At 36.4% G+C, this 576,716-nt stretch overlaps 1 long non-coding RNA gene across 1 annotated transcript; it reads left to right on the top strand.

Annotated features, from left to right (window-relative positions):
• Nucleotides 1–48,565: 48,565 nt before the first annotated feature.
• On the top strand, nucleotides 48,566–49,318 carry LOC131069074 (uncharacterized). Its single transcript, XR_009112108.2, has 3 exons — nucleotides 48,566–48,736; nucleotides 48,835–48,904; nucleotides 49,011–49,318. It is a non-coding gene; the product is annotated as an uncharacterized LOC131069074 (long non-coding RNA).
• Nucleotides 49,319–576,716: the final 527,398 nt, after the last annotated feature.

Genomic DNA, 576,716 nt, shown 5'->3' with positions numbered 1-576,716 from the left:
CATCCATTGGTAAGTTTTTCATTATATCATTTTAACAATTTATATACATAATAAATCACTTCACGATGAGATCATGATCATGGTTTATTTATGTTTATCAATTTTATATAGGTCAAGCACCCCAGAGCACATGATATGGCTCAACAAAACCTGGAGAATATGGTTTTCAAAGTGGATGAACATGGAGGTGTGAATATCCAAGCTAAAGATAATGATCCCATGGAAGATGATGATCATGAGCCACAAAACACAATTGAAGATGATGGTACAAATACATTGATCCATGACACATTTAGTACTCGTGCAGCTGATCATGATGATGAAGATGACCTTGATGTTGTTCATGATGTCCCTCTACTTGAGAAGGCATCTGAGGCCCTTTAGAAAGGCTCGCAGACAAATCTTCTCTCTGTTGTATTGTTGTTGGTGAACTTGAAGGTTATGAATGGTCTATCCAGCATAACAATCTCACGTATGTTAAGGTATGTCATATATGTCATAATAAATGGTGAATCATGTTGTACCATTAATATTCTTTATATTAACAAATTATTATTTTTTGTTGTAGATTGATAGGTGAGTTTTTGTTACCACCATCAAATATTCTACCTCGCTCATACTGAGAATTATCTACCATTATGAAAGATATTGGAATAGAGTATCAAGCAATAGATGTTTGTCCCAATTATCATATTATATATCACAAACAACATGAATTTCAAACTAAATGCCCTAAATGTCATATTAGTAGATATCAAATAGATTAAATAACAAAAAGGGTTCCTCGCAAGGTTCTTCGCTATATTACCATTATTCCACGTATGCAATGATTATTCAAGTGCACTAGCTTGGCACAATTTATGGATTACATTTTTTGAACTTTGTGTTTATTTATAGAATGTGGATTTTTTATTACCTATGTGATGGATGGTGATTTATGATACATATGTGATGGATTACATGTTTATGATGACACATATGTGATGCTAATTATGATGTTCAATTACATATATGATGATACATCATGTGATGCTTATGATGCTTATGATACATATGTATTTATTGTTTATCAACTTACAAATGTAGTAATGCTTATGATGTTCAATTGATGGTGTTTATTTCATGTATAGTACCTATATGATGTTGTCACCCTTGGTGGGAAAGGGTAATTGACTATAGACATCGTTAACCATTTAGTTGAGGATCCTGCATAGTCTACATAAAGTAAAGGTAAAGAATTAAAAAATTTACAATGATTTTGATAACATCTTTTTATTATTTAATACTCTTTTTGTCTACAAAGTTCATGTTGTTCATGTTGTGTACTGTGTATTTTTTAGCTAACATAAGATAATTGAATTACATGTGCAAGAACCTGAACCCCTTTGACGAGGATCCTGCACAGTCTCATGGATGGATAGGTATAACTAGTCAATACACCCTATAGAAACAATTTATTTTTTATAAATTACTTAGAAAACAAACTTCCTCATTTTTTCAAACTTCGACATTAGCAGCAAATCTAATACAATTATCAACACTTGAGGCCCCAATTGGACTTATTCCAATCTTAATCCCAAAATCAACTTTAGGGTCGACTTCTTCATCAACATTACCCTCATTTGAAAAATTTCTCTCTCATTTGATGGAGTGCAGGTACCCCCAAATAGGTATTTGTCAGATCTGTCTTCGTTGAGTGAGGGAAATGCAGGAATAGAAAATGAAAGTGAGACATGTAGTAGGTCTACAATAGGGAGACCAACAAGAGGTCAAAAGATTAGAAGAAAATTCAATAAATGCATGAAATTTTTCCTTGCTCAAGGGGGGGAATTTTCTTATGATGATGAGACCAAAGGCGACATTGAGGTGCCACTGAGGTACAAACATCCACGGAAATAATGGGTGCCCAAGGAACTTCCTCCAATAAACATCGATTTTTGTGTTAATGATAGGATATATCGCATAGTACCTTCATCGTTACATGGTTTTGGCTTATTTTCCATGGATAGCATAAAGGTTTGTTACAACAAAGTTGTTGAATTGATGGAGTTTGTCAGACCTTGTTACAATTACAATAATTGGATGCAGATTGTTTAATATAAAAAAAGTATGCGTATGTATGCACCGTCAACAAATTATATACAATAGAAAGATAATGAGCAAAGTAAATGAGTGGCTATATACATTGATGGTTGGCCAAAAGCAACAGGGAATATTGCAAGTTTTACAAATAGTACATGACCTGGGTCAACTAATAAACAACCCAATTGCATATTTGAGGCACACGAGGGAAATCATGTATTCGTATGTGCAATAAAATCAATAAGTGCAGGCAAAGAGCTTCTAATCGATTACAGTTTGAATCGTATAGATACAAACAAAGTTAATATCATGGGGGTGGTGTGTACTATATACCATTTAATTTAACCAACCTCCAATTAATGAATCCAATATACCATTTTATTATGAAGTTTTTTTGCTAAGTCTATTGGTTTAATTTCGCTAACGTTTTTTATATTTTTTCTTTGTCATAAGGTGACATGGATCCATCACATATCGTAGACAGGGATGTAGGTCGCGACACTTCTACTGAGTAGGTAAACCTCATTGTAATTTTAAAAATTAGACAGAAGCAAACTGTTACATTATTATGTTTGTTTTTTTAGTGATTTAGACTAATTTTGTAATTGTTAATGATATTCTTGACACAGATGGATGTTTGGGGAAAGGGAAAGGGAGTTGCAGTACTTGAGCACCTCTCTAGGGATGTGGAATCAATAGGATTAAGCGATGATGACCCTAAAAATTCCACGCATCCTATGGAATTCATAAAAAAGCCTCTTAGAAAAATTACTAAAGAGATTGTTGCTTTGGCAGCCGTGCATCCTATGACTGATGAGATACGAGAGAGGGTGCAAGTATTGATTTGGATAGCAGAAAACTTGCAACTAAGCAGTAATGAAAGCTTTAATTATAACAAAAGTTCAATAATGGTTTATATTTTATTCTCTTTTATGTCATTAACTAAAATATGTACATGTTATTTTTACAGCAATTTATCCGCCCTCATGAAATTCATTGCCATGATCAGGGTGTTGCAGGTACTTCAGGTGATGACGATTTTATTGTATTATCGCTTGCTTGGCTTATCACTTTGAGTACCCAAAACACATCATACTTGATACTGTCAATCTTCAAAATAAAGTTTCATCCTTGTTTACAATTCTTGCACTTTTCATATATTTAATGTTTGATATATTTAATGTATTATTCTTCAAGTGTTGTCAATGTTCCTATGCAAATTTCATCACCACCTCATCAGAGGTTAGGCCCACTTGTATTGCCGACTGCAATGTTAGTAACATGTAGCATGCATACATGCTCTACTACATGTCATATTAGCACGCCCACTATTGGTAGATCCCTCTTTTTCTCTATCTTCTGTTATGTGCTTATTTCCCTTCAAGCATTCTTTCTTGGGGGAATTTCATACTGGATTCATTTTCTGTAGGAGGAGATGCACATGAGGATGCGCCAAAGGTGACTACTGCTGATAACATACCATCATTTCCTGGATCTTCTCGTATTGCTAGTACGGGAACGTTGCAGGCCAAATTGGTGGTGAGCGATGAAGATATGATTCCCTTAAAGATACAAAAGGTTCTAGGTACTTTAAAATTATTATTATATATAGTATAATTGCAATTTACTTTATGATCACTCATTTTGGACTAATGATCCCATGAATTTTTGGCAGGAAATGATATTTTCTATAAACATCTTAGTGACATTGCATTGAGATATTTGGGCCCACCATACATAAAAGGTGGTACATCATATGTGAACTAACCCTAATCCACTATTTTGATTTCATATCATTGCTATAATAGTTTTCCTTTGTTCCATTTCTTGAAGTATAATAAATGTAGCTTCAGTTCATTTCTGAATCTAACAGGTTTGTTTTTGCTTTAAAAGGTGGAATGACCAAGAAAAAAGGTTAAAAGATGAATTGAAAAACCAAATGGTTGAGTGGTTTGGAAATGACACCTTTGAAAAAACCAAGCTCCTTGAAAAAGCTAGCACATATCTAAAGTATGTGAGGGACCAATACAGGACCCATTTAGAGAGGAACCTAAAGTACGAGCGTCTCCCCATGATTCTAGAGAGGGAGTGGAAGGACTTGATTTTGGATGCCAAGGAGAGAATTGAAAGGAAAAAAGGAAATACACCACCAAACGCCAGAAGAAGGTACGATAATCTAACATATTCCAAACTTTTTATAGACTAAGTGACACGTCAAAGGCAACCAAGGCAAGACAAGAAAAGCATGGGCAACACAAACTCAGCTCTGGTGGTTATATGAAACCTACTACATGAATTGTAAGTATCTCATGTAAACGAAATATTGCATCAAAATATTAATAAATTGCAAACAATTTTTTTTTTATCAAACAATGCAAGCAAAATTCACGATACCAAGCAAAAATGCAGGGCTGAATTCAATAGAGCGCCCATAGAAGATGACAAGAGAATTTCCTACTAGCAAGGCTATTCAACCGTGGCTGATCGGCTAAGAGAACTGAGTGGGCATACACAATATTTGAGTGCATCTGTCACACAGGTAAACATGCTAAATGGAAATTGTTTAAAATTGAATACTTTACCAATAATATAATTGATGTTGAGTTCCAACATAAAGTGACTATATTTGTTTTAAATAAGCAAGCAATAATAACAATGTGCATGACATTTGAATGCAACCTACTAATCGTGAAACACCACTTGCACATGAAGGTCCGGATGTGCATCCCAGTAGTGGAGGTATTCATTTTCTATTCAAATTTATTTATGTAGTTATTAATACAATTAGACATCTTAATTTGTAATTAGAGTAGTAATTAATGTAACCTTTTTTGTTAATAATTTAGAGCATGTAGTCCGTGGTGACCAAGTGGAGCATGATCTAGGTACACAACATCAGGAACGTGATGTTCCCCACTTAGGTAAAGGGGACCATTGTTATTCCTTTAAACAAATATAATTGCAATTGGTGTTCAACATTAATGTAACCTTTAGTACTTCAAATCCAGATATCTAGAGGGTGTTCAGCATGTTGAGGTTGAGGCTAGACAAAATGATGTGGCCCCATCAGGTAAAGAGCGCAACAGTTATGTTCTCTAAATTAATGAAATACTTGTAACAATAATAAAATATGTTTTGAATTTAACCCATTTCTTTGTTATTGCAGAGGACCCCCCTTTGATTCAGTGTCCTCATCCTCAGTATAGGACTAGGCATACATCGAGATCATGAGCAGAGGGCAAAACAACTGCAGAGGGGGGAAATGATGAAGAAATCGATGTTCCACTTAGTCTTTTCATAGCTTCAAAGAAAAAAGAAAAAAATAAATGATTGTAATCTACCTTATTTGATAATGACTGATTTTTATGTGTTAGTGAATGTAATTATGTGCTAATTAATGGTTATGGATGATTAATTAATATTGATGAATGTTGCGTGTTAATTAATGTTAATCAATGTTATGTGTTAATGAACATTATGTGATATTAATGAATGAATGTTATATTTTATCAATGCTAGAAAGAATGAATGAATGAATGTTATAAGATGTTAACGGGGAATTTAGAGTGATGTTAGGGAGGGGGAGGGGCCAAATGAGCTTCCACCTTCACATGGTTGGCCCTGTTAAGTAGATAATATTAAACTATTCTCGAAACCAAGCGAAGCTCAAAAAGATAACACAGTTTTCAATATTTCATTATGTTGCATAGTTAATCTTATTAATTAATGAATATTGAATCTTAATTGTAGGGTCCAACAGAGCCAACACGAACAACAACACCACAAGTTGTTGGGTATAATGAACTCCCATATTGTCTGGTATGTACACTAACAATATGAGTTGCTTCTAGTGTTGATATCCATGGTGGGACTGCAAAAGTTATGAATATGCCTCATCCTTGTAATTTTTTTATTACTTGTCATTTTCTTTATCATTTTTTTACTTCATGAATGAGATGTTTTCAGATGTCTATTCCATGAATACCTCTCTATTGTATGCTTCATGATCTCACTTCTAATTCAACTCTTTATATGTCCTAAAATTGTATGATCCTAATAGCTTCTACTCTTGTTGATAGTTTGGTGGCTCTAAACAATGGCTCCTTTGAAGAAGCATGATCCTTGTAATTTTGGCCTTCCATGATGTGTAAAAGAGGTTATGTTATGAATAATGGTCCAGATGATTTAGTTATTTATTATTATGTTGAGTATGAGTAAATTTGGGCTTCCTTGGGTATGGTCGCTATTTTGTACTAACTATTGTCATTTAGTCTGATTTGAGCATGGACTTCAAGTAATCATGAGGGTGGAAACAATATTCAAGTGTAAGGGGGTACGCGGCCTTGGCCAAGGAATGAAAGTATTGGGAAAGTACAAGTGATTCATGTGTAGATCAATGTATCATTCACCTATTAATTCCTAGCAACATTCTCAAATAAACAAGCAAAGAGGTATGTTGAGTGCATATATACATTTTATGTTGCCATGATATAAGTAAGATATCAAACATGTAACTTAGATTGATTTGCAATTTCATTCATAAATATTAGATCTTCCTTATGGATTTTTGAATGCATAATGTCTCGTTGATTTCAATATCTTTATTGCAAGTATTGTTTTTAGCATGAAACTCCACTCATTGAGGTCTCTTACTAAATGCAAGTCAGTTATCCTATCAATGATGATACATTTTACATGCATTTTATGGGGAAATCTTATTAATATCTATGATTGGGTTGTTAATTGTTTTATGAAAATATATACAAGTAGATTGGGACATTAGAGTTATAAACACCCTAATTTGTGTTTGAGATCATTGTCCTAATTATAACTGTCAACCACCATTGGCCCAAGGCCACACCAACACCGTTGTGACACCAAGGTTTCTGCATACTAGTGTAAGGGCTACTCTTAGGACATTTCATTACCATTCCATATACACACCTAGTTTGGTTTCCAAACACAACTTGTTTGAGTAGGCAGTATCACTGGTAAACTTGTGATTGTCACAATTGGTACCCTTAGGACAGTCATTAATATTTGGTCTATGGCACTTTTTTATGGCTTCTAAATGCTTCTATGTGGTGTACAAGGGTCCCACACATCTCTTCTATAATTCCATCCAATATTAATGTAGTAAAGTTAATTAGAAAGTCTCAACATGCAAAAAGGTTAAAAACTTGTCAATTGACAACTAAAAGTGTCAATTTGACAATAAATTAAAGTTGTAAACATCCAAAAGTGGTTGTATGGGTGGTTAAGAGTTGGTTTTCAGTTTCCATGAAGGGAAGAGGTTTAAATATGTTTGTAATGATCCAAAATTAAGAGGTTGAGGGTCGGATTTTCTTGGCATTGTAAGAGTTTGGGGTTTGGCAATAAAAATACAAGGTTTTCCTTGCAATTTTTGTCTAAAATCTGCACTTCATTGGTTTGAAACTCTTCTTCTTTGCTTCATTTTTTATTGGAAATGTAGAGGAGTGTTTTTAATATCATTTGATACTATTACTGAAGGTTTTACATTCAAATCTGATATACTTCTATTGGTTGTTCTAAAATTTGTTGTACGTGATTGTTTTAGGGAGTTTTGAGAGTCACAATGCAAATGTGACCCGTTCCACTTTATGTGGTTGTTGTTTCTTGTGGAATGGGTCAGTAATATTGTATTATATGTGTCTCTAACCTTACATGTGCAGGAAATAACATGGAGATGAAGTGTTGATACCCTAGGGTAAGAGATTGAGTGAAGAAAAGCATGAAAATGGAGGCATGAGTATAGCAGCAGAAGATCTACCTCAAGGGGGTAGTTTTTCTATGTGAAACAGTGTTAGGGGATGGTAAATTCATGGTGAATACAAAGTTTCAAGACTTGGAAGTGAGTTTTGGAGTTTGAACAAGGAGGCCCTAGTTTTTTAGGCCTAAAAAGGGGGGTTTAGTATCTAACCTATCAAATGAGTGTGTATGGTCTTGAAACTTGGAAAATCTATGGTTTTAGAAAAAAATTTAGGACTTTTTTTTGGTTTGGATTTTTGGTCGTACCATTTGTTGGTACTTGCTTTGGAAAAGAGGGTTAGTTGGGCCTAGTTGGTGTGTAGTAGGGTGTTGGTCTGAGTATTTCGTCCAAAATATCGATAGTTTATTTTCACATATGTTATGTAACTTCCAAAAGGGTATCTAGATATATATAAAAAATTTCAAGTGTTTTGGGATTATTTTGAGTAAAGGTTAGATTACCTGCTTAATAGGGTTACTAGGGATTAGCCTATTTAGGGGCTTGGGTAAGGGTTTGTGAGTGAACCAGTTGATAGGGTGAGTGAATCCTACTGGGTAAAGTGGAATAGGGTATGTAGAGATCCTAGGAAGTGTTGGAACAAGTTGGTGAGGCTGATAGTTCTATTTGGGCATCTTGGTGAAGCCTAGTGAAGGAATGTAAAACAAGAAGAGATGAGTTTTCAAGAAGAAAGAATGATGAGTTGCATCCATTCTCTTGGTGTTGTTCCCAATTAAGTATGTCTTTCTTATGTATGAAAATGGCATTTTTCAATTGAGATAATTTGATGTGTTTGAGATGTCTTGCATTTAGATATGGCATGAGCTTAGTCCTAGAGTGAGACTAGGGGTGGCTCCCACTCGTGTCCCTCATCTGAAAGCATACTTCGTATGCTTGGTATTCATGTTTGGGGAGTTTTGTAATCAAGTGATAACATAAAAATAGATGGTTTAAAACAAATAACAAGAAAATTGGTTCCTTGAGCACGCCTTGAGGGCTATCACAACACCAAGGGCGTTTTGGGAAGGCATGCTCGCACATGGAGCATTGGGACTTGTGCGAAGAGGCATGCCCACTCACACAAGGATCATGTGATCATTCTTCTTGTTCACATGAGAGAATGCTTGGTTCCATATGGTCCATCCCCATGTAGCACATACGATGAAAGGCATGCCTGCACATGGAGCGTTGGGACTTGTGCAAAGAGACATACCCACTCATGTAGCATAGGGATTCTGTGATTGTTGTTCTCATCCATGTGAGAGAATGCTTGGTTTGATATGGTGCATCCCCATGAGAACATACAATGAAAGGCAAGCCCGCACATGGAGCATTGGGACTTGTGTGAAGAGACATATGATGACACTTCCTCCAGTGCACTCTAGAATCTAATGCCTTGTGTAGTTTTAAAGTAGTGACCCTATGTGGATTCATGACTTGGTATCATCCTTCTCTATTGATGTTGCACTGTATTGTTCCATTACTTGTGTCATGTATGCATTGTGTATGGCATGTGTGAGACTATCATCCCCCTTGTATACTTTGATTGACTATTTGGAACTATCTCCACAAGCACGATGGGGTGGACCTAAGGCTTCCACATGGTCAGGTGGCAATGCAAACCACCATTGGGGACCGATGGACTCAATTTGTGATCACCTCGGAGAGAACTTCCACCTCCCTCAACACATGTTCTTTCTCTTTCATCTATTCTTGCAATTTTCAATTCAAATTTATATTGAAATAAGCATCGTAATCATTGATGATATGTATATTAAACACTCCAAGTGGAGATTGATGTAATTGAACATAATTGATATGGTTTATGCTAACTTCACTTAAGTATATTATGGGCCCATAACCCATAGGTCCCAAGATCAATTTCATAACTAGAAAATAAGATATCTAAATGAGTTGAAAATTTTTAGGAGTAAACATGTGGGCATGTTGAACTATACAGGGGGAGAGATGACCTTTAAAATTTTATTTTTTAATACCAAAATTTAAATTCAAATACCCTAGTTACTTAAACAAAAGAAAGTTTGGAACTATTTTATATCAAGTGTTTTGTGGGTGGTCATAATGCATTTATGTTTTCTTTTAAGATGCTAGTAACATTATTTTTAGTACTATCTTTACTTATTGTACTTTTCTATTGGACTTGATCAACCCAATAACCTTGTACATGTGATTTATTTTATTAAAGAGGATATTCATGTAGTCCAGAATGCATGATTATCGTCTTTGAATATATGTTGAATATATAATAATGAGTGACTACTTAGTATGAGATATATATACACTATCTTTACCTATTGTGCTTTGCTATTGGACTTGATCAACCCAATAACCTTGTACATGTGATTTATTTTATTAAAGAGGATATTCATGTAGTTCGGAATGCATGATTATCGTCTTTAAATAAATGTTGAATATATAATAATGAGTGACTACTTAGTATGAGATATATACATGTCATTCAATAGGTATATGTCATGTATTGACATAGGATGACACTTTATATGAGATTATCAATTTGGGATATACTTATAAGAAATATGTGTATACATAGTAGATAAATTCATTTCATGTATATATATAGTAGATAATTTTTGGTAGCTCCCAAGAACAACTAACTTAGATAAGGTAGATAAAGCCATTTCATCTCCCTGATTGGCTTTAAAGGATCTTGTATTTGGGTTAGCTAATTCCCTATCAGCACCATTTTTTATAGGTTTACCAGTACTCAGTGGTTCATACAGTCCTCTTAGGAGTTGGACCATCTCAACCATGGTGCACCTGATCATATTAGCTTGAAACCAGTGCGCCTCATATTAGCTTCAAACCTATGCCCCCTATTGGTAGCTGATGGGGATAGAATATCATTCATTGTACATATCAATGAGGTTTTCTTTCTGTCTAGATAATAATTATTTTTTTTTTAAATAAATGTTTGTCGGAATTACGATGGAGACTAAACTTTCCACCTCCAATGGAATCATCAGACCAACAGCGTTCTCGTCAGTGCAAAGTTTCAGGAATCCATTGAAATTCTGACTCAAACTACACAAACATATAATGAGGATGTTGTATGTTCGACGATGCTTCCTTGTCAGACGGTCGTCGATGCATATTAATCAACCAACGACAAAACTGTTGAACAAACAACATTCCCATTGGTGTAAAGTTTTAGACTTCTGTCGACATTCCCATGCAATCTAAACAAACATCCGACGAGGATGTTGTATGTCTGATGACTTTTTTGAAAGGAAGAGCGATCATGCCCACCATCAGAAAAGTCCATGGGGTTGTCATACTTCCGACAGTCAGAGGCATCGTCGACAAGTTTGATGACGAGTTTTTGACGGCTACTTTTGTCGGCAGTCCGACGAAAAGTAGTTGCAATTCCGACAATCTATCGTTGCAAATTAGCCCCGAATGTACTAGTGCCACCTTCGATGTTACGAGCCCACTTTCTCTTGATATTGTTAAATTTGTGCCACCTAAACATGTTGAGATCCTTCAGATAGAACTCTATAATGGAAAAGGTGATCCTCTTACACATGTCAAAATATTTCAAACCTTATGTACTGATTTTTCTTATGATCAACGATTTCTTGCAAAATTGTTTACAAGAACACTAAGAGATAAGGCCTTACAATGGTATTGCTCTCTGCCTTCTTATTCTATCACTTCTTTTCAACAACTAGAAAATGCTTTCATCAAACAATTTCAAAACAACATTGGTCCTAAAATCACTTTGACTGATTTAATGCATTGTAAACAGGGTGTTAAAGAAAAAGTGATTGATTTCATTAGTAGATATAAGCGTTTGTATGCTCAAATTTCTTTTCATGTACCTAATAATGATATTCAAATAATTTTCATTTCTAATTTACAAAAAGACATCAAGGAAAAGCTTATTTTGTCTAAGTTTACTTCCTTTCCACAGTTGTGCACAACACTCCACAATTATCAACTGGTTGTGAGTCAAATGGAGGAATTCACTCCTATGGCTCGGAGTGATAAGGGGGAGAATGTTCAATAACCATTTGTGAAGTTCAACCCAACAAAAAGCTTCATCAAGTTCAATGATTCAATCAACAACAACAATGTGAATGCTACAATAGGTGCACCTTCTATTTTTAAATTTTTCCAAAGAGAAAGACAGTTTACTCCTTTGAATGAATCTTTACATAGTATCATGTCTTAGTTGTTGCACATAAATGTTATCAAACTTCCTCCTATAAAACAAATTGATCCTTCCAAACTTGCATCTCCTTATTTTGATAACAATTTCTTTTGCAAATTTCATCGTCAACCTGCTCATGATACTAAGAAATGTTTTGCATTGAAAAATAAGGTTCAAGACTTGATTGATAATAATAATATATCTCTGGTAGGTGTGAATGATAAATTCTATAAATCAGTAACACCTCCTAATCAAAATCTTAAGATTTTCACTTATCCCTTGCCATGTCATACCTCTAACATTATTGACATTGTGCCTAATTCTCTCTCTTTTGAAGAATTCACCTCTATGGCTCCAAACTAGGTTAATATGGTAGAAACACAAGATTTGCCTAAGGATCCATGTATTACATTTGACACTTATGAGACCATTAGAGAACCCAATGGCCCTTTATACATAGTTGCAAAGGTTAAGGATATCCCTTGTCATGGGGCCTTGATCGATCCCTCTTGCATGGTTAATGTCATAACTAAAGAGTATCTTTTCACTTTACGATTGCATAAACCACTATATGATACTTCTAATGTGGTTGTGAAGTTATTTGATGGCTTCTCTTGCCCTACCATTGGCTCTATCACCCTTCATGCTGAAGTTCATGCTAAATCCATGGATGTTGACTTTGTTATCATACCTTCTTTTGAGCAGCTCCATGTGAAGTTGGGCTATCCTTGGCTATCTTCCATGAAGGATATTACTTCTCCAATCCATAAGTGTCTCAAATTTCCTCACAATGGAGAAATCAGAACCATGAACCATAGCTTATTTCGTCCATCTGAAAGAAGCTCTGGCGTTCCTATTGATCTTTTTTGACCTAAACAATATCAATCTCTTCCATCAAGAAGCAATTCTCTTTTTCAATCTTATCAAAAATGGAAGAATGATATGATCTTATCCTTAATTTAACCTAGATCGCCAGCACTTGGCATTCCTATTATTCTTCAAGATAAGGTTCTTCCTCTCTCAAATAGAACTAATCTCCCTCCTAAGGAAGATTGTCCACCTACCCCTATGGATGTGACTTTACCTTCTCTTAAGGAGAAAAACAATATTTCTCCTAAGGTTAGCCCCCACTTTAATGTGATGGACTTGGTCTCCTTCCTACACCTAATATTCCCCCTTTCTATGGCGCAGTTCCACCTCCTTCCTCTTATTGAGGGAAGAGGCCTGCTTCTCCTATTGTTCAACCAAAAAGACCTCAACCTAAACCTTCCACTATCAAGGAGAGAAACGTTCCTACTTGTTCAAGTGTTCCTCCTTCTTCTTAGCCTTCCACTAAGACTCGACAAAATTTTTATACTCATGAAGCTATCCCTCAAAATGCTCAATCTCCTCAGACTCCAACAGTTGACATGATTTCCTTTTCTCCTAAGCAAGATGTTCAACCTACATCTCCAAATAATAAGTTTCATAAAACATGTGATGGTTTTAGTCCTATTTGTGTTCTTGTTGCTCTTTCTCTAAACTTTTATGAAGAAATGGGTGAAAATGTTACTCATAATGGTAATGCATCTCCTAATGCTTCTGACAGTGAGTATGAGTATGTTGATGTGGACAAACATTTATCATATGAGTTTTCACAAACCCTAATCCTATCTCCTAAAATCGAACAAAGTGACTTACAACATGAGCATAGTCCTTGTTTGGATCTTGTGATAGCTCCATCTGATGTGCTCGATGTCACTCCTCTGGAATGTTTCTCGCCTTCTTGAAATAGTGATCAGCGAGATCGAGAGGTGGATATCATGCTAGACTAGTGATACTAGCACTGCAGATCTCTCTCTCTCTCCTTTCTTGCTCTTTGTTCTATTTGTATCCATGTTCTTCTATTGTTCCCTTAATGTCTACTTGGGGATGATTCAAAGCATTGAGATATTTTCTTGGTCTCTTTCATGTTGACTCAAAAGATATCCTCTCTTCCCTTTCTTCTAAGGTAGTGTCCTTCTTTGGGGAATAAAGATTATTATATGCATATACATATATGATATACATGAGTTATCATACATCATAATGACCCCAAGTAATGTGACACTACCTCATGTTTGGTGTTCATTATCCTTGTGTTTATACCTTGATTAGGGGCTAAATCCTTGCGATAATGTGCTCCCTCTCTTCTCTCTCTCTTGGGTGTATCCTACCTTAAATCAATTTCTCTCGATAAGGTGCATGTGATCGCTTTAATGTGGGGGCATACACTCTGCTCATATTTTCCTTCTTGTGATACTTAGAATTACTTAGTGCACTTTATTTTTCTTTGTAATCCTTTCTATCTTTGCTTTCATGACTCATAGTGAAGGGAACTTTACTACTTATAGTCATGGTTCTCCCCTTCTCGATATTCCCTTTTAATCTATCAATCGAAGTTGTAAGATCCTATGTCCATTGGAAGCTTGGTGCAACTTGCCTCCTTGACGTGGTAAAAATCTTTTAATCTTGTTTCCTTGTACTTTACCGACAGTATTGGCGTACGCTTATACTCCCATTAAAGTGGGGGCTAAATTTAGTATTATAAAATTGTGACCCTAGCAATTTTTGATTGTATTAGGGTCCTCACGCATGTGAATTTGAATCCTTTAGCCTGATCAGAGACCAAAGATTGCTCAACTTGCAGAAACAACTTCTTTCTTGGACTCTGCATCACCCTATCCGCACTCTACCCTAGAGAAAGGGGTAGGATAGGGGCATGGTGCCACTGTCCCCCTTGGAAAAGGGCGTGGTTCCCTTGTCCTCCCAAGACAAGGGCGTGGTGCCCCTGTCCCTGCCCTATTTTGGGGCAGGACCCTTCCTAGGGTTGCATTGTTGGTTTTGCCTCAGGTGGGAAACTCCCCCGATGTCGGCCCGTGACAAAATTAAAATCCACTGACATGTATTTAAGGGGTAATTCATCCTCTCATTTGGATAAGGTGGAAAGTTCAATAAGTTGGATGAGCAGGAAATTCACAAGCGATCAAGCATTCAAGAGCATTCAAACATTCTTTTCCAGCATTAAGCATTCTCAAGGCTAGGTGTTGCATTCAAGTCAAGGATTCAACCATTGAAGAGGAGATTGATTCCAAAATTCAATTCCACGCAATAATTTCTATCAACACTGCTACTACAACCTCCCTTGAGGTTGCAGGTGTACAGTTGTACTTTCGGATTTGGGCTTCATTTGCAGAGGCAGAAAAACCCTTTTCATTTCGTGGATTTTTCGAAGGACCATGTACGTTCCTGCCATGGTCAAGCAACTTTTCCTCAAATTCACAGGGCGACTTCTTCTCGACATTTTACTTCTAGATCCAGGTGCACAACTTCATCCCATATTCTGATCTCAAGTTATAATCAATTATTTGTCATTTGCTAGTTTTCTTATTGTCATAAATCTCTTGTTTCTATCTCCAATAATTTGATATTCAGAATGATTTAATCTTACATACCTAGGTGTCTTTTGAACTTCAGGTTCACTGCTCTGATCATCAGTCATAGTTCAATTTTTTGATTGTACTAGTGTAACTGTCTCAGCTCCTATACCGGTTGAGACATTCTCAGTTCAGTTATGATCATTTTCACTATCGGTTCCCTATCATATGATATAGATTGATTTTTGTATTGTTCATCCACTTTCACATTAGCACTCTCCAAAATTTTCTGCAATATTTTGTTATAACATCTATATGCTTTGCTCTGAATTGAATAACCAAGAAATATCCTTTCATCACATCTAGTATCAAACTTTCCAATTGAATCATCTCTTTTGATGTAGCATTTACTTCCAAAAATTCTGAAATACTTAACAATAGGTGTATGTCCAAACAATAGTTCATAAGGGGTCTTATCTATTTCACCTTTGATGTGAACTCTGTTGAATGTGTAGACTGTTGTACTTACTACTTCTCTCCAGTAGATATGAGGCAATTTGGCTTTCATCATCATTGATCTAGCTGCATCCAAAATGGTTTTGTTCTTTCTTTCAACTACTCCATTTTGCTGAGGAGTCCTAGGTGTAGATAGTTGTCTCCTGATTCCATTTGTCTCACAATAACTATTAAATTCATGAGAAGTGAATTCACCACCATGATCTGATCTTAGACATTTGATTTTTAATCCAGTTTTTGTTTCAACCTTCACTTTAAAGATCTTGAATTTCTCAAAAGCTTTAGACTTTTCCCCTAGAAAATTCACCCACATCATTCTAGAATAGTCATCAATAATCAGCATGAAATACCTATCACCTTGAAAGCTTCTAGTCCTTGCTAGACCACATAAGTCAGTGTGAATCAAATCAAGTACATCATTAGATTTATCATGTATGCTCTTAAAAGAACTTCTGACTTGCTTACCCAATTGACATTTCTTACATACCAGATTATGAGGCTTCATAATCTTAGGTATATCTCTAAATGCCTTATTTGAACTGATCTTAACAATACAATCAAAATTAACATGACATAACCTCTTATGCCATAGCCAACTTTCATCAATATGAGCAATCAAACATGTCTTATTACCAGTGTTCAAGTGAAAGATATTACTTCCTATCTAAATACCGGTTGCAATCTCCAAACCAGTCTTGTTAATGATTTTGTATTTTCTATCTTTAAACTGAAGTTGAAAACCCTTATCAACTAATTGACCAACACTCAAAATATTATGCCTTAAACCTTCTACATAATAGACATTATCAGTGTTATGTTTGTCATCCAAATAAATAATACCTCTACCTTTGATCATACATGCCTTGTCATCTCAAAAGATGACTTGACCGCCATTGTATTCTTGCAAGGACAAAAATTTCCTTTTATCTCCATTCATATGATGTGAGCATCCACTATCAATTACCCATTCATCCTTATCTTCAACTTTTTCTGCTAGGGTTTTTTCTTCATTCTTGATAGCCGGTTCTGGTTCATCTTCCTTCAAAGCATAGAACACCCATTCCTTTCCATTTCCAGATCCACTAGGAGAGTCTTCTGTCGGTTCATCTCCAGAGTCATCAGTTACTCCTTCCTCATTTCCTTTTGGTCCTTTAGGTATTCTTCTAGAAAATAAGGCTTCAAGTTGCTCAAGTTCTTCATCTTCTTTCCTCATGTCTTCCAATTCTTTTGCATATAGGGCTTTCTAGTCACTTTTGCTGGTAGATATTGATGATGATGCATGAAAAGCAGGTTCAGAATTTACAGCTCCAGAAGATCCAATTTCTTCAAGCTCAAAAGCATATAGTTTCCCAATCAAAATGTCTCTGTTAACTGAGGTGTTTGCCATTGTTCTTAATAAATTAATTGCAGTTGCCTTCATCTTGTAAGCTAGTGGAAGGGCTCTCAAGACTTTGGAAACTATTTCATCTTCACTTAGAAATCCTCCACAACATTGAATTCCCATAACAATCTCATTTACTCTTTCCATAAACACAGCAATTCTTTCATTATCTTTCGTTTTCAAGTTTTCATACCTTATTCGGTAACCATCAAGTTTAGTAATTTTGACAATAGGGTCACCTTCATTCAGAGTTTGCATGTCCCACATAACCTTAGCCGATGATTTGTTAGTCAATCCCATGATTTTTTGATCAGTAAGTGTAGACAAGAGGGCTTCTCTAGCTCTACAATCATTTTCAATATTCTTATCCAGGTCTATAGGATCAGGATTGCCAAATGCCGGATCATAAGGTGTGTATCCTTTCTTAGTGATCTCCCAAATATCCTTTCCAAGACATCTAAGATGAGTCTCCATTCAAATTTTCCATATCCCATAATTTGTTCCATCAAGCTTAGGGATTTCTCTTCTGAAAATAGTTGTCGGTGGATTAGAAGTGTTAGTTGCCATAGGATCTACCTCAAGTGGTTAAGCTTCCGCAAAAGAGGACCAAAGCTGTGATACCAATTGTTAGGATAACCGGTGAACAACTAAGAGGGTGGGATGTATCAGTTGTTAATAGATTATAACTTTTAATCTACAATACAACCTTAAACAAATCAAGTACCGGTAAAGCATATACAGATGCCAGTAGGAACAAATACCGGTAAACAATACAACTTAAAAATTAACCAGATAATCAATACAAAGCAACCATACCACATAACACCATGATTTGTATGTGGAAAACCTGGAAAGGGAAAAACCATGGTGGGAAGCCTACCCACAGTCAGATGATACTTCTGTAGAAAGTATGTGTTACAAGAGGGGCCTGCACTTGCAGGAAGGTACACTACCTAGAGCATACTGCTCATTACAAAAGAGTCTCATTGACTACAAAGAGGCTAAAACCATCTCAAGATAAATGGACAACAATCCAATAGAGTGAACTGTTGGAAATATCATCTACCATGCTTGATTATAGTCCTAGTTAAGCTCCGTGCCGGAGGACCAAATCCTCTTATGAATCCAATTCGATCACCAATGATCAATCAACTCCTCTGCTTGAATGATATTACAATATTCGCACATTACATTCCTTGACCATGACCTTTTCATTAACCATGATAATTTACAAAGAGTTTCTACCTCTTATTTATACAAACCCTAAGGCCTAAACCGATTAGGTCGCCCACCTATAGATATTACAATAAGGTCATTACATAATTCCATTTACAATGATATTCCATAAATAAAAAATCCATAAATCATCTCGAATCATCCCGGTAACATGTAGAATATTGGAGTTGAGGGAAAAATCAAATCTACAGCTCCCAAAGATCACCTGCATGCAAACCTGTGACAGAAAGATAGAAGCAAAATAGTTATGGAGACCAGAATTCAGAGATCCAAAAAAGAGGAGTCATATTGATTGTGCAACAAGAATGAAATTCAATAATTATAGTTGTTATGAAAAATACAAAGAGAGAATCCTTATAAAAGGATACTCGAAACCCTAAAGGAGAAAACCCTAAAGAATTATAAGATTCCTAAGTTTAGCTTAAGCATAGAGTATAATAGACTAATAATTAAATAAATAATTATTAGCTAATACAAGATTACTCTAACACCCCCCTTAAGATGAACTTAGGGAGTAGCTAAAAAATAACCAAGGACTAAAAAATCATGTAAAAAAAATGTAGGAAAGCAACAATCGGTCCTGACAACTAGGCCTAATGAGGTACCCAAGTACAATAAAATCTCTGTAAAGTGGAGAAAAAGGAGAAAACCCTATGGGAATAAAAATCCTCTCCAAGAAAAGATGAAAGTTCAAGTGAAGGACCAAGAAGCTTCCAAACAAATAGCTACAAACACTGTCGAAGAGTAACTGTTGATCTGAAGAACCTCCACTAAAATAGAACATTACTAGGTAGAGAAGACTGTAATCTGCTTGAGTGCCCTCAAATGACACTACTCGAATCAGATGACAAACAAGGCAAATAACTGAACTCGAAGATACAAATGGCATGAAACATCATAGCCTAAAGAGTTGATCAATCAAACTATGGAAGCATTAGAACAACAGGACAAACCTCCCCATAATGTTGAAAAGGGAGAGGGACAGGTACATTGAAAATAATGGCCAACAACAACTACATGATGAAGAACAAGGAACATCGAAGGTGCAGAGAAAGTACATAGTGTCATGGAAGGAACACTCACTTGACACACATCATGAGGCTAATGTCTTGGAAGGAACAATCATGTGACAAAGGTAGATGGCAAACAAAAGGCAAACATCAACCCCCCCATGGCACTTTATAAGTAGTGCATGTACAATAAGGCACAAGATGTGCAAGATCCCAAGTATACAATGCATGGTGACACTTTATCTCAATGTGTTTGCATAAATAAAATGCTACAATGATAAGAAGAGATAGAAGACTAGAAATAGAAAGCCAAAGATGAGACATCCTACTCAAAGAAAGAGATCCCAGGACCTGAAACATCCAAGATATTCACCACAGTGCTGAAAAAAAAACTAAATAAAATATACCTGGAGAAGAAAATAGAAAAAAAACTCATATGAATGGAAATAACACATAACAACCTTTCCAACGATATAAAGTTTTTGAAAAATGGAGTTCAGATACTCAAGTTGTGTTTCCCGAAGTGCAAAAATGAACCTTTGGCTTTGACTGAAAAAAGTGCCATAAAAAATGTAAAAGAAAAATATCAAACCTCCAAATTTGAATAGAGCTCGGAAAGAGCTTTCTGACAATATAAGGTTTGTCGAAAAAGCCTTTGTATGACCAAGTTACGGCCAAAAGAAAAAAACCCCTCTTTTAGGGCATAAAGAGGGTTTTTTTTGACAAAAATTTTCTGACGCATTTGCAGATATAGCCGTATGGATTTGTGTGCCTCGTAAAGCATGCCAATGAAAAAATCAAGGGCCAGATGCCCTTGTCACCGAAATAGATCGAATTATATATCAAAATTCATGGAAACGACCTTCTGAATCCAAATCATGAGGTCCTTTTGGCACCAAAATGTACCAAAAAATCAGCTACCCCCAGAAATGGAAAAAAACAACTACACAAACCCTCGAATACATAGATCTGAAGAACAAAGCTCAAAATATCTCATGAAAAGAACATGAGAATGCAGATCTGGAGCTCTGATGCCATATAGAAAATGAGAAAAAATACAACTGTTTAGATCCCAAGAGCACCTCCAGAGAAAATCTTCTAAAACAATCAGGAACAAGCAGTAGCAGATGTAGGCTCTGATACCATATTGGAGTTGAGGGAAAAAACAACTCTACAACTCCCAAAGATCACCTGCATGCAAACTTGTCATAGAAAGAGAGAAACAAAATAGTTATGGAGGCCAGAATTCAGAGATCCAAAAAAGAGGAGTCATATTGATTGTGCAACAAGAATGCAATTAAATAATTATAGTTGTTATGAAAAATACAAAGAGAGAATCCTTATAAAAGGATTCTCGAAACCCTAAAGGAGAAAACCCTAAAGAATTATAAGATTCCTAAGTTTAGCTTAAGCATAGAGTATAATAGACTAATAATTAAATAAATAATTATTAGCTAATAAAAGATTACTCTAACATAGAGTACACGTTAGCATGATACTAGTCCATAACCTAGATAGGTATTGGACCTATTCTGGGTCCACCACACCAAAGCAATATCTTCAAGCAGTTGAAGCACAATCAAAGAACATCTTCAGCATCCTGAAATCCATGAAGAAGCTACACCAACACCAATTATACATCCTGTCACAATTCCTCATTGAAAGCTCTATCGATAAAGCCTTAAACTAGTGTCAGTAAGGGTTTACCAGAGTGTATGATAGCATCTGATTACCAAGCCAATACCAACTGACCAAAACATGCTCATAGAACATCTTTACTGATCCAAACATGTCGGAAGTGTCCAATAGATACTCTCTTCTGCCGATAACACTAGATCTTCTACCGGTAACCAAAACTTGTCTGTCGGTAACCAACAATAATAGCTAGTGTTGACATCGATGACAAAACATCAATGCAACACATAATCATTCATCCATAATGCCAACATGGTCATCCATAGTCTTTAGGAGAATCCATCAATTGCCTTAGGTACATGGTTTGATTCAAGCTATATTCTCCCATGCCTTTGTCCTTGTATTTTCCTTTGAGCTCTCCCTGCTTTGATGTGGAAGATTTTGTTGGCAAGAGACACTGCATAGGTTATTATTTGTTGTCATTGATGGAAATTCAAGTCAGTGTACCCATCCACATTTCATTATTTGATCATACCGGAAGTCAGATTGGAGATTTGTTCAAGTCCAACAAGCTAAGAACAGAGCATCTAACAGTGTTCAGTATTTTGGTCGGTACTCTTTTCAGGTTAAAATTTTGTGTTGTGGATCTGAGGGAAGTTTGATGGATGTCTCGACTACCCAATTCCAAATTTTTGTCTCCAATGATGATTGGTGAGTAAGATAGAAGCTTATGACTACCAGTTTTTGGTTTGACAATGCAGAACGACCAACTTGTATGGATAATCCTTATGCGGATTAAGTGGAGTGATTTTGGTGATTGTTTTGATGGTCCAGGTGTTTTTCTGATAATTTTGATAATGTGTAATCAATTATTTTGGTTCGCATTAGTATTTGTGTTCAGATTTTGCCGACGGTTTGTACATGTTTCAATAAAGTGTTAAGTTTTCTTGAGCCAACAAGCAGTTGATCTAACTCTTGTTGCGGATATATATGATTGATGTTTTTGATCATTTTGGTGAGGTGAAAGGTGTTAGTGATTTATTATGTGTAGTTTCACATGCGTGGGATAGAGATTTGTGCTTTGGATCATAACAGTGCAGTGAAACAGGGTAGGATAAGATAAAGTGTAAAAGTGTGCATATTGTGCTTAAGTAGAATTATAATCAGACATTTGTAGATGCTATCCATTAGTTCAAACACTCCAATGATCTTTTGTAATTCATTTGTAGGTAGTGAGCCTCTCTTTTGGACAATGAGCCTCTCTCTTGAGTAGTGAGCTTTGGGCAGTGAGCCCGAATGCATGTGCATCCCCCATTGTAATACTTCTAACAAAGTATACCTATATTGTGGGTTCATCCCCAATGTGGTTTTTCCCTTAACCTAGTTTCCACTTGCAAAATATTTGTGTCATAGTGTTGTGGTTGTTTTTTTTATGTTCTTACATCTTTCTTTTGATTAAATGTATTAAGTGCTTGAAAGAATAGAATAATAATAAAGTTTGCAGAACACTAATTCACCCCCCCTCTCAGTGTTCCCTAATTCCAATAGCTTTCAATGATTTTGGATCAACATGTGTTGAAGATTGAGTCATCTCTCTATTTATTGGAATTATTATTTTTTATCTTGGTCATAGGTTATTGCAATATATGAATGGATTTGGATCACCTTTGACTGTCACTTCAAATCCATTATGTGGGTTCACTTAATATATTGGTGATATGTTGACGGTATTACTCTCATTTCATGTATCCATGGACATCCCAAAAGTATGTTGTATGTGAGATCAAGATCAAGGACTTGGAAAACCACATCCTTTGTCACTGGCTCAACACTTAAAGGTAGGGTGATTGTTCCTTTAGATGAGCATTCTTCATCATCATATTCTTTAATGGTGATCTTATTTCTCAAATCCACAACTTTTTTAGAATATCCCCAATTGTATGATGGTTTTCAATGTACAAATGTTAAGACCTTCTCCTCCATCTATCAATACTCACATTTTATGTGGTTTTTGTGGAGAAAAGCTTCAATATGGAGTGGTGCATTGTGTGGTTGATATGGAGATGCATCATCAACTTCTATGAACGTAAGGCAATGTAGAGTGGAAAGCTATCCCACCATGGCTTGAAATTGGTCCACGTTTAGATCAATGGGAACATATGTCTCTCTTAAGATTTTGTCAAGAATGGCTTCATGTGAAGGTGAAATGCGCAAGAGCTCAAGAATGCAGATAAGGGTGGTGTCTTCCCTAATTGGTCTACAAGGTCATAATCATTCTTGGTAGATGATGGATTTGTTGTCTTAGATGGAACACTTTGTAAGGTAACTTTTCCTTACCGAAGTTTTGACATTGCATTTGGGGTTTTTGTCATTAGATGATGAAGCCAATGGTCCAATGCCTTTCAAAACAACTTTACCCCTTTGGGTAGAACCTTGAGGAGTTTTATCCTTGATAATTATGGTCGACACTTGATTGTCCATTGGAATATGGTTGATTGTGTAATCATAAGATGCGATAGTATAATTGGCATTGTTATCTGTCTTAGGAGATTTTCCCTTATCATGCTTTGGGAATGGTTCCTTAAACGCCGCATGTTCCTCATTAGAAGTGTGACCATCAACTTCTTTTGTGCCAGTATCAATGAGATCTTGGATGAGATTTTCAATCTATTTCAATCAGTAGTCTTATTCTCCTTGCTCTTATGATAATCAAAAAACTCATCAACATTCCACCATGCAAGTTTTACCTTTAGTTCATATGGTAGATTTCCCAGTATTGTTATGAGCTTATTTGCAACCAATTTCATAAATGTTGTCTCAATTGGCTCTCCCAATGGAGTGTATTTTCTTGGAGGCTTTTATGATCTTTCAGCATTCACTTGGTTATTGGTATTATATGAGTTTGGATTGGGGAAAGTTAACTTTACTTTTACCACATTTTCATCTACTACCCCATCATTATTGATATTTTTGTTTTTGTTCCAAAAGCGAGGTTTGTCCTTGAATAACTTAATGGTACTTTGCTCAATAAGAATTTTCTCAACTTCTAGGCCTTTCTCAATGAGATCTTTAAAAGTAGATAAGAAAGCTTTCCTTAATTCATATCCAATGTCCTTATTGAAGTTTTGAGTGAACATTTCAACCATTTATTTTTGTGGGATATCAAAAGAGCAACAACTAGGTAATCTTCTTCATTTTTGTAAGAATGATGCAAAGGACTCCATTTTTTTGTTTGGTATTGCATAAGGTATTAACTAATACACCCATTTCAATGTTGTATAGAAGTTTTGTATAAAAGCTTCTACTAGTTCACCCCATGACCTAATTCCAGGTAGAAGTTGTGAAAACCATTCCATGGCTTGTCCACCTAATCTTTGTGGAAATAATCTCATCAAATAGAATTCCTCTCTTGGCACTTCTATGCAAGCCATGAAAAAATCTCTAAAGTGTGCCTTGGGATCTCCCTTTCCTCTATACTTGTCAAACTTTGGTGACACAAAATATGGAGGAAAATGAGACATTGGTATGCTTTTGTCAAATGGATTTAAGGACATATATCTTTTATTGTGTAGTCCTTTGTTGGTGCATGCACATCTACCATCTATTTTTGTGAATACTTGATCTGTTGTTGCAAGTCATTACTAGGTGGTGTCTTATTTTTTTGAGGTATTCCCATGCCTAATCCACCAAGTGGAGGAGGAGGAATATAATTTGCATGTAGGGATGATATTGGTCATAGATATGCTCATATGGAGGAGGAACATAATTGTAGCTAGTATATGGGCCACTTGGTATCGTATTATAATGAGGAGCACTAGGCCTAGGACGATTGCATGTGTCATGACCTTGAAGATAAGAGGTATTATAAGTATGATCTTGAGTATTGTCCCCAGATCTAACATAGGGTCTCCTGGTATAGGTATTAGCATGATCTTGGATTTTTTCTTGTTGTTGAGCATGTGTATTAGCATTCCTTCGCCATGAGAAAGGATGACCATAAGATTGTTCATGAGAGTTTCTAGCAAGATTGGCATAAGCATGAGTGTTGGTAACTTCTAATTTTTGAAACAATAACAAGGGTAACTCGGGCATGAGACATTCTCTTCTATCACCACTAGCATTTCTTCTGGGATTTGCATTAGCTTGATTAACTTGGTTAGGATCCTCTAAAATTTTTGACACATCAAAATCATGGGGTAGTCTTGCTCCACTTTGTGCAAGCACTTGTAGGAAGATTGATGATCCCTTCTCATAATTTCCTCAATCATTATATTGAACCTTGGATCTATTATAGTCTTTTGAATGTCTGCGGATGTAATAGATTCATTGTCATTGTCATTGTCTTTGTCATTCTCATTCTCTGGTGGATTACTACAATTCTCAAAAACTTGTGGGTTGTAAAATTCATCTCCTTCAAACTCATAGGTACTCATGTTGAGAGATCTTAGAGCTTCTTAAGCTTCTCTTCAAGACCTTTGTGAGCAGGTTTCAGCAATGAACAAAACCTTGGCTAAAATGGAAGATGGAAGAAAATGTGAAGACTATGGGAGACCAAAAGGAATTATGAGATGGAATGAATCTAAGGTTATCCTACAATGTCCAAAATTATAAGTCCAAGATATATGTGATAATATAAAGCAAGGTGTGGCTTTCAAAGAGATGATAGACTCTTGATGAGGTAAGTTGACCTTAACTAAAGATAGCCAAATGGTACCAAAGATGATAGATCTGATGCAGGAACCACCTAGTGATGTGTTGTAACGTGTTTGTAAGATAATATGAGGACTAATAAACAACCTTTTGACTCTAGTTGGAAAAGTGTGTATGGGGAAATTGCAAATGATGACTAAAAAATGTATGACAAAGTCATGATAAAGACTAGTTGACTAAAGTGAAGCCCTACGGAAGAAGTCATAGAATCTCTTTGAACTCAGAACATAAATGCATCGTGAGTTCACAAACATGACAATAATCCACTTATACCCAATTTTAAATTCCAGAGATGTGTTTTCACTATTGATATGTAAAATCTTAGTTTTGATCAAATACGCAATTTCAAAGTGCAGATACACGATAATATTAATCGCAGATGCAATAAAAAGTGTTGACAATGTTTTCTCAATATGCAAATACGTGGTACTAGCATAGACACAATTTTATGTCTTAGATATGCATTAAAAGCAGACACAAATGTGGCCAGAAAGATCAAATAGGCATTGGAATCAAACACAAACACATTTTTGGCAATTTTGTAAATTTTATCTAATTTTTGCAAGTTGTTGAGATTTACTAGATCTTAATGTTGAATGTCTTGTGGCAACAAAACACAACAAATAATGAAGACACAATGTCTGAGGGTGTTTTGTCAAAATTTGAGAGCAATTGTGTATGTTCAGTAGGCCGAATCAACCCAATTTCCATGGATCTAGCACAATTGAAGACACATTAAACACTTCTTAGCCTAAGGTCAATGTTCTTATGGAAATAACCTTAGCCCACAACTTAGAATCTCCATCGACTCAAATGTAGGGACACCTTAAGCGGTGCATACACTATTTTGTCTTTGTGTGAGAGGATAACTAGGGGCCTCCAAGACTGGAAGGATGATCCAAATCACCCTCTATTCAAAAAGCTACAAGTAGATTATACTAAGCCAAGGATTCTTGTCTCATCTCACGGGAGCCTTATGGTGAGTATCCTGGGGAGGAAACCAACTATCCCCTTGCACTGAAGCTATCGTGATGTTTGGACAAAAATAAGGGTGGGCCACTAATCTAAGGTGTCTAGTGGGGGAACTTCAATGGTCCTTGGTGTTTATCAATGTGGTAGTGACCCACTTAAGAGCCTATCCCAGTCCTCATAAGAGGTCTTTTACGGATCTCACACAAGTGTGGATACTGAGGGAACCTGTCACATAAACCAACTTCACCAAGTTGTTGTGGCTTTCACCTAATGTTTTAATTTATATAGTGGGCTGAAGAAGTGTCACTTGGGTCATTCCCTCTCACTTGGCTTTATGGGCTACTCAGGAGGCAAACCCTTCTATCTAAAAAGAAGATGATAACAATTTCTCTTACACTCAAGGTCCAATTGAAGGTGAGGGGATAGGATACTTTTGTTACCACCTTAGGGTTCTAAACACAAAGCGTGCCAAAAGGAACAAGACATTTCAAACAAGTTAATTAACCCCAAAATGAAAATGATGTGACCCTAATTAGACTAAGAATTGAAAATGCAAAGACACACACCTAAATTACCCCTACAACAAAATGATAAGTAGTCTCAATAATCACCTGCACCTACAAGCACACTTGTTAGGTTAATTTTAGAAATTCCCAAAATGAAATGTGAAAAAGGGGCCTTTGACAATACGATTTAGACAACTACACCACTTTTTAAGGCCAAAAAGGGGGTTAGCACAAGAAAATCAAATCTGGAAATGAAACCCTAGATATAAAAAAGGAAAAGTCAAAATGTTGAAACACAGATGCTGATATACCTAACACAGACGCCGAAATGTTATGCAGAGACAGGAAATGATGATTCACATATGCTTTTCTGATAGCCCTAGATGTAGAAAGATGAATCACAGATGCACAACTATGACTCGTAGATGCAAAAAGATGAAATTCAAAACCTTGGAACCTACAAGATCATAAAAACACAAACGCAACAAATTGAAACATAAATGCGATTATAAATGTAAAAAATGCACTAAAACCAAACAAAAATGCAATATGATGCCACACAGATGCGATAGCCTGAGATGCATATGCGAAAATAAAAATCTAGGGAAAATGATGTCACATCTGAGACAAAAATACGGTAAAAAAATACGCAAATGCAATAAAACCACGCACAGACGTGGAAATAAGATGCACAGACACAATTCTAATAAACTTGCAAAACAAAAAACCAGACAGAAACACAGATGCAACAAAAAGATTTGTAAATGTAATTTTGCCTATAATCATCGCTAATCTGACCTACAACTTGACAAAAAAGAATTGAAAATGTAAAAATGATGTTAAAAATAAGGGACAAGAGTCCCATCGAGTGTGCCAAAATGTATACGATGAAATTTGGAAGATAAAACTATTGTAAAACCAACAAAGATCCAACCACATAAACCCTAGTTTTACAATCAAGAATCCACCATACACCAATGAAGAACCTAAAACATGCAAATCACAACAAAATAGAAAGATTATACCATTCACATGCTTAGTAGAGTTTGATCACCATTGTTTCCTATCTCCATTGATCTTATTTGATATGATTGCTCTTAGATTTTGTATTGTACACAAGAGATTAACAAAGAATGGATTGTGGTTTTGAAGTCGCTTGATCGCTTGAAGATTGACTGCATAGGGATGAAAGGATTATCTTATATAGAGAACGCCTTAGAAAATGAAGGGATAGGATTAAGAGGTGAAAGGATAAATGGTCGTCTAGGATTAAAGGGTAGGTAGGGAAAAGGATAAAATATTAGAAACGTGGTTAGGATAAAATCAAGAGATAAATGACAAGTGTCATGGAGGGAAAAAAGCTAATGAATTCATTAAATAAATAAAAATTCATTTAATTAATAAAAAAAGTGGGACAAATTAAATAAATTAAATATTTATTTAGTTTAGGGAAAGGATAATTTAAATAGGGAAAAGCTAGAAAATGCTTAGTGAATTTTAAATAAATAAAAATATTTATTTAATTTAGGCTAGGACAATTTTAGGTGTCTACAATAATTACTAAAGTGCTCCTGTAGAACAAATCTTGTAAGAGATTTAGATAAGTTTACAAACTAAGTGGATATCTATAAGCATAATCATCTATGTTGTTGTAAATTATTTTTAAAATATATATACTTAAAGGTATTTTTGTGCACATACACTAGCAAGGAATTGCAATAAATATTCATGTAATAAAATATTTTAAAAAAAGGTAATATGAAGGAAGATGACTAATGATAAAAACAATTATTTGATAGAATCTTTAATAGTTTATGATTTTATATATCTTAAAGAAAATCCTATTTTTTCACAAACTTATGACATATCTCAATGAAAATCCTAATTTTTAACAAAATGAATTCTTAAGGAAAATGTGCTTAACTAAAGATAACTTACAATTTAAAAGTATAATCATATTACAATTTATCAAAGAAATTAAGAACAATATTTAAACTTTTGTTGAGGAGGTAATCATTTTATGGGCTAACTCTACTAGTGGGTTTTCTAAAGGACACATGCTAGCCAAAGGATGAGTAGATAAAGGTAGCAAAACATTAGTGTTGCTCATGCCAACTTAGCAAGATAGATCAAGTAATCCATTGAAAATAGGGGAGACAAATACCTATATTCATGAATTATCCTTGATAAGTTCCTTGGCATATTCTTCATGGAGGACCATAGTCATGAATAAAATTAGGGGATAACCCATGTGACTCGATCATTGTGTCCATTGTCACATGAAAAATGAATATCAACCCAACAAATGATAGATTTTGCATTGTCTAAATCCATTGTATGTCTGTTGCAGTGATACCCAATTAAAAATTGGGTACATTTGTTGGAGTGATACCAAATTAAAAATTGAGTTACATTGGATGTGAATGTGGATTGAAATAAAGTGAAACAATGAACTATCTCCTCTTGTGATACATGAGTTGTGGCATTCTTATTTTGTAATTAAAACATTTTCGATATTCTAAGATGGTTGTGATTTGTTGATTGGAATTTTTTTGTTGGTTTTTATAAATTCAATTTTAGAATTTTATAAATTAATTAATTTCTTAAATGTCATTGAAAATTAAATAGATACAATTAAATTTTGTGTTGATGTCGGTGTTGGTGTGATCACTGCTTCTATTAAGATATGCTCAAGGCATCTTCAAATGTCCATGAGATTGAAGCATATGCTAGAACATAGTTGCACCATGGGTGAATTTTTGTTGGTTTCTACTCTCTAGTCTTATAGACTACTTGATCTCATAAACGTCAGTTAAAAAATTTAATTTCATAATTTTCTTTATTGATATATACTGTTTTCCATGAAAAAATAAAAGCTCTTGATTTTTTTACTAATGTCAATGTTGTTGTAGCATCCTAAAATTGCACCCCTTTGCAATTTTGACCGTATTTGTAGCCCTCACCTTAGTGTTTGCATCCCTATGCCTAATTAAGGCCTAATTATGCTTATACCATGTAAATTGGGTCGTGTTTCCACTCTATCCCCCACATAAACCCTTAGTTTGGCCCCAAAAAAGGGATAGGACCAGGGGGTGGCACTTTGGTCCTTATTGGAACTAAGGTGCTATGAAATGGTCCCCCTCAATTGGGCCCCTCTTTGATGAATACTAAGAGGGGGGGTGAATTAGTATACCAGAAAATACTGAACTCAAACACTTTAACAGTCTAGCAGTAAACCAGTAAAATAGTTTTGCAAACACACTGGTTAACACACATGTAAACCAAATAGCAAATAAGGCATTCACCCACAGAAGCAAAATCACCATAACACAAGAAATTTTGACATGGAAACTCAAATGGAAAAAACCACGATGAGATGAAACTCACAAGTAACTATCTGCAGAATAGTAACCAGACCGGTTAAGGTCATACAATGTTCTTTACTAGAACAGATCCTATTAGGAATCTCAATCTCTGTTAAGAGATAAGTCTGATTAAAGACTACCTTGTGAGAGGATTTCAGATCCATAGGTGTGAATCACCTTGTTAGAGGATTTACAAAGGCTTTTTTGGGCCTACCTGGTTAAGGGTTTCTGACTTTTCAAAGATGTGAGTAATCAACAAGTGAATGATCTAGCAAATAGCACAATCTGCTTGGTTAGATCCATGATAGCTCATTGCTAATGCATTTCAGCATTACTTCACTCTTCAGTAAATCCACACTCTGTTACAGCACACAGACTTGATCTTCTCTATTAAGATCAGACATGCAAAAACTCATCAACCACCAAAAACCCTAACAGCTACACTACCTAAAACCCTAGACATGATGTCCTTAAAAAGGAATCTGATTTCATGTCATTCCAATAGGATTACATTGCAAGTTCCTAGGTTCAGTGTATCTAGACACATTTGGTAACACGACACAAAATCACTGTCAAAGTGTCAGTGGATGGAAACTCATCACAAAAAATATACCGGTTGGTAACTCATCACAGAGTATTACCGGTTGATACAACTTTACTTATTACCGGTTGGTAGCTCAGAGTAATACCAATTTAGTTATTAAACAGATTACCAGTTGACAAAAAATGAAGACTAGGAAAATGATAACTGGAGCTTTAGTTCCTTTGCTCTGTTCCGCTTGAGATCTTCGAACCACTTGAGATCAATAAACACTTTCTGCAAAACACCGATAGTCTAAAGACTACAACATAATACCGGTTTGGAACAAATACCGGTTAAGCATAATTCATATATTCAAAAAGTGATCTCATAGAAAGTGTGTGTCCATCAATAACAATCACAACATAATCATCAAAAATGACAACAATCTCCCCCTTTGGCATTGATGGCAACACTTAGGAAAAATTTTGACATCTAAGTGTTTTACAAAAAAAAATGCTATAATCAAAATTACTCCCCCTAAGCATATACACTATCCCTTTGCAGAAAATACAATGTATACTACTTCCTTACAGAGATAAACATGAGAGTATACATAACATGCATCAAAATTTTAAATACCAGAATACTTCTCCCCCTTTTCCAACAATGACAAAATACAACTGAATAACCCCTATTTCTATTAGCTGAATAAATGTTTATGACAATAAAGAGTGAAACTTGTCAAAAATAGATTTAAAGTCTTGCATAAATTGCTTCATGGATAAGAACCATGACTCAAGTAATGAGGTAGCAACCTCACTCTCCGTTTGCATCTAGGATACCTGTTCCTCCATGGCGTCCAAGGTACTCATCTCTTGAGTAACCATCAAGGCATCCAGATTGAGATAGCATTTCTGAAGTATTTGCAGTCTTGGTAGTAGAACCAGTTGTAGTTCCTACAAATCCCTGGTCCAATTGCTGATCTCCAAATTAATTCTTGCAGCCTGAAGTTGAAACCGATGAACGGTTTGCCCATAAGCGGTAAAGGAATCATATGGCGTCTTGAAGGTGCTTATGAACATCTGCAAATCAATTTGTAGTTTGTCTTTCTGAGCAAGCACATCATCATAGAAGAGATGGGGTTGACATATCTTGTTGAGAAGTAGATTCCCCTCATCTAAAACATCTTTAATGTCCTTTTGTGCCTTCTGCAAATCGGACCTGAGCTCATGTAACTTTTTCACCAAGGCAGTGTTCAAAGCCTTTTGATGTGTCTTTTTGGCATTAGCTTCAGCAACCTCTTCCAGGCTTTGTACCTGGTCCTCCACAACTATGCATAAGAGTTTTAGTTGGGCCAGAGAGGAATCAATACTAGGGAGGTTGGTATCGGGTATCAAACTCGCAAGAGTGTCCATCGCAACTTGGATCACATCTTGCTCCTTCTTCCTCCTTATCACCTCCAGCCATTCTTGAGCAAGCTTAATGCTTTGCAGCAGCTCTGATTCATTTGTAGATTGGAGGTCAATGGGACTAGTAATGTCAGCCATTTTGTCTTGACTACCAGTTGCCTTTGGGGTCTCCATTGGGTGCTCTGTGTTGCTCCCTCCTTCTCTTTAGCCTTTAGCTTATCCTCTTCTGCCTTCTTTTTCTCCACTTCCTCTGTCTTCCTTTTCTCTTCTTCCTTATTCTCCACTTCTTTATGCTTCTCTTCATCTTCATCCTTCTTCTTCTCCTCTTCTTGCTTCCTCTTCTCCTCTTCCTTTCTCTTCTCCTCTTCCTTTTTCTTCTCCTCTTCCTGTTTCTTTTCTTCTTCCTTTTGTTTCTCTTCTTCTTTCTTTTCCACTTCCTTCTTCTTCTTCTCTTCCTCTTGTCTATTATTCTCCTCTTCTTTTCTATTGTCCTCTTCATGTTTCCTCTTTTCTTCTTCTTTTCTCTTTTCCTCTTCCTATTTCCTCTTTTCTTCTTATTTTCTCTTTTCCTCTTCCTATTTCCGCTTTTCTTCTTCTTCTGCTTGTTTCTTCTTTTCTTCTTCCTATTGCTTCTTCTCTTCCTCTGCCTATTTTTCCTGTCCTGCCGCTTTTGTTGATGTACCCAGAGTAACATCTTCACCGTTCAAGGCATCAACATCAATGGGTTCCATTTGATTAGTGACCAGTGTAGACACCTAAAAATGGTCAACGCTTGCGGAATCATACTTTAACATTTGCGCATTGCCTCATTTTAGGTTTTTGCGTCGCATTAACATTTCTCCTATGTCACGCATTTGGTCTTTATCATTTGCGAGCATCGAGTCATTCTTCTACATTCTTCATTTGTCTCGCTTTCGAATTTGGTCTTGTCGACAATAATCTTCAGTCATGATTTTGGTCGATCTTTGTCCTTGTCAATCTTGTCATATTGCGATTGATTCGTCATCGATCCTTGTCCTTTTCAATCATGTCAATTTGGTCAATTTGTCATTGATTTTTGTCAACCAATCTCAATTAAATCATTTATCAACACTGGTCATTTATCAATTCAAAATCATGACCGAATCGACATCAAATCAATCTTACATCAAGACCTAATTGTCGTTCTTGCATTTCTAATTCATCTTCCAAGGTTTTATGATTTATTCATTTAATCTTGTTTGGCATTTTCCCTCTAGGTTAAATAATTTATTTATTTATCCTAAGTCTTCTTGCCACAATTAAATGTTTATTTAATTGGCTAATTAATTCCTCCTATTTTTGTAAATTAATTAATGAATGAGAAATTATTAATTAATTTACCTATTTTTCATCAATTTCCTAATTTCCAAGTCATCATTTCTAACCTAATTTTCTAAATTCTCCTAAATTCCTAAATGTCTATTTCTATTTCAAATTCTTGTCATAAATCTTTGCATAGCAATTTGTCATAAATTGTCATAAATTGTCATAAATCCTTGCATAGCAATTTGTCATACATATGTCATAATTTTGCTATTCTTGATTTGAATTTCCATTTGAATCACTATCATGCTAATTTGATCTTTTCTCCAAATTGTCTATAAATTGGATGAATTTCTTCAATCAAAAGCCCTAATCCCTAATCACACTATCGAATTTACGCTTCGAGTATTCTTGTGTCAATGTCAATCTTGCTTTCACAATTAGGTGTATGCACTTGAAGGTGAGATCTACAACAAATCTATTTGGAGAAGAAAGAAGAACAATGGAGCCGCATGAAGAAGCATTCAAATCTACCATTGGTTTGCATATGTCTTTAATTTTGAATGTTTTGATTTCATGTCTCTATTGAGTGTGCTTAGGATAGATTCATTGCCTGTTAGTTTTGTGATTGAACTAGTTTAATATCTATTTGCTTTGATGATTCCTAATTTCCTAGCTACATTAAATGGTGAACCCGACGTGAACACTAACCTTCTAATCCCTTTATTGTGTTTTTGAGTGCTTTTGAGTTGATTTGCAGGCCAAAAACCCAAAAATAGGGTCGTGCAGGGTTTTCTGGAGACTTCTATGCCTGTGTAAGACAACTTGCACCTGTGTTATGCATTTTGCGTCTGTGTAAATGCATTCTGCGCTTGTGTAAAAAAAAATAAAAAATTGTGCTTTTCATTCTGTTTTTTTGCATTCTGGTTTTTGGTACTGATTCTTTGTGCAACACCTTGGCATACGCATGACAAAGGCAATAAATGAAACTACTAACATGTTTTGTGCAGGTTCGATAGTCAAAGACTAAGCATATCAAACTTCTGACTGGTGTTTTGCAGGTTACCTTGGATTACAACTAAACTTTGTGTTTGCAATTAATATTTTAGGCACCTAGTATGATTTCTAAATAGGATGGAATGAATCTATGTTTGCTTTGATTGTTGAGCTTGACATTGGAGTAGGAGAGTATGCTCTCATCCTTTTTAGGGTGATCAGAAATCCAGATCTTCAATACCACGCTCATGTCTTTGATTGTCTGTCACCTTTAGAGGGCCTGCCTTCCTGACCATTTTCTTTTGCAAGCAAGTGATAATCGTGAGAAGGGAACAACCCAAAGTGAGTGCGGCTAGAATACCTTGGCATTCTAACTCACTATAAATAAATACCTGATGAGCGAAAGCTTTGAAGGAAGGGTTACATGGGAATTGCAGTTACTTGGGAAGTGATGACCCTTGAACTCTTTCTCATATCAACATCTAAGTAGGGCCTCATGGGTCTAAATCGTGCTTGCACGACTACATTTGTTTGGTATCTTGGTGGGCTTAATGTCTCAATCACGCTTGTGTGACATCAAGGAGTAACACTTAACAGAAATCCTTACTAAACACCTTGTTTTTAGAGGCCAAAAACCTTTCTAGTTGCTTGAGAAGGACAAGTTCGGATACTTGGAAGAGATACTAAGTTCGCCATGGGGAGATTTCCATGGGGACTGATGCTTGGCTGCCCTGAGAAGTGAGTGCCGTGGAGGGGAGCCCGTGGGGTCAAGCATCTATGTATTCTCCTTGAATCCCATAATGAGTCTACCTCTCAAGTACCTAATGTCCTTGCCTACCATAAGAAATGTGGGAATGAGCATGATTGTCTTGAGTCTATGTTAAAATATCTTGTCTTCTTTACTTGTCAAAAGTTGAATTGCATCTCATTTCAAAAACAAGACAAATTGATTCAAAACAAGGTTAAACACAAGAACATTTCATTCAACAAGGTTCAAAACACCTTCAAACATGGTTATCAAACATTGTTCAAAATCTTGTCTCAACATTCATGTCACTTAGATTTAGGTTCATCCTAGGTTTGCATTTTGCAAAGTCATTGTCTATTACCAAGGTTAAGTTTCACCTAGGTCATACTCCTTTGCATATCACTAAGGGTCATCCATTTGCATATGTACTCTTGCATTAAAGTCATACCATTATCATACATTCATATTTGCATACCTTAAGTCTCTTCATTAAGTTTAGGTCATTATCATATCATATTAGTCATTTGCATATTAGTTTTCTTTTTTCATATAGTGTCAAAACTAGGTTTTGTCATACTTGAGTAATCCAAATCTTTGATAAACCCTAAGTCATTGTTAAGAAGTCTAGACCTTATCAAACTTTTGTCTTTTTGTCATCATTGTCATTTGGTCAAACCTAGCTTAGTATCCAAGCATATAGGTGAGACATTGTCAATTTGTCCTATTGTCACTGGGTCCTTTTGTCCTTTAAGGTCTAGACATCATTTCAATTTCCTAAGGGTCTCTTTTTAGATTTGCATTCCAAAAAGTTTGTCAAAATCTCGAAAAAGTCCAAAAACATTAAGTTGCATTGTCATCCTTTTAGGTTGCATTTGTCAATCCCATTAGTTGCATTGCATAGTGACATGTTTGTTGAAATGAGGTCTCAACCTTCTTATGAAGCCATGTCATCACAATTGAGCAATCAATCATGTCAATCCAATCTCTACATGTCTCAGAACTTGGATCAAACTTATCATGATGATGTAAATCTCCAAATACAAAAACTAGAGGAGAAACTAGCTCAAGAAGAGGAGATATTGGAACAAAGAGTGAAAAACATTGAGAAGAATAGATCACAAATGTCCAAAGTGTTTCGAAAATTTCCAGGTCAAAATCCAAAGATTGAGCCAATTGATGTAAGATCTCTTCTTGAACGATTAGACATACTAGCTCTCCTCTCCCAAATAGAGATGATGAAACAATTTCAAGAAAAGAGACAACAACATTATGTGCCTTCACAACAAGGACAAGAAGGTGTTTACTATCAATCAAATTTTCAACCATCACAACCAATTGTTCAACAGTTCGAACATTTCCAACAGACACAACCAATGGTCCAACATATACAACCAACACAACCAATGATCCAATTTCAACAATATGTCCAACCAACTATACAATGTCAACAAATAGTTCAACCAATGGTGGAATATCAACAAGTTCAATCAACATATCAATGTCAACAACTACAATCAAACATTCAAAAACAAAGGTTGCAGCCCACACCAAGCCAAATTTTGAACATGTCAAACCAATCTGATCAACATCTAGTTCGAAATCAAAACATGACATCAAATCAAAAACAAGTTCAAATTCTAGGTCCAATCATGTCAAAACCTCGAAAGAAAGGAGGCTTTATTGAAATGATCTTAAGGAAACTACCAAGTGAGTTCTTTGAGGAAGATCAAGATAATACACTTATGTCTAGCAATGCCTCATCCCCCCATAAACAAATTGACTCTCTAGTGGCATCTATCCCTACAACTCTAGAAGTTTCCCAAGAACCTTCCATATTGTCCTCATCAAACAATACACCCAAGGATGCAATTACCCAAGAGATATCCATAATTGATTACCAAGATAATCTAATTCATGATGCACATCCTTGTCATGTTTCAGAAATACAAGACTCAATGCCACCATGCACTTTATTGCCATTACCTGTTTTAGAGGACCCCATTCGAAGTCCCTTTTCCTCATGTTCAAGCATTGATTCCTTGCCAGAATCCATCACAAATGTTCAAAGTGCATTTCCTTCATGCCAAAACATTGATTCCTTGTTAGAATCCTCCATGCATATCCAAAGTCCAACCTCATGTCAAGAGGATAATTTAGAGTATGAAGAAATGTGTCTTGAAACAGATCCAGATCAAGATCAAGATCCTGAAACTTTATCATCCCATCCAATTGTTGACCAAGATCCCATTTCCCCAGACACTCATGATGATTCCCCTATTCTTGTCCATCCTATCCAAAGTCCTATTGACACTCCATTCCCTGAGAAAGATCAAGATATCCCTTCCATCCTTTCCGATGATCCCATTGAAAGTCAAGAGCAAAGCACCTTTAAAGAGGAATCCGATGATCTTCCTCCTTGTCAAGATCAAAGTATCCTTCCAAATTCATTTCCAACACAAGACCCTATCATTCCTTCAGATCCTCCACAAGATCCACTTGTTCCTCCATCTCCTTGTCTTAATGCTCCATATACACTCCAAGATCGCATTTCTTTTGATGATCCCATTATTTCTCCCATTCCATCTCTTGAAGAGCCTGTCATTGAACCATGTCCACTACACAATCCTAGTCCCTCTCATGATCCTAATCCCCTTCATGATTCTAACGTGTCAGTGCAAGATGTTCATGAACCCTCGACATGCATAATGGGTTCTTCCACTTTGGTGCAATCCGATCCACTTCAAGATCTCATTATTTCTCTCATATCATATCCACCTCATAACGGACTCGCGTCTTCTTCCCAAAGAAAAGAGTATCCTACAAGTCAAGATATTCATTAAGGAAAAGGAGTAGACCTTCACAAGAAAGAACCCCTCCATATCAAAGAAGATCTTAAGGGTCATGTCTACACAAGTCACTCTCAAGACGTTGGTATCCCTCCATCAAAATCCAAACATATCCCTTCCCCATCATACCTTCCATCCATCTTAGGTCCTTATATTCCTTTGTTCTCTATGCAAGGTCAGCAAAGGCACACATCCTTGAGTAGATTTCATCAATCCAAAATGACTCCATTTCATTCATATCCATCCATGCATTCCTTTCCTCCTCCAAGCAATTTGGACGCCAAGTATAAAAATCATAAGTCTAGCAATCCACATGTATTCAAGGATCAACATGTCCAATATAATCGACATGTCAAAACAAAGAAAAATATGATCTATAAAGAAAATAATATATCCAAAAGGCCACAAAGGTCCACTGAGAAAAATAAAGCAAAGTCAAAATATATATGGGTTCCTAAATCCCTTATGCAAGCAATGCACTCCAAGGAATCACAAAAGCATGAAAAATCAAAAACCATGTGGATCCCTAAGCGGCTCCTTGAAGCACAAAAGCCTAAAGAAACATCAAAATTGGCATCTACAATTTCTATTCCTCCATCCAAACATTCCAAGTCTATTCCTCCATCACCTTCTTTATCCATTTTGGGCCCTTATGTCCCAAAATCACTATCCTTTCCTCCATCCAAATCTCACAATCTGAGATCCATTTTTCCTCCATCAGTCCATCACCCCTCAAGGTGTGTGCCAATGTTGATCTTGCCAACATTTCCATCCACTGAAGCCCAATTCTTCCAATACCCTATCCATTATCCAATGCATATTTTCCATCCTTTGATCCCTTTGATCCCATCCTTTGCATAAATCCTCGCCTTAGTTTCATCTTATTTTCCATGTCCTTATTCTACCAACATCTTTGAGCATACTTTTAAAGGTCATGGTCCATTTATTTCAAGGCTACTATCCAAACAAAAAGATGCTTGAGTCCTTCCATCCCCTATCATGTGTCCATCTTTTATTGAAAAAGTCAAAATACAAAAAAAAAAAAAAAAAAAAAAAGACAAAAGCAAAAAAAGTAAAGAAAAATAATTCGTCCATTAGTGAAAACCTGGCAAACAGGCGCCTTGGGCAAGTACCATGATGAAAACCTGGCAAACAGGCGTCATGCGTAATCTATGAACTTCTTGCACACCACACTTGGGGGCAGGTTTCCTCCTTCATATCCTATTGCCCCTTCACTATCCTATCATACCATATCATTACCCTCCATTATCCTATTGTCCTTCATGTACATATCCCCTTTTCCACCTTTGATCTTGACAAGGCTGACGATCTTCATGAGAATCATGTATCTTGTTTGCAGCTTTTAGTCCATCATAGCTTTTGGTCATTTATCCATTTTCTTATTACAACCTTTCATCCACATTCCCTGTCTTATTGCAACTCTCTGCCACTATCCCTTAGCCAATCCCAACCTTCAGTCCATGTCCCTTATCCATTCTTGGTCTTGCTTATCCTATCCATATCTTATCACTATCCATACACTTTTTTTTCATTCCTTGATCTTGATCTGACATAAAGACGCAAAATTTAAACATGGTTTCAAAAACCTCTTGACATGTCCCGCATGCCATGTCACTGATTTACATTGTCATATCCAGTCTCTTGTCCCATCATGCAATAGCCCTTGAAAATTGCATCTGTATTGTCTCCATACTAAAAGGCCTTTGTCTTCCCTCTATCCACCATCATTTCAGAAAGCCTATTTATTCACCTGTCATATTCCTTGCCTGGCTAGACATTGGGGGCAAAATCATGAAAAAATCTCTAAAAATTGAAAAACGTCCTGAAAAAAAAATCTCATAAAAATTGAAAAATGTCCTGAAATAAAAACAAAAAAATTGAAAAATGTCCTGAAAAAAGATGCTAAATTTTTTTAAAAATGTCCTGAAAAAAATCTTTCAAAAACATTCAAAAATGTCCTGAAATAAGATCATAAAAATCAAAAAAATGTCCTGAAAAAACCCCTAAAAAATCAAATAAAGTCCTGAAAAAACACACAAAAATATTGTAAAATCTCGAAAAACAAGCATTTTGCAATAAATGATCCCCTTTGTGCGTAGACAGATCGCTAAGCATACATCCAATGACTCGCAATCACACACTGTGCTTTACTGAAATCATGTGTAAATAGATGAACTTTTTAATCAAACCAGACATTCAAACTGATTAAACTTGTCATATCAATCAATCAACATCAATATCATTTGTCCTTGTCTCTACTATCATGGGTCTTATACAGGGTGTGGTATACTCGAAAACAGACTGTGTCCTATCTTAGACGGGGTACCGCATGTCCTGAAACCAGATAGCATGATCGTCCTATCAGCGCTTTCAACTTTTGACAATGAAGATCAAGATGTTTGTTTGATTTGTTGGAATTTGTGCATCTTATCTTTTTATTGATTTATCTTCAATCATGTTCCTATGTTGCTCGATGATGTCACTGAGTGATTTAGAGTGACCGGGATGGTTCATGGTCCTTTTCTTTTGGTTGTGATTGTTGTTTGTCTGCAATGTGTCTGTCTTACGCAAAGGGATTGCATTATCGCTCTGGCCTTCATTGCCATGTAGTGCCACATCCATTTTGCCATATCAAATAAAGGTTCTCACCTACTTCTGTGCATCGGTGAAAGCAAGTATTTCTTCATCTCTACATGTCCTCTGTCTAATTTCTGCTTACTAACATTTCTTCGGTCAGTCTTGGCAGTCCGTTTGATCCTATCATTTTCTATCATTCTTATCGATCAATTGGCCTCTTTTCTGCATGTTTCCGGCCAATTCCTCGAGGGGGCATGCATATGTCATTGTTATTGTCTGGGGCATTTTCATATGTCATTGTCAGTGTTTGGGGCATTTTCATTATTGTTCTTTGAAACAACGCTTAAAATCACATTGTCTCAAAGAGGGGCAAAATGTAGACACCTAAAAATGGTCAACGCTTGCGGAATCATACTTTAACATTTGCGCATTGCCTCATTTTAGGTTTTTGCGTCGCATTAACATTTCTCCTATGTCACGCATTTGGTCTTTATCATTTGCGAGCATCGAGTCATTCTTCTACATTCTTCATTTGTCTCGCTTTCGAATTTGGTCTTGTCGACAATAATCTTCAGTCATGATTTTGGTCGATCTTTGTCCTTGTCAATCTTGTCATATTGTGATCGATTCGTCATCGATCCTTGTCCTTTTCAATCATGTCAATTTGGTCAATTTGTCATTGATTTTTGTCAACCAATCTCAATTAAATCATTTATCAACACTGGTCGTTTATCAATTCAAAATCATGATCGAATCAACATCAAATCAATCTTACATCAAGACCTAATTGTCGTTCTTGCATTTCTAATTCATCTTCCAAGGTTTTATGATTTATTCATTTAATCTTTTTGGCATTTTCCCTCTAGGTTAAATAATTTATTTATTTATCCTAAGTCTTCTTGCCACAATTAAATGTTTATTTAATTGGCTAATTAATTCCTCCTATTTTTGTAAATTAATTAATGAATGAGAAATTATTAATTAATTTACCTATTTTTCATCAATTTCCTAATTTCCAAGTCATCATTTCTAACCTAGTTTTCTAAATTCTCCTAAATTCCTAAATGTCTATTTCTATTTCAAATTCTTGTCATAAATCTTTGCATAGCAATTTGTCATAAATTGTCATAAATCCTTGCATAGCAATTTGTCATACACATGTTATAATTTTGCTATTCTTGATTTGAATTTCCATTTGAATCACTATCATGCTAATTTGATCTTTTCTCCAAATTGTCTATAAATTGGATGAATTTCTTCAATCAAAAGCCCTAATCCCTAATCACACTATCGAATTTACGCTTCGAGTATTCTTGTGTCAATGTCAATCTTGCTTTCACAATTAGGTGTATGCACTTGAAGGTGAGATCTACAACAAATCTATTTGGAGAAGAAAGAAGAACAATGGAGCCGCATGAAGAAGCATTCAAATCTACCATTGGTTTGCATATGTCTTTAATTTTGAATGTTTTGATTTCATGTCTCTATTGAGTGTGCTTAGGATAGATTCATTGCCTGTTAGTTTTGTGATTGAACTAGTTTAATATCTATTTGCTTTGATGATTCCTAATTTCCTAGCTACAACCAGTATTCCTTCACTATCATACACCTCATCTGGTTTATTGATTTCTGGTTCTTGCTCAACTTTCATGTTGGCTTCTGCCACTTGGTGCAACTTTAGAGCGGATTGAGCAAGGGAGTGGGTATCTTTTACCACATCAGGAAAGTATTGTGCAAATACTTCCTCTCTTATTTCTTGTTCCTTCTTTATGGCAATGCGCCATTTGTTATCTAAAGAATTATATAAAGAATCAGGTGTCTCGGATTTAATTTTTGATGGCCACCGGTTATTAATACATAAATAATTAATGACTTCCTGTTCAACTTCTTCCTTTTCATCATCATTAAAATCATCAAAGCACTCTTTCAAATCACCAAGCACTTTTCTTCTAATATTCTTAATAGTTCTTTGACAATGTGTCAAAGGTTTGTAGGAGGAAATATCAATATTTACCGGTGCAAATGTTGTCGGTTCATTGCTGGTTGTCTTTGTCTTTTTCCTCGTTTACCTAGTCTTCTTAGGCTGTTTTTGCGTCTGAACTCATCAAAGTATTTGTCCAGAACTTCTGGATAACCGGTTCCAACTGCTTGAAGGCTTTCCTTGATTTACTTTGTAACCGGTTGGCCGACAGGCCACTGAATATCTCCGACTCTTGGGAAGTAACTTTGGAAGTAGAAGAACAACCCAACCAATAGTTGTCCAAACTTAAATCTCAAGGCATTGTCTTGTTTAATCGACTTAAGGTTCACCAGAAGTTGCCTTTGCATACAGGTGCATAAATCAAATGATGCATCTTCCATGATCATCCTGTAGGTAGCATTTACCGTTGCAGGAGAGACAGAGTTGATCCTGCTAACATAAAATGTACGGTAACCTATTACCATGCAGGCATATTTGACCAGATCGTCCTTGATGGGATTGATGGTCATTCCCCGTTGGTTGCTCATAGAACCGGTGAGCTTGGTCGTTTCGGTCTTGCTGATCTTCCTTAGGGCTGGCACTTCACCGACGTTAAAGAAACTGGTGACGTCACGAATAGCTTCCGGTGTGATGTCATGTGTCCGCTCTAAGTACATTTTGTCACCATGCACTCTGCTCAGAATGATGCAGATGTGATCATCTGAAAACTCTTCAAGGAAATAGACTACATTGTGAAGCTTGTTTTTTTATAGACGTTGAATTCTGGTTTGATCTTCTTGTCCTTTCCCCAGAATAAGCTTAACTAAGAATGGATCATCAGAGATCCTAGCTCTTTGATTTTACAATCAATATAATCTGAAATACCTTCCTCCACTATAACACCAACAGGTATTTGAGATAGGGCATTATATTTTGCCTTCCATTGGATGAAGTCTACTGAATCAACAGGTGCACTAGAACTAGAGTGTGATGCGGAAGCCATGATAAACAGAGAAATTCGAAAAATACCTTCATAAATCAAAATTTAGGGCTTGCAAATTCTACTTCGCCACACACTCCTTCGGTTGCTAAAATACCACTTCGTGTTCTACACTTGACCGACTGATATTAGCTTCTCATTCTTCTTCAAGGTTTTGAAATTTTTTTGAATCGCAATCCAAATCGCTTTTCGTCACTCAGCACTTGAAAACTTCTTCGCTCAAGAACTGATAAGTGAAAAATGACTTGAAAAATCCTTTTAAACAAGCTCTTCACCTACCATAATAAATGCTCCATTATTAGGGCATAAACCTTAATTTGCCTTTTATTGTTTCTGGTCCTCTGCCAGTAGACAGGTATCACATATCGGTTAAGGTCTTTTATCAGTGTAAATTGGGGGTTCGAAAAATTTCACCATTTTCTCCCCCTAAGCTTTTTTTATGCTTAGTTTGCCGGTTCAGTAACTTCCACACTAGGTGCAGAAACTGGTTTTTCTTGAGACACTTCTTCTAGCTTCTTCTTCCAGGTTTTGAACAGTTTTAGCATCAATCTTTCCTTCTGGAGTGACCGATATATCATCCGATATATTCTTTCTCATCCTACAGAATCTTGTTGTATGACCCAGTTTGTTGCAATGATAGCAAACCATTCCAGGTGCTCTCCAAGGTCCATTGTTCATGTTTCCATTCTTCCTTCTACATGTTGCAGCAGTGTGACCACTACCATGACAGATCAAACAGGTTGCTCTCCATCCGGTTGCCGCTTGATAGTCACTGCTTCCTAACTGATGATTATAGGTATTAAACCGGTTTGGATTTCAGTTCCCAGAGGGTTCGAGAAAGACTCCTTGACTCCTTTGAGGATACCTTCCGATGTTGTGCATGACAAACCTACATTCAAATGCTTTATGCCCAAAGTTGTTGCATGCATAACAATTACCATTGAATCTATTAGGTCTAAGCTTATCATTTGAAAAATAAGGAAAATTATTGTAAGCCTTACTTCTACATACATTAGCAGTGTGTCCTTCCTTGAGACAATTAAAGAAAACAGGTTTGAACTTTTGCTTACCTTTATCCTTTGGTGCCGGTTTCTTCTTTGATGCTCCATCTTTTGTTCTAGAGGTCTCACCTTCCTCATATTCTGAGAAACCAAGTCCATTGGTATTCTTTACCGGTTTAGCTGATTCAAGCTTTTGCTCTAGCTTAACAGAGCTCTTATTGAATTTGGCAAGTATTTCCTTTGACTTAGTGAGTTCTTTGGAAATAGCAGCATTGGATTTCTTTAAGGTTGCATTCTCAGAAACATCCATGTGTAGTTCACCTTGCATTTCTTCCTTTTCCACTTTACTTTCAGGAAGATGAGAGCTAAGTGCACTGATCTCTTGCTTCAGCTTGGAGATCTCATGATCTTTGTCTTTTACTAGATCTTCAGCTTTCCTCTGGTTGTCAAGCTCTTGACACATTCTGATAGTTAGTCCTTCAATTTCCCTTCTTAGGTTGGCATTGGACTCATTCAGTTTTTCAACTTCTTGAACTAGGGCTTCCATGTCCGCTTCATTAGAAGAACTGTTTTCAGTTAGCTCCACCAATTTTTCAGCATGCTCTCTTCTTTTCATCTAAGAGGCCTTATATTTGACTTTAAGTTCATCATAGGCTTTCTCAGTCTGAGTGAGACAATGAGTAAGTTCCCTCACAGTGTATTCCCCCATATCTCTTTCCAAGTGGTTAGAATTATAGAAAGGTTGGCTCTGATACCAATTGATGAATACTAAGAGGGGGGGTGAATTAGTATACCAGAAAATACTGAACTCAAACACTTTAATAGTCTAGCAGTAAACTGGTAAAATAGTTTTGCAAACACACCGGTTAACACACATACAAACCAAATAGCAAATAAGGCATTCACCCACAGAAGCACAATCACCATAACACAAGAGATTTTGAGTGGAAACCCAAATGGAAAAAACCACGGTGAGATGAAACTCACAAGTAACTATCTGTATAATAGTAACCAGGCCGGTTAAGGTTATACAATGTTCTTTACCAGAACAGATCCTGTTAGGAATCTCAATCTCTGTTAGGAGATAAGTCTGATTAAAGACTACCTTGTGAGAGGATTTCAGATCCACAGATGTGAATCACCTTGTTAGAGGATTTACACAGGCTTCTCTGGGCCTACCCGGTTAAGGGTTTCCGACTTGTCAAAGATGTGAGTAATCAACAATTGAATGATCTAGCAAATAGCACAGTTTGCCTGGTTAGATCCATGATAGCTCATTACTAATGCATTTCAGCATTACTTCAGTCTTCAGTAAATCCACACTCTATTACAGCACACAGACTTGATCTTCTCTATTAAGATCAGACATGCAAAAACTCATCAACCACCAAAAACCCTAACAACTACACTACCTAAAACCCTAGACATGATGTCCTTAAAAAGGAATCTGATTTCATGTCATTCCAATAGGATTACATTGCAAGTTCCTAGGTTCAGTGTATCTAGACACATTTGGTAACACGACACAAAATCACCGTCAAAGTGTCGGTGGATGGAAACTCATCACAAAAAATATACCGGTTGGTAACTCATCACAAAGTATTACTGGTTTATACAACTTTACCGATTACCAGTTGGTAACTCAGAGTAATACCGGTTTAGTTATTAAACAGATTACCGGTTGACAAAAAATGAAGACTGGGAAAATGATAACTGGCACTTTAGTTCCTTTTCTCTATTCCGCTTGAAATCCTTGAACCGCTTGAGGTCTTCATGCTGCTTGAGATCGGTAAACACTTTCTGGAAAACACCGATAGTCTAAAGACTACAACATAATACCGGTTTGGAACAAATACCGGTTGAGCATAATTCATACATTGAAAAAGTGATCTCATAGCAAGTGTGTGTCCATCAATGAAAATCACAACATAATCATCAAAAATGCCAACACTCTTTGATCCCCTCTGCACCTTTTAAAATGACTAGGAAATCTCTCCCTTTGTCGACCTTTATTGGAAAATTAATGCATTTTTCGACGAGCAAGTATATAAGGAGGTTTACCCCTCTCATTTGCATAATACAGATATACAAGAGATCATAAGAGAAGGGTGAATTATCATCATCAAGCATTCAAGCATTCATTAATCATCTCTAGAGGCCTTCAAGGTTGCATTCTTCATTCATCAATTGTGGAGCATCATTACATCATTCATTTGCAAGCATGTGTGTGTGATTAGGGTTTTGTCATGTCCACAACATATGGGATTACATTCATGAAGCAAAGCATCATTATCAATCATTGCAAATATGAGGTATATCTTTCCATCATTTATTTCAGTATTTGCAATATTTCAATCAAGGTTAATTCCTAAATTGGGGTTTGACTTAGGCAAATCCCTATTCCCAACCTATTTCCCTTATTTTCTATGTACAGGAAACAGGTATAAAACTATACTCTTTGAAATAAGAATTATTTGCAGAGACGAATCAACTCCTCTTTGGCGTGCAAAAAAGTAGGAGGACCAGGGCGATGTACACATCGGTCCTGACATTTTTGGAGCTTTTTCGGGGATCAGATTTGAATTTGCATATATTGCTTGTAGCTCACTGTTCCCGCATTTTTATCTTCATTTCCAGCACTTTTCCCTAATTTCAGCATTTCAACTCACAAAAGAGGGTCAATTTATTCACACCACCCTTAAATCCAGTCAGTATTCAAACCTTATCATTCTTGATTTGGGAATGGATCTATTGGATTTCTCCCTCTTTTGAATGTAATAACAAATTAAGGTTTTCATCCCTCTAATGGTGGAAACCCTAATTTTTCACCATTATAGTTGTTATCACTACTTCTATTAGACTACCTAATCTCTATTAAAGCTGGATATGGTTTGTTGATTGAATTTTTTTTTGTTTCTACATAATTCAACTCTCTGGCTCATAGACTAACTAATCTCATAATTGTCCTTTCATTTTATTTTTTTATTGATATTGATTGCTTTTTCAGAAAAAAACAGAGTTTTGATTTTTGTGCTAATGTCAGCATTGTTGCCATACACTACTTCCATTAGGATATGCTCAAGGTATCTTCCAAATGCGCATGATATTGAAGCAAATTTTTTTGATGGTTTGTATATTGTTCAAATTTCCAGTCTTATAGACTACTTGATCTCATAAAAATAATTATAAAACTTTCATCTCATAATTTTATCTTTTATTGATATAGACTGCTTTCCATGAAAAATAGCCGGAATGATTGTTTTTGTTAATGTCAACAATGTTGTTATCTTCACTATTTCTATTAGAATATGCTCAAGGCATCTTCAAATATACTTTAGAGTGAAGGATATGCTAGAATACAGCTGTACCATTAGACAGTAAAGGTCAAGCTAGATATTGTATAAAGGCAGATTAAGAAAGAACATTTGATGAAGGGTTGGTAAATTGCTCCCTCTGTAGAGAGGGAGCACCACCACTGACTAAATTGCTTCCTCTGCACCTAGAAAAAGGGAAAATGCAAGACAATATTTGTCCAATGAAAGACAATATGGGTTTAGCACCAAGCTCAAGTCTGTCATGTTTCCAACCATACTTGTGAAGTCAGGTACAATCACTCTTCTCCTTTCTAGTCTTCATCATGATTTTAGCCTCTCATAAATATTGTCAGACTGTGTCCAACACAGACTTGCCTCTGTAATGCAGGGAGCAATTTAACGAACCCTTCAGCTCTCCAAATCAGTCCATACTGTATTTTTACATGGAGAGAGTGAAGGTGGGTATTACCACTACTCCTATATAGATTGAGGAAGGTATGCAGGGTCATTATGTTTCATATGCTTAATTGTCTCTGTTGTTTGGCGAGGGCATTGTATGTGCAGATTGCAGAGTGGAGGTTCCTTAAGAAAGGGGTTCTTAGAAAACTCTGTTTTAAACTCTGAGAATTCTCAGCTGGGAAATTCGGTACACTTTGGCTTAAGTATATTACAGTTTGGAGCGGATCTATCGTTTTTGTTTCTGTAAGATCCTCCAATTTGGCTGATGAGTGGACGACTAAATGTTTACTGCAGTGAGTGTCCAATGACGAAGATGATGCTTATCCACAGAAATGGATTGATATGACAACAATGGCAATGTCATTCTCAACCTTCCTTAATAATATGGATAAGCATCCACAGCACTTTTCCTTTGCTCGTGTAAAATGTGGTGTGATGCTCTTATGTTTCTAGATATATGTTTCTTTCAACTGTTCAAAAAGCTTAAAAAACAATGGAAGTTGATTGATTGAGGAAAGAATAGCATGAAAGCAATTTTTAGCAATGATACATTTATAGCATTAAAGAAAAATAAACAATTTTATTTATAAATGTGAAGATAGTTGATGTATGAGCAATTTAGGGGTTCTGCAATCTTGTCATAATTGGATTGGAGTTTGTACAAAGATGAGTTTAAAACTAGTGCACACTTTATGGATGATACAGTTTATTTCTAAGCTTGTGTCTATAGTTTGGCTTCACGTAAGAGATGTTCATGCACAAACTGTAGTAAGCTGTCTATAGTATGACAAGATGTTATCAAATGATTAGATAAATGAAGCAGCACATTACAAGATGGATTTCCTTAAACTTTGTAATAGATTTTCTTTTGGAAGATTTTCTAGATCTCATGTAATTTTCTGAAAAAAAATTATGTTAGGGGAGCTAGACTAGAGGTTGGCATAAGACCAAGTTGTCATATGTGATGCTGGTTAACCAAAGATGACAAAGAAGTGGCATGAATAATTTGGTAGTGATTACTAATGGCTAGTGATTAAGATAAAATGATTTTGTATTAAAAATGTTTGACAATCAAGCTTCAACATGAAGGGTTAATATATTTGCTCAAATTTAACATGCAAGCATTGCAAATATTTGGTAACATTAGATATCCAAGTAGGCATGAAATCTAGTTTTAAGAGGCTAGATATCCAGTCACAATGGATTAGCTATATGGTTGGTATCGAGTAACTTCACTTTAATTGATATGATTGGAAACTTTATATTGTTATTTTAAAAAAAAATTATGAGTTTAAGAAGCAAATATATATTTGTCATGCCTTCCTTTATTGTATTTTGCTAAACTTGATTCTATATTGAATAATGAATTGTGATGACATCATTGATTATTGTTGATAACATATATGTTTGCTTGTTCAATTGATTGTTTTTCAGTTTTTATTTGGTTCATACTTGTAATATATGAAATCTAATGATTGTGTTGATTTTGGTGTTTGTAAGAAAGATGTATCATAACATAAATATTTATCTTAGATAAGGGACATGTAGTAAGGAACAAGTGGTTGTGATCATTTGAGTTTAATTTTAGTTTTTTTAACATCACTATTGTAATGATTGTTTTAAGTCTTTTTCCTTCGGCCATTTGAACTTTGATTATATGGAATCTTGTGAATTCTTCTATTATCCTTTCTTATTGATTTTTCTTATATATATATATATATATATATATATATATATATATATCACCTAAAGGTAGTTCATGTTTTATTCATTACATGGCTTATAAAGAGGGATGGTGAGCATAACCAAGACCAAAATCCTCTACATATATTCATTCTCAATATCATCCTATAGATTGTATTTGATAAGGTCCCTTCTAAGGAGGCAAAGAGTGTCCCTCAACATGCTATAATCGTTGAGCTCATGTAAGAGAAAGACACCAGCTAGTCATTGGCATATCCTCGTAGAGGACCATATTATCCACATGAAAATGAATATCAACCCAACAAATCACATATCATGCATTGTCTAAATCCATTGTCTACTTGTTGTAGTAATTCCCAATTAAAAATTGGGTATAAATTGAATGTGAATGTGGGTTGAAACATAGTGAAAAGGGACCTGTCTTCTCTTGTGATACATGAGTTGTAGCATCCCTACCTTGTAATTAATTTTTTTTCTAATTTATGTTAGTTAAAGTTGGTTGTGATTTGTTAATTGGATCTTTTTTGGATTCTATATAGTTCAACTTTGGAGTCTTATAGAATACTTGATCTTATAACACATCATTAAAAATCTTCATTTCATTTTCTTTATTGATATAGATTGCTTTCCATGAAGAAACTGACATCTTTAATTTTATTTTTTTGCTGATATCAGTGTTGTTCTCATCATTACTTCTATTGAGATATGCTCAAGGTGTCTTGAAATGTCCATGGAATTGAAGCATATGCTAGAATACAGTTGCATTATGAGAGAATTTAAATTGGTTTCTATATAGTCCAACTTTCTGATCTTATAGGCTACTCGTAAACATCATTAAAAACTTTCATTTCATAATTTTACTTATTTTAATATAGATTACTTATCATAAAGAAACAGGTACCCTTTAGTTTTTATGCTAATGTCAATGTTGTTGTCATCACTATTTCTATTAGGATATGATCGGGGCATCTTCAAATGTCCATGAGATTGAAGCATATTATAGAATATAACTGCAATATGAAAGAATTTAAATTGGTTTCTATAATTCAACTTTTTTATCTTATAGACTAACCAATCTCTTGTAAACATCATTAAAAAAATTTATTTCATAATTTTATTTTGGATTGATATAGACTGCATTCCATAATTAAAATAGACACCCTTGATTTTTTGTGCTGATGTCAGTTCTGTTGTCATCACTACTTCTATTAAGATATGCTCAAAGCACCTTCAAATGGCCTTTGGATTGTAGGTTGTTTATATCTATGTGTAATGATGGATATGTTAGAGTTAATATCAGTTGTTTACGTGCGGAACCCATTTCCACTATAAAGAAAGGAAATGCATATTAGAGTTTAAGCTATTCTGATGATTTATATGAAAGAACCTATTTTATATAAACACCAAAAACACCATCAATGGATTGATTTTCATACAGGGACTTTAAACCCTTTCTTCAACATGAAAATAATTATTGACATTAGATTTCCACATCTATTATGTTGACAATTTGTTGTTTCTGAATTCAATTATAACTCATTGAACTATTGAATAACACTCATTGATATTATGTTAACAATTATTTTTTTCTTTTGAAAAGCTTAATAGATTACTTGTCCTGGATGAAACTTGTTGGAGTGATTTAGATCATTGCATTCAAACGAGAGTATGGCCAAGCAGGGCTGCAAACATTGCTGAGAAATTTGAGGATTAATAAAGAATTTTTTAGTGGTCATAAAATAATGTATTGACTTTTTTAAAAGTATAGGGAACAATCTAACTTTTAATATAAAATAATCACCTAAATATCATCCTTCTTTATAAAGAAATTTGTCAGAATTTTCAAGAGACTTTCCTAAAATATACTTCAATTAACCTTATTTGATGTTACAGAACTGGTACTGCTATGCCAAAACTGTTGCAGAGAAAGCTGCATTTTATATTTAGATTATTTAATCTAAATTTAAAATTTTTGAGGTAACAATTTAATTTAGATATGTTTGAATGTAAAAGCTTTTTATCTTCATAATGTAATTATATCTTTGCTCCATGGTTAACTAAATCTTATAGATGAAAAAATATAATCATTTTCAGATTTATTGCACTAACATATTTTTTCTAGTTTGACATAGATCTACATATTTTCACCATGATCAAAGAATAGACATAATTTTTGTGCACATACCATTGTGAAGAATTGCATTAACTATTCTTAAAACACAATATATCTTAAAGGTAATATGATGGAAGCTTGTGAATGATACAAAATTTCATTTGATAGAATCTTTAATGACTTATGATTTCATACATCTCAATGAAAATCCTAATTTTTTACAAATTTATGATTTCACATATCTCAACGAAAATCTTAATTTTTACCAAAATAAATTCTTAAGAAAAATGCGCTTAACTAATAGACAACTTACAATTCAATTAAGTATAATCATATTATAATTCCTTAAATATGCAGAAATACACTCTAAATATTGTGAAAATAGATCCTCATATCAAATATCAATCAAGAATACTCTCTACAATTTCTCGCTCGTTATGGGCGAAAATAGGGTTATTGGCGCATGGGCCGATGTGGGCTGGGATGATCCGTCGCATGTCCCATAGCTGGTCTTTACGAAGGGTAAATGGGTGGATATGGCGGCGCAGAATTGGTTGAGGGTAGACAAAAGGAATTTCAGGCCAGTCTCCAAGTATTTTCGAGGTTTTTTCAGAGGTCCAAATAGTGGAAATTGGCGGAGTATGGACAGATCTGGTGAAGGGCAGAAAAGATTTGTGGATCGTAGGCATTTTGGTCAGGGCTTGAGGCAAAAGTTTATTCAAAATCGTTTTATGGAGCTTCCGGGCAAACGATCTATAGAGCTGGGAGGAAAGGCATCCTATGAGAAAGTTGTGAAGTTTTCATCTGTAAACGAGGCAATTAGGGTTTCTCGGCTGAACGCTGGTGAAAAGACGATGGACAAATAGTCTAACAATAACCCGCTTGAGCTATCTTCGTCACATCAAAGGGGGGATAAGGTAAGGGAATCTTCGACATCAAGAAAAGAGGATAAGGTAAGTGAAAATCAAATCGGCTCTAATTTAGGAGGTGGGTCTTCGCACGTATGGGCTCCTGTTCCATGCATTGATTTACTTGATTCTTATGTGGATTTGAAAGCTCGTTGTTTGCATACACATGCTATTTCGGGGGAAATATGGGGGGATATAACTAGTTTATCTAAATTTCATCATAAATTGTAGAAAAAATGGTCTGATATGCAATATTTTCAATTACTCTCTGCAAATGCATTTATTATTGTTTTTAACTCTTCTTCTATTAAGGATGAAGTTTTAAAATCTTCACATTATTGGTTTGGTAAACATTTAGTGTTTGTTTCGGCTTGGAAACCATTATATGTCCATGCTTGGTCAAGTTTTAAATTAGTGCCTTTCTGGTTTGGCTTGCCCAAATTACCATTTGAATTTATGGACCCAGAAGTTTTGGAACAAATTGGTAATACTTGTGGTTCTTTCTTATCTTCAAGATTTGATTTTGTGGAGGGGGAGGTTCTAGTAAAAATTTATGTCCCGACTAACCCTAATATTGTTTGCCCTCGGACCTGTATCATCAAATCTCATGAGGTTATCTGGAAACAACCAATTAATAAGCTAGAGAAAGAGTTTGGTAAAACATCCTTGCAATTGGATGCTCCTTTGCTTATGGATTTCTCAAAATCCTCTGTTCTGGATAAGGCAGAACCTTGCTTGGGTAGTAAAGATAATCCATTTTTGGATAAACTATTAGTTAATGGGTCCACAGGGAAAGCTCCCGCCGCTTCTGAGGTTAACCAGGTTATGAGGGATGTTGGGAAGCGAGAGGTTTGTGTCTCACGATCCGGAGTCTGTACAGTTATTTACAAGTAAGGATAGGATAGTAACATCTCACCAGAATATTGTGGTTTCAGGGGGTAGCAATGTGGATGATCTGCTTCCTAATCTCAATACCTCGAATTCCTTGGATAATGTCTCTCTTTTATTATCACCAAATGATGGTGGTGGGAATCCTGTCTGTTCTGAGAAGACAAAAGAATACTTAGAGGGTTGCCAAGGGATTGGTCAGATTTTAGCTAAGAATGATGGAGTTGTTTCGGAATCTAATGTTGGGGCTTCTTCTCTAAGGTTTCTTGATGATGCTACCCTCGCTCAAAAAGTCAAAGAATTGGTGTCTAATAATTCTTCGCAGCATTTTGATGTGGATGTGGATAATAACACCACCTTAGGAAATAATATTCCGTCGGGGGATATTCCTGTTATTGTGCGAGATGAAAATCTAGTTCAACAAGTAAATGATCTTTTTAAAGATCATGAGCATCAGATGGATGAGGACATTACAAATAGGGATATTTGTTCCATTGAGAATGACTTGGGGGGAATTAAATTGACCCTTCCTATCTCTGCATCTACTAACCCTTTTGAGGTTTTGGCTTCAATAGAAGTGGGCATCATCGATAATCTAGCCATGACTTCTCCTAAGTCAAGTTAGAGTTTACCAATTGTCCAAACTACTCTAATTAGGGCTTCATCTGTGGTTTCTCCTGGTAGGGGTAGGCCTCCAAAGAATCAAAAGACTCAATTGGAAATTGATGTTGGGATTCAGCAAACTTTGTCTCTTTCTCTTGGTGATGGGAAAGGGAAGCATTCAATTTCTCTTGGTAACAATATGAAAGCAATTTGTACTCCTAAAGGTAAGAGGAGTAAGAGGTTTGTTAACAGTCCTCCTATGACTAGGTCAGGGGCTGTGAAGCGTAATCTTCAAAGTAGTTTTGGAGAAGGGAAGTCTTCTTTGTCTAAAAGAAAGAGGGGAGCCTCGGGCTCCCCCCGAAAAAATGAGAATTATATCTTGGAATGTTAGGGGCTTCAATGCCCCTAACAAGAGGCGCTTAATTAAGTCCCAGATGGACTTAGTTAAGTGTGATATTTTCATGTTGCAAGAGACAAAATTGTCAAAAGAGTCTGCTACTTTGGTTTTTTCTTCGTGGAGAAAGTGGGATTTCCTCTCCTCTCCAGCTTGTGGTGTGTCAGGGGGTTTAGCATTGCTTTGGAATAACTATAACATTGAGGTTGAGCTAGTTACCTCTGTTGTAAATTGGATGTTGGCCTTAGTTAAAAGTAAGCTTTCGAAGGTTAAGTTTTGGCTTTTTAATATTTATGCTCCTTCTGGTATTCAAAGGAAGACTAAATTATGGGAAGAGCTTAAGAGGATTCCCTCCCCTTTAAGGCATGGTCCCTTTATAATCTTTGGGGGGGATTTTAATGCTATCACTAATTTGGGAGAAAAGAAAGGACATATTCTTCCTAATAAAAAAATTATGGAAGACTTTGGAAAGTTCATTAAGGAGATGAGTCTTTTTGATTGTCAGTTTCAGAATGGGATTTTCACATGGACAAATATGCGAAAATATTTTTCACAGATTGCGGAAAGTAGACCGATTTTTGTTATCAGATGTTTGGATCGATTTAGAGTTTGATTTTTTTTCCTCTATTCTTCCAGTTTCGGGGTCAGATCATTTTCCAATTTCCCTATCAATTCTGGAAGACAAAGCTCCTTTTAAGTCACCTTTTAAATTTGAACCTATGTGGTTTAGAGATTCTTCCTTTTTGCCTTTGCTCAAAAAATGGTGGAGTTCTGCTCCTTATTGCTCTGGATCCCGAATGTTTCAGATTGCTAAAAAGTTAAGTTTTTTGAAATTGAATATTAGAGAATGGAATATCTTGCATTTTAAGAACATCTTTCAGGAAAACCAAAGGATTCAAGATATGATTGAATGTCTTAATTCACATGTGATTCAACATGGTATGGTGCCACTTGTTTTAGATGAACTAAAGTTGCTAAAAGCAGAGCTTGAAGAAGTTTTGACCAGAGAAGAAATCTATTGGAGATAGAAATCGAGGGAGATCTGGCTTTCCGATGGTGATAGAAATACAAAAGAAATTCACTCTTCAACAAAAATTAAGAGAAGTAGAAATAGTCTATCTTGTATTGAGTGTCCAAATGGCAAACTTTTAACAAAACAAGAGGATATTGCTTTAGAGGCAATTAGGTTTTTTAAGTCACTATTATCTTCGGAGCTTGGAGATCTTCATAATAACATTTCTTCTAATATCCCTTCTTTGGTATCTTTGAAAGATAATAAAATGTTGATGTCTCCTTTTTCTTTGGATGAAGTTAAGAATGTTGTTTTTGCAATGAACCCTGATAAGGCTCCGGGACCGGATGGTTTTACTCCTTTATTTTTTCAGAAATGTTGGAATTTTGTGGGAAATGATGTTTTATTGGCCCTTGAGGAAGCTAGAAGGAATAGGTCTATTTTGAAAGAGCTTAATACTACAATGATTGCAATTATTCCTAAAAAAGAGGTTACCAAGGCATTTGCTGATTTTCACCCTATTGCTTTATGTAAGACTTTGTACAAGATTTTTACCAAGGCTATTTTTTTAAGGTTGGCTAAAATTCTGCCTAGGATCATTTCTTTAGAACAAGGTGGTTTTGTTCTAGGAAGGGAGACGACATAGGGAGCTATAGTGGCGCATGAGGTTTTGCATTCTATTTCTACACAGAGAATCCTGACCATGATCCTCAAATTAGATATGATGAAGGCATATGATAGAGTAGAATGGGGGACTTTGTGTGTTGTTCTACTTAAATTAGGCTTTTCCAAGGCACAGGTCAAATGGATTCGTGCTTGTATTTCTTCTGCAAGGTTCTTGGTTCTAATTAATGGCTCCCCTTGTGGTTTTTTCTCCTCTTCTAGGGGTTTGAGGTAGGGGGATCCCCTGTCTCCTTTCTTGTTCATTCTTCTAGCTGAAACGTTCAGTTGGGCTATTAGAGCCGCTAAGCTGGGAGGGCTTTGGAAGGGAATTAGGATTCAGAATGTTCCACAAAGCATTTCCCATTGTTTGTTTGCAGATGATACCTTGTTATTTGGTTAGGCTTCTTTGGGTGAGGCAAGAGTGATAAAGGGGATAATACATAATTATGCATCCTTTGCTGGTCAGAGAGTAAATGTTGATAAGTCAAATATTTTTTCCTTCATGCTTCATAATTGGTTCAGAATAGATTGAAGATTTTTTGGGGATTTGCATCTAGAAATCTTCCTTGTTCTTATCTTGGTATACCTTTCTTCATTAAGCAAGATAAAGTTGAGTTTTGGGATAAGATTATTTCAGTTATCTCTAGAAGGATTCTATCCTAGAATCATAGATGGTTAACCTTGGCTGGTAAGATTGTTCTTATTAAGTCCGTCCTAAATGTTATTCCTATTTATCTCATGTTTGTTTTGCAGTCTCCGAAAGCGGCTATTGTTAGTTTGCAAGATACTCTTAGGTCCTTCCTTTGGAGTAATAATAAAGATGGTAAGAAGAAACCCCCTCTGGTAGCATGGGATAAAGTTTCTTGCCCAAAAACCTTGGGGGCACAGGTATTAGGAGTCTGGAAAGTCAAAATTTAGCCTTAGGTGCTAAGCTGGTTTGGAAATTGTATGAGAGACCGTCCTCCTTTTGGGCACAAATTATGTTTTCTAAATATTTAAATAATGGACCAAGAGAGTATGTTTTTCAAGTTTCTAATTTACCGTCTGGTTCAGCGATTTGAAATTTTCTATGTAAATGTAGATCAATGATTTTGCCTCATCTCTCATGGATTGTTCATAATGGTAGAAAGGTCAAGTTTTGGGAGGAAGTTTGGAATGGACATCCCCCTCTCGTGAATACAAGGGATTGGTCTCCTTTAATTTCCACTCTTTCTTCCCTTTTGGGTGTCTTTGTGGCTGATTATTTTGAGATTGAGTATAGTGGGAGTCTTAAGGTGGCAAGATGGAAATCAATTGAGTTTTTAGATATTGATCAAAATATGAAATTGGAATATGAAAAGATGTTGGGGGAGAGAGTAATAATTCTTTCTGATGCTGACGATGAACTTATCTGGACAAGGAATATCTCTGGTAAGTACAGAGTTAGGATGGCTATAATTCTCTCTTGGTTGCTAAAGATTTATCTACTTGGCCATACAAGCTATTTTGGCATATGACTTGTCTCCCAAAGGCTGGTGCTTTTGCTTGGTTAGCAGTGCAGGACAGAGTCCTTATAGGTATGAGGTTGGACAGGTTGGGTATTACTGCAATATTTCCTTGTGTTTTTTGTAATAAAAATTTAGAATCCTCTGCACACTTGTTTCTTCACTATGATTTTTCCTATGCTTGTTGGCAGTGGTTGTTTGAAAAGCTAAATATATCCTTTGTTATTGGTACGGATCTCCTTTCCCACTTCAGTGCCTGGCCTCTCCTGTTTGCTTCATCTTTTTATGCATGTCTCTGGATTATTTCTCCATCTATTGTGATTTGGAATATTTGGTTAGAGCGTAATAATAGGATTTTTAAACAAACAAGCTCTTCCTTCGCTGAGGTTTTATTGAGGATTGAATCTTCCATCTCTGAAGTTGCTTTGTCTTTTATTTATAAGAATTTGGAAAATCTTACCTCTTTTTCTCATTGGGATAGTAGGGTAACTCGAGTCTGGAGGATGTTATCAATTTTACCTACTCATAGATCTATTTTGAATAAGACTAGTGTTATAAGTAAGAGAAATTTTGCTTGTTGGAAACCTCCTTTGCAAGGGCTCTTTACATTGAATTTTGATGGTGCTTCTCGTGGGAACCTTGGCTTGGCAGGGGCAGGTATAAGATTTATTCAGGGTCATTGTCATGTGATTGGTTTCAAGACTAACAATTGTGCAGAATTCTTTGCTTTGTCTTTTGGTTTGGATATGGCTATATCTTTGGGAATTAAGGACTTGATAATTGAAGGTGATTCTATGGTTATTATTCAAAGTGTCATGAAAAAGAAGTCGAATTGTTAGCAATTACAATATATACTTGATCATATTTTGCAAAAAATAGTTTTTTTTTATTCCTTCTTGATTTCCCATTGTTATAGAGAACTGAAAAAAATTGCAGATTTCTTGGCTAAATTGCAGATACTTACCGAATATGCCATAAGACAAAGGAATTATGATAAGGCATATAATACCCTCCTTGTTGGGTGTGGCTTTTCTTTCATATGTGACATTGAGGAGGGTGTTGTTCGCCTTATGATAACTCGCTTGTTAATGGCATATTCAACAAGAATTTCTACATGGAACAAGGAGAGTGTGGGGTCTACAATTGTGTGCCTGATTGGTTTGGCATGTGATATTTTTTGTTCTATATAAGTCTGGCATGGCTTTCATTTCATATTTAATTGGCCTATTATTAGAAAGGTGCTTTGAGTTCTCGGGGTTGTTTAGCGTATCTTTCAGGAAGTACTCATTACATTTTATTGTTTGTTGTTCTACGCGGGCACATTCCTTTAATCATTTCTTGGTGTTGGGTTTGTGTGTGTTAATCATGTTCGGTTAAGTTGGGAGGGATGTCTTGGGTATCTTCACTCGTGTGTTCTCCTTGTTCGGGCATTCACTGATGATTACAGTGACATGTTAGTTTGCTTCATTTCTAGGTTTTCAGTGAGAATTGTAGTTTCGTGGCATGCTCGTTCCACATTATATTGGGTAATTTCACACTGCCAGCCTATTGCTCTCTTTCTTCATATGATTATAAGGATTGATCTTCTATCATCATATTTCGGGGATGCGCCTTGCACACTTGTGGAGGTTTCTACGGTTTTTAATAATGCTCCTTTGTGTGAATGGTATATATGGAAGTTTTGTGGTTGGCTTTTATGTCTCTCTCTTTTTTGTTACTGCGTATTATATGTCAAGATGTTTTGTTTCGTCTGGAAGCTTTTGGTTCGGGTTGGTGGTTGGTGGCTGTCCTTCAGATCTTGGAATCTACAGATCAATTGGTATCTGAGTTGGCTCCTTCTTTTGTTGCTTTTTTCTTGGATCGTTTTGTGGTCTTTTTCTGTGGATTGGATTTATTTTGGCTCCACGAGGACTTCAACATCCTCTCTTTCTCCTCATTTGGGTTCTGTTATGCTTGATCACAATGTTTATTTTGACAGGGTCTCTGATTATGGTTTCCTTTCTGCTATGTGGTATCATTCTAACCAGTGGTTTGGAGAATTGTGTTTCATAGACAAGGGTGGTTCCGATTGGTGTTTTTTTTGGCAGCAATGGTTATGCATCCTCCTGAGATCATTCTTTAATCTTCCTCCTATATGCGCGGCTTCCTTTCTATCTAATGTGGCTTATGTAATTGGGATGGGTTTTTTTTTATGTAGTATGCCAATGGGCTTTTTGTATTGGGTAGAATAGGCTTGTGTTACTTAAGCAATATTGAAGGGTTTTCATACTGGTTCTTTCCCTTCAGCACTTTTTAAACCAGACACTGTAAAAAGCTTTTAAAAATTAATGCATTTCAGTGATTCTATCCACTTTTATCAAATAAATAAATAAATAATAAAATGTCCAAAAATGTAAAAAAAAACATTTAAAAATTAATATAATTCAATAATGTTATCCACTTTTATAAAAAAATATAAAAAAAATCCACAAATTCGAAAAATAATTTTTTAAACTCATTTACTTTGATGATCAAGTGAATAACAAGAAGTTGGACATCTAGCAATTTATCAAAGAAAAGAACAATATTTAAACTTATGTTGAGGAGGTAATCATTTTAAGAGCTAACTTTATTAGTGCACTAACCATTCACAATGTGACGCTTTCCTTTTCTAAAGGACACATGTTGGCAAGAGGATGAGTAGATAGTCTTACAGGAGACAAAGGTAGCAAAACATTTGGGTTGCTCATGCCAACTCAGCAAGAGAGCTCAATTAATCCATTGAAAATATACAAAATAGGGGAGACAAATACCCACATTCATGAATTATCCCGGATAAGTTCTTGGCATGGTCATGATTAAACCAACATGACTCAATCACTGTGTCCATTGTCTATCTGTTGCAGTGATTTGCAATTAAAAATTGGGTATGTATTGGATGTGGGTTGAAACAAGAACTGTCTTTGTTGGTGGGAATTTTGGGTGGTTTTTATATAGTTCAATTTTGGCTTATAGATTACTTTATTAGAAGATATGATTGAAAATCTTAATTTTTTTTTCTTTTTGTCATCATTATTTCTATTAGAATATGTTCAAAGCGTCTTCATGTGTTCACCAGATTGAAGTTCATTATAAGAGTTTTTTTTTTTTTTTGTTGGTTTCTAAGTTATATTTCAACTCTCTAATCTTATACACTATTTGATCTTATTGACGTCATTAAAAAAATGTCATTTCATAATTTCATCTTTTTATTGATATATTGTTTTTCATGAGAAAACAGACACTCTTGATTATTTTACTGGTGTCATTGCTTTTGTCATCATCCACTATCTAATCTCTATTACAGTTGTTAGAGTTTGATATGGTTTGTTGATTGAATTTGTTTTTGTTTCTATATAGTTCAACTCTCCCCCTCATAGACTACCTAATCTCTGTTAAAGTTGGATATAGTTTGTTGATTGAATTTGTTTTTGTTTCTATATAGTTCAAATCTCTCCATCACAAAATACCTAATCTCATAGACTACTTAATCCTGTAAACGTCATTAAAAAAAATTATTTTATTTTTTATTGATATCGATTGTTTTTTCGTAAAGAAAAAGACACTCTTGATTTTTTGTACTAATGTCAGTGCTGTTGTCATTCACTACTTCCATTAAGAAATGCTCAAGGCATCTTCAAATGTCCATGCAAATGAAACACAGATTTTTGTTGGTTTCTATATGATTCAAATTTTTGATCTTACAGACTACTTCAATTCATAAAGATAATTAAAAAGCTTTCATTTCATAATTTTATTTTTTTATTGATAAAAACTGCTTCATGAAAAAACAGATCTTTGATATTTTTGTTAATGTCAATGCTGTTGTCATCATTACTTCTATTAAGATATGCTCAAAGCATCTTGAAATGCCCTTTGGATGTACCATGAGACAGTAAAGGGATGTACCATGAGACAGTAAAGGTCAAACCAGATATTGCATAAGAGCAGACTAAGAAAGAACATTTGCTGAAGGGTTGGTAAATTGCTCCCTCTGTAGAGAGGAAGCACCATTGGCTAGAGAGGCACTACAGATTAGAACAAAGGAAAATGCATTTTGTGCAATGAAAGACAAATGGGTTTAGCAGCAAGTTCAAGTATACTTGTGAGGTCAGGTACAGTGGGCTTTTCTCCTTTCTAGTCTTCATAGATGATTTATGCACACAGTCTTAGGCTCTTCTGTGGCATATTCTCAGATTCATACTTCATATAATGGCTATATTTTCAGATCCTGTCCAACACAGACTTGCCTCTGTGATGCAGGGAGCAATTTAACGAGCCCTTCAAATCAGAACAGCTTAAACGGTCTTCCACCTGTTTATTTTCAGCCCTCCAAATCAATCCATATTGTGGTGTTTTTCCATCAAGAAATGAAGGTGGGTATATATAGATTGAGGAAGGTATGCAGGGCCATATGTCTGAACATTTGTTGCAGTTTACAAGATTTGAAATTACAGTTGCTGTGTTATATGTTTAATTGTCTCTGTTGTTTGGCGAGAGCATTGTATGTGCAGATTGCAGAGTGGAGGTTCCTTAACGAAAAAGGTTCTCAGAATTCTCAGAAAACTTTGTATTAAGCTCTGAGAATTCTCAGCTGGGCAATTCGGTACACTTTGGCTATATTACAGTTTGGAGCGGATCTTTCAGTTTTGTTTCTTTAAGATCCAGATGAATGAACGACTAAATGTTTACTGCAGTGAGTGTCCAATGACGAAGATGATGCTTATCCACAGAAATGGATTGATATGACAACAATGGCAATGCCATTCTCAATCTTTCTTAATAATATGTATAAGCATCCACTGCACTTTACTTTTGCTCGTGTAAAATGTGGTGTAATGCTCTTATGTTTCTTTCAACTGTTCAAATAGTTTAAAAAACAAGGGAATTGATTGATCATGGAATCCAGGAATAGCATTATAGAATTTTTATTTTTTATTTTTTCAATAACACATTTATAGTTAAAAGAAATGAAGCAATTTTAGTTTTGAATGAGAAGATAATTAATGTATTCTATTAAGGGTTGTGTAATCTTGTTATATTTAGAAATATGATTAGTATGTGAACTATTTGTTTGTGTGCATATTATGTATATCTATTCTGATGCATTAGACTTATGTGGACACATTTGTGTTTGTTTAAATTTGTAGAAGATTGTGGTGAAAGTTTTTGTTTGCACATAGGTGTATGATGATACGGATTGTTTCTAAGCCTGTATGTATACTTTGGTTCCACATAAGGGATGTTCATGCATAAACTTATTGATATGTGGAAAAATGTAGTAAGCTGTCAATTATTTAGGAAAGAGATCTACTACAAGATGTGATCTAATGACTAGACAAATGAAGCAGCACATTAGAAGATGGATTTTCTTTCCTTAAAATTTGTAATAGTTTTTCTTTGGGAAGATTTTTTAGATGATCAATTAGGGGAAGTAGACTAGAGGTTGCAATATGCTAGAATATAGTTGTATCATAGAGAAATTTCTTTTATGATGTAATTGTATTTTGTATTTTTGTTATTTAGTTCAATTTTAGGGTCTTATAGACTACTCGATCTTATAAAACATCATTGAAAATCTTCATTTCAATTTTTGAGAAAGGGGCACCCTTGATTTTTTTGACTAATGTCAGTGTTGTTGTCATAACTACTCTTATTAGGATATGCTCAAGGTATAGTCAAATGCCCATGGGATTGAAGCATGTGCTAGAATGTAGTCTATGTTTCTTATAGACTACATTATCTCATAAACATCATTAAAAAACTCTCATTTCATAATTTTACTTTCTTTTGATATAGATTGCTTTTCATAAAGAAGCATACACCCTTGATCTTTTGTGCTAATGTAAGTGTTGTTGTCATCGTTATTTCTATTAGGATATGCTCAAGGCATCTTTAAATGTCCTTGATATTGAACCATATGCCAGAATACAGTTGCATCATAAGAAATTTTTTGTTGGTTTCTATACATGGTTCAACTCAGTTTTATAGACTGCTTGATCTTATAACTGTCATTAAAAAAAATTCACTTGATAATCTGTTTTATTGATATAGATGCTTTCCATGAAAAAGCGCACCTTTGATATTTTTTGCTAATCTCAATTTTGTTGTGATCACTACTTCTATTAGGATGTGCTCAAGACATCTTCAAGTGTATGGAATTGAAGCATATGCTAGAATACAGCTGCATTATAAGAGAATTTAAATTGGTTTCTATATAGCTCAACTTTCTGAAATTATAGACTGCTTGATCCTCTGAACATCATTAAACAACTTTAAATTTTAGATTTTTATTTTTTTATTGATATAGATTTCTTTCCATAAAGAAATAGATACCCTTGAATTTTTGTGCTAATGTCAGTATTGTTATCATCACTATTTCTATTAAGATATGCTCAAGGCATCTTCAAATGGCCATGGGATTGAAGCATATGCATTATTGGAGAATTTATATTGGTTTCTATATAGTTCAACTTTCTGATCTTATAGACTACCTCATCTGATAAATATCATTAAAAAAATTTTATTTCATAATTTTTTTTTTTTTATTGATATAGATTGCTTTCCATAACGAAACAGACACCCTTGATTTTTTGTGTTAATGTGGTGTGGTTGTCATCACTACTTCTATTAGAATATGCTCAAGGCATCTTCAAATGCTTGTGAGGTTGAAGCATATGCTAGAATACAACTGCATTATGAGAGAATTTAAATTGGTTTCTATAAAGTTCAACTTTCTGATCTTATACTTATAGACTACCTGATCTCTTGCACATCATTGATTAATTTCATTTTATAATTTTATGTTGATTGATATACACTGCGTTCTATAACAAAACAGACACCCTTGATTTTTTGTACTAATGTCAGTGCTGTTGTCATCACTATTTCTATTAGAATATGCTCAAGGCATCTTCAAATGGCCATGGGATTGAAGCATATGCTAGAATATAGCTGTATGAGAGAATTTAAATTAGTTTCTATATAGTTCAACTTTCTGATCTTATAGACTACTTGATCTCATAAACATCATTAAAAAAAATCATTTCATAATTTTATTTTTGATTGATATAAAAAAAATTTCATACTGAAAATAGATACCCCTCAGATACCCTTAATTTTTTATGCTACTATCAAAAATTATGCTACTATCAGTGTTGTTGTCCTCATTATTTCTATTAAGATATATGCAAAGCATCTTCAAATGCCCTTTGGATTGAACCATATACTAAAATACAACTGTACCCTGAGACAATAAAGGTCAAACTAGATATTGTATAAGAGAAGATTAAGAAATAGCATTTGATGAAGGGATGGTAAATGGCTCCCACTGTACGGAGGAAGCAACACTGGCTAATTTACTTCCTGTATTTAGGATGAGGCACTACAGATTATGAGAAGGGAAAATGCATGTCGTCCAATGAAAGACAAGTGGATTTAGCAGCAAGCTTAAGTTTACTATGTCTCCAAGTATACTTGTGAGGTCAGGTGCAGTGAACTTTTTTCCTTTCTAGTCTTAATAAGTTTAGTTTTATACACACAGTCTTAGGCTCTTCTGAGGCATAATCTCATATTCATATTTCATATAATGGCTATATTGTTAGACTGTCCAGCACAGACTTGTCTCTGTAATGCAGTGAGCAATTTAACAAACCCTTCAAATCATAACAGCTTAAACAACGTTCCATCTGTTTATTTTCAGCCCTCCAAATCAGTCCATATTGTGGTGTTTTTTCATGTAGAAATGAAGGTGGGTTATTCTACTAGTTATATATAAATTGAGGAAGATATGCAGGGCCATATGTCTGAACATTTATTGCAGCTTAGAAGATTTGAAATTACAGTGGCATTTTTATATGTTTAATTGTCTCTGTTGTTTGGCGAGGGGATTGTATGTGCACATTGCAGAGTGGAGGTTCCTTAACAAAGAGGGTTCTCAGAATTCTTAGAAAACTCTGTATTGAACTCTAAGAATTCTCAGCTGGGCAATTCGGTACACTTTGGCATGGAGTATATTACAGTTTGGAGCCGATCTTTGAGTTTTGTTTCTTTAAGATTCTCCAATTTGGCTGATGAGTGGACGACTAAATGTTTACTGCAGTGGATATCCAATGACGAAGATGATGCTTATCCACAGAAATGGAATGATATGACAACAATGGCAATGTCACTCTCAGCCTTCCTTAATAATCAAGATAAACATCCACTGCACTTCACTTTTGCTCGTATAGAATTTAGAGTGGATCTTGGCGTAAGAGCAAGGTGTGAAAAGTGATGCTGGTTAATCAAGCGACAAAGAAGTGGCATGAATGGTTGGTAGTGAAAGTGATTACCAATGGTTAGAGAGGTATGTTCATCTCAGGAATGCCAAAAACTTGAATAGATTATTCAGAGTCATGTATTCCTACATTTGTGGTTGAAATCTCCATATGTGAATAATAGTTATTTAATCTATTATTCATAGTCATGTATTCTTGCTTTTCCAAATAATTTGTTTTGTCTTTAGGCCAATGCAAAAATGTTGAGGGTCTATTGAAAATGTCCGACAGCCAAGCTTCAATATGGAGGGTTAATTTGACATGTAAGCTTTGTAAATATTTGGTAACATTAGATATTCAAGTAGGCAAAGCCAAAATGTTTATATTAGAAACTTAATATTGTTATTTTTTTTTTTTAAATAGTGAGTTTTATAGAAGAATCTATAATATCTATTTTTCATGCCCCTCCTTCATTGCATTTTTTTAAACATGATTTGATATTGAATAATGAATTGTGATCATACTATTGATTAATGTTGCTAACATATATGTTTGCTTACAGTTCAATAAATTATTTTTCAGTTTTTATATGGTTTCATATTTATAAATGTATGGAATCTAATGATTGTGTCGATTTTGATTTTTGTAAGATCATAAACTTTTTATCTGAGAAGGGGCATGTAGTAAGGAATAAGTGGTTGTGATCATTTGAGTTAAATTTTAGTATTTTTAACATTACTATTTGTAGCGTCCTAAAATTGCGACACTTGCAATTTCGACTACATTTGGGTCTTCACGATGGCGATGCAACACGGAACCTGAATGGAGACCCCGAAACTTGTTCATGACACCAAAAACTGCATTTTTCAGCACCCTGGCCTGATCCTCCTTGCACCTTGCTGTCCCTGGAGGTGGGACCATGGCGCCCAGCGCCCTGGTCCCTGGCCCTATTTTGGGCCCGGTCTCTTATGGGGCTTCGGGTCTTTATGATTGCAAATTGGAAAATAACATTTCTTGGTCGGCCTAAGGTCGGGAAAATCAATCTATCAGCCCTAATTGACAAGTATATAAACTACATTTCCTCTCCCATTTTGGTAGATGAAAAAAAAGGCGGAAACGATATTCAAGCATTCAAACATTCAAGCATTCAAGCATTCCTTCAAGCAATTGATCATTCTAAGTCTCCATTCAAGGCCAAGTGTTGCATTCAAGACAAGGATTCAACCATTGAAGAGGAGATCACTTACAACACATTACATACTACATACATTACACCTTCGCATGTAAGAATACAAACATTCTTACAACAAGGTATCAGTACTTGTTTACATTACAAACATTTACATTTACAGCATTCTCATTTCTTGGTTAATTCCAAAACCGGGGTTTGACCTAAAGGCAAACCCCTCATCCCTAACCCCCCAATCGTCCTCTCTTTTCTGTGTGTAGGTTGCAGGTACGCGACTATAATTGAAGATCTGGAATCCTTGTGCAGAGACGAACAGATCCACCTTCGTTTCGCGGATTTTTCGGAGGACCGTGTGCACGCCGGGCGTCATCGTCCCGTCAACTTTCGCTCAAATTTGCAGAACAACACCGTCTCGGCATTTTACTGCTAATTCCAGGTCCGCAGCTTCATCCCATATGCCTATCTTTGTTTATAAGTGAATCTTTCCTACTTTACATACATTCCTAGTTCAATCTTTCTATCTACATTCTTTACAAAAGAGGGTATTCTTGATGTCTTAACCCTTGAAACTCATATAGAATCCAATCTTGCATTGCGTGGGATTGGATCTTGTGGGTTTCAACCCCTCTTTTGAATGTAAAGTCTCTCATAAGTGAAAACCATCAACCCTAGTGATTCTCCCTTCTCTCTCCTTGGAGTTGGGGAGGGGAGAACGACTAGGGTTCGATTTTTCCGCTTTACACTATTATAATTGTTATTTGAAGTTTTTTCCTTTAGTCAATTGAATTTTGATTATATGAAATGTTGTGAATTCTTCTATCATCCATTCTTATTGATTTTTCTTATATATATATATAATAAATCAAAAGTTATCACCTGAAGAAAGCTCATGTTTTATTTATCTACTAAAAAAAGAGGTGGTGAGCATAACCAAAACCAAAATCCTATGCATATATTCATCCTTCCCTCATCTCATTTGATTCACAATCCCATAGAATTTGTCTATATGATATAAAAAAAAACCTATTGAGCTGAACCATTCCTATTCTCTAATTAAAATATTTTCTAATTTCTGGATATGGTTTGTGGAATTGATATTTTTTTCTTAGTAGTTCAACTCTTCCCTCGTTTAAATGTTATTAAATTTTTATTTATTTTACTGATATAGACTGGTTTTCATAAAGAAACAAACCTCTTGATTTCTTTTTTAGTAATTTCAGTGTTGTTATCATCACTATTTTTATTAGGATATGCTCAAGACATCTTCAAATGTCTATGGAATTGAAGCATATGGTAGAATACAACTGCATTATAAGAGAATTTAAATTGGTTTCTATATTGTTTAACTCTCTAATATTATAGACTACCTAATCTCATAAACATGATTAAAAAACTTCAAATTTCATAATTTTTTTTTTTATTAATATAGATTGGTTTCCATAAAGAAATAGACACCCTTGGTTTTTTGTGTTATATTAGTATTGTTGTCATCACTATTTCTATTAGGATATGCTCGAGGCATCTTCAAATGTCTATGGGTTTGAAGCATATGCTAGAATAAATCTGCATTATGGGAGAATTTTAATTCATTTCTATATAATTCAACTTTCCGATCTTATAGAATGTCAGATCTGATAATTATCATTAAAAGAATTTCATTTCATAATTTTATTTTTGATTGATATAGACTCCTTTCCATAACAAAACAGACACCCTTGATTTTTTATGCTAATGTCAATGCTGTTGTCATCAACAGAATATGCTCAAGGCATCTTGAAATGCCCTTTGGATTGAATCATATGCTAGACTCCTGCTGTACCATGAGACAGTAATGATCAAACTACATATTGTATAAGAGCAGATTAAGAAAGTAACATTTGATGAAGGGTTGGTAAATTGCTCTTTCTGTACAGAGGAAGCACCACCACTGGCTAAGTTGCTTCCTCTGTATTTATCAGCAAGACAAATGGTTTTATCACCAAGATCAAGTTTATCATGTTTCCAAGTATACTTGTGAGGTCAGGTACAGTGGGCTTTTCTTCTTTCTAGTTTTCATAGATGATTTATGCACACAGTTTTAGGCTCTTGTGAGGCATAATCTCATATTCATATTTCATAGCATGGCTATGTTGTCAGATTCTGTTCAACACAGACTTGTCTCTGTAATGCAGGGAGCAATTTAACAAGACCTTCAAATCAGAACAGCTTAAACAGCATTCCACCTGTTTATTTTCTGCCTTCCAAACCAGTCCATATTGTGGTGTTTTTCCATGGAGAATGAAGGTGGGTAATACAACTAGTTATGTATAGATTGAGGAAGGTATGCAGGGCCATATGTCTGAACATTTATTACAGTTTACAAGATATGAAATTACAGTAACATTTTTATATGTTTAATTGTCTCTGTTATTTGGTGAGGGCATTGTATGTGCAGATTGCAGGGTGGACGTTCCTTAATGAAGAGGGTTCTCAGAATTCTCAGAAAACTCTGTATTGAACTCTGAGAATTCTCAGCCGGGCAATTCGGTACACTTTGGCTTGAAGTATATTACAGTTTGAAACAGACCTTTTAGTTTTGTTTCTTTAAGAACATAGAATTTGGTTGACGAGTGGATGACTATATGTTTACATCAGTGGATATCCAATGACCAAGATGATGCTTATCCACAGAAATTGATTGATATGACAACAATGGCAATGTCATTCTCAACCTGCCTTAATAATATGGATAAGCATCCACTGCACTTTACTTTTGCTCGTGTAAAATGTGGTGCAAAGTTCTTGTGTTTCTCCTTACAAGGGAAGTTGATTGATTGAGGAACGAATCCTGGAAATAGTATGATACGTATTTTTTAGCACTAATAAATTTATAGTTGTAAAAGAAAATAAACAATTTCATTTCTGAATGAGAAGATAGTTGATGTATGAGCATTTTAAGGGTAACTCAATCTTGTCGTACTTGAAAGTATGGTTAGGGTGTAAGTCATTTGTTTGTGTATGTCTATTTCAATAAATTGGATCTATGTGGTCATACTTGTGCTGGTTTAGATTGCAAAAGATTGTGAAAAAAAAATAATGAGCTTGATAGAGAAAAATGTCTACTTGTCAAACTTAATTCAATATAATGCATAGTGATGATCTCATTGATTATTATTTACAATATATATGTTCGGTAGTTCAATTGATTGTTTTCAATTTTCATTTGGTTCATACTTATAAGGAATATAATGATTGTGTTGATTTTGGTTTTTGCAAGAAAAATGTATCATAACATTAACATTTTACTTTAGAGAAGGATCATGCAGCAAGGAATAAGGGTTGTGATAATTTCAGTTAAATTCTATTTTTTGTGATAACACTATTGTAATTATTATTTGAAGTCTTTTTTCTTTGGTCGTTTGATCTTTGATTGCATTGTGTTGTGAATTCTTCTATCATCCATTCTTGTTGGTTTTCTTTGTATATGTCTTTATTTGTGTATTATGGGTGTGTGTGTGTGTGTATGCATATATATAATGATTTTAAAAGTTATCACCTATGAGGTAGCTCATGTCTTATTAATTCACAAAGAAAAAATTACATAGCTTATAAAGAGATGGGTGTGAGCATATCCGAGGCCAAAATCATCTACATATATTCACCATTATCTTTCATACCACTTAATTCGTAACCCCCATGAAATTTGTTATGTATGATATACAAAAAACCTTGAATAATCTTATTTTCCTTAGCTTGCTTCTCCTTTCTTAAGAGTGGCAATTTACTACTCGGTTATCTCTTAACTCCTATAGATTGTATTTATAAGACTCATTCTAAGGAGACAAAGAGCCTCCCTCAACACATTACTATCTTTGAGCTCTTATAAGAGGAAAACACCACCTATGTCAGTTGATCCCTCATCAATAGTGTATCCTTTTTATATCTCAAGTGTATTTGACTATAAATCCTTCTACATATTATTGGAAATGGTCAACTTGTCCCATGTTTCCTTACTAAAATATTCACAAAATTCTCTACAAAGGTCTTCAAAAATTGTTAGTGAAGCACATTTCCATTCTCAAGGCATATGGAACCATTAATAACCATAATGAGGCTTTTGCATAGTTTGCACCTTTATAAAAAAGGTGGTTTAATTGAACTAATTCTTACATTCACAAATAAATTCCTTCGAAGAAATTTGGACATGTTGAAAAATTGGGGTAACCCTACAAAATTTTGGCCCATTTGTGGTTCAATTTCTCTATGCATGCACTTCAAGATGACTTTTTCATCTTGCATGTGGTTGTCATTTTGCATTCCAATTTATTCTCCTTTTTATGTTCTAAGTGTAAATCAAGATTATGAACCCAATTTACACCATTTTTGGCCTCTAGATGCAAATTAGGTTCATAAACTCGATTTACACCTCCGTTCATTGCCTTTCCCTTTGCACAAAGGTGTAAGTCAAGTTTGTGAACCCAAAATGCACCTTGTCATAATAATAAATGAAAATCAGGTTTACAAACCCGACTTGCACCTATTAATGACACTAAGTGATATTAATTCCCCTTTTTCTACTTCGATTAGGAGTCATTTTATCTTGCTTTTAATCTTTTTGGCTTATCACTTTGGCTCTAAGGTAGCTTTGTGGAATGTATTTCTCCTCCGAATTCATAGGATATCTTCCTCTTTGCCGATGAGTTCTTTTCCTATTTATTTTCTACGGGTTTCCTTTTCCCATTTCAGATCTATTCCATTTTGGTGCGTTCAGGTTTCAAAACCCTAGATGTATTGTTTTTCCTTGTAATAGTTTTCGAATTTTATGATAACCAAATGCATCACCTTTTTCAATTTTACCCATTTTTAGTGATATTCAGGTTGGAGAACCCAAATCACACCAGTGTATGGTGTTGTTCGGGTTCGCCAACCTGAATACTCTTGTTGTCTTAGCCTTTGTTTAGTGGCACTACGAATGCACACCTTATCAATTCCCACTTTTGGTGTTGTTTGGGTTTACTGACTTGAACAACATCATATACATGGTGTTGCTTGGATTTGTAAACCCAATTAGCACCTTTTATCTCATGTGCGAACAAAAGGTGGGGTTCGGGTTTGTAAACCCGAACCACACCAACTAATGGTGGTGTTCGGGTTTAGAAACTCGAACCTCACCATTCCTTAGCTCTTTTCCTTTTTTGGTGTATGGCGGGCCTACAGGCCCGACAACACCATGGATCCCACTTTTGGTGTATGGCAGACCTATGGGTCCGGCCTACACCTTGTTTTAGTTGTTCACTTTTTGGTGTAGAGATTGGACCTATAGGTTTGATCTTCATCAATCACATGTTTTTACCCAAGGTGCAGTTCGGGTCCATAGGTTTGAACTACACCTAGACATTTTTGCAAGTGTAGTTTGGGTCTACGAACTCGAACTACACCTTTGAGCCACATACCCTTAAGTGTGATTTGGGCCTATGAACCTGAATTACACCAAATGCACACATGTAAATAGGGTTCATAGGCCCGATTTATACTTGTTCTATCATGATGCAATGAGGGTTTTTGTAACCCTAATATCACCAAATGTAGCACTTGCATGATCTTGTTCAGTTCAAATGATCAAGATGATTGATGATTGTTCTTCTCAAGTAGTGATGATTTCTCTATGCTACAGCTCCATTATTGCCTAGATGACAGAACCATCTCTAAGAAAGAAGACCATGAAGTTCAAGAAGTAAGATCCGCATCTGGTCTTCCCACCTTCGCCAATGTCTTCCAATATTGATCATATAAGGGAACTGAAATAGGTCATATGGACCTGACATAATTTCTTAAAAGGTTTGAGCAACCACCCTCATACTATAAGATGGAGTCTACCATCAATAGTGGTATTCATCTGGTCTCAACATTCCCAATGTTTGTTCAAGATTCTAAATTTGTTATGGCAACTACAAACCATTTTGATCCTATTAGCAAGAGTCTTGAGGATACAAGTGGCAAGAAACTAATCAGGCTTGATGAAGACTTCTTTGAAACTATCTTCAAGTGTCTGAGCATTGAAAAGTATTATGATATCACCATGCAGTCAACACAAGCTTACTATGATAGGAATTCAAATAATTGTAGAAATAATATGAATGACAATTGGTTAAAGACCTCAAGACCTACAATTCCCAGGTGGTTGAAAACCTTTCCTAGAAGTGATTTCATTGAAGAGGTCAATGACTTGGTTACTCTCTTGAGCAGGGTAAAAGGGATTCCTACTTCAAATACCTACTATGAATTGATGTATTAGTATATCCATGTCATTAGGAAAAATAAGGAGAAGATATTTTGGAGCAAGCATATAAGTGATGTCATATGTGATGAACTTGCTAAGGTACCAACTACTCTCAATTTTTACATGACATCTTATTTGGTGTACGCAAAAACTTCTATGAGGCATTTCCCAGGTTTGTTTGGGTAAGTGCACCAAGATTGTGAACAAAAAATTGGGCACCAACAAAAAAATGCCTAAAACGGATGAAATGTGATTATGCTTTTAATCAATTTGAAAATCGCGTACGTGTTAAGGCTTGGAAAATTCGAGCCAAAATGCATACGGGTTCTTTAAATAAAAAACACGTATAGGATTTTTGAAACAAAAATGCGACCATGTTTTCAAAAAATGTGATCATGGTTTTAAAAATAAAAAAGTGTACGAGTTATGTTTTAACAAAAAAAACGTGTACGCATTATGCTTACATTAAGTTAGATAAGAAACATGGATTTAGATGGCACTTCCTTTAGCATTTCCTTAGTATTTTCATCAGGATATATACATAAAATATAACATTTAAGTATATATTTTCTCTTTGTACTTTAAGTTGTATTTTATGTATATATTGTAAGGATGTTTGAGAGTGGTTTCAAATAATATAGATTTTAGATTTTAGGAGATCTTATAATATTTTAGATTGTGTCAAATTTCAGTAATCAATAGGCTTCTATCATCATTCTCTTTCTATCTCTCTATCTTATGCTCTTTGTTTCCCCTAAGCTCTAGACTTATCTATTTTCCTATTTCTCTCCTTCTCCTCCCTCTCTACCTCTCTCCATCTCACTCGCTCCCCTCTCCCCAAGCTCTAGATCTTATAATTTCTCACACTTACTTAAATTTTAGTAATCACTAAGCTACTATCAGTCTCTTTGTATTCTTCAATCTCTAAACCTATCACTCTTCCTATCACTCTCCCTCTCTATCCCCCTATCTTTCTATATCATTCCCTACTCTCTCCCTAATCTATAAACCTATGTCTCTCACAGTTCTACTTTGTATCTCCTCTCTCTTCTCTACCTACCTAATGCACATTCTCTCATCTCTATCTCACCTCTCTCTCACCCTCCCCACCCATCTCTCTTTTTTCCTCTATTTATCTCTATCTCCTCTCTCCCTCTTCCTACATACCTCCCCTTACTCCCTTCATTTTCTACATACCTCTCTCTCTCTCTCTCTCTCTCTCTCTCTCTCTCTCTCTCTCATTAATCCAACCTCCCATGCTTCCTCTCTACTTATCTCACTCTCAACCTTTCCCTCTATATTAACCTCTATCTCCCCCCTCTCTCTCTACATACCTCTACATCCCTCCCTCCCTACCTCTATTTTCCTACATATATATCCCTTTCTCTCACTCTCTCCCTCTCTCCTTCCCTCTTTATTTCTCTTTATCTCACTCTCTATCTCCCCTAAGATGTATACCTATCTCTCTATATCACTCTCCCTCTCTCCACTATCTCTACCTCTATCTCAGTCTCCTCTCCACCTCAAGATCTAGACATATATTTGTAATACCCTAAAACTGCTCATCTAAACCATGGGCCCCTAATCTTGACAATATCACCTAGGTCCTAACCAAAGGCAATTAAATCAATCTTGAGCACATTAATTAATTATTTAATCAACACATGCCACATGGCAAATGAATTACTCAATATTAATTAAATATTTATTTAATTAATCGAGTCATTCCAAGAATATCATTTTGATCAATTATCCTATTTTAGTTTATTAAATATCCTAGCATATTTAATAAATTAATAAATTTGCCATTTAATCATGCAAAAAAGGAATTAATTTATTACAAAAGAGGAATTAATCACAAAGCAAGAGTTAAATTGAAAATAAAATAACAGAATTAAATTGAGAGAGAAATCAAACTTGAGATATTATTTCTTTCTTCTAAATTAAGAACTTGAAATTAGAAAACAACTAAAAGGAATTTAATTGCTTTCTCTAAAATTGGAACTCCAAGCTTTTGAGAAAAAGAAGTTCAGTTGCATTGAAAAGACTCATTTCTTGAATAAACCAAAGAATTATCTATTTTTATAACAAATGCATGAAATTAATTAATTATTTTTTCTAATGAAACTTGAACTTCTTATCTGAATGCATTTCAATTAAACTATAATTGGAATCTATCTCAAAGTTAAATGAACCTGATTTCTCAATTATTTCAATTAATTCTAAATTGTGCTTTTTCTTGATCTCTCTTGTGAATTTCTATAAATTCAGCCTTCAACTCTCATTCAAATCACCCCAGAGATATTTGAGAAACACCTTGGAGATTATTATTATATTGATTTTTCTCCGGAGTCATTGAAGATATTGTGCTTGCTTTTTGAGATTATTGCATCTTAGTTTATCTTTTTTCCATATTTAGTTTATTTCATTATTGCTTGAATCCATATTTCTTGAATCACTATGCTTGAATTATTCATCCATCTTGCATCCATATAGCTTAAATATCATGCTCATATAGATTAAATCCATTGTCTTGGTGTAGTCTAGTCACTGGTATTGCTTATAAAAATATGAGAGCAATCTTATACTCGCATCTTTTAGAAGGCAATTAGTCGCTTTGTTATGGTTTATTATTTATTGATTATTGATTTACTAACCATACATGTAATGACTTAATTGAAGTGTTGTGCCTGTAGCTATCAAACCTTATTTCACTTTTTCACACACACCTTTCTAGTGCCCATTGTGGGGCAAAAGACTACTTTTTTTCGGCCTCCAAGACTAACTATTTATTTTTTATTTTTTATCAAATTTTTGACTTTTTGGGTTTTCGTCCGTACAGTTTCAGTGAATTGTCGTACAACATTTCCCATATGCCCGAACAACAAACTACAGGTGTCGTATGATCTGGTACGGTTTATCGTATGGTCTAGTAAAAATTGTCGTATGATTGTGTATTTTCCTGGTTAAAAAGAAAATTTCATTCTTCCAATTTTTCTGTCCAAATTGATTATATTGACGCTGACCCTGGCTAGTTATCTGTTTATCTGAGAAATTTTCACAGCCTAATCAATTTTTGCAGAGCACTTGTCGAGGAATATGCTTGTCACACAAAGACAATATGACTATTGATTCGTTGTCTTTGCAGGTTGCCTAAGGAGATTCGAGCAAACATCATGTATTCTTTAAATTCATTTTTAGGTACCTAACTTGCTATCTGGTTAAAGAACAAATCTATATTTCATGTTTTAAGTAAATTCTGAGAGGTAGGAGAGTATGCTCTTGTCTGTATAGACAATCAAAAATCCAGACCCTTGAGGCATTTTCTTTAAGTTTGAGATTTGTACATCTTTAGTGGGCTTGCCTTCCTGAGGAGCTAATAACTCTTTAAGCCATTACGACCGGTGAGGGGGGAACGATCCAAGTGGGAATGGATAAACTCCAAGTACTCCAACCCACTATAAAATAAACGTGATTTGATGAAAATCAAGTCAACGATAGTGCTCGGGAATAGCTCTCCTCTATACCTTCGAGTATATTAAACCTTGGTTTTCAAGGCTGGGAGACCTCTTAATTGAGTTTATACCTTGACGAGCCGAACGAACCCCTTACTAGTTACAATTCAAATTAGAAGCTACCTGGTTCACCTCTGAAAGGGGGGATAATCTTCCAACTTGCTTCGATGGACATGCAAATTGTACCCTTAGCTAATTTGCTCGTCCTGATTCCATTTTCGAGATCGAAATCGAAATTCGAGATCATTCTGCTAGTCAATTTCTAAAATTTGGACCACTTGGCACTTTTCAATAAAAACTCATTCTTTCTTCAATTTGCGCTCAATTTCATCAATGCTAAATTTTCAAAAATTCCTCTGAATCAATTTGTTCTCAAATAATTATCATCGCTTAACAATTTTCCTCTATCCATGTCCATGTCCCTGCGTGGGGGCATCATCCTCTACCTCCTCTATGCGAGGTGTCTGCTCAGCCGGATCTATAAATCTTGGGAATGGATGCTATTGGAACCAATCTCTATGTTGGGGCAAGACCCCCACATTTGTAACATCATCCATATAGTCCCATCTGAGACATTGTAGCCTAGTCAACTCTTGCATGCTCAAGGCGTAACATAATCTCGATGCCCATCCCTGCCTCTCCTCATCTGCATAACGCGCATATGCAGTGAACTCCTGCGAGATCCCCTAAGGTCTACCATACTGCCTCATCACTCGAGAAACAATGAATTGCTCAACTATAGTATGTGATCTGTCGATGAGTGGTTGAGTCACGAACAAATCCCTACGAACAATCCTCCAATCGTCCCATGGCTCTAGACCCCTGTACGGTCTCCATATCACATCTATCAACTCATCTAGTTGTCGTCTCCAAAAATCTGTCTTGCCTAGATGGGGCTGAGTAACATATCCTAAATATCTGTATACAATGGGCTGACCAGGATTCCTTTCGTCATTTACAATCGGCCTGCAAACTAGGAGGTGCTCCCAAGCCCATACTTGTAAAATCAAAACTCCTGCAACCATACTCTTCCCCTCCCTATATACAATCTCATGCATCTCGTGATACATGTGTACTAATATACAAGAGCCCTAGCCTAATCTCTAAGGGGTCTCAATAAGCTTGTCTAACATCTTGCCCCATCCACACAAAAATCCCTGCTTTCCCCTGTCCAACATCAGAAAACAGTCGATAAAACCTACCAAGATGCAAGCGAGTGGAAAGTACTCATTGTACCTACCCATCATCACGACCCAACTAATAGAATGTGTCAAAATATCAGGATCCCTAAAAAAAATGTCTAACAACTAGTAACCCAGGAAGCTGCGCTACATCATAATCAACCTTATCCCTAGCAAAAGGGATACGAAGAATCCTGTACACATCCTCAGGAGTGATGGTCATCTCCCCAACTAGAAAACAAAATGTGTTATGATCTAAGTGGAATCTCTCAACTAATGCGGTTAGCATACCATGATTCACATGAATATCAGGTAAATCAAGAAGGTGGGTCAATCCGCACAAATCAATATGGGCCTGGTCAACCTCTAACAATTGACGTACTAATGTCATCGTCGGTGGATATGCACATCTGAACAACACATGAGGCAATTGAACTTGCAAAAATCAAACAATGGAGCATCAAAAAAATTTCAAGTAAGCATATAAGAGAAGTAAAACATCATGCAAATTCAACTACATAAATTGCACAATTAAAATTTCAAGTTTGCACCTTCAAAAATGCTCACTATTTTCCAAATGACAAAATATCACAGGGGCAGAAACTCGTACGAGTCAGAAATAGGTCTAGTACGACAAAAGACTCCCATACGAAACAAAACTAGCCTGAGGACGACAAAAGGGGCTCTTTTGAATGTTATCGTACGACATAAGGGTAGGCCTAGTACGACAAAACTGGTCACTTTAAATGACAAAATAGACTTAATTAGTTTGTCGTACGAGACAAGATACTGTCTCGCACAACAAAACAAAAATGGTAGACTTAAACATGCAAAAATTAAAAAATTCAAAAAAAAAATTCAAAATTCAAATAATTAAAAGGCTTAAGATAGGTCATCTCTGGCACTCAAATCGATGCATATCAGTGGGAACCACCATTTTTTTTCACAGAAGGCTTTTTGAATTTTCAAACTTGGAGGGTTAAAATGAATTGAAAATGACACTTTTACCCCATATATAGCCAAAACCCTAATTTTTCAACTTGCTTCGATGAACATGAAAATTGTACCCTTAGGTACTTTGCTCATCCTGATTCTATTTTCGGGATCAAAATCAAAATTCAAGGTCATTCTACTAGTCAATTTCCAATATTTGGACCACTTGGTGCTTTTCATCAAAAGCTCATTCTTTCTTCAATTTGCACTCAATTTCTCAATAAATCAATGCCGAATCTCAATTTTATTCTACAAATCAACTTTGCGCTCAATTTCTCATCAATCAACACTAAATATATAAAGATTCCTCTAAATCAATTTCTGCTCAAATAATTATCATCGCTAAACAATTGCCTATAATCATGTACCCTCGCTATCTTTCGATTTCACTCCTGAGGGGGCATACTCATGACCTTATGACCTCACATCTTCAAATGTTGAGAAAATTTTAAAATCTTCAAGAAGCTAAGATTCATCAAATCAATTGCTAGGGGCATATCAGTTTCATCGCTTTAAATCAAGCTGATGTTTGTCTTCATCTAAATCAGTCTCTTAACATTAATCAATTTCATCACTTTTCATCAAGCTGATTATTCATTTAAACTCAATCAAGGGTTTAAAGAGTATCTTTCATCACATGCTCAACCTAAGCAGGTGTTCAGTTTCATCGCATCAAATCAAGTTGGACAGTTTATCTTCACTCATCGTATCTTGATCCATCAAGTTCAAGATCGATTTTATCATTGCTCGCTGTGTCTAGATCAATCAAGTTCTAGATCAATAAGATCCGCTTCTTGATCAATCAAGTTCAAGTTTGGTATCTTTGCTCTCTATCGTTCCTAGTTCAATCAAGTTCAGGATCGGTATCACTTTAATCAACTTTGTTCAGCTTCATTGCTTCAAATCAAGCTAAACACCTCGCTTTTCATCTAGTTCATGATCAATCAAGTTCAGAATTGGCATCTCCTAGACATCAACTATTCTTTGAACCAACGCGTTGCTCGCAGATTAATTCAAAGAGGGGCAAATGTAATACCCTAAAATTGGTCATCTAAACCATGGGCCCCTAATCTCGACAATAGCACCAAGGTCCTTAGGACCAAAGACAATTAAATCAATCTTGAGCACATTAATTAATTCTTTAATCATCGAATGTCACATGGCAAATGAATTACTCAATATTAATTAAATATTTATTTAATTAATTGAATCATTCCAAGAATAGCATTTTGATCAATTATCCTATTTTAATTTATTAAATATCCTAGCATATTTAATTAATTAATAAATTTGCCATTTAATCATGCAAAAAAGGAATTAATTTATTACAAAAGAGGAATTAATCACAAAGAAAGAGTTAAATTGAAAAAAAAAAAAAAGAATTAAATTGAGAGAGAAATCAAACTTGAGATATTATTTCTTTCTTCTAAATTGAGAACTTGAAATCAGAAAAATAATTAAAAGGAATTTAATTGCTTTCTCTAAAATTGGAACTCCAAGCTTTTGAGAAAAAGAAGTTCAGTTGCATTGAAAAGACTCTTTTCTTGAATAAATCAAAGAATTATCTATTTTTATAGCAAATGCATGGAATTAATTAATTCTTATTTCTAATGCAACTTGAACTTCTTATCTGAATGCATTTCAATTAAACTATAATTGGAATCTATCTCAAAGTTAACTGAACCTAATTTCTCAATTATTTCAATTAATTCTAAATTGTGCTTTTTCTTGATCTCTCTTGTGAATTTCTATAAATTGTACCTTCAGCTCTCATTCAAATCACCCCAGAGATATTTGAGAAACACCTTGGAGACTATTATTATGCTGATTTTTCTCTAGTCTTTGAAGATATTGTGCTTGCTTTTTTGAGATTATTGCATCTTAGTTTAGCGTTTTTCCATATTTAGTTTATGTCATTATTGCTTGAATCCATATTGCTTGAATCACTATTGCTTGAATTATTCATCCATCTTGCATCCATATAGCTTAAATATCATGCTCATATAGATTAAATCCTTTGTCTTGGTGTAGTCTAGTCACTGGTATTGCTTATAAAAATCTGAGAGCAATCTTATACTTGCATCTTTTAGAAGGCAATTAGTCACTTTATTATGGTTTATTATTTATTATTGATCTACTAACCATACATGTAATGACTTAATTGAAGTGTTGTGCCTACAACTATCAGACATTATTTCACCTTTTCACACACACATTTTTACCAATGTAATACCCTAAAATTGGTCATCTAAACCATGGGCCCCTAATCTCAACAGTATCACCAAGGTACTAACCAAAGGCAATTAAATCAATCTTGAGCACATTAATTAATTCTTTAATCATCAAATGTCACATGGCAAATGAATTACTCAATATTAATTATATATTTAATTAATTAATTGACTCATTCCAAGAATATCATTTTGATCAATTATCCTATTTTAATTTATTAAATATCCTAGCATATTTAATTAATTAATAAATTTCCCATTTAATCATACAAAAAAGGAATTAATTTATTACAAAAGAGGAATTAATCACAAAGCAAGAGTTAAATTGAAAATTAAATAAAAGAATTAAATTGAGAGAGAAATCAAACTTGAGATATTATTTCTTTCTTCTAAATTGAGAACTTGAAATCAGAAAAACAATTAAAAGGAATTTAATTGCTTTCTCTAAAATTGGAACTCCAAACTTTTGAGAAAAAGAAGTTCAGTAGCATTGAAAAGACTCTTTTCTTGAATAAATCAAAGAACTATCTATTTTTATCATAAATGCATGGAATTAATTAATTCTTATTTCTAATGCAACTTGAACTTCTTATCTGAATGCATTTCAATTAAACTATAATTGGAATCTATCTCAAAGGTAAATGAACCTGATTTCTCAATTATTTCAATTAATTCTAAATTGTGCTTTTTCTTGATCTCTCTTGTGAATTTCTATAAATTCAACCTTAAGCTCTCATTCAAATCACCCCAAAGATATTTGAGAAACACCTTGGAGATTATTATTATGCTGATTTTTGCTCTTGAGTCATTAAAGATATTGTGCTTGCTTTTTTGAGATTATTGCATCTTAGTTTAGTTTTTTTCCATATTTAGTTTATTTCATTATTGCTTGAATCCATATTGCTTGAATCACCATTGCTTGAATTATTCATCCATCTTGCATCCATATAGCTTAAATATCATGCTCATATAGATTAAATCCATTGTCTTGGTGTAGTCTAGTCACTGGTATTTCTTATAAAAATCTGAGAGCAATCTTATACTCACATCTTTTAGAAGGCAATTAGTCGCTTTGTTATGGTTTATTATTTATTGATTATTGATTTACTAACCATACATGTAATGACTTAATTGAAGTGTTGTGCCTGCAGCTATCAGACCTTATTTCACTTTTTCACACACACCTTTTTGGTGCCCACCGTGGGGCAGAAGACTACTTTTTTTCGGCCTCCAAGACTAACTATTTATTTTTTATTTTTTATCAAATTTTTTACTTTTCGGGTTTTTGTCCGTACAGTTTCAGTGAATTATCATACGACATTTCCCATATGCCCAAACAACAAACTATAGGTGTCATATGATCTGGTATAGTTTATCGTACGGTCTAGTAAAAATTGTCGCATGATTGTGTATTTTCCTGGTTAAAAAGAAAATTTCATTCTTCCGATTTTTCTTTCCAAATTGATTATATTGACACTGACCCTGGCTAGTTATCTGTTTATTTGAGAAATTTTCACAGCCTAATCAATTTTTGTAGAACACTTGTCGAAGAATATGCTTGTCACACAAAGACAATATGACTATTGATTCATTGTCTTTGCAGGTTGCCTGAGGAGATTCGAGCAAACATCGTGTATTCTTTAAATTCATTTTTAGGTACCTAACTTGCTATCTGGTTAAAGAACAAATCTATATTTCATGTTTTAAGTAAATTTTGAGAGGTAGGAGAGTATGCTCTTGTCTGTATAGACAATCAGAAATCCAGACCCTTGAGGCGTTTTCTTTAAGTTTGAGATTTGTACATCTTTAGTGAGCCTGCCTTCCCGAGGAGCTAATAACTCTTAAAGCCATTATGACCGGTGAGAGGGGAACGATCCAAGTGGGAATGGATAAACTCCAAGTACTCCAACCCACTATAAAATAAACGTGATTTGATGAAAATCAAGTCAATGACAGTGCTCAGGAATAGCTCTCCTTTGTACCTTCGGGTATATTAAACCTTGGTTTTCAAGGCTGGGAGACCTCCTAATTGAGTTTATACCTCGACAAGCCAAACGGACCCCTTACTAGTTTCAATTCAAATTAGAAGGACACCATATGACTCCTTATGACACCATATGACCCATTAGATAATATGATGTCCTAAGGTGTCATAAGGGGACATATTGTGTCCTAAGGGGTCATATAGTGTTTTAACATGTGTGTGGGCCCTGAGGACACTAGATATGACCCCTTAGGACCATATGATGTCCATATGGTGTCCTAAGGGGTCATATGGTGTTCTAACACATGCGTGACCCCTTAGGACCCATTATGACCCCTAACGACACCATGTAATCCCTTATGACACCATATGACCCCTTAGGACAATATGATGTCCTAATAGGTCATATGGTGTTTTAAGGGGTCATATTATGTCATAAATGGTCATATTGTTTCCTAAGGGGGCACATGGTAAGATACACTTGAGAGAAAGATAAAGAGAGGGGGAGGAAGAGAATGGGAGAGAGATACACTTGAGAGAGAAGAGTGAGATGGAGAGAGAGGCAGAGAGGGAGAGAAACTTAAGAGAGAAAGAATCAGAGAGAAAGAGATGGAACAAGAGTTAGAGAGAGAGACAAAGAGAGTGAAAAATAGTTAGAGGGAAAGAGAGAAATAATGGGAGAGAGAGACACCTAATAAAGAGAGATGGAGAGAGATTTAGAGAGAGAGGGGGGGTTTAGGAGAGAATTAGAGAGAGATAAAGAGAGAGGTTGACAAAGACAAGTTGATAGAGAGAGATCTCAAGAGAAAGGGATAGGGAGGGGGGAGAGAGGAGGGTTGAGGGGAGAGAGAGAGAGAGAGAGAGAGAGAGAGAGAGAGAGAGAGAGAGGGAGAGAGAGAGAGAGAAGAGGGGGGAGGGTGGGAGAGAAGAAGGGGTCTGGAGGAAGGGAGAGAGAGAGAGAGAGAGAGAGAGAGAGAGAGAGAGAGAGATGGGTAGGGAAAGAATGGGATAGAGACACCTAACATAGGGGGAGAGAGATAGGGAGAGAGACATCCTAGTACACAACATGGCTCATTATGACACCATATGACCCCTTAGGGTAATATGATGTCCTATTGGGTCATATGGTATCCTAAGGAGTCATATGCTATCCTAAGGGATCATATGGTGTTATAACACATGTATGGGACATTAGGACCCCATATGACCCCGTAGGACACCATATGATACCCGAGGACACCATATGACCTCTTTTAACATCCTAGTACATGACATAACCCCTTATAAAACCATATGACACCTTAGGATACCATGTGATGTCCTAAGGTGTCATATGGTATTCTAACACATGTGTGGACCTTTAGAACCCCTAATGACACCATATGACCCCTTAGGACACCATATGACCCCTCAGAACACAATATGACCCTTTTAACATCCTAGTACATGACATGACCCATTATGACACCATATGACCGCTTAGGACACCATATGATGTCTTAATGGGTCATATGGTGTCCTAAGGTGTCATATGGTTCTCTAACACATGTGTGGGCCCTTAGGACCCCATATGATCCCTAACGACACCATATGACCCCTTAGGACACTACATGACCCCTAAGGACTCCATATGACCCCTTTTAACATCCTAGTACATGACATGACCCCTTATAATTGAATATGACCCCCTAGGATACCATGTGATGTCCTAATGGGTCATATGGTGTCCTAACACATGTGTGGATCCTTAGGATCCCATATGACCACTAACGACACCATGTGACCACTTAGGACACCATATGACCCTTATGTTAAACACAGAGTACCATTGAGAGGAGGGCGAATAAGTGGTTCCTAACTCTTTTGACTTTCAAATCAACTTCAGAATACTAGTTAACCACTCAATCTCTAAGTAACCAAATTGGTAAAGAAAAAAGGAAAACTAAAGGGATCAAACACATAGATGCAACTCACAACACTAGATATATGAGGAAAACCCAATATGGGAAAAACCTCGATGAGAAATACTGCTGGAAACTGCTATTCCAATCCAGCCTCATAAGTAAAACACTAGGTTACAAAAATTTAGGGCACCAATCCCTACACTTTTAGGGCACCAACCCAAGGAGCACCAACCCCTGTACCAGGCTTCAACTTGGTGATGTATGTTTAAATACTAATTGAATACAATTGAGGCTTCTTGTTGCAAATGAATTTTGCAACTCTTCGATCAAATAACTCACTGCCGGTTGATAGTCTTTTTTCCTCCATTGAATCTCACACCATCGGTTGTGGGATTACTTTCTCTGATTCTCAGCCTTAGTTATCTTCCTCTCCCTTTCTCATAGAGTCTCTCAACACTTTGTCTCACACTTGGATGTTGCCTGCTTTACCACACCTTGTTGGTTAGGCTCAAATGCGAAACTATAGTTATGTCGGTAGAATCCTCTCACCGGTATTCTTGCTCACATACTCTGCAACTATTTTTGAGGCTAGAAAATTCTTCTTTTTTACCAAACCTCTCTCTTTTCTCTTCCACTTCTCAATAGCATCGACACACTCTGTTTCGAGCTCTCCTCTTTTATCCCATGGTTTCCCACCAGAAAACAATTCAAACTTCAGACCGGCTAGGATTTCCTCTTCCCGACACAATCTTCATGAGATCTGATCCAGCCTGTCTTGGATTGATCACATGTCCTTCAAAGATGCATCTATTCACAGTTTCAATTGTCCAATGCATATCTACTAAAAATAGCAATCTTGAACAAGATCTCCTACCTTGAAATCCATCAACACATAAAACCACTTCAGCTATTTCCTTTTTGAGGACTTCCTGAATCAGATTTCCTCTGCACTGATTTAGGCGCCAACTACTCCCTGATCTTTCTCTATTATCCTTTTTTTCTCAAGCCACAATAGTCAGATACAATCCCATGATTTGTGGTTGTTTCATTAATGGTGATTATCTGTTTCAATGACCCTATCGATGGGGCTTCACCGACCACAACATGTTTTCCACCTCTTCTCCACATGGCATCACAACAAGCAAGACGTGGCCCACCAATTCACAGTCGGTCCAACAAGCTCATACCAGTACATTCCTTTGCTGGTAGAACTTTCTTCTTCTTTCAACCAGTAGAGAACACTATACCGGTAACACATCTTCACCTCTAGTGGTTTGTGACAACTTTCACATTTTGTCTCTTCATCATAAACAAGCAACCAACCTTTAGACCAATTTGTACCTTATCGGTAGGCCTTCATTGTTTCTGCTGACACTCATGTGAATATCCATCATGCTAGTTGACATCAATGACAACTTAATGCCAAAATACCAACACCTTGAGGACACCATATCACCCCTTTTAACATCCTAGTACACAACATGACCCCTTGTGACACCATATGACCCATTAGGTTACTATATGATGTCATAATGAGTCATATGGTGTCATATTGTGTTCTAACACATGTGTGGGCCCTTAGGACCTCATATGACCTCTAACGACACCATATGACCCCTTAGGACACCATATGACCCCTTTTAACATCCTAGTACATGACATGACCCCTTAGAACACCATGTAATGTCCTAATAGGTCATATGGTGTCCAAAGGTGTCATATGGAATTCTAACACATGTGTGGGCACTTAGGACCACATATGACCCCTAATGACACCATATGACCCCTTAGGATAGTATATTACCCTTGATGAAACCATATGACCCCTTAGGACACCACATGATGTCCTAATGGGTCATACCGTGTCCTGCGGTGTCATATGGTGTTCTAACACATGTGTGGGCCCTTAGAATTGTTGGCATTATACACTTAGATGAGAAAGGTTGATGTTGTCATTGATGGCAACAAGGTTCCACAGGTTTAACCGGCCATAGACTTCACCTACCCGCACCAGCAGACACAACAAGGCTTATTCACACTGGCATCTAGTTTACATCGATAGAAGATTATATCGGCATTCCAAGCTGACTTGACAATAAGTATTGTTTATGCAAAATAAATTATATTGTAAATTATAATTGTATGGCCGACATGTTGTATTGCAAAGACTCATATATTTATGAGTTCTTGTAGGTCATTTGAATAAAAATCAAGCAGTAATATGAGATAAAATAAGATATGATAGCGAATAGTTGTATATGGATTTTGATGTGTTTGTTTTGGAGTGAATAAGAAGCAGAGTAGAGCGAAGAGTATTCTGTATAAGCATAATCATTTTACAGCATACCGGCTAGGGTTTTTGGTAGAGGTAGAACCGGTATCAGACAGAGCACAACAACAAACTCATCTAGCATTTTGATGCAAGTTGTAAGAGTTTAGTTTATGTTTTCATCAGTGTGATGTTGTAGTCAGTGAGACTCCACTTTTGTTGTTGAGCAGTGAGCTCTAGGCAGTTGGCCTTCCTGCATGTGCAGGCCCCTTTTGTACTAAGTAATATTTATTCATATGGCCAGTGAGTAAATACTGTGGGTCACAAATCCCACTGAGGTTTTTCCCTTACTGGGTTTCCTCGCCAAAATATTTGTGTTATGGTGTGCATTGATGTTGATTCCTTTGTTTCTCTTTACTACATTATTGTTTGCTTACCGACATATTAATCTCAGTTACAAAATCGTAAATAAGTTTAAATCTTTCATAAATCGGTCAGACACTGATTTACCCCCCCCCCCCTCTCAGTGTCTTTGGGATTAATCAATTATCTAACAATTGGTATCAGATCTTGGTCCTCTATTTGCAGAAGCCTAACAACTTGAGGAAGATTTTGAAATCGGTACCCATTGAAAGTTTGAGACAATAGTTGGAAGCGGCTCTTGAAGATTTTGATGCAAAAAAATTAAAGAATATCAAACTGGAAGAAGAACTCAGATCTACTCAAGAATTCATCAAAGCACTTCAAGAAAACCTGGTCATGGCACAAAGTAAGAGAAAATAATTACATGAGCAATTGTGAAAACAAGATGATGAAGAAAAAAAAAATCTCAGAGAAACTGAGACAAGAGAACAATAACATGAAGAATGGGATGCAAGACTTAACCATGAGACTATGTAAGGATATTGAAGATAGGAAAAAAGAATCAGGAAGATTTGGCCAGACGACTTAATGAAATATCAGATGAATCTATAAGGCTTAGTCATGAAAATGATATTCTTAAAATAGAGTTGATTCATATGCTATATGACAAAGAGGAACTTATGAGACAAGTTAGACTCTAGAAAGTGAGTTGGTCACTACAAATGAATACAAAGATAAATTCAAAAATAGCTCAGCCAAGCTTGATGATATGCTGAAAAATCAAAGACCTGATAAAGATGGAGTTGGACTTGGATTTGAAAATGGAGAAATTTCTAGAACTGCAAATAATCATGATCACAACAAACCAGTAAGGCAACCTAATGCTTATAAATTCAATGGAAAATGTTTTAATTACAATAAATTTGGTCATAGAGAAAATCAATGCAAATATAGGAATAATCAGAATACAAACTCATTTACCAATCAATGTTCCAAATGAAATAAATATGATCATCAATCAAATGATTGCAGAATGAATGTAAAATGCTATGCTTGTGGTAGATTTGGACATCTATCTAATCAATGCAGAACTCAAACCAGGCAAGTTTATGGAAAAGTTATTCAAAGAAACAATGTAACTTGTTATGCATGCAACAAGATTGGGCATATTGCAAGATTTTGTATAAGCAAGAATGTACTGGCAAACAATAGAGGATATAATGAAAAAGGCAAAGAAAAGGTGAATGAAATCAAGCAAGAATTCTCTAAACAATGGGTCAAGAAGACAGATCAAAGAAATGATGAATTTGGCCATGCACCGACAGAACAAAGCAATCCTGCACCGGCAGGAAATTCTTCATCTAACTAAGGAATAATCCTTAGGGGTAAGGATACTAATTGAAGATCATGCATTTTTCCCCTCAGATGATGGTAAAGTCATAATCCTTCTTTACCGGCACATATGTTGAGTTACAATGGAAATTCACTTAATTGGTGAAGCATTTAATGCAGTTGTTAGTTAAATTTTTGGCTATAAAGCATTGAAATTTCTCATTTTGACTCACCAAGCATTCGAAGAGCACATAAGTAGAGCACTAACATTCAAGAAGTGGAGAAGAAAAGATTTTCTAGGGCATCCAAGGTTTTCACTTGCATTCGACAAAAAAAGGTATTTATTTTGCGTCATGGCTTCTTCATCTTCTGTTCCTAAATTCTTAGCAAACCCTACTGTTGTGGAGAATATCAAATGTCCTAGGCCAGTTTTTAAGATCATTCCTAAGATAGCTAAGATGAATGACTCTATTGGAGCATTTTCAAAAATTTCAAAGGGAGTCGCATTCGCAGAAGACCCTAGGGCATACATTCACTGTAATATTAAAGATTTAGGGTCTGAGGAGATAAAGAACATGTTTATGAAAGTCATGACAAACAGCCAATGTGTAATCAAACATGAACATAAGATTGTGGAAGATTTAAGGTTAGTAGACATCCTTTATATGCCTGAATTCCAAGATGAAATTGTCTAATATGTTCTAAGTAGAGTTCACAATGAATTCTTATGGCTTGACTCCGTCTTCAAAATTATCAAGGAAGCTATTAAAGCTGTTACAGGTTTACCCTCTACCGGCACAAGGCCTAAGAAGAAGAAGAAGAAAATTCCAAACAAAGGTGTTATGGATCTAACCGACACTACATTTGATAAAAGATCACTCAGGGTAAGTGACATAAATGATGACAATGTTAAATATGCTAGCATGGTTATTGGTTACAAGGTTGCACATACAAATAGGTTGAATTCTATTTCCATTCTATGCATTCATGGTGCTTATGAAATGGTAAAGAATAATGCAAAAATTGATCTTTGTGAATGATTAAAAGATGAATTGATAGATAACTTGGACAAAATCAAGGGTGATAAAAAGGGAACATTCAAATTTGGGAATTTAATTGTGTATTTGATGCTATACTTCTCAAAGGAGATTCCTGGCATAGATCATAGAGATTTTGCCTATGATATTTCTATTGGAAAACAGATTAAGGAGGCAATTTCCGGCATGGGTTTAGAAGGAAACAAGCAGGTAAAGGAATACTTCAAAAGCTTTCAAGCAATAATGAAGCAAAGGGAAAGAATCCCTTAGAGTATTGTTGATAAGTATGACAAATTTATATGATTTGTTATAAAGAGAGATGAAATATGGATGGAGGCTGTCACACCTAGAATTGTTTGGATAATAGAAATGGGATATGAAGTGGACACCAACATTCTGGAAACTTATGCCAAGAGACTTCTAGATGCCCCACCGGAACCTACTGAGAAGATCTTTGGCATTGCTAAAACCATAGAGAAAGATGTTGATATTTAGAAGCAAAGAAAGAAAAGGGATAAAATATTGAAAGATGCTGCAAAATTTGTCGAAGATGTTACCAAGGGATTATTGAAACTTGAATAGTTAAGTGATGTTGTTGCAAGCATAAAAGAAAGAAAGTCTAACCAGCAACTGGTAACACATGTTTCCCCTATTGTTACCTCATCCAAGACTGATAGTGACAAATATGTGGAATTTAAAAGGGTGGATAGGAAGAAGAGAAAATCTCCACCGGCACCTACTTCGTCACCTAAGAAGACAAGGACACTTAGAAAGAAAGAACAAGCTGTGAGAGAGCCTAGTGGTCCAAAGAAGAAGATTACATAGAAGCAATCAGTACCAAAGAAATCTAATACACTTTCCCTAGCAGAGCTCGTTAACGAAATAAATCATGATGGTAATCTCAGCAATGTCAGTAAGTTTTATCATTCTTTTGATGATTCAGATAAGAACACTATTGAAGAAAGCATAATCTTGTATTTAGATATATATAATAAAGTTCTTATTGAAGTCGTTGATTTTCTCCCCAATGACTTATATCTAAGACTTGAGGCAAAAAGAATGTCCATCATGGAATTGGATAAGAAATTGAAGGTTGAAGCACTGTTGGTTGTTCATCCAGCTAATTCTAGACAAGAAATAGATGAATTGATAGCATAAGCTAACATAACTATTTTTGTAAGTGGTCATCGACAAGTAAGCCTCATGGTTGACAAAATAAAGGAAATCGGAGATGTGACAACAGATAAATGGGATAGTTTCTTTGTGGAGAAAGAGAAAAAAGAAGAAAAAGAAAGACAAAAAGCTGACAAATGTTTTACTAAGGTATATCAAAAAGGAGATAAAGGGAAGAATAAAGTTGGCAATGCTCCTGACCTAAAAATAAAAGATAACTTACCACCACCAACTTAGGACACCCCATCAATAGAAATAGAGGCACATGTAGGAGTACATAATCAACCCGCAGAAAAGACATCAGAGGAAGAAAAAGAAATAGATGTCGTTGATCCCGAGTCAAACATTCTATTCATAATGAAGGTTGATACTCAGGACATCAACATTACAATGGATGATACCTCTATTCCAGAAATTGGATATAAGTAATGATAAGGTCATCGATGTTGAGATGCCAGCAGATAGAGCACAAGAACAGATAGCATCTGAACCGACAAAGGATGAGAATGAGAATAAGGAAGATAAAGAGATTAAGATAGTTGAACAGAAAACAAAGGAAGGGTCAAAGAAATTAGAAGAAGAGAAGAAAGATAATACAGAACCTAGCACCTCTCTCGGTACTTCTATTTTGGATTTCAGACCAACTTTTGTCACAAAAGTATTATTGGATTCTATAAAGAAAATAACAGAGTGTAATGCCTTAGCATTTAAGGCTATCGATGATTCTCTATCAATTTTGTAGATGATTGCACTGGAGTGCAAGGTAGATCATATTGTTGGCTCGACAGGTAAATTGGACACATTGTCCAAATTCATTTCTACTAACATTCAGTCATTAGACAAAATAAATGAGGAGACTATTCCAAAATTTGATAAAGAAAAGGAGGCATTCTTTGGTAGAACAATAAAGGAATGTACTCAACGGATTGATACACTTCTACTAGCATTGAATTCTACCATTTTGGAGTATAAGGAATTATACCGGGAAGCTTGTAAACCATATCAACTAATAGAAGATATTGATGATCAGATCAAAAAAACTCAAAAGGAAATTGATGATATTGCGGATAACATAATTGGTTCTTTAGAAATAACATCAATCATAGAATAGGAGATGGCTATACATGAGGAGAAGATTGAGAATATCGAAAAAGAAAAGGCAAGACTGAAAATGAAAACCAGGGAGCTGAAGAATAAGCTTGGTCCAAGATTGGACAATCTAATCACTCACCGAAATGCACTATCTGTTGGCAAATGCACACTCCAATGAGAAATTGTAGGTGATTGAAGGTTTTGTCATTGATGGAAACCTTGCAATCATATGATATCGGCAAGACAAATATACCAGCACTGACAACGACAAACTCTACACCAGCACACAGAACACTGACAGTGAAAGGATGGATACCGACACTCTGGTCAACATGAATTTTGTTGATAATATATTTTGTAATTAATTGTAAAATCATTGAAGCCGACATGGCGAGTTGTAATATGACTCATATATGTATGAGATCATTGTAGAACATTTAAAGATAATGTGATAGGTGAAATTATGCAGACCTAATATGCGAATTATAAGTTAAGGGTTTATGTATGAAGTAGAGCTAAAACCGGTACTGGATCTGGCATAACAAATGCCAATTTGAAGAAGTACAAGACATTGGATTTGTATAATCCATTTTTGTAAGTTAGTGTGACTTCCTTTGTAATTGAGCAGTGAGCTCTAGGCACTTGGCCTTCCTGCATGTGCAGGCCCCTCTTGTAAAACAGTAATATTCCCTTATTGACCAGTAAGTGAATATTGTGGGTCACAAATCCCACCGAGGTTTTTCCCACACCGGGTTTCCTTGTTAAACTACTGTGTTATGGTTTCCTTTTCATGTGGTTGTTGTTATTCTTGTTTACTGCATTATTTTTGGTTTACCGATACACAGTATTGATATGCTTTACACGTTTTAAATCAAGTAAATTCATGAACCGGTAAGATACTGATTCACCCCCCCCTCTCACTATCTTTGGAAATCCTAACACTATCAAAGGCTACAATTCAAGGAGATAGATCACCGGAACAACAAATGCACTATCTTACCAGAAGGATCAGACAAATAGAAACATTAATTATCAATAGTACGAAGTTCATGCAGGGTCTGAACTTAGTTCTTGCATATATTTTTCAAGTTCCGATTAATAAGAAAAACAAGTTTTCAGGACCCGAAACCTTTAACACAAGAGATAAAAAAGGATCATCATAGAGTATCCAGACCATATAAAAATGGCTTACAAAATGACTGGAAATAAAGCCAGTAAACAAAAAGGACAACAAAAGATAGAAACAACAAAAACTAGGAAAACACAGTACAATTATAGAGTCTTCAGGAGGTCCTTCACCTTAATCACCAGCTGGTCGTAGTTGGCTACAACAACTTTGAGTTCATTCAAGTCCTTATTTGGCTTCTTCTCCTTCTTTTTACCTCCGGTTCTTGTTTTGGGTCCTTGAACATCTCCTATGCCTTCAGTGTCAGGGTCAATTTCTAGGATGTCCTTCTCCTCATCCAATTTGCTGATGAGGGTTTTGGTATTGCCAGCAGAGACCTTCAAAATGTTTAAGCTTTTCTCTACAATAGTTTTGAGACATTCCTCAATTTTGCTGACTTTACTGACAGTTTCTAACATTGTTTGATCCATAGCATTAGCATTTGTTTTCCTCTCAATCAGGTCTTTCTCAATTTGCTCAAATCTAGGGTTGAAGGAGTCTCTTATATTTTCAGCTTTAGCAACAGTTTTGGTCAAATCCTCCATATAATCTGCCGTAGTCTTCCCTTCGCCAGTGTTGATAGTTTCCAGAATCTGGATTCTGTGGCTAAGCTTCTTGTTGTCCTCCACAACTTTCTTGTAACCGGTGATTAACTATTCCATGGTGTCCAGAAAACCTTTCATACCCTCAGGAGGAGGGTTTGAGGAGGGATTTGTCTTACCGGAGTTGTCCTATTCCTTATTTAGGGTGTCACCAACAGTGCCTTTATCTTCAGCCCTATGAACTTCCTAGTGGTCACTTCCTCCAAGTTCTGATAAGCTTTCAAAATCTTTTTCTACTTTTGTTCCTCCAACTCCTTCACTTTCTCATCCTTTCTCTTTTATTTGTTTCTGGTCTAAATATGAATTTTAGTATTCTTTTTCAGAGAACTCTAGGGTTTCTCCTTCTCATAATCTTCAGAGACCTCCTCCTCCTCCGAGGAGCTAATCTGGAGAATTTTGCCTTTAGATTTCTTACCCTTCGAGGATGAAGGCTTGGTTTTCAAATGTTTTCTCTTCTTACCTACTTCAGTTTTTGAGTCATCCATACTCTCCTTAGACTCACTCATTGGATCACTGTTAGAACCCTCATCCAAAGAAAAAATAGAGTCCAACCCTTCCTCCTCAGACTCAGAAATAGAGGTTTGAGGGCGGGCTATTTGGTTAGCCTTGAGGTGGTCATAAATAAGAGCCATTAAGCCTTGATGCATGGCAGTGTCACCCGTAGGGTTCTCTTTATAGTCCTTAATGGTGGTATTCATAGAACATAACAGAAAATATGGAATGTTCACTTTCTCGTCAAGCCTAAAATGATTCAGCAAAACAAAAAGGTAGCCATAGACTTTAGTGAATCTACCATCCAAAGTAATATAGTGTATTATAACAAAAAGGACCTCCCTCCATGGTTTAACAAAAGCCCTAAGGGGATAGTAAGTTTTACTTAGCTTCACCAGGTGTTTTTTCTCCTTTTCAGTTTCAGGATATCTTTCAATGGCCTCCTTGCTCACTTTTCTGTCTCTGTAGTAGTTGCTTCCTTCCCTTTGGAGACCCATGGCTTGAGCAATGAGGTCTTCATCAATGACAAAATATTGGTCTCTCATCTTCAAAGTGCCCTTTCTCTAATTTTTACAAAATAAATTAGTGACTGTGGTGTCCCATCCATGGAGCCTCTCCATAAATTTTAAAAACCCGCCTTTCTGCATAATGTTCCAGACTGCCTCCTTTTGCTTCCACTCCTTACAACTGCTAGGTTTGCAACGACATCTATTACCTCCCATATTTTTTCTATTCAAAGCTAAATGCCGAAACTTGTAGAAAGCTTTAGACATAGAGTTTCTCGGAGCTACCAAATTTACCCAAAAATCATGGGAAGTGATTGATTGAGTGTTATAATAAATGGTGCTAACAATATTATAATTGATCGAGGCACTCCTTTTAATTTGTTTCATTATTATTTTGTCCATTTATAATTTTAGGGGTACTATTATATTGGTCCTTAAAAATGATTGATCTGACATCCTCTAGGAGGCCTTGTTCTCCCTTCCAAGTAATCATTTCATCTTGATTGACCGCCACATTGGCTGCCCAGTCAGTAGAACCATTAGCTTCATGGTAGATATGAGATATGTAACTTTTCTCAAAAATGTTAATGAGGTCTCTAGCGGCCTTTATAATGTTATTGATAGACCATGAGGGTTTAGAGGTCCCCTTGAGGCATTTGATGATGTTGTTAGAGTCCCCTTCAATCCATATGCAGGGGCACTTCCATCTTTTTGCGAGGAGAATACCTTGGAGTGCTGTCATTGCTTCTACCTTGTGATTTGTTTGGCTTCCTATTGGAATAGCAATCATTTCCTTGCATATACCTTTATCATCTCTAAGAATAGCTCCACATCCTGCAGGGCCCGGATTACCTTTTCTAGCACCATCAAAATTGACTTTGGACCACCCATGAGGGGGAGTTTGCCATCTTGCTTCTAATCTTTTGTTTTGATTGGGGTCAGATCTGCTAGCATTCTTCAAACTCCAAGAACTTAAAATGTGAGATTCCAATGGATTGGTCAAAAAGCAGGGACCCCCAATGATCCCTATGTTCTCCACAATTGCCCATTGTATTTTCTGGAACATAATATCCTGAGTGAGAGAAGTGTCCCTAAAAATATGATTGTTTCTTTCTTTCCATAATCCCCATTGAATGTGAGGGAGAGATAGCTGCCACAGAGATCTCAAAAAAGAGTTAGACCAATGGTAATTCCAGGAGTAGAACAACTCACTGATAGTGTTAGGAAACACCCAATCAATACAAAAACTCTTAAGAATTTTTTCCTAGGTTGAAGCAGAATAGGAATAGTGGATGGCCAGATGGTCCATTGACTCTTCCTCCTTAAGACACAGAGCACATCTATTAGGAAAGGCAAATCCTCTACCCTTGAGGTTATCTAAGGTCAAGATTTTATTTTGAAGAATAGTCCAATAGAAAAAGTTGATTTTGGGGGTTAGACCCTTTATCCAAGCTTTAGACCAGAAAGGATTTTCAGAAGGAGCGGAGGAGAGAACACCATACATTGAAGAGACAGTAATGTTACCTTTGGGTTCAAATTTCCAAATGAGGGAGTCTTCCTCTTTATTCAACCAAGCCGAAGATAGATGGTTTTTAAGCTTAATAAGGCTTGGGTGGATACTTTCAATGTTTTGCCATTTATTACCTATCCAATACCCTTCAACTAAAAGACCAAAAGTTGTAATACAGGAGGAGGCATAAGGGGCCCATTTTGGGATATCAATCAAAGGTTTTTCAAAAAGCCAAGGGTCTTCCCAGAATTTAACTTTCCTACCATTGCCAACTTTCCAAATAACCCCTTTAGCAATGCTATCTCTACACTTAGAGGCATGATTCTAGATATGAGACCCATTCATACTGATTTCAGAATTGATAAAAGTGGAAAGAGAGGAGGACAGAAGAGAGTACTTACTTTGCTAGATTTTACACCATTCACTATCTGAGTGGAACATTCTCCAAACCTGTTTAGACAAGAGAGATTCATTTAAGGTCTAGATTCTTCTTAGGCCTAGACCTCCTTTACTTTTTGGTTTGCATACCTGATCCCAAGCCACAAGAGACATTCTTTTCTTATCCTCAACCCTTGACCATAGAAATTTTCTTTGAATTTTCTCAATTGCATCATCATATTTAACTGTAATTCTGAAAAGGCTTAGGGCATAGATAGGTATGCTTTGAAGAGAAGCTTTTAGAAGTTGAAGCTTTCTAGCCTGACTTAAAAGGGATCCTTTCCAACCAGCTAGCTTTTTGTGAGATTTGTCCACTAGAGAGCTCCAAAAAGAATCAGGAGGTGCAATGCCCAAGGGGAGGCCAAGATAAGTGGCAAGAAGATCAGCAATCTGACATTCCAGGATTCTGTTGATTCTGTGTTGTCTTCCCTCTAGTGTTTTGATGAAAAAAAATTCGCTTTTGATCCAATTGATGAGCTGACCAGATGTAGAGGAAAACTTACAAAGAGTGTCCTTCAAGGTTCTAGCTTTTGAGATACTTGATTCCCCATGACAATGGTATTGTACACAAACTATTGGTGAGAGCAGATAAGATCGACTAAGGAAGGTTGAAGTCCCTTAAAAGATCCTCGCATAACCATGTTTTCCATAGACCTACCAAAACATTCAGCCATAATAATGAAGAGGCTAGGGGAAATGGGATCCCCTTGCCTCAGTCCTCTAAATGCTTGGAAGAAGGGGGATGGGGAACCATTGACAAGAACAACAAAAGAGATAGAGGTAATAAGCTGACTAAAGAGGTCAACGCATTTGGTGGAAAACCATAAGCCACAAGAACCTTCACAAGAAAAGACCAGTCAACTCAGTCATAGGCCTTAAAGAGATCAAGCTTGAGGATGAGACCATGTTTCTTAGTCCTAACAAGAGAATGAATATTCTCATGGATAGTAATAATGGAGTCAAGAATTTGTCTTCCAGGGACAAAATCATTTTGCTGATGATTAATCAAAGAAGGAAGGACAGTCAAGATTCTGGTGGTAAGAACCTTGGAGATAATCTTATAAAAAGAATTGCATAAGCTGATTGGTCTTAACTTGTCCATGGAGTCAACGCCTTGGGTTTTGGGAATAAGGGCAATGAAAGTGCCATTAATTTCTTTCAAAATTCTTCTGGCCCCAAAAAATTCCTTGACTCCGTTGGAAACATCTTTTCTGACTATGTCCCATAAATCTTGGAAAAAGAACATGGGGAAGCCATCTAGACTGGGGCTTTGTTACCATCAAAAGAAAAAACAACATTTTTGATTTCCAAAATCGAAGCAATTGAAGAAAGGGAGGCATTCATCTGCTCATCAATGAGACAAGGAATGTTTTGAAGAAAAGAATATTGAGCATCAGCGTCCAACCTGTGATCCCTTCTCAGAAGTTCCGAAAAGTACCTTTTGGCCTCATTCCTTATTTCTTCCTCCTTGACTAGCTCCCCATTGTCCACTGCCAATTTAGTAATCCTATTTGCCACTTTATGTTTAATTGTCGACATATGAAAAAATCTTGTATTCCTATCTCCTTCCTTTAGCCAAATGCATCTTGATCTCTGCTTCCAAAAAGTTTCCTCTTTAGCAATCATTTCATGGTATTTTTTAAGGTTCTCATTTTCTTCAGCAATAGACACAGTACTGAAACCATCCTTCTGAATTTTGACCTGTATTTTCTTAAGGTCATCCTGGACTTTTCCTTTAGCCTCAAAAATGTTCCCAAACTTGGATTTATTCCAGAGTGTTATATTGTCCTTTACACTTTTGAGTTTCTTAACAACTCTGTAAATAGTAGTTCCCTCAACTTGGATACTCCACCATTTTTGAATATTGCGAGTGATATCTGGGTGATGAGTCCACATTTTTTCAAATTTGAAAGGAAAATGTCTTCTTCTATTAATAGGGTCAGCAATGAAGGTGATGGGGAAATGGTCTGACCCAACCCAGATGTGGGAAGACATGGATCAGATGTAATGTTTGTACCAGTCATCAAAGATAAGAGCCCTGTCAAAGCGAACTTGGATAAGATCATTACCAATTCTCCTATTAGTCCATGTGTAAGTGCATCCCTGTATCTCCACATAGTTGAGAGCCTGATACTCCATGAGGGCCAACCTACTTTCCAACTAAGAGGGGCTTCCACCAAAATTTTCCTCCTCTCTCAAAGGAGTATTAAAGTCTCCCATGACCAGCCAACTAAGATTCTTGAAGTTGTCCCTAATTTCTATTAGTTTTTTCTAGGAGTTTCTAGCTTTCAAGGTGTTGGGTGCATAAATGTTGATGAGGACCCAAGACGTTCCATCTTTTAAATGCTCAAATCTAATGCAAGAGAAATTTTTTTCTTGAATAAGAACATGGCCTTTGACACTATTAAGATTCCAAATGGTAGCTATGCCTCTCGAAGCACCTTTCGAGCTACCACCATTGATGCTCCCATTTTTAAAAAACTTCAAAGATTCAACTTGTTCTCTACTCATTTTGGTCTCTTGAATTAGAAAAACATCAGGTTTACTAACTCTTATCATATTCCTAATAATATCATGTTTATGAGGATTATTAAGTCCCCTAATATTCCAAGAGATAATCTTCATAGTTACTTACCGATTCCTAACTCCTTAAGAGTCTTCTGAGTTCCATCTACTATATTCTTACTGGCCTCCTTGTCTCTGACTTTATGGTTAGAAGGTGGACCTGGGGAAGAGGAGATATACCCAACATCTACTTGAGCTATTCTATTGGATTTCCTTAGTTGAGAAGCCGAGGGAGTGGATCCTCCCTTGTTCCTATATTTTGGTATTTTCTAGTCAACTTCTTTCTCGAGAACCGCTTCCGGATTACTGAGGATTCTGGATATTTCATCTTCATTGCCCCAATTAGGGAATCTAGAATCATGTGAAGCACTGTTTACTATTTTTGAGTTTTGATTTGAATCCAAAAGGTTCATACCTAGTATTGCACATTTTTGGGCTTCTTGCATTTCAGAGCTTATCATGAGCGGGGAAGAGTCAGAATTTCATTCTTGGGAGCCAAAGATCTCCCCTTCCTCAGGTTGTTCCTCTTTCTTTTGTGTTTCCTTACCAGCATAAGTATCAACGATTACCACTTCAGTTGTGTCTTTTGAAGATTCAGTCTGTTCTTTCGATTCCTTTATTCGGATCTGCTCTATCACAGGGATGTTTACTTTAGTTGATTCATTTCTCAATACTTCCTGGGTTGGGGAAATGGAGACAAAAGTTGAGGATACCACTTCCTTATTTTCCCCTAAGGGTTCAAAACAGTTGTCAATAAAGTCAACTTCCTTAATCTTTGAGTTTTTAACTTGCCATACCTTTTTTTCTAGAACCTTTTTACTTTCGACTGGGGGTTTAGTCTTCTTGAGCTCTCCTTTAGGCTTGATAGGACATGATTTTGCCCAGTGACCTACTTTCTTACAATGGAAGCAAGAAAAGGGGATATATTCGTATTCTATTTGTTGTTTCTATGTCCCCAACTTTGAAACTATATCTATCTGTTCTGGCATATCTACATCATGGGCTATCCCTACACAAAACCTAGCATGGGTGAGTCTCCTTTTTGAAGTTATGATTGGGTCTATAGAGAGGAGTTCACCAAAGGAGCTTGCTATTCCTGAGAAAATGCTTTCTGCCCAATATTCAAGAGGCAGACTTGGTAACTTTACCCATACTGGAACTTGTGCCAAAAGAGAGTCATTCATGTTCAGATTCAGATGCCATTTCTGAAGAACCAAGGCTATCTTTCCTACCATCCAGGGGCTACCACAAAGTATCCTTAATTTATCTTCTTCACATGAGAAAGTAAAAGATAGGAGTGTTAGGAATCCCATAGATACTGAGAGGGGGGGGGTGAATTAGTATCTGACCAGTAATTAGAATTTCTTAACTTAAAACATGCAGAACATATTATAACAGAGTATCGGTATGCAAGAAATAATGTAATAAATAGATTCAAGAACATCCACATGAAAAGAACACCATAACAAAAGGATTTAATGAGGAAACCTGGTGTGGGGAAAACCTCAGTGGGATTTGTGACTCACAATATTCACTCATTGGCCAATAAGAGAATATTACTTACAATAGGGGCCTGCACAAGCAGGAAGGTCAACTGCCTAGAGCTCACTGCTCAATGGGAAGTCTCATTGACTTACAATGTGGATTATACAAATCCATTATCTTGTACTGCTTTACAATAGCATCTATAATGCCAGATCCAGTACCAGTTGCTGCTCTGCTTCTTACATAAACCTTTTAGCCTATATTTCGCATAATAGGTCTGCCTTATATTTTTTCTTTTTCTTTTTTTTTTCCAAAATGTCTACAATGATCTCTCTTATATATAAGAGTCATTTTACAATCATTTTACAATTTGCCAAGTCGGCTTACAAAGTTTTTACAATAATAAAAAAAATCCCGTCGGCCTCTGTGCTGGTATACTTCCCTTCTTTGTGTCGGTGCTGGTGGCCTGAGTGCCGATGTAGAGTGTGAACTGTTGATGCCGGTGTACTATCTTGTCGGTGTAATGCCTTGCCGGTGCCATAGAATTGCAAGGTTGCCATCAATGACAAAACCTTCAATCACCTACAATGTCTCATTGGAGTGTGCATATCCCAACAATCTCCCCCTTTGCATTGATGGCAACACTCATGAGAAATTTCAAAAGTGTATCAAAAAATTATCCAAAAAGTGTGAAGTCCAAAAAATGTTACCAAAAATGTGTGTGCTCTCCCAGAGCATGTGATTCCTATGATGTTGAATTTTCTCATCCCACTACTCCCCCTTTGGCATCAATGACAAAGGTTGTCAAGATGTCAGTAGAGTTTGTGGTTTCAACCTTGTAACTGGGTAGTTACAATTTGAAATAGATCTGCCAAAATCAAGTTTATACTCTCCATAAACTTTTTACTATCTCTTATTGTTGTCTCTGTTCTCTTAACTATATCGGTGAGATGTTGCAAGTGCTCTGCCAGTGTTTTCTATCCCTGAATTAGTGCCTCAGATACTTCCTTCCGTAGTGATGCTAGATAGTCCAATCTTGGACTCAGTTTTAATCTTAGATGCTTTGCCTTATTCACTATTCTTTCTTTCTCTCTTTCCAATTTAAGTAAATCTTCTTCAAAATTTGTTATCTTCTCCTCAAAAACTGATAGTGTATCAGGTGAGTTAACAAAATTATCTGCAAGTTTATTGATCTCATCCTGTACCTTGCTCATCTTCTTGTCTATATCTACAGTCAAAAGGTTTGTCTTATAGGTGTCTTTGTACAGAGTTTTGTACTCTTTTAATAAATTACAGAATTCCGATAGAAGTGTGTCAAAATCTCTGTTACATTTCTTTATTTGCTCATCAAAGAATTTCTACTTTTCAATTTCTACTTTATCTTTCAATGTCTCTTCCTTTATTTTCTCAATGTTTTCTGCCAGTCTCTTCTGTGTGTTATCAAGGAGGCCTTTAGGCAAAGCCAAGATTTCAACGTTACCCTTCAGAGCCCATTTCCGTTTGACATAAGCCCTTACAAATTCGATATTTGGGTGCGAACCCATAAATTTTCCTACTAGGGAGTTCAACATACTGTTTATATTATAATCCAGAATCAGATCAGGGATAGAGATAGCGAACTTTCCACTGGATGGATTAGGAATATTATTGACAAGAGGTAAAGAGGATTTACCAGATGGTTTTGTTCCAAAAAGGGATGACCATTTTCTAGATTCTTTTTCGTTCTCCAAGGTCTCTTCACGTGGGCTGGGACCCTCCCCCGAAAACCCATAACCCTCTTTCTTCTCTGGCAGAGTACCACCAGTCTGCAGAATGTCAGCAACCTTTGGAATGTTCAAAGGCTTGTCCTTCTCTCCCATAGGACCAACTCCTTTGTTCTGGCTGCTCCCACCATTGGAACCAGAGTTCCCACCTTTCAAAGAATTTGAATTTTGAATTCTCCCATTGCTACTTCCTACTCCTCCCAGCCGCATGTTCTCAGTCCACTTCGGATTGTTGAAGATGTTACCATACAATTGATTGTTGGCATTGGATATTTTTCAAGTTGTACACAATAGACTTCAGGGTTCTTAGTATTTTTTGAATTTTTGAATTTTTTTTACATCCTTCGTCATTGATGGCAAAGGGGGAGTGGTATAGTGAGAAAAATGTACTGAGTAAAGTATGTAGAAGATGAATAGATCATTTGCTCAGGGGGAGCACTCACAGTTTTTAATTTTTCTCATGAGTGTTGCCATCAATGCCAAAGGGGGAGATTGTTGGCATTATACACTCAGATGAGAAAGGTGGATGTTGGCATTGATGGAAACAAGGTTCCATAGGTTCAACTGGCCATAGTCTTCACCTACCGACACCAACAGACACAACAAGGCTTATTCACACCAGCATCTAGTTTACACCGACATAAGATTATATCGGCATTTCAGGATGACTTGACAATAGGTATTGTTTATGTGAAATAAATTATAATGTAAATTATAATTGTATGGCTGACATGTTGTATTGTAAAGACTCATATATTTATGAGTTCTTGTAGGTCATTTGAATAAAAAGCAAGTGGTAATATGAGATAAAATAGGATATGATAGCGAATAGTTGTATATGCATTTTGATGTGTTTATTTTGGAGTGAATAAGAAGTAGAGTAGAGTGAAGACTATTTTGTAAAAGAACAATCATTTTACAGAATACCAGCTAGGGTTTTTGGCAGAGGCAAAACCGGTATCAGATAGAGCACAACAACGAACTCATCCAACATTTTGATGCAAGTTGGAAGAGTTCATTTTATGTTTTCATCAGTGTGATGTTGTAGTTTGTGAGACTCCACTTTTGTTGTTGAGCAGTGAGCTCTAGGTAGTTGGCCTTCCTGCATGTGTAGGCTCCTTTTGTACTAAGTAATATTTATTCATATGGCCAGTGAGTAAATATTCTGGGTCACAAATCCTACCGAGGTTTTTCCCTTATTGGGTTTTCTCGTGAAAATATTTGTGTTATGGTGTGCATTGATGTTGATTCCTTTGTTTCTCTTTACTGCATTATTGTTTGCTTGCCGACATATTAATCTCAATTACATAATTGTAAATAAGTATAAATATTTCATAAACCGGTCAGACATTGATTCACCCCCCCTCTCAGTGTCTTTGGGATTAATCAATTATCTAAAAAAGAACCCCATATGACCACTAACAACACCATATGACCCCTTTGGACACCATATGGCCCCTAAGAACACCATATGACCCTTTTAACATCCTAATACATGACATGACCCCTTATGACACCATATGATGCCTTAGGACACCATATGTTGTCCTAATGTGTCATATGGTGTCCTAAGGTCTCATATGGTGTTCTAACACATGTGTGGGCCCTTATGACCCCATATGACCCCTAACAACACCATATGACCCCTTAGGACACCATATGACCCTTGAGTACACCATATGACCCCTTTTAACATCCTAGTACACAACATGACCCCGTATGACACAATGTGACCCCTTATGACACCATGTGATGTCTTAATGGGTCATATGGTGTCCTAAGGTGTCATGGTGATCTAACACATGTGTGGGCCCTTAGGACCCCATATGACCCCAACTGACACCATATGACCCCTTAGGACACCATATGACCCCTGAGGACATCATATCAGCCCTTTTTACATCCTAGTACATGACATGACCCCTTTTGACACTGTATGACTTCTTAGGACATCACGCGATGTCTTAATGGATCATATGGTGTTCTAAGGTGTCATATGGTGTTCTAACACATGTGTGGGCCCTTAGGACCCCATATGACTACTAACAACACCATATGACCCCTTAGGACACCATATGAGACCTATTAACATCCTAGTACACTACATGACCCCTTATGACACCATATGACCCCTCAGGATACCGTGTGATGTCTTAATGGGCATATGGTATCCTAAGGTGTCATATGGCTCTCTAAGACATGTGTGGGCCCTTAGGACCCCATATGACCCCTAATGACACCATATGACCCTTAGGTTACCATTTGACCCCTTTTAACATCCCGGTACACAAAATGGTTCCTTATGGAACCATATGACCCCTTAGGACACCATATGATGTACTAATGGGTCATATGGTGTCCTAAAGTGCCATATGTGGGCCCTTAGGACCCCATATGACCCCTAACAACACCATATGACCCTTTAGGACACCATATGACCCCTAAGGACACCATATGACCCCTTTTAACATCCTAGTACACAACATGACCCCTTATGACACCATATGACCCCTTAGGCCCCTAAGGATAGCATATGACCCTTTTTAACATCCTAGTACACAACATGACCCCTTATAACACCATATGACCCCTTTTAACATCCTAGTACACAACATGACCCCTTATGACACCATATGACCCCTTAGGACACCATATGATGTCATAATGGGTCATATGGTGTCATATGGTATTCTAACACATGTGTGGGCCCTTAGGACCCCATATGACCCCTAATGACATCATATGACCCCGTAGGACATTGTGTGACCCCTTAGGACACCATATCACCCCTTTTAACATCCTAGTACATGACATGATCCCTTGTGACACCATATGATCCTTTAGGACATCATATGATGTCGTAATGGGTCATATGGTGTCCTAAGGTGTCATATGGTGTTCTAACACATTTGTGGGCCCTTAGGACCCCATATTACCCTTAACGACACCATATGACCCCCGAGGACACCATATGACCCCTTTTAACATCCTAGTACATGACATGGCCCCCTAGGACAATATGATGTCATAATGGGTCATATGGTGTCCTCCATGGTCATATGTTGTTCTAACAAATGTGTGGGCCCATAGGACCCCATATGAGCCCTAATGACACCATATGAGCACTTAAGACACCACATGACCCCTGAGGACACCATATCACCCCTTTTAACATCCTAGTACACGACATGACCCCTTAGGACACTATATGGTGGCCTAATGTGTTATATGGTTTCTTAAGGTGTCATATGGTATTCTAACTCATGTGTGGGCCCTTCGGATCCCATGTGACCCCTTAGGACACCATATCACCCCTTAGGACACCATATGACCCCTTAAGACACCATATGATCCCATATGACATGAGACGAGGAGAGGGGAAAATATTTAGAGGGAAAGAGAGAGAAAGAATGGGAGAGAGAGAGAGAGATAGGGATATGGGGAGGGAGAGAGGGAGAGAATTGAGAGAATGGAAAGAATGAGAGTGATAGTTGAGAGAGAGAGAGAGAGAGAGAGAGAGAGAGAGAGAGAGAGAGAGAGAGAGAGAGAGAGAGAGAGAGAGAGAGAATGGGAGAGAGATACACTTGAGAGAGGAGGAGAGTGAGATAGAGAGATAGAGGTAGAGAGGGAGAGAGACTTAAGAGAGAAAGAATGGGAGAGAAAGAGAGGGAAAGATAGTTAGAGAGAGATAGAGAGAGAAGGAGAGAGGGAACAAGATGAAGAGAGGGAAAAAGAGTTAGAAGGAAAGAGAGAGAAAGAAGGGGAGAGAGAGAGACTTGAGAGAGGAGGAGATATATAGATAGATAAATGTTGAGAGCGAGAGACTTGATAGAGAGAAGGAGAGAGACTTGAGAGAAAGAGAAAGGGAGCAAGAGGGAGAGAGAGAAAGAGAGATAGAGGGAAAGAAAGACTTGAGAGAGGAAGAGAAAGGGAGGGGGAGGGAGAGGGAGAGAATGGGAGAGAGAGACACCTAAGAGAGGGGGAGAGAGTGAGAGATAGAGATACTTGAGAGAGGGAGAGAAAGAGAGAGCCCAAGTGAAAGAGGGAAAGGGAGGGATAGATGTGAGAGAGAGAGAGAGAGAGAGAGAGAGAGAGAGAGAGAGAGAGAGATGGGAAAGAGAGGGATAAATACATGAGAGAGGGAATTAAGTAAAGAGGGAGAGACCTAAGAGAGAGAGGTAGGGGTTAAGGAAGAGAGGGGGAATGTAGGGAAGATACCAGAGAGATAATGCTGATACGAGCATGTTGATTACTGAAATTTGACTAAGTTTGAAATCTATATGAATACTCAAAAAACTAGAATCTACATTATAACTCCTAGGGATCTAGAACCACTCTCAAACATCCTGACAATATATACATAAAATATAACTTAAAGTATAAATCACATTTCTATTTGTTTGACTTATACTTACATGTTATATTTTATTTATATATTCCAAGAGAGAGAAATTTTTTATTTAAAAGATGAAAAATTTCTATGCAATACATTTGGCATGCACCAAATATGGCGCACGTCAAATAAGGTGCCTGCCAAATGGACTTTTGAATTTTTTTCATTTGGTACACGTCGTGCATCATATTTGGGGCTCGCCAAATGTACTACCTTGGAAAACACCAAGCCAAAGGCTTAGATTTTCCTTGGGAATCCAACCCAAAGGCTTGGACGCCCTTTTTAGGCTTGAGACATGTTTTCCAGCAAATATTGAAAATTTTCTTACTTTTTTGTCCGTGCTCTTCGTTAGGTTTGCATGTGTTTTAATGCAGTAGATAAAACACCATACAATCATCAAGCTCTCTCTTAGCTATCCAAAAATATAATTATTTTCAAATTTTGATAATGTTAATGTCTTCATCCATAATTTCTTTTGTTAGTGTGTCCCTTTTTTGCCAAAAACCAACATGTCGTATTTTGACAATAGATTTTTACTCGTTTATTGAATTTTGAAAAAAAAAACTTTTTTAGAAACTAGACTCCATTCTACACAATTTAAAAATAAAATAAAATAGATTTTTTATTAATTTTCATAAATTTTTAGGGGGAGAATGCTCAAATTTATGCTTTTTAGGATGTGTCCACTTCGAAAATTAGTAAAAAATCATATATTCATTAAAAAATTAGCCAAAAAATTTGGCATAAACTACATGGTGTTAGCTAATTTCTCATTGAAGTGATTTTAAAAATTCCAAAAAAAGTTGACATTTTAGGGGGAGCACACCAGGTGCTATGTTATTTTTTTCTAGAAAAATGCACCACTTTGTGTGCTCCCCCTTTTTGAAACCCTTAATCTCCACCATTTAAAAAAAAATAGTAGTTTAGAAAGTAGACTCGGAGCACTACAACTCTTGTTCTTACTGCATCGTCATGTTTTGAGTGTAACTATCTTCATTTTATTGTCAAAGTTCAGACCTTGCCAATTTCAGAAAAGTGGCACCTTAAGACCGCTTTTTGGTCCCCCATATTTGTGCACTTACCCTAGAAGAAGAGGTGTACATAGAGAAACCAAATGGATTTCAATTGGCTGATCAAGGAGATATGGTTTTCCGATTGAAGAAAGCATTATATGGATTGAAGCAAGTGCCAAGAGCATGGTATATCGGATTGGATAAGTATCTATTGAAGCTAGGACTCAACAAAGGTATTGCTGATAGTAATCTATATTTCAAGATTGATCATGATAACATTCTGATTGTTGAAGTTTTTATTGATGATATTATTTTTGGAGGGAATGATAATTTGTGCAAAGAGTTTGCTAATGAAATGCATAATGGATTTGAAATGTCTATGATTGAAGAAATGAAATTCTTTTTGGGTTTGCAAATTACTCAGTTAGAAAAAGGAATCTTTATATCTCAGTCCAAGTATGTGAAAGAGTTATTGAAGAAGTTTGGTTTGGATGATACAAATCCAATTGCAACTCCTATGGTCGTCAGATGTAAGTTGACTAAGGGTGATGATTCCCCTAAAGCAAATCAAACCAGATACAGATCTATGATTGGTGGATTGCTTTATTTGACGCAGACCAGACCTGATATCATGAATGTCATTTGTCTTGTTGCTAGATTTCAAGATGATCCTAAGGAATCTCATGTTGTAGCTGTTAAAAGAATTTTTAGATATTTGAAGGGAACTATTGATTTTGGTTTATGGTATCCTAAAGATGACGATTTTACTTTGAGTTCTTTTACTGATGCTGATTGTGCAGGTGACGTGGATGACAGAAAGAGCACTAGTGGTGGTACATTTTTCTTGGGAAAAATATTGGTTTCATGGTTGAGTAAAAAATAGAATTCAATTTCTCTATCTACTGTAGAGGAAGACTATATTGTTGTTGCTAAAAATTATACTCAGGTGGTAAGGACAAAACAAATGTTGAAATATATTAGAGTAGTTTATGATGAGCCTATTGCTATCTATTGGGACAATTCAAGTGCTATTAACATTTCCAAAAGTCTGGTGTTGCATTCAAAGACTAAACATATATCAATCAAGTTTCACTTTCTGAGAGATAAGGTCAATGAGAAGGAACTCAGATTGGAGTATGTGCTTACAAAGGAATAGATTGTAGAAATTTTCACGAAGCCTTTGCCTAAGGATACTTTTGAGTATCTCAAAGGGAAGTTAGGGGTGATTGCCCCTCCTGATCAGAACTAAGATGCATTGATATGCATCAATTTGGTGCATTTCATAGTCATATCTTGTGATCTGGATTGATGAGTGGAGGTTCCTACTCAGGGGGAGTAGTCAGTAAGTCAGTTTTGTGGTTTGATTGCAAATATGTTTGTTTAGCATCGATGTCAAAGGGTAGAGAGAGTCATGTGAAAAAGTATGAAGAGTTTAGGGGGAGAGAGTATCATAAGAGATTTAAGAGTGGGAGATTTCTGTCATTGATTATTTTTCACATCAAATGTTGCCATCATTGCCAAAGGGGGAGATTGTTGGAGATTGTTGGTAGTATGTTGCAAGTATGTGCTTGAGAGATATCTGAGAGATGTGTTGTCATTGATGTCAAAATATTTCTCTATCTATGATAATGATGCAGTGAAGTTCAGTGAGTTAGCTTGTTCAACATGTTGAAGATCAGAGTTTGTGGATTAAAGGGTTTGTAGAGGATCGTGTATAGTTGATTAAGTTCAGGTTTTCCAAAGTTTCGCATGAAGATTTGAGTAAGTTATGGATATATGTGTTGTGTCTAGTTTTTCAGTTGTTCAGTGATTACAGTGTTCAATATTTTGATCTACATTGCTCTGCATTGTAATATCTCGATCTATGAATTTGGAGGAATTTTTGCAATGTTGATGTGTATCTTCAATTCAAGTGGTTCATGGTTTGGAGCTTTGTAAGTTATTTTTCCAGGTTGGCAATCATTTTCTTGAGGTTCAGTATAATGATGATGCGATTCTAGTAATTTGTGTTGGTGCGGATGTTGCTATGGTAATTCATGATGCTTGTGGATGTTTCTGGATCGTGTGTCTTTTGTGTTGGTGGTCCACATTGATCGTTGAGCTCATGATTGATGATTTTTCTCTGGTGCATTAGTGTTCTTCATGTTTTTGGCTGATCAGATACTTGTAGTGTGTTGCATATGTTAGAGGTATAATTCCTGGAGGTGTAGCATGTTTGAGGTATTGATTTAGGTCCATACTATGTCTTAGCTAACATTTTTTTGGTCCACATGTGATAATTTGTATCTGATCAACAACTATATCATTGTAATTGTTTTATGTGTGTTGAGCGGACCTTGGAAAGATAGGTTGATGTCATATATAAATAAATGTAATATCTTTGTATTTGAGTGTGGTTGTGGATGAGAGTGAGCGAATAATGTATTGATCTTTCAGAAGTAGAGAAGAAGTGTGAAGAAGGGAAGTTGTTTTGTGGTTAACTAGAACTATAACTAGGCATTCAGGAGAAATTATTTTCTAGTTCATGATCTTCAGATGTGATTTGAATCTGTTTGTAAGGTAGTGAGCCTTCTCTGGGTTGTTGCCCTTGTTGATTTTTGGCAATGAGCTCTAGGTAGTGTGCCTGAATGTATGTGCATCCCCATTGTATTGATTTTATACTTCTAACAAAGTATAATCTTATTGTGGGTGTCTTCCCACCATGTTTTTCCCCTTGACTGGGTTTTCCACGTTAAAAATCTTGGTGTTATGTGTGTTTATATTGTGTTTCTGATTTATGCTTTCACGTTTAATTATTAGATTGGAGAATAAGTTTAAGGTGTGTAGGTTTTTGAGACAACTGATTCACCCCCCTCAATTGTTTGCCCTATTCAGAGTTATTTCATCAGTATCTTTTAATTCCTTCTAATGTTGTGTCTAAGGACCCTATAGGGTATGTGTAGGATCATGGTGGGCCAAACAAGCCCTTAAGTGGCAATGAAAATTAGAAAAATAGAGTTAGGCAACTTGATTTAAAAATTTGAAAAAGTTACCAACATTATTATAAAAATATGTAAGAACAGAATCTATAGCAAATTGAATGTAGTTTCTAAGATACTAGTTGTTTTCTGAAAACAAATAAATCTATTTGTTGAAAATTTAAAATTTCAATACAATAGTACTAAAATTTCAAGAAAAAGATAAGAAGCAGGTGTCTATCTAACCACCCTAACCACAATCAAACCATAATAATTTTTATAGGATTTTAGATATAAGTAGAAGACTCGTGTCTAGATGTGACACATATTGTTTTGTATATTTTTTGGAATAAATAATTAATTATGATTTTCTTACAACAACTTTTTAAAAATATAAAAAAATCGTATGCCTAACCACCATAACTTGGTCAAAACCTTATGAAATTCATCTTTTTAAAATCCTATAGTATTCGAAGAATAGAATGTGATGCATGTTTCGGATTCAAAAAATGTGTGATATTATTTGAAATGAAATGGTATCAATATTTTTCAATCAGCCTATCAATCGTTACTTTAGTCAAGATATCACCACTTTTTGGCCCCTCATGATCCTACACATACCCTATATTTAATGTGAACCTTCCTCTTCCAAGATTTTTCAACATCTCTATGAAAAGGTGAAGGACCTATACAAAAAGATTTTTAAAGATTGCAAAAAGCTAAGAATCCTCTTTATTACCTCTCTGGCTACTATGTAAATAGGTTCAAGCCCTTCTCACTTCATCTAATCAAAACAACAATTTATGAAGATGATAAAAAGGAGGAGAATCATGTATACATGTAGAGATGTGTGGGCTTGTTGGAATATGTCCTAGTTCCTTATTTTGACTCTAGTAGAGATAAATGGAGTTGTACAATGTTAATCTAAGAATTTTACTCATGTATTAGGAGTATCTTAGGCCAATGAATAATCCTACATCAACAAAAAATATTTATTTCAATTCATATTATTTTTCATATCGATTTATTATTTTCTAAACATTTTTTTTAATACAATAGTTATATTTTATTGGTATGGTCTTTAGTGAGCACTCAAAATAGTAGATTAGAATCATTTTATATTCTAGCTATTGGTCACAATACAACACAGTTTTATCTAGAAAAGTAGTGGAGCATCACAAGCATGCAAATGAGTTCGTTTGATTTTTCATGATAATTTAACTTTATGAAATTCTAGATCAACTAAGAGAGGTATATGAGATGTGTATCAGGGTTTACAGAATTGTGATAAAGGATAATTAATTGGGAGGCCTTATGGTCCCATGTAAGGCCTTATTTATCATTGCCTTGAGTTTAGAAGGATATTTCTCATTCTAGGCTAACCTAGAATCCTTTTCATCAAGTATTTCTATATACAAGGATGTTTAAAATATTTGTAGAGGAGTAGCGAAGTGCAATGAGAGCTATGAGAACCAATAAGTATCTAGTTAGGCTTAGGGTAGAAGAAGAAAATTAAGATTAATTTAAGGGTTCCCATATTTATGGTTGCACTTATGTGTGTTTGAAAATGTGTGTTGTATGCCTTGCATTGTGTTTATAATGTAAAATTAATATTTATTTTTGGTACACCTAGATAATATAGGAATGTGTGCATCACATAGGTTAGACATTCTTGGGGTCACGTTGTATGGTGTATGTAACATTAGGATAAATATTTAATGTGGGTTGCACATTGATAAAATATTTAATATTCAAAATATTTATTTCTAAATTAAGTATAAACTCAATACCAAAAAGCAAACGAGGAGGATATGCCTTTGTAACCTCATAGACTAGTCACATAGTTTATGTAATACCACTTGGTGGTTTGTGTAAGCTTGTTTCTATAAAAGAAAGCACATGATTAGTCATTAGGGTTGGATGTCATTTGTATTGAGCTCTCTTGAAGAGTGCATATATAATCTAACATTCACTCTAATAACAATTGAACAATGTTATGACCCTCTTAAATTATCTCTGTGATGATTCTTCTAAGATTTAATATGCTAAGATCCGTGTCTAAATATAACATCTTTAATGCTAAGTTTAAATAATTGGATTTACAAATTGATAAGTAACAATCCACTTTTCAAAAGATATTGATTAGAGATTCATAATAAAAATTAAATTTAGACCAAATAAACTAGATAACTTTTACAATTATACTTACGATATAGAATTGTACCTGCTATTTAATTAAGATAAAATAAATAATAAAAATTTACCTAGATTTGAGAGAAAAACCTCTTTTACTATATTTTATCAACTTATATGCAAAAATAAATGGAGTTGACCACTAAAAATGCATTCCAATACAAATTAATGGAGCATAGAATATTACCATACAATAATGTAAAATAATACTTAAAAAGCCATTCATCATCTTAGAGTCTAGGTAGTGGGGTCTGGCGCTTCTTCGGACTACGGAACCATATATTCTAAGCATATTCTTTATGCCATTATACCGCACATAAAAGGGCATGCTTCTCCATCGAATATACTGCGGATATTTTAAGTACCCTAATAAAAATATTAATATAATAATAACAAAGCATGAGAAAAATATTATGAAACCCTTTGTATTCGCCGCTTGATGTTTGCAGCGCAATCTTTACAATGGGCCGAAATTGGCGACAATAAGTGTTTGTATGTATAAGCAGGCAACTGGAACGCTTTAGTGGCGTTAAACAATATAATTCCATGGAAGCTGCGCTCCTGAATAAGTATTTTCATGGAGCCTGTCGCAGGTATCAAAACGGCTGACTGAGATCGGTCTTGTTATGGATCATTTCATACAATCGAGCAATTCAGAAATCTTTGGCAATATAATATTGTATCAGATCTTCACTCTAAATATATAGTCAGATCTTTGAATAAGGTCCGTAATTTCTGTGAGACATTTTTTGTCTGATAAATTTAGAAGAGTTCGTTGAATTTTTTTGAAGTTTTTTCTCAGATAAATTTAGATGAACTCATACTCTGTAAAGATACAGACAGGACTGTTACAATCGCCGATTTTTTTTTAACGGCTAAGTATTGGTATTTCTTTGATAGATTTAGTTGTGAATATGCTTTTATAGCTCTGTAAATTCTTTACAAAAAGATCTGTAAATTTTCGGTGACATTCTGTAAATTTTCCGTGACATTGTTTATCAGATAAACTTAGATGTGTTCTTTTAGCTTCTTTTTCCGTTATTGTCATCGATTTTTTCTCAAAATTTTTTCCTCTCATATAAATTTTAGATGAGTTCATACCCTGTAAAGATGCAGACAGAGACAGGACTGTTAAATGCGCCGATTGATTTGTTCACGACAAAGTATTGGTAACATTTAGGTAGATTTAGTTGTGTATAAGATTTTGGCTTCTCCGTCTGGTGAAGAAAGAATCTCTGCACTGAATAGACATTTGTTACAATCGTCCTCTCTTCTTTTCTTAATCATTACTATTCTTTGACAAACTTGAAAATTAGGGCAAAAGAATTTTAAATTTAATATTTATGTATGTGATAAGTTATAGTTTCTTCGATTTAATTTAGCACTTTTAATTAGTGAAAAATATGTTAAGGAAATTTAAAAAATTAATATATTTTTTAATAATTATTTTTTCAAAAATATTTTGTGATAAAATTAAATTTAATGTGAATAATTATTTATTTTTATATTTACCTAAACATTTTTTAGCATTATTTATTGAATATTTCTTTTATTGTGTTTCAGTAATATAATTTATTTATTTTTCAAATTTTCACCATTCTATATGTTAAACACAATATATCTTTTTTCCAGCTATTTTAATAATTATATTTAATTTATCTATTTATTTATTTTTACTATGATATTAAACTTTTTTAAAAAGTTTTTAATTTTTACTTTTGAATTTGTGTTTACAAGGAAACTATAATTGATCAAAAATAAAAAATTATTTATTTTATATTTTATATTTACTTAAGATTTTTTTGTAACATCATTACACTTAATCATTTAATATTATTGTAGAATGTTTATTGATATAATAAAAATAACCATGGTTTTTAGATACACAAAATTAAAGAGTCCTCTGATGTTACCCTATATCCATACATATTATTTTTTATATTTTTTTGATAAAAATGGATAAGACCATTGAAATATATTAATAATTTTTTTTTATTTTTATTTTACATGTGTCTAGTTCAAAGAGCACTGAAGGGAAAAAACCAGTAAGAAAACCCTTTAGTAATGCTCAAGAAAACATAACCCTCTCTACCCATTACAAAAAGCCCATAGGCCCCAAGAAAACCTTCCCAATTACATAACCAGCCACATTAGATATAAAGGAAGTTGCCTTAAGAAGCATACATAAGAGAACTTGTGAGAATGAAACATCCCCCAGAAGTGCACCAATCCCAGACAAATCAAAACTGGATCAACCCTATCTAAGAAGCACAAGTCTCCAAGCCTTTGATTAGAATGAAACCCACAACCAGAAGAGAACCTATGATAAGTGAACCTGCCAAAACAAATATTGTGAGCAAACATAGAATAATCTAGATAAGGAGAAGGGAAGGATGTTGAAGACCCCGAGGAACCATAATAGACCAAGCCATAGAGTAATCTACAACAACAACCAAAAAAGTAGCAGAAGGATGAGAGCCCATCTCAAACACCAGTCTATCTACATTTTCCAATTTCTCGAGGACAACCACCAACCACCAATTTTAACAAATCCTCTCCAAATAAAACAAAGCATCTTTCTCAGGGAATACCAATACCAAAGAAACAATCAATACAAGAAGAACATCGACCATCCAGAAATGGAAACAACCATCCCCAAGCCACGAAGACTCATTGAAAGAATGATAACCCACTCCAAATCATGATAAACAAGCAGTTCACAAGAGGAGTGAGAAACCATAATGACTAGAGGAAAGGAGAAGATCAAAGGATGACGATCAACCAATGATGAGGCGAAATCATAAATCAGAAGCTCATCCCACACTCATTACCAAAGCACGAAATGAAAAAACTGCCAACACATCAACACATAACGTGTAAGTGACCAGAGCGAAGCCGAGCAATTATACAGAAACCAACCAACTCAGAGACATGATTACCAATCACATTACCAAACTGCAAAAAGAGTCATAATAACAAAATGATCCCAAACCTCCAACCAACCTAAAAATTTGAAATAATCAATTTGTGCCCAGACAAAACCATAGACATCCAAAAAGAGCATAAATTAATATTTCCAATCAAAGAATGGTTTGAGCCAATATTGCCATGCGGCCACCAAAATCACATAAACCCAACAGAGGGCCAAATTTATCCAAAGCACAAAGCCAATGCAAAAAAAAAGGAAAGATACAGGTCAAGCAAGAGTAGCCTCATTGCCCTCCATGCTCCAGGAGGAGAAACTTACCGAATATACCAACAACAAAGATGTTGCCATAAGGCAAAACAACATCCTCCTTGCTGACATATGCGAAAGAAAAATAACACCCAGTAAGGAGTATGAAGAAGACTACAACGCAAGGTCCGACTCTCTTTAAGAAAAGGCCAAAATATGAAAGATACAGATCAAGCAAGAGCAACCACCACATCTTCAGGCTGAATGAGGAGATACTTACCAAATATATTAACAAAAAAGATGTTGTCATAAGGCAAGACAACACCCTCACTGCTAACATATGCGAAAGAAAAACCACATCTAGCAAGGAATATGAGGAAGGCTACAAAGCAAGACCTGACTTTCCTTAAGAAAGAATCCTGATGCAAGAGGCTGGAATGTCCGAAGGGAGAACCTCTAAGAACTTAGCACCCTCAGCAACAACCCTATTATAACACCTGAAATTTTGCTACATTATTAGAGCTCACACCAATATATCCATAGATATTATTACTATACACATAAAAATCAAAGTACGATCTAAAATTAAAACTATAAATTAATCTTAAGTAAATAATAATAATAATTAATCTAATAATTTAAATAAAATAAACAATTTAATGGTAAAATAAAAGAAATTTTAAGTTAAAAATTAAAAAAACATTACTTTTTAATATAAATATTTTTTTAATACATAAAAAAATTAAAAACTTGATAAACGTATTTAAGATTAGTAATATTATAAACCATAAAAATGATATTTAAGATTAGTAATATTATAAACCATAAAAATGATATTTAAGATTTAGATAAACGTATTTAAGATTAGTTTTGAAAATTTAAATAAAAATAAAATAACTTGTAGTTTAAAAAATTGATATTCCTTGGTAGTTTAAAAAATTGATACAATTAATTGTATAATATTATTAACAATTAGATGGAAACAAATTATTTATTTCTTCTTTTAAAAATTATGTTATTATTAATATTAAATAATAACTATTTTCTAAATGTATAGACCATTTTGAGGAAATTAATAGAAGGCATGCTAAAAAGAAACAACAAACTAAGTGTCCAATGTGAAAGGCTTATATAAAATTGTTGATTCATATTTAAATTATAAAACATAAAAATATTTATGAAATATAGAATAAAGAATGATAATGACAATCCTTTCCTTTTTTAATTAAAAATTCTTTAAAAAAATTAAATATATACAATGAAATGTTTAGTATTAAAAACTTCAACATAACGTCAAAACATATTAATAATCATTAGTCACTTATATTTTTGCCATTAAAAAAATATATTGTATATATATGTCAAAATATAATAATGAACCACTTTTTTATGTTATCCACTTACACTATACTCTAATAATTTTTGTGTTGAATGTAATGTTCTCTCACTAACAAAATCTACTTTATAAATGTCAAAACATAATAATGAACCACTTTTTCATATCAATCACTTACTCTGTATTCATAAATCATCATCTATGTGTTGAACAACGGTATTTTCTTATCTTAGAAATCTATTTTCATATAAAGAACAAGAATAAGATAATTTTATATGTTTTTTATTATATTTTTCACCTAATCTTAGAAATCTATTTTCATATAAAAAAAGAAGAAGTAATGATTATTATTTTATGATTAAATTTCTAAAGCGGTTTTAACTTCACTATTTTCAATATATAAAGCAAGGAAGGGCCCTTGAACCCTTACATATAGTGAAGAAAAGTCTTAATAAAATTACAAAGATAGTAAGAACATAAGACCAAAGTAAGAAACAACACTTAGAAAACACCAAAATAGAGCCAAAGATAAGCCACAACAAGGACCTTAAAAAAGATCTTTAGTCCTAAGTCATGGGGCTAAGTGTCTCATCCTAGCAAGAAGCACCCAACAACCGCTCCTTATTATTTTATTTTTTTGGTTATTGCTAATCATCATCTAAATTTTGTTTCTTATTCCTGTTAACCTTCAAAACATGTTTTGCTCTCTATTTATGTAATGTTTTCGATTAAGGGTAAAACAAGTTTTGAAGGGACCCTAAAACCCTTTACAAAAATGAATAGATTATGTATAAGATAAACTATACCAAACAAAAACCATTAGCCAAACAACAAAAAGACAAACTCTACAAACCAACATCCAATCAAACACAAGTAGGTTTTGAAGGGCTTCTAAAATCCTATACAAATAGTTGAAGGACCCAAAAGATGGAAACTAAACTACCCATGGAACCTTCTAACCACCATGAGAACCCTTTACCAGGAATAGAGAAGTATGGTTATTCTTATGAAGATCTCTCTTCCTACGTTGCACAACCAACCAAAAAATATCATCCTTTGAATCTATAGAGAAAGGGGAAGTACGAGGACAAGCTACCAAATACTCTAAAGGTAGAGACATTGGAGAAGAAATCATGGCTAGATTATCATGTGAGCAAGCCATAATAGGCTCTAGAAGAAAAGTTAAATTCACACATTTTTCAATAGGACCATCAGGGATCACTGAAGTAGCCACACGTTTAAAAGCCACTTTCTCATCCCTAGAATCATCCTTAAGATAAAAAACTCTCCCATAGTAAGATGCTTATGAAGAGAATTTTTCCACCATGTTGCATCATTACGATGAGATTTTTGATAATCTGTAGCCAAGTGACCAGTAGAAAAACATCTCTTGCAACAAAAAGGGAGACCCTCGTAATAAGAATATAAGACCACTATCTATCTCCAACAATCAAGATGACTTCTCTAGGAAAATATTTTGAGGTATCAATTTATCCACAAGAATGTAGACAAAAGTAGGATGATCATAGAATAGAGAAGAAACATTAGTCATAAAAAATCCTACCAATAGCATTTCCAATAGATTCAAAGCAAGAATTATCCCAATAATGGAGAGGCAGATTAGGAAGTCTAACCCAATACTAGTAAAAACACTACTAGATTCGGAAAGAGGGTTGAAGGAAGGGAACCAAGGTCTAAGAGAAAGTGAATTCTTACCCCATAACTAAACACCACCTTCCAACACTCAAGCTCTTTCATCCTTCGATTGGAAGGTGGCCATGTAAAAACCCCTAGTTGCAGGATAAAGTTCAATCCTATCAACAATAATGCGCCTCCAAGAATTTTAAACTCATTTTCTCAAATTTGGAAGGGAAGGCCATAAACCATTGAACCTACTAATAAGGGAAACTTAAGAGAAATACTCTTCTTTTTCCAATACCTCCTACCCACAAATAATAGAAGGGGGGGAAGGAGAAGAACAATGCAAGGGTTTACACCGATGAGAGGGATGAGTAGGAGAAGGAGAGGGTTTACCACTAGAAGACCTAGCCACCTTAGAATAGGAAAGAGATGTTAGGTGATAAACAAGGGCATCCACACATAATGAACTAAAACCCAAAGGTGGAAAATATGTTGTAGTAGGGACACCACCATTCCCTGAAAGTGAACCAATAGTAGACAATAATAAAAAACCAATGATGGGTGGCAAACCATTGGTAACTAGTGATAGAAATTCAATAGAAAGTGGCAAACTAGTAGCAAACAACAAACTAGTGTATGTTGGAATTAATTAACCTCCAAACATGTAGATCAAGATCAATAGAAATATGATCAAAGAGCATGATCAATGAAACATGAGTGACCTATATTACACTACTAAAAGTGCCCAGTGTTGTACATAAGTACAAGAATCTCACAAATGATCTACTGAATTAATACTTCATATGAGAGATATAGAGAAAATCTATGTGACCCCCATACAAATTTGTGAAGTCCATATGGATCCACTAAGGCTCCTCAACTATTATACTTATAATAAAAAACAACAATAACCATGTCATGACTCCTTTCTTAATTCTAATGAGGAGGTGATAATGGGAAACCAATTGAAATTGAGCACAAAGATGTGCACATGAATAAGACCCAACATTAGATTAGCTATTCCATCCTTAAAGAATACACATTCACTTTTGTGGCATTTTATATGAGTGAATTTGTAGAATTACTTATTGTGAACTTAGTTCTTAGATGTTTTGTGTCACGAGGTGGACAATGAAGACATATATCAAGTTTTCTTTCAAACCTCAACAAAATGAAAAAGACCTCAAAATGAAAACCTCATTATGCAAAACATGAACTTCCCTAAAAGTATACAATGATATGGAACTTTATTTGAGTGAATGTATAGAATTTAAAAAGATGTAGAAGTCCTCAAATGAGGCACCTTTAGAATCTAATTTATTGAAATATTGTCATGAAGAAAAAAACACCACCACTGTGTAGAGATCATAAAATCATGCAAGTTCAAAAAAGGAACCCAAAAAGGTGTTCATCTAAGCCCAAATGAGCCTCTGAAAGTTCCAAATATTGGGGCTATGTAGGAGGTCCTCTGATAAACACTAAATTGGAAAAAAATTGTACTTTATTTTTCAAAACAAGTTGTACCACTAGATAGCTCAAGACCAACAAAATACATAGTGAAAACATTTACTCAAAAAAACCTCTGAGTGAGGGCGAAACAACCTCCCAAAGTTGAGGCTAAAAAAGGTGTTTATGGAGAGGGGTCCAAAGTTGGGGGAAGAATTTTCAATGTTAGTATGAAATTAGCATAAAATATTTCCTAAAAAATGAATATTTACAGGAATATTGTGCAAGCAGTAGATGATGTGGCAATGACATCATCGTACAAAATGCTAACATGGGTTGATGTGGTTGTATGGTGGTGGCAAAAATAGTTTGATAAAATATTTTGTCTACTTTATTAAATATTCTTTCACCAATGGTAAGGTAGGATGAATAGGCCTATACAAGGATGACATCATTCTACATAAGTAGGGTACGTACCCAAAAAAGTAATTTATTTTTAAAAAATATTTTTTTTCTTGGGAGACTAAAGAGGAGGGTAATTTATTTTTATGAGTAGGATGAGATGGGTACAAAATACTAATGAAAGCCTGACTATGTAGGGTATGAACATCATATGATCATACAAATCTATAGGCATCTAAAAATGGTCAATGCTTGCATCACTGCATGTTAACATGTCTGTGTTACCTTCTTTTAGGGTTTTTGCATCTTATTAATGTTTCTTCTATGACGCATTTGATCTTTATCATTTGTAGACATCTTATCATTCCTCTACATTCTTTTCCTATTCGATTTCATCTTCTTGAATTTGAATTAGGTCTTTTCAATATCAATCTTGATTCTTAACAAGTGATTGTGATCAATTTGATGTAAAAATTGGACATCATTTTAACCCTAATCGGTGTCAATTAGGGTTTTGACCTAAGTCTTTTTCATTTTTGGTATCAATCATCCCTTGATCAATCATCAATCAATTTAGATTAATTTGTGTCATTTCCGATCTTCTATCATCAATCATTTATCAATTTTGATCGATTAATCATCGATCTTTATTAATATTAATCAAATCAACCTTTTTGTCAATCTTTGATCGGTTTGTCATCAATCTCAATTAGTCATCAATATTTGTCAATTTTGATTGATTCATCATCAATACCTTATCCATCATCATTAATCAAATCAAATTAATTTTATCATTTTTCGATCAATTTGTCATCGGTCTTTGTCAATCAATATCAACATCTTGTCAGTTGTCTCTTTGATCACGATCACCATTATGCACTTTAATATATCGATTGCATCATGACCTAATCTTGACCTAATTCACTTCTTGGTCTCTTTTTAGGGTTTAATAAAATTCTTTAATTATTAATCATTTTTAACATCTTTCTTAGGTTAAGTGGATTTATTCATTTATCCTATGTCTTTTGAGTCACAATTAAATATTATTTATCTGGCTAATTGTCCCTTTTTGTAAGAGAAATTAATAAATGAAAAAAAAATTAATTTCTCCCACCTTTTTCTCTCCTATTTTTCTCCCCTCTTTTTTCTCCACTAATTTGGCTCCCCTTTTTGTGCTCAATTTGTTATAATTGAGAAGCTACACTTTCTCTCTAATTTGTCATAGATCAATGAAAAATATTTGAAGCTAATTTGTCATAATTGGGAAGCACAAATTGCTGTCAATTTGTCATAAAATTTTCATAGCAAATGTGATTATCTTGGAATAGAAAATTGTCACCAATTTGTCATAACTTGTCTCCCAAATCATGCCAATTTTTTATTCAATTATCTTTTCAATTGTTCACACCATTTTTGAGACTTTTTCCCTATAAATTGAGCTCTCTTCTCATTCATTTTAACAACCATGCTTCGAGTATCCTTACATTGTTTAAATTGTTTTTCTATCATCTTTCTTGCCACATGCTTTGAATTTGTAGGTGAGATCCACATACCCAAGTTTGAAGGAGAAAGAAGGACAATGGAATAACATGGAAGGAACGCTTTGTTTTGTTTGCATTTGGTTTTAAGTGCTTTATCTCTATGCTTCTATTAAATGTGTTAGGATTAAATTTCATGGCATTTAGCTTTGTGGCTGGCTAATTTATTTATATCATGAATCCTTTACCTAATTCCTACCTCACATTTTCTGGTGAACCTGACATGAACATGCATAACGTGTCTTTTTGCGCGATTGCAAGTCTAAATTGCAGGAAAAGAAGCCTTTCAGGACTTTCTCAATAATTTTGCACACTTGTAGACTAGTTTTGTGCCCTTTTTCTCTAGAATTGTACACTTGTAGCCTGGAATTGCAGACTTGTGCCCATAATTTATGCAATTGTAGCCTTGACTTGAGTGCTTGCAACTGTTCTGCGCACTTGCTCATAATGCTTTCATTTTTAAAATTGATTGATCTTTTTTGGATGTAGTGTTAGATTAGTATTATAAAGTGTTTAATAAGTCTTAAAATGAATTCACATAGTCCTAATTAGGTGATTGAGTCAAAGAACAACAAATTCTCATCTTTACTTTTAATGCAATTTGATAAAAAGAACAACAAATCTCATTTCAATTTGGTTTAAAATGAACTCACATCCTACTAATGTGTTACAATTTGGTTGAATTTTATGTAATTAGAGCTTATAAAGGATAAATGAACCCACATAGTCTAAGTAGGATGGAAATTAACAATAAAATCCACACTTTAGCTTAATTAGGGTTTCTAGAAAGGCAAGTTCTACATTTCACTTAGGACTCAAAAGCTTTCAATTTCACTATCTAGGGTTTGTAATAACTTCAATAAGTGTGGATTGACCTAATGATGCTTTAAAGTTGAATCATGTATTGCAATCATAGAGAATTTTGAGGTCAAATAGTACCATTTTTAACAAAGTTAGGGTTTTTATGACCATATTAGCTTCCTATTTGGCAAAATTTGGCCTCTGTGTGACTTCCCACCTCTGATTTGAATGTATACAAAGAAATTGCACAGGTGTGGCCAAAAGTTGTGTAGATGTGACTAGAAATTTTTTAGGTGTGGCTAGAAACTATGTAGGTGTGTTCTCTATTCTACGTGGGTGTGGTCTCGGTTCTGCACACTTGTAGGGGTAGAATGTTACGTATGATGTTGGAATTAAGTTTTCAATCATTCCAAAATTAGCTCATTATCAGGTGCTAGGATTTTTGTGTTACTGATAATCTATGCAACACCTTGGAGCTTGTTGGGAGAAGACATAAAACCAAACTACTAACATATTTGATGCAAGACATTGTTAAAGACTAAAAATTGAAACTGAGTGTTTTTGTTTGATTAGTTAGACAATATTTGGATTTGGGCTTAAAATGAATATGTGTTTTCTATGATTGGCACACTTGTGTGTGTAAGTGGACCTATTGCTAACATACACTATCCTCTCCCCTGGCTCTCGTGGTCTTGGGTGCAAGAAAAAGGTGTTAGCAATGCTCAAGTTTTTAGTTTTTGGTAGAGGGACCACCTCTCGAGTTCCATTTTGGTCGGTGAGAGGGAACAAACCAAGCAGTACTTCGTCATCCCACTATACATACTAATAATTTATGTGAAAGATCACCATCGCATGGGTAGTGTTGGAATCAAGGATTACTGAGAGGGGTGGGGGAATCAGTGATCTACTAGTTAGCAGATTTTCAAACTTAACTTTCAACCACCAAATGCAAACACTTAAAACTGAAATGCAAAAACATGAAACAAACAACCACAAGATAACACCAATATTTTTACGTGGAAACCCAAAACAGAAAAACCATGGTGGGATTTGAACCCACAATATTATTCCACTATGGCCAGTAGAAAAACAATATTACAAAATGGGAATGCACAGGCATTTAGGCACACTGCCTAGAGCTCACTACTCAATTACAATAACCCGAAAGGATACAACCCTCATAGAAGTCTCATTGAATTACAAAGTTGTTACAGTGATGAAATACAATGTATGAACTTTTAAATAGAATCTACAATGCCCAGGTGAGTTCCGGTTGAGTGTTGAATAAATTGACTAGAGAACCTTCTCTGTTCTACTCTATTCTGCCCTGTCCTCTATCTCAGTCAACTACCTGATCAAGAATGCACACATGAAACTATGCCAAAATGGATTCTCGATCACCTCTTGCTCACATAAAATCACACCATCTACCAAAAAGATCACCCACATCAAACTTATATATCAGTACCCACAAAATAGGTCATACATCATGTCGGCCTGAAAGTGTAACGTGTAGTCACATGTCGGCTTCACCGGATCTAAAAAGATAAGTGCAGATCACCAAAACAATAGAAAAATGATGTGTCTAAGTTAGCCCAATTAACAAGAAAATGATTCAATGCACCACAATCACTGGAAAGCTTTCGTACCCAAAAATGCTCTGTTCTACCTGAAATACCAGTTAACACCTACTTCTGGATAAGAAAAATTATGACTTTCAGATCAAATCTCCATGAGGAGTTACCATCAATGACAACCCTAAACCAATAATCATCCACCAGAAACCAACAGAAATCACCAAAGACCACCAGATGAGTGTCAGTTGCCAACAATCTCCCCCTTTGGTATTGATGGCAACACTCGTCAAAAATGACTAAGTGTTGAGAACAGTACACCAGTTCAAAAGAATCAAAATAATTTCTAAGGCTCCCCCTTAGTCAAAGATACTGTACATTTTTCACCACTCCTCTCCCCCTTTGACATCAATTCCAAAGATGGGGTGTTGTCCAAAATTTACGTATATGGATATTTATAAATACTTGAATAAGTAGTCTTCAAAAATCCTAGGTGGGTATCCCACCCACTCTTCAAGTTGTCCAAAACTGTGATAAATGCACTAAATATAGTGGCATGAATTTCTAACTCTCTCAGATTAGATGATACGAGTCGAGCCATCTCCTTCATACAATCCACCTTATTACTTAAATTTTCTCCTTATCTACTTGAAGGCTTGAGATTTGATCATGTAGAGCTATAATCTGCCCTTCAACACTTCTGGTTAATGTTACATTAGGATCAAAGGACTAAGAAATGCTAGCAAGTTTTCCCTAGCAAACACCTATCTACTTATCAATATCTACAGTGAACTTAGGCAAAATTAGGCAGGATTTGTACAATTTTCCATGTTTTGACAATGTGTCAGAATTAATCTGCAATCTCTTATTCAGTCTCACTCTATCATCCTATATCATCTTCTAGAATTTTTTCTTCCTAACATCCTTGAATTTATCTAAAACTTTCTATGTAGCAGTTTTCTCCAAAGAATCAAAATTGGTATTCACACTGTTAATTAATTGTAACAATTTACCAGAGGGGTTATTATTAGAATTCAACTGTACACTTGGAGCCACCTTCTACAAATATCTATAGACATCAAAATTATCTTTTTATCCTCAGACTTTGAATTCACCAGATCCTGGCTAGCCTAAGCTTGTACATTAGCTGCGAGCATGAGCTTATCAGCAGGAGACATCTTCCCAATATCAACAACACCACCAAGATTAAAAGGGATCTAAGGCGGGGTCCCTATAATCGAAGGAGTGACAATTTCCAGATCAGCTATACCTTTGCCTTTGTCAACCTCACCAACCTTAGCCTCGGCTGTCTCAAAATTCTTCTTCTCCTCTCCCTTATTCCCTTTATCTGTTGCATTGGTGTTGCCACTTCGTGTAGTATCAACCTGTTGGATCTTAGGGGCTGTAGATCTATCCACCACCAGAGGAGCATTGCCGATCTCAGCATCAAGTGTAGTGTTACCTTGGTCTTCTGGATGATCCTCAGCCTGAGTCTCAACCTTTTGACTTTCAAAAACACTTTGCTTCTCTTCCGAATGAGATGACTTGAATGCATCCTTGTCCAAAGGGTGATACTGAATTATCTTTTTCCATATATCCTCTATTTATTTCCTCACCTCCTCTACATTTCCAATCATCAATTTTTTAATCCTGTTTTTACTTCTAAATTCCTTCTTGTTTGCCTCTTTAATCAGACTCTTTGCTTCACTTTGTGAAACACAGGGGAAAACATTTATTAACTCTCTCTCTTTCATTTATCTGTCAATCTTACTTGCATTCATTCTTCTTGCATCAATCAGACTATACAAATCTTTTGGAATGGTCTTCTCTAATTCAATTAATGTCTTACTAAAATTAAGTAAATATAGTAAGCTCCAATATTCTTCAAATTGCCATCAACTATTATTTCATCTATCAACTGATTTGTTGATAGTGGAGGAACAATCATGTACTTACCATGTAAGTTACCAGACTCAAGGTCTTTGTTAAGTTTACTTTTGACTTGTCTACCTCTTTTAGATCTTCTAGTAGGAGCAGGGTCAGATTTTGCCTTGGATTATTGGGATCCACCAAACTGTGACTTCCTCACCACTCAGACAAATTGTCATTTCTTCTTCGCCTTTCCTGCTTCTTCCTCATACTCAGTTTCTCAGGCTACCAGAGATACTACAACATAGGATCTTTTAGGATTCTCCTTCCACTTTAACACACCTTTCTTGGATGGGCTAGGTTTTGTAGGTTGTGTCACTGGAGCAAGAGCAGACTTGGTCTCTTTTGATTTGACCTTGGAGGGAATCGGGTCAAACTTGGTTTTCTTGGTTTCCTCCTTGGCCATATTTTGTGCATGACTCTCCCTTTCTTTCTTCATCGCCTCCCAGGTGAAACCCATTTGAACTGCCACCTCCTCAACCATATTTGTAACCTTCCTTTTCCTGGTAGGTGCAGTGAATTGCATGTGTAGATTGAGGTCCTTCTCTTTGAAAGTCCCAAATCTCCCTTCCCTGGGATCCACCGGTTGACTTAGAAGATGTTGGGCATATGCCTCAAGTGTAATAGAGTAAAATTCAGGGCATGATCCACACTATTCGAGGTTCCACTACTTCCATTAGGCACTGATCCTTGTCAATCATGAAGAAAATGGTTTGCTCATACTTTTCAACAACCTCCTTAGGAAACCTTTCCGTGCTCTTCATTGTAGCTTAGAAGGTTTTGAAGTATCCCCTGAAAGCAGATATTCTCATGGTTGCATCTCCAATCCCCCACAATCCTTCTTTGATCTGCATGGCTACCGATCTATCATAGGCCCATTAGACCTTCCATTTTATACCAGGTATCTCATTCAGGAAGTACAAAGCCAAGAAAATAAGAAGTGTACCATATTTAAATGTGTGCTTTTTATCCTATTTGATCTTCTTCAAATTTCTCAATAGCTCATTCAGGAGGGTAGTGCACAGGTCGTACCTTTTGTCTTCCTTGAGCATATGGTATGTAGAGTATATGGCAGTACTAGAGATAGAGTTGTACTTTCTTGATTGGTAAACCTTGTAACCAATTACCATTGATGAAAATTTGACATCATTCTCCAAAATGTCATAAATGATCATTGATCTACTATCAAACCTTGAGCCAGTGGTGGCTATCACTATGTCATTTGATACTTTCCTTAAGCCGGGTACCTCACCGGTTTCACCTAGGCCTGTCACAGGACAAATCGCCTGCTTGGTGATCTTGTGTGGCCTGTCAAGCCATATAAAGCTATCATGAACTTGACTAAAAATATATCGGATCCATTCTGCCTCATCAACCATTGGAAAATGCATGAACTGTGAGAAACCCTTTTCCTGAAGCACCTTGTACTTGGGTTTGAGATTCCCTAAACCGCCAGCCACATGTTTGTTGTATAGGTCTAGTATATCTACATTTCCAAGCTCCTTGAGATCATAGTGAATGTAAGCCTTGCTATCTTCTTTATGAAGCACACCATAGGGCATAGATGAAAATGCACCTTCTAGATCATCCTTAATTGACTTGAAAGGGTGTTTCTTGAAAATAGGTTGGGCCCTATCCTTAATGTCAACCACTAGAGGGGTAGAAACACTAGAAACTGAAGCCATTTTGAATGCTAGGGTTTGTGAAAACAGAAAGCCTGAACATATAAATATTTTTCTTCACAACCGGGCATTGAAATTTGCTTAGAAGTCACTGAAATCGCTATAGAAATCACCAAATCACTTCACTCTCTTCTCTTCTCTATCTGCTTGATTGCATTGTGACAAATGAAACTTTGAAATGCACTTTTATCCTTCGGAAACCTAATTTTCCATTGTAATAAATTCAGCAATTGGTTACCACAATTTTCATGAAGTCGCATACCGGAGCTTCAAATCATCTCTAAAACTTTTAGATATCATCTGCACATATGATTCAATCCTTCTACAACCTTCCTAAATCGAATGTAGAACATTGGAAAGGGGATTCTTAGAATCTACATGAATAGCCCCCCCAAGGCATAAAGCCCTAGTTACAAGATGAAGATCCTACATTGGATTTGAGTGCAGACCCGTTGTCAGCTTTAGATTCATCCTTTTCAACCCACATCTTCTCATGCTTCTCCTTGATCTCTTCTACTTTCTCTTTTCCCTTCTCATTTGATTTTCTCTTGTCTACCAGAACACTATTCTTGCTTCTACAGTACTTTGCAATGTGATCAATTTTATTGCATGCTCGACAAACAACATTGTTTTGCATAGGTCTGAACTTCATCTGATTTGGTCTTGTCCTGCACTGATTAGAGATGTGTCCAAACACTCTTGTAACATCTTTTGTTTTGTAAATTATTCATTATTGCTCTTCACAGATTTGACTTGTGACCAAAAGTATTAAATATGAAACACTGACCAGTAAAGGTAGGAACATTATTCATGTTGTTCATTCCATTATTCATCCTACTTCTACATTGATTCGCCATATGACCAAATTTATTGTAGGTAAAGAATCTACCATTAAATTTATGAGCATTAGGTTGTCTTACTGCAGGATTCTTGCTATTCTTTTGATCAGGTTTTGCATTGCCTTATCCAGATCTAGAGTATTCACCTTTCTCAAATCCAAGTCCTCGCATGTCCTTTCCATGTCTCTGAATTTTCAACATCTCATCAAGCCTTGCTGATCTATCTTTGAATTTGTCTTTGTACTCATTAGCAGTAGCAAGTTCATCCCTCAAGGTAGCAATCTGCCTTTCAAGTTCTTGACCATTATTTCTTGACTGAGTCAACTCAATCTTTAACTGATCATTCTCATAGGTAAGCTTGAAGCATTGATCAACTCTTTCTTTCAATGATTGTGCCAAATTATCTTCATTCTTATTTTGGTCCTCAATCTCTTTAGTCAACCTCATCACAATGGATTACATCTCATTCTTCAAAGCAACATTCTCTCTTTCAAGCTTGTTAACTTCATCAGCTTTATCCTAGTATTCCATGATTTGATCTTCTTTCTCCCTCAGCTTGTCCATCAGTTCTTTCTTCTCGTCTCTAGAGATGTTTGCTTGATCCTTCAAGTCATTAATGAAATCATCAGTAGCATTCAGGTTTTTCTTCAAGGTACATATCTCATTTCTACCCGTATCAAGATCCTCAAGTGCCACACTAAGTTGTCTCTAAAAACCAGAATCCATTGAATCAATCTCCCAGACCATCCTCAAGAAGTTAAGCTTCCTCAAAGGTACTAGGATTTGATACCAATTGTTGGAATTAGGGATCACTGAGAGGGGGGGTGAATCAATGATCTACCAGTTTGTTAAAACTTAACTTTCAACCATCGGATGCAAACACTTAAAACTGAAATGTAGAAACATGAAACAAACAACCACAAGATCATAACACGAGTATTTTTACATGGAAACCCAAATGGGAAAAATCATGGTGGGATTTGAACCCACAATATTATTCCACTATGGCCAGTAGAAAAACAATATTACAAAATGAGAATGCACAAGCATTCAGGCACACTGCCTAGAGCTCACTACTCAATTACAATAACTTGAAAGGCTACAACCCTCAAGGAAGTCTCACTGACTTAGAAAGTTGTTACAGTGATGAATTACAATGTATGAACTCTAAAATAGCATCTACAATGCCCAGATGAGTTTTGGTTGAGTGCTGAATACACTGGCTAGATCACCTTCTCCGTTATGCTCTGTTCTACCCTGTCCTCTATCTCAGTCAACTACTGGATCAAGAATGCGCACGTGAAATTGAACCAAAATGGATTCTAGTGCACTAAAATGGATTCTCGATCACCTCTTGCTCACATACAATCACACCATCTACCAAAAAGATCAACTACATCAAACTTATATACTGGTACCCACAAAATAGGTCATACATCATGTTGACCTAAAAGTGTAATGTGTAGTCACATGTCGACTTGACCGGATCCAAAAAGATAAGTGCAGATCACCAAAACAATAACAAAATGATGTGTCTAAGTCAGCCCAATCAACAAGAACATGATTCAATGCACCACAATCACTAGAAATCTTTCGGACCTAAAAATGCTCTGTTCTACCTTAAATACTGGTTAATTATCTACCAGTTAGCACCTGCTTCTAGATAAGAAGAAGTATGACTGCCAGATCAAATCTCCATGAAGAGTTGCCATCGATGACAACCCTAAACCAATAATCATGCACCAGAAACCACCAAAAATCATCGGAGACCACCAGATGAGTGTCAATTGCCAAAAAGTAGACATTGGATTCTATTGAAGTTCCCCCACTATGAGCCAAAATTGTTTTAGTTGCCAAAAAACCCTCCATTTACTAGCACAAGAGGTCAGGCCTTTGAAGTTGTCCCACAAACTTGCTATTCATAATTGAGATAGAAAATTTCCTGATATCTTTGGATCTTTGGGAATTCAAAGTCTATTGTGCTTGAGAAGTGTGTGTCATGGAGAGGAGCCAGTGTCACTAGAATTTTATACTATCCAATATGAATTAGTGTGGCTCAGAGAAATTGGCAATGGGAATCCAGTAAATATTGTCCTTGCCAAACCTAGGGTTGTGCTTGAATGTGTTTTATTTCATGTAAGAGTCAAATGGCCATTCTATTTTCCATGTTTTTAAAAAGTTCACATTAAAAATAAAGGTCATGAACAACATAAAATGTTGGCATTTGGAGGAATTGATTATGTGTTTAATTGATGTTTTGTCATTGATGGAAACACTGACTGTTTTGATTATTTACCAATTTTCAGTTGGTTCCGATAGAGTGGTTAGATTATGATATTGATCTGGTATGCTCCAGTATACTTTGGTTTGTGGAATTGGTTTGGATCTATCATTCATGCTATTAAGATGTGTATCATATTCAGTTGGTTCAGTATTTGATGACTCAGGAGCTATCATTTGTTCTAGTAAGCCTTTTGGTAACTGGTAAGGGTTTTACTGGTAGAGCTTTGTTGAAGATCTTTTGATGCACGTGATAAGTGGTGTTGATGCAGCTTCTAGATGGCTTTTAGGATGCTGTTGGTTATCTTTTTCATGTTCCAATTCATCGATGGTGTTGGATTTGGTTTATGGTGACCTATTTTGGGTCTGATGTTATCTAGGTTATGGGCCGATTTCTGTAACATGTTGGAGGATGTTCTTGATGCGTTACCAACGGGATTTAATGATTGGTTTATGTTGTTTTTGGCCTAAGCCAACTTGGTTGATCATTGGATTGCGGGTTTATGCTATGAACTTATTGTATTATCTTTTAGGTGGCTGACCTAATTGTTTAGGTCTCGGGTTGGTATAAATATGATGTAAGATCTCTTTGTAGAATATAGGTAAAGGTTATGGGATTATTTGTGTGTGAATAATGTTGTAATCATATGCAGAGGTTTTGGTCGATCATAGGAGATTGAATTGGGTTTGTGGAAGAGTTTTAAGACCTCCAGTACTGAGCTTAACCAAAACTATTCTCAGGCATAAGAGATGCTGTCTTTGTAGTTCACTCTTCTTTTCGGATTGTAGTGTAAATTTATTTTGTAGTCAGTGAGGGTCCTTTTTGTGACGAGCAATACACTCTAGGTTGTTGGCATTCATACATGTGCATGCCCCTCTTATTGTAATCACATACTTACTGCAAAAGTATTATCTTACTATGGGTAGGATTCTCACTGTGGTTTTTCCCTTTACTGGGTTTTCCACGTACAAATCTTGGTGTCATGTGTTCTGGATGAATGGTAACTGTTCTATGATTTTTGTTTACATTTGATTGCTATAACAGTTATTCTGGTATTTGGTTTATGCATTCTGGTATTGATTTTATGTATTTCGGTAATAAGGATTTGAATGCTTAAAGTTCTATAATCTATTGACAAATGATTCACCCCCCCTCTTAGTTGTCCCCCAGTTATCTGAGCCGTCTAACATAAACAAACACAAAGTTTCGTATCAATACAAAGTAATAAACAACCTTGGTCACACGATTCAAACAAAGATTTTAAAAATTCAAACTTCTCTCAAAACAATCTAAGTTATCATACAACATTAAAAAGATGTCAATAACATGGGTTATCAAACAATTGGATTCCTTGGTTTAAAATCCATGTCATTCCAAGCTAGGTTTTGGATGGTCCAAACTTAGGTCTTAGGACATATTCATTTTCATCATAATATTCCATTTGCATTATCACCATTCCCCTTTGCATCTAGGTTTCAAAGTCATTATCCTAGGTCTCCATCATTCATTTTCCTTGCATTAGGTCTTTGCTTAGGTTGCATTTTAGATATTCCAAGTCATTGATCCTCACATATCCTTATTACATTGATCTTGATGTTACGTGGTCCAAACCCCTAGTTTTGTCCTAGGTTGTGTTATCATATCATATCTTTAGATCTTATTGTATGTAGGAAATGTGGAAATCATCAAAGCAAATCAATATTAGTCTAGCTCAATCACAAAAGCTCAAATGCAATGACCAATCCTAAAAAAACTCAATAAAGACATGAAAACAAGACATCAATTCAAACGCAGACCATTGCAAACGTGAATGTCTCCTTCATGTGGCTCCATTGTCCTTCTTTCTCCTTCAAATAGCTTTTGTTTGTGGATCTCACCTTCAAGTGCATAAACCTAATGTGAAAGCAAGATTGACAAGTAGCGCAAGAATACTAGAAGCGTGATTGATTCGGCTAGGCAGGGATCAGGGATCCGAAAAAGTGATTAGTTGGGATTGAAGAAATTCATCCAATTTATAGACAAATTGGATAGAAGATCAAATTAGCATGAAGAGATTTGAATGGAAATTGCAAATCAGGAATGACAAATATGACAAATTATGACAAATTTGCACTTTCTATGCAAAATTGATTGATTGATAATTCATGACAAAATTATGACAAATTTCTATGTCAAAATTGATTGATTGTCAATTATGACAAATTATGACAAATTGAAATGTCATTCCCATGAAATTAGGAGGAAAATAGGAGAGAATTGAAAAATAGATGAAATAGAAATTAGGAAATTAGGAATTAAGTGAAATTAGGTAAATCAATTAATAATTTGTCATTTATTAATTAATTCACAAAAAGAGGAATAATTAGTTAGCCAATTAAATAAACTTTTAATTGTGACATGAAGACTTAGGATAAATAAATAATTTATTAATCCTAGAGGGGGAAATGTCAAACAGGGTTAAATGAATAAAATCATGAAACCCTAAAAGATGAATTAGAAAATGCAAGAATGACAATTAGGTCTTGAAAAAAGATAATTGATATCGATTCGATTTGATCATGATTCTGATTAACAAAAGACCAATGCTGACAAACGATTTGATTAATAAATGTGCCAATTGACAAGGAACAATGACTAATTGATCCAAATTGACACAATTGAGAAAGACGACGATCAATGACAAATCGATCACAAAATGACAAAATTGACAAGAAGACAAGGATCGATGACAAAATAGATTGCAAAATGACAAGATTGAAAATGTCAACGATCGATGACAAATCGATCACAAGACAACAAGATTGATGAAAAATTGATCAAAAGACAAGGATCAATGACAAATCGATCGCAAGATAATAAGATTGAAAATGACAACGATTGTGTGACAAGATTGATAAGAGGACAAAACCCTAATTAGGATTGACAATGTCCAAAATGACAACAAATGAATATGCACATTGATGCGACAGGATAAGATTGACCAAAATCATGACAAATATTGTTATCGACAAGACCAAATTCAAAAGTGAGACAAATGAAGAATGCAGAAGAAAGACTCGATGCTCGCAAATGATAAAGACCAAGTGCGAATCATAGGAGAAATGTTAATGCGATGCAAAAACCCTAAAATAAGGCAATGCGCAAATGTTAAAGTATGACTCCGCAAGCGTTGACTAGTTTTAGACGTCTACATTTTGCCCCTCTTTGAGACAATGCGATTTTAAGTGTTGTTTCAAAGAATGATAATGAAAATGCCCCAGACAACTGACAATGACATATGGATGCCCCCTCGAGGAATTGGTCGGAAATGTCCAGAAAAGAGGCCAATTGATCGATAAGAATGATAGAAAATGATAGGAGCAAACAGACTGAAAATTGGGGATCGGATGCACGAAGGACAAGCAATTGAAGGTGCAAAAGATCACGACCAACATAAGATGGAGAGGGTGCACGTCCATCTATGCACTGACAAAGATCTATAAATGAGACAAAGAGAGTGAAAAGAGCTCATTTGCACTAGCCAAAGAGGAGGATTTGTTGCTCTGTGTAGCGTCCTAAAATTGCGACACTTGCAATTTCGATTGCATTTCGGTCTTCACGATGGTGACGCAACACGCAACCTGAATGGAGACCCCAAAACTTGCTCACGACACCAAAAACTGCATTTTTCAAGCACCATTGGCCTGAACCTCCTTGCACCCCGCTGTCTCGGAGGTGGGACCAGAGCGCCCAGCGCCCTGGTCCCTCAGGACCAGAGCGCCCAGCGCCCTGGTCCCTCAGGACCAGGGCGCCCAGCGCCCTGGTCCTCCAGGACCATGGCGCCCAGCGCCCTGGTCCCTGGGTCCTATTTTGGGCCCGGTCTCCTAAGTGATATCGGGTCTTTTTGATTGCAATTTGGAAATATACTTCCCTGGTCGGCCTAAGGTCGGGAAAATCAGTCTATCAGCCCTAATTGACAAGTATATAAACTACATTTTTCTCTCTCATTTGGCATGAGGAGGATATGTGTACAAAGCGTGGAAACTATACTCAAGCATTCAAGCAATCAATCATTTCAAGTCTCCATTCAAGGCTAAGTGTTGCATTCAAGACAAGGATTCAACCATTGAAGAGGAGATCACTTATTACATGCTACATACTACAACATACAACATCTAAACCTTTGCACATAAGGATACCAACATCCTTAGAACAAGGTATTAGTACTTGTTTTACATTACAGTCATTTACATTTACAGCACTTGCTCATTTCTTGGTTAATTCCAAAACCGGGGTTTGACCTAAAGGAAAACCCCTAATCCCTAACCCCCCATCGTCTTCGCTTTTCTGTGTGTAGGTTGCAGGTACGCGGCTGAAATTGAAGATCTGGAATCCTTGTGCAGAGACGAACCGACCCCCCTTCGTTTGACGGATTTTTCGGAGGACCGTGGCGCCGGGCGCCATCGTCCCGACAACTTTTGCTCAAATTTGCAGGACAGCGCCATATCGACATTTTACTGCTAATTCCAGGTCCGCAGCTTCATCCTATAACCTAAACTCAATTTATAAGCGAATCTTTGTCACTTTCTATGCATGCTTAGCTTAATTCTTCTATGCACATTCTTTACAAAAGAGGGTAGCCTTACTTTCCTAACCCTTGAAATTCATTTAGCATCCAATCTTACATTGTGTGGGATTGAATCTTATGAGTTTCAACCCCTCTTTTGAATGTAAAGTCTTCCCCTTAAGTGAAAACCCATCGAATCCTAGCGAACCTCCCTTCTCTCTCCTCGGAGTCGGAAGAGGGGAGAACAACTAGGGTTCGACCGCGATTTTCCGCTTTACATTTTGGTGAACTCGACGTGAACATCCTTTCTGATTTTTCATGCTTAGATCTGAAAAGTTGATTACATTTCCATGTTTGATCTTTTGAAAAATTTTAGAGGTGATTGCATAAAAACCCTAAATTTTCTTTTTGAACATTGAACTTGCGAAATGTTTAATTGTTAATGCTTGCTTCAGATCTGCTTTTCTATTACAAATTATTAATTCATGTCTGTACTTTAATTTTGAAAATTAAGTGGTTAAAAGTCAAAACCCTAATTTTTGAAACCCTCTTGATTCAACCTTTGTCCGACAATTTCACTGATCAAAACATCTCCAAATCAGCTGTAACTTTGGATTCCGCAATAAAATCACATTATCCTTCATGCCTGAAAATTTGGAAAAAAGTTGCGAGGACCGTGTTGCACTCCGAGCGCCATCGTCCCCGACATTTTTTCCGAAATTTCGGGAGCGACATCTTACTGTGTTTTTTTGCTAAAATCCAGAATTTTGGCTGATTTTATCAATTTTAACACCTTCAAAATTACAGTCAAAGTTGGTCTTGCGATTGCTTGGTCTAAGGCTCCTAATCATTCAAAAATTGTCGAAATTAAAATTTTGTGTCAAAATTGCGTTTTTATTATCATAAATCTGAAAAGTGTGTCTACATTCATTCAAAATTTCAGTGCTTTATTCAAATTCTTGCAATTTATGACTTTTGAAATTAAGTGCTTAATTACAACAACTTTGATTTCCGCTTTCAAAATTGAATTTTGTGTGAAATTGAGTCAATTTTTAATTTTCAAAATTTGCATTGCTTTTGACATTCCCTCTAAAATCATAAAATTCAAAATTTCAGTTTCCCTCTCTTTTTCAAAAATTCAAATTTTGCATTTTTCGACAATCTTGATAGGGTTCAATTTTGAATTTGCAACTTTAATTTGGCCTATCTACAGATCGTAAAATCCCTCAATTTTTTCAGATTAGCTCTAAAATCATCATACCTTTCATCCCTGCAAATTTCGAAAAAAGTTGCAAGGACCGTGTTGCACTCCGAGCGCCACGGTCCCGGACATTTTTTCCGAAATTTCGGGAGACTGTTGTGGTTGTATTTAACAGCTTAAATCTGGAAGATTGGCTGGTTTTACTGAAAATTGCTACCTCTAAGATCAAAATCTTTTCTCTCTCTCTAGTGCATGAGTTTTACAACAGTAAGCCCTACTTACACTATTCCCGTTAGACGAAGCCGTAGAATTAAGTCCTTCCGAGGTTTAACTACCGAGGAGATGGAACCTAATTTGAATAGACTTTTTAACGAGGACATGGGTAATTCCTCTAATCCTCCTAATGATGAAGAAGCTCCCCATGAAGTTTCCATTGAACAACTTTCCAAATTGGATAACCAATTTGACGATTTTCACCAATGGATGTCTCATGAGTATCCCGATAGTCAAGCTCTTCCTTTAATTGAGGGTCTAAAATGCATGCTTCAAAGTGATAAGAATGGAATTGATGTTTTGCGTGGTATCGCACATATTGTGGATTCGAATGTGATGCCTATGAAGAGTTGTGCTGAATCTTTAGGTTATACACAACCTCCTACACAAGTCAATCATTCTATTCCTTTGACAACTACTATTGCTAGTATACCTACCTTTACATCAAACATCATGGCTACCTCTATACAAGACATTCCTCCTGTGATCACTAGTCATGGGGGCAATCCTCCCTCTTCTTCAATTAATCCTCTTCTTTCATTCAATCCAACTTCTTCGTACATTCCTTCAATGAATGTTCCTATTACATATTCACAAATGAACATGACGCAAGGGGGCAATTCATTTAACCATTCCATTCCTCCTTGTAGTGTTCCTCCTATCCAATCATCCCCTATGGTTGATTATCATAGGGTCCCACCACCTTACTCTTTACCTTCTTTCAATAACATCACACCTCCATCTCAATCTAACACACCCAATATGAATTCTTCGACTGAAGCGACCATTAACAATCTTGCACAAACTGTCTCTTCTTTACAGCAACAAATTGCCTCTATGAATCAATCTAAGTTTAGTGTTCCCACATTTGACGTTGCGAGCCCACTTTCTCTTGATATTGTTCGAGCTATCCCTCCTAAACATGTTGAAATCCCGCATTTGGAGCTTTATAATGGTAAAGGAGATCCTCTAACACATGTTAAGACTTTTCAAACAATTTGTACTGATTTTGCTTATGACTCAAGGTTGCTTGCAAAACTGTTCACTAGAACATTAAGAGACAAAGCCCTACAATGGTATTGCTCGTTGCCTTCTTATTCTATTAATTCTTTCGAACAACTTGCAAATGCTTTCATTCAACAATTTCAAAACAATATAAGTCCTAAAGTTACTTTGATTGATTTAATGCATTGTAAACAAGGTGTTAAAGAAAAAGTGACTGATTTTATTGGTAGATATAAGCATTTGTATGCTCAAATTTCTTTTCCAGTGCCTGATAATGATATTCAAAGAATCTTTATTTCTAATTTACAAAAAGATATTCGAGACAAACTTCTGTTTTCTGAGTTTACTTCTTTCCAACAGTTGTGTGCCACTCTTCACAATTATCAACTGACTGTGAGTCAAATGGAACAATCACATCCTATGGCTCTGAGTGATAAGGGTGATAGCAGTCAACAACCATTTGGGAAGTTTAAACCGAACAGAGATTCCATCAAATGCAATGAAAACATCATCAACAACAATGTGAATGCAGCATCAGGTGTGCCTCCTATTTCTAAATTTTTCAAGAAAGAAAGAAAGTATACTCCTTTGAATGAATCATTGCATGATATTATGAATAAGTTACTGGGACAAAATGTGCTTACTCTTCCTCCTGTACGACAAATTGATCCTGCAAAAATTACTTCACCTTATTTTGATCACAAAGCTTTTTGTCATTTTCATCGTCAGCCTGGTCATGATACTGAAAAATGTTTTTCTTTAAAGGGTAAAATTCAGGATTTGATTGATAATAATACTATTTCTGTTTCTGGAGTGAATGATAAAGGCAACACATCTGTAGCTCCTCCTAACCAAAATCTTCAGATTTTCACTGATCCATTGCCTTCTCATACCTCTAATGCAATTGAGGCTAATGATTCCTCTCTTTCATCTGATGGTCTTGTGTCTATGACTCCGAATGTGATTAACTTTGTAGAGCAGCAAGAAATCCCTAAAGAACCTTCCATCACATTTGATTCTAGTGAAACCATTAGAGCACCTGATGGTCCTTTATACATAGTTGCAAAAGTCAAGAATACACCTTGCCGTGGAGTGCTTGTTGATCCTTCGTGCATGGTTAATGTTATTACTGAAGAATTTCTTTTTACTTTGCAATTGAATCAAGTGATCTATGACAAAACAGATGTGATTGTGAAACTATTTGATGCATTTTCTTCTCCTGCAATTGGTTCTATTACATTGCCTATTGAGGTCCATAATAAATCTCTTGATGTGAACTTTGCTATTATTCCTTCTTCCGAACAATTTCGTGTGAAGCTTGGCTATCCTTGGCTATCTTCCATGAAGGCTATTGCTTCTCCTATACATAAGTGTTTGAAATTTCCCCATAATGGTGAAGTTGTTACTGTCAATCATAGTCTCTTTAAACCAGCTGAAAGAACCTCTAGTGTTCCTATTGATTACTTTTGGCCTAAACAATTCCAATCTCTTCCCCCGCGAAGTGATCATCTTTTCAAATCTTATCAAAAGTGGAAAACAGATATGATCCTATCTTTAAGTGAACCTAGAACACCTAAACTTGACATTCCTATCATTCTTGAGAAGGAAATTCTTCCTTTGAAAGATAAAACTAATGTCTTTCCTCAAGAAGATTCCCAACCCGTCCCCATGGATGTGACTATGTCTATGCCTGATAAACCTTCTAAGAGTAGACCTATACCTCCTCGTCATGATGGACTTGGTCTTCTCCCTAAACCAAAAATTCCTCCTTTATATGGAGCAGTTCCTCCTCCTGCCTTTTATAGAGAAAAGAGACCTTCTTCTTCTCCTATTATCCAGCCTAAGAGACCACAACCTAAACACCCAAGTGCTAAGGATGAGAACATTCCTCCTCCTCAATCTTCTACACTTCCTACTAAGACTAGACGTAATCGTTCTGCACGCGAACGCCAACGAAAACGTCGTCTTAGGGCTCAAGCAGCCGCTTCTCAAAATTTACAATCTCCAAAAACACCTTCAACAAGCATTATTCCATTTTCGCCTCAGCCGGATATTGAGCCTAAATCTCCTAAACACAAGATACATGATGGTCTTGATCCTGTGCGAGTTAAAGATCCTATTTTTATAAATCTTGATGATGATATAGATGAAAATGTTATGCATGATGAAAATGTTACTCCTCTTGCTTCTGATAGTGAATATGAACTTGTTGATGTTGATAACCATTTATCTAATGAATTTTCTAAAGCACTTATCCTAGCTCCTAGACAAGAACAATGTGGCTTGGAACATGAACATAGCCCTTGTTTGGATCTTGTGATAGCTCCATCTGCTGTGTTGGATGTTCCTCCTCTAGCGTGTTCCCTGCCTTCCCGAAACATTGATCAGCAAGATCGGGGGGTAGATGACGTGCTAGACTAGTTACATTAGCATAGCAGATTCTTTCCTCCTCTCTTTCGTTACTTCTTCTATATGTTATTCTCATTCTTCTATTTGTTGTCCTTGGTGTTGTCTACTTGAGGACGATGCAAAGCATTGAGATCTTTCGGTCTCTCTCATGTTGACTCAAAAGACACATGTGTTCCCTTCTTCTAGGTGACCTTCCTTGATTGGGGAATGAAGAACAATTATGCATACATACATATGATATATACATGACTTATCATACAGCATACTGACCCCAAGGAAAGCGAAGTCACCTCGTGCTTTGTGTTTTGTGTCTATTATCCTTGGGTTTATCTCACACTTGGGGGCTAAATCCTTGCGATAATGCGCTCCTTTCTTTTCTCATTTCTTATGTGTATCACTACGTTAAAACAATCACCCCCGTTGAGGCACGTGCGATCGCTTTAACGTAGGGGGGCATACACCCTGACTATCCCTTCACGATACTTGAAAATTTCTTGGAGAACTTAGCTTTGCCTTGAAAATTTTCAGTATTTCTCTTACATGACTCATAGTGAGGGAACCTTACTACTGACAGTCATGGTTCTCCCTCGTGATCTTCCCTTTTTCTTTTGTCAATCGAAGTCGTAAGATCCTTAGTCCACTGGGGGGCTTGGTGTATCTTGCCTCCTTGACGTGGTGAAAGTCTTTCAATGTTGTTTCCTTGTACTTTACCGGAAGTATGAGCATACATACTCCCGCTAAAGTGGGGGCTAAATGTAGCATCCTAAAATTGCGACACTTGCAATTTCGACTGCATTTCGGTCTTCACGATGGCGACGCAACACGCAACCTGAATGGAGACCCCAAAACTTGCTCACGACACCAAAAACTGCATTTTTCAAGCACCATTGGCCTGAACCTCCTTGCACCCCGCTGTCCTGGAGGTGGGACCAGAGCGCCCAGCGCCCTGGTCCCTCAGGACCAGGGCGCCCAGCGCCCTGGTCCCTCAGGACCAGGGCGCCCAGCGCCCTGGTCCCTCAGGACCAGGGCGCCCAGCGCCCTGGTCCCTGGGTCCTATTTTGGGCCCGGTCTCCTAAGTAATATCGGGTCTTTTTGATTGCAATTTGGAAATATACTTCCCTGGTCGGCCTAAGGTCGGGAAAATTAGTCTATCAGCCCTAATTGACAAGTATATAAACTACATTTTTCTCTCTCATTTGGCATGAGGAGGATATGTGTACAAAGCGTGGAAACTATACTCAAGCATTCAAGCAATCAATCATTTCAAGTCTCCATTCAAGGCTAAGTGTTGCATTCAAGACAAGGATTCAACCATTGAAGAGGAGATCACTTATTACATGCTACATACTACAACATACAACATCTAAACCTTTGCACATAAGGATACCAACATCCTTAGAACAAGGTATTAGTACTTGTTTTACATTACAGTCATTTACATTTACAGCACTTGCTCATTTCTTGGTTAATTCCAAAACCGGGGTTTGACCTAAAGGCAAACCCCTAATCCCTAACCCCCCATCGTCTTCGCTTTTCTGTGTGTAGGTTGCAGGTACGCGGCTGAAATTGAAGATCTGGAATCCTTGTGCAGAGACGAACCGACCCCCCTTCGTTTGACGGATTTTTCAGAGGACCGTGGCGTCGGGCGCCATCGTCCTGACAACTTTTGCTCAAATTTGCAGGACAGCGCTGTATCGACATTTTACTGCTAATTCCAGGTCCGCAGCTTCATCCTATAACCTAAACTCAGTTTATAAGTGAATCTTTGTCACTTTCTATGCATGCTTAGCTTAATTCTTCTATGCACATTCTTTACAAAAGAGGGTAGCCTTACTTTCCTAACCCTTGAAATTCATTTAGCATCCAATCTTACATTGTGTGGGATTGAATCTTATGAGTTTCAACCCCTCTTTTGAATGTAAAGTCTTCCCCTTAAGTGAAAACCCATCGAATCCTAGCGAACCTCCCTTCTCTCTCCTCGGAGTCGGAAGAGGGGAGAACAACTAGGGTTCGACCGTGATTTTCCGCTTTACACTCTGGAAAAGGACACTTGTAGAGAGATGGCAAACATTCCAATGGCATATCACCCCGGAGAACATGTACGCACCTACAGATGACCGGATGACGTGGGAGCAGCGGTATGTATCTCAAAAACCCATATTTTCAATTTTATGAATTTGACTTGCTTGCGGGACATTGCGGGGCCCACAGGGAATGCAGAAACTGTCTTCTGCACTTGTGTAGGGTGAATTCTGTGCTTGTGTAGGGTCTTCTACGCTTGTGTAGGGGAAATAGGTGCAGGTTGTGTTACACAGGCGTAGGACTTATCACACAGGTGCAGTTGTGCATTGTGAACCTTAATTTAATCAAAAACAGCATGCAAATGATCCGAAAAGGGGGGATAAGGGTAGAATAGGTCAGAATAGATTAGAAACACCCTGATTTGTGGATGAAATGAGGAAATGCAACCCGTAGGAGTAAACCCTAAAATTGACAAAATATGCCCCAATTGTGATGCAGAGTCGACAGTATCCATAGATCACATGGGAGAACCGACTAGACTGCTTCATGTTATGACATAGACTCAGTAGCACATACAGAGATACATTAGTAGGACTTGGAATATACTATATCACATTCATGCCCAAGATTAGGGCAAACACAGGACTACTTACCGCATTGGCAGAGCGATGGCATTCGGAGACCTCCTCTTTCCATCTGGCGACTGGAGAGGTGACTGTGACACTAGAGGATGTATGGCGTATCCTTCGCATTTTGATTCATGGGGAGATGGTAGAGTATGACCCAGTGACAGGGAGAGATGCATTGTGTAGATTATTTGAGTGCGACGTAGATGATCTGGATATCATAGAGAGGGAGATCGGCTGGGAGACCATGGCATCAGAGTATGATCGATGATATGTGGTGATAGCATGCCTACTAGCAGGGGACAGATGAGGACATGGATTCCCAATTAGATGGGGAAGAGTGTTAGAGTGGATGGTGACAAAGGGGACCGTGTACGCAATGGGGACCATGTGTACTGGCTATGCTATATTTTCAATTGCATCAGATAGCATATCATAGAGTGCAGACTTTGAGCTGTGGAGTCACATTGTTACTAGTATGGGCATTCGAGCACATAGCCATATGTCGACCGATTGTAGAGAGACAGGTATTACCACATCGACCATATGTGTACTGCTATGGGGGAGCACTGAGACATGGTCCATTTGGATACATATTGTATTGGCGACACGAGCTAGATAGACTGAGAGAGTTCACATGGAGGCCATATCATGATTGCCCTGGATGGTCAAATGATAGTGATGAGCTACCATATTGTAGATAGGAGAGGTACCTGATTGGGCGACCAGTGAATTGCCAGAGAGTGATTGAGATGTACCTACTAGAGAGAGTTAGATGACAGTTTGGAGAGAGGTAGGATGTACCTAGGAGGACTGCACACTTTGCCTGATCTCATAGAGAGACGAGTCAGTGGGGGAGTATGATTCAGCCACACATAGCATATGCTGACTTCACATAGCTATAGAAGAGACAGTGGGATTAGAGATCAGATGTGGAGGATGCCAGGATGACAGAGGAGTATGAGAGATGGTTTTCACGATGACGACCAGTGCCATTGACAGATCTTGATATTCCAGTACCTAGGAGACAGGAGGACTTCCCACTCGCTGGAGAGGAGGAGGGAGATGACGAGGACATGGAGGATGAGGGAAGGGATGAGGATGAGGGGGATGATGAGGATGGAGATGATGAGGGGGATGACGATTATGAGCTAGGTGCAGCCGATCAGGAGTCATTGCAGGATATACCCATAGAGCCGGAGATAGCTAGGATAGAAGAGATGGAGATGTGCAGGGCTACCATAGCGAGTTAGCATGATCACATTGTGACTTTAGAGAGACAGAATGCCATCTTGAGGATAGAGCAGGATCAGTTCAGAGCGGAGATAGCCAGACTTACAATGGCTTGAGATACAACAATAGCTTAGGCACAACAAGAAGAACAGAGAGTCATTGAGTATATTGGGTTGATTAGGGACGCCAGTGTATGGGAGATGGCATAGATGTTGGTAGAAACCAGAGAGGAGATATGCCATTGGAGGACACTATATGAGAGTGTAGTTCCACCAGAGCAGAGAATAGCTTCATATCGGGCACGATCGAGGACAGAGAGCAGGGCACGCTCTCGGAGGTTAGTGAGTAGCATGGGGGTGAGTGGACCTATGAGACCACCACAGCCAGGACTTGGGACAAGAGGGACATCATCCTTGAGACATGGCAGGGATGAGGAGGATAGAGGGAGCACCCAGTGACAGAGGCACATGCTCCTTAGGATAGAGATAGATGTAGTGTGACATTATGTAGTCAGCCTGCGGGCCATACTTAGGACAGACAGTCCAATTTTGTACTCTGATATTATTTGGATATATGATATGATATGCATCGATATGATAGAATGCAATGTGTTATGACTTATAGTTGTTTTCTATGTATGGATGGTGTATGCACTATTTATGTATTATTATGGAACATGTATGGATGTATTTTTTATGTGTTTTTGATGCATTTATAATATGAAATGGATAAAATGCTTGATGTGATGCTTGATGTAATACAAATGTACTAACCGTATGGATGCAGGATGCAGCATATGTGTTTGGGGAAATCGGAGCACTAGACTGAACTGACTATCTGAACTGATGGAAGAAATGTTAGAGACAAAGAAATTGAGACAGAGGACAGTTAGAGATGAAGAAAAACTTGCTTTCAGTAATGCACTTTGTAGGTGAGAACCTTTATTTTAATGTAGCAAAATGGATGCGTAGCATCATGGCATTGAAGGCCAGAGCTGAAATGCAACCCTTTTTGCAAAAGATAGACACATTGTAGACAAACAACAATCACAACAAAAAAGAAAGGGACCATGAACCATCCTGGTTACTCTAAATCACTCAGTGACATCATCGAGCAACATAGGAACATGATTGAAGATAAATCAATAAATGATAAGACTCACTAATTCCAACAAATCAAACAAACATCTTGATCTTCATTGTCAAAAGTTGAAAGTGTTGATAGGATGATCATGCTGTTTGGTTTCAGGGAATGCGGTACCCCGTCTAAGACAGGACACAGTCTGGTTTTGAGTATACCACACCCTATATAAGACCCATGATAGTGTGCCAAGGATGAATGATAGTGATGCTGATGTTCGATTGATATGACAATGTGATCAGTTTGAATGTCTGGTTTGATTGAAAAGTTCATCTGTTAATGCGTGATTTGCAGTAAAGCGCAGTGTTGGATTGCATGTCGTTGGAGGGATGCTCAGTGATTTGTCTTATGCACAAAAGGGATATATTTTTTTTTTTCTTTTCGAGATTTTACAATTTTTTTGTGTTCATTTTTTTCAGGACATTTTTTGACTTTTTAAGGATTTTTTTCAGGACATTATTTGATTTTTAGAGATTTTTTCAAGACATTATTTGATTTTTTTGGATTTTTTTCAAGACATTATTTGATTTTTAGGGATTTATTTCAGGACATTTTTCAATTTTTTTGGATTATTTCAGGACATTTTTCAATTTTTTTGGATTATTTCATGACATTTTTCAATTTTTTTTGTTTTTATTTCAGGACATTTTTCAATTTTTTTGTTTTTATTTCAGGACATTTTTCAATTTTTTTGGATTATTTCAGGACATTTTCAATTTTTTTTGGATTTTTTCAAGACATTATTTGATTTTTTTGGATTTTTTTCAAGACATTATTTGATTTTTTTGGATTTTTTCAGGACATTTTTCAATTTTTATGATTTTTGTCCCCAATGTCTAGCAAGGTAAGGAATATGACAGGTGAATAAATAGGCTTTCTAAAATGATGGTGGATAGAGGGAAGATAAAGGCCTTTTATCATGGAGACAATACAGATGCAATTTTCAAGAGCTATTGCATGATGGGACAAGGGACTGGATATGACAATGTAAAGCAGGAAGATGGCATGAGGGACATGTCAAGAGGTTTTTGAAACTATGTTTAAATTTTGCGTCCTTATGTCAGATCAGGATCAAGGAATGAAAAAGAGTGTATGGATAGTGATAAGATATGGATAGGATAAGCAAGACCAAGAATGGATAAGGGACATGGACTGAAGGTTGGGGTAGGCTAAGGGATAGTGGCAGAAAGTTGCAATAAGCCAGGGAATATGGATGAAAGGTTGTAATAAGCAAATGGATAAAGACTAAAAGCTATGATGGACTAAAAGCTACAAACAAGATGCATGATGCTCATGAAGATCCTCAGCCTTGTCAAGATCAAAGGTGGAAAGGGAAACTGGACATGAGGGACAATAGGATAATGGAGGGTAATAGGACATGAAGGAGTATGACATTGTATGATAGGATAATGAAGGGCAATAGGATATGAAGGAGTATGACATGGGTTCAATAGGATAATGGAACAATGAAGGACAAAAGGATATGATAGGATAAAACCTGCCCCCAAGTGTGGTGTGCAAGAAGTTCATAAATTACGCATGATGCTTGTTTGCCAGGTTTTCATCACAGTACTTGCCCAAGGCGCCTGTTTGCCAGGTTTTCACCAGTGGACGAATTATTTTTTGTGTTATTTTTTTCTTTTGTCTTTTTTTTTTTCACTTTTTTTTTCTGAATTTTTGACTTTTTCAATAGAAGATGGACACATGATAGGGGATGGAAGAAGGACTCAAGCGTCTTTTTTTTTTTTTTGGATAGTAGCCTTAAAAACAAAAATGGACCTTGACCTTTAAAAGTATGCTCAAAGACCTTGGTAGGATAAGGACATGGAAACTGAGATGAAACTAAGGCAAGGATTTATGTAAAGGATTGGATCAAAGGGATTCAAGGATGGAAAATATGCATTGGATAATGGATAGGGTATTGGAAGAATTGGGCTTCGGTGGATGGAAATGTAGGCAAGATCAACATTGGCACACACCTTGAGGGGTGATGGACTGATGGAGGAAAAATTTATTTTGGATATTGAGATTTGGATGGAGGAATAGCTTGGGATTTTGAGACATATGGGCCCAAAATGGATGAAGAAGGTGGTGGAGGAACAAATTTGAGAGGGTTGGATGGAGGAATAGCTTGGGATTTTGAGACATATGGGCCCAAAATGGATGAAGAAGGTGGTGGAGGAACAAATTTGAGAGGGTTGGATGGAGGAATAGCTTGGGATTTTGAGACATATGGGCCCAAAATGGATGAAGAAGGTGGTGGAGGAACAAATTTGAGAGGGTTGGATGGAGGAATAGCTTGGGATTTTGAGACATATGGGCCCAAAATGGATGAAGAAGGTGGTGGAGGAACAAATTTGAGAGGGTTGGATGGAGGAATAGCAACTTTGGATGCCAAGTTGGATGTTTCTTTAGGCTTTTGTGCTTCAAGGAGCCGCTTAGGGATCCACATGGTTTTTGATTTTTCATGCTTTTGTGGTTCCTTGGAGTGCATTGCTTGCACAAGGGATTTAGGAACCCATATATATTTTGACTTTGCTTGATTTTGAGAAATGGGCCTTTGTGACCTTTTGGATATTTCTTTTTCTTTATAGATCATATTGTTCTTTGTTTTGACATGTTGATTATATTGGACATGTTGATCCTTGAATACATGTGGATTGCTAGACTTATGACATTTATACTTGGCATCCAAATTGCTTGGAGGGGGAAAGGAACACATGGATGGATATGAATGAAATGGAGTTCTTTTGGATGGATGAAATTTACTCAAGGATGTGTGCCTTTCCTGACCTTGCATAGAGGACAAAGGGATATAAGGACCTAAGATGGATGGAAGGTATGATGGGGAAGGGATATGTTTTGATTTTGATGGAGGGATACCAACATATTGAGAGTGAGTTGTGTAGACATGACCCTTAAGATCTTCTTTGATATGGAGGGGTTCTTTCTCATGAAGGTCTACCCCTTTGCCTTTATGAATATTTTGACTTGTAGCATACTCTTTTCTTTGGGAAGAAGACACGAGTCCATTATGAGGTGGATATGATATGAGAGAAATAATGAGATCTTGGAGTGGATCGGATTGCACCAAAGTGGAAGAACCCATTATGCATGTCGAGGGTTCATGAACATCTTGCACTGACACGTTAGAATCCTGAAGGGGATTAGGATCATGAGGGTGACTAGGATCATGTAGTGGACATGGTTCAATGATAGGCTCTTCAAGAGATCGAATGGGAGAAATAATGGGATCATCAAAACGAATGAGATCTTGGAGTGTATATGGAGCATTAAGACAAGGAGATGGAGGAACAAAAGGATCTTGTGGAGGATTTAAAGGAATAATTTGATCTTGACAAGGAGGAAGATCATTGGAATCCTCTTTAAAGTTGCTTTGCTCTTGACTTTTAATGGGATCATCGGAAAGGATGGAAGGGATATCTTGATCTTTCTTAGGAAGTGGAATGCCAATGGGATTTGAAAGGACATTTTTTTCATGAAATGGAAGGGGATCATTTGGGATTGGATGGACTGGGGTATCTTGATCTTCCTCAGGGAATGGAGTGTCAATAGGACTTTGGATAGGATGGACAAGAATAGGGGAATCATCATGAGTGTCTGGGAAGATGGGGTCTTGGTCAACAATTGGATGGGATGATAAGGTTTCGGGATCTTGATCTTGATCTGTTTTAACACACGTTTCTTCATGCTCTAAATTATCCTCTTGACATGGGGTTGGACTTTGGATATGCATGGAGGATTCTGACAAGGGATCAATGTTTTGGCATGAAGGAAATGCACTTTGAACATTTGTGATGGATTCTGGCAAGGAATCAATGCTTGAACATGAGGAAGAGGGACTTTGAATGGGGTCCTCTAAAACAAGTAATGGCAATAAAGTGCATGGTGGCATTGGGTCTTGTATTTCTGAAACATGACAAGGATGTGCATCATGAATTGGATTATCATGGAAATCAATTATGGATAGCTATTGGATAATTGCATCCTTGGGTCTATTGTTTGATGAGGACAACATGGAAGGTTCTTGGGAAACTTCTAAAGGTTTAGGGATAGATGCCACTGGAGAGTCAATTTGTTTATGGGGGGATGAGACATTGCTAGACATAATTGTATTATCTTGATCTTCCTCAAAGAACTCACTTTGTAGTTTCCTTAAGATCATTGCAATAAAGCAACCTTTCTTTCTAGGTTTTGACATGATTGGATTTGGAATTTGAACTTGTTTTTGGTTTGATGTCATGTTTTGATATTGGACTTGGTTCAATTGTTCCGACATGTTTGAAACTTGGGTTGGTGTGTGCTGCAAGCTTTGTTTTTGAATGTTTGGTTGTGGTTGTTGACATTGATATTCCACCATTGGTTGAACCATTTGTGGACATTGTATAGTTGGTTGGACATATTGTTGAAATTGGACCATTGGTTGTATTGGTTGTATATGTTGAACAATTGGTTGAACCATTGGTGGTATTGGTTGAAAATCTGATTGATAGTAAACACCTTGTTCTTGTTGTGGAGGCACGTAATGTTGAAATTGATGTCGTCTCTTTTCTTGAAATTGTTTCATCATCTCTATTTGGGAGAGGAGAGCTGGTATGTCTAATCGTTTAAGAAGAGATCTTACATCAATTGGCTCAATCTTTGGATTTCGACCTGGAAATTTTTGAAACATTTTGGACATTTGTGATCTATTCTTCTCAATGTTTTTCACTCTTTGTTCCAAAATCTCATTTTCTTGAGCTAATTTCTCCTCTAGTTTTTGTATTTGGAGACTTGTTTCATAATAAAAAGTTTGATCGATATTGCCTTGTTGTTGGATTGGATATAATTGTGATTGCCTTGGATTAAAATTCGATTGTATTGTCGGTTGATACGTCAAACTTTGTTGCATCATTGGTGCTTGGAACCTTGTTTCAGTAGACATGTCACTATGCAATGTTTTTGGGATTTTTTATTTTAAAAGGATGATGTATGATATGAAACTAAATGCAACCTAAAAGGATGACAATGCAACTAAATGCAAACTAAATAAATGAGAATTCAATCTATGTCAAGAATACAACCTATGTTTTTGGTTGTTTTTCAAGATCTTGACAAACTGTTTGGAATGCAAATCTAAAAGAGACCCTTAGGAAATTGACATGATGCCTAGACCTCAAAGGACAAAAGGACCAAGTGACAAAGGACAAAGTGAAAATGTCTCCCCTATATGCTTGGATACCAAGCTAGATTTGACAAAATGACATTGATGACAAAAGACAGAAGGTTTGATAAGGTCTAGACTTCTTAACAATGACTTAGGGTTTATCAAAGATTTGGATTACTCAAGTATAACAAAACCTAGTTTTGACACTATATGCAAAGGGACAATTACTATGCAAATGACCCTAATATGATATGATAATGACCTAAGCTTAATGAAGAGACCTAGGGTATGCAAATGCAAATGTATGGCAATGGTATTACTCTAATGCAAGAGGACACATGCAAATGGATGACCTTTATTGATATGCAAAGGAGTATGACCTAGGTGAAACCTAACCTTGGATATTGACAATGAATTTGCAAAATGCAAACCTAAGATGAACCTAAATCTAAGTGACCTGAATGTTGAGACAAGATTTTGAAAAATGTTTGACAACCATGTTTGAAGATGTTTTGAACTTTGTTGGATGAAATGTTCTTGTGTTTAACCTTGTTTTGAATCAATTTGTCTTGTTTTTGAAATGAGATACAATTCAACTTTTGACAAACAAAGAAGACAAGATATTTCAACTTAGACTCAAGACAATCATGCTCATTCATAGATTTTTTATGGTAGGAAAGGACATTAGGTACTTGAGAGGTAGACTCGTTATGGGATTCAAGGAGAATACATAGATGCTTGACCCCACGGGCTCCCCTCCACGACACTCACTTCTCAGGGCAGCCAAGCATCAGTCCCCATGGAAATCTCCCCATGGCGAACTTAGTATCTCTTCCAAGTATCCGAACTTGTCCTTCTCAAGCAACTAGAAGGATTTTTTGGCCTCTAAATACAAGGTGTTTAGTAAGGATTTCTGTTAAGTGTTACTCCTTGGTGTCACGCAAGCATGATTGAGACATTAAGCCCACCAAGATACCAAACAAATGTAGTTTTGCAAGCATGATTTAGACCATGAGGCCCTACTTAGATGTTGATATGAGAAAGAGTTCAAGGGTCATCACTTCCCAAGTAACTACAATTCCCACGTAACCCTTCCTTCAAAGCTTTCACTCATCAGGTATTTATTTATAGTGAGTTAGAATGCCAAGGTATTCTAGCCGTACTCACTTTGGGTCATTCCCTTCTCATGATTGTAACTTGCTTGCAAAAGCAAATGGTCGGGAAGGCAGGCCCTCTAAAGGTGACACACAATCTGAACCAAGAGAATGGTATCGAACATCTAGATTTCTGATCACCCTAAGAAGGATGAGAGCATACTCTCCTACTCCAATGTCAAACTCAACACTCAAAGAAAACACACATTCATTCCATCCTATTTAGCAATAATACTAAGTGCCTAATTATGAATTATAAACACCAAGTTTAGTTGGAGTATAAGGCAACCTGCAAAACCACCAAGTCAGAAGTTTGATTTTCTTAGTCTTTGACTAGCGAACCTGCATACAATGTGTTAGTAGTTTCATTTGTTGTCTTTGTCATGCGTATACCAAGGTGCTGCACAGAGAATCAGTACCAAAAACCAAAAAGCAGAAACAAAATGCAAAACAAAATAATTTGCAAGTAAAAAAAAAAAACACTGCCTTTTACCTCTGTTTCTGGCCCTACACAGGCGCAGAATGTCTCACACAGGCACAAAATGCTTGACATAGGTGCAGATTGTCCTTGACACAGGTGCAAAATTCTTGACACAGGCACAGATTGTCTCACACAGGCGCAGAAGTTCTCAGAAAACCCTGCATTACCCTGCTTCTTGGGTTTTTCACCTGCAAATCAACTCAAAACCACTCAAAAGCATGATTAGGGGGTTAGTTCACATTGGGTTCACCAATTAATGTATGTAGGAAATGTGGAAATCATCAAAGCAAATCAATATTAGTCTAGCTCAATCACGAAAGCTCAAATGCAATGACCAATCCTAAAAACACTCAATAAAGACATGAAAACAAGACATCAATTCAAACGCAGACCATTGCAAATGTGAATGTCTCCTTCATGTGGCTCCATTGTCCTTCTTTCTCCTTCAAATAGCTTTTGTTTGTGGATCTCACCTTCAAGTGCATAAACCTAATGTGAAAGCAAGATTGACAAGTAGCACAAGAATACTAGAAGCGTGATTGATTCGGCCAGGTAGGGATCAGGGATCCGAAAAAGTGATTAGTTGGGATTGAAGAAATTCATCCAATTTATAGACAAATTGGATAGAAGATCAAATTAGCATGAAGAGATTCGAATGGAAATTGCAAATCAGGAATGACAAATATGACAAATTATGACAAATTTGCACTTTCTATGCAAAATTGATTGATTGATAATTCATGACAAAATTATGACAAATTTCTATGTCAAAATTGATTGATTGTCAATTATGACAAATTATGACAAATTGAAATGTCATTCCCATGAAATTAGGAGGAAAATAGGAGAGAATTGAAAAATAGATGAAATAGAAATTAGGAAATTAGGAATTAGAAATTGATGAAAAATTAGGAAATTAATAATTTGTCATTTATTAATTAATTCACAAAAAGAGGAATAATTAGTTAGCCAATTAAATAAACTTTTAATTGTGACACGAAGACTTAGGATAAATAAATAATTTATTAATCCTAGAGGGGGAAATGTCAAATAGGGTTAAATGAATAAAATCATGAAACCCTAAAAGATGAATTAGAAAATGCAAGAATGACAATTAGGTCTTGACAAAAGATAATTGATATCGATTTTATTTGATCATGATTCTGATTAACAAAAGACCAATGCTGACAAACGATTTGATTAATAAATGTGCCAATTGACGAGGAACAATCACTAATTGATCCAAATTGACACAATTGAGAAAGACGACGATCGATGACAAATCAATCGCAAAATGACAAAATTGACAAGAAGACAAGGATCGATGACAAAATAGATTGCAAAACGACAAGATTGAAAATGTCAACGATCAATGACAAATCGATCACAAGACAACAAGATTGATGACAAATTGATCAAAAGACAAGGATCAATGACAAATCGATCGTAAGATAATAAGATTGAAAATGACAACGATTGATTACAAATCGATCGCATGATGACAAGATTGATAAGAGGACAAAACCCTAATTAGGATTGATAATGTCCAAAATGATGACAAATGAATACACACATTGATGCGATAGGATAAGATTGACCAAAATCATGACAAATATTGTTATCGACAAGACCAAATTCGAAAGCGAGACAAATGAAGAATGCAGAAGAAAGACTCGATGCTCACAAATGATAAAGACCAAGTGCGAATCATAGGAGAAATGTTAATGCAACACAAAAACCCTAAAATAAGGCAATGCGCAAATGTTAAAGTATGACTCCGCAAGCGTTGACCAGTTTTAGACGTCTACACTTATCATTATCATTGCCTTTTTTGCATTTACTTTTAAAATTAGGTTTTTTCAAACTTGAAAAATAAAAAATTTAGATCATATCCTAAGTTGTTAGTGATTCTTAACCTTGTCAAAAATTTATCAACACTATCACGTCAAACCTAGCTTAGTATCCAAGAAAGAGGTGAGACATTGTCATTTGTCCTATCATCATTTTGTCCTTTGTCCTTTTATCAATTAAGGTCTTGACCTCATTTCAATTTCCCAAGGTTGCATCTTTAGGTTTCCATTACAAAGGTTTGTCCAAATCTTGGAAAATCCAAAAACATAGATTGCATTCTTGTCCTAGATTGCATTATCATCCTCTAAAATTGCATTTAGTTACATCTCATTATCATCCCAATCTAAAAAAGTTTAAAATCATAAGTTGCATTATTGTCCTTTTAGGTTTGTATTTGTCATTCCATTATTTGCATCTCATTGAATCCTCAAAATCCAAAAATCTAAAAATCACAACATAGTGACATGCCTGTTAAAACAAGGTTCCAAGCTCCTATGATGAAACAAAGTTTGACATATCAACCCATGTTTGGTCTAATGAACAACACAATACAATCAAGTTTTAATGCAAGAGAATCACAATTCTATCCAACCCAACAACAAGGCAATATCATACAACCAAATTTTAATCCAAATGTTGGTCCTACTACAAACATGCTACCATAGTATGGAACCATTCAATTAGGACAACCACCACACTTTGAATCAATTTTGCAACGAGGATATGGCAATATTTCACCAATACCACCAACAAATGTGTCACCGATTTTTGATTCAAATTAGTTAAGTCAAGGTCACTTCCAAGAAAGGCCTTTGTCAAATGGCCAACACATCTTTCATCTAGATTTTGGTTATATTCAAATTCAATCACCACCAAAATTTCAACAAGATGCATATTCCAATGAACAATCAGACACAGAATTTGAAGTTGATGAGGCATTGAATATTCTTGAGGTTGTGGAATTTTTGGAATGATGGATATTAAGGAGACCTCTAAAATTCCTTGGACGCATTGTTGAAGAAATGGCCTCAAGTCCTGAGTAGCGATCTCCAAAGTGACACAAATCTACAAAATCTATATGGTTTCAACATGGATACTCTTGAAAACATAAAAAAATGAGTAGTCACTTAGATACAGAGTATTCTATATGAATTTTTTTTATCTTCTCTTTGGAGCGCAACCATGACATTAGTTTTTCTTCGTGGCATACCATTTCATGCTTAATACCCATAACCTTCACAAAATCAAGAGAGCAAGGGATATTTTTTTCAAGAAAGCTTGAAATCATGTTGGAACTAATGGATATTTGGGAGATTTCCTTAATGATATCTGAGAGATGTGTTGTCATTGTTGTCAACATATTTTCTTTGTTTAGTGCAATGTTGCCGTGAAGTTCAGTGAGTTGGTTTTTGCTGTATATTGATGATTAGTGTTTGTGGATTAATGGTTTTGTAGAGTGACATATCTAGTTGATTAATTGCAAGTTTCAGGGGTCGACATGATTATTTGAGTGAGTTATGTGTATTTGTGTTGTAGCCAATTTTTCTGTAATTTAGTGTTGCTAGTGTTCAGTACTTTGATATGCATTTCTCCATATTATAATATCTTGGTTTGCAAATTTGGAATTATTTTTGGGACATTTATGTGTGTCCTCAATTCAAGTGGTTTATGGTTTGGAGCTTCGCAAGTGATTTTTCCAGATTGATAGTCAGTTTAGTTATTGTTCTTGAAGTTTGGTATGGTGATAAGGATGATTCTAGTAAATTGAGTTGGTGCAGATGTTGCAACAGTAATTCAGGATGCTTGTGGATGTTTCTAGATCACATGATATTCATTTTGGTGGTCTGCATTGATCAATGAGAACATTATTGATGATTTTTTTAAATTTGGTGGTATTCTTCATGTTCTTGGTCAACTTGATGCATGTAGCGTGTTGTAGATATTTGATGAATAATTCTTGGAGGTGTTTCATATTCGAGGTGGTGATTTAAGTCCATGCTATGTCTGAGCTGACATTTTTTTGGGCTACATGTGATATTTAGCACGTATAGATATATATTTGTAATTAGGAGATATGTATTGAGTTGACCTTGATGATATTAGTTAAAGGTTGATCTCATGTAAAAATAGATGTAAAATCTTTGTAATTGAGTATGTTGTGGATGTGTGTGAATATACAAATATTGTATTAATCTTTCAGTGGCAGAGTCGAACTGTGGAGAAGTGTGAGAGATGCTATGTGCTTAACTAGAACTATAACCAAGCTTGACAAGATTCTATTTTCTCAATTCATGATTTTTCGTATGTAATCTGAATGTGTTTGTAAAGTAGTGAGTCTTCTCAAGGTTGTTTCCCTTTGTTTTTTTTGAGTAGTGAGCTCTAGGTAGTGTGCCTGAATTCATGTGCATTTCCCATTGTAATATTCCATATACTTCTAATAGGGTATCATCATATTGTGGGTATGTTCCCACCATGGTTTTTCCACATAAAAAATCTTGGTGTTGTGTTGTTGATTTATGCTTTCACTATTAATTATCAAATCTAAGATTAAAATAAGTTTCTGTAAAATTTGGCGACAACTGATTCACCCCCCCCCCCCCCCCCAAGTTTAATAGCTTGAGGTGATTTGAGATGGCAACTTACAAGAAGGAGAGTCTGAGATTTGATGGAACAAATTATTCTCTTTGGAAGAACCAAATGGAGTGTCACTTGAGATGCATTGGTGAAGATTACTAGAAAGTTACTAGAGACAAATATACTATTCATGCAAATGGTCCTTCAACTTTGGATGAGATTAAGAAAGATAAATACAATATCAAGGCCAAGGAAGCATAATTGAGTGCTCTGATTGATTTGGAAATGACAAATGTGATGGAATTGTAGACTGCTCATGAGATCTAGAAGAAGTTGGAAACCCTATATGAAGGAGATAGCTATGTGAATATTGCTAAATTGCAAATCCTGAAAGGAAAGTATGAAATGTTGAGAATGGGAAAAGATGAGAACATTACTTCTTTTATGCAAAAGGTGAATGTTCTTGCGTCCAATATTAGATGTGTCAGTGGAAAGTTGGAAGAATCATAGATTGTTGTTAAAGTGCTCAGATCCTTGCCTGCATCCTATAAACATAAAGTTGTTTCTATTGAGGAGATTTGGACTGTGACTAATATGACCAGAGACATGTTGATTGGTAAGTTATCAACCTTTGAATTAAGTGAATTTGGTGATTCTCTTCCTAAGGTAGAATATGCATTCAAAGTCTTTGTTTCCATAAAGGCCAAGCAAAGATTTGATCTGGATGAAATTTCTTCAAGGTGGATATATAGATATGAGAAAGAGATGAAGAAAATTGAAGAAGAAGAGTGAGAGCTTGAGGAACTTGAAGCACTGATTGTCAAGTGATTGCCTAAGGGAGCCGGTAAATATGAAGGAAATTTGCCTCTTAAATATTTTTCATGCAATAAGATAAACATTTTGCTTCAAGGTGTTCAAAAAGAGTTCCTAAGAAAACCTACAAGTCTAAATTTTAGAAGAGATGTTATTATGTTGCTGATGAATGTGTGACTGATGATGAATCTTACAAAGGAAATTCAAGTGATAATGAATGGGTGTTTATGGCTATCAAGGAAGATGATCCAATACCTACTGACTCTACTAGTTGCATTAATGAGGAAAGAGCTTTGGTTGCACAAGTTAAAGAGAAGGATGAATGGGTGATTGATAATAGATGCTCTCATTATATGATAGGTGATAAGAAAAAGTTTGTGATCTTGGGAAGTATGATGGTGGTGTTGTTAGATTTGGTGATGACAAAGATGGTATAATTTGTGGTAGAGGTTCTATTTCTCTTGATGGGAAGCACAATACTAATGCTATCTTGTATGTAGAAGGCCTAAAGCATAATCTTCTAAGTGTTGGACAGATGGTTGACAAGGGATATGATCTTCAATTCAAGAATGGGAAGTGTAGAATCTTGAGTAGCTCTGAAAATGAGATTGCATCTGGTACAAACACAAAAGGTAATATCCTTCACTTGATTGCCACTGGTAAAATTTATTTTATTTGTAAGATTGATGAAAGTTGGTGATAGCATAGAAGGATGTGTCATGTGAATTTTGATAGCATGATTAAGATAAGTTCTACTCAAGCGGTAAGAGATCTTCCTAAATTGAAGAAGCCTACTAACTCAATACGCAAAGAATGACAATTGGGGAAGTAAACCAGAGTTTATTTCAAAAGTAAAAATCATTTTTTTAATTGATTGTTATTTCTTGTGAATATTGATTTGTGTGGTCTCTCTAGAGTCAAAAGCTTGCAAAGAGATAAATATATCATGCATGTTAATGATTGATGATTATTCAAGGATGATGTGGGTTACTTTCTTAAGGGAGAAGTCTGAAGCTTTAGAGAAATTAAATATTTTCAAGGCTATGGTTGAGACAGAGACAAGATTAAAGCTGGAGTGTTTGAGATCTGACAGAGGTGGTGAATTCATCTTCAGTGAGTTCAATTCATTCTGTGAAGAGCATGGGATAAAGAGACAATTATCTGCTCCAAGAACCCCTTAGAAAAATGGAGTTGTGGAAAGGAAGAATAAAACCATTTAGGAAGTTGCTAGGACAATGATGATTGAAGGAAATGTTTCACATATGTATTGGAGAGAAGCTATGAGTACTACTATTGACACTCTTAACTGGGTGCATGCCAATGGTGATATTGGTAAGACTCCTTATGAATTATGGTTTGGTCATACTCCTACTATTAGATATCTTATAATTTCTGGAAGAAAATGTTATATCGAAAGGGATGAAGATTTAGGAAAGTTTGATGCTAGATGTGATGAAGGAATATTTCTTGGTTATTCTACTAAAAGAAAGACCTATCGGTGCTATAATAAGAGATTGAGGAAGATAGTTGAGAGTGCTAATGTAAAAGTTGATGAAGATATGGAGAGACAACCTAGATGCTCTAGATATGATTCAGATGATCAAAATGATAGCTCTGACAAGGAAAGAAAGTTCAGAATTAGAACCAAGTTCAGATTGCTCCGATGAATCTAGTGACTCAAGGTGAAGCAAGTAGTGTAAGTATAGACAAAAGAAGACAAGATTTAGAAGTTCAAGAAAATCCTAAGACTCTGAGGTATGTAAGATTAAATCATTTAGAAAATAAGATTATAGGAGATAAAAATAAAGGTGTTCAAACAAGGAGAAGAATTGTAGAAGATCAAGTTGAATATTGTTTGATTTCTAAGATTGAACCTAAGGATGTGAGTGAAGCATTTAAAGATGAACATTGGGTTAAAGTGATGGAAGAAGAATTAAATCAGATTGAAAAGAATAATACATGGATTCTGGTACTCGGACTTAAGGACAAGAATATAATTGGAACTAAATGGGTTTTCCAAAAAAAATTGAATGAGGAAGGTGAAGTTGTTAGGAATAAAGAAAGACTTGTTTGTAGAGGATATTCACTGATGGAAGGAATTGATTTTGAGGAGACTTTTTCTCTGGTGGCAAGAATTGAAGCTATGAGACTATTTATTTCTTATGCTTCTTACAAGGATTTCAAGGTCTATCAGATGGATGCCAAGTTAGCATTTCTAAATGATGAGTTGGAAGAAGTGTATATTGAGCAACTAGATGGATTTCAGTTGATTGATGAAAAAGATATGGTTTTCTATTTGAAGAAAGCTTTGTATGAATTGAAGCAAGTCCCTTGGTATGCCAGATTGGATAGGTATTTGCTATAGTTTGGATTCAATAAAGGTATTGTTGATAGTAATCTATATTTCAAGATTGATCATGATAAGATTTTGATTGTTGAAGTTTTTGTTGATGATATTATTTTTAGAGGTAATGATAGTTTGTGCAAAAATTTTGTTGATGAGATACAAAATGAGTTTGAGATGTATATGATTGGTGAAATGTAATTCTTTCTAGGATTGCAAATTACATAGTTAGAAAAATGTATCTTCATATCTCAGTCCAAGTATGTGAAGGAATTGTTGAGGAAGTTTGGATTAGAATATTCAAATCCAGTTGGTACTCCTATGGTGGTTGGATGTCAGTTGACTAAGGATGATGATTCCCCTATAGCAATTTAGACTAGATAAAAATCTATGATTGGTAGATAGTTATATTTGAATCAGACTAGACCAGATATCATGAATGTTGTTTGTCTTGTTGCTAGATTTTAAGTTGATCCTAAGGAATCTCATGTTGTTGCTGTCAAAATATTTTTTAGATATCTAAAAGGAACTATTGATTTTGGATTATGGTATCCTAAGGATTATTTTTTTACTTTAAGTTCCTTTAGTGATGCTGACTGGGGAGGAGATGTTGATGACCATAAGAGTACTAATGGTGGTACATTTTTCTTGGGTAAGAGATTGGTTTCTTGGTTGACTAAGAAGCAGAATTCCATTTCTTTATCTACTACAGAGGCATAATATATTCTTGTTGTTAACAATTGTACTCAAGTGGTTTGGATGAAGAAAATGTTGAAAGATATTGGAGTTGTGTATGATGAGCCTATTACTATTTAGTGTGATAATTCAAGTGCTATTAAAATTTGTAAGAATCTAGTGTTGCATTCAAAGACTAAGCATATATCTATCAAGTTTCATTTTCAGAGAGAGAAGGTTAATGAGAAAGAAATTAGATTGGAATATGTATCTACAATGGAACATATTTCATATATCTTCATGAAGCCTTTACCTAAGGATACTTTTGAGTATCTTAGAGAGAAGCTAGGGGTGTGTTGGTTCCCAAATCAATAGATCCTTAAACCCTAAATACTTATCCACATTTCTATCTACAAGTTCAAGGTTGGATTTGGCCAACGAATGAGATTTAGCCGCACAACTGAAATCTCTTCCACTTTTGGCTCTCCAAGACCAAGGTGGGTAGACCTTAACAATTCCTCACAATACCAAATCTACACATGGGTTGCCATTGTTATATTAAGAAAATGTCTCAATGAAAATATATCATGGAAAGATGGATAAACTCTTGGTTCTAGCTAAAACCTCAGTTTATATCCTTTGTGCTTGCATTGAGATTGGTTTTCTAAACTAGTAGCTACTCCTACTGTAGAAATATGAAAGGTGACATAAGAATGAAAAAGGTAAGATAAGGATATAAAAGGTGAAATAAGAATGATTCCGAAAGTGTTATTTGACCAGTGCCTATCTAGGGAAAATAGAGTCCATCCTATAGAATATCAATAATTGCTATGACATACATTCAATAAACCATTTTGAACATATTATGACTTGCACAACGTGTTCAAAAAATCATACAGAATAACAAATACTTCAATCAAACACACACTATAATGATCTTGAAAACAAAATTTAATTCTTTCATTAAAAGAGACCCATATTTAAAATCATACACCCTTACTTGAAGAGGAAAAATTCATATGTCATGGACATAGAAATTCATACATGTGGACATAAAGTATGAGACAAACTGAAAAATGGCTTTCTTTAATTAATTTTTATAAATATAAGTATACATGATAACAATGGACATCTGTAGAAAAGAAATTCTTACTCCTATATTTCCTTTTGGCCTCTATTACATACTACTTAGAAAAGAAAAATAGAACCTTGTCACAATGGCCCTAAATTCCCTTTTATAACAAGGGAGCAAAACAAGCTTCAGGCCGAGTGTGACACATGTCAAAATGTGATTAGTTACATATTTTTAAAATTCTACAAAGTAGCTCAAAAAATCTTGCACACACATCATCATGGTTCATTAATTACAAAGATCTACAAGGATTGCATCTTGGAGTTGGAATTGCATTTTCATTAGGCCTTGTTGGGTGGTCCCTCCTGTACTTGTACTTGTTACAGTGAATATCTAGACTCTGGAGTTGGAGCAAGTGCACTGGGATGGGTACAATGTGGTTGAATTCTCCAATCATTTTTCCAAAATGATAACCTGCATAGGAAAAGGAAAATACAAAAATGGATACAACTTTAACTACTCCTCTTCCTCGAGATGATCTTATTCCAAGGAGCAGTACCTTTTATGCCAAGCCTCAATTTAATTGGTTGGCTAAACAAAATATCTTAAGCCCTACAATTTACTCATTTCTTCTCTCATCCTATAAGATGGTGCAGTAATAGTCTCCAATGTAAACTTATGATACAGAGAATCTACATCAATGATTTTATCAATGATCAAGTGATAAGTAGTCTCCTAATTGGGTGCATTGGTCAATGTTCTTAGGACTATATTAACCGCTGATTTGAAATATTCCTTCCATTTGACAAGATCTTTCACTTGTCCATCCTCTATCAAAATTGTGGGGATATCCCACTTCTGCAGGCCCTTGAATGATCCAATCATTTTTGTCAATGTTTTCTTTTCCTCCTCCATGTGGGGGAGTTCTTTAATTAACAAATTATAGTTCTTCCACATAGCCCCCACATTTTGGGGTGCCTTAGGGTCATTCTTGACTGCCTAAAAAAAATCATTTTAATTGTTGTGCTTTTGGGAACCAAACAGTCCTAATGGGCTGAAAAAATGAAAGAATATCATCTAATTGGTCACATAATTGTGACACCAAAGAATAGGAGGCATGGACCTCATCCAATTTGTCCAAAACCCTAGTTGAGAATTGCAAAATTGTTGACTTTCTTATTTCAAAATAATTCTTCTCTGCCTCCTCCTTTTCCTTTTGTAATTCCTCTTTCATTTTTTCCAATTCTTCTGGCCTGGGACCCATTGAAGACATTGAATCTCTTTTTTATAGATCAACCTTTAGTTTTGTATTTTCAATGAAAAGACGACCATTGTTATCATTAAGGGCCACCTATAAGATCTTGAGTCTTTTGTGTTGTTTCTCCTGCTCCTCTGCAACTAGCTTGGCAAAATGGGATGCATGCATTGATATGGCAGCAATCTCTAATGCATTTGTGTCTGCCAAAATTTTGATGACTGCATCACCCTCCTTATGTTCTACCCATTGCAACACCATAGGTTTATCTATATTAGGAGCCTTGGACAGTAAAGAAAATTCTTTTATGCTTGGGTTCACCTCAAACCCATGTTCTCCAAATTCCTATGCATACATGGGATCTTCTTGTCTCATGACCTAGTCTAAAACAAAAAAAATCTCTAGGTCCCATCCTGGCATCAATAGTATACCACTCTTTTTCACTACCTCCCTATCTACTTGAGGAGTACACTTAATGTTATTCTTATCAAAATTTTATATTTCCTCCACTGACAAATCTTTTAATTTATCCCACAACCAAAGAGATATAAATTCATCCGTGTTGATGAAATTATAATCTGCCAAGAATTGTTTAGAGGCAATTACCCTCTCATTTGTAACTTCATCGTCTAGGATGACACTAGGGATAATTTCCCTATACACATCCATCAAGATCTCTATAGCCTCATCTTCTTTAAAGGAATCATGAGGAGGGGAAGGTGGTGGCACACTGGTATTCATCTCCTCTTCAACTATATCAACAAAATAAAAAAATTTAGCCTCTCTCTTTTCAATCTTTCTTTCTATTCTAGCACTTGGTTGCTTTGTTCCTTGGGAGCCTTTCTAGGGAGATTCTTGCAAAGATTCCCCTATCAAACCTGCCTTCACTTTATATCTTATAGAGAGATTGTATGCAAGTTTCTCCTCTGGTGCTTTGTTGGGCTGCTTAGCTTGCCTTTGGGATAGCTAAGTTGTAATCAATTCATCAAAAGTTCTCACTTTGTGTGACATTATAACAAAGTCATTATGAATGTTTACCAAAAATCCCTAGAATTCAGGGTCTTCTTCTCTTCTTTCCCTTTCCAATTTATTCAAATAATCCCACTTTTTTCTTCTTTATAGGGCTTCAGATGGGTAGGCATTTCTAATCAAATCTTCTCTTTCATCAAAGTGATGAGTAAAACCCCTCACCTTTAATTTATTTACCCTCACATCATTTATATAGCTCTTCAGATCAAAATTCCTTGCTTGGCTGACCTTGAGTCTATAACTATTTACAAGAAAGTCTTGCACCTTATCAAGGGTGTCACACCCCATAGTGAATTCATTGAACTTTGTTACTCGAGGGAGATGCCTCCCTTTCTTTTCTATTCTTATTTGGTCTTTCTCAGACCATAGTATCTGCCATATAAATTTTATTAATGCAAGCCTAGTAGAAACCTTAATGGGTAGCATGTGAGGTACCTGATTACACTCATATACTCTAATCAATGTATAATTGGAATAGAAAAAGTCCCCAAAATTGTGGGAGAATTCTCCCTCAGGGTAAACAACATTATTTTCTCTAGCACTCTTGACCTTTAAGATTTTTATTATGTCTTTTGGAAGCCTAGGCAATGTAACCCCCATCATCATTAGGACCCTCATGACAAAACAATCAAAGAATACTTTATAATATGAATATTTGGACCCCTTGTCCTATACTTGGGTCCATCTCTACATCGGCCATACTAGCCATCTTGCATGAGTCCTTGGATAAAAAATATTTATCTTCAAAAATTATTCCCATTCGGTTATGTTTTGGTAAAGAATTAAATGGCATAGCAAAGAATAGTGTTTGCAATTTAGTCCCTCATTAGGGTTCCTTGCTTTCATTAGCCCCTCATGCAATTTTTATTGAATGATTATGGTGAAGTCATATAAATCATTAGTGTCTGAATGCTGGATCTTTATGGCCATCACCATGAATTCTACAGGAGTCATTGTTAATCCACAATCCTCACCAAAAATTTGACACAAAGCATAATATGTTTTTGCAAAATAATCCTCAAAATGGGTCAAATTGAAAGGTTCCTTCTCCGATTCTAAAAGGTAACTCTTCCCTCCTTGATACAACTTCTTCTAGAAAATAGGAAGTATCTTCTTCCTATAAAAGTCCTTCTTGGCATAGTATTCTCTTATCAACGTGTTTTTATCAATGCCTCTGAGGGCACTCCTATCCAAATCAAAACACTCAATTATGACCTCTTTACTTAAATGTACTAAGACATGACCACTTGCTATCTTGATAGTCATGCTTTGGGGGTGATACCTTTTACTCCACAAAGCTCTCTGATCAACAATGGCTCCACAAATACATTTGGGACCACAAATTTTTCCAAATTGAGCCTCCATGGGTTTGACATCGGGATGGGTTTATCTTTATTTTCATAAAAGTAATAAAATATTTCCCACCCTTGGTTATTGGTATCGGCATCTCTGCATCCAGGCTCATGGTCATTGAATTCATTCTTGAGGTTCTCTTGCATAGTTTAACCTTGGAACAGTTCAAGGAGATCCTAATGTATACCCCTCACTTCCCTCTTCTACCTCTGCTCCATTTCTTCTAGTTGTTCCTCCACTTCCTTAGAAACTTCCTTGGAACCTTCCTTGGCTATTTTGGATGGGGCAAGTGGAGTCGAGGCCTGTGTGTGTTGTTTTCATTGAGTAGGAGCTTTCTCCTCTTTTGCAAAACTCTATTTAGTTTTCTTGGTAGCCCTAGGTGTGGCTTTTTTGGTGGGATTCCTTCTTTCCTTGGGTTTTGAGGACTAATCTTGTCGGTTTGACCCCTCAACTTGTGGATTTTCTATGAGGGAGGCTTTTGTAGATGATTTTTTGGTGGAGGTTTTATTAGCAACCCCCCTTTTCTTTTGATTTGTCTTCCTAGATTTTGGGGGAGGGTTGGGGTTATCAGATGATTCTTCATATGTCAAAACGACAGTTACTTTCTTTGATGCCCTATTTCTTTTAGGCTAAGAGGGTGTGTTTTTTGGTGGAGCACTTGGTTTGGCCTCTGGGGATGCATGAGGAGTAGCTACGGGGGTGGACACAATAGTAGGCACATTTACAATCTTAGGCATAGGATGGATTAAGGTCAATGATATGACATGGGTGATTTTAGGCATGGATGAGCCTATTCCCACTTCGTGAGCTTTAGCAGTGGATGAGGATGGGGTGTTTTCAGAAGAGGATGCCATTATAATTCTTTTTCAAATGAAGAGATGCAATAAATTCATAGAAATAAACCCCCTCCCATACTACTAGGGCAAGAAATGCAAAGTTTCTTCCTAAAATCCCACACAATCACAATTATTCTTTAGAATGCAGAGGGATGGTTTAAAATAGACTTACCCATTTTTAGAAGCACAATTTGATCACTCTGAACTCTTGGGGGATGCACTAGTTCATCTTCAGTTGACTTTCAATCGATCTAGTTGTTATTTGAATGCAGGGTGCATAAAAATGCCCTTGAATTTTGCTTTTATGGCACATAGGTTGATCACCATTAATTCCTATGTGCATGGTGTAGCAGGCTGGTGGCTTCAAAATTTGAACTTGACCATTGATTCATAGATGATCATCTGAGATTACCTTTTGAAATTCCTTGACTGCTGACATGGTGGCTAATAAATCACCTTTTGATCATCCTTGATTTTGAGAATTTCATTATTTGTCAAATTTTAACCCTGTGGGATAGCTAGGAAGGATTTATTCCTCATCTTCTATTGCCCTGCATCACCTTCTAAGATTTATTTTTTCCCATGTGGGGTGAATCCTTCTTTGTATCTCAACACATCCCACTGTCCCATAAATATTTATTTTTTCTTCCATTCTGCCCTAGGCTCTGTCATTGCAGGATAGCGGGGAATACTATCTCCTTTGTTTCTTTTATCCCATGTTTCCTTTTGTGTTCTTATATTACCCCTGCGGGGTAAAGATCTATTTATCCTTTATGGGCTCCCACTATCCCGCATATCACTTTGCCTTATCTTTATACATCTTAGCTTTTCCTTCTTTGTATCACCCATACATTATTAGATGCAGTATGGTGGGGAGTAATAAACTCTTTAGCCCCCTTCTCCCCATGCTGCTTCTTTTCTATGCTTTCAAACCTTGTAGGGAATGAATCTCTCTTGGCTGTCATTATTCTCACTAACCCACAAGATGTTAGTTTCTAACTTTGGTTGTAAGAGATTCCCTGTTATCAATTTCCCTAATCCTATGGATGGTAGGAAGAACGAACTTATCAGCTTCCATTTTCCCCACACCACTCATTGTTAGCACCTTCAAGCTCTACAGGATAAGAACATCCTTGATATATTACCTTTCCCACTACCTCGCACACCCCATAGGATCTATAGTTTTTATCTTTTCTCACAATTGTGTGGGGTGGCAGGGAAACTCATCCTTCACCATGTATCCTTAGCCGACAATGCTACTTGATGCAGATCATGACCCCTGCGAGGTAAACTCCCAATACAATTCATCAATTCATGCTATCCCGTGGGGATCATTTTTCTCTTTGTCTCCTTCACAATTATAGACCATATAATACCAAGTGGGGTAAGCGCCTTTGTTCTCACTGAGTAATTTATTAGCCCACACGAACAAAATTTCAAGCACAAAGGTCATGTGGGGTAAATATATCCTTTAGCAATAACATTTCCCACTACCCTGTATGGCTCGAGACGAGGAAAAATGACCATTGTGGGGTAATCTTTCTCAGCATTTAAGGTTGATCCTGCTATCCCATGACCTTTGAGATATCTAAACCAACACTTTAAGTGAGTCAATTGAGCACATGATTACTTATGAAAGCTAGAAGGGGTCATGGATAGAATATACGCTAGGACTTAGAGACTTAGGAATCTTTCATGACTACAGGTAAAAATAAAACCTTGTGATTTTTTCAATTAAAGAGACCAGCCTGACCAACTAGGCTTGACAAAAGGGGCTGATAATCACACAACACAAGACCCTTCTTATGATAACTTAAAACCAATGAAGTTGTAGTGTCATAAATTGTACACCCTTTCTAGGGTGGTACAATTTCACACTTAGTTTAGCACCCACCTTAGTGTGTTTTGCATCTTGCATTTCTAATCTTTTTTAAGCATTTAATTAATTAATTAAATTAAATCTAAATTCATATTTCACCTCTTAACATGTTATAAAATTGGGCCCTTTATCCTAGAGTGTGCCCCTTTTATTTCTTCAATAAATCATTTAGTCATAAACCCTAATTATGTCCTATTTCAACCTTTAAGGCCCGATTTTGCATACCAAAACATCTCAAAATCAGCTTTAACTTTGGGATTCTCTATAATATCATCATATCTAACGGCCCCAAAAAATTGGTGAAAAAATTGGTTGGACCATGTTGAAAGTGCACATGGTCCTTGACTTTTTCCTCAAAATTTTGGGAGCATAATCCTATGATATAATAATGCTTAACCCCAAAGGATTGGTGGGAAATTCAAATCCTAGGTCAGCCTAAACATGAAATTAAGATCTAGGGTTTCATACTTGAGAGCTATCTTTCTTCATTTGAAGGGGTCTTCTTCTAAGAATCTAAGAGAAGGTTTTTGGAGCATAAAGAGCCTTCTTTGCAGCAAAAGAGTAGATCTTTGAAGTCTTCAACAACATTCAACATTCATCCATCAAACATTCATCAAGCATCATTTCATCAATTGGGGGCTTTTGAAGATGTAGGAGAACAATAGGAGATCATCGATTGAAGATTGGCTTGTACCTCTCCCTTAGGGTTGGGTATGGTTTAATGTTGTTTTCATGTCTTTGTATAAGCTTAATTTTTATTCATATTCATGCTTCAGATCACTTTGCATCATGGATTTAGATAATTTATTTAATCAATTATAAGCAATTAGGGTTTACTCTTTAGGGTTGCTCTAGATTGTTTGCTTTCATTTTAAGATCTTGCACACACATTTTTAGTACATTATATGTTATTTGGTGAGGTAGAAATCACCAAAATGGGGGTTTGACTAAGGCAAAACCCTATATAGCCACCTGAAACCCTCCTTTTTAGCTACAAGTATAGGTTCAGATCTGAGTGTCGCTGGAAGTTTCAGGACTGACAGAGTACACAGAGGCTATCCCATGGTTTAGAACTCATCAGAAACCCCTAGGATAGGGGCGTGGCACCCTAATCATGCCTGTTTTCAATAGCATTTGGCAGTGCAACAGTTTGCAAATCCTAGAATCTAGTCTTTTAGTTGCAGCTTCAAACTTGCAAAATCAAGACAGTGGCATGGCACCTAGTCCTAGACATTTTGGCTCATATTTGAGACACAGGTGCACCTCTGATTTTTCTTCCTAATCTTTACTTTTCAAAAATTTATCTATTATTTTTTGTTCTATATTTCCAGATTAGGGTTTTCTTGCTTACTTGCACTTTAGGTTAAATTCCATTTTGAATCATTCCTCTCCCTCATTTACAAAAAAGGAATAGAAACCCTAAGAGGTAATCCATGACTCTCTCTTTCTCACAAGAAGTAGTTGAAGTGCGTTACCTCCCTAGGCTCTTTCATATTTCATTAGTGTGTATGAGAGTGGGATTAGGGTTTCCATACTTAGTCTCACTTTTCCCCTTACACATTTTGGTGAACTCGATGTGAATCCAATTACATTTTCATTACATTGCATTGTTAGATCTAGATTTGGTATCTTTTATTTTTCTTTATAAACATAAAGGTCCAAAAAAAAAGTGAAAACAATTCAAGAAAGAAAAAAAAGAGAGATTTCCCTTTATTTGCTTGCATTGTGTGTTTAAATTTCATTCAATTTCCATTTCAAAATGTCTGATTTTTATTTGCAAGATGTTCATTAATTTTGTGATGTATGCAATTTTGTTTATTATGAGTTTATTAAGGATTAATTAGATGAAGCTCTAGATGATTTTTTCAATCCTAAGCCTTCTGAACCCTCATTGTGTCAAAAACTAATCAACCTTGTTACTATGCCATTTCGTGGTGATGAGAAAGATAAATTGAATGATTCTTGTCATGGGTAAATTCCTATCAACTCCTCCACTAAATATAATAACATGGTTGCCTACAACAATTTCCTTTATGAGGTTATGCCTCCTTTTGAGTCCAAAGATAAACCTTTCAATCAATATGACTGTGCTTTATTGGAAGATGCCCTTGATGAATTTATTTCTTCACCTAAACCTCCAAATAAAAACAATACATCTAAACGGTTAATTAACATGATCAATGTGAATGAACATAGTAAACCTATTTTTGTGGTCCAAGGTGCTTATCCTTCCAACCTGTGTGGGGGAAAAAGTGAGACTAGGTTATCATGCCCTAATCCTACCTTTTGTCACACATTACGGAATACGAAAGAGCCTAGAGGTATCACACAATTGGCTACTTCTTTTTTGTGAAAGAGAGAGCGGCGGGCTACCTATTAGGGTTTCTATTCCTTTGTTGTAATTGAAAGGTAAGATTATGCAAGTTCAATTCCTAACCCTAGAATGCAAGTATGAACTAATAACAAGATTGCAGAATTGAACTTAAACAAGGGAAAGCTGTAAGTACAAGGATAAGACAAGGATGCAAATGCATACCTGGAGTCAAAATCTGAGTGGAAATGTTCGGGACGGGGGCGCGGGCGCCACTGTCCTGATTCTGCACCTGAAACTGCACCTGAAACCACTGTTTTTGCACTCTGGAAACTGTCTAAAATGCTGTCTGTCAGGAGGACCAGGGCACCCAACACCTCTGTCCCAAGGACCAGGGCACCCAGCGCCCCTATCCTGGTAGGACCAGGGTGCCCCACGCCCCTGTCCTGGTGTTCTGCTCTGCAATTTGATGCAGAGTGCTGTCTCGACCTGTTCTCTCCGGATCTGTATCCTACGGCATCGTCCGAGTCCCGAAACCTGCACTTGTATCTGAAAAAGGGTGTATGGGCAGCTATATAGGGTTTTGCCTTAGTCAAACCCCCGCTTCGGTGATTTCCACCTCCACGAATAGCCAAGTTGTTTTGTAAAATGTATTGTGTGTGTAGACCTAGTGTGTGTGCAAGGTCCTAAAATGCAAGAAAGCAAACTAGAGCAACCTAGAAAGTAAACCCTAATTGCTTGTAAATGATAATGTAAATGCTCTAAATCAAGATGCAAAGTGATCTAAATCATGGATAAATGATATATTGAAGCTTATGCAAAGACATGAAAACAACATGAAATCATACCCAACCCTCAAGGGAGGAGTACAAGCCAATCTTCAGTTGGTGATCTCCTATTGTTCTTCAATGTCTTCCAAGCCCTAAATGGATGAATAGATTTGATAAATGCTTGATAGAGGGATGTTGAAAGTTGTTGAAATCTTCAAAGATCTGCTCTTTCGCTGCATATGAGGTTCTTGAAAACAAAATTCGGATCTCTTCAAATGAAGAAAGAGAGCTCTTATGTATGAAACCCTAGGTCGTAATTTCGTCTTTTGGCCGACCTAGAGATTGAATATCCTGCCAATTTCTTGGGGTTAAGCTTTATTTTATGATTGGATCGCGCTCCTAAAATTTTGGGAAAAATGTCCGGGACCGTGTGTACTCCGGGCGGCACGGTCCTGACAACTTTTCACCAAATTTTCAGGGCCGTCAGATATGATGTTTTTAGAGAGAATCCCAAAGTTACAGGTGATTTTGAGATGTTTTGACCCCCGAAATCAAGCCCCCAAGCTCAGAATAGGGCCTAATTAGGGTTTTTGATTAAGTAGTGTATTGGAAGAATAAAATGAAAGGGGCACGCTTTAATGAAAGGGCCCGACTTTATGATGTGGAAGATGATGAAATAGAACCTTTAGACCTAATTAATTTGATTAATTAAGTGCAAAAGGGGAAATGAAATGCAAAATGCAACTGCACCAAGGCGGGTGCTAAACTAGGTGTTAAATTGTACTGCTTTAGCAAGTGCGTACAATTTATGACGTTACACAACCTTACCTATTTCTAATCAACCCCTTTTCACATTTCAAGGTGGATATAATCATGATTCCTTTAGCACTCTAATCAATCCTATCATTACTATGCAAGGAGGAAATCCCACTAAGAGTCCTTATAGCTATGATAAACGATTAACTAAAGAGAGTTATAATGCGGTTTCCCATACCTATAACATGAGAGACAATAGGCAACCTAATCTTCCCCTGGTTACCCCAACTTCTCTTCCTGATCCTCAGCCTATTATTCCTCAAGCACCTCGCATTTCGCAAACCCTTGGTAAGGAATATGATCATGTTTAACAACTTAAAGCCACTCCTACCAAGATATCCTTTTGGGACTTGATTCAAACTTCTTCAACTCATCATGGATTTCTACAAGATGCCTTGAAAATATTGAATGTCCCAACCATAGTGACATCTAATAATATGGCCTCCTTGATTAATTCTATCACAACTCCTAAGGCTCAAATTGTGTTTACACAAGATGAGCTACCCACTAGTTAAATTCAACATCAATATGATCCCTTAATGATTGTGGTTATTATAAATGATAGTGCAATAAGATGAACACTAGTGGATAATAGTTATTGCCTTAATGTTTGTAGCAATAATTTGTTGCATAAGATCAATGTTGATACATCTCTTATTAAGCCCGATTCTCTCACTATCCGAGGCTTTGATAATGTTGCTAAATATTCATTAGGTATCATCACCTTGTCAGTTAGGGTAGGTCCTGTTACTTTACCCACACCTATTCATGTCATGTCTGGAGAATTAACATACAACTTATTACTAGGGAGACCTTGTATTCATAGAATGCAAGTTGTCCCCTCTACATTACATAGGAAAGTTAAGTTCAATTAGAACAATAGGATATATACCCTGCTAGGTGACATAAATCTCGAGGCTTGTCTACAAACATCAACTTCCAAATCCTCTTCAATTGGTTCTTCCCCAACTATCTTGGATGATTACTCTAAAATTTATAGTGTGTCCACTTCATCAAACCAATATCCTACTTTTGAATCGCTTCCCAATACTTCCTCAAGTGGACCTAAAATTCTTGAGGAAGACTCTTCTCAACTTGATTTTACTTTTGAGGACACTTTCTCTCCTGAAAAGGTTCTTGCAAAAGACGATTGGGGATCCCTTAATTTTAATCCTACCTTCGTAGGGGAATATAAAATCCCCCTAGAGAACCTAAGGTCAAAAGGAAGGAAGAAAAAGAAGAACCTAAAAAGAAATCCACTCTATCTGGGCCTTTGAGTAATAACTTTGTGGCAGCTTCCTAGACTTCATCTCCCTTAGTTTTTGACCTAGAGGACTTTGACCTTTCACTTTATGAAAATCCTCCTTGTCTCTTAGAAATGGCTAACCTTTATGGTCTTAGTTTTCACATCCTAGCTAGGTGTGGATATAATGGTAATGGATGTGGTGCTCAAGAACAAGGGATAAAGGTTCCCTTGGAAAATAACTTTTGTGATATGACATTCGGGCTTGGTTATGATCCTTTTAAGCATACTAAATCCTCTAAGAGAACATCTATTAGTGTTAATGTCATTTCTATCTCTCTCCCGATAATTAATCTAGAGTATATTGTTCGTGACTCTTTTAGTGTCCTCACTTTGGATATTTTTCCTACTGATGATTCCTTAGCTGAATTCTTAGGAGTTTATGACAAACTTCCTTGTTAATCATTGCTTTACCTATTGTCTAAATGCGGAAGTTGACTTTGGGAAGGAAAGAAATAATGATGAGATAGTTAAAGAATTTCCTCAGTTAAAAGACGCTCCTCAACAAACCAATCTCCTAATAAGTGACACTATTGATATCATAATAGATCCTTATGTTGAAGATAAAATCATCAAGACAGGGAAATGTCTTGACAAAAAAGAGAAACAAAAATACTCTGAGTTATTACACGAATTCCCTGAGATCTTTGCTTAGATGTACTCTGACATGGCTGACATAGATCCTAAGATTGTCACTCATAACATTGCCCTAGTTCTTGATGCCAAACCTGTGAAGTAAAAGATTTGTAAGATTCACCCTAAAGTGGCATTACTCATTAAAGCTAAGATTGAAAAATTGTTGGATGTTGGATTCATCCATCCTATCGATTATTCCCCACGGATTTAAAACATTGTGGTTGTGGCTAAGTCTGATAATAAGATTAGGATGTGTACGAACTTTTGTGATCTAAACAAAGCCTCTTTAAAACATGATTTCCCTCTCCCAAATATCGATATGAGTGGATTCTATAGAGGGTCATGCCTTATTATCCTTCATGGATAGTTTCTCTGGATATAATAAAATCTTCATTAATCCTCAAGATCAATACAAAACTGCTTTCACCACCCCTTGGGGCATGTTTGGCTGGGTTATGATTCCTTTTGGATTGAAAAACGTAGGCACAACCTATCAACATGCTATGACTCTTATCTTTCATGATTACATGGATTAAACCTTAGAAGATTATGTTGATGATATCTTAGCTAAATCTATTCTTCGCACAGATCATGTTAAGATCCTTCGTCAGGTCTTTGAGAGAATTTATAAGTATAGCATGTGCTTGAATCCCCCAAAAATGTTTTTTTGGTGTGGATAGTGGAAAACTATTAGTTTTCATAGTTTCACATCGTGGAATTGAGGTGGATACAAAAAAGATAGATGCCATTGTTAACATGCCACCTCCTAAAAATCTCTCCCAAATCAAAAGTTTGCAAGGAAAGATTCAAGTTATTCGTAGGTTTGTATCTCAGCTTGTGGATTGTACCTTTCCTTTTACTCGATTTATTAAAACGAATATCACCTTTCAGTGGAATGAGGATCATCATCAAGTATTTGAAGACCTAAAAAATTATTTGGCCAATCCTCCTGTTCTTCAACCTGCTGACCCTTCTAAACCCTTTTTCCTATACACAACTGCTTCCCTTCATTCTCTTGTAGCTTTATTGGCACAACATGATAAGGATGGTAGAGAATTTCTAGTTTATTATATAAGTCATACTCTACTTGATTATGAAGTCCAATATCCTGCGATAGAAAGACAACACCTTTGGTCTTTGCAACCCAAAATTTAAGGCATTACCTTTTGAATGCTGAAGTCCATGTTATCATTAAATTTGGTCCTCTCAAGCATCTTTTCTCTAAAGATGATCTTTCAAGATGCTTAGCTAAGTGGGTTATGATGTTGACTGAGTTTGACCTTAAGTTTGTCTCGTAAAAGGCAATAAAGGGTCAAGCTTTGACTGGCAACTTAGTTGAGGCTCCTTCACCCTTCTCCCTACCTAATTTGGAGTCCTTTCCTAATGAATACATTTTCTCTATTGAGATTGATGAGATTTGGGAATTATATTTTGATGGCTCTAGATGTCGTATATGATTGGGGGCAAAGGTGGTCTTAATTTCTCCCAAAAAGAAGCCTATCTAGTTATCATATCGTTTCAATTTCTTATGTACCAACAACATTGCTGAATATGAGGCTCTTATATCTAGAATTAAAGTACCTTTCACACTAAATATAAAACATCTACATATCTATGGAGACTCTCAACTAATCATAAGACAAGTGATAGGGAATTATCAAGCCAAAAAAGATAAACTATCACAATATAGAGATTTAGCTATATCTTTGTTGCAAAAGTTTGATTCTTATACCATGGAGCCTGTTCCTCAAAAAGATAATCAACATGTTGGTGCAATGGAATGTGTAGCCTCTCTTCTATCCTTAGAGGATCCCTTGGTAGATCTTAAGTTCACTATTCACAACCTCACTACACCGGCTATTGCTGATAATCCTAGTGATTTGGCATATTGTTGCATTATAGATTCTGACAAATGGTACTTGCATATCATGAGATATTTAAATGATGGTTCCTTTCACAATTCTACAAACAAGAATACTAGGGCTAGGATTCACAAGTTGGCCGCTAGATACATTATCCTTTCTAATGTTCTTTATAGAAGGGGTTATAATGGTCTTCTCCTTAGATGTCTTAACAAAGCTAAAATCCCTATTGCTCTTGAGGAAGCACACTTGGGTGCTTGTGGGGGACATTTTGGGGGTAGATCCTTAGTTCAAAGATTTCTTTGAATGGGATATTATTGGCAAACCATTGAAAATGATTCCTTTGCATTTGTTAAGAAATGTCATTAGTGTCAGCAACATAGCAATTTAATCCATGCTCCAACCCAACAGATTCAATCTCAAGTAGAATCTTGGCTCTTTTCTACATGGGGTTTAGATCTCATTGGTAAAATATCTCCTCCTTCATCCCAAGGACATACTTTCATCATCACTGCAACTGACTATTTTATGAAATGGGTGGAAGCAGTTCCTCTTCGATCCACTACCACTGAGGTAATTTGTCAATTCATCTTAGAGAATATTATTTCTCGATTGGAATACCTTCTTCCTTAGTTTTAGATAATGGAACATCATTTAAAAATAAGGATGTGAAGAAGTTTTGGTGTAGGAGCACCCTTCCAAGCTCTTCCTCCTTCTTTGTTTTGTTGGGGTTGTGCTTCTTTTGAAGCCATTATGTATGTAATAAGAGCCATGAGCTCATTTGTGTTTGACTAGGTCCTAGTTTTAGGTCCTTAGTGTTTTTGTTGTGATTTCTTGTGCAGGAGAAGTTGAGTGTGCCTAGGATGTTTGTTAGGCCTTATTGGCTTGTTACTGTCCTTAGGATAGCCCAAAATAGGCTTAGGAGTCATGAAAAGCAACAATGGCAAAGTTGCTTAAAAGATGCAAAAAGTTGCATGACAACTTTTAAAAGTTGTCAAGCAACTTTTCCACCCAAATGGTCAAAGACCCTTGTTGAGTGTGGAGAGCCCTAATTTTAGCACACTGACTATGGTATGGGTAGTGTAAGTATTTGCAAACCCTAAATGAATGGGTTGGATGCCAGATATTGTACGGCCTAAACAAAGTGACCTGACTGTGACTATTTGTTGGTTACCAATCAGTTTGAACGAAGCAACCAAGAAAGTTAATCGATTGATTTACATGCAAAACTGTGTGGATTGTCTTCTATGGTGTAAATGATTTCATTCTGAGCAATTAGATTAGGTTTTTATTTGCAGATTGTGAGGCCCTACCCCAATTCAGTTTGACATTTTCAGTTATTTGCATATTGAGGCTATTATGGATGCTTTATTTTATGCATTATGGACTTAGAACTTATCTGATACCATGATTTGGACCGCACTGACATTTGTTGATGTTTTATTTCATGCATGATGATTATGGAACCTTAGATATGTTACTAGAATAGAATTACATTATGATGGTGAATGTCATTTGCAGGATTTTATTTTGATAAAAGAAAAATGATGCATATTTATGAATGGTTCATTTTTGGGAAATTATGTTGTTTGCTTATGTGAAATTGAATGTGAAAACAAATGAGGAATTGAATTATTGTTGCCTAATGTATGAGTGTTTGATTTGCAATAGAATCCATGTATTTGATTATGAATAATTGTGATTATTTGGAGTTACTAATGTGTTAAATTGAGATGCGCAGGAAATTATCCATGTGACCATGGAATTTATGGAGAATCAAGCCTAGACCAATGTGCGTTTGTTAAGCCGGGAGTTGTCTATTTGGAGAGACAACACCCCTCCCCTTGTAATGTATTTTATTTGTGATGTGTATAATGCTTGAATGTAAAATTTAATTTATATGTAATTGTGTAATCCTTCAAGAGACCAATTTTCCATGTGTGATTTTTATATTTTATTTTTGTTGTGTCACTTGACACATGTGCTGATTAAGTGTCATTGAGTTGACTTGTCTCTTGGAGGGAGTTTTGTTTCTACCAAAGCCATTCAAAAACATGAGTGTGGTCCCAAATTTGTCTTGGGTAGGGAGTCATGGGAGTGGTCAACTCATGCTTGACCCGTAGGTAAACTTCAGTGGGGTTTCCAAAGGGTTTAATGGACTCCTAGGGTAAGTTTTTAGGCTTTTCCAAAGGTCCTAAGGGTATACCTATGGGTTAGGGGTGTTTTGCAACATGTGGCTTCTCCCATGTGACTATGAAGTCACTTCAAAAAGTGATAATTCCAAGATGCACGAAAATTGAACTTAGAAAGTTCTCCCTAGGATAGAGAACCTTCCCTTTAGGAGTCAAACTCTCTTCCCCATCTTCTTCCACCTTTTCCCTTTCCAATTTTGGTAATGTGTAAGAGTTTGGGAAGGGCAACCAATGGGAACTCACACCTCACCCAAGGGGTTGGGAAGTGTGTGAGAGGCCTTCTTAGGCAAGAATTTTCAAACTTAGTGAGTAATCACCCACTCTCCTCTCTTGGAGATTTTGCTTGTTTTGGAAAAAGTTAGTAGGAGTTGACATTTTTAGTGGAATTTTGGGAGAAAAGATAGTGGAAATTGGGCAGCTCATCCCCAACTAAAGTTAGCATACCTTTTGGCAGAATAAGGTTGGTTACTCCCTTCTTCTCTTGTTATGTGGTAAATGTTAATTTGTGTTGTTTTGTGAAAGCAAAGAGTTGTATGTAAGAATGTGCATTATGAAGTTTTTTTTATTGTTGAGGTTAAAAATGTGTAGTTTCTCTTCTTTGTAATTTGTTTGTGTTCTTAATGTTTTGGGAGTGTCCAAGATCTCCTATCCTTGGGAGGGTAGGAAGATCTTGGGGTGGAAGGAGTTTGACAACCATGGGTGAGAGGCTCTCCTTTTGGAGAGTGTTCTCAAGGGAGTCCTTGGTGACCCTTGATGCATAGCCTTGTGTATGCATTTGGGGGTCATAAGGGGAGCATATATGGTCTTGAGCCTTTTTGGGGGGCATAAGGTTGTGAAAGTATTTGGGTTGCATTTGTGTTGCCATGAGGTGGCTAATGTAGTATTATTTTTTTTGGCATGCATTCTCCCCATAGGTACTTGGTCCACTTCCACCCATGGAAGAGTCACCATGAAAGTGGTGAATGTGAAGCTTGGGAAGGGGAAATTTGATTGTAAATATGTTCCTATGTTTTGTCGTGGTTTGCATGTTTGTAACCCGTCTAGTGCTTGGTTCTCCAAGCTCGGGGGTGGCTTCTAGTAAGCCTAGGCTGGGAGGTGAGCTTCCCATGGTCAAATATGTTTTATTGCAGGTTGCATGGGAATGGAAAAAGAAACAAATGAAGAACTAAGTTGCTGTTTTATGTTGCAATATATTCTCTTTTGGAGATGTAAATGAAAAGAAGAAAAAAAAAGGGGGTGGGCTAGATAGTGTTTATTTACATGGGAAGAAGGATGTTTATATGCATCATTAGCTTGTAAAAGAAAGAGAAGGACATTGTGTATTTGTTTTCAAAAAAAAAAAATGTAGCAACGTATTTCTATTATCTTGAAAAGGGGGAAATGTAGATGTTTTAAACTTCAAAGCTTCTTTGTAACCATGCTCATTGTATTTAAATCTGTTAAAGAAGTACATGATGTTTTCACTATTCTAGTTAGTTGCAAATGAAGCATTAGTGTATTAGATTGTCTGAAAATTTTGTGTTTAACTAGGGTGGAAAAGTAGATGCATTATATTTCTTTTATGTATTCTGCAAATAGATGAAACCATGTTGCTGTAAATTTAATAAAACACTCTTTTATTTTCTGGTTATTGCAGAAAAGGAATTTTATTAAACAAGTTTATCCTTTGCAAAAAAAAAAAGAACTTTTAGTTTTTAATGCTATCATTTTGTTACAAAAATAGAAGAATAGATCTAGAAATCCCCCTAGAAATGTATTTTGTTGTTTACCAATTTAATCAGTCACAAAGGTATTTATATATATAAATATATATCTATATATATATATAAATATATATAAATATATATCTATATATATATATATAAATATATATTTATATATATATTTCTGTTATACAAATTTAAACATTAAAGAATCTGATTTACACTAAAAATAATGTTCACAGCCTGATTATATTAATTTTTCAGACAAAGGGATCTGAAAACAAATCATTCAAAAACATAAATCTGCTCATATATATATATATAAATATATATATATATATATATATATATAAATATATATATATATATATATATATATATATATATTTTTTTTTTTAAATAAAGAATCTGCCTGAACTGTGACAGTGAAACCCATGTGCCCTAAACCCTCTGCGTGTGTGTATATATATATATATATATAAATATATATATATATATATATATATATAAACATATATATTTTGATATTATATTTAAACAAAAAAAAAAACTATGTTCAAAGCACATCTATTACCGAGGGTTATTAAACCCGTTTTTTTTAAAAACTCTGCAAAAAACACGTTTAAACATACAAAAGCAAACTGTGCGAGTTTGGACTCGGGCCGCAGCACCTGGCTGCGCCGGCCGTAGCCTGCGACGGCCGCAGACTGCGGGCGGCGACGCCGCAGCCTGCGGGAGCCGCGGTCTGCGGCGGCGCCGTCCGCGGCCGCGGTGCCGCCCAACGCTCCGCCCCGTAACCCTGTTCACCACTCCTCCTCCGCCCGAAACAAGAACCTCCGCCGATAACAAAGGCACAAACGCAAAAGAAAAAAAGGGGGCATGGGTGGGGAAGGGGGTTAAGCCCGGCCCGCCCTGCGCGCGGTCCCTTGGCCGCCGATCCTCTTCCTTGCACCCTGCGCGCACAACACAGAGAGTTAGAAGTAAAAAAATAAATAATAAAAAAACAAAAAAACAAAGAGAAGATAGAATGCCTCGGTAAGGACAAAATTCGCCCTAACCCTAGTTCGGGTTAGGGCAAGCTCACACACAATTTTGAAATAAACATGTGAGAGTGGTGGAGGGAGATGGGTTGACGAGAATTAATAAAAAAAAAGGGGGGGGGGTTCATACCCCTACATTCTGTTAGGAAAACAATTGGTAAATGGTAATAATATAGCTAGGTGTTTAGATGATGTGTAAAACTATATATATATATATATATATATACATATATATATATATATATATATATATAAATAAGTAAGATTAATTTAATATTTAAATTAATTTAAAATTGTTATATGTTTAGTTATGAATACTTTCGTCAAACATTGGACAACGAAGAAGGAAGCGTTATAAAAAGGATTTTAATTCTTAGTGGACTAAAATATAAAAAAAAAAAGAAAATATATATATATAATAATAAATAATAAAAATAATAATAAGATAGTTTTTAAACGTTTATAATCGAGTTTAGCTCGCCATTAAGTATTGTAATTTAATTATTAAGGAAGCTTCGTGAACTTCCGTTTGGGAGGAATTTTAGTCATGGATAACTTAGTCACCTCGTCTCCCTAAATTGAATTCAATTACCTGAATGACTCAAACATAGTTATGACCTAACCCAAATGCATTATTTATTAAAGTTAATCGCACTAAGTGGCATTATTTTAATTTAGTTAGCCGATAAATAGTTAAGTATTTTAAAAAAAAAATTTCCGTTCGTGCCCAAGAGTTGGGCATGACATTTTGGTATCAGAGCAAGGTTGCCAACACTAGGGAACCTTACTCCATTACGTTTCGCTATAATTATTTAATTAATTAAATTGTATTTAATTTTATTTTGAACTAGCTAAAATATTTCCCCATAAAATAGTTATTTATTTCATTTTATTTTATTCTCTTAAAAAGGATGCCTCCAGCTACGCGACAAGCTCGCAAACGAGGTAGAGGCCCTAGGCGTGCACGCATGGCACGCGAAGAGGTCATTAGGGAGGAATCAGTTCAGGAAGTGGACCCAGCAGCTCCTCCTGAGAAACCAGTTGATCCAAACCAAGACATCTTGGTAGCCCTTCAGAACCTGATTGGATTAGTACAGGATAGGCTTCCAGCAGCAGACCATAATGTTGAAAACCAGAACTCAGGAAGTCATAGAACAGTAGAACGGGAACGGAGTAGGAGTCCACCTCCTAATCCCGTGGAGAGTCAGGCTGGGCATGAGCCCGAACCCATTCACCTACCAGCACCACCTCCAGCCGTAGCACCAGTGTACATTGAGAGGGCACGTAGAGATCCAGGGGATCTGATCAGAGAGGTTATGCGTCTTCAGCCACCATCATTTGGGGGATCTACCGATGGGGTAGAGGCAGAGGCATGGCTTTTAAGCCTAGATAGGTGCTTTGCATTGCGCTCTTATGAGAGCAATCTAAAAGCACGTGCAGCGGTCCACCTATTGCGAGGAACAGCCTCCACATGGTGGAGACAGGAAGAATATAAGTGTGGCTTAGAGATAGAGACCCTCACTTGGGAGATTTTCACAGAGAGATTCAGGGAGAGGTATCTATCAGAGCATTTCAGACAGCGTAGGGTGGATGAGTTTCATGACCTCCAGCAGAAGGGTATGTCAGTGACACAGTACGAGAACAAGTTCTTTGAACTTTTGCCTTATGTGGACTACTTGAAAGATGAAAAGCTTCTCGTCAACCGATTTATCAGAGGATTGAATTCCGGCATAGCAGGACCAGTGAGAATGGCCGCTCCAGGGAGCCTCCGGGTTGCCGTGGAGAAGGCTTTGATAGCCGAGGAGATTCAGGTCAGACTGCATGACTCGAAGGATCAGTTTCAGAACCATAACCCTTCACCACAGACTTATGGGTTTTAGAAACCCCATTGGAAAGGTAACAACAGGCACTCATCGGGGTTCTCCAAACCCCCTCCTCCGCAGCAGACTCAGCAAAACCAAAGGCAAAAGCCTCCGCAGAATCAGCAGGGCACAAAGCCCAAGCAGTGGCAGTCACAGGGTCAAAGGCGAGATCAGAAATCTCAGGCTCCTTACACACCTCCGGCTAGGACTCAGCAGTCCTCTAGAGGTGGGTACAGTGGTTCTAGTAGGACAGGGGGACAGTCTTTCTCTAGACCACAGGGAGTACAGTTTCAGACACGAGGCCCTTGCTTCACATGTGGAGCCATGGGACACATAGCGAGAGAGTGTCCTCAGGGTCAGATGGTAGGGAATCAGAGGATGGCAGCATCAGAGCCGACAGTTGGGGACATGGGCAAGTCCCACAGAGTCTTCGCAGCGGTTGACAACCGCCAGGCAGAGCATCAGGCCACGGTTATTGAGGTAGCAGGTATGATCAGAGGTAGCAGTGTATCTATATTGTTTGATTCAGGAGCTACTGATTCTTTTATATCTCCATTGGTTGTGGAGCGTTGCGGGCTAGTGGCAACTAGGCAAGAGGTCAGTTGGGAAGTGGAATTAGCTTCAGGGGCTAGAGTGTCAGTGGAATCAGAGGTTAAGGGATGTCAGCTTCAGATTGGCAATATCACCACCTTAGTGGACCTTAGAGTTACACCACTTGGATCATATGGCGTCGTACTTGGCATGGATTGGCTTTATGCCCACAGAGCCAAGATGGATTGTCACCTGAAAAAGATCGAGTGTGAGGATGATCATGGCTCTCCTATAGTGATCACTGGAATTCAGAGACCCGTGTCTCTTCGTATGATCTCCGCCATGCAGCTTAAGCGGAGCATGCGAAAGGGATGTCAATTATTTGCCATCACCATTAGTGATAGGGAAGAAGAGGAGGAAAAGGAACCATCTATTGATGACCATCATATCCTTAGAGAATTTGCAGATGTTTTTCCTTCAGAGTTACCTGGTATGCCGCCCCGTAGAGAGATTGATTTTCATATAGACCTTGTTCCAGGAGCTGAACCAATTTCAAGAGCACCATATAGAATGACTACAAATGAGCTTAATGAGCTCAAGATTCAGCTTGAGGAACTCCTAGAGAAGGGCCACATTCGCCCTAGTGTATCCCCTTGGGGTGCACCAGTCATCTTCGTGAAGAAGAAAGATGGATCTCTCCGATTATGCATGGACTACCGTCAGTTGAACAAAGTAACCATCAAGAACCGATATCCATTGCCCAGGATCGATGATTTGTTTGACCAACTCCAAGGTGCCAAAGTATTTTCCAAGATTGATTTAAAATCAGGGTACCATCAGTTGAGAATAGTGGAAAGTGATATCCACAAGACCGCATTTCGCACCAGATATGGCCACTATGAGTTCACCGTGGTCCCATTCGGTCTTACGAATGCCCCATCAGTTTTTATGAGTCTCATGAATGGAGTATTCCGTACATTCCTCGACTGCTTTGTGATTGTGTTTCTCGACGACATTTTGGTATATTCACGGAATGAGGAGGAACATGAAGAGCACTTGAGGCAGGTTTTGCAGTGTTTGAGGGAAAATCAGTTGTATGGCAGTTTGTCGAAGTGTGCTTTTTTTAAAACTGAGATCAAGTACCTTGGTCATGTTATATCCGGTGATGGGATCTCAGTAGACCCGTCAAAGATCAGAGCCATTATGGATTGGCCAGCACCTACCAGTGTGACAGAGGTCAGGAGCTTCATGGGCTTAGCAGGTTATTACCGACATTTTGTTGAGGGATTCTCTAGAATTGCTCATCCTATCACTTCTCTTCAGCGCAAAGGGAAGAAGTTTGAGTGGACGGAGAAGTGCGAGAAGGCCTTTCAGGAGCTTAAAAAGGCACTTACTACCGCACCTATCCTTGTAGTACCGGATCCTTCAGCTGATTTCATGGTTTGCACAGATGCTTCCCTAGATGGTTTGGGAGCAGTACTTATGCAGAATGGCAGAGCTATAGCGTTTGAGTCTAGGAAACTCAAGACTCACGAGCTTAACTACCCCACCCATGACCTTGAGCTTGCAGCCGTAGTGCATGCACTTGTGAGATGGAGACATTTCCTTTTGGGTCATCATTTTGAGTTGCACTCAGACCATCAGAGCCTTCAGTACATATTTACTCAGCCGAATCTTAATGCACGTCAGAGGAGATGGATGGAATTCTTGTGTGAGTATGATTTTGACGTTCACTACATCAAAGGGAAAGAAAATGTAGTTGCAGATGCTTTGAGTAGGAGACGTCACGAGGTATTCACCATGTCTATGAGCACGGATTTGAGAGATCGGATCTTGCAGCGACTGCCAGAGGACAGATGGTATTTAGAGGTTTGCGAGGCTATTCGATCTCAGGGAACTTTAGAAGGGAAATATGTGGATTATTCCTTAGAGCCCGATGGTTTATTACGCCATAGAGGGCGCATCTATGTACCTTCTACCGGGGAATTGCGAGAGTTCATTATCACAGAGGCACATAGAGCTCCTTATGCAGCGCATCCCGGTGTCAAGAAGTTGCATGCAGATTTGAGAGAATTTTACCATTGGCCAGGAATGCGACAGCTTATCGCCGAGTTGGTAGCACGATGCCTTGAGTGTCAGAGAGTTAAGGCGGAGCACAGCCATCCAGGTGGGTTGCTCCAACCTCATGCTATACCAGAGTGGAAATGGGACACCATATCTATGGATTTCATCATTGGTCTCCCTATGTCATCTCGCCGCCATGATGCCATCTTGGTGACGGTTGACAAGTTGACCAAAGTGGCTCACTTTTCACCAGTCCGTACCACCTTCACAGCACCAGCAGTAGCATAGGTGTTTTTGCGGGACATTGTCAGACTTCATGGTGTTCCACGTAAGATCATTTCCGACAGGGATTCCCTCTTCACTTCCTCTTTTTGGAAGGCATTACAGGCAGCTATGGGTACCAAGCTCAATTTCAGTACAGCCTATCATCCAGAAACGGATGGCCAGACAGAGAGAGTTAATCAGGTGTTAGAGGATATGCTCCGCATGTATGTCATGGATCACCAGACCAGATGGGAGGAGTATCTTCCCTTAGTGGAGTTTGCCTATAACAATGGGCATCACACGTCCTTGGGAATGCCACCCTATCAGGCATTATATGGCAGACCTTGTAGGACACCGTTGAGTTGGGACCGCATAGAGGATAGAGTTGCTATTGGTCCAGAGATAGTTCGGGATATGGAACAGCAGGTGGATTTGATTAGGCAGCGTCTTAGAGAGGCACAAGATAGACAAAAGAAATATGCAGATGCAAAGAGGGTTGATCGTAGCTACTTAGTTGGAGATAGAGTCTTCTTGAGAGTGCGACCGCATAAGAGTCCAATCCGTTATGGAAAGGGTTCTAAGCTCGCACCTCGATTTGTAGGACCATTTGAGATCCTTGAGAGGATAGGGCGAGTTGCCTACCGTCAAGCATTGCCACCTAGCCTGTCACACATCCATGATGTGTTTCATGTTTCAGTTTTGAGGAAGTATATCTATGATGAGTCTCATATTCTAGATTGGGATGCCTTGCAGGTGGAGTCGGACGGGCAGCTAGCTTTGGAGCCCATTCGCATTTTGGCACGCCGGACGCTGAGCCTTCGAGGGCGAGAGCTGGACCAGGTTAGAATCCAGTGGGATTGCTATGATGAGGTCACAGCCTCATGGGAGGATGCAACACTTATGAGATCACAGTACCCCCACCTTTTTGATGAACTCCAGGAGGAAGTTCATGCCTAGAGGGGGAGGGTGTGAGGCCCTACCCCGATTCAGTTTGACATTTTCAGTTATTTGCATATTGAGGCTATTATGGATGCTTTATTTTATGCATTATGGACTTAGAACTTATCTGATACCATGATTTGGACCGCACTGACATCTTTTAATTTTTTATTTCATGCATGATGATTATGGAACCTTAGATATGTTACTAGAATAGAATTACATTATGATGGTGAATGTCATTTGCAGGATTTTATTTTGATAAAAGAAAAATGATGCATATTTATGAATGGTTCATTTTTGGGAAATTATGTTGTTTGCTTATGTGAAATTGAATGTGAAAACAAATGAGGAATTGAATTATTGTTGCCTAATGTATGAGTGTTTGATTTGCAATAGAATCCATGTATTTGATTATGAATAATTGTGATTATTTGGAGTTACTAATGTGTTAAATTGAGATGCGCAGGAAATTATCCATGTGACCATGGAATTTATGGAGAATCAAGCCTAGACCAATGTGCGTTTGTTAAGCCGGGAGTTGTCTATTTGGAGAGACAACACCCCTCCCCTTGTAATGTATTTTATTTGTGATGTGTATAATGCTTGAATGTAAAATTTAATTTATATGTAATTGTGTAATCCTTCAAGAGACCAATTTTCCATGTGTGATTTTTATATTTTATTTTTGTTGTGTCACTTGACACATGTGCTGATTAAGTGTCATTGAGTTGACTTGTCTCTTGGAGGGAGTTTTGTTTCTACCAAAGCCATTCAAAAACATGAGTGTGGTCCCAAATTTGTCTTGGGTAGGGAGTCATGGGAGTGGTCAACTCATGCTTGACCCGTAGGTAAACTTCAGTGGGGTTTCCAAAGGGTTTAATGGACTCCTAGGGTAAGTTTTTAGGCTTTTCCAAAGGTCCTAAGGGTATACCTATGGGTTAGGGGTGTTTTGCAACATGTGGCTTCTCCCATGTGACTATGAAGTCACTTCAAAAAGTGATAATTCCAAGATGCACGAAAATTGAACTCAGAAAGTTCTCCCTAGGATAGAGAACGTTCCCTTTAGGAGTCAAACTCTCTTCCCCATCTTCTTCCACCTTTTCCCTTTCCAATTTTGGTAATGTGTAAGAGTTTGGGAAGGGCAACCAATGGGAACTCACACCTCACCCAAGGGGTTGGGAAGTGTGTGAGAGGCCTTCTTAGGCAAGAATTTTCAAACTTAGTGAGTAATCACCCACTCTCCTCTCTTGGAGATTTTGCTTGTTTTGGAAAAAGTTAGTAGGAGTTGACATTTTTAGTGGAATTTTGGGAGAAAAGATAGTGGAAATTGGGCAGCTCATCCCCAACTAAAGTTAGCATACCTTTTGGCAGAATAAGGTTGGTTACTCCCTTCTTCTCTTGTTATGTGGTAAATGTTAATTTGTGTTGTTTTGTGAAAGCAAAGAGTTGTATGTAAGAATGTGCATTATGAAGTTTTTTTTATTGTTGAGGTTAAAAATGTGTAGTTTCTCTTCTTTGTAATTTGTTTGTGTTCTTAATGTTTTGGGAGTGTCCAAGATCTCCTATCCTTGGGAGGGTAGGAAGATCTTGGGGTGGAAGGAGTTTGACAACCATGGGTGAGAGGCTCTCCTTTTGGAGAGTGTTCTCAAGGGAGTCCTTGGTGACCCTTGATGCATAGCCTTGTGTATGCATTTGGGGGTCATAAGGGGAGCATATATGGTCTTGAGCCTTTTTGGGGGGCATAAGGTTGTGAAAGTATTTGGGTTGCATTTGTGTTGCCATGAGGTGGCTAATGTAGTATTGTTTTTTTTGGCATGCATTCTCCCCATAGGTACTTGGTCCACTTCCACCCATGGAAGAGTCACCATGAAAGTGGTGAATGTGAAGCTTGGGAAGGGGAAATTTGATTGTAAATATGTTCCTATGTTTTGTCGTGGTTTGCATGTTTGTAACCCGTCTAGTGCTTGGTTCTCCAAGCTCGGGGGTGGCTTCTAGTAAGCCTAGGCTGGGAGGTGAGCTTCCCATGGTCAAATATGTTTTATTGCAGGTTGCATGGGAATGGAAAAAGAAACAAATGAAGAACTAAGTTGCTGTTTTATGTTGCAATATATTCTCTTTTGGAGATGTAAATGAAAAGAAGAAAAAAAAAGGGGGTGGGCTAGATAGTGTTTATTTACATGGGAAGAAGGATGTTTATATGCATCATTAGCTTGTAAAAGAAAGAGAAGGACATTGTGTATTTGTTTTCAAAAAAAAAAAATGTAGCAACGTATTTCTATTATCTTGAAAAGGGGGAAATGTAGATGTTTTAAACTTCAAAGCTTCTTTGTAACCATGCTCATTGTATTTAAATCTGTTAAAGAAGTACATGATGTTTTCACTATTCTAGTTAGTTGCAAATGAAGCATTAGTGTATTAGATTGTCTGAAAATTTTGTGTTTAACTAGGGTGGAAAAGTAGATGCATTATATTTCTTTTATGTATTCTGCAAATAGATGAAACCATGTTGCTGTAAATTTAATAAAACACTCTTTTATTTTCTGGTTATTGCAGAAAAGGAATTTTATTAAACAAGTTTATCCTTTGCAAAAAAAAAAAGAACTTTTAGTATTGAATGCTATCATTTTGTTACAAAAATAGAAGAATAGATCTAGAAATCCCCCTAGAAATGTATTTTGTTGTTTACCAATTTAATCAGTCACAAAGGTATTTATATATATAAATATATATCTATATATATATATAAATATATATAAATATATATCTATATATATATATATAAATATATATTTATATATATATTTCTGTTATACAAATTTAAACATTAAAGAATCTGATTTACACTAAAAATAATGTTCACAGCCTGATTATATTAATTTTTCAGACAAAGGGATCTGAAAACAAATCATTCAAAAACATAAATCTGCTCATATATATATATATATATATATATATTTAAATAAAGAATCTGCCTGAACTGTGACAGTGAAACCCATGTGCCCTAAACCCTCTGCGTGTGTGTATATATATATATACATATAAATATATATATATATATATATATAAACATATATATTTTGATATTATATTTAAACAAAAAAAAAAACTATGTTCAAAGCACATCTATTACCGAGGGTTATTAAACCCGTTTTTTTTAAAAACTCTGCAAAAAACGCGTTTAAACATACAAAAGCAAACTGTGCGAGTTTGGACTCGGGCCGCAACACCTGGCTGCGCTGGCCGTAGCTTGTGACGGCCGCAGACTGCGGGCGGCGACGTCGCAGCCTGCGGGAGCCGCGGTCTGCGGCGGCGCCGTCCGCGGCCGGCGGTCGCCGCGGCTGCGGTGCCGCCCAACGCTCCGCCCCGTAACCCTGTTCACCACTCCTCCTCCGCCCGAAACAAGAACCTCCGCCGATAACAAAGGCACAAACGCAAAAGAAAAAAAGGGGGCATGGGTGGGGAAGGGGGTTAAGCCCGGCCCGCCCTGCGCGCGGTCCCTTGGCCGCCGATCCTCTTCCTTGCACCCTGCGGGCACAACACAGAGAGTTAGAAGTAAAAAAATAAATAATAAAAAAACAAAAAAACAAAGAGAAGATAGAATGCCTCGGTAAGGACAAAATTCGCCCTAACCCTAGTTCGGGTTAGGGCAAGCTCACACACAATTTTGAAATAAACATGTGAGAGTGGTGGAGGGAGATGGGTTGACGAGAATTAATAAAAAAAAAGGGGGGGGGGTTCATACCCCTACATTCTGTTAGGAAAACAATTGGTAAATGGTAATAATATAGCTAGGTGTTTAGATGATGTGTAAAAATATATATATATATATATATATATATACATATATATATATATATATATAAATAAGTAAGATTAATTTAATATTTAAATTAATTTAAAATTGTTATATGTTTAGTTATGAATACTTTCGTCAAACATTGGACAACGAAGAAGGAAGCGTTATAAAAAGGATTTTAATTCTTAGTGGACTAAAATATATAAAAAAAAAGAAAATATATATATATAATAATAAATAATAAAAATAATAATAAGATAGTTTTTAAACGTTTATAATCGAGTTTAGCTCGCCATTAAGTATTGTAATTTAATTATTAAGGAAGCTTCGTGAACTTCCGTTTGGGAGGAATTTTAGTCATGGATAACTTAGTCACCTCGTCTCCCTAAATTGAATTCAATTACCTGAATGACTCAAACATAGTTATGACCTAACCCAAATGCATTATTTATTAAAGTTAATCGCACTAAGTGGCATTATTTTAATTTAGTTAGCCGATAAATAGTTAAGTATTTTAAAAAAAAAATTTCCGTTCGTGCCCAAGAGTTGGGCATGACATTTTGGTATCAGAGCAAGGTTGCCAACACTAGGGAACCTTACTCCATTACGTTTCGCTATAATTATTTAATTAATTAAATTGTATTTAATTTTATTTTGAACTAGCTAAAATATTTCCCCATAAAATAGTTATTTATTTCATTTTATTTTATTCTCTTAAAAAGGATGCCTCCAGCTACGCGACAAGCTCGCAAACGAGGTAGAGGCCCTAGGCGTGCACGCATGGCACGCGAAGAGGTCATTAGGGAGGAATCGGTTCAGGAAGTGGACCCAGCAGCTCCTCCTGAGAAACCAGTTGATCCAAACCAAGACATCTTGGTAGCCCTTCAGAACCTGATTGGATTAGTACAGGATAGGCTTCCAGCAGCAGACCATAATGTTGAAAACCAGAACTCAGGAAGTCATAGAACAGTAGAACGGGAACGGAGTAGGAGTCCACCTCCTAATCCCGTGGAGAGTCAGGCTGGGCATGAGCCCGAACCCATTCACCTACCAGCACCACCTCCAGCCGTAGCACCAGTGTACATTGAGAGGGCACGTAGAGATCCAGGGGATCTGATCAGAGAGGTTATGCGTCTTCAGCCACCATCATTTGGGGGATCTACCGATGGGGTAGAGGCAGAGGCATGGCTTTTAAGCCTAGATAGGTGCTTTGCATTGCGCTCTTATGAGAGCAATCTAAAAGCACGTGCAGCGGTCCACCTATTGCGAGGAACAGCCTCCACATGGTGGAGACAGGAAGAATATAAGTGTGGCTTAGAGATAGAGACCCTCACTTGGGAGATTTTCACAGAGAGATTCAGGGAGAGGTATCTATCAGAGCATTTCAGACAGCGTAGGGTGGATGAGTTTCATGACCTCCAGCAGAAGGGTATGTCAGTGACACAGTACGAGAACAAGTTCTTTGAACTTTTGCCTTATGTGGACTACTTGAAAGATGAAAAGCTTCTCGTCAACCGATTTATCAGAGGATTGAATTCCGGCATAGCAGGACCAGTGAGAATGGCCGCTCCAGGGAGCCTCCGGGTTGCCGTGGAGAAGGCTTTGATAGCCGAGGAGATTCAGGTCAGACTGCATGACTCGAAGGATCGGTTTCAGAACCGTAACCCTTCACCACAGACTTATGGGTTTCAGAAACCCCATTGGAAAGGTAACAACAGGCACTCATCGGGGTTCTCCAAACCCCCTCCTCCGCAACAGACTCAGCAAAACCAGAGGCAAAAGCCTCCGCAGAATCAGCAGGGCACAAAGCCCAAGCAGTGGCAGTCACAGGGTCAGAGGCGAGATCAGAAATCTCAGGCTCCTTACACACCTCCGGCTAGGACTCAGCAGTCCTCTAGAGGTGGGTACAGTGGTTCTAGTAGGACAGGGGGACAGTCTTTCTCTAGACCACAGGGAGTACAGTTTCAGACACGAGGCCCTTGCTTCACATGTGGAGCCATGGGACACATAGCGAGAGAGTGTCCTCAGGGTCAGATGGTAGGGAATCAGAGGATGGTAGCATCAGAGCCGACAGTTGGGGACATGGGCAAGTCCCACAGAGTCTTCGCAGCGGTTGACAACCGCCAGGCAGAGCATCAGGCCACGGTTATTGAGGTAGCAGGTATGATCAGAGGTAGCAGTGTATCTATATTGTTTGATTCAGGAGCTACTGATTCTTTTATATCTCCATTGGTTGTGGAGCGTTGCGGGCTAGTGGCAACTAGGCAAGAGGTCAGTTGGGAAGTGGAATTAGCTTCAGGGGCTAGAGTGTCAGTGGAATCAGAGGTTAAGGGATGTCAGCTTCAGATTGGCAATATCACCACCTTAGTGGACCTTAGAGTTACACCACTTGGATCATATGGCGTCGTACTTGGCATGGATTGGCTTTATGCCCACAGAGCCAAGATGGATTGTCGCCTGAAAAAGATCGAGTGTGAGGATGATCATGGCTCTCCTATAGTGATCACTGGAATTCAGAGACTCGTGTCTCTTCGTATGATCTCCGCCATGCAGCTTAAGCGGAGCATGCGAAAGGGATGTCAATTATTTGCCATCACCATTAGTGATAGGGAAGAAGAGGAGGAAAAGGAACCATCTATTGATGACCATCATATCCTTAGAGAATTTGCAGATGTTTTTCCTTCAGAGTTACCTGGTATGCCGCCCCGTAGAGAGATTGATTTTCATATAGACCTTGTTCCAGGAGCCGAACCAATTTCAAGAGCACCATATAGAATGACTACAAATGAGCTTAATGAGCTCAAGATTCAGCTTGAGGAACTCCTAGAGAAGGGCCACATTCGCCCTAGTGTATCCCCTTGGGGTGCACCAGTCATCTTCGTGAAGAAGAAAGATGGATCTCTCCGATTATGCATGGACTACCGTCAGTTGAACAAAGTAACCATCAAGAACCGATATCCATTGCCCACGATCGATGATTTGTTTGACCAACTCCAAGGTGCCAAAGTATTTTCCAAGATTGATTTAAAATCAGGGTACCATCAGTTGAGAATAGTGGAAAGTGATATCCACAAGACCGCATTTCGCACCAGATATGGCCACTATGAGTTCACCGTGGTCCCATTCGGTCTTACGAATGCCCCATCAGTTTTTATGAGTCTCATGAATGGAGTATTCCGTACATTCCTCGACCGCTTTGTGATTGTGTTTCTCGACGACATTTTGGTATATTCATGGAATGAGGAGGAACATGAAGAGCACTTGAGGCAGGTTTTGCAGTGTTTGAGGGAAAATCAGTTGTATGGCAGTTTGTCGAAGTGTGCTTTTTTTAAAACTGAGATCAAGTACCTTGGTCATGTTATATCCGGTGATGGGATCTCAGTAGACCCGTCAAAGATCAGAGCCATTATGGATTGGCCAGCACCTACCAGTGTGACAGAGGTCAGGAGCTTCATGGGCTTAGCAGGTTATTACCGACGTTTTGTTGAGGGATTCTCTAGAATTGCTCATCCTATCACTTCTCTTCAGCGCAAAGGGAAGAAGTTTGAGTGGACGGAGAAGTGCGAGAAGGCCTTTCAGGAGCTTAAAAAGGCACTTACTACCGCACCTATCCTTGTAGTACCGGATCCTTCAGCTGATTTCATGGTTTGCACAGATGCTTCCCTAGATGGTTTGGGAGCAGTACTTATGCAGAATGGCAGAGCTATAGCGTTTGAGTCTAGGAAACTCAAGACTCACGAGCTTAACTACCCCACCCATGACCTTGAGCTTGCAGCCGTAGTGCATGCACTTGTGAGATGCAGACATTTCCTTTTGGGTCATCATTTTGAGTTGCACTCAGACCATCAGAGCCTTCAGTACATATTTACTCAGCCGAATCTTAATGCACGTCAGAGGAGATGGATGGAATTCTTGTGTGAGTATGATTTTGACGTTCACTACATCAAAGGGAAAGAAAATGTAGTTGCAGATGCTTTGAGTAGGAGACGTCACGAGGTATTCACCATGTCTATGAGCACGGATTTGAGAGATCGGATCTTGCAGCGACTGCCAGAGGACAGATGGTATTTAGAGGTTTGCGAGGCTATTCGATCTCAGGGAACTTTAGAAGGGAAATATGTGGATTATTCCTTAGAGCCCGATGGTTTATTACGCCATAGAGGGCGCATCTATGTACCTTCTACCGGGGAATTGCGAGAGTTCATTATCACAGAGGCACATAGAGCTCCTTATGCAGCGCATCCCGGTGTCAAGAAGTTGCATGCAGATTTGAGAGAACTTTACCATTGGCTAGGAATGCGACAGCTTATCGCCGAGTTGGTAGCACGATGCCTTGAGTGTCAGAGAGTTAAGGCGGAGCACAGCCATCCAGGTGGGTTGCTCCAACCTCATGCTATACCAGAGTGGAAATGGGACACCATATCTATGGATTTCATCATTGGTCTCCCTATGTCATCTCGCCGCCATGATGCCATCTTGGTGACGGTTGACAAGTTGACCAAAGTGGCTCACTTTTCACCAGTCCGTACCACCTTCACAGCACCAGCAGTAGCATAGGTGTTTTTGCGGGACATTGTCAGACTTCATGGTGTTCCACGTAAGATCATTTCCGACAGGGATTCCCTCTTCACTTCCTCTTTTTGGAAGGCGTTACAGGCAGCTATGGGTACCAAGCTCAATTTCAGTACAGCCTATCATCCAGAAACGGATGGCCAGACAGAGAGAGTTAATCAGGTGTTAGAGGATATGCTCCGCATGTATGTCATGGATCACCAGACCAGATGGGAGGAGTATCTTCCCTTAGTGGAGTTTGCCTATAACAATGGGCATCACACGTCCTTGGGAATGCCACCCTATCAGGCATTATATGGCAGACCTTGTAGGACACCGTTGAGTTGGGACCGCATAGAGGATAGAGTTGCTATTGGTCCAGAGATAGTTCGGGATATGGAACAGCAGGTGGATTTGATTAGGCAGCGTCTTAGAGAGGCACAAGATAGACAAAAGAAATATGCAGATGCAAAGAGGGTTGATCGTAGCTACTTAGTTGGAGATAGAGTCTTCTTGAGAGTGCGACCGCATAAGAGTCCAATCCATTATGGAAAGGGTTCTAAGCTCGCACCTCAATTTGTAGGACCATTTGAGATCCTTGAGAGGATAGGGCCAGTTGCCTACCGTCTAGCATTGCCACCTAGCCTGTCACACATCCACGATGTGTTTCATGTTTCAGTTTTGAGGAAGTATATCTATGATGAGTCTCATATTCTAGATTGGGATGCCTTGCAGGTGGAGTCGGACGGGCAGCTAGCTTTGGAGCCCATTCGCATTTTGGCACGCCGGACGCTGAGCCTTCGAGGGCGAGAGATGGACCAGGTTAGAGTCCAGTGGGATTGCTATGATGAGGTCACAGCCTCATGGGAGGATGCAACACTTATGAGATCACAGTACCCCCACCTTTTTGATGAACTCCAGGAGGAAGTTCATGCCTAGAGGGGGAGGGTGTGAGGCCCTACCCCGATTCAGTTTGACATTTTCAGTTATTTGCATATTGAGGCTATTATGGATGCTTTATTTTATGCATTATGGACTTAGAACTTATCTGATACCATGATTTGGACCGCACTGACATTTGTTGATGTTTTATTTCATGCATGATGATTATGGAACCTTAGATATGTTACTAGAATAGAATTACATTATGATGGTGAATGTCATTTGCAGGATTTTATTTTGATAAAAGAAAAATGATGCATATTTATGAATGGTTCATTTTTGGGAAATTATGTTGTTTGCTTATGTGAAATTGAATGTGAAAACAAATGAGGAATTGAATTATTGTTGCCTAATGTATGAGTGTTTGATTTGCAATAGAATCCATGTATTTGATTATGAATAATTGTGATTATTTGGAGTTACTAATGTGTTAAATTGAGATGCGCAGGAAATTATCCATGTGACCATGGAATTTATGGAGAATCAAGCCTAGACCAATGTGCGTTTGTTAAGCCGGGAGTTGTCTATTTGGAGAGACAACACCCCTCCCCTTGTAATGTATTTTATTTGTGATGTGTATAATGCTTGAATGTAAAATTTAATTTATATGTAATTGTGTAATCCTTCAAGAGACCAATTTTCCATGTGTGATTTTTATATTTTATTTTTGTTGTGTCACTTGACACATGTGCTGATTAAGTGTCATTGAGTTGACTTGTCTCTTGGAGGGAGTTTTGTTTCTACCAAAGCCATTCAAAAACATGAGTGTGGTCCCAAATTTGTCTTGGGTAGGGAGTCATGGGAGTGGTCAACTCATGCTTGACCCGTAGGTAAACTTCAGTGGGGTTTCCAAAGGGTTTAATGGACTCCTAGGGTAAGTTTTTAGGCTTTTCCAAAGGTCCTAAGGGTATACCTATGGGTTAGGGGTGTTTTGCAACATGTGGCTTCTCCCATGTGACTATGAAGTCACTTCAAAAAGTGATAATTCCAAGATGCACGAAAATTGAACTCAGAAAGTTCTCCCTAGGATAGAGAACGTTCCCTTTAGGAGTCAAACTCTCTTCCCCATCTTCTTCCACCTTTTCCCTTTCCAATTTTGGTAATGTGTAAGAGTTTGGGAAGGGCAACCAATGGGAACTCACACCTCACCCAAGGGGTTGGGAAGTGTGTGAGAGGCCTTCTTAGGCAAGAATTTTCAAACTTAGTGAGTAATCACCCACTCTCCTCTCTTGGAGATTTTGCTTGTTTTGGAAAAAGTTAGTAGGAGTTGACATTTTTAGTGGAATTTTGGGAGAAAAGATAGTGGAAATTGGGCAGCTCATCCCCAACTAAAGTTAGCATACCTTTTGGCAGAATAAGGTTGGTTACTCCCTTCTTCTCTTGTTATGTGGTAAATGTTAATTTGTGTTGTTTTGTGAAAGCAAAGAGTTGTATGTAAGAATGTGCATTATGAAGTTTTTTTTATTGTTGAGGTTAAAAATGTGTAGTTTCTCTTCTTTGTAATTTGTTTGTGTTCTTAATGTTTTGGGAGTGTCCAAGATCTCCTATCCTTGGGAGGGTAGGAAGATCTTGGGGTGGAAGGAGTTTGACAGCCATGGGTGAGAGGCTCTCCTTTTGGAGAGTGTTCTCAAGGGAGTCCTTGGTGACCCTTGATGCATAGCCTTGTGTATGCATTTGGGGGTCATAAGGGGAGCATATATGGCCTTGAGCCTTTTTGGGGGGCATAAGGTTGTGAAAGTATTTGGGTTGCATTTGTGTTGCCATGAGGTGGCTAATGTAGTATTGTTTTTTTTGGCATGCATTCTCCCCATAGGTACTTGGTCCACTTCCACCCATGGAAGAGTCACCATGAAAGTGGTGAATGTGAAGCTTGGGAAGGGGAAATTTGATTGTAAATATGTTCCTATGTTTTGTCGTGGTTTGCATGTTTGTAACCCGTCTAGTGCTTGGTTCTCCAAGCTCGGGGGTGGCTTCTAGTAAGCCTAGGCTGGGAGGTGAGCTTCCCATGGTCAAATATGTTTTATTGCAGGTTGCATGGGAATGGAAAAAGAAACAAATGAAGAACTAAGTTGCTGTTTTATGTTGCAATATATTCTCTTTTGGAGATGTAAATGAAAAGAAGAAAAAAAAAGTTGGTGGGCTAGATAGTGTTTATTTACATGGGAAGAAGGATGTTTATATGCATCATTAGCTTGTAAAAGAAAGAGAAGGACATTGTGTATTTGTTTTCAAAAAAAAAAAATGTAGCAACGTATTTCTATTATCTTGAAAAGGGGGAAATGTAGATGTTTTAAACTTCAAAGCTTCTTTGTAACCATGCTCATTGTATTTAAATCTGTTAAAGAAGTACATGATGTTTTCACTATTCTAGTTAGTTGCAAATGAAGCATTAGTGTATTAGATTGTCTGAAAATTTTGTGTTTAACTAGGGTGGAAAAGTAGATGCATTATATTTCTTTTATGTATTCTGCAAATAGATGAAACCATGTTGCTGTAAATTTAATAAAACACTCTTTTATTTTCTGGTTATTGCAGAAAAGGAATTTTATTAAACAAGTTTATCCTTTGCAAAAAAAAAAAGAACTTTTAGTATTGAATGCTATCATTTTGTTACAAAAATAGAAGAATAGATCTAGAAATCCCCCTAGAAATGTATTTTGTTGTTTACCAATTTAATCAGTCACAAAGGTATTTATATATATAAATATATATCTATATATATATATAAATATATATAAATATATATCTATATATATATATAAATATATATTTATATATATATTTTTGTTATACAAATTTAAACATTAAAGAATCTGATTTACACTAAAAATAATGTTCACAGCCTGATTATATTAATTTTTCAGACAAAGGGATCTGAAAACAAATCATTCAAAAACATAAATCTGCTCATATATATATATATATATATATATATATATTTAAATAAAGAATCTGCCTGAACTGTGACAGTGAAACCCATGTGCCCTAAACCCTCTGCGTGTGTGTATATATATATATACATATAAATATATATATATATATATATATATAAACATATATATTTTGATATTATATTTAAACAAAAAAAAAAACTATGTTCAAAGCACATCTATTACCGAGGGTTATTAAACCCGTTTTTTTTAAAAACTCTGCAAAAAACGCGTTTAAACATACAAAAGCAAACTGTGCGAGTTTGGACTCGGGCCGCAACACCTGGCTGCGCTGGCCGTAGCTTGCGACGGCCGCAGACTGCGGGCGGCGACGCCGCAGCCTGCGGGAGCCGCAGTCTGCGGCGGCGCCATCCGCGGCCGGCGGTCGCCGCGGCTGCGGTGCCGCCCAACGCTCCGCCCCGTAACCCTGTTCACCACTCCTCCTCCGCCCGAAACAAGAACCTCCGCCGATAACAAAGGCACAAACGCAAAAGAAAAAAAGGGGGCATGGGTGGGGAAGGGGGTTAAGCCCGGCCCGCCCTGCGCGCGGTCCCTTGGCCGCCGATCCTCTTCCTTGCACCCTGCGCGCACAACACAGAGAGTTAGAAGTAAAAAAATAAATAATAAAAAAACAAAAAAACAAAGAGAAGATAGAATGCCTCGGTAAGGACAAAATTCGCCCTAACCCTAGTTCGGGTTAGGGCAAGCTCACACACAATTTTGAAATAAACATGTGAGAGTGGTGGAGGGAGATGGGTTGACGAGAATTAATAAAAAAAAAGGGGGGGGGGTTCATACCCCTACATTCTGTTAGGAAAACAATTGGTAAATGGTAATAATATAGCTAGGTGTTTAGATGATGTGTAAAAATATATATATATATATATATATACATATATATATATATATATAAATAAGTAAGATTAATTTAATATTTAAATTAATTTAAAATTGTTATATGTTTAGTTATGAATACTTTCGTCAAACATTGGACAACGAAGAAGGAAGCGTTATAAAAAGGATTTTAATTCTTAGTGGACTAAAATATATAAAAAAAAAGAAAATATATATATATAATAATAAATAATAAAAATAATAATAAGATAGTTTTTAAACGTTTATAATCGAGTTTAGCTCGCCATTAAGTATTGTAATTTAATTATTAAGGAAGCTTCGTGAACTTCCGTTTGGGAGGAATTTTAGTCATGGATAACTTAGTCACCTCGTCTCCCTAAATTGAATTCAATTACCTGAATGACTCAAACATAGTTATGACCTAACCCAAATGCATTATTTATTAAAGTTAATCGCACTAAGTGGCATTATTTTAATTTAGTTAGCCGATAAATAGTTAAGTATTTTAAAAAAAAAATTTCCGTTCGTGCCCAAGAGTTGGGCATGACATTTTGGTATCAGAGCAAGGTTGCCAACACTGGGGAACCTTACTCCATTACGTTTCGCTATAATTATTTAATTAATTAAATTGTATTTAATTTTATTTTGAACTAGCTAAAATATTTCCCCATAAAATAGTTATTTATTTCATTTTATTTTATTCTCTTAAAAAGGATGCCTCCAGCTACGCGACAAGCTCGCAAACGAGGTAGAGGCCCTAGGCGTGCACGCATGGCACGCGAAGAGGTCATTAGGGAGGAATCGGTTCAGGAAGTGGACCCAGCAGCTCCTCCTGAGAAACCAGTTGATCCAAACCAAGACATCTTGGTAGCCCTTCAGAACCTGATTGGATTAGTACAGGATAGGCTTCCAGCAGCAGACCATAATGTTGAAAACCAGAACTCAGGAAGTCATAGAACAGTAGAACGGGAACGGAGTAGGAGTCCACCTCCTAATCCCGTGGAGAGTCAGGCTGGGCATGAGCCCGAACCCATTCACCTACCAGCACCACCTCCAGCCGTAGCACCAGTGTACATTGAGAGGGCACGTAGAGATCCAGGGGATCTGATCAGAGAGGTTATGCGTCTTCAGCCACCATCATTTGGGGGATCTACCGATGGGGTAGAGGCAGAGGCATGGCTTTTAAGCCTAGATAGGTGCTTTGCATTGCGCTCTTATGAGAGCAATCTAAAAGCACGTGCAGCGGTCCACCTATTGCGAGGAACAGCCTCCACATGGTGGAGACAGGAAGAATATAAGTGTGGCTTAGAGATAGAGACCCTCACTTGGGAGATTTTCACAGAGAGATTCAGGGAGAGGTATCTATCAGAGCATTTCAGACAGCGTAGGGTGGATGAGTTTCATGACCTCCAGCAGAAGGGTATGTCAGTGACACAGTACGAGAACAAGTTCTTTGAACTTTTGCCTTATGTGGACTACTTGAAAGATGAAAAGCTTCTCGTCAACCGATTTATCAGAGGATTGAATTCCGGCATAGCAGGACCAGTGAGAATGGCCGCTCCAGGGAGCCTCCGGGTTGCCGTGGAGAAGGCTTTGATAGCCGAGGAGATTCAGGTCAGACTGCATGACTCGAAGGATCGGTTTCAGAACCGTAACCCTTCACCACAGACTTATGGGTTTCAGAAACCCCATTGGAAAGGTAACAACAGGCACTCATCGGGGTTCTCCAAACCCCCTCCTCCGCAACAGACTCAGCAAAACCAGAGGCAAAAGCCTCTGCAGAATCAGCAGGGCACAAAGCCCAAGCAGTGGCAGTCACAGGGTCAGAGGCGAGATCAGAAATCTCAGGCTCCTTACACACCTCCGGCTAGGACTCAGCAGTCCTCTAGAGGTGGGTACAGTGGTTCTAGTAGGACAGGGGGACAGTCTTTCTCTAGACCACAGGGAGTACAGTTTCAGACACGAGGCCCTTGCTTCACATGTGGAGCCATGGGACACATAGCGAGAGAGTGTCCTCAGGGTCAGATGGTAGGGAATTAGAGGATGGTAGCATCAGAGCCGACAGTTGGGGACATGGGCAAGTCCCACAGAGTCTTCGCAGCGGTTGACAACCGCCAGGCAGAGCATCAGGCCACGGTTATTGAGGTAGCAGGTATGATCAGAGGTAGCAGTGTATCTATATTGTTTGATTCAGGAGCTACTGATTCTTTTATATCTCCATTGGTTGTGGAGCGTTGCGGGCTAGTGGCAACTAGGCAAGAGGTCAGTTGGGAAGTGGAATTAGCTTCAGGGGCTAGAGTGTCAGTGGAATCAGAGGTTAAGGGATGTCAGCTTCAGATTGGCAATATCACCACCTTAGTGGACCTTAGAGTTACACCACTTGGATCATATGGCATCGTACTTGGCATGGATTGGCTTTATGCCCACAGAGCCAAGATGGATTGTCGCCTGAAAAAGATCGAGTGTGAGGATGATCATGGCTCTCCTATAGTGATCACTGGAATTCAGAGACTCGTGTCTCTTCGTATGATCTCCGCCATGCAGCTTAAGCGGAGCATGCGAAAGGGATGTCAATTATTTGCCATCACCATTAGTGATAGGGAAGAAGAGGAGGAAAAGGAACCATCTATTGACGACCATCATATCCTTAGAGAATTTGCAGATGTTTTTCCTTCAGAGTTACCTGGTATGCCGCCCCGTAGAGAGATTGATTTTCATATAGACCTTGTTCCAGGAGCCGAACCAATTTCAAGAGCACCATATAGAATGACTACAAATGAGCTTAATGAGCTCAAGATTCAGCTTGAGGAACTCCTAGAGAAGGGCCACATTCGCCCTAGTGTATCCCCTTGGGGTGCACCAGTCATCTTCGTGAAGAAGAAAGATGGATCTCTCCGATTATGCATGGACTACCGTCAGTTGAACAAAGTAACCATCAAGAACCGATATCCATTGCCCACGATCGATGATTTGTTTGACCAACTCCAAGGTGCCAAAGTATTTTCCAAGATTGATTTAAAATCAGGGTACCATCAGTTGAGAATAGTGGAAAGTGATATCCACAAGACCGCATTTCGCACCAGATATGGCCACTATGAGTTCACCGTGGTCCCATTCGGTCTTACGAATGCCCCATCAGTTTTTATGAGTCTCATGAATGGAGTATTCCGTACATTCCTCGACCGCTTTGTGATTGTGTTTCTCGATGACATTTTGGTATATTCACGAAATGAGGAGGAACATGAAGAGCACTTGAGGCAGGTTTTGCAGTGTTTGAGGGAAAATCAGTTGTATGGCAGTTTGTCGAAGTGTGCTTTTTTTAAAACTGAGATCAAGTACCTTGGTCATGTTATATCCGGTGATGGGATCTCAGTAGACCCGTCAAAGATCAGAGCCATTATGGATTGGCCAGCACCTACCAGTGTGACAGAGGTCAGGAGCTTCATGGGCTTAGCAGGTTATTACCGACGTTTTGTTGAGGGATTCTCTAGAATTGCTCATCCTATCACTTCTCTTCAGCGCAAAGGGAAGAAGTTTGAGTGGACGGAGAAGTGCGAGAAGGCCTTTCAGGAGCTTAAAAAGGCACTTACTACCGCACCTATCCTTGTAGTACCGGATCCTTCAGCTGATTTCATGGTTTGCACAGATGCTTCCCTAGATGGTTTGGGAGCAGTACTTATGCAGAATGGCAGAGCTATAGCGTTTGAGTCTAGGAAACTCAAGACTCACGAGCTTAACTACCCCACCCATGACCTTGAGCTTGCAGCCGTAGTGCATGCACTTGTGAGATGGAGACATTTCCTTTTGGGTCATCATTTTGAGTTGCACTCAGACCATCAGAGCCTTCAGTACATATTTACTCAGCCGAATCTTAATGCATGTCAGAGGAGATGGATGGAATTCTTGTGTGAGTATGATTTTGACGTTCACTACATCAAAGGGAAAGAAAATGTAGTTGCAGATGCTTTGAGTAGGAGACGTCACGAGGTATTCACCATGTCTATGAGCACGGATTTGAGAGATCGGATCTTGCAGCGACTGCCAGAGGACAGATGGTATTTAGAGGTTTGCGAGGCTATTCGATCTCAGGGAACTTTAGAAGGGAAATATGTGGATTATTCCTTAGAGCCCGATGGTTTATTACGCCATAGAGGGCGCATCTATGTACCTTCTACCAGGGAATTGCAAGAGTTCATTATCACAAAGGCACATAGAGCTCCTTATGCAGCGCATCCCGGTGTCAAGAAGTTGCATGCAGATTTGAGAGAACTTTACCATTGGCCAGGAATGCGACAGCTTATCGCCGAGTTGGTAGCACGATGCCTTGAGTGTCAGAGAGTTAAGGCGGAGCACAGCCATCCAGGTGGGTTGCTCCAACCTCATGCTATACCAGAGTGGAAATGGGACACCATATCTATGGATTTCATCATTGGTCTCCCTATGTCATCTCGCCGCCATGATGCCATCTTGGTGACGGTTGACAAGTTGACCAAAGTGGCTCACTTTTCACCAGTCCGTACCACCTTCACAGCACCAGCAGTAGCATAGGTGTTTTTGCGGGACATTGTCAGACTTCATGGTGTTCCACGTAAGATCATTTCCGACAGGGATTCCCTCTTCACTTCCTCTTTTTGGAAGGCGTTACAGGCAGCTATGGGTACCAAGCTCAATTTCAGTACAGCCTATCATCCAGAAACGGATGGCCAGACAGAGAGAGTTAATCAGGTGTTAGAGGATATGCTCCGCATGTATGTCATGGATCACCAGACCAGATGGGAGGAGTATCTTCCCTTAGTGGAGTTTGCCTATAACAATGGGCATCACACGTCCTTGGGAATGCCACCCTATCAGGCATTATATGGAAGACCTTGTAGGACACCGTTGAGTTGGGACCGCATAGAGGATAGAGTTGCTATTGGTCCAGAGATAGTTCGGGATATGGAACAGCAGGTGGATTTGATTAGGCAGCGTCTTAGAGAGGCACAAGATAGACAAAAGAAATATGCAGATGCAAAGAGGGTTGATCGTAGCTACTTAGTTGGAGATAGAGTCTTCTTGAGAGTGCGACCGCATAAGAGTCCAATCCGTTATGGAAAGGGTTCTAAACTCGCACCTTGATTTGTAGGACCATTTGAGATCCTTGAGAGGATAGGGCCAGTTGCCTACCGTCTAGCATTGCCACCTAGCCTGTCACACATCCACGATGTGTTTCATGTTTCAGTTTTGAGGAAGTATATCTATGATGAGTCTCATATTCTAGATTGGGATGCCTTGCAGGTGGAGTCGGACGGGCAGCTAGCTTTGGAGCCCATTCGCATTTTGGCACGCCGGACGCTGAGCCTTCGAGGGCGAGAGATGGACCAGGTTAGAGTCCAATGGGATTGCTATGATGAGGTCACAGCCTCATGGGAGGATGCAACACTTATGAGATCACAGTACCCCCACCTTTTTGATGAACTCCAGGAGGAAGTTCATGCCTAGAGGGGGAGGGTGTGAGGCCCTACCCCGATTCAGTTTGACATTTTCAGTTATTTGCATATTGAGGCTATTATGGATGCTTTATTTTATGCATTATGGACTTAGAACTTATCTGATACCATGATTTGGACCGCACTGACATTTGTTGATGTTTTATTTCATGCATGATGATTATGGAACCTTAGATATGTTACTAGAATAGAATTACATTATGATGGTGAATGTCATTTGCAGGATTTTATTTTGATAAAAGAAAAATGATGCATATTTATGAATGGTTCATTTTTGGGAAATTATGTTGTTTGCTTATGTGAAATTGAATGTGAAAACAAATGAGGAATTGAATTATTGTTGCCTAATGTATGAGTGTTTGATTTGCAATAGAATCCATGTATTTGATTATGAATAATTGTGATTATTTGGAGTTACTAATGTGTTAAATTGAGATGCGCAGGAAATTATCCATGTGACCATGGAATTTATGGAGAATCAAGCCTAGACCAATGTGCGTTTGTTAAGCCGGGAGTTGTCTATTTGGAGAGACAACACCCCTCCCCTTGTAATGTATTTTATTTGTGATGTGTATAATGCTTGAATGTAAAATTTAATTTATATGTAATTGTGTAATCCTTCAAGAGACCAATTTTCCATGTGTGATTTTTATATTTTATTTTTGTTGTGTCACTTGACACATGTGCTGATTAAGTGTCATTGAGTTGACTTGTCTCTTGGAGGGAGTTTTGTTTCTACCAAAGCCATTCAAAAACATGAGTGTGGTCCCAAATTTGTCTTGGGTAGGGAGTCATGGGAGTGGTCAACTCATGCTTGACCCGTAGGTAAACTTCAGTGGGGTTTCCAAAGGGTTTAATGGACTCCTAGGGTAAGTTTTTAGGCTTTTCCAAAGGTCCTAAGGGTATACCTATGGGTTAGGGGTGTTTTGCAACATGTGGCTTCTCCCATGTGACTATGAAGTCACTTCAAAAAGTGATAATTCCAAGATGCACGAAAATTGAACTTAGAAAGTTCTCCCTAGGATAGAGAACCTTCCCTTTAGGAGTCAAACTCTCTTCCCCATCTTCTTCCACCTTTTCCCTTTCCAATTTTGGTAATGTGTAAGAGTTTGGGAAGGGCAACCAATGGGAACTCACACCTCACCCAAGGGGTTGGGAAGTGTGTGAGAGGCCTTCTTAGGCAAGAATTTTCAAACTTAGTGAGTAATCACCCACTCTCCTCTCTTGGAGATTTTGCTTGTTTTGGAAAAAGTTAGTAGGAGTTGACATTTTTAGTGGAATTTTGGGAGAAAAGATAGTGGAAATTGGGCAGCTCATCCCCAACTAAAGTTAGCATACCTTTTGGCAGAATAAGGTTGGTTACTCCCTTCTTCTCTTGTTATGTGGTAAATGTTAATTTGTGTTGTTTTGTGAAAGCAAAGAGTTGTATGTAAGAATGTGCATTATGAAGTTTTTTTTATTGTTGAGGTTAAAAATGTGTAGTTTCTCTTCTTTGTAATTTGTTTGTGTTCTTAATGTTTTGGGAGTGTCCAAGATCTCCTATCCTTGGGAGGGTAGGAAGATCTTGGGGTGGAAGGAGTTTGACAGCCATGGGTGAGAGGCTCTCCTTTTGGAGAGTGTTCTCAAGGGAGTCCTTGGTGACCCTTGATGCATAGCCTTGTGTATGCATTTGGGGGTCATAAGGGGAGCATATATGGCCTTGAGCCTTTTTGGGGGGCATAAGGTTGTGAAAGTATTTGGGTTGCATTTGTGTTGCCATGAGGTGGCTAATGTAGTATTGTTTTTTTTGGCATGCATTCTCCCCATAGGTACTTGGTCCACTTCCACCCATGGAAGAGTCACCATGAAAGTGGTGAATGTGAAGCTTGGGAAGGGGAAATTTGATTGTAAATATGTTCCTATGTTTTGTCGTGGTTTGCATGTTTGTAACCCGTCTAGTGCTTGGTTCTCCAAGCTCGGGGGTGGCTTCTAGTAAGCCTAGGCTGGGAGGTGAGCTTCCCATGGTCAAATATGTTTTATTGCAGGTTGCATGGGAATGGAAAAAGAAACAAATGAAGAACTAAGTTGCTGTTTTATGTTGCAATATATTCTCTTTTGGAGATGTAAATGAAAAGAAGAAAAAAAAAGGGGGTGGGCTAGATAGTGTTTATTTACATGGGAAGAAGGATGTTTATATGCATCATTAGCTTGTAAAAGAAAGAGAAGGACATTGTGTATTTGTTTTCAAAAAAAAAAAATGTAGCAACGTATTTCTATTATCTTGAAAAGGGGGAAATGTAGATGTTTTAAACTTCAAAGCTTCTTTGTAACCATGCTCATTGTATTTAAATCTGTTAAAGAAGTACATGATGTTTTCACTATTCTAGTTAGTTGCAAATGAAGCATTAGTGTATTAGATTGTCTGAAAATTTTGTGTTTAACTAGGGTGGAAAAGTAGATGCATTATATTTCTTTTATGTATTCTGCAAATAGATGAAACCATGTTGCTGTAAATTTAATAAAATAGTCTTTTATTTTCTGGTTATTGCAGAAAAGGAATTTTATTAAACAAGTTTATCCTTTGCAAAAAAAAAAAGAACTTTTAGTTTTTAATGCTATCATTTTGTTACAAAAATAGAAGAATAGATCTAGAAATCCCCCTAGAAATGTATTTTGTTGTTTACCAATTTAATCAATCACAAAGGTATTTATATATATAAATATATATCTATATATATATATAAATATATATTTATATATATATTTCTGTTATACAAATTTAAACATTAAAGAATCTGATTTACACTAAAAATAATGTTCACAGCCTGATTATATTAATTTTTCAGACAAAGGGATCTGAAAACAAATCATTCAAAAACATAAATCTGCTCATATATATATATATATAAAAATATATATATTTATATATATATATACACTCATATATATATATATATATATATATATAAATAAAGAATCTGCCTGAACTGTGACAGTGAAACCCATGTGCCCTAAACCCTCTGCGTGTGTGTATATATATATATATATATATATAAATATATATATATATATATATAAATATATATATATATATATATAAACATATATATTTTGATATTATATTTAAACAAAAAAAAAAACTATGTTCAAAGCACATCTATTACCGAGGGTTATTAAACCCGTTTTTTTTAAAAACTCTGCAAAAAACGCGTTTAAACATACAAAAGCAAACTGTGTGAGTTTGGACTCGGGCCGCAGCACCTGGCTGCGCCGGCCGCAGACTGCGGGCGGCGACGCCGCAGCCTGTGGGAGCCGCAGTCTGCGGCGGTGCCGTCCGCGGCCGGCAGTCGCCGCGGCTGCGGTGCCGCCCAACGCTCCACCCCGTAACCCTGTTCACCACTCCTCCTCCGCCCGAAACAAGAACCTCCGCCGATAACAAAGGCACAAACGCAAAAGAAAAAAAGGGGGCATGGGTGGGGAAGGGGGTTAAGCCCGGCCCGCCCTGCGCGCGGTCCCTTGGCCGCCGATCCTCTTCCTTGCACCCTGCGCGCACAACACAGAGAGTTAGAAGTAAAAAAAATAATAATAAAAAAACAAAAAAACAAAGAGAAGATAGAATGCCTCGGTAAGGACAAAATTCACCCTAACCCTAGTTCGGGTTAGGGCAAGCTCACACACAATTTTGAAATAAACATGTGAGAGTGGTGGAGGGAGATGGGTAGACGAGAATTAATAAAAAAAAAGGGGGGGGGGGTTCATACCCCTACATTCTGTTAGGAAAACAATTGGTAAATGGTAATAATATAGCTAGGTGTTTAGATGATGTGTAAAAATATATATATATATATATATACATATATATATATATATATACATATATATATATATATATACATATATATATATATATATATATATATATATATATATATATATATATATATATATATATATATATATATAAGTAAGATTAATTTAATATTTAAATTAATTTAAAATTGTTATATGTTTAGTTATGAATACTTTTGTCAAACATTGGACAACGAAGAAGGAAGCGTTATAAAAAGGATTTTAATTCTTAGTGGACTAAAATATAAAAAAAAAAAGAAAATATATATATATAATAATAAATAATAAAAATAATAATAAGATAGTTTTTAAACGTTTATAATCGAGTTTAGCTCGCCATTAAGTATTGTAATTTAATTATTAAGGAAGCTTCGTGAACTTCCGTTTGGGAGGAATTTTAGTCATGGATAACTTAGTCACCTCCTCTCCCTAAATTGAATTCAATTACCTGAATGACTCAAACATAGTTATGACCTAACCCAAATGCATTATTTATTAAAGTTAATCGCACTAAGTGGCATTATTTTAATTTAGTTAGCTGATAAATAGTTAAGTATTTTAAAAAAAAAATTTCCGTTCGTGCCCAAGAGTTGGGCATGACACAGATTGAGTGTGTTTGTAAATAGTTTGTAAATTGCCTTCTTACTATCCAGTTTTGTATAGGATTGTGTAAATGGCTGCATAACTCTTTTCCCCATTGTGGAACCACCATGAAACCATGGGGAATGAGAGTGCAGGCATTTTACCATAATTCAAAGCAAGCAAGGCCCTTGAAAATGTAGGGAGGCCATCAAGAGACCTAATCCTAGGCGAGACTGAACAGTGCTCGGCTAGGAAGGGTTAAGTTGCAGAGGTCTTAGAGAGCAAGGTTGGTCAGAGAAGAGAACACCCTTTGAAGGAGTTGGAGAGGGGTGAGAGAAGCATCATCAGTGTGAAGGAGAAACTTCCACCAATCTAGACAAGGTGGCAAAAGCAACAAACCCACACTGTGACCCTGGCAGCCCTGAAAACCCTCCTAAAAACCCTTAAAAACCTTAAAATCTACCTAGGGCACTATACGGCCTCTTGGAGGCCTAAAACATAGTAAATACTTGAGCCCTTGCCAAATGAATGGTAGTCCATTTTGGGATTTTTGGTTGTTTGTGCATCGTTTGTGAGAGGGAGCCCTAAAGGACTGGGTAGGAGGCCTAATTGGTCAAAATCCTTGTAGCCCTATTTTGTAAGCAAAAACACAAAATAGTGAAATCGGTAAGGGGTTGGAGTCTTGAAACTTCTTGGGGGCACATGAATGGGTGGAAAGACCATGAATTAGACCTGATATAACCTTGCTAAGACCTTGGAAGGTGTAGAACAAGCCTATCCCTTATTAGCCATAGTAAGAGGTTTTGAGTCTCATGTGTAGGTGAGACCTTAGGAGCAACATTGCAACTCATTGGTGGGTGGATTGGGCAAGGTCAGGGGATTCCTCAAGTTAGGGAAGTCCTAGAGACCCTAGAGTGTGAAGAGAACACGAGGTGATCCAAGGAAAGGATCCAAGAGCATAGACTAGGCCAGTCTATCCCAAACCCCATCCCATCAAGTTCCTTGAGAAATATCATATTCAACATAAATTTTCTACACCCTACTATCCTCAATTGAATGGTCAAGTCAAATCTTCTAATAGGATAATTGAAAAAATTCTTTGAAAGACTATAAACAAGCATGGTAAGGATTGGTATACTCAATTAACCTATGCTCTCTGGGCCTATCAGATGAATGTATGTGTTGCTATGTGTTGTATGCCTTATACTTTTGTTTATGACATTGATGTCATTATGCCTTTAGAGTTACAAATTCCTTCTTTGAGATTTTCTCTTAGGGGTATAGTGGATGGCAATTCTTATAGAGAAAAAAGACTTCAACAACTTGAGATGCTCAATGAACGATGTATAAATGCTCTTGAGCATATTCAAGCATATCATAAAACTTTACAATGGAGCTATAATTATAAAGTCATTTCACGTTCCTTTTTAGTGGGTGATCTAGTGCTTTATGAGAATTAGTGTAACATGAATGCTTTACCCAAGGAGAAAGGCAAATTGAGCCCTAATTGGCTTGAACCATACATTGTTATCAAGGTCTATGGATCAGGTGCTTACAAGATAGCAGATGTGGAAGGTATTACTCTCAAGGAACCTATAAATGCTATGCACCTTCATCGATACTATGCCTAGCCTCTTTTTCTTTCTTTCTCTCCCTCTTTTCTTTCTTTCGAGTTTATATTCTCTCTCTTTGTACCTTTTCTTTCTTCAAAATTGGATAATGTGTTAGAATATCTTCATTAAAGTATGTGGTATTAAATGATATTGTATTGTTTAGTCTACATTACTTCATTCTTGAGAAGCATGTTCCTTTACTCTGTTGTTTGTCTTGGATTCATTTATGTAAATTGTAATAGATTTAAATTTTATGTGCTAGCATGTTATACAATTTCTTATGTGTTAAGTAGGATTATATCATGTTGTGTTTAATTAGAGTTAATTAAATAACATTAGTCATATAGTTCTTAAGCTTAATACATTTCTCTTCTACATTATCAAAGTAGCATTTAATTAAATACTTAATTATTTAATTAAATCACACATGTATCAATTTAATCATGAAGCATTGATAAATCAATCACATGGAAATTAAATTAGACATACATTTTCATCACCAAATGTTTTACTTTTAATCTAAGCAATGCATACATTATTTAATTATTAAAATAACATGTTTGAGATATAACATGGGCATAAATACATATATATCCATGAGTGTCATAACATATAAGTCCACAAAATGTCTCCTAATGAAGTAGAGTCATCTCCTATCCCTAGGACTAGTTCCTGGAGGATGGTGACTAGATGTCGCCTCCTAATCTGGCTGTGTGGGTGGGCCCATGGGTGTGTATCGTGATATGGAACGTGAGTGACTCTGCGAGGAGCTCATGCGATCCCTGTCCATCATAGTCCCATATGTGGCTTCCTCTGTCTAAGATGTTGCTAGATCATGCTCTATCTGTTGTAATATCTCTAAAAAATATCTCTCTCTATCTTGCCAAACCTCCATCTCCATCTGAATGGGGGTGAATAGGTCCTCATGTCGTCTTGCCCTTCCTGTGATCTATGTACTATCTGCAAGGAACTAGGGATGTGTGCAGACATGATGAGGTCTATCATTGCATGCAAGATAAGGGAGTACCATTTGTGGATGCTAGCTACAGAGAGAGAGAGAGAATTTTTCATCATTAACATTCTATTTCATCAAATCTAAACAAATAAGATGCAAAAATTAGACAATCATAAAACACCTTACCTAGATCTCTCTCTCACTAGTAGGGGTCATGGAAATGAACCGCTTGAGATTGGTACCTACTAGGCTCTCCACACTCGTACTATCTCTACATAGTAGGCATAGGCTGATGGGGACTGGAATTAGGACCCCTTATAGGGTCTTTCTCTGCTTGTGATGGGAGATTTAGTGGATCTAGTGGTATGGTGTCATCCCTAGAGTGATGAGGAATTGCATCCGTCTCATCCTCCTATACCTTCTCCTCAATCTCCTCATCCTCCTCATCCTCATCCTCTTCCTCCTCCTCCTTGTCCTTGTCCCCTTACTCCTCCTCTCCATCCTCCTCATCATCTCCATCTTGATCTCCCTCTCCCATATTAGGATCATCTCCATCACTACCCACCTCCTACTATCCTACATCGTCAACTGAATCATATGTGCCCTCCTTGGATATATCGATTCCCTCCTCATCACTTGTCTATCTCCATGGTCCAGGATTCCCTCTACGATAACCTATTGGAAAGATGCCTCTAGGGTATGTCCTCCCCCACCATGTGTTGTACCATTAGTGCACACCCACATCATCTCTATAATCCATCGCGACATCTCGATCTGGTCCATCTGAGTCCACGATGTCAATCTCATCGCTCGTAGGCCTTGGAATAGCTCCCAGCCTATGAGTCACGCGTGAGTGTCAGATGTAGATAGGCACATCAGTAGGAACACACTTCTCAAACCCAAATTGTTGTCAGACTCAATCGAAGTAGAAGGGAATGACTATGTGACTATACCATCCCTCTAGTAGACGGTTCCTCAGCATGCAAAATAACTTCTTGTGTATCCCTGCCCACATATACATCCCGAGGTAAGGTTTCCATATGATCATACCCACTGTCAATCTATCTAGACTCAATCTCCAATGCTGTAGATCCTCGAACTACCACTCATGGGTAAGTGGATAAGAAAATACCCTAGGCTTCTCTAGAACTAAGTTCATAAGGACTCCAACAGGCCTAGTGCATGTGATATGCTCAAACATCCACACCTATAGTAGTGTGCAGGTCATCAGATTACACCCCTATCCAAACACATACTCTCCAAGGTGTGATAAAGATGTGCAAGCATGCTCCAACCCCAAGAGTATACTCTTTGATGTCTCTCCATAGTCCTAATCATGTAGGTGAGTCCTCCATGCATGTAGATGTCGTACCCATTGGGGCACACGGCTAATACAATGGTAGTGATCAAGAGACGCCTCGCTAGTGGAACCTCATCGGTAGGGTGTAGGAGCCAACTGACCATGATGCGGCCCCTCATCTTGTCGAGCATCACTCTCCCTACACAATAGACCTGCTCCCTCTTGTACTTGGTAGTGGAGAGATCAAATTGATATCTAATGGTCTCCCCCTTGATGGGAAGGCATAGAATACAATATACATCCTCAAGGGTAACCGTCATCTCCCCCACAGGTAGGAGGAATGTCAAGGTATTTGTATCCCACCTCTCCATCAACTCCATCAACATCGTAGGATGAAACTTGATGGTGGGCATAGTCATCATATACCATAAGCCTACACCGTGAAGTAAATCTCTCACCTCTAGTGTAAGTCTTGAAATCTGATTCCAAAGGCTCTGGAAGGTGTGACCGATAGTGTGCTCATGAATGTATGGAAGAATCTGCAAATTAAAACATCAAATCATCAGTAATTAATCGTTGATCATATCAATCGAATCAACAAACATCATCAATCTATTCTATCTATCTTACGTTTAATCCAATGCACCCATGGGATGCCTCAAATAGGGACCAAGGAGCCCTAAGTGGACAAGGGTGCCCCCTTAGGACCAGGGCACCCAAGTGGGACCGGGGTGCCCTAGGAGGACTAGGGCACCCTCATCGGACTAGGGAACCCATGGAGGACAATGGTGCCCTAAGAGACCATGGTGCCCAAATAGGGGGCATGAGCATGATCTCAGTGATGACATCATTCAACATCAAATTTGGTGCAAACATGAAAAGTGAAAAATGAGTCTATGACAAGTCAACTCACCTCGTCCAAGGGTCATATTGTTCACCAAATTTGGTTAGCCCAAGAACACCTACAAATCTATCTATGAGATAGCCAATCTCAATCAATGAAACACTTTAGGGCTTAGACAACATAACATAGGACCCTAACTGATCCTCCTGCACTTCAGGTTCTGCTAGACCTAGGGGGGGACACCCTTTTAATGCATTAAATACAATGATTACAGGTACATAACTGCATCAACAACAAGCAAATAGATCATTCCACAGACTTACCAAATTTATAAACACATTACAGATTGGCTAAATCTGTATAAACCACAGATGAAAAAGATCTTGGAATGAAAGAACACAACCCCTAAACACAAAGGGAAATAGATTTTCTTTTTAAAATGTATATCTGAAACCATCCCCATATCTGTCAAAGACCAGTGCCTTTTTCATTGGGCAACAGAGTCACACATAGAAATACAAAATGCCAATCACAGCTAGAAATTTGTTTTTCCTTACAAGATATCCCTGCATTAATACCTTATACTAATGCATTACTCAATCCATTCACAAAATTATCAGATTTGGGATACATTCCATTGTTTATGACTCATTATAGAATGTAAACTCTTCATTGAAGAATGCCTACAAACAATCATACAATCTCCTTGAGATGACAAATTACAAGCCTCCTTGAGGATTCAATTCATAACAATGAAATACATGCACAGAGACAATATTATGGGAAATTTACTCATGCCTAACACAAGTAAGACCTACAACTAGAAAACAATCTGTCATCCTATAATGTAATCTCTATACCCTGAAGAGATCCATAGAATTCTACAAATTTGGGTCAAGATATTCAGAAAATGGAAGCCATGAAAAGTGGAGCACTCCATCCAAAATTATGGAACCCCTAAACATGAGAAGAATTGAGAATAAGAAGAGGAGGGAAAGATCAGATCTGCATAACACACTGCCAAGTGTCTTTTTTTCTAACTGAATTTCAATCCCTTTCTCTTTCCCATGTAAACTGCTCTCAAAATATCCCACATTTGTTAAAATTAACTACCTGATTGGATTCCTTATCTCGAGAGCTTTCTATCAATATATATTACTTAGTATTTTGACCAAAAATAAACCTCTGGGCGAATTAATCATTCATGTGTGCACAATCATTTAAATTTTTCAATTTTCTATATAGTTTCAACAATATAATTTAACTTTGATTTTTCCCTCTTTTTTGGCCTGACGCCCTGCCACATGGTGGTCTCTGATTTGCCGATGGGGTCCACTAGGTGCCACCTCGGATGACACCTCATCCATCTGCCATGTGTCTGCCTCCAGGCTGCTTGCTCATTGCCACATCATCGCCATGTCATCACCACATGTCTACCACGTCACTGCCATGTCACTGGGACCCGCGAGCTGGACCTCCACCTGGACCTGCCACCTGTCTTTCGCTATTTTGTGATGGCTAATGAGCTTGCATCTTTCCTTTGTGAATCCATGTGCACCGTCGGATCATCTGGAACTTGCAGGGTACTTTGGTTTTTCGCACATGTTTTTTCACTATTTCGCAGACCTTAACTGGTGAGCATCTTTCCTTCACAAAGTCGCATCGACCGTCGATCTCCTGTAAGCTACTCACTAGTTAAGTCAGCCTTTCTTTGCAAAATTTGCCTCAAGATTCATGCCTACGTGGGGTCTAGCTAGTCGCCACTCAGTTAGCCTCCTCAGTCGCCTTGGAATCCGTGCCCTCATGCATGGGGTCTACCTTGGGCGCCCACAATACCATTCGTTAAAAGCCTCTAAAGCTTTGACTCTATGAATGACTGTGTTTTTACTTATAAATACCAAAACATTTCATTCCCCAGCCAATGTGGGATAAATGACTTTGCCGGGGACTGCACTTTGAAGGTTTTACCCTGAGTTTTAATGGCTCCTTTGCATTTGTTTGGGATTTTTTGAGGTTTTTTCATGATGCCTTACAACTGCCAATGACATTTTCTTCAAGATTTTGATATCTTTCCTGCTAAACCCCATGTGAAGGAGGGATCATGGAGCTGGTTTAACCTGCCATAAGCATTTGGCTGAAGTTTTAAAACATTTCCCACACCATTGGAGCTCCAACGTAGCCTTCCAAAATCCACGTGAAACATAAAGGACTGGAAAAGGGCATGGATTTGTGTTTACATCTACCAAGGGAAACTTGCATTGAAGTTTAAAAAATTCTGCACCCACCTCACAAAACCTCATGGCAAGGAGGAGAAGGCTACCAATTTACAATTTGTTGAAGTTCCCTTGGTGCTGCTCACACGTGGGAGGGAGAGTGCTGGTCTGCAACTGCAATTTCATTAAGTTTAAGGTTTATCAAACCTTTCCCAGCTGCCATGGTCTATGCATTTGTTTGAAACTTTGAATGCCCTTTACTTATGCACACAGAGAGGAGGCCAACAAAGGTCATGTTGGAGCATTTGCAATACACATGCCAATTTCCATTTGCTGTTTGAAGTTCATTGCCTTTGCTGAATCCTTAACTTCAGTCTTTCACCATGCTACGACAAAGAGCTACTGGCAGATTGCATTTGTTTGAAAGATTAAAAAATGCCCACTCCAGCTTATACGTGGAGGGAGGAGTGACTGCTGGAGATTAATGGAGAACACCAACCATGTTACAATTGCTAAAAGCCTCTGAATAGCCTCTAAACTCCATGGTAGAGGGAAGATGCTAATTACATTTGCATAAAAGTTTTTATTTATTTATTTTTTAAATGCCTTCCATTGCATTTGCTTGGAACTTATTTTATATTGCACTCCCAGACATCACACACAACAAGGAGAATGCTGGGAAGGTTGTGGAATTTGGCTTTACACCAACCAAAGGCATTTGTTTTAGATCTATCACATTCTCCTTTTTTTTTGAACAATTTAAAATCCTCTGGAAAGACTACCCTGGACACTTCATTTACCAATGAACAACCATTTAAATATTCTGAAATTCCCTCAGAGAACCAAGTCGCTAATAAAATCAATGTACTGACATGAGCCAGGTCGGGCCCCAAAGTGGGTCCGACTAATTTTTTTTTGTTTTCATGCAAATGACCTTTGAAATACCTCAAGAACCTTAAAATTACCTCTGGAATCGATTGACACCATTTTCAGATCATCAAACTGAGTTTTGCAACTTTCAGGTGCTTGCGCCACATTTTCGCATTTAATCGTGAAGACGTAATTTTCAAACCAGTCAAATCATCTTTCTGGACCTCACCATTTGACAGGCGTGTACTTTGATATACAAGCATGAACTATACCAAATGGTTTTCCAAGACAAATCCCGAGCGAAGAGATATTAGTTTCCAAAAATGACCAACTGGCTTTGTCGGCACTGCAGACCTGATGAAGTCAATGTTTTGGCAATGCATGATGCCTTTCTCAAAAATATCAAACGACCTCCGTAGGCCCTCAAATTTGAAACATAGTTACCTTGAAGTACATATTAAAACTTATAATACTCAGTTTGACCAAAAGGATGACTGGGTACAAACGATGCACTCATGAAAATAGCAACTTTAATTGATACGACAATGAAAGTACGGATCACTGAAAAAATGGCTCAAGAAACCCTTTTGAAAACCAATCAAATGGATTGGAAGAGGCTTGAAACTTGAAACATATCTTGTCATTTATACCAATAATAACCCAGAATAAACATTCTAGCATGACATTAAATGAGCCAACTTTTACACTTATGCAAAAACAGGGACTTGTCAAAACACACAAACTGCGAACAGATTGAGCATTGAAAACTGAGCAAATGGATTCATGAGGACTTCAAATTTGACATGCTGACTCACATTTATGCATAGAATTCAATCCACTTTTAATTTCTTCATGATGATCAACAGGGCAAAAGATATAAGTGTTAGGTCTCGGAGACAACTGAGGGGGCGGTGAATCAGTTGTCTAATAAATTCAAACCAAAAATCAATTAACCAACTTAATGCTTAATGCCAGTAAAGCAGTTAAGTATGCCAATAGATAGTGTTAATAGTAAATTGCTATACCGGTAAATATTAATGCATGAAACATAAACATAAAGTCATCCACAACACATAACACCAATATTTGTACGTGGAAACCCTGTAAGGGGAAAAACCACGGTGGGAAACCTTACCCACAATCAGATGATACTACTGCAGATAGTAAGTGTACATAAATGGGGTTTGCACATGCAGAAAGGCCAACAACCTAGAGCTCACTGCTCAATCACAAAATGGGAGTCACACTAACTACAGTTGGATGGTTAAATCCAATAAGAATGTACTATACAAAATAGCATCTTCATATGCTAGATTCAGTACCGGTGTAATGCTGATATGGTTCTACAAAAACCTAGCTTCACCTTCAAATTCTATCTTCATGTATACCTCATCTTAATATCGCATGTACCTTCTCACAATTCTTCTTCGCATTCCACATTCGATCTTACAAATAAGATCTTACATTTATACCCTAAGACCAATTTTGGTAGGTTGGCTCTACAAGACATTACAATAAAAACATTTTACAAATAATATAATATCTAATGCAATAACTGATTGAACATGTTGGCTTAATGCATTTACAACAATAATAAATCATCTCTATAGCGTGCCATGCTGATCTGAAAAAGATAAACCTGTCGGTGTAACCCTAGATAACCCTGGACCTGTTTGCCGGTAAAAGCAAATATGTAAATATGAATATACCAATGATTAATTCTTAAAAACAAAGTGTCCACATGATGTCTTCAACATTACCAAGTGTCTTCCATATCATTCCAAGTGCTGTCGAACATTATATCCTGCTGGTGAACCATATACCAGTAATTGTGCAATAGTTACTTGCTTGCCGGTGAATGTTGCTGGATCTCCAAAGTGCTAGTGTTTAGGTAGGTGTTGACATCAATGACAAAAACATACCAAAATACCAACAATCTCCCCCTTTGGCATTGATGGCAACACAAGATGGAAAAACCATCAAAGTGTCAAAACATAAATGCCAAATACCAAAAACCAACAATCTCCTCTAAACAATTTCTCCCCCTAGGAGCAACATGTGTTTATCCAAAGATTTTTCAATACCAATCTCTCCTCAAAAGATAATGTGTTTTTCCATAGATATCTCTCCCCCTTTGACATCAAATGCCAAAGTTACAAAAATCAAGTTCATATACAAACTACCAATCAATTCAATATACCAACTACTCCCCTTAAGAAGTAGCTTCTTCATCAAAGACTGGAGTAAAAGATTTGTCTTTCAATTCTGTTGGTTGATGACAATCATCAACCATCTAAGTCTCTACCGGTGGTGGTATGACTCCAAGCTGATCTCTGAGATATTCAAAAGTCTCCTTAGGCAAAGGTTTTGTGAAAATATTTGCAAGTCGTTCTTTAGTATTCACATAAACCAGTTTTATCTCCTTTTCTTCTACTTTTTCCCTTAGAAAATTCAGTTTGATAGAAACATGTTTTGTTTTAAAATGTAATACCAGATTCTTAGATATATCAATTGCTGCAGTGTTATCACAATATATAGTAATAAGTTCCTTGCATTTTACCTTTATGTCTTTCAACATTTGCTTAAGCCATAGTACCTGTGTGTAGTTAGTTGCTGCTGCAACATATTCTGATTTTGCTGTTGAAAAAGATGTACAACTCTGTTTCTTACTCAACCAAGAAACTAATCTCTTTCCAAGAAAGAATGCTCCTCTAGTGGTGCTTTTTCTATCATCCACATCTCCTACCCAATTTGCATCTATGTATGCACATAGATAAAAATTTTCATCTCTAGGATACCATAATCCAAGATTTGCAGTGCCTTGTAAGTACCGGAAAATCCTTTTTACTGCTGATTCATGATTTTCCCTAGGATTAATTTGAAATCTAAAAACAATACATACTGCATTCATAATATTAGGCCTGGTTTGTGTCAAATACAGTAGACCTCCTATCATAGATTTGTATCTAGTTGAATTAACAGGTGTAGATTCATCCCTTTGAGATAATTTGTCATTTGTAGTCATAGGTGTGCTTACTGGTTTAGAGTTCTCCATCCCAAATTTCTTTAGTAATTCTTTCAAGTACTTGGATTGACTAAAAAATATACCTTTATTAGTCTGTGAAATCTGTAATCCTAAAAAGAATTTTATTTCTCCAATCATAGACATTTCAAATTCTTGCTGCATTTTAATAGAAAATTCCTTACATAATCCATCTTCTCCTCCAAAGATTATATCATCAATGAATACTTCTATAATCAAGATGTCATCATTAGTTATTTTGTAATATAAATTGCTGTCTACATTTCCTTTAGTAAAACCAATCTTTAAAAGATACTTATCCAACCTTGCATACCAAGCTCTTGGGGCTTGTTTCAATCCATACAAAGCTTTTCTTAACCTGCAAACCATATCATTGTCATCTGTGAAAGAAAATCCATCAGGTTGTTCAATATATAATTCCTCTTCAAGATCTCCATTCAAAAATGCACATTTAATATCCATTTGATAAACTTTGTAGTCCTTGTGAGCTGCAAAAGCCAAGAATAATCTGACTACCTCAATTCTAGCTATCGGTACAAAGGTTTCATTGTAATCAACTCCTTCTTTTTGAGAATATCCCTTACACACTAGTCTTGCTTTATTTCTGACAACCTTACCATTTTCATTAAGTTTGTTTCTAAATACCCATTTGGTTCCAATTACATTTTTATCTTTAGGCCAGGGAACTAATGTCCAAGTATTATTTTTCTCAATTTTTCCTAATTCTTCTTCCATAGCTTTAATCCAAAATTTATCTTCACATGCCTCATTGATAGATGATGGTTCAATTTGAGAAATAAGACATACCTCTTCATTTGCCAATCTTCCTCTTGTCATAACTCCTTTAAATTTGTTTCCAATTATCTGATCTTTAGAATGATTCAATCTTACATACCGGGGTGTCTTAGTTTGCTGTTGTTCTTCAATTACTGTGGAATCCTTTGATGGTACCAGGATAACTAGATCTTCATTATGTACCGATGGATTTAGTGTAGGTTCATTTGTCACACTTTCTATTGCCAGTTCAGAGTCTATATACCTCGAAGTTCCTCTGAATTGTTCATCAATCTTTACATTTGTACTCTCAACAATTTTCTACAATCTCTTATTAAAACATCTATATGCCTTTCTCTTAGATGAATAACCAAGAAATATTCCTTCATCACTTCTAGGGTCAAATTTGCCAATATACTCATCTCTTCTAATATAACATTTACTTCCAAAAATTCTAAAATACTTAAGAGTAGGAGTATTACCAAACCATAGTTCATGAGGGGTCTTATCGGTTTCACCTTTGATGAGAACTTTGTTGAATGTATAGATAGCAGTGCTAACTACTTCTCTCCAATACACATGGGGTAGATTTGCTTCAGATAACATACTTCTTGCTGCATCCAAGATAGTTCTATTTTTTCTTTCAACAACTCCATTCTGCTGTGGTGTCCAAGGTGCTGATAACTGTCTTCTGATTCCATTCACTTCATAGAATGTATTAAAGTCCTTAGATGTGAATTATCCTCCTTGATTTGATCTTAAACATTTGATTTTCTTACCGGTTTCATTTTCAACCATTGCTTTGAACAGTTTGAACTTTCCAAGTGCTTTTGATTTTTCTTTGAGAAAAGTAACCCAACACATTCTAAAATAATCATCAATAATTAGCATGAAATATCTAGCAGCTTGTAAGCTTTTAGTTCTAGTTGGACCACATAAATTAGTGTGAATCAAATCAAGAGCATTATTGGATTTGTTTGGAATACTTTTGAAACTAGCTCTAACTTGTTTTCCAAATTGACATTCCTTACAAATTATATTCTGAGGTTTCACAATTTTAGGTAGATCTCTAACTGCCTTAGAAGTACTGATTTTCACCATGCAATCAAAGTTTACATGACATAGTCTCTTATGCCATAACCAACTTTCATCTATTTGTGCAATCAAGCATGCCTTTTCACTATTAGTCAAATGAAAGATATTACCTCTAGTCTGATTACCGGTTGCAATTTCCAAACCAGTTCTATTCATGATTTTGCATTTTCCATTTTTAAATTGTAACTGAAATCCCTTCTCAACTAATTGACCAACACTTAAAAGATTATGCTTTAATCCTTCAACATAGTAGACATTGTCAATTTTATGCTTACCATCAAGAGATATTGAACCCTTACCTTTGATTGAACAGGCTTTGTCATCTCCAAATCTTACTAAACCTCCATTGTATTCTTGAAAGTTAAAGAATTTACCTTTGTCTCCTGTCATATGATGTGATCATCCTGAGTCAATGATCCTTTCATCCTTTACTTCAACTTTAGCTACTAGGACTTGTTCTACTGGTTGAGTAGTAGGTGTCAGTTGATCTTCTATTATAGCAACAAAAACCCATCCATTGTTTGCTGGATCCTCATCAGAATCATCAGTCACACCTTCATCAACAATGTAACAAGATTTGTCTTTGTTCTTCTTAAATATGTATCTCTAATATTTAGGATTAGGCTTGTATGTTCTTCTAGCTTCTTCTCTTAGTCTAGCATGTCTATCAGAGCATCTCGAAGCCATATGACCAATTTTATTGCAGTTGAAACATTTAAAGGGTGCTTTACCTTCATACTTACTTCCAACTAGACCTTTTGGCATTTTCCTTGCAAATAGTGCTTCAAGTTCTTCAAGCTCTTCATTCTCCTTCCTAGTTTCTTCAAGTTCTCTTGCATAAAAGGCTTTCCAGTCTAATTTGTCAAATGATGGAGCAGATGATGTTGATGCTTTGAAGGCCAAATCTGTCTTTATAGTAGCAACAAGACCAAATTCCTCAATTTCAAAGGCTGAAAGTTTTCCAATCAATGTATCCCTAGTTACTGATGTATTAGGCATTGTTCTCAACTCATTTATAGTAGTAACCTTCATTTTATATGCCGGTGGCAATCCTCTTAAGATTTTTGAAACAATTTCATCCTCACTCAGGGTTCCTCCACCACATTTAATACCCAAAACAATTTCATTTACTCTTTCCATAAAAGCAGAAATTCTTTCATCTTCTTCCATTTTCAGATGTTCATACCTGACTCAGAAGCTTTCAAGTTTTGCAATCTTGACTATGGAATCTCCTTCATTTAGTGTTTCCAAATGATCCCAAATAGATTTAGCAGTATACCTATCTGATAATCCCATGATTTGTTGATCTGATAATGTGCTCAAAAGTGCTTCTCTTTCTTTGTAATCATTCTCCTCATCTTTAGCTAAGGTAGTTGGAGCAGTCTGACCAGCTATAGCAGTAGTATAACCATTCTCTGTAACTTCCCAGATGTCTTTACCAATGTAATTCAGATGTGTTTCCATCTTGATCTTCCATATCCTATAGTTGGTTCCATCAAGTTTAGGACTGTCCTTCCTGAAATAATTAGTAGATATTGGATCTCCTCGAGTTGTTAAACTTCTGCAAAAGAGGACTAAGCTTTGATACCAATTGTTAGGTCCCAGAGACAACTGAGAGGGGGGGGGGGGTGAATCAGTTGTCTAATAAATTCAAACCAAAAAAAAATTAACCAACTTAATGCTTAATACCGATAAACCAGTTAAGTATGTCGGTAGATAGTGTTAATAGTAAATTGCTATACCGGTAAAGATTAATGCATGAAACATAAATATAAAGTCATCCACAACACACAACACCAATATTTGTACGTGGAAACCCTGTAAGGGGAAAAAACCATGGTGGGAAACCTTACCCACAATCAGATGATACTACTGTAGATAGTAAGTGTACATAAATGGGGTCTACACATGTAGAAAGGCCAACAACCTAGAGCTCACTGCTCAATCACAAAATGGGAGTCACATTGACTACAGTTGGATGGTTAAATCCAATAAGAATGTATTGTACAAAATAACATCTTCATATGCTGGATTTAGTAACGGTGTAATGCTAATATGATTCTACAAAAACCTAGCTTCACCTTCAAATGATGTCTTTGTGTATACCTCTGCTTAATCTTGCATATACCTTCTCACAATTTTTCTTCGCATTCCACATTCGATCTTACAAATAAGATCTTACATTTATACCCTAAGACCAATTTTAGTAGGTCAGCTCTACAAGATATTACAATAAAAACATTTTACAAATAATATAATATCTTATGCAATAACTATTTGAACATGTCGGCTTAATGCATTTACAACAATAATAAATCATCTCTATAGCGTGCCATGCTGATCTAAAAAAGATAAACCTGCCGGTGTAACCCTAGATAACCCTGGACCTATTTGCCGGTAAAAGAAAATATGCCAATATGAATATACCAATGATTAATTCTTCAAAACAAAGTGTCCACATGATGTCTTTGACATTACCAAGTGTCTTCCATATCATTCCAAGTGCCGGTGAACATTATATCCTACCGGTGAACCATATACCAGTAACTATGCAATAGTTACTTGCTTGTCGGTGAATGTTGCTGGATCTCCAAAGGGCTAGTGTTTAGGTAGGTGTTGACATCAATGACAAAACCATACCAAAATACCAACAATAAGAACTCAAAGTAGGCTACTTAATAAAATCTGCAATTGTGCCTAAAATGCACTTTCAACTCACCCCTCGAAATGGGTACCTGATAAACTTATCCAAACTGAATTTTGAAAGTTGCACATCACTGAATAGGCCAAATGAAAGGTGTAGGACATGTTTCCTAAGCCATACTCTTTGAAAATCAACTGGCTCCATTTTGCCCTCTCTCTAACCAGGCCATTCAAATCGACTCATTTGGAAATGTAGAGCAAAATTTTGAAATGGGCCTCTAAACTTGAATCAAATTTAATGAGTCCCAACAGGTCGGTCGACGAGTATGGAGTACCGCAAGATCTCCATCCACGTAGGTTGTTTGGGTTGGTGTCGAAGCATGATGGCGAATAAGTGGGCTCCTCTATAGTGAATAGTGCTGAAAAGTTAAAAGTGACAAATGAAGGTGTCACTTTCATATTTATGAGGTATGCACTTTTTTGTTTATGCTTTCAAGTTATAAACGCCAGTTTATGCACTTTTGCTTCAATCGGTCATATCTTGAGCTAGAGAGCTCATATTTTTGCACCATTGGTTGCGTTGGAATCATGAATTCTCTCTCTCTCTCTCTCTCTCTCTCTCCGCATTGGTTCCATAAAGCACTTGGATGCACAACCGAGCCTTGTCATGAATATAGTTATCAAAATTTAATCACAATTCATTGTGGTAAACATGATACCCTGTTTCACCTCACTAATTAGCAAGCTAGAACAAGGGGGGGGCATATAGCTACCCGCAAATTTCATTGCCTCCCTTATTAAGAATTAGGTGATTTTGTGATCTAACATGTGGTTTTGTAGGGTGTGGTTCCTAACTATGTACTACAGATATCACTGGGGGCTTTGTCCGACAACTTATGGATACATTTGTTGGTATTATGGATGTGTTGCATTAGTTTTGTCATTGATGTCAACACTTATCCTTCTGGAGATCTACATTGTTGATTTGGAACTATGTTTATATTGGTTTACTATTGAACCAACACATTGTGTTCACCGACAAGTTCAGTGACTTATGCATAGTCACTGGTATACTGTTCACGAATAGGTTATATGGTTCACCAACACTGATGATGACTTGTTATCATCTGGAGATCAATTGATTATGTCAAAGACATGGTTTGGATACTTGTTTTTGGTTTTTTGGTTATTGGTCTAATCAGGTTGACATAATTGTTGTTACTGGTAGATTGGTCTAGGTTATGGACCGATATGCGTTATCTATTCCAGATTAGCACAACATGTTACATAGATGATTTATTGATTGGATATTGTTGTAAATGTATTGATCCAACATGATGCATCACATCAAGACTTATTTATAATTGATTTTATTGTAATATTCTTCCTAAGATGACCTACACATTTGGTCGTAGGTTTTGTATATATGTAAGATCTCATTTGTGAGATGAGATATGGTTATGGTATGTAAGGTTACGGTATGGTATTGTAACATGGTATGTGTGAATACTGAAGATCATATGAGAAAACCATAGAGAAGGTTCAAGGAAGGTTTGAAGGTATTTGTTAGAGCTTAACTGGTACTGAATCTAGCATTGGAGATGCTATTTTGAGCAATACATTATTCTAGGATTTAACCATCCTACTGTAGTCATTGTGACTCCCATTTGAGTAGTGTGCTCTAGGCGGTTGGCCTTTTTGCATGTGCAAACCCCATTTGTATACACATACTATCTGCAATAGTATCATCTAATTGTGGGTAAGGTTTCCCACCATGGTTTTTCCCCTTACAGGTTTTCCATGTCAAAATATCTATGTTTTGTGTTGTGGATGTTGTTTCTCTTTCTGTTTCATGCATTAAGTTTCACCGGTATTAATAATAACTGCTAATCTATTAACCGACATTAAGTTTGGTTCACCGGTATAAAGTATAAATTTTAATTAAGTAATAATTGGGATGAAATTCATAGACAACTGATTCACCCCCTCCCCCTCTTAGTTTCCTTCCGATTCCTAACAATTGGTATCAGAGCATAGTTCTCTTTTTGGAGAAGCCTAATAGCTTGAGGAGATTCTATGGCAACAAACATTTTTAGGAAGGATAGTCCTAAACTTGATGGAACTAACTATGGTATATGGAAGATCAGAATGGAGACACATCTTAATTGCATTGGAAGAGACATATGGGAAGTTACAAATAATGGTTGTGTTGGTCCTATTCCGAATCAACCTAATCCACCAACATTGGGTAAAGATCAAGAAAATGATTACAAAGCAAGAGAAGCACTTTTGAGCACATTATCAAATCAGCAAATCATGGGATTATTAGACCAATCTACTGCTAAAGCTATTTGGGATAAATTAGAGGCATTGAATGAAGGAGATACCACTATCAAAATTACAAAATTGGAATGTTACCGGGTTAGGTATGAAAATTTGAAAATGGAAGAAGATGAAAGAATTTCTGCTTTTATGGAAAGAGTTAATGAAATTGTTTTAGGAATACAATGTTGTGGAGGATCCTTAAGTGAAGATGAAATTGTTTCTAAAGTTTTAAGAGCTTTGCCACCGATAGACAAAATGAAAGTAACTACTATTAATGAATTGAGAACAATGCCTAATACATCAATATCTAGAGATACCTTGGTCGAAAAACTTTCAACATTTAAGCTTGAGGAATTTGGTCCTGTTGCTACAATTAAGATAGATTTAGCCTTCAGAGCATCATCATCCACAACATTATCATCATCATCTAACAAATCTGATTGAAAAGCACTGTATGCAAAAGAACTTGAAGATATCAGAAGGGAAAATGAACAACTGGAAGAACTTGAAGCACTATTTGCAAGGAAAATGCCTAAAGGTCCATTTGGAAGTAAGTATGAAGGTAAAGCACCATTTAAATGTTTTAATTGCAATAAAGTTGGTCATATAGCATCTAGATGTCTTGACAGACAAGCAAGATTGAGAGAGGAAGATAAAAGAACATATATGCCTAATCCTGAATATTAGAGATACAGATTTAAGAAGAACAAAGATAAATCATGTTACTATACTGATGATTTTGATGAAGAACCTACAGACAATGGAAGAGATTTTGTTGCAATAAAAGAAGATCAACCGAAACCTACTGTTCCACTGGTAGAGCTGGCCCTAGCAACTAAAATTGAAGAAAAAGATGAATGGATCATTGATAGTGGATGTTCACATCATATGACTGGTGATAAAATTAAATTCTTATCTTTTCAGGAATATAGTGGAGGCCTAGTAAGATTTGGCGATGATAAAGATTGTTTAATCAAAGGAAAAGGCACTATATCTTTGGATGGTAAACACAATACTGACAATGTTTATTATGTTGAAGGTTTGAAACATAATATTTTGAGTGTTGGTCAATTAGTTGAAAAGGGATTTCAGTTACAATTTAAGAATGGTAAATGAAAAATCATGAATAGAACTGGATTGGAGATTGCAACCGATAATCAGACTAAAGGTAATATCTTTCATTTGAACAATAGTGATAAAACATGCTTGATTGCACGTATTGATGAAAGTTGGTTATGGCATAAGAGACTTTGTCATGTGAATTTTGATTGCATTGTAAAGATCGATTCAACTAAGGTAGTAAGGGATTTACCTAAAATTGTGAAACCTCATCATCCGGTATGTAAGGAAAGTCGAATGGGAAAGCAAGTTAGAACAACTTTTAAGAGTATTTCTGAAAAATCCAATAATGTACTTGATTTAATTCATACTGACTTGTGTGGTCCGGCAAGAACAAGAAGTATACAGGGAGATAGATATTTTATGCTAATTATTGATGATTATTCTAGAATGTGTTGGGTTACTTTTCTCAGGGAGAAATCATAAGCTTTTGGAAAATTCAAATTATTCAAGGCAATGGTAGAGAATGAAATCGGTAAGAAAATCAAATGTTTGAGATTTGATCAAGGAGGAGAATTTACATCTAAGGAATTTAATACATACTGTGAAGTGAATGGAATCAAAAGACAACTATCAACACCCCAGACACCTCATAAAAATGGAATTGTGGAAAGGAAGAACATAACTATTCTGGAAGAAGCTAGAAGCATGATATTGGAAGAAAATCTACCTCATGTGTACTAGAGAGAAGCAGTGAATACAATGGTTTACACTTTCAACATAGTTCACATCAAAGGTGAAACCGGTAAGACCCCTTATGAACTATGGTTTGGTAATACTCCAACTCTTAAATACTTTAGAATATTTGAAAGCAAATGCTATATTAGGAGAGATGAGTATGTTGGTAAATTTGATCCTAGAAGTGATGAAGGAATATTTATTGGTTATTCATCTAAGAGAAAGGCATATAGATGTTTTAATAAAAGATTGCAAAAGATCATTAAGAGTGATAATGTGAAGATATATGAACATTTTAGAGGAAATTCAAGGTCTGTAGATTCTGAACTGGCAGTTGAGATGATCTTAAATGAACCTATATAGAGTGCACCGGTACAGAATGTGGATCCAGTCACACCGACATCATCAGAGAATTCCACAGTGTTTGAAGAACACCATCATTTGAATAGACCCAGGTATGTAAGACTGAATCACTCAGAAAATTAGATAGTTGGGAATAAGTATCAAGGTGTTATGACAAGAGGAAAACTGACAAATGAAGAGGTATGCTTAATTTCTCAAATTGAACCAACATCTATTATTGAAGCATGCCAAGATGAATATTGGATAAAAGCAATGGAAGATGAACTAGAACAAATTGAAAAGAACAATACATGGACATTAGTTCCCCGACCTAAAGACAAAAATGTAATTGGAACTAAATGGGTATTCAGAAATAAACTTAATGAAGATGGTAAGGTAACCAAGAACAAAGAAAGATTAGTGTGTAAAGGATATTCATAGAAAGAGGGAATTGATTACAATGAAACTTTTGCACCGGTAGCTAGAATTGAGTCAGTTAGATTATTTCTTGCATTTGTAGCTCATAAGAACTATAAAGTATACCAAATAGATGTAAAATGTGCATTTCTGAATGGTGATCTTGAAGAGGAAGTTTACATTGAACAAACTGATGGATTTTCATTAACAAATGTTAAAGATATGGTTTGTAGATTAAGGAAAGCTTTGTATGGATTGAAGCAAGCTCCTAGAGCTTGGTATGCTAGATTGGACAAATATCTTTTGAAGCTTGGTTACACTAAAGGTAATGCTGACAACAACTTATATTTCAAAGTGACTAATAATGATATCTTGGTTATTGAAGTTTTTGTTGATGATATCATTTTTGGAGGAGAAGATGGATTGTGTAAAGACTTTTCTAACAAGACGCAGGAAGAACTTGAAATGTCTATGATTGGGGAGATTAAATTCTTTTTAGGATTGCATATTTCACAAACTAACAAAGGTATATTCATATGTCAAACAAAATACTTGAAAGAACTACTGGATAAATTTGGTATGGAAAACTTTAAACCGGTAAGTACTCCTATGACTACAACTGATAAATTGACATTGAAGGATGATTCAACTCCTGTTAATCCAAAAAGATACAAATCTATGATTGAAGGTTTACTTTATTTGACACAAACAAGACCTGATATAATGAATGCAGTATGTATTATTTCAAGATTTCAGAGTAATTCTAAAGAAAATCATGAATCAATAGTAAAAAGGATTTTCCAGTATCTACAAGGAACAACAAATCTTAGTTTATGGTATCCTAAAGATGAAAATTTTGATTTATATGCATACACCGATGCAAATTAGGTAGAAGATGTAGATGATAGAAATAGTACCACTGGCGGTGCATTCTTTCTTGGTAGCAGATTGATTTCATGGATAAGCAAGAAGCAGAGTTGTACATCATTATCAACAGCAAAATCAGAATATGTTGTAGCAGCAACTAATTGTACTCAGGTATTATGGATTAAGAAAATGTTGAAGGACATAAAGGTAAAATGCAAAGAACCTATAATCATTTATTGTGATAACTCAACAGCAATTGATATATAAAAGAATCCGGTTTTTCACTCTAAGAATAAGCATGTTTCTATCAAATATAACTTTCGAAAAGAGAATGTTGAAGCAAAAGAAAGATTGGTTTATGTGAATACTAAAGAGCAGATCGCAGATATCTTTATTAAGCCTTTGCCTAAGGAAACCTTTGAATATCTCAGAGAGCAGCTTGGGGTAACACCCTCACCAGTAAAGACTTAGACAGTTGAAGATTGGCATCAAACTGATAGAAACTTACAGAGAAATTTTCTTTTCTGGCTTTGATGGATGAGAGCTACTTCTTAGGGGGAGTAGTTGATTGTTTTAGTTGGTTGTATGTTCTGGTATTTTTTTATTGCTTTGGCATTTGATGTAAAAGGGGGAGAGAGATCTATGGAAAAATATTCTTGGAAAACATTCTCGGGAGAGAGATCTATGAGACATTATTCATTGGGGGAGAGATATATACTCTTTGTATTTTGACTTTGATTTTTGCTATTGATATATTCTGGAGATTGTTGGTTTTTGGTTTTTGGTATTCTATTTTGGAACTTAGATGTTTTTCCATCTAGTGTTACCATCAATGCCAAAGGGGGAGATTGTTGGTATTATGGATGTGTTGCATTAGTTTTGTCATTGATGTCAACACTTATTCTTCTGGAGATCTACATTGTTGATTTGGCACTATGGTTATATTGGTTTACTGTTGAACCGACACATTGTGTTCACCAACAAGTTTAGTGACTTATGCACAGTTACTGGTATATTGTTCACCGACAGGTTATATGGTTCACCGGCACTGATGATGACTTATTATCATCTGGAGATCACTTGATTATATCGAAGACATGGTTTGGATACTTGGTTTTGGTGTTTTGGTTATTGGTCTAATCGGGTTGACATATTTGTTGTTACTAGTAGATTGGTCTAGGTTACAGACCGGTATGCGTTATCTATTCTAGATCAGCACGACACGTTATGGAGATGATTTATTGATTGGATATTGTTGTAAATGTATTGAGCCGACATGATGCATCATATCAAGACTTATTTGTAATTGATTTTATTGTAATATTCTTAGTAAGCCGACCTACACATTTGGTCTTAGGTTTTGTATATATGTAAGATCTCATTTGTGAGATGAGATATGGTTATGGTATGTAAGGTTACAGTATGGTATTGTAACATGGTATGTGCGAATATTGAAGATCATATGAGAAGACCATAAAGAAGGTTCAAGGAAGGTTTGAAGGTGTTTGTCAGAGCTTACTCGATACTGAATCTAGCATTGGAGATGCTATTTTGATCAATACATTATTCTAGGATTTAACCATCCTACTCTAGTCATCGCGAATCCCATTTGAGCAGTGTGCTCTAGGCAGTTGGCCTTTCTGCATGTGTAGACCCCATTTGTATACACATACTATCTACAACAGTATCATATAACTGTGGGTAAGGTTTCCCACCATGGTTTTTCCCCTTATAGGGTTTCCACATCAAAATATTTATGTTATGTGTTGTGGATGTTGTTTCTCTTTCTATTTCATGCATTAAGTTTCATTGGTATTAATATTAATTGATAATCTATTAACCGACATTAAGTTTGGTTTATCAGTATAAAGTACCAAGTTTGATTAAGTAATAATTGGGATGAAATTCATAGACAACTTGTTGGGACTCATTAAATTTGAGTCAAGTTTTGAGCCCCATTTCAAAATTTTGATATTGCATTTTCAGAAAGACACGTAATCTCATTCAGGTGGCCTAGTTAGAGAGAGGGTAAAATGGAGCGAGTTGATTTTCAAAGGGTAAGGCTCAGGAAATGTGTCCTACACCTTTCATTTGGCCTATGCAGTGATGTGAAACTTTCAGATTTTAGTTTGGATCAATTTACTAGGTACCCATTTCAAGGGGCGAGCTGAAAGTGTATGGTAGGTGCAAATGCAGATTTTATTAAGTAGCCTACTTTGAGCGATTATATCTTTTGCCCTGTTGATCATCATGATGAATTTTAAAGTGTATTGGATTCTATGCATAATGTGAGTCAGCATGAAAAATTTCAATTCTTTATGAATCCATTTGCTCAGTTTTCAAAGCTCAATCTATTCGCAGTTTGTGTTGTTTGACAAGTCCCTGTTTCAGGACCTAGTCGGAGCCCTGTTTTTGCATGTGTAAAAGTTGCCTCAGTGAGTGTCATGTCAGAATGTTTTTACCGGGATATTTTTGGTATAAATGAAGAGCTATGTTTCAAATTTCAAGCTCCTACCAATCCGTTTGATCGGTTTTCAAAAGGGTTTCTTGAGCCATCTATTTTCAGTGATCCGTACTTTCATTGCTATATCAGTTAATGTAGCTATTTTCATGAGCGCACCATTTGTACCCAATCAGAATTTTTGTCAAACTGAGAATTCTAAGTTTTTATATGTACTTCAAGGTACCTATGTTTTAGATGTGAGGGTCTATGGAGGTCATTTGATATTTTAAGAAAGGCATCATGAGTTGCCTGTGCGTTGACTTCATCAGGTCCGCAGTGCCGATAAAGCCAGTTGGTCATTTTTGACAATTAATATCTCTTCACTTGGGATTCATCTTGAAAAACCACTTGGTAGAGTTCATGCTTGTATATTAGAGTACACGCCTATCAGATGGCGTGGTCTAGAAAGTTGTTTTGATTGTTTTGAAAATTACATCTTCACGATTAAATGCAAAAATGTGGCGCAGGCGCCTAAAAGTTGCAAAACTCAGTTTGATGATCCAAAAATGGTGCCGATCGATTCTAGAGGTATGTTTAAGGTTCCCGAGGCATTTCTAAGGTCAGTTGCATGAAATTTTTTTTTTTTTAAGTCAGACCCACTTTGGGGCCCGACTTGACTTGCCACTTCATGTGTCTTTCAAGCAAAGTTTAAATTGTTATATTTGCAATCATATGTTTATATGATTTAACTATGAAGGAATGGTATTTGTATCATCGAAAAGAAGAGATTTGTGGAGTTTGGGGAGCATATAAAACTATAAGCAAATGCCAAATCTCCTTCCCTATGCATGGCATTTGGGGGATGCAATATTAACTCCCACCAGAATGCAAGTTGGCAAATGTAAATGTCAGCATCTCTCCTCTACCTTGCGTGGAAGTGGCTGGGTAAAGAGGGCATCATTAATGGAAGTCTTCAGTAAATTGCAAGTAGCAAAGTAAACACCATTTCAACTCCTCCTGCATGGCATGGTGCAATCAAAAACTTTTGTGCAAATGCAAGTTGCAGGTGTAGCTTCTGCGTGAGAGTGAGGAGAATATGAATGAAGTTTAAAGAAATTTCTGCAATCCCAAAGGCTCATCCTCTCCCTCTGCATGAGCATGTAGAAAACTTCCAAACCAATGCAATGGAGTGGCAGTGTGGTTCTGAAAAGGCAATTATTATCAAACAAATGCTTTTGGCAGGTGTGAAGCCCAACCAACACCCTTCTCCTCCCTCTGCATGGTTAATAAAATGGGAAATAATAAAATTGAGCAAATGCAATTGGCAGTGATCCTTAGCATGGCATGTGAAAAGGCAATTACAGTTCAAACAAATGCAATTTTGGAGGTCTGAAACAAGACAAATCTCCTTCCCTATTGTGTGCGTAGTGTTTGAGAGATATTAGTTAAAACTTTCAAGTAAAAAGAATTGGCAAGTGTAAAGCTTGGTTCCACGACCTTGCCAGCATCATTCCCAACCATGGTGTTTCTAAAAGGGCATTTGGAATATTCAACGAATGCAAAGTTGCAGAGAAAACCCTCAAAACTTGCAGTTTTAGGCAAAATGTTTTATCCCACATTGTCTGGGCATTGAGATATTTTAAATATTTATAAGCAAGGCTTTACACATTCATAGTGTCAAAAGCTTGAGTCTTTTGATGAATGGTGCCAGTAGGGTGCCCAAGTAGACCCCATGCGTGTAGGTGACTTAGGAGGATGACAAGTGGAGACCAGGTGGATCCCACGCAGGCACAGATCCTGAGGCAGGCGAGTTTTGCAGAGAATGGACGACTTAACTAGCGAGCAAGTTGAGGAGATAGGACAGTGCACGTGATCTCATGAAAGAAAGATGCTTGAAGAATAACCATCACGAAATGGTGAAAAGCACGTGCTCAAATGACCAAGGTTAGCTGAAGGTTAAAGAGTGAGCAGGTTCAAGATGATCCAATGGCTTGCGTGACTTCGTGACCCGAAGATGCAAGCTCGTTAGCCATCACGAAATGGTGAAAGATAGGTGGCAGGTCCAGGTAGAGGTCCAGCTTGCAGGTCCCATCCAATGGCGCTGAGGTGGTGATGACATGACAATGATGTGGCGTACAGATGGAAGTCCAGTGGCGCCGAGGTGGCAGTGACGAGGTAGTCCAGGTGGCGAATTAGTGAGGTGTCATCCTAGTGGATCCACAAGCGAATCGCAGGCTGCCATGTGGTAGGTCGTCAGGCCAAAACCAGGGTCAACAAATGGATGAAAAATAAAATTTAAATGTATAGTTGAAACTATATTAGAAATTGAAAAATTTAAATGATGTGCACATATGAAGGATTTAACTCACCCAGAGGTCCATTTTTGCCCAAAATACCAAGTATCATATATCACCGGAAAGCTCTCAAGATAAGGAATGCGGTTATGAAGTTTGTTTCAACAAATATGGGATATTTATAGATAAATTTCCATGGGAAGAAGGAAGGGATTGAAATTTAGTTGGAAAAGAGACACTTGGCAATTTGGTTGCAGACCTAATCTTTTTCCCTCTCCTTCTTATTCTGATTTTCTTCTCATTGTAAGTGTTCCAAAATTTTGGAGGAAGTGCTCCAGATTTCATGGCTTCCAATTCTGAGTTCTCTTCAAGATTGTACAGGGCAGTGCTTCTCTTTTAGTAATAGAGTATCTTCTTGTTGTAAATTTTTTTGTTGCAAGTCATGTATATGTAAGGCATATATACAGTTTATTGGATTGTCTCTAAGAATTTCTCTATTTTCAGTAAATCCAGTCTTCAAGGGAGTTTGGGTTTATCCTCTCAAAGGGGGAGTGTAAGGGTTGTTTTTAGGTACTCTTCAAGGAAGAGTTTAAATTCTATGAGCAATCATTTTGGATTCAAGATAATGTCTGGATATGTATAATCCTCTGTCTGAGTTTAGAATGTATTAATGTCAAGCATTAATACAGGGATACCTTTCTTAATAAATTGGATTTGCAATAAAGGTTTTCATTTTTAGTTTGATGTATGACTCTGTTGCTCTTGGATAAGGCACTAATCTTGCAGATTTTGGGGTTTTCTCAGAGATTTAAAATAAAAAATCAGAATATCTACCTTTATTTTATGTTCTGTGGGAATGTTTCATCCATCTCATGCTTCAACTTAGTTGAGATGTCAATGTGGATCTAGCCCATCTACAGTAACCTCCTAGTTGTTAAGCCTTGAGAGATCTATCTGCTTTGTTGATACTGTCATAGGTGTGTAATAGGTTTAATTTTAAGCATCAAAGGTATACTCGCCTAGGTTTTCCAGAGCCTGAAGAGTAGAAGGATTCATATCCTTGTCATGTTGTCCAAGCCCTGAGGTTCTTTAAAAATTGAATTGGCTACTTCATAGATCAATTGCAGGTGTACTTGGGTTAATCATTTTTGATGAACAACACAACTAATTCACCCCTCCTCTCAGTTGGCTTCCGGTTCCTAACAATATCCTTTTTCAAATGATGTTTACTTTTCCTGTACTTTAGCTTGCATATGCACATAGTGTCATATGACTGCTAAAGTGGGGGCTAAATGTAATGTCGTAAATTGTACACCCTTGCTAGGGTGGTACAATTTCACACTTACTTTAGCACTCTCCTTAGTGTGTTTTACATCTTGCATTTCTAATCTATTTTAAGAATTTAATTAATTAATTTAATTAAATCTAAATTCATATTTCACCTCTTCACATGTTATAAAATTGGGCCCTTTATCCTAAAGTGTGCCCCTTTTATTTCTTCAATAAATCATTTAATCATAAACCCTAATTATGTCCTATTTTGACCTTTAAGGCCTAATTTCACATATCAATAGATCATGAAATCATTTGTAACTTTGGGATTAGCTCTAATATCATCATATCTAATGGCCCCAAAAATTTGGTCAAAATTTGGTTGGATCATGTTGAAAGTGCACATGGTCCTTGACTTTTTTCCTAAAATTTTGGGTGCATAATCTTGTGATATAATAATGCTTACCCCCAAAATATTTGTGGGAAATTCAAATCCTAGGTTGGCCTAAACATGAGATTAAGATCTAGGATTTCATACTTAAGAATCTAAGAGCAGGTTTTTGGAGCGTAAAGAGCCTTCTTTGTAGAAAAAGAGTAGATCTTTGAATTCTTCAACAAAATTGAACATTCATTCATAAAATATTCATCAAGCATCATTTCATCAATTAGGGGCTTTTGAAGATGTAGGAGAACAATAGGAGATCACCAACTGAAGATTGGCTTGTACCTCTCCCTTAGGGTTGGGTATGGTTTCATGTTGTTTTCATGTCTTTGTATAAGCTTCATTTTGATTCATATTCATGCTTTAGATCATTTTGCATCATAGATTTAGAGAATTTACTTTGTCAATTATAACCAATTAGGGTTTAATCTTTAGGGTTGGTCTCGATTGTTTGCTTTCATTTCAGGATCTTGCACACACATTTTAAGTACATTATCGGCTATTTGTTGAGGTGGAAATCACTAAAATAGGGGTTCTACTAAGGAAAAACCCTATATAGCCACCCAAAACCCTTCTTTTTAGCTATAGGTACAGGTTCAAATCCGAGCATTGCTAGAAGTTTCAGGACCGATAGAGCACGCTGAGGTTGCCTCGGAGTTCAGAAATCATCAAAAACCCCTAGGATAGGGGTGTGACACCCTTGTCATTCCCAGGATAGGGGCGTGGCACTCTGGTCCTACCTATTTTTAGTAGCATTTGGTGGTATAGGAGTTTGCAAATCCTAGAATCTAGTCTTTTAGTTGAACCTTTAGACTTGCAGAATCAGGACAATGGCATGGCACCCTGGTCCCGAATATTTTGGCTTAGATTTCAGACATAGGTGCACCTCTGATTATTCTTTGTAATTTGTTTTGTATTTCTAGATTAGGGTTTTCTTTCTTACTTGCACTTTAGGTTAAATTGGATTTTGTATCATTCCTCTCCCTCATTTGTAGCAAAAGAATAGAAACCCCAAGAGGTAATCCACAACTCTCTCTTTCTCACAAGAAGTAGTCAAAGTGCGTTCCCTCCCTAGGCTCTTTTGTATTCTGTTAGTGTGTACGAGAGTGGGATTAGGGTTTCCATACTTAGTCTCACTTTTCCCCTTACACAAAAGTCATCATTACCGGTCAACCAAAAAATATAACAAAGCTAGGGATTTTGCAAAAAATAATGCCAAAGTCCTTAAACCCTACAAAAACCCTACTTACCAAACTCATTCAAGAGGTAAAACGACATGGATATGAGCAAAATTTTAACACTCCCAATAGGGTGATTGCCCCTTCTGATCAAAACTAAGGTGCATTAGTATGCATTAGTCTGGTGCATTTCACAGTCATATCTTGTCATTCGAATTGATGAGGCATCTTTTACTTAGGAGGAGTAGTCAGATGTTTAGATTTGTGAGGTAATGTGTTTGCAAATATGTGTTTCTATCATTCAAAGGGGGAGAGATTCATGTGAAAAACCCTATAGTGATTTAAGGGGGAGAGATTATTTGTAGTATGAGAGAGTTATATGAGAGAGTTGTTGATTTCTTTGACATTGATTATTTTTCACATCATATGTTGCAATCATTGTCAAAAGAGGATATTTTTGTATGTTTGGGAGATTGCCTTAATGATATCTAAGAGATGTGTTTTCATTGCTCCTAACATATTTTCTTTGTTTAGTACAGTGTTGTAGTGAAGTTTAGTGAGCTAGTTTGTGTTGTATATTGATGATCAATATTTGCGGATTAAAGGGTTTGTAGAGTGATATCTCTATTTGAATTAGTGCAAGTTTCAGGGGTCCTCCTCAAGATTTCATTGAGTTAAAGTATTTGTATTGTAGCCAATTTTTCTATTATTCAGTGTTGTCAATGTTTAGTATTTTGATCTTCATTGCTCTGTATTGTAATATCTTGGTTTGGAGATTTGGAATTATGTTAGGACATTGATGAGTGTCCTCAGCTCAAGTGGTTCATGGTTTGGAGCTTCGCAAGTGATTTTTCCAAGTTGATAGTTAGTTCAATTATTGTTCTTGAAGTTCAGTATGGTGATAACGATGATTATAGTAATTTGAGTTGGTGCGGATGTTGCTGCAGTTATTTAGGATGCTTGTGGATGTTTCTAAATCATGTTATATTTGTGTTGGTGGTCCATATTGATCGGTGAGCATATTATTGATTATATTTCTTGATTAAGTGGTATTCTTCATGTTCTTTGCCGACATGATGCATGTAGTGTGTTGTAGATGTTTGATGCATAGTTCTCAGAGATGTTTCATATTCGAGGTGGTGATTTAGGTCCATGCTATGTCTTAGTTGACATTGTTTTTGTCTGCATGTGATATTGTAGCGTTTATGGTTTTATTTTTGTAATTGGGAGATATGTGTTGAGCTGACCTTGATGATATTGGTTCAAAGTTGATGTCAAGTATAAATAAATATTAAATATTTGTAATTGAGTATGCTACAGAAGTGTGTGAATATGCAAATAATGAATTAATCTTTTGTTGCAGAGAAGAAGTGTGGAGAATTGTGAGAGATGCTATGTGCTTAACCGAAACTATAACCAGGTATGAGGAGATGCTATTTTCTCAATTCATGATTTTCCAGATGTAATCTAGATGTGTTTGTAAGGTAGTGAGTCTTCTCAGAGTTGTTGCCATTTATTTTTTTTTAGCACTGAGCTCTAGGTAGTGTTCTTGAATGCATGTGCATTCCCCATTGTAATATTTCATATACTTCTAACAGGGTATCATCATTTTGGGTAGGTTCCCACCATGTTTTTTCCCTTGACTGGGTTTTCCACGTCAAAAATCTTGGTGTTATGTGTGTTCATGTTGTGTTGTTGATTTATGATTTCACTGTTAATTATCAAAACTAAGATTAAATTAGGTTGTTGTAAAATTTGGTGACAACTAATTCACCCCCCCTCCCTCTTAGTTGTCTACCCTATTTTCATCAGGAACAACCAAGATCAACTTGCAAAAAAATTTCTCCATAATAAGAAATATGCAAAATGATATATATCATAAGAAAATCAACATGATACTGTACAAAGGAGTGTTATTATAAAGGTACTAAAAGAAGAGGTGAGAAGGTAGAAGTGAAAGTGTAACTACCCCTTCATGAGTGAAACAAAAGTATAAGTTTATAGAAAAGTATTGGGACACTTGGTGAGTCTACACGAGGTGAGATATAAGTCTAGCTTACCTCCAAGTGAGCTCAAGTGTAGTGTGAATAGAAATCTATTAGTAATATGTTGGATTTGGTTAAGTATTGCCATTGATATCAATACTATATCCTAGTTGGAGACTATCCTGGTTAGTCTTGGTGATGTTTTTTCTTTTTGTTGTGATTATGACCCGATATGATCAGGCCTCTGGAATCGGTTTTGGGTCCTTATTCTGATGGTTATATGCTTTTTATATTCTGGTGGTTTCATGGTTTGATTATTTCTTTTTGTATTTCTAATTACTGGTTGGTTTATGCCTTTACCAGCTAGCTTTTGGATTTACGAGCTTTTGGAATTCTCGGTTAGCTTTACTGGTATGCTATTTTGGTGACTTGGTTAGTGGATTTTCGGTCCGACTTATGGAATTAGTCTCTTTTATGCCATTGGTGCTTCTTGATCATATCCCGAGTGTTTGGCAAATTTTCTTGGGATGGTGTGCTATTATGGTGGTCCTATTTGGATCTGGTCAAACTTTCAGTGAGGGTTTCTACGGGCAAGTGAAGCGTGTTGGATTTTGGTCTTAGCGGAATCCCCGATGGATATAATTATTTGGTTACTTGATTTAGGTCCACGCTATGTAATGTAAATTATAATGTTAGTCCGATCGTATCATTTGATGTATTTTTTATTATTATGGGTTTATGGTTTAGCTGACCTTGTCAATAAGGTTGATGATCTATATTTATAGGTGACTTTGTCATGTAATTTAGATATAGATGCGATGGTCAAAGTTGGTTAAGTCTGCATTATCAGAGAAGGATTAAGTGCGAATAGTCATATCATTCAAGTGAAGGTTGGAAAGGTTTTGTATTGCAGAGCAGACATCAATGCTTAACTAGAACTGTATCTATTGGCCATTTGGAGGAATTGATTATGTGTTGCATTGATGTTTTGTCATTGATGTCAACACTACTTGTTTTGGCTACTTTACAGGTATCCTTCTCATCTCGGTCGGTTGTTTGGTTTATGGTTGGATTAGATCATGATGATCTGATATGCTCCAGTATGTTTTGTCTTTTTTAATTAGCTTAGATATGCTATTCATGCTACTTAGATTCATGTTTAGTCAGTTGGTTTTGATTTGGTGATCGAATGCTATCCTGTATGCTGGTAAGCTTGGTTTGTTGATCCCATGGGGGTTTCACCGACAGAGCTTTGTTGAAGATCTTTTGATGTTATGCATAAGTGGTGTTGGTGTGGATTCTAGTAGAGATTCAGGATGCTAATGGTGATCATGTTCAAGACTTGGTTGATTGGGATCATTGTTTTAGCATGTGTGGACCTAAATTCGGTCCAATACTATCTAGGTTACAAATCGGCTTAATGTAATGTGTTGATTATAATTCTCTATGTGTTTGTGGGATGTCTTATGGGTTGGATATTATTTGTTTGGTCTCAGGCCGACATGTTTTGTAATTATGTAATTGCTTTATTGTCTGCTGGCTAACCTTATTGTAAGATCTCATTGTAGATCATGTAAGGGATAACATATGGATATGTAAGGAGTGAATAATGTAATAATAATTCATGCAGAGGATTTGGTCGATCATTGATGATTGAGTTGGGTTTATGTAAGAGGATTTAGTCCTCTGGTATTGAGCTTAACCAAAATTGTACTCAGGCATAGGAGATGCTATCATTGTTGTTCATTCTTCCTTCTAGATTGTAGTTGGGATTTTTATGTAGTCAATAAGATTTGTTTTTTAATGAGCAGTGTGCTCTAGGGTGTTGGCCTTCTGGAAAGTGCAGGCCCCTCAATTTGTAATCACATACTTACTACAGAAGTATTATCTGACCGTGGGTAGGCTTCTCACCATGGTTTTTCCCTTTACTGGGTTTTCCATGTACAAATCTTGGTGTCATGTGGATGGTATTCATTCTCTAATTGTTGCTTGTTCTTAATGGATATATCTGCTATTTTGGTAATTTGTTTATGCATTCCGATATTGGTCTTATGTGTTTCGGTATTAAATTTTCAATTTCTTAAGGTTCTAGTAATCTAGTGACAACTGATTCACTCCTCCTCTCAGTTGTCTTTTGGTTATTTGAGCTATCAAAAAATTGGTATCAGAGCTCTGGTCCTCTCTGCAGAAGCTTAAACATTTGAGGAAGATCCTATGGTGAATAACAATTCAAGTTCATCTAGTTCATTTGTTGTTGTCTTTTAGAGAGAAATTCCTAGGCTTGATGAAACAAATTATAGAGTATAGAAGATTCAGATGGAGATTCATCTGATAGGTCTTGGTAAGGAAATTTGGGAAATCACAGAGAATGGTGTAACTCTTTTTAATGTGTCATCTAGTAATCCTCCTCTGGAAAACTTGGTTAAGGAGATTGAGAATGATTGTAGAGAAAGAGAAACCCTCTTGTGTGCACTTTCTAATAAGAAAATAATGGGATTAAGTGATAAATCAATAGAAAATGCTATATGGGACAAGTTGGAGACTCTTAATGAAGGTGATCCTACTCTTAAGATTTCTAAACTTGATGGTTACTAAGTGAGATATGAAAACTTGAAGATGGAAGAAGATGAAAGGATTAATACATTCATGGAAAGGGTAAATGAAATTGTTATGGGAATTAAATGTTGTGGTGGATCTTTGAGTGAAGATGAAATAGTTTCTAAAGTTTTGAGAGCTTTACCACTAGCTTTAAAGATGAAGGCTACTTCAATTAATGATTTGAGAACAATGGCTAATACCTCTATCAATAGATATACCTTGGTTGGGACATTATCTGCTTTTGAGCTTGAAGAATTTGGACCTTCTGGAGCTATGAAGTTTGAACTTGCTTTTCATGCATTTACATCATCAACTGACATGCAAGATTGGAAAGCTTTGTATACAAAGGAATTGGATAATCTGAAGAGAGAAGTTGAAGAATTTGAGAAACTTGAATCCCTATTTTCTAGAAGAGTACCTAAAGGACTGGTAGGAAGTAAGTATGAAGGAAAATCACCTTTTAAATATTTTGCATGTAATAAGATAGGTCATTTTGCATCTAGATGTCTTAAAAGGAATTCAAGATTTGAAGAAAGAGCTAGAAGATCTTTTAAGCCTAACCCTGGATATCTTAACAAGTATAAGTACAAGAAAAACATAGATAAATCATGCTACATTGCAGATGAGGAGGTGTGACTGATTCTGATGATGAACTGACACAAGACTCTACTAGTGGTTTCGACAATAGAAAGGAATGGGTGTTCCTGGCTATCAAGGAAGATGTTCTGAAACTGGAAGAGAATGTACCTAAAGAGAAGGCTCTTGCTACTAAAATTGAAGATAAGGATGAATGGGTAATTGATAGTGGATGTTCACATCATGTGACTAGAGATAAAAGGAAGTTTCTATCTTTGCAAGAATTTGATGGTATTCTGGTTAGATATGGAAATGACAAAGCATGTATGATCAAAGGAAAAAGAACTATATCATTAGATGGTAAGCACAATACTGATAATGTTTATTATATTGAAGGTTTACGGCATAATATTTTGAGTGTAGAAAAATTGGTGGATAAGGGATTTCAATTACAATCTAAGGATGGAAAATGCAAAATCATTAATAGATCTGGATTGGAGATTGCAATCGGTACTTAGACAAAAGGTAATATATTTAATCTAAATTCCAGTGAGAAGACATGTTTGATTTCAAAAATTGATGAGAGTTGGCTATGGAATAAAAGGCTATGTCATGTGAATTTTGATTGCATGGTAAAGATCAGTTCAACTAAGGCAGTTAGAGATATACCTAAGATTGTGAAGCCCTATAATCTGGTATGTAAAGAATGTCAAATGGGAAAACAGGTTAGAACCTCTTTTAAGAGTATACAAGATAAATCTAATGATGTTCTTGATCTTATTAATATTGATTTGTATGGCCCTACTAGAATTAAAAGCTTTCAAGGCAATAGATATTTTATGCTAATCATTGATGATTATTCTAGAATGATGTGGGTTACTTTTCTAAGGGAAAAATTTGAGGCTTTTGAAAAGTTTAAAATATTTAAAGCTAAAGTTGAAACTAAGACAAGATTGAATATTAAGTGTTTAAGGTCAGATCATGGTGGGGAATTTAGATCCGGTGAGTTTAACAACTTTTGTGAGAAGCATGGCATGAGGAGACAATTTTCTACTCCCCGGACACCTCAGCAGAATGGAGTTGTGGAAAGAAAGAACAAAACTATCTTGGATGTTGCTAGAACCATGATGATGGAAGATAATCTACTTCATATCTAGTGGAGAGAAGCAGTGAGAACAATATTTTATACATTCAACAGAGTTCATATCAAAGGAGAAACCAGTAAGACACCTTATGAATTATGGTTTGGTAATACACCTACAATTAAGTATTTCAGAATCTTTGGTAGTAAATGTTATATCAGGAGAGATAATTTCATTGGAAAATTTGATCCTAGATGTGATGAAGGAATATTTCTTGGTTATTCTAATGAAACCAAAGCATATAGATCTTATAACAAAAGATTGCAGAGTATTGTGGAGAGTGCTAATGTCAAGGTGGATGAGCTGAATAGAAGTCAAATCAGAATTTATGAGAAAGAACCGACATTGGAAATGATTATATCTGAACCGGTAGCACCTTTATTGGAACAAAGTATTGAACCAGTTACTTTGGCAGTATTACAAAATTCAACAGTAATTGAAGAACATGAAAGAGGAATAGAGAATCAAAAGATTCCTAGGTATGTAAGGTTGAATCATTTAGAAGATAAGATCATTGGGGATAAGAACAATGGAGTGATGACAAGAAGGAGATTGGCAGCTAATGAGGTATGTTTAATTTCTCAAGTTGAACCGGTATCCATAATTGAAGCATGTAAAGATGAATGTTCGATAAAAGCTATGGAAGAAGAATTAGATCAGATAGAGAAGAATAACACATGGACTTTAGTTCCCCGGCCTAAAAATAAGAAAGTTATAGGAACTAAATGGGTTTTTAGGAATAAATTAAATGAAGATGGACAAGTTGTAAGGAATAGAGCTAGATTGGTTTGTAAAAGATATTCTCAGAAGGAAGGAATTGATTATGTTGAGACTTTTGCACATGTAGCTAGGATTAAAGCTGTAAGATTATTTCTTGGTTTTGCTGCACATAAAAACTACAAGGTTTATCAGATGGATGTTAAGTGTTCTTTTCTGAATGGGGATATTGATGAGGAAGTTTATATTGAGAAACTTGGTGGTTTTTAACTTTCAGATGATAAAAACATGGTTTGCAGGTTAAGGAAAGGTTTATATGGATTGAAACATGCACCCAAAGCTTGGTATGCAAGGTTACATAAATAGCTTTTGAATGTTGGTTTCACTAAAGGTAATGCTGATAGTAATCTATATTATAAAGTCACTGATGATGATATATTGATTATTGAGATCTTTGTTGATGACATCATTTTTGGAGGTGAAGATAAGTTGTGTTGGCAATTGACACTCAATTGGTTGGTTTCACTATGTTTTCATTGATGGAAACATGGTATTGTGTTCTGATTTCATGTTTTGGTTTGGTTGTGTACCGGTAGACACTTCACAGATTCTACACCGGCATGGACACCGGCAAGATAGAAGGATTTCTTTGGTAACCGATAATGTACACTGAAATCATTTAGTAAAAGGTTATCGGTATTGGAGGCTGACATCTCTTGGATATGGCATCCACAATTGGCTTTAATATTTATGCATTTATGTTATCTGGATGACATGTAATTTGATATTGTATATATCTTTGTAAGCCGACATAAGGCATGATAATTTGTATAGGGTATATAGGTCAGTTTGATAGATCATTTTGAAAGAGACATGAAATAGGAGATTAGGGATATGCGAATGTTATAGGATGCAGAATATTTCAGAGAGTTTATGTATGCGAGGAAATTTATGTAAGGGTTATTCTGGTAAAGGGTTTAGGGTTTCAGATCGGAACAAACAGAGCTTAAATGGGAACTGTATTCAAGCATAGAAGATGCTATCTTAATAGTTCAATACTTCTCTGGATTGTAGTCTAGATTTATATGTAGTCAGTGTTGGTTTTTTGGATATGTTGGTATGGTTTTGTCATTGATGTCAACACTTGTCAACACTTATCAACACTTGGAGACTCTTGATTATGTTCACTGGCAAGAACAGTCACTGGTATTTGGTTCACCGATAGGTTATATTGTTCATTGGCACTTGGAATGACTTGAAGACTACTTGGTTATGTTGAAGACATTGTTTGGACACCTTGTTATGGTGATTTTTTCATTGGTCTATTCGGGTTTGCATATTTGTTGTTACCGGCAAATTGGTCCAAGTTATGCACCAACAATAATATCTATTCTAGATCAGCATGGCATGTTATGAAGATGATTTATTATTATTGTAAATGCATTGAGCCAACATGATGCATCAGATATTGATTCATTTGTAAATGATTTTATTGTAATATCTTTAGTAAGCCGACCTACTCATTTGGTCTTAGCTTTCGGTATAAATGTAAGATCTCATTTGTGAGATTAATATGGGAATGTTAGTAAGTGTGAATAAGGTACATGCGAAAATAAGTAGAGCTATACACAGAGACATCATTCAGATTGAAGGAAGGTTTGAAGAAGGCATATCAGAGCTAAACCGATATTGAATCCAGCATATGAAGATGCTATTTTGAGTAGTACTTTATCATTGGATTTAACCATCCAATTGTAGTCAGTGTGACTCCCATTTTGTGATTGAGCAGTGAGCTCTAGGAAGATGGCCTTTCTGCATGTGCAAACTCCATAATGTACACACATACTATCTGCAGTAGTATCATTTGATTGTGGGTAAGGCTTCCCATCGTGTTTTTTCCCCTTACAGGGTTTTCACTTACAAATGTCTGTGTTATGTGTTGTGGATGTTATTGTCTTTCTGTTTCATGCATTAATCTTTACTGGTACTGCAATTAACTGATAAACTATCTACTGGCATAAAGTTTGGTTTACCGGTATTAAGCATTAAGATTTGGTTAAGTTAATTTTGGTTTGAATTTATTGGAGAAGTGATTCATCCCCCCTCTCAGTTGTCTTCGAGACCTAATAGTCACTAAGGCTCCTTTTGAGATTGAGCAGTGTGCTCTAGGCTATAAGCCTTCCTGCAAGTGTAGGCCCCTCATATTTTGTAATATCTCTTCATATGGCCATTGGATTCATATTGTGGGTCACAAATCCCACCGTGGTTTTTCCTCTTTGAGCTTTTCCATGTATAATTTTGTGTGTTATGGTTCTCATTTATGTGATTGGCTTATTGGTTGCTTTACTTCTTTCAGCTTTGTATGTACCGGTATACTAGTTGGTGTATGCATGTTTTATTAAGGTTAAAATTGAACATCCCAGTATAACACTGATTCACCCCCCCTCTCAGTTTTATTGGATTCCAACAATTGGTATTAGAGCCTTATGCCTCGGAGGAAGTTTAACAACTTGAGGAAGATCCTGAATCCAGAATCCATGGATATGGCTTTGGAGAAGCAACTTGAGATGGCACTTGAAGATTATGATGCTGAAAGGTTGAAGAACTTAAAGCTACAAGATGAATTGAATTCTGCTAAGGAATTCATTCTTGTCCTACAAGAGAGGCTATCATCTGTTTAGGCTAGGAGGAAGGAACTTTTGCAAAGTCAGGATGATGAAGAGAAAGATGCACTTAAGGAACAATGTCATAAATTAAGTCAGAAGAACATGGTTATAAAAAGTGAAACGCATGTTATAACTATGAGGATGTCTAAGGAGATTGAGAACCGGAAGAAGAAGGAAGAAAATCTTGTTGTATCCCTGAAGAACAAATTTAAAGAATGTGGTAGGTTGGTTCATGAGAATGATATGTTGAGAACTGATTTATTACAATCCTAGAGTAATGAACAAGAACTTGAGAGACAAATGATAATTTTGAGAGAAGATCTAACTACTGTAAGTGAGTATAAAGAAAAATTCAAGATTAGCTTAGCGCAGCTAGATGAGTTATTAAAGAGACAAAGGAAGATTGGTTATTCTAGTTGACTTGGATTTGAGCAAGGACAGAGTTCCAATACTGCTAATGAAGATCAAAAACATAAGGCACTAGTAAGGCAATTTAATGCTTATAAATTTAAAGGTAGATGTTTTGTTTGCAATAAATTTTATCACATGGCTAGGCAATGTAGAAACAGAGAAAATTAGATCCCTGATTCTACTCTCGGTAAATGTTCTATATGTAATAAGTATGGTCATAAAACAAAATATTGTAGAATGAATGTTAAATGCTATGCATGTGGAAAATTTAGACATATGGCTAATCAGTGCAGGTCAAATAATTTCACTGGTTTTAGCAAAGCAATTCAAAGGAACAATGTTACATGTTATGCATGTAATGAGGTTGGACATATTGCTAAATTTTGTAGAAACAAAAATCCACTGGTTGGTAATGGAGGATCAAATGATAAAGGAAAAGAGAAGGTTAGTGAAATTTGGCAAGATCATACTCAGAGATGGGTTAGGAAGACTGAAGAACAATCATTAGATGGAAATGCACCGGTTACTTATTTGACATAAGAGGTTGCTCCTCCACCGACAAGTAGCTCATCCGGTAACTGAGGCAAAAGCCTTAGGGGTAGGCAAAATTCATGAAGATTCTGCATATGCCCCGGGAAGAGGTTCTGGGAGATGTTCCAGATATTGGAGATGATTATTCGACATGGATATGTTTTTGTAGCATAGGAATTCGGAAATCATCACAAACAATATAAACATACTAATCATTAGCTCAATCACGAAAACTCATTGCAATGATCTATCCTAATACACTCAATAGAGACATAAAGATAAAACATTCAAAAAAGATTATGCAAACCAGAGGTAAATCCAAATGCTTCCTTCATGCGGCTCCATTGTTCTTCTTTCCTCTTCAAATAGTTTGGTTGTGGATCTCACTTACAAGTGCACATACATAATTGAAAGCAAGTAGACAAGATTATTGATCAAGAGTACTCGAAATGTGATTGACAAAGTGATTATAAATTCGATAATCTAATTAGGGGTCCGGGATTGAAGAAATTCATCCAATTTATAGAAGAATTGGAGAGATGGATCAAATTAGCATGATTCAATTCAAATGAAAATTGCAAATCAATTATGTCAATTATGACAAATTGTGACAAATTATGCACTTTCTATGCAAAATTTGTTGATTGATAATTTATGACAAATTATGACAACTTCTATGTCAAAAATTGATTGATTGTCAATTATGACAAATTATGACAAATTGACATGTCATTTCCATGAATTTAGGAGAGAAATAGGAGGAATTTGAAATTAGGAATTTAGAAAATTAGAAAATTAGAGAATTAAGAATTTAGGAATTAAGAAATTGATGGAAATTAGAAATTAGGTAAATTAATTAATAATTTATCATTTATTAATTAATTCACAAAGAGGAATAATTAGCCAATTAAATGAACATTTAATTGTGACAAGAAGACTTAGGATAAATAAATAATTTATTAATCCTAAAGGGAGAAATGACAAACAAGGTTAAATGATTAAATCATGAAACCCTAAAAGATGAATTAACAATGCAAGAACGACAATTAGGTCTTGATGAAAGATAATTGATGTTGATTCGATCATGATTTTGGATTGATAAATGATTTGATTGATAAATGCGCCAATTGATGAGGAACAATGACTAATTGATCCAAATTGATATGATTGAGAAGGACGACGATCGATGACAAATTGATCGTAAAATGACGAGATTGACAAGTCGATAAGAGATTGACAAGATTGACCAAAATCATGATTAAAGATTATTATCGACAAGACCAAATTCGAAAGCGAGACAAATGAAGAATGCAGAAGAAAGACTCGATGCTCACAAATGATAAAAACCAAGTGCATGACATAGGAGAAATGTTAATGTGATGCAAAAACCTAAAATGAGGCAATGCGCAAATGTTAAAGTATGATCCTGCAAGCGTTGACCATTTTTAGGTGTCTACATTTTGCCCCTCTTTGAGACAATGCGATTTTAAGCGTTGTTTCAAAGAATAGTAATGAAAATGCCCCAGACAATGACAATGACATATGCATGCCCCCTCAAGGAATTGGCCAGAAACATGCAGAGAAGAGGCCAATTGATTGATAAGAATGATAGAAAATGATAGGATCAAATGGACTGCCAAGACTGACGGAAGAAATGTTAGTAAGCAGAAATTAGACAGAGAACAGATAGAGATGAAGGAAAACTTGCTTTCAGTAATGCACTTTGTAGGTGAGAATCTTTATTTTTAATGTAGCAAAACGGATGCTTAGCATCATGGCATTGAAGGCCAGAGCTGAAATGCAACCCTTTTTGCAAAAGACAGACACATTGCAGACAAACAACAATCACAACAAAAAAAAGAAAAGGACCATGAACCATCCCGATCACTCTAAATCACTCAGTGACATCATCAAGCAACATAGGAACATGACCAAAGCCAAAGATAAATCAGTAAAAAGATAAGATGCACAAATTCCAACAAATCAAACAAACATCTTGATCTTCATTGTCAAAAGTTGAAAGTGCTGATAGGATGATCATGTTGTCTGGTTTCAGGGAATGTGGTACCCCATCTAAGACAGGACATAGTCTGGTTTCGAGTATACCACACTCGGTATAAGACTCATGATAATGTGTCAAGGATGAATGATTTGGAGGTTGATTGATATGACAATTGTGACCAGTTTGAATGTCTGGTTTGATTGAAAAAGGTCATCTGTTAATGCATGATTTCAGTAAAACACAATGTTGGATTGCGTGTATGCTCAGTGATCTGTCTTATGCACCAAGAGGATACTTTATTTTTTTGTTTTGTTTTTCGAGATTTTACAATTTTTTTGGTGTTCATTTTTTTTTTCAGGACTTTATATGATTTTTTAGGGATTTTCACAGGACATTTTTCAATTTTTTTGAATTATTTCAGGACATTTTTCAATTTTTTTTGAATTATTGCCCCCAGTGTCTAGCAAAGCAAGGAATATGATAGGTGACTAAATAGGCTTTCTGAAATGTTGGTGGATAGAGGGAAGACAAAGGCCTTTTATCATGGAGACAATACAGATGCAATTTTGAAGGGCTATTGTGTGATGGGACAAGAGACTAGATATGACAATGTAAAGCAGTGACATAGCATGAGGGACATGTCAAGAGGTTTTTGAAATCATGTTTAAATTTTGCATCCTTATGTGAGATCAAGATCAAGGAATGAAAAAGAGTGTATGGATAGTGATAAGATATGGATAGGATAAGCAAGACCAAGAATGAATAAGGGACATGGACTGAAGGTCGGGATTGGTTAAGGGATACTGGCAGAAAGTTGCAATAAGCTAGGGAATATGGATGAAAGGTTATAATAAGCAAATGGATAAATGACCAAAAGCTATGATAGACTGAAAGCTGCAAACAAGATGCATGATGCTCATGATGATCTTCAGCCTTGTCAAGATCAAAGGGTGGAAAGGGAAACTGGACATGAGGGACAATAGGATATGAAGGGTAATGACAGGGGTTCGATAGGATAGTGGAAGGGCAATAGGATATGAAGGAGGAAACCTGCCCCCAAGTGTGGTGTGCAAGAAGTTCATAAATTACGCATGACGCCTGTTTGCCAGGTTTTCGTCACGGTACTTGCCCAAGGTGCCTGTTTGCCAGGTTTTCACCAGTGGACGAATTATTTTTGCTTTATTTTTTTCTTTTGTCTTTTTCTTTTTTTTTTCACTTTTTTTTTTGTCTTTTTGACTTTTTCAATAGAAGATGGACACATGATAGGGGATGGAAGAAGGACTCAAGCGTCTTTTTTTTTTGGATAGTAGCCTTGAAAAAAAAATGGACCATGACTGTTAAAAGTATGCTCAAAGACATTGGTAGGATAAGGACATGGAAAAATAAGATGAAACTAAGGCGAGGATTTATGCAAAGGATTGGATCAAAGGGAACGAAGGATGGAAAATATGCATTGGATAATGGATAGGGTATTGGAAGAATTGGGCTTCATTGGATGGAAATGAAGGCAAGATCGACATTGGCACACACCTTGAGGGGTGATGGACTGATGGAGGACAAATGTATTTTGGATATTGAGATTTGGATGGCGAAAAGGCTATGGATTTTGGGACATAAGGGCCCAAAATGGATGAAGAAGGTGATGGAGGAACAAATTTGAGAGGGTTGGATGGAGGAATAGCAACTTTGGATGCCAAGTTGGATGTTTCTTTAGGCTTTTGTGCTTCAAGGAGCCACTTAGGGATCCACATGGTTTTTGATTTTTCATGCTTTTACGATTCCTTGGAGTGCATTGCTTGCATAAGGGATTTAGGAACCCATATATATTTTGACTTTTCTTTATTTTGCACAGTGGGCCTCTGTGGCCTTTTGGATATATCTTTTTCTTTATAGATCATATTGTTCTTTGCTTTGACATGTCGATTATATTGGACATGTTGATCCTTGAATGCATGTGGATTGCTAGACTTATGACTTTTATACTTGGCATCCAAATTGCTTGGAGGGGGAAAGGAATGCATGGATGGATAGGAATGAAATGGATTTCTTTTGGGTTGATGAGATTTACTCAAAGATGTGTGCCTTTGCTGCCCTTTCATAGGAGATGGAGGGATATAGGGACCTAGAATGGATGGAAAGTATGATGGGGAAGGTGTATGTTTTGATTTTGATGGAGGGATACCAATGTCTTGAGAGTGAGCTCTGTAGCCATGACCATTAGTATATTCTTTGATATGGAGGGGTTCTTGCTCATGAAGGTCTACTCCTTTGCCTTTATGAATATCTTGACTTGTAGGATACTCTTTTATTTGGGAAGAAGACGCGAGTCCATTATGAGGTGGATATGATATGAGAGAAATAATGAGATCTTGAAATGGATCAGATTGGACCAAAGTGGAAGAACCCATTATGCATGTCAAGGGTTCATGAACATCTTGCACTGACACATTAGAATCATGAGGGAAATTAGGATCATGAGGGGGACTAGGATTGTGTAGTGGACATGGTTGAATGATAGGCTCTTCAAGAGATGGAATGGGAGAAATAATGGGATCATCAAAAGGAATGAGATCTTGGAGTGTATATGGAGGATTAGGACAAGGAGATGGAGGAACAAGTGGATCTTGTGGAGGATCTGAAGGAATAATTTGATCTTGACAAGTTGGAAGATCATTGAAATCCTCTTTAAAGGTGCTTTGCTCTTGACTTTCAATGGGATCATCACAAAGGATGGAAAGGATATCTTGATCTTTCTCAGGAAGTGGAATGTCAATGGGATTTGAAAGGACATTGTGCTCATGAAATGGAAGGGGATCATTTGGGATTGGATGGGCTGGGATATCTTGATCTTGCTCAAGGAATGGAGTGTCAATAGGACTTTGGATAGGATGGAAAAGAATAGGGGAATCATCATGAGTTTCTGGGAAGATGAGATCCTGGTCAACAATTGGATGGGATGATAAGGTTTCGGGATCTTGATCTTGATCTGTTTTAACACGCGTTTCTTCATGCTCTAAATTATCCTCTTGACATGGGGTTGGACTTTGGATATGCATGGAGGATTCTGACAAGGAATCAATGTTTTGACATGAAGGAAATGCACTTTGAACATTTGTGATGGATTCTGGCAAGGAATCAATGCTTGAACATGAGGAAGAGGGACTTCGAATGGGGTCCTCTAAAACAGGTAATGGCAATAAAGTGCATGGTGGCATTGGGTCTTGTATTTCTAAAACATGACAAGGATGTGCATCATGAATTGGATTATTTTGCCAATCAATTATGGATAGCTCTTGGATAATTGCATCCTTGGGTGTATTGTTTGATGAGGACAATATGGAAGGTTCTTGTGAAACTTATAAAGGTATAGGGATAGATGCCACTAGAGAGTCCATTTGTTTGCGGGGGGGGTGAGGCATTGCTAGACATAAGTGTATTATCTTGATCTTCCTCAAAGAACTCACTTGGTAGTTTCCTTAAGAGCATTGCAATAAACCCACCTTTCTTTCGAGGTTTTGACATGGTTGTATCTGGAATTTGAACTTGTTTGGAAAGGAGTTGGTCTTGGTCTGATGTCATGTTTTGATATTGGAGTTGGTTCAATTGTTCCAACATGCTTGAATTTTGGGTTGGTATGTGCTGCAACCTTTGTTTTTGAATGTTGCGTTGTGGTTGTTGACATTGATATGTTGATTGAACTTGTTGATATTTCACCATTGGTTGAACCATTTGTTGACATTGTATAGTTGGTTGGACATATTGTTGAAATTGGACCATTGGTTGTGTGTATGGTGAAAATGGATAACAATAATAACAATATTGAAAGGCTAAATGAATTCAACCACAAAACCCTAGCCTAACAATCAACAAAGATCCACCATAACATATGAAGATTACCTAAGACAATGCAAATCACATGAAATCACAAAGATTATACCATCACATGTCCAATAGGGTTTTGATCTCCATTCTTCCTATCTCCATTGATCTTGCTTGATATATTTGCTCTCAGATTTTATATGCACAAGAGCTCAACAAAGAACGAAATGTGGTTGCAAGTAGGATCGTAGTGTAGTCAAGTCCTTCAAATTGTCGATTAGGTCATTAGAATGCTTCATTAGGATGAATGATTAGGGGCTTGATAATGAAGGAAGCATCTCCTTAAATAGAAGACACAATATGAAATGGAGGGATAAGATTGAGAGGTGTAAAAAGGAGGTCGGCTAGGATTAGAGGGTAGGTAGAAGAAATAGTAAAATAATGAAAGAGGTAGGTAGTGTATGAATTAAGAGATGAATGACATGTGTCATGTGTAGAAAAAGATAATGACTTAATTAAATAGATAAAGATTTATTTAATTAATAGAAGAAGTAGGATAATTAAATAAATAAAATATTTATTTAATTTAGGAAAAGGATAATTTAAATAAATAAATGTATTTATTTAAATGAGAAATAAGGCTAGAAGAGGATAATTTAAATAAATAAATGTATGTGTTTTGGCCCACCTATATTATGAGCTTCACCAGTTTGTCTACCATGGATCAGTAGGACTGGGTTGTGGAGTGACACTATTGCAGGTTTGGGCATACGAGCATCTGCCTATCATGTGGCTGATACATTTTAGAGGCAGGGGTCATGGATGGAGTTTTGTTCATTTGTATGACATGATCACGTCACAGCCTCGGATTGGCAGGTTGGAGTATTGGCGGCGAGTGATAGATGACATTGATGTCGTCATCTGGAGGTCGTATCTGGGATGCGAGGAGTGGGAGGATGATGCAGTGGAGCTGCCTTACACCTTCAGGAGCAGATATTTGATTGGGTGGATGCCCTATATACTGGAGAGGCAGCTGGTGGACAGGGTTGGCCGACAGTTTGGCCGGATCCAGCGGATGCCACGAGGCTCGGGTATGTATGCCCGTACAGTTAGGGATCAGTCGTAGTTCGGGCTGTTGTTGTCATATGATCAGGCAGTCACGCAGCTAGCAGAGATGATACCCCTTCCTTGGGACATGTGGCCTGAGATTGAGGACATCGGGATGGATGCAGAGTATACAGCGTATTGGGCCGAGCATCCATTCCCTCGATTGACAGATCCAGGAGAGCTACTGGATGGAGATGGAGGAGGAGATGATGATGATGATGGTGGGGGTGATGGGGGTAGGGGCCGATGATGGCAGAGGGGAGTAGTTGGGGAGAGGAGGGTGGCACCTCGGAGAGAGGGTGGATAGGAGGGACAGGCCCAGGTGGTGAGGGGTCACGGTGGAGTGCCCCTGCAGGTACCAGCAGCACATGGTCCTAGAGCACAGGGACAGAGACAGGGACAGGTGCAGGGACAGGTACCAGTACAGGCACAGGGATAGAGATAGGTACAGGGACCTAGGCATGTACCGAGACAGGTACCCATTCAGGCACCAGTACAGGTACAAGGAGAGGTAAAGGGGCAGGCACCTGCAGAGGGAGAGCCACGGGCAGAGGCAGAGGCAGAGGCAGAGGGGGGTGACCTAGTGGAGGCTGAGCTGCTGGATCTGAGGGAGATCTGCCAGGGCCAAGTAGATGAGATTCAGGATCTAGAGAGGGAGAGGGATCGGCTCAGGACCAGGCTCAGGGATACTGAGCGAGAGCGGGATCAGGCTATCCAGCGCTACATAGAGGCTGAGACAGCGCTGAGGGCAGGGAGGCAGGCGGCGGAGGACACAAGAGCAGGCTACACATATGTCCTATGAGCTGGAGAGGAGATTGCCTACTGGAGGGACCTGTATTATGGTGTCGTACCAGCAGATCAGCGGGCGAGGAGCTTCCATAGACCATCGTGGACAGCGACAGCTACGGGAGGGAGCCGGAGGAGACAAGCATCGAGTGGTGGGGTCATGGGTCCTCCACCACCACCAGATAGGCAGGGTGATCCTAGAGTGGGTCCTTCTAGGGCTCAGATTCTGTCGAGGCCAGGCGGCTCTGAGGGAGGGAGTTCATCATAGCCATAGAGGGCTCCCTTGTATCAGTATTTGTACCATTTTTTGTATTGTAGACACCTGCGGGTGATTGTAGCCATATGATTTTTTGACATCATTGTATCATGACATTTTTGATTATATATATATGAGAGATGATTCATTTTTGCGGAAGCTATATGCATGTGTACCTATGTGATGAGATGTTCTTATGTGATGCTTATGATATGGATGCAAATATTTACATGATGCAATGCAATATTTTTGTTCTTTTATGATTCTATATGTTATGCTAATGCAAATGTGAATGTATGTAATGTAGATGAATATGATAATGCAAATATAAATTGTGCTAACAGATGTTGTGTGCAGGATGTGATGTAGTTGTGATATCTATATGTATGTATGAGATGCTTATATGTGGTAATGCAGGTGCAACTACATGAAATGCAAATGTTTTTTGGTGTGTCATTATACTCAGTCATGTGATAGTAGGCTACGTGGACTCGAGAAGGACGCTGGAAGTCAATCAAGAAAGGGGGATGGAAGACAGAAGATATGAAAGTGAAAGAGCTTCTTGTGTGTTATCATCATTGAGCTTTATTATGGCAAAATAGGTTATGACAATCGAGGCATATGTTTGACCCAGAAATTCATTGTACCTGTTTGCATGGAGACAAGACAGTCACAAACAAGGAATGCCCCAGTTCATACTAGACTCACAGTGTCCTCATATCCTTGGACAAGTCATAGCATTACTAAGAGACAATCCACAGACAGCAAATACAAATAGGTGACGATACCCCATCCTCGCCTTTCTAGTCAAAGACATCCTGGAGATAGAATCTCTAGTCAAAGACATCCCAGAAAAGCTAAAAGACATGTCACCAAAAGAGATGAAATCAAAAGAAAACCAAGACTCGACAACAACATCCACTGTAATCCTCAAGTTTAGTGTCTCTTGTCACTTGTATAAGTCTTATTTGATTGTGGTCACAATGTTTACTTTCACAGAAAGGATAGATAGCACTGAACCATAATGTTGTCTGAGTCTGTTGAAAGATTTGATTTGTTGAAGCCCATTGTTGCTGCTATGTCTCATCTGAAACTGACTGAATCCATGAAGCTGATACTTTATTGCAGAGAAGATGAAACTTTATTGCGGATCTGGCGATGCAAATGTTGCTTTATTGCGGATTGTGCGCGAATAGACTGGAGAGAACTGGAAGAAACTGTACTCCTCGAAACATGTGATGTTCTTAGTTCCACACCCATCACTAGACATAGGATTTGCCTTAGCCACAGATAGGATCTAATTTATTATGGATGGAAAGGGAGGTGTAGGAATGTTTATTATGAATGGCTAACCAATCTTAGGTAGATCAGTAACAAGCCATGATGGGAATGGGTAAGTTTGTTATGAACGAATTGGTCGTGAGTGTGTGCAAAGTGAAATGATGAAAGAGAATCCTGAAGGAGGGAGGAGCAATGTCTCTACGCATGGCGCTGGGAACCCAGTTTTCACCATGGTACTTGCCCAGGGTGCCACCGAAGTGGTTTTCACCATTGGACGAAATTATTTCTCTTTACTTTTTTTGATTTTTCAATGTTTTTTGTGTCACAAGGCACCTGTTTGCCAGGTTTTCACCAAGTAACGATTTTTTTGTTTTTATAATTTTTTTGTATTTTTGAATTAGGATATTCCGACGAGCTATGTGTAGAACTTGCGAAGGTGCATGCTATTGATAGGATCCTCCAAAGGTTCACCTTCTGTAGTAGAGAGCTAATATGCCCCAGAGCCATATACTGCTGTGATGATGTAAGGACTAAGCCAGTTTGGTTCAAACTTGCCCTTCTTCTCTCTGTCTTGCTGATTCTTGGGGTTTTCTCTGAGAACCAAGTCACCTACCTCAAATGTGCAAGGCTTGACCTTGTGATTGTAGCTGCGACTCATTCATTGTTGGTAAGCCTTGAGATGATTAAAAGCAGTTTGTCTCCGTTCATCCAGCAGTTCTAGTTCCTGTAAGCGAGAGACCCTGTAGTCTTCATCAGTGATGATGTTTTGCAAAGATACCCGTAAAGAGGGTAACTCGACCTCAATAGGCAAGATGGCTTCAGCGCCGTAGACAAGTGAATATGGTGTAGCTCCTGTAGGTGTGCGGACACTTGTGCGGTAGGCCCAAAGTGCAGGATTAAGTTGGATATGCCAGTTACGGCCAGCGTCGTCGACTGTCTTCTTGATGATTTTAAGGATTGTTTTATTAGACGCCTCAGCTTGGCCATTACCTTGGGGGTAATATGGTGTGGAGAAATGATGGGAAATATGGAAGCGGTCACAGAGTTCACGAACATCCTGATTTTTGAAGGGACACCCGTTATCAGTAATAATGGACTTAGGAATACCATATCGGCAAATGATATAGTTAAGGATGAAAGTAGCAATTTGTTTTCCAGTGACTTGTGTGAGAGGCACGACTTCAATGCATTTTGTAAAATACTCTGTGGCAGTGATAATGAATTTATGACCATTGGAAGAAGGAGGGTGAATCTTGCCTATGAGATCGAGTCCCCACTGACAAAAGGGCCAAGGAGACGCAAGTGGTTGTAGTTCTTGTGCCGGTGCATGTATGAGGTCTCCATGAATTTGACATTGCTTACATTTCTTGACAAACTGATATGAGTCTTTTTCCATATTGGGCCAGTAATATCCAATCTTAATGAGTTTCTTGGCCAAGGTAGGACCACTAGCATGTGGACCACATATCCCTTCATGCACTTCACGTAACGCAATCTGAGCTTCGTCGCTTTCTAGACATCTAAGAAGAGTGCCATCTAGACCTCGTCGGTATAGGATATCAGCTAGAATGACATATCAAGAGGATTGATGAATGAAAGTGCGGCGTTGGTTGTTTGATAGATCAGGAGGTAAGATATTGTCGCGAAGATATGTGAATATGGAACCATATAACTGGGATTCGGGACCAACAACGCATATCATTTCAGTAGGAGTGATCTCATATGATGGAACCAATAGGTTGTCTGCCAAGAAGCAGGTCTCATTTTGAGGTAGATCAATTAGTGAAGCAATTGTAGCCATGGCATCTGCAGCACGATTCTGCTCTCTTGGTATCTGCTCAAAGTCTATCTTTGTAAAGTGCTGTTTTAGATTATCCACCATTTGCTTGTAAGGCAGTAATTTTTCATCTTTTGTTTGGTAATCATCAGTTGCTTGACGGATAACAAGTTGGGAGTCTCCAAAAACACGAAGTTCCTGGATCTTCCATTGAACTGCAATTCGTAATCCTGTTGTTAATGCCTCATATTCTGCTATATTGTTGGTGCAAGGAAATGATAAGCGGTATGATTTTGGTATAGAATCACCTTGAGGAGTTATAAAGAGGATGCCAGCTCCTGCCCCATGCTGTGTGTATGAGCCATCGAAGTACAGTTGCCATGGCTTTGCATGTGACACTGTTAAAATGGATTCATCTGGAAATTCTAAATTTAAAGGAACATCATCTATCATGGGAGCATCTGCTAATTGATCTGCGATGGCTTGTCCTTTTATTGCTTTTCTGTCCACATACTCAATGTCAAATTCACTCAATATCATTACCCATTTGGCCAGCCGCCCAGTAAGTGTAGCTTTATTGAGAAGGTATTTTAATGGATCAATTCTTGCAATCAACTTAGTCTTGTGAGTGAGCATATAATGTCGTAATTTCTGTGAAGCAAAGACCACAGCGAGACATGCACGCTCGATTGGTGTGTAGTTTAGCTCATATCCCACCAATGTGTGACTGATATAGTATACTGCTTTTTCCTTGCCGTCAGCTATTTGTTGCACTAGGAGTGCCCCCAGTGCTGTTGGAGTAGCTGATATGTATAGTAACAGTGGTTGATCTGGAACTGGTGGCATCAGAACTGATGGATTTAGAAGATAATATTTGAGTGTCTGGAAAGCCTGTTGACAGTTATCATCCCATTTGAATTTGATGTTTTTATGTAGCAGGTCCTGAAAAGGATTACACTTATCCGCCAGTTGTGCTATGAATCTTCGGATGGACTGGAGTCTGCCCTGTAAGGATTGAAGTTGACTGATATTTCTTGGTGGTTGGATTTCTAAGATAGCTTTGACTTTTGCTGGATCCGCTTCAATTCCTCTTTTGGATACAATGAATCCTAGGAGTTTCCCGGAGGTTACTCCAAAGACACATTTCTTGGGGTTTAATCTTACTTTGTATTTTTCCAACCGATCAAAGACGACTGAAAGTATGTCCAAATGTGTATCTCTGTCTATTGATTTACCCAAGAAATCATCAACATAATCTTCCATAGTTATGTGCATGAGATCATGAAAAATAGTGGTCATTGCTCTTTGATATGTAGCACCTGCATTTTTCAGCCCAAAGGGCATGACATTCCAACAGAAAGTTCCCCATAGACAAGTGAATGATGTTTTATGTTGATCCTCGAGTGCAATTCTTATCTGATTATAGCCAGAGAATCCATCCATTAATGATAGCATTTCATGACCTGCTGTGAGATCAACAATTAAGTCAATGTTTGGTAATGGGAAGTCATCTTTCGGACAAGCTTTGTTGATGTCTCTGAAATCTATACATATTCTAATGTTGCGGTCTGGTTTACTGATAGGTACTAAATTGGAGATCCATTCGGGATAATCAATTGGGCGTATGAATCTGACATCCAATAATTTCTCCAGCTCTGCTTTGACTAGTAATGCCACTTGTGGATGCATTTTCCTTAATTTTTGTTTCACTGGCTTTGCCCCTGGTTTGACTGTCAAATGATGCATTACCAAATCCGGATCCAGTCCAGGCATATCAGCGTATGACCATGCAAAGTTGATTTGTCATTCTTTGAAGAAGCTTATGAATTTTGATCTTTCGGACTCTGTTAATGATTGAGCCAGGAATATGTTGTGTGGAACCTTTTCTGTACCAATGTTTGTTTTGATAGTCTCCTCTACCAACATGGATGACTTTTCCTCATATGATGATGGGAGAATGTCGAGCCTTCCATCTTTGGGTGCCTCAGAGAGGTTTTCGCCCTCAGATACGTCCTTTCTTTTTACTTTTTTGGGGTCAGATAGCGCCACAGTGTGGTTTTCACCATAAGACCCTTGATTTGTTCTTATTTTCACATTTTTGCGACTGGAAGGTCCGACACCCTCACCAAAATATGCCATGTTGTTGAGTTCTATGGTGTATCCTGCTTTGTGGTCCCCAGGGGGAAGATCATCTCGTATGCCAAGATAGTCAATAATAGCTTCGTCATTCTGAAATGTGTCAAATTGTGCTGGCCCTTCATAATCCTAGTCAATGAGTTGGTGGTGAACAAGGGGAAGGCCTTTAATGTTTTCAGAGTTTGCAAGGCTAAGAGTGAAGATATGGTTATATTCGGGTATATCGAGGCAATCGTCGAGGTCATCGATGGCACTCTCCTCGTCAGTTTCGATCGCAAGTGAATCCAAATTGTCGTTACTAGTACCGCCTTCTGGGATAGGTGTCCTCATCCTATTTGATTTTGACCTAGAACCTTGAGACGAAGACTGTGCGGAATCCTTATGGGTTGTTTCTTGACCAACTCTGAACTTTTTATAAAATTCCTCTTCTTCTGTGGGTTCATCTGGCTCTCTGAATGTCTCGGTGAGCTCGTAGTCACTAGAGGATTTGTCTGAACCCCATTCCCATTCGTTGGAATCTGTGGAATAGCAATCTTCTTGTTGAACTTTGGCAACTTTGATTTGTGATGCCTCTTCTGTCGTTTTTGTGTGGATCTTGGAAGTCAGAAAACCAAGTCCCTTTGAGCGTTCTCTTCTTATAGTCAATTCAGGTTGTAGGGGTTCCATGACGCCTTCTTTGTGTAACCCAAGAGGGATTTTTCCATCATACCCGAATTTTTGTAGAATCTTGAAGCCTTTGCCATATTTCTCACAAGGTATATTGATCTGATCATGTGTGTCATCTTCAATGTCTTTATAGAGCATTTTGTATAAATCTTTCTCTTCCAGTTCGCCCCATCTTTGAAAGGTAGTAGGATCCCATTTGAGCGTCATGATGAATGTTTGCTTGTTAGGATGTGGCCTTCCAAATTCTTTTGGAGAGCTCATGACTTGTCGTAAATACATGGTCTGATTTAAAGTGTATTCTCCCATGCCTTTGTCCTGAAATCTGCCTTTAAGTTCACCTTGTTTTGATGTCGAAGGTTTTAATGACTCAGGGTCAATGTATGCCGAAGAAGGAACAGCTTCACGATTACTGGGAATGATGGTCTCCGTATGTGATCTCAGGTTATTGCAATATATGAACGGATTAGGATCACCGTTAACTGTTACCTCGACTCCATTATGAGGAAACTTAATGCATTGGTGATATGTCGATGGGACTGCCCTCATTTCATGAATCCAAGGACATCCTAGCAATATATTATAAGTGAGATCTAAATCCAGGACCTGACAAACAAAATCCTTTGTAACTGGCCCAATTCTTAGAGGTAAGGTGACCGTGCCCTTGGATGAGTGTTCTTCATCATCATATGCCTTGATGGTAATTTGATTCTTTAAATTCACAGCTTTATCGGAATATCCCAATTGTTTAATGGTGCTCAATGTACAAATGTTTAGACCAGCTCCTCCATCTATCAGGACTCGCTTTATTCGATGCTTGTGTATGAAGGCTTCAATATGTAATGGTGCATTATGTGGCTGACTTATGGAGGCGTCATCAGCTTCTGTGAATGTAAGGGAATGTGGAATGGATAGGTATCCCACCATGGCTTGAAACTGGTCCACGTTCAGATCAGTAGGAACGGCGGTGTCTCTCAAGATTTTGTCAAGAATAGCTTTATGAGCGGGGGATATGCGTAAGAGCTCAAGGATGGAGATGAGCGTCGGTGTCTTCCCTAACTGTTCTACAAGCTCATACTCAGGTTTAGTAGATGAAGAAGTGGTGTTTTTAGTGGAGGCACTTGGCAATGTAATCTTACCTCGACGAGTTGTAACATGACATTCAGAGGTAGGTTCGGAAGAAGATCCAACACCTCTTAGAACAATCTTGGGTCTCTGAGGAGGATTCTCAGGATTTTTGTTCTTGATGGTAATAGTAGAGATATGATTGTCCATTGAGATGTGATTGATAGTTGAGTCATAGTTGTAAGGTGCTCTAGTATAGTTGGCCTGATCATCTGTGACTTGGGCTTTTCCTTTGTCATGCTTTGGGAATGGTTCCTTAAACATCTCATGTTCTTGATTAGATGAATGTCCCTCAATCTCAATGTCACCTCTATCAATGAGATCTTGCACGATATTCTTCAGTCGATGGCAATTTCCTATCTTATGACCCTTGCTCTTATGAAACTCACAATACTCATCATCATTCCACCAATTTGGTTTGACCTTTGGTTCATATGGAGGAAAATCTGGAACTGTGATCACTTTGTTTGCCACTAGCTTTTTGAAGACTGATTCAAGTGGTTCTCCCAATGGAGTGTACTTCCTTCGTGATCTGGAAGTTTTTTGAGTATTCACTTGATTGTTTGTAGAACTTGATCCTGAAAAGATGAACTTGGGTCTCACTGTATTGGCATCAACAACGCCATCGTTGACTGTGTTCTTGTTTTGATTCCAAAATCTTGGCTTGTCTTTTCCTTTAAAGTCATCTTTGTTTTCCTTGAATAGCTTGATGACTCCTTGTTCAATTAGGACCTTTTCTATTGCTAAGCCCTTTTCAATAACATCCTTGAAGGTGGACAAACAAGCTTTCCTTAGATCATAGCCAATATCCTTGTTAACGTTTTGAGTGAACATTTCTACCATTTGTTTTTGAGGAATTTCACAAGAGCATCTGCTGGCTAGATTTCTCCATCTTTGTAAAAATGACGCAAAAGATTCTCCCTCCTTTTGCTTAGTATTGCACAAAGTAGTGATTGAGATATCTGTTTCTATGTTGTAGGAGAAATGCTAAATAAATGCCTCTGCTAAGTCACCCCATGACTTAATACCAGGAGGTAATTGAGAGAACCATTCCATAGCTTGATTGCCTAAGCTTTGCGGGAATAACCTCATCAAATATGTTTCTTCTGCCGCTACCTCTATGCAAGCTGTGAAAAATTGTCGTATGTGTGCCTTGGGGTCTCCTTTTCCTCTATACTTGTCAAATTTTGGCGTCACAAAGTGTGCCGGAAATGGAGGCATTGGAATGCTCTTATCAAATGGATAAGGACATATGTCTCTCATAGTGTATGTTGGTTTTGGTGTACTCATGTCCTCCATTTTCTTTTGTAAATCTCTGATTTGTTGCTCCAAATTATTCTTAGGTGGCGATCGATTTCTTGTAGCATACCCCATGTTTGGGACACCAACTTGAGGAGGAGCTTGTTGCATGTATGGATGATATTGATCATAGACATGTTCATATGGAGGAGGCTTATATTGATGCGGCATATAGGGAGCACTTGGTATAGCTTCATGTTGAGGAACCCCATATCTATTTTGTGCATATATACCATATTCTATAGTCACGTCGGGCTCTATTATGTTGCCCCCAAATTTGACATGAGGTTTCCTTATGTCCAAATTTTGAGCATGCCTTTGAGTGTCCAATTGTTTTGATTGATCCATAGCTTGAGCATGTGATTGAGCATATCTATCTGCATAAGGCTTCCATGATGGTCTTCGAAGGTAAGTATCATATGTTTGACCATGTGTATGTGTGACTTCTGGTTTTTGAAGCAAAGCTGATGGTGATTCAGGTACCATGTGTGGTCCTCTATTTCCTCCACTATTGGGTCTCCTTTGATCCATGTTGGAGTGAGTTTGTTGCGAGGGTCGGTTTTCCATAAGTTGAGACATGTCAAAGTCATGAGGTATTTTAGCTCCACTTTGTGCCATCATGTGTAAGAAGTATTGTCTATCCCTCTTCATTATCTCTTCAACCAATCTATTGAAATGAGGATTCATTATGGATTCTTCTATATCTGCTGATTGTATTGAAAAGTTGTCCACATTGTCATTGTGTGTAGCCTTGTTGTTTGTAGTGTCTGTGTTTTCCACATTTGGAATGTGTCTATAAACATCCATGTCAGGCAATGTAGTGTGCTCAGGATTGAAAAATAAATCATTGTCATACTCATAAGAACTCATGTTGGTGGACTCTTGAGCTTCTTTAGCTTTTCTCCTAGATTTTTGAAGATGGGTTTCAACCATGAACTAGGTGTTTGACCAAGATGTGTAAGACTAGATGAAAAATGGAAAGAGTATGGAAGACCAAGAGTTGTATGGAGTGTAAATGAATCTTGAGGTGTACTTGCAATGTCCAAAGTGTAAGACCAAGTATGTAAGTAGTAGAGTAGGTGTGACTTCCAAAGAGAGGATAGTTTCTCTTGATGAGGTAAGCTGACCTTGACCCTAAGTAAGACCAAATGAGACCCAAAGGTAAGAAAGCTTGATGAGGGACCACTTAGCAAAGTGTAGTAGTAGTATGTAGTATGTTGACAAAGTATGATGAGGACAAGCAAGTGACCTTTTGCCTCAAGTTTAGACAAGTATGAATGTAAAATGAGATGTGAAGCAATGATGAATTGTATGAGACCCAGGGACAGGTTGAATGCTAGATGAAACCTGAAGAAACAACCTAGGAAGCTCAAGTATTCCGAAACTGATTTCTTTTATTTGTTGGACTCTGAAATTTTCTTGCAATTTTGAACACAGACGCGATTGTATACTACACAGATGCGGTTTCCTGAAACAGATGCTACTCTGTTTAACCCAGACGCGCTTCTGCGATTTTCCTGTTTATGTTTGTTGGACTGTAACATTTTTTCAATTCTGGACACAGACGCGACTGTATACTGCACAGACGCGGTTACCCGACACAGACGCTACTCTGTTTAACACAAACGCTGTTATAAACACAGACGCTATTCTGCCCTTCACAGATGCGCTTAGACAACATAGACGTGGTTAAAACAGACACAGATGCGTTTCTGTAAACTTCGTGCAATTTTTCCAATCTGTGAAGTTGTTTTGTTGTGACCAAATCTGACTGTTTGATTGTTTTTCATGACAAGAGGACACAATGTTGATGAGGACTCAATGTTTGCAAATGTTTAGACTCCAAAAGTGTGTTGTTTGATGTAAAATGTTTTGCATACACTTGAAGACACAAAAGACACAATGTTTTGCTGTTTGATCTTGAATGCTTTGAATGTTTAACATAAGTCAAGCACAATTCTTATGGCTGGCCAAGACAAAAGTTGTTGATTCCACATAGGGTTTTACCCCCGAGGCTACGCTATTCAGAGCGGATACTTAGATGCTTGACCTCATTGGCTCCACCCTCGGCACTCACTTCTCGGGTCAGCCAAGCATCAGTCCCCATGAAAACTCCCCATGGTGAACTTTGTATCTCTACTAAGAACCGTATGTGTGTGGGCTGCTACCAGAGGTCCGACCTCCTGCCCCAACAACTAGAAGGATTTGGGCCTCTAAAAAAAAATGGTGCTAGTAAGGGCATCCACTCGTGTGACCATACATGCGACACTTTCAGCTCTGTAAATACAGAAGGCTCCCAGCTGGTAGGGGTTACGCCCTACAACTGATCAAATAAATTTGATCAAATGGGTTTATGGGGAGACATAGTGTCGGTATGAACTAATCAGCACACGTTATCCATAGTTTTCACCATGAATACATTTGATTATAGTGGTTCGGATGAGGTGGGTTTTCCTCGCTACCACTTGGGTCGTCCTCTTCTCACTAGTAGTCCTAATGACCACACGGGAAGACAGGCCCTCTAAAGATTAAACAAAAAGAGCCTATTGCTCAAGACACAAAAGACAATGATTCAATTTTAGTGCACCAATGGAAGTGTTTGCTAATCTATGAAAACAAGGCACACAACAAAATTTCAAAACTCTAGCCAAGGACCTGCAACAAAATTTGTTAGTAGTTTGGGTTGTTTCAAATGATCACCCCTTCCTGCAGGCACACAAGTTAGGTAAATTTTAGAAACCCAAAAGACTTTGTGAAAGAGGGGCCTTCAACCAAAATGTTTTAGCTTCCAAGGCGAGCTGCACCAACTTAGTTAGCTAGATCTGAAAGGGTTAGTCCAAAAATAAACCAGATCTGAAACCCTAAGTACGAAATCCGAAAACCGAATCAATGAAAATTTGAAAATTTCAAAACATTCAAAACATAGACGCTATTACCTATGACACAGACGCAGTTCTGTGACTCACAGATGCAGTCAAAAATCACAGACGCCCTTATTGGACATAGACGCTATCAAAAACAACACAGATGTGCTTAGAAAACATAGACGCCCTTGTCTGAGACCTGCAAAATAAAATTTGTTAGAAACACAGACGCGACTCCAGTATCCACAGACGCTCCTGAAAATTAGAGACGCGATCCGAAAGTTCACAGACGCGAAAAAACCTAAAATGTCATCAAAAATGTCCAATCTGCAACTTCAAAAACGCAAAATCTACAACAAAAAAGGTTAAATGCAAAGGGACAAGAAGTCCCACCGGGCGTGCCAAAATGTGTATGGTGAAAATGGATAACAATAATAACAATATTGAAAGGCTAAATGAATTCAACCACAAAACCCTAGCCTAACAATCAACAAAGATCCACCATAACATATGAAGATTACCTAAGACAATGCAAATCACATGAAATCACAAAGATTATACCATCACATGTCCAATAGGGTTTTGATCTCCATTCTTCCTATCTCCATTGATCTTGCTTGATATATTTTCTCTTAGATTTTATATGCACAAGAGCTCAACAAAGAACGGAATGTGGTTGCAAGTAAGATCGTAGTGTAGTCAAGTCCTCCAAATTGTCGATTAGGTCATTAGAATGCTTCATTAGGATGAATGATTAGGGGCTTGATAATGAAGGAAGCATCTCCTTAAATAGAAGACACAATATGAAATGGAGGGATAAGATTGAGAGGTGTAAAAAGGAGGTCGGCTAGGATTAGAGGGTAGGTAGAAGAAATAGTAAAATAATGAAAGAGGTAGGTAGTGTATGAATTAAGAGATGAATGACATGTGTCATGTGTAGAAAAAGATAATGACTTAATTAAATAGATAAAGATTTATTTAATTAATAGAAGAAGTAGGATAATTAAATAAATAAAATATTTATTTAATTTAGGAAAAGGATAATTTAAATAAATAAATGTATTTATTTAAATGAGAAATAAGGCTAGAAGAGGATAAATGAATTAATTAAATAAATAAAGATTTATTTAATTAATAGAAGAATTAGGCTTAGATAATTAAATAAATAATATTTATTTAATTAGACATGACAATTTTAGGTGTCTACAGGTTGTATTCGTTGTATATGTTGGACAATTGGTTGAACCATTGGTTGTATTGGTGGAAAATCTGATTGATAGTAAACACCTTCTTGTTCTTGTTGTGGAGGCACATAATGTTGAAATTGATGTTGTCTCTTTTCTTGAAATTGTTTCATCATCTCTATTTGTGAGAGGAGAGCTGGTATGTCTGATCGTTCAATAAGAGATCTTACATCAATTGGCTCAATCTTTAGATTTCGACCTGGAAATTTTCAAAACATTTTGGACATTTGTGATCTATTCTTCTCAATGTTTTTCACTCTTTGTTCCAATATCTCCTCTTCTTGAGCTAGTTTCTCCTCTAGTTTTTGTATTTGGAGATTTGTTTCATCATAAAGAGTTTGATCGATATTGCCTTGTTGTTGGGTTGGATAGAATTGTGATTGCATTGTCAGTTGATATGTCAAACTTTGTTGCATCATTGGTGCTTGGAACCTTGTTTCAATAGACATGTCACTATGCAAATGCAATATTTTTGGAATTTTTCAAGGACAATATACGATATGCAACTAAATGCAAACTAAATAAATGAGAATGCAATCTATAGCAAGAATGCAACCTATGTTTTTGTTGATTTTTCAAGATTTTGACAAACTTTTTGGAATGTAGATCTAAAAATGAGACCCTTAGGAAATTGAAATGATGTCTAGACCTCAAAGGACAAAAGGACCAAGTGACAAAAGGACAAAATGACAATGTCTCCCCTATATGCTTGGATACTAAGCTAGGTTTGACGAAATGACAATAATGACATAAAGAGAAAAGGTTTGATAAGATCTAGACCTCCTAACAATGACTTAGGGTTTATCAAAGATTTGGATTACTCAAGTATGACAAAACCTAATTTTGACACTATATGCAAAGGGAAAATTAATATGAAAGTGACCCTAATATGATATGGTAATGACCTAAGCTTAATGAAGAGACTTAGGGTATGCAAACATGAATGTATGACAATGGTATGACCTTAATGCAAGAGAACAAATGCAAATGGATGACCCTTATTGAAAAGAGTATGACTTAGGTGAAACCTAACCTTGGTACTTGACAATGAACTTTGCAAAATGCAACCTAGGATGAACCTAAATGTAAGTGACATGAATGTTGAGATAAGATTTTGAACAATGTTTGCTAACCATGTTTGAAGATGAGTTTTGAATCTTGTTGAACTTTTGTTGGATGAATGTCTCTTGTGTTTAATCTTATGTTGGATCAATTTGTTTTATTCTTGAAATGAGATACAATTCAACTTTTGACAAGAAAAGAATACGAGATATTGCAGCGTAGACTCAAGACAATCATGCTCATTTCCACATTTCTTATGGTAGGCAAGGACATTAGGTACTTGAGAGGTAGACTTGTTATAAGATTCAAGGAGAATACATAGATGCTTGACCCCGCGGGCTCCCCTCCATGACACTCACTTCTCAGGGCAGCCAAGCATCAGTCCCCATGGAAATCTCCCCATGGAGAACTTAGTATCTCTTCCAAGTATCCGAACTTGTCCTTCTCAAGCAACTAGAAGGGTTTTTGGCCTCTAAAAACAAGGTGTTTAGTAAGGATTTCTGTTAAGCGTTACTCCTTGATGTCACGCAAGCGTGATTGAGACATTAAGCCCATCAAGATACCAAACAAATGTAGTCGTGCAAGCATGATTTAGACCATGAGGTCCTACTTAGATGTTGATATGAGAAAGAGTCCAAGGGTCATCACTTCCCAAGTAACTACAATTCCCATGTAACACTTCCTTCAAAGCTTTCGCTCATCGGGTATTTTTTTTATAGTGAGTTAGAATGCCAAGGTATTCTAGCCGTACTCACTTTGGGTCATTCCCTTCTCATGATTACCACTTGCTTGCAAAAGCAAAGTGGTCGGGAAGGCAGACCCTCTAAATGTGACAAATGATCAAAGACACAAGCATGGTATCGAAGATCTGGATTTCTGATCACCCTAAGAAGGATGAGAGCATACTCTCCTACTCCAATGTCACACTCAAAAATCAAAGCAAAACCATGTTCATTCCAACCTATTTAGAAATCACTAGGTGCCTAAAACATTAATGACAAACACCAAGTTTAGTTGTTTCTCCAAGGCAACTTTTAAAACGCAAGTTAGAAGTTTGAGGTGCTTATTCTTTGACTATCGATTCTGAATAACACATGTTAGTAGTTTGATTTTTTTTCTTTGCCATGCGTATGCCAAGATTCTGCACAGATAATTAGTACCAAAAACCAAAACACAGAAAACAGAATGCAAAAACAAGACAATTTTCAAGTAAAACACTGCATTTTTACCTCTGTTCTGGACTTTACACAGGCGCAGAAGTCATGACACAGGCATAGAAGACATGACACAGGAATAGAATGTCTTCAACACAGGTGCAAGATGCTCAACACAGGCGCAAGTTGTCTTACACAGGTGCAGAAGTCCCCAGAAAGCCCTGCATTACCTTGTTTTTGGGTTTTTTGGCCTGCAAATCAACTCAAAAGCACTCAAAGACACCATAAAGGGGTTAGATGGTTAGTGTTCACATCGAGTTCACCAATTAATGTAGCATAGGAATTCAGAAATCATCACAAACAATATAAACATACTAATCATTAGCTCAATCACGAAAACTCATTGCAATGATCTATCCTAATACACTCAACAGAGACATAAAGATAAAACATTCAAAAAAGATTATGCAAACCAGAGGTAAATCCAAATGCTTCCTTCATGCGGCTCCATTGTTCTTCTTTCCTCTTCAAATTATTTGGTTGTGGATCTCACTTACAAGTGCACATACATAATTGAAAGCAAGTAGACAAGCTTATTGATCAAGAGTACTCGAAATGTGATTGACAAAGTGATTATAAATTCGATAATCTGATTAGGGGTCCGGGATTGAAGAAATTCATCCAATTTATAGAAGAATTGGAGAGATAGATCAAAATAGCATGATTCAATTCAAATGGAAATTGCAAATCAATTATGTCAATTATGACAAATTATGACAAATTATGCACTTTCTATGCAAAATTTGATGATTGATAATTTATGACAAATTATGACAACTTCTATGTCAAAAATTGATTGATTGTCAATTATGACAAATTATGACAAATTGACATGTCATTTCCATGAATTTAGGAGAGAAATAGGAGGAATTTGAAATTAGGAATTTAGAAAATTAGAAAATTAGAGAATTAAGAATTTAGGAATTAAGAAATTGATGGAAATTAGAAATTAGGTAAATTAATTAATAATTTATCATTTATTAATTAATTCACAAAGAGGAATAATTAGCCAATTAAATGAACATTTAATTGTGACAAGAAGACTTAGGATAAATAAATAATTTATTAATCCTAAAGGGAGAAATGACAAACAAGGTTAAATGATTAAATCATGAAACCCTAAAAGATGAATTAACAATGCAAGAATGACAATTAGGTCTTGATGAAAGATAATTGATGTTGATTCGATCATGATTTTGGATTGATAAGTGATTTGATTGATAAATGCACCAATTGATGAGGAACAATGACTAATTGATCCAAATTGATATGATTGAGAAGGACGATGATCGATGACAAATTGATCGTAAAACGATGAGATTGACAAGTTGATAAGAGATTGACAAGATCGACCAAAATCATGATTAAAGATTGTTATCGACAAGACCAAATTTGAAAGCGAGACAAATGAAGAATGCAGAAGAAAGACTCGATGCTTGCAAATGATAAAAACCAAGTGCGTGACATAGGAGAAATGTTAATGCGACGCAAAAACCTAAAATGAGGCAATGCGCAAATGTTAAAGTATGATCCCGCAAGCGTTGACCATTTTTAGGTGTCTACAGTTTTGTATGAGATCCAATATATTTCACCGAAAGTCATTTATGTCAATGGAAGATTAGGGTTTTTCATGGAGGTTAAAAGGTCAAATTCACTTCATTATTGATCACCTTGAATTCATAGCGATTAAGAGAGACTAAGAGCGATCAAAGGAATTATAGAGAAATCAGATTTCTTCTTGAGGGATCAAAAGGTATTTATCTTTAAACATGGAAGCGTGAACATCATCTATTCCTACTTTTGTTGTAAACCCGAATATAGTAGAGGTTAAGGACTGCCCCCAACCAATTTTCAAGCAGTATCCACATGTGGCTACCCTGGAAGATTCTGTTGGAGCATTTTACCGTGTTCCAGAGTGAGTTTTCTATGTAGAAGATGTTAGGGAATTTATTCACTATCACATTGACTTGGGAACTTCTAAAATTAAGGGCATGTATATGAGTGAACTGATGGGAGAATCTGGAAATATCAAATTGACATACAAACACATTGAAGACTTAGGGTTTACTGACATTTTGGATATTCCAGAATTTGAAGATGAGATAATCAGATATGTTTTGAGCAGAGTACATGGGGAATTTATATGGTTAGACAGACCTAACAAAATCACTAAGGAAGTCATCCGGGAAATCACTGGTTTACCATCGGTTGGGCAACATCCAGACAAGAAGGTTTCAAATGATTTCGTGAATAAAATCACCGACACGACATATGACAAAAGATCTATGAGAGTGAGTACTATTACCGACACAGACATCAGATTCGGTAGCATGATCACTGGGTATAAGGTAACTCAGTCAAATCAACTAAATTTTGTTTCCAGTTCATACATTTTAGCTGCATACAAAATGTTGAGAAAGGATATGAATTCAGATCTATGCGATTGGATGCTTGATGAGTTGTTAATAAACCTAGGAAAGATTAAGGGAGATAAGAAGGGTACATTCCGATATGGCAACTTGATAGTTTTCTTAATGTTATATTTCATGAAAGATACACCTAGTTTTAGTAAAAGGCAATGGGCATTTGACATCTCGGTAGGGAGACAATTGAAACAATAAATTGCTACTTTAGGAAGTCAGAGAGATGATAAGGTATGGGGATATTTAAAAGCATTATAGAAATCTATGAGGTCTAAGGTAAGCATACCTGAGTATATTGTAGAAAAATATTCAACTGACATATGCTTCATGGTAAAGAAGGATGAAATACTTATGGAAGCAGTTAAACCTCGAAAGATTTGGATTGAGGAAATGGGGTATGAGGTGGAGGCAGAGAAGCCCTATGGTACTTCACAACAAAAAACACATGAGGTTCAAATAGAGTTCAACCAAAAGAAAAGAGGGAAGCAAGAAGGAAAAGCAAGCAAATTTGTTGAGAATGTCTCATAGGACATTAAAGCATTAATTGATGCTATCTTGGAGAAAGGCAGGAAGATGAAGAATCCAGAATTACACATTAAGCATGTTACTGTTGAGTTTGAATCTAAAGATGACACAGCGTTGGAATTCAAGAGGGTTGTGAGAAAGAAAACATAGGAAACAAAGGTTGAAGCTAAAAAGAAACTGGTTAGGAAGGTTACATTCAAAATATTGACACAGAAGCAAGCACCAAAGGTAACCACTTCAGGTGCATCCGATACTACAAAGAGGAAGAAGAAGAATGACATTGATTCTGGTAAGGTTCCACCTAAAACTTGTTTAGAATTAGTAAATCAAATCACTAAGGATGGCATGTTAAATGATTTACAATTCTACTATGATCATTTAGAAGAGGATGAACAAAGAGAGGTAGAGGAAGCAGTTTTATTATACTTGGATATTTATAAGAAAGCCTTAATAGAAATTAAAAAACAAATATCGGCTAAGTTGTATAATATGATAGATGCTAGAAGACTGTCAGGTATGCAACAAGATAAGCATATTAAAATTCAAGATCTATTATCTATTTGTGTTACTATTGCTCCAGATGAAATGGAAAAGACAATTAAGGTGGCAGATAGAAATTTTTAAAATAGCAAACATAGAATAAGTAGTCTGATGATAGGAAGGGTAAATGAAATAATTAAGGAAACTCAAATAGCATGGGTTATGTTCCTTGGAGAGAATAGATGATTCTTTACTTTACCAGAAACCAAGATAGACATTGTTGACACCTAGGCTGAAGGAAAAGGAAAGGGGATTATGGGTACTTCACCCTCAGTTTTGAAAAATATTAAGATAGTGGAAATCAAGCCCTCGGTTGACACAGATGTACAGACAAACATTGAGATACCCGTTAACATAGAGACAGAACAAGTTAATGTTGTATAGGATACTAATATTGAGGATAACAATCCTCTAGATACAAATGTATAGGTTGAGGTTACAGTTCCTATAGAGGAACCGATAGTTACACAGATTGCACCAAGTGGCGAAGCCAACGGTACAAGTGAGGAAGTTATAAAGGATAAATCTTCAGAGGAGAAGACAGGGGAGTCCAACAGGGAACCGGTAGTTGGTCCATAATTATTGTCAATTGAAACCTCATAGGTCAAAAAGAAAAACATAATAGAGATGAGTCCTACTGAACTCATGATGATGGCAACACAAAAAATGATGAAGGAAGGATCTACAAATAAAAGGATTATTGATCAATCAATCACTATTTTACATAGACTAGTCATGGAGTGCAAGATTAACAATGAAGCGAGCCCATCTGGAAAGCTTAAGATAATTACTAAGCATATTTCAAAGGATTTTCACTCCTTACAATAGATTTCAAACCAACAAGCATTGGAGAGATTTACTTGGGCTAAGAGAGATACATTTGATTAGGTAATTGAATCAGAGAAGAAAAAGATTGATGAGAATCTGAAACTAATAGAAAATTCTTTGAAGCAATGTACAAATATTTATAGGGTATGTTATAACACTGATATACTTACACCTAATGTGGATAAGAATATAAAAGAACTTTAGGAGAAAATTGCAAATATAGCTAATTATTTTGACGAATTGATTTCATTGACTACTTCCAATGATGGTCAAATTTTGATTTTGGAAAACCAAATTTCTGTTCTTGAGAAGGAAAGAGACAAAATTATCAGAAGAGCGAGAAGTCTGAGAGGCTTGGTGAGTCCTTGGTTGGATTCACTTAGTGTAGATAAAAAAGAGTGTATGGATATGGTGAGAAAGCTCACATCGACAGAGGTAAATGAGAAAGAGTCATTTGCACATATACTAAATGGACTTGTATCCATTTTCAACACTTTAAAAACAGGTTGGGATACCTATCTTGAGCTATTGGAGAAGGCCTATCTAGAAATTTTGAAATTTGTTAAGCTCCAGTAAGATATTTTGGGATATTCATGGTACAGTTTTTTGAATCTTTGACATTCTTTTAAATTTTTTTGAAGGTATTGATGTTAAAGCGGGAGTGATATAGATGTGAAAAAGAAAAAAAGGTTGATCTTTTGGTGCAACGACAACCCTAGTTTGTAACAAGTTGTACATGGAATTTGCTAAAAATATAGAGAATGAATTTGAAATGTCTATGAATGGGGAAATAAAATTTTTCTTAGGTTTGTAGATTACTCAAACCGATAAAGATATTTTCATCTGTCAAACTAAGTATGCTAGGGAATTGTTGAAGAAATTTGGTATGGAAGAATCTAAACCATTAAATACTCCTATGGTTACAAGTGAGAAATTGACAAGGAAAGATGAATCTGCACTGGTAAATCCTACAAGATACAAGTCTATGATTGGACATCTACTATATTTGACTCAGACTAGGCCTGATATAATGAATAATGTTTGCATTGCATCAAGATATCAAAGTGATCGTGGAGAAAATCATGAGAGTGCGGTGAAAATAATTTTTAGATACTTGCAAGGTACATCTGAATATGGTTTGTGGTACCCTAAGGATGATGACTTTACTTTATGTGCATATACAAATGTAGATTGGGCAAGCGATGTTGATGACTAGAAAATTACTTCCGGTGGAGATTTCTTTCTTGGAAAGAAACTTATTTCATGGATCGTTAAGAAACAATCATGCACTTCTTTATCTACTGCTAAAGCTGAGTATGTTGTTGCTGCTACTAATTGTAAACAAGTTCTATGGATGAAGCAAATGTTGAAGGACATAAAAGAGCATTACATTGGACTGGTAGTTATTTACTGTGATAACTCTATTGCTATAGATATATCAAATAATCTGGTATTTCACTCTAAGATAAAGCACATATCTATCAAGTATAACTTTTTGAAGGAGAAGGTGGAAGAAAATGAAGTTAGATTGGTTTATGTGAACACTAAAGAGACGATTGCAGACATTTTCACTAAACCTTTGCCTAAATAATCATTTGAGTACCTTAGAGATAGATTAGGGGTTTTTGCCCCTCTGGTAGGAAACTAATTGATGCTGTTTAGCATCAGTTCGATATGCATTATTAAAGGTATTATTCATTCCGGATTGATGCGGTGATGCTACTGCTCAGGGAGAGTAGTTAGCTTTGTGATTTGACGGTTTTTTATTTTTGCTTTGATATTTATGCCAGATCTTTGGCATTGATGTCAAAGGGGGAGAGATAATTATGTGAAAAACTTAAGGAGATATATACATTAGGGAGATAAATTTGCAGAACATAGTTGTGATATTGTTTAAATGGAATATGGATTAGAACTTCATTGCTATATTCTTGTGTGGGAGATTTGTTAGGCAATTCTTGGCACTTGGATGCTTTTTACATCTAGGGTTGCCATCAATGCCAAATGGGGAGATTGTTGGCCATTTGGAGGAATTGATTATGTGTTGCATTGATATTTTATCATTGATTTCAACACTAGCTATTTTGGCTGCTTTATCGGTATCCTTCTGGTCTCGGTAGGTTGTTTGGTTTTTGGTTGGATTAGATCATGATGATTTGGTATGTTTTGTATTTTGGAATTGGCTTAGATCTTCTATTCATGCTACTCAACTTCTTGTTCAGTCAATTGGTTTTGATTTGGTGATTAGATGCTATCTTGTATGCAAGTAAGCTTGGTTTGTCAATCTGGTGAGGGTTTCACCGACAAAGCTTTGTTGAAGATCTTTTGATGTTATGCATAAGTGGTGTTGGTGGGGCTTCTAGTAGAGATCCAAGATGCTAATGGTGATCATGTTTGAGACTTGATTGATTGGGATCATTGCTTTAGCATGTGTGGACCTAAATTGGGTCTAGTACTATCTAGGTTATGAACCGACTTAATGTAACATGTTGATTGGACTTTTCGATGTGTTTCTGGGATGTCTTATGGGTTGGATATTATTTGTTTGGTCTCAGGCCGACTTGTTTTGTAATTATGTAATTGCTTTAGTGTCTGGTGGCCGACCTTATTGTTAGTGGTCAAGGGTTTGTATATATATGATGTAAGATCTCATTGTAGATCATGTAAGGGATAATGTATGGATATGTAAGGAGCAAATAATGTAATAATCATTCATGCATAGGATTTCGTTGATCATTGGTGATTGAGTTGGGTTTATGTAAGAGGTGTTAGTCCTTTGGTATTGAGCTTAAACAGAACTATACTTAGGAATAGGAGATGCTATTGTTGCAGTTCATTCTCCCTTCCGGATTTTAGTCTAGATTTTTATGTAGTCAGTGAGACTCCTTTTGTAAAGAGCAGTGTGCTCTAGGCTGTTGGCCTTCCTGCAAGTCTAGGCCCCTCAATTTGTAATCACATACTTATTGCAGAAGTATTATGTGATTGTGGGTAGTCTTCCCACCATGTTTTTTCCCTTTACCAAGTTTTCCACATACAAATATTGGTGTCATGTGGATGGTATTTATTCTCTAATTGTTTCTTGTTCTTAATTGGTATATTTGCTATTTTGACAATTGATTTATGCATTCCGATATTGATCTTATGTGTTCCAGTATTAAAGTTTTAATTGCTTAGGGTTCCAATAATCTGGTGACAACTAATTTGCCCCCCTCTTAGTTATCTTCTGATTAATATGAACTGTCTAACAGTATCAAGAATTGGTAGATGCTACTCTCACAATTCATTGTTTCCTGGATTGTAGTCCGATGATTTTGTAAGTCAGTGAGACTTCCCTTTGTGATGAGAAGTGCGCTCTAGGCAATTGGCCTTTCTACATGTGCAAACCCCATTGTAATTATTCATAGTACTACTATAGAGTATTCATCTAATTGTGGATAGGGTTTCCCACCATTCTTTTTCCCTTTTTGGGTTTTTCACATCAAATATTGGTGTTATGTGTGTTGTGCTTTCATGTTATATTCTTCATTGGGCTGTGCTCCAGTTTAAGGTTTATAATTTAATTGATTATTGTTATTGTTAGTAAACTGATTCACCCCCCCTCTAAGTTTACTACCTATATTTGTGCAATTCAATAATTGGTATCAGAGCAAGGTCCTCTCTACAGAAGCTTAACTACTTGAGGAGATCTTATGGCAACTGCATCTAGTTTTACATTCAATCCTTACTGGAAGGAGATTCCCAGATTTGATGGTACAAATTACAAGATATGGAAGGACAGAATGAATATTATGTTAGGATAACCGGTGAACAACTGAGAGGGGGGGGCGGTGAATCAGTTGTTAACAGATTATATCATTTAATCCACTTAATAACCTTTAACTAGATTAAGTATCGATAAAATAGAAATAGATACTGGTAAGCAATAAAACTTAACAATGAAAATAGATAATCAATACAATGCAACCATACCACATAGCACCATGGTTTGCATGTGGAAAACTCAAAAAGGGAAAAACCATGATGGCAATCCTACCCATAGTCAGATGATATTTCTACAGAAAGTATGTGATAAAATGAGGGGCCTGCACATGCAAGAAGGCACACTGCTCATTACAAAAGAGTCTCACTCACTACAGAGAGGTTAAAACCACCTCAAGATAAATGGACAACAATCAAGAGTAATGAACTACCAAGGATAGCATCTACCATGCCTGATTACAGTCTCAGTTAAGCTCAATACCAGAGGCCTTTGACCTCTTCCTTAATCCCAATTCAATCACCTATGATTGATCAAATCTCCTTCGCATATGATTTTACATTCCAAGACCATGAATATATTTATATTTCCATGCTACGATCTACAATGAGATCTTACATCATTTTATACCAACCCTAAGGCCTAAACCAATTAACCAATTGCGTCGGCCACCTAAAAGATATTACAATAAGATCATTACATAAGTCCATATTACAATGATATGTCATGTCAGCTTAAGACCAAAACATCAATAACCAATCCATAGATCATCCCGAAACATCCCAGTAACGTGTATAGTACACATTAACATGATACCAATCCATAACCTAGATAGGCACCAGACCAATTTTGGGTCCACCATGCCAAAGAAATGTCTTCAAGCAGTTGAAGCACAATCAAAGAACATCTTCAGCATCCTCAAATCCATCTAGAAGCCACACCAGCACAACTTATGCATCCTGTCAAGATTCCTTAGTGAAAGCTCTGTCGATTAAACCTTAAACCAATGCCAGTAAGGGTTTACAAGAGTGTATGATAGTTTCCGATTACCAAGTCAATACCATCTGACCAAAACATGCCCAAGGAACATGTAACACATAAAATCAAACATACTCCTTTGATCCAAACATGTCGGAAGTGTCCAACAAATAGTCTCTTCTGTCGATAACTCTAGATCTTCTATCGGTAACCAAAACCTGTCTGCCGGTAACCAACCATAACAACTAGTGTTGACATCCATGAAAAAACATCAATGTAACACATAATCAATTTGTCCATAATGCCAACAATCTCCCCCTTTGGCATTGATGGCAACACTAGATGTGAAAAAAATCTAAGTACTAAGAAATGCCAAACAAGTCTCCCCCCGTGGAAGACAATAAAAAGTCTCCTGAATATTAGCAACTCCCCCCCTATGAATGATATCTCTGTAAGGTTCTGAATTTATTTTTCACATCACTATCTCTCCCCCTTTGACATCAATGTCAGAAATCTAACAAAAATATCAAAAAGAATATAAACCTCTGAATCTCAAAGCTGACTATTCCTCGTGAGTAGTAGCACCACTCATCAGTGCCAAAAAATAATATTTCTGATAATGCATGTCGGACTGATGACAAACTACATCAATCAAGTCTCTATCGGAGGGGCAAAAATCCCTAACCTGTCTCTCAAATACTCAAATGGTTCCTTAGACAATGGTTTAGTGAATATATCTAAAATCTATTCTTTAGCATTCACATAAACCAATTTGACTTCCTTTCCTTCTACCTTGTCCTTCAGAAAGTTATACTTTATTGATATACGCTTAGTCTTAGAGTAAAATACCAGATTATTAGACATGTCAATAGCTGCAAAGATATCATAGTAGATAACTACCGGTTCACTACAATTTACCTTGATAGCCTTCAACATTTGCTTCATCCACAAGACTTGAGTGCAATTAGTTGCTGCTACAACATACTTAGCTTCTACAGTAGATAAAGAAATGCATGACTATTTTTTGCTGATCCATGAAACTAGTTTCTTTCCAAGAAAGAAAGCTCCACCAGAAGTGCTCTTCCTGTCATCAGTATCTCCTACCCAATCCGAGTTAGTATATGCACATAAAGTGAAATTGTCATTTTTAGAATACCATAAGCCATATTATGTTGCTCCTTGCAAATACTGGAATATCCTTTATACTGCACATTCATTATTTTCTTTAGGATTACTTTGATATCTTGAAACAATACTTACTGCATTCATAATATTTGGTCTAGTCTGAGTTAAATATAACAAACCACCAATCATAGACTTATACCTTGTCGGATTTACCGGTGTAGAATTATCCTTGATAGATAATTTCTCACTTGTCACCATAGGAGTACTTACCAGTTTGGAATTATCCATACCAAACTTCTTCAACAATTCCCTCAGATACTTAGTTTGATAGATAAAAATTTCATTGTCAGTTTGAGTAATCTGCAAACCTAAGAAAAATATCATCTCACCAATCATGGACATTTCAAATTCATTCTCCATATTGTTAGCAAATTCTATGAACAATTTATCTTCTCCTCCAAAAATGATATCATCAACAAATAATTCAATAATCATAATATCATCATGAGTGATCTTATAATATAAATTACTCTCAGCACTGCATTTAGTAAAACCAAGATTCAAAAGATATTTATCCAACCTTTCATACCAAGCTCGAGGAGCTTGTTTCAATCCATATAAATCTTTCTTCAATATGCAAACCATATCTTTATCATCTGTTAGTGAAAATCCATCAGGATACTCAATGTATACTTCTTCCTCAAGTTCACCATTCAAAAATGCACATTTAACATCCATTTGATAAACCTTCTAGTTCTTATAATCTGCATAGGCAAGAAATAGTCTAACGACTTCAATTATAGCTATAGGTGCAAATGCCTCACCATAATCAATTCCTTCCATTTGAGAATATCCTTTACAAACAAATCTAGCCTTGTTTCTTACAACTTGACCATCCTCATTCAGTTTATTCCTAAAAATCCATTTAGTTCCAATAACTTTCTTATTTTTAGGGCGGGGAACTAAAGTCCAAGTTCCATTCTTCTCTATCTGATCTAATTCATCTTCCATAGCCTTTAACCAATGTTTATCTTTACAAGCTTCAATAATAGATGCTGGTTCAATTTGAGAAATAAGACATACTTCTTCATTTGCCAATCTTCTTCTTGTCATAACTCCCTTGTTCCTATCTCTAATGATTTGATCTTTAGAATAATTTAATCTTACATAACTTGGTGTCTTCTAAACTTCAAGTTCACTGCTCTGATCATTAGTCACATTTGAATTTTCTGGTTGTGTTGATGTAACTATCTCAGTTTCCTATATCGATTGAGGTATTACCCGTTCAGTTATGATCATTTCCACTGCCAGTTCCCTGTCATATGATCTAGATTGATTTCTATACTGCTCATCCACTTTCACATTAGCACTGTCCACAATTTTCTGCAATCTTTTGTTATAACATCTATATACTTTTCTTTGAATTGAATAACCAATAAATATCCCTTCATCACATCTAGGATCAAACTTTTCAATTAAAACATCTCTTTTGATATAGAATTTACATCCAAAAATTCTGAAATATTTAACAGTAGGTGTATGTCTAAACCATAATTCATAAGGGGTCTTACCGGTTTCACCTTTGATGTGAACTCTATTGAATGTGTAGACTGTTGTACTCACTACATCTCTCCAGTAGATGTGAGGCAATTTGGCTTCCATCATCATAGATCTTTCTGCATGCAAAATGGTTTTGTTCTTTCTTTCCACTACTCCATTCTGCTGAGGAGTCCAAGGTGTAGATAATTGTCTCCTAATTCCATTTGTCTCATAGTAACTGTTAAATTCATGAGAAGTGAACTCACCACCTTGATCTGATCTTAGACATTTGATTTTCAATCTAGTTTCTATTTCAACCTTTTCTTTAAAGATCTTTTATTTCTCAAAGGCTTCAGATTTTTCCCTTAGAAATGTCACCCACATCATCCTAGAATAGACATCAATAATCAACATGAAATACTTATCACCTTGAAAGTTTCTAGTCCTTGTTGGACCACATAAGTTAGTGTGAATCAAATCAAGTACATCATTAGATTTATCATGTATGCACTTAAAAGAAATTCTAACTTGCTTTCCCATTTGACATTCCTTACATACCAGATTATGAGGCTTCATAATCTTAGGTATATCTCTAACTACCTTAGTTGAACTGATCTTAATAATACAATCAAAATTAACATGACACAACTTCTTATTCCATAACCAACTCTCATAAATATGAGCAGTCAAACATTCCTTATTACCAATGTTCAAGTGAAAGATATTACCGCTAGTTTGAGTATCGGTTGCAATATCCAAACCAGTCTTGTTAATGATTTTGCATTTTCTATCTTAAACTGAAGTTGGAAACCCTTGTCCACAAATTGACCAACACTCAAAAGATTATTCTTTAAACCTTCTATATAATAGATATTGTCAGTATTATGCTTGCCATCCAGAGAAATAGTACATCTACCTTTGATCATACATGTTTTGCCATCTCCAAATCTGACTTGACCACCATTGTATTCTTCCAGGGACATAAATTTTCTCTTATCACCAATCATATGATGTGTGCATCCACTATCAACTACCCATTCATCCTTATCTTCAACTTTTTTTGCCAAGGTCTTTTCTTCATTTATGATAGATGGTTGCGGTTCATCTTCCCTTAAAGCATAGAAAACCCATTCCTTTCCATTGTTAGATCCACTAGCAGAGTCTTCTACCAGTTCATCCCCCCACAACATTGAATTCCCATAACAATCTCATTTACTCTTTCCATAAACATAGCAATTCTTTCATTATCTTCCATCTTTAAGTTTTCATATCTTAATCGATAACCATCAAGTTTAGCAATTTTGACAGTAGGATCACCTTCATTCAGATTTTGCAATTTATCCCACATAACCTTATCCGAGGATTTATCTATCAATCCCATGATCTGCTGGTCAGTAAGTGTACACAAGAGGGCTTATCTAGCTCTACAATAATTTTTAATATTCTTATCCAAGTCTGTAGGAGCAAGATTGCCGGATGCCGAATCATAAGGTGAGTATCCTTTATCAGTGATCTCTCAAATATCCTTTCAAAGACATCTAAGATGAGTCTCCATTTGAATTTTCCATATCCCATAATTTGTTCCATCAAGCTTAGGGATTTCACTTCTGAAAAATAGTTACCGACGGATTTGTAGTGTTAGCTACCATAGGATCTACCTCAAGCGGTTAAGCTTCTGCAAAAGAGGACCAGAGCTCTGATACCAATTGTTAGGATAACTAGTGAAAAACTGAGAGGGGGGTGGGTGAATCAGTTGTTAACAAATTATATCATTTAATCCACCTAATGACCTTTCACCAGATTAAGTACCGGTAAAAAAGAAACGAATACTGGTAAGCAATAAAACTTAACAATGAAAATAGATAATCAACACAATGCAACCATACCACATAACACCATGATTTGTACGTAGAAAACCCAGAAAGGGAAAAACCATGGTGGGAAGCCTACCCACACTCAGATGATACTTCTGTAGAAAGTATGTGATAAAATGAGGGGCTTGCACATGCAGGAAGGCACACTGCCTAGAGCGTACTGCTCATTACAAAAGAGTCTCACTGACTACAGAGAGGTTAAAACCACCTCAAGATAAATGGAAAAAAATCCAGAGTAATGAATTTCCAAAGATAGCATCTACCATGCCTAATTACAGTCCCAATTAAGCTCAATACCTGAGGCCTTTGACCTCTTCCTTAATCCCAATTCGATCACCTATGATTGACCAAATCTCCTTCGCATATGATTTTACATTCCAAGACTATGAATATATTTATATTTCCATCCTATGATCTACAATGAGATCTTACATCATTTTACACCAACCCTAAGGCCTAAACCAATTAGGTCGTCCACCTAAAAGATATTACAATAAAATAATTATGTAAGTCCATATTACAATGATATGCCATGTCGGCTTAAGACCAAAACAACAATAACCAATCTATAGATCATCCCGAAACGTCCCGATAACTTGTAGAGTACACGTTAACATGATACCGGTCCATAACATATAGATAGGCACTAGACCTATTATGGGTCCACCATGCCAAAGCAATGTCTTCAAACAGTTGAAGCATGATCAAAGAACATCTTCAGCATCCTGAAATCCATCTAGAAGCCGCACCAACACCACTTATGCATCCTGTCAAGATTCCTCAATGAAAGCTCTACTGGTTAAACCAATGTCGGTAAGGGTTTACAAGAGTGTATGATAGCATCCGATTACCAACTCAATGCCAACTGACCAAAACATTCTCAAGGAACATGTTACACATAAAATCAAACATACTCCATTGATCCAAACATGCCGGAAGTGTCCAACAGATAGTTGCTTCTGCTGGTAACACTAGATCTTCTATCGGTAACCAAAAACTGTATGTTGGTAACCAACCATAACAACTAATGTTGACATCAATGACAAAACATCAATGCAACACATAATTAATTCATCCATAATGCCAACAAATTCATCGTAGATATCATGGAGATGAAGTTTTTTGAGATAGTGGAGAAAGGGTATATACCTCATGATCCTAATTCTAGAACACAGACACTTGTTGATGAACAGAAGAGAGATGAAAATGATGTAAGAGGAAAAGAAGCATTGTTGAGCACCCTATCTGATGAAAAGCTATTGAATGTCATAGAGCTGGAGAATGCTAAGCTGCTCTAGAAAAAGATTGAAAATCTTTATGAGGGTGACTAGGCTGTAAAGATTGCTAAACTTGAAGGTTTCTAGGTAAGATATGAAACTTTGAAGATGTAAGAAGATGAGAAGATAAGTTCTTTTATGGATAGAGTCAATGAGATTGTCATGGGTATTAAATGTTGTGGTGGATCTGTTAGTGAGGATGAGATAGTATCAAAATTTCTAAGAGTTCTACCTCCAACTTACAAGATGAAGGCTATTGCTATCAATGAACTTCAGACAATGCCAAGTACCCCTATGACCAGAGATACACTACTTAGGAAATTGACTACTTTTGAACTTGAAGAACTTAGAGATCAGAGTGCTGCTAAAACTATGATTATATTTAGAGCATCTACATCTGGTAAATAGAAGATATATTGGAAAGAAATGTATGCTAAGGATATGGAGGAAATTGAGAAAGAAGAAATAGAGCTTGAGGAGCTAGAAACCCTGATTGTTAGAAGAATTCCTAAAGGACCAACTGGAAATAAGTACGAAGGAAAAGTCCCTTTTAAATGTTTTTCATTCAATAAGATTCATCATTTTGAATCTAGATGTCCTGAAAGAGCTGCTAGGAATCATGAAAGATTTATGAGGAATTATAAGCCTAATCCTGAATATCAGTAGACCTAGATTCAAAAGGAATAAAGATAAATCATGTTATTATGTTGGTGATGACAATGGTATTTCTGATGATGATGATGATGATGATGATGATGATGAACCTGTGAGTGGATCCGGTAATGGTGCTTCATCTGACAAAGATTGGGTCTTTATTTCTATCAAGGATGATTGTTCGAAATCTATCATTGAACCAACACATATTGAGGAAAAGGCCTTGGCTGCTAAAATTGAAGAAAAAGGATGAATGGGTTATAGACAGTGGATGCTCACATCACATGATTGGTGACAAAAGAAAGTTCTTATCACTGCAAGAATTTGATGGTGGATTGGTCAGATTTGGAGACAACAAGGCATGTAGGATCAAAGGCAAAGGAACAATATCATTGGATGGTAAGACTATTATTGATAATGTTTATTATGTTGAAGGATTAAAGCATGATCTTTTAAGTATAGGTCAGATGGCGGATAGAGGATTTCATTTGTAATTCAAGGATGGAAAATGTAAGATAATTAATAAATTTGGATTGGAGATTGCTTCGGGAACTCAGACTAATGGTAATATCTTTCATTTGAACTCCGGTAAGAAGGTTTGCTTGATTGCCCAGATTAATGAAAGTTGGTTATGGTATAAGAGGATGTGTCGTGTTAATTTTGATTGCATAGTAGAGATAATTTCAATACCGGTTGTCAGAGATTTGCCCAAGATTGTTAAATTTCATAATCCAGTATGTAGAGAATGTCAAATGGGTAAGTAAGTTAGAACTTCTTTCAAAAGTGTACAAGATAAATCTAATGAAATTTTTGATCTTATTCATACTGATTTGTGTTGACTGACAAGGACTAAAATTTTTCAAGGTGATAGATATTTTATGTTACTTATTGATGACTATTCTAGAATGATGTGGGTGACATTTTTGAAAGAGAAATCTGAAGTTTTTGAAAAATTCAAAATCTTTAAGGTTGTGGTTGAGACCTAGACAAGACTGAAGATTAAATGCTTAAGGTTATATCATGGTAGTGAGTTTACATCCGATGAGTTTAAAAACTTTTGTGAAAGGAATGGTATTAGGAGGCAAATTTTTGCACCTTGAACACCACAGTAAAATGGATTGGTGGAAAGAAAGAACACAATTTTTTGGATTCAGCAAGGACTATGATGACTAATTACCTAATATATATTAGAGAGAGGTTATCAATACTGCTGTATACACTTTCAACCAAGTACACATTAAAGGCGATACCGGTAAGACTACTTATGAACTATGGTTTGGTCATACTCCTATTGTCAGATATTTCAGAATTTTTGAAAGAAAATGTTACACTAGAAGAGATGATGCATTAGGAAAGTTTGATCCTAGAAGTGATGAAGGAATATTTTTTGGGTTATTGTACTAAGAGAAAAGCATATAGATGTTATAACAAGACATTGAATAGGATATTGGAAAGCATAAATGTCAAGGTGGATGAGCATGACAGTAATTAGATCAGAGCATATGATTATGTACTAGAAGATGAATTTATCAAATCTGAATTGGTAATGCAAGAATCACTTCAGAACATTGAACCAATGACACTAGTAGCATCCGAAAATTTGACAGTGACAGAAGAACAACATAATGAGTCAGCAAATCAAGAAAATTCAAAGACTTCCAGGTATATAAAGATAAATCATTCTAAAGATGAAATTATTGGAGATAAAAGGAAAGGTGTGATGACTAGGAGAAGGTTAGTTGTTGAAGAGGTATGTTTAATTTCTCAAATTGAACTAAAATCTTTCATTGAAGCAAGTAAGGATGAAAATTGGTTAAAAGCAATGGAAGAGGAATTAGATCAGATTGAAAAGAATAAAACATGGGAACTTGTACCTAGACCTAAAGACAAGAACATTATTGGAACTAAATGGGTTTTAAAGAACAAATTGAATGAGGAAGGTCAAGTGGTGAGGAACAAGGCTAGATTGGTTTGGAAAGGTTATTCATAGGAATAAGGAACTTATGCCCCGGTTTCTATAATTGAAGCGGTAAGACTTTTTCTTGCTTATGCTGCACACAAGAACTACAAAGTTTATCAAATGGATGTTAAATGTGCTTTTCTAAATGGAGATCTTCAAGAGGAAGTTTACATTGAACAACCTAATGGATTTTCTTTATCAGAAGACAAGGACATGGTTTGTAGATTGAAGAAAGCTTTATATGGACTAAAAAAGGCCCCTAGAGCATGGTATGCTAGATTGGATACGTATCTTTCAAAGCTTGATTTTAGTAAAGGCAATGTTGATAATAACATATTATAATATTGAGCATGATGACATATTGATTATTGAAGTCTTTGTGGATGATATCATTTTTGGAGGAGAAGAAGGTCTATGCATGAAATTTGCTAATGATATGAAGAATGAATTTGAAATGTTAATGATTGGTGAGATGAAATTTTCTTAGGTTTGTAGATTACTCAGATTGATAAAGGTATTTTCATTTGTCAAACTAAGTATGTGAAGGAGTTACTTGAGAAATTTGGACTTGAGAATTCTAAACCTGTCGGTATTCCTATGATAACCGGTTGCAAATTGTCAAAGGATGATGAATCACCTAAAGTGAACCCAAGCATATTCAAATCAATGATTGGTGGTTTGCTATACCTAACTTAGACTAGACTTGATATAGTGAATGCTATTTGTATTGCTTCTAGATTTTAGTCAAATCCTAGAGAAACTCATGATATTGTTGTCAAGAGGATATTTAGATATTTGGCAGGTACAACAAACTTTGGGTTATGGTATCCAAAGAATGATGACTTCACATTATGTGCATATACAAATTTTGATTGGGAAGGAGATGTGGATGACCAAAAGAGAACTATTGGAGGTGCATTCTTTCTTGGGAAGAAGTTGGTTTTATGGCTTAGTAAGAAACAATCATACACTTCATTGTCTATAGCTGAAGCAGAATATGTTGCAGCTACTACCAACTGTACTTAGATTTTATAGATGAAATAGATGTTAAAGGATATAAGGGTAAGTTATGATGAGTCTATTGTTATCATTGTGACAATACTATTGTTATTGATATGTCAAAGAATCTAGTATTTCATTCCAAATCAAAACACATTTCTATAAGGTATAATTTATTGAAGCAAAAGGTTGAAGCAAAGGAAGTCAGATTGGTTTATGTGCCTACTAAAGAACAAATTTCAGATTTTCTAACGAAACCATTTCCTAAAGATACTTTTAAATATATCAGAGATCAATCGGGGGTTACCAACCCTCCAGAAGAGACTTAGTGATGCAGAGTTGCATCAATCTGGTGACCTTATCAAACATACTTTTCTGATCTGGGTTGATGAAGATGGTGCTAATACTCAGGGGGAATAGTCAGCTATTTGTTTCAGTACTCTTGGATTAGTATCCGTCCTTTGTCATTGATGTCAAAGGGGGAGAATGTATTCATGTGAAAACTGCTAGATCTTTTGATGGTTTTGGAGTTTGTTGGCATTCCTTGGCACTTGGATTTTTTTCACATTTAGTGTTTCCATCAATGCCAAAGGGGGAGATTATTGGAAAAATATCCTAGATTTGGTTAAGTGTTTTCATTGATGTCAAAATTGTATCTCGGTTGGAGACTATCTCGATTAGATCTATCCCAGTTATTCTTAGTGATCTTTTTGGTTTTTGTTGTGATTTTGATCCGATATGATCAGGCCTCTGGAATCAGTTTTGGATGCTTATGTTGGACACAATGGATCACTGAGAGGGGGGTGAATTGGTGATTTAAATAAGTTTTACCTAATCAGAGCTATACGAGTTCAATATGAAATACATAAGATGTAGACCGGTTACCAAATAAATGCAAATAATGTGTGTAGGAGAAATAACGAAAGGATTAATACTTCACACACATGAAGATGCAACACATAACACTAGATGTATGAGGAAAGCCCAATGTGGGAAAAACCTTAGTGAGAATAGTTGTTGGAGATCTTCTGCTCCAATCCAGCCTCACAATGAAAAGATCTGATTACAAATTTTAGGGCACCAACCCAAGGAGCACCAACCCATGATTTATGAGCACCAACTCAAAGGAGCACCGATCCCTACACAATTTATAGGCTACAACCTAAAGGAGCTACAACCCCTACACTAAGAACCTACTCAGTGAAAGTAATATGAAAACTTAGATATACAAATGAGATCCTTGTTGTAAATGAAGTTTTGCAACCCATCAAAGCTCCACACTGCCGATTTCTATCTTACTAGTTTGAATCAACTCAACACACACTGCAACTTAGCCTTTTTGTTGGTTCTAACTCTGCTTAATCTTCTCTCCCTCTATTCTACTGAATTCAAATCACACTTGGTCACTCTCTATCAGGTACTGCTTCTTTTAGTTTATCACCTCTGCATTCTATGCTCACTCTACCTGTTTGTTCCTTACACCGGTTTACCCTACTTCTCCTTACCGGTACAATATTCACTCACAAAACACATAAAGTATTTTTATTTTTGGCTTTCAAACAACAATTTCACTCTTTTATTCACCCTTCAGCAACAACACTTTCTGTCTTAGGTTGCCACATTTAAAATGAAGCTTTCTCACCAAAAACAATTCAAACAGAGGGTGGCCAGCCAAATATGTATCCAATCTGATCTGATCCACCTTGGATTGCACATGTGCATTGGAGGAATAAACCATCACACATTTTTCATCTATCCAAGGTATGTTTGCCAAAAATAGCAAATTCGACCATGATTTCCAGCCTTAAAATCTGTCAACTCATTTATGACCCAACTATTTCCTTCTCAAGGTCCTCTTGCAATCCGATTTCCTTGCTTCGATCTAGGCACCAACAACTCCTTGGTCTTTCTCTATCATTCATTCTTCCTCAAGCCACATCAATCTGTTATCAACCCATGATTTGTGGCTATTTCATTTAATGTCGACTAACTGCTCCACCAACCATGTCAATGGAAACTTCACCGACCTCTGCATGCTCGCCACCTCAGCTCCATGTGGCATCACATTGACATACATTCACCTCACCGACACAAGGTTGGTTTAAACCTGAACATTCAACAAACTCATACCTGTACAAGCCCTTACCAGCGAGACCTTCCTCTAGAGCTAATCGATAGTATACACTACACCGGTAGCAAAACTTCACCTCAGGTGGTTCATGATCTCTTTGTCACTCTGCCTTTTTATCACAAACAAACAACTAGCCTTTATACTAGTTACAACTTGTTATGCCAACACACAACATCATATCACCTCTTACCGGTGATGTTACTAACAATCTCAATACCTTCTTATCTGCCATACCTTCATACCAGATTTGTCTTCCACCATACCGGTTGACAATCCTTCATGTTAATATTCGTTATGCCGGTTTGACATACCCTATTAATAGCCTTCAATATCGATTGACATCAATGACCACTCAATGCCAAAAATCTCCCCCTTTGACATTGATGTCAACATTTTATGTTTTATGTTGCAGTTTCTCTCCCCCTTTAATAAAAATGGCAAAGGGAACCTTGGTTTGACACAAATCATACTACCAGAGTCTACATCCAGTTATGACACATTCTCCCCCTGTGTCCATACTTCATGATTCAAGAGTCATATGATAGTAATAATTATTGACTCCCCCTAAACCATGCATCCTTCTACACATTTAAGTGCTGTCGGATGGTGGGACGACTCCCATCTTGTGTGTCAAGTACTCAAATTGACCCAAAGAAAGTGGCTTGGTAAATATGTCAGCAATTTTCTCACTAGTTGGAACATATTAAACAATGACCTCCTTGTCTGCTACCTTCTCCATCAAGAAGTGATACTTGATTGCAATGTGTTTTGTTCTTGAGTGCATTACTGGATTCTTGGAGATGTTGATTGAACTTGAGTTATCACACCGAATCGGAATAGGATCCGGTATCTCCACCTGTATGTCCTTCAATGTCTACTTCATCCATAGCACTTGTGAACAACATGTAGCAACAAATATATATTTGGCCTCAGTAGTGGATAATGATACTAAGTCTTGCTTCTTGTTGTGCCATGATACTAACTGGCCTCTTAAGTAGAAAGCAGCACCGCTTGTGCTCTTTCGATCATCAATACATCTTGCCCAATCTAAATTAGTATAAGCTTGCAAAGAGAAGTCTCCTTTCTTTGGATACCACAAGCCATAACTGATATATCATTGTAGATACCTGGAGATTCTTCTGACTGCATTTAGGTGAGACTGTTTAGGAGAAGCTTGGAATCTTGCTACCATGCAAACAACTTATACAATATCTCATCTAGATGTTGTTAAATATAACAGACTACCAATCATAGACCTATACAATGTTTGCTCAACTTCTGGTGACTCATCTAGTTTGCTCAACTTACAACTAGTAACCATGGGAGTACTTACCGGTTCATTGTCCTCCATTTTAAATTTCTTGAGCATGTCTTTCGTATACTTGGTTTGGGAGATGAAAATTCCTTTCTCCTGCTATGATATTTGCAAACCAAGAAAATAGGACAACTCACCCAGCATGGACATCTCAAATTTTGTCTTCATCTAATCTGCAAACTCTTTGAACATGATGTCTTTGTCCCACCAAAGATAATATCATCCACATATACAAGTACTATAATCATGTAATCTCCATTTACCTTGACATACAAGTTATTGTCTGAATTCCCTTTGTGGAATCCTTTCTCCTTCAAGTATTTATCCAACCGTGAATAGCATGCTCTGGGAGCCTACTTCAAACCATACAAGGCTTTCTTCAACCAGCATACAAAACACTCATCATCATGTAAGAGATAACCCTCTGGTTGTTCCATATACTTCAAGGTTACCATTCAAAAAGGTAGATTTGACATCCATTTGGTAGACCTTGTAAACTTTATAGGCAAAGAAAGCTAAAAACATTCTTATTGCCTCTAACCTAGCAATCGGTGCAAAGGTTTCTTCGAAGTCAATACCTTCCACTTGAGAATACCCTTTGCAAACTAACATTTCTTTATGCCATATTATCTTGCTATCTTCATTCATCTTATTTTGGTAGACCCACTTGGTACCTATGAGATTCATGTCTGCCAGTCTAGGAACAAGTTCCCATGTTTCATTCTTCTCAATTTTTGTCAACTCTTCATCCATGGCATCTACCTATTTCTTACTTTTGCTAGCTTCATCAAAATTTTTGGGTTCAAGTTTTGTCATGAGGCAGAAATTTACTTGCTCATCATTCTAGGCTAGTCTTCTTCTGGTTTGCACACCTTCATTTTTATCTCCTATGATATGTTCTTCTAGATGGTTCTTTTGCACATACTGGTTGGATTTTGTTCTTGGTTCTTCCTCTACTTGTCCATTTTCAGATCGATCATCATGCTCATCATCTAAAACATCAATATAGGGTGCTGGTGTAGATTCTTTCTTGTGTAGGTCTTCATCTATTCTCACATTTATACTATCAACCATTTTTCTCAAATTCTTGTTGTAGCATTTGTAGACTTTTCTGTTGGTTGAGTAACCCAAGAAGATTCCTTCATGACTTTTGAAATCAAAACTTCCTAACCCATCTGCATCTCTCTTGATGAAGCACTTACTTGCAAACACTCTAAAATGCTTGAGTGATGGTTTCTGGTTGTACCATAACTCATAGGGAGTCATTCTACTATTTACTCTTAGTTGTACCTGATTTAATGTATAGACAATAGTATGAATTGCTTCCTTCTAGTATGTATCTAGTATGCTAGCCTCATTTAACATTATTCTAGCCATTTCCTTTACTGTCCTATTCTTCCTTTCTACCACACCATTTTACTGTGGTGTTCTTATTGCTGAATATTATCTCTGGATTCCCTGTTTCTCACAGTAATCAATAAACTCATTTGAAGAATTTTCTCCACCCCGATCTAATCTTAAACACTTAGATCGGTGTCCACTATCATTTTCAACCATCCTTCTAAAAATATTGAATCTTTCAAATGCCTGTGATTTTTCATGCAAAAATGTCACCCAAGTCATCCTTGAGTAGTCATCAATGAACAACATGAAGTATCTCTCACCGGTCAGAGCCCTTATCCTCGATGACCCACAAAAATTTGTATGCACTAGTTTTAGAGGTCTTGAGGTATTGTACTCTTTTGTTTTGTAACTTACTTTGATTTGCTTGCCTCTGATACATTCATCACAAAAAGTACTTGTTGGTTTTATTATTTGTGGAATGTTTCTTACACATTGATTCTTGCTTATCTTCACCAGATTGTCAAAGTTCACATGACCTAATCTCTGGTGCCACAACTAGCTTTCATCAACCTGTCCCATCATGCATTGGGACTCATAGCATTCCTTCAGATTGTAGACATTACCATCTGTTCTCTTTTCCTTCTGCCACAACCTGACTGATAATCTACTTTCTTATCTAACAACCAGTAGAGTCAAATGTGAACTTGTATCCTTTGTGACATATCTAACTTACACTCAACAAATTGTGCTTCAGTCCTTCCACGTTGTACACATCATGATCCTTAATCTTTCCATCTATAATCAATGTACCACGACCTTTAATTTTGATGGAGGAGTTATCACCAAAATGGATAGAACCACCATTCCAATCATCAATCTTGATAAACTTTTTCTTGTCTTCGGTCATGTGATTTGAGCAACCACTATCAACTACCCATAAATTCTTCCTTTTAGCATGTAGAGAAGTTTGCACAATTAAGCTTGACACTGTCTTGTTCTTCTCTTTCTATATCCAAACTTGTTTCTTTTATTTCTTCTCCTCTTCTATCATCTTGTGTTCCAGTTCAGTCTCTATCTTTTGATTCGGTATAGTTTTGTTTTTCTCACCGGTTCTCAACCTACAATGCCTTGGTATGTGACCAAAATTTTTGACACTTATAACATTTAAAATTATCATTGAAAGATGTATCCAAAGCATTCTTGTAGGACATCTGCACACTTCTTCTACACTCGTAAATCTTATGACCAAACTCATTGCAATTATAGAAAGTGACATTTGTACCTTGGAAAGAAGCAAATGAGTTTCTACTCTCAAAACTAGGGTTTACATTCATTTTTCTACAGTTTGCCATTCTATGACTGAACTTATTACACCGGTGACAATAATCATGAAAGTTTGGAACATACCAGTTAGATTGTCTTGGTCCTACAAATGATTGCCTCACCGAGGGTCTTCCTTTCATGTTGCCGACTCTAGTGAATCCTTCATGATCAACTCTTGCATTTCTCATTTGATCTGCATGTTGGTGCATTGAGTATGGTCTCTGGTTCATTGATTGCATATACCGGTTTGCGTGATGGTTGTTAACAAAATTTGCATATGTCTTCTTACCAGTATCTTTACTTACTATGAATGTCTTCTTCTCTTCACCTTCATTTTAAGAAGTAAACAATATCTCCTTACTAGATGTGTCTTTTCTATTTTAACTTTGACCCTCTTCAAATCCTAAGCCACTGGCATCCTTAGATTTCTTTTGTTTGCTCAACATCTTGTCTAAAGCTTCGGTGCTGCCTTCATATTTGCTTCTCACTTTCACTTCTTCCTTGTTTTTCTCTACTTCCTTCCAGAGCTTGATAATTTCTTCTTCTAGGTTCTGATGCTCCTTCTCCTTTTTACTCAAAATGGTTCTAGTAACTTCATATATCCTCTTGGCTTCTTCCAATTGAAGTTTTAGATCTGCAATTGCTTTCTTGGACTATTCAAGAGATTTCTCCAACATCTCTTATTCTTCAGTTGCAGCCTTTTTCACCTTCTTCAGATCTCTTGTTTTCTTCAGCTCTTCCAAGGCACTGATGAGCTCAACTTCAAGATCCACTTCTCCTTATTTCTCTTCCTCTTGTTCTTCAGGTAACAAAACTTCTTGGGCCATAAAAAGGGTTGCACTAACATCATCTTCACTGCAACAGTCATCTGAGACACTTTCCTCATCTATGGTATCATTTTCATGTGTAAAAACTATTTTGCTTTCAGTTGCCTCTTCTACCATACTGGTAGACATCCTTATTCATGTCCTTACCATATGATCTATTACCACTTGATTGATCATCTTCATTCTTACCACCATAGGGACATTTGGTGGCAAAATGTCCAATCTTTCCACAATTGAAACATTTCAGGGGCAACTTGCCTTTGTAATTTCCTAAACCCTTCTTGAGTCTTCTGAAAAAGTTTGGCATGATATCATCAGATTCTTCACCAGTTTCATCATGAGAAGATGCTTATTTTCCTTTTCTTGATGTTTTGAATGCATCTTCTTTCTTCATAGCCTCAATATCGGCAATCCTCATTTCATAAGTGGCTAGGGAACCATACAAATCATCCATTATAAATACTTTCAGATCTTTTGCTTCTTCTATTGCTGAAACCTTTGTATCATACTTATGTGTGAGGGATCTAAGTACTTTCTTTACTACCACCTCATCTTTTATTTCTTCTCCAATCCCTCTAATGGTGTTTGTTGTTTCATCAATCCTTTGGAGAAAGCCATCAATCTTTTATTCATCTCTCATCTTGAAACCCTCAAGTTGTGCTCTCAATGTCTGTAACCTGGCTTCCTTGACTTTAGCAATGCCTTCAAATATTCTGCAACTTATCCCAAGTTGCTTTGGTAGATGAGTCGTGCATGGCTTTAACAAACTCATTATCAGATAACCCACTAAGAATAACATTTTTTGCCTTAGCATTGTTCTCATATTCTTTCTTACCATCTAGATTAGTAGTAGGATTATTAGGGACTGTATATCGATTCACAACCAACATCCATATATCACAACCTAGAGAGGACAAATAGGTTTCCATTCTTCTAATCCAAAAGGAATAGTTGAGACCATCAAACATAGGGGCTTTTGAGGAGGATAATTAATTTATTACCATTGTGAACACTTAATAGGATCTACCCAAGCTAGAGAACACTTTGACAAAATAGGGTGCCTACACTATGATACCAATTGTTGGACACAATGGATCACTAAGAGGGGGTTGAATCAGTGATTTAAATAATTTTTACCTAATCAGAGCTATACCGGTTCAATATGAAATACACAAGATGCAAACCGGTTACCAAAGAAATGCAAACAATGTGCGTAGGAGAAATAACTAAAGGATTAATACTTCACACACATGAAGATGCAACACATAACACTAGATGTATGAGGAAAGCCCAATGTGGGAAAAACCTAGGTGAGAATAGCTGTTGGAGATCTTCTGCTCCAATCCAGCCTCACAATGAATTGATCTAATTACAAATTTTAGGGCACTAACCCAAGGACAACCAACCCTTGATTTATGAGAACTAACTCAAAGGAGCACCAACCCCTACACAATTTATATGCTACAACCTAAAGGAGCTACAACCCCTACACTAAGCACCTATTCAGTGAAAGTAATATGAAAACTCATATATACAAATGAGATCCTTGATGTAAATGATGTTTTGCAACCCTTAAAAGATTTGAACTACCAGTTTCTATCTTACCAATTTGAATCATCTCAACACACACTGCAACTTAGCCTTTCTGCTAGTTCTAACTCTGCTTAATCTTCTCTCCCTTTATTTTGCTGAATTCAAATCACACTTGGTCACTCTCTATTAGGTACTGCTTCTTTCAGTTTGTCACCTCTGCATTCTATGCTCACTCTACCGATTTGTTCCTTACACCAGTTTACCCTGTTTCTCCTTACCAGTACACTCTTCACTCACAAAACACTTAGAGTATTTTTATTTTCAGCTTTCAAATAGAAATTTCACTCTTTTCTTCACCTTTAGTAGCAACACTATTTGTCTTAGGTCACCATATTTAAACTGAAGTTTTTTTGCCAAAAACCAATTCAAACATAGGGTGGCTAGGGTTTTCTTCTACCGACCAAATCTGTATCTAATCTGATCCGATCCGCCTTGGATCGCACACCTGCATTGGAGGAATAAGCCATCACGTGTTTTTCATTTGTCCAAGGTATGTTTTCCAAAGATAGAAAACCCTATCATGATTTCTGACCTTGAAATCTATCGACTCATTTATGACTGAACTATTTCCTTCTCGAGGTCCTCTTGCAATCTAATTTACTTGCTTTGATCCAAGCGCCAACAACTCCCTGATCTTTCTTGTCATTCATTCTTCTTCAAGCTGCATCAATTTGTTATCGACTCATGATTTGTGGTTGTTTCATTTAGTGTTGACTAACTGCTCCACCAACCATGTTGATGGAAACTTCACTGACTTCTACATGCTCTACACCTCAGCTCCATGTGGCATCACATCGACATACACTTAGCTCACCAAAACAAGGTCAGTTTAAACCTAAACATTCAACAAACTCATACTAGCACAAGCTCTTACCGATGAGACCTTCCTCTACAACTAACTGATGGTATACACTACACCGGTAGCACAACTTCACCTTAGGTGGTTTGTGATCTCTTTGTCACTCTGCCTCTTTATCAAAAACAATATCACAAATAAATAGCCAACCTTTATACTGGTTACAACTTGTCATGCCAACACACAACATCATATCACCTCTTACCAGTGATGTTACTAAAAGTCTCAATACCCGCTTTTCTGCGACACCTTCATATTGGATTTTTTTTCCACCATACTAGTTGACAAGCCTTCATGTTAATCTTCCTTATGCTAGTTTGACATACCCTACCGATAGCCTTCAAGACTAGTTGATATCAATGACAACTCAATGCCAACAACTTAGTCTAATGATTATATGCTTGCTATATTTTGATGGTTTCATGGTTTGGTTATCAGTTTTTGTATGTTCGATTACCAGTTGGTTTATGCCTTTACCGGATAGCTTTTGGCTTTATCAACTTCTAGCATTCTTGGTTAGCTTTACTGATATGTTGTTTTGGTGACTTGGTCTATGGATTTTGGGTTTGGCTTATGGAATCAGTTTCTTTCATGTTGTTTGTGCTTTTTGATCATATCCCGAGTGTTTGGCGACTTTTCTTTGGATGTTGTTCTATTTGGATCCGGTCAAACTTTGACTAAGGGTTTCTATCGACAAGTGAAGCATGTTGGATTTTGGTCTTAGCAGAATCCCCAATGGATATAATTATTTGGTTACTTGATTTAGGTCCATGCTATGTAATGTAAGTCATAATATTGGTTCGGTGGTATCATGTGATGTAATTTTTGTAATTATGGGTTTATGGGTTTAGGGTTTAGCCGACCTTGTCAATAAGGTTGATGATCTGTATTTATAGGTGACTTGTTCATGTAATTTAGATATAGATGTGATGGTCATGGCTGGTTAATTCTACATTATCAGAGAAGGATTAAGTGTGAATAAAGTCATATTATTTAGGTGAAGGTTGGAAATGTTTTGTATTGCAGAGCAGACATCAGTGAATAACTAGAACTGTATCAAGCATTAATAGATGCTACTCTCACAATTCATTGTTTTTCAGATTGTAGTGCAATGATTTTGCAAGTCAGTGAGACTTCCCTTTGTGATAAACAATGCACTCTAGGCTATTGGCCTTTTTGCACATGCAGAACCCATTGTAATTATTCATAATACTACTGCAGATTATTCATCTGATTGTGGGTTGGGTTTCCCACTATGGTTTTTTCCTTTCCGAGTTTTCCACGTCAAATATTGGTGTTATGTGTGTTGTTCTTTCATGTTATATTCTTCATTGGGTTGTGCTCCAGTTTAAGGTTTATAATTGAATTGATTGTTGTTATTGTTAGTAAACTGATTCACCCCCCCTCTCAGTTTACTGCCGATATTAGTGCATTCCAATAGAATCAACTATGTAGGCTAAAAGGAAACTAACTTTAGAGAAAATGACTTTTCACACTAACAATTTCTTCTAATAATAAATAAAATCATAATTATATTTTTTTCCCACATGTACATGAATTAAATAGTTTTAATTATTTAATTATATGAATATTTTTACCTCACTACCTAACTAATGCTCACTCTACGTCATATGATCAATCAATTCTAGTTCACTAAAATCATCCAATTAGTTCACTGAAATCATGCAATTAGCTCACTCACATATTTGGTCATCAATTCCTCTCATCAAATCTTGACCATATATCTTCAAATCTATCTCAAATGATCTCCACTATTCATTGATATCAAAACAATCTATAAGTACACCCTTAATTCATCGTTATATTTTAACCACAATCTTTGAGCTTTCGTTTGATCATACTACAACTTGTGCTTATGAAAATCTAAAAAAAACTTGCCATTCATGTTGGTATTTTGATTATGTTTAGTTGTGATTGTCATTGATGGATACACACTTATTTATTATATGAATTATTCTTAACTGGTACTATGTGATGTATTTCTCGAACTGGTATTGTATGCCATTGTATGCATAGTCTTTGTTTGTTAAAGACTATCGGTGTTTGCAGAAGGAGCTTACCAGTCAAAGCATGATCGAGGATCTCAAGTGGTATGAGGATGTCAAAGAGGTAGGGGGACCCCAAGCAACTACCAATATTTTTAGGAGTGGAACACTATGTTCTAGTTTACCAGTCTTTGTTTGTAAAACTGGTAATCGATAAACTATGTTTTATTAACCGACAAATGTCATGCCCAAAATTTTGGGCACAAACGGAATAATTTTTTTTTTAAAATACTTAACTTAGAATGACTACTTAATTAAAATAATGCAAACTAGTTTGGTCTTAACTATGTTTTGAGTGTACCAAACAATTAAATTAATTTGGTGATAAAATTATCTAAGTTACCAACGACCTAATATCTCTCCAAAAGAGTTATCACTAATCTTCCATTAATAAATAATTAGACTCCCCTAGAGATTAATCTCAAACTTAATATATAATCTCTAAAATTAATTGTCCAATAATCTCCTATAGTTCTTTAATTACCTAGGGTCTAAATAAAAGGACCTAGTTATTAAATTTAACAACCCTATTAAATAAATTCTCCATAAATTGAAATGCCTTATAATTTAAAATTTAAATGGGCCACTTGACCCTACAAATATTGCTATATTTTTTTTCCCAAAGGTTTATCCTTCCAAAGAGTTTAAAATCTTCTTATTAAAATGCTTCTATATTTATTTACAAATTTAAAAGTGCATTACCTAATTTAAAATTAACCATTTTAATTCCAAACAAAATATAGAATTTAATTACATATATACATATATGTTGATAACTCATGTATATATATTTATATTTCAAACAAGTGTGAGGAAATGTGAACAGAATATATTCACACACACACACACACACACACACACACACACACACACACACACAGATATATATATATATATATATATAAAAACATACACACACACACACACACACACACACACACACACACACACACACACACACACACACACACACACACATATATATAAATGTGTGTTCATACCCAAGGGTTAATGGAGCCCTCTTTTCTTTTATTGCCTTATTTTGAATTTGCGCTAACCCGAAGTTAGGGTTAGGGCATGTATGTGCCCACATAATATTCCTTTCTTTTTTTTTTGTGTGTGTGCAGGTGTGGGCGTGGCGGCCTGAGCTTCAATACTCAGCGGAGCCGAAGGGAGGAATGATAGAGAGAGAGAGAGCTGAGTGGCGAGAATGGTGTTCGGCGGGTGGAGGGAGCATTGTGCGAAGGGCGCTGGCGGAGGTAACCCCCGGACGCCACTGTGTTTCCCCACAATGACGGCCGAGCGCCGCCCACTGTGGGTAAACATAGTGGCGGCCGGGCGCCTCCCGTGCCACCATTGTGGTTGCCCACAGTGACGGTTCCCATGCCGTCCACTATGGGAAACCACAGTGGTAGCCTGAGCCATGCCGGCCACTGTGTTTTCACATAGTGGTTCGACATTTCCCAAACCCTCGATTTTTGCAAAAGTTTATTATTATTATTTTTTTTTTAAGTTTTCAAATTTAGGTAAAGCAAAAATAACATTAATATATAAAATTATATATATATATATATATTTATATATATATATATATATACTGATATATACATTTAAATATATGCCTAAAAGGAATCATGAAAATACATCCTGTTTTTTTTTTTTTTAAATCAGATTTTCAGAATAACATTTCAAGGAATAAAACATATATATATATATATATAACTACCTTTTTAAACTATATCTCATTTAGGCAATTTCTGAGTTTATTATTTTTGTATATCTTTAAAATGCATGCAGAGATTTTCCTAATGTTACTTGTAGTTTGTATAATGGGAAAAATACTTTTTTTTCAAAAAAGGCTGGAGAAATATATGTTGAATATTCTGGTTTTTTTTTGTTTAAAAACAACATTCTGTAACTAACATCTACAATGCATTCTAACAACAACTTAATATATATTCTTTTTTGGTAAACAAATTTAAGACTAGAACTATATGCTATTTTTTTTTTATGAAATAAACTACTACTATAGGATTTATTTTCTGCTTTAAATGAAAGTAAAAATGACAGATTTAATTAAATTTGCAGCAACATAAGTAAAATAGGAATATAATGCATGAGCTTTCATATACCATTCCTATCTTGCATAAGTGAATAAATAAACCTTTAGTTGCAGAATAAATATAAATGCTACAACTTTATTTCTTTTTTTTTTTGAGGATTCAAATACAAGCTAATATATTACATCTTTTCTTTTTGCAAAACTAACCAAAATAGGAGAAATACATTTCTTTAGCAAATTAAAAATACAAGGTAAATGACAATACAAATAGGTTTGAAAACCCAACAAGTATTCTCCCTTCCATAGTGATATGAATAAAATAAATACACTTCTTTCTTTTAGGAAATAAATACAACAATGGCTCTTTTTTTTCTTTACAAGCTACAATATTAAATACATTTGTCTTTTAAACTTTTCTGCAACATTAAACAACAACTATTCCCTTTATCTTTTCTGTTTTTTCCATCCCAAGCAACCTGCAATAAAACACAACTTTGACCATGGAGAGCTCACCTCTTAGCCTAAGATTACTAGAAGCCACCCCCGAGCTTGGAGAAACAAGTACTAGATGGGTTACAAACAAGCAAACAACACAACAACAAAGCAACCACTTTAACATACATTATCCTATCCCAAGCTACACTCTCACCACAACTTGTGATGAACTTTCCACGGGTGGAAGTGGACCAAGTACCATTGGGGAGATTGCAAGCTTAATACAACTCAAGCCACCTCATGGAAAAACAAAATACAACAAATTTCCCCTCCACACCTTATGTCCCCCAAAGGTATAAAAGCCATATTTCCTCCCCTTATAACCCCCAAATGCATACACAAGGCTATGCAGCAAGGGTCACAAAGGACACCCTTGAGAATCACTCTCCATAAGGAGAGACTCTCACCTAAGGCTGTCATGCTTCTTCCACCCCAAGACCATCCTACTCTCCCAAGAGTAGGAGGTCTTGGACACTCCCAAAACAAGAACACATAAACAAGAACATGGAAATGAAAACTTACATTTTTCTCCTACAACAAATTACATATACACATCTTTTCATACAAGCATTTCTTTCTTCAAAAATACAACATAAACCACATAAACATAAGGAAGTAAAACCAACCTTAATCTGCCAATAGGTATGTTAGACTTAGTTGGGGATGAGCTACCCAAATCCACACAACTTTCCACCAACACCTTCACCAAAATTCTATTCCACAACTAAATTTCAAAAATTGCATAATCTCCAACAATGGAGAGTGGGTGATTACTCACTAAGTCCCTAATCCTTGCCTAAGAAGGCCTCTCACACACTTCCCAACCCCTTGGGTGAGGTGAGAGTTCCCATTGGTTGCTCTTCCCAACCTCTTACACATTACTAAAACTGGAAAGGGAAAAGGTGAGTGAGGATGGGGAAGAGAGTTTGACATCAAAAGGGAAGGTTGTCTATCCTAGGAGGAACCTTCTAAGTTGAATTTTCGCTCACCTTGAAAAAACCACTTTTTGAGGTGACTAAACAGTCACATGGGAGTAGTCACATGTTTCAAAATACCCCTAACCCATAGGTATACCCTTTGGACCTTTGGAAAAGCCCTAAAATTGACCCTAGGAGTCCATTTGACCCCTTAGAAACCCAACTAAAGTTAACCTACGGGTCAAACCTGAGTTGACCACTCCCAAGACTCCCTACCCAAGGCAAATTTGGGACCACACTCTTTTGTTTGAATGGCTTTGGTAGAAACAAAACTCCCTCCAAGAGACAAGTCAAAATCAATGACACTAATTAGCACATGTGTCAAGTGACACAATAAAATACAATATAAAAATCACACATGAAATTTGTCTCTTGTAGGTTTACACAATTAAATAAAAATCAAATTAACACACATGCATAATTTACTTTCACAAATAAAATACATTACAAACGGGATGTTGTCTCTCCAAATAGACAACCCCTGGCTTAACAAACGTACATTGGTCTAGGTTTGGTTCTCCATATAAATTCCATGGTCACATGGATAATTTTCCTGCACATCTCAATTAACACATTAGTAATTCCAAATAATCACAATTATACATAATTAAATACATGGATTTCATTACACATCAAACACTCATACATTTGGCAACAATAATTCAATATCTCATTCATTCAAATTCGATTCCACATAAGCAATTAACATAATTCTCAAAATTGAACCATTCATAAAATAAGCATCATTTTTCTATCATCAAAATGAAGTCCTGCAATTCCAATAATGACATTCACCATTTCAAAGTAATTGTATTCTAGCAAAATATAAAGTTTCATAATCATCAAGCATAAAGTAAAGCATCAACGTATGTCAATGTGATCCAAATCATGGAATCATATAGGTTCCAAATCCATAAAGCATAAAATAAAGTATCCATAATAGTCTCAATATGCAAATAACTGAAAATGTCAAACTGAGTCGGGGTAGGGCCTCACACCCTCCCCCTCTAGGCATGAACTTCCTCCTGGAGTTCATCAAAAAGGTGGGGGTACTGCAATCTCATACGTGCTGCATCCTCCCATGAGGCTGTGACCTCATCATAGCAATCCCACTGGACCCTAACCTAGTCTAGCTCTCGACCTCAGAGGCCCAGTGTTCGGCATGCCAAAATGCGAATGGGCTCCTAAGCTAGTTGCCCGTCCGACTCCACCTGCAAGGCATCCCAATCTAGAATATGAGACTCATCATAGATATACTTCCTCAAAACTGAAACATGAAACACATCGTGGATGCGCGACAGGCTAGGTGGCAATGCTAAACGGTAGGCAACTAGCCCTATCCACTCAAGGATCTCAAATGGTCCTACAAATCGAGGTGCGAGCTTAGAACCCTTTCCATATCGGATTGGACTCTTATGTGGTTGCACTCTCAAGAAGACTCTGTCTCTAACCAAGTAGCTACGATCTATCCTCTTTGCATCTGCATATTTCTTCTGTCTATCCTGTGCCTCTCTAAGACGCTGCCTAATCAAATCCACCTGCTGCTCCATATCCTGAACTATCTCAGGACCAATAGAAACTCTGTCCTCTATGCGGTCCCAACTCAATGGTGTCCTACAAGGTCTGGCATATAATGCCTGATAGGGTGACATCCCCAAGGACGTGTGATGCCCATTGTTATAGGCAAACTCCACTAAGGGAAGGTACTCTTCCCATCTGGTCTGGTGATCCATGACATACATGTGAAGCATATCCTCTAACACATGATTAACTCTCTCTATCTGGCCATCCGTTTCTGGATGATAGGCTGTACTGAAATTGAGCTTGGTACCCATAGCTACCTGTAATGCCTTCCAAAAGAATGAAGTGAAGAGGGAATCCCTATCGGAAATGATCTTGCATGGAACGGCATGAAGTCTGACAATGTCTCGCAAAAACACCTGTGCTACTGCTGGTGCTGTGAAGGTGGTACAAATTGGTGAAAAGTGGGCCACTTTGGTCAACTTGTCAACCGTCACCAAGATGGCATCATGGCGACGAGATGACATAGGGAGACCAATGATGAAATCCATAGATATAGTATCCCACTTCCACTCTGGTATAGCATGAGACTGGAGCAACCCACCTAGATGGCGGTGCTCCGCCTTGACTCTTTGACACTCAAGGCATCGGGCTACCAACTCGGCAATAAGCTGTCGCATTCCTGGCCAATGGTATAATTCCCTCAAGTCTGCATGCATCTTCTTGACCTCAGGATGTGCTGCATAAGGAGCTCGATGAGCCTCTGTGATAATGAACTCCCGCAACCCCCCAGAAGAAGGTACATAGATGTGCCCTCTCTGGCGTAATAAACCATCAGACTCTAAGGAATAATCCACATATTTCCCTTCTAAAGTTTCCTGAGATCGTATAGCTTGACAAACCTCTAAATACCATCTATCCTCTGGCAACTGCTGCATGATCTGATCTCTCAAATCCATGCTCATAGATATGGTGTATACCTCATGACGTCTCCTACTCAAAGCATCTGCAACTACATTTTCTTTCCCTTTGATGTAGTGAACGTCAAAATCATACTTGCACAAGAATTCCATCCATCTCCTCTGACGTGCATTAAGATTCGGCTGAGTGAATATGTACTGAAGGCTCTGATGATCTGAGTGCAACTCAAAATGATTGCCCAAAAGGAAATGTCTCCACATCACAAGTGCATGCACTACTACTGCAAGCTCAAGGTCATGAGTAGGATAATTAAGCTCATGAGTCTTGAGTTTCCTAGACTCAAAAGCTATAGCTCTGCCACCCTACATAAGGACTGCCCCTAAACCCTCTAGGGAAGCATCTGTGGAAACCATGAAATCAGCTGAAGGATCTGGTACTACAAGGATAGGGGCGGTAGTAAGTGCCTTTTTAAGTTCCTGAAAGGCCTTTTCGCACTTCTCCGCCCACTCAAATTTCTTCCCTTTGCGCTGAAAAGAAGTAATGGGATGAGCGACTCTAAAGAATCCCTCAACAAAATGTCGATAATAACCTACTAAGCCCATGAAGCTCCTAACCTCTATCACACTGGTAGGTGTTGGCCAATCCATAATGGCTCTGATCTTCGATGGGTCTACTGAGATCCCATCACCGGATATAACATGACCAAGGTACCTGACATCTATTCTAAAGAAAGTACACTTCGACAAATTGCCATACAGCTGATTATCCCTCAAACACTACAAAACCTGTCTCAAGTGCTCCTCATGCTCCTCCTCATTCCGTGAATATATCAATATGTCGTTGAGAAATACAATCACAAAATGGTCAAGAAATGTGCAGAATACTCCATTCATGAGACTCATGAAAACTACTGGGGCATTCATAAGACCGAATGGGACCACGGTGAACTCATAGTGGCCATATCTAGTGCGAAATGTGGTCTTGTGGATATCGCTATCCACTATCCTCAACTGATGGTACCCTGACTTTAGATCAATCTTGGAAAATACTTTGGCACCTTGAAGTTGGTCAAATAAATCATCGATCCTGGGCAACGGATATCGGTTCTTGATGGTTACTTTGTTCAACTGACGGTAATCCATGCATAATCAGAGAGATCCATCCTTCTTCTTCACGAAGATGATTGGTGCACCCCAAGGGGATACACTAGGGCGAATGTGGCCCTTCTCTAGGAGTTCCTCAAGCTAAATCTTGAGCTCATTAAGCTCATTTGTGGTCATTCTACATGGTGCTCTGGAAACTGGTTCGGCTCCTGGAACAAGGTCTATATGAAAATCAATCTCTCTTCGGGGTAGCATATCGGGTAACTCTGAAGGAAATACGTCTGAAAATCCCTTAAGGATAGGATGGTCATCAATAGATGGTTCCTTTTCCTCTTCTTCTTCTCTATCACTAATGGTGATGGCAAATAACTGACATCCCTTTCGCATGCTCTGCTTAAGCTGCATGGAGGAGATCATACGAAGAGACACGGGTCTCTGAATTCCAGTGATCACTATGGGAGAACCATGATCATCCTCACACTCGATCCTTTTCAGGCGACAATCCATCTTGGCTCTATGGGCATAAAGCCAATCCATGCCAAGTACAATGCCGTATGATCCGATTGGTGTAACTCTAAGGTCTACTAAGGTGGTGGTATTACCAATCTGAAGCTGACAACCCCTAACCTCTGATTCCACTGACACTCTAGCCCTTGAAGCTAATTCCACTTCCCAACTGACCTCTTGTCTAATTGCCACTAGCCCGCAATGCTCCAGAACCAATGGAGATATAAAAGAGTCAGTAGCTCCTGAATCAAATAATATAGATACACTGCTACCTCTGATCATACCTGCTACCTCAATAATCGTGGCCTGATGCTCTGCCTGGTGGTTGTCAACTGCTGCGAAAACCTATGGGACTTGCCCATATCCCCAACTGTCCGCTCTAATGCTGCCATCCTTTGATTTCCTGCCATCTGACCCTGAGGACACTCTCTCGCCATGTGTCCCATGGCTCCACATGTGAAGCAAGCGGCACATGCCTGAAACTACACTCCCTGTGGTCTAGAGAAAGACTATCCCCCTGTCCTACTAGAACCACTATACCCACCTCTGGAGGACTATTGAGTCCTCACCGGAGGTGTGTAAGGAGCCTGAGATCTCTGATCTCACCTCTGACCCTGTGATTGCCACTGCTTGGGCTTCACGTCCTTCTGACCTTGCGGAGGCCTTTGCCTTTGGTTTTGCTGTGACTGCTACGGAGGAGGGGGTTTGGAGAACCAAAATATGTGCCTTTTGTTACCCTTCCAATGGGGTTTCTGAAACCCGTAAGTCTGTGGTGTAGGGTTACAGTTCTGGAACCGGTCCCTCAAGTCCTGAGGTCTGACCTGAATGTCCTCGGCTATCAAAGCCTTCTCCACGGCAACCCAAAGGCTCCCTGGAGCAGCCATCCTCACTGGTCCTGTGATGACGGAATTCAATCCTCTGATAAATCGGTTGACGAGAAGCTTCTCATCCTTCAGGTAGTCTACGTATGGTAAGAGTTCAAAGAACTTGTTCTCGTACTGGGTCACTGAAAGACCCTTCTGCTGGAGGTCATGAAACTCATCCACCCTACGCTGTCTAAAATGCTCTAATAAGTACCTCTCCCTGAATCTCTCTGTGAAAATCTCCCAAGTGAGAGTTTCTATCTCTAAGCCACACTTATACTCTTCCTGTCTCCACCATGTGGAGGCTGTTCCTCGCAATAGGTGAACCGCTACACGTGCTTTTAGATTGCTCTCATAAGAGCGCAATGCAAAGCACCTATCTAGGCTTAAAAGCCATGCCTCTGCTTCTACCCCATCAGTAGATCCCCCAAAAGATGGTGGCTGAAGATGCATAACCTCTCTGATTAGATCCCCTGGATCCCAACATGCCCTCTCAATATACACTGGTGCTACGATTGGAGGTGGTGCTAGTAGGTGAACAGACTCGGGCTCATGCCCAGCCTGACTCTCTATGGGATTAGGAGGTGGACTCCTACTCCTTTCCCATTCCACTATTCTATGGCTTCCTGAGTTCTGGTTCTCAACATTATGATCTACTGCCGGAAGCCTATCCTGTACTATGCCAATCAGGTTCTGTAGAGCTACCAAAATGTCTCGGTTCGGGTCAACTGGTCGTTCAGGAGGGGCTTTTGGGTTCACTTCCGGAACCGATTCCTCCCTAATGACCTCTTCACATGCCATGCGTTCATGCCTAGGGCCTCTACCACATTTGCGAGTTTGTCGCGTAGTTGGAGGCATCCTTTTTAAGAAAATAAAATAAAATGAAATAAATAAATATTTTAGGAGAAATATTTTAGCAAATTTAAATATAATATAATAAAAATAATTTATAATTTAATTAATTAAATAATTATAGCAAAACGTAATGGAGTAAGGTTCCTAGTGTTCGCAACCTTGCTCTGATACCAAAATGTCATGCCCAAACTTTTGGGCACAAATGGAATAATTTTTTTAAAAAAATACTTAACTTAGAACGACTACTTAATTAAAATAATGCAAACTAGTTTGGTCTTAACTATGTTTTGAGTGTACCAAACAATTAAATTAATTTGGTGATAAAATTATCTAAGTTACCAGCGAGCTAATATCTCTCCAAAAGAGTTATCACTAATCTTCCATTAATAAATAATTAGACTCCCCTAGCGATTAATCTCAAACTTAATATATAATCTCTAAAATTAATTGTCCAATAATCTCTTATAGTTCTTTAATTACTTAGGGTCTAAATAAAAGGACCTAGTTATTAAATTTAACAGCCCTATTAAATAAATTCTCCATAAATTGAAATGCCTTATAATTTAAAATTTAAATGGGCCACTTGACCCTACAAATATTGCTATATTTTTTTTCCCAAAGCTTTATCCTTCCAAAGAGTTTAAAATCTTCTTATTAAAATGCTTCTATATTTATTTACAAATTTAAAAGTGAATTACCTAATTTACAATTAACCATTTTAATTCCAAAAAAAATATAGAATTTAATTACATATATACATATATGTTGATAGCTCATGTATATATATTTATATTTCAAACAAGTGTGAGGAAATGTGAACAAAATATATTCACACACATATATACATATATATATACATAAACATATATATGTACACACACACACACACACACACACACATATATATATATATAAATGTGTGTTCATACCCAAGGGTTAATGGAGCTCTCTTTTCTTTTATTGCCTTATTTTGAAATTGCCTTAACCTGAAGTTAGGGTTAGGGCATGTATGTGCCCACATAATATTCCTTTCTTTTTTTTTTTGTGTGTGTGTTCTTTTTTGTGTGTGTGTGTGCAGGTGCAGGCGCGGCGGCCCGAGCTTCAATACTTAGTGGAGCCGAAGGGAGGAATGGCGGAGAGAGAGAGAGCCGAGTGGCGAGAATGGTGTTTGGCGGGTGGAGGGAGCGTTGTGCAAAGGGCGTTGGCGGAGGTAACCCCCAGATGCCACTGTGTTTCCCCACAATGATGGCCGAGCACCACCCACTGTGGGTAAACACAATGGTGGCCGGGCGCCTCCCGCGCCACCACTGTGGTTGCCCACAGTGACGGTTCCCATGCCGTCCATTGTGGGAAACCACAGTGGCAGCCCAAGCCGCACCGGCTACTATGTTTTCACACAGCGGTTCGGCATTTCCCAAACCCCCGGTTTTTGCAAAAGTTTATTATTATTTTTTTTTTTTTAAAGTTTTAAAATTTAGGTAAAAAGAAAATAACGTTAATATATAAAATTATATATATATATATATATATATATATATTTATACTCTTTTCTTTTTTGTTTGAAAGTTTAATAAGTTGTATTTTCCGTCCTTTTTTTTTTTATAGACTTGATTTATTTATATATATATATATTTATATATATATATACTGATATATACATTTAAATATATGCCTAAAAGGAATCATGAAAATACATCACTATTTTTATTTTTTTTTAATGAGATTTTCAGAATAACATTTCAAGGAATATATATATATATATATATTACTACCTTTTTAAACTATATCTCATTTAGGCAATTTTTGAGTTTATTATTTTTGTATATCTTTAAAATGCATGCAGAGATTTTCCTAATGTTACTTGTAGTTTGTATAATGGGAAAAATAATTTTTTTTCTAAAAAGGTTGGAGAAATATATGTTGAATATTCTATTTTTTTTTTGTTTCAAAACAACATTCTGTAACTAACATCTACAATGCATTCTAACAGCAACTTAATATATAATCTTTTTTGGTAAACAAATTTAAGACTAGAACTATATGCTATTTTTTTTTTATGAAATAAACTACTACTATAGGATTTATTTTCTGCTTTAAATGAAAGTAAAAATGACAGATTTAATTAAATTTGCAGCAACATAAGTAAAATCAGAATATAATGCATGAGTTTTCATATACCATTCCTATCTTGCATAAGTGAATAAATAAACCTTTATTTGCAGAATAAATATAAATGCTACAACTTTTTTTTTTTTTTTTTGAGGATTCAAATACAAACTAATATATTACATCTTTTCTTTTTGCAAAACTAACCAAAATAGGAGAAATACATTTCTTTAGCAAATTAAAAATACAAGGTAAATGACAATACAAATAGGTTTGAAAACCCAACAAGTATTCTCCCTTCCATAGTGATATGAATAAAATAAATACACTTCTTTCTTTTGAGAAATAAATACAACAATGGCTCTTTTTTTTCTTTACAAGCTACAATATTAAATACATTTGTCTTTTAAACTTTTCTGCAACATTAAACAACAACTATTCCTTTTATCTTTCCTTTTTTTCCCATCCCAAGCAACCTCCAATAAAATACAACTTTGACCATGGAGAGCTCACCTCCTAGCCTAGGCTTACTAGAAGCCACCCCTGAGCTTGAAGAACCAAGTACTAGACGGGTTACAAACAAGCAAACAACACAACAACAATGCAACCACTTTAACATACATTATCCCATCCCAAGCTACACTCTCACCACAACTTGTGATGAACTTTCCACAGGTGGAAGTGGACCAAGTACCATTGGGGAGATTGCAAGCTTAATACAACTCAGGCCACCTCATGGCAAAACAAAATACAACAAATTTCCCCTCCACACCTTATGCCCCCCAAAGGCATAAAAGCCATATTTCCTCCCCTTATGACCCCCAAATGCATACACAAGGCTATGCAGCAAGGGTCACAAAGGACACCCTTGAGAATCACTCTCCATAAGGAGAGCCTCTCACCCAAAGCTGTCATGCTTCTTCCACCCCAAGACCATCCCACTCTCCCAAGAGTAGGAGGTCTTGGAAACTCCCAAAACAAGAACATGGAAATGAAAACTTACATTTTTCTCCTACAACAAATTACATATACACATCTTTTCATACAAGCATTTCTTTCTTCAAAAATACAAGATAAACCACATAAACATAAGGAAGTAAAACCAACCTTAATCTGCCAATAGGTATGTTAGACTTAGTTGGGGATGAGCTGCCCAAATCCACACAACTTTCCACCAACACCTTCACCAAAATTCTATTCCACAACTAAATTTCAAAAATTGCATAATCTCCAACAATGGAGAGTGGGTGATTACTCACTAAGTCCCTAATCCTTGCCTAAGAAGGCCTCTCACACACTTCCCAACCCTTTGGGTGAGGTGAGAGTTCCCATTGGTTTCTCTTCCCAACCTCTTACACATTACTAAAACTGGAAAGGGAAAAGGTGAGTGAGGATGGGGAAGAGAGTTTGACATCAAAAGGGAAGGTTGTCTATCCTAGGAGGAACCTTCTAAGCTGAATTTTCGCTCACCTTGGAAAAACCACTTTTTGAGGTGACTAAACAGTCACATGGGAGTAGTCACATGTTTCAAAATACCCCGAACCCATAGGTATACCCTTTGGACCTTTGGAAAAGCCGTAAAATTGACCCTAGGAGTCCATTTGACCCCTTAGAAACCCAACTGAAGTTAACCTACGGGTCAAACCTGAGTTGACCACTCCCAAGACTCCCTACCCAAGGCAAATTTGGGACCACACTCTTTTGTTTGAATGGATTTGGTAGAAACAAAACTCCCTCCAAGAGACAAATCAAAATCAATGACACTAATCAGCACATGTGTCAAGTGACACAATAAAATACAATATAAAAATCACACATGAAATTTGTCTCTTGTAGGTTTACACAATTAAATAAAAATCAAATTAACACACATGCATAATTTACTTTCACAAATAAAATACATTACAAATAGGGTGTTGTCTCTCCAAATAGACAACCCCTGGCTTAACAAACGTTCATTAGTCTAGGTTTGGTTCTCCATATAAATTCCATGGTCACATGGATAATTTTTCTGCGCATCTCAATTAACACATTGGTAATTCCAAATAATCACAATTGTACATAATTAAATACATGGATTTCATTGCACATCAAACACTCATACATTTGGCAACAATAATTCAATATCTCATTCATTCAAATTTGATGCCACATAAGCAATTAACATAATTCTCAAAATTGAACCATTCATAAAATAAGCATCATTTTTCTATCATCAAAATGAAGTCCTGCAATTCCAATAATGACATTCACCATTTCAAAGTAATTGTATTCTAGCAACATATAAAGTTTCATAATCATGAAGCATAAAATAAAGCATCAACATATGTCAATGTGATCCAAATCATGGAATCATATAGGTTCCAAATCCATAAACAATAAAATAAAGCATCCATAATAGTCTCAATATGCAAATAACTGAAAATGTCAAATTGAGTCGGGGTAGGGCCTCACAACAAACTTGTAAAGTGTGACGAGTTATCATCCATCAACACCATTGCAATGATTCTATTGTCGTGTTACAAATTGTGTCTAGATGCACTGTACCTAGGAAATTGTAGTCTAATCTCATTGGACCGACATGAAATTAGATTCCTATATGAGGACATCATGTCTAGGGTTTATGTGATAGAGGCTGAATGTGCTAAGGATAGAAGACTGAAGTAATGGTGCAATGCATTAATAGAGAGCTATCAAGGATCTAACTAAGCATTCTGTGCTACTTTCTAGATTACTTACTTATTGATTACTAATCTCTTCAACAAGTCTGAAACCCTTAACCAGGTAGGCTTAGTTAAGCCTGTTTAAAAATCCTCTAACAAAGTGGTTCACAGTTATGGATCTAAAATCCTTTAACAAGGTAGTCTTTAACAGGACTTATCTCCTAACAAAGATCTAGATTCCTAACAAGATCTATTCTGGTGAAGAACATTGTAAGGCCTTAATCGGTCTAGTTGCTATTCTGCAGATAGTAGACTTGTGAGTTTTAGTCATCATGGTTTTTCCCATTTGGGTTTCCACGTCAAAATATCTTGTGTTATGGTGATTGTGTTATTGTGGGTGAATGCTTTATTTTCTATTTGGCATTTCTATGTATTAATTGGGTTAATGTTTAAAAGGCTATACCAGTGTGCAATAAATTTTCTTAAATGTTTGGTAAAGTTTTTTGGTATACTAATTCACCCCCCATCTAAGTATTCATCAATTGGTATCAGAGAAAACCTTTCTTTAAGTCTAGCCATTTGAAAGGAGATATGGGGGAATATAGCATGAGGGAACTTACTCAGCGTCAGGCTGAATCTGAGAAAGCCTATGATGAAGTTAAGGTCAAATATAAAGCCTCTTTAGCTAAGAGAAGAGAAATTGCTGAGCAAATGATGGAAATTATTGAAAATAGGTCTTCTAATGAAGCAGACATGGATGCCCTAGTTGAAGAAGTGGAGAAACTAAATGAGTCCAAAACTAACCTGAGGAGGGAGCTAGAAGGACAGACCATTAAGATGAGTTAGGAACTGGAAAACTGAAGAAAAGATGAGGATCTAGTGAAGGACAAGGAGCATGAGATCTCTAAGTTGAAATAAGAAATTGGTACCATTACCGCTTATCTGCAAGAGGGTAAGGAAGAGAAAGAAGAATTGCAAGCAGAACTAAATGCAACTATTTCTCATAATGAAACCCTAATAAAGATCAAAGAAGCTCTTTCCAAGGAACTTGCTAAGATGAAGGAGATACTTGCAAAGTTCCATCGGAGTACTGCAAAGTTGGACCAAAAGATGGAATCAATGAAGCCATCAAAAATACCTCTGGACTTGGTTTCTCTGCATATGAGGAAGGTGAATCATCTGGAACCAAGAGTGACACATCAAAAGATCAATCAGTACCTAAGAACAACAATAAATGCAAAAATAAGCCAAAGTTCAAACCTGTATGCTTTAACTGTCATAAGGAAGGACATACTACCAATGTATGTAAGAGAAAGGCTTATAATAATTTCCCTTACATGCAAAACAATATGTATGACCACAAGGCTAGAACTAGTAGATTTAATGGTCATTGTTATGCATGCAACAAGTTTGGGCATAGATCTTTTGAGTGCAGGTCGATTATGAACAACTCTGGAGGTTATGCATCGAGATCAAAATGAGTTGTCCTATAACCTCTTATGAATTAGATATAGAACCTATAACCATAGGTCAAATGGTTATGGAGCAACGAACAGTTGGAGAGAAACCTATGTTATCTGTTGTGGTAATGGTCACACTACTGCAACCTATAGGAGAAAGAATGGAAAGGTGAACCCCAGACCATGGAGAGCACTCGGTATGGTATGCTATCATTGTAACAAACTAGGACATCTTGCCAGAGCATGCAGAATAAGACATAATCCATTAGAAGACAATGTGGTCAACCTAGAAGGTAAAGGAAAGGTCGATGTTGAAACTATTCAGGCTGATATGGATAAAATTTGGAAAAAGAAATTTGAAGAGAAGCCACAAGATGCACCAGTTTCTACACCCAGTGTGGAGACCCCTAAATCAGAAAATTGTTCTTCGAAAAGCTTAAGGGGGAACATATCAACAACAAAGTTTTGAACCCTCAGAGTATATCAGTAAAATGCTTTTATCGGTATTAGTTACTTGCCAACCGACAGAAGAAATAAAGTGGTAAAAGGTAAAATTAGGGTTTTTACCCTAACGATGATGCATTTATTATGGTAGGTAGGAGCATGTATAAAGGGGATTCTTGTAGTCATTTTTACTTACCTATTTTCAAAGAAGCATTTTCTAACCTAAGTAGAGTGACAAAAGTGATCAATCTTGCATTTGAAGAAATCCAGAAAGAAATCTTGAGCTAGATCCAGTAGTCATTTCAAGTTATCCAGAGTGGAGGTCAGAGTGGTAAAGCAAGATTTTAGAGAAGTGTGTTGTGCTCAACATCGGTGAACCCTAGTTCAGAGTGAAAAGGTATTTTTCATCGATTCATTCTTATCATTCAAAATTATTTAGACATGGCTTCTGCATTCAAAGTCTCTTCTAGTTCTTTCACACTTGAGGAGTCATCTGAATCTCTTAGAAAGAAGGTGAAATACAATGCCCTATCTCAAATTCCTGCCAGAGTCATTGTCTAAGGGGATGTTTCTAGTTATATTGATTGTAGACTGGAAGACCTAGGGTCTCTAGTGATTCACTCCCAGTTGAGTTTGTTCTATGGAAAAGATAAGAAGATAAAACTAGAATACAACATGATCGAGAAGAAATTCCACAATGCAATTTATTTTCTCGAGGAATTCACAGAAGATCATATAAGAATTATTCTCAGTAGGGTTCATGGTGACAAGATGTATCTTGAATGAATCCATGATATTATGCCGGAGGCCATCCATATCATGTCTAACTTCTGCAATATTGGAGAAGTCCCCATTCTTTGTAAGATCACAAAAACCAAAGTGACAGAGCTCACCAGTTCTGTGAGCGACTAAAGGGCAATGACTATCAACACTATTGAAGATGACTTGGTGAATTATGTGTGCATGGTGATCGGATATAGAGTATTATATGCCAGCAGAATGAATTATTTTCCTATAGTTGTGGTGCATGTTGCTTATCGAATGATTAAGGAAGATGCAAAGTATGACTTCTGTACTTGCATGCAAAAACAACTCATGGAGAATTTGAAATCCATCAAAGAGGACAAGACACTAAGGTTCAAATTTGGTCAACTACTTGTCGGGTTGTTTTTCTACTTTCAAGGGTATTTTCCAGGGAGTTGGTGATGTTTAATGGTCAAGTGACCTACCGGTTACAAGACAAATCAAGGAGAGTCTGCAAGCAATGGGATCTACTTATCCGAAGACTCTGAATAGGTATTTTGATGAGTTCAGATTGAAGATGTACCAGAGAACAAGCATATCAGGTGGCCTGGTAAAGAAGTATGAAGATGATATTTGTTTCATAATCAAAGTGAATCATTGCATAATGGAGGCAGTTGAGACTAGACAAGATGAAGTTGAGCCTATGGGCTATGAAGTGGTGAATGATATACTTACTAGGTATGCCTCTACCCTACTTTCTTCACTGCTTGATCCAACGAAGAAGATGACCGGTACCTACTCTAAGAGGGTTAATACTACTATAGTACCAAAGCAGAAGAAGAGGAAAGTTATGCCATCAACATCTACACCAATTACATCTGCTGCCAGTCCAAAAGTAACCAAGAGGTCACCAGCCAAGAAGAAACCAAAGGCTATTCCACCAAAGGTATTTGAGAGGAAGAAGAGAACCAAGAACAAAGCATAGGATTCATTAGACACTGAATCAGAAGAAGAAATAAAGAAGGTGAGGCAATCAAGTAAGAAGATCAAGCCAACCAGTAATGTACCTATAACCTCTGCACCGATAAATATACATGTTGCTTCTTACAAGCATATGACACATTTTCAAAGGATTATGAAGAACATTAGAAGGAAATTTCTTGGTGATCTAAAAGATCATTTTGATAATCTTAGCGATATTGAAAAGCAAGAGGTGAAGAAATAACTTATTAAGTATTTATATGATAATGATTGGTCTTCGATTGATATTAAACCTGTTGTTTCTAATTATTTGTATAAATCTTTAGATAATAAAGGGCACATTGTCATTGAAAAAGAGCAAGAAATTAGAGAGCAAATTTTTGCTCAATATTTCTACATGCCATTAATTCTGAATTATTTGAGCTTCTTAATCGATACAAAGGCATCTTTTTCATGAGAAAGAGAAGACTTTAGTTACTTGGAGGTAAAATCTCTGATGTGGAAAAAGACACTCATTTGTAGGCTAAAGAAGCTGTCAAGATGCAGAAGGCATCTGAAGCAAATCGTCAGGCTGAGCAAGAACCTGACCTATCAAAATCTAAACCGAATGAAACCTTCAATGATAAAGGAGAAAGAATAACTGAGAAAAATTATCCTATTGATGTGGATGCATTAGATGTTGAGATTACTAAACTGGAGGAAGCAGAGAAAGAAAGAGCAGATAAGGAGAAAGAGAAGAAGGAGAAAGAGGAGAAAGAAAAAGTGGAGAAGGAGAAAGAGAAGAAAGAGAAAGTAGAGAAAGAGAAAGTAGAAAAAGAGAGAGCAGAGAAGGAGAAAATAGAGAAAGAGAAAGCAGAAAAAGAGAAAGCGGAGAAGGAGAAAATAGAAAAAGAGAAAGCGAAGAAGGAGAAAATGGAAAAAGAGAAAGCAGAGAAAGTGAAAGTGGAAAAGGAAAAAGAAGAGAAAGAGAAGGCAGAAAAGGAGAAACTGGAGAAGGCAGAGAAGGAGAAACTAGAGAAAGAGAAGGTAGAAAAGGAGAAACTAGAGAAGGAGAAGGTAGAGAAGGAGAAACTAGAGAAATAGAAGGTAGAAAAGGAGAAATTGGAGAAGGAGAAGGCAGAGAAGGAGAAATTGGAGAAGGAGAAGGTAGAGAAGGAGAAACTGGAGAAGGAGAAAGAGGAAAAAGAGAAGGCTGACAAGAAGGCTAAGGAGAAAGAAGAGCAAGAGAAGAAGAGACAAGAGGAAATCAAATCAAAGGAAGGTGGATAAACTTCTGAGACTCCCAAGGCAACCAGACATCAAGGTCAAGTTAAACAGGTTGATTCCATCGGTCACAATGTATTGACTCTTTCCTGTCTCACCAAATTGGTAGATGAAAATGAGCTCTTGAGAAGTATTCAACTTGCTCAATAAAGATTGAAGGAACTAAGAAGGAAGAAAGAAAAATATGTTATTCAACTTGCTGTTGACACTCTTTCAACCTTGGTCCCCGATACTGATCTTTCTGGTACCGATTCCTCATTGGCCCAATTAAAACTTCTATGCACTATAGTGGGTGATCAAGTGCAATCACTGGAAGATGCTACCTAGGCTACCATAGAGAAAAAGCATGCAAAGGAACTAAAAATTTCATTGGTGAAGCAATTTAATGAAGATAGAGCCAAGCTAATACATCAGAGAGATGATATTAGTCTGGCCATGGCTGAAGGTAATAAACTTCTAAGCAAAATCTGTCAGCCCGATCTATTATGTGATGATGCTCTGAAGAAGAAGGGTCAACTCCAATCAAAGTTAAAGCAATATATAGACAACTTCAAATTGCCATAATATTCCTTCACAGTGTATGGGAAGACTATACAGACTCACTAGAAATAGATTAATAGGATTGATTCAGAGATTTGCAAGAAGTCTCAAGATCTATAGAAACTTCAGTTGTTGTACTTACCTAAGTTACAGATTCTTCAGAAGTACTTTCTGAACATGGACGCTATTATTGTCACTCAGGAATTGAGTACTATTGATGCCATGGAGGAATTAGCATTCCAAATGAAGACTCAGAGTGAAATTGTTGCCTCACTCCTAGATATCTGGTCTATCGACATGAAGGAATTTTTGAGAAACTTTAAATTCATGTTTGAAAAGTTTACTCATTATTGTCATAGAAATATACTCTATTTTTATGTTATGCAATACAATTTTGGAATGTTTGTATTACTTTGTCATTGTTGGCAAAGGGGGAGTAATTTTGGTTTGAAAATTTTATGGGGAGTGGTATGGAAGTAGTACATGCTTTCAATTTTGGCAAAATGAGTAGTGTATATGCTTAGGGGGAGTAATTTTGATTATGCCTTCATTTTTGTTTTGTAAGAACTTAGATGTCAAATTTTCCTAAGTGTTGCCATCAATGCCAAAGGGGGAGATTGTTGGTATTTTGATAATGTTTAGTTGTGATTGTCATTGATGGACACACACTTATTTGTTATATGAGTTATTCTCAACTGGTACTATGTTTGTTAAAGACTATCGGTGTTTGCAGAAGGAGCTTACCGATCAAAGCATGACCAAGGATCTCAAGCAGTACGAGGATGTCAAATAGGTACGAGGACCCTAAGTGGCTACCAATATTTTTAGGATCAAAACACTATGTTCCAGTTTACCAGTCTTTGTTTGTAAAACCGGTAATTGATATACTATGTTTTATTAACTGGCAAACTGGTAAAGTGTGATGAGTTATCATCCACCGACACCGTTGCGGTGATTCTGTGTCATGTTACAAATTGTGTCTAGATGCACTATACCTAGGCAATTGTAGTCTAATCTCATTGGACCGACATGAAATCAAATTCCTATATGAGGACATCATGTCTAGGGTTTATGTGATATGAGTGTGAAGTGTTGCGTAAGAAGATTAGGTTTTTGCAAGAAAGTATCTTACGACAGAGATTGAACGTGCTAAGGATAAAAGACTGAAGTAATTCTACAATACATTAATAGAGAGATATCAAGGATCTAACTAAGCATTTTGTGCTACTTTCTAGATCACTTACTTGTTGATTACTAATATCTTTGACAAGTCTGAAACCCTTAATCAGGTAGGCTTAGTTAAGCTTGTTTAAAAATCCTCTAACAAGGTGGTTCATAGTTGTGGATCTGAAATCCTTTAACAGGGTAGTCTTTAACAGGACTTATCTCCTAACAGAGATTTGGATTCCTAACAGGATCTATTCTGGTGAAGAAAATTCTAAGGCCTTAACTGGTCTAGTTGCTATTCTGCAGATAGTAGACTTGTGATTTTTACTCACTGTGGTTTTTCCCATTTGGGTTTCCATGTCAAAATATCTTGTGTTATGGTGATTGTGTTATTGTGGGTGAATGCTTTATTTTCTATTTGACTGTGTATTAATTGGCTTACTGTTTAAAAGGCTATACCAGTCTATAGTAAATTTTCTTAAGTGTTTGGTAAAGTTTTTTGGTAAACTAATTCACCCCGCCCCACTCTTAGTATTCATCAATTCATTGAAGTAAAATTAAATGGACAATGTAGATAAGAAAGACAATTTGTGAGGTATACTTTATTATGTTATTATTAATTCATGCATTTTCTTTACATTGTCTATTGGTAGATTGAAATAGTGTATAAATTGGAGGGTTTTGTGGTTTAGCCTTTGATTATTCATGTGGTTTTAATTTTTATCCATAAATCACAATTTGCATTTTCCTTCATGTGACAAATGTCCCTCTCACATGACTAACTAAGACCTTATTTTGATTTTTTGAACCTAGACATTACCCTAAAAGTCAAAATAACTTTTCATCTTATCCATCCATTTCATACTAAATCTTTAAATTATATTCATTCACATTTAAGGACGTTCCCCTAATCCATTTCTAAACCTAAGCATTATCCCTATTTATCACTCATCACATGAATACAACTTTGATCCAAACCCTAGTCCTTAATTAATTAGGTAGTCCTCAATCAATTCTAGTCCTCCATTAACTAATATATCTTGACTCTTGATTTATCTCCTATAAATTTTATTTATGAGTGGATTATCATCCCATTTGGATGTCTACTTATTTAATGGTCTTATGTTGTTGAATTATCTATCTAATCTTCCACTACCTTATGGACTCAACATATCCTTATTTCATCCATTTTATAACTTATCATATCAATCTTATCATTATGCTATTGGTTTCATAAACAATCAATTTATAAATAAAACAATAAAATCAAGTGGAGCTAGGGTGCATTGAACTTTTTCTCAATCATAGGAGAAAGAAGGGTTTTAGGTGAAGTTATTGTGTTTGTATTGCACTAATCGTCTATTTTATTTACCTTACATTTTTTCTTGTCTTCACTTCTAAAATTGGTAGCACCAAAGAGATAATGTACAATTTGACTTATTAGAGTATTGTATTTATTTCCATCACATCTCATGCATATAAAAAACTAACATTGCCAAACTAATAAACCACATTAACATTTTCTCCTAGAAGATAAAATCCCTCATGCATCATGGAGTGAAGGTGAGCTCCTCACTCAAAACAATAATGTGAAGGGACTATGTGATGCAATGGATGTTTCTAGAGATCCCAATTTAATAATATTTTTGTACTTACCCCATCAAGTGCACACATAAGCATTAACAAGATAATCATAAAGCATCAAATTGTCATAGGAAAAACACAACACTATAGTAATTGGAAGGTATGAAATGTAATTTAAGAACACATGGCATGATATCCTTAGGTTTCTATTTTAACAAAATATTATGACTAAAAATTATGATGTGAAGGATCCATATGATATGAAATAATGAGTCACTTGTCTTCCACCACATAAGATATTTCTATGTTGAAACCAAATTAACATACCTATAGGAAATAAAAAACCATCATGCATTGTGAGAATGAGCTTGTGTGACCCATATTCAAAGCTATCACGTGAAAGATTGTTACATCCCATTTTGGACCAAGCTGATTATGCTATTTTGACTAACACTAAGTTAGAAAATTTGGTATGTGATATTATGTTATTAAAAATTTCTTTCATAGACACTTGTACTATGATTTAATATCTACTTTATTATATTTGATGCTACTTCTAGATTATACTATGTGCACTTTTTCATTAAGAGTTTGGATCAATCTCTATTGTCCATCATCATAATGATAGAGAGCTAAGAAATACATAAGATCTACTTTATTCTCTTAGGAAAAGGAAAGAATTCTATTGATATTGATTATAGAGATGTAAATGTGCAATCATTATCTTTGTGATGTTAATGAGTGATTCATATTATGATATAATAACATGGTTTCAAAATAACTACCTTGTTGGTTGAATAAGTTGGATGCAAGAAATTATCTTTCCCCCTTCTAGAGGAGGAGGGAGAGTATTTGTTAAAACATAATGTTATTAGGGGTCATACCCTTATAACATTTATATAATGTTCCAAATAAGGCTATAAAAATTTATATACTATATTCTTTATAAGAATATCCCATTTGAAATTTATAATCTAATAACTATTAGATTATTAATTATTTATGAATGGGGGTTATTGTAAATGCATGACTACTGAAGTCACCCTTCTACCTGTATTTAAGGAGGTCCTCTCTCATTTGAGAGGTGTGTTGGAACCTATAAATAAATGAGTTTTCCACAAGATCATGCTATTCCAAATTATTTTCCCACTACTATCTATACATTTGAATCAGATAAATTCAACATGTTAAGTTCCATTTCAAAGAATAATTCAATGTGTTTATTTGTACGTCGAAAACCCAAAAAGGGAAAAACCATGGTGGGAAGCCTACCCATAGTTAGATGATATTTCTGCAAAAAGTATGTGATACAATGAGGGGCTTGCACATGCATGAAGGCACACTTCCTAGAGTGTACTGCTCATTACAAAAGAGTCTCACTGACTATAGAGAGGTTATAACCACCTCGAGATAATTGGACAACAATCCAAAAGAATGAACTGCCAGAGATAGCATCTACCATGCTTGATTACAGTCCCAGTTAAGCTCAATACCAGAGGCCTTTGACCTCTTCTTTAAATCCAATTTGATCCTCAATGATCAACCAAAACTCCTTCGCATATGATATTACATTTCCATTCCATACCATGATCTATAATGAGATTTACAACATTTTATACCAACCCTAAGGCCTAAACCAATTAGGTCGGCCACCTAAAAAATATTACAATAAGATCATTACTTACATCCATACTAAATGATATGCCATGTCAGCTTGAGACCAAAACAATAATAATTAATTCATAAATCATCCCGGTAACATGTAGAGAACACGTTAACATGATACGGATCCATAACCTAGATAGGTACCATACCTAATTTGGGTTCACCATGCCAAAGCGATGTCTTCAATCACTTGAGGCATGATCAAAGAACATCTTCAGCATCCTAAAATCCATCTAGAAGCCACACCAACACCACTTATGCATCCTATCCAAGATTCTCAATAGAAGCTCTGCTGATAAAACCTTAATCGGTAAGGGTTTATAAGAGTGTATGATAGCATCAATCACCAAGTCAATACCAACTGACCAAAACATACTATAGGAACATGTAACACATAAAAACAAACATACTCCATTGATCCAAACATGTCGAAAGTGTCCAACAGATAGTCCATTATGCCGGTAACACTAGATCTTCTATCGGTAACCAAAACCTGTATGTCAGTAACCAACCATAACAGCTAGTGTTGACATCAATGACAAAACATCAATACATTTCATAATCAATTCATCCATAATGCCAAAAAATACCCCCCTTTGCAAGTGATGGCAACACTAGATGTGAAAAATATCTAAGCACCAAGAAATGCCAAACAAGTCTCCCCTTGTGGAAGACAACCAACAATCTCCTAAATATCAATAACTCTCCCCCTGTGAATAATATCTTTGTAAAGTTTTGAAGTTAATTTTCACATCACTATCACTCCCCCTTTGACATCAATGCCATAAATCTAACATAAATATGAAAGCAATGATATAAGCCTTTGAATCTCAAAGCTGACTACTCCCCCTAAGTAGTAGCACCACTCATCAGTACCAGAATGAATAGTATCTCTGATCATGCATGTCGGATGATGCCAAACTACATCAATCAAGTCTCTTTCGAAGGGACAAAAACCCCTAACCTATCTCTCGAATACTCAAATGATTCCTTAGACAATGGTTTAGTGAATATATCCGCAATCTGCTCTTTAGTGTTCACATAAACCAATTTGACTTCCTTTTCTTCCACCTTGTCCTTCAAAAAGTTATACTTTATTGATATGTGCTTAGTCTTAGAGTGAAATACTAGATTCTTAGACATGCCAATGACTGTAGAGTTATCACAATAAATAACTACCGGTTCACTACAATTTACCTTGATATCCTTCAACATTTTCTTCATCCACAAGACTTGAGTGCAATTAATTGCTGTTGCAACATACTCAACTTCTATAGTAGATAAAGAAATACATGACTATTTTTTGCTGATCCATGAAACCAGTTTCTTTCCAAGAAAGAAAGCTCCCCCAAATGTGCTCTTCCTATCATTAGTATGTCCTTCCCAATCTAAATCAATATATGCACATAAAGTGAAGTGATCATGTATAGAATACCATAAGACATATTCTATTGTTCCTTGCAAATACCGAAATATCCTCTTTGTTGCACATTCATGGCTTTCTTTAGGATTACTTTGATATCTTGAAACAATACTCACTGCATTCATAATATTTGGTCTAGTCTGAGTTAGATATAACAAGAAACTAATCATAGACTTATACCTTGTCGAATTTACTGGTGTAGATGTATCTTTGATAGATAATTTCTCACTTGTCACCATAGGAGTACTTACTGGTTTGGAATTATCCATACCAAACTTTTTCAACAATTCCCTTAGATACTTAGTTTGATAGATAAAGATGCCTTTGTCAGTTTGAGTAATCTACAAACCTAAGAAAAATCTTATCTCACCAATCTTGGACATTTCAAATTCATTTTTCATATTATTATAGAATTCCATGCACAATTTATCTTCTCCTTAAAAAATGATATCATCAACAAATACTTCAATAATCAACATATCATTATCAATGATCTTATAATATAAATTACTATCAGCACTTCCTTTAGTAAAACCAAGCTTCAAAATATATTTATCCAACCTTGCATACCAAGCTCTAGGAGCTTGTTTGAATCCATATAAAGCTTTCCTCAATCTACAAACCATATCTTTATCATTTGTCAGTGAAAATCCATCAGGTTGTTCAATGTATACTTCTTCCTCAAGTTCACCATTCAAAAACACACATTTAACATCCATTTGATAGACCTTATAGTTCTTATAAGCTGCATAGGCAAGAAATAGTCTAGCAACTTCAATTCTAGCTACAGGTGCAAATGTCTCACCATAATCAATTCCTTCCATTTGAGAATATCCTTTACAAACTAATCTAGCTTTGTTTATTACAACTTGACCATCCTCATTCAGTTTATTTCTAAAAACCCATTTAGTTCCAATAACATTCTTATTTTTTAGGTCGGGGAACTAAAGTCCAAGTCTCATTTTTCTCTATATGATCTAATTCATCTTCCATAGCTTTTAACCAATGTTTATCTTTACAAGATTCAATAACAGATGCCAGTTCAATTTGAGAAATAAGACATACCTCTTCATTTGTCAGTCTTATTCTTGTCATAACTCCCTTGTTCCTATCTCCAATGATTTGATCTTCAGAATGATTTAATCTTACATACCTTGGTGTCTTCTGAATTTCAGGATCACTGTTCTGATCATCAGTCACTGTTGAATTTTTTGAGTGTACTGGTGTAACTGTCTTAGTTTCCTATATCGATTGAGGAATTGTTGGTTTAGTTATCATCATTTCCACTATCGGTTCCCCATCATATGATATAGATTGATTTTTGTATTGCTCATCCACTTTCACATTAGTGTTCTCCACAATTTTTTGCAATATTTTGTTATAACATCTATATTCATTGATTTGAATTGAATATCTAAGAAGTATTCCTTCATCACATCTAGGATCTAACTTCCCAATTGAATCAGCCCTTTTAATATAGCATTTACTTCCAAAAATTTTGAAATATTTAACAGTAGGTGTATACCCAAACCATAATTCATAAGAGGTCTTACCGGTTTCACCTTTGATGTGAACTCTATTGAATGTGTAGCCTATTGTACTCACTGCTTCTCTCCAGTAGATGTGAGGAAATTTGGCTTCCATCATCATGGATCTTGTTGCATCCAAAATGGTTCTATTCTTCCTTTCCACTACTCCATTCTGCTGAGGAGTCTGAGGTGCAAATAACCGTCTCCTAATTCCATTTGTCTCATAATAACTGTTAAATTTATGAGAAGTGAACTTACTGCCTTGATCTGATCTTAGACATTTGATTTTTAATCTAGTTTCTATTTCTACCTTTTCTTTAAAAATCTTGAATTTCTCAAAAGATTCAGACTTCTCCCTTAGAAAAGTCACCCACATCATTCTAGAATAATCATCAATTATTAGCATGAAATACCTATCACCTTGAAAGCTTCTAGTCCTTGCTGGACCACATAAGTCAGTATGAATCAAATCAAGCACATAAATCAAGCACATCATTAGATTTATCATGTACACTCTTAAAAGACGTTCTAACTTGCTTTCCCAATTGACATTCATTACATACTGAATTATAAGGCTTCATAATCTTAGGTATATCTCTAACTGCCTTAGTTGAACTAATCTTAACAATACAATCAAAATTAACATGACACAACCTCTAATGCCATAGCCAAATCTCATCGATATGAGAAATCAAACATGTCTTATTACTAGTGTTCAAGTGAAAGATATTACCTCTAGTCTGAATACCAGCTGCAATCTCCAAACCAGTTTTGTTAATGATTTTGCATTTTCTATCTTTGAATTGAAGTTGGAATCCCTTATCCACCAATTGACCAACACTCAAAAGATTATTCTTTAAACCTTCTACATAATAGACATTATCATTATTATGCTTACCATCCAGAGAAATAGCACCTCTACCTTTGATCATAAATACTTTGTCATCTCCAAATCTGACTTGACCACCATTGTATTCTTGCAGGGATAAAAAATTCATTTTATCTCTAGTCATATGTTGCGAGCATCCATGATCAATTACCCATTCATCCTTATCTTCAACTCTTTCTGCTAGGGCCTTTTCTTCATTCTTGATAGCCGGTTCTGGTTCATCTTCCTTTAAATCATAGAACACCCATTCCTTTCCATTGTCGGATCCACTAGCAGAGTTTGTTGCTGGTTCATCCTTAGAGTCATCACTTACTCCTTACTCATCCACTATGTAGCATTGTTTGTTTCTCTTGAATCTATATCTATTCTGATTAGGCTTAAATGATTTCCTAACTCTCTCTTCAAATCTTGCATTCCTTTCATCACATTTAGATGAAAAATGACCAATCTTATTACATGCAAAACATTTAAAAGGTGATTTTCCTTCATACTTACTTCCTATTGATCCTTTAGGTACTCTTCTAGAAAATAGGGCTTCAAGTTGCTCAAATTATTCATCCTCTTTCCTCATATCTTCAAATTCTTTTGCATATAGGGCTTTCCAATTATTCTTTCCAGTAAATGATGATGATGCATGAAAAGAATATTTAGACTTTGCAGCTCCAGAAGGTCCAAATTCTTCAAGCTCAAAATCAAATAATTTCCCAATTAGAATGTCTATGTTAACTGAAGTGTTTGCCATTGTTCTCAATTCATTAATTGTAGTTGCCTTCATCTTGTAAGCCGATGGAAGGGCTCTCAAGAATTTGGAAAATATCTCATCTTCACTTAGAGATCCTCCACAACATTGAATTCCCATGACAATCTCATTTACTCCTTCAATAAATATAGCAATTCTTTCATTGTCATCCATCTTCAAGTTTTCGTATCTTACTTGGTTAGCATCAAGTTTAGGAAATTTGACAGTAGGGTCACCTTCATTCAGAGTTTTCAATTTATCCCACATAACCTTTGCCAATGATTTATCAGTCAATCCCATGATTTACTGATCAGTAAGTGCACACAGGAGGGCTTCTTTAGCTTTCCAATCATTTTCAATATTTTTGTCCAATTTTGCAGGAGCAGGATTGCTAGATGCTGGATCATAAGGTTTGTATCCTTTCTCAATGATCTCCCAAATATCCTTGCCAAAACATCTAAGATGATTCTCCATTCAGATTTTCCATATCCCATAATTTGTTCCATCAAGCTTAGGGATTTCTCTTCTGAAAATAGTTGCTGATAGATTTGAAGTGTTAGTTACCATAGGATCTTCCTCAAGTGGTTAATCTTCTGTAAAAGAGGACCAAATCTCTGATACCAATTATTAGGATAATCAGTGAACAAATGAGGGGGGGAGGTGAATCAGTTGTTAACAGATTATATCAATCAAACCACTTAATAACCTTTAATCGAAGCATATAAACATTAAGTAACGGAATAGCAAAAACAGATACTGGTAGACAATACAACTTAACAATAAAACAAATAATCAACACAATGCAACCATACCACATAACACCATGATTTGTATGTGGAAAACCTAGAAAGGAAAAAACCACGGTGGGAAGCCTACCCATAGTCAGATGATACTTCTGTAGAAAGTATGTGATACAGTGAGGGGCCTGCACATGTAGGGAGGCACACTGCCTAGAGCATATTACTCATTACAAAAGAGTCTCACTGACTACAGAGAGGTTATAACCACCTCGAGATAATTGGACAACAATCCAAAATAATGAAATGCCAAAGATAGCTTCTACCATGCCTGATTACAGTCCCGATTAAGCTCAATATTGGAGGCCTTTGACCTCTTCTTTAAACCCAATTCGATCCTCAATGATCGACCAAAACTCCTTCGCATATGATATTACATTTCCATTCCATACCATGATCTACAATAAGATCTTACATCAATTTATACCAACCCTAAGGCCTAAACCACCTAGGTCGGCCACCTAAAAGATATTACAATAAGATCATTACATACATCCATATTAAAATGATATGCGATGTTGGCTTGAGACCAAAACAACAATAATCAATCCATAAATTATCCCGATAATGTGTAGAGAACATGTTAACATGATACCGGTCCATAACCTAGATAGGTAGCAAACCTAATATGGGTCCACCATGCCAAAGTGATGCCTTCAATCAGTTGAGGCATGATCAAAGAACATCTTTAGCATCCTGAAATCCATCTAGAAGTCACACCAACACCACTTATGCATCTTGTCCAAGATTCTCAATAAAAGCTCTATCGATAAAACCTTAAACCCATGCCGGTAAGGGTTTATAAGAGTGTATGATAGCATTGATCACCAATTCAATACCAACTGACCAAAACATACTCCAGGAACATGTAACACATAAAATCAAACATACTCCATTGATCCAAACATGTCGGAAGTTTCCAACAGATAGTCCCTTTTGTCGGTTATGCTAGACCTTATGCCCGTAACCAAAACTTGTATGCTGGTAACCAACCATAACATCTAGTGTTGACATCAATGAAAAAATATCAATGCAAGACATAATCAATTCATCCGTAATGCCAATAGAAAAGACCCTAAAGGTCACCATTAAGAATAAAGTTTCGGCTCATAATTTTCATTCCAAGGTTGAGAATTGTGCTAGTTGAGCCTTCCAGCTTGGAGGAACAAGCCGAGACATGAGAGATAAGCACAAGTAAGTACCTAGTTTCCTATTTGAGCTACTACATTTCTAGAAGTGTTTGAATTTTGAGTAAGTACAGATAAAATTCCTAAGAGGAAAAGAGAAATTGGGGAGGGAGAAGCTCTAAAAGTGATGAGGGTTTTGATAGAGAACCTAGGGTCACAAACCTAGCCAAAAGGCCTATGCAAAAAGAATTTCTAGATGCATTGCCTAGCTCAGCAAATATAGGGGCCAAAAATGTGTTTAAAGATAGTATGGAAGGTTGCAGGGATGCCATAATTCCAGTTTTGGGGAGGGATTGGTTTTGGTATATCTACAAGAACAAATATCGGAAGATCCCAATGTCAAACCCGTAGACATATGATGGAGAAAAATTAATTGTGCCAAATGTTTTTTTAGACCATGGGTTGATTCAGATACTGGTAGACCATTACTATCTTTTCAATAGAGATGTGAGGATGCCAAGTGGGAACCCTTTGTTGGTAATTATGAGGTCTTCTATCATTGATTGTTTCATGTTAAGAAAACAAGCCCTCACCAAGGTAGACTTAGAACAATTTACAATGGACTACAAAAGGTTATATAGGACATTCAAGAAGGATGAGATTCAACATCATAAGAGAAGAGGCATGAATAATCAAACTTTGATGGTAATAGGAGCTGAGCCTTTCCTTATTAATGATTTCCTTGGATACTTCAAGAAGACCTACTTTTCCTTATGTCATATACTAGGAGAGGACACCAGGGATAAGATCCCAATATCTTTAATGTACTTGGTGATGAGAATACAAAATTTTGAGGTGAACCTCATATTTTATTTTGCCTTTGAAATTGAGAATAAGTTACATGAGTAGATGGTAGCATGGAAAGAGAAGAAAATCAATAATTTCCACCATTATTCTTTATTATTTTATTTGATCCTATTTCAAAACAAACAAGCCTTTGCACAAAGGTTGAATTTTGGAAATTGTGAATGAGAGAGAAAATGGGCTCCTGGTATAATTTTTGTGTTATCTTTGGGACATGAGATGTAGAGATGTGGACTACAAGGTCTTCTGTGATTCTTTTTTATCACTATTTTGGTGTTTAAATAATTTTGATAAGATATATAGTAAATCAATAGACAATGGATCTCCACCAAAACATGTCAATGTTCCACCTAAGAAACTCTAAGGGGTTGTTAGACACACTGTATCAGATGATGATTCTTTAGAGGATATTTCTTCCATCTCCCCTCCTACCAAGAAACAAAAGCTAGCGAATCTGGACCCCATGGTTCCTTATGATGAATCTGAAGGAGAGGGTGACATTGATGAAGTTTCTAGTGATGAAATAGCTTTGATTCCAGGAAAACAACTGAGAGGGGGGGTGAATCGGTTGTCTCACAAACTTGTAGAAATTAAACTTATTCTCAGATCTTTTTATTAATCATGAAAGTATAAATCAACAAAAAATCAAGAACACACATAACACAAATATTTTTGACATGGAAAACCTAGTCAAGGGAAAAACCATGGTTAGAACCAACCCACAATATGATGATACTTTGTTAGAAGTAAACAAAATATTACAATGGGAAATGCACATGCATTCAGGCACACTGTTTAGAGCTCACTGCTCAAAAACAATAAAGGGATACAACCCAGGGAAGACTCACTGTCTTACAAACACATCTGGATTACATCTAGAAGATCATGAACTGATAGAGTGTCATCTCCTAATGCCCGGTTATAGTTTCAGGTAAGCACATAAACAACTTCTCTTTACTTTTCTTCTCTTCCTCTGAAATATGTATACATTATTCTCTCATACACTTCTGATTCTCATCCACACACACACAATTACAAAGATATTACATCTATTTATACATGACATGAACCTTGTGAGGATCATCAAGCTTGGCTCAATACACATAACCTAATTACTAAAATATAATCACACACGCTAAAAAATCATATGTGGACCAAGCAATGTCGACTAAGACATAGCACAAACCAACAACACATGCCTCAAATATGAAACAACTCCAAGAATTGTGCATCAAACATCTGCAACACTCTACAAGCATCTGGTCGACCAAAATAATGAAAACATATCAAGGAAATTTTTCAATTACGTGCACAAAAATCAATGCAGATAACCAACACAAAAGGTAAATGATCCAGAAACATCCACAAGCATCATGAATTACCACTGGACAACATGCGCAACAACTCAAATTACTAGAATCATATCATCATCATACCAAACTTCAATAACACTAACTACAACGACTGTCAGATTAGAAAAATAACTTGTGGAGCTCCAAACCATGAACCATCTGAATTGAAGAGACACATAAATATCCAAAACATTCCTCCAATTCTGCAAATCAAGATATTACAATGTGGATCAATGCAAATCAAATTACTAACATACTAGAATTACTAAACAATAGAAAAACCAATCACAACATCGATATCTATAACTCACTTAAATTTTCATGTGGGCCTCTAAAAATTGCACTGAATCATCTATACACAATCCTATATAAACCCTTTAATCCACAAATACTAATCATCAATATGTTGAACAAACCAACTAATTGACCTCTGTTGCAACACTATCACAGACAAAGAAATACATTGACATCAATGACAACACATCTCTCAGATATCATTAAAACACATATTTGTATCATCATATAATAGCTAGTGTATTATAGGACCTGAGAGGAGAAGAAACAATAGAACAGACATATTCATTCACCAAGGTATCAAGAGGAAACACATTGCTATGGAGCCCAAGTAGCCAAAGAAGCAAAGCCTATTAATACTATTGATGAAAGAGTGGCTATGTCCATGAGGTTCCTAGATGATGATGAGTTCATCCATACTTATGATTTTAAACATTTTTGGTTAAAGGAAAAAATGAAGGAGCTTCAAGAAAGGAAACAAATGAACCTCATGGGAGTGGAAGAATCCAAACATGAATAAGTTGTTGCTCAAACCTTCAAAGAAATGAAATATGATGAAATACATGTCACCCCTGCAGAAGCAAGAGATGGCTTTGAAGAGTGACATTCTAATTGTTCCTGGAATGACCCTAAAACAAATTTTCTTGTTGGATCAAGTGAGACAATAGGAAGATCCTATGCTTATTACTAAATTTGACTTAGATGAATGGGTAAGTGGTACCCGATATAATCCAAGATCGAAGTATTAGTTGCATGGGTAAGCTCTAAAAGCATTCATAAACCAAAGTTAGTGGATTTGGTGAAGGAGGAACAAGGGAAAACAATATTAAAGACCATAAAAGATACCTCTCCATTAGAGGTGGCCACTTTGACTATGCACTCTACAATGTTCACCAAAGATGCAATGAAACACATGCAAGAAAAACTAGCTAAACTGGAGGTAGGACACAAAGATATGAATGATGAAATAAATAGGTTGTATATCAAAAATACCACATTGAAAGAAAAGGTGGAAAAACAACCTAATAATCATAGTAGGGCTATTGTTCTACATAATCATGCTCCATCAAAACCAATTGATAGAGATGAAGATAGAAAAGAGTAGAGTGAAGAAAAGAAAAAATATGAGAAAGAGATATAGGATATGAGGGTAGCCCATGAGGAGATCCTACAAAGAATGCCATAGAAAACCTTGGACACTTTTGAACAAATTCTATCACATAGGGTCAAGCTTATACTTGACAAATTGGAAGAATTATATGGAAGTTATGATACTTAATTGAAGATGATAGAAGTATTCAAAGAAGATAGGCCCAAACTGGAGAGATTATCAAAAAATGGCAATCGATGTACATCACTTTGGTTACTCTATGTAGATTAACTCAAAGAAACCTTTATGTTTCTCCTAAGATAAAGGAAACTGAGTGAATGATGCATACCATTAGTGAAGGACTCAAAAATATCATAAATGAGGAGTACAAAGTAAGAGCCAAAATTGATTCCTTCCACACATTTCAACATTGGACTATCCCTTCATCACAAACAAGGACAAACACCTCCAAGACTTCAATGATTGGAAGAGTGACTTCAACCAGATGGTGTAGAAGATCATTTCACACATGAAGGAGGAGAAAAATATCAGTGTTCAATGCTTTAATTAATTTCAGGATAGGATTATCACTTTATATATTGGTTATTCTAGGTTTTCTACAGAAGTTCAGACTTTAATAGACAAGAAATGGAAGGATGATTTGATGAACATGCCTATCTTTTTGAACTTTTAGTAGCCCAATGATTATGAAGTATACCAGTGGGAGACTACTCATCTAAAGGATCCTTAAAATTAAGAACACAGAGTGCCAGTCGGTGAATGAGAGAGCCACCCAGCTAAAAGTATAACCTTGATAGACCTAAGGGTCATGGGTTATTACTCACAATATATTGATAACGGGCTAGTTCACATTCTCTGGCTAAGTTTAAAACCACATTTCATCTTACTCATGTTTTCTTGTTAAGAAAAAAAATTCTAACTCTCTTTATTATAAGTTGTCATGAAGAGAGGCATTGTAACAATCTAAAGCTTGTTGCTTTTCCCCATTTTGTACAAAAGGGAGAAACCAACACCAATAAAGAAAGAGAGGATAAGATATAGATATATAGTGAAATAGGAGAATACTACAAAAAATCTTGTATCTCAGTATAGTGGTGAATAAAATACAAAATCCAAAGTTTTTGGCTCAGTTATTTGTTGATTATTGAAGATAAAATACTATGTGCTTGTCTCCAATTTCTTTTCCTTCTTACATGTTTAAATCGATTACCAAGGATTTATCAAAGTAGCTCTTACTATTTTGTGTGATTTAGCTGATTTGGGTTCAGTCGGGTAGAATTAAAGATCTAGTTGATTAAATTACAGTAGTTTGAATATAGTAATTGGATTAACAAGAAGAGTCATACAATATTACATACTTGCATGTTTATACAAGATATACACTCTATTAATGCCAAATAACTTGAATACAGATCAGAAATAGGATTAAGTGACTTTATAACCCTCGATGAAGCATTGATCATTAATATAAAAAATAATTATGTTTGAAGTTTTAATTTTAGTTTGTTAATGTTTTTGGAGAAATAAGATAGAGGTAGGAGTAGAAGAACATTAAGTATTCACTTCATGTATTTGTGTTTTACTGAGTGAATTTCAAATAAGAATCAAGATAAATTGTAGATCTTCTAAATCTCAAGGTACACCCACCAAGGTCTTACAGAGCCTGAAGAGAAGAAGATATCTCTTTATAAGGGAATCTTGTTCGTTGGCCAAATCAATTGGCAAACCTGATCATAGAACTTAGCACATTCTTAGGGTTTCCAATCTGTTGATTTGGGAAGCAACAAGGTGTATGAATTTGGAGATTTATAGTGAGTTGCATCACTATGCACAAGAGGTATTATAGGCCATGTTGAAGTATTGGAGAAGTATCCTCAGGTTCAATTCTATTTTATGATAGACTACATTTGTAAGTTTTAATAAAATGATGCTTTATGGGGTTTTTTACCGGAAAGGGATTTTCCCATCTATATCTTGTGTAAAGTGTACATTATGCATGCATGATCCTTATTTAATTTAATTTATACCTTGTTTATAATGATTAGTATCCTAAGATCCTATTTTCTAACATTATTACCTAAGAGAGGAAAGAAGATCTAAAAGAATGACATGATCAAAAAGAATTTGAGAATTATTACACACACATGTTAAATAATGATTTTTTTCATATTTGTGTGAATGTTCATCTTGATCTACATGATTATTATGGTTTTGGTTATTATTGTATTTTGAGTCATATTGCAATGAAAAATCATTAATAATCCTAATATTTCATATTTCTTTCACCTCAATAAATTTACATGATGTTTTATTTAAGAAAATGTTATGATCCATATGTTTATTCACATGTTCAAATATATGATTAGGTGTAAATAAGAAAAATGATCTTTTAGATGATAATATATATTATTTCACACACAAATATAATTGGACATCAATGTGGAGATTATAATGAATGCTAATAATTAAGTTAAGCAAAGAGATCATTAAGTAGTCAGTTGGGAACTTGAGACACAAATATAATTCATATCAAAAAAATTTGGTGTTGAAGTCAAATTTGTCTAGTGTTGTCATTGATGAAACAGTCTATGTTGTCTATGATTGTGTGATGAGGTAATAGAAGTGAAGAGGAATTTGGAGTTATTCAATAGTGTAGATGTTTTTTGTGGTCTGAAAATGTGTGTTTAGATGTTATGTTGTTTGATGGCGATGTTAAGTGAGTATGAGGTGTTTCCAAAATGCTAGAGTAGTGGAAGTTACAATACGTAGGGAAGCGCATTTAATGTTCTTATGGAAGAATGCTCTGCATTCATTCAGTTCTTGATGATGATGACTTGCGATTTTGGATATAATGTCTATATTTTGTGAATGTTACATTATTATGTTTTTTAGGTCCTCAATTGATTAGATGATGAAGTTGGTTGTGGCAGTTTTCTAATAGTGAGGTTATGTCATGCCCAAAATTTAGGGCAAAAACGGAACAAATTTTTTTTTAAAACATACTAAATTAATTAACAAGTTCACTCTCACGACAAGCATTAATGAAATTTCCATTATTAAATTCGAGCTAATTCTGATACGAACTAAGCATCGATAAATTGTTTAATTTTAATTGCGGAAAACTAACCGTTTTAATTTTATCTCCAAGAGATACTCAGTCATTAAGTTTATTAAATCAATCAAGCTAAAGGATATGGGAGAGAAAAATTAATTTAATCTCCAATATGACTATATAGTTTAAACAACCATTTTATAAATTTCTCCTTTATTATTTATTCCAAATAAAAACTAGGATTATATATATATATATATATATATATATATATATATATATATATATATATATATATATATATTTGTATATACATATATATATATATATTTAAAATTTAATTACTTACCCAAAATTCATATCAAAATTCATATATATACATATATATATACCCATATATATATATGGATACATATATAAATATATATTTTACATAAATGACAAATATTTTAATTCTAATTCAAAAGCCATTGAAACTTCCTAAATATTATTTTCATATTTTTCCCCAACCCTAATTAGGGTTCTAATTTCTTATATATATATTATCTACACTAAATAACATATTTATTTTTATTTTTAAAACTAATTTTCCCTAGCCCCATTCGGGCTAGGGTTTAACCCATTTTTTTTTTTTTACAGTCCAAAATTCTTACTGGGCCGAAGACCCCAAAGTCGGCCGCGTTTTATATTGTTGCAGGCAGCAGAGGAAAGGGAGGCGGGTTGGCCGTGCGCCACTGTGTGAGCGCACAGTGGGCGCCGCGGCACCACTGTGTGCCCACACAGTGGGCGCCGCTAGCGGCTCCCCACTGTGTGCCCACACAGTGGCGGCCGTGGCCATCCACTGTGTGCCCACACAGTGGGAGCCGAAAGCGGCTCCACTATGTGTGCACACAGTGGGCGCCGCGCGGCCCTCCACTGTGCGTACACACAGTGGAGTCCCGCGAGGACCCAAAACAAAATTATTTTTTTAAATATAATATATAAATATATATATATATATATATATATAAATATATATATTTATATATATCTATAAATATTTATATTTACTTAACTTTAATAATTATAGTTAAAAGGATGAAATTTATTTCAATATAAATTTATATATATATTTTTTTAAAGAGAATTTTCATGCAAACTTTTAAACTAAAATAATTAAAGGGAAAAGCATTAAGTTAAATCAGATATATATATATATATATATATATATATATATATATATATATATATATATATATATATATATATATATATATATATATATATATATATATATATATATATATAATTAATAAGCTTTTAAATCAATGCTAACTAAAATACAATTTAGAATACTATTCAAAGATACATTATACTCTTTCTGGAAATAAAGAAATTCATTGATTTTTTTCCTTCTAATAAATTATTCACATAAAACAACTTTTTCCATTTAAAATACTTAAAATCTTTCAGCATAAATAAACTTCTATTTTGCCTCAAGTAAAAATATAGGTAAAATCTAAATGAAAACAATTCTTTTATTTCTTTCCAAAATACAAGAAGCTTTTGCATGCAACACAAATTAACTTTTCTTTTTTCAAATAAACCAGAAGTAGAAATAACAAGCTTTTCTTTTTTAAAACATCTCTAAAATATTCTACCAATTTACAGAATGTTTTCTCTGAATAGTCACAACAATAAAACTTCAAGTCTACTTTCACAAAATACAACTTGCTTCTCTTTTCTATGAATGAGGCATATTTCTATAACAACTTTAAACAAACATCTGCAACTGAATTCAAGTATCTTCAATAACAATCTTCTGTATCTCTTTCATGGTTCCTATTCTCTTTCCTCTGATTTTCCTGCATAATAGAAAACACAAATATGACCACGGAGTGCTCACCTCCCAGCCTAGGCTAACTGGTAGCCACCCCCAAGCTCGGAGAACCAAATCCTAGACGGTTTACAAACAGGCAAACACATAGAAAACAATGCATACAGATTCTTTTCAGACACATTCCCAACTTGGCTTTCACAGCACCACACTCTAGTGATGAACATTTTCAAAGGATGGTAGTGGACCAATACCCTGAGGAGAATTGCAAGTATGAAATAAACAAGAAGCCACCTCATGGCACAATAAAAATATCAAGAATCTCAACCCCTTATTCCTTATGCCCCCCAAAGGCATTCTAGCCTTATATCCCTCCTTATGACCCCCATTGCACAAACAGGCCATGCAGCAAGGGTCACACAAAGATCCCTTGTGATCGCTCTCAAAAGAGAGTCTCTCACTCGAGGGTTGTCACTGCTACCACCCTCAAGATCCTCTTCTCTCCCAAGAGTAAAAGATCTTGAGAAAACTCCCAAAACACAACATTTTCATAAAGCAAAAATACCAAGAGATTTTCAAATATAAACTTTCAAGAACACAGATTTCTTATACAAACAACTTCTAGACATAAACAAGAAGAAGACATTACAAATAATAATTGAAACCAACCTTAATCTGCCCAAAGGTTATTATGATATCTGATGAAGAGCTGCCCAATCCACAAATCTTTTTCCTTCTACCCTTATTCAATTTCTCTATTCCATAACATTATTTTCTTTCCAAATTTTCTTCTGTCTCCAAAAATGGAGAGTGGGTGATTACCATGCTATTCCCAAAAATCTTCCTTAAGAAGCTCACTCTCTGAGTTCTCACAGGATTCTAAAAAAAACAAAAAGAAGAAAGAAAGTAAAAGGCAAAAAGACTCTCCTTCCAAAAGGAAAAATCTTGATTTGATTTAACTTCAATTTTCAATTTTCGCTCAACTCAAAAAAACCAATTTTTAAAGCGTTAAAAAGATCATTATAAAGTAGAAACTTTCCTAAAATTACCCCTAACCCCTAGGTATACCTTATGGGCTTTAGGAAACCCTATTAAACTACCCCTAGGTGTTCATTTAACCCATTTTAAACCCCTCTGAAGTTTATTTTCGGGTCAAACATAAGTTGACCACTCCAAATATTATATTCCCAAAGTATTTATGACAACACATTAATTTATTAAGAAAACTATAATTAAACACTCTCCCACCAAGAGACAAAATAAAACATTTAAATTTAAATACACACGTGTCAAGTGACACAATAAAACACTTTTACAAAAATAAAACATGAAATTGTCTCTTGAGGCTTTTACACAATAAAATTAAATAACACTTAACACTCATGCAGCATATACTATTACGAATAAAATACAACACAAACGGGGTGTTGTCTCTCCAAATAGACAAACCCTGGCTTACAAACATACATAAGTCTAGGTTTGATTCTCCGTAATTTTCCATGGTCACATAGTAAATTTCCTGCGCATCTCAATTTACACATTAGTACTTCCAAATATCCATATATAATATAATTCAATAATATAACAATACACATCATTACTTGCATACAATTTTCATCTGCACAGATTGAATACATCTTTTATCAAGCAAATTCACATAAGCAATTTCATCCCAATTCACATAAACTAAACATACATCATAGTTCTATATTCAGAGTAAAGTCCTGCAAATTCAATAACGACATCTATCATTGAAATTTCATTCTATCTAATAATCATGTAGTGTTCTATCTCATAAAGCATGTAAGTAAATCATCAAATCATAGCAATGTTATCCAAATCCTGAAATCATATAAGTTCTAAGTCTCAAAATGCATCAAAATAAAGTATCCATAATAGTCTAAAATATAAAATCCACTAAATGTCAGACTGAGTCGAGGTGAGGCCTCACAGGTTATCTATCAGGACTAGTCGAGATAATGCTCTACATTGCTTGGATGTGTTGATTCAACTATCTCGACTTGGATGACATGTTCATATGATTTGTGTAGTGTTCCAATTCATATCTCTAGTGTTTGTTTGATCAACAAGCGAATATATGTTGTTTTTTGTTTAACATTGTCAGTTGTGTTTGTCTATCTATTGATGTATCTTATTGGGATCATACTCTTTTGGTCTACATATGCATTGGAGGTTGATTTAGAAGGGTGATATGGGTCTTACCATAACATGTGTGGATCCAAATTAAGTAATTGACATTGGGTGACATTTTTGTACTGATTGGTTAACATGCTTCATTTGTTTTTACATGTTACATTTGATGTCAATTTTGGAGGATGTGTTACCATGTGTGGTTCATTATAATGACTTGGGAATATGTGTTATGATGTATTTGTGTTCTCTTTATCTCTTGGAATGGATTTCATTGTGTTATTTTGGTCCTAGTGGCCAGCTTTATATAATTCATGTATATTCTATCTATGGCTGACCATTTTGAGGGTTTCAATGTAAACCCTAGTATAAATGGAAGTGTAGATGTGTGAATTGGTGAGTGGTGGATTGTTGTGAATTCTATGTGAATGATATGCAAGCACAATTAAATAAGTAGAAGTTTGAATTTTAGTTTGTGATGAGCTTTGATGATTATATCTTAAGTGTAATTTTGATATAGTGAATGGAGTGAGATATTTTTTCTATTAAATTGTTCGCTTGACAAAGTGGTTCAAAGATAATTTAATGTTTAGGATCTTGTTCATTTTGATCTATATTATCTCCCTATACCTACTAGAAGACAATGAGTCTTTTGGTAGCTTCTACAAATTCTATATCTTGCTCTAAGATTCCGCATCTCAATAATGCAAACCTTTGTATCTTTCCCTAAGGTTGTGTGCCTTAGATTTGCAAGTCCAATCAGGTTTTGTCAACTCCCTTGGCCTTGAGACTAAAAAATTGTAATCAATTATTCATTTTGTGAATGTGATTCTCACTGTGGTTTTTCCCTTCTTGAGAATTCCACATAAATCTAGAGTTCTTATTGTATACTGGAAAAGTGGGGTGATGAAACTTAAAATGTTTAAATTAAAACTCAAAGAGGCTTGTCCACACACCCATAGGACTTCTTGGTGCAAGTTATGGAGTCATGAAGAATGACTCAACTTCCCAAGGATGGTTCCATGGTTCTCTATCTCACAAGGTCCCTCAAGCCAATGCCTTTTCTCTCATATCACTGAGAAAAGTGGCTTAGGGATGAAAAATGCAAGAACGAGGGATGCTTATGATTGATTTAGTTATGAAAATGCATCCTATCTATGCATGATTCTACAAATGTAATAAACTAGATTATAAGATGACAAGATTAGTAGCAATACTATCCTAACATGATATACTAGTTTATGAGTTAAGCTAATGATAAAGGAAATAGTCTAAAATGCTTATTAGATTTATTCCTATAACGAAGAGAAGCTAGATGTGTTAATAACATTGAGAATAAATGAGATACTAAAGCTTGCATGGATCAAAAATGGAGGAATGAGAGCTCTATTTATAGTGAAAATAGGGCAATGGATGGTCAGTATTGAAAGAGTTAATCAAGGGTCAAGTTTGAAAGTTGTCAATCCATGTTTTCAATTTTCACCAATGAAATGGTGACAATTGTCAACATAAGGCTGGTTGAGAGGAGAGGTAAGAAGCATTAAATGCTTTAGAAGACCTCATGGTTACCCTAGGAGGTAAGGGTTAAGGTTAGGTTAGGGTTATCCATTGGATAAAGATTTTACCCAAGGGGGAAACTCTTGTGCAAAGGTTAAAGGAATAACCATGGTCAAAGCAATAAATGCTTGATGAGACCCTTGGGTTAGATGGAGGTTAAGTTAGTCAAAAAGTCTCTAACCATGCCACTAAGGGTTAGTTAACCATTAATGGTTTGAATACTTTGGGGACAAATTTGTAAGAGTCCTTCCAAATTTGGGGGCATTCAACAAGTTAGCTTGTTGAATGGATAAAGGCTTTAATGCCTTTTGAAGAATTTACTCCAAATTTGAGAAGTGACCTCCTCAAATTTAGGGAAAGGGGATAATGGATGGGTTTGGGGTTAATTGATTAGGATTAGATGGATTCTAGAAGAAATTAGGAATAGGGTTTAGGAAAATGCAAGTGGGTGAGGGGAAATAGAATTAATTAAAATAAATTGCTTTATTTCAATTTGGTTGCAAGTTGGAGATTTAAATAAATTAGATTTATTTAATTGGGGTAAACTATTTAATTAAATGTGAATATAATTAAAAGTAGAGAGAAGGCTTCTAATTAAATAAAATGATTTATTCAAGTAAATGATGCAAAAAGGGCTTAAGTGAATTTAACTAAATAAATTGAATAATTTACTTAATTAAATAGAGGAATGAGAATAAAATGAACATTAAATATTCATTTAGGAATATGGTCCATTTTATACATCTATATTTTTCCCCTCTTTGGATTGATGTGTGTGCACATGTTGACTCAAAGAAAATGATGTGTGGTCATGATTTGGTTGTGATCCGTGTGATGTCTTGTCGAGATGTTCATGTGATGCCCCAAATTTGATAAACGATGTTGATAATGATGTTGATAATGCCCCCTCAAGAGATGAATCAAAATTTTTGAAAATTTGATTTGATTTAGATAAATTTGATAAATTTCATTGCATTGTACAATTTCGTCTATGTTGAATGTGGTAATTTGATTCATCTCCCGATATTGCCATTTGGTAGGGTTGTAGGAGATACTGCGAGCAATTTTACACGTCCCTCCATGTAACCCTAATTTTGTTTTACCCTATATAAAAGGAAAAAGTGATTTCTTTTTTCTCATTTGTGCTTGTTGACTTTGGAGAAAGTGATTTTTTGAGAGAAGTCAACATGCCGGTTCCGTACTCTTCTCATCGATACGAGCGGGTTCAGAGGTATCGGAGGCCTGCCACGTATGGAGCACTAGTAAGTCAACCTTTTTGACCCCTTTTGGATTTTTTATTTTGTCATTTTTTATCATTTTTTTGATTTTGTCATGCAGATTTTATGTTTTAGCGCGTCGGGGTCAAAGCGTAGCGCATATGATAAATTTCATAGCGCGTAGGTTTTAAAGAGTTAGGTAGCGTCTGAAAGGTTTAGGGTAGCACATCACTAGGTTAGGATAGTGCGTAGGATTAGTTTAGTGCACCAGGGTTATAGGGTAGCGCAGAGGGTAAAATGGGTAGCACATAGGAGATACCTAGAGCATAGGGTTTCTAGGGGGTCACATGGGTAGGTCTAGATAGTGCATAGGTATGACCTGGTGCATAGGGTAGATTGGGTAGCGCTTGGCAAGGATAGGGTAGCGCATGATAAGTAGTTTAGCATGTAGACAAAATAGTTTAGCGCATAAGCGGAAAAATTTGGGTAAAGTAGGATTTTGGATGAAGAAAGATAGGTAAGTTTTTGCCAGTTTTGCTGGGATAGGTGCAAATTGTCAGTCTGTGTGTCTGTTGTCTTTCTTTTGATAATTTTGTCCAATATGAGATCTGATATAACTTGATTTGATTTGCGATTTTTTAAGTTGATATAGATTTGATGCAAATTTGATATGGTATGGTTTTTGATATGAATGCAGAGCTTGAGTTGTTTTACAAGCTGTATTGATTGTGGAACTTGAGTTGTTTTACAAGTTGATATGGATGTGAAACTTGAGTTGTGCTTGTAGATCAGGAAATTGGGAAGCATCAAAACAAATAGCAATTAGGACAATCACAAAACCTAAAACTGCAATGAAAGCAATCCTAATCCAATCAATGAAGACATAAAGATAAGATATTCAAATTGAATGAAATCAAAGCAAACCGACGCAGATATCTCCTTCATGTGGCTCCATTGTTCTTCTTTCACCTTCAAATTTGATGTGGATCTCACCTACAAGTACAAAATGCATGTGAAAAGCAAGTTGTTGAGAGATGAAATTCGCAGCATAAGGCTACTCGAAAATGTGATTGATTGATTGATTGATCCATTCATTCAAGAAAATCATCCAATTTATCGACAAATTGGAGAGAGGACAAGATTAGCATGAAGAGATTTGAAAGGAAATTGAAATAAAAAATGGCAAAATTATGACAAATGTATGACAATTTCTATGCAAGGTGTATGGTAAATTATGCACAAATTATGGCAAGTTGCTATGCAAGATGTATGACAAATTATGACAAATTATGACAAGATTGAAATGCCATTCCCATGAAATTAGAGGAAATATTAGAAAAAAATAAAGAAAATAGGAGAAATAGAAATTACGAATTAGGAGAAATTAGCAAATTAGAAAATTGAGGAAAAAGATGAAATAGAAATTAGGTGAATTAATTAATAGGTTTTCATCCATTAATTAATTCATGAAAGAGACCTAGGACTAAATAAATATATTTATTTAACCCACAAAGAAGAAGAAAAGGATTAAATGAACAAATCATAAAACCCTATAAATAAGAGGACAAGGAACTAGGTCAAGACAACAAGAAATTAATGTAGGTTCGATCATGATTCTGATTGACAAAGGACCAATGTTGATAAATGATTGAGATTGGTTGACAAAAATCAATTACAAATTGACCAAGATTGACAAGGAGATCAAATTGATAGGCACCAATTGATGAGGAACAATGAATAATCGATCCAAATTGACATGATTGGAAAGGACAAGGATCAATGACGAATCGATCGCAAAATGACAAGATTGACAAGGACAAAGATCAATGGCGAATCGATCACAAAATGACAAGGCTAACAAGGACAAGGATCGATGACAAATCGATCACAAAATGACAAGGCTGACAAGAGGAAAAAACCCTAATTCTATCATGACTGAAGATTGCTATCGACAAGACCTAATTCAAAAGCGAGAAAAATGAGGAATGTAGAAGAAGGACTCGATGCTCGCAAATGATAAAGACCAAGTGCGCAACATAGAAGAAATGTTAATGCAATGTAAGAATCCTAAAATAAGGCAATGCGCAAATGTTAAAGTATGACTCCACAAGCGTTGACCATTTTTTGATGTCTACATTTTGCCCCTCTTTGAGACAATGTGATTCTAAGCATTGTTTCAAAGAACAATAATGAAAATGCCCCAGACAATAACAATGACATATGCATGCCCCCTCGAGGAATTGGCTGGAAAAATCCAGAAAAGAGGCCAAGTGATCGATAAGAATGACAGAAGATGATAGGTTGGAGATCGGAGAACTAGACCGAACGAACTGCCAAGACTGACGGAAGAAATGTTAGTAAGCAGAAATTAGACAGAGGACAGTTAGAGATGAAGGAAAACTTGCTTTCACAAATGCACATAAGTAGGTGAGAACCTTTATTTATTGTAGCAAAATGGATGCAGAGCATCATGGCATTAAAGGCCAGAGCTGGAATGCAACCCCTTTTGCAAAAGATAGACACGTCACACACAAGGAATGAGTAAAGCATCCTAGGGTGCATACATCAAGGGTCGAGGTATGTGCAGCGTTCACAAAGAGAATGTACTTATCATAGACACCCAATGATATAGTTGCCCCAGTTTGTGACAAACATTCCACAAACAGCAAACACAACAAAAAAGGAAAGGGACCATGAACCATCCCAGTCACTCTAAATCACTCAGTGACATCATCGAGCAACATAGGAACATGATCGAAGCCAAAGATAAATTAGTAAAAAGATAAGATGGACAAATTCAACAAAGTCAAACAAACAGTTTGATCATCATTGTCAAAAGTGGAAAACAAGAATGATCATGCTGTCTAGTTTCAGGGAATGCGGTACCCCGTCTAAGATAGGACACAGTCTGGTTTCGAGTATACCACACCCTGTATAAGACCCATGATAATATTGAAAAGGACCAATGGTAATGTTGATGATATTTTGATTGATGTGACAATTGTGATCAGGTTGAATTCTTGCTTGGTCGAATAGTTCATCTGTTATTGCGTGATTTCATTGAAGCACAATGTTTGATTGATTGTCATTGGATGTATGCTCAGTGATCTGTCTATGCACAAAGGGGACCATTTATTGACAAAATGCAAAATGCCAAAGAAATTGTTTTTGGATTTTGATGTTTTTCACTTTGTAAGAATTTCGAGTTTTTTTACAATTTTGTTGTTCGTTTTTCAGGACTTTATTTGACTTTTTAGGGATTTTTTTCAAGACATTATTTGATTTTTAGGGATTTGTTTAGGACATTATTTGATTTTTTTTGGATTATTCTAGGACATTATTTGATTTTTAGGGATTTTTTTAGGACATTATATGATTTTTAGAGATTTTTTCAGGACATTTTTCAATTTTTATGATTTTGCCCCCAGTGTCTAGCAAGGCAAGGAATATGATAGGTGAATAAATAGGCTTTCTGAAATGTTGGTGAATAGAGGGAAGACAAAGGCCTTTTATCATGGAGACAATATGGATGCAATTTTCAAGGGCTATTGCGTGATGGGACAAGAGACTGTATATGACAATGTAAAGCAGTGACATGGCATGAGGGACATGTCAAGAGGTTTTTGAAACCATGTTTAAATTTTGTGTCCTTATGTCAGATCAAGATCAAGGAATGAAAAAGAGTGTATGGATAGGATAAGAAAGACCAAGAATGGATAAGTGACATGGACTGAAGGTCGGGGTAGGCTAAGGGATAGTGGTAGAAAGTTGCAATAAGCTAGGGAATATGGATGAAAGGTTATAATAAGCAAATGGATAAAGACCAAAAGCTATGATAGATTGAAAAATGTGAATAGGATGCATGACGCTCATGAAGATCCTCAGCCTTGTCAAGATCAAAGGTGGAAAGAGGAAATTGGACATGAGAGACAATAGGATAATGGAGGAGTATGACATGGTATGATAGGATAATGAAGGGCAATAGGATATGAAGGAGGAAACCTGCCCCCAAGTGTGGTGTGCAAGAAGTTCATAGATTACGCATGATGCCTATTTGCCAAGTTTTCATCACGATACTTGCCCAAGGCGCCTGTTTGCCAGGTTTTCACCAGTGGACGAATTATTTTTGCTTTACTTTTTTCTTTTGTCTTTTTTTTTTCACTTTTTTTTTGTATTTTGACTTTTTCAATAAAAGATGGACACATGATAGGGGATGGAAGAAGGACTCAAGCATCCTTTTTTTTTTGTTTTGGATAGTAGCCTTAAAAAAAAAATGGACCATGACCTTTAAAATTATGCTCAAAGATGTTGGTCGGACAAGGACATGGAAAATGAGATGAAACTAAGGCGAGGATTTATGCAAAGGATTGGACCAAAGGGATCGAAGGATGGAAAATATGCATTGGATAATGGATAGGGTATTGGAAGAATTGTGCTTGAGTGGATAGAAATGTTGGCAAGATTGACATTGGCACACACCTTGAGGGGTGATGGACTGATGGAGGAAAGATGTATTTTGGATATTGAGATTTTGACGGAGGAAAGGCTATGGATTTTGGGACATAAGGGCCCAAAATGGATGAAGAAGGTGGTGGAGGAATAGACTTGGAAGGTTTGGATGGAGGAATAGCAATTGTAGATGTGAATTTTGATGTTTCTTTAGGCTTTTGTGCTTCAAGGAGCTGCTTAGGGATCCACATGGTTTTTTATTTTTCATGCTTTTGTGGTTCCTTGGAGTGCATTTCTAACACAAGGGATTTAGGAACCCATATAGATTTTAACTTTTATTTTTGAGCAATGGGCCTTTGTGACCTTTTGGATTTTTCCTTTTCATTATAGATCAAATTTTTCTTTGTTTTGACATGCTAATTATATTGGACATGTTGATCCTTGAATACATGTGGATTTTTAGACTTATGACGTTTATACTTGGCATCCAAATTGCTTGGAGGGGGAATGGAATGCATGGATGGATATGAATGAAATGGAGTTCTTTTGGAGGGATGAAATTTACTCAAGGATTTGTGCCTTTGCTGACCTTGCATAGAGGAGGAAGGGATATAAGGACCTAAGATGGATGGAAAGTATGATGGGGAAGGTGTATGTTTTGATTTTGATGGAGGGATACCAACGTCTTGAGAGTGAGTTGTGTAGACATGACCCTTAACATTTTCTTTCATATTGAGGAGTTCTTTCTTGTGAAGGTCTACCCCTTGGCCTTTATGAATACCTTGACTTGTAGGATACTCTTTTCTTTTAGAGGAAGAGACAAGTCCATTATTAAGTGGATATGATATGAGAGAAATAATGAGATCATGAAGTGGATTAGATTGGACCAAAGAGGAAGAACCCATTGTTAATGTCAGGGGTTCATGAAAATATTGCACTATGTTAGAATCATGAGGGGGATTAGGATCATGAGGGGGACTAGGATTGTGAGGGGGATTAGGATCATGAGGGGGACTCGGATTGTGAGGGGGACTAGGATTGTGTGGTGGACATGGATCAATGATAGGATATTCAAGAGATTGAATGGGATAAATAATGGGATCATTAAAAGAAATGAGATCTTGGAGTGTATATGGAGGATTAAGACAAGGAGATGGAGGAACAAAAGGATCTTGTGGAGGATTTTAAGGAATAATTTGATCTTGACAAGGAGGAAGATCATCAGAATCCTCTTTAAAGTTGCTTTTCTCTGGACTTTTAATGGGATCATCATAAAGGATGTAAAGGATATCTTGATCTTTCTTAGGAAGTGGAATGCCAATGGGATTTGAAAGGATATTGTGTTCTTGGATAGAATGGATAGGAATAATGGAATCATTGCGAGTGTCTAGAGAAATGGGATCCTAGTCAACAATTGGATGGGATGATAAGGTTTTAGGATCTTGATCTTGATCTGTTTCAAGACACGTTTCTTTATGCTCTAAATTATCCTCTTGACATGAGGTTGGACTTTGGATATGCATGGGGGATTCTGACAAGGGATCAATGTTTCGGCATGAAGGAAATGCACTTTGAACATTTGTGATGGATTCTAGCAAGGAATCAATGCTTGAACATGAGGAAGAGGGACTTCGAATGGGGTCCTCTAAAACAAGTAATGGCAATAAAGTGCATGGTAGCATTGGGTCTTGTATTTCTGAAATATGACAAGGATGTGCATCATGAATTGGATTATCCTGGCAATCAATTATGGATAGCCCTTGGATAATTTCATCCTTGGGTGTATTGTTTGATGAGGACAATATGGAAGGTTCTTTTGAAACTTCTAAAGGTGTAGGGATAGATGCCATGTTTGGCAAGAATTTGGTCTTGGTTTGATGTCATGTTTTGGTTTCGAACTAGATGTTGATCAAATTGGTTTGACATGTTCAAAATTTGGCTTGGTGTGTGCTACAACCTTTGTTTGTGAATTTGTGATTGTAGTTGTTGACATTGATATGTTGATTAAATTGTTGATATTCCACCATTGGTTGAACCATTTGTGGACATTGTATAGTTGGTTGGACATATTGTTGAAATTGGACCATTGGTTGTATATGTTGGACCATTTGTTGTGTCTATTGGAAATGTTGGAACTCTTGAACAATTGGTTGTGATGGTTGAATATCTAATTGATAGTAAACACCTTGTTCTTGTTGTGAAGGCACATAATGTTGTTTTTCTTGAAATTGTTTCATCATCTCTATTTGTGAGAGGAGAGCTGGTATGTCTGATCATTCGATACGAGATCTTACATCAATTGGCTCAATCTTTGGATTTCGACCTAGAAATTTTTGAAACATTTTGGAAATTTGTGATCTATTCTCCTCAATGTTTTTCACTCTTTGTTCCAATATCTCCTTTTCTTGAGCTAGTTTCTCCTCTAGTTTTTGTATTTGGAGACTTGTTTCATCATAAAAAGTTTGATCCAAGTTGCTTTGTTGTTGGGTTGGATAGAATTGTGATTGTCTTAGATTAAAATTTGATTGCATTGTTGGTTGATACGTCAAACTTTGTTGCATCATTAGTGCTTGGAACCTTGTTTCAATAGACATGTCACTATGCAATGTTTTTGGGATTTTTGATTTTAAAAGGATGATGTATGATATGCAACTAAATGCAACCTAAATAAATGAAAATGCAATCTATGGCAAGAATGCAACCTATGTTTTTGTTGTTTTTCAAGATCTGGACAAACTCATGAATGCAATTCTAAAAATGAGACCCTTAGGAAATTGAAATGATGTCTAGACCTCAAAGGACAAAAGGACCAAGTGAAAAAAGGACAAAATGATAATGTCTCCCCTATATGCTTAGATACTAAGCTAGGTTTGACCAAATGATATTGATGACAAAAAGACAAAAGTTTGATAAGGTCTAGACTTCCTAACAATGACTTAGGGTTTATTCAAAGATTTGGATTACTCAAGTATGACAAAACCTAGTTTTTGAGACTACATGCAAGAAGGAAATGATTATGACAATGACTTAGGACATGAAAAGTATCTAAGGATATGATATGACAAGACAATGATAAGGATATGTGAAAACCAATGACTTGGAATATGCAAAATGCAACTTATGCAACCTAAATGGAAATCTGTCTTGGATATGACAATGAAATGCAAACTTAGGGAAAATGATCTTGGACCTAAGTGCAAAATGAGGATGCTTGCAATGAAAAGGACTAAAATGAAAGGAGATGACAATATGCCTTAGGACCTAAGTGGGACTATGCAAAACCTAGCCTAAAGTGACATTCAATGTTTTGACAAGCCATGTTCAAATGTTGGATGAATACTTGGACAAATTTGGACCTTTGTTCAGATTGCATTTTGAGTTGAATTTTGTTGATTTTGAAAATCCAAGTTGATTATGAGCACTTTTGAAAGTTTGTTTTTAATTTAACCTTTGACAATCACGGAAAACAAAATGTTTGTCTGACCTTGACTCAAGACAATCAAGCATATTTACAACAAATCCTATGGCTGGCAAGGGCAATATTTGTTGAATCCTCTAACCATAAAATACAACACTCAGCCAGATAGCTAGATGCTTGGTAGCACTGCCTCCCCCTTACAGTGCACTCACTTCTCGGGCATACCAAGCTTCAAGTTCAAGGGGCATCACTTCCCAAGAACTTGCTATCTCTAAATAAGGAGTACATGAGAGGTGTCTTCGCCATGCACGTATCACAACACCTGAGCCAACAGATAGAAGGATTTTGGCATCTAAAAACAAAAGATTCTAGTAAGGGCATCCGTTCGGGTGGGTATTGATCCGGCAAATAAATCGTCACAATACCATTCCAGCACCCGTTGTCTACAACTTTTGTTGCATCCATAGTTATTTAGAGTGGTTCAGAAGAGCTTGGCTTTAGCCCATCACCACTTTGGGTTGTTCCCTCTCACCAATGCCCGTGCGAAGTGCCAGGCAAATCGGGAGGCAGGCCCAGTATCTAAAGGCTAAAAACACACAAACAAAATAAAAAAAAAGACATGATAAGCAGATTTTTTTGACCTTTAGAAAATCAAATGAGTTTATTGATTCATTTGCATCCTAATTAAGACTAGATGCGATTAATTCCACATTAATTTGAAAAAGATTTGATCAATTTAAGCCATGATTAAATGCAATTTGTTGTTTATTTTAAACCCTTTTGCATGCATGAAATATGGAATTTGTTGTTGTTCTTTGATCCAAATCTTAATTAAAACTATGTGAGAATTGTAGGATTCATTCAAACCTCCTAATTAGGCTATGTGAAGAGTTTTTGTTCATTAAATCCCTCTAATTAAACTATGTGAAGATTTATTGTTCATTGCATGTTAAGAAATCCTGCATAAATCATTGTTTAGACTCCATAAAACCCACATGCAATAATAGATCCTATCATAAAACCTGCATGCAACAACATATTAGTGCAAAAAACCTGCTTGCAACAATGGATTAGTCCAAAAAAATACACATGCAACAACAAATCCTCACATAAAACTTGCATGCAACAACAAATTAGTTTTAAAAACCTGCATGCAACAATGTATTGGGACAAAAAACCTACATGCAATAATGGATTAGTCCAAAAAGCCTGCATGCAACAATGGATTAACACCAAAAACCTGCATGCAAATATGAGACTCACAAAATTGTCAGATTCATGTCAGGTTCACCAAAATGTAGATCAGGAAATTGGGAAGCATCAAAACAAATAGCAATTAGGACAATCACAAAAACTAAAACTACAATGAAAGCAATCCTAATCTAATCAATGAAGACATAAAGACAAGATATTCAAAATGAATGAAATTGAAGCAAACCGACGCAGATATCTCCTTCATGTGGCTCCATTGTTCTTCTTTCACCTTCAAATTTGATGTGGATCTTTCCTACAAGTACAAAATGCATGTGAAAAGCAAGTTGTTGAGAGATGAAATTCGTAGCATAAGGCTACTCAAAAATGTGATGGATTGATTGATTGATCCATTCATTGAAGAAAATCATCCAATTTATAGACAAATTGGAGAGAGGACAAGATTAGCATGAAGAGATTTGAAAGGAAATTCAAATCAAAAATGGCAAAATTATGACAAATGTATGACAATTTCTATGCAAGGTGTATGACAAATTATGCACAAATTATGGCAAGTTTCTATGCAAGATCTATGACAAATTATGACAAATTATGACAAGATTGAAATGCCATTCCCATGAAATTAGGGGAAATATTAGAAAAAAAATAAAGAAAATAGGAGAAATAGAAATTACGAATTAGGAGAAATTAGCAAATTAGAAAATTGAGGAAAAAGATGAAATAGAAATTAGGTGAATTAATTAATAGGTTTTCATCCATTAATTAATTCATGAAAGAGACCTAGGACTAAATAAATAGATTTATTTAACCCACAAAGAAGAAGAAAAGGATTAAATGAACAAATCATAAAACCCTAGAAATAAGAGGACAAGGAACTAGGTCAAGACAACAAGAAATTAATGTAGGTTCGATCATGATTCTGATTGACAAAGGACCAATGTTGATAAATGATTGAGATTGGTTGACAAAAATCAATGACAAATTGACCAAGATTGACAAGGAGATCAAATTGATAGGCGCCAATTGACGAGGAACAATGACTAATCGATCCAAATTGACATGATTGAAAAGGACAAGGATCAATGACGAATCAATCGCAAAATGACAAGATTGACAAGGACAAAGATCAATGGCGAATCGATCGCAAAATGATAAGGCTGACAAGGACAAGGATCAATGACGAATTGATTGCAAAATGACAAGGCTAACAAGAGGACAAAACCCTAATTCTATCATCGATTAGGATTGACGATGTCCAAAATGATGATAAATGAGCACGCACCATGATGCGACAGGATAAGATTGACCAAAATCATGACTGAAGATTGCTGTCGACAAGACCTAATTCAAAAGCGAGAAAAATGAGGAATGCAGAAGAAGGACTCGATGCTCGCAAATGATAAAGACCAAGTGCGCAACATAGAAGAAATGTTAATGCAATGTAAGAATCCTAAAATAAGGCAATGCACAAATGTTGAAGTAGGACTCCACAAGCGTTGACCATTTTTAGATGTCTACAGTGTTACAAGTTGATTTGATTGTGGAACTTGAGTTGTTTTACAAGTTGATTTGATTGTGAAACTTGAGTTGTGTTACAAGCTGATATGATTAGATATGAAAATGGATTGATATGATGTGGAACTTGATTAGATTTTCAAACTTTCAAGTTTTGATATGAATTTGATTTTGATATCTATATTTTGAGGAGGAAACTGATATTGGACTTGCTTTGCTTTTTGACAGGAGCGTCTTGGAGTGGTTTAGTCACATGAGTGATTTTTGAGACTATGGTCCTTGATACCATGATTGACATAGGCAGATAGAGACATTATTGAGAGGTGTGGCCTAACCTCATTGTTAGATATGCCTCAGTTTATCATGAACCAGGGTTTATTGACTGTATTGGCAGAGAGGTGGCACAGTGACATGAACACCTTCCATTTGGCGATAGGCAAGATTATAGTGACACCTAAGGATTGTTACTGGATTCTACGGATTCTTGTGGTAGGGGCATTTCTTCCCTATGAGTAGACTGAGGAGGGTAGGACTGAGGCACTTCACTGGATCTTTCAAGATGATACTTTTTGCGGGTATGAGATCCCTTGGTAGGAGTTTTTGGATTTGGATTACACGCCTCTACCATCAGTTCTTGCTAGCTTCATAGGTGGTTTCTTATGTCTCGACTGTAGGTCGAAGGGACTAGCACTGGGGTGGGGATTGGTTCTGGAGGATATGGTGATACAGGGTCACCGATTTGCATAGGGGTTGGCTATGCTAGCCCACTTATATAGGGATTTACATCAAGTGGTATACCTAGGTTATGGCAGTTTATCAGCTGGAGTGACACTGCTACAGGTATGGGCGTGGGAGCATATTCCCATAACTAGGCCATTGGTAGATAGAGATAGGCCTGTTGGGTGTGCATATGCATATGGATATAGAGGGATACTTGTCCAGCGTAAGCTAGGAAAACTAGAACACTAGAGGAGAGTGCTGGATGATATCAATATGGTCATCTGGCGACCATGTACAGGTTGCGAGGTCTGGGCCAAGGATGGGATGGAGATGCCTTATGTTTACATGACTAGATATTTGATTGGGTGGACACCCTTTTTTATTGAGAGGTTTCTGCATAGCTGGGTGCTGCGGTAGTATGGTTGACAGCAGGGGAATGGAGCATGTTTTTATGCTCGATGGAGATAGGATATTCCTAATTGGGGACTAATGATTGATAGCGCGATGGTCATGGAGGAGTTCTTTCATGCAGCTGGCTAGATTTGGGAATATGCCCCTGAGATAGTGGATGCAGGGATGACTGACGAGTTTGTAGCACTCTTTGTAGCATGTGCGGTGGCCAAGATATCAGATCCAGCTGAGATGATTCTGGCTTTTGATGACGATGAGGAGGTAGATGAGGGGGGTGGTGATGGAGGAGGAGATGATGGTGGAGATGGTAGAGGAGGTAGCCGAGGTTGGTGAGGATATAGAGGGAGATTGGATTGGGGGAGGAGAGGAGATAGGGGAGGCGATGGTGGTGATAGAGGGATACAAGAGGAGAGAGCTGCGTGATGAGCTGTGATGGATAGAGGGAGAGGAGGTTTGGCTATCAGAGCTGGGGGTAAGGAGAGGGTTAGGGAGGTGATAGCGACAGTGGGAGGGTATGATGATGTGCGATGACTAGCCCAAAGGAGGAGGTCAAATGTTTTACCTCCACCTGCACCGAGGACAATTAGATAGATAGGGGGTACCCCTTCATAGGTACCCTTGCAGATGCGAATTCTAATGCATGCGGAGGATGCATAGATTAGATCGCTATAGTTGTTAGTGCAACACTTGTAGACATAGTTGTTGGCGCATCAACATCAATTACTCAGCTGACCATAGAGCACGATACTGAGATAGAGTGGTGGGGTCGAGAAGAGGAGCTCGCAGCAAGTTTGCAGAGAGCTGCAACAGGTGGTCTGATGAGAGACACCTTAAGAGAGCTGGCTTTGAGAGCCAAGGAGGCAGAGTACTATAGGAGACATTATGAGGATGCGGTGCCCAGAGAGAACCAAGTGTAGAGTTTTACACAATTGAGATCTAGTCGATCTTGAGAGACTGGGTCGAGGACGGAGAGTAGAGGCGTGACAGGGCCTCCTAGACAACATCCACCTAGAGATCTAGGTGCTGGGACATCTGCAGTGAGACCATCGCCTTCAGGAGATAGTCATACCTGAGAGACGTTGTCTCCATTGTATTTTGATCATTTTGTTGTATTGGCACAGACATGACATATTTTGTACATTGATCATTTTTTGAGATATATATATGACACCATTTTCTTTGATCCTCATGTGATGTGTTATGGATTATGCTTTCTATATGCTTCTGATTATTCTATGATGATGCAATGCTTAGATAGATGCATGTGATGTGATATGGATTGAATATTATATGATAATGCAAGATGCTATGAGATGTATCTTGAAAATGAGATGTATGATAATGATATGTTGTGAGATGTATCTTGAAAATGAGATGTATGATAATGATATGTTGTGAGATGTATCTTGAAAATGAGATGTATGTTAATGATATGAAACTAATTGAAAAATGATATGAAACTAATTGATTTTGAGCATCCTCATTCTGTATTCATTATCCTTGTATAGCCACATGTTGTTTGCTTTGTTTGTATGTATCATCATTGAGCATTGATTAATTTTAGGATATGTTGAAAATTTATACAAGCATAATGGTATAATTGAACCATAATGACCTGAGAAAAATTTACATGATTTTTGATTTTGCAAGATAGCACAAGCGTCAAGGTATAATTGAACCAGGATGACTTGAGTGCGGATTGTGTAGAAACAGAGAAGATTAAATCATTTGTATGTATGATGTGGAATCATGTCTTCAGTGATATGCTGTGAATCACATCTTGAGACAAGTATCGACATAGTACAGATGATTACCTCACAGACATAAAAACTAAGAAAATATTGGATACCCCATGATGTTCTCTAGCTTTGAAGCATTGTTGAGAAAATTTAGAGGATCCAACAATTCAAAAAGTTCAAGTGCAAAAATAGTCAAAAATTTATGCAAGATGCAACATTTGATATTTCAGAAAATTATCCATCATATTTTGTGAATCTTGTTTCAGCGATTAATGTTTTGCTGGATATGAAGTTCTGAGTTTGCGACAAGTTTTGATGTTTTGAACATGTTGAAAGATTTGATTACTGCCCCTACTCAAGTGTTCTTAATGTGGATATGTACAGTGATTACCAAACCATGGTGAGATGTGGTGAAAGGATATGTGGATAAACCAAGATAGTGACTACGCTAAGTATGGCCTGGATTGATGTGATAAAAATGTCAGGTGATGGACGATAGTGCTTTACTGTGGATATAATGGTATGGATATAGATAGAGGAGCTATCCTCTCACAATAGCATCTGTTGCCAGGTTTTCACCAGTTGCTTTTATTGTACCTTTTTATTTACCTTTTTCTTGATTTTTTGATTTTTTGATTTTTTTGATTTTTTTTACTTTTCCGTGCATTAGATTACTCAAGTGTAGTATTTCTTCAAATGAATTCTGCTAGTTGGTTCATCAGGCACATCTCCTTCTGAAGTTGTTAGCTGATAGGCACCTGATCCATAGGTTGATATGATGACATATGGACTTAACCAATTAGGTTCAAATTTCTCTTTCTTTTCCTGATCCTGTTGATTCTTAGGATTTTCCTTGAGTACTAGGTCACCAATTTTAAAAATTATAGGAATGACCTTGTGGTTATAGCTCTTGCACATGCATTGCTGATATGATTTGAGATGAGTGTAGGTATGTTGACATCTTTCATCTAGAAGCTCGAGCTCTTGTAGTCGGTTAATTCAATACTCTTCATCTGGGATTAAGCCTTTCAAAGAGACTCTGAGAGATGGAATTTCTACCTCCAAGGGTAAAATTGCTTCTAATCCATATACCAATGAATATGGTGTAGCTCTTGTAGGTGTGCGGATGCTAGTTCTGTAGGCCCAAAGTGATGGATTGAGTTGTATATGCCAATCTTTGCTTGCATCATTCATTGTTTTCTTTAGGATTTTCAATATTGTTTTGTTGGATGCTTCTACCTGACCATTCCCCTATGGGTAGTAAGGTGTAGAAAAATGATGTTGGATTTTGAATTTTTCACATAGTTCTTGCACATCTTGGTTTTTGAAAGGTCATCCATTATCTGTGATGATGGAGCTTGGAATGCCATATCTGCAGATCAAATAATTAAGGATAAAAGAAGCAATTTGTTTCCCAGTCATTGTGGTCATGGGGATTGCTTCTATCCATTTGGTAAAGTATTTCATTGTAGTTATAATGAACTTGTGTCCATTTGAAGATGAAGGATGATTTTTTCCAACCAAGTCTAGTCCCCACTGACAGAAGGGCCAAGATGTTGTGAATGGTTGTAGTTCCTATGCTGGTGCATGTATAAGATTTCCATGAATTTGGCATTTAGGACACTTCTTTGCAAAGTGATAAGAGTCTTTTTCCATTGTTGGCTAGTAATATCCCATTCATAGAAGCTTTTTAGCAAGAGTAGTACCACTTGAATGTGTGCCATAGATACCTTCATGAAGTTCATGTAAAGCAGAGTCAGATTCATTACAATCAAGACAACGAAGAAGAGTACCATCTAGACCTCGACGGTACAAAGTATTAGTAGTAAGAGTATAACGGGCAGCTTGTCGGATAAAGTTACATTTCTGGTTCCAAGATAGGTCAATGGGTAGGATATTGTTCTTAAGATAGTCATAGATGGGTCCATATAATGGAGAGTCAGAACTAGTCAAGGTATAGATAACATGGGATTCCGAATGGTCATAGGCAGGGGAGAACAGTTGCTCTACCAAAAACTTGTAACAATTTTGTTGCTCTAGAATTTGTAGTAGTGAAGCGATAGTAGCCATGGCATCAGCTACATTGTTATCCAACCTTGGTATTTTCTCGAAGGTGATGTGTACAAAATATTGTTTGAAATCATCCACCAATCGCTTGTAGGGTAGTAGCTTGTCATCCTTTGTCTGATAGTCATTGTTGATTTGATTGATGACTAATTGTGATTCTCCATAGACTTTTAATTATGTGATCCTCCATTCTATGACCATTTTGATGCCTATAACCAATGCCTCATATTCAACAATGTTGTTGGTGCATGGAAACATAAGCCTATATGATCTTGGTATAGTGTGTCCTTCAGGAGTGATGAATAGAATTCCAACACCTAAGCCATGTTGTGTATAGGATCCATCAAAATATAAGGTCCATTGTTTGGTGGAGATAGCAAGAACGTCTCTATCTGAAAATTTGATCTCCATAGTTTGTTTACCAGGTAGTGGTGCTTCTACCAGTTGATCTGCAATTGCTTGTCCTTTGATAGCTTGTCATTTTGTGTAGTGGATATCAAATTCACTGAGGATCATGACCCACTTAGCCAATCTGCCTGTAAGAGCTGCTTTACTAAGTAAATATTTGAGGGGATCAATTTTTGCAACTAGCTTAATTATGTGAGCTAATATGTAGTGTCAAAATTTTTGAGAGGCAAATACCACTATTAGACAAGCTTTCTCAATGAATGTATACTTGAGTTCATATCCATTTAATGTCCTGTTGATATAATAGATAACTCGCTCTTTGCCTTGTTGATCTTCTTGTGCTAATAATGCCCCCAGTGAGATGTCTATTGTTGAAATGTAGAGAATGAGTGGCTTCCCTGCTATTGGCGGTACTAGAACTAGTGGGTTCATTAGATACTCCTTGTTTTGATAGAAGGATTTTGCACATTTGGCTTCCCATCTGAATGGTACATTTTTATGTAGCAAATGATTGAATGGGAGACTTTTATCTGCTAGTTGAACGATGAATCGCTTGATTGATTGGAGTCATCCTTGTAGAGATCTAAGTTGGTTGATGTTCTTGGGTGGTGGCATCTCCATAATGGCTTGTACCTTTGTTGGATCCACTTCAATACCTTTAGCTGAAACTATGTAGCCTAGTAATTTGCCTGAGGTAACCCCGAAGACACATTTCTTAGGGTTGAGCCTGACTTGGAATTTTTCCAATCTCTCAAAAATCTTTTCTAAGATGCTTAGATGTTCTGCTCTGGTGAATGATTTAGCTAGTAAATCATCTACATAGTCTTCCATGAAGGTATGCATCATGTCATGAAAGATTGTTGTCCTTGCTCGTTGATAAGTTGCTCCTGCATTCTTTAAGGAAAAAGGCATGACATTCCAATGGTACATTCCCCACAGACAGGTAAATTTTGTTCTATCTTGATCCTCTGGTGCTATCTTGATTTTATTATAGCCTGAAAAACCATCCATTAGTGATAGCATTGCATGGCCTGCTATGAGGTCTACAATTATGTCGATACTGGGTAAAGGAAAGTCATCCTTTGGATAGGCTTTGTTGACATCTCTAAAATTAGTGCAGATTCTGATGCTACCATCTGGTTTTGATACTGGTACAATGTTGGAAATCCATTCAGCATAGTCGATAGGTCGAATAAATCCAACATCTAATAGTTTCTTCAATTCAGCTTTAACCATGAGTGTGACATGTGGATTCATCTTTCTTAGTTTTTTCTTGACTGGCTTAGCTCTTGGAGAAATGGACAAGTGATGCATGATTAATTGTGGATCAATCCTAGGCATATCTGCATATGACCAAGCAAAGTAGATTTTCTTTTCCTTAAAAACTTTGATAAATTTTGATCTTTCTGCTTCCGTCAGAGATTCTGCAAGGTGTATAGTTTTGGCTACTTTTGTAGTACCAATGTTGATTGATTGAGTGGGCTCAATCAATATGGGTGATCGCTCATGATAGTGCTCAGGAAGAGTGTCAAGTCTCCCATCCTTAGGTGCCTTAAAAAGGTTTTCACACTCAGATTCATCCTTTATTTTTACTTTTGTGTGATCTATTGCTTCCATTGACTGGTTTTCAATAGTAGATCTTTTAGTTTGTTCATTTTTGCGACTAAGAGACTTGGCACTCCCCTGATTGTAGACATTGTTACTTTGTTCACTGGTAGAGTCTCTCTCCAGGTTAATGATACATAAGTAATGGATAATGGATTCATCATTTGGGAAAATTGGTATATCATGAGTTTCAGGTTCATCCCAGTCTATGAGGTCGGGAAAGACAGGTGGTAAGGAGTCGTTAGGTGGATCAAGTTTGACTGTTGTAAGTGTCAGGATGGAAGTATCATTGTGATTGGATGGGGTGTTAAAGAAGTTAAGGATTTCATTGAGGTCTTCGATGGTATCATCTTCCGTATAGACGTGTGCATAATGTTGCTACTCTTTTCCCTTGGCATCATCGATATTTTGTGGACCAGATTCAAGTGGTCTAGATTTTGTGTTGCGTTCTTCTTGAGAGATGGGTGTATTATTGTCATTTGCACAAATATCTTCAGTAATATTAGAACAGCTACCCCATTCATATTCATTAGAATCAGTCTCAGAGGTATTATCCCACATTCTAGCAGTGCTGTGAACTAGTGTGTTGTAGGGTGAGAAGAGGTCTTTGATAATTGAGACAAGTTTGATAGTTTTCTCTGATTATGTGTCAGAACATGCTTCCACTCTTTGCATTTGTTCATTTATTGTCTCTCCTTGGGGAGGAATGATGTAATCTAGAGGTGATTCTTCTTTGTTGGGTATTGGTTCTTCAATATGATGTGCTTCTGCAGTAGATGCTTCCTTCTTTTGATTGATAGGCTTCTTTTGACATTGCTTTCATTCTTAAAGCTCACATTCTTTACGTATTGTCTTAGTTGACTCAAACAATACCAGTACCAGTACTAGTTTATAGCTCTGCTTCATACATAAACCCTTAACCTATAATTCACATAATAGGTCTGCCTTATTTTGCCTATATATTGTCTTTCATCTATTACAAAATGTTCTACAATGATCTCTTATATATAAGAGTCATTTTACAACTTGCCAAGTCGGCTAACAAATATTTTACAATAATTAACAAAATATATTACAAACAAAATTTCTGTCGGCTTCTGTGCTGGTATCAGTGCCGGTGGTCTATGTGCTGGTGTAGAGTTTGACCTTGCTAGTGCCGATAAATTGCCTTGCTGGTGTCATAGGATTGTAAGGTTGCCATCAATGACAAAACCTTCAATCACCTACAATGTCTCATTGGAGTATGCATTTGCCAACAATCTCCCCCTTTGGCATTGATGGCAACACTCATGAGAAAAATCCAAAAAATTGTCATCCAAAAAGAATCTGCCAGTAATGTCCCACCAAAAATGTGTACCAAAAGAATGTGTACTCCCCTTGAGTTGATGAGTCATTTTACTGATTATTTTTCTCATTCCATTACTCCCCCTTTGGCATTAATGACAAAGGTTGTCAAAGTGTCAATTGAGTGTGGTTTCCATCTTCATCCTTGTAACCGGTTGGTTACAATATGAAAAAGATCTGTCAAAACCAGATTCAAGCTCTCAATGAACTTTTTATTGTCTTTTATTGCGGCCTTTGTCCTCTGAACTGTACCGGTGAGGTGTTGCATTTTCTTTGCTGGTGTTTTCTGTCCTTGAATCAAGGCATCAGATATTTCTTTCCTTAAGGAGGCGAGATAGTCCAATTTTGGACTAAATCTCTGTTTAGATCTTTAGCCTTTCCTTTTATTATTTCTTTGTCTCTTTCCAACTTTAGTAGTTCTTCCTCAAATTCTGTTATTTTCTACTCAAAAACTGATAATGAATTAGATGAATTAATGAAATTGTTAGCTAGTTGATTTATTTCTTCCTGTATCTTGTTAATTTTCTTATCTATATCGACCGTCAAAAAGTTAGTTTTACATGTATCCCTCTACAAAGTTTTGAATTTCTTCAACGTGCTACATAATTCCAATAGAAGTGTGTCAAATTGCCTTGTACACTTCTTTATTTCTTCCTCAAAGAATTTGTGTTTTTCCTTCTCTAATTTCTCCTTGAATGCTTCCTCTTTTATTTGTTCAACTCTCACAATGTTTTCAGTTATATACTTAGACAAAGTGTCAAGTTGACTCAAAGAATCTTTATTATCTACATTACATTTTGGTGCTATCATTTTCAAAATTGGAATGGTATCATATATTTCCTTGTATGCTTGTGAGCTACAATCTGTTATCTTCTTAGTGGAATCCAAAAGAACTTTTGTTACATTATTTGATGAGCCAACAATCTGTATTCCACCGGTGGGAAAAGTTTCCTTTCTTGTGATGACCTCTGGTAGGTCAGTTTGTTTTTCCATTTCTTTAAGAAAAGGTTTGTCTTGCTCAGCTATTGCCAGTGGCACTGACTCTGTGTGAACCTATTGTGGTGAAGGAGCCCATTGCTCTACTTGTTGCTTTGTGTTATTAGCTGCCGGTTTACCTTTTGTACTATCAGTTACCAGTTGTTCATTAGCCATATCTATCTTCTCAGTTGTATCCTTATCTACCACAATATTGACCTTTTGAGTATCAATGTCCACTGTATATAATACCTCAGAGTTAGGATTTGTGTCCTCCTGTGGTATGTCCATGCTCTCACTATCTGGTTGATTATCAGTAGTCACTACTAGTGGAGTATTCAGAGGTGGTGGGGATAAGTTATCTTTTATTTTTATGCTAGGTGGTCCACCAACCTTGCCTTTTCCCTTATCTTTATCCTTCTGATATACTTTGATGTATTTAGGTTTTCTATATTCTTCCTACTTTTTCTTCTTTACAAGGAATATGTCCCATGCATTGGCAGTTTCCTCTACAACCTCATTTACTCTACCAACCATAAGTGCTACATGTCGGTGTGTAGTTGAAAATATTGACTGGTTAACCTCTAAGATCAGATCATCTATCTCTTTTGGTGAGTTGACTAGATAAACAACAAGTAGTTTTTCAATTTTTATTTTCTTATCAAGCTCTACAACAACTTGCCTTCTTGCTTCAAGTCCTTTAAATAGTTCTGCTGACAATTCATCTACAACTTGCATTAGAAATTTCTTGTAAATGTCCAAGTGTAGAATTATACTATTTTCAACTTTCTCCTTGTCATCAACTGATAATGAATCATATAATTTATTGATTTTTTTCAGCTGTCCATCCTCTGTTATTTCATCTAGTAGTTTTTCAATTGGAGCAATGTTTTGTTGAGTCTTCTTCTTGGGTGTTAACTTCTTCTTCTTTGGAGTTATCTTCTTAGATGAGGGCCTTACTGCCTGCTGTTTCTGTCTTGTTCTTCTAGGAGAAGGTGTAGATACCGGTGAAGGTTCTCTTTTCCTCACAACTCTTTTAAATGTAGCTGGCATATCACTTTCCGAAGAAGTTGCTACCGGTGAAAGGTGAGTTTATGGTTTTAGTGTTTCTAACTCATCTTCAGTGATACCGGTTTGTTTAAGTACATCTTCTTTGATAGACTTTGCTTGCCTAGATCCTCTTCTTACTATTGCTTCTACCTTCATTAACCTTTTCTTAGATTCAATTTGACTCGCAATAGTCTCAGCACTGCCAAATATCTCTTCTTCAGGTTCCTTGGGTGCTTCCAGGAGGGTTTTTGCATATGTTTCAATTATGTGGTCATCAGTTTCATAACCCATTTTAGTAACCCAAATGGTTCTTGGGACAACTGCCTCCATCCAAATCTGATCCTTCTTAATAACATAGCATATTTCATCCTTATACTTATTTACAATTGCTTGTGATAGTCTGGCTCTAGTATTCATCTGGGCCTTCAATGCCTGAAAGTACTTATTTATATTCTTTTCTCTATTTTCACCCAAGTTATTTAGTAAATCGGATGATTGTTTTCCTATTGGTATGTCAAAACCAAGATTCTTATTACCGATACTGGGCACCTATTTTGTTATGTGCAACATTAAATAGACAAGTAGGTTTCCAAATCTAAATGTGCCCTTTTTGTCTTTCTTAATTTTTCCAAGATTATCAATAAGCTCATCTTTCAACCATTCACACACATCTATTTTTGCATTATCCTTGATCATATCATATGCACTCTTTATGAATAGGCTAGAGACTGTGTTTAACCTATTTGTATGTGTGGTTTTACAACCTAGAATCATGCTAATGAATCTGACATTGATGTCGGTTATATCATTCACTCTTAAAGATTTCTTGTCAGATGTTGCACCTTTTAGGTTCATCACCAGGTCATTTGAGACCTTCTTTGTCTTGTTAGGTCTGTTACCAGTGGAGGGTAACCTAGTCACAGCCTTTATTGCCTCTTTAGTAATTTTGTGAACTGAGTCTAACCAGAAGAATTCACCATGTACCCTACTTAGAACTATCCTTATAACATCCTTAGGAAAGTCCAAAATACTGAGAATTTCAGTGAATCCTAGGGTTTCATCTATTTTGTGTTCAGGTTTCACATTATCGGAATCATCACAAATTATAGTCTTATACATTCTCTTGATTTCCTCATCACCTAATTCATCTAGGTGACAATGAATGTACATTCTAGGGTCTTTAGCAAAAACTACTCCTTTGGGGATTTGATAAAATGCACCAACATTATCATCCTTCTTAGCAATTTCAGGAACTAACTGAAATATGGATCTAGGGTGTTTAATCACTTTGACTACAGTAGGGTTCACTATGAATTCAGGAATAGATGAAGAAGCCATGATTATAAATACCTTTATTTGCCTTAGGAAAGGTTGCTTGCTGAATTTCTTTGCTTCTTTGCTCAAAATGTCTTTACTCAAGATTTTTCGCGCTCTTTGATTGTTTGAATGCTCGGTGAAATGAAAATGGAGCCAAAACATTGATTTATAATGTTATTTTTGCCAACCACCACATTTAATGATTGTCGGTTAAGTAATGACTTAACTTATTTGCCGGTATAGAAGTAATTTTAACTTTTCACCATCAACCGAGGGAATAATAGCATGTTTCACATTTGATTGCTAAACCCTCAAGGAAATTTTCTTCAGTTAGATGAAGACTCTCCTGCCGGTGGAATGTTACTCTGTTCTGCCAGTGGAGGAGTATTCCTATCAACATTTAATTTTGATTTCCTGATCCATTATTTTGAGAATTCATGCTTAACTTCTTCAACTTTTTCTTTACCTTTCAAACTAGGACCTTTGTCATTTACCGGTGAGGACTTGCTTCTACAAAATTTAGCAATATGTCTAATTTTGTTACAAGCATAACAAGTCACATTATTTTTCTGAATAGCTTTTCCATATGCTATGCCGGTTTGTGTTCTACATTGATTAGATAAGTGTCCAAATCTTCCACAAACATAACATCTCACATTCATTCTGCAATTCTCTGAATTGTGACCAACTTTGTTGCATTTAGAACATTGACCGGTGGGTGTATTGGTATTCTGATAATTTCTAGATCTACATGGATTTTCTCTATGACCATACTTGTTACAGTTAAAGCATTTGCCATTGAATTTATTAACAATAGGTTGTCTTACCAGTAATTTCCATGATCCTATGTGTTTGCAGTACTGGAGCTTTCACCAGCTTCAAAGCCAAGACCATTAGTGTCACCATTAGGTTTCTGATTCTTCAACAAGTCACCAAGTTCTTCTAAGCTTTTCTTGAATTTTTCTTTATTTTGATTTGCAGTAGCCAGTTCTCCTTCCAAGATACCTTTTTGTCTCATGAGTTCATTTGAGTCATTATGTGCATGCATCGGATCTGTCTTCAACATATCATTTTCATAACTAAGTCTTGTGTTTTCATTTGCAGCATCATTCAGTCTTCTAGTCAAGTCATCTTCATTCTTCTTTCTATCTTCAATTTCTTTACAAAATCTCATAGTCATATCCTACATCTCATTCTTTGTTGTCATGTTTTCTTGTTTCATCTTATTAATCAGATCACTAAGAGTTTTCTTTTTATCATTCTCATTTTGCATCTTTTCACAAAGTTCTCTTCTCTTGTTTCTTGTAATGGTAAGATTTTCTTGAAGTGCTTGAATAATATCCTGTGCAGCCTTTAGATCATCTTCAAGTTTGATATATTTATAGCTTTTCTGCATCATAGTCTGAGAGAGTTGCTTCTAATTGCTTCATCAAGTTTTCCATCTCTATCGGTGTCAAGATCTTCCTCAAGTTGTTAGGCTTCTAACAATAGAGGACCAAGCTCTGATACCAATTGTTAGGATTCCCACAGATACTAAGAGGGGGGGGTGAATCAGTATCTATCCAGTTATAAGATTTTCTTAACTTAAAACATGTAAAGCATATCAATACTGTATACCGGTAAACAAGAAATAATGCAATAAATAGAGTTAACAACAACCACATGAAAAACACACCATAACACAATAGTTTAACAAGGAAACTCGGTGTGGGAAAAACCTTAGTGGGATTTGTGACCCACAATATTCACTTACTGGCCAATAAGAGAATATTACTGCTACAAGAGGGGCCTACACATGTCGGAAGGCCAAGTGCCTAGCGCTCACTGCTAAATTAAAAAATGGGAAGTCTCACTAACTTACAAAATGGATTATATAAATCCAATGTCTTGTACTGCTTCAAAATAGCATCTACTATGCCAGATCCAGTATCGGTTTATAGCTCCGCTTCATACATAAACCCTTAACCTATAATTCACATAATAGGTCTGCCTTATTTTGCCTATATATTTTCTTTCATCTATTACAAAATGTTCTACAATGATCTATTATATATATGAGTCATTTTTTAACTTGCCAAGTTGACTTACAAAGATTTTACAATAATTAACAAAATATATTACAAACAAAATCCCTGTCGGCTTCTGTGCTGGTATGCTTCCTTTTACTACTAGTGCTGGTGGTCTATGTGCTAGTGTAGAGTCTGACCTTGCTAGTGCCAGTAAATTGCCATGCTGGTGTCATAGGATTGTAAGGTTGCCATCAATGACAAAACCTTCAACCACCTACAATGTCTCATTGGAGTGTGCATTTGCCAACAATCTCCCCCTTTGGCATTGATGGCAACACTCATGAGAAAAATCCAGAAAACTGTCATCCAAAAAGAATCTGCCAATATTGTCTTACCAAAAATGTGTACCAAAAGAATGTGTACTCCCCCTAAGTTGATGAGTCATTTTACTAATTATTTTTCTTATTCCACTACTCCCCCTTTCGCATCAATGACAAAGGTTGTCAAAGTGTCAATTGAGTGTGGTTTCCAGCTTCATCCTTGTAACCGGTTGGTTACAATCTGAAAAAGATCTGCCAAAACTAGATTCAAGCTCTTAATGAACTTTTGTTGTCTTTTATTGCAGCCTCTGTCCTCTGAACTGTACCAGTGAGGTGTTCTATTTGCTCTGTCGATGTTTTTTGTCCTTGAATCAAGGCATCAGATATTTTTTTTCCTTAAGGAGGCGAGATAGTCCAATTTTAGACTAAGTCTCCATTTAAGATCTTTAGCCTTTCCTTTTATTCTTTCTTTGTCTCTTTCCAACTTTAGTAGTTCTTCCTCAAAAGCTGTTATTTTCTGCTCAAAAACTGATAATGAATCAAATGAATTAATGAAATTGTTAGCTAGTTGATTTATTTCTTCCTGTATCTTGCTAATTTTCTTGTCTATATAAACTGTCAAAAAGTTAGTTTTACATGTATCCCTCTACAAAGTTTTGAACTCCTTCAATGTGCTACATAGTTCCGGTAGAAGTGTGTCAAATTGCCTTGTACACTTCTTTATTTCTTCCTCAAAGAATTTGTGTTTTTCCTTCTCTAATTTCTCCTTGAATGCTTCCTCTTTTATTTTTTCAACTGTCACAGTGTTTTCAGTAATATACTTAGACAAAGTGTCAAGTTGATTCAAAGAATCTTTATTATCTACATTACATTTTGGTGCTATCATTTTCAAAATTGGAATGGTATCATATATTGCCTCGTATGCTTGTGAGCTAAAATCTGTTATCTTCTTAATGGAATCCAAAAGAACTTTTGTTACATTATTTGATGAGCCAACAATCTATATTCCACCGGTGGGAGAAGTTTCCTTGCTTGTGATGACCTCTGGTAGGTCAGTTTGTGTTTCCATTTCTTTAAGAAAAGGTTTGTCTTGCTCAGCTATTGCCGGTGGCACTGACTCTGTGTGAACCTATTGCGGTGAAGGAGCTCGTTGCTCTACTTGTTGCTCTGTGTTATTAGCTACCGGTTTACCTTTTGTACTATCAGTTAGCGGTTGCTCATTAGCCATATCTATCTTCTCAGTTGTATCCTTATCTACCACAATATTGACCTTTTGAGTATCAATGTCCACTGTATATAATACCTCAGAGTTAGGATTTGTGTCCTCTTGTGGTGTGTCCATGCTCTCACTATCCGGTTGATTATCAGTAGTCACTACCAGTGGAGTATTCAGAGGTAGTGGGGATAAGTTATCTTTTATTTTTATGCTAGGTGGTCCACCAACCTTGCCTTTTCCCTTATCTTTATCCTTCTGATATACTTTGATGTGTTTAGGTTTTCTATATTCTTCCTGCTTCTCCTTCTTTACAAGGAATATGTCCCATGCATTGGTAGTTTCCTCTACAACCTCATTTACTATATCAACCATAAGTGCTACATGCCGGTATGTAGTTGAAAATATTGACCGGTTAGCCTCTGAGATCAGATCATCTATCTCTTTTGGTGACTTGACTAGATAAACAACAAGTAGTTTTTCAATTTTCATTTTTTTATCAAGCTCTACAACAACTTGCCTTCTTGCTTCAAGTCTTTTAAACAGTTTTGCCAACAATTCATCTATAACTTGCATTAAAAATTTCTTGTAAATGTCCAAGTGTAGAATTACACTGTTTTCAACTTTCTCCTTGTCATCAACTGATAATGAATCATATAATTTATTGATTTTTTTCATCTTTCCATCCTCTGTTATTTCATCTAGTAGTTTGTCAATTGGAGCAATGTTTTGTTGAGTCTTCTTCTTGGGTGTTAACTTCTTCTTCTTTGGAGTTATCTTCTTAGCCGGGGGCCTTACTGCCTATTGTTTCTATCTTGTTCTTCTAGGAGAAGGTGTAGATACCGGTGAAGGTTCTCTTTTCCTCACAACTCTTTTAAATGCAGCTGGCATATCACTTTCTGAAGAAGTTGCTACTGGTGAAAGGTGAGTTTATGGCTGTAGTGTTTCTAATGCATCTTCAGTGATACCGGTTTGTTGAAGTACATCTTCTTTGATAGCCTTTGCTTGCCTAGATCCTCTTCTTACTATTGCTTCTACCTTCTTTACCCTTTTCTTAGATTGAATTTGATTCTCAATAGTCTTAGCACTACCAAATATCTCTTCTTCAGGTTCCTTGGGTGCTTCTAGGAGGGCTTTTGCATATGTTTCATTTATGTGGTCATCAGTTTCATAACCCATTTTAGTAACCCAAATGGTTCTTGGGACAATTGCCTCCATCCAAATCTCATCCTTCTTAATAACAAAGCATATTTCATCCTTATACTTATTTACAATTGCTTGTGATTGTCTGACTCTAGTATTCATTTGGGCCTTCAATGCCTAAAAGTACTTATTTATATTCTTTTCTCTATTTTCACCCATGTTATTTAGTAAATCAGATAATGTTTTGCCTATCGGTATGTCAAAACCAAGATTCTTATTACCGATACCGGGCACCTATTTTGTTATGTGCAACATTAAATAGACAAGTAGGTTTCCAAATCTAAATGTCCCCTTTTTGTCTTTCTTAATTTTTCCAAGATTATCAATAAGCTCAACTTTCAACCATTCACACACATCTATTTTTGCATTATCCTTGATCATATCATATGCACTCTTTATGCATAGGCTAGAGACTGAGTTTAACCTATTTGCATGTGTGGTTTTATAGCCTAGAATGATGCTAATTAATCTGACATTGATGTCGATTACATCATTCACTCTTAAAGATCTCTTGTCAAATGTTGCACCTGTTAGGTTCATCACCAGGTCATTTGAGGCCTTCTTTGTCTTGTCAGGTCTATTACCGGTGGAGGGTAACCAAAGAGTATTCTCCCATTCCTTATTCTTTGATCTTCATTTTCTACTTGAAATCTCTAGGTAATGATTTAGACTTTTCTTGTTGAAGATCTTATGCTGGTGAATTTTGTTTCTCTCTATTATATGGAACCAAGCTATCTTGGGTCATCCCCATAGCATTACAATGCTAAAATGGATTATGATCAGCTGACATAGAAACCTCCCACCCATTGTAGGGGAATGTAACACACTGGTGATATGTGGAGGGTACTGCTTGCATTTCATGTATCCAGGGTTGACCCAATAGGATATTGTATGTGAGGTCTATGTCTAAGACCTAGCACATAGTATCATTTCATATTAGTCCTACCTGAATTGGAAACACTACTGTTCCTTTAGATGATCTTTCTTCATCATCATATGCCTTTATAGTTATCCTTTTGCGTGGATCAATAGAATCTTCTGAGAAGCCTAGTACATGGATAAGTTTTAAGGTACAAATATTAAGTCTAGCTCCTCCATCTATTAATACTCATTTAACTCAGTGTTTATAGACCATGACTTCAATATGGAGTGGAGTATTATGTGGATGGATCAACGATATATTATCATGCTCAGAAAAAGTGAGGTTATGAGGTCCTCTCATATGAGCCACCATGGCTTGGAATTTGTCAGCATCAAGATCTTGTGATACATTTGTTTCCAATAAGGCTTGTTCCAATATGTCTTTGTGTTTTGGTGAAAGTTTCAACAACTCAAGTATATATATTTGAGTAGGAGTTTTGCATAGTTGATTGACTAGATCATATTGAATTTTGGGTATGGTGTTTGTTGTTGACATATGTCCCTTCAAGACATATTTTTGAGCTTTGGTTGTTACATTGACAGATTCATGTTCATGCCTATCTTTGATTGTGATAACATTGACTTGATTGTCCTCAACTGATATGTGATTGATGGTGTTATTGTATATGTGATTGATATGAGCTCCATGTGTATCATTTGAGGTTAAAGCTCCATCCTTGTTGTAGTTTGGAAGAGGATTTTTGAAAGCTCCATGGTCGCCATTTGTTTTGAGACCATCGATCGTTAAATCACCTCTAACGATCATGTCTTGAACAATGTTTTTCAGCCTCATGAAATCATTCATTTGTTGACCTTTGTTGCGATGAAAATCACAAAAGTGTGTCATTCCACCAGGGTGGTTTTATTTGTGGTTCAAAGTTGCCGATTGTGGGTAAAGAGATAATTTTGTTTGCCAGGAGTTCTCTGAATGCTGACTCCAGTGATTGCTCTAGTGGTGTATAAATGTGTTTTGGAAAGTTGTTTGGGTTACCCCATGAGTTTGGATTAGGTCCTCTATTGGTGTTATTGTTTTGGGTATTGTTGGTGTTGTTTGTGTTGAGTTTATCTTGATTGGTGTTTGGTGTATAAGAATTAGTGCCTAGGTTAGAACCTTTGGGATTATTTGTAGCTTGAGGATTACCTGATAATGCGAGCATAGGTTGCTTTGATTTTGGATCATTTGATTAAGTTCCTCCTTCATTTCCATTGTTTTTGTTTCTGGTCCAAAATCTGGATTTGTCCAAGTTGTTGTTGTTTTGGTTGTTGTAATTGGATGAACTTGTTCCTTCTTTGAAAAATTTCAATGTTCCCTTTTTGACACATGGTTCTTCTACTTAGATGCCATTCTCAATCAATTGAGAAAAAGATGGTATGCATTGGAGGTTGTGTCTGTAACTCATCTCACTTCTCAAGTTGTCGATGAAAATTTCCATCTTTTATTTTTTGGGTACATCACGAGGACATCTCAAAACCATATGCCACCATCATTGAAGGAAGACCTTGAATGTTTCATTGTTTTTCTATTTGGTATTACAAACGTCTAACATGGTGATAGCATGTTGAATATTGTAGAAATATTGAGTTATGAATTTGTTGACTATTTCATCGAATGATCTGACGGGAGGTGTGATTTTGGATAACCATTCCATTGTTTGTCCTCCCAAGCTTCTTGGGAATAACCTCATCAAATAGGTATCATCATGAGCGAATTCAAGACTCATTGTGCAAAATTCTAGAACATGATCATGGGGATCACTTTTCCCATCATATTTGTCAAATTTGGGAACATCTGAATTTGGAGGAAAAGGTACCATGTTCAATCTTCTGTCAAATGGATAAGGACAAATTTTAGTTAAGGAGTACCATACTATTGTACCTTGTTGCATGTCTTGCATTTGTCTTTGTAACATTTGCATTTGTTGAGTAAGAGCAATCAAAGGTGCATTATTTTGCCGAGGGAAGAATTCTTCCCTCGCATTAACTCTAGGCTGAAATGGGGTATGGAACGGTATGTTTTTCTTGGGGATGTTTTGCTCAGGTATATTTTGTTGTTGTAGATTTTGTTCAGGAATATCCTACTCAGGGTCATGTGCCTCTTCCTCTCATTGTCATTCTTGATATTCGTAATGTTGAGATCTTGTTTTAAAAATGTCTGTGTCAAAGTCTTCAGGAATTTTAACCCCTTTTCTTTTGAGCATGAGTAGGTATTTTTCCTTGTCATTCTCCATGAGTCTTTCAACAAGTTTTTGAAATGAAGCGCTCTCTTGACACTCTTGAAGAAGTTCTTCAGAAATTTCAGTGTCCTCTAGATTTGGATGCTCGAAAGGATTTAATAATCTCAGATTCATACTAGTTTCCGATTGTATTTTGCTTTGTTTGTTTCATTGAGAGCGAGTAATGATGGGAATCTAGTAGAAGCTCTCTGTGACAAAGGGAATGAACTCTTCTTCAATGTTTTGTTCAGGGGTTGGTGGTTCAAATCGGGGTATGTTATAAGTGATGCACTCTTTGGGAAAGAAGGCTAGATTAATCTTCCCTCCTTGATTTATGCGTTGACTAAATGCTGATTTTTGACAGAATGCCCTACTCCTCAAGCGTTCCTTGTCAAATTCATTTTTTTTTTTGAAGATATAATCATATATGACGAAGGAAGGTGTGATGAGATTTGAGGAGTTGACAATTGATGTATTAAAATTTATTTCTTTTGGCAAGTTTCAAAGAACTTGGTTTCTTTTTCTTCAACTTAGTGTTATGATAAATATTCCTTCTTCTCAGAATATGAGGATTATTCATGCACAAGCAATCAATGGTTTCCTTTGATTTGTTTTGGATTCAATTTAGCTTGTTTTTGGTAACTCAAGTTTTACTTTATCAAAGTGAAGGTTTAGATGCTCCCTCATGATAAAGTGCATCAAATGATATGGAATACGAGCTTTCCTGATATGGGAACTCGATTTGACAACTCAGAGATTTTAAACAAGTGTGTTTTGGGATAAACATACATTTGATTTTAAAGGACCTATTTGCTACTTGTGATGATGTTTCCTGATTTTGATAGGATAGATATGTTTATCTTATGACTAGTTTTAGATTTTAGGCAACTTTGCTTGATGAAAACTTTCTTTTAGAAATAGCTTTTGATACTCTGTTTTGATTTTCTGATTGATGAAGTTTAGGCTGATTAAGGGAAGCTTCCAAAATTGTTCTCAAAATTTTCCAAATTGACCTCTATTTTGCCCCCTATTTTTCTAGTTTTTACTATGCACTGAAACAGAGATGCAATGTGCTATGAAAACTTCTCTATGCGCTAGAGAAATGACTCTACGCGCTATGTTGCCCCATGATACGCGCTAACTAGTTAATTTTGCTTAGCTTTGGTTTAAAAGGCTATGCGCTAATATGGGCCTTCGATGCACTAACAGTTTAACCCTATGCACTAAAGTTTGATTTCCATGCGCTAAGCTGATGCTTCTACACACTAAACTATTTTCAAGACGTGCTAACTGTTACTGCTTGTTTTTAGATCCGGGTGAAGCACTACTGTTAAGACTTGACATGCTAAAGAGAAGGTTTAATGTGCTAAAAGATGGTTCCTATGCGCTAATAAGTTTCTCTTACGTGCTAAACTGCCCTGAAATATATTGACTTGGTTGTTTTTCTGCAATTTTGGAATTTTGCCTTGATTTTTTAGTGTTGATAGATGATTTTCTGAAATAACGAATGAAAGCACGACACCAAAGAGACAACCATTTTGTTTAATCTAAACACAATAAGTTTATGTTCTGCAAGGATGTGTTCAAATCCCCAATGTTTCAACAGGCTTAGATACAACATGCATTTCAATCAGACTCTTTATTCAAGGGTCATAAGCAATATCATAGCCCACTAGTCTCGATACTCCATCAGCTCAAACAACCGTGTCACCCCCTAGGGGCCGCCCATTTTTTGCCTTTTGCCAGAAATTAACCCAAAGTGAATTGCTTCACAATTGAGTAGTTATCTTGGGAGATATATGGTGAGCGATCTTGGGGGCGGATTCTTCCCCACCCTTGCACTATGATATTGCAAATGTCTGGTTACTAACTCAGCTCAAAGTTTCTATGCTAAGGTTTGTAATAAATCTTCCTATTCGATCGTCAGTGATAAACTCCCTCAGAAGGTTTCCCAACCTTTAGAACAAAGGCTTTACGTATCTCAAGGATATTGGGGGAAGGCTAATAATTGCGCACAACCATTGAAAAGGAATTTCGTCACTTTCCACTTGATTATAGTGGGTTGGAACACTTAGCTTCAAAGTCGTTTCCCACTTAGGTCATTCCCTTCACACCGGCGAAAAATGGCTTTAAGAGTTTTTCAACCCCTCGGGAAGGTAGCCCTGCTAAAGAATTTATTGCTTGAATTAAAGAAAGCTTTAAGAGTGGTTTGGCTTTTTGATCACCCAATTAAGGGGAGAGCATATACCTTCCACTTTCAAGACAAAGCACACGAGTTATTTTTTAGCCCTTCAAAGAAATGATTTGTTAATCTTATATGGAGATGTTGCTCCATGAAAACATGGTGTTCTTTTTCAATTTTCAAGGCAATGATTTTCTAATTTGAAAAGAAGAACTTGGTCAACAAAATGAACGCGATGTTTTGTCAACAAAAGAAATTGAGCAAAAGGGGAAGATCTTCCCTCTTTAATTGCAAAACAAAAGACTTTTGGGACTTTGTGATTCTTTTCCTTGCTAAAACCTACAATGGATCCTTTTATACATCAAAGGATGGTGAAGTTCTTTTTAATCCATTTGTTTACAAAACTTGAAAAAATTTGATTTGTTCTTTTTAAAACCCAATTTGAAAATTTTCTCTCCTAGGAAAGCAAGGAAAATTTTGTTTTGTGGTTCTTTTTAAAGCCCAAACAAAAATGAGTTCACTTTTAACAAGAATAAAAAAGGAAGTTTATATCTTAACTAACTTAACTAAGTTAGTAAAAACTTAAACTATTTAATGATCCTAAAATTAAGCTCCTATCTGCAAGAAATTTGTTAGAACCCTGCAAAATACCAAGTAAGATTGTTAGAAAACCTGTGGACTTCAACAAGTCTAATTTTTTACATTTGGTTACAGTTGTTTTGCCTCTGTTTTTGATGTGCTATAGAACAAACTGTATGTGCTACAAGGTAATTTAGATGCACTATCAAAAAGGCCCGATGCGCCAAACTGTGTTTTAGATGCGCTACTTTATTTTTCTAGCGTGTCAAGACCTACAAGAAAGTATTAGTGGGGACAATGCGCTAAGGTAAAGACTTCATGTGCTAGAGAATAGACCCCACATGCTAAACAGTGCACTGGATGCGCTAAAAGATCCACCAAATGTGCTAAGGGATGTTCCCTACGTGCTAATTTATGTTTCCCGTGTACTTGCTGTAGACACCTAAAAATGGTCAACGCTTGCGGAGTCATACTTTAACATTGGCGCATTGCCTTATTTTAGGTTTTTGCGTCGCATTAACATTTATTCTATGTTGCGTACTTGGTCTTTATCATTTGTGAGCATCGAGTCCTTCTTCTACATTCCTCATTTTTATCGCTTTTGAATTAGGGTTTTGTCCTCTTATCAATCTTGTCGTTTTGAGATCGATTTGTCATCGATCCTCATCCTTGTCAATCTCATCAATTTTGCGGTCGATTTGTCATCGATCCTTGTCCTCTTCAATCATGTCAATTGGCGCATATCAATTTGGTCTCTTTATCAATATTGGTAAATTTGTCAACCAATTTCAATTGTTTATCAATCAAATAATTTATCAAGTCAGAATCATGATTAAATCGACCCTACATCAATTATCTTTTGTCAGGACCTAATTGTCGTCCTTGCATTTCTAATTCATCTTCTAGGGTTTTATGATTTATTCATTTAATCTTGTTTGTCATTTTCCCTCTAGGTTAAATAATTTATTTATTTATCCTAAGTCTTCTTGTCACAATTAAATATTTATTTAATTGGCTAATTAATTCCCTCTCTTTTTGTGAATTAATTAATGAATGAAAAATTGTTAATTAATTCACCTAATTTTCTAATTTCATCAATTTCTAATTTTCTAATTTCATCATTTCTAATTTTCCTAATTCCTAATTTCCACCTCATTTCTAATTTTCCTAATTCCTAATTTCCACCTCATTTTCTAATTTGCTAAATTCAATTTCCACCTAATAAATTTCTCTCTAGTCTCTCCCTATTTTTGTGCTTCAATGGAAGCATGAATTTCTCATGCGTCATACTTTTGGCATAGCAAGATGTCATAAGCTTCTAGTCCTATAACCTTTGCATTGGCAATATGTCATAATTCATGACATAGAAGGTGTCATAACCTTCTTCTTTCCACTCAATTGTGCCATTTTTGAAATCAATTGCCTCTAATATCAATTTCATGCTAATCTAATCTTTTCTCCAATTTGTCTATAAATTGGATGAATTTCTTCAATCAAGGTCCCTGATCCCTGGTCGAATCAATCACACTTCTAGTACCCTTATGTTGTCGTCTCGTCAATCTTGCTTTCACATTATGCTTATGCACTTGTAGGTGAGACCCACAAACAAAGCTATTTGAAGGAGAAAGAAGGAAAATGGAGCCACATGAAGGAGACATCTGCATTCTGTTTACTTAGATTTCATATTGAATGTCTTGTTATCATGTTTTCATTGAAAGTTTTTAGGATTGTTATCACTGCATTTTAGTTTTTGTGATTGAACTAGTCCAATTTGTTATTTGCTTTGATGATTTCTAGGTTTCCTATCTACATTAATTGGTGAACCCGACGTGAACTAACCCCCTAACCATGCTTTTGAGTTGATTTGCAGGTGAAAAACTCAAGAAACAGGGCGACCCAGAGCTTTCTGGACACTTCTGTGCCTGTGTAGGAGGGATCTGTGCCTGTGTGAGTAATCATGTGCCTGTGTAAGCAATCATGCGCTTGTGTGAGTAATCCTGTGCCTGTGTAAGCAATCCTGCGCCTGTGTGAGTAATCTTGCGCCTGTGTGAGTAATCCTGTGCCTGTGTGAGTAATCCTGTGCCTATGTAAGAAAGACATCCTATACCCGTGTAATGCATTCTGCGCCTGTGTAGGACATTCTGCACCTATGTAAGGCTAGAAACAGAGGTAAAAAGCAGTGTTTTTACTTGCAAATTGCTTTGTTTTGCATTCTGTTTCTGCATTTTGGTTTTTCTTTGGTACTGATTCTCTCTACAGCACCTTGGCATTATGCATGGCAAAGACAAAAATGAAACTACTAACAAAGTTTATGCAGGTTCGCTAGTCAAAGACCAAACAAATCAAACTTTTAACTTGATGATTTTGCAAGTTGCCTTATATTTCAACCGAACTTTTGTGTTTGTGGTTCATAATTAGGCACCTAGTTTGATTGCTAAGTAGGATGGAAAGAACATGTGTTTGCTTTGATTGTTGATTATGACATTGGAGTAGGAGAGTATGCTCTCATCCTTCTTAGGGTGATCAAAAATCTAGATCTTCGATACCATTCTCATGGTTCAGATTGTTTGTTACCTTTAGAGGGCCTGCCTTCCCGACCATTTGCTTTCTTTTGCAAGCAAGTGACAATCGTGAGAAGGGAATGAACCAAAGTGAGTATAGCTAGAATACCTTGGCATTCTAACTCACTATAAATAAATACCTGATGGGTGAAAGCTTTGAAGGAAGGGTTACGTGGGAATTGTAGTTACTTGGGCAGTGATGACCCTTGGACTCTTTCTCATATCAACATCTAAGTAGGGCCTCACGGTCTAAATCGTGCTTGAACGACTACATTTGTTTGGTATCTTGGTGGGCCTATGTCTCAATCACACTTGCGTGACACCAAGGAGTAACGCTTAACAGAAATCCTTATTAAACACCTTGTATTTAGAGGCCAAAAATCCTTCTAGTTGCTTGAGAAGGAGGAGTTTGGATACTTGGAAGAGATACTAAGTTTTCCATGGGGAGATTTCCATGGGGACTAATGCTTGGCTTCCCTAAGAAGTGAGTGTTGTGGAGGGGGGCTTGTGGGGTCAAGCATCTATGTATTCTTCTTGAATCTCATAACGAGTCTACCTCTCAAGTACCTACTGTCCTTACCTACCATAAGAAATGTGTGAATGAGCATGATTGTCTTGAGTCTAAGTTAAAATATCTTGTCTTCTTTGCTTTTCAAAAGTTGAGTTGTGTCTCATTTCAAAAAACAAGACAAATTGATTCAAAACAAGGTTAAACACAAGAGTTATTTCATCCAACAAAACACCTTCAAACATGGTTGTCAAATGTTTTTCAAAATCTTGTCTCAACATTCATGTCACTTAGATTTAGGTTCATCCTAGGTTTGCATTTTGCAAATTCATTGTCAACTACCAAGGTTAAGTTTCACCTAGGTCATACTCCTTTGCATATCAATAAAGGTTATCCATTTGCATGTGTCCTCTTGCATTAGTTTAATACCATTTCATAATTCAAACTTAGGTTGACATTGTCATACATTTGCATTTGCATACCCTAGGTCTCTTTATTAAGCTTAGGTCATTATCATATCATATTAGGGTCATTTGCATAGTAATTGTCCCTTTTCATATAGCATCAAAACTAGGTTTTGTCATACTTGAGTAATGCAATTCTTTGATAAAACCCTAAGTTATTGTTAGGAAGTCTAGACCTTATCAAACCTTTGTCTTTTTGTCATCATTGTCATTTTGGTCAAACCTAGCTTAGTATCCAAGCATATAGGTGAGACATTGTCAATTTGTCCTTTTGTCACTTGGTCATTTTGTCGTTTGAGGTCTAAACATCATTTCAATTTCCTAAGGGTCTCATTTTTAGAATTGCATTCATGAGTTTGTCAAAATATTGAAAAAACAACAAAAACATAGGTTGCATTCTTGCCATAGATTGCATTTTTATTTATTTAGGTTGCATTTAGTTGCATATCATACATCATCCTTTTAAAATCAAAAATCCCAAAAACATTGCATAGTGACATGTCTATTGAAACAAGGTTCCAAGCACCAATGATGCAACAAAGTTTGATGTATCAATTGACAATGCAATCAAATTTTAATCCAAGGCAATCACAATTATATCCAACCCAACAACAAGGCAATATCGATCAAACTTTTTATGATGAAACAAGTCTCCAAATACAAAAACTAGAGGAGAAACTAGCTCAAGAAGAGGAGATATTGGAACAAAGAGTGAAAAACATTGAGAAGAATAGATCACAAATGTCCAAAATGTTTCGAAAATTTCCAGGTCGAAATCCAAAGATTGAGCCAATTGATGTAAGATCTCTTCTTGAACGATCAGACATACCAGCTCTCCTCTCACAAATAGAGACGATGAAACAATTTCAAGAAAGGAGACAACATCAATTTCAACATTATGTGCCTCCGCAACAAGAACAAGAAGGTGTTTACTATCAATCAGATTTTCAACCAATACAACCAATGGTTCAACCAATTGTTCAACATATACAACCAATACAACCAATGGTCCAATTTCAACAATATGTCCAACCAACTATACAATGTCCACAAATGGTTCAACCAATGGTGGAATATCAATGTCAACAACCACAACCAAACATTCAAAAACAAAGGTTGCAGCACACACCAACCCAAGTTTCAAACATGTCAGAACAATTGAACCAAGTCCAATATCAAAAGACATTAGATCAGAACCAACTCCTTGCGAAACAAGTTCAAATTCCAGATACAACTATGTCAAAACCTCGAAAGAAAGGTGGCTTTATTGCAATGATCTTAAGGAAATTACCAAGTGAGTTCTTTGAGGAAGATCAAAATAATACACTTATGTCTAGCAATTCCTTATCCCCTCGCAAGCAAATTGACTCACCAGTGGCATCTATCCCTACACCTTTAGAAGTTTCACAAGAACCTTCCATATTGTCCTCATCCAATAATACACCCAAGGATGCAATTATCCAAGGGCTATCCATAATTGATTTCCAAGATAATCCAATTCATGATGCACATCCTTGTCTTTTATTAGAAATACAAGACCCAATGCCACCATGCACTTTATTGCCATTACCTGTTTTAGAGGACCCCATTCAAAGTCATTCTTCCTCATGTTCAAGCATTGATTCCTTGCCAGAATCCATCACAAAGGTTCAAAGTGCATTTCCTTCATGCCAAAACATTGATCCCTTGTCAGAATCCCCCATGCATATCCAAATTCCAACCCCATGTCAAGAGGATAATTTAGAGCATGAAGAAACGTGTGTTAAAATAGATCAAGATCAAGATCCTAAAACCTTATCATCCCATCCAATTGTTGACCAAGATCTCATCTTCCCAGAAACTCATGATGATTCCCCTATTCTTGTCCATCCTATCCAAAGTGCTATTGACACTCAATTCCCCAAGCAAGATCAAGATATCCCAATCCATCCAATCCCAAACGATCCCCTTCCATTTCATGAAAAAAATATCCTTTCAAATCCCATTGACATTCCACTTCCAAAGAAAGATCAAGATATCCCTTCCATCCTTTCCGATGATCCCAATAAAAGTCAAGAGCAAAGCACCTTTAAAGAGGATTCCAATGATCTTCCTCCTTGTCAAGATCAAATTATTCCTTCAGATCCTCCACAAGATCCACTCGTTCCTCCATCTCCTTGTCTTAATGCTCCATATACACTCCAAGATCGCATTTCTTTTGATGATCCCATTATTTCTCCCATTCCATCTCTTGAAAAGCCTGTCATTGAACCATGTCCACTACACAATCCTAGTCCCCCTCATGATCCTAATCCCACTCATGATTCTAACATGTCAGTGCAAGATGTTCATGAATCCTCGACATGCATAATGGGTTCTTCCACTTTGGTCCAATCTGATCCACTTCAAGATCTCATTATTTCTCTCATATCATATCCACCTCATAATGGACTCGCGTCTTCTTCCCAAAGAAAAGAGTATCCTACAAGTCAAGATATTCATAAAGGCAAAGGAGTAGATCTTCATAAGCAAGAATCCCTTCATGTTAAAGAAAATATTAAGGGTCATGGCCTTAGTGAAATTCCTCAAGATGTGGGTACCCCTGCTAAATCCAACATCCCTTCAAAATCCAAGCATACACCTTCCCCATCATACTTTCCATCCATCTTAGGTCCTTATATTCCTTCATTCTCTATGCAAGGTCAGAAAAGGCATACATCCTTGAGTAAATTTAATCAATCCAAAAGAACTCCATTTCATTCATAGCCATCCATGCATTCCTTTCCTCCTCCAAGCAATTTGGATGCCAAGTATAAAAGTCATAAGTCTAGAAATCCACATGTATTCAAGGATCAACATGTCCAATATAATCAACATGTCAAAACAAAGAACAATATGATCTATAAAGAAAAAAATATATCCAAAAGGCCATAAAGGCCCACTGAGCAAAATAAAGCAAAGTCAAAATATATATGGGTTCCTAAATCCCTTGTGCAAGCAATGCACTCCAAGGAACCACAAAAGCATGAAAAATAAAAAACCATGTGGATCCCTAAGTGGCTCCTTGAAGCACAAAATCCTAAAGAAACATCAAAATTGGCATCTACAATTGCTATTCCTCCATCCAAACATTCCAAGTCTATTCCTCCATCACCTTCTTTATCCATTTTGGGCCCTTATGTCCCAAAATCCATATCCTTTCCTCCATCCAAATCTCAATATCTAAAATACATTTTTCCTCCATCAGTCCATCACCCCTCAAGGTGTGTGCCAATGTTGATCTTGCCTTCATTTCCATCCACTGAATCCCAATTCTTCCAATACCCTATCCATTATCCAATGCATATTTTCCATCCTTCGATCCCTTTGATCCAATCCTTTACATAAATCCTTGCCTTAGTTTCATCTCTTTTTCCATGTCCTTATCCTACCAACGTCTTTGAGCATGCTTTTAAAGGTCATGGTCCATTTTTTTCAAGGCTACTATCCAAACAAAAAGATGTTTGAGTCCTTCTTTCATCCCCTATCATGTGTCCATTTTCTACTAAAATGTCAAAATACAAAAAAAAAATTGAAAAAAAAAAATTGAAAAAAAAGAAAAAAAAAAGAAAGAAAAATAATTCATCCACTGGTGAAAACCTAGCAAACAGGCACCTTGGGAAAGTACCATGATGAAAACTTGGCAAACAGGCATCATGCGTAATCTATAAACTTCTTGAACACCACACTTGGGGACATGTTTTATCATATCATATCCTTTTGTCCTTCATTGTTCCATTATCCTATCAAACCCTTGTCATTACCCTCCATTATCCTATTGCCCCTCATGTCTAGTTTCCCTTTCCACCTTTGATCTTGACAAGGCTGAGGATCATCATGAGCATCATGCATCTTGTTTGCAGCTTTTAGTCCATCATAGCTTTTGGTCTTTATCCATTTGCTTATTATAACCTTTCATCCATATTCCCTATTTTATTGCAACTTTCTGCCACTATCCCTTAGCCAATCCCAACCTTCAGGCCATGTCCCTTATCCATTCTTAGTCTTGCTTATCCTATCCATATCTTATCACTATCCATACACTCTTTCTATCCCTTGATCTTGATCTGACATAAGGATGCAAAATTTAAACATGGTTTCAAAAACCTCTTGACATGTCCCTCATGCCATGTCATTGCTTTACATTGTCATATCCAGTCTCTTGTCCCATCACACCATAGCCCTTGAAAATTGCATCCGCATTGTCTCCATGGTAAAAGGCCTTTGTCTTCCCTCTATCCACCAAAATTTTAGCAAGCCTATTTATTCACCTATCATATTCCTTTCCTTGCTAGACACTGGGGGCAAAAATCCATAAAAAATTGAAAAATGTCCTGAAAAAATCATAAAAATTGAATAATGTCCTGAAAAAATCCATAAAAATTTCAAAATGTCCTGAAATAATCCCTAAAAATAAAAAAATTTCCTAAAATAATCCCTAAAAATCAAAAAATGTCCTGAAATAATCCAAAAAAATCAAAAAATGTCTTGAAATAATCCAAAAAAATCAAATAATGTCCTGAAATAAATCCAAAAAAAATTGAAAAATGTCCTAAAATAAATCCAAAAAAATTGAAAAATGTCCTGAAATAAATCCAAAAAAAAATAAAATTGAAAAATGTCCTGAACAAAATCCCTAAAAAGTCAAATAAAGTCTTGAAAAAAAAAATGAACACAAAAAAATTGTAAAAACTCAAAAAAAAAAATAAAAATTTCAAAACATCAAAATCCAAAAAAACAATTTCTTTGGCATTTTGCATTTTGTCAAAAAATATATCCTCTTGGTGCATAAGACAGATCACTGAGTATACATCCAACGACTCACAATCACACACTGTGCTTTAATGAAATCATGCATAAACAGATGAACTTTTTCAATCAAACTAGACATTCAAACTGATCACAATTGTCTTCTCGATAGAACATCAGCATCAATATGATTTTTCCTTGTCACTACTATCATGGGTCTTATATAAGGTGTGGTATGCTCGAAAGCAGACTATGTCCTATCTTAGATAGGGTACCGCATGTCCTGAAACCAAACAGCATGATCGTCCTATCAACACTTTCAACTTTTGACAATGAAGATCAAGATGTTTGTTTGACTTGTTGGAATTAGCGAGTCTTATCATTTATTGATTTATTTTTGATCATGTTCCTATGTTGCTCGATGATGTCACTAAGTGATTTAGAGTGACCGAGATGGTTCATGGTCCCCTTTCTTTTTTATGTTGTGATTGTTGTTTGTAGAATGTTTGTTACAACCTGGGGCAACTATATCATTGGGTGTCTATGATAAGTATGTTCGCTTTGTGAACGCCACACATACCTTGACCCTTGATGTATGCACCCTAGGATGCTTCACTCATTCCTTGTGTGCGATGTGTCTATCTTTTGCAAAAAGGGTTGCATTTCAGCTTTGGCCTTCAATGCCATGATGCTATGCGTCCGTTTTGCTACATTAAATAAAGGTTCTCACCTACAAAGTGCATTACTGAAAGCAAGTTTTTCTTCGTCTCTAACTGTCCTCTGTCTCATTTCTTCTTACTAACATTTCTTCCATCAGTTTGGATAGTCAGTTCAGCCTAGTGCTCCGATTTCCCCAAACACATATGTTGCATCCTGCATTCATTGGCTAGTACATTTGCATTATATCAAACATCACATCAAGCATCACATCAAGCAATTTGTCCATTTCATATTATAAATGCATCAAAAACACATAAAAATATATCCATACATGTTCCACAATGGTCCATAAATAGTGCATAAGCCATCCATACATGGAAAACAACTATAAGTCATAACACATTGCATCCCATCATATCGATGCATGTCATATCATATATCAAAATAATATCGGAGTACAAAATTGGACAGTCTGTCCTAAGTATGGCCCGCAGGCTGACTACATAAATGTCAAACTACATCTGTCTCTATCCTAAGGAGTACGTGCCTCTATCACTGGGTGCTCCCTCTATCCTCCTCATCCCTGCCATGTCTCAAGGATGATGTCCCTCCTGCCCCAGGTCCTGGATGTGGTGGTCTCATAGGTCCACTCACCCCCATGCTGCTCACTGACCTTCGAGAGCGTGGCCTGCTCTCTATCCTCGATCGTGCCTGATATGATGATGCTCTCTGCTTTGGTGGAACTGCACTCTCATATAGTGTCCTCCAATGGTGTATCTCCTCTCTGATCTCTACCAACATCTATGCCATCTCACATGCACTGGCATCCCTAATCGACCCAATGTACTCAGTGACTCTCTGTTCTTCTCGCTGTGCCTGGGCTATTGCTGTATCTCAAGCCGCTGTCAATCTAGCTATCTCCGATCTGAACTGATCCTTCTTTGTCCTCAAGATGGCATTTTGTCTCTCTAATGTCACAATGTGATCATGCTAACTCGCTATGGTAGCCCTGCATATCTCCATCTCCTCTATCCTTGTTGTCTCTGGCTCTATGGGTATATCCTACAATGACTCCTAATCGGCTGAATCTGGCTCATAATCTTCATCCTCATCATCTCCGTCCTCGTCATCCCCCTCATCCTCATCACCGCCCTCATCCTCCTCGTCCTCATCATCTCCCTCCTCTTGAGCGAGTGGGAAGTCCTCCTATCTCTTAGGTACTAGAATATCAGGATCTATCAATGGCACTGGCCGTCGTCGTGCAAACCATCGCTCATACTCCTCTGTCGTCCCGGCGTCCACCACATCTGATCTCCAATCCCATTGTCTCTATTGTAGCTGTGTGAAGTTAGCATATGCAATGTGTGGTTGAATCATCCTCCCCCACTGACTCATCTCTCTGTGAGATTGGGAAAAGTGTGCAGTCCCTCTAGGTACATCCTACCTCTCTCCAAACTGTCGTCTGACTCTCTCCGGTAGGTACATCTCAATCACTCTCTGGCAATTCACTGGTCGCCCAATCAGCACAACTGCACCTGTGTGCTAAGTCCTGCACCTGTGTAGTAACAACCCGCGCCTATGTACCCTACATAAGCACAGGATACCCTACACAAGCGCAGGATACCCTACACAAGTGCAGGATATGCTCACACAGGCGCAGAAGTCACTTTCTACATTTTTTGTGGGCCCCGCAATGTCCCGCAAGAAAGTCAAATTCATGAAATTGACAATATGGGTTTTTGAGATACATACCACTGCTCCCACATCATCCCATCATCTCTACATGTGTACACGTTCCCTGAGGTGATCTGCCATTGGAATGTTCACCATCTCTCTGCAAGTGTCCTTTTCAAGAGCAACAAATCCGCCTCTTTGGCTAGTGCAAATGAGCACTTTTCACTCTCTTTGTCTCATTTATAGATCTTTGTCAGTGCATAGATGGACGTGCACCTTCTCCCTCTTATGCTAGTCCTGGTCTTTTGTACCTTCCATTGCTTGTCCTTTGTGCATCTGGTCTCTGATTGTCAGTCTGTTTGTTCCTATCATGTTCTATCATTCTTATCGATCAATTGGCCTCTTTTCTGGATGTTTCCGGCCAATTCCTCGAGGAGGCATGCATATGTCATTGTCATTGTATGGGGCATTTTCATTATTGTTCTTTGAAACAATGCTTAAACTCGCATTGTCTCAAAGAGGGGCAAAATGTAGACACCTAAAAATGGTCAACGCTTGCGGAGTCATACTTTAACATTGGCGCATTGCCTTATTTTAGGTTTTTGCGTCGCATTAACATTTATTCTATGTTGCGTACTTGGTCTTTATCATTTGTGAGCATCGAGTCCTTCTTCTACATTCCTCATTTTTATCACTTTTGAATTAGGGTTTTGTCCTCTTATCAATCTTGTCGTTTTGAGATCGATTTGTCATCGATCCTCATCCTTGTCAATCTCATCAATTTTGCGGTCGATTTGTCATCGATCCTTGTCCTCTTCAATCATGTCAATTGGCGCATATCAATTTGGTCTCTTTATCAATATTGGTAAATTTGTCAACCAATTTCAATTGTTTATCAATCAAATAATTTATCAAGTCAGAATCATGATTAAATCGACCCTACATCAATTATCTTTTGTCAGGACCTAATTGTCGTCCTTGCATTTCTAATTCATCTTCTAGGGTTTTATGATTTATTCATTTAATCTTGTTTGTCATTTTCCCTCTAGGTTAAATAATTTATTTATTTATCCTAAGTCTTCTTGTCACAATTAAATATTTATTTAATTGGCTAATTAATTCCCTCTCTTTTTGTGAATTAATTAATGAATGAAAAATTGTTAATTAATTCACCTAATTTTCTAGTTTCATCAATTTCTAATTTTCTAATTTCATCATTTCTAATTTTCCTAATTCCTAATTTCCACCTCATTTCTAATTTTCCTAATTCCTAATTTCCACCTCATTTTCTAATTTGCTAAATTCAATTTCCACCTAATCAATTTCTCTCTAGTCTCTCCCTATTTTTGTGCTTCGGTGGAAGCATGAATTTCTCATGTGTCATACTTTTGGCATAGCAAGATGTCATAAGCTTGTAGTCCTCTAACCTTTGCATTGGCAATATGTCATAATTCATGACATAGAAGGTGTCATAACCTTCTTCTTTCCACTCAATTGTTCCATTTTTGAAATCAATTGCCTCTAATATCAATTTCATGCTAATCTGATCTTTTCTCCAATTTGTCTATAAATTGGATGAATTTCTTCAATCAAGGTCCCTAATCCCTGGTCAAATCAATCACGCTTCTAGTACCCTTATGTTGTTGTCTCGTCAATCTTGCTTTCACATTATTCTTATGCACTTGTAGGTGAGACCCACAAACAAAGCTGTTTGAAGGAGAAAGAAGGACAATGGAGCCACATGAAGGAGACATTTGCCTTTGGTTTGCTTAGATTTCATATTGAATGTCTTGTTTCATGTTTTCATTGAATGTTTTTAGGATTGTTATCACTGCATTTTAGTTTTTGTGATTGAACTAGTCCAATTTGTTATTTGCTTTGATGATTTCTAGATTTCCTATCTACACCTGCAAAAGTGTTTATTTTTAAAAACTGATTTGATTAATGGGGTAGAGCCCCACGGTGGGTGCCAGAAATGTATGCTGGAAAAGTGGGGCGATGAAACTTAAAATGTGAAAATTAAAGCTCAAAGAGGCTTGTCCACACACCAACATGACTTCTTGGTGCAAGTTTTGGAGTCATGAAGAATGACTCAACTTCCCAAGGATGGTTCCATTGTTGTCTATCTCATAAGGTCCCTCAAGCCAATGCCTTTGCTCTCAGATCACTAAGCAAAGTGGCTTAGGGATGACAAATGCAAGAACGAGGGATGCTTATGATTGATTTAGTTATGAAAATGCATCCTATCTATGCATGATTCTACAAATGCAATAAACTAGATTATAAGATGATAAGATTAGTAGCAATACTATCCTAACATGAGATACTAGTTTACGAGTTAAGCTAATGATAAAGGAAATAGTCTAAAATGCTTATTAGATTTATTCCTATAGCAAAGAGAAGCTGGATGTGTTAATAAAATTGAGAATAAATGAGATACTAAAGCTTTCATGGATCAAAAATGGAGGAATGAGAGCTCTATTTATAGTGAAAATAGGGAAATGGATGGTCAGGATTGAAAGAGTTAATCAAGGGTCAAGTTTGAAAGTTGCCAATCCATGTTTTCAATTTTCACCAATGAAATGGTGACAACTGTCAACATAAGGCTGATTGAGAGAAGAGGTAAGAAGCATTAAAATCTTGAGAAGACCTCATGGTTACCCTAGGAGGTAAGAGTTAAGGTTAGGTTAGGGTTATCCATTGGATAAAGATTTTATCCAAGGGGTAAACTCTTGTGCAAAGGTTAAAGGAATAACCATGGTCAAAGCAATAAATGCTTGATGAGACCCTTGGGTTAGATGGAGTTTAAGTTAGTCAAAAAGTCTCTAACCATGCCACTAAGGGTTAGTTAGCCATTAATGGTTTGAAGACTTTGGGGACAAATTTGTAAGAGTCCTTCCAAATTTGGGGGCATTGCTTGTTGAATGGATAAAGGCTTTAATGCCTTTTGAAGACTTTACTCCAAATTTGAGAAGTGACCTCCTCAAATTTAGGGAAAGGGGATAATGGATGGGTTTGGGGTTAATTAATTAGGATTAGATGGATTCTAGAAGAAATTAGGAATAGGGTTTAGGATGCAAGTAGGTGAGGGAAAATAGAATTAATTAAAATAAATTGCTTTATTTCAATTTGGTTGCAAGGTGGAGATTTAAATAAATTAGATTTATTTAATTGGGGTAAACTATTTAATTAAATGTGAATTTAATTAAAAGTAGAGAGAATGGTTCTAATTAAATAAAATGATTTATTCAATTAAATGATGCAAAAAGGGCTTAGGTGAATTTAACTAAATAAATCGAATAATTTACTTAATTAAATAGAGGAATGAGAATAAAATGAACATTAAATATTCATTTAGGAATATGGTCATTTTTATACATCTACACTTATGTTTATTGTGTTTTATGGTTTCATGTTTCATAATTACATAGATAAGTTAATTATGTTTGTATTTTAAAGGGATAAATAATTTGTTTTAAGATCTGAACTGATTCACCCCACTTCTTACTCCTTTGGTGTGTTCAACAATTGGTATTAGAACAAGGTTCCTCTAAGATAACCTTAACCACTTAATGAAGGTATGAGATGATGTAGGATATATATCTCAAGGCACCAAGGTTTGATGACACAAATTATTCTTCTTGAAAGTTGTAGATGGAATATTATTTGAATTCTCTACAACTTGGAATATGTGACATTATCAATTTCTAATTATATTACTTTGAATGGTGGTCCTACTACTTTAGTTGAGATCAAGGATCATGAAAATATTGCCAAGGTAATCAATACACTTGTTTTTGATAAAGGAAAAAATGGGTTTTATAGGGACCCAAAACCACAAAGTTTACAAACCATAAGAATATTCAAAAAAAGTCCACTAAAATATAAAAGCTTCTAAATAGACAAAAGGACAACAGTGACGGGCCAAAAGATAGCAAAATTCCAAAACAAGACAAATACAACTAACCTAAGGATTTTAAAGTTTCAGCAATTTCAACTTCAAGGTTATTCAATAATCAATACACTTGTTAGTAGTGTGAGTGACTTAGAGTTTTAAAATATCAATGGATGAAAAATTGCAAATAAAATTTGTGATAAGTTGAGTAGCATTTATGAATGAGACGAGAAGACAAAGAAAGTCAAATTGTAGAATCTAAAGTATAGATTTGAGACACTAAGGATGAGAACATTGAAGGCTATCTACACTGAGTGAATGAGATAGTAAATGAAATCATAGGTATTGTTGTTAAAATAGAAGAAGGTGAAGTTGTGAGAAAGGTGATGAGAACACTGCCTAACTACTATAAACCCAAGAAGTATGCCATTGAAAAAAGTCATGATATGGATAAATAAAATCTGGGTTATCTCTATGGATCACTTTCTGCATTTGAAATTGTAGAGCTTAATTGTAGTGCCCACTCTTGAGCAGACTCTTGTTTCATATTGGATTGATTTGATTAGACCTTTATTTTGTGTGATGGATATGCTAGATATGAATTGACTTATGTGATAGATGGATATTGATTATGACTATTTATGTTTCTTAGTTGATGATTTTGATGATAGACATTACATTATCTTATACTATTAATGATATTGATTGTGCTCATGACTAGTTATGATTTCTAGATGATTAGTAATAGCATTTTGGCTATCATGTGCTTTGATAGATTTTATAGATTATGCCTCATTTTGGAATGGACATACTAACCCTAGTTTGACTTGCTTATCATGATGTGATGTTTCATGAGTTATATGTTCATTGTTTTCGTGGGAGGATCAACATCACATCACTCATTGCGAGCGGGATATGTTGTTATGATATATGTATGTATGAATATGTATCATTGTTGCGGTTGCAGGGTTGCAGGTACTAAGACATTCATTCCTCCTGAGTAATCGGGTGCGAGCTCCCCTGGCCTTACAGGTGCAAGCATGTCTCTTCCCGATGGTAAATATGTGGTTCAGAGGTGTCACCGGTTCCCTACCCACACTCTAGGTCTAGGTTGTCATTGAGTATTTGTCATCAGTCTTGGCGAATTTCACCATGTCATGTCGGTCATCATGATTTGTGAGTATGTGGCATGTTGAGTTTGATTATTTAATTTATTTAAATTATGGTTTATTGACTATAGTAATGGATTAATTATTTAATCTATTTAATCATGATTTATTGTTTATAGTGATGAATTAATTGTTTAATTTATTTAATTGTGATAAATGATTTATTGTGATTGAGCAATTATTTAATGATAATTTATGATTTTATTAGTGGTAGTGTTATTTTAATTTATTAAGATTTAACGATTTTTTATTATTTAATTATTTCTCGCGATTGAATTTTAAATTAATATTTATTTGGATTATTAAGATTTTATTTAATAATTAATGTCTTTAGTTGATTTGATTTATTGGGTTATTTAATTATTTCGCTTTATTGATTTCCTTTAATTATTGGCGATTTTAACCTTTATTCAATTATTTATTTTGTTTACTTTAATTACTTTATTTATTGAATGTTGAAATTTAATATTTATTTAGCTATTATTGTGAAGTTTGATTATTTAATTAATAAACCTTTATGATTACTTAATAAAACCTATTTATTAGCATTATTTCAAATAATTAGAAATAATAGTAATAATGAAGGTAAATAATAAATAATTATCCTACCTATTATATTATATTATTTTGGTTACTATTATGTTAATGGGAGTAATATATTTCTATTTTGATTCTTGAAATACCCATAATTTGTTTTTTTAAAATGATAAATAAATAAGTTTATTTGATTGCCATAGTTGAAGAGGGAAATATATTCAAAATGAAATATTCCCATTGGCTAATTGAAAGGCTAGGGTTTCATTGTTTTTTCTTTTGGCTTTTTATGCTTTGTCGTGAATCTCCTTGGTTTCTTCTACACTCAATTTCTCTTTTGGCATTTTTGGCAATTTGGGGTTTTTTTTTGTTTGCAAGCTTGGTTTTGGAATTGGTTGAAGCTGCTGCTAGAAGGAGTGAGCAGGATTCTTCCATCAGAGGTTCTCTTCCATCATTCAGGGAAGAGGCTGGTTTTTATTTTTCCCCTTCTTTCCTTATGTTTTAGATTTAAAAATTGTGTGCATTCTTCGTGTTTGGCTCTGTTTTGAAGGGAATGTAGAGTTAAATTTTGGTAATATGATTTGAAATTTAATAAGGGATATGGGGATTTTGTTACTATCTATGTGTTTCTAGTTTCCTCAATTAAAATTGTGTCAATATCACCATGTGAAATCTGTGATTTCGTAGTTTGCCCTTTTGTTGTTTATATCGATTATTTTTGGGTTGTTTGTTCATTACTATCCCCACATCGTGGGTTATCCTTATTTTTTTATGTGCAACTCCCTTGTTATCACAATGCCTTCTTTCCCTTTGTTGTTTGATTGTTGGTCATGTATTGTGGAGAAAGCATCCATGATACATATCATGGTTGCTACTCCACAATACATATCATGGAGTGCAACACCCACAATATATATCTTGGATGTTGCTCCATGATACTTATCGTGGGGGCAACACCCACAATATAAGTATCACGATTGCTACACCACAACACTTGTGTTGTGGATACAACACCATGATACCTATATCATGGTTGTTGCACCACGATATAATTATCATGGTCTGCAGCATGTAATTCCCCTTCCTGGGTTGTATACTTTGCAAGTCTATAGTGAATGAAAATATTTGGTATTCACCAGTTGATGGGCAACCCAAAAAATGGGTTTGCCCATTTGATGGGTTAATTAATATGTTATTGGTTATCATATCCCTATTTGAACGGGGTGTTGCTGAACTAAAACAACCATTCTGACGGGTCTGAAAATAAATTTGTATAATTGGGACTATGCTTTTAATGAAGTGTTTTATCCGGTATTGGTATGTGTTGTCAGATTCCCTTAATGTGAGTTCCTATCACCGGGCAACATAAAAGTTAAGTGTATGAAGTGTTGTAGCTATTTGGTAATTCTATTTTGTTGTGCGAGTCTATGAATTATGTTGTCTATGAGTTTTAGATGTTTTAATGTAAAGTCTAGCTATGTTTTGGATGAATCCCACGTGTTACATCATGAGCTAAGCATGATGTAAATGCTGCTCTATCTTCTTTTATTAATTTTATTATGGTCATTATATTCTATTACATGTTATGTGATGGTATGATGAAAGAATAAGGATCTGGTCAACTGTTGAGAGGGGAGGGGGTGAATCAGTAGATAGAAAAATGACATAAACTTTCACCAATGTCAAAAAAAATCTCTCAATGCAAACTCTAAACTAACAAGTTAAACACTGAAATTCAAATGCAACAAGTAAACCGGTTGACTATTATAATAGATTAACAGTATAACATCTCTGAAACTCTCAAGACCTTATAACCAAAACATCCAAATACTTTACTAACACAAGTAAAACATATTTCAGATTGTTGTTGGTTAACACAACATATCAAAGTGGATTCAGCTGTTAAGCAATTCAATCATAGTAAATATAACCACAAAAACATTCACCACCTGACACAATATTTTTGACATGGAAACCATGGTGGGAATGAATACCCACAAGTATTTTGAACTCTTCTGAAGTTTTCCCTATTAGGAGCCAAGCCTATTAAAGCTTTACAAAAGTCCTATTAAGACCAGATCCTATTAGGGACCACCCGATTAAGGGATTGACTATAACGCCCTATTAGAAGCAATACCATGTAAGGAGTAACCTCGGTAGAGGATTTGAAATCCAATCTAATGGACCATCTGGTTAGACGATTTGAATAACACTAAGCTTATTAGAGCTTACTCGGTTAGGGGATGTAACTGCTATAATTGTTAAACAATAGGGGTTTTCTGATCTGTTTGACTAGCACTACACTTTCTTGTTCAGATCCTTTTCATGCTCCTATCTGCTTTTACACAAATTGCAAATACATCATCTGGTTCTGCAACCACACTCTCATTGTCAACTACAAATTGCCAACAATTCAACAAAACAACTCATTGACCTTATAAATAAAACAATATGTCGGTAACACATCAGAAACCTAATTCTCTCATAGAGATTACAAACAAATCGGTTCAACTTTGACCATCAGATTACATAATAATTACTGCATATCATTCAAGATATCCTTGACCGCTCCTTGATCACCACTTCATTGAACATTGTAACTCATCACGCGGTTTACATTACATGCAATGAACTTTCTCATTCCCAAGATAAAAACCATTATCTCTATGCGCCAAAAAACCATTTAAAACTCTTCTCATACAACATGCATACATGTCATAATCATTACCACTCATCATCATATCATAAACTAATACAACTGATTCACCAAACTTCATCAGTTAGGGTTTACCGGTTGATCTCACTTCTTCTCTAGTAATATTGGTTTCCTTCACAAGCTCACATACCGGTTGCAAAACAACATTATAACAACATCATTACTAGTTAATTGATATCAACATAATATTTCATTAATGCAATCTTCATGTAAATGCCAACAATCTCCCCCTTTGACATTGATGGCAATACAAGTATCAATACCCTTGATTGCTATGATTGTGAATAGGAATCATGGTTTATATTTTACCATGTACTCTTCTTGTCTCCAGCTGGTAACAAGATATAGACCTTCTCTCTGTCAATCATGCAATTCTTATTCCCCATAATCACATAGTTCTTCTCCCCCTTTAACAAAAATGCCAAAATGAAAGTAAAATATGCAATGTCAAACTTCAATTCCAAATATCTTCAAAAACTCTTTCACATACTTAGATAGTGTGATGAAAATACCACTCTTCATTTGTTATATTTGCAAGCCTGTGAATTTTTTTATCTCTCCCACTAGAGATATATCAAACTCACTTTTCATTTGATTTTCAAAGTCATTCCTCATGTCATCATTGCCTCCAAATATGATATCATCCACAAACACTTCACTAACCAATATCTTATCTCCTTCAGATTTGAGATATATGTTACCATCTTCACTGGTTCTTTGAAAACCTATCTTCATCAGGTGTGAATGTATCCTTTCATACCATGCTCTTGGTGCTTGCTTTAACCCATATAGTGCCTTGTACAATTTGCATACCATGTCTTTTGCATCAATCAAAGCATTACCATCCGGTTGCTCAATGTATACTTCTTCTTCCAGTATCCCATTAAAAAATGTTGACTTTACATCCATCTGATATACTTTGAATCCCTTATATGTTGCAAATGCAAGTAAAGTATTGACACCTTCCAGTCTATAAAATGGTGCAAAAGTCTCACCATAATCTTCTCCTTCTTCTTGTGCATAACCTTTGCAAACTAATCTAGCTTTGTTTCAGACTACTACTCCATATTCGTTTAGTTTATTCTTGAATACCCACTTAGTACCTATCACTTTTTTATTCACTAGTCTGGGTACTAGGGTCCACGTATTGTTCTTCTCAATTTGATCAAGATCCTCCTCCATAGATTTAATCTAGTGATCATCTCCAAATGCTTCCTTAGTAGTTCTAGGCTCAATAGTGGAGATCATGGAGGAATTCTCTCTAATTCTACTTCTAGTTAACAATCCAACATCCTTATCTCCAATAATTTGTTTAGGATTATGATTGAGTCTCACATACCTCAGAATAATATGATCATTATCTTCAGGTTCTTCTTCTTCATTATCATCATCTTCTTTTGAATCTACTTGTTCCAATTGAACTAGTACAACAACATTCTCTTTACCAATTTCAGGTTTCACCGGTTCTGGCTCCAAAATCAGAATGCAAGGATCTTCATCCTTTTTCTCCATATTGGTTTCCCCTAAGACTTCAGGATACTCATCCACTCAAGCATCAACACTCTCAATAATTCTCTGTGTCCAGTTGTTATAGCATTTGTAGGCCTTACTCTTGGTGGAGTAACCAAGAAATATGCCTTCATCACCTTTAGCCTCAAACTTAATAACATAGTCGCCTCTCTTAATAAAATATTTACTACCAAATATCTTGAAATAATTGACATTAGGTGATCTACCATACCAGTATTCATAAGGAGTCTTATCCTTACCTCTCTTTACCAAAATCCGGTTCATAGTGTAGACAAGTGTGCTGACAACTTCTCTCCAAAAAGTTCTAGCTACACCTCCTTGTATTAGGATTGTTCTAGCAGCTTCAACAACTGACCAGTTGTTCCTGTCTACTATACTATTTTGATGTGGTGTCCTTGGTGCAGAAAGCTGGTGTTTGATACCATTTTCTTCACAATATCTAGTGAATTCCATAGAAGTGAATTCACAACCTTGATCATTCCTCAGACACTTTAACTTCTTACCACTTTCCTTTTCAACTAAGGCCTTGAATGCCTTGAACTTACTAAATGCTTCTATTTTCTCCTTTAAGAATGTAACCTGATGAATCAATGATGAATAGTTAGTATGAAACTGGTACTGAGAGGGGTGAGGGGTGAATCAATACAGACAAAAACACTTTTCCTTGAATCCGTTTGACTGAAAAAAATGCACTTGACTGGCAAGCAATAACACCGGTCTAAACCAGATTACTATCGGTTCAACACAGTAAGAATGTGAAAGACATAAACTGATAACTCTTGGCTTTCCACACAATCTAACATCATATTTCCACTTCACCCATATTCATACACTAGTAACACATCAACAAAAATGTAAAGACTTACTGGTTCAACATACTTTACCGCTTGATAGAGAATAACAAAGCATCACACACAACACACATATTTTTCACATGGAAACCCAACTGGGAAAAACCACGATAGGGATGAATACCCACAAGCTATTCTTTGAACCCTTTTGAAGTTTTCTCTATTAAGAGCCTAGTCTCGTTAAAGACTTTACAATAGGTTCTGTTAGGAACCGATCCTGCTAGGGATCACCCGGTTAAGGGATGGCTAAAATACTCAGTTAAGGGTTAAACCCTGTTAAAGGTTACCTTGTTAGAGGATTTTAAGAACTCAATGATTTTGAGTCACCCTATTAAAGGATTTACAACAAGCCAGTTAAAGCTACCCTATTAAGGGATTTTCCAACTGTTGAAGTGGTTAGAGGTCAATAGGTATTACAATGATTGATCTGGTAACAACACTTCAATGCCAATGCAGATTCACTTTAGTTCCTTCCTTTTGCAATCACACTCTGCAGGTATCTATTCTCTTATTTGGTCTGGCAAGAATCATGTATCTCTGCACTTAGATACACACACAACATTTTCCAACAACCTCAACATGAAAAACCAACATCGACCTTATAGGAAACAGATAGGTTGGTAGAATAAACCCTAAACCCTAAATATTTAGGTTAAGCAGTTCAGTCGGTTCAATCCTAACCATTGAACATATTGCATTGATTACAAGAGTCTTGAACAAATCTCAAGATGTTCTCCAACGTTTTCTCTTCACCACTTCTTAGAGACTGATAATCCATCACGCGTTCTCCAACATTTATAGAGACTTCACACATTCCCGAGGTAGATAGGATCAATCTCCTTCATGCAAGATCCTTCACACACACAAGGCTTGACAAATCTATTCTTCATTACAATGCTAACTCATCACACGATGTCATCAGTTGAATCACACAGGCTTGGGATACTTCAACTGGAAACCTTGAAGCTAAGACTACCAACCGGTAGTCATACCATATGAAACCTTGATACAAAACATTCCATATAGTGGTTCACATTCTAACATACTGGTTCACTTGGACAGACATAGCACTTCACTTTTTCACATATATCGGTTCACAACTTCATACCGGTTCTCTTGCAAGCTACTTACTTCAATATTCCTGTTCACTCTCCAGCATATTGACATCAATGAAAACATACAATATCATCATGTCATCATACTCTGCACATATGCCAACAATCTCCTCCTTTGGTATTGATGGCAATATACAAGGATATCTCTCTGCTTCACATCTTCTCCCCCAACACTGCAGATATCTTCTCCACTTCACATCTTCTCCCCCTTTGACAACAATGCCAAACTGGAGGCATTAACATTTATGTTCTATTATGCTACCCCCCTAAGGAGTAGCATCCTTCAACACACCAATCCTAAAAAAGGATATATCAATGTAAGACCTGACTGATGTGGAGTACACACCTTTAGTTCACCTCTTGAAGGGGAAGCACCCCTAATTCACCTCTCAAATAGGTAAAGGTAGCCTTCTGTAGAGGCTTGGTGAATATGTTTGCTAACTACTCCTTACTGGAAATGTGTTCCAGTATAACTTCTTTGTTCTGAACCTTTTCCCTTAAGAAATGATACTTAAGCTCAAAGTGCTTGGTTTTAGAATGTAAAACCGGATTCTTGGATATGTTAATTGCACTTGTGTTGTCACAAAATATACTTACCGGTTCAGATATAGGAACTTTGAAGCCATTTAATACATGCTTCATCCAAATTGTCTGGGTGCAGTTCATAAATGCTGCAACATACTCTGCTTCTACTGTAGATTGAGAGATATAGGTCTGCTTCTTACTCATCCATGAGACTTGTCTACCATCAAGAAAGAATGCACCACTGGTTGTGCTCTTACAGTTGTCCACATTACCAGCCCAGTTAGCATCTGTAAACACTTTTAGGTTGAAATAATTATTGTATGGATACCATAATCCATAGTCAATAGTTCCCTTTAGATATCTCAAAATCTACTTGATTGCTACCAAGTGGGATTCTCTTGGGCTTTTCTAGAACCATGCAGTAATTCCCACTACATGTGCAATGTCTGGTATGCTATGTACTACATAGTGCAATTTACCAATCATTGATCGATATTCCTTCTCATTTACCAACCCTGAGTCATCCTCCTTTGATAGTTTACAACCGGTCACCATCGATGTACCAACCAGTTTGTTGTCTTCCATGCCAAAGGTCTTCAACACCTCTTTGACATATTTGGACTGAGTGATAAAGATTCCTTTTCATTTGTTGAATTTGTAGTCCAATGAAGAACTTAATCTCCCCTATAAGTGACATCTCAAATTCCTTTTTCATCTCATCTGCAAAATCATGACTCATCTTGTCATCTCCTCCAAAAATTATGTCATCAACAAATACCTCATAGATTAGAATCTGATCTCCTTCTGACTTCAGGTAAATATTACTATCCTCACTTGTTCTCTCAAATCCGATCTTCACAAGATGGGAGTGCAAGCATTCATACCATGCTCTAGGTGCCTACTTTAGTCCATACAAGGCTTTATGTAGCCTACACTCCATGCCTACTTTAGTCCATACAAGGCTTTATGTAGCCTACACCCATCTAGTTGCTCTATATACACCTCCTCTTCTAGTATTCCATTCAGGAATGTAGATTTTACATCCATTTGATATACTTTGAATCCCTTGAATGCTGCATATGCAAGAAGCATACGAACTCCTTCCAATCTGGCTACTGGAGCAAAGGTTTCTCCATAGTCTTCTCCTTTTTCTTGAGCACACCCTTTGTGCACCAGTTTGACTTTGTTTCTTACCACTGTGCCATCTTCATTTAGCTTATTTCTGAAAACCCATTTGGTGCCTATGATATTTTTATGCTTAGGTCTGGGTACCAAAGACCATGTACCTTTCTTTTCTATCTAGTCAAGGTCCTCTTCCATTGCCTTGATGTAGTCTTCATCTTTATGTGCCTGTCCGAATGTTTTAGGCTCAAATTCAGAGATCATGCAAGAGTTTTCTCTGACCTTTCTTCTTGTAATAATTCCTGCATCCTTGTCTCCTATGATCTGCTTTGGATCATGATTCAACTTTACATACCAAGGAATGATCTTAGTTGTTTCCTCTTTCTTTTCTTCTTCATCCTCATCTTTATCGACATCAGCATCTCAGTGTAGGAGCACTGTTATTGGTGCTAGGCTATTTTGTGACTGGTTCCTAGAAGGTTACTATCGGTTCATCTCCTACTTGGTCACTATCGGTTTCCTCAAATTTCTCAGGGGTTTCATCAACTCTAACATTGATGCTGTCAACAATTCTCTGAGTCCTATTGTTGAAACATTTGAGAGCTTTTCTCTTTGTGGAATACCCTAGGAATATTCCCTCATCACATTTAGCATCAAACCTGCTCTGATGTTCACTCCTCTTGATATAACATTTGCTACCAAACACTCTAAAGTAGCTTACCACTGGTGTCTTACCTGTCCAATACTCATAAGGTGTTTTATCCTTACCCTTTTTGATGAGTACCCGTTTCATTGTGTAGGCTGTAGTGCTCACCGCTTCTCTCCAAAAAGTGTGAGCACCTTTTCCTTAGATCAACATAGTTCTAGCTGCTTCAACCATAGTCCGGTTGTTCCTCTATGCTAGGCCATTCTTTTATGGAGTCCGAGGGGTAGACAGTTGCCTCTTGATGCCATTTTCTTCACAATACTTGTTGAATTCACTAGAAGTGAATTCTCCTCCTTGATCAGTTCTAAGGCACTTAATCCTCTTACCGCTTTCTCTTTCTATCGGTGCTCTAAAGGCTTTGAAATTTCTAAAGGCTTCAGACTTGTCCTTCAAGAATGTGACCCACATCATTCTTGATCAATCATCAGTAAGAATCATAAAATATCTATCTCCCTACACACTCCTAGTTTTCATAGGACCACACAAATTAGTATGCACAAGATCAAGTAAATTGTCTATAGTGAAAGGTTTACCTTTGAAGGTTGAGGAAGACATTTTCCCTAGTAGACACTCTCTGCACAAAGGATTCTCCAGTTTGCTCAGCATAGGCAATCCACTAACTATCTTGATCTTACTGGCCTTCACAATATTATCAAAGTTTACATGGCAAAGTCTCTTATGCCATATCCAGCTATCCTCAAACTTAGCCATTAGACATGTACTAATGTTAGCATTTAGCTAAAATAGGTTACCTTTGGTCTGCATATCGGTAGCCATCAGTTCACCATTATTTCCTTTGATTTTGCACACTCCATTTTTGAATTCCTGAGCGAGTCCATTATCATTCAGTTGAGCAACACTCAAAAGGTTGTGTCTGAGACATTCTACCCAATACACATTGTCAACACTGCTTCTTCCATTCAGAGAGATGGACCCTCTGCCTTTTACCATACATGGTGCATCATTACCAAAATGAACCACACCACCACCATACTCTTCTAGAGATAGAAACTTACGCCGGTCACCAGTCATATGGTGAGAACAACCACTATCAAGAATCCACTCATTGGAATTATCAAAGAGGGAGACAAGAGCCTTCTTGTCTGACACATCTTCCTTGACTACTACGAACACAATATCTTCACTTTATTCATCTTCTAATTCCTCATTAGTGACACCTTCATCAACTACTACAAAATATTTTCTTCGGTTTCCTCCTTTGAACTTTTTGAACCTCTCTAGTTTGTCCTTGTTATCACCAATAGGGTAGTTTACAGCAATGTGTCCTATCTGGTTAGAAGAAAAGCATTTCAAAGGAACCTTACCTCTATATTTACCGGTTCCCTTGGGAAGTCACTTGGCAAGAAGAGCTTCAAATTCCATTAGGATATCCTCATCATCCATTTCTCTATGTTGTCTTGGTTCACCACTAGTACTAGCTTCTTTGCCTTTTCTAGATGGTGCAACAGATGCTCTGAAGGCTAATTTAGTCTTCTGAATACTGCCATCATAATTATTTAGCTCATAAGTTGTTAACTTTGCAATGATGGAATCTAGGGATACCTTTGTCTTGTCTATAGACCTCAACTCCTGAATAGCAACAACCCTTATTGCATAGACCGGTAATAAGGATCTAAAATTTTTGCTAACAACAGTGGAATCTTCCATTTTACCACCTGCACTCTTGATATCTCCAACAACAATTTTTATTCTTATTCCATATTGTTGAATGGTCTCTCCTTCAACCATCCACATGTCTTCAAATTTTCCCCTAAGGCTTTCTTCCTTAGCTTGTTTCACATGCTCATCATCGCCATATATATTCTCAAGGGCATCCCATAGTTCTTTGGGATTGTCTTTATCCTGAACATTAATAAACTCAATGTTAGATAAATTATTGATTAGGGCTTCCATGACTTTCCCATTCTCCTAAATCTCTCTTTTGATCATCAGTGAGAGTATCGGTATGGATAACATATGCATTCTCAACATAGCTCTAGTATTGAGCACCCATGCTTCTGATGTATATCTTAATTCTGTCCTTCCATATTTTAAAGTTGTCTTTGTTGAACTTTGGACCTTCCCTCTTCATCATTAGAGTAGGATCTTTACCTCAAACAGTTAAGCTTACAACATAGAGGACCTGAGAGATGCTCTGATACCAATTGATGAATGAATGATGAACAGTTAGTACCAAACTAGTACTGATTGGAGGAGGGTGAATTAGTACAGATAAAAACACTTTTCCTTGAACCAGTTTGACTGAAAACACTGCACTTGACTAGAAAGCAATAACACTGGTCTAAACCAGATTACTATCGGTTCAACACAATAAGAATGTGAAAGACATAAACCGGTAACTCTTCACTTTCCACACAATCTAACATCATATTTCCACTTCACCCATATGCATACACTAGTAACACATCAACAAAAATGTAAAGACTTACTGGTTTAGCATGCTTTACTGCTTGACAGAGAATAACAAAGCATCACACACAACACACATATTTTCACGTGGAAACCCAACTGGGAAAAACCATGGTGGGGATGAATACCCACAAGCTATTATTTGAACCCTTTTGAAGTCTGCTCTATTAGGAGCCTAGTCCAGTTAAAGACTTTACAATAGGTTCTATTAGGAACCGATCCTACTAGGGATCACCCAGTTAAAGGATGGCTAAAATACTCGGTTAAGGGTTAAACCCTGTTAAAGGTTACCTTGTTAGAGGATTTTAAGAACTCAATGATTTTGAGTCACCTTGTTAAAGGATTTACAACAAGCTAGTTAAAGCTACCCTGTTAAGGGATTTTCCAACTGTTGAAGTGGTTAGAGGTCAATAGGTATTACAATGATCTAGTAACAACACTTCAATGCCAATGTAGATCCACTTTAGTTCCTTCCTTCTACAATCACACTGTGCAGGTATCTATTCTCTTATCTGGTCTAGCAAGAATCACGTATATCTATACTTAGATACACACACAACATTTTCCAACAACCTCAACATGAAAAACCAACATCAACCTTATAGGAAATAGATAGGTTGGTAGCATAAACCCTAAACCCTAAACATTTAGGTTAAGCAGTTCAGTCAATTCAATCCTAACTGTTGAACATATTGCATTGATTACAACAGTCTTGAACAAATCTCAAGGCATTCTCTAACGTTCGTTCTTCACTGCTTCTTGGAGGTTGATAACCCATCATGCATTCTCCACCATTTATAGAGACTTCACACATTCTCAAGGTAGATAGGATCAATCTCCTTCATGCAAGATCCTTCATGCACACAAGGCTTAATGTGGCAACACAATCTGTTCTTCATTACAATGCTAAATCATCACATGATATCATCAGTTGAATCACATAGGCTTGGGATACTTCAACTAGAAACCCTGAAGCTAGGACTACCAACTGGTAGTCATACCATATGAAAACTTGATACAAAACATTCCATATACTGGTTCACATTCCAACATACCACTTCACTTTTTCACATATACCAGTTCACTTGGACAGACATACTGCTTCACTTTTTCATATATACCGGTTCACAACATCATACCAGTTCTTTTGCAACTTGCTTACTTCAATATACCAGTTCACTCTTCAGCATATTGACATCAATGACAACATACAATATCATCATGTCATCATACTCTGCACATATGCCAACATGACCCACATCATTCTTGAGCAATCATCACTGAAGATCATAAAATATTTGTCACCTTGAATACTTTTTCTCCTTATTGGTCCACAAAGATTTGTATGATACAAATCTAACAAATGTTTCACTATAAAAGATTTTCTCTTACAAGCTGAGGATGACATCTTTCCCAACTAACATTCCTTAAAGCATTAACCAATTTGTCCAATTGAGGAAAACCTCTCCCTGTCTTGGACTTGCTCACTTTAACAATGTTATCAAAATTTATATGACAAAATCTCCTATGCCAAATCCAACTATCATCTACTTTAGCAATTAAACATTTGTTGACTTTAGGATTAAGGTGAAACAGGTTACCTTTAGTCTTCTTGTTAGTTGCAATCAGTTCACCTTTGCTCCCATAGATTTTGCACATTCCATTCTTAAACTCCAATGGATATCCTCTATCATTGAGTTGAGCAACACTCAAAAGATTGTGCTTTAGTCCATCAACCCAGTAGATATCATCGACACTGCTCTTTCCATTAAGAGAAATAGTTCCCTTACCTTTTACCATGCAGGGTGAGTCATTACCAAATCTCACAACTCCTCCATCAAATTCCTTCAAGGAAATAAATTTACTCTGGTCAATAGTCATGTGATGTGAACAACCACTATCAATGATCCAATCATCAGAATTATCCATGCAAGAAACTAATGCTTTCTGATCTTATGTTTCCTCTTTAATGGCTACAAAGATAATGTCTTCATTAGCATCACCCTCATATTCCTCATCACTAATACCACCATCAACTGCAATAAGACAATCTCTTTTGCCTTTTCCCTTGTACTTCTTGAACTTCTCATGCTTATGCTCATTGTCACCATTAGGATAGTTAGCTGCAACATGTCCAATCTTGTTTCAAGCAAAAAATTTCAAAGGTAATTTACCTTTGTACTTACCGGTACCTCTGGGAAACCACTTGGCCAACAATAAATTAAGCTCAACCAAACTGTCTTCATCAAATTCTTTGTTGGATCTAGATTCATAGTTGTGACTGACATCTCTACTTTTCTGCATAGATGGGTTAGAAACTAAAGCTCTAAATGCAGATTCATATTTCTAAATACTACCATCATAACCATTTAATTCAAAAATAGTAAGCTTACCAATGATGGAGTCAAGGGTTACCTTAGTTTTATCAATAGATTTCAGCTCCTGAGTGGCTGCAACTCGGATAGCATAGACCGGTAGTAGGGTTCTCAACACCTTACTAATTACTATGGAATCCTCCACTTTACCACCAACACTCTTGATCTCACCAAATATCTCTTTTATCCTCTAACCATACTGTTGGATATTCTCACCTTCAACCATCCGCATGTCATCAAATTTTCCTCTTAGACTCTCTTCTTTGGAAATCTTCACGTTCTCATCACCACTGTAGATCTCTTCAAGTTTCTTCCATACCTCATATGTAATTTCGAGACCATGGATATCTACATACTCTGCATTAGACAAAGAACTGATAATAGCCTCCAGTGCTTGATTGTTTTCATGTTGCTTTTTCTTCTGATCATTAGTCATAATCCCACTAGGTGCAACATATTGAGTACCAACATGTTCCTAGTATTGACTTCCTAGACTCTCGATATAAATTTTCATTCTATCACTCCATATTTTATAGTTCTCTCTATTAAACTTTGGACCTTCCTTCTGTTAGGGTTCCCACAGATACTGAGAGGGGGGGTGAATCAGTATCTGACCGGTAGTGAAATTTTCTTAAAACTGAATATGCAGAATATAAAGTAACAGTATACCGGTATGCAAGAATTAATGCAAATAACAGAATCAAAAGCATCCACATGAAAAGAACACCATAACACAAGATGTTTAACGAGGAAACCCAGTGTGGGAAAAACCTCGATGGGATTTGTGACCAACAATATTCACTTACTGGCCAATAAGAGAATATTACTTACAATAGGGGCCTGCACATGTAGGAAGGCCAACTGCCTAGAGCTCACTGCTCAACAAGAAGTCACATTGACTTACAATGAGGATTTACACAAATCCAATATTTTGTACTTCTTTACAATAGCATCTTCAATGCCAGATTCAGTACCGGTTCTTGCTCTGTTCTTTACATATACCCTTGACCTACAATTTGCACATTAGGTCTGCCCTATAATTTATTTATTACTTTCTATCCATATCCTACTAATGCCTACAATGATCTCTTTTTTATACAAGAGTCATTTTACAATTTGCCAAGTTGGCTTACAATGATAAACAAAATATTACATATCAAAAGTTTTGTCGGCCTCTGTGCCGGTATACATATTTCCTTCTGTGTCAGTGTACATCTTCTGTGCCGGTGTCCATCTTTTGTGTCGGTGTACATCTTTTGTGCTGGTGCCGATGTAGATTGATTTTGTTGATGCCAAAGCACTGTTCTGTTTGAGTAATTCTTTGTCGGTATAATGTCTTGCCGGTGCCATAGGATTGCAAGGTTGCCTGTGTAATGCTTTGCCAGTATAATGTCTTGCCGGTGCCATAGGATTGCAAGGTTGCCTGTGTAATGCTTTGCCGGTATAATGTCTTGCTGGTGCCATAGGATTGCAAGGTTGCCATCAATGACAAAACCTTCAATCACACACAATGTCTCATTGGAGTGTCCATATGCCAACAATCTCCCCCTTTGGTATTGATGGCAACACTCATGAGAAATTTCAAAAAGATATCCAAAAATGTGTATACCTAAAAAAATGTTACCAAAATTATGAGGGCTCCCCCTGAGCATGTGATCCTTGTGTTTTGAATTTTCTCATCTACTACTCCCCCTTTGGCATCAATGACAAAGGCTAGTAGATTTGTAGTTGTACCAATACATAACCTCAACCTTGTAGTTGGGTAGTTATTAACTGAAGAATATCTCCCAAAATTAAGTTTATACCATCCATAAATTTCTTTCTCTCCTTTATTGCTATCTCAGTTCTGTGTACTGTACCGGTGAGATGCTGCAAGTGCTCTGCTAGTGTTTTGCTACCCTGTGTTAGTGCCTCTGAGATTTCCTTACACAGAGATGCTAAATAGTCCAATCTTGGACTTAGTTTAGATCTCAAAAAATTTGCCTTGTTTATTATTTTCTCTTTTTCTCTTTCTAATTTGAGCAATTCTTCCTCAAAATTTGTTATCTTTTCCTCAAAAATTGATAATTGATCGGGTGAGTTAACAAAATTATCAGCAAGTTTATTGATCTCTTCTTGTACCTTGCTCATCTTTTTATCTACATCCATGATCAAAAAGTTTATCTTACAGGTGTCTTTATACAGAGTTTTGTATTCTTTCAATAAATTGCATAGTTCTGGTAGAAGTGTGTCAAATTCCCTATTACACTTCTTTATTCCTTAAAGAATTTTGTTTCTCTTTTTCTACACTTTCCTTTATAGTTTCTACCTTTGTTTGCTCAAAATTTCCAGAAATTTATTTACAAAGTGTATCCAACTAGCCTAAAGAAACTTTGTTGGCTATATTACAATTTGGAGCTATTAATTTCAAAACTGGAATTGAATCATCTATTGCTTTAAAGGCTTGTGAGCTATAATTAGTTATTTTCTTGATAGAATCGAGCAATACCTCTGTTACATTTGATGGTGACCTAGTAAACTGAGTGCCGATGGAAGGGACCATGCTGGCATTGACCTCTGGTAGGTCAATTTGTGTCTCCATCTCTTTAAGCACAATTTTTCTTGCATCATTTCTTACCGATGGCATCTGTTATGGAGCCTTTAGCTTTGTTGGTTGCTCTATTTGTGTTCCAGATTCCTTCTTTTTCTTTGAATCTGCTGTCTGTTGCTCTTGGTTTCCTATTGCCGGTAGCTTTTGGTTTCCTATTGCCAGTTGCTCTTTATTATCAGATTTATCTGTGGTATCCTTATCTACCACTATGTTGATTTTTTGAGTATCAACATTCATAGTATATAGGACTTCAGGATTAGGATTGTTATCCTCTGTGTCCATGCTCTCAGCTACCGGTTGATCTTCTGTAGTTGTTTTTACTAGTTGAGTATTTAAAGGAGGTGGGGGTAAGTTGTCTCTAATTTTGATACTTGGCGGTCCACCAACTTTACCTTTCCCTTTGTCCTTTTGATATACCAGAATGGGCTTGGGATTCATATATTCTTCTTGTTTTTCTTTTTCAACCATGAATCTATCCCAACCATCTTCTATTTCAGTTGAAACTTCAGTAACTCTACTTGCCATTAATGATATTTGTCAATGTGTAGTGGAAAAGACTGTCTGGTTTGCCTGAGCTATCAAATCATCAATTTCCTTAGGTGAGTTGGCTGGGTATACTGCAAGTAATTTCTCTATTTTTATTTTCTTATCCAACTCAATTATTCCTTTCCTTCTGGCCTCAATTCTTTTATATAATTCATCAGGAAGTTCATTTAGCACTTGCATCAAAAACTTTTTATACATGTCCATGTGTAGTATAACACTTTCCTCAATTTGTCCTTTCTCATCTTCTGATAGGGTGTCATAGATTTTCCCTATGTTTTTCAATTTACCTTCCTCTGTGATTTCATCCAATAATATGTCAAAAGGGGCCAAGTCAGTGTCTATCTTCTTCTTCCTTTTGGGGGTCAGTTTTTTCTTAGGTGTGGCTTTCTTGACTGGAGACCTTACAGCTTGTTGCTTCTGTCTTGTCCTTCTAGGTGAAGGAGTGGATACCGGTGAGGGGTCTCTTTTCCTAACAACTCTTTTGAAAGTTGTTGGCATATCTCCTTCTGAGGAGGTATCTATCAGTGATAGATGAGTTCCAGGCTATTGGGCTGCCAGCTCTTCTTCTGTTATGCCAGTTTTCTTTAATACATCATCTTTTAAGGCTTTTGCTTGCCTGCTTCCTTTCCTCATAGATGCCTCAACTTTCTTTACTCTCTTTTTAGATTGAATTTGACTTTCAATGTGCTCAGCACTACCAAATACTTCTTCCTTTGGTTCATGGGGGGCTTCCAGAAGTGCTTTGGCATAAGTTTCCACTATGTGGTCATCTGCTTCATACCCCATTTCTGTAACCCAGATTGTTCTTGGGATGACTGCTTCCATCCAGATCTCATCCTTTTTTATCACAAAACATATGTCATCCTTATATTTGTTGACGATTTTTTGTGATAGTCTGATCCTCTTATTCATTTTGACCTTTAGTGCTTGAAAATACTCATGGATATTCTTTTCTTTGTTTTCACCCATGTTGTTGAATAAGTCAGACAATTGTTTTCCTACTGGTATGTCAAATCCAAAATCCTTGTTGCCTATACCAGGAGCCTGTTTGGTTATATGTAGCATTAAGCATACAAGCAAATTTCCAAATCTAAAGGTTCCTTTCTTATCCTTCTTGATTTTTGCTAAGTTATCAATTAACTCATCTTTTAACCATTCACAGATATCAATTTTTACATTGTTCTTAACCATGCCATGAGCACTCTTTATGCAAAAACTGGAAATAGAGTTAAGCCTATTTGCATGAGTTGTTTTGTAACCTAGAATCATGCTAATGAATCTCACATTTGTATCAATCACATCATTAACCCTTAATGATCTTTTGTCGGATGTTGCACCAGTTAATTTCATTACTAGGTCATTGGAGACCTTCTTGGTTTTGTCGGGTTTGGTACTGGTGGAAGGTAACCCTATTACTACTTTCATAGCTACCTTTGTAATTTTGTACATTGAGTCAAGCCAAAAGAATGAGCCATGTACCCTACTGAGAACTATCCTAATCACTTCCTTGGGAAATTCAGGAATGCAGAGGATTTCAGTGAATCCTAGGGTTTCAACAATTTTATGTTCAGGTTTCACATTTCCGGCATTGTCACATATAACAGATTTATACATGTTTTTGATTTCTTCATCACCTAATTCTTCTATGTTGCAATGAATATACATTCTAGGGTCTTCTGCATAAACAACACCCTTTGGAATTTGGGAAAAAGCACCTGTGTTGTCATCTTTCTTAGCTACCTCAGGAACTAGCTCAAACACGGGCCTAGGTCATTTTATAACCTCGACTACTATAGGGTTTGCTATGAATTCAGGTGTAGAGGAGGATGCCATGATGATAAATAACTTTTTCTACCTTTGGATGGATTGATTGTTGAAGTGCTTTGCCTCTTTTCTTGGAATGCCTTAGCTCAGAAATCTTCGCACTCTCTGAAAGTTTGAATTCATGGTGAAATGAAATGGAGCCAAAAACCTTATTTTATAGAGTCTTTTCTACAACCTACCACATTAATTGTTTTCCGGCAATGTATTAACTCAACTTTATTTGATGGTAATGAAGGTTTTTCAACTTCTTTTCTCTAACCGAGGGAATAATAGCACATGTGTCATTAAATTGCCAAACCCTCAAGATAATTTTCTTCAATTTGATGAAGAACATCCTGCTGGTGGAGCATTGCTCTGTCCTACTGGTGGAGCATCATATTGTCCTACCGGTGAAGAATTTGTTGGTTCTACCAATGGAGGAGTAACCCCAATATTTAGATCACCTTTTCTAATCCATTGTTTTGAAAATTCTTGCTTAACCTCTTAAACCTTTTCTTTACCTTTCAAGCTAGTGCTTTTGTTATCTACCGGTGTACCTTTACTTCTACAGAATTTAGCAATATGACCAATCTTGTTGCATGCATAATAGGTTACATTATTTTTCTGAATAGCTTTCCCATAACCTATGCCGGTTTGTGTTCTGCATTTATTTGATAAATGACCAAATCTTCCACAAACATAACATTTTACATTCATTCTACAATTTTCAGAGTTATGACCAATTTTGATGCATTTGGTGCATTGACCGGTGGGAGGATTGATGTTCTGATAATTCCTAGATCTACATTCATTTTCCCTATGACCATATTTATTACAGTTAAAGCATTTTCCATTGAATTTGTAAGTATTAGAGGGTCTTATCGGTTTGCTTTGATCTTGGGTATTTGTAGTACCGGAGCTTTCTCCAACTTCAAATCCAACTCCAGAAGTGTCACCTTTGGGTTTTTTATTCTTCAATAAGGTACCAAGTTCTTCTGAGCTTTTCTTAAATTTTTCTTTGTGTTGATTTGCAGTTTCCAATTCCCTTTCCAAGATCTCTTTTTGTCTCATTAGTTCATTCAAGTCATTTTGAGTATGCATCAGATCTGTCTTCAACATATCATTTTCATAGCTAAGTCTTGTGTTCTCATTTGCTGCATCACTTAGTCTTTTGGTCAATTCTTCTTCATTCCTCTTTCTGTCCTCAATCTCTTTGCAGAATCTCATAGTCATATCCTGCATTTCAATTTTTGTTGTCATGATCTCTTGTTTCAATTTGCTTATCATATCATTTAGTGATTCTTTTTCATCATTTTCATTTTGCAATTTTTCACAAAGTTCTCTTCTCTTGTTTCTTGTAATAGTAAGATTTTCTTGAAGTGCCTAAATAATGTCCTGAGCTGCTTTTAAATCATCTTCTAATTTGATATTTTTCAACTTCTCTGCATCATAGTCAGTAAGAGCTCCTTCAAGTTACTTCATCAGATTTTCCATCTTTACCAGTGTCAAGATCTTCCTCAAGCTGTTAGGCTTTTGAAAATAGAGGACCAGGCTCTGATACCAATTGTTAGGGTTCCCATAGATACTGAGAGGGGGGGGGTGAATCAGTATCTGACCAGTAGTGAAATTTTCTTAAAACTGAATATGCAGAATATAAAGTAACAGTATACCGGTATGCAAGAATTAATGCAAATAACAGAATCAAAAGCATCCACATGAAAAGAACACCATAACACAAGATGTTTAACAAGAAAACCCGGTGTGGGAAAAACCTCAGTGGGATTTGTGACCCACAATATTCACTTACTAGCCAATAAGAGAATATTACTTACAATAGGGGCCTGCACATGCAGGAAGGCCAACTGCCTAGAGCTCACTGCTCAACAAGAAGTCACACTGACTTACAATGAGGATTTACACAAATCCAATATTCTGTACTGCTTTACAATAGCATCTTCAATGCCAGATTCAATACCGGTTCTTGCTCTGTTCTTTACATATACCCTTGACCTACAATTCGCACATTAGGTCTGCCTTATAATTTATTTATTACATTCTATCCATATCCTACTAATGCCTACAATGATCTCTTTTATATACAAGAGTCATTTTACAATTTGCGAAGTCGGCTTACAATGATAAACAAAATATTACATATCAAAAGTCCTGTCGGCCTCTATGCCAGTATACATATTTCCTTCTATGTCGGTGTACATCTTCTGTGCCGGTGCTGGTGTAGATTGATTTTGTTGATGCCGGAGCACTGTTCTGTTTGAGTAATGCTTTTCCAGTATAATGTCTTGCCGGTGCCATAGGATTGCAAGGTTTCTTGTGTAATTCTTTGCTGGTATAATGTCTTGCCAGTGCCATAGGATTGCAAGGTTGCCTGTGTAATGCTTTTCCGGTATAATGTCTTTCCGGTGCCATAGGATTGCAAGGTTTCCATCAATGACAAAACCTTCAATCACACACAATGCCTCATTGGAGTGTCCATATGCCAACACCTTCTTCATCATGTTCTACAAGATCCTTACCTCAAGTTGTTGGGCTTAGACCTTAGAGGACCTGAAATGATCTTATACCAATTGATGGTATGATGAAAGAATAAAGATCCGATCAGCTAATGAGAGGGGAGGGGGGTGAATCAGTAGATAGAAAACTGACATAAACTTTCACCAATTTCAAAAACAACCTCCCAATGCAAACTCTAAACTGACAAGTTAAACATTGAACTTCAAATGCAATAAGTAAACTGGTTGACTGTTATAACAAACTAATAGTAAAACATCTCCTAAACTCTCAAAACCTTTTAACCAAAAAATCCAAATACTTTACTAACACAAGTAAAACATAGTTTAGATTGTTGTCGATTAACACAACATATCAAAGTGAATTTAGCAGTTAAGCAATTCAACCATAGTAAACATAACCACAAAAACATTCATCACTTGACACAATATTTTTGACATGGAAACCCAAATGGGAAAAACCATGGTGGGAATGAATACCCACAAGTATTCTGAACTCTTCTGAAGTTTTCCCTGTTAGGAGCCAAGCCTGTTAAAGCTTTACAAAAGTCTTGTTAAGAATAGATCCTTTTAGGGACCACCCGGTTATGGGATTGACTATAATGCACTATTAGAAGCAATACCCTATAAGGAGTAACCTCGGTAGAGGATTTCAAATCCAAGCTAATGGACCACCTAGTTAGAGGATTTGAATAACACTAATCTTGTTAGAGCTTACCTAGTTAAGTTATTTAACTGTTGTAATTATTAGAAAATAACAAGGGTTTGTTGATCTATTTGAATAGAACTACACTTGCTTGATCAGATCCTTTTCATGCTCCTATCTGCCTTTACACAAACTATAGATACATCATCTGGTTTGGCAACCCCACTCTCACTCTCAATTACAAATTGCCAACAAATCAACAAAACAACTCATCAACCTTATAAACAAAACAATAGGTTGATAACACATCACAAACCTAATTCTCTCATAGAGATTACAAATAAATCAGTTCATGTATGACCATTGGATTACATAATAATCACTACACATCATTCAAGATATCCTCGACCGCTCCTTGATCATCACTTCATCAAACACTATAACTCATCATGTGGTTTATATTACATGCAATGAACTTGCTCATTCCCAAGATAAAAACCGTTATCTCTACACACTTAAAATCATTTGAAACTCTTTTCGTACAACATAGATATGTGTCATAATCATAACCACTCATCATTAGATCATAAACCAATACAATCAATTCACCAACATTTATTGGTTAGGGTTTATCATATCAATAGGTAGGGTTTACTGGTTGATCTCACTTCTTCTCTAGTAATACCAGTTTCCTTCACTAGCTCACATACTGGTTGGAAAACAACATTATAACAACATCATTACCGATGAATTGACATTAATGACAACATAACATTTCATTAATATGATCTTCATGCAAATGCCAACATTATGATGCATTTTGAAGAACCAGAGGTTGTCTTGAATTATTTGAGTTTTGATTGATTTTGGTTTTCAGATTTGATCCCACTTTGGGGTTCATTGCACCATTGTTTGGATGCAAGATTCATGTTTATTGGGATGCTCTTATGTTGTTTTTTATGAGGATTGGTTTATCTAGGCTGGTGATTTTAAGGATACAAGTGTGGAGACCTTGCTGGGTTTTCTTTTTATTTGTTTGTTACAACAATTCTATGAATTGACTTATATGTCAAAAGGTTCTCTATCTTTGTATGTTAATATTAATATTTCATGAATGTGTGTCTATGCATGATTTGGTATTGTCTGATGTTTTATTTCAGATTTACCTATTTAGTTTAGAGCCTCTTGAAATGTTGTTATGGGTCCATGTAAAGGGAGTGGGCTCCTTTGTGACACCTAGGGTCATGAGAGATGGACTATCATGAGGTTCCTTGTAAGGATGCATGAAGTCCAGACCCCTTGGGCGTAAGGGAGTTTAGCTTGTTTTAATAAAGTGATAGCTAATTAATGAATGGGAATGCATATACAGTCAATTAAAAAGATAATAATTGACAGTGCTTCATGACCCGGTCCTAGGGAGCTTATTTTAGGCTAAGCATGAGAAGACCATGGAGATGGTAAGCCAATCTCCCTTGGTCTCTTAAAGGTTGAGATGGCTCTGTGTTCCCTTAGGTGAGAGCCTTGTATTTAGTATGACATGTGATGACACTCCCTTATACATGTGTTTCCCTTGTGTCTTGCATTCGCATTTATGTCTTGACGTTGTGTCAGCCTCTGGGAGTTACTTGGTTGTTGATTGCTTTGGTGTTTGGTCCTTGCATATGGAAATATTTCTTGGTGTTAGTCCCTTTGGTCTTAAGTGTCAACCTAGGTGTAGTGTGTGTGTTGGGACCTCGCGACACCTCCTAGCTTGGGGGGTGGTTCCTTGTAGGTTCCACAATGGTCAAGTGGTTGGAGCTTTTTGCCTTTGGGGTTTTTTCCTTCTTGTTGTTGTACTTCTTGTGCGTGGACTTGGATGTTTCTTCGTGATGGCTACTGATTCTATGAAGCAGATTTATGGATTGACCTTTATGGTTTATGAGATGTACTTGTTATGTAATATTGTAGGAACCATTTGAAAGATTGAGCAATCTTAGAATCATATGGACTATAGTGTTTCCATGATTATACAATAGACGACATTCTATGGAGTTTTTCATATGGTTTTGTTATGTAGTAGTTCATATGTATCATTGATTGAGGAATGGTTATGCCACTTTAGACAACATTGTAAACATGTGTAAGGACTTAAACACTTGTGTTGAAATTTCCATGCTTATGCTATAATGTACTTAGTAAGTTGTATCTTAAATATGTTCATAAATGGAAATAGCCTTGGAGTAGACAATTAAGCATTCATGTGACACTATCATGACATGTAATGGATATATACATATACTTAGATCCATGTTGCAATGAAGAAAGGATTTATTTGTTTACTTTCATTAAGTTATGCTGCAAACTATGAAATGAACCTTTGTATGGGAATGAGGTATTTTCATGTATGTGTGGATGTAATATAGTTGGATGTTAGATCTTGTTTATGAGACTATAAAACTTGTGTAATGACTATTAAACAAGACCTCCTCAAGCTATTAATGATAGAGGTAGAAAAAATGACATACACAATAAAGACACTAGTTAGCATCATATAAACTAAATTAGCCAAGGGGATGGAAATTACAACAAGATTTAGAAGATTAACTACATTAAGAGTTATAAATGAATATAAACTCATGAGTAGGGTGGCAGAAATTAAACAATCAATGTGTAGATGAAGTCAACATTCATAAGGAAGTGTAGATAAGCTAGTATGCATGCACTTTATGGAAGAAATAGATTGAATGGCATATAAGTCATGCACTATGTGTATGGGAAGAAATAATATAGCTATCATCATGGTAAAAATAGGTTGTATAGCATTTAAGTGATTCACCTTACATGTGGGTAGTGATAAGGAAAATTATGATAATGGTAGTAGGAGCTCTTCCTTAGAATACCAAGGTGTGAGCATTTAGTAGCATGCATGTTGTAGGATGAGAGTTAGTGAAGATCCATTGCATGGTGTGTTAGATCATTTAGTGGATGCATTATAATCATGTAGGTATAGAATGTGTAATAATAAGTAATGTGCATATGATAGAAGCTTCTCCTTTAATTCCATGCACTAGAAAGAGTATGAAGTGCCAATGCATTAGGTAGGCTAAGGCATGTTGACTTGTAGGATTGAATGGTTTAGGTTCCTAAAAGGATATAGTGTTTAGAGCGGCTTACTTCTTATGTAGTTAAGTATTTGCTAAGAATTATGGCTAGTAGAATGCATTAGAGATTAGAGGGCAGCCTATGTAGCATACCCTTGTGTGGAGACATTATGATAGCTAGATCATTAAGTGCATACATGCATTGCCATGATGATTGTAAATCTAACGCATGGATTAAGAATCATAAGTTAGTATGCAATTTATGTATTCATGTTTTTGCTTATATCAAGAACATAGTTAGACAATCAATGTTAAAGATTCAATACTAAGATGACTTTAGGTGGACTAATTCTTAATCACGTAGCCGAGAGTATGTATAATGAAAACTTAATTAGTAAACAAAAACAAAATTATTACTCCATTTCTAGGTTGTTAGTGTAAGTTCCTTGGGGTTTGTTGGTGGGCACAACATTAATGATAAACACTATGAGAAGAAGGAAGAAACATTAGAAGTTACCAAAAAGATGAAGATGAACCTAAAACAATCAATTCCATGGATGAAGTGGAAGATAAATTTGTGAGAAGTTTGAAGAAAGGATCTAGGAAATACAAAGGTAAGTTGTCATTTAAATGTTTCAAATATGGAAGAATTAGGCATTATGTTGCTAAATGTACTCTTAAGGAGGATACATATAAGAGTTAGATGATGATAACAAGAGAAAAGATAATTATAGGAGAGATGAAAGAAACAAAAGACTAGATAGAGATAAGTCTAAAAGGAGTTTTTATTCAATGGAGACCTATTCCTTTGAAGAAGATTATTGTGATGACTCAAAATGATGAATCATTATTTTTTCTACAGAAGAAAAAGATAGTGAAAGGTTTGGCACTCCATATAATGAGAATAATACTGAAAGGTCAATGATTATGAAGGTTTCACTAAATGCAATAGTGGAACCTAAAGCTTGGATTATTGATTTTGGATGCTTAAATCACATGACAAGTGACAAAAGAAGTTCATGGACTTTAAAAAATATGATGGTGTACCTGATGAATACTAAGAGGGGGGGTGAATTAGTATACCAAAAAATACTGAACTCAAACTCTTAAACAATTTAGCAGATAATCGGTATAATAGATTCACTAATAAACCGGTTAATATGAATGCAAACCAAACAACAAATAAAACATTCACCCACAAAAGCACAATCACCATAACATAAGATATTTTGACGTGAAAACCCAAATGGGAAAAACCCTGGTGAGCAGAAACTCATAAGTACCTATCTGTAGAATAGAAACCAGACCGGTTAAGGTCATACAATGTTCTTCACCAGAACAGATCCTGTTAGGAATCTAGATCTTTGTTAGGAGATAAGTCCTATTAAAGACTACCTTGCTAAAGGATTTTAGATCCACAATTGTGAACCACCTTGTTAGAGTATTTACAAAGGCTTTGTTGGGCCTACCCGGTTAAGGGTTTCAGACTTGTCGAAGATGTGAGTAATCAACAAGTGATTGATCTAGCTACTAGCACAATATTCTTGGTTAGATCCTTGATAGCTCATTGCTAATGCATTTTAGCATTACTCAAATCTTCAATATCTCCACACTCTAACTCTTCACACAGACCTAATCTTCTCTGCAAAGATCGCACATAACCTTCTTATACATCATACATCTCTCACATATGTAAACCCTAGACATGGTGTCCTTATAAAGGAAATTGATTTCATGTCCATCCAATAGGATTAAACTACAAGTTCCTAGGTTCAGTGCATCTAGACACATTTGGTAACATGACACAAAATCACCACCAAAGTATCGGTGGATGATAACTCATCACAAAAATACCGGTTGGTAACTCATCACAGAGTAATACCGGTTCATACAATATATCGATTACCGGTTGTCAAAAATGAAGACTGGTAGATCATAGTGTTAACTACCACTTGGGTCCTTCATACCGCTTATGATCCTCAAACCTCTTGAGGTGTTCATACCGCTTGGGTTCTCCATATCGCTTGAGGTCTTTAGTCAATTTATGACCAGTAAAACATCTTCTGCAAAACACCGATAGTCTAGAGACTATAATACATAATGTCAGTTGGAACAATTACCAGTTGAGCATAACTCATACATCAAGAAAGTGTGTGTCCATCAATGACAATCAAAACATCATCAAAATTCCAACAATCTCCCCATTTGGCATTGATGGCAACACTTAGGAAAGTTTTGACATCTAAGTGTTTTTACAACAAACACATGCCATAATCAAAATTACCCCCCCTAAGCATATATACTATCCATTTTATGGAAATGACAATGCATACTACTCCCCCAAAGTGGTAATATGAAAGTATACATAACATTCACCAAAATTTTAAATACTACTCCCCCTTTGCCAACAATGACAAAGTAATGCAGAATAACCCCTGTTTCCTTATATATAAAAATAGAGTAAATGTTTATGACAATAAGGAATAAAACTTATCAAAAATAGATTTAAAATCCTTCATAAAAGATTTCTTGGCCAATGACCATGACTCAAGTAATGAGGTAGCAACCTCACTTTCTGTCTACATCTAGAATACTAGTTCTTCTATAGCATCAATGGTACTCATCTCTTGAGTTACCATGATGGCTTCTAGATTGAGAAAACATTTTTGAAGAATCTACAGTCTAGGTAATAAGACCAGTTGAAGCTCCTACAAATCTTTTGTCTGGTTTCAGAATTATGATTCTACCCTAGCAGTCTATATATAATAATGATGGATCATTTTCCCATATGTAGTAAATGAATCATAGGGCATCTTGAAGTTGCTGATGTATGCCTAGAAATCCAAGTGGAGTTTATCTTTCTACTTAAGCACATCATCACAAAATAGATGGGGTTGGTAGATTTTACTTAGCATTAATTTGCCCTCATCCATAGCAACACCTATATCCTTCTGTTGTTTCAGAATTTGTGACCTAAGCTCATTCAGTTTCTTGACTAAGGCAGTGTTGAGTGCCTTTTCATGGTTCTTCTTGGCAGTGGCTGCAGCAACATCTTCCAAGCATTGTACTTGGTCTTGTACTATAATGCAAATAAGTTTCAGCTTGACTAAAGAGGAATCTGTACTAGGGAGGTTAGTACCGGGAATTAGACTGGTGAGGGTGTCAATAGCAGTTTGAATGACATCCTGTTCCTTCTTCTTTCTTAATGCTTCCAATATTTCTTGTGCAAGCTTTATGCTTTGAAGCAGCTCTGATTCATCTACAGATTGAAGGTCAATAGGATTGGAGGTGTCAACCACTTTGATTTGATCACCAGTTGCCTTGGCCTATTTGATCTTCTCTGCTTCCTTTTTCTCTGTAATGCTTTTCTTTTCCTCTTCTTTCTTCCTTTGTTCTTCTTCTTGTGTTTTCTTCTCCATTTCTTCCTTTTCATGTCCTCTTCCTTGTTTTTCTTCTCTTCCTCCTTCTTTCTTTCTTCTTCCTTCCATTTGTCTTCTTCTTTCTTCTTCTCCTCTTATTTCCTCTTCTCTTCTCGCTTCCTCTTCTCCTGTTCTTGTTTCCTCTTCTCCTCTTCCTGTTTCCTCTTCTCCTCCTCTTTCCTTTTCTCTTCCTCTTTACTCTTGTCTTCCTCTTTCTTTTTCTCTTCTTCTTTTCTCTTGTATTCCTCTTGCCTTTCTTTTTTTGCTTTCTCTTTCTCTGCTTTGTCTTTATCAGCCTTTTCCTTGTCTCATTTCTCTCTCTCTGCTTTTTCTTTGTCAGGAGTGACATCCTTAGTATCTAATGCATCCACATCAATAGTGTCAACATTTTTTGAAACTCTTTCTCCTTCATTGTTAAACACTTCATCTGGTTTGCCTGATGTTAGATAAGGTGCTTGTTCGGCCTTCAGATTGGCCTCAAACACTTGGTGTAACCGGACAACAACTTTGGTATGTAGATGTGTGTCCTTCTCCACTTCGGAAGCTCTTCCTTCTAGCATTCTGAGTCTTCTCCTTCTCATGAAGAAGAGACCTTTGTTCTTATCCATTATCTCAAACAATTTAGAATTGGAGGCATCAGGAAAGTATTGTGCAAAGACTTTCTCCCTTATTTCCCATTCTTTCTCAATGGCAATGTGCCATTTGTTATCTAAAGAATTGTATAAAGAATCTGGTGTGACCAATCTGATTTCAAATGGTGACCGGTCATTGACACACAAATATTTAATAATTTCCTATTGTACTTCTTCTTTCTCACTATCAGAAAAATCATCAAAATATTCTTTTAATTCATCAAGCACCTTTCTCTTAATGTTCTTAATTTTCCTTAACAACGTGTCATCATTTTATAAGAAGAGATGTCTATATTTACTGGTGCTAACATTGCAGGTGCATTCTCGGTACATTTTTCTTTCTTGCTTGATTGCCTGGTCTTCTTTGGCTGTACTTCTGGTTCAGTATCCTCTAAATCCAGTGAGCTATTTTTGGTTTTATGCTTCCTCTCGAAGACTTTAACAGGAACCACCTCCAGTTTCTTCTTAGCAGGTGACCGCTTGGTCACTTTTGGACTGGCTGAGGTAACTAGTGCTGATATTGATGGCACTGCCTTGCCCTTTTTCTATGTAGGATCTTCAACCGGTGTTACCCTCTCTATGTAGGTACCGGTTCACTTTTTCTTAGCATCTAGTGGTGAGGCAAGCAGGGTAGAGGCATACTCGATCAACATATCATACATCACTTCATACCCCATTGGTTCAACTGCTTCCTTTCTTGGTTCCACCACTTCCATTATGCATTCATCTACCTTTATGGTGAAGTAGATGTCATCTTCATATTTCTTCACAATATCTCTAGATATCCTCATCCTCTGGCTCATTTTCTGCTTGAATTCATCAAAATATTTATTCAGAACCTCAGGATATCCGGTTCCCACTACTTGAAGACTTTCACTAATTTTCTTGGAGACCGATTGGTCAACAGACCATTGAACATCACCTACTCCAAGGAAATAGCCTTGAAAGTAGAAAAAAATAGGCCAACCAAAAATTGTCCAAACCTAAACCTTAAAGCATTATCCTATTTGATGGACTTTAGGCTCAATAGCAGTTGCTTTTGCAAACAAGTACACAAATCAAATGAGACATTTTCCTTAATCATTCTGTAGGTGGAATTCACTGCAGAAGCAAGGACATAATTCATTCTACTAGCATAAAACATCCGGTAACCAATCACCATGCAGGCATACTTAACCAAATCATCTTTGATGGTGTTGACAGTCATCGCCCATTGGTCGCTCAGAGAACTGGTGAGCTTAGTCATTTTAGTCTTGGTGACCTTCCTTAGGGCTAGCACCTCTCCTATGTTACAAAAACTAGTGATGACATTAATTGCTTGTGGTGTGATGTCATGCGTCCGCTTGAGATATATTTTATCACCGTGCACTCTGCTCAGGATGATGCAGATGTGATCTTCAGTGAACTCTTCCAGAAAATAAACCGCATTATGTAGTTTCTTCCTTTCTAGGATGCTATATTCTGGTTTATTTTCTTGTCATCCCCATGGGATAGATCTAGCTAGGAATGGATCACTAGGGATCCTAGGTCTTCCAATTTACAATCAATATATCCTGAAATATCTTCCTCAACTATAACTCCGACGGGTATCTGGGATAGGGCATTATATTTCATCTTCTTTTGAATAAAATCAACTGAATCTATAGGTACACTCAAACTAGAGTATGATGCAGAAGCCTTGATTAAATGATAAACAAGAATTTTGAGAAATAACTTCACAATTCAAAATTTAGGTTTTGCCAATCTTACTCACAACACACCACTTTGGTTGCTTGGAACACCACTTAGTGTTCTTCATCGATAGATTGAAAGTTTGTTGGATTCCTCTGCAAGATTTTTGAATTCTCTCTGAATTGCTAGACGAATCTCTCTTTGTCACTCTACACTTGAAAATTCTTCGCTCAAAAACAAATAAGTGAAAATGATGACAAAAATCCTTTTTAAACAATCTTTCACCTACCATAATAAATGCATCTCCGTTAGGGTACAAACCCTAATTTTGCCTTTTACCACTTCAAGTCTTCTGCCGATTTACAAGTAACATATACTAGTTAAGGTCTTTACCAATATAAACTAGGGGTTCAAAAATTTCATCGATATGCTCCCCCTAAGATTTTCTGAAGCTCAGTTTGCCGGTTCAGAGACTTCCACACTAGGTGCAGAAATCGATTCATCCCGTGACACTTCTTCAGGTTTCTTTTTCCAGGTTTTATTCATTCCCACTTGAATGGTTTCAACATCAATCTTCCCTTTAGGAGTGATTGGTATATCATCCGATAGGTTCTTTCTCATTCCGTAGGTTCTAGCAGTGTGTCCTGGTTTGTTGCAATGATAGCATACCATTCCGGGTGTTCTCCATGGTCCATTATTCATACTACCACTCTTCCTTCTGCATGTTGCAGTAGTGTGACCACTACCATGATAGATCAAATAGGTTGCTCTCCAACTAGTTGCCACTTGATAGCCACTTGATCGATGGTCATAAGTATTATACCAGTTGGGATTCTAGTTCACAGAGGGTTCCGAGATAACTCCTTGAGTCCTTGGAGGGTTTCTCCTAGTTTTGTGCAAAACAGACCTACATTCAAATGCTCTATGCCCAAACTTGTTGCATGCATAGAAGTTTCCATTGAATCTATTGGATCTAGGCTTATTGTTTAGAAAATAAGGAAAATTATTGTAGGCCTTGCTTCTACACACATTAGCAGTATGTCCTTCCTTGAGACAATTGAAGCGAACAGGTTTAAAATTTTGCTTACCTTTATCCTTGGATGTTGGTTGCTTCTTGGATGCTTCAGCTTTTGTTCCATAGGTCTCACCTTTCTCATACCCAGAGAAAGAAAGTCCTGTGGTATTCTTTACTAGTTTTGTCAATTCCAACTTTTGTTCTAACCTAATAGTACTCTTATTGAATTTGGCAAGTATCTCCTTTGACTCAGTAAGTTCCTTGGAAATAGAAGCATTAGATTTCATCAAGGTTGCATTCTCAAAAATAGCCATGCTTAGTTAACCTTGCATTTCTTCTTTTTCCACTTTACTCTCTTGGAGATGAGCGGTAGGGGCACTGATTTCTTGCTTTAGCTTGGAGATCTCATTGTTGAAATGTGGTGACTGATCAGCAAAGTACTATACACTTAGAATGTATCCTCATACATCATACATCTCTCACATATGCAAACCCTAGAGATGATGTCCTTATAAAGAAAATAGATTTCATGTTGGTCCAATAGGATTAATCTACAAGCTCCTAGGTTCAGTGCATCTAGACACATTTGGTAACATGACACAAAATCATCGCCAAAGTGTTGGTGGATGATAACTCATCACAGAAATATCGGCTGGTAACTCATCATAGAGTAATACCGGTTCATACAATATACTGATTACTAATTGTCAAAAATGAAGACTGGTAGATCATAGTGTTATTACTGCTTGGGTCCTTCGTACCACTTGTGATCCTTGAACCACTTGAGGTGTTCATACTGCTTGAGGTCTTCAGTCAATTTGTGACCGGTAAAAAATCTTTTGCAAAACACTGATAGTCTAGAGACTATAATACATAATGCCAGTTGGAACAATTACCAGTTCAGCATAGCTCATACATCAAGAAAGTGTGTGTCCATCAATGACAATCAAAACATCAGCAAAATGCCAACAGTACCAATGAAGTTTTCTTGTGAGGAGGTTGCACCTATTTGTGGTAAGAATAATATATGATGTTTATTATGTTAAAGGTTTAAGACAATATTTTGAGCGTTAGTTAGATGTGCAGTAAAGGCTACATACTTGTATTTTATGGGTCTAGATGTGAGATAAAAAAATGAGGTTTTGGAAGGTTAGTTGCACAAGGCATACATACAAAAGGTAATGTTTATTATGTGAAAGAAAATAATGGAAAAAGTATTTTGTTGGCATAGAGTAGTGAACATTGGTTATGACACATAAGGTTGGTACATGTTAACTTTGACAATATGGTGAAGATCAGTTCCACTCATGCTACAAGAGACTTACCAAAGTTTATCAAACCTAGTAATATATTGTGCAAAGAATACCAGATAGGAAAGCAAATAAGGAATAGATTCAAGAACAAGGAGTACACTACAAAAAATCCTTTGGAGTGGATTCATACCGATCTATAAAAACTTGAAAGGATATGAGGATTAAATGGTGAAAGGTATTTTATGTTGCTCATTGATGATTACTCTATGATGACATGTGTTACTTTCATAAAAGAAAACTCTGAAGTATTTGATAGGTTTAAGGTATTCAAATCTATGTTTGAAAATCAAATAATGGCTATATCATGTGTTTGAGGTGTGATAAAGGAGGAGAGATTACATCAAATAAATTTGATAGATTTTATAAAGACTGTGGTATTAGAAGGAAATTATCTACACCTAGGATTTCTCAACAAAATGGGGTGGTTGAAAGAAAGAATAGGATTGTTGTAGAGATGTCTAGAACTATGTTGAAATATGCTAACCTACCTAATGTATATTGGAAAAAGGTTTTTCATACTGCTATATATATTCCTAATAGAGTAAAACTAAGAGTGAATCACAAAAAGAAACCTTATGAGCTATGGCATGGAAGATCACCTATTGTTAAGTATTTCAGGATATTTAGAAGCAAGTGCTACATAAGAAGAGATGAAGAAGACTTGGGAAATTTTGATGCACGATTAGATGAAGGAATATTCTTGTGATACTCTAAGAAGAGCAAGGCATATTGGTATTATAATAAAAGGATGAAGAAAATTGTGGAAATTATAAATGTCTGAGTGAGTGAAGAATGGAATCTTGTTACACCTAAATTTAAGGCTGAGATAGAGGAGGCTAAGACACCTACAAAGTATGTGCAGAGGATCCATTTAGAAGATTAGATCATTGGAGAGAAAGACAAAGGAGTTTAGACAAGAATAAAACTTATTGAGACTAGTGAACAAATAATTTTTTGTTTCCTATATCAAGTGGGGCTAAATTTTTTGTAGAAGCTAGCAAAGATGAAGGTTGGATGAAAGCAATCAAAGAGGAGCTAAATAATATTAAAAATTATTAGACATGGGAATTTGTACTTGGACCAGTGGACAAGAATGTTTTAGGAACAAAGTGGGTGTTCCAAAATAAGTTGAATGAAGATGGAGAATTCACAAGGAACAAGACAAGACTAGTTTTAAAAGTTTATTCACAAATTGAATTATAGATTTTGAGGAGATCTTTGATACAACATAAGGATGTTAATTCACAAAACAACTTCCTACACTAACTTCAAGAGGAGGGTAATGCAAAAACTTTTACAAATCCTTAGAATAGTTATAAAATCTTAACATAAAAAAACATAAATAACATGCATACCACAACACAATGATTTTCTTAGGGAAAACCGTTCTAGGAGAAAAACCCCATGCTCCAAAAGCCACCCAATATATTATTTAAAAATCAATTATAGATTTCAATATACTTGCAAAGAAATGTTTTCATAAGAGTGTCACTAAACAAAGATTCAAAGGTAACTCAATAGCTATAAGGCTATTACACACTATTAGGTCCCGGAGACAACTGAGAGGGGGGGGTGAATCAGTTGTCTAACAAATTCAAACCAAAAATAATTTTACCAACTTAATGCTTAATACCAATGAACCAGTATTTTATGTCGGTAGATAGTTTTATCAATTAATTGTAATACTGGTAAAGATTAATGCATGAAACAAAAGGACAAAGTCATCCACAACACATAACACCAATATTTGTACATGGAAACCCTATAAGGGGTAAAACCACAGTGAGAAACCTTACCCACAATCAGATGATACTACTGCAGATAGTATGTGTATACAAATGGGGTCTACACATGCAGAAAGGCCAAGTGCCTAGAGCTCACTGCTCAAACACAAATAGGAGTCACACTAACTACAATTGGATGGTTAAATCCAATAAGAATGTACTACTCAAATTAGCATCTTTTTATGCTGGGTTCAGTATCGGTGTAGTTTTGATTGTCTTCACAAAAACCCTCCTTCAACCTTCAAATGATGTCTACATGTATAGCTCTGCTTATTCTTGCATATACCTTCACACAATTCTTTTTTTGCATTCTACACAAGATCTTACAAATAAGATCTTACATTTATATCATAACCTAAGACCAATTTTAGTAGGTTGGCTCTAAAGGATATTACAATAAAATAAATTTACAAACAAAATAATGTCTGATGCAATAACCAATTCAACATGTCAACTTGATGCATTTACAACAACAATGAGACATCTCCATAGTGTGTTGTGTTGATCTGGAAAAGATAAACCTGCCGGTGTATATCCTGGACCTATTTGCCGATAACAACAAATATGCAAATACAAAATATGCCAATGACCAAAACTCCAAGGCAAGGTGTCCAAATGATGTCTTCGATATTACTAGATGTTTTCCATGCTATTCCAAGTGTCAGTGAACATTATATCGTGCCAATGTACCAAATATCGGTGACTGTGCATAAGTCACTTGCTTGTCGGTGAATGTTGTTGATTCTCCAAAGTGCCAGTGTTGATAAGTGTTTAGTAGGTGGTGACATCAATGAAAAAATCATACCAAAATACCAACAATCTCCCCCTTCGGCATTGATGGCAACACAAGATGGAAAAACCATCAAAGTGCCAAAACAGAAATGTCAAATACCAAAAAGCAATAATCTCCCCAAAGTAACAATCTCTCCCCCTTTGACATCAAATGCCAAAGCAATATAAAGATTATTTTTTAGATACAAAATACCAACCAATTCACTATACCAACTACTCCCCCTGAGAAGTAGCTTTCTCATCAAAGTCGAAGTAAAAGATTTCTCTGTTATTTCTGTCGATTGATGACTATCATCAACTATTTAAGTTTCTACCAATGAGGGTATGACCCCAAGCTAGTCTTTGAGATATTCAAAAGTCTCCTTAGGCAGAGGTTTAGTGAAAATATCTACAATCTGCTCTTTAGTATTCACATAAACTAGTTTAATTTCTTTTGCTTCAACATTTTCCCTTAGAAAATTCAGTTTGATAGAAACATGTTTGGTTTTAGAATGTAGTACCGGATTCTTATATATATCAATTACTGTAGTGTTATCACAATAGATAGTAATAGGTTCCTTGCATTTTACTTTTATGTCTTTCAACATTTGCTTAAGCCATAGTACCTATGTACAGTTGGTTGCTGCTGCAACATATTCTGATTTAGCTGTTGATAAAGATGTACAACTTTGTTTCTTACTCAACCATGAAATTAATCTGCTTCCAAGAAAAAATGCTCTGATGGTGGTGCTTTTTCTATCATCCACATCTCCTGCCCAATTTGCATCTGTGTATGCACATAATTCAAAGTTTTCATCTCTAGGATACCATAATCCAAGATTTGTAGTGCCTTGTAAGTACCGAAAAATCCTTTTTACTATTGATTCATGATTTTCTCTAGGATTACTCTAAAATATTGAAACAATACATACTGAATTCATGATATCAGGTCTTGTTTGTGTCAAATACAGTAAACCTCCTATCATAGATTTGTACCTAGTCAGATTAATAGGTGTAGATTCATCCCTTAGTGATAATTTGTCATTTGTAGTCATAGGTGTGCTTATCGATTTAGAGTTCTCCATCCCAAATTTCTTTAATAACTCCTTCAAGTACTTGGATTGACTCAAGAATATACCTTCATCAGTCTGTGAAATCTGCAATCCTAAAAAGAATTTTATTTCTCCTATCATAGACATTTCAAATTATTGCTGCGTTTCAATAGAATATACTTTACATAATCCATCTTCTCCTCCAGAGATTATATCATAAACAAAAAATTCTATAATCAAGATGTCATAATTTGTCACTTTGTAATATAAGTTGCTATCAGCATTACCTTTAGAAAAACCAATCTTCAAAAGATACTTATCCAATCATGCATACCAAGCTCTTGGAGCTTGTTTCAACCCATACAAAGCTTTCCTTAACCTGCAAACCATATCTTTGTTATCTGTCAAATAAAATCCATTAGGTTGTTCAATGTAAACTTCTTCTTCAAGGTCTCCATTCAGAAATGCACATTTAATATCCATTTGATATACTTTGTAGTTCTTGTGTGTTGCAAAAGCCAAAAATAATCTGACTGCCTCAATTCTAGCTATCGGTGCAAAGGTTTCATTATAATCAATTCCTTCTTTCTGAGAATATCCCTTATGCACTAGTCTTGCTTTATTCCTAATTACCTTACCATCTTCATTAAGTTTGTTTCTAAATACCCACTTTGTTCCAATCACATTTTTCTCTTTAGGCTAGGGAACTAATGTCCATGTGTTATTTTTCTCAATTTATTCTAGTTCCTCTTCCATAGCTTTAATCCAGTGTTTATCTTCACATGCCTCATTAATTGATGATGGTTCAATTTGAGAAATAAGACATACCTCTTCATTTTCGAGTCTTCCTCTTGTCATAACTCCTTTATTCTTGTTCCCAATTATCTGATATTCAGAGTGATTCAGTCTTACATACCGGGGTGTCTTCGTTTGCTGTTGTTCCTCAGTTACTGTGCAATTTTCAGATGATGCTGGTGTAACTGGATCTTCATTTTGTACCGGTGGGTTCAATGTAGGTTCATTTGTTAGAATTTCTATTGTCGGTTCAGAGTCTATATACCTTGAAGTTCCTCTGAATTGTTCATCAATCTTCACATTTATACTCTCAACAATTTTCTGCAATCTTTTGTTAAAACATCTATATGCCTTGCTCTTAGATGAATAACCAAGAAATATCCCTTCATCACTTCTAGGATCAAATTTGCCAATATACTCATCCCTTCTAATATAGCATTTACTTCCAAATATTTTGAAATATTTAAGAGTAGGAGTAATACCAAACCATAGTTCATGAGGGGTCTTATCAGTTTCACCTTTAATGTGAACTTTGTTGAATGTATAGACCGTTGTACTTACTACCTCTCTCCAATACACGTGGTAGATTTGCTTCTGATAACATACTTCTTGCTGCATCCAAGATTGTGGTGTTTGGGGTGTTGATAGCTATCTTCTAATTCCATTCACTTCACAGAATGAATTAAATTCCTTAGATGTAAATTCTTCTCCTTGATCTGATCTCAGACATTTGATTTTCTTACCAGTTTCATTCTCTATCATTACTTTGAACAATTTGAACTTTCCAAGTGCTTCTGATATTTCTCTGAGAAAAGTAACCCAACACATTCTAGAGTACTCATCAATGATTAGCATGAAATATCTATCACCTTGCAAACTTTTAGTTCTAGCTGGACCACATAAATCAGTATGAATTAAGTCAAGAGCATTATTTGATTTTTTTGGAATACTTTTAAAAGTAGCTCTAACTTGTTTTCCAAATTGACATTCCTTACATACTGTATTGTGAGGTTTGACAATTTTAGGTAAATCTCTAACTACCTTAGTAGTACTAATTTTTACCATGCAACCAAAATTTACATGACAGAGTCTCTTATGCCATAGCCAACTTTCATCAATATGTGCAATCAAGCATGTCTTTTCACTATTATTCAAGTGAAAGATATTACCTCTAGTTTGATTACCGGTTGCTATTTCCAAACTAGTTCTATTCATGATTTTGCATTTCCATTTTTGAATTGTAACTGAAATCCTTTCTCAACTAATTGACCAACACTCAAAAGATTATGCTTTAAAACTTCAACATAGTAAACAATGTCAGTATTATGCTTATCATCAAGAGATATTGTACCTTTACCTTTGATCAAACAAGCTTTATCATCTCCAAATCTTACTAAGCCTCCATTATATTCCTAAAAGTTCAAGAATTTACTTTTATCTCCAGTCATATGATGTGAGCATCCTGAATCAATGATCCACTCATCCTTAACTTCAACTTTAGCTGCCAGGGCTTGCTCTACCAGTTGAACAGTAGGTGCTAGTTGATCTTCTGTTATAGCAACAAAAACCCATCCATTGTCTGTCAGATCTTCATCAAAATCATCAGTCACTCCTTCATCAACAAGATAACAAGATTTATCTTTATTCTTCTTAAATCTGTATCTCTGATATTCAGGGTGAGGCTTGTATGTTCTTCTAGCTTCTTCTCTTAGTCTAGCATGTCTATCAGGGCATCTAGAAGCCATAGGACCAATCTTATTACAATTAAAGCATTTAAAGGGTGCTTTACCTTCATACTCACTTCCAACTGGACCTTTAGGAATATTTCTTGCAAATAGTGCTTCAAGTTCTTCAAGTTCTTCATTTTCTCTCCTGCTTTCCTCAAGTTCTCTTGCATAAAAGGCTTTCCAATCAGACTTGTCAAATGATGGTGCAGATGATGTTGATGCCTTAAAAGCTAAATCTATCTTTATAGTAGCAATAGGACCAAATTCCTCAATTTCAAAAGTTGAAAGTTTTCTAATCAATGTATCCCTAGTTACTGATGTATTAGGCATTGTTCTTAACTCATTTATAGTATTAACCTTCATTTTATATGCTGGTGGTAATCCTCTTAAAACTTTTGAAACAATTTCATCTTCACTTAAGGTTCCTCCACAACAGTCAATACCCAAAACAATTTCATTAACTCTTTCCATAAAAGCAGAAATCCTTTCATCTTCTTCCATTTTCAGATTTTCATACCTGACCCGAAATCTTTCAAGTTTTGCAATTTTGACCGTGGAATCTCCTTCATTTAGTGTTTCCAAATGATCCCAAATAGATTTAGTAGTTGATCTATCTGATAATCCCATGATTTGCTGATTTGTTAATGTGCTCAAAAGTGCTTCTCTTGCTTTGCAATCATTTTCTTCATCTTTTCCCAAGGTAGGTGGATTAGGCTGATCGAGAGTAGGAGTTGTATAGCCATTCTTTGTAACTTCCTAGATGTCCTTTCCAATGCAATTTAGATGTGTCTCCATTTTGATCTTCCCTATTGCATAGTTGGTTCCATCAAGTTTAGGATTGTCCTTCCTAAAATAGTTAGTAGACATTGGATCTCCTCAAGCTATTAAACCTCTGCAAAAAGAGGGCTAGGCTCTGATACCAATTGTTAGGTCTCGGAGACAACTAAGAGGGGGGGGGGGGGGTGAATCAGTTGTCTAACAAATTCAAACCAAAAACAATTTTAACAAATTAATGCTTAATACTGGTAAACCAGTCTTTTATGCCAGTAGATAGTTTTATTAGTTAATTGTAATACCGGTAAAGATTAATGCATGAAACAAAAGGACAAAGTCATCCACAACACATAACACCAATATTTGTATGTGGAAACCCTGTAAGGGGAAAAACCATGGTGGGAAACCTTACCCATAATCAGATGATACTACTGCAGATAGTATGTGTATACAAATGGGGTCTGCACATGCAGAAAGACCAAGCGCCTAGAGCTCACTGCTCAAACATAAATAGGAGTCACATTGACTACAATTGGATGGTTAAATCCAATAAGAATGTACTACTCAAATTAGCATCTTTCTATGTTGGGTTCAGTACCAGTGTAGTTCTGATTGTCTTCACAAAACCCCTCCTTCAACCTTCAAATGATGTCTACATGTATAGCTATGCTTATTCTTGTATATACCTTCACACAATTCTTTTTCGCATTCTAGACAAGATCTTACAAATAAGATCTTACATTTATATCATAACCTAAGACCAATTTTAGTAGGTCAACTCTAAAGGATATTACAATAAAATCAATTTACAAACAAAACAATGTCCGATGCAATAACCGATTCAACATGTCAGCTTGATGCATTTACAACAATAATGAGACATCTCCATAGCGTGTTGTGCTGATCTAGAAAAGATAAACCCGTCGGTGTATATCTTAGACCTATTTGCTGGTAACAACAAATATGCAAATATGAAATATGCCAATGACCAAAACTCCAAGAAAAGGTGTCCAAATGATGTCTTCGACATTACTAGGTGTTTTCCATGCTATTCCAAGTGTTGGTGAACATTATATCCTTCCGATGTACCAGATACAGATGACTGTACATAAGTCATTTTCTTGCCAGTGAATTTTGTTGATTATCCAAAGTGCCAAAGTTGATAAGTGTTTAGTAGGTGGTGACATCAATGACAAAACCATACCAAAATACCAACACATGCAACCTCCATCTCATGCACCTCATATAGAGATACAATATTATATGAAACTTGTTTGTTGTTCTAACTGATTATCTGAAGGATTCCTATAATTTTGTTAGACTTATCAACAAGCCTTCATGTCAGTGGTCATTGAACAAGGTCTCAGCTGAGGCTAATGACATCCTACTCTTCAGGCTCTACAAAACCTAGGTAGGTGTACCTGCACTACTCATGACATATGACATGTTACTTGTGTTACTGCTAAATAGTACATGAAACTCAATGAAAATATACCAAGTAAAGATTATTTATCCTTGGTTATAACTATTCCTCTTGGCTTGGCAACATTAAGGTACATATTGAGATGAGGTCCTACACTAAACTACTCCTACAATAGAAAAGTAAAGATAATGTGATTCTCAATGACCTTGGAACAAATGAGAAAGTAAGACCAGTGCTTATTCAATTTGGAATAGAGTCAAGTTGTAGAAAAACTATAAAAAATGATAGTGCATACCTATGTAACAATCCCTAACCAAAAATTTCATGCCTTACATGCCATGTTGCTGAAACAAAGTGTAGACTATTCTTAAAATCATATTCAATGTGTAAACACATTGCAATAATCATGAAATTGAATTTAACTCTTTCATTAAATGAAACCCATCAGTAGAATTACACATTCTCCATTAGAGAAGATAAATAAATATGTCATTAAAATAAGGACTCATACAATGCATACGCAAAAATGGAGACAATGTGAACTGTTTCTTATCATTAACTTTGAAAAAAATCATATACACTTTCTTTATTGATTACAATTTTATCCTACAAAAACTATTTTCTATTGCTATGGACTTATATCTAATACATTCTAGTTTCTTACCAAATTCTAGAATCCTTTACTACTAGCCTTGATTTCCCTTTTATAACACAAGGGAACAAAACAAGATTCATGCTAGTAGTACACATGTCAAAATTTGATTGCACTATAATAGAATATGCCTAATGGAATTTTTACATGCACAATACAAAATCATCCTTGAGAGTGAGGAAGAGGTGAGCGGGATAAGAACTTTTTGGGATTGGAGCGATAGGTTGAAGCATAGTGGTTCCAAGGTGACTTCATATTCCAGCATTTGTCTTTATCACAGATTCAAAAAATTTCATTGAAGTTAATGGTGTCCTCAAGAGGTATGTGTTGATTGTGAGGAAATGTACACATGCACTAACAAACCTGTAGAAAGGAATAAGGCAAAGAAAAACTAATATTGAGAGCTACTCCTCCTCTTGCTATTCTTCTAGTGTACAATACTCCTTGAGCCAGGTCTCAACTTGTGCAATGGTGGGCCGGTTGAAGAATTTATGCTCTTGCAATTTATTTATTGCCTCCCTAGTGTTGTTGTCCATTGCATTCTTAATTTCAACAACAAGCTTTTGATATAATGAATCAACTTCCAAAATTTTATCAATAGTCAAATAATATATGTCTCCTTGGGTGGGATCTCCCCACACAAGTTGGTCCAATTTTAGCGTCCTAAAATTGCGACACTTGCAATTTCGACTGCATTTTGGTCTTCATGATGGCGACGCAACATGCAACCTGAATGGAGACCCTGAAACCTGATTATGACACTAAAAACTGCATTTTTCAAGCACCCTGGCCTGAACCTCCTTGCACCCTGCTGTCCCGGGAGGTGGGACCAGAGCGCCCAGCACCCTGGTCCTTCAACGCCCAGCGCCCTGGTCCCCAGGACCATGGTGCCTAGTGCCCTGGTCCCTGGGTCCTATTTTGGGCCCGGTCTCCTAAGGGGTCTCGGGTCTTTTTGTTTGCAATTTGGAAATTAACCTTCCTGGTCGGCCTAAGGTCGGGAAAATCAGTCTATTAGCCCTAATTGACAAGTATATAAACTACATTTTCCTCTTTCATTTGATATGATGGAAAAGGCATGGAAACTATACTCAAGCATTCAAGCATTCAAGCATTCCTTCAAGCAATTGATCATTTCAAGTCTCCATTCAAGGCTAAGTGTTGCATTCAAGACAAGGATTCAACCATTGAAGAGGAGATCACATATCACATACTACTACAACATACAACATACAACATCTAAACCTTCGCACATAAGGATACAAACATCCTTAGAACAAGGAATTAGTACTTGTTTTACAGTCATTTACATTTACAGCTCTTGCTCATTTCTTGGTTAATTCCAAAACTGGGGTTTGACCTAAAGGCAAACCCCTAATCCCTAACCCCCCAATCGTCTTCACTTTTCTGTGTGTAGGTTGCAGGTACGCGGCTGAAATTGAAGATCTGGAATCCTTGTGCAGAGATGAACAGATCCCCCTTCGTTTCGCGGATTTTTCGGAGGACCATGGCACCGGGTGCCATTGTCCCGACAACTTTTGCTCAAATTTGCAGGACAGCGCCGTATCAACATTTCACTACTAATTCCAGGTCCGCAGCTTCATACTGTATCCCTATCTCAGTTTATAAGTGAATCTTTCTCACTTTCCATGCATTTTTAGCTCAATTCCTCTATGCACATTCTTTACAAAAGAGGGTAGCCTTGCTGTCTTAACCCTTGAAACTCATTTAGCATCCAATCTTGCATTGTGTGGGATTGGATCTTGTGGGTATCAACCCCTCTTTTGAATGTAAAGTCTCTCCCCTAAGTGAAAACCATCAACCCTAGTGAATCTCCCTTCTCTCTCCTCGGAGTTGGAAGAGGGGAGAGCAACTAGGGTTCGATCGCGATTTTTCGCTTTACATTTTGGTGAACCCAACGTGAACATCCTTTCTGATTTTTCATGCTTAGATCTGAAAAAATTGATTACATTTCCATGTTTGATCTTTTGCAAAATTTTAGAGGTGATTGCATAAAAACCCTAAAATTTCTTTTTAGTAATTAAGCTTGTGAAATGTTTAAATGTTAATGCTTGTTTCAGATCTATCCTTCTATTACAAATTATCAATTCATATTTGTGCTTTAATTTTGAAAATTAAGTGGTTAAGTGTCAAAACCCTAATTTTTGAAACCTTCTTGGTTCAACCTTTGACTGATAATTTCACTGATCAAAACTTCTCCAAATCAGTTGTAACTTTGGATTCCGCAATAAAATCACAATATCTTTCATCCCTGAAAATTTGGAAAAAAGTTGCGAGGACCATGTGCACTCCGAGCGCCATCGTCCCCGACATTTTTTTCGAAATTTCGGGAGCGAGATCTTACTGTATTTTCCTGCTAAAATCCAGAATTTTGGCTGATTTTATCAATTTTAACACCTTCAAAATTACAATCAAAGTTGGTCTTGTAATTGCTTGGATTAAGGCTTTTAAACATTCAAAAATCATTGAAACTGAAATTTTGTGTCAAAATTGTGTTCTTACTGTCCTAAATCTGAAAAGTGTGTTAACATTCATTAAAAATTTCAGTGCTTTATTCAAATTCTTGCATTTTGTGACTTTTGAAATTAAGTGCTTAATTACAACAACTTTGATTTCCGCTTTCAAAATTGAATTTTGCGTGAAATTGAGTCAACTTTTGAATTTCAAAACTTGCATTGCTTTTGGCATTCCCTCTAAAATCATAAAATTCAAAATTTCAGTTTTCCTCTCTTTTTCAAAATTCAAATTTTGCATTTTTCGACAATCTGGGTAGGGTTCAATTTTGAGATTGCAACTTTAATTTGGCCTACCTACAGATCGTAAAATCACTCAATTTTTTCAGATTGGCTTTAAAATCATCATACCTTTCATCCCTGCAAATTTTGAAAAAAGTTGCAAGGACCGTGTTGCACTCCGAGCGCCATGGTCCCGGACATTTTTTCCGAAATTTCGGGAGACTGTCGTGATTGCATTTAACAGCTTAAATCCAGAAGATTGGCTGATTTTACTGAAAATTGCTACCTCTAAAATCAAAATTTTCTCTCCTTCTCTAGTGCATGAGTTTTACAACAATAAGCCCTACTTACACTATTCCCGTTAGACGAAGCCGTAGAATTAAGTCTTTCCGAGGTTTAATTACCGAGGAGATGGAACCTAATTTGAATAGCCTTTTTAACAAGGACATGGGTAATTCCTCTAATCCTCCTAATGATGAAGAAGCTCTCCATGAGGTTTCTGAAGAACAAATTTCAAAATTGGATAACCAATTTGATGATTTTCGACAATGGATGTCTCAAGAATACCCCGATAGTCAAGCTCTTCCTTTAATTGAGGGTCTAAAAAGTATGCTTCAAAGTGATAAGAATGGAATTGATATTTTGCGTGGTATTGCACACATTGTGGATTCGAATGTGATGCCTATGAAGAGTTGTGCCGAAACTTTAGGTTATACACAACCTCCTACTCAAGTCAATCATTCTATTCCTTTGATGACTTCTATTGCTAGCATACCTACCTTTACATCAAACATAATGACCACTTCTACACAAGATATTCCCCCTGTGATCACTAGTCATGGGGGCAATCCTTCCTTTTCAATTAACCCTCTTCCTTCATTCAATCCGACTTCTTCATTCATTCCTTCAATGAGTGTTCCTATTACATCTTCACAAATGAACATGATGCAAGGGGGCAATTCATTTAACCATTCCATTCCTCCTTGTAGTGTTCCTCCTGTCCAATCATCTCCTATGACTAATTATCATAGGGTCCCACCACCTTACTCTTTGCCTTCTTTCAATAACATAACACCTCCATCTCAATCTAACACATCTAATATGAACTCTTCGACTGAAGCGACCATTAACAATCTTGCACAAACTGTCTCTTCTTTACAGCAACAAATTGCCTCTATGAACCAATCTAAGTTTAGTGTGCCCACATTTGAGGTTGCGAGCCCACTTTCTCTTGACATTGTTCGAGCTATTCCTCCTAAACATGTTGAAATTCCGCATTTGGAGCTTTATAATGGTAAGGGTGATCCTCCAACACATGTTAAGACCTTTCAAACAATCTGTACTGATTTTGCTTATGACCAAAGGTTGCTTGCAAAACTGTTCACTAGAACATTAAGAGACAAAGCCCTACAATGGTATTGCTCGTTGCCTTCTTATTATATTACTTCTTTTGAACAACTTGCAAATGCTTTCATTCAACAATTTCAAAACAATATAAGTCCTAAGGTTACTTTGATTGATTTAATGCATTGTAAACAAGGTGTTAAAGAAAAAGTGACTGATTTCATTGGTAGATAGAAGCATTTGTATGCTCAAATTTCTTTTCCAGTGCTTGACAATGACGTTCAAAGAATCTTTATTTCTAATTTACAAAAAGATATTCGAGACAAACTTCTGTTTTCTGAGTTTACTTCTTTCCAACAGTTGTGTGCCACTCTTCACAATTATCAACTGACTGTGAGTCAAATGGAACAATCACATCCTATGGCTCTGAGTGATAAGGGTGATAGCAGTCAACAACCATTTGGGAAGTTTAAACCGAACAGAGATTCCATCAAATTCAATGAAAACATCATCAACAACAATGTGAATGCAGCATCAGGTGTGCCTCCTATTTCTAAATTTTTCAAGAAAGAAAGAAAGTATACTCCTTTGGATGAATCATTGCATAGTATTATGAATAAGTTATTGGAACAAAATGTGCTTACTCTTCCTCCTATAAGGCAAATTGATCCTGCAAAGATTACTTCACCTTATTTTGATAACAAAGCCTTTTGTCAATTTCATCGTCAGCCTGGGCATGATACTGAAAAATGTTTTTCTTTAAAGGGTAAAATTCAAGATTTGATTGATAATAATACTATTTCTATTTCTGGAGTGAATGATAAAGGCAATACATCTGTAGCTCCTCCTAATCAAAATCTTCAGATTTTCACTGATCCATTACCTTCTCATACCTCTAATGCGATTGAGACTAATGATTCCTTTTTTTCATCTAATGGTCTTGTGTCTATGACTCCGAATGTGATTAACTTTGTAGAGCAGCAAGAAAATCCTAAAGAACCTTCCATCACATTTGATTCCAGTGAAACTATTAGGGCACCTGATGGTCCTTTATACATAGTTGCAAAAGTCAAGAATACACCTTGCCGTGGAGTGCTTATTGATCCTTCGTGCATGATTAATGTTATTACTGAAGAATTTCTTTTTACTTTGCAATTGAATCAAGTGATAAATGACAAAACAGATGTGATTGTGAAACTATTTGATGCATTTTCTTCTCCCACAATTGGTTCTATTACATTGCCTATTGAGGTCTATAACAAATCCCTTGACGTGAACTTTGCTATTATTCCATCTTCCGAACAATTTCGTGTGAAGCTTGGCTATCCTTGGCTATCTTCCATGAAAGCTATTGCTTCTCCTATTCATAAGTGTTTGAAATTTCCCCATAATGGTGAAGTTGTTACTGTCAATCATAGTCTCTTTAAACCAGCTGAAAGAACCTCTAGTGTTCCTCTTGATTACTTTTGGCCTAAACAATTCCAATCTCTTCCTCCGCAAAGTGATCATCTTTTCAAATCTTATCAAAAATGGAAAACAGATATGATCCTATCTTTAAGTGAACCTAGAACACCTAAACTTGATATTCCTATCGTTCTTGAGAAGGAAGTTCTTCCTTTGAAAGATAAAACTAATGTCTTTCCTCAAGAAGATTCCCAACCCATCCCTATGGATGTGACTATGTCTATATCTAATAAACTTCCTAAAAGTAGACCCATCCCTCCTCGTCATGATGGACTTGGTCTCCTTCCTAAACCAAATATTCCTCCCTTATATGGAGCAGTTCCTCCTCCTTCCTTTTATAGAGAGAAGAGACCTTCTTCTTCTCCTATTGTTCAGCCTAAGAGACCACAACCTAAACACCCAAGTGATAGGGATGAGAACATTCCTCCTCCTCAATCTTATTCACTTCCTACTAAGACTAGACGAAATCATTCTGCACGTGAACGCTGACGAAAGCATCGTCTTAGAGCTCAAGCAGCTGCTTCTCAAACTTTACAATCTCCAAAAACACCTTCAACAAGCATTATTCCATTTTCTCCTTAGCCGGACATTGAGCCTAAATCTCCTAAACATAAGATGCATGATGGTCTTGATCCTGTGCAAGTTAAAAATCCTATTTTTATAAATCTTGATGATGATATAGATGAAAATGTTACTTCTCTTGCTTCTGATAGTGAATATGAACTTGTTGATATTGATAACCATTTATCCAATGAATTTTCTAAAGCACTTATCCTAGCTCCTAGACAAGAACAACGTGGCTCGGAACATGAACATAGCCCTTGTTTGGATCTTGTGATAGCTCCATCTGCTGTGTTGGATGTTCCTCCTCTAGCGTGTTCCCTGCCTTCCCGAAACATTGATCAGCAAGATCGGGGGGTAGATGACGTGCTAGACTAGTTACATTAGCATAGCAGATTCTCTCCTCCTCTCTTGTGTTACTTCTTCTATATGTTATTCTCATTCTTCTATTTGTTGTCCTTAGTGTTGTCTACTTGAGGACGATGCAAAGCATTGAGATCTCTCGATCTCTCTCATGTTGACTCAAAAGACACATGTGTTCCCTTCTTCTAGGTGACCTTCCTTGATTGGGGAATGAAGAACAATTATGCATACATACATATGATATATATACATGAATTATCATACAGCATACTGACCCCAAGGAAAGCGAAGTCACCTTGTGCTTTGTGTTTTGTGTCTATTATCCTTGGGCTTATCTCACACTTGGGGGCTAAATCCTTGCGATAACGTGCTCCTTTCCTTTCTCATTCTTATATGTATCACTACCTTAAAGCAATCACCCCCGGTGAGGCGTGTGCGATCACTTTAACGTAGGGGGGCATACATCCCGTTCATATCTTTTCAAGATACTTGAGAATTTCTTGGCAAATTTAGCTTTGCCTTGAAAATTTTTGATATCTTTCTTGCATGACTCATAGTGAGGGAACCTTACTACTGACAGTCATGGTTCTCCCTCATGATCTTCCCTTTTACTTTGTCAATCGAAGTCATAAGATCCTTAGTCCACTGGGGCCTTGGTGTGTCTTGCCTCCTTGACGTGGTGAAAGTCTTTCAATGATTGTTCATTGTACTTTACCGGAAGTATGAGCATACATACTCCCGCTAAAGTGGGGGCTAAATGTAGCATCCTAAAATTGCAACACTTGCAATTTCGACTGCATTTCGGTCTTCACGATGGCGACGCAACATGCAACCTGAATGGAGACCCTGAAACCTGATTATGACACTAAAAACTGCATTTTTCAACCACCCTAGCCTGAACCTCCTTGCACCCTGCTGTCCTGGGAGGTGGGACCAGAGCGCCCAGCGCCCTGGTCCTTCAGGACCAGGGCGCCCAGCGCCCTGGTCCCTAGGTCCTATTTTGGGCCCGGTCTCCTAAGGGGTCTCGGGTCTTTTTGTTTGCAATTTGGAAATTAACTTTCCTGGTCGGCCTAAGGTCGGGAAAATCAGTCTATTAGCCCTAATTGACAAGTATATAAACTACATTTTCCTCTTTCATTCGATATGATGGAAAAGGCGTGGAAACTATACTCAAGCATTCAAGCATTCAAGCATTCCTTCAAGCAATTGATCATTTCAAGTCTCCATTCAAGGCTAAGTGTTGCATTCAAGACAAGGATTCAACCATTGAAGAGGAGATCACATATCACATACTACTACAACATACAACATACAACATCTAAACCTTCGCACATAAGGATACAAACATCCTTAGAACAAGGTATTAGTACTTGTTTTACAGTCATTTACATTTACAGCTCTTGCTCATTTCTTGGTTAATTCCAAAACCGGGGTTTGACCTAAAGGCAAACCCCTAATCCCTAACCCCCCAATCGTCTTCGCTTTTCTGTGTGTAGGTTGCAGGTACGCGGCTGAAATTGAAGATCTGGAATCCTTGTGCAGAGATGAACAGATCCCCCTTCGTTTCGCAGATTTTTCGGAGGACCGTGGCGCCGGGTGCCATCGTCCCGACAACTTTTGCTCAAATTTGCAGGACAGCGCCGTACTGACATTTCACTGCTAATTCCAGGTCCACAGCTTCATACTATATCCCTATCTCAGTTTATAAGCGAATCTTTCTCACTTTCCATGCATTTTTAGCTCAATTCCTCTATGCACATTCTTTACAAAAGAGGGTAGCCTTGCTATCTTAACCCTTGAAACTCATTTAGCATCCAATCTTGCATTGTGTGGGATTGGATCTTGTGGGTTTCAACCCCTCTTTTGAATGTAAAGTCTCTCCCCTAAGTGAAAACCATCAACCCTAGTTAATCTCCCTTCTCTCTCCTCGGAGTTGGAAGAGGGGAGAGCAACTAGGGTTCGATCGCGATTTTCTGCTTTACACCAATTATGACCGTACTACCTCCTTAATATCACTTTTCCATATATTTAAATCCTATATTTGATTATCCTTATCCAAAATTTTAGGAATATTCCAGTGTTGTAGGTCTTTGAAAGAATTTATTTTTTCCTTTAGGGCTATTTGTCGTCCCTCCACATGTTGAGTCTCCTTAATCATCATATTATAATTTTTCAATGTGGCTCCAATAATTAGAGGGGTAGAGGGTTGATTTTTTACTGCCAAGAATATTTCTTTAAAAAATGTAGCCCTAGGTTGCCACATGGATTTAAAAGGCTTAAAGAATTAAACTAGACCCTACAACTACCTATGGATTTGAAAAATATGTTGGTATGAGGCATTAACCTCATGCAATTTATTTATTATTTGGCCTAGAAAATGCAAAATTGTGACTTTCCTTATAGCTAGACACTTATCTTCTCCTTTGTCCTTAACCAACTTCAATTTTTTATCTCTATTGTTAATAATTGGTGCTAAGGCCTTATTTTTTAAGGTCATCATTTCAAGGTCCATAATTGAAGAAGAGGGAATGCCATCTGGCTCACCTAGTTTGATTTGCATTTGTTGTCCTTGAAGAGGTGGTCGTTTCTTCATTATGAAAGTGGCAGAAGAATCCCTCTTTTCCAATTCATTTTTCAACTTTTCAAATTGTATATATAATTGATTGAAATAGGATTTTAGAGCTACATGTTGCTTATTTAGTGTTTCATGTCTCCTTTCCTCTTCCTCATCAATTTATTTTCCAAAAAATGAAGAATGTAATGCAATTATGGTTGTCTCAATAGCTGATGTGTCTTTTAATGTCCTTACAATTACATCTCCTATTTTCTCTTCTACCCCATATAAAAATCTAGGATTATCAATCCTGGGGACCTTTAACCACTATGCCAATGCTTTTATATTGGGATGAAACCTAGTGCTATGAGTGTTAGGGTTTTGGCAAATCGGGAGGAAATACAAATTAACAATTATATGTAGATTCAAAAACAAAAAAGATGATGAATAATACACAACATAAATAACATAGAGATTTAACGTGGTTCACTCAAGATGGGCTACATCCATAGAACATAGTCATCCAATATTTTCTTATTATCTAGTAAAATAGTACAACACTATTACAATGCCTTTTCTACATTCCAGCCACTTATAACATGCAATTTTTAGGGCAACATAGAAAGTTAGTTAACAAAATTAACTCCTAACCCTAAAATAATATTCTCACATCTTTTCCTCATACTCGTATTCATGTATTGTCATATAATCATATTTTGTGGTAACCTTTTTTAGCCATCAAACTATCAAATTTCAAATACCATTGTCAAGGTGCTTGTTTTAGGCTATTCAAACTCTTTTTCAACTTGCACACTAACTTCTCCTTACCTTTGACCTCATATCCCTATGGTTGCTGCATGTAGATTTTCTTCTCCAAATCTCCATGGAGAAAAGTTGTTTTATCATTTAGCTATTCAAGATGTAAGTCTTCTGTAGCCACAAGACTTAGAATAATTCTAATTGAAGTCATTTTTACAATTGGAGAGAATGTTTCATCAAAATCTATACCCTTTTTCTATGCAAAACTTTTTACCACGAGTCTGGCCTTATATATTTGTTGTCCTCCATCCTCCTCCTTCAGCCTATAAACCCATTTAGTTGGCAATGCTCTTTTTTCTACAAGTAATGGGACTAAGTCCCAAGTCCGATTCTACATCAAGGAATCCATTTCCTCTTTCATGCCTAGCTCCCACTGCTATTTGGCATCTACTTGCATTTATTATTCATATCCTTTTGGTTCACTAGAACCAGTTAATAAAATAGAATACAATGAAGGAGAAAATATTTTAGGAGGTCTACTTAACCTCATAGAGAGTCTAACCCTTTTAGGAGTTTGTGGGATATTTAATTGTTATTGAGCATCAGGTACCAATGGCAGTTTATTTTAAGGGATCTCATCCAGCACCATATATTTTGTTTTGAACTATTCATGCTTCTTTTCCTACTTTTGTTCTTTATACATGATCTTCTCATTGAATATTAAATCTCTACTTCTAATTATTTTTTGATTTTCAAAATCCTATAACCAATAACCAAAGTCATCCATTCCATATCCAATGAAGGTACATTTTTGAGATTTAGCATCAAGCTTAGTTTTTTTTTCTTTATCAACATGGACAAAAGCTTCACAACCAAAAGTTTTAAGAAAATAATAATTTAACTTTTTACCAGTCCATGCCTCCTATATAATGCCACCATCCAAAGGACTCGAAGGTCCTTTGATAATCAAATAAATAGTAGTATGTACAACATCTACCTAGAAATGTAGTGGCAATCTAGCATGAAATATCATCCTCCTTCCATGCTCCATGATGGTCCTATTCATTCTCTTAGACACACCATTTTCTTGTGGGGTTCCTACAAATATCTTTTGCCTTCGGATTCTATTGTAAGAATAGTAATCTTTAAATGCTTTGCTACAATACTTGCATCCATTATCATATCTAAGACACTTAAACTTTCTCCTATCTCATTCTCAACCAAAGATTTACATTTCTTAGAAGTTTAAAAAACATTTGATTTCTATTTTTAGAAATACACCCATGTTTTCCTAGTTGTATCATCTATAAAAATGTGGAGGCAGGAAAAATGAGATCGGGTGACTAGGACCTAATCCTACTTTTGCCAACACATTGGGAATATGAAAGAGACTAGGGAGATAGATCACTTTAGCTACTTCTTGTGGGAAAGAGAGAGCCAAGGATTATCTCTTAGGGTTTATATTCCTCTTGTTGCAAATGATGAGAAAAAACTAGGGTTTGAATGATCAACTAGATTAGGAGATAAAGAATGAAGCATAACTGAACTCAAAATTGTACAAACTTGTAGATCTGAAACTGAGATACTTAAAGCATGAAAGGGGGAGGATTATGGATGTGTACCTAATGTTTTAAATTGAACAAAACTAACCTAGACTAGGGTGCCATGCCACTGTCCTGTTTCTGCAGACAAGAGGCTGCAACTAAGACACTGCAAACTGGAGGTCCTGAGTTTGCAACTTGTCAAATTTGACTACAAAATGGAGTGACCAGGGTGCCATGCCCCTTTCTTGGGTAGGACTAGGACACCACACCCCTGTCCTTGACAAATTTCTACACTTCTGAGACTTCTGAGTGGTTCTGATGCCTTTTCCAGATCTGAAACTGCCTCCAGATGCCTGTTTCTACACCTGCAACTGAAAAGGGAAGGTTTGGGTGAATATATAGGGTTTTTACTTAGTCAAACCCCTGTGTTTATGATTTTCACCTCCACAAATAACCAATAATGTACTAAATATGTGTGTTCTATAACCTTGTGTGTATGCAAGATCCTAAAATGAAAGAAACTAAAGCTACCCTATGCATGAGAGTAAACCCTAAATGTAATGTGAATGTAAATAACAATTCTTCAAACCAAATATTCTAAATGATCTAAAGCATGAACATAAATATACAAATTGACATAAACAAGGTCATGCAAAGACATGAAAATAACATGAAAACATACCAATCCCCAAGGGAGATATATTGTCACTAGATCTCCTATTATTCTTCAATGTCTTCAAGGCTCCCAATTGATGACGAATGCTTAAAAAATACATGATGAATGTTGTTGACTATTTTTGAAGACTCCACATAGGCTTCTCTTTCACTACATAGAAGGCTCCTTGTGCTTTCTTTGTTGAAAAATCCCTTACATTAGATAGATCTTAGTTGCCTTCAAATGAAGAAAGAGAGCTCTTATGTATGAAACCCTGCATCTTAGTTTCAACTTAATTCCGCCTTTTGGCTGACCTAGGAATTGAATTTCCCGCCAATATTTTGGGGTTAAGCATTATAATATCATAGAATTATGCTCCCCAAATTTTAGGAAAAAAGTCGAGGACCATGTGCATTCCCGCCATGGTCTGACCAACTTCTCAACAAATTTTTAGGGCCATTAGATATGATGATATTAGAGAAAATCCCAAAGTTATAGCTCATTTTGAGATGTTTTGATATGCAAAATTGGGCCTTAAAGGTTGAAATATGACATAATTAGGGTTTATGATTAAATGATTTATTGGAGGAATAAAATATAAAGTGGCACACTTAGGGTAAAGGGCCCAATTTTATGATGTATGATGGGATGAAATATGACTTTATATTTAATTAAATTAATTAATTAAATGCTTAAAGGGAATTTAGAAACACAAGATACACGACACACTATAGCGAGTGCTAACCTAAGTGTGAAATTGTACCACCCTAGCAAGGGTGTACAATTTATGACACTACATTTAGCCCCCACTTTAGCGATCATATGACACTACGTGCATATGCAAGCTAAAGTAAAGAAAAGTAAACATTCCTGAAAAAGGATATATTCACAAGTTGTCATATGAAGCCTCCACCAGTATATGTAGTACACAATTAGGATCCGCACCCTACAAAACCACAAAATCACCTAAATGCTTACTAAGGAAAGTGATGAAAATTTGAGGGTAGCTATATGCCCCCTATTTTGGCTTGCTAATTTTAGTGAGTTGAAAGATGGTATCATGTTTACCACATCGAATTGTGAAAGAAGATTGATGAAAAATGCTCACAAGAAGATTTGATAGAAGATCAAAAACTAATGCAGAATCATTTGGTAAGAAAGAGAAATAAGCCTCAATTCCAACACAACAAAGAGTGTGAGGATTTGAGATGTCTCTAACACATGATGAAAGATTTAAATGGAAAAAAATGCAAAGAGAAGGAAGAAGAGACAAAAAGCATGAATACACAATTTGGTGATCCATGAGAAGAGAAAAGGAACCATAGACATCTTGCCCCTAAAACTAGGTGACCCATGGAGAGAAGGACATAGAAAACTAGCCCCCAGAGTTTGTTTGGGTGATCCATGTAAGGGAGGAGAGTGAGAACAACGTTAGTTCCACTCAACCTCATGCATGTGTGTGCAAGTGGAGCAATGATACCTACCTTTAACACCAAGAAGATATTCATCATGCAACAATGTCATAAATCCAAGCAAGAGATAGAATACTCTTCAAGCAAGGATAAGATAGTTCAAAAGAGATATCTTGCTACATAAGTGTAAAGGAGATCCTTGGAGGAGAAGAGATCTTTGTTCAAAATACATCTACCTTCAAGAGGAGTTGTCTTTGACAAATATAACATCTTCTAGAATGAATGAATGCAAGAGATTAGAAAAGAGTAGAGGATTGAGATGACATCAAAGAGAGATTATTTATAACAACACTCTTCTAAAATAAGGCAAGAGATCCTCATCAGGGATATGCACATGCACAAAATATAAGAGTTTATTATAAAAGATACTACTCAATGAAGAAAAACAATTAATGAATGATCAAAGACTTCCAATCACCAAGGAGGAGGTCATAATTAATGATATGTACTTAAGATCCCCATTAGGGATGCATGTTCCAATATGAGAGAATGAATTCAAATATGAATACACTTCTACAATCAATAAGAAGTCCTTACAGAAGACACTACTTCACAAAGGGGAATTATTAATCTTAAGAAGTAGAGATGTTTGAAATCACTCGTGCCCCCCATATATAGGGAGAAGAGATGAGATAGAAATAGGCTATTATGTTTCTCTCAAAAGTATGATTGCACATGAAATTGTACCATCATGAATGATAATGAGACCATAGTAAGTGAGCTACCAATGTCACATAATGATGAACACCATAATAACCATTAATGTTATTTAAAGACATGATAGATTGAATGAGGTATTTGAATATGACATGTTAAATGCTCTACTATAAGTGAGATTAAAAACATGTATAAGATGATGAATGTTAAAAAGTCTTTAGAAAGAGAGAAGCTTATAGGAGAAGAATAGGCCACTAAGTCATACTTTTCTTGCACACAATAAATCTTAGGATAGGGATAAGTATAACTCATTTGAGTCTTATTCCTAGAAGAAGGGATTTTAAAATGAGTAGAAGAGAAAGTATCATAAGGGGGATTAGATATCTCCTGAGGAGATTCATAAAGAGATTTGTTCATCACCAAGATTTCCTTATGAGGGGGATGAGTCTTGAAAGAAGTAAAAGATGATTTAAGTGAGGTGAGGTCGTCATCACAACTAAATATAGAATTCACATTGAGAGTTGTTCTTTTAGATGCTTTAGTGGTCTTAGAAGGATTATATCCAAGTCTAAATGAAGCTTCATGTGTATTATGTTCTAAAGGAACTTTAACTCCTTGTTCATTTTCTTTGCACCACAACCATTGCCATCATAGCCACTCTTAGCTAAAATGTGAAAAGTAGGACCATAAAGGGATGCCAAATCAGAAAGAGATGGTGATGCCCCATAGGTTGTAATGCTATATGAATTAGAGGAAGGATTTTAAGAATCATTTGAATTAGAAGAAGCCACAAAGTGGTTACTTAGTTGCTTAGACAAAGTGGGTTTCTCTTTAGGTTCCTCATTAGATTTATCCTTCTTAGTCTTAGATCCTTTCCAAGGTACCCTATATTATCCTATAAAAGTAGGGGTAAAGTCTTGAGATCCCCAATCATCATTTTTGATCACTTCTTTAGGAGAAAAGATATCATTGGGAGGAGATTCCAATTGAGTAGGAGAATCAAGAGTACTAGAAGGAACAACATCATTAAAATAAATAGATGTATTTGAAGAAGTAGAAGGATTGGGAGAAGAATGGGAAGTAGTTGAGGAAGAAGATCCATATTTTAATGGTTCTTGAGGTTTGGTATCAGCTAACAAGGTGTATGTCATATTATTATAAATGAACTTGACTTGCCTATGCAAAGTTGAGGGGACAACTTGCATGTTATGAATCCAAGGTCTCCCTAATAGAAGGTTATATGTCAAATTACTAGGCATAACATGAATAGGTGTAGGTAACACAAAAAGACCTACCCTAATAGGAAAGGTTATGACACCTAGACATTGTTTAGACACATTATCAAAACCTTGAATAGTAAGAGAAGAAGGTTCGATGAGAGAATAATCCACATTAATCCTATCCAATAAGTCCAGTCCACAAAAATTAAGGCCAGGTCCATTGTCCAAAAGGGTTCATCTTATAGTACTATCATGGATAATAACCACAATCATAAGAGGATCATATTAATTTTGGATTTCAGGAGAAGGTAACTCATCTTGTGTGAATACAATTTGAGCTTTGGATTTGTTTGTAGGATAAATCAAAGCGAACATGTTATTAGGTGTCACTATAGGTGGGACATCTAATTTTTCAAAGCATCTTGTAACGTCCCATGAAAGTAGGTGAAGTTTGAACCAAATCCCAAATAGAAATCTTAGCAGGATTGGCTTTAAGTTGTTTAGTGAGATCATACTCCTTACTAAGGGTTGATATACAAGGTGCTTGTGGAAGGGTAGGTTGAGAGGGAGGAAGTGAAGTTGGGATAACAGGAGGAGGAATAGGTTGCCTATTGTTTCTTGTGTTGTAAGTATGAGAAACCATATTATAACTCTCTCTGGTAACTTTGTTAGCATACTCATAAGGGATCTTAGTAGGATAAACTCCTTGCATAGTAATAATAGGTTTCTTAGGAGTGCAAAAAGAATCATTAGCATAACCACCTTGAACCACTAAGATAGGCCTACGTTGGGAATTTTGAGAAGGACAAGAACCTTGAACTGTGAAGAGGGGTTTATTAGGTATTTCATTCACATGTATCAAATTGATTGAGGATGGTTTAGGAATATCAAAGGTGTCCTTAGAAGAAGAATGAACAAGATTATTGGAAGAATTGTTGATAGTCTCTTCTTGTACTAAAATATTATCAATGATAAGACCAATTTTAGGAGGGAGACTAGAAGTAGGCATTGATGTTTTAGAAGGAAGAATGTTAATAGAAAAGGTCATATCATCCTCTATCATCAAAGGATCTACATGGGGAATAGACTCTCTAGGGAAAAGATCAATATTAATTTCTAAAGTCTCACCTTTGAGAGGGAGATCTTTGAAAAAGATGTTAACCATTATGAGTTGAACTAGGGTGTCATTATGAGTAGAACTTAGTTGAGGAGAGGGAAATGCCTTATTTTTAGAGGGATAATGATTGAGATTCATGGAAGGTGAGATGCTATCAAGGGAGTTATCAATCATCATTTTATCCCCTTTGGCTAGGGTTCTCTCATGGGGGAGAGAATAATCAACACCTTATTCTAGTGGTTCTTCCAAATAGTGAGGTCATTGAAAGGAATATCTGACACAAAGACATCCTGATTGCTATTGCCAATTTTGGGAGAAGGGATAACATTGTTTATTAATTCTCAATACTTAGGAAGGAGAGAATCTCTACATATATTTAAATCATCCCTTTTCCTCAAAAAGTCTTCAATAGGATCTTTAGGGGAGAGAGCATTAAGGAAATTTATTATGATTTGATCTTCTTTCTCTAAGGCATCTTTAGGGATAAGACAATATTTAAGACAAGGGCAAGCATTTCTCATTAATGCATCATCTCTAGTGGGAATTTTGTTGGAATCAAAAGAGAAAATGCCATCACTAGGAAAAGTGGGGACAATACCTTCTTCTAGCACAAAATCAACATCATGAGGGGAGTATTCTTTAGGAGGTAGATGAACATCTTTCTCCAAAGTTCATGGTTAGGAAGGAGATCATTGAAAGAATTATTCATAACCTCTCATTGTACTAATATGCCCCTATTGGTAAGACCAAATTTCGGAGAAAATAAGTTAATATCCATCAATACCTTTTCACTTAGAGAGGAGAATTTGTAAGGAAGGTAAAGTAACATTAAGAAAAGTGTTTATGATATCATCCTCTTCTTCTAAGATAGCTAGATGGGAAGGGCACATTATAGGAGAATTGTCAAAATCACTCTTCAAATGTTCATCCTTAGAGCATGGGAGATTTTTGAAGGGGTTGGTAACAACTCTTTTAGGCACTAAAATGTTGTCATAGATAGGAGGAGGTTCTTTAAGAGATGGAAAAATTGAAACAAGGGAAGCCAACCCATTATCACATTTATGAAATGAATGCATCATGACAAAAAATTCCTCTTTCAAATGATAACATATGCAAAATAGAAGGAAATGTTCAATTTTAACCAATGAAATCACTCTAAATGTTGATTTATAAAATAAAATTTATGAGTGAAATGTGTTCGTAAATAAGATCTGAAATTAATGATCCAAATCAAGTTATCCACAAGTTCAATTTTGAATTGAAAAATTAGGGTTTCAACAAAATTAACCTCTAAATTTTGAAATTTGCAAGGAATTGAAACTTGTAAATGTAAATTTGAATTTGAAATAGAAAAAACACTCAGATCTGAGAACATAAATCATAATTAAAGGAGGTTGGATTCACGTTGGGTTCACCAAAATGTGGACGCGAGAAAAGTAAGATCGAGTGACTAGGACCTAATCCTACTTTTGCCAACACATTGGAAATACGAAAGAGCCAAGGATTATTTCTTAGGGTTTCTATTCCTCTTGTTACAAATTATGAGAAAAACTAGGGTTTGAATGATCAACTAGATTAGGAGATAAAGAATGAAGCATAAATGAACTCAAAATTGCAGAAACTTGCAAATCTGAAATTGAGATACTGAAAGCATGAAAGGGGGGGATTTTGGATGTGTGCCTAATGCTACAAATTGAACAAAACTGACCTAGGCTAGGGTAACATGCCATTGTCCTATTTCTGCAGACAGGAGGCTGCAACTGAGACACTACAAATTGAAGGTCCTGAGTCTATAACTTGTCAAATTTGAATGAAAAATGGAGGAACTAGGGTGCCATGCCCTTGCCCTAGGAAGGACCAGGGTGTCATGCCCATATCCTTGATAGATTTCTGCACTTCTAAGACTTATGAGTGGTTCTGATGCCTTTTCCAGATCTGAAACTATCTTCAGATGGCTATTTCTATACCTACAACTGAAAAGGGAAGGTTGGGGTGGCTATATGGGGTTTTTACTTAGTCAAACTCCTATGTTTGTGATTTCCACCTCCACAAATAGCCAATAATGTATTGAAAATATGTGTGCTAGAACCTTGTGTGTATGCAAGATCCTAAAATGAAAGAAACTAGTGCTACCCTACGCATGAGAGTAAACCCTAAATGTAAATATAAATGCAAATAACAATGCTTCAAACCAAATATGCTAAATAATCTAAAGCATGAAAGTAAATATTTAAATTGATGTAAAGAATCTCATACAAAGACATGAAAATAACATGAAGTCATACCAATCGCCAAGGGAGAGATATTGCCACTAGATCTCCTATTATTCTTCAATGTCTTCAAGGCTCCCAATTGATGATTAATGCTTGAAAAATGCTTGATGAATTTTGTTGAATGTTGTTGAATACTCCACATAGGCTTCTCTTTCACTACATAGAAGGCTCCTTACGCTTCCTTTGCTGAAAACTCCCTTAGATTAGATAGATCTTAGTTGCCTTCAAATGAAGAAAGAGAGCTCTTATGCATGAAACCCTAGATCTTAATTTTGACTTAATTCTTCTTTTAGGCCGACCTAGGAATTGAATTTCCCACCAATATTTTGGGGTTAAGCATTATAATATCATAGAATTGTGCTCCCAAAATTTTGGGAAAAAAGTCGAGGACCATGTGCATTCCCGCCATGGTTCGACCAAATTTTCAGGGTCATTAGCTATGATGATATTAGAGTGAATCTTAAAGTTACAGCTGATTTTGAGATGTTTTGATATGCAAAATTTGGCCTTAAAGGTCGAAATAGGACATAATTAGGGTTTATGATTAAATGATTTATTGGAGGAATAAAATAAAAAGGGGAACACTTAGGGTAAAGGGCCCAATTTAAAGATGTATGAAGTGATGAAATATGACTTTAGATTTAATTAAATTATTAAAGGGAAATTAGAAATGCAAGATGCAAGACACACTAAGGCGGGTGCTAACCTAAGTGTGAATTTGTACCACCCTAGCAAGGGTGTAAACTTTATGACACTACAAAAAATAACATAATAACAACAACTACAAAGAGATGATACCTAATTTGGTCCCCATACATATGAATGAACAAGCTCTAACTTCTCACTCTTCTTCTCTTGACCAACCTTGAGAAATCTGACTCTTTTCTATTTCACCAAAACATAGTTTTCATGAAACTCTAAATCAATCTGCTTTAGTCATGGCAACAAATTTTTAGAGTGAAGGATTTTCATCACTTCCTCACTCATGTGCCCAAGTCTGTGGTGCCATAGTTTTGATTCTATCTTTGCAACATCTATTGTAGCTGTCCTTGCAACTAATTTTTCTGTAACAACTAAGGTAGAATAAGTATTACTAGTATACAAATACAATGTTCCTACCTTTGCACATTTAGCTACTACTAATGTACCTTTAGTGACCTTCTAAACATTTTTTGTAAGGGTAACCATGTAGCCTTCACTACCCAGTTTTCCTACATAAATTAAATTTCTTCTTAAATTAGGGACATGCCTTACCTCCTATAGCAACTAGTCATTTCCATTCTGCAACTTGATTTTAATCTTGCCTTTTCCAATAATCTAATAAGCCTCATCATCACCCAAATATAATTGTGCAAAATCACCTTTAACATAATCTAGAAAATATTTTCTATGGGGTATGGCATGAATGAAGCCCCTGAATCTAGTACCCAAGAATCATTAACATTATCTAAACATGGAATTAAGGAATCTTGTAAAGTATTACTTGCAATGTTGGCTTCCTTACTGTCATCTTCATTTTGTCTCCTTGTTTTTTTCTTCCGAGGCCAACAATATTTCTTTAAATGTCCTGGCTTTCCACAGTACCAATAATCATTTCTTTCTCTGGATCGAGAGCATCCTTTCTTTGACTTTCCTCATGACTTCTCATTCTTTCCTAGGATTTTTCCTCTTTCCTTTGATCTTCCTCTATTTTCTACATTCAAAATAGTACCTAATATTGTTGAAGTCTCACCTATGCTTTTCCATCACATTTCCTCACTTAGGATAACACCAACAACATCATCAAATTTTAAAGTGTTTGTACCAAAGACATGTTGGCAATTGACGCTCATTTGATTGGTTTCATATGTTGTCATTGATGGCAACATGTTTCGGCTTCATTCTTTGGTTTGGTACTTCACTGGCAGACACTTCACCGATAGACACTTCACTGGCACCGATAGGTATCTTCACTGGTAGGAAGGATTCTATGAATATTAGCATTGAAGGCTGACATGATTTATAGATCAAGCAAGTTAACTAGAAAATAGGGTACTGGGATAGGAGGGTGACATCATTGGGAGATCCAGTAATCGACAATTCATTTTGTTATTTATGTATATATGTAATGAGCTGACATGTATAATCATTTTTGTACTATCTATGTAAGACAACATGAGTTATGAAGGATTGGAAGGGTATATAGGTTAGTTGATTAGATCATTTTTGATATAGGAGTACGTGGTGCTTCTAGTAATGCGAATATCATGTGTATGAGGTCATTTATGTATGAGATATGTTGGCAATTGACACTTAATTGGTTGGTTTCACTATGTTGTCATTGATGGAAACATGGTATCTTGTTTCGGCTTCATATTATGGTGCAGTTGTGTACCAGCAGGCACTTCACTGGTACCGACATCGACAGGATGGAAGGATTTCTTTGGTTGCCAGCAATGCAGGCCAACATAGTTTAGAATAAGGTTATCAATATTGGAGGCCGACATCTTTTGGATCCGACATTGATAATTGTTTTTGATATTCATGTACTTATGTTATCTAGCCAACATGTAATTTAATATTGTAAATATCTTTGTAAGGCGACATAAGGCATGATCAATTGTATAGGGTATATAGGTTAGTTGGATTAGATTATTTTGGGATAGGTGAGATTATGGAATACATGGATGTGATATAATGTGAAATATATCAGAAAGATCATGTATGTGAGGTTATTTATGTAATGGTTATTCTGGTAAAGGGTTTAGGGTTTCAAACTGAAACAGATAGAGCTTAATCAAAACTATATTCAGGCATAGGAGATGCTATCTTTTGTAGTTCAACACTTCTCTGGATCGTAGTCTAGATTTATATGTAGTCAATGAGGCTCCTTTTGTGATTGAGTAGTGTGCTCTAGGCTGTAAGCCTTCCTGCAAGTGCAAGCCCCTTGTATTTTGTAATATCTCTTCATATGGCCAGTGAATTGATATTGTGGGTCACAAATCCCACCATGGTTGTTCCTCTTTGAGGTTTTCCACATATAATTTTCTATGTTATAGTGTTCATTTATGTGATTGTCTTATCGGTTACTTTACTTATTTCAATTCTTTATGTACCGGTATACTAGTTGGTGTAAGAATGTTTTAATAAGGTTAAAATTGATCAGATCAATAGGACACTGATTCACCCTCCCTCTCAATGTTCTTGGATTCCAACAATTGGTATCAAAGCCTTATGCCTCGGAGGAAGTTTAACAGCTTCAGGGAGATCCTGAATTTGGAATCGATGGATATGGGCTTGGAGAAGCAACTTGAGATGGAACTTGAAGATTATGATGTTGAAAGGATGAAGAACTTAAATCTAAAAGAGGAATTGAATTCTTCTAAGGAATTCATTCTTGTCCTGCAAGAGAGGCTGTCATCTGTTCAAGCTTGAAGGGAGGAACTTTTACAAAATCAGGATGATCAAGAGAAAGATGCACTTAAGGAACAGTGTCAGAAGCTGAGTTAGGAGGACATGGTCATGAGAAATGAAATGCAAGCTATAACCATGAGGATGTCTAAAGAGATTGAGGACCAGAAGGAAAAAGAAGAAAATCTTGTTGTATCTCTGAAGAACAAATTTGAAGAATGTGGTAGGTTGGTTCATGAGAATGATATGTTGAGAACTGATTTAGTACAATCCTAGAGTAATGAACAAGAGCTTGAGAGACAAATGATAATTTTGAGAGATAATATGTGTATTGCTAGTGAGTATAAAGAAAAAATCAAGATTAGTTCAACACAACTAGATGAGTTATTGAAAAGACAAATTTAGATTGGAGATTCTAGTGGACTTGAATTTGAGCAAGGATAGAATTTTGGTACTGTTGATGAAGGTCAAAACCATAAGGCACCGGTAAGGCAGTTTAATGCTTATAAATTTAATGGTAGATTTTTTGTTTGCAATAAATTTGGTTACATGGCTAGGCAATGTAGAAACAAAGCAAATAAAAACCCTAATTCTTCTCTCGATCAATGTTCTAAATGTAATAAGTATGGTCATAACACAAAAGATTGCAAAATGAATGTTAAATGCTATGCATGTGGAAAATTTGGACATATGGCTAATCAATGCAGGTCAAGCAATTTAACCAGTTTTAGCAAAGAAATTCAAAGGAACAATGTTGCATGTTATGCATGTAATGAGGTTGGACATATTGCTAAATTTTATAGAAGAAGAAATCCACTGGTTGGTAATGGAGGATCAAATGAGAAAGGGAAAGGGAAGGTTAATGAAATTCGACAAGATCATACCTAGAGATGGGTCAGGAAGACTGAAGATCAATCTATAGATGGGAATGCACCGGTTACTTATCTGATAGAGGAGATTGATCCTGTACTAATAGGAAGCTCAATCGGTAATTGAGGCAGATGCCTTAGGGGTAGGAAAAATTTATGAAGATGATGCATATTCCCCGGGAAGAGGTTCTGGAAGATGTTCTAGACATTGGAGATGCTTATTCGGCATGGAGATGCTCAACAAAGATCTTGTATCTTTCACTGGTAGTCATTGATGTCAATGAAAGATTAGGGTTTTTCTTTTTTTGGCGGTTAAAAGGTTGAATTCACTTTATTTTTTATCACATTGCATTTAGAAGTGATTAAGTGTGACTCAGAGAAATCAAAGGTGATTTAGTACGATCAGATATCTTCTTGAGCGATTTCATCGGTGACTGAAAGAGTTTGGTAGGGTTTTCACCAACAACGATTATCAGGAACTTATCTTTAATCATGGAAGCGAGATCATCATTTGTTCCTATCTTTGTTGCAAATCTGACTATTTTAGAGGTCAAGGACTGTCCCAAGCCAACTTTCAAGCGATATCCACATGTGGCTACCCTGGATGACTCGGTTGGAGCATTTTCTTGTGTTCTAGAAGGTATTGTTTATGTCGAAGATGTTAGGGCATACATACACTGTCACATTGAGGATTTGGGGAGATCTGATATAAAGGGCATGTACATGAGTGAGCTTATGGGAGATTCTCGAAAGGTTAAACCTAAATACAAGCACATTGAAGACTTAGGGTTTACTGGCATTCTAGACATTCTAGAATTTGAAGATGAAATCATTAGGTATGTTTTAAGAAGAGTACATGGGTAGTTTATCTGGTTGGATAGATCATACAAGATCAACAAGGAAGCCATCAGGGAACTCACCGGTTTACCAAAGGTTGGGCAACATCCAGATAAGAAGGTTTCTAATGATTATGTAAATAAAATCACCGGTGCAACATCACATAGGCAATCCATGAGAATCAACACTATTACTGACACAAAAATTAGATTTGGTAGCATGGTCATTGGCTATAAGGTAACTCAGTCAAATTGACTGAATTCTATTTCTAGCTCCTACATTTTCACAGCTTACAAGATGATGAGAGAAAATTAGAAATTGGATCTATGTGGTTGGATGTTAGATGAATTATTGATGAATCTAGGAAAGATTAAAGGAGAAAAGAAAGCAACTTTCTGGTATGGAAACTTAATTGTCTATTTAATGTTATTTTTCATGAATGAGACTCCCAGTTTTGGGAAAAGGAAATGGGCATTTGATATCAGGGATAGGAAGGCAACTGAAATAGTCAATTGCTACATTAGGCAGTTAGAGAGATGATAAGCTATGGGGATATTTTAAGGTATTCCAGAAGGCTATGAAATCTATAGAAAGGGTTCCTAAGCATATTGTTGAAAAATACTCAACTGACATATGCTTCATGGTGAAGAAGGATGAAACACTTATGGAAGTGGTTAAGCCTTGGAAGATCTAGATTGAGGAAATGGGCTATGAAGTTGATGGACATATTTTAGATGCCTATGCAAAGATGTTGATTGATGCACTCATTGATGAAGATGAGAAACCCTACAGTACTGTAAAGAAAAAGGCACAAGAGATTGAAATAGAGTTCAACTAGAAGAAGAGAGAGAAGCAAGAAGGAAAGCCAAGTAAGTTAATAGAGAAGGTCTCATAGGACATTAAATCATTGATTGATGTTGTCCCAAAGAAAGGTAGGAAGAGGAAAGAATTAGAAGTACACATTAAGCCTATTACAACAGAGTTTGAATCTAAGGATAATGTACCCCTGGCTTTCAAGAGGGTTATAAGGATGAAAAAAGAGGAAACCAAGGTAGAGGCTAAAAAGAAACTGGTTAGGAAAGTCACATTCAAGTTACTGGCACAAAAACAAGCACCAAAGTAACACCTTCAGCTACATCTGGTACTGCAAGAAGGAAGAAGAAGGCTGACATTGATTAGGCAATTCAATCTGGTAATATAACTATCATTCCACCAAAAACTTGTGCAAAATTAGTTGATGAAATAACTAAGGATGGCATGTTAAAGAATGTACAATTTTACTATGATTGTTTAGATAATGTTGAACAAAGAGAGATAGAGGAAGTAGTTTTATTATATTTGAATATAAGAAAGCTTTGATAGAAATTGAAAACCAAATACCGATAGAATTGTATGATATGTTAGATGCTAGGAGGCTATCAACAATACGAGAGGACAAGCATATAAAAATTCAAGAGATGTTATCTGTTTGTGTTTCTAGTACTCCGGAGGAAATGGATAAGACACTTGAGGTTGTAGATAGAAAAATCTTTAACAACAAACATAGAATAACTAGTCTTATGCTAGGAAGGGTAAATGAGATAATCAAGGATACCCAAAAGGCATGGGTTAAGTTCTTTGAAGAGAACCGAGGTTTCTTTACTTCATCAAAATCAAAGATAGACACTGCAGACATCCTGGTTGATGGGAAAGGAAAGGGAATTATGGGTAGTTCACCCTCAATTTTAAAAAATAGTCAGATAGTGGAAATTAAGCCCCTGATAGATACAAATGTATAGGCAAATATTGAGATACCAGCAAATACAAAGAGTGAAAAGGTTGATAATATATAGGATATTAATGTATAGGACAATAGTCCTCCAGATATAGATGTACAGGTTGAGGTTATAGCTCCTAGGGAGGAACCATCAATTACTGAAACTGCACCAAGTGGCGAAGCCACCAGTGCAAGTGATGAATCTATAAAGGATAAAACATCAGAGGAGAAGAAAGGGGAATTCAATAGGGAACCGGTAGTAGGTCCATCATTGTTGTCAATTGACACCTCGTAGGTTGTAAAGAAAAACATAACCAAGATGAGTCCTACTGAACTCATGATGATGGCTACACAAAAATCAATGGAGGGATCTATTGATAAATGGATTATTGATCAGTCTATCACTATTTTGTATTGGCTAGTCCTAGAGTGCAAGTTTGATAAAGAAGCAAACCCATCCAGTAAGCTTAAGACAATTACAAAGAACATTTCAAAGGATATTCAATCCTTGCAGTAGATTTCAAACCAACAAGCATTGGAGAGGTTTACATGGTCTAAAAGAGATACATTTGATCAGATGATTGAGTCCGAGAGAATGGAAATTGATTAGAAATTGAATTTGATAAATAATTCTTTGAAGCAGTGTACAAATATGTACAGAGTATGTTGTAACATAGATTCTCTTATATTTAATTTGGATAGGAAGATTAAGGAATTATAGGAGAAAATTGCAAGTATAGCTAATTCTTTTGATGGATTGAATTCATTGATGGTCAAATTTTAGTTTTGGAAGCCCAAATTTCTGCTCTTGAGAAAGAAAAAGACAAAATCATAAGAAGAGCCAGAAGTCTTAGAGGTTTGGTGAGTCCCCGGTTGGATTCACGTAGTGTACATAAGAAGGAGTGTATGGATCTAGTTGGTAAGCCCACACCGACAGAGCTAAGCGAGAAAGAGTCCTTTGTCTATATGCTAAATGGACTTGCATCTATTTTAGGCACTTTCAAATCTGGTTGGGATACTTATCTTGAGCTTTTGGAGAAGGCATACTCAGATATTTTCAAATATATTAAGCTTTGGTAAGATATTTTTGAGATATTCATTGTATAGTATCTATCATTCCTTGTCCCAGTTTTGGATCTTTGGCATTCTTTTTGGAAATTTTAATGGCATTTATGTCAAAGGGGGAGTGATATAGATGTGAAAAAGAATAGAGGGAGTTATATACATTAGGGGGAGTGTGGAGTATTTTGTATTGATGAATATTCAGCTCAAGGGGAGCAGGAAGGATGAAACCGACAGATGAAACCATGATCATTTTTCACATGACTGTTGTCATCAATGCCAAAGGGGAAGATTGTTGGCAATTGACACTCAATTGGTTGGTTTCACTATGTTGTCATTGATGGAAAAATGGTATCTTGTTTCAACTTCATATTTTGGTTCAATTGTGTACCAGTAGGCACTTCATCGACAGACACTTCACCGACACCGGCACCAACACCGACAGGATGGAAGGATTTCTTTGGTTACTTGAAATGCAGGCCGACATGGTTTAGAATAAGGTTATTGATATTGGAGGCCGACATCTTTTGGATTCGGCAACGACAATTGTTTTTGATATTCATGGATTTATGTTATCTAACTGACATATAATTTGATATTGTAAATATCTTTGTAAGCCGACATAAGGCATGATAAATTATATAGGGTATATAGGTCAGTTGGATTAGATCATTTTCGGATAGGTGAGATGATGGAATATGTGGATGTGATATTATATGAAATATATTAGAAAGATCATGTATGTGTAGTTATTTATGTAAGGGTTATTCCAATAAAGGGTTTAGGGTTTCAAACCAGAACAGACAGAGCATAATTGGAACTGTATTTAGGCATAGGAGATGCTATCTTTTGTAGTTCAACACTTCTACAGATTGTAATCTAGATTTATATGTAGTCAGTGAGGCTCCTTTTGTGATTGAGCGGTGTGCTCTAGGCTGTAAGCCTTGTGCAAGTGCAGGCCCCTTATATTTTGTAATATCTCTTCATATGGCCAGTGAATTGATATTGTGGGTCACAAATCCCATTGTGGTTTTTCCTCTTTGAGGTTTTTCATGTATAATTCTATGTGTTATGGTGTTGATTTATGTCATTGGCTTATTGGTTGCTTTACTTCTTTCAATTCTTTATGTATCGGTATACTAGTTGGTGTATGCATGTTTTATTAAGGTTAAAATTGATCAGACCAGTAGAACATTGATTCACCCCCCCCCTCTCAGTGTTCTTGGATTCCAACAAGATCAATATTGTGTAATGATCTGTAGATGATTTTAGATACGAAGGTTATTCTGGTAAGGGTTTAAAGTTACAAAACCGGAATAGTTAGAGCTTGAATCGAAACTCAATCAGGCATAGAAGATGCATTAAATGAGTTCAGTTTTATGTTTTCTTATTCAAAGTGACTATAGTCAGTGAGACTCCTTTGTGTTGAGAATTGTACTCTAGGCGGCAAGCCTTCCTGCATGTGCATTCCCCCATATTATGTAATATCTTTTCATATGGCCAGTGGATTGATATTGTGGGTCACAAATCCCACTGTTGTTTTTCCTCTTTGAGGTTTTCCATGTATAAATTCTTTGTGTTATGGTGTTCATTTGTTTGATTGGTTCATTGATTGCTTTAATTCTTTCAATTATATATGTACCGATTTATTGATTGGTGACTGCATGTTATAATAAGGGTAAAATTGAACATACCCACATAACACTGATTCATGCCCCCTCTCAGTGTTCTTGGATTTCAAAAAATTGTATTAGAGCCTTGTGCCTCGGAGGAAGTCTAACAGCTTAAGGAAGATCCAGAATCTGGAATCCATGGATATGAGTATTGAGAAGCAACTGGAGGTAGCACTTGAAGATTATGATGTTAAAAGGATGAAGAACTTGAAGTTACAATAGGAATTAAATTCTGCAAAGGAATTCATTCTTATCCTACAGGAGAGGCTATCATCTATTCAAGCTAGGAGGAAGGAACTTCTGTAAAATTAGGATAATGAAGAAAAATATACCCTTAATGAAAAATGTCAGAAGCTGAGTTAAGAGAATATGGCCATGAGGAATGAAATGCAAGCCCTAACTATGAGGATGTCAAAGGAGATTGAAGACCAGAAGATGAATGAAGAAAACCTTGGGAGATCTCTGAAAGACAGATCTAAAGAATGCATCCGGTTGGCTCATGAAAATGATATGTTGAGAACATAATAAGTACAATCCCAAAGAAATGAACAAGAACTTGAAAGACGGATGGTAATCCTAAGAGATGATCTAACTATTATAAGTGATTACAAGGACAAATTTAAGGTTAGTTCAGCGCAACTTGATGAATTATTGAAAAGCCAAAGACAAAATGGAGATTCCAGTGGACTTGGATTTGAACAAGGTCAAAGCTCTGGTACTACAAATGAAGATTAGAAATAGAAGACACTAGTAAGGCAGCTTGATGCTTACAAATTCAATGGTAGATGCTTTGTTTGTAATAAATTTGGTCATATGGCCAGACAATGTAGAAATAGAGAAAATCAAAACTATAATTCTACTCCCAATCAATGTTCTAAATGCAATAAGTATGGTCATAAGATAGAAGACTGCATATTGAATGTAAAATGTCATGCATGTGGACAATTTGGACATATGGCTAATCAGTGCAAGTCAAGCAATTATACCAATTATAGAAAAGCAATTCAAAAGAACAATGTTACATGTTATGCATGTAACAAGATTGGACACATAGCTAAGTTTTGTAGAAGCAAAAATCCACCAGTTAACAATGATGGATCAAATGATAAAGGGAAAGAAAAGATCAATAAAATCTTGCAAGATCATACCAAGAAATGGGTCAGGAAGTCAGATGATCAATCAATAGATGGAATTGTTCTGGTTACTCAATTGATAGATGAGATTTCTCCTGCACTGGCATGAAGCTCATCTAGTACCTAAGGCAAATGCCTTAGGGGTAGGCAAATTTCATGAAAATATTGCATAAGATCTGGGAAGGAGATCTGGAAGAAGTTCTAGACATTGGTAAAGGTTTATCTGGTATGGAGATGTTTGATCAAGATCCGGTATGTTTAACCAGAAGACATTCATATCAATGGTGGATTAGGGTTTTTCAAAGGTTAAAAGGTTGAATCCACTTCATTTTGATCACCTTGAATTTAGAGCGATTAAGATCAATATAGAGTGAGTCTAAGGTGATTCAATGCAATCAGAAATCTTCTTCAGTGATTCCACCAACACTCAGAAGAATTCTCTAGGCTTATTCACCGACAACCATTTTTCAGGTATTTATCGCAAACATCTTTCATCATGGAAGCTGGATGATCCTCTATGCCTACTTTCATTGCAAATCCAATTGCTGTCGAGGTTAAGGATCATCCCAGGACAATTTTCAAACAATGCCCGCATATTGCCACCTTGGATGATTCAGTTGGTGCATCTTCACATGTTCTAGAAGGAGTTGTGTATGTAGAAAATGTTAGAGAATATATTCACTACCACATTGTGGATCTAGGTACCAATGACATCAAGAATATTTACATGAATGAGTTGATGGGTCACTCTGGAAAGCTCAAGCCAAGTATAAGAACATTGAGGATCTAGGGTTTATTGGCATTCTTGATATCCCTGAATTCAAAGATGAGATCATCTGATATTTACTGAGCAAAGTTCATGGAGAGTTCATTTGGTTGGATAGCCCATATAAGATTATGAAGGAGGCCATTAGGGCCATCTCCGATTTTCCGCAGATTAGTCAGCATCCGAAGAAAAATATTTCAAATAATCAAGTTAACAAACTCACCAAAACAACTTCAGATCGACGATCAATGAGGATCAACACCATCATTGATTGAGACATTAGATTTGGTAGCATCATCATTGGGTATAAGGTAACTCAATCCAATCATCTCATTTCTAGTTCTAGCTCCTGCATATATGCTACACATAAGATTATGAGGGAAAATGAGAAAATAGATCTCTGTGGATGGATGATTGATGAGTTATTAATTAACCTTGGAAAGATTAAAGGAGAGAAAAAGGGGATATTCTGGTATGGGAATCTCATTGTCTACTTGATGCTATTTTTCCTTAATGAAACTCCTAGTTTGAGGAAGAGATGGTGGACATTTGATATCCTGGTAGGCAAACAATTAAAGAAATCTATTGCTAGCTTGGGTAGCCTATGAGATGATAAGGTTTGGGGTTACTTCAAGGCATTTCAAAAAGCAATGAAATTTAGGGAGAGGGTTCCTAAACACATTATTGAGAAATACTCAACCCAGATCTATTTTATGGTAAAAAATGATGAAACCTTAATCGAATCAGTTAAACCTAGGAAGATATGGATAGAGATGGGATATGAGGTTGATGCTGAGATTCTAGATGCTTATTCTAAAATGTTGATTGATGCTCCAACTGATGAGGCTGAAAAGTATTTTGGTACTGCAAAGCAAAAGAAGCAAGAGGTTCAAACTGAATTCAATTGGAAGAAGAGGGAGAAACAACAAGGTAAGGCCAACAAATTTGTTAAACAGGTATCCCAGGACATCAAGGTCTTAATGGATGTTGTTCTGGCAAAAGAAAGGAAGAGGAAAGTGCTTGAAATATTCATTGAGCCTATTCCATTAGACTCTAGAACTAAAGATGATACTCCTTTAGCATTCAAGATGGTATTAAGGAAGAAAGGTGAGGAGTCTAAGGAGGAAGCAAGGAAGAAACCGGTAAGAAAGGTCACAATCAAGGTACCAGCCAACAAACTTGAAAAGAAAAGAGCTCCAAAGGAAAAATATCTTACACCTTCTACACCATCCGGTACTTGTAGAAGAAAGAAGAAGGATGACATAGGCCTTGCCATTATATCTAGTAATGTATCTATAATCCCAACCAAGACTTGTGCAGAATTGATAGATGAAATTACCAAGGATGGTATGTTGAAAAATGTACAATATTATTATGAACACTTAGATGATGATGAGCAGAAAGAAATTCAAGAAGCAATTTTACTATACCAGGATATATTTAAGAAGGCTTTGTTATAAATTGAGAACCAAATACTAACACAACTGTATGATAATATAGATGCTAGGAGCCTATCTTCTATGGAGGAGGATAAGCACATAAAAATTCAAGATTTATTAACTACTTGTGGTTCAATTAATCCAAATGAGTTGGATATGACCCTTGAAGTTGTAGATAGAACAATTTTCCATAGCAAGCATAGGATAATTAGCCTTATGACAGCCAGGGTTAATGAAATAATCACTAAAACTCACAAGGCATGGTTTCAATTCTTTGTTCACAACCCTGGTTTCTTCTCTTCACCAAAAGACAAGACTGAGGCTACTCACATCCCGGTTGAAGGGAAAGGCAAAGGTATAGTAGGTACCTCACCTACAATTTTGAAAGATACTAAGGCATTGGATGTAGAGCCCTCAACATAATCAAATGTATAGGTTACAGATGTTGAGGACAATGGTCCTCTAGATCAGAATGTATAGGTTAAGGATACAGCTCATGTGGAACTAGCAGTAATAAATACTGCACCAAGTGGCGAAGCCACCTGTGCAATAGAGGATGTTATTAAAGGTATTAAACCATCAGAGGAAAAGGGAGAGGAATCTATCAGGGAACTGGTACCCAGCACATCATTTTTGTCAATTGACACCTTCCAGGTAGAGAAAAAGAGCATAATAGAGATGAGTTATACTAAGCTCATGATGATGGCTACTCAAAAGATGATGAAGGAAGGATTAGTGAACAAAGGAATAATTGATCAGTCAATTCCAATTTTGCACAAACTTGTCTCAGAGTGCCAATTTGACAAAGGAGAAAGCCCATCTGTCAAGCTCAAAATAATTATTGAGCACATTTCTAAGGATTTTCAATCATTGCAGCAAATATCTAATTGATAGGCATTGGAAAGATTCACTCAACACAAGAGAGCCACTTTTGATCAGTTGATTGAATCAGAGAAGAAAGAGATTACTGACAAATTGAATTTAATTGATAATGCTTTAAGGAAATGCACAAATATATATAGAGTATGTTCTAACACCGGATTACTTACTGTAGATATAGATAAAGGGGATAAACATTCTCATGATAAAATTATAGGTATAATCAATTCTTTCAATGGTTCCAATTTTTTGACTACATCTGTTGATGGGCAGATTTTGGTATTAGAAGCTCAAATTTCATCTCTTGAAAGAGATAGAGATAAAATCATAAGGAGAGCTAAAGGGCTCAAAGGATTGGTGAGTCCCCGGTTGGACTCCTTGAGTGTACATAAGAAGGAATGCATTGATATGGTTGGTAAGCTCACATCGATAGAGCTTAAGGAGAAAGAGTCACTTGCTCATATGCTTAATGGACTTGTATCAATATCTGACACATTCAAATCCAATTGGGACACTTACCTAGATATTTTGGAGAAAGCCTATCCAGAAATTTTCAAGTATATTCAACTCTGATAAGGTGTTTTGGGACACATTCTTTGTACAAAATTTCATTTTTCGTCTCGGTTTTTGGTTTTTTTTGGTATTGATGTCAAAGTGGGGGGGGGGGGGGGGGGGGTATAGGTGAAAAATATATCCTTGACATTAGGAGATATAGAGTATTTGTATAGATTATTATCATAGACGAATATTCATCTCAATGGGGGGGTAGTCTCAAGGTGAAACCGACAGATGGAAACCATTATTATTTTTCACATGAGTGTTTCCATCAATTCCAAAGGGGGATATTGTTGGAAATTGACACTCATTTGATTTATTTCATATGTTTTCATTGATGGCAACATGTTCCAGCTTCATTCTTTGGTTTGGTACTTCACCAGTAGACACTTCACCGACAAACACTTCACCGACACCGATAGGTATCTTCACCAGTAGGAAGGATTCTATGAATACCGACATTGAAGGCCGACAATATTTACAGATTAGGCAGGTTAACTGGAAAACAAGGTATCGGTATAGGAGGTCGACATCATTGGGAGATCCAACAATCGACAATTCATTTTTTTATTTATGTATATATGTAATGAGCCAACATGTATAATCATTTTTGTATTATCTATGTAAGCCGACATGAGTCATGAAGGATTGTAAGGGTATATAGGTTAGTTGATTAGATCATTTTTGATATAGGAGTATGTGTTGTTGTTAGTAATGCAGAGATCATGTGTATGAGGTCATTTATGTATGAGATAAATATTTCGGTAAGGGTTTAAGGTTACAGAACCGGAACAATTAGAGCTTGAACTAGAACTCAATCAGGCATAGTAGATGCATTAATTGAGTTTAGTTTTATGTTTTATTATTCAAAGTGACTGTAGTCAGTGAGACTCATTTGTGTTGAGAAGTATGCTCTAGGCGTTAAGCCTTCTTGCATGTGCAAGCCCCCATATTATGTTATATCTTTTCATATGGCCATTGGATTGATATTGTGGGTCACAAATCCCACCATGGTTTTTCCTCTTTGAGGTTTTCCATGTATAAATTCTCTATGTTATGGTGTTCATTTGTGTGATTGGTTTATTGATTGCTTTAATTCTTTCAATTATATATGTATCGGTTTACTGGTTGATGAATGCATGCTATAATAAGGTTAAAATTGAAGATACCAGTAGAATACTGATTCACCCCCCCTCTCAGTGTTCTTAGATTCTGACAAGATAGAGTTACTTACACGCATAACCAAGCTACTCCATCTTTTTGGAAAAGACCATAAAATTAAGAGAGCCCTAACCTCTTCATCAAAGTTTACTTTTACACAAGTTAATTGGTCAGTAACTATATTAAATTCATTTAAATGATTTGCTACAGATCCTCCTTCATTCATTTTCATATTAAATAAATGGTTCATAAGAAATACCTTATTTGAAGCTGAGGGTTTCTCATACAATTTAGCCAATGTTTGCATCGAGGCTTTAGTCATTGTTGCTTTTGATATATTGAATGCTATAGATAGTGCAAGGCACAATCGAATGGTCCCTAGTTCTTTTTTGTCCAAAATCTCTCAGTCTTCATTTGACATCATGGAGGGTTTCTTTGTCTATCCTTTCAATGGCCACCATAGATCCTTTTGATATACATAATCCTCCATCTACATTTTTCATAACTGATAGTTCTATTTATTGAACTTCTCAATCTTGAATTTGGTTTCTTCCATTGCTCCCACTCAAATCTAAAATGTGAGAGTTGATAAATACAACACCATAGGAGCCCAAAAGATCTCTGCAATCTAAAATAAACCTGTTACAAGGAGAAGCAAGGAAGCAACAAAGGAAAAACTAATACACAAAAAATATGCTTAAAAAGATGTGAGCTCAATATTCACAAAATGTGTAATGTGATAATCATACAAAGAAAAGAAAATTAACCTCTAATAGGTCAAGAAACCCTAAAAGGGAAAACCTAGGCTTGCACAAAATAATTAATAAAAGGATTAATTATTATGCACCTAATGTTAGCTTAAGTGTAAAAGAGATAAAGGGAACTTAAATAATTAAACAAATGTTGTTTAATTAATCAAGTAAAGACCCGATTACTCTAACACCCCTCCTTAAGCTAGACTTAGAGAGAAGCTAAAACCTATAACAACTACTAAAAGCATGAAAGATGGGTCTCGACAACAAGGCCTGATTAGGTACCCAAATATAATGAAATCTCTATGAAATGGAGGAAAAGGAGAAAACCCAATGGGAAAAAAGTCCTCTCCAAAAAGAGATAAAGGAACATGCTGAAAGAAATAAGAAGGAAGGAAGGCCACATAAAGACCCCCCAAGGAAAACTTCCTTCACCCCAAGCATAGAGTGCAACTGAAGATAGTGCGGTGATGCAAAACATTTCGTGAAGATGTCTGCAACCTGCTCGACAGTGGGAATGTACTCCACAATGAGAGAACCATCTTGAATCGACTGGCGGATGAAATGCATGTGAAGCTAAATGTGCTTCATCTGATGATGCTCTATCAGGTTGCGAGAAATATGAATAGTACTCTGATTGTCACACCAAAAAATAGTGGGACTATCAAGAGGAAAACCAAACTCAGTCATTAACTGTTGAAGCCATATGATCTCCTAAGTGGTGAGCACATCAACTCAGTACTCATCCTCTATAGATGATAATGCATGAGCAGTCTGCTTCTTGCAAGACCATGTGATAGGACCAAAGCCAAGACATAAAACAAAGCCAGAAGTAGACTTTTGATCAGTGACATCATCAGTCCAATCTGAGTCAGTGTAGCCAACAATGTTAGGTTCCCCTGATGTGTAGTGAATGCCATGAGAAATAGAGCCCCGAATGTACCAAAAAATACATTTGGCAGCTTGCCAATGACTCTCATGAGGATCATGAGAGAATCAAGAGACAAGGTCAACCATAAAGGAAAGATCAGGATGAGTGTGAGTCAGGTACAACAAAATAAAAACCAACTACCTGTAAAGTGTAGAATCTACTAAAGGAGTGGGGCAAGTAGTAATCAAAACAACCCCTGACTGAAAAGGAGTGGGAGCAGGCTTGCAATCAAGCATGCTAAAGTGCTGAAGCATGTCAAGAGCATACTTCTGCTGGTAAATTTAGATCCCATTAGAAGACTAAATCACCTGAAGACCAAGAAAATAGTGCAGAAGACCGAGATCTGTCATCTCAAACTGGTCCATCAAATCTCATTGAATATGTTGAATCATAGCAGATGAGCTACCTATGAGGAGGAGATCATCAACATATAGCACAAAAATCAAGATCTTGCCCTCAAGAAGCTGAATGTACATTGTGTGATCAGAATGACTATGGGTGAAACTAGTGGAGAGCAAAAAAGAGTCCATCTTCTCATACCAAGCCCGAGGGGCCTATTTGAGACCATACACTAAATGCCAAAGTCTGCAAACTAAAGAACTATCCTACACAAATCCCCAAGGCTTCTCCATATAGATCTCCTCCTATAGGTCCCCATGTAAGAAAGCATTCTTCACATCCATCTGAAAAACTGGCCATCCTCGAGAAGCTGCAAGAGATAGTACAAAGCAAATAGAGTTCATCTTGGCGATAGGGGCAAATGTCTCAGAGTAATCAATACCCTCAACCTATGAGAAAACCTTCGCAACAAGACATGATTTGTACTTATCAATTGAACCATCAGCAACATACTTAGTGCAATAAAACCAGCGACACCTAACCATCTTTCTTCCCTTAGGAAGAGGACAAAGATTCCAAGTATTATTCCTCATCAAAGAAGAATACTCCTCCTCCATAGCACAATCCCACTCAGGGTGTCCTGTAGCCTCTGAAAACTTTTGAGGATCATCTGAAATGGCATGACTCAAAAGACTAGAACCAACACTATGAGAATGGGTGTGATGAGTATCTAAAGGATCACCAGCCATAGATCCTACCGCCTCAATAGTAAAGCGAGCCCACTTCGGAATCTGAGGTGGAGCAGGTGGAGGTGGGGATGGTGGATCATCAGTAGCATCATCAAAATCATCCTCAAAAGAATCCTGAAGAGATGCAGTGGGAGGAGTAGGTAGAGGAGTAGACACTGGAGACAAGGTATCCACAGTGGGAAGGCGCTCATCAAATTGAACATCCCATCAAAATAGGACCTCTTGGGAATCAAGATCAAACAACATGTATGCCTTGACATCCTCATAGTTGGTGTAGGGGCACAAGACTAAAATTAATCATTTCTTCTTCAATGAATTTCATGTTTTGTTTCAAGGTGTTTTAAGGGACCTTAGAATCCCATTTTCATGTTTATTTTGGATAATAAAGTCCTCATAGTCCATTTTTGTAAGGCCTAGTGTCCTAGGGTGCTTTATAAACTCTATGGTCAACTATGGTCAAAAGGAATTAGGATGTGTGGATTTAGTGATTCAAGTGTATTTTGGTCTAATTAGGTCCAAAATAATATGTTTAGGCTCCTAGGTCTATGTTTGAAGATAGTTTGTTGGTAAAATACAAAATTGTCAAAAAAATTGACAAATGTTGTCAATATTGGTGAACAACTTTTTGAAAAGTTGTTAAAATCAGTTCCTAAGATTCACAACCACCTGATTTCGGTTGGAACATGTTGGGATGGCTATATTATGCCTCAACAAACCAATTTGGAGGTTGGTTGAAGAATAATGTGAAAGTTGATAATTTGAAGCAATAAAAATTCTGTATTTTCCTGCAAATTTGCTGCTATTTTGGTTGGTACGGGCTTGTACGATCTGAAAACTGAAAAATTATTCCATGATGAGTTAGAGGGGTGAAATAAATTTCATTTGAGTCCAACTAGAGCATTTGAAGTGGAGAAATAAGCGAGATATTGAAGTTTTAGTGAAGACAGCCCGTGAAAGGGCATAAACCTAGGGTTTCACATTTCTTTTCCCTTTTCTTCCATTTTAACCATGAAAAAAATCTAAAACTTGGTTGGATGGAAGATTTGGGACTGTATTTTAAGATTTTCTTTGTTTCAAACCTGGAGGAAGTGTTTGGAAAGAGAAGAAATTAAAAGAAGCCAGACATCTCTATGTGGCTGGCAATGCAAAAGTAGTAAAAAGACACAAAAAAACCCCATAACTATTGGTGAATTGTAAACCAGTGTATAAAACCTTGGAACTGGTATTATTTTGGATTCCCATAAATTCTCAAAGTCATACTTTTCTGATATGGTGTGTAAAAATGGTACTTCATTCATTAAGTGCTTGAATTAGTCCTTGTTGTCATCATTGAGGGTTTGGTAGAAATGTGGTTTGTTGAAGCCTTCAAGCCCTTTCCTTTTGGAAAAATTGCTGCCCAGGGGAGTGTATTTGATGTGTGCAATAAAATCTAGGTGTCCTTTGGAGATTTTGTGTTGTAAGCCAAAAAGTTGTTTTTGGAGACTAGTGGGCCTAGAGAGCCAAATTGGGCTTGGATACCTTGGGGACTTGGAGGAGAAAACCAGAGGGTGGATTTGGATATTTTATGATCCATTAGACCTATCAAACCTATACAAGGCTTTGGGAAACATATAAACCTTACTTGGAGGGGAGTGAGCCATTTGAGCACTTTTTGAGCATTTTGCCTGTGGGGTTGTTAATCCATTAATGGTGACTTTTGTGAAATGTCTCAATGGGGGGTTATGGGGAAGGAAAAATATGTGTTGAGATGTTATATTTGTTCTTGTAAGGTGTGAGGTCTGGTTGGGAGAACCTCTTTTCCCAAAGGGGTAGTGTTGCCTATTGAGCAAGTGAGCAATTTGGGTTTTTCCAAGTTGTGTAGACCATACCTCTACATCAATTGGTATCAGAGCAAGTGTGATCCTTAGGAGAAGGATTGTTTCAGTTTAGCCATGTTAGGGGAAGAAGAAGAGGGTGAGTTGTCCTCAAGGATGACTAATGCACAAATAGTGAAGTTTTTGAAGGATCAAAACTTGGTTCACAAGATTGATTCCTTGCAGAAGGAGGTTGATAGACTTAATGGGGAACTTCGTAAGAAAAGTGGTGGAAACTCTGATTTTTTTGAAGAGGGGAGTGATGAGGAACCCCTTGAGCAGGATAAAGAAGAAGAAGTGCCTGCTGATCAGAGACTACTTGTGAAGACCTTGAAGGCCATGGAGAGAAGGACCATGGATGTTAGGTTGGACCTACCTTCCTATGATGGAAACTTGAATCTAGATGCTGCTGTGGATTGGATTGATGCCCTCACAAGCTTCTTTGAATGTGAAGACATACCTGAAAATCAGAGAGTTAAGATTGCTAAGTCTAAGTTGAAGGGACCAGCCCTTACATGGTGGAATTTCACTCAAGATGATAGGGTGAAGGAGAAGAAGAATCCAGTGGCCACTTGGAAGAAGATGGTTGCATTGATCAGGGATGCATATGTTCCTGATGATTATGAAGTCTAACTTCATAAGAGGAGAATGAGTTTGAGACAAAAGGAGATGAGTGTCTCAGATTATACTCAAGAGTTCCATAAATTGGTGATGAAGTCCAAGGTAGTGGAGCCTGAATGTGTGAAGCTTGCAAGATATTTGCAAGGGTTGAGAATTACCATTCAAGATGAACTCAGTCTAAGCAGCCCTCCCACAGTCCAAAAATGCTTTCAACTTGCTTTGAAGGTTGAGGAGAAACTCAAGAGGAAGAGTGATCAAAGTGGAAGAGGGAGAGGGCAAAAAGACTTTGGAAATAGGGGCAGAAATATGTCTCAAGGAAGAGGACAAGGTTCCAAAGACCTTGGTGAATCAAGTCAAGGAAATGAACAAGGGGAAGGCAGCTCTAGAGGATCTTTCAGAGGAAAGAGAGGAAGCTTTAGAGGAAGAGGTAGTGGAAGAGGCCTAGAAGGGATAAAATGCTATAGGTGTCATCAAATGGGGCATGTTGCATCCAAATGTCCAGAGAAGGCAAACAAACAAGGTGAAAGGAGAGAAAATTTGGTGAGAGATGAAGACACACATAGTGTTCACTCTCATGGATCCTTTGTGCAGCCTGAACAAGGAGAGATCATGATGATGAGGAGGACATTGATCAAAGCACCTAGTCCACTAGAGCCACCCCAAAGGAAGGCACTTTTTAGAACTACTTGTAGAAGTGGTGACAAAGTATGTAGTGTGATGATTGATTCAGGTTCTACTGATAATTTTCTGTCCATTGAGGCAGTAGAGAAACTAAAATTGAAGAGGATTAAGCATCCAAGACCCTACAAGGTCTCATGGCTTACAAAGGGGCAGCAAACCATCATTGAAGAACAAGCATGGGTGGAGTTTTCTATTGGCAAGTACAAGGACAAGGTACTTTGTGACATTGTACCCATGGATGCATGCCATTTTCTGCTTGGAAGGCCATGGCAATATGACATGAAGTCAAGGCATGATGGTGAGAAGAACACATACACCATCTGGTATAAAGGTGAGAAGGTAACTTTACTACCCCTACCTGATAATGGTGAAGAAGCAAAGGACTCTAAAATCATGTTTGTAGGTGAGAAAGAGTTTTTAGAATGCTTGAAAGAGGAGGATACTCCTTGTTATGCTTTGGTTGTGTTGCCAAAACATGAAGAAAAGAAGGTGCACAAAAAGAAGGAAGAATCTAGGAGGATAGGACCAAAGGAGGTGGCTGATTTGCTTGAGACCTACAAAGACATTGTAACCAAGGAGTTACATGATTCCTTACCTCCTATTAGAGAGATTAGCCATAACATTGATCTGATTCCAGGGGCTACACTTCCCAATAAGGCTGCCTATAAGTTAACACCCCAACAAAATGAGGAAATGGCAAGACAAATCCAGGAACTCTTAGATAAGGGTTTGATTTCTAAAAGTATGAGTCCATGTGCTGTTCCAGCTATGCTAGCACCTAAGAAAGAAGGTACATGGAGGTTATGTATAGACTCAAGGGCCATTAACAGGATCACTATCAGGTATAGGTTCCCTATGCCTAGGATTGAGGACTTGTTGGATCATCTAGGGGGTGCAAGGTGGTATTCAAAGGTGGATTTGAAGAGTGGATACCATCAGATCAGAATAAGGGCTGGAGATGAATGGAAGACAACATTCAAGACTAACGAAGGCCTCTATGAATGGAGGGTTATGCCCTTTGGTTTGTCCAATGCACCTAGTACATTCATGAGACTCATGAATGAGGTCTTGAAACCTTTTCTTGGTAAATTTGTCATTGTTTACTTGGATGATATTCTCATATTCAGCAAGAATAGAGATGAACATGTGTAGCATTTGAATTTGGTCCTTAAAAGATTGCAAGAGGCTAAGCTCCTAATCAATATAGACAAGTGTCTTTTCATGCAGGAAGAGTTGGTGTATCTTGGTTTCATTGTTTCAGGTGGAAGTGTCAAGATGGATCCTGAGAAGGTGGAGAGCATCTTGAATTGGCCTTCTCCAAGGTCAATGACTGAAGTTAGAAGCTTCCATGGCTTGGCTTCCTTTTACAGGAAGTTTATAAGAGGCTTTAGCCAAGTTTGTGCACCTATCCTAGATACAATCAAGGGAGGACAAAAGTGCAAGTTTGTATGGACCAAGGAGGCTGAGGAGGCTTTTCAAAGTCTCAAACAAAAGGTAGCAAAGAAGCCTATACTTGCTTTTCCAGATTTTCAAAAGGTTTTTACTATTGAATGTGATGCATCTAATGTTGCAATAGGAGCTGTTTTGAGTCAAGAGGGTAGGCCCATTGCATTCTTTAGTGAGAAACTTAATGAGGCAAAGAGAAATTATTCCTCATATGATTTGGAAATGTATGCACTTGTACAAGCTTTGAAAAAGTGGAGGCATTACCTCCTTCCAAAAGAGTTTGTTGTTTTTACAGACAATCAGGCACTTAGCTTCTTGAATAGCCAAGAGAAGTTGAGTCACAAGCATATGAAATGGGTAGAATCAATCCAAGCATATACCTTTACAATCAAACAAAAAAAGGGAGTTGCAAACAAGGTGGCAGATGCCTTGAGTAGAAGATCCTTGACAGTGCAAGAGGTGAAGTTGCAAAGTGTGGGGATTGACTCCTTGAAAGGTATGTATGAAGGTGATGAAGACTTTCATGAAATTTATAAAGTTTGTTCTAATTTTTCTGAAGCATACCATGTTGAATATGCTGATTACTTGATCCAAGATGGTTTATTGTTCAAAGGACATCAACTATGCATTCCTAGGTGTTCAATGAGGGAGAACATTGTGAAAGAAAAACATTGTGGAAGCATGAGTGGACATTTTGGTTTGGATAAAACTCTTGAGCAGGTATGAAGAAATTATTATTGGCCTAAAATGCAGGTTGATGTGAGAAGATTTGTAGAGACTTGCAGCATTTGTCAAAAGGCTAAGGGTACTTCCACCAATGCTAGTTTGTATCAACCATTACCCATACCTACAAGGCCTTGGGAAAGTTGTAGTATGGATTTTGTAATGGGGCTGCCTAGGACTCAAAAGGGATTTGATAGAATCTTTGTTGTTGTTGATAGGTTCAGTAAGATGGCACATTTCTTGCCATGTAAGAGCACAAGTGATGCAACCTATGTAGAAAATTTGTTTTTCAAAGAGATTGTGAGGATTCACAGACTTCCTCTAACAATTGTGTCTGACAGAGATGTGAAATTCATTGGCCACTTTTGGAGAACCTTATGGAAGAGGTTGGGAACAAACTTGAACTTTAGTTCAGCCTACCATCCACAAACAGATGGGCAAACTAAAGTTGTGAATAGGTCCTTGGGAAACCTATTAAGATGTTTGACAAAGCAATATGGAGACAAGTGGGATGTTGTACTTCCACAAGCTGAATTTGCATTCAATGACTCTGTGAATAGGAGTACAGGAAGGAGTCCATTTCAGATTGTGTATGGGCAAAATCCAAGAGGCATCTTGGAGTTGAGAGACCTTCCACATGATGGGCAAATAAGTGCTCATGGAGAGCAATTTGCTGATAGCATGAAGGAGATCCATGATCAAGTACGGTTGGCACTTGAAAAGAGCTCTCAAAAGTACAAGGAGATTGCTGATAAGAAGAGGAGAGATGTACAATTTTAGATTGGTGATATGGTGTGGGTGTATTTGAGGAAGGAAAGATTACCAAAGGGGAAGCATACTAAGTTACTCATGAAGAAAGTGGGTCCTTGCAAAGTGTTGAAGAAGCATGGGTTGAATGCCTATGAGATTGCTCTTCCTCCTAATCTTGGTATTTCTCCTATTTTCAATGTATGTGATCTAACACCATATAAAGGTAATGTTGTTGCAAGTATGGACTTTCAGATTGAAGAAGTTCAAGAGGATATGGCTGCCATACCTCATCATGCACCAAAGAAACTTGAGAAAATCATTGATGAGAAAGTCATCAAGAAGACCAGAAACAAAGAGTACAAACAATACCTTGTGAAATGGGTAGGAAAACCTGTTGAAGAGGCTGTATGGATGGATGAGGCAGAGATTCTGAAGCATGGTACTTCATTGGACCAACTTATCTCATGTGGAAATGAGATAAGCCCACCCCGGGAGTATGGTGCAGGGGCACAAGACTAAAATTAATCATTTCTTCTTCAATGAATTTCATGTTTTGTTTCAAGGTGTTGTAAGGGACCTTAGAATCCCATTTTCATGTTTATTTTGGATAATAAAGTCCTCATAGTCCATTTTTGTAAGGCCTAGTGGCCTAGGGTGCTTTATAAACTCTATGGTCAACTATGGTCAAAAGGACTTAGGATGTGTGGATTTAGTGATTCAAGTGTATTTTGGTCTAATTAGGTCCAAAATAATATGTTTAGGCTCCTAGGTCTATGTTTGAAGATAGTTTGTTGGTAAAATACAAAATTGTCAAAAAAATTGACAAATGTTGTCAATATTGGTGAACAACTTTTTGAAAAGTTGTTAAAATCAGTTCCTAACATTCACAACCACCTGATTTCGGTTGGAACATGTTGGGATGGCTATATTATGCCTCAACAAACCAATTTGGAGGTTGGTTGAAGAATAATGTGAAAGTTGATAATTTGAAGCAATAAAAATTCTGTATTTTCCTGCAAATTTGCTGCTATTTTGGTTGGTATGGGCTTGTACGATCTGGAAACTAAAAAAGTATTCCATGATGAGTTATAGGGGTGAAATACCTTTCATTTGAGTCCAACTAGAGCATTTGAAGTGGAGAAATAAGAGAGATATTGAAGTTTTAGTGAAGACAGCCCGTGGAAGGGCATAAACCTAGGGTTTCACATTTCTTTTCCCTTTTCTTCCATTTTAACCATGAAAAAAATCTAAAAATCGGTTGGATGGAAGATTTGGGACTGCATTTTAAGATTTTCTTTGTTTCAAACCTGGAGGAAGTGTTTGGAAAGATCAGAAATTAAAAGAAGCCAGACATCTCTATGTGGCTGGCAATGCAAAAGTAGTAAAAAGACACAAAAAAACCCCATAACTATTGGTGAATTGTAAAATAGTGTATAAAACCTTGGAATTGGTATTATTTTGGATTCCCATAAATGCTCAAAGTCATAATTTTCTGATATGGTGTGTAAAAATGGTACTTCCTTCATTAAGTGCTTGAATTAGTCCTCCTTGTCATCATTGAGGGTTTGGTAGAAATGTGGTTTTTTGAAGCCTTCAAGCCCTTTCCTTTTGGAAAAAGTGCTGCCCAGGGGAGTGTATTTGATGTGTGCAATAAAATCTAGGTGTCCTTTGGAGATTTTGTGTTGTAAGCCAAAAAGTTGTTTTTGGAGACTAGTGGGCCTAGAGAGCCAAATTGGGCTTGGATACCTTGGGGACTTGGAGGAGAAAACCAGAGGGTGGATTTGGATATTTTATGATCCATTAGACCTATCAAACTTGTACAAGGCTTTGGGAAACATATAAACCTTACTTGGAGGGGAGTGAGCCATTTGAGCACTTTTTGAGCATTTTGCCTGTGGGGTTGTTAATCCATTAATGGTGACTTTTGTGAAATGTCTCAATGGGGGGTTATGGGGAAGGAAAAATATGTGTTGAGATGCTATATTTTTTCTTGTAAGGTGTGAGGTCTGGTTGGGAGAACCTCTTTTCCCAAAGGGGTAGTGTTGCCTATTGAGCAAGTGAGCAATTTGGGTTTTTCGAAGTTGTGTAGACCATACCTCTACATCAATAGTAGCCAGCAAAAATGAGGGGTTGGATCTTCTGCTCCATTGTTTTCCTCTGAGTATCAGGAATAAATGCCCATGCCTCACTGGAAAAAACTCAGAAGAAAGAAACATCAGGCTTGTCATGAGACCAAGCCTCCTCAGGAGTCATATGTCAAATCGCCTTGTGAGGCATTTGATTCTGAATGTAGTTGGCATAATTGACTGCCCCAACCCAAAAAGATGAATCCATGGACCTAGACTGAATCATACAATTAACCATCTCTCATAAAGTTATGTTCTTTCACTCAGTGACACCATTCTACTGAGGGGTGTAGGGAACAATAAATTGATGCTGCAAACCATGCTCAGTGGAAAAATCTCTGAAAGCCTGATTCACATACTCCCCCCATTATTTGTATATATCTGCCGAATAAAACAACCAGATTGCTTCTCTACAAATGTCTTGAAGATTTGAAATGAATCAAAGACATTAGACTTGTACTTAAGAAAGTACACCCATGTCCGTCTGGAGAAGTCATCAATAAAAGTGAGTACATACTTGGCCATAGAAAAAGGCGTAGGAAATGACATGAGATCACTATGAATCAACTCCAAGGGTGCCAAAGTATCAGGGGCTCTTCCCTTCAGAAAGGGATCCCTGTGATGCTTGCCAAGCACACAACCATGACAAACACCATTAGTGCAGGAAATTTGTGGGATCCCAAGAACAAGTGCTTGTGTACTCATCTGCTGAAGATATCTGTAATTGATATGGCCCAAGCGCTCATGCCAAAGATTACTCATTGAATCTTCATGTTCTATAAGAGATGAACCTGCACCTGCAGAGGGCTCAAATCCATCAAATCTGTAAAGATGAGATGCAGTATCAACACACCCAGTAGCCATAACCACATCATGTGGTGAGAACTCAACTGTCTTACCAAAGCCAGAATGGAAAATTTGATAAATGGATAGGGTTCGTCGAGATGTTAGGGACAACCAGAACATCTTGTAGAGTACCCCCATCCAAACAGACAGAACCCGAATCCAAGACTAAAAGCTGAACTGAGTCACCCACTACAATTTGTGAAGTACCACAAGAGGCAAGAGAAGTAACCAACTGTTGAGTGTGATTCATATGGTGAGAAGCACCATAATCTAATATCCAAGTGGACCCATAGTTTGAAGCTTGAGTAGTGAGAGCATGACCTTTCCCTATGGAAGGAGAAGACACCTAAGGTGAGGAGATGTGATGCTACTGCATGGCTTCCTCTAAAGCCTCTAAGCATTTCCAACACCTAGAAACTAGATGTCCTTCCTTGCTACCAAAACTATAAGTGCCTCCTGATTTCTTCTTAGTCTTGGAGGAAGACTCACCAGACTGTGAAGATTTCCCATGTTTGGTAGGAAATGGTGGTTTAGAATCAGGCTTAGGAGGTGGCTTGGAGGAATGGTCACTGCCTGCAAAATTCTTCTTTGGCTTCAGCTTCTGCGTTGGCTTCTCCTTAGAGGACTGAGCAACCAATGCTTTGTTCTCAGAACTTGAGAGCATGTCCAGTTGAGAAAGGTGAGACTTCTCATGAGAAAAATGCTCATAAAACACATCAAAGGTAGGCATGGTGAAATGAGCACCCAAGCCATCCATGGTGGAGTAGAAAGAAAAGGCAAAAAACTGAAAATGACCCCGAAGATTCAAAAGAATCAAGTGAATGCATTCTGTGTCTATCTTGATCTTTCCACACCCCTGCAAAATAGATCTGGTAGTCTTGAATTTGTTCAAAAAATCCTCAATGGTGGGAAAGCAATCAGGTGACAAGGAAACCAACTCTGCCTCAATCTGTAATGCCTGAATCTCATTAACCCTCCTGAAGAAAGACACAAACTTCAACCACATAGAATGAGGAGTGATAAACTCATCAAGGTGAAATAGAAGATTGTCGGAGACATACAAAGAGAGAAAACCCATGGCCTCATCCATCTTGTTTCTATGCTAAAGAAGCTCATAAGGATGCTACAATAGAGGCTGAACCTCATCCAAACAAGACCACAACCCTCATTCCTAGAGAAGCCTTGTGATGCGAGGCTTCCAAGTGTGATAGTTGTGTGATGTCAACAACTCAACTGAAGGATCCACCATGAAACTCTGCACTTGCACCTGCTTGTGGTTTTTTATTATGTGATCTTTCAGAATAGACAAAAGATGTAGAAGGGTTTGTTTGTTTGGGTAGTTTTGATGTTCTATATTTATGATATAAATGATAGAAAGTGAGAAAAAAACACCCCCCCAACAATAGATAAATCCAAACCCTAGTACATACTGATGAGAAGGAAGTAGTGCATAAGCAAAAAATATTCAAACTGAAAACTCATGTACTTGATTATAAATATGAGAAACAAGATCACATATTTGAATAGAGCATGCTGAGAGCTTTCCAACACCTATTTGTTTTTGAAAAATGGAGTCCGTTTGCCCATTCTACGACCCTGGAAGTGCAGAAAAGAGACCCCACTTTAACTAGAAAAAAGTATAGTCAAACAAAAAATTTGGAAAAAAAAATCCAACACCACGAGGTCTGGCTCAGAACCAGCTTTTCGATGCCTATTCATTTCTGGAAAAACAACTCTATATGCTCAAGTTATGAAGAAAAAACCAACCCCCCCTTCAAAAGCAAGAGAGAGGGGCAATAGGGGCTCATTGGTGGCTGGGCCGAGCAAAGGTGGTGCTCCAGTGGTGCTCTAGGGTGGAGTGGCAGAGCTAGGTGGAGGCACGGTGGTGGGGAGGTAGTGGTGGCGAGCGGGTGGCCGACGGCGGGGAACAGGGGTTGGCGGGGGTCGAACTGTCAAGCCGGCGGGAACCCCGACAAACCCCAGAAAAAACAAGTTTTTTTTTTTAAAAAAACAGTTGTTTTTCAACAACTTTTTGAATGATTTTTTATTTTTTATTTTGTTTTGAAAAAATCAATTTTTGGCCTGCATGTCGTAAAAAGGCAAAAAATAATAATTTTTTTGAATTTTTTTCTCGAACTGCATGTCAGTGCCATACGGCCTGGTACTAAAGAAAAAATACCCCCAGAGGCTCAAGAGTAAAAAAAGGTCAATTTTTATATGACCATAGGGTTTTTTGGGCCTTCTGAGCACGATGGTGAGGTCGGTTTAGGCCCAAAGTGCTCAGAAAAAAGGCCTATCACTAAGTGCACAAAAAAAGCTTCTGAAAAACCTCAGATATGCTTTCAATGCAAAATACTTAAAACAAGAACAGGTAGTTGCAGATCTGAAGCTCTAATACCATGTGAGAGTTGGGAAATACAATACCACAGGAGCCCAAAAGATCTCTACAAGCTAAAATAAACATGTTACAAGGAGAAGCAAGGAAGCAACAAAGGAAGAACAAATACACAAAAAATATGCTCAAAAAGATGAGAGCTCAATATTCACAAAATGTGTAATGTGATAATCATACAAAGAAAAGAAAATTAACCTCTAATAGGTCAAGAAACCCTAAAAGGGAAAACCTAGGCTTGCACATAATAATTAATAAAAGAATTAATTATTATGCACCTAATGTTAGCTTAAGTGTAAAAGAGATAAAGGGAACTTAAATAATTAAACAAATGGTGTTTAATTAATCAAGTAAAGACCTGATTACTCTAACATAAAAGTCCCTGCCAATTTATAAAAATACACAACTCTGATACCAATTGTTAGGGTTTTGACAGATCTTGAGAAAATACAAATTAACAATTATATGCATATTTGAAAACACAAAAGATGAAGAAAAATAAATAACACAAATAACACAGATTTAACATGGTTCACCCAAGATGGACTACATCCATAGAACATAGTTGCCTAATATTTTCTTATTATCTCTAAGTGAAACAATACAACACCATTACATTGCCTTTTTTACATTGTAGTTTCTTATAACATGCAATTTTAGGGCAACATACAAATTTGGTTAACAAAATTAACCCTAACCCTAAAATAATATTCTCGTAATCTTTTCCTCATACTCATATTCTCCTTTTCTCGTATTCTTGTACACATACGAGAAAATTTTGGGGGAGCTACGCTCCCCATTATGGTGGCCCTTCAGGCTGACCCCTCTGACCAACGACTGTACAATACTTCCATGATTAGTTACCACATACCAACAATGAGTAACAAATTGTTTGGAAAAATTGGGGTCCTCTTTCTTCATCACCTGATCTAGTACAAAAATTAGTTCAATATCCCACCCAGGGATTAGGAGCATGCCACTTTCCTTGATCATTCTTCTTGCCTCTTATAGAGTAAAATTTATATTGTATATCAAAATCTACCATCTCATCTTCTGATATATTCTTCAATTTGGTTTGCAACCAAAAACTTTTGAATTCAAGTGTTTTGATGAATTCATCATTAGACAAAAATTGGGTGGCAACAATTATTATTTCATTGTTTTATTCTTCCTTAGGGATTGTGCTTAAAATAGTAGTTTTATTTGTATTAAGTGGTGTAATACCCTAAAAATGGTCATCTAAACCATGAGCCCCTAATCTCGATAACATCACCAAGGTCCTAACCAAAGGCAATTAAATAAATCTTGAGCACAAAATTAATTCTTTAATCATGAAATGTCACATGGAAAATTATAACTCAATATTAATAAAATATTTATTTAATTAATTAAATCATTCCAAGTAAATCATTTTAAACAATTATCCTATTTATTTTATTAAATATCCTAGCATATTTAATTAAATAAATCAATTTACCATCAAATCAAGAAAGAGGAATTAATTTTAATTAAATAAATCAATTTGCCATCAAATCTTCAAAAAAGGAAATAAATCAAAAAAGGAAGTAATTGACCAAAAGAAAGAATTAAAAATTGAGAAAAGAAATCAATTGGAGATAATCTTGAAAAACAAATTAAAAATTGATAGATAATCTCAAAGAAAGCAATTAAAACAATTAAATCTTAAAATTGAATGAAATAGAGAATAAATTAGTTTTTTCTGATTTTATCTTAATTTTAGTTCAATTTCCTTTAAAATTGATAAAAAGAATCCAATCACATCAACTTACCTGGATTGTGTTTCCTCTAGGAAAATCTTGACCGCTCATCATCATTTGATCTCAGCCATTGGTTTCTTTCTGAATTTTCTATAAATTTAAGCTCTCATCTCTCATTCAAAAAAGATCCTAAAGGCAGGAGAATATATTGTTATTATACTGTTTTTCCTCTAGATTCATTGATATATTGCATATTAATTATTTCATATTGATTAAATCATTTAGCTTGATATTGCTTAAATCTTGTTAGATTAATATTGCATGCATCTAGCATTCATCATGTTCATATAGATAAAATGTTTCGTCTTGATGTTGTCTAGTCACTGGTATTGCTTATAATTTGAGAAAAATCATATACTCACATCTTTAAGAAGGCAATGGGTCAATTTGTTATGGTTTATTATTCATTGATTATATACGATTAACCATGCATGTAATGACTTGATTGAAGTGTTGTTCTTACAGATACAGGTCCACTTTTCACACACATTTCTGGTGCCCACCATGGGGCCGAGAATTACTTTTTCGACCTCAAAATCATTTTTTTTTATCCTACAGGTTTCATCTGTATAGCCTCTATGAAATATCGTATGAGAAGTTTCACTGCATCGTACGACATTATATTGACGCCTACAGTTTATCGTACGAAACAAGATCATATCCTTTTAATTGTTGTACGAATCAGAATATGGATTCGTACGACATACTGATTTTCTTATAGTTTATCGTTCTATGCTGATTTCTAACTCGAACGACATATTGCTTATGCTATCTTTTTGTCGTTCTATGTTGGTTTCCAACTCGTACGATAAAACTATTATGTCATTCTATTTTATGAATATTGTTGTACGATTCTGTTTTCTGATAGGTTAAAAATAGATTACCTTTCAATATTTTTGCTTAAATTTTGATGATGCTAACATTGACACTGGATTGTCTTCTGTCTGCCTGAGATTTTTACAGCCTAACCAATTTCTTCCAGGATGCTTGTCAAAGAATCTATCAAATAAAACATACACCTGTCAAAGAATAAAAACAACATGACTACTGATGCATTATTTTTGTAGGTTGCCTAAAGAAAATCGACCAAATATTGTGTATTCTTTAAATTCATTTTTTTTAGGCACTTAAATTGCTATCTGGTTAATGAATAAATCTATCTTTCATGTTTTCAAAAAGATCTAAGAGGTAGGAGATTATGCTCTTGTCTTTTATAGACAATCAAAAATCTAGACCCTTGAAGCTTTTTTCTAAGTTTTGAGATTTGTGTACCTTTAGCGGGCCTGTCACCGTGGGAAAAAGTAATCACCCTATGAGAATGACCAAAGTGAGTACAGCTAGACCTGAGCATTCCAACTCACTATAATAAATAGGTCTCTGATGATTAAAGTCTTAGAGGATGGGATTATTTGAGTTTTCTCTTTGGGATCTCTCATATCGGGCATTTTGTAGGGCCTCATGGTCTCAATCGCGTTTACGTGACTACAGCTTATTTCAGTACCTTGTCGAGCTATAGGCCACAATCATGCTTGTGTGACTTCAAGGGGTAAATTCAAATGGAATTCTTGATTAAGAACTATAAAATAGAAGCTACCTGATTCACCTTTGAAAGGTTGATAATATTTGTACAAGAGAGATAGTAACTCTCCCAAGACACTTGCCATATCATGCCCCCATTAGCGTTTGAAGTCGGCTAATATGACATTGAGAATCCATTGTGTGAGACTCAGTAGCCATATTCTGATTAGCTATTGGGTGTGTACCTAAGTCAGCAAGCAAAGGTTTTCTTCTCTAAGCCAGCTTCCATAGGGTTAGCATGATGTGCTTGAAATATTACATATCTTGTGTGTTTTTTGTGTTTTCATCCCTGAAACTAAAACTAGAATACCAAAACTAGAGAAAATAAATCAAACAGATCAAACAACTCAATGATAAACTTTGTCTATGTCAAAACTAGCCTATCCCTATCAAAAATCAGTCCATCTTAGAAATTGGTTGTACTTAGTTATCATGCTCAGTCATTGAAAAACTCAAAATTTTAGCCTCTACTTTGTGAATAGTCATACGAGTCTACTGAATTATCGTCCTTCAGCAAATCCGGTGTCGTACGAGTATACTAAATTGTTGTCCTATGTCCAATCTTGTGTCATATGAAATCACAGTCTATCGTTTAAGCTAAATCTTGTGTCGTATGAAATAGAACCAAACATAATCATTTGTCATCTAGGACCTACCCATTTGTCATACGGTACTAGGCAGCAACTCATACGACATAGAATTGTTGTCGTCCTGAACTTGTTGAACTATCATATGGTCTCATAAATTATGTCGTACGAGTCTCTGATTTTGCCAGTCCAGAATAGTTAAACCTGTCCAAAACAGTCTACAATGAGCCTAAAACTGGTTATCGTCCTCATAAGCATAAACAACCTTGATAGTGTACCTCTGCAGTTGCATTGCACGATTTTGTCGATCATTTCTCAGCTAGTTCAAACAAACATTTTATCAAACCTAAGTCAACTTAGATAACGTCTTACACAGGATAGATCATTCCTGACACCATACCAGATCCTAAGTTACTTCTCTTAATTACTATGTTAAACGAACTACTAGATACAATTTGATCTTGACTTCTGCAACACATCTTGCTCTTGGTCCTGTTGGTTACAAATGCCTGTTCAAACCAAAAATTCTCGCAACAAAAGAGCCAAAGAAAAAGAAATGCCTTTTTTTTCAAAAGACAATCCATTCTTCAAAGAAAACCCCTTTTACAATAAACCGTCCTCGACACAGATACCAGTTTACTATATACCAATCTTTGGTCAACCCTTATCTCCCACCATGTCTAGAGAAAGGCAAGAAAGAGAAGCTAGTAAATGAAACACCCACAAAGATTTCAGAAATCATGCCACTGATAGCAATTCCTCATCAACTAAATCTGAGCTTCCTGAACCTCCTGAAGATGAAGTACATAGATGTCAAAATGATAAAGAATTCCGGAAAATGATGAAGGTCATCATGGCTAGGGAAAAGGAAGACTATTTCCTAGAATTAGCAAAACAAGGTGCCAAACTCCCTACTGGTTATAATGTGGAGGCCCTCTTCACTAAAGAGGAAGAGACACCATGGGGAAAAATGAGCAAACAAATGCAAGCATTACAAACTACAGTCAGAATAATAGAAAACAAGATAAAACACCAAAAAAATATTCTCTGGACACAATATGCCCATTCCCATTTGACAAAAATCTTTACATGTCTCCATTTCCTTCATGAGTTGAGATCCCAAAATTTGACAAATAGGATGGTACCTCAGATCCTCAAGATAATGTCAGAGAGTTTTGTGTTGCTTGTATGGAGTTCATGCATGATCAAACGTGCCTCATGCACCTTTTCCCAAGGAGTTTAGGGGGTCAAGCAATGGAATGGTTCGCAAGCCTACCCAAAGGGATAAAAACATTTGAAGAACTAATCCAACTATTTTTACAACAATAATCATATAACATTCGTCACCCAGTCACTATGATAGAGCTTTGCAATACCAGATAAAGGACAAGAGAACTCTTTCTCACCTTCCTCCAACAATGGAGAAAGATGTTCTCTAGATATTCACGGACTATCCCAGGTCTTGAGAAAATGGATATCTTTGTCAACAACTTAGTCCCTAAATTGAAGTACAGTGTCCAGATGCAAGTACATCCTTCATTCAACAAAATGGTAGATAACGCCCTCAGAATGGAAGATGTGCTTATCAAAAAGGGAGATATATCACTTTGGAAAGAAACATCACAAGGTTCTAACTCTAAAGAAAAGAGCAAATATTGGAAATATGGCAAAGATAGCAACAAGAACATCATTAGTGATGGAGTGGTAGATACTATCCATGCGAAAAACAAAATCCACAATATTTAACTTGGCTAGTGGCACACAAGCACTCAAGACACCTGAAACTACAATGAAAAATCCTCCAAAGAAAACAAGGGAGTGGTTTAAAGACAAACCTTGGGTCTCAAAACCTAAATGTGATTTTACTCCTCTAGATGAATCATATGAATCAGCTTTGAAAACTTTATTGGCAAATAATTTGATAACATTACCAGACAATTCTAGACCATATGACCCAAAAATTAGACCCAAATGGTGGAGACAAAACGAATACTATGACTACCATCGTAATAAGGGACATAACATAAACCATTGCATGAAACTCTGACATGAAATCCAACATCGCATTGATGCAGGAAAGATCATTGTTGGAAATCATGCAACTAATGCTGATCATAAGGCCTTTAAAGATCCCTTACCCACTTATGAACAAGGAGATTCCTCAAAATCCAAGGGAGGAGCTAGAGTCAATTATACTTACACTAATCATGATAATGTGATCAACATGATTGAATCTATTCAACCTGAATATTGTAATATGATCCTAGTCTAGGATCATCAAAGTCAAGCACAGACTGCTAATGTCGTGACTCGTGCTCAAAGGAAGATTTTTCTCCCAGGAACTAGTCCCCCAACTTTTGATCAAACGACATCAAAACTACCAAATAGACAAACAGACACAATCATGGCTAAATTGAAACAACTAGCTTCATTGTCTTCTCCTAGTTATAGTATTGTCGAACAATTGAAGAGAACCAATGCTCAAATCTCCATTTTAGAACTGCTTAAGATCTCTTCTGCTCATAAAGAGATCCTGGACAAGGCTCTACTTACCACCAGTGTCCCTGAAAATTTAGACATAGGTTAGTTTCAATCTATGGTAGGTCACCTGACCTCACCTCATTACCTCACATTCTCTGAAGAAGATGATAATTCACTGAGTCACCCACATAACCAACCATTACACATTGAAGCCATGATTCATAAACACCGCGTTAAACGTGTTTTGATAGATGGAGGCATTGGGTTGAATATTTGTATCTACAATCTATTGACACAACTGGGATTTTCTGAGAATGTCATTGATCCAACAAAAAAGATAACAATCAAGGCTTATGATGAAGAAGAAAGAAATTCTAAGGGACTGGTATCATTACCAATCAGAGTAGGACCTGTGGAAAGAGATGTCATTTTTCAAGTCCTGGATCTTCATCTTTCATACAACATCTTATTAGGGAGGCCATGGATTCAAAAATTAAAGCAGTACCATCTACGTATCATCAATGCCTAAAATTTCCTTATAATGGAGTTGAAGACAGTATTCCTACCGATACAAGTTATACTTTTAATGCATTAACACAAGGTGTTGATGCTTTTGTTCCTAATAATAGAGCAGCTTCTGTAGCTAAAAGTTTGGAATCTTTGCTGAAAGATTCGGAAAAGAAACTGAGAATCACAAACACTAGCATGGATGGTTACAAGATAGAACCTATACTCTCACTAACATCTCTTCCTCCATCACCAAGACAGTTGGGAAAACCATCAGAGGGTATGAGGCCACAAACTTGAACCCCAAAAGTCATTTATGATGGCAACTTTATACAGTCTTCTACTTCTCTTGCAGGTGAAATAGAAAGGGATGATATCCTTAAATCACTCTTCAAAGAAGACAGTGCAGATAAAGAAATATGACATTGTGAGATTTCTCCAACACAATATGGCCCAGGCTATAAGATGCTTCAACACATGGGATATTCAGGTACTGGTCCTCTTGGCAAACATCAAAAAGGTATTGTTGAACCTATTCAGTTTCAAGCTAAGTCTGTCAATGATAAATCTGGATTGGGATATGATCCAAGAAAGTAATTAGATCAGAAGCACACATCTCACCATCAACGTAAGTGGAAGAAGAAGGTACTACCTTTAACAACACAAGAACTTAATACTCAACAAACTCAAGAAGAGTGTGACGATGAACAAAAAGAATTGCCCATCCAGAGAGAGGAAATAGATAGTAACCAAGTTCCAGTTATATTAGCTATAATACCACAGGAAGTAGAAGTTCAAGAGGATATGAGAGATGAAGTATATAGAATCAAAGAATTGTTTACACCACTAAAAGTTCCAGTCACATATACTGGTAGACAACAAGTAGACGATTCATAAACTGATTCAAATGAGTATGAATGGGGTCTAGATCACATCTCAAATACATATACTATAGAAAACCTTGAAGAATCTAGTGATATTATAGATGAATGGGGTCTAGACTATGAATGGCAGCTGGAGGAAGAAAGGACACAAGCTATTTTTTCACCTACCAAACCTCCTAATGAGATAGGACAAATCAGGTACAGAACTACAAAAAGAAGAACTAGAAGCTACAGAAACAGAACTGGTCATTAGTCCAGAGGAAGCTGAATGGAAGAGACAATAGGGATTAATAGAACCATCAAAGTCATGTCCATAAGTGTGTCAAATAAAAGCAATCAATGAACCAAATCATGAAAATACTTGCAGCATCAAATATGTGAGTGTTGATACTATATATACCTTTACTAAGCCACTTGAAGATGAGTCAGCAACTTCATCCTATGACTCTGATGACTCAGACAAGAGCTCTATTTATAACAACAACTATTCAACAATGCATTATGACTACTCTGTCATGAATGATGAGATACTATCTACTGTCATGCCATAGTATGTAGTCCAGTCTGAAGTAGGTGATGACGCTAGGAGTAGGTCGGTTGGGTTAGGTCCAATAAACACTAGCATAAATTTTGATAATTGTGTTGTGACTCTTCTTGGTCTTAGGACACATATGCAAGGTAGTCTTCTAGAACTCGACTGGTCGGTCCAAAGCCATGATGATAGTACCATGAACTCCCTTGAGCCTATTCCAACCTTATCCTTAATGCATCCAAAACTAATTGATAATACTCTTTATAACCAACCCTTGAATGTACCTACCTTTACCAATGACTATACACTAGCCTACTATCTCAATGTAGTTGAACCCATGTACTCTTCCACCAAAGAACAGAATGAAAACATGATTGAAGCAGATATCAGGTATATTAGTCGAAAAAACCACATTGTGGTGGTGTTAGACTCTAAAAAAGAGAAAATAAAGGACATACCTAAAGGTGAAAACCTCTCTAAGGTGCTTGAAGGTGAGATACTTGATATACTACCAAGTCACTTCTAGGAGAGATCTTCCATATTGATTGAGCCAAATTAGCCAGTGAACATTGGGAGTCAAGAGATACCACACATCATTCATTTAGCTCAATCACTGTCAGCAAAAGAGTTAAAAGATTTCAGCAATCTTTTTTTAGAAAAGAAGATCAACTTTGTATGGACATACTCTGATATGCCATGACTAGATCCTGATCTCATCATGCATCATCTCTCTATTATACCAGGAGTTAAACCAGTCAAACAAAAACTCTGAAAGATGCATCCTCATGTGGCACTGCTAGTCAAGGTTGAACTAGAGAAATTGCTAAAAGTTGGATTTATCAGAGCTATAGACTACATAGAATGGATATCAAATATAGTACATGTATCAAAAGAAGACAAATCTATTAGAGTTTGCACAGACTTTAGGGATCTCAACAAGGCATATCCGAAAGATGATTTTCCATTACCCAACATTGACATGATAGTAGATATGACTACTAGCTATAAGATGTATTCATTAATGGATGGATTCTCTGGTTACAATCAGATTAAGATAGCACCTGAAGATCAAGAGAAGACAACTTTCACATGTGCGTGTGGAACCTTTTGTTGGAATGTTATGCCATTTGGTCTAAAGAATGTAGGAGCAACTTACCAAAGAGCAGTAACCACTATTTTCCATGATATGATGCATAAAAACATGGAATATTATGTTGATGTCACCTTGGTAAAGACTATGAAGATATCTACACACATTCAAGAGCTAGGCCTCATATTAGATCGAATGGAAAGATTCAAGCTCCGCTTAAATCCAAAGAAATGTGCATTTGGGGTAACATCAGGAAAATTGCTTGGATACATAATATCCAGAAAAGGAATTGAGGTTGACCCTAAAAAGGTCCAAGCTATAATGGAAATGCCTCCACCAAAGAATATTAGTTAGATGAGAAGTCTACAAGGCCATCTCCAATCCATAAGACATTTTTATCTTAGCTAGCTGACAAAGCTCAACCCTTCATGAAGGTATTAAGGAAAGGGATTAAATACAACTAGGATAAAGATTGTGAATGACATTTACAACAAATCAAAGAATATCTTTCTAATCCACCCATATTAATGCCACCGATTCAAGGTAAGCCACTGATCCTGTACATATCAACTACGGATACTTCACTGGGGGCACTTCTGGAACAATAGGATGACAATAAAAAGGAACGAGCGATCTATTACATCAATAGAACTTTGGTGTCATATGAAATGAACTAAACTATAATAGAGAAGGCATGCTTAGCATTGGTCTTTGCATCACAAAAATTAAGGCACTATATGTTAGCACACTCCATTAAGCTGGTAGCCAAGATTGATCTGCTCAAATATCTTCTCAGTAAAGCAATTCTTACAGGAAGACTGGCTAAATGGGTCATAGTTCTTACTAAATTTGATATCGAGTATGTGGAATGTACAACCATCAAAGGAGAGGTTATTGTAGACCAACTTGCTGATGCTCCACTTAAAGACAACCAACCTCTGCATATAGAATTCCTAGATGAATCAATCATGCACCTTACTGAACAATCATGGAAAATGTTCTTTGATGGGACTTTTACTCAACATGGTTTTGGTGCTGGGATACTATTTATTACTCCCCAGAAATACTCAATTCCAAAAGCTTACAAGATTCTCTTCCCTTGCACAAACAACATTGCAGAATATGAAGCTTTGGTAAATGGGATCAAGCTAGCCATCGAGTGGAAGATCATGGAATTACACATCTATGGCAATTCTCAACTCATTATCAACCAAATCAGTGATCTATATCAGAAAAAGAGATGAGAAGCTTATGCCCTACAAGAGAATGGTGGATGATCTCAAGAAATACTTTACCTTTGTATCATTTCAACAGATCCCCAAAACAACAAATAGAGTAGGGGATGCAATGGCCACTTTGGCAGCTATACCACAGCTACAAGAGTCTAATTTTTGCTTTGAATTCCTAGTGGAAGAGTTACATTACCCTACCTATGATTCTCCCGAGTCCCAGGTAGTCTGTTCTATTATTGGGCATGAATCATCTCATTATAGCCACATTTACTCTTGCCTACATGACCAAGTTGTCCCTACCAATCTTCCTCGACATGAAAAAAGGAACCTAATCCGAAATGCATCATGGTAAGTCATCCTTGCTAACTACCTATTCAGGAAAGGTTTAGATAATACTTTGCTTAGATGTCTAGAAACTGAGGAGTCTTAATGTGCATTATCTGAGGTTCATAAAGGTGTTTGTAGATCCCATTCGAACGGTGTAACTTTAGCATGAAAACTACTAAGGGTTGGCTACTACTGGCTAGACATGGAGAAAGAAGCTATAAAATTTGCTAAAACCTGTGAACAATTTCAGCTGCATGGGCACCTTATACATGCTCCAACAAGGGATCTTATACCATTTGTGACACATTGGCCCTTCCAATAGTGGGCGTTCGATCTGATAGGCCAAATATATCTTGCGTCATCTAATGGACATAAATTTATTATCACTGCCACTGAGTATTTTACTAAGTGGGTAGAAGTAGTTCCACTCATCATGGCAACTAGCAAACAAGTAGCTCTCTTTATTCTTAATTATATCTTCTATAGGTATGGTATACCTTCATCAATTATAATGGACAATGGAGGACAATTTAAGAACAAAGATCTAGATGAAATCTATGAGAAGTTTAAAATCAAACAATACTGATCCTCAGTATATTACCCTCAAGGTAATGGACAAGCAGAGGCATCTAACAAAAACCTACTGACTATCTTGCACAGAACAGTGAACAAATCAAGGAAGGATTGGCATCTGCAGTTCAATCCTGCACTATGGGCTTATAGAACAAGTATCAGATTACCTACTAGGGCTACACCTTTCTCTTTGGTGTATGGGTCTGAAGCAGTATTACCTATTGAAGTAGAAATACCATCTCTAAGAGTTTCCTTGAAAGGTCTTGTTACTGATGAAGACTATAGAATATCTAGATTGCAAGAGCTCGAATTGTTGGATGAACATCAGCAAGTGGCATTTGATCATCTCAGAGTGTATCAAAAGAGAATGTCCAGAGGATATAACAAGAAAGTTTGACATTGAGAATTTCAGGTTGGTGACTTAGTTCTAAGAGAGAATCCTAAAAAATCAATAGTTTCGAGATAACAAAGGGAAGTTTGAACCCAACTGGCTGGGTCCCTATATCGTTACTGCAGCTTTTGGCTCTGGTGCTTATCAACTTTCAACATCGGAAGGAGAACAACTCCATTAACTGATTAACTCCATCTATCTAAAGAAATTCTTCACCTAAATATTCTCTGCTCCAGCAGCTTTTACAACAGAAAATGTCCTGAAAAAATCAGAAAAAATCAGAAAAAGTCCTAAAGAAATCATAAAAATCAGAAAAAGTCCTAAAGAAATTTAAAAAATAAAAAATAAAAAATAAAAATTTATCTTTGCCAAGTAGGTGAAAACCTGGTAAACAGGCGCCTCTTGTACTCAAGTGCTCCATCTATCAACGCAACGTTGGCATTCCCACTTTCATGCATCTTTGCTTTCACTTGTACATATTTCAGTCACTTTTGTGACATCCTAGTTTGTTGGAACCCTCATGGCTTGAAACTGATCATTGTCATAGTCTTAGGTTAATCGACAAGAGAAATTACATGTCTTAAGCAATGTCAACCAAGTCATCTTTACGTCAGTGAAACCTGGTCATCCACTCTGAGTCAGTTACCTGTCTCCTGACTACTGAAGAGTTTTATCACTTGGTTAACAAGCAAAACGACATAATGAAAAACAATCACTAAATAGTTTGAGCTATGCATAAAATTTTCTTTGTATATTGTCTTTTATATTGGTTTTCGATTATTATCCCTTTGAGTAACTCGAGGAAGTCCATTGTGACTAAGAGGAGCAAGGATTGGGGGCATAATATTTTCTTGTTTGCTACTTGTAGGAATGATCCCAATGATCTGGAAACATCTAAATTAGTTGGGTGTCTATGATAAGAGCCTTCACATCAAGGTGGAATCACCTCACATACCTGGACTCCACTTATTTGAATGCTATAGGGAGGTTCCCATCATTTCTTTGTCTGTTTTGAGGGAATTTATTTATTGTGCAATCTGGGTCCATGTGTAATCTGTCCAAGGATATGAATGAGGAAAAAAGGATCATTGAGGACAAGATCATTAATATTGCATATACAAAGAAAGGAAGTCTACTTTGTCTGCTATAATTGTCAAACACTCAATGATGAAAATTAAGCTTTTCAAAGTCCAGTGACTAGGTTTAGGTTACGTCTCATTTTGCATATCATTTTGCATTTCATCCTGCATTTTGTGAATTTGGAGTGATTTTGGTATAATAACAATGATCTCTTTATCTTTTGAACAAGAGTCAGGAGCTTCATCATTTCTTCACTAAGTGGTCTCTTTTCATCATTTCTCCGATCGAGTACTTGTGTTTTGAGATGTTAGCTGCATACATGAGCATCTTATATAGATTTGTACATTCATTATCATTCATTTGAATTCATCTTATTGAATAGAAAAATGAAGAAAAATTTCATTACTCATTCTAGTTACTCATTTTCATTCATTTTATTTGCATATCAAAAGAAACAAAAATAAACATCCATATTCCATTTGCATTCATTCACTCATACTGAAAAAAAATGCATACATGTAGAATAAAGCATATAAAAGACATCTCATAAGTGAATCAACACAAGTACGATGAAGTCAAATCGGATCTCGTATATATATATATATATATATATATATATATATATATATATATATATATATATATATATATATATATATATATATATATATATATATATATATATATATATATATATATATATATATATATATATATATAATGTCAAGTATAAGGTACAAAATTATGTAAAAAGACATATACAAACTCCCATCGGAGCAAGAATCGTATAGGCTACAAAAAATGGGTGTGTCTACAAAAAATATATATCTGAGCTACAAAAAAAGAAATCATCTATCTCGCTCCCTCTCCCTCATCACCTGGTGGTGGAGGAGGAGCCTGATATCTGAGATCCTGATGAGGCACCTATGCTCCCTCTGACCGTGCCATGTACTGTGAGTAGGGTATCACCTATTGCGTAACAGGAACTTCAACACTATACACCATAACATAGTAAGATGCCCTACTAGACTAGTGAAGGACCTCTTGTCACAGAGGCTCTATCTCTACTCTTAGCACTGCAATCTGATGATCACACTTAGTCCTCAACTTGGCAATCTGGTGATCACGCTCAGTCCTCATCTCAGCTAGCTGCTAGTCTCACTCCACCAATTGAGTCTAAGCTACTAAGAACTATGACTGCAGCTCTGCAAGACATGCCCTCATCGACTGTCCAGCGTCTGTCCCCTGCTCTCTCATAGGTTCTCCACCCCCATCTCCACCTCTAGCTCTAGCCCCACCCTGCTCCTCTCTCCACTGCTGAACCTGCCTAGGTGTTGCTTGCACCTCCTCCATCCCACCCAGTCTCACACCCACTCCTCCTAGGGATCCACCCTCACCCCTCTATTGTCCTCCCTTAGCTGGCACCCTGTTACTGCTAGCACCTGGATCACCACTACCCCCTCGTGGAGCCTCAACTCTCTGTGCCTGACCCTATCTCTAGCCCTATCCCTATGCTGGTGTGGGGGCATCATCCTCAACATCCTCAATATGAGGAGCCTGCTCACCTGGATCTATAAAACATGGGAATGGATGCTACTAAAAATGATCTCTATACTAGGGCAATACCCTTGCATCTGCTACATCGTCCAAGTAATCCCACCTCAGGCGGTGTAACCCTATCAACTCCTGCATCGCCAAAGCATATGATAACCATAGAGACATCCCTATCTCTCCTCATCAGCATACCAAGCATAAGTTGTATACTTGTATGAGATCCCCTGAGGCCAACCATACTGCCTCATCACCCAAGAAACGATGAATCACTCCATAATGGTTTGTGACCTCCCAATCAGTGGGCATGTAACAAATAGGTCCCTGCAAACTACCCGCCAGTCATCCCATGGCTTCAAACCTCTATATGGTCTCCTTACAATGACTATCAGGTCATCAAGCTACCATCTATAGAAGTTTGTCTTGCCCAGATGGTGCTGTGTAATATATCTGGCATACCTATAAATGATCAGTTGCCCAAGCTCTCTACTATCAGCTACTATCGGTCGACACACGAGAAGGTGCTCCCAAGCCCACACCTGCAGAATATACACACCCATGGCCATGCTATGCCGCTCTCTATATACGATCTCATGCATCTCTCGATACATGTGGGCCAATAAACAAGAGCCCCAGCCAAGTCTCTAAGGGGTCTCTATCAACCTCTCTAACATCCGGCCCCATTCACACTGGAAGCCCTACTGCCCTCTGTCCAACATCAGAAAATAGCCTATCAATCCTGCTAGGATGCATGCCGAAGGATACTCCTCACTGTACCTGCTCATAAGTATATCCCAACTCATGGACCAAGTCAAAATGCCAGGATCACCAAAGACATGCTTGACTGCCTACAATCCTGGAAGGTACCCTGAATCATAATCCACCTTATCCCCAGCCAAAGGGATATGGAGGATCCTGTATACATCCTCAGGAGTGATCGTCAAATCCCCCACTAGTAGATGAAACATATTATGCTCTGAATGAAACCGCTCTACCAATGTCGTGAGCATTCTGTGATTCACACGGATATTAGGTAATCCCAACAGATGATTCAAGCCACACAAGTCAATATGAGCCTGCTCAACCTCAGATAAATGTTGCACTAATGCCATGGTAGGAGGATACATACATTTGAACAGCACAGGAGGTAATTGAACCTGCAAAAAAAACAAAAAAACCCCAACAACAAAGCATCAGAAAACATTCCAAATGAGCCTACAAGAGAAGTAAAACATCATGCAAATCCAACTAAGTCAAATGCAAAATCAAAATTTCACATTTACACCCTAAAAATTGCTCACTATCTCTCAAACAACAAAACACAGAAAAGCAGCATCTCATACGAGCCAGGAATAGCTCTAGTACGACAAACTAAGCTCAAATGACAAACTTTTAGACTCCGTACGACAAAATGGTCTTTTTACAGACCTGTCGTATGACACATGGGTGGCCCTAGATCGACAAATCTAATGGTCTAAAATGACAAAAGAATTTTTGCCAGTTTCTCATATGAGACAAGATCTTGTCTCACACGATAAAACATGATGCCCGACTTCAAACATGTGAAAAACTTGAAAAATGAACAAAAAATTTCAAATTTGAAAACACAAATAGGCTTATGATCGATCACTTACTACTGGCTCATAGTTTCGGGGTCGATTATGTCTCCTCTGGTGCTCGAATCGATACTAATGGGTAGGGACCACCATTTTCTTAACAGAAGGCTTTTTGAATTTTCAAACTTGGAGGGTTAAAATGAATTGAAAATGACACTTTTGTCCCATATATAGCCAAAAACCTAATTTTTCAACTTGCTCCGATGGACAAGAAATTGTACCCTTGGCTAATTTGACCATCCTGAGTCCTTTTTCGGGATCGAAATCAAAATTCAAGATCATTTTTCTAGTCAATTTCAGAATTTGGACCACTTAGCGCTCTTTTCATCAAAAGCTCGTTCTTTCTTCAACTTTGCACTCAATTTCTTGCTAAATTTTCAAAACTTCCTCTAAATCAATTTGTGCTCAAACAACTTATCATCACTAAAGAAATTGCCTATAATTGTTATGTACCCTCACTATCTTTCGATTTCGCTTCTGAGGGGCCATACTCATGACCTTATGACCTCACATTTTTCAATGTCAAGAAAATTTTCAAATCTTCACCGAAAGTCGAGGAAAATCTTTTTCAACTAAATAAAATCAATCAAATAAGACCTCAATCACTAGGGGCATATCAATTTCATCACTTCATATCAAGCTGATATTTGTCTTCGTCTAAATCAATCTCTTAATGTTAATCAGTTTCATCTCTTTTCATCAAGCTAATTATTCATTTAAACTCAATCAAGGGTTTAAAGAGTTTCTTTGATCACACTAAATTTAAGCAAGTGTTCAGTATTCATTTCTTGATCAAGCTGAATAGTTTTTCTTCATTGTATCTTGATCAATCAAGTTCAAGATCAATTTTTTTATCATCACTCACTGTGTCTAGATCAATCAAGTTCTAGATCAGTAAGATCCGCTTCTTGATCAATCAAGTTCAAATTCAGTATCTTTTGTTTTCTATCGTTCCTAGTTCAATCAAGTTCAAGAATGGTATCGCTTTAATTAGACTTCATTCATCTTTATCACTTCAAATCAAGCTAAACACCTCACTTTTCATCTAGTTCATGATCAATCAAGTTCAAAACTGGTATCTCCTAGACATAAAATATTCTTTGAACCAACGTGATGCTCGCACATTAATTCAAATAGGGCCAAATGTAATACCCTAAAAATGGTCATCTAAACCATGAGCCCCTAATCTCGACAACATCACTAAGGTCCTAACCAAAGGCAATTAAATAAATCTTGAGCACACAATTAATTCTTTAATCATCAAATGTCACATGGCAAATTAATAACTCAATATTAATTAAATATTTATTTAATTAATTAAATCATTCCAAGTAAATCATTTTAAACAATTATCTTATTTATTTTATTAAATATCCTAGCATATTTAATTAAATAAATCAATTTGCCATCAAATCAAGAAAGAGGAATTAATTTTAATTTAATAAATCAATTTACCACCAAATCTTCAAAAAAGGAAATAAATCAAAAAAGGAATTAATTGACCAAAAGAAAGAATTAAAAATTGAGAAAAGAAATCAATTGGAGATAAAACAAATTAAAAATTGATAGACAATCTCAAAGAAAGCAATTGAAACAATTAAATCTTAAAATTGAATGAAATAGAGAATAAATTAGTTTTTTTTCTGATTTTATCTTAATTTTAGTTCAATTTCCTTTAAAACTGAGAAAAGCATCCAATCACATCAATTTACCTGGATTGTGCTTCCTCTTGGAAAATCTTGACCGCTCATCATCATTTGATCTCAGTCGTTGGTTTCTTTCTGAATTTTCTATAAATTCAGGCTCTCATCTCTCATTCAAAAAAGATCCTAGAGGCTGGAGAATATATTGTTATTATACTATTTTTGCTCTAGACTCATTGATATATTGCATATTAATTATTTCATATTGATTAAATCATTTAGCTTGATATTGCTTAAATCTTGTTAGATTGATATTGCATCCATCTAGCATTCATCATGTTCATATAGGTAAAATCCTTCGTCTTGATGTTGTCTAGTCACTGGTATTGCTTAAAATCTGAGAGCAATCATATACTCTCATCTTTTAGAAGGCAATGGGTTGATTTGTTATGGTTTATTATTCATTGATTATATCTAGTTAACCATGCATGTAATGACTTGATTGAAGTGTTGTGCTTATAGATACAGGTCCACTTTTCACACACACAATTGGCTCATCAAAAAATTCTACATCTAGAAATGTATCTTGAGTTGGGGAAGGTGGAGACACTCCAGAGTCATCCTCTTCTTCATCTAGAATCTCCACAAGGTCAAGTGGAGTGACTCTACCAATTTCAAGACACTTCTCTTATCTTGGGAGAGCTTGGCTCTCTTGTGGATTTGGTTAAGGAGGGGTTGGCTTGGAAGACTCTTCCCTCATGACTTGCTTCCCCTTTCTATCATATGTTGCATCTTTAAGGGGCTGGTGGGTAGACATTTCTTCTAACAAATTGCTAGATGAATCTCCTTATGCCTCTGCAAGAATTGTTTCAAAGTTTTTTAACATAAGATATATTCTTGCAAATTCATTTGGAATGTTTGAACAAGATCCCCTAAATTTTTGATCTTTTTACTTCTTTTGTTTCTCAAGGCTATTAGGGATGTTCACATTTTTCTTTTGTTTAATGCATCTTGGGGGGAACAATTCCTTATCATGTCTCCATATTCATAAGACTCATGAAATACTTATTTTCTTTTCATCTTGTTAACTTTGAGGTCATTGATGTAGCCCTCATGGTCATACTCTCTTTCTTTTACACTCTGCAAATGAAAATTATCTTAAAAAAACTCCTACACTTTCTTTATAGTGTCACAACCTACCACAAAATCACCACACGCTACATATCTTGGCAAGTGAGTTCCATTTTTCTTAGGTTTGACCCATTATCTCTCCATCCAAATGAATTTCCACATAAATTCAATGAATGCAAGCCATGAAGGAACAAAAACTGGCAATCTGTGAGGTTCCTAGTGGCATCCATAAACTTTAATCACTTTACAATCTAAATATAGAAAGAAATAACCAAAGTTATGGGTGAATGCACCCTCTGGGAATCACACATCATTTAGATTTGAATCCTTTTCCCTCAATACTTTTATGATATTATTTGGAATCCTTGGACATTGAAACCCACACCATCCTTATACCTTCATGACAAAATGATAAAAAAAATGTCACACAATTTGACCACCGGGATCCTTTGTCCCAAATCTGAGTCCACCTCTATACTGGCCATTTATCACCTTTTATGGGATGAAACATGTTTATGTTGAGGTTGGGGACCCATTCTATTATATTCTAAAAAAGAATGAAATGGCATAGGAGGAAGTAATGCTTAAAATCTATTGGAACATTTTTGTTTTTTGCCTTCATCAGCCCCTCATGAAATTTATGTTGTACACAAGTGGCAAAATAATACAACTTGTTTGAATGAGGGTGTTGGATCTTCATTGCCATAATCATGATTCCTACTAGAATCTTGGTTCTTCTACCATCAATTCCTTGAACCTAACATAGAGCGTAATATGTCTTCACAACATAGTTTCTTGAATGAAACTAATTCGAGTGGCTCTTTATTTAATTGCAACAATTAATTTCTTCCACTTTGATACAATTTCTTTCTATATCTTGGCACTTCCTCTTTCCTTAGTGCCAATTTCTTCTTTTTTTATTCATCTTCAAGCCTTTTCAAATCAAATTCTATTAAGGCACTCCTATTTAAATCAAAGAAAGAGATTATTGCTTCCTCGCCTACATCCACCAAAATGTTGCCATCGATTGTCCTTATAGTCATAGACTTAGGATAGTATTAATTTTCTAGAATCTTAATAAAGGTAGGCTCCACAAAAACATTTGAAACAACCAACTTAGCTAGGTCTAGCACCCACAAGTTTGAGATACGTGCATTTTTGTCACTATTTCAATAAAAGCAATATATGTCTCATCCCATGTTTGTAGTGATGACATCTCTACATTTTGAGCACTTGATAAAAAATATATTCTTCAAAGAGTTTTGCATGGTCTATCCTTTGAATAAATCCACCAAATATTTGTGGAGACCCCTCCCTCCCTTCTTCTTCTTCTCTATTTCCATCAATTACTCCTCAGTGTTTTGGCCTAGGGCTTTAGCACTTGGAGTTTGTGTAGTAGAGGTTTGAGAAGTTGGTGAAGTTTGGGTTGATGGTGGGTGTGTAGTATTTTTGGCAGAAGGGGCTCTTCTTCTCTTTGGTTTTGAACTCCCTGCCTTGATAGGTGGGTCTTTCTCAATGGTAGGCTCATTATCAATTAGAGGAGAGGCTGGGATTACTGCAATTGGAGTGGCCTCCATGATTTTTAGGGTGGTGGACTTCTTTCTCTTAGTTTTCAATCTCTCTCCTTGCTCAGGGATTTTGTCAATAGTTGGGTCATTTATAGTCTTTCATTTAAGGGCCATGATCACTATCTAGGGTTTTTAATTATGCTTTTTAAACATAGGAAATTGTATGATAACCTACTGATATTTTTTATGAAAGTATAGAATTGTAGGTTTAATGGTTACTTGTGTTTAGAAATCTTCTTAGCATGACTGGTCTCTATAAATTGCCTTTGGTCACTTAGAATTCTTCTCACTTCATCTTCTGGCTGCTAAGTGAACAAATGAACTGCATAAACTATATTTATTTCTCTTAGGCTACCCATATTTAATCCACCATTAATTCTTTCATGCGAAAGTAACGAGTTGGTGGCTTGAAAATTTGAACTTTACTGTTGATTTTGAAATGGATGACCATGATCTTACTTTGACCAGCTCTAACTACTAAAGTGACATTCTTTAATATTCATTATCATATTCTCTTAATCTTCTTCCATGTCCCCCACTACCCCTTACCACCATTCTTCTCTTTGTTTTCCTATTATAGGATGGCAGGGAATACCTCTTCCCTTTAACACTTCCCCCATAGACCTGCAGGGTCACTTTACCTCTTATTTATATCTCGCAAGATAGAGGGAATGAGATTCTCTTTACTTGCACCATATCCCACTAGCCTGTAAGGTCTCTTTCCTTCTTTATTTTCTACCCCTTCCTCATAACACTACCCTCGCTAGCCCATAGGGTCATTTTGTCTTTTGTTTGTACCTTGTGGGGTAAAGGGAAAGAGTTTCCCTTTATTCCTTATTACATCCCATCAAATCATGGGGTCCTTTTCTCTCCATGAATAGTCATGATGGGAAGTGGGAAAAATAATCCCCTTGTACTTCTTTGCTAGCTCTTCCTACTACTTGCATTCTTCTCATATATGTGACAAGAATATTTAGTGGTGCAAACAGATTTTTGATTCCTTCCACTTATTCTCTCATGTATTCTGGAACATCTACTTCTTGCAGTGTTATTCCTGATATAGTTGGAACTTGATTACTATTAGCATTCTACACTCATATGAGAATAGTTGATGTTGTCATTGATGGAAACCAATTGGTAATATGGTTCACAACATACACCGACAACAAACATCATCTACCAGCATCGATAGGCACAATGAGATTATTCACATCGGCACCCAGTCTACACTGACATAAGATTTTACCGACACCCCAACTGACATCAAAATTATATTGTATAGCCAACATGATGTATTGTAAAGACGCATATATGTATGAGATCTTATAGGTCATTTAAAGAGTGACATAGGTATGTGAAAAAGTGTGTTAGGTATGCAAAATATGTATAGGTGATTAATACAAGTGGATTATGAGAGTGAATATCTGTATGTATTTTGATGTAATAATTTTGATGAGGAAATAAGAGCATAGAAGAGTGAAGAAAGGTTTATGGCAGAGGTATTTGATAGAGCTTAAACCAGTACTGAATCAAGCATTGCAGATTCTATCTTGAGTAGTACATTGTCATTGGATTTAATCATCCAATTTTGTAGTCAGTGTGACTCTTTTTTGTGATTGAGCAATGAGCTCTAGGCTATTGGCCTTCTTGCATGTGTAGGTCCCTATTGTATCAGTAATATTTATTCATATTGGCCAGTGAGTAAATATTGTGGGTCACAAATCCCACTGAGGTTTTTCCCCTACCGAGTTTCCTCACCAAAATATCTTGTGTTATGGTGTGCATTGATGTTGTCTCTCTTATTTCTCTTTATTGCTTTATTACTTGTTTACCGATACATTAATTTGGGTTGTAAAGTTGCAAAAAAGTTTAAATATTTCATATACCGGTTAGACACTGATTCACTCCTCCCTCTCAGTGTCTTTGGGACTGGTCAAGTATCTAACAATTGGTATCAGAGCCTAGTCCTCTATTTACGAAAGCCTAACAACTTGAGGAAGATTCTAAAACTGGTATCAACTGAAAGTTTGAGACAACAATTGGAAGGAGATCTTGAAGATTTTGATGCAGAAAAATTGAAGAATATCAAACTAGAAGATGAACTCAGAACTGCTTGGTAATTTATCAAAGCACTTCAAGATAACCTGGTTATAGCAAAGAACAAGAGAAAAGAATTACATGTGGAATTGAAAAATCAAGATGATGAAGAAAAAGAAACTCTTAGAGATATTGCAGACAAATTGAGACAAGAGAACAATAATATGAAGAATGAGATGCAAGATTTAACCATGAGACTATGCAAAGATATTGAAGATAGAAAGAGGAATGAGGAAGATTTGGCTAGAAGACTAAATGAAAGATCATATGAATCTCAAAGGCTTAGTTATGAGAATGATATTCTCAAAACTAATTTGATCCACATGAAACATGACAAAGATGAACTTTTGAAACATGTTAGCAGTTTGTTAAGTGAGTTGGTCACTGCAAATGAATACAAAGACAAATTCAAGAAAAGTTCAGATAATCTTGATGATATGCTGAAAAGTCAAAAACCTGATGGAGAAACAATTGGACTTGGCTTTGAACATGGAGAAAGCTCAGGGATTGCAAACAATCATGATCATAGAAAAATGGTAAGGCAACCTAATGCTTATAAATTTAATGGGAAATGTTTTAACTGCAACAAATTTGGTCATAGAGAAAATCAGTGCAAATTTAGGAATAATTAGAATACAAACCTACCCATCAGTCAATGTTCCAAATGCAATAAAAATGGTCATAACTCATACAATTGTAGAATGAATATGAAATTCTATGTTTGTAGTAGATTTGGACATTTATCTAATCAATGCAGAACTCAAACCAATCAAGGTTATGGAAAGGCTATTCAGAGAAACAATGTAACTTGTTATTCATGTAACAAAATTAGGCATATTGCAAAATTTTGTAGAAGCAAGAATTCACCGGTGAACAATAAAGGATCTAATAACAAAGGAAAAGAGAAGGTGAATGGAATCAAGCATGAATTTTTAAAACAATGGATTAGGAAGAGAGATCAGAAAGTTGATGAATCTGTCACTGCACCGGTAGAACAGGGTAATCCTACACCGGCAGGAGATTCTTCATCCAACTAAGAAATAATCCTTATGGGTAAGGAAATAAATTAAAAACCATGCATTTACCCTCGGTTGATGGTAAGAAGTTATATTTCTTTTTTACCGATAGATATGTGGAGTTTTTTACTTCACCGACGAGCATTTATTGCGGTCGTAAGTCAAAATTTTGGTTATAAAGGCATTGCAACCTTTCATTTCAATTCACCAAGCATCCAAGAATTCAAAGAGATAGAAATTGAGCAAAGGAATTCTAAAGGCAAAGCAGTAAAGATCTTTTTTAGGGCATCCAAGGATTTCACAGTTAAGAGGTATTTATCTTTCGCAATGGCATGTTCGTCTTCTGTTCCTAAATTTGTAGCAAACCCTACCATTGTGGAAAACACTAAGCGACCTAGACCAATTTTCAAGATCATTCCTAAGATAGAAAATAGGATGATTCTATTGGTGCATTTTCCAAAATCCCGAAGGGAGTCGCATTCACTAAAGACCATAGGGCATACATACATTGCAACATAGAAAGTTTAGGATTTGAAGATTTGATGAACATGTACATAAATGAAATTACTGACAAGGATGGGATAGTGAAACCAGAACATAAGGTAGTTGAGGATTTAGGTTTCATAGACATCCTCCATATGCCAAAATTCTCAGATGAAGCTATCCGCTATGTCCTTAGCAAAGTTCACGGAGAATTTATATGGTTGGACTTAGTATTCAAGATTACCAAGGAAGCTATCAAAGATGTTACTAGTTTACCCTCCACCAGTTCAAGACCTGACAAGAAGAAGAAAATCCCTAACAAGGAAGTTTTGAGCTTAACCGGAGCTACATATGACAACCAGTCACTTAGGGTTAATGACATAAAGGATAAAAATGTTAAATTTGCTATCATGATAATTGGATATAAAGTTGGTCACACAAATAGATTGAATTTTGTGTCCATTTCATGCATTCACAGTGCACATGAGATGATTGTAAACAATGCAAAGATTGATATTTGTGAATGGTTGAAGGATGAATTGCTAGAAAATTTGGATAAGATAAAAGGTGACAAGAAAGGAACATTCAAATTTGGAAATCTGTTGGTATGTTTAATGCTTTACTTTTCTAAGGAGATCCCTAGCATAGATCATAAGGATTTCGCCTATGATATTTATGTTGGAAAATAGATAAAGGAGGCAATCACTGGTATGGGAGCTAATAGTGATCAGTTGGTCAAAGATTACTTCAAGAATTTTCAAACCAGAATGAAATAGAGGGAAAGGATTTCCCAAAGCATCGTAGACAAATATGATAAACAAATATGTTTTGTACTAAAGAGAGATGAAATTTGGATGGAATCAGTCAAATGCAAAACATATGGATTACTAAAATGGGATATGAGGTGGACTTTCACATCTTGGAATCATATGCAAAAATACTCCTAGATGCTCCACTAGAACCATCAGAGAAAATATTTGGTAGTGCTGAAACAATTGAAAGTGATGTAGCCATGATGAAGGAAAGAAAGAAAAGAGATAAATTCATGAAAGATGCTTTAAAAAATGGTAAAATAAGTTACAGAAGGGTTGATGAGTCTTGGCGGTATTTCTATTGAAGTAAAATGTCAGTTAGAGCAGACACTGGTAGCTCATGTTTCCCTGGTTGTTACTTCTTCTGAGACAAAAAGTGATAAAGCAGTAGAATTTAAAAGAGTTGAAAGGAAGAAAAGAAAACCTTCACCAACACCTGCCCCCATCTCCAAAGAAGTCAAGGACACAAAGAAAGAAGAAATAGGTTGTAAGAGAGACCAGTGGTACCAAGAAGAAGGTAACTCCTAAGAAGAAATCAGAACCTAAGGCACTAGACACTCTTACATCGGAGGAACTGATAAATGAAATCACACATGAAGGTAACCTTAGCAATGTAAATAAACTCTATCATCCTTACAAGGATGCAGATAAAAACACTATAGAGGAGAGTATTATATTACATCTAGATATCTACAAGAAATTTCTCATTGAAGTTGTAGATGACCTACCTAATGATTTGTATTTGAGGTTAGAAGCTAAAAGGATGTCAGTTATGGAATTAGATAAGAAATTAAAAGTTGAAGCATTGTTGGCGGTTCACCTTGTCAATTCCCGACAGGATATTGATGAATTGATGATAGAAGCCAACCAATCAGTTTTTGTAAGTGGTCATCGATAGGTTATCATTATGGTAGACCAAGTTAAGGAAATTGCAGATGAAACAATAGAGAAGTGGGACATATTCTTTGTGGAAAGAGAAAAGAAAGAAGAAAAGGATAGACAAAAAATGGATAAGTCTTTTACAAAGGTATATCAAAAGGATAAAGGTAAAGGTAAAATTGGTAGTGTACCTAATATAACGGTCAAGGATAACCTTCCTACACTGGCACATGACACCCCACCAATAACTGCAGAGGCACCAGTACAAACTGACAATCAACCAAAAGAGAAGGCAAAGGAAATAACAAGAGATGACACTAATTCAGAATCTGAAGTTCTTTTTACCATGATTGTTGACACACAAGGCTTCAACATTGTCATGGACAAAGAGACTGCAGAGGTAAAACAAATTGATGCTGCAAATATTGAAATCTCGGAGTCACCGGTCAACACTGTTGACTCTCAGAACATTGAGATACTAGCACAAGTTGAGAAACCTAATACCATCCCAGATGCTACTTAGCCTAACATTGAGAAACTGACAGAAGCACAAGCAGAAGAAGAGGTAAAAACACAAACTGAACCTACAAATGTCAACAATTAGTAGAAGGTAGAGAAACCGGCAAAGAAAGAACCTGAACAGAGCATAGCTGAACTGACAGTCAGCAAGATACAGAATAAGGAAGATAGTAAGATTGAAAGAAAAATTGAAACACGAACTGAGCAAAAAGCAAAAATGGTGAATAAAGAAGAGGTCAATGATGAAAATAAGGAAGAAGTGGTTATGGCAATTGGACAAGTGTTTGAAGAAAAAAGTTATAGCCGAGCCTAGCACTTCCACCATGAATTTCAGGCCTACAAATGTGACTGATGTACTTTTGGATTCAATTAAGAGGATCACATATTGCAATGCCTTAGCATTCAAGGCCATTGATGACACATTACCTATATTGAAGATGATTGCACTGACTTGTAAGATAGATCACATTGATGAATATTTAGGTAAATTGGACACATTGTCCAAATTTATTGCTTCAAATATGTTAACTGTAGATAAGATTAATGAGGATACTATTAAGGAAAGGGTGAATAAGGAGAAAAATAAATTCTTTAATAAAACTATCAAGGATTGTACTGAGCACATTGATTCCTTATTACCGATACTTAATTCCACCATTCTGGAATATAAAGAATTGTATAAGGAAGCATGCAAGCCTCACAACTTGGCATAAGACATTGAGGAAGAGATAAAGAAGACACAAAAAGAGATTGATGATATAGAAGACAATATGATAGGTTCTTCGGAACTTACATCGGTTTTTGATCAAGAAATGGCACTTTTTGAGGAAAAGATTGAGAAACTGGAAAAAGGATAAGAATGAAGGCACGTGAGTTGAAAAACAAACTTGGTCCTAGATTGGACAACCTTATAACTTAGTGGGTTGAGCTGTCCAAAGCAACAATTCAAGGAGAAAGATCATCAGAGCAATAGATGCATTATCTAACTAGTATGATCTAGCAGACTGAAACCATTATCTCTGACAACACCAAATTCATGCCGAGACTTAATCTGATTTTGGCAGATATCTTTCAATTATACATAACCGGATACAATCTATGAGGTAGAATTTTGAATTCTTTGTTTCTTTTTGACATCCTTTGCAATTGATGTCAAAGGGGGAATAGTAGTATGGAGAAAAATGTACAAATGAGATCATTTACTCAGGGGGAGCACTCTTTTTTTTAATCAAGTTTTGGACTTCATTTTTGGATATCAGTTTTTGGATTTTTCTCATGAGTGTTGCCATCAATGCCAAAGGGGAGATTGTTGGCATTCTATACTTAGATGAGAATAGTTGATGTTGTCATTGATGGAAACCAACTAGTAATATGGTTCACAACATACACCAACAACAAACATCATCTACCAACACCGACAGACGCAACAAGATTATTCACACCGACACCCAGTCTACACTAATAGAAGATCTTACCGACACGTCGGTCGACATGGAAATTATATTTTTTTGTATTGTAATTATATTGTATAGCTAACATGATGTATTGTAAAGAATCATATATGTATGAGATCTTATAGGTTATTTAAAGAGTGACATAGGTATGTGAAAAGTGTTAGGTATGCGAAATATGTATAGGTGATTAATGCAAGTGGATTATGAGAGTGAATATTTGTATATGCATTTTGATGTAATAATTTTGATGAGTGAATAAGAGCAGAGTAGAGCAAAGAAACTTTTATGGCAAAGGTATTTGACGAAGTTTAAATCGGTACTGCATCAAGTATTGTAGATGCTATTTTGAGCAGTACATTGTCATTGGATTTAATCATCCTATTTTGTAGTTAGTGTGACTCCTTTTTGTGATTGAGCAGTAAGCTCTAGGATGTTGGCCTTCTTGCATGTTCAGGCCCCTATTGTATCAGTAATATTTATTCATATTGGCCAGTGAGTAAATATTGTGGGTCACAAATCCCACCGAGGTTTTTCCCCTACCGGGTTTCCTCACCAAAATATCTTATGTTATGGTCTTCATTGATGTTGTCTCTCTTATTTCTCTTTATTGCTTTATTGCTTGTTTACCAGTACATTAATTTGGGTTGTAAAGTTGCAAACAAGTTTAAATATTTCATATACCGGTTAGACACTGATTCACCCCCCCCCCCCTCTCAGTGTCTTTGGGACTAATCAAGTATCTAACAATTATAAGTTGCTTCTTCTCTCTTGATTGCTAGTTCTTCTTGTTCTTTTTCATACTCATCCTGAATTTGCTGATTATTTTCTTCTTGTGATGTTGGAGGTAGTATCTTTTTCCTCCACTTAGGATTTTGATGAGAAGTATGTTTTTGATTTGATGACTCTTCTAGATGGTAGCCAAGTCCAGTTTTATCATTTGTAGACTTAGTTTTTAACTTGATAGGTTCAGTGATTTCATCTTGGTACTTTCCCAAAGGACTGGTACCTGAATATCCCATGCATTGAATTATATTATATCCTAAACCATATTGGTCAGGGGAAATATCACTATGTTGCCCTTCTCTATTTTCACTCTCTTCTTTGAAAAGCCATTTGAGAACTGCCACCTCTTCTATTTCATTTGCAAGGGAAGTAGAGGAATGTACAAAATTACCATCATAGATGATGTTTGTTGATGGTTTTCTAGACTATCTTGGTGATGGTGGAAGAGACATCAATGAGAGTACCGATTAGATCTTATATCCATCCATACTAGTACATGTGATTTTCAATTTCTGTTCTATCTTTCATTAAAGTTTCTAAACTTTCACCTGTAGAGGCTACTTTGTTATGAGGAACAAGGGTATCAACACACTACTTTAAATAATTACAGGTGTAGGTTGTATCTGCAGGAACACTGACTTCAACCCCATTGTAGGGAAATTTTAAATATTGATGATAAGTAGACAAAAATGCTTGCATTTCATGAATCTACGGTCTACCTAACAAGATGTTTTAGGAGAGAGGAAGATCAAGCACCTGACAAATAACATCTTGTTCTACAGGTCCCACCCTAATCGGTAATAGTACCAGACCCTTAGATGTTATTTCTTCTTCATTATAAGATTTGATTGTTATTTTCTTTATTGGATCAATGACATTATCAGAAAATCCCAACTGCATTAGTAAATTGTAGTACAAATATTCAACCCAACGCCTCCATCTATCAAAACATGCTTGACTTGGTGCTTATGGATCATACCTTCAATATGCAATGGTTGGTTATGCATATGATTCAGTGAATTATCATCTTCTTTAGAAAAAGATAGGTAGTGAGGTGAAGTCAGGTGACCTACCATAGATTGAAACTGACCCAAATCTAAGTCTTTACAGACGTTAGTAGCAAGTAAACCTTTGTCTAGAATCTCTCTATGAGAAGAAGAGATTTGAAGTAGTTCAAGAATGGAGATTTGAGTGGTAGTTTGTTTTAATTGTTCAACAATGCTATAACTAGAAGAAGATGATGAAGCCAACTATTTGGATTTAGCCATGAGCATATCTAGTTGTTTGTATGAAGAAGTTGGTAGGTTTGACACTGTCAATAGATTTGATGATCTTTGATCAGGAGAGGAAGACCTAGCTCGTTTGAGAGTAACCTTCTTTTGAGCATGGGTTACAACATTTGAAGTTTCTATTTTATTTTGTTTATCTTTGACTATGATCACATTGCAATATTCAAATTGAGAAGATGCAATCATGTTGATCACATTGTCATTGTTGGCATAGGTGTAATTTACTTTGGCACCTCCCTTGGATTTTGAGGAATCACCCTACTCATAAGAAGGTAAAGGATCTTGGAAGGCTTTGTGATCAACATTAGTTGTATGGTTTCCAACAATAATTTTTCCAACATCGATGAGGTCTTGAATCTCATGTTTGAGTTTCATGCAGTTATTTGTTGTATGACCCTTGTTTCAATGATATTCACAGTACTCATTTTTCATCCATCATTTAGGTTTGACCTCGGGATCATATGGCTTAGAGTTGTTAGGCAATGTGATCAGTTCATTTTCCAATAGAGTTTTAAAAGTTGACTCATAGGATTCACCTATAGGTGTAAAATCACGCTTAGATTTTGAAACCTAAGGTTTCTCTTTAAACCACTCTTTTGATTTCTTAGGTTGGTTTTCTATAGTGCTTTCAGCTACTTTGAGGGCTTGTGTTCTACTAGTCAGGTTGAATACTACATGTTTTGATTTTGGTTTGACATTATCAACCACTTTGTCATTAACAACATTTTTGTTATTATCTTTGTCATACTTCCAGTATTTGTTCTTTTCTTTGGAACTAGAGCCTTGATGCATTTCTTTATAAAGTGATATATTTCCTTTCCTCACAAGCACGTATTCCATCTTGAGAGAAATATCTACCATTTTGTTAAATTAAGGGTATGCTTGAATTTGGATATTATATTTCAACTCAGGAATTAGATTATTGACAAAGATGTCCATTTTATTAGAATCAGGAATGGGTCATGAACACCTAGAGAACCTCTTTCTCCAACGCTCAAGGAAAGTAAGAAAAGGTTCTCCTATCTTATGTTTAGTATTACAAGGCTCGATCATTGTGACCAGATGGAGAATTTTATAGGAGTATTGTTGTAAAAACAATTCAACAAGTTATTCAAAAGATTTAATTCCTACACACATGCTTGAAAACCATTCCATAGATCATCCTCCTAAACTTCTTGGAAAGAGGCCCATGAGATAAGTCTGTTCATACATGAACTCCATATATAGGGAACAAAATTATCTAACATGGTCCTAGGGATCTGAGTTGCCATCATATTTATCATGATGGTATGATGAAATAACAAGGATCCGGTCAACTACTGAGAGGGGGGGTGAATTAGTAGATAGAAAAATTGACAAAACTTCACCAATCTCAAAAACAATCTCTCAAAGTAAACTTAGAACTATCAATGCAATATCTTTGTCAAGATAAAAACTATCAAGCTAAACCGGTTGATTGTTATAACAGATAATAGTAATCAACTTGTAACTTACAAACATCCAAATACTTTTATTGAAATCAATTAAACTTCATATTGCTATCGGTTATTATGACTTATCAAAGTGGATTAAGTAGTTAAGAAAATCAACCATAATGAAACATAACCACAAAAACATTCACCACTTGACACAATAGTTTTGATGTGGAAACCCAAATGGGAAAAACCATGATGAGATGAGACTAATAAGATAACTATCTCAACTCTTCTGAAGTTTTTCCCTATTAGGAGCCAAGCCTGTTAAAGCTTTTACAAAAAGTCATGTTAAGAACTGATCCTATTAGGAACCACTCGATTAAGGGATTGACTATAATGCCTTGTTAGAAGCAATACCCTATGAGGAGTAACCTTTATAAATGATTTAGAATCCAAGCTAATGGGTCACCTCATTAGAGGATTTGAATAACACCAATCTTGTTAGAGCTTACCCAGTTAGGGGATTTAACTGCTATAATTGTTAGAAAACAACATGAGTTTGCTGATCTATTTGAATAGCACTTCACTTGCTTGTTCAGATCCTTTTCATGCTCCTGTCTTCCTTTACTCAAACTGCAGACGCCACATTTGGTTTGGCAACCACACACTCAATTCAACTTTGCCAACACACTCAAATTAAAACAACTGATCGATCTTATAAACAAATCAACTAGGTCGGTAACACAATAAAAACCTAATTCTCATAGAGATTACAAACAAGTCGATTCAAGTATGACCATTGGATTACATAATAATTTCTATAGATCATTCAAGAAATCCTTGACCACTCCTTGATCTCCACTTCATCGAACTTAGGAATTCATCACGCGCTTTACATTATATGTTGTATACTTGCTCATTCCAAAGACAAAAAATTGTTACCTCAATGCACCAAAATCACTTTGAAAGTCTCTTCATACAATATGCATATGTGTCATAATCATTACCGCTCTTCATCGGATCATAAACCAATATAACCAATTCACCAAACTTAATCGGTTAGGATTTATCAAAACAACAGGTAGGGTTTACTGGTTCAACTCTCCAATACTTAGCAATATCGATTCACTCCACAAACTAACCTACCGGTTATGGTTTCCTTTCACTAGCTCTTCCTGCTAGTTACAAAACAACATTACAACAACATCATTACCAGTTAATTGACATCAATGACAATATAACAAATCATTAATGCAATCTTCATGCAAATGCCAACAATCTCTCCCTTTGGCATTGATGGAAATACAAATATCAATACCATTGATTGTTGTGATTGTGAATAGGAATCCTAGTTTAAATTTTACCATGTACTCTCCTTGTCCTCAGCTTGTCTTTAGTTTGTCTTCAGTTACTAGCTAGTTATACATCTTACCTTTGTCAATCATACAATTCTGCTCACAATGATCACATAGTTCTTTTCCCCCTTTGACAACAATCCTAAAGTGAAAGTAAAACATGCAATGTAAAACTTCACTATGCAGCATCAACAACCTGCAACTTGACACTCCCCCTGTGGAATAACTCCACTTCTACACCAATCCTATTGTAAAATTTTGCAAGTAGCTTCAGGACTCATGTAATCTACATAATTCTCAATTTACCTCATGAAGGGGTAGAACCCCTAGCTGACTTCTAAGATACTCAAAAATAGTCTTAGGCATAGGTTTAGTAAAGATATCTACAAGTTGCTCCTTGGTAGAAACATGCTCTAAGATCACATCTTTACTCTGCACTTTTTCCCTTAATAAATGATACTTCAATTCAATATGCTTGGTTCGTCTATGCAAGACAAGGTTCTTTGAAATATTTATGGCACTGGTATTCTCACATAAGAACTTTACAGGTTCTATAAACTTCATCTTAAAACCTTCCAAAATGTGCCTCATCCAGATAGCCTGGGTACAATTCATATAAGCTACAACATACTCAGCTTCAGTAGTAGACTGTGAAATACAACATTTCTTCTTGCTACTCCATGAAACAAGTCTTCCTCCCAGAAAGAATGCTCCACTGATTGTGCTTTTCAAGTCATAAACATTACCTGCCCAATCTACATCTATGTACACCTTCAAATAAAATTTTCCTTTATATGGATACCATAATCCATAGTCAACAATACCTTTCAAATATTTGAAAAACCTCTTCATTGCTATCAAATGTGTTTCCTTTGGATTCTTTTGAAATCTTGCAACTAGACCAACTGCATGAGCTATATCCAGTCTGCTATGAACAACATAGTGCAATTTTCCAATCATTGACCTGTACTCTTTCTCATCAATACATGTGGCCTCATCTTCCTTAGATAACTTACAACATGTAACCATTGGTGTCCCAATTGGTTTACAGTCACTCATACCAAATGTCTTTAATACCTCCTTCACATACTTAGACTATGTGATGAAATACCACTCTTCATTTGCTGTATTTGAAAACGTATGAAATATTTTATCTCTCCCACTAGAGACATTTCAAACTCACTTTTCATTTCATTTGCAAAGTCATTGCTCATGTCATCATTTCCTCCAAATATGATATCATCTACAAACACTTCACTAACCAGTATTTTATCTCCTTCAGATTTGAGATATATATTGTTGTCTTCACTGGTTCTCTGAAATCCTATCTTCATCAGGTGTGAATGAAGCCATTCATACCATGCTCTCGGTTCTTTCTTTAATCCATATAGTTCCTTGTGCAACTTACATACCATGTCCTTCTTGTCAATTAATGCATAACCATCTGGGTGCTCAATGTATACTTCTTCTTCCAGTATTCCATTCAAAAATGCAAATTTCACATCCATCTGATATACTTTGAATCCTTTATGAGCTACAAAAGCTATTAAAGTTCTGACACCTTCCAGTCTGGCCACTGGTGCAAAAGTCTCACCATAATCTTCTCCTTCTTCTTGTGCATAACCTTTGAAAACCAATCTAGCTTTGTTGCGAACTACAACACCATCTTCATTCAATTTGTTCCTAAAAAGCCACTTAGTGCCTATCACATTTTTATTTACTGGTCGGGTTACTAGAGTCCATGTGTTGTTCTTCTCAATTTGTTCAAGCTCCTCCTCCATAGCTTTAACCCAATGATCATCACCAAATGCTTCCTTAATAATTCTAGGCTCAATAGTGGAGATCATGCAAGAATTCTCTCTGATTCTTCTTCTAGTTAGCACTCCAACATCCTTATCTCCAATAATCTTCTCAGGATTGTGATTGAGTCTCACATACCTCAGAATAACATGATCATTATCTTCAGGTTCATCTTCATTATCATCATCTTCTTTTGAATTTACCTATTTCGGTTAAACTGGTACATCAATATTCTCTTTACCGGTTTTAGGTTTCACAGGTCCTGGTTCCAAAAACAAAATGCAAGGATCTTCATCCTTTTTCTCCTCAGTGGTTTCCCTTAAGACTTTAGGATACTCATCCACTCGAACATCAACACTCTCTATGATTCTCTGTTTTTGATTGTTAAAACACTAGCAGGCCTTACTCTTGGTGGAATAACCAAGAAATATACCTTCATCACTTTTAGCCTCAAGTTTTCTAATATAGTCACCTCTCTTAATAAAAAATTTGCTACCAAATATCTTGAAATAACTAACATTAGGTGATCTACCATACTAGTATTCATAAGGAGTCTTGTCCTTACCTCTTTTTACCAAAATCCTGTTCATTGTGTAGACAGTTGTGCTAACAGCTTCTCTCCAAAAAAAATTCACTACACCTCGTATCAACATTGTCCTGGTAGCTTCAACAACTGACTGCAGTGTCTGATGAATAATGATGAATAGTAAGTACTCAACAGATACTGAGAGGGGGGGTGAATCAGTATAGGCAAATACTTTGCTAAACCACTTTGGCTGCAAAGACTGAACTAACTGGTAAATAGTATCACCAATCTAAAACAAGGTACTACCAGTAAAACACAGTATGACTGTGAAAGACATAAATCGGTAACACTTAGATCTTCACCACACCTAATATCTCTTTTCCAATTCACCCATATGCATAAACAAGTAATACATCTAAAATATAAAGACCACTGGATCAACATGCATTACCACTTAACATAAAATACTAATCATAACATGAAAAGGTATCACACATGACACACTAATTTTTTCATGTGGAAACCCAATTGGGAAAAACCACGATGGGGATGAATACCCACAAGTTGTTCTTTGAACTCTTCTGAAGTTCACTTTGTTAGGAGCCTAGTCTAGTTAAGGACTTTACAATAGGTTCTTCTAGGAACCGATCCAGCTAGGGATCACCCGATTAAGGGATGGCTAAATACCCAGTTAAAGGTTAGAACCTTGTTAAAGGTTACTGAGGGGTTGAAGAACTCATTGATTTGAGTCACCCTATTAAAGGATTCACACAAAGCCTGTTAAAGCTACCTGGTTAAGGGATTTTCCAACTGCTGAAATGGTTAGAAGTCAACAAGTAATACACTGATCTGATAACAACACTCAATGCCAATGCAGATCCATTTTAGTTTCTTTGCTTCTGCAGTCGCACTCGGCAGGTATCAACACACTTCTCCGGTCTGGCAAGAATCAAGTATCTCTTCACTTGGATACACACATAACATTTGCCAACCAATTCACAATGCAAATCATCATCGACCTTATAGGAAACAGATAAGTCAGTAGCATAAACCTTAAACCCTAAACATTTAGGTTATCAATATAGTTGGTCCAAACTTGACCATTCAAAACACATTGCATTGAATAAAATAGTCTTGAATAGATCTCAATATGTTCTCCATCGTTCGTTCTTCATTGCTTCAAGAAGTTGATAGCCCATCATGCGCTCTCCACCATTTATTGAGACTTTGCACATTCCCGAGGTAGATAGGATCAATCTTCTTCATGCAAGATCCTCAAGGAAATCCTTCACGCGCACAAGTCTGACATGGCAACACAATTTGATCTCCATTTCAATGCTAACCCATCACAAAATGTCATTCATTGAATCAAATAGACTTGAAATGCATCAACCCGAAACCCTGAAGCTGAGACTACCAATCAGTAGTCATACCAAATGAAACCCCGATACAAAACTTGTATACCGGTTCACTTTGAACAAACATATCACTTCATTTTTTTCACATCGTCATACCAGTTCTCTTGCCAGTTTGCTTACTTCAATATACCGGTTCATACTTCAGCATATTGACATCAATGACAACATACAATATCATCATATCATCAAGGTCTACACATATGCCAACAATCTCCCCCTTTGGCATTGATGGCAATATACAAATATATCTCTCTGCTTCACACCTTCTCCCCAATACTGTAGATATCTTCCCCGCTTCACATCTTCTCCCCCTTTGACAATAATGCCAAAATGGAGGGACGGACAACTATGTTCCACTATGCTGCTCCCCCTAAGGAGTAGCATCCATCAACACATCAATCCTGAAAAAGATTTGTCAATGCAATACTTGACTGATGTGGAGCACACACCTTTGGTTCACCTCTTGAAGGGACAACACCCCTAATTCACCTCTTAAATAGGTAAATGTAGCCTTCGGTAGAGGCTTGGTGAATATGTCTGCTAACTGCTCCTTACTGGAAACATATTCCAATACAACCTCTTTGTTCTGAACTTTCTCCCTCAAGAAATGATACTTGAGCTCGAAGTGCTTGGTTCTAGCATGCAATACCAATTCTTGAAAATATTAATTGCACTTGTGTTATCACAAAATATACTCATCGGTTTAGATACAGGAACTTTCAAACCACTTAATACATGCTTCATCCAAATTATCTAAGTGCAGTTCATAAATGCTGCTACATATTCTGCTTTTGCTGTAGACTAAGAGATACAAATTTGCTTCTTACTCATCCATGAGACTAGTATACCACCAAGAAAGAATTCACCATCGGTTGTTCTCTTTCGGTCATCCACATTACCATCCCAATCGACATCTATAAACACTTTGAGATTGAAATCATTACTATATGGATACCACAATCCATAGTCAATAGTTCCCCTCAGATATCTAAGAATCTACTTGACTACTACAAAGTGGAATTCTCTTGGACTTTTCTGGAAACATGTAGTAATGTCCACTACATGTGCAATGCTGGGTCTACTGTGTACCATATAGTGCAACTTACCAATCATTGATTGGTATTCCATCTCATTCATCAATGTTGAGTCATCTTCTTTTGACAATTTACAACCGGTCACCATTGGTGTACCAACTGGTTTGTTGTCTTTCATGCCAAAGTTCTTCAACACCTCTTTGACATACTTGGACTGAGTGATAAAGATACCATCTTTCATTTGTTGAATCTGTAGTCCAATGAAGAACTTAATCTCCCCGATAAGTGACATCTCAAATTCTTTCTTCATGTCATCTGCAAAATCATGACTCATCTTGTCATCTCCACCAGAAATTTTGTCATCAATAAACACTTCACAGATCAAGATCTGATCTCCTTCTGACTTCAGATAGATATTGCATCTTCACTTGTTCTTTAAAATCCAATGTTCATAAGATGGGAGTGTAAACGTTCATACCATGCTCTAGGTGCCTACTTCAATCCATACAAGGATTTATGTAGCCTACACACCATGTCACTGTCTTCTGATAGGGAAAATCCATCTGGTTGCTTTATATACACCTCCTCTTCAAGTATTCCATTCAGGAATGTAGATTTTACATCCATTTGATACACTTTGAATCCCTTGAAGGTTGCATATGCAAGAAGCATTCAAACTCCTTCCAATCTAGCTACTGGAACAAAGGTTTCTCCCTAGTCTTCTCCTTCTTGAGCATATCCCTTACACACCAGTTTGGCTTTATTTCTTACCACTATGCCATCTTCATTTAGCTTATTTATGAAAACCCATTTGGTGCTAATAACATTTTTATGCTCAGGGTTGGGTACCAAAGACCATGTACCATTCTTTTCTATCTGGTCAAGTTCCTCTTCCATTGCCTTGATCCAGTCTTCATCTTTGTGTGCCTCTTTAAATGTTTTAGGCTCAAATTCAGAGATCATGCAAGAGTTTTCTCTGACCTTTCTTCTTGTAAGAATTCCTGCATCCTTATCTCCTATGATCTGCTTTGGATCATGGTTCAACTTTACATACTTAGGAATTATCTTAACAAATTCCTCTAGCTTTTCCTCTTCATCCTCATCTTCATTAGCATCAACATCTACCGGTGTAGGAGCACTGTTACTAGTTTGATGAATAGTAAGTACTCAATAGATACTGAGAGGGGGGTGAATCAGTATAGATAAAAAATTTGCTAAACCACTTTGACTACAAAGATTGAACTAATTGGTAAATAGTATCACCGATCTAAAATAGGGTACTACTGGTAAAACACAATACGACTATGAAAGACATAAACCGGTAACACTTAGATCTTCACCACACCTAATATCTCTTTTCCACTTCACCCATATGCATAAACAAGTAATACATTAGAAATATAAAGATGACTGGATCAACATGCATTACCACTTAACAAGAAATACTAATCATCAAATGAAAAAGCATCACACATGACACACTGATTTTTTCACATGGAAACCCAACTAGGAAAAACCACAGTGGGGATGAATACCCACAAGTTGTTCTTTGAACTCTTTTGAAGTCAACTCTATTAGGAGCCCAGTCTGGTTAAGGACTTTACAATAGGTTCTGCTAGGAACTGATCCTGCTAAGGGTCACCTGGTTAAAGGTTAGAACGCTGTTAAAGGTTACCTCGCAAGAGGATTTGAAGAACTCATTGATTTGAGTCACCCTGTTAAAGGATTTACACAAAGACTGTTAAAGCTACCCAGTTAAGTGATTTTCCAACTGCTGAAATGGTTAGAAGTCAACAGGTAATACACTGATTTGATAACAACACTCAATGCCAATGCAGATCCACTTTAGTTCCTTTGCTTCTGCAGTCACACTCTGCAGGTATCAACACACTTCTCTGGTCTAGCAAGAATCAAGTATCTCTTCACTTGGATACACACATAACATTTGCCAACCACTTCACAATGCAAATCATCATCAACCTTATAGGAAACAGATAGGTCAGTAGCATAAACCCTAAACCCTAAACATTTAGGTTATCAATATAGTCAGTCCAATCCTGACCATTCAAAACATATTGCAATGAATAAAATAGTCTTGAATAGATCTCAAGACATTCTCCATCATTTGTTCTTTGCCACTTTAGGAAGCTGATAAACCATCACATGCTCTCTATCATTTATTGAGACTTTGCACATTCCCAAGGTAGATAGGATCAATCTTCTTCATTCAAGATCCTCAAGGAAATCCTTCACGCGCACAAGGCTGACATGGCAACATGATCAAATCTCCATTTCAATGCTAACCTATCACAGAATATCGTCTATCAAATCACACAGACTTGAAATGCATCAATCAGAAACCCTGAAGCTGAGACTACCAACTGGTAGTCATACCAAATGAAACCTCAATACAAAAATTTCCATATAGCGGTTCACATTCCAACATACTGGTTCACTTTGAACAAACATACCGGTTCAATTTTTTCACATATACCGGTTCACATCATCATACCGGTTCTCTTGCAAGTTTGCTTACTTCAATATAATGGTTCATACTTCAGCATATTGACATCAATGATAACATACAATATCATCATATCATCAAGCTCTACACATATGCCAACAATTTCTCTCTGCAATACCATTTTGCAGTGGTGTCCTCGATGCAGAAAGTTGTTGTTTGATACCATTTTATTCACAATGTCTAGTGAATTCTCTGCCTTGATCTATCCTCAGAAACTTTATCTTCTTTCCACTCTACTTTTCAGCTAAGGCTCTGAATGCCTCGAAATTACCAAATGCCTTTGCTTTATCCTTCAAGAATGTGACCCACCTCATCCTTGAGAAATCATTAGTGAATATCATGAAATATCTATCACCTTGAATACTTTTAGTCCTTATTGGTCAACATAGGTCTATATGAACCAAATCTAACAGATGCTCTGCTAAAAAAGACTTTCTCTTGAAATTTGAGGATGTCATCTTTCCCAACTGACATTCCTTACAAAGAGCATTAATCGGTTTGTCCAATTGAGGCAAACCTCTCACTATCTTTGACTTACTCACTTTAACAATGTTATCAAAATTCAAATGACAAAATCTCCTATGCCAAAGCCAACTTTCATCTACTTTAGCAATTAAATAGTTGTTGACTCTAGGATTCAGGTGAAACAGTTACCTTTAGTTTGTTTTCTGGTTGCAATTAGTTCACTTTTTCACTCATAGATTTTGCACATGCCATTTTTAAACTCCAATGAATATCCTCTGTCATTGAGTTGGGCAACACTTAATAGATTGTGCTTTAGACCTTCAACCCAGTAGACATCATTTGCACTTCTCTTTCCATTAAGATAAATAGTTCCCTTACCTTTAACCATGCAGGGTGACTTATTACCAAATCTTACAACTCCACCATCAAATTCCTTTAAAGAAAGAAATTTGCTCTAGTCACTGGTCATGTGATGTGAATGACCACTATCAATGATCCAATCTTCAGAACTATCCATTCATGAAACTAAAGGTTTTTTATTAGATGTTCCTTCTTTAATGGCTATGAACACAATGTCTTCATTAGCATCACCATCAGATTCCTCATCAGTGAGACCACCATCAATTGCAATAAGACAATCTCTCTTTCCTTTTCCCTTGTACTTCTTGAACTTGTCTCGCTTGTGCTCATTATCACCATTAGGACAGTTAGTAGCTATGTGTCCAATCTTGTTGCATGCAAAAAATTTCCAAGGTAATTTACCTCTATATTTGTCGGTACCTCTGGGCAACCACTTGGCCAACAAATCTTAAAGCTCAACTAAACTGTCTTCATCATCAACTTCTCTGTTGGATCCAAACTCATAACTATAATTGACATCTCTACTTTTTCTCATAGATGGGTTAGAAACAAAAGCTCTAAATGGTGATTTAGATTTCTGAATACTACCATCATAACCATTTAATTCAAAAGTAGTAAGTTTACCAATAATGGAATTAAGGGTTACCTTGGTTTTGTCAATAGATTTCAACTCATGAATGGCTGCAACTCAGATAGCATTGACCAGTAGCAGGGTTCTCAATACCTTACTAACTACTGTGGCATCATCCATTTTACCACCAACACTCTTAATCTCACCAACTATCTCTTTTATCCTTTGACCATACTGTTGGATATTCTCACCTTTAGCCATCCGCATGTCATCAAACTTCCCTCTTAGACTCTCATCCTTGGTAATCTTCACATGTTCATCACCACTATAACTCTCTTCAAGTTTCTTCCATACCTCATGTGCAGTCTCTAGACCATGAACATCAACATATTCAGCATCAGATAAAGAACTAATAATAGCCTCTTATGCTTGACTGTTTTCTTGTTGCTCTTTCTTTTGATCATCAGTCATAATCCTAGTAGGTGCAACATATTGAGTATTAACATGTTCCCAGTATTGATTTCCAAGACTCTTGATATTAATTTCATTTTGTCACTCCATATCCTATAGTTCTCTCTATTAAACTTTGCACCTTCCTTCTTTGTCATGATCTACAAGATCTTTACCTCAATTTGTAAGGCTTAGACCTTAGAGGACCTGAGAAGCTCTGATACCAATTGATGGTATGATGAAATAAAAAAGGATCCGGTCAACTACTGAGAGGGGGGGTGAATTATTGGATAGAAAAATTGATAAAACTTCACCAATCTCAAAAACAATCTCTCAAAGTAAACTTAGAACTATCAATGCAATATCTATGTAAAGATAAAAACTATCAAGCTAAACTGGTTGACTATTACAATAGATAACATTAATCAACTTGTAACTTACTAACATCCAAATACTTTTATTGAAATAAGTAAAACTTCATATTGCTGCTGGTTATTATGACTTATCAAAGTGGATTAAGTAGTTAAGAAAATCAACCATAATGAAACATAACCACAAAAACATTCACCACTTGACACAATATCTTTGACGTGGAAACCCAAATGGGAAAAACCATGGTGAGATGAGACTCACAAGATAACTATTTGAACTCTTCTGAAGTTCACCATGTTAGGAGCCAAGCATGTCAAAGATTTTACAAAAAGTCCTGTTAATAACTAATCCTGTTAAGAACCACCCAGTTAACGGATTGACTATAATGCCTTGTTACAAGCAATACCCTGTGAGGAGTAACCTTTGTAAAGGATTTAGAATCCAAGCGAATGGATCACCTTTTTAGAGGATTTGAATAACACTAAGCTTGTTAGAGCTTACTCAATTAGGGAATTTAACTACTGTAATTGTTAGAAAACAACAGGAGTTTTCTAATATGTTTGAATAGCACTTCACTTGCTTGTTCAGATCCTTTTCATGCTCCTATCTGCCTTTACTCAAACAACAGACACAACATCTAGTTCAGAAAACACACACTCAATTCAACTTTGCCAACACACTCAAATTAAAACAACTCATCGACCATATAAACAAATCAACTAGGTTGGTAACACAACAAAAACCTAATTCTCATAGAGATTACAAACAAGTCGGTTCAAGTATGACTGTTGGATTACATAACAATCTCTACACATCATTCAAGAAAGGCTTGACCGCTCCTTGATCACTGCTTCATCAAACTTAGTAACTCATCATGTGCGTTGCATTATATGTAGTATACTTGCTCATTCCCAAGACAAAAAAAAAGTTACCTCAATGCTCCAAAATCACTTTGAAACTCTCTTCATACAATATGCATACATGTCATAATCATTACCGCTCATCATCAGATCATAAACCAATATAACCAATTCACCAAACTTAATCAGTTAGGGTTTATCAAAACAATACGTAGGGTTTACTAGTTCAACTCTCCAATACTTAGCAATATCAGTTCACTCCACAAACTAACCTACCGGTTACGGTTTCCTTTCACTAGCTCTTCCTACCAGTTACAAAATAACATTACAACAACATCATTACCAGTTAATTGACATCAATGACAATATAACAAATCATTAATGCAATCTTCATGCAAATGCCAACATATCAAACTTAGGAAATTTTTGTTATGGAAGGAAAAGGAGGCATGGAAAGACTTGTCAAATGGAAATGGACAAATCATATCCAAGGAATATTTCATAGGAGATTTGTCTTTGTCTTTCATTTCCTTAATCTCAGTTTGTAATTCTTGTAATTGTTTTGTTACCAATGCTAGTGGAGTATCGTCTTCTTTAGTGATAAGTCTTTCAACATTGTAATCAGGGGGGTTTAGCTCCATTTTTGGCCAATTCTAGAAAGTATTCTTCTTTTTCTTGGGCCATGATAATTTTCATCATATTTCTAAAGTCTTTGTCTTTTTGACATTTTTCTATTGTATCTTTTCCAAGTTGAGAAACTTCAGAATTGCTGGAAGAGGAATCACTGTCATTAGCTTTGATGCTAAGATCATCACGAGCTTTACATTTATCAACCTCTTTTTCTTGTCTTCCTTCAGACATATTGGAAGATAAGGATTGATCCAAAAATGGTTTGTTTGGAGATGAAGGTTTTCCTGAGTTTCGTTGTTCAAAAGATTTGTCAAAATTGGTTGCTCTTGGTAAAAATGATTGGTTTGCAATTTTATTGTCTCTCCCTTTTTCTTGTTCTTGTTCTTGGAAGAGATCCTGGTTTGAACATGCATTTACAACCAATGTGACCGAGAGTCAGATGTGATGCAGATGACAAGATTAAATCAAAGCTAGTTACGCGTTTTAACATAGTGATTAAGAAAGGTGACTAAGACTTAGTTTGGTTTCAGAAATGATCTATCCTATGTAAGACATGATCTAAGCAACCTAGGTTGATTAAGTTTGATAAGTGATTGATAAGCGATTGATAATTTTGATAAGCGATTGATTGAACTAGTTAGGAGATAACTGACAAAGTTGTGCAACACAATGACAAGGGTACACTATCGAGGTTGCTTATGCTCAAGATTATGATGACCATATTTACACTCACTATAGACTGATTAGGCAAGTATGATAGACCTAAAAAGGATGTAAAAAGATAGACTTCTGGATTGATAGAATCAGAGGGTTGTACAACCAAATATGACAACCCAGATGACAATTTAGTGAGTCCCAGATGACAGTTTAGTGAGTCCCAGATGACAAAGACAATTTCTCGTATGAGTTGTTGTTCAAACTCGCACGATAGTTTAATGCTTACCAGAAGACAACTTTTTGCAGACTAGAACGACTCGTATGACAGAGTTTATAAGCTCAGACGACTATCTTCAATGACCAGAATGACAGTTTAAATAAGCTAGAATGACAAACTAGATGACTCGTACGACAATTTATATGACTCAGATGATGAATTGGGAAGCTCGTATGACAATTATGACCAGAGGCAAATTTTTTACAAGGAGATTGAGTTTTCAAACACTGAATTTGATTTTTTTTTTTTTGTGTGTGTTTTTGAGTTTTTCTAGTGTTTTTAGATTTTCTAGTTTTCAACTTTGGACAAAAAACACAACAAACACGGAAGATCCAAAGTGACATCAAACACAAAACACTAATTCTAAGGAAATTGGTTGAGAGAGAAAACCTTTTCTTGTAGACTTAGGTACACACCCAATAGCTAATCAAAATACGACCACTGAGTCTCACACAATGGATTCTCAATGCCATATTAGCCGACTCCAAATGCTAATGGGGGCACGAAATGGAAAGTATCTTGGGAGAGTTACTATGTGTCTTACACAAAGATTATCCCCCTTTCAGAGGTAAACCAAGTAGCTGCTATTTTAAAGTTCATAGTAAGGATTTCCTTTTGAAATTACCCCTTGAATTTGCGCAAGCACGATTGAGGCCTATAGCCCGACAAGGTACCGAAACAAGCTATAGTCACGCAAGTGTGATTGAGACCATGAGGCCCTACAAAATGCTCGATATGAGAGAGCTCAAAAGAGAAAACTCAAATAATCTTGTCCCTCAAGACTTTAATACTTAAATGCCTATTTATTATAGTGAGTTGGTGTTAAGATTCCCAAAGATACTGAGAGGGGGGGTGAATCAGTATCTTGCTAGTTAATGGATCTTCTTAACTTATTAAATGAATTACATCTCAAAACAGTATACCGGTAGACAAGAATTAATGCAGTAAATAAGAACAACAACCACAACATAGAAAGAACACCATAATATAATATTTTTAATGAGGAAACCCGGTGTGGGAAAAACCTCGGTGGGATTTGTGACCCATAATATTCGCTTACTAGCCAATAAGTGAATATTACTGTTACAATAGGGGCTTGCACATGCAAGAAGGCCATCTACCTAAATCTCACTGCTTAAATACAAAAGAGAAGTCTCACCGACTTACAAAAGTTGATTATGAAAATCCAATGTCATGTACTGCTTCGGATTAGCATCTACTATGCCAGGTTTAGTACCGGTTTAAGCTCGTAGAACTTCCAAAACCTTATTCCAAACTCTGCCTTAATAATCACATCTTAGTTCTGCAATAATCTAACCACATCCGCATATATCCTAAATGATTTACAAGAGCTTATACTTATATGAGTCATATTACAACTCACCTTGTTAGCTTACAAAAATATTTTACAATTAAATATAAAATACAATAAATAAAATCTTGTCAGCCAGGATGTTGGTGAACATCTTTGCTGCTGCCGGTGCCTGTGTCTGCCGGTGCCATAGGATTGTAAGGTTGCCATCAATGAAAATACCTTCAATCACCTACAATTTCTCATTGGAGTGTGCATTTGCCAACAATCTCCCCCTTTGGCATTGATGGCAACACTCATGAGAAAAAGCCAAAATGTGTATCCAAAACTGTTGTCCAAAAATGTCTTACCAAAAATGTTGAAACTGTGTGCTCCCCCTGAACTGGTGATCTCTTCTGTCATATCCTTTTTCTCATCTACTACTCCCCCTTTGGCAACAATGACAAAGACTGTCATTAAATGTCAATTGAGTGTAGTTCCTGTTATGATCCCAGTAACCGGTTGGTTACAATCTGATATAACTCTGCTTAAAGCAACATTCAGACTGTTGTAGAATCTGTTGTCCTCAAAATTTGATTCCCTTCAATGTCCTTAGGATAATATGGTCTAAACTGGGTGTAGAGAAAACATCAAAGATAAGGAAATTCCAGAGACAACATATGACAAGGTTTGATTAGACCTTCTACACTTCGGGCTTCCTTAGAGCCCAGGTGGGTATACCTTTGTGAATTAATTTCACACTTTTAAACAATAAACCCACAGCAAACCAGTCCAGAAAACCAGTGGATTTATTCACCTTGAAATCAACTGAAGACAAAGAATAGAAACTGTACTTAACTTCAGCATTTTTGATCAACAAAGTATGCAATAAACAACCTCGATTAATACCAGTGCCTTATCCAAAGTTACAGAGTCACCTAAACTCAAATAAAACTCCTGAAACAATATATCTTTATGCTTCCCGTTGGCTTGGTTTCCACTAATCCTAATATATGCCTAACACATACAAGAATTCAATCATTCTAGACTAAGCTATGGTCCTCAAAATTCAAAGTTCCTTCCAAAGAATTTACTGGTATGAGTGATCCCGCGTATTTAATTTCCCTCCTAAAGAGAAAAGCTAACAAACACTTATACTGAGATTGCTTTGCAATTCCATTTAAACTAAACAACCCTGGATTATTCAGAATAAAGACAGTAAATAAATTTGTGAACAAACTTGAAGACAACACATAGCTTTACTCAAAACCGATGGCCTGTATATTGATATTCATTTCAAGAAATATTACAAGAAATTATGATTCTCCATTAAACTTTGAAAAAACTCAGATAAATTTCTGCAGCGTTTTCCTACAAAAAACTTGTGATCCTTTTCCTCTAGTCCTGGTATCCATTTATAACAACATGGATGCACAAAGCTTCGGACTTCTCGAGGAGAGTTTGTTACAATTATTTCAAAAATTGAAGAGATTACAATTTTTGCATAAAAGCAGTTATGCGCTCTTTTCAGCCTCTGTAGTTTGTTCAACGGGCTGTTTGGTTGCAACCTCTTCTATCTTTTCAGGGGCGCTCTACAAATGCTCTGGATCATGGGTGGACTATTTAACTTCCCACTCATTATATGTCTCTTCTGTCGGCCATGAAAAATTAATCACATCATCTTTATTTTTAGTCAACCTTTTCCAAGAATTCCTTAGTTTGTTGACTTCCGAATTAAGAAAACTATAATGTGATTTAATTTTTTCTATTTCCTATATTGTTATAACAAAGAAAGAGGTATCATCAAGATCAATGATTCCCTTAACCCTTGCTGACAATTTGACTTCTATCTCTTTAAGCCATATTTGCTTATCTTTCAACTGATCCGGATTATCAAAAATTCCTGGGAGCAACTCACAAACTTGATCAGTGTATTCCTTCTTAAGCAATTTAACCCTTCTATCCACATTATCCACCTCTGTTGCCAATTGTATTAAGACCTTAGCGACATCAGAAGTGGATTTGATAATGGGATTAGCTCTTGCTTCATCACAAGATACACACATGAACTCTAGATCTTGCTCCCTAGGTCTCCATCTATCAAAAATGGGTGTCAAAATTGCCTTATCTCTTCTCAGCTCATTCCGTATCTCCATAATCTTCCCCACATTGTTGTAAAGCAATGAGGCATTTATTGTCTCTGCAAAACTGGAGATTGTGGCCCTTACTTTCTCCTCATATTTCCCTGCATACAAGGCTTGAGCCTGCTTTAGGTTTTCTAGTTCTTGAGGAGTAATCTCAATCATTTGGGAGCTGGAAGGTGCTGGGGATAGTGGAAATTCAATGATAGGGCTTGTAGGTGGAGGTCTTGCAGGAGAGGAGGAAATCATCAATGTTGAAGGCTCACCTTGTTGGTGCTGTCCCATCAACTGGCTTTGTAATCTAGCAATGATGCTATCTTTACCTCTCACCTCCTCCTTGGCATTATTGTAAGCCTTCAAAACTGTTTCTAGCTTAATTTGGAGGGCCTCCTTTTCTTTGGCTTCCTTTTCAGCGACTGCAACACTGAATTTTGTAGTTTCTAGCACAGTGCTAGCAGCCTCTACTACCCCTGTACTCTGCACTCTTTTTACCATCAATCCACCAAGGTGACTTGACCCTGGGGTGTCTTTACTTTTCTTGCCCTCATTTCTCTTGAGGGACCACATAACTAGTGCAGCATTATCCTTATTGAATGTAACCCCTTCCATGGGTTTAGTTTATTTTCTTACTGTATCTAGCACCAGAGCATCAGCAATATCCCACTCTGGTAAGATGAGCACTCCAGCTTGTGCTACTAGATCTCTTCCCTATTCAAGAGTGATGGTTTTGAATTCTTCCATCATCTCCTATTTTATTTCTTCCTCCACTGAGGCTGGATCTTTATCAGGCTGCTCAGCCTTCCTTGTCTCACATCTAGCATTATATCTATTTATATGTTGTTTCCAAATGAACTGCATGAATGCTTTTGATGTAACAAAGTTGTCATCAGCTAAAAAGGCATTACTTGCCTTTTTTATCTCAGGATCCCACTCCTGGCCTTTAAGTTCAGTAGAAGTGATGTCCATTTTAGCATCAATGGGCTCTTCTGGCATTCCGTCCTCCACTTCATCATAGGTGTATGCAATTTCACCCAAGCTACCCAACTGCAAGAGGTATTCGGCTGCTGCTTGTTCATCTCCTATATGGATAGGGGATTGGGATGGGGAATACAAAAGTGTATCTGATTGCACTTCCTTCCCCACCCTTTTCTTCTTTGGGCTATCCTGGATGTGAATGACATCTTGTACCTTCCTCTTTCCTTTGGATGTGGAGGGCTCCCCTGTTGTAGGCACTAGTATACTGTAACCTGATTTCTTGTGCAATGTGTAATCACCAGGAGGAATTGCTTTGGTGGAAGCTGATTTGCTCAGGATCATTCTAACCTTTTCAGGGTTACTCTTAATCACAGCTTCCCTCTTCTCCTTCAGTGTTTGCATCACATCTTCAAAACAAACAATCAAAAATTTTATTTTTTCTTCCAATGGGAAGAAGCTAGACAATGGGTCATAGCTAGCATCAAATTGATGCACAAAATCCAAGGCTTTCTTGTAAGCCACCCACTTTTCTTTCCTTAATTCCTGCTCATCCAAATCAAATTCATTTCTGATGAGGTCTTCAGGAAATTGGAATTGATGAGGCCTACCTCTGCATGCTACCTTCTTCTTGCACACACCGTTGAAGAAGTCCTCTAGATCAGCACACCTGGACACTGCAGTGGATAAATGGTAAGGTTTGAGGAAATCCTCAAAGCAATTCCAGCCTCCCTTTGTAATTACGAATTGGTGGGCTATGGTAGCTGTAGGGAAAATAGTCCCTTTGCCTCTGCCTGTTAACTCTGCTTCTTGTAGGCCACCAATTTGCCTAAGGATCTCCGCTATTCCCACTTTGAGAGGGACCTGGTAAGGTAACAAAAATGGAGTACCCCTGAAACCAAAAACTCTGAAAACTGTGGAGACTGGATATAAATACATGTCGCCCCAGTTATGAACAATTTTGATGTTCTCTGCGAATTCTTTTGGCCTTATGAATTCCAGAAGAACTTTGGGGACTCTTGGGTTATCAGAGCAAAGGAGAGTCCTTATTTTAGATGCAAAATATTTATCAAACTTTAGGAAACTAGCATCCTCTCTGTCCCATGACAACATAGTACTCCATAATTGTACTGACATTTTCTCTCCTTCCTTCTCTTTAACTAGGTCCAGTCCACTAGCAAAATAATCACCACCTTTGAAGAGAAAAAGGTGCATTAAGAGCGAATACCATCCAAAAGGTCTATCCACCTTTCCATTCTTTATTCCTATCAACCCTCCATGGATAGCATCAGCAATAAAAGAAGCATAATCAAATGTGATAGCAAGAGAAGGATTCAAAATCTGAACAATCATTAGCAAGTAGTGATTTGGCATATTTGCTTCAGCATCCTCTCCTAAAACTTGGCAAAGTGCCCAATACATTTCTTTAGCCCTCAAGGTAAACATACTCAATGAGAAAGGCTCTTGCGTATTGGGTCCTACAACTGCTAACCCTCCTATTTTCAGAAAAAGTTCTTTAAGAGGCCCATTCCTGAGATGACTCCTCTGTGCACTGTATACTTGGGCTAATGATGTGAAATTTATGGGTTCCAGGAAGTTTGTGAACTCATTGAGTCTGAATGCTGTCCTAAATTCCTCAGCATTAATTTCCACAAGGGTTTTCCCATTTATATCCCAGATGCATCTTGTTACTGGATCATAGTTTAATGGCATTTGGGTTAACAAGTCTGTATCCATGAATACCCCTGGGACTACTAACTTCCCAACATCTAGTTCCCAAATACTGTTTTGAGGGGCAGGAGAATTTCTCATTCCAAATCCGACTTTAAATAACCCCAACCCGGACAGTCCCACCTGTGGGTCTCTCAGCCAATTACCCATGTCATACAATCCTTCTCCTATTTTCAGACGGGGATCCCTGGGCACTAACTCTTTCGCCTTTGATGCCTGGTTAGTTGACAATGTCAACTGTTCTAAAAAATCATCACATACACTTCTTTCTAAATAATTAACCTTGCCGGAAAATTCCCTTTTAGGAGCCATTTGAAAACACAAGAAAATGAATATCACTCTTAAACAATCCTGCAACACGAGAATGATTTTACTTAAAACACCACACAAGAATTGGTACAAAATATGAGAGAACCTGATGCTTGCTTGAAGGAATTTGCTTTGCAACTGAACTGCCTGCTCTGTATCTGAAAAAGATAACTCTGCGTCTGCTCATCTGCAAAATCTTTTGAAAGATATCTTCACTTGGTTGTTAGGAAATCAAATACTTGTACTCAGGGCCTTAACTATGACACTAATTCTGCATGCTTCGGTTGTCCCTTCAAAATCGAATTCATACGAGAATTCGTATTTTCGCTCCAACAGGTCATAACATTCCTGCAAGTGTTTCACTGTTACCTTTTCGTTACCGATGGCTTTGTCTTTAGTCTGGGTCCCACTTTTCTATTGGCTACATAATACCACGTGGCATCGAATTATTGGCCTTAAAATTCCCTTCGCATTCTATTTGATACTGGCCGCGTGTCTTTTTTACAACGACGTTTCCACCTTGGCAGGCCCACACTTTCTTCTTTGACCATGTGTCATCATGACACGTGGACGGTTCTTGTTCATTCTCGCTATTTCATGGGCTTAAAGGGTGAGCATTTTACCCTTGCGAAATAGCGCGAGCCGTTGGATCATCCCTCAAGTTGATCAGTAATTAATCTTTTGAAAAGGTTCTTAGGAATGATGGGCCCGCGGACTCGTCACTAACACCTGGCATCTAGTCACCTACGGCGCTGATTTGTCGCTCTGTCATTCGCCAAAAGGAAACTACGAGGGGACCCACCTTCATTTCAATAGGTCTATCTCTCACGTCATCATCATGACACGTGGATGGTTCTTGTTCATTTTCGCTATTTCGCGGGCATAAGGAGTGAGCACTTAACCCTTGCGAAATAACGCTGACCATCGGATCATCCCTGCAGTTGATCAGCATTTAATCCTTTGAAAAGGCTTTCAGGAATGGTGGGCCCACTGACTTGTCACGAACACCTGGCATCCAATCACCTGCGGAGCTGATTTGTCATTTTCTCATTTGCCAGAAGGGAACCATAGGGACCCACATTTTCCTTTTAGACCGCATAGCATCATGACACGTGGACGGTTCTTGTTCATTCTCGCTATTTCGCGGGCTTAAAGGGTGAGCATTTTACCCTTGCAAAATAGCGCGGGCCGTTGGATCATCTCTCAAATTAATCGGCATTTACTCCTTTGAGAAGGCTTTTAGGAGAGGTGGGCCCGCAGACTCGTCATTAACACCCGGCATCCAGTCACCTGCGGCACTGATTTGTCATTCTGTCATTTGCCAGAAGGAAGCCACAGGGTCTCAATAGATTGTTAACAGCTGTACCTGCCAGGTCATTTCTGGGGCCCACTTCGAACCTTAAATCCTAACCCATTGACTGTGGTGACTTGTGCCACGTGCTACGTTTTAATACGCCAGAAGAAAGCCATGGGGCTCCAACCACCTTTGACAGCTACACCCTTTACTTCCTCCGTCATGACACATGGACGGCCCTCGTTAATTCTCGCTATTTCGCGGGCCTAAAGGGTGAGCATTTTACCCTTGCAAAATAACACGGGTCGTTGGATCATCTCTCAAACTGATCATTAATTACTGGGCCCGACAACTTTAAAAGAAAAGCATACAAGGCATAAAATTTTCAAATAATCAATGTAACCGCCTAGGCAAATAATAAGGGGGGACACTTCCACGACCCCATGACCCATATCTTAAGTGAATAAAGTAACAGAAAATTAGAAACTAGAGGGTTTAACACAAAAGGATAAAAAAATCAAAAACCCTTAAACCCCTAAGGTTTAGAACAAAGTTGAAGCACTTGGGATTGCATCCTATTCGAAAAAAATTTAATGAACCATAGCCAATTATGGGAAAAGAAGAACCCAATTTTAAACAGTGATAACAGAATCTCTCACTGTCTTTCTGTGCTTCTTTAGTCCTCTGAATTATACCTGTGAGAAAGTGCATTTTCTCTTCCAGTGTCTTAAGTCCTGGAACAAGAGCCTCAGAAATCTCTTTTCTCAAGGAGATGAGGATATCCAGTTTAGGACTTAATCTGCATTTCAATTATTTTGCCTTAAACCTTAATCTTTCCTTATCTTTTTCAAGTTTTTCTATTTTCTCTTCAAATCTAGTAATTTTCTATTCTACTACCAATATTAAATCTGATGAACCTATCAAGTTGTCAGTAATATCATTGATTTCCTTTTGAGCTATGCTGATTTCTTTGTCTATATTCTCCATCAAAATGTTAGTTTTGCATGTGTCTCTATACAATTTCTTGAAGTCCAAAATTGTCTTGCCTAATACCAGTAATAAGGTATCCATATGTTCCTTATTTTTCTTGACTGTCTCCTCAAAGAATTTTTGTTTCTCTTTGTTCATTTTCTCTCTGAATGTCCCCTCATTGATTTGATCAATTGTTAGTAGGTTGTCGGTTATATACTTAGACAATGTGTCTAATTGGCTCAATGAATCTTTATTCTCTATATTACACTTAGGTGCTATCAATTTCAAAATTGGTAATGTATCATCAATAGCCTTATAAGCTAGTGCATTACACTGTTATTTTCTTGATTGAATCTAGCAATACCTTTGTCACATTAGTATGTCTAAATTCAGATATAGAGGTTTCGGATGATTATCCAACTATCTTCACAATTTGTAATCCACCGGTGGTGGTAATAGCTTTGTTTTCCTCATTCTCTAGAGGATCAGTTTGTGTCTCCATTTCCACTACCAAAGGTTTAGGTTTTTCTGTTGAAGCCAGTGGCACTGTTTTTGAATGAACCTTTGAATCTTGTTGCTCTACCTGTTTCTCTGTATGTGTCTCTGTTGGTTTCTCTATGCTCTCTACTGATGGTTTCTCTGATTGTGCCTTTGATGATTTTACAATGGTATCCACTGCTAGTTTTTCTGTTTGCACCTTAGAAACATCTACAGTCGGTATCTCAATAGATTTTTTATTGCTATCAATTGTCGGTTGCTCAGTAGATACATCAGTATGTGTACCAGTGATATCTAGAATTCCTATATCCGGGAAATCAGTTGCCTATTTAGTTTGATGCTTAGTTCCAATCTCAAGGTTTCCAATTGTATCCTCAATGTTTGTGTCAACTCTTGTGTCTTCTACCAGTGGCTCAGTTGCCACATCCCTTTTCCCACTATACTCCTTATTAACCATAATGTTTACTTCCTATGTGTCTATATTCATTGTGTACAACACCTCTGGATCGGGATTTGTATTTTCATGTGTTGTCTCCATACTCTCTATTGCTAGTGGAGTATCAGAAGGAGGTGGGGGTAAGTTATTTGTCATGTTTATGCTTGGAGGTCCACCTACCTTACCTTTCCCTTTATCCTTGTCCTTTTCTTTTTGATAGACTTTAAAAGTCTTTGGTCTCTTAAGCTCTTCTTGTTTCTCTTTTTCAACAAAAAATATATCCCACTTGTCTGTAGTTTCTTTTGGTATTTCATTTACTCTGCCTACCATTAGTGCTACATGCCAGTGACGGTTGAGAATATTGTCTAGTTAGCCTCACTGATTAACTCATCAATCTCTTGAGTTGAGTTCACTGGGTGAACTACAAGTAATTTTTCTATTTTGATCTTTTTATCTAATTCCACAATTGCTACTCTTCTAGCTTCTAATCTTTTGTACAAGTCATTTGGTATATCATCAACAAATTCCATAAAAAATTTCTTATAAATATCAAGAGGTAAAATAACACTATTTTCTATGCTTTCTTTTTCATTATCTGATAGTGTGTTATACAGCTTGCTGATGTTAGCCAATTTGTCATCTTCAGTTATTTCACTCAGACGTTTGTCAAGTGGAGGAACAAATTGTTTTTGTTTCTTCTTCTTAGGTGTCAACTTCCTTGCCAAAGGCCTAACTCATGCCTATTTTTTTTGTCTTGTTCTTTTTGGTGTAGGAGCAGGTGTCAGTGAAGGTTTTCTTTTCCTAACTACCCTTTTAAACTTTGCTGGTATTTCACTATCAGAGGAGGTAGCAACCGGTGAAAGATGTGTTTCCGGTTGTAGTTCTTCTAAGTCACTCTCCTTGATACCAGTTTTATTTAATACATCCTCTTTAATTGCTTGTGCCTACCTTGTTCCTTTCCTAACTATCTGCTTAGTTTTCTTTATTCTCTTTTGGGATTGAATTTTGCTTTCTATTATTTCAGCACTACCAAATATTTCTTCAGTTGGTTCTTTAGGTGCTTCTAAGAGGGATTTTGCATAAGTTTCAATTATATTGTCATTTGCCTCATATCCCATTTCAGTAACCCAGATAGTCCTTGGGACCACTGCCTCCATCCAAATCTAATCTTTCTTTATTACAAAGCATATCTCTTTTTGATATTTGTCAACAATAGCTTGAGATAGCCTTATCCTAGTTTTCATTCTAGCCTTTAATGCCTAAAAGTATTCATTTATGTTATTTTCTCTGTTATCTCCCATGTTGTTTAGAATGTCTAGTAGTTGTTTTCCTACCGAGATGTCAAATCCAAAATCCTTTCTTCCAATATTGGGAACTTGCTTGGTTATATACATCATTAAACATACAAGTAGGTTTCCAAATCTGAAAGTTCCTTTCTTGTCTCCTTTGATTTTCTTCAGATTATCTATCAATTCATCCTTCAACCATTCACATATGTCAATCATTGCATTGTTATTTACCAAGTCATAGGAAATTTTGATACGCAAGATAGAAATAGAGTTTAATCTGTTGGCATGAGTAGCTTTGTATCCAAGTATCATTCTTATGAACCTTACATTGATATCCTTTACATCATTTACTCTCAAGGATCTCTTATCAAATGTTGCGCTAGTTAGGGTCATTACAGTGTCATTAGGAACCTTTTTCCCTTTCTCAGGTTTGCTACCGGTGGAAGGTAAGCCTATTACTGCCCTAACTGCTTCTTTGGTTATCTTGTGAATTGAATCCAACCAAAAGAACTCTCCTTGAACTCTGCTTAATACTATCCTTATAACATCCTTGGTAAAATTAGGGATACTTAGAATTTCCACAAAACCTAGGGTTTCAACTATCTTGTGTTCTGGTTTAACATTTCCATTATCATCACATATAATAGTCCTATACATGTTCTTAATTTCATCATCTCCTAGTTATTCTATATGACAATGTATGTAGATTCTAGGATCCTCAGCATAAGCAACTCCATTGGGTATTTTTGAGAATGCTCCTAGGGTATCATCTTTCTTCGCAATTCTGGGAATAATTTTAAATACGGGCCTAGGGTTCTTAACAACTTCAACTACAGTAGGGTTTGCAATGAATTCAGGTGCAGAGGAGGAAGCCATAGTTATAAATACCTTATTCTGCCTTTAGGTAAGAGTGCTTGAATGATTTTCTTTACTTCTCACTATGGATGCCTTTGCTCAGGATTTTCGTGCTCTTAAGGAAGTTTGGATGCTTGGTGAATGAAAAGAGAGCCAAAACACTTGCTTTATAATGTCAATTCCTTCAACTACCACATTTAATGCTTGTCGATTAAGTAAAAACTTAACTTATCTACCGGTAAAGAAGTATTTCAACTTCTCACCATCAACCGAAGTTAAATAAGCATGTTTTGCATTAGTTGCCATACCCCCAACAGATTATTTCTCAGTTAGATGAAGAATATCCTACCAGTGGAGTGGTACTCTATTCTACCGATGAAGGAATAGCTTCACTAACATTCATATCTGACTTTCTAATCCATTGTTCTGAAAATTCTTGCTTTACTTCTTCAACCTTTTCTTTCCCTTTCAAACTGGGTCCTTTGTTATTTGTCGGTGATGCCTTACTTCTACAAAAATTTTCTATATGTCCAATCTTATTACAAGCATAACAAGTCACATTTTTTTTTCTGAATAGATTTTCCATATCCTATTCTGGTATGTGTTATGCATTGATTAGATAAGTGTCCAAATCTTCCACAAACATAGCATCTTACATTCATTCTGCAATTTTCTGAATTGTGTCCAACTTTGTTGCATTTAGAACATTGACCGATGGGTGCATTGGTGTTCTGATAGTTTCTAGATCTACATTGATTTGCTCTATGACTATACTTGTTATAGTTAAAGCATTTTCCATTAAATTTATAAGCATTAGGTTGTCTTACCAGTTTGTTGTGATCATGTTTGTTTGCAGTACCAAAGCTTTCACCAACTTCAAAGCCAAGTCTATCTCCATTAGGTTTCTAATTTTTCAACATGTCATCAAGTTCTTCTGAACTTTTCTTGAATTTCTCCTTGTGTTGATTTGCAGTAGCCAACTCATTTTCCAAGAAATCCTTTTGTCTCATGAGTTCAGTTTTATCATGCTCCAAGTGAATCATATCATTTTTTAACATATCATTCTCATGATTGAGTCTTATATTTTCATTTGTAGCATCATTGATTCTTCTAGATAGATCATCTTCTTTCTTATTTCTATTTTCATGTCTTTACAAAATCTCATGGTCATGTCTTGCATCTCATTTCTCAAAGACATATTCTCTTGTTTTAGTTTGCTTACCAGATCATTAAGAGTCTCTTTTTCATCATCATCACTCTGTATCTTCTCATGAAGTTCTCTTCTTTTGTTCCTAGCAATAGTGAGATTTTCTTGAAGTCCTTGAATGATTTCTTGTGTAGCCTTCAAATCATCTTCAAGTTTTATATTCTTCAATTTTTCTGCATCATAATCTGCAAGAGATGTTTCCAATTTCTTTCTTAGATTATCCATTCACACCGGTGTCAGAATCTTCCTCAAGCTATTAGGCTTTTGAAAATAGAGGACTAGGCTCTGATACCAACTGTTAGGATTCCCAAAGATACTAGGAGAGGGGGGTGAATCAATATCTTGCTAGTTAATGAATCTTCTTAACTTATTAAATGAATTGCATCTCAAAACAGTATATTGGTAGACAAGAATTAATGCAGTAAATAAGAACAACAACCACAACATAGAAAGCACACCATAACACAATATTTTTAATGAGGAAACCTGGTGTGGTAAAAACCTCGGTGGAATTTGTGACCCACAATATTTGCTTACTGGCCAATAAGTGAATATTACTGTTACAATAGGGGCCTGCACATGCAAGAAGGCCAACTACCTAAAGCTCATTTTACTTAAATACAAAAGAGAAGTCTCACTGACTTACAAAAGTGGATTATGAAAATCCAATGTCATGTACTACTTCGGATCAGCATCTGCTATGCCAGGTTCAGTACCAGTTTAAGCTCATACAACTTCCAAAACCTTATTGCAAACTTTGCCTTAATAATTTCATCTTAGTTTTGTAATAATCTAACCACATACGCATATATCCTAAATGATTTACAAGAGCTCATACTTATATGAGTCATATTACAACTTGCCTTGTTGGCTTACAAAAATATTTTACAATTAAATACAAAATACAATAAATAAAATCTTGTCGACCAGGATGCCGGTGAACATCTTTGTTGGTGCCGGTGTTGGTGTCTGTGCCTATGGCGGTGTCTGTCGGTGCCATAGGATTGTAAGGTAGCCATCAATGACAATACCTTCAATCACCTACAATTTCTCATTGGAGTGTGCATTTTCCAATAGTTGAAATGCTTGGGTTTAGCTGTACTCACTTGGGTCATTCTCATAGGGTGATTACTTTTTCCCACTGTGACAGGCCTGCTAAAAGGTAAACAAATCTCAAACTTAGAAAAAGCTTCAAGGGTTTGGATTTCTGATTATCTGTGCAGACAAGAGAATACTTTCCTACCTCTTAGATTTTTCTTCCAACAAAAAAGATAGATTTGTTCATTAACCAAATAGCAATTTAAGTGCCTAAAAATGAATTAAAGAATACACAATATTTGGTCCATTCTCCTTAGGCAACATCCAAAACCAACGCATTAGTAGTCATGTTGTTTTCTATTCTTTGACATGCGTGAGTTTGATTTGATAAATTCTTTGATAGATGTTCTGCAAAAATGAGTTAGGTTGTGAAAATCTTAGGCAGACAGAAGACAATTCAGACTTAGCATCAGTAAAATTCAAATCCAAGTCAAGAAAACCCTAAAAGGATACTATTTATAGAATGAGCAATGCAAAAATTCGTACGACAATTCTCACAAGGCAGAATGAGTATTCTCACTAGACCGAACAAGTAAACCCCAAAAGAAGATGACAAAGAAGAAACTCATACGATGATTCCCACAGAGCATAATGAGTATTCTCAGAACTCATCATGTAATGCACAAAAACATGTACGACCTTTTGTAGAGGCTGTACGGACGAAAACTTGAAAATAAAATAAAGATCCTGCAAGGCCAAAAATTAAATTCTCGAGCCCCACAGTGGGCGCCAAAAATGTCTACGTGAAAAGTGGATTTGTATTTGTATCTGTATCTGAATACACAACACTTCAATTAAGTCATTAGATGCATGGTTAGTAAATCAATAATCAATGAATAATGAAATCATTACAAAGTGACCTATTGCCTTCTAGTAGATGTGAGTTTAGTTTTTCTCTCAGATTTTTATATGTAGCACAAGTGACTAGACGACACCTAAACGAAGGATTTAATTTATATGAGTATGAAATTGAGCTAAATGGATGTAAGATTAAGCTAGATATGCATGATTAATCTAACATGATTTAAACAATATGATTAAGCAAATGCAATATTCTCAATAGACCTAGAGAAAAAAACAACATAATAACAATAATCTCCAGGGTTTCTTTTTTTATGAGAGATGAGGGCCTGAATTTATAGAAAATCTAGAGAGAGACCAATGGTCAAGATCGATCAACGATGAGCACAATCGAGGTGAATTGATGTGATTGGCTTCTTTTCTCAGCTTTAAAGGAAAATGAACTATCTCATATTTTATTCAATTTTGACATTCAATTGATTTAATTCATTTAATTGCTTTTCTGAGATTTTTTTAATTTAATTCCCTTTTGATTTCTTTTCTCAATTTTTTTTTTTTTTCAAATTAATTCATTTTTAATGATTTAATGGTAAACTGATTTATTAATTAAATATGCTAGGATATTTAATTGAATAAATAGGATAATTGATTAAAATAATTTTCCTGGAATGATTAATTAACTAAATGATTATTTAATTAATATTGAACGATTTATTTGCCATTTGATGATTTAGAGAATTAATTAATTAGGTGCTCATGATTGATTTAATTTTCCTTTGGTTAGGACCTTGGTGTTGTAGTTGAGATTAGGGGCCCATGGTTTAGATGACCATTTTTAGGATATTACAGCTATCCCACATCATTTTTTCAACCAAATAGATAAGCAAGTGGGGGCATGGGGGTAACTCCTTTGTGTTTTATTTCCTTCCTACTATCTCGTGATGCTCTCTTAATTAAATGTATCCTTTTGCAGGATGGTAGGGTAACACAATTTCAAAACAAAATCAACTCCTTTCTATTTCATAGCATCATTTGTGCTACAAAAATTACCCCATTTCCCCACACCATATTTTACTCTCCTAAAATAGGCATGTGGGGTAGAGGGGAACCCCTCACTTAAGTGAGGCAATTATGCATGTGTCCAATAAGACTTAAGGGTCATGGGTTCATAAGAAACATAGGAACTAGGGAAACCCAAACATTACACAAAATAATTCACAACCTGCAACAAAATTAATTGACAAAAAATATGATTCGCTAACACTCCGGGCTAGTAATCAAATGATTTGGAATGGTCAAAGACACGAATTAAACTTAGATTGTTGTCTCAACTAGTAAACATTAGAAAATAAAAAAGGGAAGGGCTAATGCTTAGGATAAAACATAGTGACCTAAGGCGTAGGACATTTTTTGATACCCTAACCCCACGAGGGCATAAAAGAGCAAAATTCAACAAAAAAGTGAAGCAAATTTTTGATAGTCCTAATAGCGGCTCTAGTTGGGGATGCCTAATTTCTCCAATCAAGGTGAGAATCCAAGATCTTTGGGGGAGAAGACTAGCAAAAACATAGGGAGTATATACAAATGTACACTAACCTAACATGCATGGAAGATTATTTTCAAGCAAATAAGTTCTTTAGGAACTGGCCATGCATTGGAAACTCCTACATTTTATCATCCATATTTTTTAAGAAATACAAGTCTTCATCATTCTTTTCTACCATCACATATGGGCCTAACCATAGGGCTTCAAACTTCCCATGTTTACCTTTGTCCCAACCCCTTGCATTCCAGAATAAGACCAAAACACCAATGCTAAACTTTTGAGTCGATGCTTTCCCATCAAACATATAATTTCTTTTCTGTTGTAGCTTCATATTCCTTTTGTGAGCTTCACTTCTAAGTTCATCTATCTTTTCTAGTTGCTCCATCCTCTCATCCATTGAACCTCGTATATCACCATCATTCTCATGGATAAACATATACATTGGTAGTAGGTTAATCAATGGAAGTCTAGCTTGAGTCCCATAAACTAGTTCAAATGGTGACTTACCTATAGCCATCTTGACTATTATTCTATCAACCCATACTACCATTTTCAACTTTGAATCTCATGCCTTTTTATTCTTTTCAAGTGTTCTTTTGATAATATTAAAAATACTTTTATTACTTGTTTTGGCTTGTCCATTGCCTTATGGATGATATGGGGATGCATATGAAATGCTTATTCTATAAGAATTACAAAAAAACCAGTGAACTCCTCAGATCTGAAACACATAGCACTGTCCATTGTCAACCTTACTAGTTGTCCAGATATGGTGATGATGTTGCTTATTAAAAAATACATGACCACTTTGTTGGTTGTCTACCTAGTGGGAATGGCTTCTATCTACTTTGTAAAATAGTCAATGGCTACAAGAATCCATTTGTACTCACAATTTCACCTTTCAACCATCTCACCAATAAAATCAATACCCCACTAATGGAAGGGAGCTTCTGTTAGGATAACTAGTGAACAACTGAGAGGGGGGGGGGGGTGAATCAGTTGTTAATAGATTATATCAATCAAACCACTTAGTAACCTTTAACCGGAGCATATAAACATTAATTACCAGAATAGCAAAAACTAATACCTCTAGACAATACAACTTAACAATAAAACATATAATCAACACAATACAACCATACCACATAACACCATGATTTGTACGTGGAAAAATCAAAAAGGGAAAAACCACAGTGGGAAGCCTAGCCACAGTCAGATGATACTTCTACAGAAAGTATGTGATACAATGAGAGGCCTGCACATGCAGGAAGACATACTACCTAGAGCATACTACTCATTACTGTTAGGAACCGGGAAGGACAACTGAGAGGGGGGGTGAATTAGTTGTCAATAAATTACAACCCAAAACCAATTAATCCAACTTAAAACTTAGTGCTAGTAGAACAAACTTAATACCAGTAAAACAGATTAACAGTTATAGAAGTACCAGTATAACTTAATGTATGAAATAGAAAGAGAAACAACATCTACAACACATGACACAAAGATTTTGACGTGGAAATCCTGTAAGGGGAAAAACCACGGTGGGAAACCTTACCCACAATCAAATGATACTACTGTAGATAGTAAGTGAATACAATAATGGGATCTGCACATGTAGAAAGGCCAACCGCCTAGAGCTCACTGATCAATCACAAAATAGGAGTCACACTGACTACAATTGGATGGTTATATCCAATAACAATATACTACTTCAATATAGCATCTACAATGGATTCAGTACCAATTTAAACTCTGACCATGAGTGCCAAACACCTTCATAACCTTTCCTTCAACCTTCAGATAATATCTGCATGATTTGCACAAGGATCTTCTTATTTTCTCTCTACAATAATCTTCAATATTTGCACACACTCATAATATGATCTTCAATAAGATCTTACAATTATTTATACAAAACCTAAGACCTCATCATAAGATCGGCTCACTAAAGATATTACAATTAAAAAATAAGTGTTGATGCGATACAATATGTCGGCCTCAATACATTTACACATTCTTCAATCAATAAACCATTTCCAAAACATGTCATGCAGATCTAGAACATGATATCTTGTACTGGTCCATAACCTAGACCTATCTATTGGTAAAGGAAAATATGTGAACCCCATTAGTCCAATAAGCAAAACACCAATTCAAAACATCCAATCCATGTCTTCAACATAACCAAATGATCTCCAGATGATAACAAGTCATGATCAACTTTCTAAGCTTCCAGTGAAATATATACTGGTGACTGTGCATAAGCCAATATCCATGCCAGGATCACAATGTGCTAATTCAACAATAAACCAATATAACTAGAGTGCCAAATCAATAATGTAGACCCCCAAAAAGATAAGTGTTGATATCAATGACAAAACCATTGCAACACATGACGAAGTCATCCATAATAGCAACAATTACAAAAGAGTCTCACTGACTAGAGAGAGGTTATAACTGTTAGGGATCCCACAGATACTAAGAGGGGGGGGTGAATCAGTATCTGACCGGTATATAGAATTTCTTAACTTAGAACATGCAGAACATAATATAACAGTGTACCGGTATGCAAGAAATAATGCAATAAATAGAATCAAGAACATCCACATGAAAAGCACACCATAACACAAGATTTTAACGAGGAAACCCAGTGTGGGAAAAACCTCGGTGGAATTTGTGACCCACAATATTCACTCACTGGCCAATAAGAGAATATTACTTACAATAGGGGCCTGCACATGCAGGAAGGCCAACTGCCTAGAGCTCACTGCTCAATGAGAAGTCTCACTGACTTACAATAAGGATTATACAAATCCAATATATTATACTACTTTACAATAGCATCTTCAATGCAAGATTCAGTACCGGTTCCTACTCTATTCTTTACATATACCCTTTAACCCATATTTCGCACAATAGGTCTGCTTGACATTTTCCTTTTTTTTTCTTACATTTTTTATGTCAAATGTCTACAATGATCTCTCCTATATATAAGAGTCATTTTACAATTTGCCAAGTTGGCTTACACATTTTTACAATAATAAACAAAATATAATATAACAAAATCCTATCGGCCTCTATGCCAGTATACTTCCTTTCTTCTGTGCCAGTGTCGGTGTCTTGAGTGCCGGTGTAGAGTGTGATCTGCTGATGTCGGTATAATGCCTTTGCTGGTGCCATAAGATTGCAAGGTTGCCATCAATGACAAAACCTTCAATCACATATAATGTCTCATTGGAGTGTGCATATGCCAACAATCTCCCCCTTTGGCATTGATGGCAATACTCATGAGAAATTTCAAAAATGATCCAAAAATGTGAAGTCCAAAAAATGTTACCAAAAATGTGTGAGCTCCCCCTAAGCATATGATTCCTGTGATTTGAATTTTCTCATCCCACTACTCCCCCTTTGGCATCAATGACAAAGGTTGTCAAGATGTCAGTAGAGTTTGTAGTTTCAACCTTGTAACTGGGTAGTTACAATATGAAAAAGATCTCCCAAAATCAAGTTTATACTATTCATAAACTTTTTGCTATCCTTTATTGTTCTCTCTGTTCTCTTCACTATACCGGTGAGATGTTGCAAATGCTCTACCGGTGTTTTCTTTCCCTATATTAGTGCCTTAGTTACTTGCTTCTGTAGAGATGCTAGATAGTCCAATCTTGGACTTAGTTTTGATCTCAAATGCTTTGCCTTATTTACTATTATTTCTTTCTCTCTTCCCAATTTGAGTAGTTCTTCCTCAAAATTTGTTATCTTCTCCTCAAAAACTGATAGTGTATCAGGTGAGTTGACAAAACTATCTGCAAGTTTATTGATTTCATCCTGTATCTTGCTCATTTTCTTGTCTATATCTACAGTCAAAAAGGTTGTTTTACAGGTATCTTTGTACAGATTTTTGTACTCTTTCAATAAATTACATAATTCGGGTCGAAGTGTGTCAAAATCTCTATTACACTTCTTTATTTGCTCATCAAAGAATTTTTGTATTTCAACTTCTACTTTATCCTTCAATGACTCTTCTTTTATTTTCTCAATGTTTTCTGAGATATATTTACACAGTGTATCTAGTTGTCCTAAAGAATATTTGTTGTCTATATTATAGTTGGAAGCAATTACCTTCAAAATTGGTATGGTATCATCTATTGCTTTGTAAGCTTGTGAGCTGCAGTCGGTTATTTTCTTGATAGAATCTAGTAGTACCTCAGTCACATTAGTTGATTTGAAGCTTGATGATGAATCAACAATCTAAGTATCGGTGGAAGTAACCAAGCTTGTATTGAACTCTGGTAGGTCTTTTTGTGTCTGCATTTCTTTAAGCAATGGTTTTCCTACTTCACTAGTTGTCGGTGGTACTATTTCCTTATGTACCTATTCCTGTTGTTGTTGTTCCTATTCTGGAGCCTTTTGCTCTATTTGTCCCTCTATTTGTTGTATTGCCTTAGTCTATGTCTGAGTCTCTACCTTTAGTTCATTATCTTCTATTAGTTTCTCCTGTGAGTTATCAGTTTTCTCAGCTACCAGAGGCTCACTAGCCATATCAGTCTTATCTATTGTATCTTTGTCTACCACTATGTTGATCTTTTGAGTATCAACATCCACAGTATATAAAACTTCAGGATTAGGATTATCATCCTCTACATCCATACTCTCAGCTACCAGTTGATCTTCAGTAGTTGTTGTTTTTACCAGTGAAGTAATTAAAGGAGGTGGGGGTAAGTTGTCTCTAACCTTGATACTAGGTGGTCCACCAACTTTACCTTTCCCTTTGTCTCTATCTTTCTGATAAAATTTTATAGGTTTGGGGTTCCTGTACTCTTCTTGTTTTTCTTTCTCAACTAGGAATATATCCCATCCATTTTATGTCTCCTCTGTTACCTCATTAACTCTTCCTACCATTAAAGCAACGTGCCGGTGTGCAGTAGAAAATACTGTCCAGTTTGCTTGAGCAATTAGGTCATCAATTTCTTGGGGAGAGTTTACCGGATATACAACAAGTAGCTTTTCAATCTTTATTTTCTTATCTAGTTCTATCACTGCTTGTCTTCTTGCTTCTAGTCTTTTGAATAGTTCATCAGGAATTTCATTTACTACTTCCATCAAAAACTTCTTGTACATATCCATATGTAATATAACACTATTTTCAACTTGCTCTTTTTCATCAGCTGTTAAGGTGTCATATATTTTCTCTATGTTCTTCAATTTACTTTCCTCTATGATTTCATTTAGTAGTATATCAAGAGGGGCCAAGTCTTTGTTTGTCCTCTTCTTGTTCTTGGGTGTCAGTTTCTTCTTTGGTGTGGCCTTTCTTACCGAAGACCTCACTGCTTGTTTCTTTTGCCTTGTCCTCCTAGGTGAGGGTGTGGTTTCCAGTGGGGGATCTCTTTTTCTTACAACTCTTTTGAAAGTTGTAGGAATGTCACTCCCCTGAAGAAGTACCTACCAGTGATAGGTGAGTTTCAGGTTGTGGAGTTGCTAACTCATCCTCTATTATACCAGTTTTCTTCAATACATCTTCTTTGATGGCTTTTGCTTGTCTGGAACCTTTCCTTACAATTTCCTCAACCTTTTTCACTCTTTTCTTTGATTGTATTTGGCTTTCAATAGTTTTTCCACTACCAAATACTTCTTCCTTAGGTTCTCTGGGGGCTTCCAGAAGTACTTTAGCATATGTTTCAACTATGTGATCATCTATTTCATAGCCCATCTCGGTTACCCAAACTGTCCTTGGGATGATTGCTTCCATCCAGATTTCATCTTTCTTGATGACAAAGCATATTTCATCTTTGTATTTATCTACAATCTTCTATGATAACCTTATTCTTTTCTTCATTTTGGCCTTTAATGCTTGAAAGAAGTCATGAATATTGTTTTCCTTGTTTTCACCCATGTTATTGAATAGTTTTGTTAATTGTTTGCCTACCGGTATATCATATCCAAGTTCTTTGTAACCTATACCAGGAACCTGTTTTGTTATGTGTAGCATCAGACATACTATCAAATTTCCAAACCTGAAAGTTCCTTTCTTGTCCTTCTTGATCTTTCCAAGGTTGTCAATTAATTCATCTTTTAACCACGCACATACATCAATTTTTGCATTATCTATGATCATATCATAAGCACTCTTAATGCATAAACTTGAAACTAAATTAAGTCTATTTGCATGAGTAGCTTTATATCCTAATATCATGCTGATGAATCTCACATTGATATCTATTACATCATTAACTCTTAGGGACCTCTTATCGAATGTTGCACTAGTTAGGTTTATAACTAGGTCATTGGATACCTTCTTGGTTTTATCTAGTCTTTTACTGGTGGTTGGTAACCCTGTGATAGCTTTCATAGCTTCCTTGGTGATTTTGTGGACTGCATCCAACCAGAAAAACTCACCATGTACCCTGCTTAAGACTATCGTAATCACATCCTTGGGAAATTTGGGAATGCTAAGGATCTCTGTAAATCCTAGGGTCTCAATGATCTTGTGTTCATCTTTTACATTGCCAGTTTTATCACATATCACAGTTTTAAACATGGTTTTAATTTCTTCATCTCCTAGTTTCTCAATGTTGCAGTAGATGTACATTCTGGGGTCTTCAGCATAAACAACTCCATTAGGAATTTGAGAAAAAGAACCTAAGGTATCATCTTTCTTTGCTATCTTGGGAACTAACTGAAATATAGGCCTAGGTCTTTTTATTACTTCAACAATAGTAGGGTTTTCTATATATTCAATTGCAGAGGTGGATGCCATGATTAAATACCTTTTACTGCCTTAGGATGGATGATTATTTAGAGTGTTCTTGCTTCTTGCTCAAAATTCCTTAGCTCAGAATCTTCGTGCTCTTCGTGAATTTGAAATCTCGATGAAATGAAATGGAGCCAAAACATTAACTTTATAGTGTCTATTCGCCATCTACCACATTAATTGCATGCTAGTTAAGTATTCACTTAACATTGTTTTCTAGTAATAGGTAATTTCCAACTTCTTATCTCTAACCGAGGGAATAATAGCACATGTGTCATTAGATTGCCAAACCCTCAAGGAAATTTTCTTCAATTTGATGAAGAACTTCCTACCGGTGGAGCACTGCTCTGTCCTTCCGGTGAAGCATCACTCTGTTCTACCAGTGAAGCATTGGTTGGTTCTACCAGTGGAGGAGTATTCCCAATATTCAGATCAGCTTTTCTAATCCATTGTTTTGAGAATTCTTGCTTAACCTCTTCAACCTTTTCTTTACCTTTCAAGCTAGAGCTTTTGTTGTCTATCGGTGTTCCTTTACTTCTATAGAATTTAGCAATATGCCCAATCTTGTTACAAGAATAACAAGTTACATTATTTTTCTGAATAGCTCTCCCATAACCTATGCCGGTTTGTGTTCTGCATTGATTAGATAATTGTCCAAATCTTCCACAAATATAACATCTCACATTCATTTTGTAGTTTTCAAAATTGTGACCTCTTTGTTGCATTTAGAACATTGACCAGTGGGTGTGTTGATATTCTGATAATTTCTAGATCTACATTCATTTTCTCTATGACCATACTTATTACAGTTAAAGCATTTTCCATTGAATTTATAAGCATTAGGTTGTCTTACCAGTTTGCTATGATCCCGAGTATTTGCAGTATCGAAGCTTTCACCAACTTCAAAGCCAATTCCAAAAGTGTCACCTTTAGGTTTTTGATTCTTCACCAAGGTGCCAAGTTCCTCTGAGCTTTTCTTGAATTTTTCTTTATGTTGATTTGCAGTTTCTAGTTCTCTTTCTAAGATTTCCTTTTGTCTCATCAGTTCATTTGAGTCATTCTGAGTATGCATCAGATCTGTCTTCAACATGTCATTTTCATAGCTAAGTCTTGTGTTCTCATTTGCTGCATTACTTAGTCTTCTAGTCAATTCTTCTTCATTCTTCTTCATGTCCTCAATCTCTTTGCAAAATCTCATAGTCATATCCTGCATCTCATTCTTTGTTGTCATGATCTCTTATTTCAACTTGCTTATCATATCATTAAGTGATTCTTTTTCATCATTCTCATTTTACAATTTTTCACAAAGTTCTCTTCTCTTATTTCTTGCAATAGTAAAATTTTCTTGAAGTGCCTGAATGATATCCTGAGCTTCCCTTAAATCATCTTCTAGTTTGATATTTTTCAATTTTTCTGCATCATAGTCTGTAAGAGCTCCTTCATGTTGCTTCATCAGATTTTCCATCTTTGCTAGTGCCAAGATCTTCCTCAAGCTATTAATCTTTTGAAAATAGAGGACTAGGCTCTGATACCAATTGTTAGGGATCCCATAGATACTAAGAGGGGAGGGTGAATCAGTATTTGACTAGTATATAGAATTTCTTAACTTAAAACATGCAGAACATAATATAACAGTGTACCGATATGCAAGAAATAATGCATTAAATAGAATCAAGAACATCCACATGAAAAGCACACCATAACACAAGATTTTAATGAGGAAACCTGGTGTGGGAAAAACTTTGGTGGCATTTGTGACCCACAATATTCACTCACTGGCCAATAAGAGAATATTACTTGCAATAGGGACCTGCACATGTAGGAAGGCCAACTGCCTAGAGCTCACTGCTCAATGGGAAGTCTCACTGACTTACAATAAGGATTATACAAATCCAATATCTTATATTGCTTTACAATAGAATCTTCAATGCCAGATTCAGTACTAGTTCCTGCTCTATTCTTTACGTATACCCTTTAACCTATATTTCACACAATAGGTCTGCCTGACATTTTCCTTTTTTTTTCTTACATTTTTTATGTCAAATGTCTACAATGATCTCTCTTATATATAAGAGTCATTTTACAATTTTCCAAGTCGGCTTACACATTTTTACAATAATAAACAAAATATAATATAACAAAATCTTGTCGGCCTCTGTAACGGTATACTTCCTTTCTTCTGTGTCGGTGTCGGTGTCCTGAGTGCTGGTGTAGAGTGTGATTTGTTGATGCCGGTATAATGCCTTTGTTGGTACCATAAGATTGCAAGGTTTCCATCAATGAAAAAACCTTCAATCACATACAATGTCTCATTAGAGTGTGCATATGCCAACAATAACCACCTCGAGATAATTGGACAATAATCCAAAAGAATGAACTGCCAGAGATAGCATCTACCATACCTGATTACAATCCTGGTTAAGCTCAATACCGGAGGCCTTTGACCTCTTCTTTAAACCCAATTTGATCCTCAATGATTGACCAAAACTCCTTTGCATACGATATTACATTTCGATTCCCATACCATGATCTACATTGAGATTTTACATCAATTTATATGAACTATAAGGCCTAAACCAATTAGGTCGGGTACCTAAAAGATATTACAATAAGATCATTACATACATCCATATTACAATGATATGCCATGTTGGCTTGAGACCAAAAGAATAGTAACCAATCCATAAATCATCTCGGTAACATGTAGAGAACACGTTAACATGATACCGGTCCATAACCTAGATAGGCACTAGACCTAATCTGGTTCCACCACACCAAAGCAATGTCTTCAATCAATTGAGGCACGATCAAATAATATCTTCAGTAGCCTAAAATCCATCTAGAAGCCACACCAATAACACTTATGCATCCTGTCCAAGATTCTCAATAAAAGCTCTTCCGGTAAAAACTTAAACCCATGCCAATAAGGGTTTACACGAGTGTATGATAGCATCGATAACCAAGTAAATACCAACTAACCAAAAAATACTCTAGGAACATGTAACACATAAAATCAAACATACTCCATTGATCCAAACATGCCAGAAGTGTCCAACAGATAGTCAATTATGCCCATAACACTAGATCTTCTATCAGTAACCAACCATAATAGCTAGTGTTGACATTACTGAAAAAACATCAATGGAACACATAATCAATTCATTGATAATGCCAACAATCTCCCCCTTTGGTATTAATGGCAACACTAGATGTGAAAAACATCTAAGTACCAAAAAATGCCAAACAAGTCTCCCCTTGTGGAAGACAACCAACAATCTCCTAAATATCAATAACTCTCCCCCTATGAATAATATCTTTGTAAAGTTTTGAATTTATTTTTCACATCACTAACACTCCCCCTTTGACATCAATGCCAGAAATCTGACAAAAATATCAAAGCAATGATATAAGCCTCTAAATCTCAAAGCAAACTCCTCCCCCTGAGTAATAGCACCACTCATCAGTGTTGGAATGAATAGTATTTCTGATAATGCATGTCAGACTGATGCCAAACTGCATCAATCAAGTCTCTGTCAGAGGGGTAGAAACTCCTAACTTGTCTCTCAAATACTCAAATGATTCCTTGGACAGTGATTTAGTGAATATATCTGCAATCTACTCTTTAGTGTTTACATAAACCAATTTGACTTCCTTTTCTTCCACCTTGTCCTTTAGAAAGTTATACTTTATTGATATGTGCTTAGTCTTAGAGTGAAATATCAGATTCTTAGACATGTTAATGGCTATAGACTTATCACAATAGATAACTATTGGTTCACTACAATTTACCTTTATATCCTTCAACATTTGCTTCATCCACAAGACTTGAGTGCAATTAGTTTTTGCTGCAACATACTCAGCTTCTATAGTAGATAAAGAAATGCATGACTGTTTTTTGTTGATCCATTTAACTAGTTTCCTTCCAAGAAAGAAAGCTCCACCAAAAGTTCTCTTCCTATCATCAGTATCTCTTTCCCAATCTTAATCAATATATGCACATAAAGTGAAGTCATCACCTCTAGAATACCATAAGCCATATTTTGTTGTTCCTTGCAAATACTGGAATATCCTTTTTACTCTACATTCATGATTTTCTTTAGGATTACTTTGATATCTTGAAACAATATTCATTGTATTCATAATATCTGGTCTAGTCTGAGTTAGATATAACAAGCCACCAATCATAGACTTATACTGTGTCAAATTTACCGATGTAGATATATCTTTAAAGATAGTTTCTCACTTGTCACCATAGGAGTACTTACTGGTTTGGAATTATCCATACCAAAATTCTTCAACAATTCCCTTAGATACTTATTTTGAAAGATAAAGATGCCTTTGTCAGTTTGAGTAATCTGCAAACCTAAGAAAATTCTCATCTCACCAATCATGGACATTTCAAATTCATTCTTCATATTATTAGAGAATTCCATGCACAATTTATCTTCTCCTCCAAAAATGATATCATCAAGAAATACTTCAATAATTAGAATATCATCATCAGTGATCTTATAATATAAATTACTATCAGTACTACCTTTAGTAAAACCAAGATTCAAAAGATATTTATCCAACCTTGCATACCAAGCTCTAGGAGCTTGTTTCAATCCATATAAAGCTTTCCTCAATTTACAAACAATATCTTTATCATTTGTTAGTGAAAATCCATCACGTTGTTCAATGTATACTTCTTCTTCAAGATCACCATTCAAAAATGCACATTTAACATCCATTTGATAGACCTTATAGTTCTTATAAGCTGCATAGGCAAGAAATAGTCTAAGAGCTTCAAATCTAGCTATAGGTGCAAATGTCCCACCATAATCAATTCCTTCCATTTAAGAATATCCTTTACAAACTAGTCTAGCTTTGTTTCTTACAACTTGACCATCCTCATTCAGTTTATTTCTAAAAAACCCATTTAGTTCCAATAACATTTTTATTTTTTGGGTAGGGGAACTAAAGTCCAATTCTCATTTTTCTATATCTGATCTAATTCATCTTCCATAGCTTTTAACCAATGTTTATCTTTACAAGCTTCAATAATATGTATCAGTTCAATTTGAGAAATAAGACATACCTCTTCATTTGCTAGTCTTCTTCTTGTCAAAACTCCCTTGTTCCTATCTCCAATGATTTGATCTTGAGAATAATTTAATCTTACATACCTTGGTGTCTTTTGAACTTCAAGTTCACTATTCTGATCATTAGTCACAATTGAATTTTCTGATTGTGCTAGTGTAATTGTCTTAGTTTCCTGTACAGGTTGAGGCATTATCAGTTCAATTATGATCATTTCCACTGTCGGTTCCCTGTCATATGATATAGATTGATTTCTGTATTTCTCATCCACTTTCACATTAGCGCTCTCCACAATTTTCTACAATATTTTGTTATAACATCTATATGCTTTGCTTTGAATTGAATATCCAAGAAATATTCCTTCATCACATCTAGTATCAAACTTCCCAAATGAATCATCCCTTTTGATATAGCATTTATTTCTAAAAATTCTGAAATATTTAACAGTAGGTGTATGTCCAAACCATAATTCATAAGGGGTCTTACCGGTTTCACCTTTGATGTGAACTTTGTTGAATGTGTAGACTATTGTACTCACTACTTCTCTCTAGTAGATGTGAGGAAATTTGGCTTCCATCATCATGGATCTTGCTGCATCCAAAATGGTTGTATTCTTCCTTTCCACTACTCCATTCTGCTGAGGAGCCCGAGGTCTAGATAACTGTCTCCTAATTCCATTTGTCTCACAATAACTGTTAAATTCATGAGAAGTGAACTCACCACCTTGATCTGATCTTAGACATTTGATTTTCAATCTAATTTCTATTTCTACCTTCTCTTTAAAGATCTTGAATTTCTCGAAAGCTTCAAACTTGTCCCTTAGAAAAGTCACCCACATCATTCTAGAATAATCATTAATTATTAGCATGAAATAACTGTCACCTTGAAAGCTTCTAGTCCTTGATGGACCATAGAAGTCAATATGAAGAAAATCAAGCTCATCATTAGATTTATCATATATGCTCTTAAAATAATTTCTAATTTGCTTTCCCAATTGACATTCCATACATACCGGATTACGAGGCTTCATAATCTTAGGTATATCTCTAAATGCCTTAGTTGAACTGATCTTAATAATACAATTAAAATTAACATGACACAATGTGTTACGCTATGGCCAACTCCCATCAATATGAGCAATCAAACATGTCTTATTACTAGTGTTCAAGTGAAAGATATTACCTCTAGTCTGAATACTGATTGCAATCTCCAAACCAGTTTTGTTAATGATGTTGCATTTTCTATCTTTGAATTGAAGTTGGAATCCCTTTTCCACCAATTGACCAACACTGAAAAGATTATGATTTAAAACTTCTACATAATAGACATTATCAGTATTATGCTTACCATCCAGAGCAATAGTACCTCTACCTTTGATCATACATGCTTTGTCATCTCCAAAGCTAACTTGACCGCCATTGTATTCTTGTAGGGATAGAAATTTCCTTTTATCTCTAGTCATATGATGCGAGCATCCACTATCGATTACCCATTCATCCTTGTCTTCAACTTTTGCTTCCAGAGCTTTTTCTTCATTCTTGATAGCTAGTTTCAGTTCATCATCCTTTAAAGCATAGAAAACCCATTCCTTTCCATCATCAAATCCACTAGAAGAGTCTACTGCTGGTTCATCCCTAGAGTCATCACTTACTCCTTCCTCATCTGCTATGTAGCATTGTTTGTTTCTCTTGAATCTATATCTGCTCTGATTAGGCTTAAATGATTTCTTAACTCTCTCTTCAAATCTTGCATTCCTTTCAGGACATGTAGATGCAAAATGACCAATCTTATTACATGCAAAACATTTAAAAGGTGCTTTTCCTTCATACTTACTTCCTGTCGGTCCTTTACGTACTCTTCTAGAAAATAGGGCTTCAAGTTGCTCAAATTATTCATCCTCTTTCCTCATATCTTCCAATTATTTTGCATATAGGGATTTCCAATCATTCTTGCTAGTAGCTGATGATGATGCATGAAAATTAGGTTCAAGCTTTGCAGCTCGAGAAGGTCCAAATTCTTCAAGCTAAAAAGAAAATAAGTCTCTGTTAACTGAAGTGTTTTCCATTGTTCTCAGTTCATTAATTGTAGTTGCCTTCATCTTCTAAGCTGGTGGAAGGGCTCTCAAGACTTTGGGAACTATCTCATCTTCACTCAGAGATCCTCCACAACATTGAATTCCCATGACAGTCTCATTTACTCTTTCCATAAATGTAGCAATTCTTTTATTTTCATGGATCTTCAAGTTTTCATACTTTACCCAGTAACCATCAAGTTTAACAATTTTGACAGTAGGGTCACCTTCATTCAGAGTTTGCAATTTATCCCACATAACCTTTGTCAATGATTTATTAGTCAATCCCATGATTTGATGATCAGTAAGTGTATGGAGGAGGGCTTCTCTAACTCTGCAATCATTTTCAATATTTTTGTCCAAGTCTGCAGGAGCAGGATTGCCAGATGTCGGCTCATAAGGTGTGTATCCTTTCTCAGTGATCTCCCAAATATCCTTTTCTAAGACATCTAAGATAAGTCTCCATTCAGATTTTCCATATCCCATAATTTTTTGCATCAAGCTTAGGGGTTTCTCTTCTGAAAATAGTTGACGGTGGATTTGAAGTGTTAGTTGCCATAGGATCTTTCTCAAGTGGTTAAGCTTCTGCAAAAGAGGACCAAAGCTCTTATACCAATTTTTAGGATAATTGATGAACAACTAAGAGGGGGGGTGAATCAGTTGTTAATAGATTATATCAATCAAACCACTCAATAACCTTTAACCAGAGTATATAAACATTAAGTACCAGAATAGAAGAAATAGATACCAATAGACAATACAAATTAATAATAAAATATATAATCAACACAATGCAACCATACCACATAACACCATGATTTGTACGTTGAAAACCCAGAGAGGGAAAAACCATGGTGGGAAGCATACCCACATGAAGATGATACTTCTGTAGAAAGTATGTAGAGGTCTACACATGCAGGAAGGCACACTGCCTAGAGCATATTGCTCATTACAAAAGAATCTCACTGACTACATAGAGGTTATAACCACCTCGAGATAATTGGACAACAATCCAAAACAATGAACTACTAGAGATAGCATCTACCATGCTTGGTTACGGTCCTGATTAAGCTCAATATCGGAGGCCTTTGACCTCTTCTTTAAACCTAATTTGATCCTCAATGATCGACCAAAACTCCTTTGCATATGATATTACATTTCCATTCTCATACCATGATCTACAATGAGATCTTACATCAATTTATACCAACCCTAATGCCTAAACCAATTAGGTTGGCCACCTAAAATATATTACAATAAGATCATTACTTACATCCATATTACAATGATATGCCATGTCGGCTTGAGACCAAAAGAGAAATAACCAATCCATAAATCATCCCAGTAACATGTAGAGAAAACGTTAACATGATACCGATCCATAACCTAGATAGGTACCGGACCTAATCTTGGTCCACCACACAAAAGAGATGTCTTCAATCAGTTGAGGCACGATCAAAGGACATCTTCAACGTCATGAAATCCATCTAGAAGCCACACCAACACCACTTATGCATCATGTCCAAGATTCTCAATAAAAGCTCTGTGGGCAAAACCTTAAACCCATGTCGGTAAGGGTTCACAAGAGTATAATTTCATCGATCACCAAGTCAATACCAACTAACCAAAACATACTCCATTGATCCAAACATGTTGGAAGTGTCCAACAGATAGTTCCTTCTGCCGGTAACACTAGATCTTATGTCAGTAACCAAAACCTGTCTGTCGGTAACCAACCATAACAGCTAGTGTTGACATCAATAACAAAACATCAATGCAACACATAATCAATTCATCCATAATGCCAATAGCTTCAACTTGCATAGGTCTGAGGGGTAATACACCTAAGTACTTTAATTTACTAGAAAACTTCTAGCATGGTTAACACTTTCTAACATAAGCATGGGAATCCTTAAACAATGTGGGCCAATAATATCCAACCATAAAGTTCTTATGGGTAGTGGTATTTGCTGTGAAATGGCCACCACATACTTCTGAATGCGTGTCCTTTAATACCACTTTTTCTTGATGTTCATCCAAATAGAATAATAAAATACCATCCCTATCACTATAATACAAGTCTTTGTTGATATAGATTATTTTTGAGCTTAGAGCTTCAAAGTTCTTTTCTAGTTATATATTAAACCATTTGGACATTTCACATGTTTTAGGAAGTATAAAATATTTGTGTACCATGGATTATGTTGAAGGCTACACACATTCTCTTCTAAATTCGACAAGGTGTTCACCTGTGCTGCTTCTAAGTTCTTTTTTGCCATAAGTTTTGCTAAACCTTTCTGCCTGACTAATTTGGTAATTTGTATATCCATATTGAACTCTTGTACCTTTTTTATCCACCTACAACTCCTCCCTATTACTTCTAACTAGACAAAAATGTCCTTTATTATTTTATTAGGTACACATGCTATGACTTTAGCTCCCACAAGGTATGGCCTAAAATTTTTGACTGCTTTCACCAATATATAAGCTTATTTCTCTACCATATCATATTTTAGTTATGCAACTTGGAGGGATTTACTATAGAAGGTTGTAGGTTGTCCATACCCTTCATCATTTTTTTGAAGTATCACAACTACAATTTTATGGAATGAGAGAAAATAAAATATTTTAAAAGGCTTACCAAAATCTAGGGATTTCAATGTTAGTGCCTCTTTGATTACCCTCTTAATAGCTATAAATACATCTAAAGCTTCAGTAGACCAGTCAATCTTAGATCCCTTCTTCCATTGGAAAGAGACATTATTCCATTGAAGATTGATGCATGGGATATGTTTAGGAGTTGTCATTGATGGCAACTCAATTCAGAAATCACATTCAATATGCACAGATTTAATTTATCAGAAGTTGTATTATCATTAGGCATAAGTTTGGAAGGTAAAATACAGTATCCAATAGAGTATGAGTACATTGTGTAGATATTTATTTGGTTAATATAATAGAAGAAGAAGATTTGAGGTTCAAGGTAGCTTATTTTGTAGTCCTAGTATCCAGTGTTGATTCATGAGAAAGATTGAAGGCTCGATATCCAGTAATTCGGGTAGAACAAAGCTATTTTGGTGTAACGTGTGTTGTGGAATCTTTGGGATAATTTCAGTGGTTGTTGTTGAGTTCAAGATAATTGTGCCGACATGCGAGAAGCCTATTATCATCTTGTTTAGGTCTGCATATGGATTTATGGATACACATTTTATGTTACATGTTATACAATGTCTTAGAAGCCGACATAGGAATTCATCTATTTTGGTGGTGTAGATGTATAAGAGCAACTTGTATGATAATTTTGGTATGGTAGATGTGCAAATGTTGATGTGTGATGAGCAAATGAGCATCAACATGTAGATTTGGTGCTCTGGTAAATGACTATGCAATAGAACAGAGTAGATAAGAAGAACACAGGAGGACAGTAAGATTTTGCTTAACCGGAACTGCTTTTTGGCATTTGTATATGTTATATATCAGTTTAGTTATTTTTATTTCTTTTTTAATCACTTGTAAGGCATTGATCTTTCCTCAAGGTTGTAGTAATGTTTTGTATTTGAGTAGTGAGATCTAGGTAGTGTGCCTGAATGTAAGTGCATTCCCCTTTTGTAATATTATTATACTCCTGATTAAAGTATAATAATATTGTGGGTTCAAATCCCACTATGGTTTTTCCCTTTCCAGGTTTCCATGTAAAAATTTTGGTGTTATGGTTTTGTGGTTGATTGGTTTATGTTTCTGCACTTTACTTTCATTCTTATGCATCCGGTGGTTTAAGAATCCGTTTAATAAATTTATGAATTGCAGAATACTAATTCACCCCCCCCCCCCCTCTTAGTGTTGATTGATTCCAACATCTTCAACATTTTATAAATAGGCTTCACAATCTTAGCAAAATTGGGAATAAATCTTCTAACAAAGTTGATTTGACCAAAAAATGACTGAATGAACTTCACAATCTTTGGGATAGGTATTTTGTCTACCACTGCTACTATTTTTGGATCTATTCTAATCCCATTCTTTGAAACTATGTGACCTAAGAGATTACATTTACTAATAGAAAAATTACACTTCTTGGGATTTAAGGAGATCCCAAACTCAAGAGCCCTAATAAATATCTTCTCAAGATGAAAACAATGATCTTCTGCTTCCTTTGAGAGTGTAGTTAGGTCATCCTAATAAACTACCATAATTATATAAATCAAATTTGAGAATGCCACATCCATGGTCCTCTAAAAAGTATCCCCAATGTTAGTGAACCCAAATGACATCCTCACATACACATACGTTCCCCAAGGTGTAGTGAATGCAGTGCTATATTATTCGGATTCCTTCACCTTGACTTGGTTATATCCTTAAAAATCCATCAATCATTGACAGTTCACAATCTGTTACCTTTTGCAACATGTCTTTCATATTTGGAAGTGGATAATTATCCTTAAGTGAAGACATATTTAGGTTTCTAAAATCCACACACAACCTTATATCTCCATTCTTCTTCTTGAACAAAACTAAATTTGATATCTAGGTGGAATGCCTAATTGGCTTAATATCCACCATCTCTGAGCTTCATAAGTTCTTGCATTGTCTAAGATTTAGATTGATTAGTCTTTTTTTTGTCTAAAGGGTTTTTCTTTAGGATCCAAAGGAATATTATGTTGAAATAGGTCTTCCCTTAAGGCTTTTAGATCATCATATGACCAAGGAAAAACATGCTTGTACTTCCTTAATAGTTCTATCAACATATTCTTGATTTGTAGGATAATTTTCTTTCCAATATATACTTTTTTAGGGCATGACTCTATTCCTAGGTTTATTTCCTCCAAATCTTCTTTGATGTCTGGGGTAGGCTTCATATCTTGAATATCATTACCATAAAATGTAATTTCCAATGCCACAAGCCCTTTAGGGATATTATTTGTTTTCAAATGAACAACTTCATTCCCAAATATTGTATTTTTACCATCAATTACCTCAACAAAAGCATTAAAATCAAATTCTTGATTCTCATACTCATCAATACAATGGAGAAATTTGAGAAAATCACCATAATCATTATAAACCTACCAATTATAAACATTGTCTTGGATAGAGGGCCCAGTCTTTACCTCAACTCTTGATAGCCCTACTAAGGTGATGTCATTAATTTTAGAAGTAATGTTCACCAAGAAATCTGCCATAATATTTTTATCTTTATACCCATTCTATAGAGAAAGAATAAAAGAGTTCTATTTAATCCCATACAACACATTTTCATTGTTTCAATCTCTTATTCTTGGAGGAATACTTCAATTTGATCTAGGATACAACCAATTTAAAATAACCCCATACTGACAACATCTTGATTCCATGTTTGGTGGCAACATTGAGACCTAAGAGCATACTTCATACTCAAACACATTATTAGTGCATTCAAATAACAATTGGAAGGAATACTTGAATGTCCTTCCACTACGTGCAATAAAAATCATTCTAGCACCTGAGCCCTCCTTACTACATGCCCCATCAAAATAATTCTAACCTAAAACCTCTTGATCTTTATGTATTTCCTTATTAATAGGGTCCGTGTTTTGAAGAACTAGTTATGTTGGTTCAACTCTAAAGTTGTATATCAATATCATGTAGAAACACACCATATTATTGGGATCTATATTTTCTACTATGGTCTCGGTTCTTGGGTCCCTTTCCAAGTTAACATGCTCTTGATTGGTCACTTCAAGGAAATTGGTTAATTTAACCTCTAAATCTTCAAGATTCTAATTAGAGGGATTCCCCTATTATCCATAGAATAACATTTCTCATAAGTGTAGATGGAGGAAATGGATTGAATACAAGATTCAATCTTCCAACATCCAACAATGAAGTTTTATGAATAATAAATTATGGAGAAATAATAGTGTAATAATAAGGATTCGCCCAATGTTTAGAGAAATTTGAAATTAAATGAGGACAAATTAATGGAAATTTTTATGTGTCTACAATAAGTACTATCGACTCACAAACCTATTTCCTTCATAACTCCTATGGGAATAATGTTGATAGAAGCACCAAAATCAATCATGCATTTCTTTACAAGCTTGTTGTTAATTAATAGGGTCAAATAGAAGGGGTCAACCTAGAAAGGATTCTTAATTATAGTTGTACCTAAGTATACTTCATGAATCCTCATGACTTTAGACTCAACATCATTTGTAAGTGCATCTCTATTCTCTAATGTTTCCATACCTTTCTTACTTTTCAAGGATTCATTCGAAACACTTGAAATCAAAGACAAGGCATTTTCACTATGCTCATCTATTTTCATTATTTCTAACAAGGGGACAAATATTTCTATCTATGAGAGAGTTTGAATCATATCAAATGAGGAAGTGTTATAAGTACCTAGAGCAGTAGTCTTACTTTCTATGACCTTGATTTTTTTATCATTCTTGACTAGTACTGAGGGTTTTTGGAGCTTCTTTGTAGCAATTTATTTATCAGGCTCATTACTCCTTTGACTAGTCTTTGGAATATATTGTTGAGGTCTTAAGGTCTTGCATGCTTTGAGTTTGACCTCATCCTTTTGAGAAGAAGATTTTATTTTATTGTTTAGTTGCTTTTACTTTATAAGAATTCCTCTAGGTTCACCTTATCTATTAGCAACACCCTTGCTCCTTAGATTATAATCACTCTTAACTTGATAAATTGTAGCCATTGTGAGTTCCCTGATTTCCTCCTCAATAGGTCTCCTCAGGCTTACTTCCTAAGAATAAGAATCAACTACATTAACTCAGAGTTCATAACATCCTCTTCATTGAGAAAACATCTCAATGCTCTCTTTTTCTCTATCTCCTCTGATTATCAATGTCAAGATCAGTTTCATCATCTTTATAAGAGACATGTCTTGTAATCTCATTGAAAGCCCCACATGAGAGAATGTTAACCATATGATTAGATTCATAACCATCCTCTCAACAAATAGTATATATTTCATATGATTCCTCCATAGATTTAGCAATGGCACATTGGTCTTGAACATGCGATAGGTTGTATACAATACACCATGGGTTCTCTTCCACCATATTTGCACCTATTTTCTTTACTCGATTAGGGGTTTCCTTCTTATTTGAAGGTCTCTAATTAATGGCTTGGGGTTTTCCATCCTTCCAATTTATGTTGTATGAAATATCATGTAGTCTTGGCCTATCATGTCTTTGATAACTAGGTTGATCATGGGATAAGACTTTCTCATTCTTAGCAACTTGTAATTCAAATCTTTAATAGCACTCATAACTTTTTTAATCTTGCCCTCTTGTTTATGCTCCTTATTATGATGTCCCTTTTTGTAGGATCCTAACATCATCCCTTCTTTCTTCCTTACCAAAGGCTTTTCTATTGTTCTCTATGGCAAGGGTAGCCTTAAAAGCCTCACTCAAGTTTGGGGGATTCCTAGATCTCAACTCATAGCCAACTTTTGGGTTAAATGTGTCATAGTAGAAGACCAAGCACATAAGGTTAGTTGGCTTCAAGAAAGGTGGTATTTTATTGTATAATTTGATAAACCTATTGTTAAAGCATGAAACCTCCTCATTTTGTCCCTTTTTTTATATTAGTTAGTTCATGCAGAGCAAAAATAGGATTAGAATTGTCACCATACTAATCTTTGAACATTCTCTTGAAATCAAAAAACATCTTATTAATGTGTTTGGAAGACTTCTATACTATTCTCAAGCATAATCAATGAATGGTTTCATGAAGAGTTTCATGAATACATCTCATTCTCTACTTCAAAATTATCCATGAAATTCTAAAATGTCCTAATGTGCTCCTCACCAATAATTGCACATCTCCTAGAGAGCTTAGGCAATGCATTCCTCAACTGATTACTAATTGCATTCAGATAACCCTAGATCCTAGTGAAATCAATCTGTCTGTATTTGTCTAATTGCATGGATCTTATAGGAAAAGGATCCAATGGTGGGCTGGGTACTTGATGTTGTTGTTGCAAGTTCCCTTGAATATTAAAGGGGTTTGCATTTCCCTGGTTGAAATGATGTTGAGGTCCCTGATTGTATTGTTGATACTATTTTGCTACTTGTTGTTTGTATTGCAAATATCACAGATATTGTTGGTAAGCATTATTCCCTCCCATAGGTTTTTTTGGTGGGTATTTTGGTGGAGAAAAAAATACCCATACCTAGGTCTGTGAAGAGGATTCTGCATATTATACTACTAATATTGCATATTTTGTTGTTTGTCAATTCCTACTTCGCTGGTAGAAACATGTTGATCACTCACAAGTGGTATATTCAAATTTGCAGAAACATGCGACACATTGGTTGCTTGAGTATGATGGTATGATGAAATAATAAGGATCCGGTAAACTACTGAGATGGGGGGGGTGAATCAATAGATATTAAACTGATATAAACTTGCACCAATCTCAAAAACAACCTCCCAAAGTAAACTTTAAACTAACAAGTGAAACCACTGAACTATAAATGCAATATCACTTGTCAAGATAAATCAGTGGACTGTTATAATAGATTAACAGTAAACAACTTGAAACTCACAAACATCCAAATACTTTATTGACATAAGTAAAACCTCATTTCAGATTGCTACTAGTTAACATAACTTATCAAAGTGGATTAAGAAGTTAATCAATTCAACCATAGTAAACATAACCACAAAAAAATTCACCACTTGACACAATATTTTTGATGTGGAAACCCAAATGGGAAAAACCACGATGAGATGAGACTCATAAGTTAACTATCTAAACTCTTCTGAAGTTTTCCTTGTTAGGAGCCAAGCCTGTTAAAGCTTTTACAAAAAGTCATGTTAAGAATAGACCCTATTAGGGACCACCTGGTTAAGGGATTACCTATAATGCCTTGTTAGAAGCAATACCCTATCAGGAGTAACCTCAATAGGGGATTTGAAATCCAAGCTAATGGACCACCTGGTTAGAGGATTTGATTAGCACTAAGCTTGTTAGAGCTTACCCAGTTAGGGGATTTCAATTGCTATAATTGTTAGAAAACAACAGGGGTTTTGCTGATCTGTTTGAATAACACTACACTTGCTTGTTCAGATCCTTTTCATGCTCCTATGTGCCTTTACACAAATTGTAGATACATCATCAGGTTCTACAGCCACACACTCAACTGAAACTTTACTGATTCTTAATCAAAACAACTCATCAACCTTATAAACAAATCAATAGGTCGGTAACACAACAAAAACCTAATTCTCTCTTAAACCAATTTATAACCTTTAATCGGAGCACATAAATATTGAATATCATAATAGAAAAAATAAATACTGGTAAGCAGTAAAACTTAAGAATGAAATAGAGAATTAACACAATGCAACCATACCACATAACGCCATGATTTGTACATGGAAAACTCAGTAAAGGGAAAAACCATGGTGGGAATCCTACCCATAGTAAGATGATACTTTTGTAGAAAGTATGTGATACAATAAGGGGCTTGCACATGTAGGAAGGCACACTACCTAGAGCATACTGCTCATTACAAAGGAGTCTCACTGACTACATAGAGGTTATAACCACTTCAAGATAATTGTACAACAATCCAAAAGAATGAACTTCCAGAGATAGCATTTACCATGCCTAATTACAGTCTCAGTTAAGCTCAATACCAGAGGCCTTTGACATCTTACTTAAACCCAATTTGATCACCTATGATCGACCAAATATCATTTGCATATGATATTTCATCCCACGACCACAATACACGACCTACAATGAGATCATACATGAATTTATACAAACCCTAAGGCCTAAACCAATTAGTTTGGCTACCTAAAAGATATTATAATAAGATCAGTACATACATCCATATTACAATGATATGCCATGTTGGTTTAAGACCAAAACAACATTAACCAATCCATAAAACATCCTGGTAATGTGTAGAGAACACGTTAACATGATACTGGTCCATAACCTAGATAGGTACCAGACCTAATCTGGGTCCACCATGCCAAAGTGATGTCTCAACCAGTCAAGGCACGATCAAGGATCACCTTCTGCATCTTGAATTCCATCTAGAAGCCACACCAACACAACTTGCATTATGTCAAAGATTCTCAGTAAAAGATCTATCAGTTAAACCTTAAACCCTTACTGGTAACACAATATCTTCTACCAATAACCAAAACTTGTGTGTTGGTAACCAACCATAATAGCTAGTGTTGACATCAATGAAAAAACATCAATGCAACACATAATCAATTCCTCTATATTGCCAACAATCTCCCCCTTTGGTAGTGATGGCAAGACTAGATGTGAAAAAATAAAACATTTAAGTGCCAAGAAGTGCCAAACATTTCTCATAGAAGATATAACAATGAAAAACTGAAAAATCCTAGCAACTCCCCCCGAGGAGTGTAGTCCAATCTGAAACTGATCTGAATTTTTCACATAAACATTATTTTTCACATAGAACTCTCCCCCTTTGACATCAATGCCAAAGATATGACATAGATATCAAAATTATATGAATCTCAAAGTTGACTACTCCCCCTGAGTAGTAGCACCACTACATCAACCTGGAGAAAAGGATAAATTTGCTAATGCATACCAAACTGATGGTCTACTCCATTAATTAAGTTTCTGTTGAAGGGGTAGATACCCCTAACCTATCCCTCAAATACTCAAATGATTCCTTAGACAATGGTTTAGTGAATATATCTGCAATCTATTGTTTAGTGTTCACATAAACCAATTTGACTTCCTTTTCTTCCACCTTGTCCTTCAACACGTTATATTTTATTAATATGTGTTTAGTCTTAGAGTGAAATACCAGATTCTTAGACATGTCAATAGTTGCAAATTTATCACAATAGATACCTACTAGTTCACTACAATTTACATTGATATCCTTCGACATTTGCTTCATCCATAAGACTTGAGTGCAATTAGTTGCTGCTGCAATATATTCAACTTCTGCAATAGATAAACAAATACATGACTATTTTTTGTTGATCCATGAAACCAATTTCTTTCCAAGAAAGAAAGATCCACCAGAAGTTCTCTTCCTCTCATCGGTATCTCCTACCCAATCTAAATCTGTATATGCACATAAAGTGAAGTTATCATCTCTAGAATACCATAAGCCATATTTTGTTGTTCCTTGTAAATACAAGAATATCCTCTTTACTGCACATTCATGATTTTCTATAGGATTACTTTGATATCTTGAAACAATACTTATTGCATTCATAATATCTGGTCTAGTCTAAGTTAGATATAATAAGCCCCCAATCATAGACTTATACCTTGTCGAATTTATCGGTGTAAATGTGTCTTTGATAGATGATTTCATCACTTGTCACCATAGTAGTACTTACTGGTATGGAATTATCCATACCAATTTCTTCAACAATTCCCTTAGATACTTAGTTTGACAAATAAAGATGCCTTTGTCAGTTTGAGTAATCTGTAAACCTAAGAAAAATCTCATCTCACCAATCATCGACATTTGAAATTCATTCTTCATATTATTAGAGAATTCCATGTACAATTTATCTTCACCTCCAAAAATGATATCATCAACAAATACTTCAATATTCAGAATATCATCATCACTGGTTTTATAATAAAAATTATTGTTAGCACTGCCTTTAGTAAAACCAAGCTTCAAAAGATATTTATCCAACCTTGCATACCAAGCTCTAGGAGCTTGTTTCAATCCATATAAAGCTTTCCTTAACTTGCAAACCATATCTTTATCATCTGTCAGTGAAAATCCATCAAGTTGCTCAATGTATGCCTCTTCTTCAAGTTCACCATTCAAGAATGCACATTTAACATCCATTTGATAAACCTTATAGTTCTTATAAGCTGCATAGGCAAGAAATAGTCTAACAAATTCAATTCTAGCTAGAGGTGCAAATGTCTAACCATAACCAATTCCTTCCATTTGAGAATATTTTTTACAAACCACTCTAGCCTTGTTTCTTACAACTTGACCATCCTCATTTAGTTTATTCCTACAAACCCATTTAGTTCCAATAACATTCTTATTTTTAGGCTAGGGAACTAAAGTCCAAGTCTCATTCTTCTCTATATGATCTAATTCATCTTCCATAGCCTTTAACCAATGTTTATCTTTACAAGCTTCAATAATAGATGCCGGTTCAATTTGAGAAATAAGACATACCTCTTCATTTGCCAGTCTTCTTCTTTTCATAACTCCCTTGTTCCTATCTCCAATGATTTAACCTTACATACCTTGGTGTCTTCTAAACTTCAGGTTCACTGTTCTGATCATCAGTCACAGTTGAATTTTCTAATTGTATTGGTGTAACTATCTTAGTGTCTTGTGTTGGTTGAGGAATTGCTGATTCAGTTGTGATTATTTCCACTATCGGTTCCCTATCATATGATATAGATTTATTTTTGTATTTCTCATCCACTTTCACATTAGCGCTCTCCACAATTTTCTGCAATCTTTTGTTATAACATCTATATGCTTTTCTTTGAATTGAATATCCAAGAAATATCCCTTCATCACATCTAGGATCAAACTTCCCAATTGAATCATCCTTTTTGATATAACATTTACTTCTAAAAATTTTGAAATATTTAATAGTAGGTGTATGTCCAAACCATAATTCATCGGTTTCACCTTTGATGTGAACTTTGTTGAATGTGTAGACTACTGTACTTATTTCTTCTCTCCAGTAAATGTGAGGCAATTTGGCTTCCATCGTCAGGATTCTTGTTGCATCCAAAATGATTCTATTCTTACTTTCCACTACTCCATTTTGCTGAGGAGTCCGGGGTGCAGATAGTTGTCTCCTAATTCCATTTGACTCACAATAACTGTTAAATTCATGAGAATTCAACTCACCGCCTTGATCTAATCTCATACATTTGATTTTCAATCTAGTTTTAGTGTCCACCTTTTCTTTAAAGATCTTGAATTTCTCAAAAGCTTCAGACTTATTTCTAAGAAAAGTCACCCACATCATTCTAGAATAATCATGAAGTATCTATCACCTTGAAAGCTTCTAGTCCTTGTTGGGCCACATAATTCAGTATGAATCAAATCAAGGACATCATTAGATTTATCGTGTAAGCTCTTAAAAGAAGTTCTTACTTGTTTTCCCAATTGACATTCCTTACATACCAGATTATGAGGGTTTATAATCTTAGGTATATCTCTAACTGCCTTTGTTGAACTGATCTTAACAATAGAATCAAAATTAACATGACACAACCTCTTATGTTATAACTAACTCTCATTAATATGAGCAATCAGACATATCTTATGACCAGTGTTCAAGTGAAAGATATTACCTCCAGTCTAAGTACCGGTTGCAATCTCCAAACTAGTTTTGTTAATGGTTTTGCATTTTCTATGAGGTCCTTGAGGATATAAAAGATGAAGTAGTAAGAATCAGAGAATTGTTTGCACCACTAAAAGTTCCAGTCACATATACTGGTAGGCAACAAGTAGATGATTTAGAGACTGATTCAAGCAAGTATGAATGGGGTCCTGACCACCTCTCAAACACATCCACTATAGAAACTCCAGAAGAGTCCAGTGATGTCATAAATGATGCTCAAGAGCTGATGCATATAAAACTAGAGAAAGAAATACAGGAAATTAGACAAAAGAGACAAGAAAATTATGAACAAGGATTGAAAGAAGGAAGAATACCAGAAAGCTTCTCATCTATGTACCCCTATCCTAAAATAGAACAAATCAGGTATAGCACTACACAAGAAGAGTTGGAAGCTACAAAACAAGAACCAATTATCAATCCAGAAGAAGCTGAATGGAATAGATGACAGCAAATCATAGAAACATCAAGATCATGTCAACAAGTGTGTTAGATACAGGTGACAAATGAACCACAACATGAAGGAACTTGCAGTATTAGAGATGTTGGTGTTGATACCATACATACACTTATTAAATCACTTGAAGAAGATTCAAAAACTTCACCTGATGAATTTGATGACAGTCCTATTCAGGACAATATCTACTCAGCCTCAAATTCTGAATCAGCTAATACAAACAATGAAAATATGTCTACTAATCTTATCATTGTTGAACCATGATATGACGTCCATTCTAGCGTAGTGAACAATGTTACAAGTATTTCTATCAGATTAGATCAACTAAATATTAACGTGAACTTTACTAATCATGATCTGACTCTTCCTAGTCTCGAGACAATTATGCATGCTATTCTTCTGGAACTCAACTTTTTGATCCGCTGATGTGATAATAATACCATGAATGCTCTTGAACCTATCCAAGATTTCTCCTTAGTACATCCTGAATTGATTGACTGTACTTTACAAAACCACCCCATGAATATAACTACTTTTGCTAATGACTATACATTAGCCTATTATCTCAATGCAGTCGAACCTATAGACTCTTCCACCAGTGAACAAAGTGAAAATATGACTGAAGTGGATATCAAGTATCTTAGTCACAAAAACAAGAAAAATAAAAATAAAAGATTTGATGGCAAGAAACACATTGTGGCGGTGTTAGAAAATAAAGGACGTACCTAAAGGTGAAAACCTCTCTAAGGCACCTGAAGGTGAGATACTTCATATATTGCCAAGTCATTTCCAAGAAAGGTCCTCCATATTGATCGAGCCAACTCAACCAGTGAACATTGGGAGTCAAGAGACAACACACATCATCCATGTAGCTCAATCACTATCAACAGAAGAATTGAAGGAGTTCACTCAGCTATTCTTAGAAAAGAAAATAAAATTTGCATGGACATACTCTAATATGCCAGGCTTGGCTCTTGATCTCATTATGCACCATCTTTCAATTACACTAGGAGTAAAACTAGTTAAGCAAAAACTTCGTAAGATGCACCTGCATGTAGCACTATTAGTCAAGGCTGAACTAGAAAAATTGCTCAAAGCTGGATTCATCAAAGCTATAGATTATGTCGAATGGATTTCAAAGATAGTACCTGTGTCAAAGGTAGACAAGTCTATCAAAGTTTGTACTGACTTTAGAGATCTTAACAAAGCATGTCCGAAGGATGACTTTCCATTATCAAATATTGATATGATAGTGCTGGGTATGAAATGTACTCACTAATGGATGGATTCTCTTGATACAATCAAATCAAAATAGCTCTAGGAGATCAAGAAAAGATAGCTTTCACCTATGTATGGGGAACCTTTTGCTAGAACGTCATGCCATTTGGGCTAAGAACGCAGGAGAAACCTATCAAAGAGCAGTTACAACCATCTTTCATGACATGATGCATAAGAATATGGAAGATTATGTTGATGACACCTTAGTGAAGACTATGTAAAGATTAATGCATATTCAAGAGTTAGGTCCTATACTCGACAAAATGGAAAACTTCAAACTCTGATTAAATCCAAAGAAGTGTGCATTCAGAGTGACATCTGGTAAACTACTTGGCTATATCGTTTCAAAGAAGGGA

This window comes from Cryptomeria japonica, chromosome 1 (genome assembly GCF_030272615.1).
Source record: "Cryptomeria japonica chromosome 1, Sugi_1.0, whole genome shotgun sequence".
Lineage (NCBI taxonomy): Eukaryota > Viridiplantae > Streptophyta > Pinopsida > Cupressales > Cupressaceae > Cryptomeria > Cryptomeria japonica.
The sequence above is the reverse complement of the archived record's forward strand: the minus strand, read 5'-3'. Positions and strand labels throughout refer to the sequence as shown.